Source organism: Pelodiscus sinensis, chromosome 5, assembly GCF_049634645.1.
Source record: "Pelodiscus sinensis isolate JC-2024 chromosome 5, ASM4963464v1, whole genome shotgun sequence".
In the NCBI taxonomy this organism is placed as follows: domain Eukaryota; kingdom Metazoa; phylum Chordata; order Testudines; family Trionychidae; genus Pelodiscus; species Pelodiscus sinensis.
The window spans coordinates 32,764,673-33,341,388 of NC_134715.1; the positions used below are offsets into that span (position 1 = coordinate 32,764,673).

Below are 576,716 nucleotides of genomic sequence, written 5' to 3' on the forward strand. Positions count from 1 at the left end.
CCGCGGGTTTTTGCGTAAAACCCCTGCAATGTAGACATAACCAAAGACATTCTAAGCTCCTGTGAACAATTGAAAGTATCTAAAAAGTTGCTGAGTAGAAGCTTCTATGCCCAGCTTTTTCTTCTAAAACCCAGCTTTGGCATCCTGGATGAAAACAATTTTTGCACTGCTTGGCAGTAGTTCTTCAATAGTTGGCAGAGGACAGCATGGCCACAGGGCTCTACTTATGTCCTGAGAAACACAAGAAAGCTGAAGCTCTGAATCTATCCTAACTGCCATCATACTGCTACTCCCAAAACATCTTGTTCCGAAGATTCTTTATATTTATCTTGAGCTCTATTTTGAGAGGTCTGGTATATTATGTGACTTACTGTGACACTCCCTTAGGATACCAAAAGTTGTGAGGTGCCTCTCGATCATCTGCCCTTAGTGATACCCTGTTGATTTTTACTGTAAAGAAACTGAAGTTGAAGAAATATTCATTCCTTTAGTGTAAAATATTTTTATATCATTCTAAGTTTCTTGTCCTATTGTCTTTCCTTTCTGAGTCTTATTGTCTTTTGCTTTTCATAGAACATACAGGCAGTCCCCGACTTACGCGGATCCGACTTACGTCAGATCCGCACTTACGAACGGGGCTTTTCTCGCCCCGGAGCTCACGGGCGGCGGATCGCCACCCGTGTCCTCCGGGGCGAGAAAAGCTTCTCCCGGTCTCCCTGGTCTGCTGGGGGGGGGGGGGGGTCCAGCAAAGCTGCTGGACCCCCCCAGCAGACCAGGGACACCCGAGCAAAGCCACCCAGGCGGGGGGAGTCCCGCTGCCTGGGCGGCTTTGCTCGTTTGCCCCGGAGCAAAGCTGCCCAGTCAGCGGGACTCCCCCCACCTGGGTGGCTTTGCTCCTGTCCCCCTGGTCTTCTGGGGGGGGGTCCAGCAAAGCCCCTGGACACCCCCAGCAGACCAGGGACACCCAAGCAAAGCCGCCCAGGCAGCGGGAGTCCCGCTGCCTGGGCGGCCTTGCTCGTTTGCCCCGGAGCAAAGCCGCCCAGGCAGTGGGACTCCCCAGGCGGCGGCTTTGCTCTGGTGTCCCTGGTCTGCTGGGGGGGGGGGGGGTCCAGCGGCTTTGCTGGACCCCCCCAGCAGACCAGGGGCACAGGAGCAAAGCTGCTGAGCATGCCCGCAGGGGGACAGCCCAAGCGCGCCTGGGCTGTCCCACTGCGGGCGTGCTCAGCGGATTTGCTCTCCATCTCCCTGGTCTGCAGGGAGACGGGGAGCAAAGCCTTGGAGCACGCCCGCAACGGGACAGCCCGGGCGCGCTTGGGCTGTCCCGCTGCGGGCGTGCTCCAAGGCTTTGCTCCTGTCCCCCTGGTCTGCTGGGGGGGGGTGCAGCTAGTGCCCCCCCCTCCCCAGCAGACCAGGCTTTTCTTGCCTACCCCTGGGGTAGAGCAGCTGGGGGCTGCCGGGTTGGTCCCGCAGCGCCGCTCCGGACCAACCCGGCAGCACCCCAGCTGCTCTGCCCCAGGCATCCTGATTCAGCCACTGCTGGTCAGTTTCAGCAGCAGCTGAATCAGGACGCCTGGGGCAGAGCAGCTGGGGTGCTGCTGGGTTGCTCCAGTAGAGCCGAGGAGCCACGCTACTGGAGCAACCCAGCAGCACCCCAGCTGCTCTTCCCCAGGCGTCCCCAAGTCAGCCGCTGCTGAAACTGACCAGTGGCTGACTACAGGAAGCCCCAGGCAGAGTTGCTCTGCCCCAGGCTTCCTGGAATCAGTCGCTGATCAGTTTTAGCAGCAGCTGACTTGGGTACGCCTGGGTTTCTGAAGTTGAATCTGTATGTAGTCAGAACTGGCATCCAGATTCAGCCGGGGTTGAAACTGATCAGTTTCAGCAGTGGCTGACGCCAGTTCCGACTTTCCTACAGATTCAACTTAAGAACAAACCTACAGTCCCTATCTTGTACGTAACCCGGGGACTGCCTGTAATATGAAGAAAACAATTAACAGAATGGGACGCAAATAACAATATTTATGACTTCTATATCACACACACCTGCTGCTGCTCTGGCAGGGTTTTGGACAACATCTGCAACATAGGAGATGGAGCCTAGTAGAGAGTACATAAACTATGTAGAGAGTTACTACTGCCCAGCTTTTATACACTACAGGTACCTTGTCCGGGATCTTTGTCACATTGTGATATCCAAGTGTGAACAACAAAGTATTAAAGAAATGAAATACTGTTTAAATCACTCATAGGTTTCATTCACTTACAGTTCTTAACACCTGAACTCAAGGAGGGGAATGCATTCTTGCTGTGATAAGTTGTATGTGCAAAGCAACTCTAATTTGTGTTTTCCACAGTGAACATAAAGTAGAAGAAGGAAATGTATTACTGAAAGAATAGACATTTAAAAATAGCCCTTGGGACACTAAGCATCTTAACTTCAGTGACTTGCTCCCCAGAATATCACAACAGTAAAAGTCTGCAACCATTTTTTTTTTAAATTAGCTATGAAGTACAATAAAAACACTCAGGTCTCTGGCAGTTTGAAGGGTAATAGCCAAAAAAAAAAAAAATGCATGCCAGTATGCACAATACACCTTGTTAACTAAGTACTACCTTTAATGATAGTGTTCTGTTAATAGACTAATTTGCTAAGTAATAATCCACAAAGGGCCTGATTCTTTTATTCTTACTCATGTGCTGCACAGGATTGAGTTTCAAGACCTATGCAACACTTGATTTCTATGCAGACCCTAGTTTACATGACACTTAACTGGTGCTTTGTGATACTAGCTCAGTAAGGAGAGGTGAATTTCAGCTATTGAGAAATATTTTATTCTGCAAATAGCCCCATGGCTTGCACACTGTCCTAGATGAATAGCTACACAGCTCCTCACACAGCTACTTGAAGCCTACTTGAAGCCTAAGTTTTTTTAGTTTGACCTGAACAGCAACACAGTATAGTTTTCTAACATTCTTTTAGAATATAACTACAGTATATGACTCTTTCAAGTCATTATTTGACACCCTCTATTTTTAAAAATGTTTCACAGTCATATTGTTAAATTTGCCCACTAGAAAAAAATTAGTTAATTCCCTCCACCAGACACACACACACGCACACCCTTCTTACACTCTAAAGTGTAATTCTGACACCTGTATTCACTTTCAAAAGCAACTTACTCAGCAAGTACTTCCAAAATGGGATGTTTTCCAGAAAGCATCTAACCTTCTTTATCTTACTGGGAGCCTGCCAAAAATTAAAGAAAAAAAAAAAAAGATTGATTACTCAATACTTTGCACCTTGTATACTAGTAACACACATGATTAGAGGGAAAGCATCTTACAGCAGATTTCACTCAAATGTAAATGAGTACATAAATGGCATGGCCATGGAGAATGAGGCCATTCTCTAATATGGAAATAGAAACATTTTATATACAGTAGGCACACTCAGGAAATAGTAATGCCAACAAAAGCAGAAATGGACACATAGTCACTAGCCAAGCGATTAAGATGTTGGTGCAGGTCCTAGCAGAGCATGTTGCTTGAGACCAAAAGACGGTCTTCTGCTGAAAGGCAGAATATCCAGGTTGCACAACTACTACTGTGCCCCGAAATAGGCAACCCAGTGATTGACCTAGAAGAAATCACTTGACAGCAGCCTAGTGACAAACTCTTTAAAGACAACTGGAATGAATAGGAACACTTCAAGTTTGTGAGCAAGTTTGTGAGTGAGCAGTGAGGGGCAAAGTTGGGTTAAGGGGAAAGGAATACAGAATAGTATTTTAAGTACAGAAAGTATTTAATAATTCAATTCAAGAGTCAATTCTGAGTCATTTACAACAGACTGACACACAGAGTCACTTAAATATATTTAGACTATTTCACTATGTTATGTAGAATAGAAACAAACAAATATAACTAATTCTCCTAGTCAGAGATAAAAATAGTAATAATGGTACAGAAGCCAAAATTCTCTACTGGTAACTCAATTGAAGTCAATGGAGTGATCAGCAGAGTACTTTAAACTTCCTCCAGTGCACTGAGATGCAGGTCATAGTGATTAAGCCACCTTTGAGCACTGGATACCCAAACATTTTGATTACTCCACATATACTTCTGAGGCCATATTGAAAATATCACCAAATAGTCACAGTTCAAGATTTTGAGTAATTCTCCACATATTACAAAAAACACACTCTGAAGAGCATGGAGACATGACCAGGTTTAAAATTGCATGTCCTGTGCTTAAAGAAAAAAAAAGCCAGTTAAAATGTCTCTCTCAATGATCCTTTCCCAACATCTAAAAGATAAGTAGTTCTCAGCTATCTATTTCTTTGGGGGACTCAAAGGGTCAGTAGGTTTTTACTTCCTATCTAAATAAGGAGAAAGAGAGTTTGAGCTTTCTTTCCAATCTAGCATATGCAGAAATACTGTGGAGGATAATTAGAAGGCAGGACCTACAAGGTTACCTTTTGTCAATGGTAGGAGATTTAGAAATGTCGCAAAGTACATGCATTTTTAAATAAAGGGTGGATTAGCAATGCATATTCCTCTCCTCCCTATAATTTACTTTTATTTATAGTGATGACTCTTTGAAAAGAGCCATAATTATTGGATTTTAATGTTTGGATCTGAATGCCATCTCAGGTTTCCTTCCGGATGAACAAGTGCTTTTGAGAAAGAAAGGTGGGGCAGAATGAGATGTGCTTAATGAAGCATCCTAGTTGTATTCTCATTTAAAATCATAGAAGATTAGGTTGGAAGAGATCTCCAGAGGTCATCCATGCCAACCACATGCTCAAAGCAGGACCAACCCCAACTAAGTCATCCCAGCCAGGACTTTGTTAAACCTGGCCTTAAAAACTTCTAAGGATGGATAACACCTCACTACAGACGACTTCCAATAATCCAGAACCTTTGGGACCTAGGTGGTGCTGGATTATCAAATATGCCGGACTATCAGGAGGAACTATAAAATGGTTTTATATATATATATATATATATATATACACACACACACACACCCCTACATACACTCACAGTATATACCGTATATAAAGTGTTTTAACCCTTTTTATTGTACATACTGTAATGCATAAATTTAGTCATAGAATTAAAGAATAAATGTACAATACAGTACTCACCATTATTGTTGCAAAGCCTTTGAATACAAAAATCAGAGGATACTATGTACAGTAGTGTGCAGCACTGGCTAATCACTTAAACTATTAATCACCTGAACTATTAATACAGCACTTTATTCATTTAAACACAAAAATTATACACTTCAACACTAATACAGTCTGTAAATTATTCACTTAAACACTAAAAAAAAACCCCACTAGGCTCTTTCCATTTTTATGCCGGACTATCGGGATTGCCGTATAATTGGATGCCAGACTATTGGAGTTTTACTGTAGATAACTCATTCTAGTGCTTCACCACCCTTCTAGTGAAATACTTTTTTTCTAATATCCAATCTAGACCTCCCCCACTGCAACTTGAGACCATAGTTCCTTATTTTGTCATCTGCCTCTACTGAGAATAGCTTGTCTCCATCCTTTTTGGATCCCCTCTTAAGATAATTAAATGCTGCTATTAAATCCATCCTCTTCTGTAGACTAAAAAAGTCTAGTTCCCTTGGCCTCTCTTCATAAATCATGTGCTCCAGATCCTTAATAATTTTTGTTACCCTGTATTGGACTCTCCAATTTGTCCACATACTTCCTGCGGAGAGGAGGCCCCAAATCGGATGCAATATTCCAGATGTGGCTTCACCAGTGCCAAATAGTGGGGAATAATCACTTCCCTCCATCTGTTCGCAATCTTCATACTAATGCAGCCATTAGCCTTCTTGACAATGAGGGCACACTGTTGTCTCATGTCCAGCTCCTCATCTACTATAATCCCCAGGTTCTTTTCTGGGGAACTGCTTCTTAGCTAGTCAATCCCCAGCCTTAGAAGTACTTGGGATTCTTCTGGCCCAAGTACAGCACTTTACATGTGTCCTTGTTGAACCTCAGTTTTCTTTTGGCCCAATCCCTCAATTTGTTTAGATGACTCTGGACCCTATCATTGCCCTCTAGCATCTCTACCTCTCCTCTCAGATTAGTGTCATCTGCAAACAGGATGGATTGCACCTGCAGCAATCTTTTCAGAATGGAGAAGGGTAACCAGTAGTGTCCTCCAAGGGTCAGTCCTGGGACCAATCCTGTTTAACTTATTCATAAATGATCTGGAGAAAGGGGTAAGCAGTGAGGTGGTAAAGTTTGCAGATGATACCAAACTGTTTAGGATAGTCAAGACAGAAGCAGACTGTAAGGGACTCCAAGAGGATCTCACCAAACTGAGTGATTGGGCAACAAAATGGCAAATGAAATTTAATGTGGATAAGTGTAAAGTAATGCACATCGAGAAAAATAACCCCAACTATACATACAGTATGATGGGGGCTAATTTGGCTACGACAAATCAGGAAAGAGATCTTGGTGTTATCGTGGACAGTTCTCTGAAAACTTCCACACAGTGTGCAGCGGTGGTCAAAAAGGCAAATAGGATGGTAGAAATTATTAAGAAAGGGATAGAAAATAAGACCCAGAATATCTTACTGCCCCTGTATAAAATGATGGTACGCCCACATCTTGAATACTGTGTACAGATGTGGTCTCCTCACCTCAAAAAATATATTTTGGCCTTGGAAAGGGTTCAGAAAAGGGCAACTAAAATGATTAGGGGTTTGGATTGGGTCCCATATGAGGAAAGGTTACAGCGACTGGGACTTTTCAGTTTAGAAAAGAGGAGACTAAGGGGGGATATGATAGAGGTATATAAAATCATGAGTGGTATGGAGAGGGCAGATAAAGAAAAGTTATTTATTAGTTCCCTAAATAGAAGAACTAGAGGACACCAAATGAAATTAATGGGTAGCAGGTTTAAAACTAATAAAAGAAAGTTCTTCTTCACACAGCGTGTAGTCAACCTGTGGAACTCCTTGCCAGAGGAGGCTGTGAAGGCTAGGACTATAATAGATTTTAAAGAGAAGCTAGATAGTTTCATGGAGGTTAGGTCCATAAAAGGCTATTAGCCAGGGGATAAAATGGTGTCCTTGGCCTCTGTTTGTCAGAGGCTGGAGAGGGATGGCAGGAGACAAATCGCTTGATCATTGTCTTCGGTCCACCCTCTCTGGGACACCTGGTGCTGGCCACTGTTGGCAGACAGGATACTGGGCTAGATGGACCTTTGGTCTGACCCCAGTACTGCCGTTCTTATGTTCTTAGCATATCATCAAATGAAGATGTTGAACAAAACCATCCCCAGGCCTGACTGATACTGGCTACCAATCGGCTACTGACCCATTTATCACTACCCATTGAGTCCAACAATGTAGCCAGCTTTTTGTTCATCTTATAGTCCATTCATCCAAGCCATACTTCCTTAGTTTGTCAGCCAGAATATCAAAAGCTTTGCTAAAGTCACACTACATCATATCCACCAATTTCCCCATATCCACAGAGCCAGTTATATCATAGAAGACAATCATGTTGGTCAGATATGATTTCCCCTTAGTGAATCCATATTGACTGTTCCAGCTGAACTTCTCCAAATGCTTCAAAATGGATTCTATGAGAATCCACTCCAAGATTTTTCTGAGGACTGAGGTGGCCGGCTTCGCTGCCCTCGGGTTCCCCAACTGCAGGGGAGCCCTGGATGCAACCCACATCCCCGTCTGTGCCCCGGAGCATCGAGCGACCCATTTTATAAACAGGAAGGGGTACTTCTCAATTGTACACTAGGCCCTCGTGGACCACCATGGTCGCTTCCTGGACATTTACATGGGCTGGTCCGGCAGGGCACGACGACCGCATCCTACGCAACTCCGGCCTGTTTGGCAGGCTGGAGGTGGACACTTACTTCCCCCAGTGGGAATTTACTGTCGGGGACGTGCCCATGCCCACATGTGTTGTGGGGGATGTGGCCTACCCCCTGCTGCCCTGGTTATGTGGCCCTACATGAGGTGGCCGGACCACAACCAGGCCCGGTTCAACAACCACCTCAACCGGGCCCGCAACCAAGTGGAGTGCCCTTCGGGCGTCTGAAAACCCGGTTCCGTTGTTTGCTCACCCATCTGGAGATGGGTGAGCAGAATGTTCCGGTGGTAGTGGCCGCGTGCTGCGTGCTTCACAACCTCGTGGAGTGGAGGGGGGAGGCCTTCCTCCCGGCATGGATGGCAGGCGAGGGCCAAGCCTATGAACAGTCCTGCACAGCTGCCATCCGCCAGGCGCACCACGATGGGGTGCGCATCCGGGAGGCCCTGATGGAGATGTTCTCCCAGGCCCCATAGTAGGGTTGCCTCTGTCTCCCTTTACATATCCCTTCCATGCCCTACACTTCCCTCCCCCCCTCTCCTTACCTCCCAATAAACAACAACACAGTTTTTTTTTTTAAACACAAAGCTGGAACTTTTTATTTACAATGGGGAGGGGGGAGATGTAGGATGGGAGGGAGAGGAGGCCCTTAACTGGGAGTGGGGGGAGCTACTGCTGGGAGGGGTGGCCCCTGCGACTGCTTCTGCGGGTGTGGACCTGCACATGGGGGTGAGGCCGTGTTGGGGCAGGCAGCACAGGGAGGTGAGCAGGAGGGGCAAGAGCAGGAGAGGCAGGGTCAGGGTCAGGGAGGGATGGAGCAGGAGGGGCCATTGCGGGGGCAGGAGGCATAATGCCATAATGAATGGCATGGCCAATGTGTGCGGTGAGGGTGGATATGGCATCCGCCATGCGCACGCACTGGGCCTGGAAGGGGCCCCAGGCCTCTCCGCGCCACTGCAGGTCCGCCTCCACCCGACGTGTGATGGCTGCCTCCACCCATTCGAGAGCCTGCACGTGGCACCGAAGGAGCTGGTCCCGCTGCTGGACCCGTCGCTTTGATGGTTGGGTGGCTGGGGGTGCTGCCACTGCCTCAGGGCTGGAGGTTCCCCCGCTCCTGCTTGGTCCCGCTGCAGAGAACAGAAGAAAGGATGGGTCAGTCAGGCAGCCCAGCCACTGTCCCCACACCCCATGCCCTCCACCCGAGCCCAGGTGATACCACAGTAGTGTGGCTTGGGCCCACTCGGTTACCCCTCCGTGTTGTATGTTTGCATACACAACCTCCCCTGGAGTAGGGTCCTCCTCCATGTATTGTAACCACCGGTCTGTGTCCTGGCTCCTTGGGGGGTGGGAGGGCGCTTGTGTTGTGTTGTGTGAACTCCCTGCTGGAGGAGGCTGTGAGGCTTTGGGCTAATCAATGGTGTTTGACAGGGAGCGAGATGAATCTCCACACAGTGTCTGGGAGCACATATGGCAGACCTGGTCTGGGCTCTCAGATTCCCAGCATGTGGGATGTCTCCTGGACGGAACCAGGAGACTGACTGGGGAGTGTACTATTCTTGCAGCAAAACTCAGGTGGCCCTAGGGCTGGCCTGAGTGCTTCCCTCCTCCGCCTCCCTCTAGCCCTTACACACGTTAGCCAAGGGACATGTGTGGCCGCAGTGGGGACCTCCCTCAGGGGGCCAGCCAAGGCACCGGGAGCAGGCGAGGGGCTCAGTGGGGGCCATGCTCACAGGGCTGTGATGCTGCGGTTTTCCCAGGAGCAGCTGGCTGTGCCCCTCAGCCAGGCATGGGACAGTGTTGCTGTTCTGCGTGCTGCACCCTTGCGGAGGTGCGGGCTCTGGTCTGAGGCCCTGGGGCCCTGGCTGGCTCAGCCGGCATCCACCCTTCCCCCTTTGTCCCAGCAGATGTGTGAGAGCAGCATGGTCCCAGGTGTGCCCTGGAGCTGCCTGCCACGGCCACGTGCCACTCGGTCACCAGGCTGCACGTGGTTGCATGTGTTGCATACTGCTAATGCTACACAGCGTGCAGCTCACGCGGCCTGAGTGACACGCTCTCCCCCTTCCCCCTCCGGGCACCTGACTCCCCCCCACCCTTGTGAGTGCAAAGTGCAACACTCAAGGATGGATCCTTCCCTGGCCTCCAAGGACTCACGGGAGACATCAGGGCTGCTGAAGGGGGCCTCTGTGTGAAGGGTTGCAGTGCTGGCCTCGTCCTCCGACCTGCTGGCGGTCTCTTCCTCCTCCCCCGCCTCGCTGCCTGGTGATGGGGGGCACCTGCAAGGTGTCCACAGGGACGGACGGTCCCTGGGGTGGTGCCTGGCCCAGGATGCGGTGGAGCCTCTGGTAGTGGGGGCAGGTGTCAGCTCCTGCCCCCTGGTCCTCACTGGCTCAGACATAGCCCAGGCACAGCTCTTTCACCTTAGCCTGGACTTGCTCAAGGGTCTGGGCTGGATGTCCCTGGTGGGAGAGTGCCTGGGCCATGCGGTTGAAGATATCCGCATTGCGGCAATGGGAGCGGGTGTCATGGAGGGCCTCCTCTTCCTCCCAGAGATCCAGTAGGGCCTCCAGCTCCCCTGTGGACCAGGATGGGGCCCTCCGTTTTCTGCCCCTTGGGGCCTCCTGCGCTGGGGATGCGGGTGGCTGTTCTCTCCCTGGAGCAGTCATCCTGCTCTGGTGGCTTTTGGGGACTGCTGGAGCTGCGTTGCACAGCTCTCAGCAGAAGCAGCGGAAAGGCTTCTGCCTCATGGCCTCTGCAGGCTGCATCTGCCTTTAAGGGATCTCGGGTTACCAGGAAGTCCAGGAGCTGCCTGCAGTTACGAAGCGTCCAAGCACCCATTAGGGCTTTTTTCTGTTTAGATTGCTTTTGCGCAAAATGTCGTGGCTGCCTGTCTACACTGGCCTCTTGCGCAAGAACACTTGCGCAGGAGCGCTTATTCCTGAGCAGGAGTGGCAGAGTACTTGCGCAAGAAGCACTGATTTCGTACATTACAACATCAGTGTTCTTGCGCAAATACTCGCGGCCAGTGTAGACAGGCGGCATGATTTTGCGCAAAAGCAAGTGCTTTTGCGCAAAATCTTGCCAATGTAGACACAGCCCTAGTTTCCTATTTTAACATGGGCACTACATTTGCCTTTTTCCAATCATCTGGGACCATACCCAATTGCCATGAATTTTCAAAAATAGCAGCCAATGTCTCTACAATTACATCAGGCAACTCCCTCAGCACCTTCAGATACACTAGCCCACAGGACCAGCTGCAATGTATATCCAGCTCTTCTAATAGTCCTTCATCTGTTCTTTCAGAACTGTGGGCTGCTCACTTATTCCCCATACTGTGCTGCCCACTACAGCACTCTAAGAGATGACTTTTCTGAAGAACCGGGGGGGAAGAGGGAGGGAGACTCATTGAGTACGTCCACTTTTTCTATATCATCTATCACTGGGTTGCTCATTTAGAAAGGGTATGTCTACATTGCAGGGCAACAGTCGAATTAAGATACACAACTTCAGCCACGTCAACTGCATAGCTGAAGTTGAAATAGATTAATTCAGCTTTTGGCACAGTCTACACAGCAGGAAGTTGAAGGAAGAAAACTCTTCCTTGACTTCCCTTAGTCCTTGTGAAATGAGGTTAGATTAATTCAGCTTTTGGCACAGTCTACACAGCAGGAAGTTGAAGGAAGAAAACTCTTACTTGACTTCCCTTAGTCCTTGTGAAATGAGGTTAGATTAATTCAGCTTTTGGCACAGTCTACACAGCAGGAAGTTGAAGGAAGAAAACTCTTCCTTGACTTCCCTTAGTCCTTGTGAAATGAGGTTACAGGAGTCAGACTAAGAAGTCCTCTATCTTGAAATTATTTTAAAGTAATGACTTGCTGTATAGATGTACCGTAAAGGTCTTTACACTTTCCTCGAACACCTTCTTGTTGCCAAGATCTTTGCAGTAACCTTTCTTGTTACGCTTCATATCCCTTGCTAGCTGCAACACTAGTTGTTCAACACTAGTTGTTCTTTTGGCCTTCCTGACTGCACACCTGCATGCTTGAGGTATATTTTTTATATTCCTTACTAGTCATCAATCCAAGTTTTCACTTCTTGCAAGCTTCTTTTTTAGGTTTATACTAAAGATTGATTTAGCAAATATAGCAGGTGACCAGCTTGGCTTGGTTTGTTCCTCTGCCCTTAATAAGGCTTCTTTAAAATATAGCCAGCTCTCCTGGATTCCTTTCCCACTCAAATTAGCCCACCAGAGGAGCCTGCCTATCAGTTCCCTGCCATAGTCAAATTCTTCTTTGCTGAAGTCCAAGGTGCACAATATGCTGTTCTCCTTTCTTCCTTTTGTCAGAAACCTGAACTCAGTCATCTGATGCCAAGGTTGCCAACCATTTCTACTTTCACCACCAATTCTTCAGTGTGTGAAGCAATGGGTCAAGAGGAGCTCGATCCTGGTTGATTTCCTCAATGTTGACACCAAGAAATTGTCAAATACTCTCCAAAATCTTCCTGGATTCTCTGTGCACTGGTGTATTGGTCTCCCAGCAGATGTCAGGATGATTCAAGTCCCCTCATGAATACCAGGGCCTGACATCTGGAAACTTCTATTATCCAAAGAAAGGCTGGTATAGTGGTTGGTAACAGATGCTCATCACAATATCACCCTTGTTGCTCTCACCTCTAAACTTAACCCCAAGACTCAACAGGCTTTTCTCCAATTTCATATTGGAGCTCTGAGCAAGCATACTGCTCTCATACATGCAATGCAACTCCTCCTGTCTGTCTTTCCTGAACAGTTTATACCCATCCATGACAGTGCTGCAGTCACGTGAGTTATCCCATCATCTCTATTATTCCAATTATGTTCTAGTTCCTTGACTATGCCAGGACTTTCAATTAGTTCTGATTGTGCTACAGAATAGCTGTGAACTAGCTGTTTTGCAAATGGTTCCCCCAAGCAGAAACATTTGCTAAACACGAAGAACGTAAGATGCCAGGGAAACAATCTCAACAAATGAAATCAAGGAAATATAGAAATAAAAAGGCACCAAAGGGAGCCAAGGCCATCTTTGCTGCCTTGTTGCCACTAGAGATGTTAGATACAGTTTAATTTATTAATCGTTTAATCACCCCACTCCTGGGGAGTCCCTTGCCATCCCCCACTTCTGCCTGTGTATCAGAGGCAGCAGCATGGGGTGGAAGGCAGGAGCCAGTCTGCAAGGGAAGCTGAGCTCCCCACAGACAGAGGCTGCTCTGACATCCGGCCTCCCCACTCCCCCATGCTGCTGCCTCTGAAATAGAGGCAGCAGCAGGAGTGTGTGTGTGTGTGGGGATGGAGGGGGAGGCAGCTCTGCAGGATACAATGCTCCTGCCTCCCCCCTTGCTGCCTCTAATACAGAGGCAGCAAGGCAGGGAGAGTGTGTGTAGTGGTTAGGATTAACCAATAAACCTCAGTTATTAGTTAAACATCCCTAGCTACTACAATGGTGCATATATTTTCTTACAAGGAGATGGAAGTAACAGAACTCAAAAGCCTGTGTAAGAAAGCACATATTTTCACAGAGGAATGCATAGAACAATCCCCTTTAAAAAGTACCCTGAATTCTAGCATGGAACACTGAAGGCAGTTACATGCAACATGAACAAGAAGTCAGGCACTGGAGGCAGCAATGTCACAATACTCCTTTACAAAGATTTGTATAACGCACAATAGCTTTCTTTTATCTATAAACAGCTTTGCTGGACAGTCATTCTGGGTGCTTTTGTAGTTCATACAATAACCTTTCTTCCTAAGGGCATGCAGTAAACTCCATCTTATTCTTTTGTTCACCTAAAAAATGAAGCTGAAAAATCTATCAGGTCTTCAGTAACTTATTCATAGATTTCTAACATTTTTACAGATAAGTGTCAGTTTAACAATGTTAACAAACAATTGCACAGATCAATTTTATAATGAATAGCAAATAACTGAAAACCTTGTTCACTTCAATTTTCTGGATTAGAGATAGTTTAACCACAAAAAAGTAGAATGCAAGTAAGCCATCTGAAATCCTTTCTTGCACATTGTCATCATAGGTGGTTAGACAATTTCTTCAAATATTAATTCATCTTTGGGGTGAAATATCACTTGAGAAATTTTAGCCTAAAGGTTGCTTCTTAGCTTTCAGACTATAAAGTCTAAGGAAACAATTGCTGCAACTTTACTGTAATTTAAATGTTATCTGCTGTTTGACTGTAACCAATGTATTGCATTTTTTAAAAAAGATACCATGTGAAACCTCATTCTCCCCTTGATCTGCATATATAACTTCTATTAACAGTTATGAGTACAGCTCAGCATTAGAGGTAAATAGTTATTGACCATGGCAAGAAAATATATACAGGTTAGACCTCTCCTGTCTGGAACCCTTGAGACCTGACTGGTCCCGGATGAGGGATTTTGCCAGATCAGGGGTAGTCATTTCTGGCTCCCTGGCCACCAGCCCCCTCCAGCCCTAGCCTGACCACTGTCCTCCCAGCTGGCTCCCCCTTCTTGCTGGCCCCTTTGCACTACCAGGCAGCCCCTCCACCTCTGCTCACCAGACTCCCACTGCTGCATCAGGCAGCCCTGCCACCTGTGTACCAGGTTCCTGTTGCAGAGCCTGCCTCTTGCTGCTGCTTTGGGCAACCCTGCAGCCCCTGCTCCAGGCTCTCACTGTCAAGTCCCACAAGCCTGCAGGGCTCCCAGGTACTAGCCCTCCAGTGGGACACTCTGGTTCTGGAACATCCATGGTCCGGTTGGACTATGGCTGTTGCCAGACCAGAGAGTTTCAACCTGTAGTTGCAAAATGCAGAAATATTTAAAGTACCATATATAAATGTCTTTAACAACTGAATGAGAAAAAGAGGGGAGTATGTCTGGCAGGTAAATTTCATCCATATTTGTTAACTAAACAAATTACACCAAGTGGGCAGAGGGATCTGTATTAAGTGAATGCCTCAGATGTTTAAGGGATATTCCAGAAAAAGTAAAACAAAACCCCCAAACTTGGTCTGAATCTCATTTGCATTTACAATAGCATAATAATTGAGAAATTAGTACAATAGCCCATGGCTGCAAGATGAGGGTCTTAATTGGATCCAAATTTCACCAAAGATTAACACTTTTTCCCCCATTGGCTTCAGTAGATTTTGGATTGGGCCCTCAAACCCTGATCCAGCAAGTCACTTAAAGATACCCTTAACTGATAACATAAGGAAACTGCACTATATATGTCCTTAGAGTATGTAATACCATTGTTACTTATTCTTCTATATGGGTAAAGTCTTTCAGTTCTTGCCCAGGTAAAGATGCTAATATTAGGAACTATGAGGAGAGATGTAAATATAAAATAAGGTGCTATTTAATAAACATAGAACAGATATGTGAACAATACACAATCTAGTCTAAATGGACAGAGCCAAAGTGGGTTCAAAGTTCTCACAGATTAATATGTGAATGTTGGGTGGAAATGTAAAAGGGTTTTGAATGTTCCTTAATAACTAACCATGTTACTGATCAGATGTCTAGTTAATGAGTGACATTATGACAAATCTGTTTATAAAACATTGGAAAGTGAAGCTCCCTGTCACTAAACATGGAGCTATTGTATTAAATACTGTAGTAGAGTCTGTGAGGATGAAGAAGGGCAATGAAGGTGAAAATATACCTTTAGCTGAATACAAACAGTGAAAATAGGAAGGGAGACTTCTCAAACTTTATTTTCCGAAAGATCAGCGTCTAGATTGGTGCTTTTCTCCGGCAAAGCTCCGTGCTGAAAAAAAGCGGCAGCCATTTTTATACTAATGAAGCACAGGAGATTTAAATCCCTGCTTCATTAGCAATTGCGATACATCTAATTTACATCCCTTTTCTGAAAAAGGGATGTAGTCTAGAAGTAGCCCATGAATTTATCTAGCAGTTTTTTAATCCTACTAAATTCCCAGGCTTCACAACATCTTTTGGCAAGGAGTCTCACAAGTTGACTATGTATTGTGTGGAGAAATACTTCAGTCTGTTTTAAACCTGATACCTATTAATTTCATTTGGTGACCCCCTAGTTCTTTTATTAGGGTAAGTAGCTTTTCCTTATTTACTTTCTCTAAATCTGTCATGATTTTATATACTTTTATCATATCCCCCTCAGCTCTTCTCATTTCTCTTCATATGGCAGCTGTTCCATACCCACACAATGTGTGTAATCATTTTTGTTGCCCTTTCAAGAACTTTTTCCAATGCCGATAAAACTTTGAAATGAGACAATCACATCTGCACGCACTATTCATGATGGCAGAGTATGATGGATTTATAGAGAGGCAGTATGATAATCTGATTCCTAACATTATTTGCTTCTTTTGACTTCTGCTGCACATTGAGTAGATGTTTTCAAACTAGTGACTCCAATGTCTCTCTCAAATTGTAACAGCTAATTTAGTCCCCATCATTTTGTACATATAGTTGGGGTTGTTTTCCAATATGCATTGTTTTGCATTTATCAACATTAAAACTTATCTGCTATTGTTACCCAGTCCCTAGTTTTGTGAGATTTACAATCTGCTTTGGACTTAAGCAGTTCAGTATCTGCAAATTTTGCCACCTTCCTGTTTATTCCTCTCCCTAAATCACTTAACTTTTTTTTGTTAATGTAATTTTGTGTGTCCTAGTTTACTTTTTAAAAAAGAAGATTATCAAGAATGGAAAGAGGTAATTAGTGGTGTCCCACCGGGGTCTGCATTGGGACCAATCCTATTCAACATATTTATAAGTGTCACTGGTAGAAAGGTTAGAGAAATCTAACTCAATAGAATGTTTGGTTCACACTCTCATCCACAGCCTGCACTATCAGTGGCATGATTTCAATTAGTATTAAAGGGAACAAAATTGTGTCCGTGCTAGATTTCCAGGAGCTCCCGTGTAGGTACCTAACTAATGGACGAGAGCTTCACTCCCAGAAGTTCCCACTGGAACTGAGCCAGACTTGCAAGTTGCTGAGAATTTTCAAAATCTGACCTTTAATAAGTTAAGGGTCACATCCTGTACTCTATTATATCCATGTATCCCCTGATTGCCATAGAATTGTTAAGGTGTTCACAGAGGAAGGAATATATCCCAAAGTTCCTAATAGTAGTCTGAATTTCTCTGTGTGCATAATGATTTACTAAGCCATGTCTGCTTAACTATATTGCACTGATACCTTAATGTATGCCAGAACATCAGCTGTGAGAGACCCTAGGCTAGCAGAAGTACCTATAAAAGGTATTAAAGCATAACTAAACTAGCTCCTGTAGGTTACAGTTCTTGAATCATTAACCTGTTAGAGAAAGCCATTATAAGGTCAGATATGTCTTGCTTTGCTTTAAGCAGTACAAAAGAACAAAGCTGCCTTAAGTATTTGGGTGAAGACAGGTCCTCTACCAGCCAAGAAATACAACAGGTGTTATGATGTAGGTCTATATTTAGATCAAACCTATTACTGCCCTGATTTTAAATATCCCCCAGAAATTGATAAAAGCCAGATATAAAACTTCATTAAATTTGTCTAATATATAATAAAAACATCTCCATTTTTCTGCAACATTGTACAACTAATATTGAATTGGATGTGGTTTGTTTTGCCAAAACAAACATTCAGCAATAGGCTCTACATTTTGAAAAATGCCTTTATGGAAAAAAATAAGCTGATCTTCTGATAGCATTTAGTTTGCCAGGGGGGGTTATTTAGGGTCTAGCTAGCATTTTGTTTTGTTTTTTAAAGTTAGAAAACATAAAAATACACATTGTTAAAACAGATCATATTCATCCTATTGGAAGCCTTTACTGAAATAAAAGTAGATTTAAACACCTGCCCCACCTCCACAAAAAAAACCCAACCAAACAAAAAAAAAACCCTGACTTATTTAGTTAGAGTCTATTTCTCACTAGCCAGCCCATCATGGTCAGGCAGACATGGGGCTTGCATTGTCTGCTAATGGTCATTCCAGCCAGGTCACCATCTTAAGTTCATCCCCTCTGGGATCACAATTGTCCAAACTGAGAAGCCAAGAACCACTTAGAGAAAAAATTCTACCCTCATGGTGCTTTTTCTCAGCCTGTTTTTGGCACAGTCTGAAATCCCATTGCTGGCCTTAAATAGCCCTTTTTGTGAGCTTGTATGTCCTTTCCTTGACAGGAAAGAGGAACCTACTCCTACCCTCAGTTTTGACTTCCAGCCCAAGGCCCTGTGCTGAACAGATACATCTAGTCCTTTATCTGTGATGGGGTTCCCTGCAGGTTACTTCCTACTCACATTCACTAGCTTGCCTAGTCACTTTGCTGTTTAATCAGGGTCCCCGAGACCTCAGCAGCAATATTTGCTTTACTCTTACACAGCTTGAGGAATTTACTTCTTAGCTAGCTTTCCGCCCAACTCTTTCATCAGCTGGCCTTTATCACCACCTAAGACTGAAGTAATGAGAACAAGGGCCAATCTGCTCCTTGTGCAACATTTGTGTGATTGCTCTCAAGTGGGACTCATTCTATAATCAGGATGGCTAATCACCAGGGATCAGCCACAGCCCCCAGACCAAGTCACCCTATTTCACTCAATGACCAGGAATTCATACCAGATGTTAGTCTGTCTGATTCCCTGACAGTTACCATGGCTCAGCTGACCCTTTGTTTTCTGATTTAACCCTTTGATCCATTCCTACAGCTCCCTATAATTACCAAGCAGAGTAGGCTGCTCTCTTTACCAATGATCTTGATACATTTAAATATGTCTAGTTATTCTTTGGAGCCTTGATCCTACAAAGCAATGTGCATGTCTTCACCTTTATACAAGAAAACAATTCTGTTGACATCAAGGTTCAGTGCATGAAGGACTGCATAAATATTTGCAGGATTGGGGCTTTAGTATATCTATGTTTTCATGAAATAGCATAAAGTATAGGAAAAATGTATATTTGTTAAATAAGCAGTATACTCATAAATATTAAATATGTAAAGAATTAAATCTGCCTAGTTTATCAAAAAGATAATCTTGATTACAAGGTATAAATATGATCATGGGGAGAAAATACAGCATGCTAAATGGTTCTTTACTGTAGCAGAATAATACAGTATAAGAACCAATAGCCAGAAGTTAAACCAGACAATTCAAAATGGAAATAAGGCAAACTTTTAATAGTGATGGTGACTACATGTAGGAACAACCTAGCAATGGAAGCAAAGAATTCTCCATCTCTTAACGTTTGTAGATCAAAACTGGCTGCTTTTCAAACAAATTAGTGGAGTTATTGGGTGAAATTCAATGACTTGTGTTATCCAGACCAGATTATTTAAAAGTCATTATGAATCTGTTATGCTTAGGGTGTTTTTAAAATTTGTCTTTAGTGAATCTTATTAAAAGCTTCACAAGCTAGACAGAGTTTTCAGTGGTATTGTACAATATAAACCTGCTTGAGGCTATTTCTAAATTCAGGCCATACGTGTGATCTGAAGTTTCTGTAGACGCATTTCTACTAGCTCACAGAAAATGGCAAGAACGCGGCAATACAAGTCTAAAGTCTCTAATGACCTTTTCATAGCCAAAACTCAAAACAAGTTACCTAATCCCCTGCTCTTTGACCTGTCATCTGCCTTTGACACCACTAATCATGCTCCTCCTCTTGAAAATGATGCCCTCCCTCAGCTTGTGTGACCCTATTCCCTCCTGGTTGTCCTCTTACATTTCTAATTGTTCCTTCAGCATGTCTTTCAGGGGATCCTTCTCATCCCTGATCCAGCTTTTTATGGGACAGTCACAGGAATGTGTCCATAGTCTCTTTCCTCTTCTCTTTCTACCCTTGAGATATTTGAAATTGTGCTTTTAAGTACTGAGCTTCTCAGACATAATCTGGATAGGGTGTTGTGAAGCTCTTGTTATGCACAACCAGCTAGAACTCAGATGCTGAATGGAGCACTCTGTCTGTCTTCTTGGGTCAAAGGGGTTACTGACCACTGCATGGTATAGAGAGTAAAATAAACTAAGCAAGTATCCTGAGTGGAACAGAGTAATTAAAACAAAACCCTGAAACACACATACCTGAGACACAGCTCTCTGGAAATATGGTAGGCAACAACTGAAGAAGGTTTAAACAGTACTTCACGCTAACTGCAAGCAACAGGTGGCAAAAAACAACAACAACAACAACCCACAAAGCAAAACCAAAACATAAAACAAGTGCACAGGAGCACAGTCAGAAGGTCACTTTAGTGTTGCTGATTACACAATTGAAACAAGGATGATTGAGGTGATAACAGAGCATTCAAGTCTATAGTGGAGAAGGTAAGTGAATTCTTTGCATTGGTCTGAACTGCAGGTGTGGTGAAAATCCCAACACCCAAGCCATTCTTTTTAGGAACTGTCCCAGATTCAGAGGTGTCAAAGAGGGGTTCTGGAATAAGCTGATAAATTCAACTGTGATAAATTACCAGGATCAGAGGGAATTCATGTAGGAATTGTGAAGAAACCTAAATATTAAATTGAAGAACTACAATCACTGAAATCAGCCTCACTATCAGAAAACTGGAAAAAAACTAATGAAATGCTGATTTTTAAAAGAGGCTGCAGAAGTAATCCTGGAAATTATAAACCTCCAGGTAAATTGGTTGAAACAATAGTAAAGAACAGAATTATCAGTCACAGATGAAGATATGTTGGGGAAAGAGTCTACACAGCTTCTTCAAAGGGCAATTATGCCTCAGTGATTTAGATTTTTTGGGGGGTGAGGGAAAGGTCAACAATATGTGGATCTCTAGGACCAGTGCTGTTCAACATATTCCAAATGATCTGGGAAGACATGTGAACAGTCAGGTGTCAAAATTTGCAGATGATACAAAATTACACAAGATCTTTAAGTCCAAAGCAGAATGTGAAAAAAGTTACAAAGGGATTTAAAATTTTGACTTGGTTGACTTGACAAGAAAATGTCAGATAAAATTTGATGACAAGTATATAACAAAGCATATTGTTGAGCTTTAATGTCTATTTCCATGTTGATGATAACTTTAGAGTTCAAAGTACCATAGTCACATTGGCTGATTGTGTATATTTTTAAATAAGAAATCATGGTCTGTAAATTATCACAAACACAGCATAGTTCTTTTGCTATATGTGCACAAGCAAGACTTAAGAGGTAGCTTTGGTGAAGGATTTGAATCGCTTCCAGCACCTGCATCAGAAGAAAACTTCAGTGGCCCTAGTGAAATGTATGAATTTGGGGTCAATTTTCTCAGGGAGAAATTATGTTTAGCAGCAATCTTTACCCACTCGGGCTATATCTACACAGCAGTGTTATTTCGGAATAACTGACATTATTCCGAAATAACATAGACCGCATCTACACATAAGCAGTTATTTTGACATAATGTGAGAGCTGGAGGACTTCTTACTCAGACTCTTGTAACCCTCATTGTACAAGGAGTAAGGGAAGTTGGGGGAAGAGTACTCTATCTCGAAATAACTGTGTAGATAGTGCCAAAAGTCGCAATAAGCTATTTCGACAAGTTGTGTAGCTTATTTTGAGTTTAGCCCTGCTGTATAGACATGCCTTCAGTGTCCAACAAAATGTAAGTACTGAACCTATATTTTCAGTGGCCAATAGCAGGCTCTACTATTTATAGCAAGTAAAACTGCTTCAGGAGGAGATTGAGAATGCCCAATAATGCAGTTGTCAGGCACTCTCCTGTTGTGCAAAACACTCAAATCCTTCTCCCCAGCAAGCAGAGGTGAATGCAGGGCTCCATATCCCTACCTACTGAATTAAGGCGGGCATCACCCCTCCATTTTGTGAATTCATTGCTTCCTTATGTCAAAATGCCTAAAAATCCAAATGATTTTTTTCATAATGAAACAAACAAAAACACTGAGGACCGGAGAGTTCTTTGAGGTTAGGCAGATCCTATAGGATGTCCAGGATCCTTTCCCTATACTTTATGGCTTCACTTCAAAATTATAGAGCCTCTCAGCCTCTCTAGGTCAGCTAACATGATCTGATCTTGGATGATCTTGTGTCTCAAAAGGAAAATAGTGCCCCAAACTTCCTGTGTTTTGCTTTGCCCCCCCCCCCTTAACTATTCCTTGAATTCTTTGCCTACTATTAGCAATTTTCCATTTCTCTTTCCTTCAGAGAAATTGGATGGACTCACTTCTTCCAGCTTTGGCCATTGTAGGGGAGCCTGGATGGCCCTGCCTTAGCAAAAATAGTAATGTCTGCTTTGACCACAGTGCAGATCTCTAACAAAGCAAAACCCAGGGCTGTCTCAAGTGTGGTGCACATAAGCTTGCAGGCAAGGCTGGTGGGGGGTGGGGAAGCTTTGAGAGAACATTGGGAGGAACCTTGTATTGGTACATTCTATTTCTGACAAGCAAAAATTCAAGATACAGCCATAAAATTATTAAGCACATACATAGTTTTGCAATGTCCTGAATAGCAGGATGTACCCCAAATAAGGGCACTGGGCATTTTACACAATACGGAATCAATTGGTAGATGTTATTAGAATGACAAAGTTTTGTTTTGCTATAAAATAGGCTTAGTAAGAAGAATCAATGGGAGGTAGATAGCAGGACTGACCCACGTGTCCTGCTCATTGTAACTAGACATAAATAGACCCTTCACACTGGCTATGGCAGTGCATGGCATCCTGACGCATAGGAGTCAAAGGGACCATGAACCTCCTGCCTGGTACTGTAGGAGGCATATGGGTGAAGTGTAAGTGAACTAGGCTTAAATACTGTATTATAATAAATCTTCTATTAATTGCTTTTGTATTGTTTTGTGTTGCACTAATTGTTTTCAAAATTTATAGTATTTAAGGTTTAAATTGTATAGTAATTGTTTTTAAGGCTTGTAAAACTTAAACAACTTTACTAACTGCTTAAAGCTTGCAATAATTAATAAAGTGGTTGAGTTTCTCTGGAGTGTCTTGGTTTCCCTTGGATCTAAAATTGAACCACATGACAGGCCATACCATTGTCAAATAAGGTGTTTATACTTTAATAAACATCCACTAATGTTTGATGTTACATTGTTACAATTTTCTCCACATTAGAGGACCTTGATTTTGCTAATGACCTCGTGCTGCTCTCCCATACGCCTTGTCATAAGTAAGAGAAGACAAATCGACTCTGCACCTTCAGAAAACAGGTCAGACTGAGAGTTAGTCAGAAGAAGACAGAAGTCATGACCCTAAATATTGAGGCAGCAGCATCAGTTAAGATCGATTGCCATGACCTACCTATCACAGAAAGCTTTACATACTTGGGTAATATTATCAGGCAAGATGGAGGCATCAGAAGTGATATCTAGAGCAGACTCAGTAAAGCCAGAAATGTCTTCATGAGTCTGAATGCTGTATGGAAGTCGTCACAGTACAGCATCCATACCAAACTGAAGTTTTATCAGAGCTGTGTTTTATCAACACTATTATATGGATCAGAATGCTGGCAGATGACAAAGTACGACTTCAATAAATTGTCGACTTTTCACACCAGAAGTCTTCAGAGGATCCTCCGTATTTTTTGGCCAAGAATAATTTCTAGTTAGGACCTGCTTGTGTGGTGTAAACAAGATGACATGGCTACCATCATTATGAAAAGATGCTGGAGATGGATTGTGCACGTGCTCAGGTAAGATGGAAGCTCCATCACAAAGATCGCTGTGCACTAGACCCCTGAAGAGAAGCGGAAACAAGGACGACCCAAAACAAAATGACTCCAGACTGTTGAAGTAGAAATGAAGAGCATGAATTACACTTGGGGCACTATTGAGAGGCTGGCCAGAGACAGACAGAAGTGGAGGACCTTTGTTGCTGCCCTATACACCAGTGGGCATATAGGATGACGATTATGAATGTTTGATGGCTGATCATTTTCCCTGGTCTGACAGAAATACACTGGAGTCTGTTACAAATAGTGTGTTCATCTATACAGAGGCAAGTTTATTAGACCATCCAAGAATTCATCAGTTTTATTTAGATTCCCCAAATAATCACAGCCCAGTACACTTCTTTCATGTGTATCTTGTCAGTGGTATGCTCAAAAAACCAATGTAAATCTTTTCCCTATTGTCTGCACTATTCCCAGTTCCTACATAAAAATGGACTGATACCTGCAAACTATGGTAACATAATGTAGATGAAATATAGTAGTTGATTCATCATTAATGATTTAAGGTATACTTATTTCATTATATTTGATTTGCACTTCTTGGAGCATCTCAGAAGCCTTTTTGCACCATCCACATTGGCAATTCTATGATATAACCACTATATGGGGATAAATCACATACCATTTCACAACTACTTATTGATGGTTATATTATAAAGTCATACATACATATAGTTTGCAGCATGATTTAAGGGTCTCTTTATAATTAACATTTCTTAGCCCAGCATAGGATGTAATACAGTAAATGTGCACTGTTTATAATTTCTAACTCAAACATTTTCCCCTAACTAGTCATATGATTGTAAAGATACTGTCTCTGTATCTTTCTCTGCTCTGCTAACTTCATTGCTCTAGAAGCACCTCTACTTTCGAGCTATCTGGTTTGCTGTAGACTTGCTGACTAACCAAAAACAGAGCCTTTGTGGAGGATGTAATGCAAGTAAACATCTAGTGATGACCTATAGTTCTATGCTACTAAGATACATTATTTTCAAAGGAAAGATCAAGATTTGTGTAATTCTATCCTGAAGATGGTAGCAACCTTCTCTCAGATGACATATCTCTTCATCTATATCTATATGTACCAATGAGGAATTTCAGCATGAGTATCATATCTTACTGAAACAATGACAATGTACTTCTGGCTATATTCATTTTCAATACACATCTGCAACCACCTGTGTCATATGTATGACCAATGTAGTCTCATAGCACTGATGGGAGAACTTAGTGCACTAACAATGAATAGCAGTGCAAAAATGAAGTTTCCACATCCCATGTCTATATGGACAGAAGATGGTTTATTTATTGTTGTTATGTGATGTCTTTCTTGAAACAAAATGTTTTGACACTTGCATCCATGTACAATGAATATTTATGCCTTCTTCTCTTTTACATCCTTTATTCATGGCATGATAATAAGACTGGCACATAGGATTACCATTTAGACTGTGGTTACCATTTGAATAGATCAAAAGAGCCATCACCAACCTTGTTATGGGCACGCTGTTTAAGGGGATGATTATGCAAGTCTTTTATAGGGTCCTCTAATAACTTTTTGTCTCCTTGTTTCTTAATACAATACACCACATCTTCCTCAATTGTGCCTTACTTTCCTATGTTTATCATTCATCTTCTCTCTTGTCTGTCACTTCCTGCACATCCCCACTTCCAGCTTCACTCATAGGAATCTTCCTGCTTCTGTCCTTCCTCTGCTTCTACAGTGTTTGTCACTTGTCACCACTAGTCTGAAAGAGCTGCCTTCCCTCTGCCTGCCTGCCTTATCCTCATTTCACCTTCTGCTTCTCAATGGTGCATGCAGCAGAATGTGTTTGTGTCAGCGGGGGAGGTCTGTGTTGTGCAGAGAGCAGCCTGCCATTGACAATGTGTCTCTTGTCTTTGCCAACATGGTCTCCCTGTCCAGAATGACCAAATGAAATGCATGTCAGGGATAGGGATGTGAAAGTGTAACCATTTACATGGTTAACTGGTATCAGAGGCAGCACTATGGGGAGGAAAGCCACCCGTCTTCCCCCCTCCCCCCCGTCAGCCGATGGTCAGAGCAGTGAGTGGTGAGTGTGTGTGTGTTATACACCCAAGACTTCAACTGCTGAGCCCGGGGTCGCTTCACAGAGGGCAACCTGCAGAAGGTTGATGGGTGCCCCAAGAAGTTTACAGGGAGAGCTTATTACACCTCAGATTTCAGCTGCTAGGATACAGGATCCCTTCGCAGCGGGCAGTCTAGGGAAGACTGAGAGATGCCCCAATGGGTCTGTCACCTGGGAGTGACACGATCCAAAACGCACAAGCTCTTCCTATAGCTGTCCCTTGTGGCCGGCTGAAGTTCTTTTAAATTGTGCTTGGTTCTGTTACAGCAACTGAAGGAGTCAGGTTAAAGCTTAAACAGTTACTATTTTATTGTTACAGGGTAAACTTAGCTGTTAAATGCTACTGCTGTGTTACAGATAACACAGCCACTACAAAGGACAGGACAGAAATTACACTAATAAGTCACTTACAGGTACCATGAAACCCTTTTGGTTCTCTGAGCTCTTATTAAATGCATGCAAAATAGACACATAGCAGGTATATATTCTCACCCCTGCGTTCCAGACTTGGCGTGGCCAGTGTCTTTCTCTCAATCCCTCGGGAAGAAGTAGGGTGAGGTTGGGCATCCCACAGACCTCTGGAGACAATCAATACCTGCCAGCAGATGTAGATGATTGGAGCTCAAATGGGGTGGGCTACTAAACTCCTCTTTATACCCCTTGGGTCACGTAGGCTTCTTCCTGGTCTCAAGTGGCCAATTAGGAAAAATGGCTTTGAATGCCAAGTTTCCCATGAAGGGAGCAAAGCATAATTCACACCTGGGAAAATGCAGACAATGAGCACCTCTGGTATGTGATAGGCGAAGATTCCTCTCCTGGGACAGTGCAGGGGTGTCAATTACTGGTACAAGCCATCAGGGTGGCGGGAAGCCCTGGTCGTCAGCTAGCCCATTTACTGTCTGGTTTCTGTTTATGGTAGAGTCAGGGACAGGCAGCATACCTGCGTTCCCAGGGCATCAAAGGCTGACTGCCTTTCTCTTGCTCTCTGGGGGGGGGGGGAAACAAGATGGGGTTCATGTCTGGCTACACTCCCCCCACACACACCTTCCCCACATAACCATGTAATGGCTGAAATTTTCAATGGTTACACGATTACATAACTGAATGCATTTTAACATCCCTGGTCAGGGATTTGTTTTCACCCAAAGATATTTTCATGGGGCATCTTGTGGTTCTGTATTTCCAGGTGGGAAGGAGAGCTCACCCACCTACCTCCAATGGTAGTGACTGCGGTAACGCCTTGTTACCGAAGTGTGATTCATTTTTTAAATTAGTCTCACTCTTCTTCTGAGCCATTGCTCTTTTTAGGATTATGCAGGAGGCAGCAATGATAAGGAACACAGAGGATAGATGAGAGACAAGTGTTTCTATGCCAACATGCATTAGATACGGAAATGTACCCTGTGAAGCCATCTTGAACCCAATGAGGGGAAAGCAAGTCCAAATAGGGATATATAACTGCACAGGAATAGCTCCAAATGTGTTCTCCAACTTTTTTCCTCCACAAAAAGCAAAATTCATATGAGGTATGTCTTCTAGATCATAGGCTTTTATACATACATTTATTTTACAAATAAATCCTTCCAATGGTGAAAAATAAACATAACATCACTTTGCAGTTTTTGTTCACTTAGCCCATGACCTTAAATCATCCACAAAAAATTAAGTAAATAAAACAAACCACCTCACAATGTTTCTTTTAGTAAATGAGAATTTGAGGTACAGAATGAGCAAAATAATTTAGGCATTGCAGCACTGACTGTTGCAAAACTCAGTGTTTAGGAGCTTAGAAAGTCAACAAGAATTGGGTCCACGAAACCTAAGTTAGGCACATAGGCTCCCTACACAATGTATGAGAAAAGATGGGTGCTTTAAAATATGACTACAAAAGCCAGCACATGAGGTAGGAGCTGCCTAAGCCAGCCAGTGGGAGATGGCCAATGAGAAGGGCATGTCTTAAGCCCCTCTTATGGAATTAGGTGCCTAAGTCTGGGCTGCAAGGACGCACCTACCTCTGACAATTACTTCTCTTCTAGAATAAGGCACCTGGCCTCAGCCGTCTAAGTCATATCTTCCAAGAATGAGTTAGATACCTATCTCCACACAAACAATCAGAGGAGAAAGGCTTGTAGCAGCAGCTCCCTTATACTTTTAGTCTAGTGGTTAGACCACTTGCCTGGGATGTGAGAGACACAGGCTCAATGTGCTCAATGTGTGGCAGGAAAGGATTTGAATAGGGGACTCCTACCTCTCAGGAGAGTTTCCTAATCATTAAACTATGGAATATTCTGAAATAGAGCTCCCTCAATCCTTTCTATTGATGCCATTCCATTTTGGATAATTAGTGATTTAGGCCATGTTTACACAAAATGGTTGCCGCTATCGATTTTCCACAGTTCGATTTAGTGAGTCTGATTAAGACCTGCTAAATTGAACTCAGAGGGCACTCCCACCAGCTGCCTACTTCTGATTGTGTGAGAAGTAAGAGAAGCTGATGGGAGCATTTGCTTCCATCAGCCTCCTGCTGTGGAGATGGTGGAAAAATGCAAAAAAAGATGCGTCAACTCCAGCTACTTAATTAACATAGCTGGAGTTGCATATCTTCATTTGACGTTCCCTATGAGTGTAGACCTGATTGGAGTGTGAATGATTGGAACAGGAGGACTGGACTCTGAGTCCCCTATCTCCCTAACCACCAGGCTGTAGCATCATTCTCGCTATTTCTTTCTGCACAATGACTGTTTAATTATATGAAGTGGAATAGTTTCAACAGGAGAAACTGAGGGAGATCTACTAGTGTGCTATCAACTGGATTAAAGCTTCTGACGGTGGTAGCACCACCTTCTCTTTCCCCTTCAAATTTTCAATTGGAGCCTGAACTGGAAGGCAGCCTGAGAGCATACCTACTGGATCAGACTCCATAGGCAAAGGAGGCAGGTGAGCATGTATCTTTTTCAGGTTTGTAGTTTATACTGGGTTTTAGATCTGAGACTGGTGTCTGGATACTGGTAGTGAGGAAGCAATGACATTTTTCGAGACAGAACAACAGGCACCCAGGAAAGATTTACAACAAAAATTTAGGCACCAAATGAATTTAGGCTTTTAGAAAGTTTGGCAGCATCCAAAGTGGGGGTTGTCTGGATTGCAGTGGTGCTTAAAACTGGGAATTATGTGCCCAAATCTGGGATTTAAGTGCCTCTATCTAGAAAGTAGAACTAGAACCACAAACAAAAAACAGGACTGTGTAGCACTTTAAAGACTAACAAGATGGTTTAATAGGTGATGAGCTTTCGTGGGCCAGACCCACTTCCTCAGATCAAATAGTGGAAGAAAATTGTCACAACCATATATACCAAAGGATACAAATAAAAAAATGGATCCCCCTTCTGTTCTGAAATGTGATTTGTCCTTTTCATATGCGTTCATTTTTTTATTTGTATCCTTTGGTATATATGGTTGTGACAATTTTCTTCCACTATTTGATCTGAGGAAGAGGATCAGGCCCACGAAAGCTCATTACCTATTAAACCATCTTGTTAGTCTTTAAAGTGCTACACAGTCCTGTTTTTTGTTTCAGCTGCACCAGACTAACATGGCTACATTTCTACCACTAGAACCACAAAGGTATTCAGGCATGTAAGTGACTTGTTCAAGTTCATGCAGAAAGCAGCAAAGTTGGGAAGAGAACACTACTCTGCTATTTCCCTGCACATTCCCCTACTTGCTGAATATGATTTTTTAAATAAACAAATTAGAAGATAACAGCCCTTTCTGAACACAAACCAAAATCAGCTTGCAACAGCAATAGTTGAGAAATAACAAACACTAATTCACTTGTGCACTGTTCCTATGATGTCCAAATTAAGCTGCTGCACAAAGGAAAAGTAAAAAGAAAAACAAACATAAAATCCTGTCTTATGTCCCATTAAACAGATAAAGCCTAATTATCAATTACACCAAGGAGTCTTTACAATTCTGTAGCAGTCAATATGATCTTAAAGTGGCCAGAAATAGCATCCTGTGAATATCCTTTGTCAGAAGATGTCCAAAGCTGATGTATATCATAGAGGACAAATTGGCAGCACACTGAGGCTACGTCTAGGCGGCAAGCCTCTTTCGAAAGAGGCTTTTTCGAAAGATACTTTTAGAACGTCTAGACTACAAACAGTACTTTCGAAAAAGCAAGCTGGTTTTTTGAAAGAGAGCACCCAGGCAGTCTGGATGCTCTCTTTCAAAAAAGCCCTGTTTGCATTCAAGAATGCCTTTTTTTGAAAGAGCACTTTTGAAAAAAGGCGTTCTTCCTCATAAAATGAGGTTTACTGTGGTCGAAAAAACCACTGCGTTCTTTCAATTTAATTTCAAAAGAACGTGGCAGCAATCTAGATGCAGGGGAAGTTTTTTCAAAAAAAGGCCACTTTAAAAACCAACAACCCTGTAGTTTAGACACAGGGTGAGGGCATGACCAAAGTGCTACAGACATTCTCTGTATTTCCACCTATTTTTGCTTCTGAGAGTCCATATGGGGCGATAGGAGGCAGAGTGTAAATTAACACAGAGTATAAATTAGGGTAGGCATATGAGTGGTTCCAAAACACGGAGACTGTAAAAGTGATTTGAAACTACCTTTACTCTCATGTGTGCCCCAAGCATAGGTACTGAGTAAATAATAGTTGAGAGTATAGGATGAAAGGATAAGAGTAGGGACTGATTACATTTACCTGTGTAAATAGGCATTAGAAACAAGGAAACTATTTTTATTTTTCAGTTCCCAGGCTATAACAACAAGGATTTTAAAAAGATGTGGGAGGGGGAGAGAGAAGGTGGTAAAGATTGGCAGTTTTGAATGGTGTTTATTAAAATGCATTGCACTTTATTATAAAATCTCTTAATGTTATTGTAAAGACATATTGATACCAGTCTGGAGAGAAGTTTAAGCAGTACTCTTTTGGCTTTAGTCAGGTAATGAATAGAACATGGCGCAGAAAAAAATATATGCATTTTAATATTTGCTTTTGTATAGTTCCATTGTTTATTTCAGCCTTCCCTACTAAGACTCCTTGCACTACACGCCTCTGGTTGCATTCCACTCAAGACAAAGGCATATTTTAGGGATGTACCTCTCACAAAGAGATATTGATGGATCAGGAGTCAGAGTTTGGACAAATGTCCATTTTATTACAACAAAGCCTAATTGTTTAGGCTTTTCATTATTCATTACTGTGGCTCAGCAGTGAATGACTCCTCCTTCTTTCATCAATAAAATGCAACTTCAGAGAAATGTAGATTAAGCATTTCTACTTTCCTCTCTTCTTAGAACATAAGAACATAACATACAAGGAAAGATTAAAAACTGGTTAGGTTTAACTTAGGGAAGAGAAGAGTTGTCAGAGACATACTAATAGCCTTCAAATATGTGAAAGGTTGTTACAAAGAGGACAGTGATTAATTGTTTTCCATGTTCACTGAGTGTAGAATGCAAAATAATCAGCTTCAACTGCAGCAAGAGAGAATTGATTAGATATTAGGAAAAACTTCCTAGCTACAACAATAGTTAAACACTAGTATAAGTTACAGAGGAAAACCACATGTCCAAACCACGTGGTAATTAGGCTAGACCTAAAGAACAGATGGACTGTGGAGCAGTGAGTGGTTGTTTGGAAATAAGACTCATACTTCTATAGATTTTAGGGCCAGACAGGATCATTGTGAACATCTAGTCTGACCTCCTTTAGACTATAGTAATTTTCTAAGAGTTGCTTCAAGTCCATTAGCTTTTTTGAATTATTGCATGTCTTTGAGGAAAAACATCTTGTCTGAATTTAAACATTTCGGCTGTGTCTACACTGGGCCACTTATTCCGGAAAATCAGCCGTGACCTGTCTACACTGGCCAGTTGAATTTCTGGAAAAGCAACAATGCTCTACTGTACAAAATCAGCTGCTATTCTGGAAAAGCTACGCTGCTCCCACTCGGGCATAAGTCCATATTCCAGAAAAGCTTTTCCGGAAAAGGGCCAGTGTAGACAGCTTTTCCGGAAAACCAGAAGAAACGGAAAAAAGCGGTTTGGACGCCGGGAGACCCTGTAGGAGCCCCGGACTTCCTGGTAACCCGAGCTCTTTAAGAGCTCGGAGGCTGCTGGGTGCAGGAGCCTGCCGGAGAGCGTGCTGCTTCAGATCTGCCACGTGGCACTGTGCTGCCCAACAGCCACCTCTCAGCCCAGCATGGCAGCTCCGGGTGGTGAGCCACCTGCACCCGCAGGGGAGGAAGCCCCCAGGGGCCATAAATGCCGGGCCCCATCCTGGACCCCCAGGGAGCTGGAGACCCTCCTGGACGTGTGGTAGGAGGAGGAGGGTCTCCACGACCTGCAGTCCCGCCGCCGGAATGCGGACCTTTACAGGCGGCTGGCACAGAACCTGGCGCAGCAGGGACACCCCAGCCGCAACTGCGAGTAGGTGCGCTCGAAGGTCAAAGAACTGCGGCTGGGGTACGTGCGGGCCACTGAGGGTAGGGGGGCAGGACCCGATGCCTGCCCCTATTATGACCGGCTGCATTCGTTTCTGGGCCAGCCAGCCCCGCAAGGCACAGCTGTCCCTGTGGACACCTGCCAGCGCCCCCCCATCAACCATCCCACTGAGCCAGGGGAGGGAGAGGAGAGCACCAGTGCGTCCGGCGGTGAGGAGGCCAGCATAGCCACCGCCCAGCAGGCCCCCTCCAGCTGCTCCTCCGAGGCCAAGGCCGGGGAGGAACCCACTGGTGAGTTTGTGCAGTTTGTGTACTCTATCACTGGCGGGGGGGGGGGGTCCTTCTTAAGTGGTCAGTGGTTTGTTGTGCATAAATAAATACTGAGACTTTTCAGTAAAATGTAAACCACAAACTATATTTACATAGCTAACAAACTAGCAAGAACGGTTACAAAATGCACACTACAGATAATTAAACATAGTCTAGGGGCAGGGAGGACAATTGGGTAGTGTTGCTGGCCACCTCAATCCTTTGCTCCTTCCGGGCCTCAGAAGAGGAACAGCCAGGAGATCCCTCGACGGAAGACGACTGAAATCAGGTACGCTGACTTCAGCCTTCCGCATGAACCCCGAATCCTCGTGGCTGTTCTTCGGGACGGGTGATGGTGGCCTAAACCCTAGCCTAAGCTAAAAAGAAAAACCCTAAGTAAGCCCGACGCACCCGACGAACAGTCACGATGACGGCCAATGTGCTTTGACCCGACGCTTTACAATTAGGGGGGAGGTAAAGGGAGGAGGTGGGGAAGGCTAGGGGACGGGCGGGAGTAGTCTGGGGAGACCCAGGCGACCCTACTACGAGGCTTGGGCAAACATGTCCACCAGGGCCTCTCTGATGTGCACCGCATCCTGGCACGCCTGGCGGACGGCAGCTGTGTCGGGCTGTTCCAAGGTCTGTGCCTCGGCTGACATCCATGCAGGGAGGAAGGCCTCCCCACTGCACTCCACAATGTTGTGGAGCATGCAGCACGCGGCCAGTACCTCCGTTGCATTCTGCTCACCCATCTCGAGACGGGTGAGCAAGCAACGGAAGCGGGCTTTTAAATGTCCAAAGGCCAGCTCCACTGGGTTTCGGGCCTGGTTGAGGCGGTCGTTGAACCGGGCCCGGTTCTGGTCTGGCTGCCCCGTGTAGGGCCGCATTAGCCAGGGCATCAGGGGGTAGGCCGCGTCCCCAATGACGCAGATGGGCATAGGCACATCCCTGACAGTCAAGTCCCGCCGGGGGAAGTAGGTGCCCGCCTCCAACATGCGAAACAGTCCAGAGTTCCGGAGGATGCAGGCGTTGTGTGCCCGGCCAGATCAGCCCCCGTAAATGTCCACGAAGCGGCCCCTTGTGAGGGAGTCCAAGGCGATCTCTGCCTCCTGGTCCATGTACACCATGGCACCGGCCTGCAGCACGAGCCGCAGGCACCTGTACAGCCCCAACAGGGGCCCGACCAGGCACATGGCCACCCACGGTTCCATAGCAGACAGAGCAGGACAGACAAAACAAAACTCAGGGAAAAGCAGTTGGGGGCCAAAGGGTGGTGTCCCCAAAACTCAGAGGGCAACCACCGACCCTGCGAAGGGTGCCAGTCCCTGGCAGAGGCCCCAAGGCATGGGAGCAGGAGACCAATGGCTGTCCGGTGAGACCCCTTTAAGCACGTGTCTGAACGGCGCTCTGGCCCCGCCCCTGGAAAGGTCTGGTGGCCTTTGCCCTCTTCAAAATGGCTCCGGGCTTCTGCTTTTCCGGAAAAGCGCACCGCCAATGTAGACGCGCTTTTCCGGAAAAGCGCATCGTTATGACGATAACTCCGGGGCCAATGTAGACGCTCCTTTTCCGGAATAACTTAAAACGGAAAACTGTTCCGTTTTAAGCATTTCCGGAAAAAGGTGCCAGTGTAGATACAGCCTTCCAGTGACAGAGAATTGATCACAGCTTTTGGGAAGCTGTTCCAATGGTTATTGTTATCAGTGTTAAAAATATGTCAGATTCCTAGTCTGAATTTGCTAGTTTCATCTTCTAGTCATTGATCTGGTTCTGCCTTTGTCTGCTTGATTGAAGAGCTATCTATCATCTAATTCCTGTTATCCATCTAGATACTTATAATCACCCCTAAACTCTTTTTGATCTGATAAAAAAATAGGACTCCTAGTTATTCAGTTTAAGGCATGAGGTAGAAGACGAGAAGAAAACAATTATAGGTCAAAAGAACTCTAAATTGGAATGGCAATGAAGGAGAAACAACAACCAAAATTGTTTTTCTAAAGTAATTAATATAATCATGCATGGATTTGGGACACAAGCAAACAAAGACTAAATACTAATTTCCTGCTTTGGAGAATACATCTGGATAAATACATTTATGATTACATGGAGTAGGGGAATGCAGACAAAGTAACCTTAAAGGAAAGCTTCAGGGGGTACCCGAGTTAGTGTGTTACAGAAAAAAAATAACAAATGGTCTGGAAGCACTTTATAGACTAACAAAACATGTAGATGATATCATGAGCTTTCCATCGACATGTTTTGTTAGTCTATAAAATGCTACCAGACCATTTGTTGTTTTTTAATCTGAAAGGGTTAGTCCCGGATCCAAGGAGGAAGAGAGTAAAGAAGGAAGGATTACATGAGACACTTGAGAACAGAGGCTATACTTCTTGATATGATGCCTGTCCAGAGAGAAGATCAAAGAGAAGGGACATATGGGTAATGTTCTGTAATGATAAAAAAGGGGAGCTATCTAGGTTATCTGATATGCAGATTATCAGAACCTTTGAGACACATGCCATTGATTTTGTTTTACTAGGACTGAATCTGCCAGATTTGGAATGGGACCCAAATCAATAAACTCTAAGAATGCCAATTGGATTGGGGCCCATAAGTGAAATTGGCAGAAGAACTTCTGTCTCCCTCCTGATTAATGAATGAGCCTGGGGGCTTAAGCATCTGAACTTTGGGAACCTCTAGAGTAAGTCCAATTGGCACATCCTGCCACACCACAGCTGTTGCTGGACCGGAGAGTCCCAGTTTAGAGAGATTCGACCAGTACAGTACATGTATTTTCACACTCTCCATCCCTGGGACATCTTTGGGCTTTCTGTCTAGTCTTACCATCTATATTTACTACCTGAAAATACATGCCCTCTGGAATAGCACAGGTTTCTTCTAACTCTTCAGTTCTCAGAACTAGTTCTGCAATTTTCACTTCTTGCCCAAACATTCCTGGCCCACTATTGTTCAATTTCTCCAATTTTTAATCTCATAACCAGCTCTTTGTAATTGCTGCCTGCAGTAAATTAGTTCTTTTAGGAGATCGTCTTTCCAATAAATAAGCAGGAATTCACTTCTGCTCTGTCTATGTCTCAGTAATCCCTTCCTTCTGTGATGAGGCTTGCTGTGATTGATCCAGCTGGTTTATTTTGCTCCTTCTTAATTTTCTCCCTGAAATGTTACATGCAATATATTCACAACTCGTTGACATTCTCTTCACTTCCTGAAGTTTTCTCTTTAATGTTTCTTTCTTTAAAATGAAACAACTTAGTAGTCATGGGTCTGGGTGATCTGTGAGGGTTTGATTATTCAGCATTTTTGCAGCCCTCCATGATAAGTTTCAATGTAGTCCTACTCAGAGGTCTTAAAGGGTATCTGTGAGGTCAGGGCAACTGCCTGAATTGTCAACTAACCTTGTTCAATGACTCTCTTAGGAGTTCTCCTTTAGGAAGGTGTCCCTTTCTCACTTGCTCCCTCTTTTCACTAAGTCACTAAATATTTTCTGGGTATTATTCTGGTGGAGAAGTGCTTGTGGGATTTTTCCTTCAACTGTTAGCCTCATTACAGAACATACGGAGAGGGAGTATGCTAATGAAGATAACCCCACAAAGTTTTCTTTGATTCTGCATTAGTGGCACAGTCCAGAGGGCCCAAGAGTTTGGGGAGATTATCAGTGAGAGCTGACTGTCTAACTCACTCTGCTGTGCCTGATAGGGCCTCACACTCATATGCAAGTGCTGAGTCTCTCACACACACAACAGCTATTTATCTGTGTGGCACCAGAATAGGACAATCTTCCCATTAAGCATTACTAGTCAGTCAGTCATCTTAAACAATAACTGCAGTATCAATGAGAGCATAATTCCTCTTTACATTTTCCATCAGGTTTTACAATAAAAAACCATCAGGTTTTACAATACCACACGGTCAGGTACACGAAACCACATAATTATGCAATAGTAAAACTGGAACAAGCAAAACAGGAAGTTACCTCTGCTAGTTTCTGTGAGCAAGATTCTCCTTCCCACATGAAATGATTTTTATCAATTCATTTCCACAAGAAGGGGTAGAGTTCCTCAGGGATCAGTTATGTAATCTTTTTATTACTGACCTCTGCACTAAAAGTGGGAGTGTGCTAATAAAGTTTGAGGATGACACAAAGTTGGGAGGTATTGCCAATTCAGAAAAGGATCAGGATAGCATACAGGAAGATCTGGAAACTTAATAGTGAGAAATGTAAGGTTATGCATTTAGGGATTAATAACAAGAATTTTAGTTATAAGCTGGGGACACATCAGTTGGAAGTAATGGAAGGAGGACCTCAGAATCCTGGATGATCACAAGATAACTATGAGCCACCAATGTGACATGGCCGTGAAAAAAGGCTAATACGGTTTTGGGATGCATTCGGTGAGGTATTTACAGTAGACATAAGGAGGTGTTAGTGCTGTTATATAAGGCATTGGTGAGACCTCATTTGGAATACTGTATGCAGTTCTGGTCTCCCATGTTTAAGACGGATGAATTCAAACTGGAACAGGTACAAAGAAGGGCCACTAGGATGATTCGAGAAATGGAAAACCTGTCTTATGAAAGGAGACTCAAGGAACTTGGCTTGTTTACCTTAACCAAAAGAAGGCTGAGGGGAGATATGATTGCTCTCTTTAAATATATTAGAGGGATAAATGCCAGGGAGGGAGAGGAATTATTTAAGTTCAATACCAATGTGGACACAAGAACAAATGAATATAAGCTGACTATTAGGAAGTTTAGACTCAAAATTAGGTGAAGGTTTCGAACCATCAGAAGAATGAAGTTCTGGAACAGCCTTCCAAGGGAAGTAGTGGGGGCAAAAGACCTATCTGGCTTCAAGATTAAGCTAGATGGGTTTATGAAGGGGATGGTTTGATGAGATAACATGATCTTGGCAATTAATTGACCTTTCACTATCAGTGGTAAATAGGCCAATGGTGGGAAGATAAGAGTTACTATAGAGAACTTTTTTCTGGGTGTCTGGTTGGTGAGTCTTGCCCACGTGCTCAGGGTTCAGCTGATCGCCATATTTGGGGTCGGGAAGGAATTTTCCTCCAGGGTAGATTGGCAGAGGCCCTGGAGGTTTTTCGCCTTCCTCTGTAGCATGGGGCACAGGTCACTTGCGGGAGGATTCTCTGTATCTTGGGGTCTTTAAACCATAGTTTGAGGACTTCATTATCTAAGATATAGGTGAGTAGCGGGTGGGTGAGATTCTGTGGCCTGCATTGTGCAGGGGGTCAGACTGGATTATCATAATGGTCCCTTCTGACCTTAAAGTCTTACTCTATATAAAAATGTGACACAGAGAAAGCTCATAAAGTTTGCTCCCTGTATCAATAAAAGAGAGATATGCACAGTTGTTCCCTCCCAGGAAACAATTACTTACACAGGGTTTGTTAATAAATAAAATACACTTTATTAAATATAAAAAGTAGAATTTATGTAGTTGCAAGGGATGACAGACAGATCAAAATAAGTTACTAAGCTAAAATAACATATAACTTAGCTTAATACTGTCCGGAACTTGTTACATGCAAATCCTTACCCTAATAGAAGTTTTAATTACTTTTTCGCAGAAGCTAAGCAGCTTCCTACCTTGTGGTTTCTCCTTCCCCCTGTTCAGTCTCAGATGTTTCCAGTTTTCATCTCAGTGGTTAGCAGGGCATGTCTTCCAACTTCCAATTCTCCCTTTGTTTGGTTCCCTGCCTATAAATAGATTTTGCTCAAGGCGGGATATTTTTGTCTTTAGCATTAACCCTTTCACACTCGTGAAAAAGTACTACATTCAAAATGGATTCCAGCATCAGGTGACCTGGCCATATGTCTTTATAGGACCAACCATAGTACAGGGTTACAGGAAAAACTAAACTATTTTCAGATTATTGTCTTAAGCACCAGGACATTAAATTCTTTAAGTACCACTAATGGTTTCAATAAGAAGTCAGATTAATAAACAGGTTTATACTTCATATGTCTGTATCACATATAAGAATGATACATTCACAGAAATAGAATATACACATTCAGAGGATTACAAGTTCTTGAATGATTGGTCGCATGCCCAATTTGCATAAAGCATAGGTGAGTTATGCATATTCATATTCAAAAGCACATTTTCATAAAATATGGGGGTACAGTCTCACAATTGTATCTGGTGCTCTTCTCAGATTTCGAGGCTCTCCAAAGCACATGAAGTCTAAGGATACTAACCAGAGAGACAGTAATGAGTGCAAAGTCTAATCTGCACAACAAATATTATTAAAGCCATAAAATACAGTTACAACTACCCACACATATAGAAATCCTACAAAACCCTATGCAATAATTATAACTGTTGTCATATTCACATCCTCAAAGTTATTCTAGGGTCTGAAGGACCTCTTACGAAGTCATCAGCAGCAGGGTGATAGTTCCTGCTGGTGTGTGTGTGTGTGTGTGTGTGTGTGTGTGTGTGTGTGTGTGTGTGTGTGTGTGTGTGTGTGAATAAGGCTAATTAAATGGGCTGGATGTATCCCCTACATGGTTTTGATGTGGAAATCTTTCAGTGGGGGTAGCCATGTTAGTCTGTATATGTAAAAACAATGAGGAGTCCTGTGGCACATTAATGACAAACAGATTTACTTGGGCATAAGCTATTATGGGTCAAAATCATCAGATGCATGGAAGGGAACAACAAAGTGGTTTTGACCCCAAATCTTATGCTCAAATAAATCTGTTAGTTTTTAAGGTGCCACTGGACTCCTCCTTGTTTTTCCTTTATCTCTTGTAATTCTAACTATGCCTAATACAACACGCATATGCATGATGGTGTCAGTCTTCTGTCTCTTATCCATACTTTCATATGCCATGAATATTGAGGTGCGCCATTTTTACAGATTTTTGTAGGACCTATTATTCTCATAGCATCTATGCATTACAGATACTCTGCATTGAAGACAGACATTCAAAGATGTCTCATGGTCTTGGACAATACATTGTAGTCTACTGCAGTCATCTATGGCACATCTTTATAGTAATCTTGTGAACCCAGGGGCACAGACTTATTCCTAGGTCATCCACTCATGACAAGCATTCTTAATCTTCTACATCCTAGAAGGGCTAAACTAAAATCTTACAGGTCTAGAGTCTTGCATTACAAGATAATTTTTGGAAATGTTTGTTTTCTTCTGGATCATTATAGCACTTTTCTTTAAAAATATAAAGAAGAGATTTTGTGAATGTTAAAAGTTCATTTTTAAATCTTGTAATTTTAGAACATCTTGAGTTATTTGTATGAAGTTTGCCACAAAAATGGTTTTGAAATAACATTCACATTTGCAAATGCTGTTGCTGCCTCTGAACCTGCAGATCCAAAACAAACAAGCAAGCAAGCAACACCCCAAAATAAAAAGTAATCAGTGCAGATGACTCAGAAGATAAGAGGAACTCTTTACAAAAGGAATTAAGTATTTATTGAGACTTTACTGCTCTATAATTGTTGAGCTCCACCCAAAGCTCCACCCTGACAATCATTAGAATACAACAAAATAAAACACACACTGGTACCCATTATCAAATAACCACACATGCCAACTCTGCACACACATCTACAAAAGTGATTTCATCACTGAACCCAACAACATCAGCCACCAAATCAGAGGCTCATTTAATTGCACATCCACTAATGTGATCTATGCCATCAAATGCCAACAATGCCTCACTGCCATGTACATTGGCCAAACTGGATAGTCTCGTTGGGAAATATTTAATGGACACAAATCAGATATCCAAAAAGGCAATACACAAAAGCTTGTTGGAGAACACTTTAATCTACCTGGACACTCACTAATGGATCTCCAAGTCACCAATTTGTTTCAGGCTAATTCCACTAGCCAAATACACAGAGAAGGAGGATTGGAACTTAACTTCATTTACAAGTGTAATCCTTACGTAAATGGTATGAACAAGGACATTAGCTGGCTCACACACTACCTTCCACATCCTATGACTTAAACTACCAACCAAACAATGGAGGTGCTAATTGTTTCTTATCAGCCTGTTGTAACTATTTGAACCATCTACACATTGTCTCTCTCTTTTTATGTTTTTCCCTTTCCCCCTCCTTTTTCTTCTCTTTTTCTCTCTCTCCCTCCCCTTCTCTTATTTATTTTTGGATCTGGACTTCTAATATTCCTGTCATCTGAAGAAGTGGGCTGTGCCCATGAAAGCTCATGATACTATTTACATATCTTGTTAGTCTTTAAAGTGCTACTAGTTTATTTGTTGTTTTTTAAGTTTTATCAAATAACCCATTAGCAAGTTTATCAAGCTTCAGTTTACCACTCACTGGGTTCTTCATCAAAGTTCCAATGCTTTCTCTATCCAGCTCTTCACATAACTCATCTCCTCATTGGATCATTCTGAGGTTAGGTGGTCTTCTACAGGAGACTATGGGTCTGTCTCCCAGAGCCACTTGGAGTGTATCCTGTTCCAGTATAGGTTGTATTTTATTGATAATGTGTTGGATGGGTATAAGTTGGGGGCTATAGGTGATGACAAGTGGTGTTCTATTGTTGGTTTTCTTGGGTCTGTCTTGAAGTAGATGGTTTCTGGGTATTTGTCTGGATCTTTCAATTTGTTTTTTCTGTCAGTGGGATTAGAGTAGATGCCAAGCCCTTCGATACAACCACATCTGCTCTAATCCCACTGACAGAGACCAGAAACTTCAGGATCTCTACCATGCATTTATAAACCTCAATTACCTACCCGGAGAAATAAAAAAACAAATTGAAAGAGCCAGACGAATATCCAGAAACCATCTACTTCAAGACAAACCGATAGTCTCCTATAGACAACCACCTAGCCACAGGATGATTCTTACCAACAAACACAGGACATACCACACTAATACCAACCCTGGAACTTTCCCTTGCAACAAACCCCATTGCCAGCTTTGTCCACATATGTATTCTGTTGACACCGTCATTGGACCTAACCATTTCAGTTATAAGATCAAGAACACATTCCTGCTCATTCAGAAATATAATTTATGCTATCACGTGCCAGCAGCGTCCGTCTGCTATGTATATTGAACAAGCTTCTCAGACACTTCCCCCAAAGAATCAATGCATACAAAACAGACATCAGACAGTTTCACAAAAAAAAAAAAAACAGTTCAACCAGACCGGGCATTGTCTCAACAACCTGACTAGTGCATCCTGCTTCAAAGAGACTTTAACACAAGACTTCAAAGAGAAGCCTCTGAACTGTCATTAATGCTTAAATTTGACACTTTATGAATGGGCCTTAACAAAGATGCTAATTATCTTACCCACTACAAAGATAGCTTCCCCAATTATCATCTCTAATATCATCTCATAGACACTAACCTCCCCCCGCCCTAACCCCGCTCTGTTCTAAAATCTGATTTGTCTATTTTATATGTGTTCACTTTTTTGATTGTATCCCTTTGGTATATAGGTCATGCCAATTTTCTTCCACAATTTGATCTGAGGAAGTGGGTCTGGCCCACAAAAGCTCATCACCTAATAAACCATCTTGTTAGTCTTTTAAGTGCTGCATACTCCTGTGTTTTGTTTCAGCAAGACCAGACTAACACGGCTACATCTCTATTACTGTTCATAATTTTCTGAGTCCTTCTCCCCTTTTTAAAGATAGGTATTATGTTGGCTCTTCTCCAGGTCCTTGGGACCTCATCCATACTCCATGAGTTCTCAGAGATTATTACTAATGGTTTCAATATTGCTTCAGGTAGAACCTTGAGTAATCTAAGGTGAATTTCATCAGGCTTTTCTGGCTTGAATGCATTCAACTTACCTAAATATTCTTTAACCCATTCTTTCCTTTGGCTTGTTTTTCCCTCTTGTTTTGAGTAGTTGAAAGCTATTTGAGTAACTAAAAATCTTTGGAATATAATTCTCATACTTTTCTTCAAGTTTCTGGACCTTCAGTGGAAAATCTTTCCACAATACAACTTTTCATTTATTATTTAATATTAAATGTAATCTCATTCTATACAGACCTGATATATGACTTTGTGCCTTATGTATTATTACAGTCATACTATTATTTTGTTTTCCACATAGAGTAACAATATTTTAACCCAAGTCTTATTTATAAATTGTCCTTGTGCTGGTTGATAATCCCATTGAAACAAAATTTCAATTGAAAAGAGTAGATCTTTCTGATCTTGATCTGATTTTATTCATTTTTGTACCATATCACTGTTACTTTTGCATTTGGAGCCTCAATAGGCAAGTTTTAAGTGCAGTGTTAAGGCAATAATGCAGTATCAATGTTGTTAACACATGTGCTCCCCCCCCCCTTTTTTTACTGCTACTTGGCTGGCTCTCTTTGATTCTTTACTTCCTCTTTTCTGGTCAATATCTTTGTGTTACTTTGCCTGAGGAAAAACATTTCCTTTCTGGTACAGATTTAATTCTATTAACAATTTATTTACCCCCCCCCCGGATTCTGTCTACAAAATAATTGCATTTATTCATAATATAATGTGGCCCCATTCACTGATTACATGGTGGTCTATAAAACTATATACTCCATATAAAAGGAGCGCAACTTAATCATTAATTTTTCTAAGCATTCTTTCTCTGGATTTAATCAAAATAAGCATTAGTCTTTTTTTGTTTGCTTGATTTTTCCAATTTGACAGCTACCTGCAAGAGAATCTGGTTCAAACGTTTTTGAAATGCTTACAGTTTTAATTCCTCTAGCTGTGTGCCACTGATATGCCACAAAAAGATGCTCTGGCATTTGCATAGTTCACTCAGTCATCATCTCAAAGGGTATGTCTACACTACCCCGCTAGTTCAAACTAGCAGGGGTAATGTAGTCATCCGCAGTTGCAAATGAAGCCCAGGATTTGAATTTCCCAGGCTTCATTTGCATTTTAAATGCCGGCTAGTTCGGACCCCATGCCGCGCGGCTACACGCGGCACGGACTAGCTAGTTCGGATTAGGTTTCTAATCCGAACTAGCTGTATGCCTCGTGGATGTCATATACCTAGACTTTAGTAAGGCATTTGATAGGGTCTCGCATGATATTCTTATTGATAAACTAGGCAAATATAACTTAGATAGGGCCACGATAAGATGGGTGCATAATTGGCTGGATAACCGTAGTCAGAGAGTTGTTGTTAACGGTGCTAAATCCTGCTGGAAAGGGATAACAAGTGGAGTTCCGCAAGGGTCTGTTTTGGGACCCGTACTGTTCAATATCTTCATCAATGATGTAGATATTGGGATAGAGAGTACGCTTATTAAGTTTGCAGATGATACCAAACTGGGTGGGGTTGCAACTTCTTTGGAGGATAGGGACATAATTCAAAATGACCTTAGCAAGTTAAAGAAATGGTCAGAGGTAAACAGGATGAAGTTTAATAAAGAGAAATGCAAAGTGCTCCACTTAGGAAGGAACAATCCGTTCCATACATACAAGATGGGAAGCGACTGTCTAGGAAGGAGCATGGTGGAAAGGGATCTAGGGGTCATAGTGGACCACAAGTTGAATATGAGTCAACAGTGTGATGCTGTTGCAAAAAAAAGCAAATATGATTCTAGGCTGTATGAACAGGTGTGCTGTAAGCAAAACTCGTTAAGTCATTCTGCCGCTCTACTCTGCACTAGTTAGGCCTCAGCTGGAATACTGTGTCCAGTTCTGGGTGCGACATTTCAAGAAAGATGTGGAGAAATTGGAAAGGGTACAGAGAAGAGCAACAAGAATGATTAAAGGTCTAGAGAACATGACCTATGAAGCCAGGCTTCATGAACTTGGCTTGTTTAGTTTGGAAAAAAGAAGATTAAGGGGGGACATGATAGCGGTTTTCAAATATCTAAAAGGGTGTCACAAGGAGGAAGGATAAAATTTGTTCCTCTTGGTTTCTGAGGAGAGGACAAGGAGTAATGGGCTTAAAGTGCAGCAAGGGAGGTTTAGATTGGACATTAGGAAAAAATTCCTAACTGTCAGGGTGGTCAAATATTGGAATAAATTGCCAAGGGAGGTGGTGGAATCTCCCTCTCTGGAGATATTTAAGAACAGGTTAGATAGACATCTGTCAGGGATGGTGTAGAGGGAGCTTGGTCCTGCCTTGAGGGCGGGGGGCTGGACTCGATGACCTCTCGAGGTCCCTTCCAGTCCTATGATTCTATGATTCTATAATAAATGAGCAGAATTGGAGGTAAGACAGAAATGGGTTCCTGCTCAAGTTGTACTGTTTATACAGACATATAGTCTGGTCATTCAGTCATTGCAGAAAACCTGCAATCTGATGCATGTTGGCCCAACTGCACAGCCAAGTTTTGGATTTGGCACCTGCTTTAAGTAATTTTTGTACCCACACCTTACATTTCAATAGCTTGATAGAGAACACGTATAAACATTTATATTGCACTCAAGTAGTATGGAGCACAATGCAACCAGCTTAACAATCAAAGGAAACCCATGACCTGGCAGCAAATTGGTTCTGTAAAGTGGGCTTCAGATAATTTTGGTAGAGTAGGATTTGGAATTTTGGAGTGCTGAGGCTGGAGAATGGCGGATTCAAAAATTGGCCAGCTCCATCAGGATCACGTGAAGGAGCCCTGTTTTTTCGGCACTGGTACAAAGAGGCGCCTGCTAGGGATCTAAGTTTTTTGATAAACTAATTGTTTAGACTTGGTCATATAAAAAGTGGCATTTTGGGCACTAGGCCCCAAAGTTGTCAGAATTTAGCTTTAGCCCACAGTAGCGACTGAAAGCCCAGCAGCAACTCTGGACTCTCAGCTTCAACTCTTGTTTTCCTAACGCAGGAGTTTCCTCCATGTGCTCCAGAGGGCTGCTGGGGGGAACCGGCTGGCTGATTGATTGGAGAAAAGGCGAGTTGGTCCCGCCTACTGAAGGCGGGGATAAGGGGCTGCCTTGTGGAGAGATCCCCTCTGGGTGGGGAGGCTGGGCAGTGGATGGATCTGGACGGCGCTTGGGGATCTGGAGAGCAGATCTCAGAGTGGTGCGGGGAGAGGGTAAAACACCCTTCTCTTTGGCTGACACAACGTCCTGGAAGCTGCATCGGCTCCTTCCCCCCTCCGGCAGCTGCAGTGTGTCCGCCAGGGGCGTGCGGACCCGGGCGCTAGAGGACGCAAGTCAATTATCAGTCCATGTGCGGCGCGTGTGCGAGGGCGCCCGGGGCACCGCGCTGAAGAGAGGCGTGGAGGCAGCCGCAGGACGTGATGCGCACTTGAGGGCGCTGAGGGCGGGTCCCCTTCCCGGCCCCCAGACTTCAGAGCCCACGGGAGGGCGACAGCCGGGCTCTGCCTCTCCTCGGGACCATTGCCCCATTGGGCTGGGAAGAGTCACGCAGCCCCGCCCTCCCTCCCTCCGAGCCCGTTGTGACACGCGCGGCCAGTGAAAGCTGGGCAGCCCGGATCAAATCCCCGCTGTCTGCCTCCCGCCCAGCACCCGGAGGAGCAGTCCTGACGCAAGGTGAGCGCTGCCGACAGACCTGGCGTGTGCTGGGTGCCCGTGGGGGGGGGGGCATGGAGCGGGCTAGCAGGGGCACGGGCTGAGGGGGGTGGGGGGCTGGCACTGGACGGCTCGGACGCACCGGGTGTGGTGGGGCTGTGGGAAAGGTAGGAGGAGGGGGACGGGGGTGCGCTGAGGAGAGAGGCGGGGGCTGGGGAGGGCTCACGGGACTAGCTGTGTGTGTGTGTGTGGGGGGGGGGGCCTCTCCGGATAGGTCTCTGCAGCCCGCCCAACTTCGCTCCTGAGCCCAGCCATGGAAGGGGGGGGCGTGTCCCGTTTGCCTTCGTCCGCGCAGCAGAGGCTCCGGGCCCCGCAGCAGAGGCTGCTCAGCAAGGTGCGGCGCTGGGGGGCGGGAGTACTAATGGGGGGGGGAGCAGCTCCTACCCCTCCTGGCTCAAGTGCAGCTTCTCTCCCCCCCCCCCCGTCTGCTTCTTTGTGGGACGTGGTGGGGGCCCACAAAGCTCCTCACATCGACCCACCCATAGAGCTATGGACAGGTGAGGAGGGTGATTGAGTGGGGCAAGGGCCCAAGTAGCCCATTGGTGCGGTTGGCAGAGGATCGAGGCACAGTGGCTCCGAAACAGGGATTTTCCTGGTGCTGGGTAACTTGTCTCACCAGAATAGGCAGGCTGGAGGCAGGAAGGAAATTGTGCCAATGAAAGTTAGTTTCAAGTGGATCCCCACTGGAGGACAGTTTAGCCTCTTCTGGGTAAATGCTGGGGGATGAATCTGTGTGGGTCTGCAGGAACCCACAGCAGTGTTAATGGAAAAGCAGCTGCCACTTTGCTTCATTTTTCAGCCAAAGGTGGCTAGGTTTCGAAAGCTTTGGGAATAAACCCCGGGTTAGCAGTAGCTGAGGGGAAAGAAGTTTCTGGGTCTGTTACCGACTATCACTGTTCTCTGGCTTCAGTAGGGGCCTTGTCTTCATCCTAATCTTATCCACAAAGGAACAATGTGTATTAAATGATTAGGGATCCTACTACTAATATTTAGCTGCCTAAATAGATCTACCCTGGAACATTTGGCCCTGAAATAGAATCAAGTTCTGATTAAGCTGCATTTTTCATTCAGTGAAAGTGCAGCATACATACTCTCCGCGGGGGGCTGAACAAAGACCCCAGCTATCTTACCCATTACAAAGATAGCTTCCCCAATTATCAGCTCTAATACTATTAACTCACAGACATCTACCCTTCCCCACCTCTAATATCATTAACTCACAGGCATTTACCTTCCTTCCCCCCCCCTGCATCTCCCTTCAGTTCTGAAATGTGATTTGTCCTTTTCATATGTGTTCATTTTTTTAAAATTGTATCCTTTGGTATATATGGCTGTGACTATTTTCTTCCACTATTTTAGCTGAGGAAGTGGGTCTGGCCCACGAAAGCTCATCATCTAATAAACCATCTTGTTAGTCTTTAAAGTGCTACATAGTCCTGTATTTTGTTTCAGCATACATAAGAGACACTCTCTAATAAGGTTCCAAACAATTATTGGTTTCATACATCTTCTGCAGCTTAGAAGGTAGTTAAAGAAATGTTTTAATGAGTTTTGGTGTCTTCATTTGTAGTAGCTAGTTTCGTACTTCTGATAGCCTAAATGTATTTTATGTAAAGTCACATCAAAATTTAAATGTTGAAATTTAATTAAATATAATTTAATCCACATGCATTTGTCCATGTATTTGAGATGTGCAAATCTAGATCAGTGGATAGATGTTACCTTACCTGCAACTCTTCACAGTGCCTTGCTACCGGAGCTCCAAATCTGGTATGCCCCCAGTCAGCGAGAAGCATGCAGGGTCACACTCTTGAGTGTTTGTGTGCTTAAATAACCATGGTTCAGCAGCTCTATTCCCAGAAGCCTGTCTACTGCCCCTCTTTGGCTTCTTCCAACCTTGGTTACAATCAGCAAGATTATTCCAGTACATTCCAAATTCTGAATTTCCCCAAAGCCATATGCCCTAAGTGTCCAGAGAAATATAAGCTCTATAGCTCCTATAAAGAGAAAAACCATCACCACAAGTTATCAACTTACCTGGAAGTGAATATACACGCCCCTTTATACAAATCACAGTGTTGGTTTATAGTAAAATGAAAAGATTATTTACAGAATATATGTAGGATTAAAGTGATTTCAAGAATAAGGAATGAAGATAGAAATAATCACAAGTAAAAAATCAAATAGTCTTTATAAGATTGTAAGTTACATCTAGCAAGACATGGGCTTTGTTCAAGATAGTTTCTCATCACCCATAGTTGATTTTTCTAGCCATAGCTGACTTTGTCAGTCTGGACCTTTCACAAAAATACAAATATAAATGCTCTTTTTATTTTCTAATAGGGATGTAACATCCCAGTTAACCAGTTAAAATATATGGTTAACTGCTTACCTGCCCCCCGTCCATGACCTGCATCAGACGGGGGGCTGCTTCAGCCCAGGCTGACCACCAGTTACCTGGTTACTGGTAAGCATCACCCAATAAGAGTGATGCTTACTGATTAAATGATTAACTGGTTACATCCCTATTTTCTAAGCCTTCATGTAAACAGGCTTCACACACATTTTCTGTTCTAGAGACTTCAAGCTCTCTTCTTCCCTTGGTTGAAGAACTCATATTTCTCATCTTGTAAGAGATCTGATTTCTATGTCTGTCTAATGATGGATGCCAAAGTAGGATTCTGTCTGTCCTTATATCTACCAAAGTTCAGTTAACTTTATCGAAGAGGAAAGATGACTTCATATTGTTCTTCCCTTTCTAGGGGCTTTCCAAAGTAAAACACTATGACATTTTTACATCTACAAAAGTTCAAAAAGCAAATCCTCTTAAACGTGATCAGATTGCATTGTAAAGTGAATGTTTTTCAAACAACGTGGATGCAATTCTCAAAGATAGGAATTAAAAGCCAAAACTGAGGCACTTCATCTTTAAGCTGTGCACTTATAGCAAGTTTTCCTAAAATAAATACCACACAAGCTCTTTTATGAGCCTAAAATAGCTCAAATATACAATTCCAATCGCAGATAGCAGCGGCTGGATTCCAAGCCCTTTACATCCTGTTTGGCCCTGAAAGGCTGGCTGGCCTCCCCAGCATGAGTTTTGACTCTGCCTCACCACTTCCGCCTAAGGCCATGCCCCTTTCAGGGCACAGAGCCATCCCCCCAACCTTGCCCAGAGACCCAGCAATTCTGTTGGCAGTCCTGACTGTAACAACTCTTTGTCAAACACTATGCTTAATTTAAATAGTGAACCTAGTTTCAGATCATATTGAGTACTTTTTAAACCTTCCTTAAACTTGAGGTTACTAAAATTATCCATGTATTTGTATCATTCTAAAAATCAGATTTTCAATGAGAAGCCTTCCTGGACAATGAGGGGTTAAGCAGAACTGCCATGGTTCCACTATGAACTGATGGTCATGAAGCCTTCTTCTGTGGAAGCTCACTCTGCAGAAGTGCAAGAGGGAACGGGGGATAATGGGACATATATTTGGTCATTTGTTCCATACTTATGCATGGATCGACTGACCACAGATTCTGTGCAGTGAGGGGTTATTAGCCACTATTACAACTTATAGGCTGTAAAAGCAACAGGAAACTGTCTGTTGGTGATCTGCACCAGGTGTGAGATAGAAGCAGGATTCTTTCACAACTCCAGATTAACTTCTCAAGCAAACTCTGTATCTTCTGTCTCCTTCCCTCCTTCTTTGGAGAGTGTGGGATAGTGAAGACATTAAAATTGACAGATACAAAGCTACAGATACAAAGAGATGAGGCATAAAGAATACCTTAGAGGTGGGCTATCAACCCACTCGAATAAGTATTGTATGATGGGTGATTTATCTAGGAGAATCCCAGTGGATTAAGAAGTGAACTGCCACGCATAATTCACTAGATTAGTTAGTGAAGTACCTCTAAAATGAAAACTACTATACTAGCCACACTATAATTTCACCTGAATTCTTGAATACTTCTGTACTAGCCACACTATAATCTCATCTCATTTAATTCTAGCAATATACACAACCATCAAGTCACTGTGAAAAATCATAGTGGTTTTGTCATTTCTTCCTATCATTGCTGGTCTTACTAAAGATGCAGTTGTTTAAGTAAAGTTTAATCATCTATATCAGTGGTTCCCAATCTTTTTGATACTGGAGACCAGTAAACCCATTCACAAGCTTTTGGAGGACCGGTAACATTTATTTGCACCTTTGCATATTCATTAAGCAAATGATGAATATGCAAATAAATTGTGTCACTGGCCCTACCTGTCCAGCCGGTTGTTCTGGCTCCCCCGGCTCCAATCCCAGCCACTTTATCTGCCCGCTTGGTTCCCCCGGCTACGTCTGGTGCTGGGTGTTCAGCCTCGCTGCGTACGGCGCCCAGCCTTCTCCCTGGGTCCTAACGTCTGCCGAATCTAGCCCCGCCACCTGGGAGCATGCCTAGCAGACGCCGTGGCAGTGAGCTCTCTCCCAAGAAGGCTGCGCTGACGCGCTCGGCAGTGCGGGGTGCTGCTACTCTGTCACACAAATTAATAGGATTGTGCGCAATAATTTTTCTAAGGATCAGTATTTTTTTTTTCTAAGGACCAGCACTTGGGCCGCGGACCACACTTTGGGAAACGCTGATCTATGTGTTTATAATAGATAATGTAGAAAATGCTCCTGTGCAAGGATCAGCAGGAAATGCTGGATGTCCTTCCCCCTCCTTCACCTGTTGAATCTTCTCCAGAAAATGCTTCTCACTTAAACAATCCTTATTACTTTAATCATTAAACATGATAATCATTCTTCTGTTTTCAGAGAAACATATTTTTTGTTCCCTAATTTAGTTTACTTTACCGGTCCTCCTGGTATTTCCCAGGCCACTGATTGTTACACATACGATCCTTTCTCTTCTCCATTTTGTACACTTTCTTTCCAACATATTCCAGAAAATACACAATTGTGAAAGCAAACTAAGCAATTACTTGAATAGATTAGTCTGCCAGCAAAGTCAAGTTACTTGTAGTGTCCCTATGCTTTTTCTCTACTCCTCAAAGACTCTGAGCTTATTAGGTTTTTGTCCAGGATACCTCACAGAGAATTTTACCAAGAGAAAACTCAGCCCATCTAGTTGAGTTGATCATTCTGAATTAAGCTGTGTTTCACCAATTCACTAGGACATCAAATTTACGTACTAAAAGGCGTTAAGACATTTTTGTTGCAACAACAAATGAGTATGTTTCATAATTGTTTTCTAAATTAAGAATCTTTTCCCTTAAACCCAACATTTTCATTGCTGGTTAATATTATGAACTAGTCGTCAGGGACAAAAATAAATGTTGTGTTCAGAGCCAGTATTCTTGACTAGAAGCATAAAACATTCCTGGTAAATAAAGGTTAGCAAACCCTTTGCTATCTAGCTAATATTAGACAGCTAAAGAAAAATGATTAGCCACTTGATTCGACCTGATTTTGTAAACAGCTGATAGTTATTTCATTAGTATCCTTGTATTGGATGTCAAATAGTTACAAGGCTCATGTTTTGTTAGTGAAGGAAGAAAATTGATAGTAAATCTCAAAAATGTTGTATTTCAGTGCTTTCAATAGAAAGAAGTTGGTCCAATAAAAGTTATTACCTTATCCACCTTCCCTCTCAGTATAACAGGAAATGCAGAGATTTTTTTGAAAGTTTTAAACTCAATACAGTATAGTTGTGTAATATATTTTAAGTGTAACTGGAAAAAATAGTGTAAGATTACTTATGCTGATTTGCCAGAAGTGCCATTTTAGCATTTACTGTGATACATAGATACTGTTATACAGTCAAACTAAGAAGTAGAATATGCTATCCTCTCCTTCCCTGAATAATAAAAAAGAGAAACACCAGAGGAATGTCAACTCCATGCTTTTCTATTTGCATGCCACATGGAATCCCTTCAGTGGGGATTTGGCTTCAGGATGGAAGATAGGCGAAGAGAAAGCAGATTCCTTTAGCTTCCTAAACTTGCTTGATGCCAACTTTCAGAAAAGTTGGAGAATGTTTAAAAATAAAAGCTATGTTTACAAATAGTTCTTTGCTCTTAATCATCCTTTCAAACATCAGTGCCCTTCATGATTTGAGTAAGATATTTTCAAATTTAGGGAAAAAATCATTCTTGGCTGGCTTGATGACAGGGAGTCGAAATACAGCTTGATATATTGCCCAGTACAGGGATCTGAAAGCCACTAATAGGACTAGGAACTTTGGGATGGTACACTTTGCTTATGTTCACAGCAGGACTAGAGTATGACCCATATCCTAAAAAAGGTATTCAATCCATCCTTTAATTGTAATGGAAGTTAGGAGCCTAACTATCTTTGTGAATCTGTACCTGCATAACTATTTAAAACTTGCTACTCATATCAATATGTATTCTGGCTTGTTGAGCAGAGACAGAGGGAGTGATGAATTAGTAGTTCTCAGATGCTGGCGTGACTGGCACTTCCCATTCTACCTATGACATGGTGCAGATGTTGGGAGTGCTATCGGGGCATACTGCCTATCACTCGTTTGAGCACTGCAGAGGGAGCGAGCGTGTCCTACTGAATACAGATAGAGTCTTTCCATGCTTCTGCTCCCATTCCTCACTGAACACTTTTTTCTTTTTTTACACTGAACAGGCTACAAATATGAGACTTTTTAAAAAAAATCCATTTTGTTGTATTGACATAAAAATAAGTTGTAATTAAATGAGTTTGGCTATGAAGAAGCATGGAAGTATGGATAGGAGACAAGAATGTAAATGTAATTTTTTTAAGCTTCATAATACATAAAGATATAATAGTCTAAGACTAATAAAATCTCAGTTCTATAGATAAAGACATTTTATTCAGCTTTCAGTTACAATGAAGAAATTTATTACTGCAATTCAGTGTACATTGTAGTGTAATAATATTCATTGTTTTACTCTGGGATACCTGTTGAAAATAAGTTTAATGCTGAAATGTTCTACAAACAGAAATCTTAAAATGATTAGAAGTTGATGAATTTTCATAGGAAGCTGATTCAGCAAAATCTTATTGAATAAATGAAGTAGAATGCCTGTTAAATACATCTGTAACATTATTGGGAAGCATTAGATAGCACTAACAGACTGTATTATTAACTCTGTTTCTGTAAGCAGTTAGGTGTTGGAAAAATGCTTGTCATCTATCATACACTTCTTTGAAACACTGATAATGCTAGTAGTAAAGTATTTTCTCTTAGACTCATTCTCAGATATAAGCTACGGTCCATAAAGGGACTTGGACATTGCAACATTTAACTTTTAGGTGATATAAGGGAAAAAATCCACTGGAACACAAAAAACCTGGATTAAGGGACAAGGATCCCCATACAGTGAATGGGTAAAGAGAGAGGTGCCTGAGAATTGGACCCCCAGAATGATAGAAAGGGATCTGTTTAAGCCAGTTGGTGTGCCCCAAGTCCCCATGCCTCTCAGCAACATAGGTAGCTCTCTCTGCTTTCAGTCTTCATTCCCCAAATACGGCTCTGTTAGAGAATGACACATGATTGGGCAAGGTGTAGCAGATATTTCTTTTTCTTCATCTACTAGGCTATGCTGACAACTCTTCCAGCAGTCTCTCTTCTCGTGACTCAGCCAGATCACTTGAAAGTTTCTCCCTTACTAAGCTTTCAGTGTCCCAAACAGGCAGTAACATGCATGAGTCTAGTCACTAGTCTGATGCTTCTGACCCTGCAGGACTCATTTTATGGCAGAGTAGTACCCCAAGGGTTTCCTTTGGAAGTTTTTTTTAAACCATCTAAAATGTGAAATTGGAATTACTACAAAAAACAACTTCTGTCTCCTTCCTTGGGCTTAAACCTTTAAGTTTACCCAGGATCCCCCATTTCTCTATTCTTCTAGGGTTAACTTGCTGGAGTCTTGCCTTGACTCTGGATGCCCTCATCCAGTCTATCCCAAGGCTGTTGGCTGGCTTTTTTTCCCTCGGGTCTGCTCCAGGAGTCTCCTTCACTCCTGCTAATCTCTCCTATCAGGGCCCATCCCAAGATCTAAACTCCCTTCCAAAACTCCGCTTCAGTTGAAAGCATGCCAGGGCTTCTTCCTACAAGACCCAGGTCTTGCCCTTTTGTCAGGGCTCATCCCTGGAGCATGTTACACCCCAGCAACTTCTTTGTATCTCTCTGGCTTCCCATTGCTACAGCTCTGAGTACAATGACAGCCTCTCTCCGAGTTACGAATGAGTTACAGACCAAACACTTGGCTGTAACTCGAGCTGTTTGTAACTCGGACCCCATTGAGTTACACACGACCGTGCTGTTCATAAGCGCGGGTCACGTTCGTAACTTGGGGACCGCCTTTACGACCGCTCCATGGGAGCTTTCGTCGTAAGTGTGAATGGTCGTAACTCAACCGTTCGCAACTCGGGGAGCGGCTGTAGTTAGTTCTTCCTTGATTTGGCAGTCTGCAGCCCCCTTCTATGTTGACCTTCCTTTTTCTATAGGAACCATTCAGCTCTTTCCACCAGGAACTTCTCTTTAATTTGACCTTTCCCATCTTTTAGGTGCATTCAGGTATATTAATTGGCCTCAGGGGCCTTTTCACCACCATAGTAGGGTTAACACCACATCTGTCTTCTGGGCTCTTCATCTCATTCCCAACTTGTTTTCCTGGAATTCACTTGCCATCCACACAAGCAATCCACACATAGTCCTCTTTGTGGACTTGGAACCCTGGGAGAATAGAGGACTTTGACGAGGCCATTTGGTTACAATGTGAGCCCCCTTTTCCCTTCTAACCTCTCATGAATTCACACACACACTTATTCCCTTGTCGTTGTTAAAAGGAAAACGGAAAGCCAGCTCAAGGGTGAAATGATCAGGAAAGTTTCTGATGAGATAGCTCTTCGCTCAGCCTATGCTTGATCTCTGCTTTTCTGGGAAGGCATGGCACCCCACACACCAAGCACAGCTACTTCCACTTCAGGTCCTCCTGTCCGTTCAGACCTCATTTAAATCAGCATTTAATGCGGGGGGAGAGAGAAGCAGCTCTGGAGCAGCACAGGATCCCCCCACCCCAAAAGAAAGGTGGGGGTGGAGGGGAGACTCTTCTTGCATAGGATAGTTTCACTCACTTGAGTTTGACCCCCAACAGCTTCCTTTTATTTCCTGTTTGTGATTGGTTATAGTGGGATGCTCCTTCTGTCAGGTATAGCAGCTTGAGCAGTAGTAATGCAGTTGGATTCTTCCAGATCAATTTGTTAGCCTTCATGTAGAAGCATGGTGTAGGTTATGTATGTAATATTCTGTACTTTACGGAAGTGTTGTATAATTCCTATATTCTTCATTTCTGTATGATTGTGATCATGCCTTGTCAGGAATCGGGAAAGGTCATTGTCTGCTGAAAGTAATTTATCTACCTAAATATGCATATCATTAATGCATATGAAGATATGAGAATATGTTGTATAGTTGTCACCAAAGTATGCTGTGAATTTGGAAGATGCCCAGATACTAGTTCAACAGAACCCACCACACTCACCTTGGTCTCATAGGAACCTCCCTTGGTTACCTCCCTTTGTTGCTGTCTCCGTAGAAGAGACATCGTAAGCCCAGCAAGTGAGTTACACTACAGTCTGAGGTCACACTAGGATAATTGCTCAGTTTTTCCTGGAGCCTTAGCAAAACCCCCAGACATGCCTTAACTTGTATTCTCCACACACATGGGCTAAGGGTATAAAAACCAAACATGGGGTACATGATTTGTCTTTCTAAAAAGGGCAATGTGTATTTTGTTTGTTTATTTTAATAGTTATGATGTAAATGGTTTAGTATGCTAGAAGACAGAGAGAATATGTGCTAGATAATCCTTCTGTGTTTTATGTGTGGGCCAGGCTTCCAAGCAGTTTGGCAGAATCATGAATCATGGTTTTGAGAACGTGAAGTTTCAGACACTTAATTATCTAAGGCATCTAGATGCTTACAAGGTTAGGGAGAAGCTGAGCAGGTTTTTAAGAGTAAATATCTTCACTTTAAACTATTGTTGGTCATGTGTATTTGTAACCAGGTCCCAAGAGAATCAACTGAGGTTACTTAATTAGGGCGAATTGCAAATAATGTGGGAGTCATTCCCCAAAAATGGTGGTTATTCCAATACTTAGATTTACTAAAACAACTTCTATCATACCTTACTGGTTACCCAGAATCCAATGATACAGTGCCCTTAAAGCAACTCAGCTTTAGGTCTCCAGCCAGACACCTGAGTCAAATATGATGAGGATCACTATCTTATTCATCAAATAAGAAAGTTCTAGCAGTCCCAAAGGATTGGACACATTACCTCTCAGCTTAATGAATATTTCGAGTTTTACCTCATACACATTTATAGTCAATTCTTAAGTAAAATAAAATGTATTTAAAAAGAAAAGAGAAAAGTATTGGTTAAAAGATCAGTATACTGTACATAGAACTTGATAATAGTTCTGAGATCAGATTCATAGTACAGGGCATGAATGTTGTAGTTGCAAAGACTTATTTTAGAATTTAGTCCAGAGGACATAGTCAGAATTCCAACATCACATTCAGGGTGTTCCAGTTTAGCCCTGGGAACTCAATCCTAATAATTTATGCTTCCCCTGCATGAAACTTTAAGTAGATCCGAGATACAGGAGCAGGCCCCCAGGCTTCTCTTCACAGTTCAGAGTCTTTAAGTCAACAATAGGCAATCATGGAAACTTTTAAATAAACCTATTTCCCAGGCATCACCAGTAATTAGCTATACTGATTAACACAACAATTGCTTGTCATTCACAAATGATTTGGTATACATTTCAAAGAGATTTATAGACAGGAACCATTGGATTACATGGTTGTTAACCTCTAACAATATATATGCAAACACACAAAAACATAAACATCTACCAGGTTAAATTTGGGTCATTTATCCTGCTGGATGCTTAACCCTTTCTTGGCCAGGTGGCACAGTACTATTTACAATGGAGCAAGTAGTCTGGGTGTTTTCCAAAACACAAGGATACACAGACCTCATTCCAGAGAGTACAGTTGAAAAAGACAAGCATAAGGTTGAGTGCATCACAGATGCAAAGAGATGGTGACAATTTGTTTAGGTTTTATACCCAAATAATCCCTCCTACCCTAGAAGCTGCAGATTCATTCTCCTTTTTATATTGGCCCTTTATCCTTGATTCAAAAACTTTGCTTTTGAATTAAGCTCACTACATTTGCCTCCCCTATATCTTCCGTTAAAAATTAGCCCCCTCCTGTCCTCCTAGTAATCTAGCCTCAGCTACAGCATCCTTACATCCACCTCCTGACCCCAGTATTCCACTTGGAACTTCATTCACTGCTGACAAAGATTAGCAAGAAACTTGCTGGGGATGTGAAAACATGTTGCTACATCTCTATTAACTATTGGAGTCTTTCCCTTTTGATGTACAAGCTATATTTCAGAGGGGTACAGTTGGGGCTCCTACTTTCTATGTTATTCTGAGGTGGAAGTGGAATCCCCAAATCAAATGCCCTATGGGGTTAACAGTTGCTTAATATAGAGTGGTTGACCAATATTTAGTAATATTACTGTGGCACCACTAATCATCTATGAATAAGAGCTCCATACTGAAGTTTGCAAGAAAAAGACCCAAGTACAAAATGAGATTTAACAACGATCTTCCACATTGTTTAAAAAATGTCTCTACTCTCAGATTTTTTTTCAGAACCCAATCATGTTTTCAAAAAAGAAATATTCCAAAAATCACAGCGCCCAAGTAAGCACTGCATGAGTATAAAGTTCTCTAAAGCCTATTCTCTAATCATGAAGACCTACTCAAGCTTTATATTTCTATATTACCCAGTTTACAACATGTTAAGGTTGATTATAATTACCATGAATTTGCAGAGTTCATTTAACAAGTAAAGTTTGGTCTTTTGTGGGATGAAGCAGAACAACAACAACAAAAAAATCTTTACTGCCCCTTTAATGCTTCTAGTTGCTTGGTTGTCATACAGTGGCATGAAATGGGGATAGCTTGTACCGTGCTGGAGCTAGCTTTGCTAGAAAATACTAGAGCATCAACCCCCCTCCTAACCCAATGGTTTATTTTAAAATTAAACCCTATTCTGAGTAAAACGAGATTATTATTGGTTTTTACCCAAACACTGATGTTTCAAACTATGACATTGATTCTTTGGATCAAATTTTGCATTATGACCTGTAGAGTTCTACTGAAGTATCCTGAAGCACATAACCTGCATTCTTCTCAGCTCTCTGTGACATAAACAAACCTTTTAAAATACTTCTGCTGTTCAACATATTGTACTTTCATGTCTCTCCTCTGCCACTCCCCACAGAGTAATGCTGGCATGTAAAGACCTACCATTGATGGAAATGTTTTAAATAATCTGCACCTTTTGATACTTAAGAAAAAGTGACTCGTTTTATACTGTCTTCTTGTATTAATCTACAGGTTTGAGACATGTTTCCTCCCTCCCACCAGAGGGAGACAAAACACTCAGGCTCTGACATGGTATCAGCTTTGTTACATGTGACACTTTGCTTGTCAGCCTCCGCCAGGTGAAGGTCTCTTTAATGCCTATAATTCTTGGGAATTTAGGTAGGCCTCGTACCTGCTAAGGCTCTCGGTTTTGCCATCTACCCTTGGGGTGTCTCTAGGCTCCACTTGTGTCTTACTGGTTCTGTATTTTCCTCTGTATCTGCCTGTGTGGGCTGGTATTGCTGTACTCTCCTCATTCAGGAGTGACTCAGATCTTTGGTTAGAAGTCTCTTCCACCTCTCACTGTTTCCTGTTATGGTACTGCACTATTGCAGCATAACAGTCTCTCTCTCTCTGCAGGTAAAGGGCTTTTCTTTCTTCCCCTTCACTTTGCTTTGGTGTCAGATAAACACATGGTGGTTAACAGTGACTGATTTATGTGTTCTGTTTGGTTATTCAATCATATTGATTATATTTTCGGTAGAAGTACAGAATAGCAATGGGAGCAGGGCCACTCTTCTCAAGTGTTTGTTATTAAACACTGATATTGCTGTAGACTGTATTTTTTTCTCCCAGTGTTTGATAGGGCAAGACTATAGCTCATGTTACTTTTGTGCAAGATGGCCGAGCAATGTGAGAAATGTTGCCTAACACTTTATGTACATGTCAATAAGCTTCCCCAGAAGGAGAATGGGCATTGTTCCTCCATTCCCTACATGGTTTTTTTTTAAGTGAACACACAGAACATTGAAGTATGAATTGTTTAATTTGGCTGCAAACAGTCTCACATTTTATACAGTAAAGATCCAAGAAATATGTATGTTACAACACCTTACATCAAGATTTCCCATCTCTGTTACCCAATGATATAGCAGAACTTAACAGAAGTCTCTCTCTTCTCTGTGACACCACACCTGCATGCTGTTGGAGTGATTACAGTTAAGTTCTTCAGTTATTTTGAATGATTCTCAACTTTTGCTGGCTGACTCTGAGAATGCCACTTTCATATTTCATTTAGATTGTGCACCTTTGCTTGAATCCCTCTTAGTATCTTATTAATTAATGGCTGTGCAATATTTAAATTTAGTGGTAAAAAGTGAAAGTTAAACTGGAAATAAGTTGTATTTGTTTGGTAGCAGCGAAGTTTGTTGCATGAAAGTGAATATGTTTTGACACTATTAAATAGTGGACACCTGATGTTATAATAAACTTATTATCCCTAAGTCTGTAATTCTCAGTTTGGTAAATTTTCCACAGAGCTGATGGTTAGTTTTACCCTGAGAGAATAGAGCCATTTCAGATTTACTAGAACGTACCTTTTAATCTTTTTTTGTAGAGGCCCAGTTAGGCTGTTCCAACATTGTCTTCAGTCCCTGTGACTCTAGAACCATGAAATCTCATTTTAAGCATCTTTTTCAAAGAGCCATTAGTATAAAGCTAGCAGAAATTATGTATCTCAATTATTACATATTTGTATAATAGTTCTATTTCACACTTTAGAAAATGTTTATTCTATTGTAAGACATTTTCTTAAAATGATATTTTAGATTACTATGGGGGTTGTGCCCTGTGCTCGCTATGTTTGCCAACCCTCCTTTCTCTGGTCGATGTCTCCACAAGGCTTTTACTACATTTAAAATGCAGAGGTGCAGCGGTCCTGGACTAGTGGGAGCCAGGACTGCTTGGTTCTGGATTGTGCCGGGTCCAGCAGCCCCTGTTTGTGGTGGGCCACAAACAGCTGTTGCTGGAGCAGCCTTTGTTTGCTGCCAACCTGGCCCACTTGGTGGCAGGAGCCCCTGTCTGCGGTGGAGGGGGAGGGAGGGAGAAGCTCCCCGCTGGGACATCCATGGACAGTGGTTGCTGCCCGAGCAATCTTCCACCCCTCCCCCCCCAATGCCTCTGATGGAGGCAGGCAGCACTGAAGAGATGGTGCTGGGGGGAATCAGCTTTTAAGCCAGCTCCTCCCAGTACTGGCTCCTGTCTCCCCCATTCCTTTTGCTCCTTCTCCTACAGAGGCAGCCATGGAGAAGGGGGGGGGGGGGGGGAGGGAAGGCGAATAGTGGAGGATTCCACTCGACTACCTGATAAGCTTATTTTTATTGGGTAATCAAGTAGTTGACTATTTGCTTGCATCCCTAATATGACCTGGGACCACCTGTAGTGGCGGGACAGTAGTTCAGTCACTCTATTCATTGAGTCATTTTTCTTCTAAGACTGCTGATATATAGTCTAATTATTGCTGATTTGGTGGCTTTGTGGCATTGCCTTGTAACTCTTTCAACATAAATGCTGCATGACTGACATTAAAACTAACCGTCCTCCCCAACATACTTTATAATACATTGATTTTTTCAAAAGGTATTTTGGAATAAAAATTGATAGTAAGTCCTTTTCTTCTTTTCTATTCATACCTCTCATTTTGATGTCCTCTTCATAACGTGTATGATTTGTAATCTTTTGAAATATCACTTGCTTTATGTTTCCTGCTATGCCTAACCTTTGGCTTGGAATGATTTCCTAAGTGCATTTATAAAAAAGCCACTAAATCAATAACATAGAATTCAGGGAGTGTCAGAATCATTGTCCAATAAAATATACACCACAAAACTCTTCAGACCAACTTCAAAATGGACACAAATGGTTGCAACTCTGTTGAAGCCAATGGAATTGGGCCAAGTCTAAATTTGTCCCCTCACCTACAATTCTAAGGTATTTGAGGTACGATAAAATGACTGGCATCTTGCTCTTACCAGTTCAGCAGTTTTAATTATAGTAATGACCTTCGGTTTTGACTTTCAAGTTTCTTATTTTTTTATTAAAAGAAAACACATTTTAAAAACAGAGGCCCATTTTGGTCTGACCTATGTTTCCTTAATAAAGTGGTGCTTAATAAGAGTTTAGCCTAATTTGATTTATTCAAGTTTGACAAGAACAGAGTGCAGAATTGGGTCTTTGACAATACTTGTGACATTGAAATCCACTCAGCTTTTAAAAAAAATTCTTGTTCTACTGCTCTGTTTGAAACTGATTTGTGTTCATTTCTGTCTCTCATTTTGGAGTTTGACGACAGGTTTTAGTTCTGTTTTGATTTCATTTCTTTTTCCAGAGTCTTTTTAAATGTAAACTTTTGCAGTATTTTTAAATATTAGTAGTTGCCATAACAATAAGAGTAAGACATAGCTTTTGTATAGGACTTTTCCTCTGTAGATCTCAGTGCGTTACAAAAAGGTCAGTAGCTTATCAACATTATTAGCAATTTTCAGTGGCTAGTTGAACATAATCTGTTTTATAGTACAATGTAATTGCTCTAGTATGTAGTACTCCCCTAAGCAGCATTTTGCTGTCATTGTTCATAGAAAGTGGGCCTGACAGTAGTGATGACCTTGCACTGCTTACAGTTTTGGTTTTTTTGTAGGATGCAGGGTTCCCTCTAAAGGCAGCACTAGCATATACAGTCACTGATACAGATTCTGATTGTGTGCCTTTTGGGCAATGCAAAACAGTTTGACCTGCAATATTCCAGCCATCGGCCAATCTTATACCAAAATTATAACACACATCAAATAATATGAAGATCCACTACCCGTGTTTGAAAATTACAGATTGACAAACTTGTAAAGCCACATATATATGCGGGTGACTAAAATAGAAGGCTAATAGATATATTAATGATTTCCTCAGTTGCCCAATGAATGCTATTTTTCCTTTCCAATCTGTTTCAAATAAAGGAATATAATTTGATTACATTCTAGTTTAAAATTTTGAGTATAAAGCCCCAAAATATTTCAACAGCTTATATTCTGAGAGCTGAAGTTTGATTTATTTAGAAGATTATAGGGAAATGAGAGAGAACAGTGTTGTAGGTTCGTAGCAAGATTCAGAGTTTTCCCAGAGCAATTACTATAATATGCAGCCTACCTAAATCTCAGGTTTTTTTCTGTTTTGTAATCAAATAATATCTTGTAATACATGGGCACCAGCTATAAGAAAAGCCTAAGAAAATAATTGTTAATGAGGATTTGAATTCAGATTTCTAGAGGTGAAAATCTAGTTTTTTAATCTGCTATTTTGCTGAGCTCCTTTATGTGGTCTGGTATCTCAAGTTGTAGCAAGTAACTGAAAATCTCTTTGTAAGGAGATGAGAGATCTGTGACTAGAAAGATTGCTCCTTTGCTGGCATTGTATTCCTTCTGCATAATATGAAGGGCACCTTTTTATTCATGGTTTCACTTCTTGAATGCTAGATTTTAAAAATAAAATAAAAAACTGTTTACTGTGTTTGAAGCGTATGAGTGGATAGAAGGTAGTGGCATTAGTATCCGTAATGCTTTTCCTAGTTTGCTTGCTCACAATATTTACAACCAGGCCACTTTTAGTTCATGAAAGACAATTCTTTCCCCCCCCAAAACTCCTACTACCTTCTCTTTGGGTTTCACCTTGTTTTAGAAGTACAAGAACAGGGTCTAAGGCCAGATTACATAAATTGCTCTGTGGAGCTGGACCTCTGTGATAAGCCTCAGTGACGATCTACACAGGTGAAAGGGGCCTGTGTGGATCAAGGTGTAATCTGTAGGCTAAGGCCATGCATACTCATATTGGGGACTGACACTGCTGCGATTGATGCATTAAGGGTCAATTTAGTGGGTCTCTGGTGAACTCTAGTACTCCACTGTAATGAGATGATTAAGATAAACGGGAGAGCGTCTCTTGTTGATGCAGCATGGTTTAGATGCTGCCGTAAACATTGATTTCAGATTGGCTTACCCTGGTAGGGTAGACCAGGTCTGAGTTTGATTTCAAGTGGATTGAAGAGCAGTGAAATTGTTACTGTAATTCTAGCTCCTGCTTTATCAGTTTGGAGGTGGTGGTGTGGAGTAGCATTTATTTTGTTATTGTTTTTTATCATTTCAAAAAGTCAGCAGTAGCATTTTGTTATAAAGAAAATGCATTCAGAAATCAGTGAATACTTCTGGTCTACAGAAAAAATGTGTTCAGCTACTGTTTGCTTATGCTTTGCTTTAACAGACCATTAAAACCTTTACATTCTCTTCCATTTGAAAGGCCACAGGTAATCAAACTTACTTTGTGTAGCTGTTAGAACTGGTTTAATGTTTAACCTTTTTGTTTTTGTATTATTTAACTTTCTCTTCTCATACCTCCTTATGCAGACTGCTAAGTTACAAATACTACAAGTTTTTAAAAAAACTTATTAGTTTCTTGCTTTCTTTTGGCTGAGGGCAGTAAGGATTTAAATTCAGTGCTAGGTTTTTGAATAGCTTTAATTAAAAAAAGAAAACAAACTATCAGTCATTTGGTTTACAGCAATATTGTCAATCTGTTTAGGCCCACACATTTTCCTTATTTATAAGAAGACACGTTCAAGGAAAAATCTTGGAAAGAGGATCTTTTGTTTTAAATAAGGATAAAAAATAGTTTGAAGAAAAATGTGTGTGCTTTCATTGAGCTTTTGTTGTGTATTTTCCACGGTATTCAGCCTGTCAAAATTCAGCTCTAATCTGCTTTGTTGGTCAGATAAGTTTTGAGCAAGCGGCATAGGCTAATGACCTGAGGATGAAAGATGTATATGGTTGTCAGGCATCTGCTTTCGATCTGAACACCTGGTGACTTTGGTCAGCTCAACTGACTGGACCACCAACAGTCTGATTGGCCAATGCTGCATAGTCTCGGAGGTGACTGTGTTGTCCTCTGGCTCCTAGATGCAGAGGTAGTCAGCTTACAGTACAGATGCTACCCTGAGCTAGGGATGTTAAATATTGGTTAATTGAATAGTCGATTAACCTCATTAATTCTTATTGGTTAGTTGACTATTCTATAGTCTCGGGGCAGCACCTGTATGGGGGAGGGAGGGATCTGAGCTCCCGGACCCGGCATGAGCCGGAACTGAGCCAGGCTGCCTGCCCACTTGGCTCCTAATACGCTTTAAGTGCAGAGCCGCAGCGGGGGTAGGTCCAGGACTCAGTGCAAGCTGGGACTGAGGTGGGCTGCTTCAACCTGTAATGTGAGCTCTTGGACTTCCCTAAATGACAAGAAACACACCTGCCTATAAATTTTTTCCCTTTTCTAGGGATACAGGCTTCTGACAGCTTCTGCAACTTTAACTTAAAATAATTCCAGGCCTCTTCCACTTTAAGGTCCATAATTTCTTTAGTCCAATCAACTTCCCTAACTAATTTCCTTAATTTACTAAAGTTAGCCCTTTTGAAATCAAAAACCCTAGTCTCAGATTTACTTTTGTTTATCCTTCCATTTAATTTAAACTGAATTAGCTCATGATCACTCGAGCCAAGGTTGTCTTCTACAACCATTTCATCTATGAGGTCCTCGCTACTCACCAAAACCAAATCTAAAATAGCATCCCCCCTTGTTGGTGAGAGGATTATTCTAGGAGGGGTGGGTGAGATTGTGGCCTGCACTGTGCAGGGGATCAGACTAAGGTCAGAAGGGACCATTATCATCTGAAGTCTATGAGTAAATAACTTGAAGAGAAGCAGCATATTCTAATGGATTCAGCATGGGACTAAGACCTGGGTTTAGCTCAATCTTATCAATGGCATGTTCTGTTGACTTAAATTTAACCCCTCTGTCTCAATTTCTCCTATCTGTAACATGGGAATAAGATTATTTAACACTGATGATGTGAGGAATTATTAGTTTGCAATATGCTAATATTATTTCATGTCTTCGGTAGCTCCTTAGCCCCCTAAATCTGAGCTAGGTATGAGCTGAAATGGCCTTTGTTGTCATTTAGGGAAGTCCAAGAGCTCACATTACAGGTTGAACCTCCAAATCTGAGATTCTTTGGTCCAACAACCTCTTTGGTCCTCCATAAGGAAGGACCCTGGACCTTGCTGGACAAGAGAGCCCTGGAGGCAAGAAGAATGAGCCAGGTCCCATGGGTGCTGGGGAGTCCCAGTGGGGCTGTCGGGCTGGTCCTGTGGTAAGTGAGAGTCCAGCCCTGGGGAGCCCCAGGCTGGGGAGCCTTTGCTGTGGCTAAGAGGAATCTCCAGCCCTACCTGGGAATCCCAGTTGTCACCTGAGCCAGCAGCGGATGCAGAGAATCCCCAGCTGGGAACCTTGGTGGAAGCGGGGCCAGCGGCAGCAAGATGGGATTCCTGGCAGGAGCAGGGCTGGCATGAGCAAGGTCACTAGACGGTGTTTCTCCTCTCTGAATGCAGAAACATCCCTCCATCTAATCATTATAGACTCCAGCGTTACCCAGGGATCTTTAACAGCAGCACTTCGGATGATTTTCTTCAGTCCAAAATGAAGAGTATTTTCTCTGGAAGACTTACAGCACTGGAATTGTTTGACATCCTGGAACATTATTCTAAGAACTGTGACATGATTGTGGGCAACCAGAATTTAATGCATGTCTTGAAACAGGAAAAATTTGACCTATTGCTAGTGGATCCTAATGAGATGTGTGGGTTTGTTATCGCTCACCTTTTAGGTGTTAAATATGCTGTTTTTTCCACCGGCCTTTGGTATCCAGCAGAAGTAGGTGCTCCAGCTCCTTTATCTTATGTTCCAGAATTTAACTCGCTTCTCACAGATCATATGAACCTTCTAGAGAGGATTAAAAACACAGTTGTTTATGTGGCTTCAAGATTTGGAGTCAATTTTTTGGTACTGCCGAAATATGAAAGGATAATGCAGAAACACAAGGTGCTACCAGAGCGATCGATGAATGATTTGGTACGTGACTCCAGCCTGTGGATGCTGTGTACTGATATAGCCCTAGAGTTTCCAAGACCCACTCTACCAAATGTTGTTTATGTGGGAGGAATCCTCACCAAACCGGCCAGTCCTCTACCAGAAGTAAGGTTTGCTGAGCTTTTTGGTAATTTTTGTAGTATCTGAGTGGATCTCTAAGATGACTGTTACTACTTAATAAATTTGAGATCTATTTAAGTTAAATTGTAACCTAAAATCTTAAAAATTTAAAACTGCTTTTGTTGTTGTGTTTCATACACAATCAAATTAACTGGAAACACACAGAACTTTGGAACATAAAGGTGGGGGTTTTTTTGGATGTAGATGGTCTACTCTATCGTTCGGGACCACTGAGGTCCCGAGGGTGCTGGACCAGGGAGGTCCAACCTGTAATAGTGTTTGTTGTAATGGGCTTCTAGGAACATCTGTGGTATCAGAAAATCAGGCAGAGAGGCCTTTATGCTCTGACATTGTTCTGACATGTGCTTTGTGATACCTGAGGAGGATTCCTCCCTGTTGGGGGAAATCATCACCAACCTCAATAGGGCATCTCTCCAGGACCAGCAGTATAGCTCTTTATGTTTAATATTAATGTTTTTGTTCGGGATTATTTATTTGTTGATACCATATAAAGCTTATCAGTTGCAATGGGAGTTTTTGTAATTCATTTTGAAACTTAGTATTGATACTGAAAAGGCATTACACTAATAGTGAGAGTATCCTGTTTCTTCTGCATTTATATTGAATGGATAATGGTTTCAAAGGAGGAATATTGGGTCATTGCTGCAATATTAATGTGCATTGCTCAGAAATATGAATGAACTGCTTGTGAACATTTATTACATTTTTTATTTATTTTTTCCCTGATTCTTTTTAAGTTGCAAAAGAAATGTAACACTATTTGTTGTAAACAAAGCATTGTAAGGAGTAAGGTACTCTAAATTGCACATATTAATACTGCACTTTCATTGAGGTGTTCTGGCGACATTGTGTTACCATAACCCTCAGATGGAATTACAGACTTAATTTATGTAGCTTTTGAGGGTATGTCTGTAACATAATACATGGAAAAATACTCCCTTGGGCCATGTAGTGTGCTTTCCTCTTCACTGAGATTAGAGGGGATCTCTAGAGCATTCCCAGCTGATACCAGCCCTTCAGTTTCATACATTTTTTAATACTAATTTTAAAAATGTAAACAGCTATTTCTCAGTGCTGTTTATTTCTCAGAAATATAATGCTGTCATTCATTATGTTTAATATCATATTTGTTATCTGAAATAGTAATTTAATACTATAAGAATGTTTCTAGACTGAGAAGTAGTAGTTGCTAAATGTTCATAATAATTTTATTACCTGCAGTTCAGTTGATCATTGATATTATTGGTTATTTTATAGAAGAACTGGTTAATAGAATTGTAGATTCCAAGATCAGAAGGGACTGTTGTGATCAATAGTATGATCTCTTGATACAGACCACAGAACTTCTCCCCTCTCCCCCCCAAAAAACAGTTACTTTAGCAAATCATTTTAGAAAAAAATATTCAATCTTTATTTTAAAATCACCAGTGGTGGAAGATAGACCATTAGCCTTGTTTGTTGTTCCTAAGGTTAATTATCTTCACTGTTAAACATTTTAAGCCTATTTCCAATCTGTATTGGTCTGGGTACAACTTCTAGCCCTGGCATCATGTTAAACCTTTCTCTGCTAGACTGAAGATGTTATTATTAAATATTTGTACTACATATTGGTACTTACAGACTGTAATCAGGTCACCCCATAATCTTCTGTTTATTAAACTAAATAGATTGAGTTCCGTGAATCTATCTCTGTAAGGCAGGAGTTCTAATCCATTATTCATTCTTGTGGCCTATGTCTGCATCCTCTCCAGTTTATCAACATCCTTCTTGAATTGTGGGCAGCAGATTTGGACACAGTATTCTGGCAATTCCCCTCCCCCAGTTTGTGTCATCTGCTTACTTTATCAGCGATGATCTTATGTTTTCTTTCAGTTCATTGATAAAAATATTTAAGAACAGTTCCATGCAGGAACACACTAGAAACACAAACAACCAATGGTCATTCTGAATTTACAATTACATTTTAAGATCTGTCAGTTAAGCCAGCTTTTAATCCATTTAATGTGTGTCGTCTTGATATACTGCATCATTCTCGATTTTTAATAAAAACATTGTGTGGTACCCAGTCAAAGGTCTTATAGAAGTCAAAGTATATTACATTAGCAATAATGTCTTTGTCAACCAAACTTGCAAACTCATAAAAAGAATGTCTGTTTTTTCTCTATTCCATGTACCAGTGTTGACTGACATTAATTACATTCCCTCTTTTAATTCTTCTTTAATCAAGTCCATATCAGCTACTCCATTATTTTGCCAAGGATCCAAGTCAGACTGACAGATCTATAAGTACCCGAATTACCCCATTTATCCTCTTAAAATATAGGCCTAATACAGGTTGAAACACTGTAATCCGGAGTTCCCTGGTCTGGCATAACCCCTGGTTCAGCATTGTCAGGTGACCCTCATGAGAGCACTCATAGGGATAATACCACTCCTCTTCCCCTTTTGCCCAGTTGATCTTTTTTAAATAGTTCATAACCATTCATTCTAAAATTTCAGTCTTGGGAATCATCCCACCAGGTTTAATTAATACCAGTTTTGATGAAATTTGCTCATTTATGAGTGCAGTTTCAGTTCTTCTACCTTCTGATTTGGGGGGCTGGAGAGTAGTGACTGCTGGCCAGGAGCCCAGCTCTGAAGGCATAGCTGCCACCAGCAGAAGTACAGAGGTAAGAATAGCATGGTATGGTATTGCCACCTGTGGCGGGCCCCTCCCGCCTGACCCTCCCACAGGACCTCTTAAGTCCAAGGCCCTCCATCCTGAGTCCGAAGCACAGTTCAAGTCTGGCCCTTTAAGGCAAGGCCACAGCCCTCCATCCTGAGTCCAAAATGCAGTTTAGGGTTGTAACAGGGACACACCCCAGGTAGGGGAATCCAGGCCCACCCTACTCCACCAGGTCCTGGCCCAGGGCCCTGTGAGTGACCAGATAGCAGGTCACTCCCTTGGTGGGGCAATCCAGCCAAAACACACCGAGGTTCTTGGGGCTCCTGCCCTTGGCCACTTCCTACCTTGTTCACTGGGGTTCCTTCCCTTGTACTCGTCCAGCTTGCTGCAGCCTCTGGGCCGGTGTCTCCTTGGTGGGCAGTCTCTGGGGTGCACCAGCTCGCCTCTGCGTCCCCACCGACCTCTTCTGGAGTCTCTGGTGACCCCTGTGCAGGAGCCACCCTTCACGGGTCCTTCTCCTTCAGCTGCCATCCCAGACTGAGTCCTTCCCCAGGCTTTTATGGTGGAGCTACAGCCCGGGCATGCTCGGTAGGGCTGTGGGGGAGGGGCCTTAGCAGCCAGGTAACCCTGGCAGGGCCCTGCAGGCTCAGTGCGAGGTTGCCTCGCCCCGTCACACCACTCTTATTTCTGCACTGCTGCTGACAGGGCACTGCCGTCACAGCCAGGAGCCTGGCTGCCCAGCTCTGAAGGTAATGGCTGGCAACAATACAGTAATCCCCACTCCTAAAATAACCTTGTGGTCCTCCTGCAACTCCCTTTTGGGTCAGGACCCCCAATTTGATTTCTTCCCATTAAAATCTGTATTGTATAGAATAAAAGCACAGAAAAGATCAGACACGCATTTTTCATATCCGTGAATTTGTAGGGCCCTAATAATTTGGTTCCTTGATTAATTTTGTCTCTAACATTTTGATTTTATTCTAAGTAAGCACTCATATCTTTACTCTTTTACCATCTTATTTTGCTACTAGTTTAGCACCCTCTTGCCTACTGTAACCAAAAGACACTATCTGCCTTTTGTGTAGAAGGCCAGCTCTTCAGTTGGTATAAATTTGCATAATTCTCTTGAAGTTAATGGAATTTTGCCAGTTTGCATCAGCTGGCAATCTTGGCCTGAATCCATTATCTTTCATTAGATTTCAGGATAGCTGCATAATTTGCTAGAAAAAAAAAGTTAAGCAAACCAGAAACTCATAGGTGGTTGGTCAGATCATATTTCCACCCATCTTCCCTTCATTAGCTCCTGGAAAATTGCTTTTGATCAGATTTTCCAGCTTCCCGTGGAAACCTACAAGAAGAAAACACCTGGAATGCTCAGATACTTCAGATCCTTCTGTTGTCAAAGACAATATAATTGCAGTTTAAGGAAAAAAATATAAAGAAACCAAGCAAATGACCACGGGACTGGACTCCCCTATCGTCTCATGATACAAACCATTGTTCTGCATCTGTTCAAACCAAATAGCTTTTGTAGTTAGAAATATTTAGGTCAGATAGGACCAATATATTGGGCCAGTAATGGCTATTCCCTCAATTGGTAAGAACTAGTGATGTAAAATCCCATTTAACCTATTTAATTGGGGTGTGAGGGGTCCTCCAGCAGGGTAGTAGTAGACCCCCCATCTGCTGGGGTCAGGCTAGAGTGGCCCCCATTGCAGGCATGTGGGCTGCTCCTTGGGTGCTGGTTACCCATTACCTGGTAACCATTACCTGTTAAGGGTGGTGCTTACCGTGTAACCTCATGAGGTTTAACTGGTAATTCAAAGTAAGGGGTTTATTTTGGAATCGCCCTTCTCTGCCGCATGTAGACGCAGGCAGTTTTTCCGGGCTAGTCAGTTTCCAAAATCGCGACCTGCCTGGAACATGCTAATGAAGCGCGGGATATTTAAATCCCGCCCTTCATTTGCAATTTTGGTCGCCCTCATTAGCCTCCCTAGTTCGAACTAGGGGGCTAGTGTAGACGTACCCTAAGAAAGAATGTAGTACTACAAGAAGTCAAGTTATCTAGAATAGGGATGTTAAAAGGCAGGTATTTAACTAATCGAGTAGTCAACATAAATAGGCAGCCTGGGATGCAGACCCAAACCCTGCTGCGGCTCTGCAATTTAAAAGGCAGTAGGAGCCGGACTCGAGGGCAGGCTGCCCTTCTCCTGCTGCCTTTTAAATTGCAGAGCCGCAGCAGGGTTTGGCTTCACACCTGGTATGCGCTGGGACTGAGCCGGGCTGTCTGTCCAGCCAGCAGCAGCGCTTGTGCAAGGGGGTCACAGTGGGGATTTGGGACCTCCTGCGCACAAGAGCTGCGACTGTGAAGGAACCCCTTTCTCCCCCCCTCCCCGGTCCCTTTCCCAGCTGTCTCTGATTGAGGCAGCAGTGGGAAGGTGGGGATAGGCAGCACAATGGAGATGGTGCTATGGGAAACTGTTTTTTTTTAAGCTGGCTCCCTCCAACACCGGCTCCTGCTCCCTATGCCTTCCCCCCACTGTCTCTGATAAAGAAGCAGCAAAGCTGGGGGAGAGGGAGCGAGGAATGTGAGTAGTTGATTACTCAACTATTCCCTTACATCCCTAATCTAGAAGTAGCTAGCTATCTGAATAAGAGCAGACACTGGAGTGCAATGCCTTCAGATACTAAATATGTCATTTTATAACTTCAGGAAGAAAAATACTAGTCCTATCCAAATATCCAGAATTAATGCGTCAATAGTGTCAGAAGCAATTACAACCTTTTATATCTGCAAAAAGATACTTTGGCTCAAAATATCATGTTCACAGAATTGCTGAAACCTGATGAAGAAGAACAGTGAGCTTCAGTGTCGGGATGTTACATTTAGATTAATTAACTAATCAAATAGTTGATGGAATTTGCATTAGGATTGTAAATGATTAGTCAATTAGTCCCTCAACTAGTCGCTTCCCCTCCCCCCCACCTTGCTGCCTCTATCAGAGACAGGTTGGGAACAGGACCCGGTGCTGGGGGGAGCCAGCTTAAAAGCCGGTTCTGCCTCTCCCCCTCCCCCCCAGCACCATACCTGCAGGGGGCTGGGGAGGCACAGAGGTAGCAGGGACCAGGTGTGCCTAGTCCCAGATGCACCTCTGCTTTTTAAATGTATCAGGAGCCTATAGGCTCCTGATATATTTAAAAGACTAAAGCGTAGTTGGAGGGACCCAGCGGGAGCTGGGACAGCTGATTACTGATTTGTGCAGAGTCCCGGCCCCCCCGCGCACACCAGACATTTAAATCGTAGACTCATAGAGCTGGAAGAGACCTCAGGAGGTCATCAAGTCCAGCCCCCCGTCCAAGGCAGGACCAATCCCAACTAAATCAAACCAGCCAGGGCTTTGTCAAGCTGAGACTTAAAAACCTCTAGGGATGGAGATTCCATCACCTCCCTTGGTAACCCATTCCAGTACTTCACCACCCTCCTAGTGAAATAGCTTTTCCTAATAGCCAAACTAGACCTCCCCCACTGTAACTTGAGACCATTGCTCCTTGTTCTGCCATCCATCACTACTGAGAACAGCCTTTCTCCATCCTCTTTGGAACCTCCCTATCAAATCCCCCCCTCACTCTTCTCTTCTGCAGACTAAACAAACCAAATCCCTCAGTCTCTCCTCATAGGTCATGTGCTCCAGTCCGCTAATCATTTTGGTCACCCTCCGCTGGACCCTCTCCAATGCGTCCACATCCTTTCTATAGTGGGGGGCCCAGAACTGGACACAATAAATGTATTTAAAAGGCTGGTGCACAGCAGGGGGGGTCCTGTGCGAGCTGCGAATCAGCTGTCCCGGCTTGTGCTGGGTCCCTCCTGCTGCGCTTTAGCCTTTCAAATGTATTAAGAGTCCACAGGCTCTTAATACATTTAAAAGGCACAGCCGCAATGGGGTTAGCTCCCGGGTTGGGAGCTAACCCTGCTATGGCTCCCTGCTTATCGATTAATCAACTAGTCAATGGAAAATCTATCGAATAGTCAATTAGTTGATTAAACTAAATTTAACAACTCTAATTTGCATCGACTATTCGATTAATTGATAAGGGTGCCTCCGCCTTCAAAATGTTGCAAGAGCCCCGCTGGCACTTGCTACATTTCAAAGGTGGAAGTGCTGCGGGGGAGCACGGGGCCAGTGGGGGACTGCTTGAGTGTGTATCAGTTTTTATTCTGCTTTGTTCAGTGAAGAACCGCAAGAAACACCTGAAGTTTAAGTCTGCCATTTAGTCTCTTCCTATAAGTAGGCCACTCAGATGATTCCTCCTCAAAACGAGAGAAGTTTTATAATAGTATTAATTATACCTTATTTTTGGTCCACAAAAAAAGAAATTGGAAATTCTTCACTGAAGATATTGGAATAAATAGAATAGAAAAACTAGAATCAACTGTCCCAAGCTTCGAATATCGACATCTAATGATATTACAGTGTTTATACTAGGAGCTACTTGTTGACCCATGTGTCATGGCTCCTTCCCCACTCTGGCATGATAAATGCAGAAGTGGGGGCCAGCAAGTGTACCCCAAAGCCTTATCTACCAGGCTTTGGTATAAAACTTCCCCCAAAATCTTAAAAACCTAGATCTTGGGAATAAAACTTCTGCTGCCACCACTCAAATGTTGATAAAGAAATCAGGGGAAAGATCATTTGGGAAATCTCACTCCTAAAATAAAAATCAGGGCACACAATCAACTACTTCCAGGTTGATAAAAAGAAAAGAAAGAACTTTTATTATTACAACATTATTCCTGTTGCAAGCATAATGACTAGATGGGAAGGTAACAAAATATACTCGTGGAGAAACTCCATGGGCCTAGAACTTAGTTACAGAGAAAAGCCAAAACATCTTTTAAACAGTGCCAGATCTCGGATCCCATACCCAACCCTTAAAACAATAAAGCCTAAGGAAACTACCTAAACTTTACCCTACTTACAGAAAATGAAGAATTGTGTCTTGGAGAGAGAGAGAGAGACATGCTTGTCCCTCTCTGTAGCTGCAGAGAACACACCCAGAGAGACAAAAGGGAGAAAGGAAAAAACCCCAAATTCCTTTGTCCCAGTTTGAAAGTCCTACCTACATTCCTGGCTAGGTGTAGTTAACCTCTTAATCCCCAGGCTGCTGGCTAACCCTCATAATCAGGACACCATGTCATAGAAAATTTCTGAACTTATCTAGAATTCAGAACTCTACTGCTATAAGCACTTTCTTTGAGTTGACCTAGGTCCCACTGTATAACTGCAAGACCCGAGGTCAGGCAATCTACATCTTTGTCTAGGATTGCACTGGAGTAGCCATGAAAGTTTTAAAATATGAGTGTTCGTGTTGCAGTCATATAGGTTTATTGTCCACAATGACGAATACATCTTCTCTTATACAGTTAAATGTTGATCTTGCTGTTAACAGAGGGCAAAGTAACTTTCTCATGGGAGTGATTCTTTGAGATTCCCTTGGGATATCCAGTAGCTTCTGCAGACCTTAGTAATATTTTTGGTTATGGTTTGGATACCAGACAAAATGAAATAATTCCAACAGCCCAATATATTGCTGATTTATGCATAAGCAGAATTTGCGTGTGGTTGTTTATAGAAGAAGATTTGCCAATGACATGTTTAACAACTAAGTTTGTTAAAGCACACTCATGTTTGCCAACCTGCGTAAAGGTGCTGTAGGTCAGCTTTTAATACAAACAAATTGTTTCTTTTAGTTATGCATTTTATATGGTTGGAAAAGTTTATATGTTAATCTGCTGGAATAAATAGGCAATGTGAGCTCCATATCTGAATTGGGTTGACTTTGACTCACCTTTTTGTATATTCAGTTAGTTCTATTGTATTTGCTTACAATTGGAAGAAAAAACTGAAATATAAGACAAAATAAGACAATCAAAATCCAAAAAGATTTTGAAATATCTGAATGATTCCTCTTTTAGCACCAACTGTCATAATATTTGTATATAAGTAGCTGCTGGTATACCTGATTTAAAGTGATACTATGAAGTACTTTAATTTTTTTTAAATATTTACATAATTTAGAAGTTTGCAAATAGGAGTGTAGTTTTTTTTTTGGTTTTCACATGTGGCATTTAAAGGTACACTCTGAGACCAAAGGAAGTTAATGGAGCTTTTTCAGAACCTTCATTAAAAATGGATCCATCTTAAATGGTTTAATAAAAGATTGCTTGGACATTATGAACTTGGCAAATCTAGTTTCAAATCATGTTTTAAACCAGTGTTTCTCAACCAGTGGTACAAGTACCCTTAGAGGTTCTCGAGAGAAGTCTGGGGGCTACGTCAACACAACTGAAATTTGGAGAAAACTGAATTTTTGCTTTAAGTTTTAGAGTGCTTTATTATTTTTGTACTTTTTATACCAAAAAAATGTATTGCCTGCCCAACTATGATTAAGTTGTTTAAACAGATGTGTTGCAATGGTAGAAAAAAATGTGTCTAAAAACTGTAGGAACTGGGGGTACTTATAATTTTTTTTAAAAAGGGGTACTTTATAAAAACAAAGTTGAGAAACACTGTTCTAGACTATACAAATGGGTCTAGCTAACCAGCTGATGTAACTTCTTGTAAAGTTTTATAAAGTCAGTGAAGATACACCAGTGCACACCAGCTGATCAGAAAGGCAAAGTGGGCACAAACTGTTGACAAATCTTTTTTGTAAAGTAGTTCCACTGCGTTTAAAAGGCACCACAGATGCCACATTCAGTTTTTTCCATGAAGCATAAAACTGCATCTAATTTTTTTTGCATAAGTCAGTCATTTATTCACTTTTTTGCTTCTATCCCGGAATCAATTATATTTAAACAGTGTTGGAAATAATTTTTTTCTAGTAAATTTATTTTTTGTTGTTCTAACTGGAAGGTAATATAGCAGCAATGTGCAAAATGTTCTAGATCTTAATAAATAAACATTTCTAGATGACAGACTGGTTGACAGTTGAAATCAAGTGGGAACATTTTAAATAGAGCTCAAACTTAAGGAATAAAATGACTATCACCTATGTAATCAGTCTCTTCCTGTTAAGCAGAGAGCAGATCTCAATATTTATTTAATCTGTGGAGTCAAAGACCCATAAAAAGGAAAATGCTACCAAGCTGCTTGTTATGGATTGTATTTCTAGACAGTCTGGTGAGTGTATTTGTTTTTTAAGCTAAAAGAAAACAAGAAGAAAAGATAACTGCCTTAAATTTCCATTATAAAAGCAGTTACTGCAATGTATTCACTGGTTTTATATTTGTTTCAATAATTGAATAGTAGAAAAAACCCCTTATGTATCTCGTTCTTTGTTTGTGATAAATATTGTGTTAGGCTCTTTTCCTCTCAAGGAAAACCTGAATCTATAACAGATGCATGCATGAGGTAATACTGGATTCAAAGTACAACCCTTATATTCCATCCACATCTTCAAAACAGTGTTCAAATCAGATTTAAATAGTGCATAGGCTTTGTGCTAGTCCTCTGACTTTTTTGGAAGATTCTTGGTGCTTACCACCTTTGAAAATCAGGGCACTTATTTGGATCTGAGAAGGGAGAATTGGGAAACCTTTCTTGATGTACAGCATCTTATTTTAATGACTCAAAAGCATTGTTGTCTCATTCATGGACATGTATCTAATTAAAAAACAAATCAGCCTAAGTTAAAGGAATTATAATATTACTTACTCACTATTAAACATTCAGCAGCCAGGAGCCAAAGATTCCATTTGCAGCTTTAAAAGGGAATGGGGAAGTGCCACATGGAACCCAGGGTCAGGTGGGGATTCCCCAGCTAACCCTGGGCTCCTAGCGGCATGCAGCATAGCATAGAGCCCAGGATCAACGGGGGACTCTGAGTCCCCCACTGACTCTGGGCTCCATGGCTTTGAAATGCACAAAAGTCCGTACTGGGGACTCTTGTACATTTCAAAGCAGACACGTCAGGTGCAGCCTGGAGTCACCGGGACTTCTCGCTGGCCCCGGGCTATATGTAGAATTCTACATTCCTCCTTTGCAATGTACATAAGGGGCTCTTTTACAATTCAAAGGAGGAATGCAGAAGTGCCTGTCGACTAGTCAATTAACCACATTTTAACATCCTTACTTTGCACTTGTGTGTCATTTTCAATAACATGCAGAGTTGAAATGTGCTGAATCAACAAGTATAACAATTGTGCAATGTATAACTTTCAAAGGCTGAGAATTCAGTCATATCAAACCCAGTTTTGCTGCAACACTTACAGAATACTTCTGCTTCAGGGAGAGCTATTATCTGTATTATAACAGCATTAAAAGATAACAGTGTGTGTATGGAGTGTGATTTTTTTCATATTCTCCAGCTAGTGAGAAAAAACTTTATTATTTTTGTCTCCAAGTTAAATAATAGAAAGTCACTAGGGCTAGAAAATGTAGGTGAAAGTTTCTGAAAGCCATGGGCAACTGTGACACTGTGAGCATACAATATAAACAAACAAAAGGCACTGTTGCTCTCATGGTAATGAGTGCACATCCCAAAATTCACCATCACAATTGTTGGAATCCTCAACTGAGAGAGTCAGGACTCTCTGGCAGAGATGGTGGTTCTGGACAAAGGTTTGAGGCATGTTGGTGGGAAAGGTTGTAGTGCTGCTACACAAGTTGTGCTGTTGTGTAGATAAGCAGAGGAGGTTGACATATAGAACTCTGAGTCCTTTATGACTATTAAATTCACAAAAAAGAAAAAATGAAATGAAATGGCTGCAAGCGTGTTAAAGTTCCAAAGCCTGGAACGACCCGTGTTTCAGAGGACACTAAGTTCTGGTTTCCCTTTGCTGTTGAAGAGCATGTATAATTCAGTAGTCATGCATCAGTATCTTGCAGGAGGGTACCAGGTGTATTGTCCTTACCTGACATAAGCAGGTGACCCCTGACGTGTGACGTGATTGGTTCCCGGGGAAGTGTCACAAGTCGGGGGCATTGTAACTCAAACCCTCATTGACAATAGGCGCTGTCATAAATGTGGGCTGAGGACGTAAGTCGGGTTTTCGGCCCCTTCCACACTTTAAAAAATAGTTGTATGCGTGGGAAGTTGCAACTCGGGGGTTTCCTGTAACATAAGGGCTATAAACGTATCAGAAGAAATTACTCGCCTACCTGTATAACCAGATGGAAGGAGAGAAGGGAAAAGAGAGAGAGAAAAAATTAAAGCCTAACAAGAAACTAAACACAACACCTTCTTCTTTCTAACTAAATGGCTGTCTTCTTCTCAGTAAATGCCACTAAAAAGACTTTGCCATGGTAATCTTTGGCATCGTTTTATCCCAAACACTTGACAGTGTTATTAAGTAACATTTATTTTTCAAGCTGTAAACCTATGGTTCTCAGATTGTGGGTTGGGAGCCCAAAGAGGGTTGCAACCCCATTTTAATGGGATCACCAGGGCCAACATTAGACTTGCTGGGACCCTGGGCTTAACCTGAAGCCTGAGTTCCATCCTCACCCAGGGCAGAAGGCTTTGAATTGTGGGCCCCTCTCCCCCATCCAAGTAATGGGGCTTGGGCCAGTCTCCTTAGGGGTCATATATTAACTCTATTGTCAGAAGGGTGGTTGTGGTGCAATTAAGTTTGGGAACCCCTGTTCTGAACTACTTGGGATTGAAATCTGTTGAAGTAATTGTTTTCTTTTGTCATTTCAGCTATGAAGACTTACACTCCAGTTTTCATTCTCCTGTGGGGTGCTGTCGGGATAGCAAGGGCTGCCAAAATTGTTGTTGTGCCGCCAATTATGTTTGAAAGCCATCTGTATATTTTTAAGGCCGTGGCCTCAGCCTTGCATGAGCAAGGTCACCAGACGGTGTTTCTCCTCTCTGAAGGCAGAAACATCCCTCCATCTAATCATTATAGACTCCAGCGTTACCCAGGGATCTTTAATAGCAGCTCTTCGGATGATTTTCTTCAGTCCAAAATGAGGAGTATTTTCTCTGGAAGACTTACAGCACTGGAATTGTTTGACATCCTGGAACATTATTCTAAGAACTGTGACATGATTGTGGGCAACCAGAATTTAATGCATGTCTTGAAACAGGAAAAATTTGACCTGTTGCTAGTGGATCCTAATGAGATGTGTGGGTTTGTTATAGCTCACCTTTTAGGTGTTAAATATGCTGTTTTTTCCACCGGCCTTTGGTATCCAGCAGAAGTAGGTGCTCCAGCTCCTTTATCTTATGTTCCAGAATTCAACTCGCTTCTCACAGATCATATGAACCTTCTAGAGAGGATTAAAAACACAGTTGTTTATGTGGCTTCAAGATTTGGAGTCAATTTTTTGGTACTGCCGAAATATGAAAGGATAATGCAGAAACACAAGGTGCTACCAGAGCGATCGATGAATGATTTGGTACATGACTCCAGCCTGTGGATGCTGTGTACTGATATAGCCCTAGAGTTTCCAAGACCCACTCTACCAAATGTTGTTTATGTGGGAGGAATCCTCACCAAACCGGCCAGTCCTCTACCAGAAGTAAGGTTTGCTGAGCTTTTTGGTAATTTTTGTAGTATCTGAGTGGATCTCTAAGATGACTGTTACTTCTTAATAAATTTGAGATCTATTTAAGTTAAATTGTAACCTAAAATCTTAAAAATTTAAAACTGCTTTTGTTGTTGTTTCATACACAATCAAATTAATTGGAAACACACAGAACTTTGGAACATAAAGGTGGGTTTTTTTTGGATGTAGATGGTCTTCTCTATGCTTTTTCCTGCTTTGAATTAGATGTTTCATGATACAGCAGAGGACCACAGTGTAAGATAGCTAGACTGTTATGGAAGTCCTGACATATGGCTGTTAAATGGAAGTCCTAACTAAGAGCAAATGAAAGTAGCAGAGAGATAAATGTGATCAATGGATCATTTTATATACAGAGATTTCACTGATCTCTGATTTCCAATTTTATTATGTTGGTGTGTAGTCTATTATAAATTATTGTCTTCTGATAGCCAGGGCCGGCTCTAGGTTTTTTCTGCCCCAAGCAAAACATTTTTTGGCTGCCCCGCCCCCTCCTTTTTGTTGGCTTTTACATGTTTGCACTTCGCAATTTTTTTTCTTTGTTTTGGTGACAGAGACAAGATTTCCAGCTTACACAAAGCTCTTTTTCAAGAGTGGGAAATGTACCTTAAATCTCTACTTTATTGTTCTTATAGAAATAGGCTACTTTTTAATTGTGGTTTGAATGCATGAAAAACTAACAACACAAGTAGTTTATATTTCCTTAACTGACTACCAAATATAGAAGGGAGAACTTGTGCCACATCTAAAACTCAAGTAATTTATGGCTATACTTAACCAATCTTCAAACCAATTACAATCAGCTAACAATACCACTATGTTTAAACATACTTGTCAACCAATTATGATAACTATAGCACATAAGACATCTAAACTACATGAATAAATAGTTGTATTGTTAAACTAGATTTGTTTTAGAATGCAGTGGCTACTTATGTGGCTTTAACACATCTATGTTATCAGATAAACTGACTACAGTGGGCGTGAATGTGCACATTATTTTTGTGTGTCCATCTTTTTAGTTGCCATTATATATTCAAGTTTATGAGGTGTTAGAGGGAGTGGAGAGTTGCATGTGCCCAATTCAACTATATATGGAATGAAGCTTGCCTTAGAGACATCAAACACAAAAGTTTACCCAGATCAACAAAGTTTAATTCTTTAAATAAATATCTATGAAACATGTAGAACAGTTAATTGTGTGTGTGTGTGTGTGTGTGTGTGTGTGTGTGTGTGTGTGTGTGTTGGATCCTTGTTTGGTTCTACTTCTACTACAAACATGAACAACAGAAATATACTAGGAACAGACTTCAAAGGGTCCGTGGGGTTGAGGCTGTCAGGGGCTGGGGCCTGCGGGGAAAGGCCAGGGGCTGGGCCAGCGGGCTGAGTGTTTGTAGGTTTGCCAAGTGTCCAGTATTTTTTATTTTTTTACCAGACAGGAAGCGAAAATACTGGACACATGGCAACCTTAGGCAGAAAGGGGGCATCTTACCTGGGATTTCCATATGATATAGGCGGAGGGGTGGCTGATGGCTTCGAGTGGAGAGGCTCTCAGAGGAGGTAGTGGCCGCCGGGGAGGAGCAAGACTAGGAGACGGGTGGCCAGCAGGCTCCGGGCCCAGGTGCACATGGTGCCAGTGCTGTCTGCGCAGCCGCGGCATCTCCCGTGGCCCTATAAATCGGTGGGGTGGGGCTAGGCATTGCCGGGGATGGGGAGGAGCAGGACGGAGAGGAGACCGGGGCGGCCAGCAGGCTCCAGGTGCATTGGGCAGCAGCCATTTAAATCGGCGGGGCAGGGCGGGGCTAGGCTTTGATGGGGGAGGGGAGGAGCAGGAGAGGAGACGGGCGGCCAGCACGCTCCGGGGCGCATTGGTGCTGCCAGCTGGCTGCCCACGGTGTTTCCCAGCTGCAGCCCTTTAAATCGGCAGGGTGGGGCAAGGCATTGCGGGGCAGCACTGGCTGCTTACCTGAAATGCCGCCCCTGGCAAAGTGCCGCCTCAAGCACCTGCCTGATTTGCAGGTGCCTAGAGCCAGCCCTGCTGATAGCTAGGGTAATAGAGGATGTCTGTTTTTTTTGTTTTTGTTTTGTTTTTTGTTTTTTTGAATGAATCAGAAAAGTTTGTAGCAAGACAAACAGCTCACCAAATAAGTGCTATTCGGTGTCAGTGTAAAAGTTTAATGTCTGCATAAAATAAATTACCACCACAAATCATAATAAAGCTGAATATCATACAGAAATAATGCCAGTGCTAGAGCCAGGATTGTTTTTAGCAAAAGGATCACAGAAACCTGAGAGTTCACACTTAAGTTTAATTATTAGAGTGCTTCATGTGCTCTTCACACATGATATCTAGGTATGTCTCAGTAACACCATGATGACTGGAAGATATTCAAGGAGCTGTCCTGTATATAATGATTTACATATGCTTTGTCACCTGTGGTTCAGGACTAATCTCTTCAATGAATGGATTCTGCTGTGTGGCCAGGAGAGAATACTGGTAATTGGAAGAATACTGAATTTCTGAGGCGGAATTTAGTATTCCTGTTGTCATTCCTACTTGCTACTGCCGTGGAACTAGTATATATAAAGTTGGAACTGCAGCATAGGAAACATGGTCAGGGATATCTGGATTGAAAACAGAGCCTTATATAATGGGTTATGTTGATAAGATGTTGTATAATAGCCCTGCATCAAACAAACTATGATTTCTGGATATTGTAAAAAGCTAATGAAACACAGCTTAACATTTTTTAATATTGCTTCAGAGCTCATATATGTAAACTATTTTAACATATCAGAAGACTGATTTAAAGAGCCATTTTGAATGTCTTAATATCTTTTAATGTAGTCAGAGCAGGACAATTCCATAGTCAGTGAGCTCAGCTTGATTGCAGACAGAGCAGCAAGCAGTTTAGCTCAGGATCTCTGGGAGGGGGAGACTGCCAGCCATGAGTGTTGATTGATGGCCCCAGTTTGGTCACTGTCTCCCAGCACAGGAGGCCAGGGGAGCATCTGCTTATGCTAGTGGTTGGGCTTCAACTGAGCCCACAGCTCTACCCTTTATATTTCCAGCCATGCCCCTCTGCTTCTGGGGGGTAGGCCAGGAGTGGTACAAAGTAAAGTGATGTGGTCTTCCACTTTCCAGATCAGATAGGAGTCAGCCCATCTCACTACACTGAGTCAGTCAGGAGCCACGGGACTACTGTCTGCCAAATTGTTTTGGAGACCTGCCCATGGGTTGTGTCCACAGTGAGTCATGGGAACTGGCATACAAGCTAGTAATAGCTGTTGCACAGTGGTAGCCTGGAGGTGCCAGCTGCTTGGTGGCACCACAGGTGTGTGTTCTAGATCTTTGAGCCTTTGTGTTAGGATCCAGTGTCCAAATGTGTGTTCTTAAATATGCTCTTATATATTCCATCTTTTAATGCTCAAATGTAGATCCCAATTTAGACATGTACATTTTGAACATTAGTTGCTTGAAAATTCAGATAAGGCTTGTTTCTTTAGCTGGCAGAAAGATTTGATAGTGAAAGCAACTCATCTGTGATCTGTTACAGGGGGATCACTAAATTGTGAACTCTGAACTTCATGCAGAAAATTATAATACATGTGCATTACATTCTTCATTGTGTCATTTCACAGTCCCCATGCTGTTCAGAGGTACAGAAGGCCAAAATGAACAGACCATTCATATGAATGCAACAGAATCTATCTATCTAAGGGTAGCCCCCCAGTTCAAATGCCTACATTAGCCCCCCAGTTCGAACTAGGGGGCTAGTGTAGACATACCCTAATTTAGAACTAGATGACAGCTAGAATGGGCATGTTTGCATATAATATTACAAGGGAGGAAAAGGGTGCATTGTGAAGCTTACTTCAGCCAGAATTTTGAGATTTGGGTAACTTAAGTCAGGTTATTGGGCTAAACGTTGCCACATAATTAATGTGGGCTTTATTGATATATTTATTAGATCTAGGATAATCCTTTTGCCTCTACAGACATTGCATCTGAATCAGTACAACCGAATTGGTCCCATTAGTTGATTCCCACTATATGTAGTAATGGTTTAAAAATAAATGAATGACCAGATTGGCGTTGCAATATGCGAAAAATTGAATCCGTCCTCAAAACTGGGTATATAAAACAACTCCATAAACAGTGTCTGAGTGAGGGTGACTGCTAATGATAATCACTTATAGAATCACATATGCATATAAGTGTATGTCTGGATCCATTTGGTTCTCAAATGAAAAAAAATACTAATTCTACATACTGTATAATACTTCAGTTGCTTGTAAATGTGGCAAATATGGGCTCAGTAGTAAAGCTCTAGTTGGCATACCTGTGGGTTGGGGCAGGACATGACATTTTGTTGATATAGACAGCCTGTTACTAGGTGCAGCCAGGGACTCATATTAATTTACTTTCTTTCCATGCTATGTAAAGCTGTACATTCTATCTAGTTTTGTTCATACCAAGTAAGTAGAAGTACTGAGAGGATTTGGAAAAGGATATTTACTTTTATCTAGTTAATTTGAACAAACATAGCTAATAGTAAATTATGCCATCCTTGAAGGTCTTGACGTAAAATACATAAAAGAGGTGGCAGACTTGACCTGATTATGTTAATTGGACGACTTTTGTACTCTCCAGTGTTTGCATTCCTCAAGGAACCTTTATTACAGAATAGTAATTAAAGAAAGTTTTGCTGGATGGCTGCCTAATGGCATGCCTCTTACTTGATAATATTTACATGCAAACCAGCTACAGTGAGTTAGGCGTCTTAAGACTTCTTTAAGAGTTCAATGGAGAGTTATATTTCAGTAAGATAAAGCACGATGCCATCTGTGAAAAGAAAAATTGTATGTTCTATATTGTGGATTGTATTTGGTGAGCAAACAGAAGAGATGACAAAGAATAATATTTCCTCGTGCTGTTCTTTTAAAGAGACGATTTCTGATTGGAAAGATTCAAATCAATACATTCATATTTGTATGATTTGTCTATTTGTCTGTATAGTTTCAAATAACTCAATTGAATGCTTCTTCTGTATCTAAGGCTAGATGGAGATTGCCTTTATTTATTCGATTACTGTAATGAATGATTATTGATCACTGAAATTCTGTTTTCTGGTTTTCTTTAGAATACATCCAGGTTGGTCCATGTGAATTTATAGCAATAGGATAGAGACAGATATATTGGTAAAGACTCTTGCCAGTATTTTGTCTTAATGAAGTGATAATATTGGCTGGTATGTTTTACAGCCTTCTGATTTTTTTCTTTTTAAAGTAATAAGTTTATATTGCTTCCCAAACATGAGTTTTTGTAAGTTTTATGTTCAGGTCAAGACAGAACATTTAACATAGGAGAGGCACTAGAAACTTCTGAGAAGTAGAAAACTGGCTCCTAAAGCATAGTGTCATGGAGACTGGGGGTTTGAAAAGTCCCTTATAGTTATATAGCACCTTGTCTGCTGACATATTTGCTTTACTTTGTACTTTTGCCCTGAGTAATATGTGGGATTTTTAGGTTCTTCTAAAACTATGCATTTGTGTTGTAGTAAGAGTTCCTGAGGATCCATAATGTTTTTTGTAAAAATTAAGAAATATACCTGCTATCCCTTTATAAAAATCAGTTTCAATTGCAGGTATGACTGGTGAGGGATTTCACATGTTTTTTGAAAAAGTATACTGCTTGCTTTAATTTCAAAATAAAAATCCTTCATTGGGTCTATCAGGAAATTATTTATGCAGGTGGTATGATCGATGTTATCAGAGTTCTGGAGGAGCATCCCCTCTTGGCTATTCACCAAACTGCTGAGGGGCGGGGAACCTAGCAACTGAATCCCTGAGTGTTTTTAGCCTCCAGAATCTAAACAGATTCCAGGCACTGCCAAAACTTGGGATATCAGGGTACTGCAAACCCCCGTTAAGCACTCCTCCTGAAATCTGCGACCACATGGCTCCCTGCCTAGCTAATGGAACTAGTGCTGAGTTCTCAGACATTCCTCCCCAGGTAAAACATTCCGTCTTTCACAACTCCAGATTTGTGGGGTATTCTAGGCTTGCAGGTAACCTCTTTCAGGAGCATCAGGTCAGTGTAACATTTAAAGTTCACAGGTGCTTTGCATAGTATTCTTTAACTTAATTGTATGAGAAATATAGAAAGCTATAGAAAAATACATTCTACACTGCCTCAGTTTCCTCACCACTCCAAAACATTTCTGGGCTGGCATCAAAGTAATATAGGAATGTAGAATGTAGGTCCTTCTTGCGGTGCACAGGATGCCTGTGAAACAGAATCTCTCTCCCACCCACCCCAATTTGCTTTCTCTGTCCTTTGCTTAGTTAGTCCCCTTTTCCTTTGGCACATAAAATTTCCTGTGTAGATCTCCTAGTCTTCTTAATGCAAATGCTTTTTGAACCCCCGCTTTATCACCTCTATCTGTTTGTGGTTATTTGGAAATGTTCCATTCTCAATTTCCAGTCCCTTGCTGAGATAAGTGGTTTCTGTTAAGATGAAGTTACTGTTTTATTTTCCCCAGGTAAGACCTATTCATGTTCTGATAGTCCTTAACATTTGGCTATTGCCCCTGGTATGGCAGAGAGGAGGTCATTTTAATGGTAAATTTGAGGCTCTTTTTGCTTGACACCTGGTTTTTATGTCTTAAGGGTACAACTGGGTCACATTTTCAAGCTGTATTCTGCAACCAGGAGGACTTAAAAATTCCTGGGTTTTGTTTTAAGGTGTAGTGCAAGAACAAGAGCATTAAGATAAACATCAAATGTGACAAGACTCATGATAAAATAGTCAGAGTTGGCAACACTACATGAATAGTTCAAGAAGTATTTGCTATATCTTATACTAAGGCAACCATATTCTCTTTCTCGAGTTTTGCTGAACAATTAATATTTTGTGTACAGTATTTTTAAAAATGTAAAAAACAAGGTTGAAGGTTGCATTTTCCTTAATGTGTTTAAGATTCTTCCATTTAAATAGATTCTTGTCCATGTAATGTCACTTTGTAGAATATGGACTACAAGTAAATTATTGAATGCTCAATCTGCTGTCATTGAACAGTTAGAAAAAAACCCCAACTGTAAATGTGACAGTGATCTTACATTCACAAAAACAATTTACAATATCCTGTAGCAGGGAAAGGGAATAGACTGGTTTTTAAGTAGACATGGCTAAAGTGAGAACAAAAGGTCTAATCATTAAAGTAATCACAGAACCATTATTGTTAACTTCCCTTGATATAGCAATACATTTTGCATTTGGCTAGGAATTAATATAAACCTTCATTACTTTGGACTTTGTAATTACAGCATTGGCATTAAATTATCATATATCAAAAGAATGGCTTTCAAGATAACAAACAACACAAGAGTGGAGGCAAATTAAAAATACCAAATGTTTTATGAGATAGCAGGAGTAAAGGAAAACCATGTATTACATTGTTACTTTGCTACAAGCTCCATGTATGGAGTATCATGGTACTGCACTATTCCATAAGAAACCCTGTAAATAGAGTGTAACTCTGAATCACAATCTATTGCCTCATTTTTCCCTTCTTTATAGAATTATAGAAGTTTAGGACTGGCAAAGACCTTAATAAGACCATTTAGTACAGTCCCCTGTACTCAAGTTGGTGCTAAGTAATAACTAGACCATTCCTGAAAAGTGTTTGTCTAATCTGTTCTTAAAAAACTTCCAATGACAGAAATTCCAGAACTACCCTTGGCAATTTGTTCCAGTGTGTAACTATACCCAGAGGCTGTGTCTAGACTGGCAAGTTTTTCCGGAAAATCAGCAGCTTTTCCGGAAAAACTTGCCAGCTGTCTACACTGGCCACTTGAATTTCCGGAAAAGCACTGACGATCTCATGTAAAATCATCAGTGCTTTTCTGGAAAAACTATGCTGCTCCCATTCGGGCAAAAGTCTTTTTCCGAAATACTTTTGCCCAAAAGGGCCAGTGTAGACAGCATAGTACTGTTTTCCGCCAAAAAGCTCTGATCGCGAAAATGGCGATCGGGGCTTTTTTTCGGAAAAGCGCGTCTAGATTGGCCACGGACGCTTTTCCGCAAAAAGTGCTTTTGCAGAAAAGCATCCTGCCAATCTAGACGCGCTTTTCCAAAAATGCTTTTAACGGAAAACTTTTCCATTAAAAGCATTTTTGGAAATTCATGCCAGTCTAGACGTAGCTGGACAGTTAGGAAGTTTTCCCCAATGTCCAACATAAACCTCCCTTGCGGCAGTTTAATCCCATTGCTGCTTGTCCTATACTCAGAGGTTAACTAGACATATTTTCCTCCCTCCTCTTTATAACAACCTTTTATGTATTTGAAAACTGTTATGTCCCCATTCAGTACTTTCTTTCCCAGATTAAACAAACCCAGTTTCTTTAATTCTTTCCTCAATATCTTGAGTTACACTGTACTAGATACGGGCTATGTCCCCCAATGCTGAAAAGCCCAGCATGTTGGGGTGGTGGAGTCCAGCTTTGGTACACTTTCTATGGAAAAAAGAAATAGAAGGAGGCTTTGTGGAGGCTGCTTTCCCTCACTCTGCACTACTGTTATGCCTTATACCCCATTATGTCCCTGACCAGGAAAAGTTGGTTTGGCTCTTGCTGTGCTTTTATTTTACAAATTATCAATAAAATAATATAACAATTCTGTTAATAGTAAACATTTTTAGCTAGCCTTCATTATAAATCTAAATACTAAAGACTACTCATAGTTTGGATGACAAATTGATTGACTTGTGTATAGCTTGGGCAATTCTAGAATCTGATACGGTAGTCAGTTAATTGATCATTTAGTACGCACTACCATATATACAGGACCATTCCTACCAGTATGCAAACTACACAGGTGTGTTGGGCCCAAGGGCTTTTGGTCACCACACAGATTCCCAAGTCGAGGGACAGTGTTCCAAGTATTCTTCTGCATCCAGCTAGCCCTTGCAACCCTTCCGTCCAAGTGAGTGAGTGCATGCCAGTCTGGGGCTGCTGCAGAGCGCAACATGGGTAGCGAGTCCATCTCTGCCCCACCCAACTAGATCCATGCTCACTGTTATACTGCCTCTTTTCAGTGCTTCCTCCCTGCTCCCCACCATTGTCACCCTGTTCTCCTGCCCCTCCCCCCTGCTCCATTGCCCCTTCTGTGCCCCCCATCCATCCTCCATTCACTGCCTTTCCTGCTTCCATAATTATCCGTGTTCCCCTGGCTCCCTCACTGCCTCCTCACTGTTCCAAGGCCCCTCTCACTATTCCTCTCCCATCACTGTTCTTCTCCTGTTCCCTTCCCTCCCCACTGTCCTCCTTTTCCCCTGACCCCTCCCCATCACTGTCCTCTTGTTCCCTTGGCCCATATCAGTCTCCTCACTGTCCCCTGGTTCCCCATTCACTAATTGGGGCAGGAGGAGCAGACACAGCCCTGTATGTCCCCCCCCCACTCCTAAGATACCAGGTGGTGATGTGTAGTGTTGTGACCTGACCTGAGGTTTTGTTATTGCTTTTGGCACTAGGTAGCTTTTTGGAGTTCTATAGCTTTCCACCTATTTCCTCTACTGCAGCTATTGGACTAGCTGGACAGGGTTGAGCCACATGAAAGCTGTTTACAGTGCTCCCATTAGGTCAGCTTTGCAATCAAACATTATTATCAGATCAGAGTAGGGTTGCCAGATGTCCAGTTTTGAACCAGACAGTCCGATTTTTGAGCTTTCTGTCTGGGAAACAAAGTGAGAAAATACCCGACATATAAATGTCCGGTATTTTCTAATTAAGTTTTATTATTATCATGAGTATGAGTATGTAGTTGCGTACTGCCTGGCTGGTAGACACGCTCACACTGCATGAGCATGTCTACCAGCCATGCAGTACGCAAGTACGCAGTAGAGAAGAGGGGAGTGGGAGCGGGGTGATATGGAATCCCTGGGGCCGGACTTCCCCGTGCACCCCATCAGGATCGTGCGTGGGACAGGCAGCACTCCAGGTCTGCGTGAGCCTGGGCCAGCCCTGCTTCCCACTGGCTGGTTCCCCCCTCCCCTGCCAGTCGCGCTCCCCCCGACCCCCTCCCGGCCAGCCCCACTCCCTGCTGGCCAGTTCCTCCCATTTCTCCCCCCCCCCCCCGGCCAGCCCTGCTCCCCCTGACCTCCTCCTGGCCAGCCCCGCTCCCCTCCCCCAATCTCCTCTGGCCAGCTCTGCTCCCCCTGACCTCCTCCCGGCCAGCCCCGCTCCCCTCCAGGCTGGTCCCCATCTGAAATCAAGTGTGACCGGTATTTTTTTTAAATCATCTGGTAACCCTAGATCAGAGCTATTTTTCTTGTAGATTATTTTCTCTTCTTTAAATTTTTTTTTCAACCATATGTTTTGCGCAGGGTTCAAAATCAATCAATTCTCCTCTTTTTGTTGGGGTCTTGGTGACATTTTAAATGTTGTTATCAAAACCATGTGAGATTGTCATTTAACAGTTTTGTTTGCCAAAAAAAAATGTTTTCTAACAATCCCAAATTCAATTTCAACATTTTTGTTTAAAAAAAAATCTGTACTTTAACCAAAAATAAAGTTGACAGGTATTTGTGACAAGGGAGGAGGGAGTGGGCCAGTTTTCATTAGAGATACAAAAAATGTTGACAGGCGCTCTTATAACCCTATTGCTGCTAAAGAGAGTGCTTAGTCCGTCACCATTATATTGTACTTAATGGCTACTTTTGAAAAAGCCTCTTTCGAAAAAGAGCGTCTAGACTGCAACCAGTTCTTTCGAAAAAGCAAGCCGCTTTTTCGAAAGAAAGCACCCAGGCAGTCTGGATGCATTCTTTCGAAAAAGCCCTGTTTGCATTTAAGAACGCCTTTTTTCAAAAGAGCACTTTCGAAAAAAGGCATTCTTCCTCGTGAAATGAGGTTTTCCGTCGTTGAAAGAAAAGCCGCGTTCTTTCGATTTAATTTCGAAAGAATGCGGCTGTAGTCTAGACGCAGGTGAAGTTTTTAAAAAAAAAGGCTACTTTTTTCTAAAAAACCCTTGAGTCTGGACACAGCCAATTTGGTTTTACTAAAATGCATGTGGACTGTAAAATTATGTTTGTTTTACTAAGAGCAAGTCAGGCATGGGGGCACCAGTTTATAGTACTTGTTGGGCACCGCTAATCCTATGGACAGCCCTAAATATATGTACCCCATAATTAGTAGAAATTTTCTTCAGTGTGTTGTTTTCAGTAGATTAAGGAATATAGATTTAGAAGATGCTTTTTGCTCACAGTAAACACTGTCAAGTATCTGAGGGGTAGCCGTATTAGTCTGAATCTGCAAAAGCGGCGAAGAGTCCTGTGGCACCTTATAGACTAACTGAAGTGTTGGAGCATAAGCTTTCGTGGGCAAAGACCCACTTCGTCAGATGCATGAACACAGTAAATACTGTGTTCTGCACTTTTGAGTGAGTGCCAAAGAACTGGTACCAATGATCAGTTTTCAGAGGGACAGTTCTTTGGTTTCTAGCAATCAGTTGTCTGCAATGAAGCTGTGCTGATTTTCACCAGTTAAGGATGTGGCCCAGCATGTATAATAAAGAATTAAACACAGAAGAGGGCTAGATCATGCAATCCTTACTCATGTTGGTGAGCACTCACTGATGTAGCAATCCTTTTGAATTCAATGAGGCAGCTTCTGTGAGTGTTCACCTCGATCAGTGGTTTTCACACTGCAGTGCTTAGACACCTGGGGGTTCACAGACTGTCTACAATTTCCAAAGGAGTCTATATCTGCATTCAATTTTTTTTATGAATCTGCAGACGAACAAAGGTTGAAAACCACTGACCTTTGTGAGTGAAAGTTATATGATCTACCTGTGTGAATTACCAATTGAGAACATATGATAAGGTGCCCTTAGCAAAACAAACGTAATTTTACAGTGACCAAGGAACGTACTGACAGCCCCATAAATAATGCTGAGTGAGTTTAAATAATAGCTACATTTAGAACATTGCAAATATGGATCTGGGTTTGTTTGTTTGAAAATGGAATGAAAACAGAAAAATCTACGTCACAGAAATTATTGCTCTGTGTGTATTACAAAGAGACAGTTAAAAGGATACCCAAATGCTTTTTGTCAGTGATACAAGGAATTTTAACATCAGAAACTCAGAATATAGACTAAAGAAGATGTGTAATAGAGACAGGGCATTATTTGGGTTTTACATTCTAACTGGTTCTTTTCTACTTACTATGAGTCTCGCTTTAAATACAGGTTGAACCTCTCTAGTCTGGCACCTTTGGAACATGACCAGTGCTGAAGCAGAGAATTTGCCAAACCACGGGAGGTCAATAGAGTCAAACAGCATTGCCAACTCTTCCACTACATATTGGGCTCTTCGTCTTTGTCTACACTGCAGGGTTTTTGCGCAAGAAGCCTTTTGAGGAAGAGATCTTCCACAAAAATGTCTTGCGCAAAAGCGGGTCCAGACCTCAAAGCATATCACAAAAGCGATGTGCTTTTACACAAGAGAGCATCCACACTGCATAGACACTCTTGCACAAGAAAGCTAAAGCTCTCTGTTCTGTCAATTTTCTTGCGCAAAAACGTGCTTGAGGTGTGGACGCTCCACCGGCTTTTGCGCAAAAACCTTGTAGTGTAGGCATAGCCTTAGAAGACATTTAGGGGTAAATTAGAGATAAATAGCAGCACAACACTGAAAGCCAGTACTGGTGGCTGTAAACAACCTTAATGAGGCCACAGGAAACTTGACCACATCCATTATTAGTGGTTATGTGGCTAAATAGGATATCTGCCGGACCATGGATGTTACTAGACTAGAGAGTGCTGGAGTACAGAGGTTCAATCTGTACGTCTGTTTGTTCATATATTCATACCATCACATGTACAATACAGCATCCTATTGAGGGCAATGCAAGTAGATTCATTCTTAAATCATCACAGATAAAGAGGAAAAATAGTTCAGTCATTAAAGACGACATTGTAGGAAATATCTATTTTGTAGCTACATATAGAATTCCTGGGAAGGTAGACTAAATTTACCAAGAGTCGTTCAAAGAAAGTAGTAGTCTTTTGCCCCGGAAAAATTTCCAGTAACCCACAGTCCTTTGGCATCCAATCTTATATACCTTCTATGGAGGAAAGCCGGGAAGCCCATATAGCCCTGAAGACAATGATAATTCATGTATTGTGGCAAAGAACTTTAAAATCCTCTTAATATGCAGAAATGGTCCTTATGATGGGATTTTGTGAGATCACCTGCTCGGATAAAATGTCTTTGTTAGGTGCTAAGTTAGAAAGGTTAATAGGAAAGTAATATATTTCTTTGCTGCTTTGCAATGTGGAGTGTTGATTTGTGTTTCTGTAAAATATAATAAGTTCTAAACATTTTGAATTACAGCTGCCCATTTGTAGAATTTCCAGTGAGGAGGTTAAATACGCCTTTTTGTTTTCTATCTTTGGAGTCTCAATAGGCTAATTCTCAACTCTCATTCTGTACCATATAAAGTTGCTTCATATGCTATCTAGTTTATAATACACAGGTATTTTAGTAGGATGACTTGTTCACAAAGCCATACTATCACTTGTACAATACAGTATCCTATTGAGGACAATATGTGTAGATTCATTTTTAGACCATCTCAGCTAAAGAAAGAAAATAGTCCAGTCATTATGAATCAACAGGAAGTGTATAGTAATACTCATATAGGTGTTCTCCTCTGACAATGATAATGCATTGTGGCAAACTAACAGATAATTCTCTCTCCCTTCCCTTTTTCCTTATCCTCATTATACTTCTTTCAGGGGAAACTTCTTAAGTTCAATAATACTGGTTAATTTTCAATAAAATAAACAGTGGAAAACTTTGAATTATGACATTTTTAAACAAGATCAAGTTAGTCATTAATCAATAGGGTAACATGTGTCCTTGAATGAGTGTAGGAGCTTGCGCTTATCCCTCGCTAGTATGCTTAGTCAGGTATGCTTAGTCAGTCTAAGGACCAATTATTAGAAATATTAGATCCATATTGAAAATATGGGGCTATCGGGGATGATCAGGGAGCCTATCTATAGGAAAAGGATCATAATGGACTTCATAAATTCTCACTCATATGTACAAGAGACTGTAAATTATGTGGAAAATGTCAGCTGCTCTTAAGCAGTACCCATATTTAGGTTTTCATAGTATAAATATTTTGAGGTGCTCTCCATTTATAATAATTGGAACTAGTAATATCAATATACATACATCAGAAAAATTAATTATTTAATTATCTTTAATTTAACAAATACATTTGCCATTCAATGATATTTGGAAATACTGTATTCATTTAATACAAATAATGTTTTATGACTTTTGAAATAGACTTCTTTTATCTGAGTTTACTAATTTTAGAGCTTTCATAGAGTTTTTAAACATAAAACTTTGTGGTTCTTCAACGATCCTCAAGATTCCTGAATCTGAAGAATATATCTAAAACTAGGTGATCTTGAAGTAGCTTCTTTGTTGGAGTGAATGAAGTTATGTGCTTCTGTGAAAGAGAGCAAAAATGCTAGCAAAATGACAGGTTTATCTGTTTGATAATTGATTTCTATTGCAACTCATAAAACTGACTACCCGATCTTTACATTTCTGAAGCACAACATATTAAGGATGAAGGCTGTCTTGTGCCTAATATGCTCTGTTATTTTAACATTCTTTTTACCTGTAGATCCAGTCGGTTTGGAATCCATTCAGAAAAACATTTTGTTGAATCAGGGTTTTCACTACTTCAGGAAAACTCAAAGGTATATATTTAACATTAGTGTCTTTTAAGTGGCTGATTTTGTTTTTGAAGACCTGAAGAGGGGTAGCTATTGTTGTTTGAGCTGATGCCTATTGTTGCTATTTTTGTTCTACTACTCTTAGCTGATTTTGAAATTATAGAATGATAAAAATGTGGAGATGGAATGGACCTTGAGAGGTCATCTAGTCTGTTTCCATGCCACAGCAGGACCAGTTTTTAAAAACCTTGGATTCCATAGTCTTCTTTTGAAGCCTGTTCCAGTATTTAACTATAGAGTTAGAAAGCTTTTCCTAAGATCTACTCATCCAGCTGGATGTTCTAAGGACAGCAGAGATGTTTTCATTTCTTGAGTCATTATTATTGTTAGATTTAAGTTTACTTCCTGTATAATCTTGAAAGGCAGATCACTAGATTTTACATACTAGGTAGCTCTGCCATCTTGACTCTTTTCCAGACGTGTTCTGCTCTCTTAGAGTTGCTAGTTTTGATATTAAATTAATAGGATTTTGTTCCAGAATGCTCTAAAAGAATTCCATAGAGGTTTGGCACACTGTGTGGGATTTGTATTCATTAAGGAGAAGGGGGAATATGAACAGACATGCTGAGTCAGACCAAAGGCCCCATCCCTGACTTCTGACAATGGCTGATGCCAGATGCCCCAGAGGAATGAATGTAACGGGCAATCATCAAGTGATCCATTCCCTGTCGCTCTTTGCTATCTGAGGGTAGGGACACCAACCCTGTTCATCCTGGCTAATAGCCATTGATGAACCTATCCGCCATGGATTTTATAAGAATGCTGATGGGATCTAAGAGAGATAGGGTATGTCTACACTAGCTCGGTAGTTCTAGCTAGGCAGGTAAATGAGGGCAACCGGAGTTTCAAATGAAGCCCGGGATTTAAATATCCCGGGCTTCATTTGCATCTTCCCAGGCGTCGCCATTTTTAAATCTCCCTTAGTCCGAACTCTGTGCCTGCGGCTACACGTGGCACGGAGTAGGTAGCTCGAATTAGGATCTCTAATTCGAACTACCGTTACTCCTCATGGAACAAGGTGTACCGGTAGTTCGAATTAGGATCTCTACATACTAGGTAGCTCTAATTCGAACTACCTACTCCGTGCCGCGTGAAGCCACGGGCACGGAGTTCAGACTAAGGGGGATTTAAAAATGATGGCGCCCGGGAAGATGCACATGAAGCCCAGGATATTTAAATCCCGGGCTTCATTTGCAACTCCGGTTGCCCTCATTTGCCTACCTAGCTCAAACTACCGAGCTAGTGTAGATATACCCATACTGTCGGTGCTTCGCTGTATCTAGTGACCCCTCATTATTTCCCCTTAAAGTAAATGTCCATATAAAATATCTACCCACCAATTGCCCCATTCTTACCTACTTCATTCACTGGTTCTGTTGGTTTAATCGTCTTAGAACCCAGATTTTTAATATGATCATTCCTTCCTGTCATAATTTCTGTATCCCCAGATGCTCCTTTCCTACTTGTCACTTCATCATAGATTTCTCAAGTTTATTGGATTTTGTGGGGAATCTGCTGAGTCAGGCAATGTTCAATGATCAGTCCAGCATCTGTCCAAATAATCTCTGGTCTAATGAAAATGCACCCAAACTAGAACTTGCTTATATTTAAGTGCATTACAATTATCTTACTATTTACAAGCTCTCAAGCTGTTCCTGAAAAAAAGGTCAAATATCATTCCTCTCTTTTACAAATAATTTGACAGATGTTGCACATGGTTATTGAAAGGAAAGCTAGCAATAGCTTCTAAATCTCTTAATATATCAGAGTGATGTCTTGTCCACTAAACCCAGGGGCGGCCTGTCCATATAGACGAACTAGGCAGTCGCCTAGGGCACCAAGTTAAATGGGGCGCCAAATTGTGGCCCAATATTATTGAGGGGTTTGGAGGTGGGGGCGCCAATTTCATGGTTCACCTAGGGTGCCAGTTGCTGGCAGCTAGTCTAGGGCCACTCCTGACTAAGCCACATTACATCTTCAAGCGAATGAGTGAGATACGGGTTTAGCTATGATGGCTGCAGCTAATGTTCTAGACCACATTCCTCTCTGAAAGTCTGGAATGTTGTACATTTTAATGCTCTATTCTTGTCCAGCAAATAGTCATGTGAGCCACTAGCAAATTTGTACATGAAGTACCACCCCTCTGGCAGCTGGTCCATATGTAGTAGCAAAAAAGAGATGGAGAGATCTGTGTTGGAACCTGAAAATTCATTGTTCAAACCTGCTGATGTTCAATATGGATCAAATTCCTTATGCTTACACATGAGAGAATTTGCTTTTCCATTTTAAATTTGTTTAAAATTGTTTATTTAATTGTGCAGATTTTATAAAGAGATTTTCTAATTAAAAGCATTATAAGTCTATCAAATACATTGCAATAATCAACAAAACAAAGGTGTACTCATTTTGATTGGTTTGTCAGACACAAAGCTTTTGTGTTTTAAACTACTGTAGTTGTTAGAGATGAAGAACTTTGTTTTATATGTGTAAACATAGATGTTTTTCTCAGTATAGATCTACAAATTATCTGTTCAATGAGGTTTCCTGCCCACAGTACCCATATCTTTGCAGACAATTCTACTTTCCATTAACCGTTTCTTTCCAAAAAGCTCCTGTGATTGTGTGAAGATGCTGATATAGATGTCTTTGGCCTCTTACTGGGCACAATGTATACCAATTTTAATAAGCTCCTTTGAAGGACAGAGCTTTGATTTTCAGTTGCTATCCATTCGCTTGAAAGGCAAGTTTCCTCTTTTGGTGTGTTTGTCAGAAATCCATAACTCATTGAACATTTTGCAATGTACATTCACAGCATTTCTAAAGTTCTCTGGATTAAAGTAGGATTCTTGGATGATTTAGAGTATATATGTCAAATGCTGGATTGAGATGCAGAGCATATGAAGATACCTCATAGTACCTCTCTCTATCTGTAATCTACCTCCTGGTAGAAAATGTGGATGGCATTTGGCATATTGGCATGGCCATCCCCACTGCAGCCTAGATGTTCTTATAAAAAAATCCACTTTGTTGTATCAAACATTTTGAATACAGAAGATGATAAAGGCCAGATTCATTACATTGATACATTCTAAAGGAGTGGTTCTGAACCTATTTACAATAGTAAGCAACATATGCAGATCTCTGTCTATGGCCCCGAGGATGTCCACATGGGGTGAAGCTATAGCTGACTGGGTTGCAAGCCTCCTGCGGGCCACACGTTGAGAACCATTGCTCTAGAGTTTTTAAAAAAATAGATTTTTTTAAAATATTTTTTTCATAATTTAATAAAACAAATATACAAATGAAAATGCATATTAAATAATGATACATCTAAGATGAATATAGTGCAGTGCTTTCTCAAATGTAATTGATCAGGCCCTTCTTCTTTGTGGCTGTTTATATCCCCTCTCTCCCCAAGTACACATATTGCCCCTGTTCCAAGAAATCTCCAATCTGGTGCTCTATGAATATTTATCTAATGAATGGCTTTCAGAATAGTGACTTTTTATACCACACACACACTTCCTGGTATAACAGGGCATGAGTTAAGGGCACCATAGAAGTTTTAGCTGAGTTCTTTTTCTGTATCAATTTGGAAGTTTAATATTATTTTAACATTTTTCTTTGCCTTTAATTATAATTTGCACTGATAGGAGAGGAAGGAATGATATCTTAACAGTATCTACTTTTTAGTTCAAAGAAGTAGCTCATGTGAAATTCTTGTTGTGAGAAACAAATTCAGTGATACTGTGAAAACATCAATTCTTTTTGGTTCTCGGTTTTATTTTATCAGCTGCACATTCCAGAATTAAATAGCAGGCTAGGTGAAGGCTGTGATCAAGGAAGAGTAGCATCCAAGGCAGGGTCTGGTTGGCTTTTGCACATGAATTCGGAGAAAATAGACTCAGAAAAATGGTTTCAGTTTTTGTTTAAAACTGATTAAAAATCTGTGGAAAGGTTCCAGAGTTTCACATTTTTTATTACATTAATTGGCACAAGAATATATCCTTCTGGGGAATAGGTTGCATGCGAAGAATCTGAATGACAAAAATCTTAAAAAAAAAAAAAAGGCAGACTTTATTAATTTCATTTACAGCCACTCCCTGACTAACGAACACACGTGTCTTATGACTATCCATACTTACGACCAATCTCCTGTTAACCCTATTATAATATTTTCAAGTTGAGAACCATGTACACCAAGTTTTTCGAACAGCGCAGTCAGTGCCTTTAAGGGTATTTCTGATTTATGACCAAATCAAATTACGACCAGGTGTTCGGAACATAACCCGTTCCTAAGTTGGGGACTGTCTATATACTTAAAAACTAAGAAGCACATGGGGACAAGTTCTAGAACAGCAGAAATACACTCCATCTTTGTTTTACTCCTCTACTGCTGTACAATGTGTGCATCTGTAGTGGAATGAAGTGCCAAAAATTCTAGTCTGTGAAGACTGGAGATATCATCAAAATAGATAGAAAGATGATATGGAGTTGGAGAGAAATTCATTCCTTGACCATATTTACCACATACACACATCAGCCTTTCATGACCTCTTCTCCTTTCCATATCCTACCTCACAATAGTAAAAATAATGGAATAAACCTCCCTCTGGAGGAAAAATAATGGAATAAACCTATAGTCAAATGACGTGCCCAAGCCACCTCTGAACACATATACCCCTTAGCCACTATTCTATTTGTACTGTTGCTTATTTTGCATCAGGAATGTTTTCTTTATTGAGTTTATACTATAGGGCCCAGTTTTGTTCCACTACATCCATATAGCCAATTAAAAGTTTGCATTTCACAGTGTAGCATTTAAACAGAAACAACCTTCTGTAATTTAGAATCCACCAAGAGAGGTGGGATACTAAGAAAAATCTCTCTCAGTACAGTCTTGTTGTTCTTTGCTTAGGAATTGGTCAAAATAAAATAAAGTTATCAATTAATCTATCTACTGAACATTATTTTAATTCTACTTTCTAAATTAAATCTGTTTTCCTCTGCTTTAAATAATATTTTAGCATTTAGAAATGATGTAAAATATCGTTGTGTGTGTTTCCATTCAAGAATGGATGTCCACAACCATATTTGGAGAGCAGACATTAATACTATTACACATTTGAATTTATGAGCTGAACAGAGAAAGCATCTGATGATTAAATTCAGTTGCGTTTGTATATGTGAACTTTGTTTATTTGAAACAAAGCTCAGTATAAGGCACCACTGGTTACTGCCAGCTGGGACCTCACCCCATAGTCACAGCTGTGCATTTAACATTTAAACCAGCTAAGAATAGCTAATTAGAAAATCAAAGTGAACAAAGCTTACACAGTAGTGTCAACACAATACCATTTTTGTCTATGAATGATAAAAAGATGTTTTTCTATATAATAATAATGGTTGGAGCCATAACTGCTTATTCCAAGTATACAAACACAGGCAGAAGTTTAGTAAAAGATTATTACAAGTTAAACTTCACTCTTCTATAATATAGTCTTGTTAAATATAAATATTCTTCATTGTTAAATATAAAACAAGTAAAGCAAGTTAATAACATCTGCTCTTTTATGAGGTGCTTGCTAAAATACATACTCTTACTATAAGGGAAGGAGAAGACTGCCTTGATAGTCTCTTGAACAGAAAATACATGATACTTGAGGAATTTAATTTAAAAAAAGACATATCTGGTTTCTGATTTTTTCCAGATTAAAAATACTGAACTATGCCTCATCAATAACCTTAAATGATCAAATACCTCATTTAGGGCACATCTACACACACCATGCTGGAGATCAATGTTCTGGCATTCGATTTAGCGGGGTTTGTTTAGACCTGTACATGGAATGCTCAGGGCAGCTCCATCTGGTGCCTTGCAGTCATGAGGAGGAAGGGAAGCCAACGGGAGCATTTGCTCCTATCAGTCTCCCACTGTGTAGATGCACCAAGTTTGGCTTAAGGTAAGATGGCTCCAGCTATGTATCCAACATAGCTGGAGTTGCATACCTTAAGCCAACCTTCCAGGCCTACTGTAGATGTCTATCTTTAGGTAAAAAATAATCATGTGATTTGCAGTGTGATCTAAGACTCTGTGTGGGAATAAGCCAGTGGTATAAAAAGTTGTAGTATGTATGTGATTAATAGGGAATGCTAGGAATGTAGTCCCAATAACTGATGCTGGTTTGTAGTGTACTTCTCTTTTCCTCTTCTTCAGCTTCCTGACATCATTGGTCATGTCAGGAGAAATATGTGAAAAGGAAGAGAGTGAGAGAATAACTAGAATTAGGATCCCAGCATATCAGTTCTCTATATAGCTCTATCTGTGTCTATTCTACAAGATATCTGTTACTTTGGTATCTGTGTGGTTTTATGTGCTTGTAAAAATTGTTATATGCCATATCAAATATCATAAACATGGAATAAACAAATCATGATTCTCCCATAAAGATGGTGAGAAAGTATTGACCTCACAAATAGCTTTGCATTCTGTTTTCCTAAGAATGAGAAATAATTTGCAACAGATAACAATAAAACAACTTTTAGAATACTTCAGTGGGATTTTTTCCTTGTTTTCTTCTTTAAAAAGCATTGAGTCTACACAAAGGGCATGATCCACTGAGCTTATTTGTAAAAGTATCTTTAAAAGTCTCAGATGGATAGCCATGTTAATCTTTTTTAAGATGTTGACATTTTTAATGTTAGGAAATCTCAAGTTAAAATAAAATACACGGACAGCTCTTAGTACACTGCCGATATCAAAAAGAGGTCACCACTGTTATTTACGTTCTGTCAAACAAGGAGAGGAGGGCAGGGGAAGGACAATAAAATGATATCTGTCTTCTGTATCAAATCACAAAAGTAATGAACATTTCAGTTACTACTTTATGATAAATTGCACCCATAATTTGTAGGGATTGACAAATCAGTGAACATAAATAGTAAAATGAAAAAAAGTTGATGCTTTGTTTATTAGAGTTGGTTGAATTATTCAATGGGATTTGGTTTGTGTTCATGTTTTGGCTTTTTTATTGAACGTTAAGAAACTTTATTTCATTATTTGACCATCTGGAATATATATAAGCTTAAAATTCTGTAGAAAGATACTGAGCTGGATTGTATTGCAGAGGCTAGTACATTACTAACTAAATGGAATAAGGATTTCCAGAAGCAGGTTTGTATGTAAATAATTTGTGCTGACTGGATATCATCATGACCTCATGCCCATATAACTATCACTGCAGTAAAGAGTGTTCCTATAGACTGGACCTTTCAAGAACATTATTTTACTGCATTAAAGCAGACGGAGGAATGCAGTGTTTTTGCAGGATGTCTGAACTGTTATGGACGGGGACCTCTTAAGAGTGCATAGAAGAAGCAAAATCACATTTTCCTGCACTAAAATAGTTTTTGCACTGTCCAGATTGAGCATTCAGATCACTGAATTTACAGTAGCTCAGAACAACATGACTACCATTTAAATTGGATAAGAGGAGAGGAGGAAGAATGCTGAATGGATTTTGAAATCCAGGAACTAAAGACATGTCTACATTACAAAATTAAGTCAACCTAACTTACATCGGCATGCAGCTGTGTCGGCCGATGGTCGGGGCTGTGTGTGTGTGTGTGTGTGTGTGTTACACCCGAGTCTTTAACTTCTGGGACACAAAGTTCCGTCACAGCGGGCAGCCTAGGGAAGGCTGACGTGCGCCCCGAGAAGTTTAACGCCTGTGTCTTTGACCGCTAGGACCAGGTCCCTTCGCGGTGGGCAGCCAACAGGCTGACAGACACCCCAGAGTTTACAGAGAGAGCTTATTACATCTCAGACTTTGACTGCTAGGATACAGGATCCCTTCGCAGCGGGCAGCCTAAGGAAGGCTGAGAGATGCCCCACAGATCTGTCCTCTGAAAGCGACATGATCCAAACACCCAGCTCTGCCTGTATCTGTTCCTTATGACCGGCTGGAGTTCTTTTAAATTGTGCTTGGTTTTGTTACAGCAACTGAAGGAGTTAGGTTAAAGCTTAAACAGCTACATTCTTTAAAAAGCTTATAAATCATATGGTTACAATGGCTATTGCTCTATTTTTTAACTGCTAGCAAATATAGATCTTAAAAATGGTTACAAAGAAAATAAAGATAGAAAATAGAAATAATGGTACCAAGTGACAGCTTAATTTTTGAAGAGCTCTAAATCTATGTGTACACTTAAAACAAAGGACACATTCAGGTACAATTTTTACCTCCTTTTGTGCCTCTTGACTTCAGTGTATCAGGCCAGGGCCGGTCCCTCAATTCCTAGGAAAGACGAATATGAGGTGGGCGTCCCTGTGGAACCTCGGGAGGCCAATCACCTATCCCGACCAGCAGATAGATGGTAGATTGACTCTCAGAGTAAGTGTGCTGCTGGACCCATCTTTATACCCAAAGGGGCCCGTATCCTCTTTTTTATCTAAGATGCCAAATTGTGTTGGTCCATCTTTGTGATGCCAGTTTTTACAAGGGAGTTTCAACTTAATTTACACTTGCAAGAGAGAGAACTAAATTGTTAGCATTCTTTACTGGGCAGGAGATTCCCCCCCCCCCCCCTCCCCGGACGAGTGTGTATTCGTATCAATATGGGTTTTAGTCAAAGGCACTCCTATGCAGCCTTTTGGTCAGCGATTAGTTCGACCACCCTCTTATTTCTGATTACAGTTGTCCAGGGACACTGGGTGAGCTGGCATATCTGGGCCTCCTCTCCAGGCTTTCAAAGACTATTCTGATTTTACTGCTCTGTGTGCCCTGTATGCTTCCAGGCAAGCAAAGATGGATGTTACGGGGAGGGGGAGAGGGGAGGTTCCTGTCTGGCTACAAGCTGTTGTAATACAGTAATTACATCACTTGTGTCTACTCTTTGCTCCTTATGTTGGCAGAGTGCATCCTTATCAAGAATGCTTGCACTGATTATGCTGTTATTGTGTGGAATTGTGGGCTGGCTTCTCAAGGCCAGCAACAGTTGATGTAAGCAACACAGTATCTACACTGATACTGAACCAACCTAAATACATATAACCATGCTGCCTTGATGCCTCTTGTGGAGATGGAGCTATTAAATCAGTGTAGTGGGCAAGTTACATTGGCAAGAGTGAAATTTTAGTGTAGAAAGACCTAGGGTAGTGTGACCTTACAGAGCTGGGTCAACATAAGCCTCCTTCCACTGACCTAACTCAGGAGTGTACTCCAAGTCTAATAGTTTGCAGAACTTTTTCTCCCAGTGGAAAAGTTTTGCCAAAAGCCCGTGGCTTAGGGTTTATTAGGTAAAAAGGCATATATGGCCATTTATGGCTCTTGAGATAGTTATCTAAATTGGCTCTAAAAGCAATCTGACAGAATTCTATCATGGCCACCAGACAATGTGGAGATACTGCCTTTGGAGAGAGAGAAAAGACTGAGGGCTAGAGCAGGGAAATTGGTTTACTAGTGGTTTCTATACAATTGTGTAAGACCCACTTAACATATTTATCTCTTTTTTGCAAAGCACTTGAACAGGGCAGCCAACAGTCTTGCTGGGCAAAATGGGGGGGGGGGGCGCTTCTCTGTGCCCCTGGAAGGGGTGGAGCTTGTGACAGAAGAACTGGGAGTACGCTGCCTTTTCAATCACTGGGTCTGGGGGAGCGGTTCCCTTTGTTATCCCCCCTGTTCCTTCCTTGCTGCCACCACCTGTTGATAGACCTGCACTCGAATAAAGAAACATTAAAGAGCTCAGCATGAAAATAAGGAAAAAAATGGCTGGACATTAATGGCATAGGCCAGGTCAGGTTAGAGATCAGGCAGAGTTCACTGAACTTGGGAAACCATGGCTGCACTGAAGACAATGAGAGGTTTGCCCTTGAACTTTAAAGGGGTTAGGTTTTCAACCAAAGCATTTTTTTTGGTTGCAGGGTGAAAAGCAAGAGAAGTCTTTGAAAAATAATGTTTAAATCTTAGGAGAAGAAATACTGGTTTTGTGACGGTGAGTTTTCCTGTTTGGTAACAGACCATTGCTGTTTAATGTTCACAAATATCTGTTTTTATTAAACAAACATATCAGATCATGGAAGAAAAGACACAGAATAGAGGTCTGTGTCCAAGTCTACAACCATCCCAGCAAAAGATATTTGTGAGTGCACAGATGGCTAGGGATGGGACTACACATTTACAGTAATGACAGAAGTGGCAAGATTGACCTCATTATTTTTATTTTACTCTAGTGTTCTGATCTGAAACTTGTATTGGGGTGCAAGACCAAGAACTCAAAACACAAAATTTCTAAAGATAAGGCTGTGACTGTATTGTCACAGAAATTATGTTTGTAAACCACTGTTTTTCATGTACTAGGGGAGGGCTACTCAGCATGCGGTCCGCAGCTTATTTGTTTGTTGCCCATGGTGTGGTTCAGGTTTACGCAGGTGTGACGGGGCGCTGGATGCTGTGGCCGCAGCGCCTCTTGAGCCCCACGCTTGCTGGCAGCCGGAGGATGCGTTTGTTGGTGAAAGCATGCCCTTCCGGCGGCTGTGTGCCGCGTGCTCTGGCGCTGCCCCCTGAGTCAGAGGGAAGACGCAGGCTGATGCTGGAAGGTGGAAGGTGGTGGGGGCAGAGCCTGGGGATGCCCAAAGCGGTGTGGCCTGGCACGGGGAATACAAATGGGGCCGCGCCGCACTGATAGAAGGCAAGACGGGTGCTCCGAGCCAAGTAGGGGCAGAGTCAGCCAAGGGAGAAGCCCAGCAAGAATGCCAAGGCGATGAAGGAGCTGTGACGGAGGGAAGGAACAAACCCAGGACAGGATAGAGGAGCCAGCAGCTAACCCATGGGTTGGTGAATTATGGGCACACCCCACCAATCAGGCAGGGAGGCCTCCTCTCTGCCCTTAGGGACCTGAAGTGAGGAAGGGCCCAAGTCTCCCTGCCCTCCACCGGTGTGGTTGGTCGTTTTGGAGGATCTATAGGACTGTGATTGTGCACAGCAAAATCAAAGCCTAAACTGCAAGGCACCAAGACTGGGTTAGACATTTGGGGGGGGGACGGGGGGACAGAGAGCACCGGGGTCGGTGAGCGTACACAGGAGGACAGAAATCCCTGATGATGATGCGGGCGTAAATCTGAGGGGGAGCTTACGGTGTAAAAAGGAGCTTACGGCGTAACAGTGGGGCTCAACATGCAGCCAGCGGGTGGGATTCTTTGGACATGGCCTCCACTGGGACACGTTCCACAACAGCGAGGTGTCTCCGGGCGGTGTTAGTGTTGAAAGATGCAAATGGATGAACTAGCTGGACAGACAGGGTATGTCTACACTACCACCCTAGTGGTACGAGGTGTACCGGTAGTTTGAATTAGAAAGTCTAATTCGAACTACCTACTCCGTGCCACGTGTAGCCGCAGGCACGGAGTCCGCACTAACAGGGATTTAAAAATGGCGGCGTCCGGCAAGATGCAAATGAAGCCCGGGATATTTAAATCCCGGGCTTCATTTGCAACTTCGAATGACTACAATAACCACCCTAGTTCAAACTAGGGTGGCAGTGTAGACATACCCACAGATACAGGGTGTCGGTGTTTCTAGCCCCCAGGGAGGAGGTGTTGGGAGCACTGGGGCATTGTGGGAAGTGCTTTGTATTCATGCCTGTCAGTGTGAAAGAAGCTATTTGTATATATTTGTATATATCCTTGCGTATATTTGCAACCACACTTAAGTTGTGGCCCTTGGCATGTGCTTTGAGTATCATTGTGGCCCCCGGGGCTTCCAAAATTGAGTAGCCCTGTTCTAAGGGCTGAGTTCATAATCTGATTTTCATATTCTAAATGTTAAGTTTCAGCTCTTACATATTTTATGGTATTCATTAATGAGAGAGTAATAGAAAATATTGCATTTGGGCAGTCTGGCTCTGTTAATATCTCCAAAACAGCCATAACTGATTTGCATGCTTCATTTTGCAACCTAAAGGTAAGTTACCACTAGTTGTTTGGATTTAATTTCCTACTTGTTAATAAAAAAATAGAGAAAATGTAGAGGATAGCTCTTGCAATTTATAAATTTTGCAAGCAGAGAGTGTAAATTACTGTTCTGCAGTTCTTTATCCAATATATTTTCTGATGATTATTTTTACATAATATTTACTCTAGTGTCCAGAGGCCCATGTGAAGGGTAAGGCCCTGTTGTACTATGCACTGTACAAATAGATTCAAGGACATAGTCCCTGGACTCTACAGTTTACTATCTAAGAACAAGCGACAGTGAGTACTGTAGTACTTTACAGACTAATAAATGTATTGGAGCATAAGCTTTCATGGGCATCTGATGAAGTACGTCTTTGCCCACGAAAGCTTATGCTCCAATACATCTGTTAGTCTATCAGGTGCTACAGGACTCCTCGTTGCTTTTGTAGATCCAGACTAACACGGCTACCCCTCTGATACTATCTAAGAACAGAATTTATTGATTCTTTATTATCTGAAACCTATGTGCAGTACTTCTAATTTTTAGCATCAGCTTGGGAATATGGGCTGAAAGAGAGTCTGCAGTCCAAGGAAGTAGGATAGCAATATCCCTGACTTTGTTCCTTAGCTAGAGGCATACATATGCCTCTAACAAATGGTATTAAGATACATCTGTATTCCGAGACGAGGATTCAGGCTCACCAGTTTGAGTCACCTGGGTTTGTCCTAGTCTAGCACAGCTATGTAAAAAAGAACAGTTCTTTATAATTTGCCCTTTTTGGGGCTCAGTCAAGTTTCCGCTGAAAATCAGTGAGAGCTTTTTCATTGTATAGAGTAGTAATTGGATCAGGCCTTAAAGGGTAAGTGTACACTACAGGACAAAGTCAAATTAAGATAAGCAACTTCAGCTATGTAAATTGCATAGCTGAAGTCAAAGTAGCTTAACTCGGCTTTTGGCACTATCTAACTGCAGGAAGTCAAAGAAAAAACACTCCTCTTCAACTTTCCTACTCCTTGTGAAAGCAAGGTTACCGGCATAGACCAGAGTTCCCCTCTCACTTCAAATTAGCTGTCTTAACTAGACTGCTAATTCAAACTGTGTAAGATCAAGAGTGGCAGCTTCAATCTTCTTCTGTAGTGTAGACGTACCCAAGCCAAAGCAGCCATACAATGAGGTAGGTTCTGCATGAAATTTTGAAGAAACATTCCTTGTGCTGAATTGCTTATAGACCAAGTAGACAAGACAAATGATAAGTTTTGTTGTTAGCTAACACAACTTGTATTATTTGTTTTGTCTAATTGGAGTTGCTTTTGGTTTACCTTGTAATAAACACCATAGCTATTCATATATTGAAAGTCATGCAACAAGGTACGGCTGTTAAGATTGCTTTTGTTTACCTTGAAGCTGCTTAATTACAGAGTATATACTCTGAATTTCTCTCAAGGATATGGCTTCTTGTTTCTAGAAGAAAAAAAAACCCATGTGAACAGTACTGTTTGTTGTTTGTTATAAGGAAAGCTTGCCATGATTGAAATTTTGTTGCTTTTAATCAGTGAAATACACACTCTGTGCCAGTATCAGTGTCCATGTCACACTGCTTGTGTGATACTTTTCTGCTTGTGTAATGGTATTGGACTAAAGCGGGGAAGCATGGGAGTGCCTAGTTGTAAACCTAAATCAAGGACTATGGAAATATGGTTGACACTGTGTACTGCTATATAAGGAAAGCAAAGTTTCTGTGTACTCTCTCATTCTCTCTAGTTCTGAGCATGGTACTTTGCATTTCTCTACTACCTTTCATAAGATCTCAAGCTGCTTTTCAGATGTTCGTTAATTCAAAGCCTCAAAACATCTTTGGTTGGTATTCTTATGTCTTTGTTCTCTATTGTGAAATAGGCAAACAGTTTAAATTAGCAACAAAGGTGAAAATATAATAGATCCTCTGATTTGCTGTCTTGTGCTTTGGATATTTAGAAAAATCCCATTGGTAAGACTAGAAATATATGAATAGTTATATTACTGGCCTCCTGATTGAAAAAAGACTGTCTGAGTGCAAAATTTCAGGGGAAGTCAAAGAGGCATCAAGGGGTACATCTACTCTGCAAGCTTATTTTGGAAAAAGTTATTCTGGAAGATATCTTCTGGAATAGCTTATTTCAAAATAGAGCATCCACACTACAGGGAAGCCTCAAAATTAGTATGAGGCAGGCTCCCCTTATGTGGATGTGCTATCTCAATTTAGAGCCCGAGGAGGCACTGGGGAGAAATAACTTTAAAATGGCCCAGGTATAGAGCTATTTTGACATAGCAGCAGTGGAGTGTCCACACACACCCTTTTCTGAAAGATCTTTTTTGGAAGAGGTGTTGTTCCTCATGGAATGAGGTTTACTAACGTTGGAAAAATCCCTCCGTTCTTTCAATTTTCTTTCGAAATAACACAATTGCTGTGTGGACGCTAGTATTGTTTTTCAGGAATAACGGCCATTACTCCGGAAAAATGGTGCAGTGTAGACACACGCTAGTTCTAATAAAACAATAGCAATGGGATGGTTTCAGCTAGCAGTATATGACCTGATCCTGTGTCACAATCGGAAAGATTTAAAGATGCATCTTATGTAACGCATCACATTAGTGTTTCGGGAACAATTTGTTCTAGAGCACACAAGGAGAAGCTAGTCTCAATGTAGCCATAAATAAAACACAGCTGGAAAAGGTTAAGCTTGAGCCATCAACATTTAATTAACTTTAATATTTTCAAGAGAAGAATTGTACCAAAATTTAGCTTGGCAATGAAAGGGTGGATTTCAAAAAAAATGAGGAAAGTACTAAAAAAGATGAAAGTATAGAAATTGAAAGTTTTAGACTCACAAGGACGCTAAAGGGTACAGTAACCGTCACAGATGGAATGCCAACTCCAAAACAAGAAAGAATTAGGAAGATAAGGGGAAAAAAGATGTGACTCAGAGGCGTTCTTCACAAAATGGAAATTGGCTTTGCATTGTGAAGGATGAGGGAATGCGCTGGTCACCCTGCATATGTTGCATTGTATTGGATGCTAGTTGTATGTCCTTTTGTCCTAAAATGTATCTCTACTGTTTGGGTTGCTGTTGTCAGAACAGGGTGCATGGTGTAAACAGCTCCCACTTGATTTTCTGTTGTCTCAGTTCTCATGCCCATTTCTTACTGCTGTGTGGATGTTGTATCTGTGTCTATGAAAATAGAAATGAATCATGGTTCTTAAAAATGAAATAGCATTCTGAAGACTACAATATCAGTAAGGCAGTCACGTCTGTTTATAACATTGACTGACGCTAGTAGAGTTTTAGTACGATTTGAGTTGTGTTTCAAAAAGCAAAAGGCAAGTCTTTTTAGCACACTGGTTCTCCTGGTCTTACCTCCCTTTTCCTACCATCCCTGGTGACATTGTTGTCGTGTTTGTTTTGGATTTCTGTTTAGCAGGCAAATCTTTTTCTGACATACGGAGATGACTCTGCAGGACTTTGCTATCACAGTATTCCTGGGAAGATTTATCTGCTGAGGGGTTCGAATTTTGCTGTATCTTTTTTTTGTAATTTATTTGTTATAGTAAAGAGGAAAATGACTTATAATGGAAGAAAAAGACTCTTACTGTGGAATTCCAGTGAAAACTAATACTGCACAGTTCAATTACTTATTGCATGCCCTGGATCAAAATCATGATCAATAAGGAATCTTTCTGTGCTTCCTTCCTTTTGTTTATATAAACACCAACTTGATCTTGTTATCGGTTTCCTGCTGACTATAACAAGACTAGGACAATTGACTTAATGTCAATTTTGTGTTCCTCTCAGGGGGACTGTGTCCTGTACTGAACTCTGGAAGACTTTTTGCACAAAATTTCATCAAAAAATCTGACAGTTTCTGTGGCTTCACGCACCGGCTGTATTTTAAAATTACTTTTTCTGTGTTAATTAACTGAAGCTGGTAACAAGCGTTGCTTATTGTATTAAAAATGAAGAGTGTAATCCTGACCCTATTGAAGCCCATTGCAAACCTCACACTGAATTCAGTAGAGCCATGATTTCTCAGTACATTAATTCAGTTGCTGTTTTCCTTATTTCTAAATCATTTCCAACAAGTGACTGATGTGTTATGGAGTAATTCTGATACCCATTGTAAGTTGTTTGGAAAACATTCTATTGAGAGCTCTTCTTTAATATCAGTAGTATTTTCTGTCCCATGCTTATACATTATATTTGAAAAATAGCAGTTAACATGTCATGTAACATCCGATACAATTACTAGCCATTGAAATATTGTGTTTCATAAAAGATTTGATGCTGCTTTGCTTTGCAAATAAACCGTTGAAAGTTCCCATCAGTACCATAAAATTCTGCTGATTGTGCGGGATTGTCACTTTTGCCTCCTCACATAGTAGATTACAAATGGGATTCTACTTGCAGTGCTTCTGGAAAGTGAAAATTAACTTGTCATAAGAAAATACAAATTAGCATGTCTTGTATTGACCATTCACTTTCACTCACTTTTTAATTCTCTCTATTTATCAGCAAATTGAATTTTTGATACAACTAGTGGAGGCTGGATTCTCCAATTACTGAGAATATTGCGCTGTGTTTTCAAAATAAAAATGTCTTTTCCTGTAGGCAAGTGACTGTCCCCCAGTAAAATGTCCAATGCCTAGTGGACATAGATTACCTCACTGGATTATTTATGAGCTATTGCTGTGTTTAGGGGAGGGCAGATGTAACATGGGTTTGTGATTCCTGTGGGGCTGAGGTTCATTAATGGAGGTATAGAATCATTCCCTCAGGCAACTGGATCATGCCCTCTTCCCTATCAGGCTCACCTGCTTTTGGTGGTGGGAAGATTATTTGTGTGGCCTGGTGGAAAGGTGAAACATGGACAGACTTTCCATTATTGGAAATCTTGTGCCCTGAAATTCTGAGGGGCAGAATCTGGCTTAACCTCTGATAACATATACCCTCATATAATGCATGCTGAGTCACAATTTTTATTTTACACTGCATTTAAGATGAATTAAAACCCAATTGAATTCCTAAGTGCTAAAAGTTATGTGCACTCTCACCTCTTCCACTGTTACATTGCGTGTTAGAGTATATAGTTTTGTAGAAGGAGTTCTGCAGAAATGCCATTGCAAGCAATTTGCTGTTGAGAATATTTAAAGGCATTACAGAGACAGTAGTAAAACATTAGTGTAAGAAAATTGACTGTTTGAATATCATATATTTTGTATCCTATTTGTACTTTAGTGACAGAACTGAAGAAACTTGCCTTTGATATATTTGTATATTGTAATATAGCCCTCATAGTGAAACTCTCATTTAAATGAAATGAGTGTGGGTTTTGCCTTTGCTTTTTATGGTGTCAAGATTTCAGCCTTAGTTTTTAACTTGTGTAGAAGGTTTTGTTAGTTTGCTTTGGGCAGTTTTATTTCATAATATTGTTATTTTATGTCTTTGGAATACTGTGCATAGCTATCTAAATAAACTAAAGAGGAGTTAGTAGAGTTCAAAGCTAAAGAAGTCTCTAAGTATAAGATCTGGATATTCCTAGTAATTACCAAAAAAATAATTTGTGAAGAGAATATTTTTTGTTTGGTACTGTTATTGCCAATTCATAAAAGGACATTGTGTTTCTTCAAATCCCTAAAGTGCTACACTTTGGTACTTTTAGCATCCTAGTAAAGTGTCATTGCACAAATCTTCTATTTTAAAGTTCCTTCCCTTCTTTTTTTGATTAAAATCAAACTTTGAATTCTGGAGTTTTGTGGGCTTTATTTGTACTTTGTCTTGTTCTTGTGCATTTGCAGGCACATGAACTGATTTTTCAAAATATGCAGCTATGTGTACCTATCTGAGATCAGATGCAAGTATGCTTCCATATGTAAACAGTATTTGTTACTGTAATAAATTAAGAAAGAATCTCTTGACCTGTGATATTGGCTGTTGATATGAAGGCTTAGTTAAACCCAAACTAGGATAACTGTAATATGAATAACTTTCAAATATAAGTTATATAGTTTGAATCCCTAGGTTATTATACCACTTGATTTCTAAAATTCAGATGCCTCATGAAGCACTGCTAAGCTGTGTAGTGACTGACTGACAAATTTCCAGTATGCAGTGATAATTTTATTTTAATGCTTATTTTACAATGCACAATGCTATTTTTTGTTTCAACAGGACCTTCAAACATGGGTGGATGGTGCTAATGAAAATGGCTTTGTCCTTGTCTCATTTGGAGCTGGAGTGAAATATTTGTCAGAAGATATAGCAAATAAATTATCACATGCCCTGGCAAGGCTTCCTCAGAGGGTTATCTGGAGGTAAGAACTACAGTATAACATATGTTTGACATAAATTTGAAAGTTTCCCACTTCATGTTTGGGCTGTCCTGGTTGGAGGCACACTCAATTTGGGACACACAATGTACATAACCTGGATAGCAGGAGGGACTTAATTATTTCATGAAAGGTAATATTTGTTGCCCTTTTTTAGACTCCTTCCCTGCACTTTTTCACAGATGCTGGATTTACAACATTGTCCATATAGTCTTCTAGCCGAGTGCAATTCAGGTTATATTCAAGCACTGAAATGTAAGCCAGAAAGAAATATGAGGTACTTTGTGATGATATTAATTACATGTGGGTCTTTTAAACATTGTTGCTATTTAAAGACATATTAGAAAATGGGAATGACATCATAATAACAAACTGTTGCTTTTGGTTTAGTTGCTCTTTCCTGGGAATTTTATTTTAGATACATTAATGCTGGATACAGTTTTTATATATTAAAACATTTAAAACCAAATACAAGCTTTTGCTGGATATTTTCAAGAGTCAGATGAGTCTGTAATAAAAACGACTAACATTTATATAGTACCATTCAGAGAAAAATAAGATAGATTAAATGCTTTACCAATTGGAATCCTATCCTGGCAAAGAAATGTACCGGGTCCTGGAGTAAACTATGACAGCTTAACACTGCAATAATCTATGACAGGAAATGAACGAGGGGGAATTTTTGGTGGTCTGGATATAATTACTCAATTATGGTTTTACAGCTGTATAGATTAGCGTGAATATGGTTGATTAAAGTGTTTGCAAATAGGAATGTTGTCTTTTCATTAAGGACAAGGTTTCCTCTGCTGGAGAAAGGACTGGGACCTCAAACTGGAAAATTTTAAAATCTATTTACTGGGTATTACCATTATCCTTCCACAAGCTTTGCAAGTAGAGATGATAGAAAACTTTGTCAGAACTGTTTTTCAACAGAAAACTGGCTTTACAACAAAACTCGTGTGTGTGTGTGTGTGTGTGTGTGTGTGTGAAAACTGGCTTTACAACAAAACTCGTGTGTGTGTGTGTGTGTGTGTGTGTGTGTGTGTGTGTGTGTGTGTGTGTGTGTAAGGAGCCTGCCTTCCATGGCAAATATTTAGTTTTCACTAGAAGATGAAATTCTTTTAGTTTTAATTTTTTTTTAAAAAATGAAATCTTCAGTTGAAAAGATCTACACAATGATTTTGCTACTATTTTTCATCCACATTTTTGCAGGGAAAAATATTTTTCTGACCAACTCTATTTACAAGCTGTTCTCTGCTAAATGACTTTTGGTGCAATATTACAAGGGCATGTGTCCAGTAATTTTTTTTTCTTTTGTGGGATGGTGACAAAGAAATGATTATTTACTGTTTTCTTGTTTGTCATGGTCTTCACTTCCCATCTTGACTACTAGATTATATTAGCGTTGTCACCATGATGATTATATTAGGGATGTAATAGTATAGTTGATTAATCAATTAACTGATAAGCAAAAGCTTCTAGGTTGATGCTATAGACTACATGCATTTCCGGCCCACCCCTTGTCAGTAAATTTTTTAGCAGGCTGGCCAGCAGCCCAGTTCAGTCCTAGCTTGCACTGGGTCCTGGACCTACCCCTGCTGTGGCTCTGCACTTAAAGGCTTCGTCTAGATTTGCATGATTTTCCGGAAATGCTTTTAACGGAAAAGTTTTCCGTTAAAAGCATTTTCGGAACAGAGTGTCTAGATTGGCACGGACGCTTTTCCGCAATAGCACTTTTTTGCGGAAAAGCATCCGTGGCAATCTAGACGCGCTTTTCCGCAAAAAAACCCCGATCACCATTTTCGCGATCGGGGCTTTTTTGCAGAAAACAAATCTGAGCTGTGTACACTGGCCCTTTTGCACAAAAGCTTTGCACAAAAGGGTCTTTTGCCTGAACGGGAGCGGAATGGTATTTCCACAAGAAGCACTGATTTCTTACAGTAGGAAGTCAGTGCTTTTGCAGAAATTCAAGCGGCCAGTGTAGACAGCTGGCAAATGCTTTTGCGGAAAAACTTGCCAGTCTAGACACAGCAATAATGTCTATGTAGCTGGCAAGTTTTTCCAGAAAAGCGGCTGATTTTCCGGAAAAACTGGACAGTCTAGACACAGCCAAAGTGTATTAGGAGCCTGGTGGGCAGGCAGCCTGGCTCAGTTCTGGCTCGTGCCGGATCCTGGAGCTCAGACCCCTCCCCCCGGATAGGGGCTGCCCAGGGACTATAGAATAGTCGACTAACCGATAAGAATTCATGAGGTTAAGTGACTATTCAATTAACTGATATTTAACATCCTAAGATTGTATTCTTCCCTGTTGAGGTGGAATAACTAGTATTTTTGAAAACAGGAGTTTTAGGCACTCGAGGAAGGGAACTGATTTTCAGGAGAGTTGAGCGAGCTTCTTCTGTGCCCCTTGTGAGAGTCAATTGCCTTTGAATGCCAGTCCATAGAAAGCTTTCTGGTTTCAATGTAGATTTTTCTTGGTGGGTGTTCTCCCATGAACAAACACATTTTGGATATAGAGCTATAGCTAATATTCATAACTTCAGACACAGAGATGATACATGGATTTAAACAGGATAATCATATTTAACAAATTATAACTTTCCCATTCACACCATACATGGCACACTTTGTGCAAGATTTGTTGTAGTTGTTTAACTGAGCCAATATTGATATAAATGGTAATGTTTCAGTCTCATATTATCTCACACATAGGGATTATTTGGCTAGTAAATAAAAACCTATAGTGCCATTGTACAAATCAGACAATATGCTCATCTGGCAGCCACAGTGCAGGAAAACTAAATAACTGAAATTACTTTGTAGTTTATCAATTATTTTGTAGCATCTGAACTGTCTGACCTGCTAATACAACTCCAGTTTCATGTACTGGAACATAAATAGACCCTTTCCCCATGTGACTGTTTTTAACATCGAGAGATAATTTGGTTTGATTGTGTGTTTTACATCTCAATTTCAGAGCTTTTGAGAATTTATTTTGAAAGATGACTGTATTCTGTGCATTTTAGGTTTTCAGGAAGCCAGCCAAAGAATTTAGGTAACAACACAAAACTCAGAGAATGGTTACCACAAAATGACCTTCTTGGTGAGTGTACAATGTTGTGAAAGCCTGTTTTTTTATCAAGGTTTGTGGAGTTGACAGTGACGTAACATTTGTGAATTTAAAGCAAAACTTCTCTATCAGAAATAGTGCTGCAAGAATGTAGCATTCAGAATGAATTTAAGGTAATTAAACCAACCATTTTTTATGTTCTGAATGCAAAGTAAATTAATAATCCTGCCTCCCTGTAAAAGTGCAGTATGTCATGTATTGAGAATATAACTGAAGGGGAATAACAAACAGATTTCCATTTTCGGTTTTTTATAAAAATGTCCATTCTAGCTGTAAATTGTCCATGGTGATTCACAATGTTAAGGGATTTTTGTCATTGTTTTACATGCTTGTTTTTTGGCTGGAAGAATTTAAACAAAATCCCTAATTGTTAAAATTTGAAAATTTAAGTACAGTAATTCCTCATTTAACACTATAGATATGTTTCAGAAAATGATCATGTTAAGTGAAAACGTGTTATGCAGGGTCAATTTTCCCATTGAAAATAGTGGAAAAGGTGGGGGTTGCGTTTCAAGCGGTGGTGTCTGTTGGGACTGGGACATAAGGTTGGGGGAGAAAGGGGACTGGGTTACAGCAGGGAGGAGAGGTGTTTGGCTCTGGGGAAGAGGAGGAGAGGGGAGGGGGATTGGTTTGGGAGTATGGCTTGAGAGTATGGCTCTGTCACGGGTCTGCCGGGACCCGCACTGCGTCCGGTGAGGGAGGGCCTGCAAGTGGAGGCAGAGGAGAGGGGGCAAGGCGTCCGGCGAGACGGAGTCAGCGGGGAATGGCGTGGTGAGCGGCGAACCCTCCGCTGTTTTACAGGGAGGCCGGGGAAGCCCCACACAGCCACCAGCAACGGGCCGGCTGGGGAAATCATGTTATTCTGGGGACGATCGTTTAATTAAAAAAATGTTCCCTAAAAAAAACAACATGCTGTCGTGAAAACATGTTAAGCGGGCACGTGTTAAATGAGGAATTACTGTATGCTGTTTCTCTGGATGACATCTTATGCTAATAATTTACTACAAACTAATACCTAATTGATTTCAGTGGTTAAAATCTGAAGGAAAACTTTTTCAGAATATTACAACAGGCGTGTTCTGCTATTTTTCCTTAGTTTCCCCATCAGTACAGAGGTAATTGATTAGTTAATGTGTGTACAATTCTTTGAGTATATAAAGGGCTAAGTACAGTGATTATTATCATCATTTGGTTTTCATAATAGTTGAACACATTGGTTTTTGATTGAACAAGCACAAGGGATATACTAAGGGTATGTGTACACTGACAGATGTATACAACAGCAATTACAGCGTTGCTCACAGAGTGCTGCAGGAAAATCACTGCTGTGTGTCCACACTGTGCTCCTTGTCATGGTGGAGTGCATCCACATTAGCATGTCTTCTTATACCACAGACAACAGTGCATTGTGGTAACTATCCCACTGTGCACCTGGCTGCAGGGTGCTTTGGGAAGGATTTGGCAGTTTGCAATGCCACATAGTGCAGGCAGCAAGCATCATTGCTCCATGGTCATCCTATTACACTGATGGCAGCTGTTCAGCTGAAATGTGGGAGGAGAGGGAATGTTGTGTGTGTATGTCCGTGTGTGTGTGGGGGGGACATACTGTGTTTTGGGGGACGTCAGCATGCGGTCTTGTAAGTTTGGTCAGCGGCAGGAAACAACCCTCCTGAAGCAGGGAGAGAGGAGAACCCTGACATTGCCTGCCGTCCCACACCTCCTTGGCTCTTTGTACAACAAACCCGTGTCACTTTTTCTCACTCAAACACAAACACCTACCTCTCTGATGAACGGCATGAGCATTCCACATGAATGGTTTGCTGCATCCCAGAGCAGATCAGCACAGCATGCAAGCTGTCCAAAATGAAGCTTTGAAAAGGGATATGCGCATTCCTGCAGTGAGGCAGTAAACTTCAAATAATGAGCAGAATGGTCACTGGAGGGATTATGGGACATTTCTGGAGGCCAGTTACAATGCAGCAAATGATGTGTCCACACTGGCACTTCAGTACTGTAGCCGTTGCACAGAAAGCTCTACACTTCTCATTGAGGTGGTTTAGCTAGAATGCAGCAGCAATGGAGTTAGTGTGCACTAAGTGCCTTACCTCAGGAGTTACAGTGCTGGGAGCTGATTTACCATGCTGTAACTCACCGGTGTAGGCAAAGCCTAAGTCAGGTGTATCTGCAGTGGTTGTTTACTTTCTTCCCTCTGTCAGATATAATGTAAAACAATACATTATTATTTTATTTATTTATGCATTTATTATTTGTAGTATGGTAGTGACTAGAGATCTGGCTCCCCTGTGTTGGGCTCTATAGGCACAAAACCAAAAACATGTTCTTGGCTCCAAAGAGCTTATAACATGTTACATGTTTTATTTCTTTCAGTTCAGTAGAAATCCCTTTATCAGTCCAACAGAACATAAGCCTGGACAAAAGCACTTGAAGTGCATAGGAGGGTTTTTTTTACGGACTTTAATGGATTGTAGATCAGGCCACATCTGTGTGAGGAGAAATTTGTGATCTGTCTGCTCCATATACATGTAAAATAATGAAGACACAAATTCCTGGGATGAAAGAAGAGCCCCAGGGGAGTCTACTTCAGTCTTGGTCAGAGTTGCTGAGTCTATGAGATCGCTATCCTTTCCTCTCCTTTCTCATCTCTATTTTCTTCCCTAGTGGTTGGTTCTGGTAAGAAAGAAACTTTAAAAAATATTATCTCATGCTTGCATTGCTTTTACAATGTACAAGGAGAAAGTCGCTTATGTAGAAATTTGCTAGAATCATGCTACCTTGGAACACTGTTGACCTGCAGGGCGGACACAGACTTTTCCAGGCCCTCGGCAATTTATGGAAAGAGGCTCAGGTGTAAGGGGCGAGGTAAGGGGCAGCCAGACCTATGTGTCATCCAGACCATATTATGCCTCCCCCTGCCAGCCGTCAGTGTTGCCCGGATCGTGCCATGTGGGACTTGGGCATCTATTTAAAGAATCCAGGGCTCCAGCCGTTGCTGCTACAATGGTAGTGGCGGCGACACTTTTAAAATCTCTGGTCCCTCCTCCCATCAGCAGCCCTACTTTCCTGTAACTATTAGTAAGTTGAATACTATACGATATTTGCTTTATTAGCAAACACTTCAAATATGTAGCTTTTGTTCATGTTTACAGTGAAATTCCAGAAACTCACAGATGCACACAATTCACTCAAACCCGAGAAATGTGCATAAGTAGCAAAATATTTGTATTTGTGTTGCTTGTTCCTACAGAAAAATTATCAGGTTTAGAATGTGAATTACAAATTGCTAACAATTTTTATCCACTTATTTATCAGCATATTAAGCCAGAGCTGAGTTAGCACCTGAGAAATAGGAAGTCAAATAACTATATTTCAGACATAATAAGGTTTTTTAAAGAATATTTAATACTTATATATTCCCAGGAGCTTTTCCCCTTTTGGGTCAAAGTGTATGAAAACACTGTTGAGCTTAGAACCCAATCAAAGCTCATGGTTGTTTCTAGGTTACTTACAAGTTGTTTGCAAATCAATGGCAGTCTGAGTCATTGTACAAAGTAATTTATTAAAAAGTAAATAAGTGTGTGTGTGTGTGTGTGTGTGTGTGCACGCGCGCTCTCGCACATGCTATGATGTATTGTTACTTTTACAATCAGACCATTTTACCCCAAAGAAAGATAATTATACTGTAACTAAAGGCTCCTATTATTTTAATGAATTCTTGGGGATGAGTGTTTTTTGCTTGGTTCATTTATAATGCTAAGTTTACTTTTAACTGACTGTTGTTGATTACTACCATTAAAATATGCCGTCAGCTTCTGCCCCTTATTAAATTGATGTTGTATTTAGTCAAAAATAAACACCAGGCTAAATAGGATGCTCCAGTTCAATCTTAACATTGTCTGGATATAAAAAAGGACAGGAGACACTTGATATGGATTTTAATCAGACCTCAGTGTTATTATATAGATGTCTCGGACTACATGGCAGATTAAGTGTACAGTACATGTAAATCCATGTTTATTCAAATAGTTATCTGGGGCTTCCATCAGCCTCACTTCATTTCAATCTAAGTTCCCCAGCCAACTCATGGCTTGAACCTTACTATCCACCACCTTTATAGGAGGGCTTAGGTGGGCTATGAGAGTGGGGAGTTGGCTCCCTTCTATACCAAACATGGGAGTTCCTAATACCCCTCACTCATTTTGTTCCTTTATCCAGCACCTTTACCAGGCCATTTATCTGATCCCTGGATGCCTTCCTATGGAGTACTTGCACTGGATGCTGCCACAAGGAGGCACCAGCAATTTTGTTGGCTTCTTCCCAAACATCTCCCAATGGCCTCTTGCTTAGTGACCCAGTTTGCTGAAGGGTTCTTTCGGGGAAAAGAACTCATTGTCTCTTTCAAGATCATTAAGGGACGTCAGCCACTTCATTGTCTTTGACCAGGGATCACAACCATCTACCTTCACAGTGAGCTGTATTGGTGACTTGCACTCTGTATTCTTGAGCAGACAGAACTCATTAAGAGAAAACAAAATAACTAATTTGTGTTCCTGGAGCCAAACCTCTCCATTCCACTAACCACATCCTATTCCAAGGTTCCAGGGAGTCAGCGGCAGCTCCTCGGATTTCCTGCTAGGCCCTAGTGCGAGCTCATGAAATCTGTCAAAATGGAAATGAGACCAGGTGACTGCTATTCCATTATGCATTCCATACTTAGAAGAAAAACAGATGTTGAAGGTTAAATATTGTAAAACAAATGCCCCCAACCAACTTCATAACCCTGTGTGATCTGGAAGTTTAGGCGATTGCTAACCTGTACCACTGCCATATTGTCACACTTGTTGCATAGGACAAAGAGGCTTCCCCTCAACCAGGGCTTGCACTTTTTGGACCTCACATTCCTGGGCGGGTGATTCAGTGCCACAAAGCTGACTACTGTCCACCTCTTTGCAGACGTCTTTGACCTCTTTCCAACCTTCTTCCGGCCATAAAGCAGAGTCATAGTCCTTCACCAAACCCAGACAAACCCTACCCCCACTTTGATTGTGGTGCGGTCATTCCTTCATCTTTTCCAGTAACCTGGAACCCCTCTGTACTACTCTCCATTCTAAACAGAAATCTGAGGAAATGAGGAGTAACGGTAGTTCGAACTAGGAAGCCTAGTTCGAACTACTTAGTTCGTGCCCCGTGTAGCCGCACTGCATGGGGTTCGAACCAGCGGGGATTTAAAAATGTTGGCGCCCCGCTTATGCAAATGAAGCCCGGGAAATTCAAATTCCGGGCTTCATTTGCAAGTGCGGTATGCCTACAGTACCCTCCTAGTTCGAACTAGGAGGGTAGTGTAGACATACCCTCTTTCTCCAGAGGGATGTAAATTAGACATACCAAAATTGCTAATGAAGTGGGGATTTAAATATCCTGCTCTTCACTAGAATAAAAATGGCTGCTGCTTTTTGCTGACGTGGCACTTTGCCGGCAAAAAGCGGCAGTCTAGACAGGAATTGGTCGATAAGGAAAGCCTTTTCCCACTGATCCCTTATGCCTCGTGCAACGAGGTATACAGGATCGGTCGGAAAAGCCTTTCCTTGTCGACCAATCCCCGTCTAGACAGCTGCTTTTTGCTGGTAAGCGGTGGCCATTTTTATTATAATGAAGCGCGGGATATTTAAATCCCTGCTTCATTAGAAAATTTGGTATGTCTAATTTACATCCCTCTGGCAACAGAGGGATGCAGTCTAGACACACCCCTAGAATAGAACTAGTCGGAATCTCTCAGTATCAACTTACAATTTATATTAATTTTTTAAACCGTGTGTGTAAAATAAGGTTTTCATTTTGCTGAATATACTCCATTTTGCATATTGAACTGTAAGGAATGAGAAAATATGGATTGCAAAATTTCTGTGGCCTAAATTGAAGAAGGTATTTACATAACTTCAGGCAATTGTGTGTACTTTCCTGAAGACTTAGAAACTTGATACTCAGATTTAGTGAACTATTTTATACTGTGCATCACAAAATCTTTGAAAAAGGAATCTTTAAAATTGGTTTGGACAAAAACAGAGGCTTGAAAACAAAGGATATTGATAATAGTAATATATTAACTTGACAGAGAGAGGCATCCAACGGAGACCTGGGTTTTGTTTAACATATTCACCCATGAACTAAGAAAGAGCTTAAAACAGTAAAATATTCAAATAATACTTGTTTAGCAGAAGTTGCTGAATGGGGCAGTTGAGCTTTTTATCCCTAATTTTAGTAATTTTATCGTACATATAATCCATGTTTGTAAAGCATTTTCTTTTACTTCACTCATCTCTGTAGGTCATGCTAACATTAAAGCCTTCCTTAGCCATGGTGGTTTGAACAGTATTTTTGAAACCATGTACCATGGAGTACCTGTGGTGGGAATTCCTCTCTTTGGAGACCATTATGATACTATGACCCGAGTGCAGGCCAAAGGCATGGGAATATTATTAAACTGGAAAACAATTACTGCAGATGAACTTTATGGAGCACTGGTGAAAGTCATTAATGATCCCAGGTAAGGAGATGTTGTTTCCCCCCCCAAATTGTCATTATGGGTTAAATCTTCATGTAAATTAAGATTTGTCTACACAAATATTTATACAAATGGAGATTCCTGTACACAACTGCTGCCTGATTGTCCAATACCATCATAGTGGTATACTGTAAACAATCAGAGTGGCATGAAGAGCATTGTTGGGGCAGCCAAAGACTACTCTGTGTCTTGTGCACAGAAGGAATTAACCTTGATTGACCTTTTATATTGTTTGAGCTAAGACACCAGATTCAGAATCTCTGCCAGGCAGGGGAATGGGATTATCATCAGTTCACACCTACAATGATTTATCATTATTGTAGAATCTGTCAGAGGGTTCTGATGGCTTCCCAAACAAAGAGGAAAGTAGAGTTATTCTTTTCCAGATTTTAGAGACATTTATATCTGGGGTTCAACCAAACCTACAGCAGGATAGAAAAAGTTACACCGTCTCTGGGCTTTCAGAAAGGAAATTGGAGAAATCAAATAATATATTATTAGGGATGTAAAATGATTTAAAAAAATGAATCATGATTAATCACATGATTAAAAATTATTTGTGATTAATTATGCAATTAATTGTGGTGTTAAATTATAATAGAATACCATTTATTTCAATATTTGCGGATATTTTCTAGATTTTCAAATATATTGATTTGTGGTACAACACTATGCAAATGTACCTTGCTCATTTTATATTCATTTTTATTACAAATATTTGCTCTATAAAAAAGATCCAAAAAGAAAAAATAGTTTTCAATTCCCCATTGCAAGTACTGCAGTGCAGTCTCTTTATCATGCAAGATGAATGTACAAATACAGTATTATGTTAAAAAAAAAAAAACTCCAACACCTTCATTTAAAAATAAAACAAACTTTAGAGCTTAGTAGAAGACTCATCTGGCATTTCTCAAGTCCTTAGCTTAATTAATTTGGTTTTTTTTAAATAAAATCAAAATTTACATGTTATATTTAAATTGTTGCTCTGGAGTGGGGCTGTACACGAGGGGTTCTGTGTGCAGGCTGCCCTGGTAAGAGAGGACGATCCCAGCCCTCTGCCACTGCAGCATCTTAGTGCCATGTGAGAAGCTCGTCTCCATTGCCACTATAACTCCAGTGGGCACAGTCAAGGGAGGGATGTATGTCCCCTTGCTGGGGCAAGTCCAAGTTCATTTGCCCCCTGTGCTCCCCAGCCAGAGTGAGGATGCAGCAAACTGTGCCCTTTCCCCTCACTTCCTGACAAAGGGGAACTACCACCAATTGAAGAGGGAGCTTCATTCCTAAAGGGCTCGGAGTGGGGGTTGGGGGAGGGGGGGAAGGCTAGGGACTAGGACAATCCTGGAGCGGCAGCCAGCCCCTTTCACCTGTTTGGTGATTCTGTCTCTTTTCTCTAAGGTTTTCTGAGAAGCAATCCCATTCCAGGCACATCCCATTTTCCTGACACAACCAAACCCTTACCTTGCTTTAAGTTATATTCAGAAGAAGCTGTGTACCGAACATGGTGGTTGTAGTTCTTACTATTTAGGAGGAGTTCTTGAACAAATAGACAAACACATAGGCATATTGCAGATGATTTCATGAGAGATTACACTTAGTCTTGTTATAGTGACAGATTCATGCTGTCATCAAGACTATTGCCACTGGTGATAGCTCACATTCTCAGGGAGTGTACCCAAGTTCACACTGTAGCTAATGTGAGAAAACCAACTGCTATACCCAGTGATTAGCGTACTGCTAAATACCCCATGTTCCACAAGAGGAAGAATGTTCATGTGTCAGAACCTTATTCCAAATCTAGATTATCATTTTTATCACACAGACTTTATCTAAAAGAGGTCAATGTTCAAACTATTTCTCTAATGCATTATACTGTAGGAGCTTTGGAGTACAATGGGGACACAGCCTATCAAGTTGATAGGGTTAGAAGTTGTAGGTCATATTTTTATTGTCTTTGGGCAGGATAATGCTGAGTAAATGCAATAGAAGGCCTAGGATTTTAATGAAGGAAAAAATATCCAAGTAGAAAGTTGCAAAGAAAATCTCGAGAACACTTGTTACGCCAGCCTTCCACTGTACAATTATCTGATGTGAGGAGAGGAATTTCTCTTTAGTAATCTGTTTGCCCTTGAGAAAGAGTCCCCATGAGCAGGGTATTCTGGTCATAAAAATCAATTAATAAATGCATCCTCCACCTGAAAAATCTAGGTTAAAACAGTGTAAAAACTAGGCAGACTATATTAGTGACATGGCATATCACTTTATTCTGACGTTCTCTAATAACTGCTAACATTATTTTCCATATTTCATTGGACAGGAGTATAAATGAACATGTTGGACAGTCTGTGTCCGGAAAAACAACTGAAGACAGTTGGCTATTTTTGAAAGGGACATTATTAAGGGACCAAAAGCAAATTATTCCACCCTGTAGGAAAGATAGAGAGTATGGCAAGAGACCACCTTGGCTTAACCAGGAGATCTTACATGATCTAAAAATCAAAAAGGAATCTATAAAAGGTGGAAACTAGGTTAAATTACAAAGGAGGAATATAAGCAAGTAACACAAGTATGCAGGGGCAAGTTTAGAAAGACAAAGGCCCAAACTGGGCTCAATCTAGCTAGAAGAGGTAAGAAGAAAACATTCTACAAATATATTAGAAGCAAGAGGGGAGACCAAGGACAGAGTAGGCCCATTGCTCAGTGAAGAGGGACAAACAATAATAAGAAACTTGGAAATGGCAGAGGTGCTTAATGATTTCTTTGTTTTGGTTTTCACCAAAAAGATTGATGGTGACAATATGCCTAACATAGCGAATGCTAGTGGAAATGGTGTAGGTTTAGAAGTTAACATTTAAAAAGAACAAGTTATAAATTACTTAGAAAAGTTGGATGTCTTCAAGTCACCAGAGCCTGGAGAGTATTTTAGGAGCGGATACAGGAGCTTTCTGAGCTATCATCTTTAGCTATCATCTTTGAGAAGTCATGGAAGTTGGGAGAGATTCCAGAAGGCTGGAAAATGGCAAATATAGTGCCCATCTGTAAAAAAAGGAAATGAGAACAACCCAGGAAATTACAGACCAGTCAGTTTAACTTCTGTGCCAGGGAAGATAATGGAGCAAATAATTAAGGAATTCATCTTCAAACATCTGAAAGATAATAAGATGTTAGGAAACAGCCAGCATGGATTTGTAAAGAACAAACCATGCCAAAACAATCTGAAAGCTTTCTTGGATAGGATAACAAGTCTTGTGGATAAGGGAGAAGCAGTAGAATTGGTATACCTAGACTTTAATAAAGCATTTCATATGGTCTCACATGACCTTCTTATCAATAAAGTAGGCAAATACAACCAACATGGGGCTACTATAAGGTGGGTGCATTACTGTCTGGATAGCCATTTTCAGAGAGTAGTTATTAATGGATCACAGTCATGCTGGAAGGGCATAACAAGTGGGGTTCTGCGGGGATCTGTTTTCAGACCAGTTCTGTTCAATACCTCCATCAATGATTTAGATGATAGTATAGAGAGTACGATTATTAAGTTTAGAGATGTTACTAAACTGGGAGGGATTGCAAGTGTTTTGGAGGATAGGGTCATAATACAAAATGACCTGGACAAACTAGAGAAATGGTCTGAGGTAAATACGATGAAGTTTAATAAGGACAAATGCAGAGTACTTCACTTAGGAAGGAACAGTCAGTTTCACAGTGGCAGAATGGGAAGCGGCAGTCTAGGAAGAAGTACTGCAGAAAGGGTTGAGGGTTCATAAGGACCACAAGCTAAATATGAGTCAACAGTGTGACACTGTTGCAAAAAAAGCAAACATGATTCTGGAATGCATTAACAGGAGTATTGTGAGCAAGACACGAGAAGTAATTCTTCCGCTGTACTCTGCATTAATTAGGCCTCAGTTGGAGTATTGGGTCTAGTTCTGAGCACCATATTTCAAAAAAAAATGTGGAGAAATTGGTGAAGATTCAGAGAATAGCAACAAAAATTATTAAAGGTCTAAAAAACCTGAGCTATGAGGGAAGACTGAAAGAACTGAGACTGTTTAGTTTAGAAAAGAGAAGATGGTGAAGGGACATGATAATGGTTTTCAAGTATCTAAAAGGATGTTACAAGAAGGAGGGGAAAAATTGTTTCCCTTGGCTTCTGATGGCAGGACAAGAAGCAAGGGGCTTAAATTGCAGTCAGGGAAGTTTCGGTTGGACATTAGGAAAAACTTCCTAACGGTCAGGGTGGTTAAACACTGGAATAAATTGCCTAGGGAGGTTGTGGAATCTTCATCACTGGAGATATTTAAGAGCAGGTTAGATAGACATCTATCAGGGATGGTTTAGATGGTACTGGGTCCTGCCGTGAGTTCAGGGGCCTGTTCTTAATGATCTTCAGAGATCCCTTCCAGTTCTAGTAATCTATTATTTTGTTATAAGACTGCCTCCTGAGGACCTCGAGAGGTCTCTAATAAGTTAGGTTTAATTTTCAATGTTAATGAAATTCACTGCATGTAGAAGGCCAACAGAAGAGTAATGCATCAGTGAAATCCCATTTAAACCCTTCTGCTGGCCCTCTGCATGAAGTTAATTTTACTCCATTTTAACCTATGTATAGAGATCGATGTAGGTACCACTACTCTCCGTATTTATTTTTACTGTTGCATTGAAGAGGACTCACTTGTCTTATGGTGCATCTCAAACACCTGCCAACCACTGTTCTTTGTCATTCTCTTTTTACTCTACTCCACTTAGTATTAAGAATTTCAAGTACATTTCTCTCTTCACATGGAAAATTGTCATTTGAGAGTAAGATAATCTTAATTTTTTGCATTATTTGTTTCATTCCCACAGCTACAGGCAACGGGCCCAAAAGCTGTCTGAAATTCACAAAGACCAACCCGGCCATCCTGTTAATCGGACAGTGTATTGGATTAATTACATCCTCCGACACAACGGAGCACAGCATCTACGTGCTGCTGTTTACTCTATCTCTTTTCATCAGTATTTCTTACTGGATATTGCCTTTGTTGTACTACTTGGTCCTGCCTTATTCTACTATATTTTTGCCAGGATAACAAAGTTTATCCGTAAACAAAGCAAACATCTTTGGTCAAGTGACGAACATAGCACCATTAATGGACATTACCACAACGGGATACCAAATGGCAAATACAGAAGAAATGGTCACATTAAACATGAAAAAAAGGTGAAATGAGCCAATTACCCCATGTGCAGTAGTAATAAATCACATCAATAATTGAATTTTATCGCTGTAACTTAGTCTAACAACTACTTAAAGTAAAACGTCAGTAAACAGTTCTAACACTCCCCTACAATATGTAATCTTATATGATGAGATTCTATAGAACTAAGAAACATCTTTAAAAACAAAACAAAAAACACAACCTAAAATGTAAAGTGTATTTTATTCTTAATACTGATGCAGAGAGGTTATTTTGGCACTGAAATTTTTAGAAGCCTTAATTCGCTCAAGTAATTCAATGTCCTTATTTATGATTTCCCAGTTTTTAAACATGAATATGTGTGTCCCAAATAAGGAAAGGCTTCCTTTTACTTTTTATTTTCTTATTTTTATTTAAATAACTTTAGAGCTAGCTCTGTGTTATATTTGTTAAAGGTTTGACATGTTGTCTAAGAATGATGTTTCAATAAAGTCACCTTTCCCAGTGTTTGACACACAGCAATTAAGTTGCAGATTGAGAACGCAGCCATAAGAGAACTTTCTCAAAACTGAACATTGAAGAAAAATGGAAAAAGTATTTACAGTTTTCCCCCAATAGACTACGTAACTTTTCTGTTCTTTGCCATTACTTTAAAGAAAAGGATTTTGATTAATCTAAGCTAAGTTGTAAATTTTATATTTATGTATGTTTTAATTTTATTTTGTTTTCTGGGGGTTTATTTGCCTTTCCCTACATAAATAAGTTATTCCACTAGAAGAAATGTGGGGGAGTTTTAATTAAACGAATAAAATGGCAGTGTGGGTAGGATTCATAATTAAGAAAAATAAATGAAACTCAGAAAAAAAATGGCACTGAGCTTAGTGCAGAAGGTTTGGCCCTTGAGCAATGTAGAATAAAACCACTCTTTGGGGTTTGTTTAACCAAAAAGTTGAATGTCTTTCCTACTAATTATTATTATTATTATATTAAGTTTTTTTTAAAATCACAGTGTTGTAGATGTTCTCTTTTAACAGTTGTATCTGGAAAAAAATATTACCTTATATTGATCTGTACTACACAGTCCCTGTTTAAACGTAGTTGCCAACACTAAAGTCTCTGAGCATGGGATGGGAACTATTCTCTGGGTTGGTAACCAATGTATGTTTAGAGGTTTGATGCCAAGCATGACATTTAACCTACTAAACCAAACAGTTCATAGAGATTGTCTCTGCTGCTCCCACTATGGTCCTATTCCTCAACAGTTTGCCAATCATTGTAGCTGACATACATCTTTTCTGCCTTTGAATGGAGAATGGGGATTCAGGACACTGGGCATAAAATCAGAGCTGTCTTGCAAACCAAAGTTGGCAACTATGCGTTTATTTCCCTGTCATTCTGTTTACTTGGAATTTGCACTACACATGTTGTGAGTGTATGTTTTATTTATTTATAGTTTGAAATCCCATTAATGACAGAGGAAGGAAAGAAGCCCATTTATCTGGTTCACTAACACTAGAGGAGTTATGAAAATTACCGAATGCTGAGATTGTCTTCATACACAGTGACATCATATTTCATTATTATACCATCAGGAGCCTCTCTTCTATAGCAATAAATAACATTACAAACCTATTTCTAATATATGGTACAGATATTTGTACTGCTCTCTGAATACTTGAAGAAAATGGGTTATAAATAAGCCGATTAGATATCTCTTTTTACAATCTTATCAGTACATTGCAAGAAAAGGAACACATTGAGGCGATGATTGGTGGGACAGTAACAGGATTTTGAGTGTATGAATGAGTTGCTTTTACTGTTTTTGGTATAGTGAAGGTACAAAAGCACTGACCAGATGATTAAGCATAATTTAATCTCCACTGTGATAAAACTTATGCAATAAACATGGATTTAATAGAGAAATACTGTTGTTGGAAGTATATTTTTATTTAAGTGATTCTTATTTATCAAGTTTTGAGTATATGCACTATCTCACACAATATGTATTTATATATAAATGTATATATGTATGTTAAAATACATATGTACTGGTCACTATGTACACTCAAGGGGATGGTATTTATGTGAAACACCAAACATAAATGCATTTTGTGATCATTCTTCTGTTTCCTCACAGTGAAAAGCCCATCACTGACAAAGATTTTAACTTTGTGTTTTTTATTAAACTACTGCATTTTTTTATTTCCCTGGAAATTCAGTGGGGCTCAGCTTTCATTGTGTAGCAAATTTTATTTGTAAATACAGTAAAACTCCAAATGTCCGGCATCCAGTGGTCTGGCACTGCTGATAGTCTGGCACCAACTGGAACCCGAAAGTGCTCCAGCCAGCCAAACAATTGGAGCTCCTGTGAGCCCCACGCACGCTATTGGGCCGGGAAAGGGAAGGGGTTTATACCCCTGGGATGGGTCTGCTGGACTGCACTGCATCTGGCTGGGGGGCGGGGTGGGTGGGGAACGGCGCGGCGAGGGGCGAACCCTCCACCATTTTGCAGGGAGGCGGGGGAAGCCCCGCGCAGCCGCCTGCTACAGGCCAGCTGGGGCTGCAAGGGGCTGCAAGCGGCAGCGGTGGACTTGGGGAAGCGGCGGGGCAGAGTAGCTGGGGTGCGGCCGGGTTGGTCCCGCAGCGCCACCCCTCACCTGAGTGGCGCTGCGGGACCAACCCGACAGCATCCCAGCTGCTCTGATCAGTCACTTCCGCAAGTCTGCTGCTGCCGATTGCAGCCCCAGCTGGCCTGTCACCAGCGGCTGCCCGGGGCTTCCCCCGCCTCCATGCAAAACAGCGGAGGGTTCGCCCCTCACCGTGCCGTTGCCTGATGACCCCCCGCCCCTCCTCGCCGGTCACAGTGTGGGTCCCAGCAGACCCGTCACAGCCCCCCTGCCGGAGTACCTCCTGATACTCAGGCATATCTGATAATCCGGCACCACCTGGGTCCCAAAGGTGCCAGATTATCGGAAGTCTACTGTTCTTGGTTCTATTTGACCATCAATAGGGCAGGACAAACAAAGAGTAATATTTGTTCATACAACAACACATTTAATTTCTGTATTAAAGTGTAGACATTCATTTAATACTAACTTTTATATCAAAACACTGCTATTGTGCTCCTGTGAAATAGGGTGGTTGTTTTTTGCATTAAGTAGGACTAACTATACTAAATTATAATATGTAAAAGCATGTAGGGGAAAATAACACATTGGTTTTATGGAGGTGTTTATTGAGATGTAGAGAGCTCTCTGACTAGCTAAAAAGTGTTTCATTGTGGAGTTTAAATTTGGTATGAGGTTGAAGGTATCCTCATGCACCCCTATGCTCCCAGTAGAAATTCATAATGGTTGACAGTGCCAGTTTCATTGTTGTTCCCTAAAGTACCTCTTGCACCAGTAAAATGTGAAAATGGTGCAAGTCCAATCAGTTCTCTTCTCAGCTATTGCTGGCAAAGGGTAGTATACAAAGGGTCAGGCCCTCCATGGACTTGCATGTTGTATAGTCGTTTACAGCTGTGCAGACTGAGTACAAAGTGTGTTTAAACTGCTACAATCCACGTAATGGAGGAGATTCCTTATTTGGGGCCCTTTACATTCATTTTGAGCAGGTGTAATGTTGTGGATGTCCAAGACCAAACTTATTAGGCAGTAACAGCATGGCATGGTGTAAAAGCAAGGTGAGAAAAGACACCCACACCCACACCCACACCCACACACACACATACACATATAGCTATAAAAATGAAGGATATATAGTGGACACAGAAGCAGGAAACTTACAGAGGAAAGGGATTGTTCAGAAAGGAAGTACAGTGATTGAAAGGCAAATAAATAAATGACTAATTATTCCCCAAGTATTTGAGTTTCTTTTGGCTGCAGTTCTAACTAGTGGTGATATTTGCACAGGCTGACAAATGAAACTGAGAAATAAAATCTCTTTCTAAAGTGTTTGATTTCCTCCTGCCATAATTTGACAGTGTATGTAGGAAAGAGATCTCAAAGGCAAAAAATAAAGAAATACCAACTGAGCTAACAAAGGACAAGGACTGACAGGCTGCCATCTGTAAAGTTTGCTCCTTACATCCTCTTCAGCCTCCTTGAGTAAATATGAATCTATAACTTCTTTAAAACTCTGAGGATGTCATAAAAAAAGTACAGATCCTCCAAGAGTGAGTTCAGCCACAAAATTGTGCTGATCTACTCCCTATTTATTTATGGCATGTATTTTACTTCTGTAGTGATCACACCTGTGTTTTAAAGGGTGGACTTTGTCCATTAGTTTCTAAGTGGCCTCAACTGCTATATATGTCATAGCTGAGTGCACTTGAAAGTTCCCTTTGCTTAAGAGGTATGCTGTCTTTATCAGTATTCTCTGGGTATATGTATGCAGAGCTTTTTATATTTCTATGTTCATTTGTATATCATGTGTCTTAAGATCTGCATGTTATTCTTGTTCATATTGCTTTTCATGGGGTGTGGGCCCTAGCTTCTCTCACATTTGAGCACCTTCTAAATACAGGGACTAAGGTACTTTGCACTCTGTGAGTAAGGTGGATCACCAATACAGATTATCTGTGGGTAGAGTTAGCAATAGTCATGGCAGGCAACACATGGTAATCACCTGGGCAGGCATTTTCAAGGAAGCCAAGGAGAATTATTAAAATCCCATTGAAATAGTATTTGAACATGAGGGCTGTCTCTACACTGGCCACTTATTCTGGAAAATCAGCCGCTTTTCTGGAATAACTTGCCAGCTGTCTACACTGGCCCCTTGAATTTCCGGAAAAGCACTGATGATCTACTGTAAAATCATCAGTGTTTTTCCGGAACAACTATGCTGCTCCCGTTTGGGCAAAAGTCCTTTTCCGGAAAACTGTTCCAGAAAAGGGCCAGTGTAGACAGCACAGATTTCTTTTCTGCAAAAAAGCCCCGATCGCGAAAATGACGATCGGGGCTTTTTTGAGGAAAAGTGCGTCTACATTGGCACGGACGCTTTTCCAGAAAAAGTGCTTTTCCGGAAAAGCATCCTGCCAATGTAGACGCGCTTTTTCCAGAAATACTTATAACAGAAAACTGTTCTGTTTTAAGCATTTCCGGAAAATCATGCCAGTGTAGATGTAGCCATGGTTTGTTTAGTTACCTTAAAAATAAATATTTGGTTTTATATAAACAAACCAGGTATAGGCTAAATGGCTTGCCTAAAATGTGGCTTTTTGATCAATTAAAAATAAACCTGTAAGTGATTTGGTTTACTGATAGATCTCCCATAGAAGCAGCTTTTGAAAGGCAGATATTAAAATATATTAACTTTGTGGAAGTAGAAAATAATTGTGCTGTCAATTTTCCCCCCATAAATTTATTTTAGAAAATTAAAAATGTACCATATTTTTCCTTTCTTATAGTCTTCCCATTTATGACATTGTATATGATTTGGAATTCCATGAACTATTATCCATTAATTTTTCTCATTAGAGTTTATAGCTTTAAACAAATGGAAGGTATGTATTATTTATTAGTCAAATCAGCACATCGAAAATGAAGACACAACATTAGTATGGGTAGGTAAGTATGTGTACTCAGATTTAGTAGAGAGGCTGAGTATCACCATTCAATAAAAAAGTGGCCTCACTTTTTTGCTAGTTTTCAAAATACTATAGCTTGTGGCACCTTTCTCATTGATTAACAAGGAGAATACTTATAATATCTCTAGAATAGGCACAAACTTTTCAAATGTACCCACTGAATATGACAGGTACTGCACACACAGAGAACCTTCTAGGAAGTGTTCAGTACCTCAAAGGATTGGCCATTCCTGCCCCAATACTGCAATTCTATCTGTTTAAAGGCCTACTGACTACATTAGGTTTCTGCCCTCACATTTTCCATTGATTTCCTGGGGGTTGAAAGGCACATTAATTAGGATGAATGATGGTTTTATGCATTCAGTAATAGTACAGATAAAAAGTCACTCCCAAAGCCACTATATAAACTAGGGTGGGGAATAATTTTTTCCCTGGGCTGCCCCTTAAGGGGCAGGGCCTAATCTGGAATAGGTGGGGCCAGGATGCTTCTGGGCTACCCCACCCACAGACCACGATTGGCCTGGGGGTGGGGGAGCCCCTTTGCCACCCCTTCCCATTAGTCACCCATGCCCCTGGCAGGGCAGGAAGAGGCTTCACACGTTCCCCACCCCCAGGCCGATCAGGGCCTGGGTGTGGGGGAGCAAGTGAAGCCTCCTCTCGCTCTGCGAGGAGCACATGGCACTTTGAAGTGCCGCGTTCTCCTTGTAGGGTGGGGGCAGGGCAAAGGAAGCTCATGCAGCTCCCCCACCCCAAGCCGTAATTGGCCTGGGAGCGGGGGAGGGCAGGAGTGCATGAAGCCTCCTCCTGCCCTACCCCTGCCCTTCAAAGTGCTACATGCTCCTCGCAGGGCAGGAGAAGGCTTCTTGTGCTCACCCTACCCGCAGGTCAGTCGGGCCAATCAGCCTGGAGTTGGGGGAGCTGTGCGAAGCTTCCTTCACTCTGTCTCTGCCCTGTGCGAGCATACGACACTTTGAAGTACTGCATGCTCCTTGCAGGGTGGGGGAAGGGTGGACAAAAATTTGCACTCGCCTCCTGCCCTCAGGCCAATCAGGCTTGGGGGCAGGGGAGTGCATGACATCTTCTCCCGCCCTGCGAGGAGCGCATGGCGCTTCAAAGCGCTGCGTGGCCCTGCCAAGGTAGGAGGAAGTTTAGTGCTCCTAATTGGGGCGGGGGAGCGCAGGGCCTCCACGGGCTGGGTCAACCTACTTGGCGGGCCGAATCCAGCCCATGAAAGCCCTTTTGCCCACCCCAAATATAAACTATACAAACTGCCACTATATAAAATGATGATCAACAATCCTGAGCACTGATTTCAGTGGGAATAAATGAGCCTAAGTTAAAACAGACTATGGGAAATTATAGACCTCTGAATTTGTAAGCAATTTCATTTTGTTATGAAATTCAGTCATTTAAAAAAGGAAGTCTTTGGGTTTGATTTGCTCAGGTTTTCCATGAGATATGTGAATATCTTTTATAACTTATAAACTAGGTTGCTTGGTGTCTTGGGTGTGAGGGATAGAAGGAGTGCTAGCCAGCATTCAGTGATTAAAAGTTTAAACTCAGGTAACTAAGGGGTATTGGCAGTGAGCTAGAAGACCCAATGGGAAAAGATGTCCAAATTTAAATTGGAAGATATATCTGCCTGCTGTTTTCCTTTGTGTGGGTTTTAAGCCAGGAGTTGGGGGAACAAGATGTATTGAACCCAGCAGAACACCATGCCTAAAAGGAATACTGAGCATGGAAATGGACTGGACCATGAAGCATGGATTGTAAGTAGTCTATTTAGTCATGATCAAGTTATTTTTGTTTTATGTTGTTGTTTGGTTAAATTTCTCTGTGCTAAGCCCACGTGCCTTTCCTTTCCCCCGTACACTGTATTTTTAAGCTGGATCTCAGAGATACAACTTCTCTGTGTTTTAATTTGCTCTTTTCTCAGTGGCTCTATAACACCTAGCAACCAAGTATGCTTTACCAAGAATATCTTTTTGTTTTGTAAATAAAATCTCCTTTTTTAAGGCTATGATTTAATTTGTGTGTCCTGGAAGGTAACAGAAGGTCTGTGTATGCAAGCCTAAGACTTAGGTCAGCTACCAGAGATTGCAGGTGGGTTGTTTTTTTTCAAGCTCTCTTGTGGTAAAGAGCTTGGGGGTACCCCTCCTGGAAAAAGTCCAAGAGTTTTCTTCCTGGGTTCAAGAAGAAAAGAGGTTTTTGTTTTACTTGGTCATGTCAGCTGCCTCCCAAGACCAAGGAATCTGTGACCTTGGGGTGCTTATAAGCAGAAGCCTACAGAGGCAAAGTAATTTTAAGGTCTTTTGCAGGCCCGCACCTTCTGCTCTTGGAGTGCCAGAGTGGGAAATAGCCTTGATATGGGAAAACATGGCCTCCAAAACCAATGTGATGATATGAACAGTTTGGTTTACGGCCTTTACTCTGTTAGATCTACATGTAGAGTTATACTCTACCGATATGCCACAACCGTCTGCTTTATATCAGAATGTTAGAGATGGGTGCTGTTCAACAGATACTCCACCAAAGGGATATATTACCTTCTTTATAAGAAGATACCTTTTTTGCTAGTACAGGTATAATTTTTACTACAGTGGGGCCAAATTTCATTCCCTTTTAGAGATCTATCAGGGGCAACATGGATTTTGTGTATACTATGATGTGCTTTCAATATTTTAATAAGAAGCTCCCCAGAATTTCTTGCTTATATTGGGTTTATGGATGCCTTGGAATACAGATTGGCAAATACTTGTTCATTTCCCATTGAAATTCAAATGCTTGCTCATAACTAAGGAAGAAGGCAGCATCACTCAAGAAAGAGCCCAACTATGAAAACATATCTGAAGTCCTACTGCAATTAATGCAACTTTTCCTGAGAGTCAAGTCAGGAACGGACACTTTTTTCAGGCATGCTATCAACCCAAATCTACCATACAGCCCTTTGCTGAAATATTTATACTTTGTTTCTGAAAAATATTCCATGGAAGTTGATAGTAATGCATAGGGTTCAATCTGTAGTTGTTGAATTAAAGAACTCATAGGAGTAATGGGAACTATAGATACCCTTCCCAGGAAAAAAAATTAAAATGCCAGTTAAATTTTGTGCAATCTGGTCTATTCCAAAGGAAAGAAAACATACTCTCTGAAATAATGTCACAAGTATACAGATAAGCAGTCTTTAGCAGGAACAATTTAGCTGTATGCAGAAAAGAGGGTGACTCCATCAGAAGCAAATAAATCATTCCACAACTCTTCTTACAATTTCATAATGTCAGAATTTGAACCTACATACCCAAGGAATCTCTTGCATGTCACTGTGTGTTGGTAATCACCATTTGGAGCATGCAAACATCCAAATAACCACACTTGATACATTGTAATCAAAATAGTAACTATTTCTGCTCCATATCCATGATCTCATGTGGATGATGGAAGGACTTCACTTTTTCATTTACCAAGTAAATAGTAGTACAGTGTTAACAGGGCTGTACATGCATGAATAATCATCAACTATCTGTTAGGGTATGTCTACACTACCCCGCTAGTTCATGCCCCGTGTAGCCGCGCTGCACGGGGTTCGAACGAGCGGGGATTTAAAAATGGCGGCGCCCCGCTTATGCAAATGAAGCCCGGTAAATTCAAATCCCGGGCTTCGTTTGCAATTGCGGTATGCCTACATTACCCCGCTAGTTCGAACTAGCGGGGTAGTGTAGACATACCCTTAGAGTTTAAGGAAGACTAGAATTGGACATATTTATTATACAGAAATAAATACAACTTAAGACATGCTCAAGTTATATAACTTTTTAATACTAAATCCATGGTTTAAAACATTTTTTATTAGTAATATTTCTTTTGTCTTCCTTTTTTGTCTGTGTGCCTACAAAGTTAAACATTTTAAGAAATCTTCTTCTCTAGCTATTCTGCAATATATGGTTACTATGGTAAATATGGTGTGCATACTGGAAGAATGGGCATTTTATCCTTATGAATTTGATATTTTGGTGTTCCCAAAGAATGATTAATCATCAATAAACCTGTAAGTGGTTTTTTTCCAGTAAAATAAAATAAAAATCCAGAACATTGCATGCATATCTCAGTCTTCTCAGTTATTCTGTAATACAAAAAGATTCAGTATTAGATAAGGTCATATCTTGAGTACATTAAAAACAGGAATTTGAACAATACGTTTTTCTTATGGTGAATTCAGCTAAATGTAGATACTCTGAGTCCTAGAAATGTAGGACTGGAAGGGACTTGATGGTACATCTATTCTAATCTCCTTCATTGAGGCAGGGCTAAGACCATACCTGTGTAATTTGTTCTTAAAAACTTCCACTGGGGGAGATTCTACAACATCCCTGAGTGCTTTGTTCCAGTGCTTAACTACCCTTGCAATTAGGAAGATTTTCCTAATGTCTAACCTAGATCTCCCTTGTTGCAATTTAAGGCCATTGCTTCTTGTCTTGGCCTTAGTGCTTAAGGAGAACAGTTTATCCTCCTCATCCTTATAAAATCTTTTCTGTTCTTGAAGACTGTACTCATGTTTCCTCACACCCCCTCAGTCTTCTCACACCAGTTTTTCCCCCCAATATTTCTTTTTAGGTCATGTTTTCTAGATCTTTGATCATTTTCATTGTTGGCCTCTCAAGTTTTTCCTTTCCAAATCTTTCCTGGAGTGTGGTGCCAAGAACTGCATATAGTACTCCATCTGAGACATTATGAGAGCAGAGTGGAAGAATGGCTTCTCACGTTTTGCTTACAACACTCTTGCTAATACATCCCAAATGGTATTTGCGCTTTTTTTGGAACAGTATTATATTGTTGACTCAGATTTAGTTTGTGATGTACTATAACCCTCAGATCCTTTTCTGCAGAACTCCCAGCTAGGCAGTCATTTCCCATTTTCTATTTGTGCAGTCGTTTAGTTCTTCCTAAGTGCTGTTGTCCTAATTGTTTTTGCATCAGTGTATCCGGGTATGTCTACTCTACAACATTATTTTGAAATATCTTATTTTGAAATAGTTATTTTGAAATAATGTGCCTAGGCACAAAATGCATTTCGAAATAGCATTTTGCTATTTCGAAATAGCGCGTCCACATTGATAGGACACTGAATTGCATTTAAGGCCATCCGGAACCGATTCAGGCAGGGCATCAGGTCAGGAGTTAGCCTCAGGCAGCAGCCACGCAAGGTATCTGAGACCTGTGCTTAAAGGGACCCGCCCCCCGGACAGCCAGTTCTAAGGTTTCCCTGCTTGCTTGCTTGCCTACCTTGCTGAGGGATAGCGAAGCATTTTTTTCTCTGTGTGCTCTGTTTGCCCTCACTCAAGACACCACAGCACTCTGCAGCATGGAGCCAAAGCCGCCCCTGGGCACTCTGGTGCTTCTCTTGGACATATTGCTGCGAGCCTTGCAGCACGTTCTGCAGGCAGTAACAGTCTCTCTGGTGTACCGCACTGGGGGCTTGTGCCTCATTCATCCCTCACGTCCTTCCACTTACCCCTCCCTTACCCCCCTTCCTTCTGTACAATAAAAGACACATGTTCATTACAACAAACTTCTCTTTATTGAACAAAACTGGGGTGGGATGGGAATGAAAGTAAGGTGAGACGGGAAAGAAGGTGGGAGAGGGAAGGAGTAAGGGTGGGAGAGGGGAGGAGGAAGGGGGAGGGAAGGGGAGGAGAAACTCAGGGTTGGGGGTCTCGCCAGCCCAACTGTCTCCCAGCACCATGGGTGCGGGGGCCTCGGCATCCCTGGGGGTGTGGGGAGGGTGGAAAGGAAGAAGCAGGAGGGGGAGAAGAAGTGGGAGGAGAAGCGGTAGCTGGGGAAGCAGCAGGGGCTGGAGCAGCAGGAGGCAACAAGCTCTGCCCCAGGGTCAATGACCACTTGGGGGGCACGGACCATCCTGCCCCCCAGAATGCGGTCAACAGCATCAAAATAGGGGCAGAGGTCTGGGTCTGCCCCTGGTTGGGCGCTCCCTCCTGTGGCCCTGGCATATGCCTGCTAAAGCTCCTTTATTTTCATGCGAACCTGCTCCTGGGTTCTTATGTGGCCTTTGGTGGCCAGGCTGGCGGCCATCTGCCTGTAGGTGGTTGCATTCCTCCGTTTAGTGCGGAGATCATGGAAGTTGGAGACATCCCCCCAAACCTGAATGAGGTCCCTGATCTCCGCACTGGACCAGGCAGGCGCCCACCTTTTCCGGCCACCTTTTCCTGAGAGCTGGCAGACTGGTCCTGGTGAGCAGTGGAGGACTGGCATTGGCTGCCTGGCTCATGCTGGGGGCCACTGGGTCAGATGCAGCAACTGCTGGCTCTGGGCTGGCAGTCTTGGAGCTGGCACAGGCACTTTGGCCAGAGTCTACCCCTTTAAGGGCTCTGGGGGGGAGGGGGAGGGAGAGGAGTTTTCTTGGTTGTGCCCAGAGTGGCCATTAGGGCACCCTGGGAAGGGCTGGAGGCCCCCATTTTGAAATAAGCATCTACACAACTCTTATTTCAAAATCGCAATTTCGAAATTGGTGCTATTCCTCGTGGAATGAGGTTTACCAATTTCGAAATAAGCCCTCCGCTATTTTGATTTAATTTTGAAATAGCAGTTTGGCTGTGTAGAAGCTGGTAAAGTTATTTTGAAATAACTTTGCTGTGTAGACATACCCTCCAAATCAATTTAGTTATAGCAGTGCAGTCTCCTGATGTAGAAGAACTTACACCAACTTGCATCCATCTTAAACTAATTTAAACTGCTTTTACACCAAATAAACTTAATTTGACAAATTAAGGGTATGTCTACACTACCCTCCTAGTTCGAACTAGGAGGGTAATGTATGCATACCGCACTTGCTAATGAAGCCCGGGATTTGAATTTCCCGGGCTTCATTAGCATAAGCGGGGAGCCGCCATTTTTAAATCCCCGCTGCTTCGAACCCCGTGTAGCGCGGCTACACGGGGCTCGAACTAGGTAGTTCGGACTAGGGTCCTATTCCGAACTACCGTTACTCCTCGTTTCACGTGAAACGAGGAGTAACGGTAGTTCGGAATAGGACCCTAGTCCGAACTACCTAGTTCGAGCCCCGTGTAGCCGCGCTACACGGGGTTCGAAGCAGCGGGGATTTAAAAATGGCGGCTCCCCGCTTATGCTAATGAAGCCCGGGAAATTCAAATCCCGGGCTTCATTAGCAAGTGCGGTATGCATACATTACCCTCCTAGTTCGAACTAGCGGGGTAGTGTAGACATACCCTGACAGAGTAAATCAAACCAGTTTAAGTGCATTTTACATTGCCAATGCTTACTGGTATTAATTAAATTTTAAATCAAGTGCAAATTTTCTAATACAGGTAAGCCCTCAGAGGAAAATTTGCCTCCTGGTTACATGATGAATGTTAGCTACAGTATTCTGCTCTCCTGCATGAATATATTTATATTGCATTTGGAGAAAATCAGTCAAAATGCACAACAAAGATAAGAAAGGAAAATTTTGCTCTTAAAATATATGCCTTTTCTTCAGCTATATACTTGTAAGGAATGAAAATAGGAACCCCATTTTCACTATACAGAAATAAATTTCTCCAAAACCTCATGCCCGCATCTTCAGTCATAATTATGAAAATTTACTTATAGTAAAATTTAGCCCCTCTATAATAGGGTCAGAATATTGGAAGTCAGAACGTAGTAATTGTAGATGCCGACCTCAAGTCCCCCAAATGGCTGTGGCTGTCAAGTAACCCATAGGACTGGGATTGGGATTTCATTCAAGCTACAGTGACCCAAGTTTGGAATCAGTTCATATCCACAGCTGACATCTGACACAGGCTCATAGTTCTGTGTTGGAACCTTGAATCTCAACAAACTGAATGTTCAGATGTGATTCCAGATCCAGAGTCAGATTCATGAGTCAGGTCTATTTCTAAGGGTTTGTCTACAAGTGGAAATTTATGAAATGGGTATTCTGTAATACTTATTGCAGAATAAAAGTGTCCTTGTGTGGACTTGCCTAAAGCTATTTTAGAATAATTATTGCAGAATAAATATTTTGGCAAATTCTCAAGTATAGACAAGCCCTAATTCCATCTGTCAGAAAGAGGAAGATGTGTTTGATGGATAGGAGAAAAGTCTAGTTATGAAATAAAAACTCATTTGTTTTTAAAATATCCTTACCTGTCAGCTCAAGAGCTTTTCTCAATTCAAGGTAGGAGTACATCTTATTGTTATCATGATCAAATTCTTCCAATTCCTCTTTCCGAGGTGCATCTTCTCCCAGGACCTTTTCTATCTCACTGAATGTCAGGAATCCATTTGCATTTTTGTCGGCACCATAAAAAAAGACTTGGAGATCTATTTGAATGAAAACAGTACATCAAAATGTATGGTGGTTTTGGTTTTTTTTTTTTTTTTTTTTTTTTTACATTTTCACCCAGAATTTACACCAAAATAATCCATTCCAAATCAAGGACAGGGATTGTCTAGCCCATCACTCTTTTCAATTATGATTCAGAAAATGGGTCTTCGATGCAGGACCACCAATAGTGGGAGTATAGGGAGCATATTCCCCGAAGCCCAGCAATTATAAAGGGCACAGGGCTCTAGACTGTGTCTGCTGCTACTGTGGCAGCTGTGGCAGTTCAAGTCCTAGACATGTTTAAATCTCCACCAGAGCCCTGTGCACTGCTGCAGAGGTAGCACCGATGGCTGGCTGGGGGAGGTTTGACGTGGTATGGAAGGCACTGAGAGCTGGCTGCTCCACGTCCTGCCTCTTCCATCTGAAGTCCCATCCCTTCTGGGGGTTCAGAATCAAGTTCCACTTCCACCTGGTACACACACTTTATCTAGGGCCTGACAAAGACTATGACCAGCCTTGCTCCGATGTAACAGGTAACCATACTGTTAAGGTTAAGGTTTTTACAGCCATGGCCCAGGCTGCACGGAGTCGGGACTGTTGATGAATCATACTTACTTGCTTCTAATTTCTTGTGGGGCTGCCAGGGAGCCCATGCTACTGCAGCAGCTCTGCTATCCTTTCAGGAGGTGGTGTGTGCATTCCGTCCTACATCCAGTGGAGTGCACTGGCTGGTGGGAACTCTAGGCATGATAAGTTAAAGAACCCCACTAAACATACTAACTAGCCTTTCTCACTGTCCATATTGTTTCACCAATTCCTCATCATTTCTTTCTTTTATTTCATTCGCTTGATAAATATCTTCTGTGTTTTACAAACCAATCACCAGGTAGTTTATTCAATCCATTAAAAGAATACTCAACAAAAAGTGAAGCATAATTTGTTAGTTTTTCTCCTGCAAATGATCGACTGTCACTGGTTGATGAAGACCCCCAAAGAAACATAAAGGAATCTGTTCTACTTTCCTGAGTCCTCATGAGCGAGAATAAATTACCACTGAAGCCACTGAAGCATCATGTACATTATTTTAATTATAGAATGCTGAGTTATTTCAACATATATCTGGTATCTCAATCCTGGGATGTTTACAAGATCCTATTTATTCAGAATAAGTATGAGATGGCAGTAACAGGGCCAAATTCGAACTCCTGGCCAGCAATCCAGTTATTAGTTATGTCTCCGACATTTGAAACAGAAAAAGAATCTTCTTGCCAGTGTGTACAAAACAGGAAGTTGTTTATAAAGATTGCAGGATAATGGTGCGTCTGAAACGCAGCTGTAGATAATGGCTTTTCCCTCTGCTGAAGAAGGCTTTTCTACTGCAGAATTTTCAAACCTGCTAGACTTGCATGACAAAACCTCCTGCTTCAGGGTATTAGATAATTATTTCTGTGGCGGTCAAGAACTCCCGTGCATCCACCCTTTCATGACCATTTGTGCCAGTGCATTACTGATTATTTTCATAAGAAAAATGTGTCAAACGGTAAGGTGATAAAATCTACAGTAAGGTGGTAAACTCTACAGATAGCAAGTGCAAAGCAATGTACATCAGAATGGAAAATTTGAATCACTGATGATTTCCACATTAATTATAACTTCTCAGGGGAAAAAAAAAACCTGGCATCACTGTGGACAGCTCATCGGAAATATCTGCTCAGGGCATAGCAGTAATCAAGAACCAAATAAAATCAGTGAAAAACTTAATGTTAACAAATCTCCGGGACCACCTGGCATTCATCCAATGGTTTTAAAAGAACTCAAATGGGAAATTGCTGAGCTATCATCTGTGGTTTGTAACCTATCCTTTAAATTGGCTTCCGTACCTAATGACTGGAAGGTAGCCAACATGACACCAATATTTAAAAAGGGCTCTAGACGCGATCCTGGCAATTACCAACCGGTAAGTCTAACTTCAGTACCGGGCAAATTAGTCAAAACAACAGTAAAGAATAAAATTGTGAAGCATGTAGAAGAACATAATTTGTTGGACAAAAGTCAACATGGTTTCTATAAAGGGAAATCCTGTCTTACCAGTCAATTAGAGTTCTTTGAAGGAGTGAACAAACATGCGGACAAGGGGAATCCAGTAGATATAGTATACTTGGATTTTCAGAAAGCCTTTGACAAGGTCCCTCACCAAAGGCTCTTGTGTAAATTACACGGCCATGGGATAAGAGGGAAGGTCTTTTCTTGGATTGAGAACTGGTTAAAAGACAGGAAACAAAGGGTAGGAATAAATGGTAAATTTTCAGATTGGAGAGGGGTAACTAGTGGTGTCCCCCAAGGGTCAGTCCTGGGACCAATCCTTTTCAACTTATTCATAAATGATCTGGAGAAAGGGGCATGGAAAGAATTCTATTAGAGAAAAGATTTCAAAATATGTGTCTGTCTTAGTATTGCAGAAATCATGTCACACCAGTGCAAAACTGATGTGAGATCAGAATTAGGATTATATAATAAATATAGAAAAGAGATAGCAGGTGACACAGTAAAAGACTTCTGAAATAATGAATGATGTATGGAAGAAAAGGTGAACTTGCTCATACGGCTTTTTTTATAATACAAATACTAATAAACAACCAAGAAAATTAAAAAACCATACATTTAAAATTGGTAAAACGCTTTGTATTTAGCTGTGACACTCCAAAGTGTAAAACACACTTTGTGTAAAACACTTTGTATTTAGCTGTGACACTCTAAGTACCTATCCCAGGTATGAATAATTGCTCTCTGTAGAGGGAAAGCTTGTTATTTCCACCAATGAATGTTTGTTCAATAAAATATATTACCTCGCTCATCTGTTCATTGTTATTCTAGGTCAGGGGTGAGCAAAAGGGCCTCCGCGGGCTGGATCTGGCCGGCCAAATAGATTGATCTAGTCCACAGCTGCCCTGCCACTCCCCCGCCCTCAGGCCAATCAAGATCTGCGGAAGGGGGAGCGTACTAAGTCTCCTACCCCTGCCAGGGGCACGTGGCACCAGAGGGAACCGCATGCACCTGGCAGGGAAGAGGAGACTTTGTTCGCTCCCTCTGTCCCTGGCCAATCAGCAGAGCATGCGAAGTCTTGCTACCCATCCCACTACCCATCCCACCCTGCCAGGAGAGAACCGCACACCCGTGGTGGGGCGAAGTGTGTGTGTGGGGGGGCAGAAACTATATCCAATTTCCTTCCTCCAGGCCCTTCTAAGTGACTGGGAGGCATGGCGCAGCTGGGGAGGGGAGGCAAGGTGCCTCCCAAACTAAGGGGAAAGCCTCACTTCAACCCCCCTGCTGCTGCTTCTGCTGCTGCACTCTTCCTTCCTTGGTGGGTGTGGCCAGACAGACTAACCCCATATCATCCATCTTATTTGCCTCTCTGAAGCACAGGGCAGAGAAGGAGCAATAATATCAGCATAGTCTATGCTGGCTCATCTGATCCTGAGAAGCTGAAACACAGATATGTGGATAGAGAGCAGCTAAGTCAATAAGCTGGCCTCGAGGCTGCGGCTGGCACCTATGTTGATTCGAACACACACAGTCCCCGGAAAAGGAATTTCCCACTGAGAAAACAATGTCCAGTACTTCAAAATTTAATCATCTCAATTCTCTCTTACAAGTGTAAATTAAGTTCACAACTCCCTTGTAAGAACTGGTCTCACAACAGACAGACCAGCATCAATTGGCATTACAGATAAGAAAGAGAAATACGTGACCCCATGATTATATAAGATGGGCCCAGCATACACTCACTTTGAGTGTCATTCTACCCTCTACCTGCTGGTCGGGTTAGGTGTTTGACCTCCCGAGGTTCTATGGGGACGCCCACCTCGTATTTTCGTCTTTCCTAGGAATTGAGGGACCGGCCCTGGCCTGACATGCTGGAGTCGAGAGGCACAGAAGGGGGTAAAAATGGTACCTGGATGTGGTCCTCTGTCTTAAGTGTACACATAGCAAGAGTAAGCTGTTACTTGGTACCATTATTTCTATTTTTCTATCTTTATCTTCTTTGTAACCATTTTAAGACCTATATTTTGCTAATAGTTAAGAAATAGAACAATAGCCATTGCAACCATATGATTTATAAGCTTCCTCAACAAACCTGTAACTGTTTAAGCTTTAACCTGCCTCCTTCAGTTGCTGTAACAGAACCAAGCACAATTTAAAAGAACTTCAGCCGGTCTAAAGGGACAGTTATAGGAAGAGCTTGGGCGTTTGGATCTGTGTCACTCCCAGGTGACAGGATCCACTGGGGCATCTTTCAGTCTTTCCTCAAGGCTGCCCGCTGCGAAGGAATTATGAAATTCTAGCAGCTGAAATCTAAGATGTAATAAGCTCTTCCTATATAACGGGGCGTCTGTTGGCCTGCTGGCCACCCTCTGCGATGGGACCCCGGTCCTAGCAGTAAAGGCACGGACGTTAAACCTTTTCTCGGAAACATACACACACACACTGCCCTGACCGTCAGCTGACAGTGGGTGGGGGAGGGCAGTGCACCCCCTGATTGTCTTGGGGGAGGAGGGAACATGGGAAGTGTCACACCACCAGGGGTGTGCAGTACCTAGGGGGAACTGCCAGCTGTTCAAAACAGCTGGCAGTTCTCTCTAGGTGCTGGGTGCCTCTAGGAGGGCGGATGACAATTACTTCATGTACTTTCTGGCCCCCAGGACAATCAAGGTCTGTGGGTGTGCGAGTACTCTAAGTCTTCTGGCTCTGCTCCTTCCCCCTAATGCCTTGACCTTTCCATCTGAGGTCTTGCCCCTACCAGAGCCATCCCACGACCACTTCAGAAATCCACAAAGTGGCCCCCTTGCAAAAATTATTACCCACCCCTTCTATTTCCCAGTCATTTACACCATCTACGGGAATGATTTTAAGTGCTGTCTTGTGCTGAAACTCATAAAAACATTTTGGGATTTTTAGATCTTCAAAATATATTGCATTGTGGAGAGCTGCTGGTATGTATTTCACCCCTGTGGAGAAGATCTACCCAAGATCCATGCACTACTTAAGTTATATTTTGAGATGTTTTGTTGGCCTTTTGTCCAGGGGTGAAATTCAGGGTAGTGAATACCATCCAGGTGGGTTCTGTATAGACTCCTGACATTTAATCCTTGTTTGGTTGCAAATAAGTTCCAACAAGGATCTCACCTTTAAGTTTCTTTATGAAAGGGATGTTTATTTTGTGCTTCTCTTCTACTGTCTCTGGCTCCATGGCTTGTGTTGGATGATCCACAAGAATCTGGTGTGTTGGGTCTTTCACGAAGGCTACAGGGAGCAAAATAGCCAATCCTATTGTTACATAAAAATGCAGGTGAAATTATTACTTATTACTACTGAAGGCAGAAATTATTTTAAATGACATTTCTGATATTGAAAAACAACAATATACCAGTGGTGTTCTCATTGCCTTCTTTTACTTTTCTGAAATGATTCAGTCATTGTTTAAGCGCATTGAACTATGTTCTTCTTCATCCAATGTGTTGTGCTGCTATTGCTAGTAGCTCTTAGTAAGCAATAAAACAGTAGGACCAGATCCTCAGCAGGTATGAATTATCTGTGATCCAGTGAAATCCACGGAGCTCTGCCCTCTCCCAGTGGATGTGACTTGCGATTCATAAGAATGGCATGCAGCTTGAAATAGATGGCAATTCAGATCATTGACATGCTGGTCAAAATATGAAACTTACTTTCCATTTAGTGGTATGTAACTTTTTCTAATCAGTATGTTGAAGCATGTTTTGTAGTAACTGTGGATCCAACTGGCATGTTGGAACAGACCAAGGTGGGGTTACTCTTTTTTTGTATTGTGTATGTTGACTATTCATTTATGCTGAAATAAAAGCATAGGGCTCATGAACATAAGTTTTGAGTATGTATATGTCAATTTCAAGCAAATTGAGTTGATTATTATCATGTCAATACAGTATTTTGCATGTTTCTTACTTGGGAACTATGTATTAACCACTATATAGTTTCTGCAAGATATGTTACCACCTGAATTAGAGATTTAGGTGAGTAATAGAAGAGTCAAGCAATAATCACAGCCCTCTATCTAAACTGCTGCTCTAGCTCTTATATTGTTTATGTTAGCAAAGAAGTGTCCATCAGAAACTGCAGACATCCTAATAAAGCATATATATTTATAAAAAAGAAAGAATGTGATCTCTATGGTGGTATAAAAGTTAGAGATACTGAAATGCCAAGATAATAACAATGCACATAATTAGTATGGATTATGCATGAAATCTTGGAAAAGGAAGTTTAAAGTTAGCTTATGAAGGGTGCAGTGAAAATTGATCAGCTCCTCTTTTTCCTTGCAGCATAAAACAAGAGGACATTTTGTGAATATAAAGGGAAGTAATGGTAGAACCAGTAAAATGATATAGTGTATAGTTAAACACTTTGATTCACTAACAGAAATACTGTGGCATACTTTTAAAGGACTAAACAGCAAACAATGTTTTGTAGCTATGAATGTTAAAATAATATTAAAGGTACTTTATCATCAAGTTTCCAGTCAGAAACCAATTAACATCACTAATCAAAGAGGAGTTCCCCTTTCCCATATATAGTAGTGCAAAATTATTCAGGTACATTTTGTAGGACTGTTGTCTTCCTTCATAACACCAAGTGCATTGCTCTCTTAAAGACTGTACCAGCATGTGTAGCAACTCAATATAAACTTGTCTGAAACTCATCCAATTCCTGTCAATCTGCTTTAGTTTTACCTTTCCAAATGTATCCCTATACTGAGTGTAAATGAAGGGTTTAAATGTTAGTTTTCACTGAGGTAACTGACCTACCATCATTTGGGGAAGATGGAGACAGAGTTGAAGGTATATCTCCTGTTTCCTTTGAGAGTTCAGCTGTGGACACAAAAGACTTTGAGCTTCCCATATCTGTGTGGTTCAATAAGTTCTCAATAAAATAGAAATCATCTTTAAGCTGAGAGATCTGAAGGAACACTGAATCCAATCCCTGTCAAATAAAGGACCATGAATAGATCATGTGTTGTGTCCATGAAATACTTCACTAGCTTTAAAATAACATATCATGCAATGCCTCCTACCCTTCTTTTCTGCAAATGCAAAATTCAATGTCTTTTTGCTTTTCTTTGGTTGAATTTGTATTTCAATGGCTAAGGGGCTACAAGTTCTGAGTTCTGAAAAATCTTTAGGGCTACAGTGACATCTAGTGGTGAAGGCAATTCTTTGTGTTTTCATTAGTTTTGTGCTGGATTTGATTAAACTGACACAGACAACATGTTCAAAACCCTTAGCTTTACTGGAAATGAGGTCCAGATAGGCACAGGTTCCAGGTCAGCTGGTTGCCAGCCCATCCAGGTCTATTTAATAGATAGTTTTTGTGGCAAGAAACTCCCCCTCTCCATTTGTTTTATGTAACAATGTAAGGCAGGGTGGGGAACCACCAGTTCATTGGCCTCATGTAGTTCATAAGGATTAGCCACTAGCAGGCTGTGAGAGGGTGTGTTTACCTGAGCACCTAGGGTGTGTCTAGACTACAGGGTTTTGTCGACAAAAGTGGACTTTTGTCGACAAAACTATACCTGCGTCCACACTGCCTTTGAGTTATGTCGACATAACGTCGACAAAACTCAGCAGTTTTGTTGACGTATGTAAACCTCATTCTATGAGGAATAACGCCTTTTGTCGACAGAGTTCTGTCGATAGAAGGCATTATTGCATCTACACTGTCCTTTGCGTCCACACTGTTATGTTGACAAAGCGGCTTGCTTTGTCGACAGAACTGGATGTAGTCTAGACGCTCTTTGTCAACAGAAGCTTTGTCGACAGTATCTGTCGACAAAACTTCTGTCGACAAAACCCTGTAGTCTAGACATACCCCTACATGCATGGAGCCCCACAGCTCCCAGTGGCTACGCTTTGCTATTCCCGGCCAATGAGAGCTGAGGGAAGTGGTGGCCTGGCCCACGCCAGTTCCCACAGCTCCCTTTGGCCAGGAATGGTGATCTGTGACTAGTGGAAGCTGTGATAAACTGTGCCTGCAGATGCTTAGGTAAACATATCATCTCTCAGCCTGCCAGGGGCTAACTCTGATGAATTGCATGCTGCCAGCACTCAGGAGGTTCCCCACCCCTGACTTAAGAGAATGGAATTCAAGCCTATAAATGTACTCACATATCACATCCTTGAAACAAGCTATTTCTGCAAAGTTTGGTCTGCTTGTGATACACACACACAGGGTATGTCTACAGTGCATTCCTCTTTCGAGAGAGGAATGCAAATGCAGGTGAACGAAATTGCAAATGAAGCGCAAATTTGAATTTCCCACACTTCATTTGCATAATTGCATCTGGGCGCTATTTCGAAATACCCTATTTCGAAAAAAGAAACGCTGTCTAGATGCGGTTATTTCAAAAGAAAACCCTTCTTGCAAAATTACCTTTAAACCTCATTTTATAAGGCGTAAGGGTAATTTCGAAAGAAGGGTTTTCTTTCGAAATAACCGTGTCTAGACTGCATTTCTTTTTTCGAAATAGGGTATTTCAAAATAGCACCCAGACGCAATTATGCAAATGAAGCCTGAGAAATTCAAATCTGTGCTTCATTTACAATTTCGATCACCTGCATTTGCATTCCTCTCTCGAAAGAGGAATGTAGTGTAATCATACCCACAGGGAACAAGCTGTGATTGTTTCTTTTCCTCTTCTGTCCTTTTCCCCACTTCCTTCCCAACTCCAGCAAAAAAATAAACTACAATGCATGGAACTAACAGAGCAGTGTCAATTTTTCACTGTACTAATTGGCTTTGTCTTGTATCTGCATCCCTTAAACTTAATCTCTGTGGGCATATCTACACTGCACCATTATTTTGAGATAACTAGCGTTATTTTGAAATAACAATGTGAGCATCTACACAGCCATTCTGTTATTTCAAAATAATATTGAAATAGCAGACGGCTTATTCTGAAATCTGTAAACCTTATTCTACAAAGAATAATACCTATTCCGAAATAGCTATTTCGAAATCAGGCGTGTGTAGATGCTCCACTTCTGCTATTTCAAAATAGCCTCTCAGCTGGGCCATACTAAGTTATTCCTCCCCAGTGTCTCCTGGGGTTCTAAATCGAGATAGTATGTCCACATTATGGAAGCCTGCCTTGGACTTATTTTGAGGCTTCTCTGCAGTGTAGATGTGGTATTTCAAAATAAGTTATTTTGGAATAACTATTCCAGGATAGCTTGTTTTGAAATAAGCGTGCAGTGTAGATGTACCTGTTTATCTCTATCAGGGGTGGGAAACCTTTTTGGATCAGGGGCCACTGACCTGTAGAAAAATCAGTTGGGGCCAAGGGCAGTGGGGAGCTGGGGCAGGGGGTAGAGTGCCAGTGTGGGCTCCCCAATGCTGGGGGAGGTCCTAAGCCTTGGAGGCCAGATCCAGGCAACTCAGGGTCTGCATTTGGCCCCAGGCCTTAGGTTCCCCACCCTTGGTCTATATATTCTAATCCTGGCAGGACGAGGACTGTGTATTTTCTGGGTACATATAACAGCTGTGTGTTCTACATACTAAAACTATCTAATTTGGATCTGGCCTACACAACAGACCTTTACTGGTATGACTACATCACTCAGGGTGGGAAAACGTACACCTCTGAGTGACATAGTGATACTGACCTAACTTCCCCCTCACAGAGAGTGCTCGTTGGCAGGAGAACATTTTGTACACTTTGCTCCTTGTGTCAGTGTTGCATATCCTCATTAGAAACTTGTGTCACTCTCTCAGGGTGTGTCTAGCCTACAGGGTTTTGTTGACAAAAGTGGCCTTTTGTCGACAAAACTATACCTGCGTCTACACTACCACCGCGTTCTGTCGGCAGAACATCGACAGAACTCGGCAGTTTTGTCGATGGCGGTAAACCTCATTCTATGAGGAATAACGCCTTTTATCGACAGAGTTCTGTCGACAGAAGGCGTTATTGCATCTACACTGTCCTTTGCATCTACACTTTCATGTCAACAAAGCAGCTTGCTTTGTTGACAGAACTGGATGTAGTCTAGACGCTCTTTGTCGACAAAGCCTCTGTCGACAAAAGCCTGTAGTCTAGCTGCTCAGTACCCTCAGAGTGGAGCACTGTGGGATGGCTCCTCAGAGTCCGTAATAGATAACGTAAGTAACAGTGTTTGCACTCACACTCTGCCAATAGAAACAAAATAGAGGACTATGTAGCACTTTAAAGACTAACAAGATGGTTTATTAGATGATGAGCTTCCATGGGCCAGACCCACCTTTTCGTGGGCCTGGCCCACGAAAGCTCATCATCTAATAAACCATCTTGTTAGTCTTTAAAGTGCTACATAGTCCTCTATTTTGTTTCAGCTACACCAGACTAACACGGCTACATTTCTATCACTACTCTGTCAATAGAGTGAGTGCAAACACTCTATTTTTGCACTCAGAACAGCAAAATAATTCTGAGTGCAAAAATAGAGTGCTTTTGCACTCAGCAGAACAATTATGTCAGTAGGAGCAAAATTTAAGTGTAGATATTTCCATAGTAAAAGTTAATGTAAGGTGCCTTGCGCTCACCTAACCCCACTAACCTGAAATCAGTCCTTTCTGTAACCATCATCAGCCATCCCAGGCTAGCCAAACCATTGCCATGCATCTCACTGCTGCCTTTCTGACCCTTCTGACAGTAGGTCACAGAGTATTCAGCAAATTCTTTAAGCATCTTAAACTTTACTATCATTTTCTGCTGAGCACACACTATTTTTCTGAGAGAACATGTTCTAACGAAACAGCTCCTTTTTCATGTATATCAACACCACATGGACATTTTACTGAAAGGAAAATGGCTGGAACGTGGGGCATGTGTGTAGGCTACAGCGTAGTTAGCCACTGTCCCTCATGATAAAGTTTCCCTTTAGGTCTATCTTCCTTTCATAATGTGTGAAACTGGGAATAGAGAACTATCTACATGTTTGATTTCCTGATCCAAAATAAATCACCACCTGAATATTCTGTATTTATTTCTATATCATATGCCTCTGTCATAAGTATCCATTCACAACATCCTCATTTCCTTCTCTTGGCACCCAAAATTCAAAACACTGTGGTGCTACAGTATATTGGAAAACCAAGCCCCCGTCCTAGGCAGAACACAAGGGCTGCAATTTCAGCCCTAAGAGTCAGCTGCTCTACTTGAATTGTGCTTTTGTGCTTTATGACATCAACAGAAGCATTTCACTGAATTGCTGCCTTGTATTCACTCACAGACAGAGCTCAGTATTACCCTGCATTTTGCATAAGAGCATCTTTGAACATATCCCCAGTGCATTCAGAGAAAAGACTGGCTGGGGCTTGATAGAGAGCAATGGTATTTTCTTTCCCCTGGTTTAATCCACGCCATTTCATGTGAAAGTTTTCATTCAAGCAGTCACATTTCCTTGCTAGGTCAAAAATACAGCATTTTCAGATGCTCAAAACTATACTGCTAATAGCCCCAGAGCCCTGAAACTTAAGGGCACATCTACAGAGAAAGTCCAAAAGAAAACAACTGGTGGCTTTGAAACTTAGAGCCTGGGTCAAATAGTTGTGTTCTGCAGAGCTCTGAATATGGGGCTAAAAATTGCTGCTTGGTCTGGAGTCCAGGTTCTCTCCATCACATGGTTTAAGAGCTGGAATGTATACTATGGAATGAAGCTCTCTAATCCAGAATTATCTTCCCCAGAAACATCCATTGTCTGGAATGACTTTAGTTAGCTGGATGTCCGCTTTTAGTGGGTGTGGCCAAGTTTCCCACGGTCCCATAAAGTTTGTTTACAGCTGCTAGCCCTAGCTCTCAGGGTTCTGTGTATTATTTAATTCTAATTTACCCCAAATGTCCTCTAACAGCAAGGTAAGCAGTGGACTTACTGGTAATGCTGCTAGACAATATTGAGATCCCGTGATCCAGAAAATTCTCTTGTTCAGAACTGGTCAGGTCCCCAGAGTTCTGGACAAGAGAAATTCAACCTGCACTGTTTTTAGCTCTGTAGCACAAGCCCTGCAAGCCCAAGTCATTTGACCCAGGCTTTGACTCAATGCCACAGGATTTCTTTTGTTCTCTCTCTCTCTCTCTCTCACTCTCTTTTTTTTTTAGTGTAAATATACCCTTAAGCTTCAGTGTCCTAGGCTACTAGCAGTATAGTTTCGGATTGTTTCTTATGGAAATATTGACCTAAAATACATATAGATTTCATTCTAGTGATAAGATATTCATAGACACAATTATAGAAATATTAACCTATATCTAAGCATTATTATTAATAAATATTTATGTTCTTGTAACACCCCAGAGTCCAAAGCTTCCTATCCTTTGTATGACTGGAGTGGTACTAATGGGTCTCTTCAGCTTGAAGGGTCCCTTAAAATATAAATTAACTACTTATGCTAAACAATCTCTTCCGCCTTGTGTTTAGCTGTGACATTCTGATTCAATTTCCCAGACCTGAAGAAGAGCTTTGTGTAAGCTCAAAATTTTGTCTGTCTCACCAACAGAATCTGGTACAATAAAAGATGTTACCCCAACCACATTCTTTCTCTAACATCCTAAAACCAATGTGGGTACAACAACATTGCATACATCAATATATGATGACAGTTGATGAGTTGAGACTTTAGTGTGTATTCATGCCCCACGCTCCACTCCTTAATAGCAATGCTACGAATAAATCATCGGGTAGAGGAAGTCATTGTGTGTTGCAAATCTTATTTAATATGAAAAATTAACAAGCTAACCTCCTCAAGGCGGTTTTGAAGGTTGTTCAAAGCCTCACTGGCATTGTTAAATTGTTTTTCCATGGCATTTATCTTAGACTCAAAAAGTTTCTGCAAGAGTTAAAGAAAAAAGGTTGAGCTATATTTAAAAAGTTACAAGAAAGGAATAATCCATTGGATCAACCATTCCCAATTGTGCTGAAAGTACATGTAAAGGTTATATAGCTCTGAGGTACTCTTGTAAGGTTCAGCTTCTTTATATTGCAAGAAAAGTAACTGTGATAGCTTTGGAACAATACTGACATCTAATGGGCAGCCAAATTAAACTTCTAGAGGTACGTTCCAACTTTGCTTCTTCATTAGAGATGACATGCTGAATAAAATTATATGAGTGAAACAATGCTCCATTGAAATCAATGGAATTTTTGTCATAGACTTCAGTGGACCAAGATTTCATCCAATATGCAGTATGTACATCCAATTTAGGCTGGTGGTCTGAAGGTCAGTTCTGGACTTGCATTACCAAAATACTGTGAGATTTTCTTTTGAGGTTTTCACAAAAAATGTAGGCATTCACATGAGAAGTCATTCTTTTGCAATTTCAAACACATTCAAGCCAACATCAAAAAAATAGCTGATTCAGATGTTAGGTTTGAATCAAGGGAGTTGGATTCTGAATTCAAAGGGATTTTTTTAATTCAGAATTCTTATTTTACCTCATCCATAACAATAGCCACCTGTGCAAGTGACAAGTGATAAATATGATCTCCCAGTACCATTTTCTCTGCATTTTTGGTGGTAAAGGCAGTTCTACTATAATTGTTACTTATTTCGGATGTTGGTTAGTACTTGGTTAGGCTTGTGATGGGGTGTGCATATCCCACACTAGGTTGGAAGGGGTTAACTTCATGCTACAGGCAGAGGAAATTCTGCCCTCAGAATGCATTGAGCATGCTCCAAGTGCTAAGCTAGCTTAAAAGGGAACAGCCTGTCTCAGTCTAGGCTGACAGCTGGAGAAGGAGGACCAGCTCAGGAGCCATCACAGCCTGTGTCTGTGGGAGGCAGAGCTCTGGACTAGATCCCCAGGGAATTACCTGCTGAGGAGCCTGGAGACTCCAATACCCCCTGGACAACAGCTTCAGGAAGTGCAGCAGTAAGTGAAGGTGAGTGAGCAGTATCTCTCATCCATGTGAGGTCACCATGTTTCAAAGGTATTCCCCACTCATCCAGTGTATTCTGCCACATTTAGGTTCCTGGCTCAAGAACCAGTGTAGTCAGGTGGTCCTGGAACTCCTACCCAGGCCACCACAGTCCCTAGTGGCAGTTCCTTGGGTATTGGTCACTAGAATCATAGAACTGGAAGGGACCTCGAGAGGTCATCAAGTCCAGTCCCCTGCCCTCACAGCAGGACCAAGCACCGTCTAGATCATCCCTGACAGGTGTCTGTCTAACCTGCTTTTAAATATCTGCAGTGATGGAGATTCCACAACCCCCCTAGGCAATTTATTCCAGTGTTTAACCACCCTGACAGTTAGGAAGATTTTCCTAATGTCCAACCTAAACCTCCCTTGTTGTAATTTAAGTGCATAGGCTAGACTGCCTTCTATCTGAGTGTTGCTATATTGACTCTGGTCAGTAGGCCACCCTGCTCTGTATCTGAGGACTGCCACATGGAGTCCACATTGCCCTGCACCTAAGAGTTGCTATATTGCCTCTGGTCACTAGGACACACTGTCCTGAACTTAGGTGCCACTGTATTGATTCTGGCCATTGGGCAACACAGCTCAGAATCCAAGGGCCACTCCTCTGACTCTGACCCTTGGACCTCATCATGGTAGCCACAGTATCAGCACACCCACTGTCCATCTCGGCACAAGATCAGGTGTGCAAATATCACCACGGGATATTTATAAAAACTAGAGAAATTTAACATTTAAATTTTTTTTACAGGACTAGAGAGCCCCAGCAGCAGAGGTGGTTGGTGGCTAAGAGTGAAGTAAGACAGCTGGGCCAGCGGAGCCCATAGGGCACCAGAGCACTCAGCTGGTGGGGTAGCGAAGCCGGAGGGAAGGTGGAGCTTGTGGGGCAGTGGAGCCACAGCCAGCAGAGCTACCGGGAGTTCTAATAGGGTGGCAGGGCTGCTGTAAGGCTGATGGGACAGTCAGGAGCTCCAGTGAGGCTGCCGCAGCTTCGGGGGCTGAGAGCTCCAGCAGGGCTGCTTCAGCTTGCAGGTCAAGAGGCTGGGGAAAGGAGCCCAGTAGGGAGGCTGGTCCCTTCTCCCTCCCTTCCCCCAAAGACCTCTCCTGATCCAGAAAACTCCCTTGTCTGGGACCAGTCAGGTCTTGTGGGTACCAGACCAGGGAGGGCCAACCTGTGTTAAGAACCTGCTTCTCCTCTTACTCATGTATTTCTCTTTACTCCAAGGCTGTGTCTACATTGGCAAGATTTTGCGCAAAAGCGGACGCTTTTGTGCAAAAACTTGTTGCCTGTCTACACTGGCTACGAGTTCTTGTGCAAGAACACTGACGTTCTAATGTAAGAAATCAGTGCTTCTTGCGCAAGAACTATGTGGCTCCCGCTCAGGAATAAGCCCTCTTGCGAAAGTGTTCCAATGGTTAAAATGGCCATCGGAGCTTTATTGCGCAAGAGAGTGTCTACACTGGCACAGATGCTTTTGCGCAAAAGCACATGCCAGTGTAGACGCTCTCTTGCGCAAATACTCTAACACAAAAACTCTTGCATTAAAGAGTATTTGTGCAAAATCTTGCCAATGTAGACATAGCCCAATGGTGTTATTTCTGATTACACTGGTGTAAGTGAGATTAGACTCAAGGGTAAAATCCTGGCCCCAATGAAATCAATGGGAATTCCCTGTGACATCTTTTTGTTTCAGAATCTTAAATTATCTTTGTAACTCTGGGTTATCACATGTCCGTTCCCTGTAGTGGCATGGTACAGGATAAGGCAAGGACCATAGTGCTCCTTTAATCCTTTAAGTGTGTGTGTGCGGGGGGGAGGAAGGGAAGCGGGGGTACGGGTGAATTTGACTGGCTGGCTGAATGAAGAAAACAGGGTTTTATGGATAAATGGCTTTGTAAAGGATTTTAAAAGGAAGGGTTGGTTAAAGGAACAGAATTGGGGGTGAGAGTGAGAAGTTTCAGGCTCCTGTGATTGATATGACAGGAAGTGAACTCTTCTTTCTTATACAGTAGACTTCCGATAATCCTATGGGACCTAGGTGGTGCTGGATTATCAGATATGCCGGACTATCAGGAGGTACTATAAACTGGTTATATAAAGTGTTTTTAACCCTTTTTATTGTACATACTGTATACAGTATACTGTAATGTTTTATTTTTTAAGCCTTTTTTACCCCTTTTTGCTCAGTTCAGCTGCTGCCGCTGTTACCTTGTGACTCATTTTTTTGCCGAAGCTCACTCACTAGGCTCTTGCCATTTTGATGCCAGACTATCAGGAGTGCCGGACTATTGGATGCTGGACTATTGGAGTTTTACTGTAGCTTACTTTAGGCTCCTCTAAGAAAGAGGGTGGGTGGTAAGGTCCCGGCAATGGATTGGCTGGGGGGCCTGGATGGAAAAATCAAGGGTAAGCTGCTGGATGTTCCTGGGAAGTAATTGAATGAACATGAGTTATTGCAGTGGCCACTTTTATCTTCAGGGTAGTCCTAGACATCTAATACTAAAGTTGTGGCCTGATTAAAACCATATCAGATGTTTCCGGTCCTTCTTTCAGTATAACCGGATAATGACGGGGTACAAGGTAAACCGTGATTTACATTTACAAAACCCATAATAAAAATTGCACCTTCAGTGTGGAATTTAAATGTCTTCCAAGCTGGAAAAGTGGTTAACATTATTTTAAAAAAATGAGTGTCAAATTTTTCAAGCATGCATTGCTGAATACAGACCTGTGAGTTTAGAGAATGCATCAACGAATCGTCTCTTTCCTCCATATTGAGAAACTGGCCAGTAAAATTAAGCATGTGGTTTTGGAGCTGCATTATTCTGCCTTTTATTTCGTGGAACTCCATTGCTGTGGACAAATTCAATTTATGAACACACTCAAGTAGATAAGATGTTCCCTGTGACAAAAAAAAGGGGAGGGAGAAGAAGGAGGTTAAATTAAAGAATGTGGAATCGTATTTATTTAGGAAATCCTTTGAGAAATACAGACATTACCCAATTGCCCTATGAATCACAGGATCCACTTAATCTCCTTGGTTGTTAAATATCTGTTCTCAAACACAAGATGGAAATTGTTCTTTAACATTTGGAATTCAACAGCCAAGTGTCTTGCTTCATATAATCCTGCTCTTGCTGTATAAGAAGTTGCTTATGCCACTTTCAGACATTCTCATGGCAGTTTTGTACTTTAAGGGTCAGTTTTGGGTTCATTGTGTTTCACGGTATCTCTTTTTTGAATCTTGTATTTTTATATGATCTGAAAATTAACATTTTCTAACACAGGAAATTAAATAGGAATATCACTTCATTTCATGCCGACAGAATGATTGGAAATGAGGCATTTAAACAGCATTGCCTTAGGACAACACCAGTCTGCAGCAAAATACCATGGTCTGAACTCCAGTCACTCTTTAGGATGAAAAGTTTCATTCCTTCTTGTACCTGCCATTCAACAGCCAGATACAATAACAATTTCTGAATATCCTCTAGCATATTATGGATGCAAATCACCCCAGTCTCTGCACCATCCCAGGCAAGCTAGACAGGCATGCTAGTATGACAATGCTCTGCCTTTCAGTGGGCAAAGGAGCTTCATTCCCCCCCTTTATAAATATGTTTCATTTATTTTTGCTTATTATTTTACTACCTCTACTATATCCCAAGCTTCTATTAGAAGCCCATTTTACTGCCTGCTATTCACCCAAATAACACAAAAATAATTCCTGCTCCAGAGAGCTCACCATCTATGATAACATACAGATAAATAAAAAGAAAATGGCATGTGTGATAGAGGGCAGTGTCACCAACAGGAAGGGGAGAAAAGGTGAATTAGTGTAAGTTGGACATTCACTGTGCTTAGCAGTTAGTCAAGTCTAGTAAACTAATGCAACTTTGCTGTTTCCTGTGGCTTTGGTGTTTGCAGAAGTTCAAACCCACCAACCAGCTGGAACTGGACAGGGGCAAAACCAGGGGGGAGCAATAAAATTGTGGTGATTCCGTAGGGTTAGCTCCTCTTGGGCCACAACTGCTATATTTACCTGCACCTCTGCAGGTACTGGCAATTGGAGCTCCCGTTGGCTATGGATCACTGTTTCCAGCCAATGAGAGTAGCAGAAAGTGGCACGCCACTTCCTGCAGCTTCCTTTGGATGAAAATGGCAATCCATGGCCAATGGAAGCTGCAATTGCTGGTACCTATGGAGGCACAGGTACATATAGCAGTGAGGGCCCATCCAGCCCATTGGCCTGTATTTGCCCACTCCGGTCTAAAATGCTGAGGGTGCACCACAAAAGGTGCAAGATGAGAGCTTCCTGTGCATTCCCCAAAGTTCATCAGGACACAATCTGTTCCAATGAGAAATATTTCATACCCAATGTATTTTCAGCTTTTGAGCTAAACCAGGTATATTTAGAGATCTACCTAAGCGACACTATTTTACATATACCCTCTCACTGATTTAGTCAAATTAATTCTAGCGGTCAACATTTTTTCAGAAACATTTTGTTCTAGTCCTGATTAAAACAAATCTGGCTGTATTCCCTGAAATGTTCACTTTTCAATTCTACTAGTAATTTTCATCATGCTCCTTTCTAAAGAAGTCATCAAGAAGACTGCTGATAATAATAGGCTATAAATGGAAAACAGATATCTTAATTCTCCCAAAATTGGACAGACTGGCATTCACATAAGACACAAGCAAGAAGGGAATGCAAAAGTTCTAACATAATAAGATGTTTTCAGTAATATCACCATTTATAATGTATACTTTCATGTCTTTGAGATTAACCAAATAGATTACAAAGAAACAATCTATTTACGCTGGATGGATAGTACTTTCTAGAATAAAATGTCATTGGACAGATTTCATTTTACACCTTGTAGAGAAACTCCAACAGGGATGAAGCTACACATCTCTACCTGAAGGTGTTGAAAAGTCTCGTGTGTTGTACTTAGTTTATCTGTAGCTTTAACAGATCCCCTAATGTATGAGGATTCATATGCATGGATTTATCCCTCTTGCAGTTTCTGTACCTTTAACATATCACCTCATACAAATGTTTAAAAAATATCTCCCTGGCATTCAATGTCTCAATGTTCATTTGATTTAGACTCATTATTAGTGGAATTAGGCTGGAATGGAATGGTGGAAACAAACACTTCCAAACCCTGAGAAAGTTAGACTTGGATCCAGATCTGGATGCATACTCTGCAGCTGAGGCCCATAGCCCATTCTTATCATGAAAGGTATAGTGGTGATTGCCTTTAACCTTTCTCTGAAGCTTCTTGTGATGGGCACTGTCAGAAACTGGGTTCCAGTCTCGAGTTTTTCAGTAAAACTCTTTTTTTGTGTGAAAAATGTGACACCAGAATGGATTGTGCATTCATGTTGATTTTGCACTGGCAAATCAGAAAAAGATATGCAATTTATGATACACAAATTGAGTATCTTTTCCCGATTTACTTTTGAAAGAGACTTTTCCGAAATTTGGCAAGTCTACACAACACATCCCTTATTCCTGGTATAATGAGGTTTACAGGGATGGCGAAAGAGTGCGTCTGCTTTTTCAAACATTTTTCTGAAAAATCGGATGTGTTCCTTGGACATGGTGTTGCTTTTCTGGGATATCTCCAGTATCCCAAAAAACAGTGCTGTCTAGATGTAGCCTTATTGTTTCAGTCAACCATCCCAAAATAAAAAAAATTAAAAATTGTTGGTATGTCCATATTTTTGCGATTAAATATTTCAAATTTTTGGTTCAGAACTTCATTTTGCTTTGAAATTTCCTTTACTTTATAAATTAAAAATATTTAAAATGCCCAGAAATGAAACTTCAAGGTTTTGTTTCAAATTGAATTAATTATTTTGTTTGATCCAAAACAACAAATAAACAAGTGAGGGTCAGCCCCTCTCTTCTGTTGTGGTCTTATAAAAGTCACTTATCTCTCTCCATTCATCATCTGTAAAACTGAGAGAATACTACCTCTGATAAGGAGAACAAAATCCATATGGCAGTTCTGGGGAAGCTATACTGGGTAGTGGCAGATGTGCCTTCTACCAGACATTTGTTTCCTCATATCTGAAATGACAGATGCAAGAATGGTGACAGAAAGATGACACTGTCTGTTATTATACAGGGCCTGCCACTATTCAATATGCCAGGAAAATGAAAAATGCTAAGTGAGATAATAGTAGAACAAGGGCTACAATCTACAGGCTGTTTCCTACTGTTTATACTTTGTAGTGTATTTACTTGTCAAAAGCCCACAGGTGGTATAAGAGAACTATGCTGAATTAGTCTTCCATAATAAACTGGGGATATGTAAGTAACACTATTCTAATTGCAAAAATCACTGCACATGGCAAATGCTTAATGTCTGCAGAGGTGCTCTGAACTACTCTATGAATACCAAACACTTGCAATATTATCAGGGTTCCTGCATTGAATCCCTAATGACAGCTTACAGAAAATACCGACAAACATTTTGTGCTCATTAGCCAAAGATTTCCATCTGTGCTAGTTAAGGACACTGGCAAACATCTTCTGATCTAATTCCTTGATGCCTTTCCTCCTGGAGAAAAAAAGCAAAAAAAAAAAAAAAAAAAAGCAAAATGGATCATATGTTTCCCAATGTTAGGTGTTTACTTCTTGTGTGATTTTGAGCTAATGGGGAATGATGTGGCTATTTATGAAATTAAAAGAATGCTTTTTCTTTCTTTACATTTGCTCCCTTTCAGTTTAATTGAATCTATCTATGTTCTACTATTATGAGTACCAAATTCACAGCCATGGAAAACACATCATGGACCATGAAATTCAGTCTCCCTTCATGAAATCTGGTCATATGTGCACTTTTACTCAATACTATACAGATTTCATGGAGAAGATCAGCATTTGTCAAACTGGGGAAACAGAGACTCATGGGGAGGGAAGGTTGCAAAGTAGGATCTCAGTATCATCACCCTCATTTATGTGCTGTCTCCAGAAGGTGGTGGCTGTTGGCCAGGTGCCCAGCTCCAAAGGCAATGTGTTGCCAACAGCAGCACAGAAATAAGGGTGTTGAAATCATACCATGCCACCCTTACTTCACCGCTGCTGCTTTCAGAGCTGAGTGGCTGGAGGGTGGAGGTTGCTGAATGAGGGCGCAGCTCTGTAGGCAGTGGTACAGAAGTAAGAGTGATAATATCGTACCCTGCCATTCTTACTTCTGTGCTGCTGTCTCTTGCCTTCAGAACAGGGCTCCTGACCAAGATCTGCAATTCTTCAGCGTCCCACCTCCGAGGGCAGTGCCACCAGAAGCAGCAGTGCTCGTGTCTCCCTCCCCAGATTTTTTGGATCAGGACCCCTATCATTACAATAGCATGAAATTTTAGATTTAAATAGCTGAAATTATGAAATTTAGAAGGTTTAAAATCCTATGACCGTGAAATTGACCAAAACTGTAGTTAGAGACTTTTGTGACTATTCCTTCAAATATGTAGTCACATGACCTTTTGTTTTGAAAACTTGGGCACTGCCATCTAGAAAATGTGAAGTCATCTTAAGTTAGGAAGTAGAAATAATAGCATGTGACTAAAGTGACCCCCATCACACAGCACAAGCAGTGAATATGCAAACTAACAGGGCAAGAAGTATGTAGCAATCCATAGGCTGTCAGAACAATAAATTAGTGGCTTCAGTAAGGTACTTTCACTCTGAAGCAAGGGGGAACAAGAGAAAGAACTGTAGCTCCCTGAGTCACGATTTCTTTCCGGGGCTGCTCCTAACCATTTCATAAGTCTAGAAATTACGTCTCAAAGATCCCTGACGGTGTTGATCTCTTTTCAAGAAAGAGCACTCCCATTGCTTAGGGTCTCTGGATCCTGATGCCCACTTTGAGGAATAATTCATAAACCAGGCACTGAATAATTCAGAGTCATGAAGAAATTCATTAAAAATCTAGGTCTATTTTCAGATAACCCACAAACTGAAAAAAGGATAAATAACTGAAATTAATTATTCACTGCAAATAATTCATCCACTCCAATGATGAAGAGCAGTGAGCTGGGGAAAAGACTTGATCTTTGTTACATAAGGAACTAAATGGGTTGGCAACTCAAAGCCATCTTTCATTTTATATAAACAAAGCTGTAATCCAATAGCCAAGGACGGTCACCAGCCTGCTGCCAGAGCCTACTTTTGCCTTGGCAGCAGTAACAAAGCACATCCAAACAAATGGAACATCATCAGAACATAATGTTCCAGGGAAGTTGCTGTATTAGCATTCTACACTTCCTAGCCCCAATTCTGAAACCTGGTCAAGGTGCATTTGACTTAGGATTGTGGGGGGATGGCTACTAAAAATTTTATACTATATCTGTATTTCCCTGATATGATCTTGGAGTCATTTTGGGGGCCAATTTGGTCCCCTGCACACCTTAAAGCAGGAGTTCTCAAACTTTGTGATACCGCAACCCCCCTCTAAGTTGCTCATGACCCCCCCAGGGATCAGGACCCACAGTTTGAGAAACGCAGCCTTACAGCTTGAAGTTTCACTGGTTAGGAATGGCCCCCAAGGAGCAGCAATGTGTCCTAAACTGCCAGTAAGGTAGGGGGTTAATAAGACAGTCAATTTACTCGTCTCAGGCAAGACCATAGGCTTTTAGACCAGTTGTGTGTCCCATTATCCTGTTGGAATGGCAGAGCAGGCCTGGTGTGAGGTCCAGAACCTGGCTCACACAGCATAGGAACAAATGACTCTCTAGGATGCAAAGCAGAGAAGAATCAGTTCTCAGGTGTGGTTTATTTTCCTACTCTGAACTTTGTATGATGCATTTGTTCATTTTTCTTTCTAAGTGTAACCAGGCATAGCCAGCCAGCTCATTAGTACCATTAATGTGAAGCTACTGGTCAGCACTTTTTGTCAAGGCTCTTGCTCTGAGAATAAATGATGGGCAAATAATAGGCCATGTAAAGCTTGAGATGCCAGAGAGCCTACAGGAGCTATGTGCCTGTTTAGGATTAACCGACGTCATTCAGACTTGTTGAAATCCCAATTCCCCTAATGAACCATTAATGCCAAGAAATACCAGAATTTTTTCCTCAGAGCTATTTTCACTGTGGTGCTGAACCTGCATTAATTTCGTTTCTTCAGTTTTTTGGGAATTAATCATCTCAATGGATTTCATGCCCTAAAAACAAGAAAAAGGAAAAAAAATCATCAACATTGCTTATAAACTATACAAATCACCTGATGTAATTTCCAATCAGTTCAGATACTCCATCAGCTACAATCAACAAACACTGATGGAAAAAATGTCATTCACCCTAAGATTGCTATGTTAGAAAATAAAGACATATGCCTGGTATTGGTGCTCTTGAAAAAGAAGAGAGAGAAAGCTTCATAGGGTTTCTGATCTTCCCTGGTCTTGCATGTATTCTCCTCCCCTAAAATACTGCTCAGAAGAGCAGCAAGTGAATGGCTGCAGCAAGCAACTTTACCTTTGGAGCAAGAGGGAACAAGAGAAGAAACTGTAACTCCCTGAGTCACAATTCCTTTGTATAGTGGCTCCTATTTCTTTTATAAGGCTCAAAATTAGGCCTCAAACAGGCCCTTAAGTTGTAAATTTATTTTTAAAAATTACAGATGATCATCAGTTAACCTCAGGAGGAACTTACCATTTCTAATTCATCAACTCTTTGTCTCAGGGAGACCATCTCCTCAATGGAAACATCACTTCTGGGGTCTTTGGCTTTGGGAGTAGAGGGTGATGGTTTCAATTCATCAACCTAATTGACAACAACATTTATTGGCCATTATTTCCCTGTTATGAAGCATCTAACCTGGCAAACAGCTTTGATGTGCTTCTCAATGAGGCAGTTATGTTTTTTGCAACTACAGAGATGGATTCATTAATGCTGAAGTTGCAGGGTTCCATTCATAGACTCTGAGATTGCATGGAGGCAGTCTCAGAGGAAGCAGAGATTATCATGGCGGTGTTTTCACACTTATATAGAGTACAAGAGCTCCTATTCTGATGTTCAGAGAGTTCTGTGTTCAACTCTCTTTGGAAAAGGGTATATGTATATGCAATGGTCCATTTTCCCATAAACTCACGGAATTTACACGGTCAAGTAACTTCCATTAATGAGGATGGCAACTGCATGCACATTTCTACATGTACCAATGAGAAAAACAGAACCATTTTTGTTTACCCTCTCTGAAAGAGTAAATTTATTTCAGAGGAATCCAGGGGATGACCCTTATTCTCCTACAAGTACACAAAGCCCGAGAGGTGGCAGAGAGGAGACAGGGCAATGGATCTCCAACATCTCTGCACTGGCCTGAGGAGACAAACACCCACTCAAGGCTGCACCCAGTGAAGGATATTGGAGAAGGGCATTGCCTCTGCATACCTTTGGCTCTCAGTGCCCACTAGTGCTTCCCTTCAGGTGTCATGACTCTAAACTACCTCAAGGTTGGCCTCTGCCTATAGATACAATTAAGCCCTTAACCTGCAAACTTTTAAGTAACAATGGAAAGAAGAACCAACAGTAAGAATAAAATAAGCAAAGTACTATATAATAGGTCTTTAAAAGATTTTCAAAATAAGTTTTAATCGCCAATGCATCACCAATCAGCAGGGCCTGATTCTCTTCTCATCAGAGGCAACTGTGTTGACTTTATCCATTTGGCATTGATTTACTGTAATCTAAGGCCTTGTCTACACCATGTAGCACCATCGATCTACATCAGCTACATAAATAGCATAGCTGAAATAGATATACTCACTATTGCATCTTGCATGCATTAAGGTATGTATGGGAGGGGGTGAAGGGGCTGCTTTCCAGGCAATGCCAGCTACTCTTCTCATCTTGATGAAGTACCAGTGTTTATGGGAGCGCTCTTGGAGATTGATGTATCACGTCTACAGTAGACGTGATAAATCGACTGCAGCATCGATCCACCATATAGGTTAGACAAGGCTTAAGTGAGACCCTAGATCTTTTCAAAGATTATTTTATCATTGTAGTGATTCAAGCCCTTTACATTAATTAATAAGTACATTCACGCTTCCCACCCATCTATTATGTGTTCTGTGCAATCAAAAATTTCCCAGTACAAATCTAAGTATGGCAAACAATGAATCCATATTTACCTTCTGACTCAAGTCCTTTTGTTTGGATTCTCCTTTGCTGTTTGTTTCCATATCTTTCTTCTCAGCTGTTGTTTAGAGAAGATATTTTATTTAAGAAAGGAAAAAATATGTTTCAAATAATTTTCATAAAATTGGATTCTGCATGAGCTAGAATTGTTTTCTCTCACTATACAAGATGGATATAAACATGTGGAATTATTTTAGGCTTTTAATCTTTAGATATAGCTAGAACAATCTGAGATAAACCAGAGAAAACAATTTAATATGTTCCAAGTATTCACATCCAAAGAAAGATATTTTTACAGTTTCATGTGGCTATGTGTAACAGACTACATCCATTTTTCTTTCATTCATATGGAAATTTCTCCTTGAATAAACTGCAAATCCAACACATCAGAAACCAAAGTAATTTAATTCCCGCAACAATTTAAAACAGCTTTTGAATGATGATTATCAGTGATTCCAACTGGAAATAATTTAGACACAGCACAAGCCAAAATCAGATAAACTGGAACCGAGGGTGTGTGAGAATCCTATAACTTGTGGCTGATTTAAAACAAATAAAAAAAATCACAACTATGCAAAAATGTATAGGATAGAAATAACTTATCAGACAAAGAAGCCTCATACTACATTATAACTAATTCAGAATAGTGCAATTCAACCCTTACTTTCACGAGTACTAACTTCACCAATGAACACCACCACAAATGCTATGTGAGATAACTTTTCCTCCAATTAGATTTCATCTTTCCAAAATGCTAGCATAGGTCAAGCCCACTCCTTTGGAATAACAAAGAAAGAGCGGAATAAAAAAGACAAATAGGTGGACAGACCCTATAAGCAGCACAGAAGGATAATGAGAGAAAATGCTGCATATTCCCCTACCACATAAATGATGCTTCATGGGCTTAGGGAATGTTTATCAGCATCTGGGTAGTTTGCCAGGAAACAGCTACTATGCATCCTTCTGCCTAACTATTACTAACATGCCAATTGCTGTAGTATCTAAGGGTATGTCTACACTACCCTCCTAGTTCGAACTAGGAGGGTAATGTAGGCATACTGCACTTGCAAATGAAACCCAGGATTTGAATTTCCCGGGCTTCATTTGCATAAACTGGGCGCCGCCATTTTTAAATCCCTGCTCGTTCGAACCCCGTGCCGCGCGGCTACACGCGGCACGGGGTTCGAACGAGCAGGGATTTAAAAATGGCGGCGCCCAGTTTATGCATATGAAGCCCAGGAAATTCAAATCCCGGGCTTCATTTGCAAGTGCGGTATGCCTACATTACCCCGCTAGTTCGAACTAGGAGGGTAGTGTAGACATACCCTAAGTCCCTGATTCAGAGAGGTACTTAGGCATATGTTTAAAGTTAATATATTTCTAACTTTAATCCCACTGACTTTTAAATCCCATTGAAATTTTAGCAGATACTTGAAGTAAAGCACATGCTTAAGAACTTTCTCAAATTTGAGTGTAATTGAATTTGGTTTTGTATATTAATAAATGACTAATGGGGAAAATTGTAAACATGCTTATCACTGCAATGTTTGAAATATCAGGCAGAATCAGCAAAACATAGTTAATTTCAGTATTGGCAGACATTTCCCCTGAAAAACAATCTCTCTTTAATGGGAGTAATTAGATTTAAAATGGTCAGGTGTGGTAAGTATGGACTGAGTCTTAAACCACTCAGTACTTACAACATGGATCCACATCTAAATACTGTTTGTGTGTGTGTGCGTGTGCATGTGCACACTCTATAAGCCTTCTCATCATTGTCCTGATGACACCACCTACTGTATAAATCATATGGATTGCTAAAGATCTAATACATTCTTTTCTGTTAAGAGGAAGCATGCACAGCTATTTGTCTTTTGTTTTTAACACTTGTGTGCCAGAGAATATATAGTATTCCGATGATATCATAAGGAAAGGATAGACCACACTTTATTTCATGTGGATTTAACCTGCCACATATTGCAGTTTTATGCTGCAATGATGCAAATTTTGGGATGAGAGGAATTTATAATAAAGAAACATATGGAGAGAACAGTTCTTATTTGCAAAATATTCTTCATATTAGGCCCAAATTCACAAAGGAAGTTAAATATATGCAGGTGTGTTGCTATTGACATAAAGCACCTACTTCCTTTCAGTTAAGCAGTTACATAACTACCTCTCTGAACCAGAACCCTAGTTTGGAAAATGGAGAAAAATATAAAAAAGTGCATAGAAAAAAAGTGATTCTGTAAAGAAGACCAGACTCTGCAGTGTTTATTTTGTCCTTCTTCAAGACAAAATGCCCCTGAGTTCAAGGGAAATTTTAATTATGTAAGTGGTAAAGGCACCAAGATTTGGTCTGATAGAATCACCTGGAAGAAGTATAAATGGGAACGGGTACAATAATATAAGAAACTGGAACAAAACAAATTATCTAAAAAAAAAGCTCATTATTCATTTCAAATAAAAGGAAAAATATTCTCTCCTCTTTTCAATTAAGTAATTTCATTTCAGTGAAGTTTTACTTTTTCTTTTAAATGAGTATTAAATACATACTCAGCCTCTGCGGTATGCTCCCATGAAGCGCACAGAAAGATTTTATGAAGTCTGAAAGATAAATGTATGAACTCATGGCCCCTGTGAGCCACAGTAGGGACAGAGGGAATGGTAGATTTTCCTCATACCCTTTTATCTGCTCTGTGGGTGGTGATTCCATTGATGGGAATTAATACAAAGAATTGCCAGGGATGTGAAACTAGTAATTCAGAAAGACAAGAAAAAGAAGAAATAATAGTGTTGTCCCTTGCTCATGGCAGTTTTTCAGACTGCTTCCTAAATTACATCCATTATGTGATTTAATTGGACCTCTCCTTTTATCTAGAGAGTCATCAAGATCAAAACAGTAATAAAGCTCTGTTGACAAGAGCCACAAAGAGACTTTGTTCTAAGAGTCCATCTTGAATTTCTGCTTGGTCATAGTCAGTGAACAATTAAGCACAATGTGGATCCCAGGACACAGTAGAGAAAGACTGCTGGACCTGTCACCGTGGCTACGTCTGGAGACTGGTATTATTTTGAGTCTTGTGGTGATGCAGAAGGATTATGCAACCTCCTCCCCACATTAAAGTATTTCTAAACGGCTAACTTCACTGGCAAACTAAAAATATGCTGTATCTGAAGAAAATAGAATGAACAGGTTTATAGTGGGTGAACCTATGAATGACACATATTGCAGAGGACAGGTGGGGTGAGGCAGGTGACACACAATGTTTATTGGTTTTCTGAAAACTCAGCACAACTTCATGTAGATTGTCCAGAATTTGCATTTGGCCAGTCTAAGCATTTCCATTTCTGCTGCCTGTGAGGTCCTTGGCCCTGTAAGGTGACCAGATGGAATTCAAGATGGAAAAGAGAGTAGGAGTTTTGTTCTCAGTTTTTCTTTTAACTAATCAATGTGGAATAAAAGAAACAGAGTTGATTATGCTCTTGAATTCATGTAAATTAGACGTAATTCCATTCGAGTCATTGGGCATGATGTCAATAGCACGTACTTGTATTTTGAGGTGGGAGAATCAGGTTCACTGGATTTACGCTGCTGTCAGTAAGAACAGGATTAGGTTTAACAAGTTCTGAGCCATATGGCTACATAGAGTAAATGGCATTGGTTGGAAGGTTCATCAGATCTCTCCCTGAGCCATTTTACCATGAGGCTAGCAGGCAGTCTCCAAAAAAAGAAAACCCTCTAACTAATAGGGCATATTAGTCTATAAAAACATGGGTGAAGCTATTTTAAAAAACAACAATCTTAATTCTGGGTATTCAGAGAAAACAATGAATTCCAGGGTTCAGTTTGTTGCTCTGCACCTTGAGCAGTGATTACATCTGTGCAAAGTAGATATCAACCATCTCCACTGTGATTTAATAGGTTTCACACACATTATTCACGTTAGGGTACAAGACAACAGAAGATCTGGAATGGTTCGTATTAATACTAGGCAGTTTTTCTTGTTTTAAAGCCATTTCATAGGACTAGAGTTCATTGTTCATTTTTTTATATGCAAGTGGTTAGAATTTTACACCAAAATCATACTATGAGCCTGATTCTGATTTCAATTGTCAGTGTAAATCAAAAGTAGCTCTGAAGGCGTTCATGCCAAGTATATCACAGTGAGACCTGAGTAAATGTAAGATATTATATGATATTACCCAATAACATGGCATAGTCTGGCATTACCATGAGTAAATCAATGAATATTCTGTCCTGGACAGTGTTTTGACTACAGATAGATTTCTTAGCACAGTAAATTCCTGAAATGCTTTTGGATAATTCCCAATTGAAGCCCCAGACTGACCTTGCACAAATCTGTTTGTCAATTAAAATGATCTCCTGGCAATCATTGGCAATTACAGTCCACTGGGTACAGGCAGGGAAGTTAGGGTCATGTCTATTTTCTTAGTCAGCAAATTAGAACAGGTTAAGCCTAATTTTTTAGCTATGCCTTAACACTGCACCACAATTTTTTCCCCTTTATATTCACTGAACAGCTACTCAGTCTATGGGTACGTCTAGACTGCAGGCTTTTGTCGACAGAAGTTTTGTTGATAGCTACGATCAACAAAGCGCGTCTAGACTATATCCAGTTCTGTCGACAAAGCAAGCTGCTTTGTCAACATGACAGTGTAGATGCAAAGGACTGTGTAGATGCAATAACGCCATTTGTCGATAGAACTCTGTCGACAAAAGGCGTTATTCCTCGTAGAATGAGGTTTACAGCCGTCGACAAAACTGCTGAGTTCTCAGAGGCAGTGTAGATGCAGGTAAAATTTTGTCGACAAAAGTGGACTTTTGTTGACAAAACCCTGTAGTCTAGATACACCCTATAGGAGTTGATGGAGGTGGGAAAACCACCAGCTTTTTCCTGAACCATCATCAACAAGAATCCCGATAGTGATATTGCTCTTCACCTGGAGCAACTGTTGGGCAGTACATGGTATAATTAGCACAGCACAGAATCATGCTTCATCCTTGAAAACTGTATTTTTTGATATTGTATGCTGATGACTTAGGGAATGTGCAGGCACAGATGTTCCATAAATAGCAGAGAGAGAAAGACTGCATGATAAAACTCTTTGTTACAATTCCCAATCACACACTGCAGCTTCACACTACGTGTTTAATGTTCCCAGCATGCCCCAGAGGCCAACATGTTTAAGAGTAGGTAACTAAAAGGTAAGTATTTAACTAAAAGTGTCCCTTTTTCGAATATGTGTAGAGCTTATAATTATCAGAGTCTTCATTGGAAGCTGTGTGTGCTCAATACCTTAGAAAACCAAGCCACTTTTAAATGTGAGTGTCTAAAGCCATATACTTAATTTCAGTTTTAAGCACCTAAATAAAAGTAAAAAACAACAAAGAATCTGGTAACACTTTAAAGACTAACAAAATATGTAGATGCTATCATGAGCTTTCGTGGGCACAGCCCACTTCTTCAGATGACCACGAAAGCTCATGATACCATCTACATGTTTTGTTAGTCTTTAAAGTGCTACCAGACTATTTGTTGTTTTTTAAAACTAACTCGCTTCTGAACATTTAAAAGTGTTGGTTTTAATGATCACTGCACTTATTCTGAAACACAAGATACATTTATTCAGCCACAAGATGGCACTGCACAGAATGAAAAGTACAACTAAACTTAGCACTCAAACAGCAAAGGTATTAAAATTCTTATAGCCTTAATGTGTATAATGGGCCAAGATATGACACAGCAAACAAAATCCCATATAATGTCTTTTTTCAGAATCTATTATTGAGGATGTTTTTCATATTAATCAGCCACAAATAAACTATGCCCATGTACTTAAGAATCTCCTTTTTCTTGTCTTTCTTTTGAAATAGAGCTATTGAATTTCTCACCTCGTTACATAAAATAAACAACTTGGTTAGAATTTGAGAAAAGATTAATGTCCAAGAAGAGTGGATATTTTCTTTTTCATATCTTTTAAATGTATTACTGTGTGTATATATGGCACTTCCACATAAGTTTCTATATAAACAACAATAACAATATTTCTATGCATATTTACCTCTTATACAGAGTTTTCTTCCTGGAGATTTCAAAACACTTTACAAAGGAGGACAATTTTCATCACATTCATAGAGAAACTGAGTTACAGAGAGGCACCCAAGATCACATGGAGAGTCAGTGGTATGTCTCTTGACTGCTAGTCTCATATATTATACACTGTACTCTGCTACCTATTACCTATATGCTGGTGTCAGTGGCAGAGACTACAGAATTATAGGAGTCCTATAAGATTATAATTATACATATGACTTATAGCCCTCTTATTATTGTTTGCCATCCCCATTACTCAAGTAAACCCAGAGGTGTTTTCACCCCACATGGACAAGCTTGTAGAAATCCAGTATCGAATTCAAGGATCACTTTTGAATTGGCTATTAAGAACATTAGGAATGTTTAAGAATATCATCACTGTACAAATAATCAACATTTATTTTTTCATTATTGTAATGTGGAACTCCATTTGCAAATAAATCAAGAAAAAAATATTGTTGATACATTTTCAGAGTTACGTTTCTTTTTCAAAAGAAACCACAGTAATAACTGAAATGCACTTGCAACAATTACACAAGATTTTCTTTACTTTATTTGTGAGTACTTAGCTAGATCTGTGGTCCCCAGGTTATGTGTTAGGATTCCTTAATTCCTCAACTTGGTCAGAGGAATAGCTCAGTGGTTTGAGCATTGGTTTACTAAATCCCAGGATTGTGAATTCAATCTTCGAGGAGGTCATTTAGGATCTGGGGCAAATCTGTCAGGGATGGTACTTCTTTGTCCTGCCATGAGGGCAGGAGATTGAACTTGATGATCTCTCAAGGTCCCTTACAGGTCTATGAGATAAATCACTGTTCTGTCATCCAGACCTTCTATATCATTAAATAGGTTCCAGAGTTTATGACTTTGAAATTTTAAAGGACTGGAGAGTTTTGTTCCTGCTAAAAGTTACCTGGTGCATTTGCCCTGGAGAATTCACCTTAATTTTAAGGACTCGGTCCCTTAATAAGAAGCATGTGAGTGCATCCTTACAGAGTCTCAAACCTAAGGAGTCAGATGGATTTGAGAGCCTGAGCTGCAACTGGAGTCACAATGTCCACACCGTTATTTTGAGCAGCAGGCTCAAGCACTGTAGACAAAGTCAAAGACAAAGTTACTCAATGTGGAAGGCTTGCTCCTCTCCTGAGGCTACCTCTAGACTACCAGCCTCTTTCGAAAGAGAGCATCTAGACTACAAGCAGATTTTTCGAAAAAGCGAGTTGCTTTTTCAAAAGAGAGTCTAGACGCTCTCTTTCTAAAAAGCACAGTTTGCATTCAATAGCGCCTTTTTCGAAAGTGTACTTTTGAAAAAGGGTGTTATTCCTCGTAAAATTAGGTTTACCATGATCGAAAAAACTGCCATATTCTTTCAATTTACTTTCGAAAGAACATGGCTGCAGTCTAGATGCAGGTGAAGGTTTTTTGAAAAAAGTCTACTTAAAAAAAACAACAACCTGTAGTCTGTAGTCTAGACACACCCTGAGTATAGACATACCCACTGTCTTACAGGGGTATATACAACAGAGGACTATAGCATAGCTCTTAAGCTTTTGGTCATACTTTATATTAAGGATATTACAAGTAGAACAAGTCAGAGGCTCCAGCCAGCAAAAGCAGAGCTGAGACATTGTAGATATTCAGAGTGAAAAGTCTTCAAGGTAGGAATTGTCTCTTACTTTGGGCATATTTGCACTATAGAGCTAACCCAGGCTTTTTCCTGTGTGTTAGCCCAAACTCACCCCACAAAGCCCCTTGAACATGGATTTCTAGGTGCTTCTCAACTGGGCTTGCTGGCCTGGCTGAGGGGATAGATTAGAGCCCAGGTTTTACTGGAAGAAGGATGCTGCTAAAACCCACGATATGGAGCTCAGAGACTGTATTTTCCAGCCATTCTACCTACTCACTTTCCATTCTTCTCCTCTGCGGCAGAAGTCATCTGCTAGTTATATACAGTTGGCTGGCATTTAAAACCCCTCATTCAGGACTGGCTCTCCAAGAGATTTACAAGGTAGTATGCTGCTAGCTAACTGGAGGATCACATTATGGTTCTGGTTGCTGTCTGCTGTGAGTATAGCCAAGAGTATGATTTTAGGACAGTGTTACCCAAACTATGGGCTGCGGACTGGTGCCGATCCACGGGGAAAAAATACCGGGCCTCAGCATGGCTGCCTAGGTGTTCCGGGCTCCTGGAATGCATGTTTGTCACCAGGTCCCCCAAGCTCTGGGCTGGGCTGGGTAGAGGATGCTGCCAGATGTTCCAGGCTCCTGGTAGAGACGTAGCAAGGGGGAAGCAGGGAGGGCAGTTGCCCCCAGGCACCATGTTAGGAAGGTGCCAGGCTGGGCTGTGAGTGTGCGTGTGTGTGTGTGTGCTGGGCGCTGGGTTCACCTGGGCTGCAGGAGGAGGGAGGTGCCAGGAATCCGGTGCTGGACTCAAGGCAAGGGAGGGAGGGAGGAAGGGAGGGGCAAGGAATCAGCGCTGGGCTCAGCCATTCTGCGGGGCTCGGGGGGAGGTGCAGGGAAATGGGGTTCAGCTGTGCTGTGGGAGAGCCATGCAGGGAACCAGTGTGGGGCTCAACTGGGCCGAGGTGAATGGGGGAAGGCAAAGGGAACAGAAGGGCAGCTCAGCTGGGCTGTGAGGGGCTGCAGGGAACTGGTGCTGTGCTCCCTTGGATTGTGGGGGATGGTTATGGGGGAGGTGCAGGGAACCAGTGGGGATGGGCAACTCAGTTGGGTTGCAGGGGAGGGAGGTGCAAGGAAGCCTAGTGGGGAGGGGCGGGGAACCAGGAGCCCTGAAATGACCTCCCCTGGTCCAAAAAATCCCTTATCTGGGACCAGTCAGGTCCAGAGGGTGCCAGACCAGGGAGATCCAACTTCTATCCAAGTCCCTTCCTTGCATCCTTCCTCCTAGCCAGATACCCTACCCCCAATATGCTCCTGCTACCACCTCCCGTGTGCCGCCAGGTCCCCCAAGCCCTGGCCCGGGCTGGGCGGAGGATGCAGCTGGGTGAAACAATGAACATTTATTCATTTTTCATTCTTTTTTAAATATGCATTTATATTTTGGGGCTGCAAAAAACAGTACTGACAAAAAAAACCCTAGGTTCCAACTAAAGTAAAAAGTTTGGGAAACCCTTGTCTAGCCAGCTTTCTATCCATCTTACAGTCCATTTATCCAATCCATATTCCCTTAACTTGCTGGCAAGAATATTGTGGGTGACGGTATCAAAAGCCTTGCTAAAGCTGCCGCTAGGGGTTTTGGGAGGACCTGAAACAACTTATTTGCATATTCATCATTTGCTTAATGAATATGCAAACATGCAAATGAATGTTACCGGTCCTCCAAAAGCTCGTGAATGGATTTACTGGTCCCCGTGTCAAAAAGTTTGGGAACCCTTATTTTAGGAGATGCACCCATCACCAGTATTTGTACAAGAACATTGCCAAGAGATTGGTGATTGTACAAATGGTAATCCAATGTCAGGGTAGGATTCAAAACCTCAAGAGCACCTACCAAAAGGTAAAGAATGCCAACAGCAAATCTGGTAACTCCCCCATCTACCCGTCCCTACTATGAGGAATTTGACCAGGTGCTCAGAATTCCCCTGAATACAGAGTCCACCATTGTGCTTATTGGCTTTTGAAGTGGAATGATCTTAGTTTCAGACCCTTGGCTTTGGCACCGGTAGTCAAACAATATTCACCATCTAAGGTAATTCTTATTATTCAGCATACATTGCCTCAAATGTTCCTTCCTGGTCTAGAAGAACTTGATTTATTAAGGCCTTTGAGACTTCACTCAGTAGGTTCTAGTTAGTTATTTTGCATACTTACAAATTATCAGTCTCTTCTAAATGAATTTGAAGGTGCCAAAGAATCAGTAACTATTTAGCACTTTCTGGTGTAATAGGAAGTGTCAGACATCTAATAATAATATACACTTCACATTTACCAACATTATTTACAAGGGAAAACTAAAAGTCTGGGGGCTGTTTGTGCTAAATGAAACCACAAATTTGAAATAATAACAGAGTCACAGAGGGAACAAAAGATACACAAAATGGAGGATCAGAAGTTTCCCAAAAAAGCTCTGATAATTCACCTTAATCCTGTCCTGCAGTGTCTATTCTATCTATTCCCTAGACTTTCCCCAATGGAGAGATCTGTTCATTATGCTGAATTACAACAACAGGTGTTGTGGTTTGGAAATATAGATTGAGGACTGGGATGAGTCCACAAAATTAGAGGCCACTTATAAGAAGAGAAGGCGGCGAAAATACAGCTAGACTCAAACCTTGTAAAACAGAGATGTATTTCTGTAAAGCATGAAACATAGTTTTGGAGTTAAATAAGCTTATAATTAATTTGCTAGTGACTAGTGTAGTGATATATAAATTATGCATAAACAATTATGTAAAAGATTGTTTAGATTGCACAGTCTAAGTTAAGAAATGCCTGATTTAAGGCATATGTTCATTCTAGTCCAGTCTTTAATTACCTGATCTCATGGTATTTTTTCCACAGGACCCATGTTTCCAGGCTCGTGTGTGTGTGAGTGTGTGAGAGTGTGGAGGGAGTGAATGCATCCCTACCATGATCCTGCAAGTAAATGTGCTCCAGCCGGCTAGGGGAACGCAGGAACGGTGTGCTGCCCGAGCCTCCTTCCCCCACGCTCTGGCCATATAGGGGAGGGCTGGGGCTGATTTCTCCCTCCCCCTCCCCCCAGGAGTGAGGCTGGGGGCAAGGCTGGGCCTTACTCCTGGAGGAGGGAGAGGAAATCTGTCCCAGTGTTTGCACACACACCTCACACAGAAATTCCTGTTTCAGTCTATGTTCAGGCTAGACAATGTTTATTGAATGATAAGCTACTCAATATTTTGTTTTTTCTTCATTGTTCCATGTGGGATACCAGTACAACATCTGCTCATCCTCAGAAGACACAATTATTAATTTCCTCTGAGGCTTTTCTATGGTACTCATTGCTATATAATTTCTGAGCTTCACAAACATTAATTATTTTATTTTCACAACATGAAAGGTTGAGTTGAGGTGGTGGTATTGTTAAAGGTGGGGATCTCTGAGACACAGAGACATCATGGTAAAAAGTGTCCATTCATTTGAGGGGGCCTGATTTCTGATAAGTTAGGTCTGACTTTCCAGCCCTTTGAATATATAGCATGCCATATAATGCAAAGTGCGGTTCCCATTGACTTTCAGCTGTAAGTGCTCAGCTTTTCTTTAAACCAGAGCTCAAGATTGCAGGTGAGGTACCCAGAAAAATGAGGAACACACAGTTAATGAACACCTGTGAGAAGTTTGATATAGGTGACTTGCCCAACTTCACACAGGAATTCTGAGCAGAGGCAGAATCTGACTATACAGGGCAGTATTCGATTGCCTTACCCATGAAACCGTCCCTTTCAGTTTTAAGATTTTTTTTTATCATAGGCAGAACATGCATGTATCTAATTTCATTCTTGGCTCATCTGTTTTTGCTGAAACTTTCAAAAAATTCAGTCTGATACAGATGACCAGTATGGGGAATTTTAGTCTGAATTATTCTAGTTAGGCAAAATTATTAGCAACTGCGAACAGGAGTTTGAAATGGGAAGTGTTGGTTAACATTACCTACAGGAAACCCTACCAGATATCTATCTGCTATTTATTTGAGAGAGTTTGTCTATTTGTTCAAAACCTCCTCCTAAATGGAGAGAACTAGGACCACCAAATTCAGTATGCAGCTTCTTCTTCTTATAACTTACAGAAAGGTAAAAGGGCTTAGCTGTACCAGTAATAGGCATCAGGTTTAAAGCAAACAAAAGGAAGCGTTTCTTCACTCAGCGCACAGTCAACCTCTGGAACTCCTTGCCAGAGGATGTGGTGAAGGCTAGGACTTTAACAGGATTCAAAAAAGAGCTAGATAGATGCATAGATAGTTCTATCAATGGCTATTAGCCAGGATGGGTAGGAGTGGTGTCCCTAGCCTCTGTTTCTCTGGAGGTGGATGACAGAGGAGGGATCACATGAGGATTACCAGTTGTGTTCCCTCCCTCTGGGGCATCTGGTATTGGCCACTGTCAGCAGACAGGATACTGGGTTGGATGGATTGTTGGTCTGACCCAGTATGGCCGTTCTTATGATGTGCCTGAAATGGGATTGCTTCTCAGAAAACCATACAGAAAAGAGAAAGAATCATCAGGCAGGTGAAAGGGCTCCAAGACTGCCTGTCCCAGCATTCCTGCCTGAAAAACGTGGGTAACATATCTCTTACTTATGACACAGGCAGGCTGTGAGGCTTTATAGTTGAAGTATGTATTGTACTTTGATTATGGCATGTGCGTACAGCAATAGCATTTATCAGAAATTACCCTCTGCATTTAATTTATTTACTTAAGGATTGATAAATAATTTATAGAAGAGTATTATTTTCCCTCCAGTGTAAAGCAAGATTTACTCAAATAGGGGACTGTGACAGCCTGTCACTGGTCGGGGGGCGGGGCGGCCGGAGCCCCGGTCGGCAGGCAGCCGACACTTGGGAGCGGACCCCCCGGCGGTTCCCCAACGCTAGCGTGAGACGGCGGCGGGCGGAGGAACTCCCCCTGCGCCTGCGCCGGCTGCGCCGCTACGGCTCCTTCCCCGCGTCCCCGGACGGTGGGGGCGGGGAGGAGCAAACCAGCTGGGCAGCGGGGCACGGCGCAGCGACGTGCCCGGAAGGGGCGGGGCCCCAGGGAGCGGCTAGCACGGCGGGCCAGCTCAAAAGGGCTGGCCGCCGAAGGGGGAGGAGGCAGGCTCCTGGCAGGAGTAGGGGAGCTGACCCGGAGGCAGGACGGAGCCCGGGCGGCATACCCCACGGCTGCCGGCCCGGCGCTGGTCCCGAGGTCTTCGGGACAGCCACTGCCCTTGGCGGTCCCTCAGCCCCCCGGCCGACGGGGGGCGGACCCCACCTCGTCGCACCCAACGGGAGTGGGACGTCCGGAGGCGGAACGGTACCCCAGAGTGCTCCCCAGAGGCCGCATCCGGGAGCGACACACCCCAGGACACAGAACCAGGGTAGGTTCAAAGGCGACGGGCACGATTGGCGAGAGCCGCCCGGAGGGAGGAAGGAGCCGGGGCAGGGCGCTTTTGGCGACCTTGGGTGGACGAGTTGCGGAGGGATTAACTCCCTCGTCCACCGCGTCGGGGCGTTAGCAAGCCCCGCCGCTTAGGGCCCTGGGCTGGGACCCAGAGAGAGGGTGGGACCGGGTCCCCCTCCCTCCACGAGGGGAACACCCCACTCCCTGCGGCCTGAACAGAGAGACGCTACAAGCCACAACCTCACAGGGGGAAACTCTGAACCAGGGGTCTGCTACCCCGCCCCGCAGAGATGGGTAACTATTGACGGGTTCGCTGACCCCCCCTCTCCTCCTGGGAGGGGGTGATCGCACCCAGCATCGGGGGTTCTCCGACGGGGGGCCCCCCGGACGCCCGAAAGGCACTAAGAGGGGGCACTAGGGTTCACTGACCCCCCCTCTCGGACCGAGAGGGGGTGATCGCACCCCGAAACCCCCACAGGGACAATAAACTCACTGATATAAATGTAAAGGAGTAATATAACACCTGTAATCTTGAAGACAAAATTCTTAGATAAATAACACATTAAAAAGAGTTGCTAACCTGTTGTAGAATAGTCATAGCAACCCAGAATTAGAGGGTAATAAGTTGAGCTCTTTTGTATTAAGAATTGAACACCTGATTTAGCATACAACCTTCTCTCTCAGCATTTGGCTTCTTCAAATGTTATAAAAAGACTTTGAGATACTCTTGTAATTGTCTGCACTATCTGCACAGAGCCATGTGTATATAATATAATATTCATAAGCTCCAGGGGTTAGGTACTTCAAACACCAAACAAAAGGAATACAAATGTGCACACCTTCTATCTTGTGTCTTAAAATAATAATCAGAATGATAAATGTTGCAGAATGCTGTTTTCTAATTCTATTTTGGTGTACTCAGTTCACTTGCTAAAAGCTTAAGCACAGGCCAGGTTTGCGTCTACCACCTAGTGACCAGAGGATTTTACCAGCTAAGTCAGCAGAATCTCCTATCCAGAGGGTTCCTTCCTGAATGTGCTAAACACATATTTCACATTTTTAGCTGTATCTTATACTAGAATGCTTGTGGCAGAATCTGGAAGTACATCTAGACTGTGGGGGGGTTTTGGGATACCTTTGGTATCCCGAAAAAACTCTGCCGTGTCCAGGGAACGTATTTGTTCAGCTTTTTTTTTGCGGAAAAGCAGATGCGCTCTTTCGGAAGCCCTGCCTTCCTTGTTCCACAAGAAAGAAGGGATCTCCTGAAAGAGGGTTTTTTCCCCAAAATTTGGCTCAGTGTAGATGGGCCAAATTTCAGAAAAGCCTTTTAAAAAAAAAAAAAGGGCGGAAAAAGGTATGCAAAATGCAGAGCAAATTTTGCATCTTTTTCCACAAAAACATTGTAGTCTAGACTTAGCCTGGGACTTTAGAACAACTTCTCGTGCATTGGACCTAGTACTTAACTTATCATCTGGAAGCTGTATATCGAATATCTTAAAGTTTAGCTGGCAGTACATGTCTGTGCCTGGTATGAATCAAGCTGTAAATCCAGTCAGTGTGTGGTACCTTGAGGGGTCGACATGATATCTTATCCTGCATTGTTCTATGGCACAACTACTATGGGTCTGGCACAGATCAGCACTGCAACCTTGGAGAAGGTTCTCTACTCATTTGGCTCTAGATCACCCATGGAGAGAGGAGAGCAGTGGATGTTTTAATCTTGAGAAAGAACAGCCCAGATTCAAGGATGGGTGAAAATCGGCTCAGATAGGCACAGAATGTAAAAGTGAAAGAGCTCCCTACCATATAACACAGCAGTAAGGATTGAAGTTCACATAGGGCTTGATAATGTGCCCATCGACATCAGTAGGAGCCTGTGTATCCAATGAACACTGCTTTGAATCCCCCTTCAATCAGCAAATGATACAACATTCATTTGAAGTGAATCCAAGTGATATAGCATGATTTTCCTTTCTTACCATCCTTCTGTGTTGTAACTTGCTTCTGCTTTACTGTCTCCAACTCCTGATGCAATTTCAGAACAAAGAGACTCAGAAATACCTGGGAAGTGAGCAGCAGCAGGATAAAGAAAACATGACAGAGTCTCTGTGGGTGAAAATGGGCTGGAAACTCCTTACTGCTTTTTGAGCTTGTTTTCCTACAAAAAAACACACATTGATGTGTTATTTATAAAACCAGCTGAAACATCTGCACTTACACCTAGACCGCAAGCAGCAGTGGAACTTTCTTCCTGTAGGGTCTCGGCAGCTTCTGAATTAATTACACAAGGCAGCAGAGTAATAAAAACCAAAGAGACTGAGCTGAATATTGATGTCATTACTTGTTTATACCTTTCAAGATGGAATAATTAAATCAACTCGTGCTCACCATTCTTAAGCAAAATTCTGGTGCCTCCAACCTGGATTACCAGCGTGCTGTATAAAATATTGTAATGATGGAGACAAGCAGTAACTCCACCAACAGGTGTTCCTGGGTTTTTCTTAGTGTTAAGTGGTTGTTGTGTTTTGATATGATGTTGCTGTATTAGTTGCGAGAGTGTTAGGAAGAAGCTAAGTTTACTTGAAGTTGGTATTTGCTGTAGAGTCTCAATAAATCCCCATGATTTCTATAAGCAACTATTACAGCTGGTGGATGGGGATCCAAGATGACAAAAACATTTTTGCCTGAGTAGAAGTTTACTGAGTAGAAGTTTACTGGAAGCTGTAACTTTGAGCTTTTGCTCTCTATAAATAAGTGGTCTGATGAGGAAAGGAACATGGTGCTTAAAACTGTAGTTGCTGGGTGATGGTGTGAGTCAACCCGCCAGCACCTTGCTATAGCAAATCTGGAATTGGCCTTGCAAATTGGGCCCCATACCCAGAGCAAATCAGGACAGAATTCAATGTGAAAAGTCAGTTTGTATAAATGGTTTAACAGGACAACTCTAGAAACTGCTCATGAAGGATGATAACACATTAGAAAAACCTATGAACCGGATTACATGCAGAGTTATAAATGTGGAAGCAGAAATTGGGTTTCCTTAAAGGACTCATCTATTAATTCCCAGCCCCAAATGATTCATTTATACCAGATGCAGCAATTCAAAAATGATTGCTAGGGAAGTGGCTAAAAATTTGGAGAAGGCCCAGGTGCAAGCTATTCACAGATGTCCCATGCGTCATATGAGAGAGACTGTTTCTTGAGTGGCTTCCAGACCAGATGATATTTGCAGGCAGCATGGAATTGCTGAAGCAGGGGGAAGCCTCATCAGAGAAACTAGAAATTGCTGATACAGTAGGGCCACCATCAGCAATTTATGCAATAGCTCATGTTAAGAGCTGCCCAGATACCAGTTACTATATGACAGGAGATGTTTATGGCTGGAAAACCACAATGCTGTTGGACTCCAGGATAAAAAATAAATCTGATCCATGGAGAACATTCCGTGCTGAAGAGAAAGAACTTTTATACAACAGGAGTTAAATTAGTATCGATTCATCACCAGCCACTGCAGACAATAGGAAAAATTTAACTCATGCTGAATTTGGGGGTCTCTGCATATCAAATTGACTCTTGTTGTGGGGATCGGTATTTCTAGTGCTGTTGTACTACTTGCAGTGGATTTCATCCAAAGGCATCTCAAGAGTTTCTGGAGGGATAATAGAACAAACTTTTTTCTCCAAATAATAGGTGGGCCATGGGGAGCATGGAGGTGCCTGAAGCATGTCTACAAGCATGAGAGAAATGAATTGCTCTAGTGGTGTCTACGATTAAAGTTATGGTAAAACCAGGTCAACAGTATTCCCCCCCCACCCTGCCAGAATAGAAGTTTTCTGCACTGAACCTGTAGGAGTGTTTGAATATCCAGTCTTGATGGCTTTTCATCAATATTCTATTTCAAATTGAACTAGTGTGGGAGTTTTGGGTAATGTGACTGACCAGGAGGTACAGTAGCCATTGAAAAAAATCAGACAGTTGGACAAGGCCAGTGTAGCTGGTGTCTCAAAGCCTCTCATGGGGCAAAAATCAAGAGCTATGAAGCTGCACAGTCAATAAAAGAGCTAAGAATTGATTTAACAGACGCATCTGGAAAAGGCAAAGAAAAAAAGTGATTAGAACAGCTGCTCTTACAATATGCTAATGCGTCCCCCAGGAATAAGGAAGATCTTGGGAGGTATGATTCAGCAATATTCAGTTATGCTTAAGCCTGGGAGTGTTTCTGTGAAACAACTCCCATGTTGGATTCCCCTGGTGTTTTAGGTAGCAGAGAAAGATAAGCTAAATAGCACTCAGGAGGATGGTCTGGCTGGGCAATCTCCATCACCTTGGACATCCCCAGGTGTAGCCATGAAAAATTCCAATTGGGACATGAGGATATCTGTTGACTAGAGTAAACGTAATTTACAGACAAATCGACATAGCTACCACCCACTTCCCCATATAGCAGATACCCTGGATACAGTGTCATTAGCAAAACATTAAACTTGTTTTGATCTGCCATCAGATTACTGTGGCAACTATTGAGTAAGAAAAACCTGTCTTTATGACATCTTATGGACTGGTCAATTCTGCATAATGCCTTTTGGATTCATGACAGCACCAGGACTGTGTTAGAAGTTAGTAAATAATCTAATCAAAGTTTTGAGAATGGATACTGCCTCATACTTAGATGACTTCATTTGTTTCCATAAAACACAGGAAGAGCATTTGGTAGGAGTGTAAAGGATTATAAAACTTTTTGAGGAGTCAAGGTTTAAACTTCCAAGAAACAAAAGTCAGTCTGCAAAGAATAGCATCACCTTCCTGTGATATATCATCAGTAACAATGGGTTGGAACATCAACCCCAGACACTGAATGCTATAAAGCAGTGTTTCTCAACCTTTTTTTAAAAAAATACCCCTTTATATATATAAAAGGGGGTACTATATATATATAACTACCCCCAGTACCTACAGTTTTCAGACACACCATTTTTTTTCTACCATTGCAACACATTTGTTTAAACAACTTAATCGTAGCCAGGTGGGTGATGAAATTTTTGGATGTAAAAAGTACAAAAATAATAAAGCGCTGTCAAACTTTAAACAAAAATTCAGTTTTCTCCAAATTTCAGTTGTATTGACATATCCCCCAGACTTTTCTCGAGTACCCCAAGGGTAGTCATACTACTGGTTGAGAAACACTGCTATAAAGAATGGAAGGCTCCAACAAACTTAGAGGAAGTACATATGCCTCTGCAGATTCCACAGGAGATTTTTTATAAAAGTTCACAGCATGGATGGCTAAGAGCAACATTGTCTGTATAGGAGAATACCCAGCCCTCCTCTACAAAAAAAGCTTCTTGAGTCTCCTAAACCTTGCTGTTTAATTCCTCTATTCCTTAATTTTTCTCAACCATAAACTGTGATGCCTTAAAGGCTGCAGGTAGATTTGCACTTGAATAAATTGCATGAGCTTGGTAGTCAGCAATTAAATGAGAGAGAGGCCAAGATCTAGGACCCTCAAATCCTTTCATCCACCTTTATGAATTCACACTGTACAAAAATCAACCACAGCATCCTGCATTGACTCCTTATGAGGTACTGCCCAGAAAGTGGCCTGTGGAGATGGATTCATAAATTGTGTTAATACACATTCACACTTCACTATAAACCTGGAAAGCAAAATGTGGTTGTAGATGCTGTAAGCCAACTGTGGGCAGCAAGAATAGGCTCAGTGTGATCTTATGATGACATTTAGCAAGAACAGTCAGAGCCCCTCATTTATGTATGGTGCACCAATACAGCTGCTGGAGGAAAACAAGACTGGAGATGTTCAATGCAGTTCAGAAACAGTTATCCATTGATCCAGCTACCAACCTGCCGGTGTATGAATATAGCAGAGTTGTCTTGTTGGTAAGCTTACTGTACTAGAAAGCTGTCATGATAATGAAGTAGTAGGTTATGCAGAATATAAAAGGAATTTGAAATGGGTATCCAACAGGGTATTAATTTTGTCTGGGAATAGCTGAAGATGTTAAGGAATGAATACTTTCCTGTCTTATCTGTCAAGAAAGGAAAGCACCACAAAAGGAGATGCAGAACTACTTTAGGGGAAAGGCCCCAAACTAGTCTGTCCTGGGAGTTCATACAGATTGACTTGAAAGGCCCACTACTAGAATAACCAGATGAAAATGAGAATTTGCTGGTAGCTCACAATATCTTTTTAAAGACTATGGTGCTCCAAACATGCCTGAGACAGTATTCCAGGAAAAGGAGAGTTACCTGCCCATACAGGAAGGAGAGAAAGTTTGGCTCTACAACTAGAAAAATCTGTCAGGGACCTCACAAAGTGCCTGAAAAATGGCACAATGATTCCTTGCTGATTTGTACTTGACAAGAACACATGTACAGATTTACTGAAAGAAAGGGGAGAGAGTACATGCGGAGTCTTCATAAATTTCCAGGCTAGAAAGGGAACTCCGGAAGAACTTCCCTGAAATAATTCCTGTTTGAATTAGACCATCTCTTTATAAATATATCCAATCTTGAATTAACAAATGCTGGTGATAGAGGATCTATCACAAGCCATGTTAAAGTGTTTCAATGATTAATTTGTTTCATAGTTAAAGTGTATGCTTTATTTCCTATCTGAATTTGTCTAGCTTCAATTTCCAGCTACAAGATCCTGTTATGCCTTTGTCTGTTAGATTAAAGAGCCCACTATTAAATATTTGTTTCCAGTGTAGATACTCATAGGCTACGTCTAGACTGGCATGATTTTCCGCAAATGCTTTTAATGGAAAAGTTTTCCGTTAAAAGCATTTGCGGAAAAGAGCGTCTAGATTGGCACGGACGCTTTTCTGCAAAAGCACTTTTTGCGGAAAAGCGTCTATGCCAATCTAGATGCGCTTTTCCACAAAAAAGCCCCAATTGCCATTTTCGCGATCGAGGCTTTTTTGCACAAAACAAATCTGAGCTGTCTACACTGACCCTTTTGCGCAAAAGCTTTGCGCAAAAGGACTTTTGCCCGAATGGGAGCAGCATGGTATTTCCGCAAGAAGCACTGATTTCAGACAGTAGGAAGTCAGTGTTCTTGTGGAAATTCAAGCGGCCAGTGTAGACAGCTGGCAAGTTTTTCCGCAAAAAAAAAAAAAAAAAAAAGTTTTTCCGGAAAAACTTGCCAGTCTAGACACAGCCATAGAGTGTGATCAAGTCACTTGTTAATCTTTTCTTTGTTGATCAAACTAGATTGATTTCCTGAATCCATCAATGCAGGCATGTTTAAACAACGTTTTAATCATTCCCATGGGCTCTCCTCTGAACCTTCACCAGTTTACCAACATCCTTCATAAACTGTGGATATTAGAATGACACGGCATTCCAGCAGAAGTTGCACACAGTGTCAAATATAGTGGTAAAACAATCTCTTTAGTCCTACTCAAGATTCCCCAGTTCATTCATCCAAGAATCATATTGGCATATTTGATTACAGTTGCACTGAAATCTCATCTTCATCTGATTAAAAAAAAAATTGGGTTAATGGTAGATAGAATCATTGCTTTAGAATCACTATGTTGCCAGTAGGGTCTCTCATCTTGTAAATATGGCTGACTTTCTTTGTTTCTAATGTATACATTTATACTTGGCTATATGAAAGGAATATTATTTGCTTGTGCCCCATTTACCAAATGATCCAGAAGGACCTGTATCAGTGACATTTCCTCTTCATTATTTACCACTTCCCAAATCTTTGTATTATTTTATCAGTGAAAATTTAGTGTTTTATTTTAGGTAATTGATAAAAAATGTTTAATAACTAAGGCTAAGAACTGAGCTCTGTAGGATTCTACTAGCAATACACACACTCAGTGATGATTCCACATTTATAATTGTATGTCAAGACCTGTCTGTTAGCCAGTTTTTAAATTTTTAATATGTGCCATGTTAATTTTTCAATCAAATTGTGGTACCAAGTCAAATGCCTTGTGGAAGTCTGAGAATATTACAGCAACACTATTATCATTATCAACCACATTTATCATGTTATAAAAATCAAGTAAGTTATGCAGGATTTATTTTACATAACCTCATGTTTATTGATATTAAATATATTATAATATTCTTCATTAATCAATTCCTATATCACAAGCTCTATTACGTTGCTGCTATCAATATGAGACTGATTGGCATCAGGTTATCCCATTTTTATCTTTTGAAATATTAGCACAATATTGAATTTCTTTTAGTTTTTAGGTCTTCTTTAATGTTTCAACATTAATTGTCCAGTTGGCGCCTTATCCAGCTCTTTTAAAATACTTGTATGCTAGCTCTCTGAGGGTACGTCTACACTACAGCGCTAGTTCGAACTAACTTAGTTCGAATTAGTTAATTCGAACTAAGCTAGTTCGAACTAACGCATCTAGAACTAAAAACTAGTTCGAACTAGCGTTTTGCTAGTTCGAACTAGTAAGTCCACATTGAGTGGACTCTGAACAGGGCTTAAGGATGGCCGGAAGCAGTGCCGGCAGGGCATAAAAGGAGGACTTAGAGCATGGAGATACTGTCTCAGGCTAGCCGAGGGCTGCGCTTAAAGGGTCCCGACCCCCACCCCGGACACACAGTTCTAAGGGGTGCCCCGCTTGCAAAGAAGTTCTGGCTTGGAGTGCCCTGAGTGCCCACACTGGGCACATCACACCACTCGGCCATCAGCCCGGCTGCACTTGCCGCAGGCTGCCATCTGGGGAGAGGGAGTAATTGGGGGGCTGCAGGAGAGCTTCCACCCCCAGAAGCCCGCAGAGCCAGCCCAGTCCTCCCCATCGGGGGCTCGTACCCCATTCCTCCCTCACCTCCTTCCACTCGCCCTTCCCTAGCCCCCCTTCTTCTTGATGTACAAAATAAAGATAACGTTTCTTCCAACATTGACTCTGTCTTTATTGAAAAAAACTGGGGGAGACTGGGAAAAGGAGGTGGGAGAGGGGAAGAGAAAGGCTGGGAGAGGGGAGGGCAACTAACATGATCAGGGGTTGGGAACAGGTCCCAGATGAAGAGAGGCTACAGAGACTGGGACTGTTCAGCTTAGAAAAGAGGAGACGGAGGGGGGACAGGATAGAGGTCTGTAAAAGCAGGGGTTGGGTGGAGAGGGTGCATTCAGAAAAGTTCTTCCTGAGATCCCATAAAGAAGGACTAGAGGACACCAAAGGAAAGGAATGGGTAGCAGGCTTGAAACTAGTAAGAGAAAGTTGTTCTTCTTGACAAAGCAAATAGTTAACCTGTGGAACTCCTTGCTGCAGGAGGCTGTGAAGGCTACAACTAGAACAGAGTTTAAAGGGAAGTGAGATCAAGTCATGGAGGTTGGGTCCATGGAGTCCTATTAGCCAGAGGGTAGGAGTGGTGTCCCTGCCCAAAGTTTGTGGAAGGCTGGAGAGGGATGGCACGAGACAAATGGCTTGGTCACTGTCTTCGGTCCATCCCCTCCAGGGTCCCTAGGGTTGGCCGCTGTGGGCAGACAGGCTACTGGGCTAGATGGACCTTTGGTCTGACCCAGGACGGCCATTGTAAGCTCAGGGCTCAGTGTCGGGGGTCTCAGTGGACCCCCTTGATTTTCATGCACACCTGGTCCTGGGTGGCCAGGCTGGCAGCTCTCCTGCCCTAGACGGCCACTTTCCTGTGCCTAGTGCGGAGATCGTGGACAAGGTCCACGATGTCCGCACTAGCCCAGGAAGGTGCCCGCCTCTTGCGGTCCAGGGCAAGCTCCCGGGAGCCGCCAGCCTGGTCCCGGCAAGAGGGGGTGGGCTGGGGGGCATCGGGTGGGTGGCTCTGTGCCGTGCCAGGTGCAGGGTCTGCTAGCTGGGTGCTGGCAGGCTTGCACCTGGCACGGGCACCGTAGCCAGCCCGTGCCCCTTTAAGGGGTCCGGGGCCGGGAGGGGGGCATAGAGTTTCCCTGGTGTTGGCCAGAGTGGCCACCAGGGAAACCTGGGGAGGGCTAGCCTCCCACTAGTTCGAACTAAAGGGCTACACAGCCCTTAGTTCGAACTAGCTAGTTCGAACTAGGCGTTAGTCCTCGTAAAATGAGGTTTACCTAGTTCGAACTAAGCGCTCCGCTAGTTCGATTCAAATTCGAACTAGCGGAGCGCTAGTGTAGCGCATAGGAAAGTTAGTTCGAACTAACGTCCGTTAGTTCGAACTAACTTTCTAGTGTAGACATACCCTGAATGTTTTAATTTAAAAAGTGTCTAACTTTAAGTAATGCTGTTTAGGATCCTCCTCACTTACAATTTGAATGGAAAATGTTTCATGATCATACAATATAACTAACTCACCATGCATTTTCCCAAATTAGTACAGAAATAATTATTGAGCATACCTGGCTTGTATGTATTTTTATTGACAGTGATACCATTTCCCTTGTGTTAGGATTCTTTTTGTTTATATTTTAACATTTCCCTCCTATTGTCCTTAACCATCCATAAATGTTTCCCTTCCTTCCCTTATCATTTTCTACAATTAATAGCTTATGATTTGTGTTTACAGCTATCAACTTCCCTTTTCTTACATTTTTATATATAATTTTTTTTGGCTGCTTTCACATCCCCTGAATAAGGTTGGTTTTTTTTACCAAGTATGGCCCTCTTTCTCAATAACAGCATAGGTCTTACACAGCAATTAATTAGTAATCTGGTGTTAACAGGATATTAAATTAAATGTATTTAACTCTTTACTTTTTCTTTACCTATGCCACCAATTTTTGTATTGACAGCATATAACTGCACTACAGAATTTTTCAAGGAGGAACAAGTAGATTTTGGCAGATGGCGAGAAAGCAGATTCTGTAGCAAAATTCTGCATCTAAGGGGTTGTTTCTTCTATATCAGATGCCACAGCTGCAGAGTACATAGGGCCCTGCCTATAATAAGATTTCAGCACACAAAATGCTGCCTTGTGAAGCTCCTCTGGAATGAGGATGGATATAAATGCTATACTCAGTGGCTCTCTGAGAGCTCCCCTGTGTACTTTTTCCCTTTCAAATGTCAATGTGGCTGAAATGAAATGTGTCTGTCTGAGAAGGAAAAACTCACTGATGACTCATTTTTGTTAGGGCTGCAGCAGCAGCAGCACCTGAGAAGCTTTATAACCTTGCTGGAACAGCCCAGCAGGTTAATTTCTTGTGTGTGTGGGAGCGGGGAGGGAGAAGAGGTTTTCTGTTCTGTGAATTTGCGGTTTTAAATGGTGGAAAGGGGTCCTCTTTTCATGTAGGTAAGTTTATAGGGGAGCTATTGATTTAAAATATATGTAAAGAATGGAGTGTGGCATATTTGTGCTAAATGCTTCCATGGCAATTTAGGGGGGACCAAGTCAAAGTAACTCCCCTCCCCCATTCCTGTGTGCTGCAATGTCTGATTAAAAAGTGGTAGGTTTGGTTGTTGATCCCTGGAAGGGAATGAACTGTGTTGCACTTAGTGGGACTAAAGCAGATCACCTGACAGATTTCAATGGTGTTTTTTAAAACACCCAAGAAAACCAAGCTCCAGTCCTCCTTGTGTTAGTGTGGAGTAACTTGCATTTATGCTAAGGTAAATCTAGCTTAGACGGCAATTACATGTATAAATGGTTTTCTGCACTGCATCTGTCGTGGCTCTGCTGCAGTGTGAAGGGAAGTTGGCTTTAAGGAACCTGTGCAGAACAATGTTGGCTCTTTCTGGAGTGATATGAAAGCCTCTGGGGGCTTCCTGGATTAGGCTGGTAAAGTGGCTACTGGGGATCCCCTAGTCATTTCCCCTCACTGAGGTAAATAGCTACTCGTTCTTGAACCTGATTCCCTTTTCCTTCAGAAGCTGAGTAGACAGCCTGGCTGCTCAAATTTTGCGGAGAGGGAGGATTTACAGATTAATTCGAAAGCACTTCTCAGTGGGTCCCTTAATGAAGGCAATTTGGTAGAAAGTAGCCCAGCCGTTCACTGTTAACAGAGAGAATGGAACTAGGGATTCGCTCAGTCCAATTCCCTACCCTGTGCACCATCTTCCCTCTTATAAAGTTCCTTTTGGGCCCTCGTTCATCTTGTTCATTCATTAGAATTAAATACGTTTAGAGCGTAGTTCAGCAAAACATTTGTTTTCTTGTTCATTAAGAGTGTATGCGTGACGCACACACACTATTATCTCAGTTTTATAAGCAGGCAGAATAACACATGTATAGTGTATTTCTCCCTGAAGGATAAAAATCTCGAACAACATATTCACTTTAACTGTTCATTACTCTGGTCAAAATATATTTATTTCTACTTTCTAAGGAATTGTCTCGAACAAGAATTTAAAATGAATGTTTTTACTTAGGCATTAAGGGTCTTATTGTTTTATAGCCCTTATGAAGCCACTTCTGCTGGTGCAAAGTGAATAATAAATGCTCACTAAAGTACTTTACCCCAACTTTGAGCCAGAATGCATGACTACAGAAGACAGTAGAGCATAAGGCCAAAGGGCTTCACTTTTCCTCTTTACTGAACATGAGATCTGTTGTGAAATAACTTTATTAAACGGATTCACAAAGGAAGAGACTTTAAAACCAAACAAATTCAAATGAGAAGTTAGGCTCAATTGCTTTAATAGCCAGAGTGATTAAACACTGAAACAAGCTAACAGCTCCCGGTGGCCACGGATCACCGTTCCTAGCCAATGTTACTTGTGAATATTGGTGCATATGCATTGATGCATATAATGGATACTCACAAGTATCACAGGAATGAGGCTATCAAAGGTCACATTTGGGTCCCTTGATAAGAAAAGAAGCCCTCATATCCTCCACAAGACTGTGGAAGTTACAGCTGTACCTTAAAATCTTCTTCCTTTGACTGTCCTGAAGGGATTGACACTAACTGTGACATCTCAGACTGTAATTCATACTATTGCTCTCTATGTCCACAATTTGCCCAGTTATTAAGCTATTTTCAAATGATTCCTTCACAGTATTAGACAGAGCCCCTTCCTATTAGGTATGGTAAACCCAGCAGTAACATACATCTGTCTATTGCAGGTAAGAAGTGCTATATAAGACATTTTGAATTTTCCATAAATAGAGTGGGAAAACAAAGCATTTGCACAGTGACATAAAAAAATTAGTGAATCTTTCTGAACTTTTAAGGATTTAATAAAGTAGTTACTTTGTGCTATGTACTAAGCCATGTCATGATTAGATTTATATTAGTAAATATAAAGGTAAGCAGCATTTGCACCATACACACACAGACAAAAATATTCCTATCAATAATAATCAAAACGTTGCTTGAGATCTTTAGGGCTTGATTTGTATATTTTGACATGTAATATTTTCAATTTGTGTTTCAATGATTAAAAAGGTTTAAGTTTTTGAATGTCAATATCTACCTTAAATACACAATTATCACCTAGCCCTTCATAACTTCCAGAACATTTTAATAGATAAAAATTGAAAGCAAATACTTAAAATCCATAATTTTGGGCAACTGTAAAAATTTAAATTTATAAATATAAACATTCATAAAATAAGCATTTATATCTATCAAAAATATAAAAAATTGAATTCTGCCAAGACTACATATCATATTTTTATTTTTGTTGGTCTATTATAATTGTTTACATGTTACTTTGTTATTGCAAATATGTTTTCTCCAGCATGGATTACCTGTATATTGAGCATTGTTTTTTATTTTTGTTTTTTTTTAAATGACCTCATGGTCCATTCAAATATCTCTGTTTACAGAATTCAGTGCCATGCTTCAATGAAGAACTGTTATGATTGTTTTATGCAGATAGGAGGGATTTTCCAAAATCAGAGATGGTATATCTCTCATATCACAAAAAAGCTTGCCAAAAATCCATTCAATAATCACTGAATTAAAATTTACTGTTCTCTTTATTACCAAAATGTATCCTCGTAAATATCAAATCTATGTAAGTATCAGTAGTTCCATCCAAACTCTTCATCTGACTTACAGAAAGGGCAAACACCAGTAGATAAATCTTTCAAAATGACCTTCGCGCTAGGAATCAATGTATCACGACAAACATGTGGCCCTTCTATTTTCTATCTTGTACATTGCCTTGACTCCATATATAAATATTGTTGCCAATGTAAAGGTATAAAAAGTTGTAGAGCAATAAGAAATGCTTCTTCAGGTATATTGATTACCATTTGTTAGAGACAGATGAGGCTGTTGATTTTTTTTTTAAATTACACTTCTGTCTCTAAGTCCATTTAACTTTTCACATAACTGTGTGTGGTAAGAGTATATCAGATCCTCTAAATATGAAGTAACATATATAATTCAGATTCAGTACTAAAACAAAAATTTTAAAAACTCACCCATCTTGGGGATGGCGCATCAGTGCCACTTTACTTTTATCAAATTCTTCCATGTCAGAGTCCTCATTTAAGAGCACATATTTCTCATGCTTGCCTACTTCCATCATTTTAATTAATCTGTAAAACCTTAATTTAATACCTGTGAAAATCTCTGATGCTTTGTTCCTAACCTGCTTATAAACATGCCCCTATACACTCTCCTGGCTTTTACCTCCCACTGTAAAGTTCAGTAACAATTTCAAGGCAGAGCCCTTCTTTGTGTGAGTTTTTTGTACGTGAAAGATAATCTAGTTTTGTAACTCCAGGAATTCTTGGATTGCCTCCATTTGTCTTCTGCTAGCTCCTCCTCTCACTTTCACAACAAATTATGCACTCAAGTTCCAGTCTCAGAATACAGAGATGAAATCAGGTTCATTTTCAAGAAGTAGGCAAAAGTATAAAAGAGGAGAAAGAGAGAGAAAGAGAGAGAGAGGAAAAGTACTTTTTGTCTTTGTATTTTTTTAAATTTGCCCCTTTTTTCAATTACAAAAGTGAAAAAAAGGTTTTATTTAAAACAAAAATAAAAATGAGAGAGACTAACATTATTCTTTCACTTTTTTTGGTCCCCTTTTCAGGGGAAAAAAGGGAAAAGATAGTTAAGTGGGTGAAAGGAAGGGAACTAATAGACCCCTTCCCCCAATAAACTCCCAGTGTTGTCCTGTGCTCACCTGCCTCTGTACTGCCTCTGATTACCATAAAATATGGGTGAAATCTTGGACCTGTGGAAATCATGAGAGTTTTGCTATTGACTTCAATGGAAGGAAGATTTCAACCTTTATTCTTAAAGCACTATCTATAGACTTTATTTTCTCTTCTTTTTCAGAAACTAACTTATGCTCTGATTTTTTTAATTCTCATTTGTGTTGAGTGACAACTACTCTCAGGAAGAGGTGTTACCCAGCAGGGGTTACGATGACAGAATTAGGCCCTTTGTGCTTGCTTTCTTTAAGGGTGTGTCTAGACTACATGCCTCCGTCGACGGAGGCATGTAGATTAGCCAGATCGGCAGAGGGAAATGAAGCCGCGATTAAAATAATCGCGGCTTCATTTAAATTTAAATGGCTGCCCCGCTCTGCCGATCAGCTGTTTGTCGGCAGATCGGGGCAGTCTGGACGCGCCGCGCCGACAAAGAAGCCTTTTTTGATCGGCACAGGTATGCCTCGTGAAACCAGGTTTACCTGTGCCGATCAAGAAAGGCTTCTTTGTCGGCGCGTCGCGTCCAGACTGCCCCGATCTGCCGACAAACAGCTGATCGGCAGAGCGGGGCAGCCATTTAAATTTAAATGAAGCCGCGATTATTTTAATCACGGCTTCATTTCCCTCTGCCGATCTGGTTAATCTACATGCCTCCGTCGACGGAGGCATGTAGTTTAGACGTACCCTAAGAGATAAAGAACATGAGCAAATTCATAGGAAAACATCTAGGCTGTGTCTACACTGGCCTCCCTTTCGGAAAAGGGATGCTAATGTAGACTTTGGAATAGGCAAATCCGCGGGGGATTTAAATATCCCCTGCAGCATTTGCATTAACATGGCTGCCGCTTTTTTCCGGCTTGGAGATAAGCCGGAGAAAAGCGCCAGTCTAGACGCGATTCTCTGGAAAATAAAGCCTATTCCTACTTGAAAGGAATAAGAGATCCTCCGGAAAAGGCTTTATTTTCCGGAGAATCACGTCTAGACTGGCGCTTTTCTCCGGCTTATCTCCAAGCCGGAAAAAAGCGGCAGCCATGTTAATGCAAATGCCGCGGGGGATATTTAAATCCCCCACGGATTTGACTATTCCAAAGTCTACATTAGCATCCCTTTTCCGGAAAGGGGTGCCAATGTAGACATAGCCCTACAGAATAACCCTCATCCTCTAAATACATGCCAATTACGCAGTGTATTTGCGGGTGAAGGGTATCCATCAGCACTTGAAGAATACCCTAGTATATTTGCAGAAAAGCCAATTGAACATAATACTCCCAAAAATCTGTTTTTCTGTCCCAATTGATCTGTTAGAGGCTGCCTTACTGAATAAATAGGTTATTCAGTCCAAATATTCCTTTGTGTATGGATGTGATGTTTTGATTTTTGGTTTATTTTACAGGATGGCCTACTTAGCGAAAAGTTCTTAGGAACAAAAGAAATCAAATGTCTTTGAAAAAAAACCAATAGCTTAATTGTTCCTCACATGGTTATTAGCAGTCCCAACCAAGATTGAGTCCCCATTGTGCTCACTCCTACACAAAAACCCAGTGTGAAATAGTCCTCAACTTTCAAAGCTTGCACTCTGAATTGACAGGGCAGACTACTTAAATTGTAAGATCTTGGGGGCAGAGACTGTCTCTTTGTTCTGTGTTTGTTTAGTGACTAGCACAATGAGCTCCTGGCTTGTGACTGGGACGCCCAAGAGCTATCCCCCTACAAAAGAATAATAAGCATCAGAGGAGAAACAACAGCAAAGATTATTGAGACATTCAGCGAGTCAGTGGCAAAGGCAGGAATTCAATCTTTGTGTCCCCAATCCTACGCTAATGTCTTAAACTGCCCTAAACAGCACTGCTTCTCAGCAAAATGCTCTAGATGGAAACGTGTAGCACTAGCTGTAGCTACACTGATTTACATCAGTTTCAGATTTCTGTAAGTCTGAGTAGAAGACATAATTAGATAGAAAAACATATCTCTGGAAAGTTGGAAAGATGCACAGTATCATCCTGAGGGGAAGAGATTTTTCAGTCAACCCATGGTCTCAGGATTTGTAGGTAGGATAAGATACATTAATAAAATGGAATGTATAGTTCACACAATGCTTTTCAAAGGTGTTGAGGTAATAGCCTTACATTCCAGTTTATAGCACTGCATTCCCAAATGAATTACTTATGGGAACTCAGCCTTGTGCCTATTTTACTTGCAGCTTTCCATATGTGAACACCACCACCACCACCAAAGCCTGCATGCACCCTTAAAAACATAGAAGCAAAGTTTCAAAGTTTAAGTCCATGGGTCTAATTGTTGTCAACCAAGATACAATTCACTCTATTTCTACAAAATGGTGGGTTAGATTATGGTCGACCTGATGCCCTCCCAGCAAGGGATATCGGTTACTCTCTTCCTCCTTGAAAGACAGATGGGAGCCAGGAATGGACGTGCCTTGGCCCTACCCATCCTTACCATCAAAGTTCTGGTTAACACTCTGTTCCCTCATTACCTTCCTTCTCCCCCTATATACTTGACACAGACTACTTCCCCCGTGCTTCTAAGTCAGATGCACAGTCTGGGTCCTGCTCTAATCATTAGGCAGCATAACGACACTCCACCCCCTATGTGGCACACAGCTACAATAGTCTGGGGGTAATGACTTCCTTGAGCTAGTCATGTTTGATGCAAAGCCTACCATTTGGAGAAGTTACAGTTGTGACAGGATAGGCATACCCTACACTGGGTCTGAAGAGGTTAATACCCTTTGGGTGGAAGAAGTCCTGGGCATGCTCCAAGTGCTGGGATAGTATAAAAGGGAGCAGCTCAACCCAGTCCGGGCTCAATGCTAGAAAGGAAGGACCTGCTGCTCTGTGACAAGGACCTCTGCTCTGTGACACATCAGGTCATGTGTCCCTGCAACCCAGAGACTGCTTTATACATTCTGGCTACTGGGCCATGCTGCCCTGCAAGGAAGAGCTGCATTACAGACTCTGGCCATTAGCCCATGTTGCCTCGGGGTGACAGGCTGGCTCAGGTCACTGATAGACCGGCCGTGATGAAAGTGGTATCCACATGTACCCTTGTGAACCTCCTTTTTGGCATGGGGTGTGCATACATTGTGACACAGTTCATCTGAGGTCACCAGTTAAATTTAGTGAGTTCCAACCCAGAATATTTCCATAGATGGGTTCAATGAGGATGTGACTACAAACACTTCAGTTGAATTTAATATTATATGCTGCTAGGAGACCACTGACTGTAAATGTCATTACGCAGTATTTTCTACTCACCTAAATGTGAAGTGTTTTCCTCTAAATTACAAAAGTTACTATCACTTTGGTTAAAGTTAGTCGTTCACATTAGGCATGGGCCAGATCATGCTCCTGTCCAGTTATCTGTGGACAGAAGGAACCCTCTTTACGATGAGCTCCTTTCCCTTGTAGAGGGATCAACTGGCTCTGAAGCATCATATCCTCTTTGCTGACTCCTTTGTAATGGGCAGCTAGTGTGTTTGATATTTATGCAGGGGGAGAGTGCAGGGCATGCGCAGGCCTGGGTTGGGTGGTGCTTGAGAATAAACATAATCCTCTCTGGAAATTTCCTAGATAAGGTAATGCAGCCACAGGCTGTAATCATCATCCTTTGGAACCACACGTTCAGTCTAAATACTGCTACTTATTTGTTGTTAACCTTTGGTTTATTTTTGGTCTAATGAAAAACCTGATAAAAATTTTTGGTTGTTTTTTCCCTCCAAGAAACAGAACCTATTCCATCCAAGGGAAGAGGCAGGGTGAATCAGCATAAGTAATGAGACTATTAGACTGTGACAGTGAGCAATGCACTGGGTTGCAGGCACTTGACAATCAGCTCAATCAACATACACAGATTCCAGTTAATCACAGTTGACCAGGACAAGGAGCTCAATGTTTAAATAACAGAGAGGCAATACTTTGTTGATGGTGTAAATTATGTAGTCCAATCTCAGGAAGGCTCCTTAACTGCAGGAAAGACAGTCTATCAAAATGTCATTATGCTGTTTGTATAACTGCACCATTGCTGCCGATGTCTGTGCAGGTCATTGCAGATTCAGTTTTGTGATTAATTTAATGATAAAAATCTAGAAGAATTACTGGTGGTTGCTCTTCATATATTCACCTCAGCAATTCCCCTCACAGACATACATATAGACAGACGCACACCAATTATGCTAAGGAGTTGATAATCCTTGTGATCAAGATACAGCATTTTAGGTAGCAGCACAGAAGGGAGAAAGGGCAGCCACCCACTTCAGGCAGTAACTCCCATCCTATGCAGGTAGGTGGTCAGGGAATAGGGGTGGATAGAACCTTGATTATGCCCCTCACGTTCATTAGCTAGGGGTGCTAACTGTTGCAGAAGGGCTGACACATCATACTTCCACCTCCGAGGAAGGAGAAAAAAATGAAATATGAGATTGGAACTGGGAGAGAACTGATTCTAAAGCTGAAGCAATGCAAAGAAGTGCTGCCCCTGACTTGAAGTCCATTCTGCCCAGTGTTATTATATTATAAAGTGTATTTACAATCTCATAAGGCCAAATTTTCTTCTCAGTTAAACCAATGCAACCTGATTTAACTCTATATGGGCGAAATTCTGCCTTGATTTATTCCCTGTGCAAACACATTGTATCCCATTGACCAGTACAAATCTAAGGACTCCAGAGGTGTGGCATAGGATGTGAGACTGATTAATTTGGTTCACTCTATTTAAAAGCTAAGAAAAGCCTGCTATCCAGTCATAAAGCACTTTTCAAACCTGTGCTTCTAATAGGATATTGCATTATTTTATATGCTCAATTTTCTGCTACCCAAGTAAGCCTTGGGATGCATGCATATTTGCAGAAGCAGAACTATTGGCTACCTCTTCATGTCACAGTACCTGATCCAAATCCCATTAAAGACAATTGGGCTGTGTCTAGACTGGCCAGTTTTCCCGCAAAAGCAGCCACTTTTCCGGAAAAACTTGCCAGCTGTCTACACTGGCCGCTGGAATTTCCACAAAAGCACTGACTTCCTACTGTAAGAAATCAGTGCTTCTTGCGGAAATACTATTCTGCTCCCATTCAGGCAAAAGTCCCTTTTGTGCAAAGCTTCTGCACAAAAGGGCCAGTGTAGACAGCTCAGATTTGTTTTCTGCAAAAAAGCCCCGATCGCAAAAATGGCGATCGGGGCTTTTTTGTGGAAAAGCACGTCTAGATTGGCACAGACGCTTTTCTGCAAAAAGCATTTCCGGAAAATCATGTCAATCTAGACGCAGCCTTGGTGTGTCACTACTGTAAAAGAGGAGAATTTAGCCCATTATATTTTAAAATGCAGAATAGCTGTTTTCTGTTTGAGCTTTGCTTAGCCCAGTAGAATGATGTTTTCCCTTCGGGGACTTCTTACACATCTGAATGAAAAATGTCACTTCCTTTGTGAACATAAAAAAGCTTTTCTAGTGAGAAACATGGAGCAATTCAATCTGAGTTACAATTTTTTTTTAAAAATGGCAGTGTTCTAACAAGATGGTTTTATCACAAGAATGGCAGGTATGGTGCAGGCTATTGTTTATGGGTACTCTCAAGAGTTTTATCTTTTACAGCACGCAGATGCCGTTACAGGTCGAACCTCTATTGTCCAGGTCTCTCTGGTCCGCAATATCCATGGTCCAGCAGGATTTGCTGGACTGAAGAGCCCCAGTTGGGGAGGATACCAGCAGCTGAGAACAGTTGGTCTGTAAGGCCAGCAGATCACAGGGAGCCTTTCCAGCAGCCCAGCAACTGCAAGGCCAGCATCCCAGAATGGAGCCCCGCTGAGGGTTGAGAAGCTGGCTGGAGCATGGAACTCCAAGTGGCACCCAGCTGGGGGGAAAGGGGCATGGTCAGCCAGAGCAGAGCCCTGCGGGCATCCCACAGGGGTGGTGGGAGGGGTCAGAGCCCTACAGGTGTTCTGTGGGAGGCAGAGCCTGTCAGGATGGCTGGGAGCAGAGGCGCTGTCTGGAGCTGGTAGGCCAGGAGGGGAGCCCTAGAGGCCTGATCTCCCCTGGTCTGGCAAACTCCCTTCTTTGGGACTGCTCAGGTCATAGAATCATAGGCTGGAAGAGACCTCAGGAGGTCATTGAGTCCCCTGCTCAAAGTAGGACCAATCCCAAATAAATCATCCCAGCCAGGGCTTGGTCAAGCCAAGACTTCAAAACCTCTAGGGATGGAGATCCCACCACCTCCCTAGGTAACCCATTCCAGTGCTTCAACACCCTCCTAGCAAAATAGGTTTTCCTAATATCCAACCTACATCTCCCCCACTGTAACTTGAAACCATTGCTCCTTGTTCTGCCATCTGTCACTACTGAGAACAGCTTCTCTCCATCCTCTTCAGGAAGTTGAAGGCTACTATCAAATCCCCCCTCACTCTTCTCTTCTGCAAAGTAAATAGGCCCAAATCCGTCACCTTCTCCTCATAGGTCATGTGCTCCTGACACCTATCATTTTGGTTGCCCTCCGATGGACCGTCTCCATTGTGTCCACATCCTTTCTGTTGTGGGGGTGGGGGGCGGGCAGAACTGGACACAATACTCCAGATGTGGCCTCACCAGAGCCAAATAAAGCGGAATAATCACTTCTCTAGATCTGCTGGAAATGCTCTAATGCAACCTAATACGCCATTAGCCTTCTTGTCTAGAAGGGCACACTGTTGACTCATATCCAGCTTCTCATTCACTATAATCCCCAGGTCCTTTTCTGTTGAACTGCTATGTAGCCAATCATTCCTCAGCCTGTTACAGTGCTTGGGTTTCTTCCATCATTAGATTTCTTTTGGCCCAATCCTCTTATCTGTCTAGGTCACTCTGGACCCTATCCCTGCCCTCCAATGTATCTACATCTCCCCCTCGCTTAATGTCATCCACAAATTTGATGAGGGTTCAATCCATCTCTTCATCCAGATCAGTAATAAAGATGTGAACAAAACTGGCCTTAGAACCGATCCTTGGGTCACTCCTCTTGAAACCGACCACCAACCTGACATTGAGCCATTGATCTCTACCCGTTGGTCCAGACAGTTTAGCTAGCTTTCTATCCATCTTAGAGTCCATTTATCCAATCCACACTCCCCTAACTTGCTGGCAAGAATATTGTGGGAAACCATATCAAAAGTTTTGCTAAAGTCAAGGTATATCACATCCACTGACTTTCCCATATCCACTGAGCTAGTTACGTCATCATAGAAGCTAATCAGATTGGTCAGGCATGACTTGCCCTTCGTGAATCCATGCTGACTATTTCTGATCACTTTCTCCTCTTTGAAGTGCTTCAAAATGGATTCCTTGAGGATCCCCTCCATGATTTTTCCAAGGACTGAGGTAAGGCTGCCTGGTCTGTAGTTCCCTGGATTGTCCTTCTTCCCCTTTTTTAAAGATGGGCACTACATTTGCCTTTTTCCAATCATCCAGGATCTTTCCCAATCTCCACGAGTTTTCAAAGATAATGGCCAAAGGCTCTGCAATGACATTTGCCAACTCCCTCAGTACCCTGGGATGCATTGATTCTGGACTCGTGGATTTGTGTACGTCTAGCTTTTCTAAATAGTTCTTAACCTGTTCTTTCTCCACTGAGGGCTGCCCTGAGGTCCTGACGTTGCCAGACCAGGGAGGGCCAACCTGTACTTCATGGCCTTTTTGCATTTCCCAATTGACTACTATAAAGAGTAAAAACATGTTCTCCAAGTTAGCAAGAAACAAATGCAGACCCCACATCTGAAGCATTCTGGCATCTGTTTCCTTTTAAAAAAGCAGAGAATACTTCTCTCCCACTATGAATTCTATAGTTGGAGAGAGATTTTCATAGTGTTCCAATACATTTTAGAATAGCTTTTAATTCATACCTCATATTTCAGACACTGTAGTGCCAGTGTTTTGAAACTATATTATAGATATGTCTGCTTGAAATGTTGAGAGCCAATCAGAAGGCAAACATGCACATACCACTATACTTAATACTCGAGCCTGCAAATTGCCCGATAGGGCATGATGTACTGAAATCTTGGAGAGCCTTTCCCTTGACAAAAACTGGTTTTGGATCAGGCACATTGTGATCCTTACTATGATAATAACAATATGGTGAAAATCCTACAAAATCCCAAAAAATGGTCATAAAGCCAATACTTCTGTTATAAGACAAATCCATACATTTACCCTGTTATGTAAACCAGAATTCTACCACATGGCTGTGACAAGAAACAGCACTGCAGTAACTTTCCTGATTTCGGTATTCAATTTAGAATATATGTTTTAATAATGAGGTATAAATTGTATTTACATGACACAAAAGTATTTAATTGAAAGTCGCATGGAAATTCTAACCTAAAGGTCTAGCGGTTTCGTAAAACATTTGATCTGATTTTATTTCAGTTATGTGTTTTTGAACAAAACTCCACATCTGGATGTAAGAGAGCAGAACGTTGCATAAATGACATCACCATGTAGCTCACCAGTCAACTGATCTCACTAAGATTCTATTTACTTGAATGGGTTTTGGACAACACATGTACAGACAGCTCCAAAGCCCAGTGAAGTCTAACACAGCCTTGCTATTTACATTTGATAACCAGTGAATGGCAACTGGAAAATTACTGAATATCTGACCATAGTTGTGCCTTGTTTCTGTGATATGTTAATAAATTGAGATTATCAGTATTGAAGCACAACTGGTAATCTAAATTTTAAGATGATGCCTTCTAACTGATTTACTAATCAATTTATAGTCATTGTTATGCGCTTAAAAGAAAAAAAAACTTAGTTTTTTTTTAAGAAGCTGAAACATGTCAGACTGAAGTATCCACTTGAGGTCTAACAAATTCTGTGACACTAAGAGTCTTTGATTTCTGCATTTAATTATGTCTCGATTGGATTAGAATAATCCTATTCCTCCCTGTTGCTTGTACTCCGTTTTTTGTACTTGTCTTGCACTTAATTAAAATGCTGCTGCTGCTAGGCTGGTGGTAAAATTAAGGATGATACCCAAGAGAGTTTTGCATCTGGAAGAATCTTATTTTTAATCTTTAAAAATTCCCTGCACCTCAGGGAATCTTTGTGGGTGGACGTTCAGTCTAATATTATGAAATCTGATGAAAAAAAATCCATCCATAGTGCTCAAAGGTGAGATAAGGCTCCCAAGAGAGATGTCCTAGAAAATGCCCACCTTCTAAAGGGATTTTAAATTTATAGTGCCATGCATCATTTTTACTGGATTTTACTCTTTAGAATGGTAATTACAGATGTGACTGAAGACTCAGAAAATATTTGGAAAGTGACACAAAGAGATAAGATCCACGGGCTGGCAGATTGCTGGAGCATAGCACACCCTCTATGATTCAATTACACCTGCTGGGGAAATGGTAGTATTAGTACAGTGTTTATTGTGATCACACTAAGTGAGGCCTGTCACTTCATATGACCCTTGTAACGAGAACAGTGATTTATTTCTTTCCAGAGATTTTCAGCAGGAAATTAAGAGCACTGGGGTGTTAGATGGCTCAGTAAATTGGTAATGGGATCCTGAACCTTTTGCCTCAAGGTCAGCAGTTTGAATATAGCTCAGGTAACTGACGCATTAACATCTTGCAACCCTTCTGCCAGGTGCTTGCAGAAAAAGAAAGTGCATTCAATTGTCAAGGGTTTTTCTTAGGGAAAAAAAAAAGTCCTATCACCAGCTTGAGCCCTCATCCAGAAATCAGGGACACTATATATACTACCCTCAACAATTAAATTCTACCATGCAAGAATCCACCCCCCAAACCTAGGGTTTTAACCGTAATTCTAATCTCATCTTTTGCCATTGTGAGTGGCTGATGTGTACTTGCCACTTCATTCCTTCCCACGCATAATTAGCTGTCCTGGTTTGGAGAGGTCCAAGCATTCTATCAGGTTAGTGCTGACTGGGCTGCTCTACTACCTAACCTAGTTGGAGTGTTCTCAGATTTATGTGCAGTGGACTGCCCCAGAATCCCTGGGGTAGGCTGCTGCCTCCTTGATGCTTTCAGCCCAACCTGTGTTGCTCTGCTACTGGCTGGGCTGTCTGTCCTCTCCAAGGCTTGGCTTGGAGAATCTGCTGCCCTGCACCATAGACTGTCTGCTCTTCACAATCTATTATCACAAACTTGCCACTGCCCACAGGTCAGCTGTCTCAGCTCAGCTATTGGGGAGGAATCAGTGGTATCTCTGATCTGTAAAAGAGTCCTAACCATGAGGAAGCCTTTCTAGCAGCAGGCTTCTCCTTGCTCTCTCTCTCCCTTAGCTCTGTTAAAAATCCTGGACCGAGCTGTACCTGAGCAGTCTCATCAGGTAGCCTAAGGCACAATCAGGGACAGTGTCTTGTCATTGTATTTCCCAATGAGGTCTACTTCATTTTATGACCTCTGAACTAAAAACTTAACTGAATTTTAAGCAAAATCCCTCAGAACATTACAAAACTGAAGGGAAAATATGACCTGGCCTATTCAGTCAGCTGCTCTCCAACTAATGCCAATGGAGCCCTGGCTGATTTGCTATTCTCAGGCCACTCTGGGCTATGTGTCTCCCATTTGACCAATAGATGACACTGGTGAGCTCCCTGGTATTTTAAGGGTAAGTCTGAACTGCAATTAGAAACCTATGGCTGGTCCATGCTAGCTGACTTGGGCTTGTGAGGTCAGGCTAAGGGTCTGTTTAAATGCAGTGTAGATATACACCAATGCTTCAGGCTACAGACTTACAATCTGATGGCTTTTTCTGTGGCTGTTGTCAAGCACGCTGGCGATCAAGCTGTTGTCAAGCAGTTTTCAGGCTATGAGTGTCCCCTCTTTCATAAACTCCACAGCTACAATAGGCATTAATTGGCATTATTATTGACAGTCACAGCACAGGGGCCAGGCACTGAGTAACTATGGAAACTAAACTGCCTTCTTATAATTACCGAAGGTCCCTCTGTGTCAGATTTGAGATACTTTGACAGTATGACACTACAAGCAAGGCAGCTGTCCCAAGATAAATAGAGGACTTTCATTCACTGGTCTCACAGGCTACGGCTAAACTGCCTTTTTTTGCGGAAGAAGATATGCAAATCACACTCGCATTTGCATATCTTCTTCTGATTCTTTTTGTGGAAGAGGTTTTACTGCTATTTGGCCCCGTGTAGACGGCGTCAAATGTCAGAAAAAACCCTCTTTTGCAAGACCCCTTATTCCTCGTAAATCGAGGTTTACAGGGTCTTGCCAAAGAGGGTTTTTTCCAACATTTGGCTCCATCTACACAGGGCCAAATAGCAGCAAAACCTCTTCTGCAAAAAGAATTGGAAGAAGATATGCAAATGCGAGCACGATTTGCATATCTTCTTCTGCAAAAAAAAAAAGGGCTGTGTAGCCGTAGCCTCAGTTTGACATCTTTCACAAGCAAAACTTTAACTTACACATTTAAAAGAAAAGAGCAACAAAGATTTAAGAAGCAGACAGTCAATCAGCGAGACCAACTGAATGGTCAGGCAGGAAGTGGTGCAGTGAAGGGATTTGCCATGCTCTTCACCTGGGTCGTCCTAAGTTGTGAGAAGTGAACAAAGTCAAGCACACACATGATGTTTTCTAGATAGCTCTGTGACTTTTATTTATTTTAATCAAAGTGGCATCACAGAATCTCTTCTTCAATGATCTGATGACCAACTCAATATATTTCTTCTCTTTCTTCTCATGAATAGAAATCAATTTCATAGGAATTAGTATAATAGAATAATTTACAATTGTTGACAACTTTGTAAGTATAATGAAAATTGTCAACACTTTTGTATTTAACACACAGGCCTGGGGGTGAGGAAACAAGAGTTCTAGAATGAACTCTGCCACCGACTTGTCTTGCTCAAATGACAGATCAACATTTTCAATTTATCCAGCTAAATGTAAACACCTAGGTCCACTTTTAAGCACCCAAAGAAAGTCCTAGAGTTTTGAACACACACAGATGCCAGAACCAGATTTGGAAACAAAAATGAGGCTATTCATTTTTAGCTGCCCTATTTTGGGTGTCTGTGACTGAAAATATTGTTCTTATTGTTTCTTCACCTCAGTTTTCCCATGAATAAAATATGCGCCATAACGCTATCTATGTACTAGATATCTGCAGGTAAACAACGAGAAGCCTTTTAAGGTATGTTTGCACAGCATTTTGAAGCAAACCGAGTAAGCCTCCCAGTCTGGGTCAACAGACTAGAGTAGCAGGGCTTGGGTTAACACCCTAAAATAGTTGTATAGAATGTGTGATGAGGAGCAGTCATAGAAGACTTCTTGGGAAGTCCTCAGTGTGCTAATTATGCCACTGACACCTGCCTTCTGGCTCTCTGGGGCTCCCAGCCACACAGAGTTGGGGTTAGTACCTCCTCCCCCAGATGCAGACACGGAACCACTTCAGCTCTGGGAGAATGCAGTTCAAGGGCACAGCATCTGGGAAACAAATCCTCAAAAGAGATCAAAAGTCCAAATAAATCCATCTTTCTCTGTATAAAAGTTGTACACACACAAAAAAAAAGCTCCTGAGGATGATCATCCTCTTTATCAGTGGAAGATAGAGATGCACATTGGTCAATTCCCCACATGTAACAGTTATTTACATTGGGCTTGATAGTAAACAAAAGAATTTTTATTAAGTACAAACAGTAGGATTTAAGTGGTTGCAAGTTAAAACAGACAGATCAAAGTAAGATGCTGAGTTAAAATAAAAATGCATAGCAAGTTCTAATTCACTACAAAAAAAAAAAAAAAAGCCTTATTGCAAGCAGATTCTTATCCTAAAGAGCTGTTCTTGTTCTAGGCATAATCTTCAGGTCAAAGATGATCTTTGATGGGGTGTGTAAGGGCCAAATAAGGGTCTTGGTAAATGCACAGTAGGCCCTACTTCTGTTCATTTACAAACTTGTTTTTATTCCCCCTTCCCTGCTTGCTTGAGATAGATAGAATGCAGCTGTACTCAAGATGTAACTTTTTAATGAATGGCCTGTGTGTTAGCAATGATATTTTCCTTTTCCCGTATGCGCTGTGAATTATACAAGGGGTACAGGATATATGACCCTGAATATAAGTGGTTAATGCCAGGAGTTTTGTGATGTCAAACCTGCCAACATCAGCTAAAGAGCTGTAAACAGTAAACGAGTGGGTATAACTATATTTACCACATTATGATTATGCATTGGATGGGTTTTCACATTACTAAATTAGGGCCTAAAGAGTGTTTTAATTGATACGTGTATTTACCTACTAACTAAGATAAAAAGGTGTACTTGGGTAAATTCATTGCTCACTCGCATCCCAGGCAGGAACCCGAGATGGAACGAGTATCAGCAATAAAGGTGCTCTGTTACCCCATCCGCCTCTGGGTCAGCCTGTTCTTTTATAACAATCTTTTACTCTGATGGGTCCCCAGCCCTCTTTTGAAGTGTATCGTGCCAGCTGAAGACGAAGTGCTGATAATTTCCCTTTGCTTAAATTGTCTTTTCCCCAGGGTCAGAATATTTTGTTCTACATTCCCCATAGAAAACTACCTGGGTCAAAAAATCAATCCCAGTATCAGGTGGTATGGTCACACGTCTTACTAATCCAATCAGGATTTACAGGACAAACAAGGCTATTTATAAGTCATTACAGCTTTGGAAGCACCAGCAATGGCTTTCATTAGCACATTTGAAACTATAAAAACAGTCTCATGCTTCAGATTTCTAACTTTATGTACAAGAATGATACATGCACCAAAACAGGTTATACAGATCCAGCAGACTGTAATACTGAAATTGATAGTGACATAAGATACTTTGTCCAAAGCATCTCCAAGTTATGCATATTTATATTCAGTAGCAAATTTGCATAAAGCTTGGGGGAAGGGAAACCATCACAGAATGCTTTTTGATGTTGTTGATCAGGGTCTGACACTGAGGGAGGGGGGAAATGGAGCGAGTCATATCTGACAGATCTTTCTCTCCATCCCATGTGCCTTGTGGGGTAGAAGGAAGAAATATTCTCTGAATTCCTCTGGTTGCTGGTCCTTGCATGGAGCATAGTCTGAGGTGCTATGGTGGAAAAAAGCTTGCACAAGTGCAAGAACCAGGGACAATCTAGCATGATATTAAAGGCATATTATTACTACAAGGAGCTCTTTTAAATGGAAGAAGATTATACAAGCATTTTACATTTCTAATGACACAGACTACCTCTGTGAATAATTAAATCATCTTCTCTAGAAACCATATGCCAAAGACACATCTTATATAAATCTATTGTGGTCCAAAGAGTTGCATCATAGAAAAACATTTGGCTTCTGCTGCATACGAGTGAATTCTATTCTTTCTAACATATTTGAAATTGGATTGAATTTGAATTTAGATTACAACACAACTGACTAGACTAAACCAGACCCTAGTTATTTAGCCCCCATATTTCACTATGAAATGGTATTAAGTGTCGATAACCTTCATAAAAAGTTTCATTTGTATCCACTCTAAATTCATTGTTTGCTGTGCTTTTTTCCCTTGCTGTGATTCTTGAAAACTGTCTAAAATTGGAAAGTTTAAGACAAAATAATGGTTGTAATAAATGAACAAGGAAGGTTTTTGTTACCTGACTCCAAAATTCACAAAAATTTTGACTTTGGAATTAGCATCTATTTCAGTTAGTCTAGGAAAACAATGGTTAAAATTAATATAAAATCACTGACAAAATTACACAATTCAAGTGTGATTCAAAATGTATTTTCCTATAATTTTGTTTTGTTAAAGTTGCTTTATTCGTAGCTTTATTTAGCTTTTTAATTAAAAAACTTAGTGTCAATCATTCAATTAACATATATTTTCCTATTTGTCTGATGGCAGAAAACACTAAACATTCACGTAAGTGGGATAAGTGAATTACTTTTTGCATGCTGTATATTCTTAAATTATTATCTGTACCTATTACTTTCAAAACCATGTATTATTATGGGCCGTATTATTAGTTGCTAAATCATTAGCTACTAATTATTAGCTATGGTAATTGATCTTAACTCTTAACATCAAACTCCTTTTTAATTCTTTTTAACTGAGTAGATGTTTCTTTGCTGAGGCCTATAGCCAACAGTGCTAACAAAGATGATGAAAGAGTTTGTCTTTGTGTCATCTCTATGGGTATGTCTAGACTACATGGCTCCGTTAACTAGTTTACCCAACATATTCAATGAAGCGGGGATTTAAATAAAAATGGTCATTAAAATAAAAATGGCCGCCGTCTTGTGCTGACAATCAGCTGATCCGGCACAGAGCGGTGGCCATTTTTATTTTAATGAAGCGGGGATTATTTAAATCCCTGCTTCATTGACTATGTCGGGTAAACTAGTTTACATGGCTCTGTCGACGGATTTGCATTTTCCCTAATCCATAGTTCAAGTTCCTATGAATATACTCCTCCACACCAGCTGTATTAGCAAGTCTATACTGTCAACATCTGCCAAGAGATTGTTTACAGTTGTTTCATGGTTCATGTCCATACCTGCCTCTGTGCATATAACAAAATTTATTCTGCCTTGAAAAAAATGAGAGACTCTTCCTTAAAATATAAAAATCAGCTTAGAAATATTGGTTAAGTAAATGTAAACCAGAGAAGAGCTGGATCGTATATTCCATAATATTAAATTTGTGCTCAGTTGGACAGCTGACTTTCCCTTCCCTTTGCAAATAAATCTCTGACAGGCTTCGAGGTACATCGACAAACCTGTGACTGACTTTTTTTATTCCCAAATCTGGAGTTTTTAATTAGGTACGTTCTACATGTCCAGTCTTCACACACTGGCATGCAGCGTAAAACATGCTCCATTTTCTTTACAAATTTTGGAACAGTGTTTTGTTCAAATGTCATTTGCTACATCTGGATTCAGGAACTGGAAGAGGTGAGCAGGGAGGGGAATGGAAGAGACGAGGGAGATAGTGGGAAAGGGCAAGGGCCTGGACAGAACAGTGGTGGGATTTGGGCAGAGCCACTGGCTGGGGAGTTTGCCTCCCCAAGCAGGAGCTTCACCTATAGACTTCATAGTAATGGTGAAACTCATCTAGACAATTCTAAAGATTAGGATTTCATAAAGGAAAGAGCAAAGCACCCTACAGGAAACATTTGATTCTGCTTGAATGATAAGCTGTCAGAATGCTGAAAAATTCTAAGGCCATTATTTCTATTGACCTGTATTTACCTCTTACTTTTGAGCCATTATTCATTGTGGTCAATCATCTCCCCAAAGTAATAAAATCCCCTAGTGAAGTTTTGCCTACCCCGTTTCATTGTCAGCAGGTAGCCTCACACTTTTGAGAACCCCCTGATCACGAGGATGCTCTGTACTGAAACACCATTAAGACATTTAGTAATATAAATTATTAAAAGCAGCAATCACATTTCTGTCTCATTGTTATTACAACGAGCTCTTTCATAAAGGCAGATTATCTAGCTTGACTGCCATTAAGCTGCATTTACTGAGGGAGCTGTCATCAATTTTATCCTGGTATTGCTTGCAATAATACTAGTTTGCACCCGTCATCAGATATTTCACAGCACTTTACCAACAATTATTCATTAAGCCTCATCGACTCTCAGTTCGCTGCCCTTTCTACTCTGAGATGACTGGCCCAGATTTTTTTTATATGTCCCCCCACCACCTACTTAAAGCACAGCTTTGTCATGGTCTATCAACTTGCATTAGAACCAGTAATGGGGATGGGGGGAGAACTGTTGCTGCAGAATCTCCTGAGAATTACCACTGAACTTGGACCTTCCATTTGTGTTGATACCATGTGAAAACCATTCCATTTCACTATGTGTTTTAGTTAGAAAAATTCAATAGGGTTTGGAATGATTTAGAAGAGATTCTTGCAAATAAATAAGGCATATTATTACCAGAGTCAGAAATATAATACTTATTAAGAACACTATGTCAAAGAAAAATGTTGGAAGCTCCTCAGTGGGATGAGAGGGTAGTGGCCTATAGAATGTGGTGTTGGAATGCTGCCTAGAACTCTCTAGTTCATAAACTGACCTATTCATGATGACTAGAGTATCTCCTGTCCGCCTCTTTGATTATAATGTCAGAGTTGTTTCTGAGGCTGTGGATGGCATTGCAGTCTGCACAGCTGAGGTTATGAGGCAAGTCATGCTGCTTGTCTATAATTTCAGCCTCTGCATGTCTGCAGAAGTATTCTAGGAAGATGTCAAGTCCATTGTTTTGACCTTCAGGCAGAGTCCACGCAGATTCCTTCTTCTTGTAGCATTGGTAGGATGGTTTCTGTGGGTTGGTGCACTGTTCAGTGGTGTGGTTTTTGCTGAAACAGACTAACATGGTTACATTCTGAAACTTGGCATCTGTTTCAAGGTGATCCATATTGTTTATTCCATCTGGTCTGAGTAGATGCACATAAGAAAATCTGAGCATCTGTAGGTAAGTGTCCAGAGGGGAAATTAGGCTCTTGAAAAGACTGGATGAACTTCCATTGTCTAGAAGCTCCTATTTGCACTACCTTCCCTACTTCCTTTTATTAAATAGAAAAGACTGTGCCATCTACTATGGGTACCTTTTATTGGTGAGCCAATGAAGCAATAAAAGATTATTAAACTGTAAAGATGACTACACAAAAAAAAGCACATGGGAGAAGCTGTTAAAATCAAATGGATGTAATCATGTGCAAATGAACAATTTTAAATCAGCTCTATACTTTCTAATTGATGCTATAATAAAAAAATCTATTGTGTAGGAATCCAGAAGATTGAAGAACAGAGGCTGACACATATCTGAATGCAGTTTCACTACAAATAATAAAATTTTAGATGAGAAATGTTTTAGTTATGTCACAATTAAATAAAGTCCAGAATTCATCTTCCTAAAAGAAAACAGGGCCTATTTATTTGTACCTCTGGAGCCCTTCTGAGCAGCTCAGTGGCCAAGGTTCTCACTGGATTCAGGTAGAAGGATGCACCCAGCATGTACAGTGACTCACACGCAGCATGTACAGTGTTCACATGTACATAGTCAGCCAAATGTCAAAATTATTGTCCTCTGCACAAAAGTTGGGGACAAAAAGTGCAGCAGATGATTAAGTCTATAAAACTTAAAACAATTCTCTTGCAACAGGAAGCTGTAAATCCCAAAGCATCAGAGACAGCAGTGTGGAGGGTTGGGGAAGGCAAAATATGGTTGTAGAGAGCAAGAGTAGCTGAGTCAGTGCACAACTTGAAACCTAAGGCCAATGTCAAATAAAGCGGCGATGTCAGATAAGTAGCAGTATTTTGGTTTAGGCAGGACAGGTATAGAGAGTATAAGGAAAAAAGAAGTGCTCGTGTCTAACATACCAACAGAGGTGTTTATTCTGTAGAAGTGAGAAAAACTAAAAAGGTGTATACACAATTACTTAAAACAAGTTCAGCAAATAGAGATTTTCTCTCCTCCCACCCCCCAAAAAATACTTTGTGATCAACATTTATTTTGCTTTTTGCTAAACCTCAAGTATATGTCAGAATTCAATTGGATGTGAGAAAGAAAGAAAGAAAGAAAGAAAGAAAGAAAGAAAGAAAGAAAACCTGTTGGCAAGACCATTAGCCTTTCCCCCATGTCTCAGATCTTTGAATAGGACTTTTTTTTTTTTAAGATTTCCAAGTGATGCAGAACAGTTTTATAAAAGTATCCAGTCACTGGAATAATGAACACTTAAGAATCGCTGTTGTTTGCAAATCCATATTTTCTGCTAACTTTTCCAGATATGATAGTGAAGAGGGTCCAATCTGTAGATAGGTTCACACCTTATCAGTTGCATTAAAAGGATATTCTGGAAGAAAAGAGAATATAAAAAAGTAAGAATTATTTCATCTACAATCCTTGTCATCTATGTCTTTAAGACAGGCTTTTACACTGCACTACCTGTGATAAATATTTATTTTGAAGGTAGGTTTTATTGTATGATACTTGTGAGTATGGATGTATTCTGAAAGTTATATGGAATTTCAACTCTTTGGGAAGTACTCAGTGAAGATGACAAAGAGACTAACCTTCCATCTTTATGTTGGAAGGGGTTCATCCAGAAAAGGGCTAAAGTCACACTAGCAGGGTGGTTGGTGTAGAGGAGTTTGACACTATCTGTGCTAGTTCTGTGACTAAACAATGGTCTTCAATTGAATTGGCTGTCACTCCAGCATTTTACATAAGAATTATTCACTCAAAATTTAGTATGAATCAGAACAAAAATTGGATGCAGGGATATAATTTGATACAACAAAGCATTCTTTATTTCGGTCTTCAAATCATATCCCTAACTCCCTTGTAACATCATAAAATCAGTGCTCTCACTGTATTTACCATACAAACTTTTTCTTTATCATTCCCCTTTAATATGTTCTATGGAAAGATAGAAAACTAATTCAATATCTTGGAAGGAATTTATGTGATTGTGGGTGGGAAGGCTAAAGCAGTACAGCTGGCATTTTAATTTTAAATATTGAGAGGTCAATACAATTTGAAAGTTTACAGATGCTAGTCTGATTACTTCTAGGTAAAAGACAATCATCATGATTATATACATTGTTGGTTTTTTTTAGTTAGTTTGTTTTGAATAAACTCTGAAATACTCTTCTCTAATCTGCTATGCTATCTGATATGTTGATCCATGCTGGAGTCTATGGGTGTGTCTAGACTACAGAGTTTTGTCGACAAAAGTGGACTTTTGTTGACAAAACTATACCTGCATCTACACTACCGCTGAGTTCTGTCGACATAACGTCGACAGAACTCAGCAGTTTTGTCGACGCTGGTAAACCTCATTTTACGAGGCATAACACCTTCTGTCGACAGAGTTCTGTCGACAGAAGGTGTTATTGCATGTAGGATTGTGTCTAGACTACAGGGTTTTGTCGACAAAGCAGCTTGCTTTGTCGACAGAACTGAATGTGTCTAGATGCTCTTTGTCGACAGAAGTTTTGTCATCAGATTCTGTCGACAAAACCCTGTAGTCTAGACGTACTCTACCTTTTAAAGACAGAGATCCTAGAGCAGGCATGGAAGGATGCAGATGCAGTGGCAGGGGAAGGAATGTGTAAAGAACGTATTATCCTGCACAGAGTTCTACTGAGCAAACTCTATATACAATTGACTTCAGCAGGACACTGCAGAGAAGCAGGAATCAGTCGGGTGGGTATGAAATTCGTAAATCAGAAAGTCAGTCAATACATTTTCCCCCACTCCTGAAAAATCCAGCTTTACTTGTTAGTAGCAAAATATTTTATTTGCTCTTTCTTCTTATTGCATTTATTTAATTTGTTTTTTTTTTCAGATGCCCAACAGTTATATAGTCAATGATGTCAAAAGCATAATTTAATGAATTGCTAACGGGAAACAAAAAGTTAAGATTATTTACAGCCAGTATACAAAGACCCTTCTATAGTAAAGTTGTTCAGGAGAAAGTCCATGTTACAGGGCAGAAGAAATTAGACCCTAAACATGCTGTTATTTTATATTCAAATTGCATACTACTTCTAACAAAGCCACACCTAGGCTATGTCTAGACTGCAGAGTTTTATCAGAAAAAATATGCACATTGGGAACTGCAATTTGTGTATCTTTTTCCACTTTTTTTTTTCAGAAGAGGCTTTTCCGCAATTTGGCCCACCTACACGGGGCCAAATTTCAGAAAAACCTCCTCTTTCGGAACATCCCTTATCCTTTCACAGAAATACAGGAATGCCGAAAGAACGTGTCTGCTTTTTTGGAAACTGTTCCGAAAAAGCAGACGCGTTCCCTGGACGCAGCAGAGCTTTTCCAGGATACCAAAAGACTCTGCAGTCCAGACATACCCCAAGTTTTAGTTTATCAATGAAAACATGGAATACCTCGGTAGCATGACACTTACCCAAACATAAGTACTAAGGAGGCACAAATAAAGAAGTGATTTGAAAAACTGCTCTGGAGTGTACATTAAGGACATAATAGGATGGCAGAAAAAGAATCATAGAATCATAGAACACTAAAACTGGAAGGCACCTTGAGAGGTCATCGAGTCCAGTCCCCTGCCCTCACCACAGGACCATTCCTGGTAGATGTCTATCTAATCTGCTCTTAAATATCTATTATTTGATCAGAATAACAGAGACTTGGTGGGATGACTCGCATGACTGGAGCACTGTCATGAAAAGGTATAAACTATTCAGGAAGAACAGACCAGGCAGGAAAGGAGGAGGAGTTGCATTGTATGTAAGAGAGAAGTATGATTGCTCAATGCTCCAGTATATAGAGGGAGAAAAGTTGAGACTGTTGAGAGCCTATGGGCTAAATTTAGAGGTAGAAACAACAGGAGTGACGTTGTGGTTCGTGTCTGCTATAGACCACCGGATCAGGTGGCTGAGGTAGACAAAGCTTTCTTCAGACAACTGAGAGAAGCTTCCAGATCACAGGCCCTGGTTCTCATGGGGGACTTAAATCACCCTGATATCTGTTGGGAGACCAATACATCCTTCTAAAGAGGATGGAGAAAGGCTGTTCTCAGTAGTGATGGATGGCAGAACAAGCAGCAATGGTCTCAAGTTACAGTGGGGGAAGTCTAGGTTGGAAATTAGGAAAAGCTGTTTCACTAGGGCTATGTCTAGACTGCAGGCTTCTTTCAAAAGAGGCTCTTTTGAAAGCATCTTTCGAAAGAGCCTCTTTCGAAAGATCGTGTCTAGACTGCAATGCGCAGTGTCTAGACTGTCCAAACTGCTGGACGCTCTTTCAAAATTGAAAGCCACCCGGAACTGCTTCTGCCAGGGCATGGGGGCAGCATTTCCTTCTGGGTGCTGCCTGCCTGCCCTTTGCAGAGACGCGTGGTGAGAGGGACACTCCTGAACACCGGTTGCTCTGCTCCTGCAGCTGCCTTTGCTGTTCCTCGAGGAAGTAAGCAAGGCATTGCAGTGCTGGTTTGGAGTGCTCAGCTTCCTGGGACACCCCAGCAGCTTTTTTCTTTTGAGGTTTTTCGCTTTGAGACCCTTTTTTTTGGCATGGAGCCAGAGCTGCCCCTGGGCAGGCGATGGCCCCACACCACCATACTGCAGCTGTTGCTGCATCTGCATGACACTGTCATGAGGCTACTTCCCGAGCTGGACCCAGGCCAGAGGTACGAGGGGCTCCTCCGTCAAGCAGCCGCACTGCCCTTGCCTCCAAACTTTTTCGTGGACAGGCGTGTTTGGAGGTTTGACACCAGCTCTGACTGGTGGGACCGGCTCGTGATGGAGATCAGGGATGACCAAGACTGGCTACGGAACTTCCGGATGAGAAAGACCACTTTCCAGGAGCTGTGTACCTGGCTCGCCCCTGCTCTGCAACGGCAAGACATCCACCTGCGGCCCGCCATCCCCCTGGAAAAGAGGATCGCCATTGCCCTCTGGAAGCTGGCAACCCCCGACAGCTACCGCTCCGTGGGACACCAATTTGGCGTGGGGAGATCTACTGTCGGGGCCGTCTTGATGGAGGTAAGTCATTGTCTGGGGACAGTCACAGTTTGGGGTGGGGGAAAGGGAGACTGTCAGGAAGGGCCAAGTGGAGTGGGAGTGGGAGGGAGCTCCTCCACTCACCCTGAATTGTGGGGGGGGGGTTCTGAGGAGGGGATTCCCGGGGTGTTTGAGAGGGAAGGTGGGCGGTGGGTTCTCCTCCTAAGAGATAAGGCACCCCTTCTAACACTTTGTTGTCTATCTCGTTCTGCAGGTGGTGAGGGCCATCAATTCGGAGCTGCTCAACAGGCTCATCTGTCTACCAGATCTGGACAGCGTCATGGCCGGCTTTGCTGCCCTCGGCTTCCCCAATTGCGGAGGAGCGCTCGATGGGACACACATTGCAATACGTGCACCGCCCCATCGAGCAGCCCAATTCATCAATCGAAAGGGCTACTTTTCTATGGTCCTCCAGGCCCTGGTCGACCATCGTGGCCAGTTTTTGGACATTTGTGTTGGGTGGTCAGGGCGGGCACACGATGCCCGCATCTTCAGAAACTCGTACCTCTACCGGAGGCTTCAGGCAGGAACATTTTTCCCCCATCGCGAGTTTGTGGTTGGGGATGTGCACATGCCGGTGTGCATAGTGGCTGATGCCGCCTATCCCCTGATGCCGTGGCTGATGAAGCCCTACACCGGCCACCTGGATGCGAGCAAGGACCAGTTTAATGCTCACCTTAACCGGGCTCGCAACCAGGTGGAATGTGCGTTTGGATGTTTAAAAGGCAGATTCCGGTGCTTGCTCACACGCCTCGACTTGGGGGAGAGCAACATCCCTGAGGTGGTGGCCGCGTGTTGCGTCCTCCATAACCTCGTGGAGAGGAAAGGGGATGCCTTCCTACCAGGGTGGGGTAGAGGTGCTGATGGCCAGGAGAGGCTCTTTGCCCAGCCCCGGACAGCTGCCATCCGCCAGGCTCACCGGTCTGCTGTTGGCATCCGGGAGGCCCTCCGGGAGCAATTCTCCAGTGGAGGCCACTGACTCTACTGAGGGGCTTCTGCCTGGGGACTGGGCCCTGGCCCAATAGAAGCTTCTCTCCACAACCCATCTCCTGACCCTGTTTGAACACATCAGTAACACCAGGGTGTGTTGCAAAATAAAACGTTCTGTTTAATTTTTGTACATATTCTCAAACAATAGTATAAATGTAGCAAACATAACAATTTTTTTTTTCATTTTTGTTGTTGAAAACACTATTTAAAATAAAGAAACATTTTGTTGAACCCTTTGTTTGTGCTTTAACTGGGGTGATGGGGGGACTTGAAACCTGGAGGGGGGAAGGGGACTGGAAACTTGGAGGGGGGAAGGGGATCAGGTTGCACGGGGCTTGCCAGATTTCCCTCTCCTGCCTGGGCCTCGTGTTTGGGGTGCTCCACGGCTACGGGATCGGGTGGTGCACCTGTCGGTTGGCTGGCTGGGGTGCTCTTGGGACGTGGAAGCCTGGGGGAGAGGAGGGCCAGGGGGAAAGAGGGGCTGGGGAACTGGAGTGGCGGGGGGAGAGGGAGGTCCAAGGGGGAAAGGGATGCTGTTGTGGAAGGGGGGTTTGGTGGGGTGGGGTCATGGGGTGCTGGAGGAGCAGGACCAGGCACAGGAGCAGGCAAGCCGCAGACCTCCCTGAGAGTGGCGCACAGGGACGTGCGCTGCAGGACCAGCTCGTCCATGAGCCGGTCATGCCAGCGATCCTCTGCCTCCGCCCTCTCTCGCGGGATGGAGTTGAGGTCCTGCACGGCCTCCACGTGCTGCCTGAGGATGTCCGCATAGACACGCCTGTGTCTGCGGCTCCCATGTCCCCGAGATGGAGATGGAGGTGGGGCTGGGGTGCTGCGGCCCTCTTCCACGGCTGGTCCGGCTGTGGAGGAAAAGAAGAAGACACAATCAGTCCTAAAAACTGGACTCTGTAGCACTTAAAATACTAACAGGATGGTTTATTAGGGGATGAGCTTTCGTGGGCCAGACCCACTTCCTCAGATCAGAGTAACACGGCTACATTTCTATCACAATCAGTCATGTGTGCAACAGCTGTCCAAAAGGGCATGCCCTCTCCCTGAGACAGGGGAAGCAGACATTCTGAAGGTCACACTGTGTGTGTGTGACCTGGGCATCAGCCTGAGCATGACAGGTTTCCCTTGTGCAGCACCCACTGTGCACCCACCTACCTCCCCCCCCCCGGGTGTGACACAACCTCACTGTACTCACCTGCTGCTTCCTCTCCTGCGCCAGATGATGCATGGGAGGCCTCTGGGGTCTGGGTGACTGGCTCCAGGGTGAGGGTCGCCGTCTCCTCACTGTCCTCCTCCTCTGGGACCATGTCCCCATCTCCAGACTGCTCTGGGTCCTGCTCGGGAGCGTCCACCATGGGGTCTGCCAATCCAGACTGGATGAACCGCCGTGGTGTGCGTGCTTCTCCACTGCCACCCAGGATCTGGTCCAGTTCGGGGTAGTAGGGGCAGTAGTGGGGGGCTGCCCCAGAACGGGAGCTCTCCTCCCTGGCCTTGACATACCCCTGGCGCAGCTCTTTTACTTTGGAGCGCACCTGGTCCTGGGTGCGGGGGTAGTGGCCCTTCTGGGCCAGGGCTTCAGCCATGCGGCCATAAATATCAGCGTTTCGCCGCCGGCTTTTGAGGGCCTGTAAGGCCTCCGCCTCTCCCCACAACTCCAGCAGGCTCTTGATCTCTGCGCCAGACCAGGATGGTGCCCGGCGTTTGGAGCCCTTGGCTGGGTCCCCAGAAGGCTCGGTGGAAGGGCCAGGACGCTCTTGGGGCTGGGACATGCTGCAGCAAAGTAGCCGTGTGCTCTGGCTCCTTCTCTGCAACAAGTGGCTGTGAGGGTGCCTGTCCCTTTAAGGAATGGCTGCAGCCAGGAACCACAGACGTGCAACCCATGGCCCAGATTGTCCTCCAGGGCTTCTTCCGGGAGGCCAATACTTTCGAAAGAAAGGGCTCCCCCCGTCCACACTCACTTACTTTCGACGGATCTCCCTCGAAAAAGGCGTTCTTCCTCGTAAAATGAGGTGTACAGCCATCGAAATAAAAGCCGCGTTCTTTCGATTTACTTTCAAAAGAACGCGGCTTGAGTCTGGACGCCGGGGAAGTTCTTTCGAAAAAAGGCTACTTTTTTCGAAAGAACCCCTGAGTCTGGACACAGCCTAGGGGGGTGGTGAAGTACTAGAATGGGTTACCTAGGGAAGTGGTGGAATCTCCATCCTTAGAGGTTTTTAAGTCTTGGCTTGACAAAGCCCTGGCTGGATTGATTTAGTTGGAATTGGTCCTGCCTTGGGCAGGTGGCTGGACTTGATGACCTCCTGAGGTCTCTTCCAGCTCTATGATTCTATCTCCAGAGATGGAGGTTCCACAACCTCCCTAGGCAATTTATTTCAGTGTTTAACCGCCCTGACAATTAGGAAGTTTTTCCTAATGTCCAGCCAAAACCTCCCTTACTGCAGTTTAAGCCCATTGCTTAAAGAGATTAAAAAAGGAGATTAAAAAAGATATCCCAGTATTTTTCTTATATGAAAAGATATTTCCACTCCTCCCAAAAGGCAGTACAGCAGATTAAGATATTTGCTGTCTTCATTTAAAAAGTTCCAAAAACATTTGGTGTTTCTTGATCTTTTCACTTCAAAAGAATATAAAGTTATCTTTTAATTACTGATGCGTTGCTGCAGGTGCAATCTGGCACTTAAATATGTTCCATCCAATTATGTGTTGGCTGGATAGTCATTGGAATTACTCCCATTCCCCACTGCAACCTTTCACCAGTGTATGTAAAAACATTCTCTATGCCAGTTTTCTTTAGCATTGTTATCCCTAAATATGAAAAAATCATGATCCTCCAGAATCAAGCATTAACTCATTTTTTTCCCCCAAAATAATGATACTTTTTATTTACTTTCTGGTTTCTGGGCATGAAGGTGCACTTGAGTCATGGTTTTTTAAAAATTTTCTTCCTGCAAAAATTAAAGCTAGAAACTTACTTTGTTAATAAGTAAAAACTGAAATTATCATGTAATTTCCAATTGCCAGCAGCTGGGGTTTTCAGGAAAACACCAAATATTGTGAGATTCACATTAATAGACACTATCTGGCAACACTGTTTCTTCCTTTCTCTTCCCCATTTCCCTTTTTTTTGAAGAGTAGGGTTGGGGAAAAGCACTTTAGGTTTCTGATGTGACCAGTGTGGTTTTATCACTTAAGCACGAATTAGATCCCATTAACAACACACAGTTATAGGGACATGGTGTTGCCAATTCTTGTAATAATTCCACAACTCTCATGACTTCCCCTATCCTAGAAGTGCATGATTTTTTGCTGAGTTAGACCTGATACTGTATTTCTGGTTTCAGCCAGTCAGTAATTCAAAGTCATTGCTGTGAGTCTGAGTAGCTGGCATTGGATTGCAATTCCAAATGCTGCCAGAAGAGGACAGTATGTTGTGGAGAAAGATTAATTATTGAAGAGGGGGGAGGTTACTAATGGAGTTCCTCCAGGATTGCTCTTGGAACCAATCATATTCAATATTTTAATGAGCGGTCTTGCCACAAAAAGTAGGAGTACTCTAATGAAATTGGCTGAGAATACAAAGTTGGGAAGAATTGTGACTATAGAAGAAGAATGGAATAGTCTACAGGAAGATCTGGATGACCTTGAAGACTAGAGTGCCAGATATAGTATAAAATTGAATACTACAAAATGGAAAGTCACTTAGGCTATGTCTAGACTGCAGGCTTCTTTCGAAAGAGGCTCTTTCGAAAGCATCTTTCGAAAGAGCCTCTTTCGAAAGAGCGCGTCTAGACTACAATGCGCGGATCGAAAGATCGATCCGCTTTTTCGAAAAAGAGCGTCCAGACTCCTGGACGCTCTTTCGAAATTGAAAGCCACCCGGAACTGCTTCTGGGGGCAGCATTTCCTTCCGGGTGCTGCCTGCCTGCCCTTTTGAGAGACGCGTGGTTAAAGGGACGCCCCTGAACACCCGTTGCTCTGCTCCTGCAGCTGCCTTTGCTGTCCCTCGAGGAAGTAAGCAAGGCATTGCAGTGCTGGTTTGGAGTGCTCAGCTTCCTGGGACTCCCCAGCTGCTTTTTTCTTTTGAGGTTTTTCTGCTTTCAGACCCTTTTTTTTTGGCATGGAGGCAGAGCTGCCCCTGGGCAGTCGATGGCCCCACACCACCATACTGCAGCTGTTGCTGCATCTTCATGACACTGTCATGAGGCTACTTCCCGAGCTGGACCCAGACCAGAGGTACGAGGGGCTCCTCCGTCAAGCAGCCGCACTGCCCTTGCATCCAAACTTTTTTGTGGACAGGTGTGTTTGGAGGTTTGACACCAGCTCTGACTGTTGGGACCGGCTCGTGATGGAGATCTGGGATGACCAAGACTGGCTACGGAACTTCCGGATGAGAAAGACCACTTTCCAGGAGCTGTGTACCTGGCTCGCCCCTGCTCTGGAACGGCAAGACACCCACCTGCGGCCCGCCATCCCCCTGGAAAAGAGGGTCACCATTGCCCTCTGGAAGCTGGCAACCCCCGACAGCTACCGCTCCATGGGACACCAATTTGGCGTGGGGAGATCTATTGTCGGGGCCGTCTTGATGGAGGTAAGTCATTGTCTGGGGACAGTCACAGTTTGGGGTGGGGGAAAGGGAGACTGTCAGGAAGGGCCAAGTGGAGTGGGAGTGGGAGGGAGCTCCTCCACTCACCCTGAATTGTGGGGGGGGGGGGTTCTGAGGAGGGGATTCCCGGGGTGTTTGAGAGGGAAGGTGGGCGGTGGGTTCTCCTCCTAAGAGATAAGGCACCCCTTCTAACATTTTGTTGTCTGTCTCGTTCTGCAGGTGGTGAGGGCCATCAATTCGGAGCTGCTCAACAGGCTCCCTTGAGACAGGGGAAGCAGACATTCTGAAGGTCACACTGTGTGTGTGTGACCTGGGCATCAGCCTGAGCATGACAGGTTTCCCTTGTTCATCACCCACTGTGCACCCACCTACCTCCCCCCCTCCCCCCGGGTGTGACACAACCTCACTGTACTCACCTGCTGCTTCCTCTCCTGCGCCAGATGACGCCTGGGAGGCCTCTGAGGTCTGGGTGACTGGCTCCATGGTGAGGGTCGCTGTCTCCTCGCTGTCCTCCTCCTCTGGGACCATGTCCCCGTCTCCAGAGTGCTCTGGGTCCTGCTCTGGAGCGTCCACCATGGGGTCTGCCAAGCCTGACTGGACAAACGGCCGTGGTGTGCGTGCTTCTCCACTGCCACCCAGGATCTGGTCCAGCTTGGGGTAGTAGGGGCAGTAGTAGGGGACTGCCCCAGAACAGGAGCTCTCCTCCCTGGCCTTAACGTACCCCTGGCGCAGCTCTTTTACTTTGGACCGCACCTGGTTCTGGGTGCGGGGGTAGTAGCCCTTCTGGGCCAGGGCTTCAGCCATGCGGCCATAAATATCGGCGTTTCGCCGCCGGCTTTTGAGGGCCTGTAAGGCCTCCTCCTCTCCCCACAGCTCCAGCAGGCTCTTTATCTCTGCGCCAGACCAGGATGGTGCCCGGCGCTTGGAGCCCTTGGCTGGGTCCCCAGAAGGCTCGGTGGAAGGGCCAGGACGGTCTTGGAGCTGGGACATGCTGCAGCAAAGTAGCCGTGTGCTCTGGCTCCTTCTCTGCAACAAGTGGCTGTGAGGGTGCCTGTCCCTTTAAGGAATGGCTGCAGCTAGGAACCACAGACGTGCAACCCATGGCCCAGATTGTCCACCAGGGCTTCTTCCTGGAGGCCAATTCTTTCGAAAGAAAGGGCTCCCCCCGTCCACACTCACGTTCTTTCGACGGATCTCCCTCGAAAAAGGCGTTCTTCCTCGTAAAATTAGGTGTACAGCTGTCGAAAGAAAACCCGCGTTCTTTCGATTTACTTTCGAAAGAACGCGGCTTGAGTCTGGACGCAGGGGAAGTTCTTTCGAAAAAAGGCTACTTTTTTCGAAAGAACCCCTGAGTCTGGACACGGCCTTAGTGTCTAATAAGAATTTCTGCTATAATATGGGGCTTAATCAGTGAGATACAAAACAAGAAAAAAGACCTTGATCACAGCATAGCTATGAGCCACTAATAAGACCTGGCTATGAAAAAAAGGCAAATGTGATCTTAGGATGCATCAAAGGAGGCAATGCCAGTAAAGAGAGTATCCATTTCATTCCAGAAGGAACTGGTAAGATCTCATTTGGAATAATAAACATGTCTGGTCCTCTATGTTAAGAAAGATACATTTAAATAAGAACAGATGCATAGAGCGACTAGAATGCTCTGGGGAATGTAGGCCCTATCTTATGAGAGCAGACTGGAAAAGCTTACTAGCCTAAGCAAACCAAACCCAAGGCTGAGAGCAGACAGGCTCATCCTCTATTAATGCTTTAGGCAGGGCAGTAACCAGGGCAGGGTGAGTGAGGCAGCTGCCCAGGTACAACATCGCAGTATTAGAAAAATGAGGGAGAGAAATGCCAAAAAACCTTCAACATCAACAAGAGGTGCTAATATACTTGCTCACTCCAGGCACAATTAAATGTCCAGCTACAGCTCTGAGATTACAAGGGTAAATACCAGGGAGGGTGAAATCGTAATTAAGCTAAAGGACAACACTGGCTTGAGAACAGATGGATATAAATTGGCCAAGAACGAATTCTGAGTGCAACTCAAAAAAAATTTCTAACTATCAGAGGGGCCAGGTTCTGGAAACACTTGAAACAATGGAAGCTATAGGGGCAAACAGCTTAGTTAGTTTTGAGAAAGACCTGGAAAAATGAATGAATATAACTCTATGACTGGCTAGCTTTACGTGGCAGGGGGCAGGGCTCAACAAACCTGAGACTGATTTCCAATTGATCTCTTTTGTTCCTAAAAACACCTGCTTCTCTATCTGGTCAAGTGCAGGGATCAGGAGGGGATTTCTCCACCCCCCGCGTATTCTGAAAGCTTTTGTATCTGCTTCCTTTGAAGCATCAGGAACGGCCGTGGCTGAAAATGAGCCTTTGGACAGGGAAGGCCAGGCCTTTGAGGTGGCATTGAGCATTTCTCTCTCGCACTCTGGCTCATTTTTGCTCCTATGCTTGGAATATAACTGAGTGCCACCTGTGGCATTTGGATGGAATTTCCCCCCAAATCAGATTGGCAATGACCCTGGACATGTTCATCTTAATTATTTCCTTGCCATTGCAGGGCTGTCATGTACCATTGCCCTCAAGCTCACTCCTTCCCACTCTCTGCCAGTGGCAAATAACTGTCTAGTCTCCTGTGGGCTATAATACTTTCATTTTAGTAGGCTGTGTCTACACACTGGGCCACTTATTCTGGAAAATCAGCCGCTTTTCCGGAATAAGCTGCGAGCTGTCTACACTGGCCCTTGAATTTCCGGAAAAGCAACGATGCTCTACTGTACAAAATTAGCCGCTATTCTGGAAAAACTATTCTGCTCCCGCTCGGGCATAAGTCCTTATTCCGGAACACTGTTCCGGAAAAGGGCCAGTGTAGACAGCCCAGTAGTCTTTTCCGGAAAAAAGCCCCGATCGCGAAAATGGCGATCGGGGCTCTTTTCCGGAAAAGCGCGTCTACATTGGCCACAGACGCTTTTCCGGAAAAAGGGCTTTTCCGGAAAAGCAGCCTGCCAATGTAGATGCTCCTTTTCCGGAAAAACTGAAAACGGAATAGTATTCCGTTTTAAGCAGTTCCGGAAATTCATGCCAGTGTAGACACAGCCCAAGTGTGTAGGGAGGTGCTGGGGGGTGGTTGGTGGCCTATGCGCTAGAGGAGCATATAATCTGTTCTCATATACCAAAAGGTATGTACATTAAAGCAGGCTTACAAAACTGATTGTATAGGTATAGAGAGAAAGAGAGAGAGAGAGAGAGACTGGGGCTGTGTCTACACAACAGAGTTTTTCCAGGGCACCAGAGGTATCTCAGAAAAACTCAAGTATGTAGATGTGCTGAAATAAGAATATATCACCATATGTGTATACGATATTGTGAATATAATTCCCTATTAAGTTCTATTGGCTGGTTTAAAACAAATCTGCAAAAAAGATAATTTTTTATGATAAACCTATAGGTTTATAAATAATGTTTATATAACTCACATTCATAAAGGCTGTGTTTACACTGGGCCACTTATTCTGGAAAATCAGCCGCTTTTCCGGAATAAGCTATGAGCTGTCTACACTGGCCCCTTGAATTTCCGGAAAAGCACTGACGATCTACTGTAAGAAATCAGCTGCTTTTCTGGACAAACTATGCTGCTCCAGCTCGGGCAAAAGTCCTTTTTCCGGAAAACTGTTCCGGAAAAGGGCCAGTGTAGACAGCACAGTACTGTTTTCCGCAAAAAAGCTCCGATCGCGAAAATGACGATTGGGGCTTTTTTCCGGAAAAGCGCGTCTACATTGGCCACAGATGCTTTTCCGGAAAAAGGGCTTTTCTGGAAAAGCATCCTGCCAATGTAGACGCTCTTTTTCCGGAAATACTTATAACGGAAAACTGTTCCGTTTTAAGCATTTCCGGAAATTCATGCCAGTGTAGACGTAGCCTTATTGTTTCATCTCTATTAAGTTCTATAGGAATTTTCAAAATGGGTTTAAGGTTAGGATCCTAAAACTGTAGAAACCCAGCCTCTCTGGGTTTTTTTTTAAAGGATTCAGAGTAAAAACTCTTTGCTCCCAAACCAAACCAAACCAAACCAAACCAAACCAAACCAAACCATTAAATTGTCAAAATTAAGCCATTGTCAGTGTGCAGATAACAGAGCTAATAGCCTGTTTAGATTTTGACCTTTCTGAGGATTGTTTCATAAGCTTCAATGACATTATGGAGAATTAATAAGATTTCACATCCCAAATACAATCACCATAGGAATAACATGAGCATGATGAAAAACTTATCATGGGAGTTCAGTGAAATGCAGAGTTTGCAATTGGCTGGATTCATGGATTGGTTCCTGGCTTGAGGAGTTACCAGGAGAGCTGCTTTTCTGCATTTCCCATACAGTTTCAGTAGACCAGGGTACGTCTTGTTTGAGAGAAAGAGGTCAGAAAAGAAATCCATCAACCTATCATCCTCTCGGTCCAGTAACTCCATGGAGTTATGCCAGAAAGGAATTTAGACCATCATGGACTGAACAAGCTATGTTTTATGAGGAAAGCAACTGAGCAACATTGTTAACTATAAATAAATAAACCCAAACGGAGGGCTGAATTCCCCTGCAGTGCCTTAATTTCCACCTTGAAGGACAAAAGAAAAAAAATACTCCAGAAAACTATTAATTTCAACCAACCTCATGATCCACCGAGTGATGTTTCTGTCCTTTGCTTGTATCCTGACAGGCTGTAATTTGTCGTATATGATGAAGACTGACAATCAGACATACAGTTTCTGGAACATTCTGGTAACAGAGGGACTTGACTATGCATGAGTCCCAGGCTGGATAAAATATAATGCCACATAGCTCCATATTGTGTCCCAGAAGCTGACAAAGGAGTTGATGCTAATAGCTGTCAGCGCGTGCATATAAAATCAGTTTTATATTCTTATTTATTTTTGAGACAGTTATTCATGAGGTCCTCTACTGACAATCACAAGTGACTTGGGGGAATCGAGGGGTTGTACAGTGCCGGGAACTGTCATTAGAGAGTTTGGTCCTCTGAACTTCAATGTTATCTCACTTTCTGAAGCTCCTGTCTCAACCAATATGGCAGGGGTTGTCCCAATCTGTGCAGCAGTTTGGACAGTTCCACATTGTGATCTCTGTAGTAGTTTGAAAGAAAAGCTCTAGCCTGAGGACAGAGGGGAACAAGGAACAAAGACAATTTACATTAGAAATTGGCAACCTTGCAGGGAGCAATCTTACTAAAAAACCCAAACCAAGTACAATTATTAATGGGACTGCCCACATTTTTATGGCCCTCAATTTTAGTTGTCTTGCTATTATTGTGACAGGAAAATGTCCTGGACAAACTTGCCTGATTTAAGATAAAACTTATTAAACTGAATTCAATATCAGTGTGGGGTCCATTGTGTTAAAAAGTGACTGTTTGCATCGTTGTAGGATTGTATGTAACATTTCTAGGAGATTAATATAAAATTTGGGGAAATATTAGGAATGTTGAAAAAACTGGTTGGGACAATATGTGTGAACTGGGTATCTTAGGAGTTACTTTGGAGGCCTTTTGAAACAATAACATATGGACAAAACCCCCTTGTCTCTTGCTTACTTGCTCCTTGAAACTCCAGACTGACAACCTGTGAACTCTATTGAAGACGGACTAAATTCTTCACAAGTGTGCTAGTTATGTGACGAGTTTTGTCTGGAAATGGATGACAGGAGAGGGATCACATGATGATTACCTGTTGTGTCCCCTCCCTCTGGGGCATCTGTATTGGTCACTGTCGGCAGACAGGATAGCGGGCTAGATGGACCTTTGTTCTGACCCAGTATGGCCATTCTTATGACCATAGAACAACTGGGGCTGTTATATGACCACAGAAGAGACCGCTTTATGGGATCTGAGAGGCTAACCAGGGCCCATATAGGAGTTGGAATAATCAACAGTAAGCTTGTGCGTGTGTAGGTTTATTGTTTTTTAAAGATGTTTTCACCTTTACAATAAATAAGCCTGCTCAGTTTGGTAACTTTATGGTAAGTTACAGTGTCTTTAGTCTCTGAAGAGAAAGCAAGTAGGTTGGCTTATGCAGTTCAACTTTGCTGAGGGAATTCCAAGTCCAATTAGGGAGCTCTTCAGCCCGGAAATACCCCAGTCCGCATGGAGAGGAGCAAGCATCACCACACAAAGGTGTGATGCTGGGGGAGCTACAAGCCTGAACATGGATGCATTTGCTGGACAAAAACAGGTGTGGTTTTCCTGACCTGTAAAGCTAAAAACTATCCTTTATTCCTGAGTCCCAAGTATAATGCTGTGTAAGATTTTCACAAATGGCAACTGAAGAAAAGTGGTACCTCTTGATCCATGGGTGGGTATTTTCGGCCTTTGCTTTTCCCCAGGCATTTTGTCTTTCCTCCTTCCAGCAGCTGACACCAAAAGCCCTTCTGAGGGTCAAACCTAAAAGGGACCATATCTTATGAATGGTCTAATTATGAAGGAGCCACTAAATAGACAATTGCCACTCTGTGATATCTGAGATATTTTACTTCTTTCAAGTACGGAGTATTTTGCTTCTTCCAAGTTACTGGTATTACAGTGCCCTAGATGGCCATTTGCATGGTCAAGAACAATTTATACAGTACAAGACATGGTTGAGAACAATTATCAATTGTTTGAAGATACTCATTTCTCCAAACAGTTAACAGGAGCCTATGATGTTTTTGTGTATGTACAATGTGTGAATTCTATTTACTAGGAAATTGCTGTCACGGATAGCCCCTGTCTCAGTGCATATTCATCACTGCAGTCAGAACCTACAGCAAATATACACCATTCTGAGGGCAAGGGGGAATACTTAACTTCAGCTACTGGACAACAGATATGCTAAATGAGTTTCCATGAGCTGTTTGAAAAAACAAAACAAAAACCTTCCTTCTTTTGTCTGAAGGGATAAGATGCAGGGAGTGGAAATTCCCTAAGCAGGACAAAGACAGAAATGACAAAGCAGGCCTTTACAGAGAACTGAGAGGGAAACACTAATGGATACACAAGATGGGGAGAGGACTGGCCAGTAGCTACGCTGGGAGAAAAGGTTTTATGTTTTTTTTAAAAAAAAAAGCAAGTCATGCACCTCAATGAGGTTGCTGGATAGCTCCAGATGACCTTGATTCCAGCCCAAAGAATATACTGGAGAATTGAGGAAACAGAAGCACAGAAATACATGTACAGTTGAATATTTTTATACCAATGTTATTTCTTGTTCTATTAAAGAAAGATCTATGCTGTGTCTGAATCCTGTGGGAAGTCTCTGTGGACTTACACGTACCTTATTGTACCTTGTCATATGCCATCTGAGAATTAGCAGCAGCTCATACTTTCAGGAGGTTCTGAGAGAAGGCATGTTTAAGTTACAGTGGAGCAGGAAGAGTGGAGCAGGAAGAGTCTGCACTGATGCCAGAATGCCAGGCAGTGAGTCACATTGTCTAAACTCATAGGAAGGCGTTAGACAGATGATCTGCACCCCAAGAGTATGCTAGGGATCTCAAGGTAATGGCAGTGAGTAACTGGATTATTAGAATCAAGACGCTTAAATGCATGGGCTCCAGAACTTGTTCCCTTAACAGCAGTCTTGTGAATGCCCAAGTGGGAGCATTTGACTGGACCTGTGATACCAAGCACGTATCCAGGTCAGAATTTGTAAGTGTCAGAGATTTGAAAAAACAAGAAAACCAAAACAAAACAAACAAAAAATCTCCCCAACTATAGGCCCTATTGACTTCAGTAGGAGTTAGATCAGATCTCCTCTGTGTGCATGCACATATCTTCTTAACAATATATTTATTAGTTGTGTAGGTATTTTTGAAGCAACTGAAGCTGTGTTTAGATCTTATGGAAGAGGTGGTTGTCTTACTACTAATGAATCACTACACCTGGAGGGTGTTTGACCACATATCATTTAGTTCTAGATATTACTTTCATTCCAAGGCAGGCAGCCGCATAAATGCTGTCTCTAAACAATCTTGGCAGAAATTTGAAGTCTGATCATCATGTTTAAAAATCAAAGATATAGGAATATCAGATTACAGCATTAAAACACTAAGGAAACAAGAAAAATAAAGTGTAAAGTTTTGAATTTATTGCTTTGGGACTTGGCAGAATACATAAAACATTGAAAAGGTTTGCATTTTTGCTGTTCAGCAGATGTTTGAGAGGGATGAAGCATAATTGGCTGAAATGTAAAGCTAATTAGTTTCAGAATGTTTTGTTGCCTTGGGCCTAGTTCTTAAACACCAGCACACCTGCAATTTGCTGCTGCATATATGTGAACTCATTTCAGAAGAAGGGGAGGGGAGGTCTTCTCTTTTTTTCCTCCATTGTCTGGCCTATTATTCCATGACTAATCCTTCCAGCCTAAAATGTCCCAGTAATTGTATCAATTAAAATTAAACAAGTCATTGATTAAATGGATATATTGATGGTAGAGTCACTTCAGTTTTTGACTTTTCAATCTGCTCATTGCATAGTGATGTACTTTAGCTGGCTTGCACTAATTTCCCCAGAGAAAAATTAATATAGTAGGCTGTGCTAAAAAAAACTTGTAGAAGTATGCCCTAAACATTTTTGCCTCAGTAGGAGTTTTTTCAAAATTATGGGAAAGTCCAAAATTGTAGAATAAAAAAAGCCAGATAACTCAGTTAAGATGGACCCCTCATGCTCATGTTCCTAGTACTGTATAAAGTTGTACATTTTATGCACAGTACGTTATATGATACTATGTCTGGGAACAATGGAAATACTTAACGATAGCATGTTGGTCTTAGCTGTAACCCAAATTTTCAAAGGAAAGCAAACAAGGCCTCATATTTCATAATTTCTCCTGACCTTCCCTACTTTATCTAAGGAACTTATATAGCCTCTGTTACTAAGAGACTCACAATGTTTAACATATTTATCTTCCTAGCACTCCTGTGAGATAAAGCACTGATATTATCCCCATTTTTTTCAGATAGGAATGATAGCAAAGAGAAGCAATGTGACTTTCCCAAGGTCACACAGGAAATCTGTGGCAGAGCAAGGAATTGGATTGAGTATCTTGAGTTCAGGACTTCTCCTTCACAAAAGAAAAAACCTGCAGAATTGTGCATCTTATTTTGATTTTATTTTGAAATAGCTTATTTTGAAATTTGGCGCATCTACACGGCACCAAATTTCAAAATAAAGTGTTATTTTGAGCCATCCCTTATCCATCATCTCTCTGCTAATCATGTGAACATGGAATCCCCACTTCTCTCTGGCTCCAGTGTGAGGAGAGTGAAGAAGAAAAAAAGTGGAAAAATGGCTCTTGCGCAAGACGGGATTTTTGCGCAAAAGCCTCTTGTGTAAAAAGCAGCCGCTCATTTATTATGCAAATGAGGCTCGGCAATATTCCATGCTTAGCCTCATTTGCATATTTCTTGCGCAAAACCAGTGCAGCGTAGACATAACCATAGATAGGAATTAATCTTTACACCATTACTTTAAATTCTGATTTTACAAATGCAATAGAATTGGAAAACCCAAGTCTGCTTTAGTACAGTATGTTAAGGATAATAGGTTAGTTGTGCACTTACTTAGTGCTGGGTGGAGTGCTTATTCATGATTGAACAATATTTATCTTTGTGCAGGGGCATAAGCAGCACTTAATGTCTCACTTGCACCCTATTTTGAGGGCTACCGCTTCAGTAGCATGTGTGCAATGCCCTTACTCTTTGCACCAGGGTGAATTTTGTGCTCCTGTGAGAAGCCAAGTTGATTTTTGTGGTTTACTCGTGGCAATACGCTTGTTTTTCAGTAGTGTTTGAACAACTGAGTCCTTGGACTGCATTCTGACAGTTTTAAAAATGTGTGTTGTACACTTAATACCCAGCACTGACTTTGAAGGAGCCTATTCAGTCAATTTTATATTGACGTTCCTAATGTGAAGCTACCGCATTGTTCAATGTTGTTTCCTCTTCTATGCAAACCTATGTTTCTTCCACACACTTGCTTTCTCAGTGTTTTTGAACTGTGATTGTATAATATTCTGAACCATCTACAACACACTTTCCTTTATAAATAAAGGCAATGGACCAACTTTATACCTGATGTGTGACTTCAGTTTAGTAACTTGGGGAATAAATTTGTCCCCAAATATATTAAAACATCACAAAAGGCACAGAAGATATGCAGTGTGGCAGGTGTGCAAACATCAGGAGGTTAGCTACGTATTCAGAACTGCTGCCAGCACTTTGTACATATTATGAACGACAGATTTGCAAAATTAAATTTCCGAAAATGAAATTGTTTAACTAGGAAAAACTATTGTGAAAAGCAGTGTTTTTAAGAGACTTCAGTTTTAAAGAACCTGGCACAATTCTGGGATTATATGGAGAATAAGAATCCTTATAACCCACACATTTGTTGTTTGTTTCGGAAAAGACTGAAGAGGAATCATTGCTGTCTTTACCCCACATAAAAGTGGAAGTAATGTGTGGGAGATGAGCTCCCCTGTATCATTACTATGGAGATGATAGAGTGTATGATTTGTTTCTCTTCCTCCCTTTCTGTGGAGGTGACAATGAGTTCTACCCTAAGCTCTTCAGATACAGGAATCTGTAGGAGAGAATGACACCTAAGCAGATGCTGAATGTTTGGAGATTAGCTTCAGGGAGCTCCTGCTGCCCTTCACCTTCCCAACAAGCTGGTGGTTTCTTGGCTCCATGGAGTACCCGCACTACAGTGTTTGTCACTAGGATTCAACTGCACATGAGGTTCTCCAGCATGGAAAGGCCCAGTGTGAAAGTCTTGTGCTGATTTACCACTGGTCTGGAAGAATTAAAATCTACCCAGTCCAAATTACTGCAGAGATCCAAGAACTAATGGGGAACTCACTGCAGGGAGTGGGAAGGGGGAAGGAAGATAGTTAACAGATAGTCAGGTGACACAGAGGAAATCCATATCCTTCAGGTCTCCAACATGGGTAAATCTCAGCTCTGAGCTGAGTTCATTAGAGGCATGTTTGTAAGCACTTCACTGATCCAGGGCCATTGAAGTCAATGGAAAGTGTATTAAAGGCAGACCGCGAGGATATTCCTCTGATTGCCTTTGGGCCTCACTCCATGGGATGAGCTTACACTAAAATATTATCAGCACAGCAACTAGTGTTGTCCATATTTAAGGCTGCCCCACACTTCCTATTATAAGATCCTCTTTTAAATTGCTTGTAGCTTTCACCAAAGTTTGAAATTTTCCATACTGGGCTGTTTTCCTCAGCCTGAATTTTTTCACAAGTTTTGGCAATTTGTTTCTGAAAACAAGATTATGGAAAATACATCGTTTTGCCAATGTTAAGAAAAAAACCCAACCAAAGGTGAATCTGATGATTAAGGCTGTTAAATACTGTACTAGTTAATTGGATTCTGCCACAGAATTTCGAAGTGATGCTAAAGTCCTTTTAATCATATTTTTCACAGGTGATTACTAATTGCATGTTCTTCATTTTCTGGGTGCCTGACTTGAGACCCTGACATCTGATTTTCAGAGGTATAGTTGCAATTGTAAGTGGTCAAAAGTCAGTGGGAGCTGTGCTTTGAACAAGTAACATACTATATAATGCGAAGAACTCTTAAAAATCAGGCCATATGCAACTCAAATTGGGCATGCAGAATAAATGTGTACTTATGACTTTGTGTCTTAATTTTCTATCTGTAAAATTGGGACAATAACCCCCTCACTTTACAGAGCTTTGGTGAACCATAATCTGAATAATGTTTGTGAAGTACTCCAGGACTATCGCGAGGAGCACCATAGAAAGAAGCATGAAGAAATTAATAATTCTGTCTTCAGAACAGAGATTGGATAGTGTGAAATAAGTATATTCTGGGGCCTCACATTGAATTATGGGAAGTGTGGGGGGAAGGAGAAATTGACTAATAGTTCATTCAGTGAGCACCAGCTGTCCTGTGCATTGAATGAGGCAGGGGTTCTGGAGGGAAAATAGTATGTGATCATATCATGAAAGACTGCATCAGAATCGATATACACAAAAAGGCTGATTTTTGAGTGCTTGGTCTTGCAACCTTAATATTCTTTTAATGTCATTTTTTGTTTGTAACTGATGATAAATTGTCCCTGGGAATTATGGATGTATCTAATCACATACAAACAGAAGAGACTTAAGGTACAGACTCACGTTAGAGCTTCAGAGTAATTATAATGAGGTGAGACTCCCAGAAACTTCTGCACTTCATCCATCACAGTAGCTGGGTCACTTCTTAGCTGTTGTCCATCAATAATTAGCAACTGTAAGGATAGATATATTGGCCTTTTAATAAAAAAGACTTAGTTCAATAAACTAAGATACCTCATTTCTTCTGTGGTATAACTGAAAGCAAGGTGGATTTGAGGTAATACTGCTTCAATAGCAGACTGCAATTCAACTGTTTCTAGGCTTATTTTCTTTCAGCTCTGAATGATGCTAGAGAAGTATAGCCTTGCATCTGAGGGAACTCTTTGGATGACTCTGTTGTTTTCTCAAGATAATATTTTTACAATCATAAGCAAAGAATAAAATCAGAATAGCAAAGATATTCAGAATACTGAGAAAAACAGATTAAAAAAAAACTTGGTCAGACACATTCAAAAGCATTAAAATACACACTGAGCACTCAGAATAAATAAATATCCTGGAATTAAATAGTACCACTATGTAGATGCAGTAGATTGACAGTATCTGATAATCTATATATCATTATTACAGATCTTTCATAAGTATACTAGCAAAATCAGGTCTGATGCAAAGTTACCTCAGTGCTGCACAGGACTTTGTGTTATACACAGAAGCTTTTGCAGGACAGAACTCTACAGATAATAATTAAGTTGGATGAGGCTGTTTCATATTTATTGTGAATCTTATAAATTATTAACTTTTTGAGTGCACATTAGTAAGCACAATAAGTGCACTTTCTGCACACACATCATAAAGAATGAGTGCACATTGCTGTGTATCTTGTAAAATTAATCACTGAAACTAGAAAAACATGACGGTACCCAATTTTACAAGGAATATGTCCATGTGCACCGGCATACCTAATTGCAAAGTCTTCATTTGCTGCAGAAACTAACTACTTCATGGGGGAGAGAGAACCCTTAACATACATGTTAAGAACACAGAAAGCAAACAGGTAATTGGAGTCCTGGTTCTCTTGCAGACCCAGAATACCATGCATGTTCTGAAATCTGAGAGACTGCATTTTGTCCCTCTCTCTTATCAGGACTAGAGATGGAGTAAACAACTTACTGCAGGAAGTCCTACTTGCCATCGATCATCCAACATGTGGGCATATTTTGTGAAGAACTTTGCAACTTGTGGGCCAGAACGTGTTGCCTATCAAAAGAGAAGTAGGACTAAAGGGAGAAGATACAAGTCACTGTCAAATCCAGCCCTCATCTTTCTTGCTAGCAATGAGACTGGTCTATTTCCCTCTAAGTAGTGCAGCTTGAGGCTATTCATACAGAAAAGGCCAACCACAAACAGAGCTGGATTCCAGAAATCTTTTTGGCCGTCTAGCGCATAGAGTAAGTAGAGGGCACAGCTTATGCTGCCGAGTTTCAACACAGAGATTCTTTACGTCTTGGTCAGATTAGGCAGTCCCAGGAGAGATTGTTTATTGCCCTATATATCTCTTTTCTTTCTGTACCCGCATATGCTCATATGATCATAATCTGAAGGTGTGTTGTATTAATCTGTTTTTTGGAATGAAACAGTTATTCTGTGAAGATTTTTTTTTTAAATAAATGTATCTAGGGGTGGATGGGTGTGTATAGATTTTCCAGGAAAATTTTCCAAAAATGAATTAAAAAGCATCTCAAGATTATATGTGATAATGGTATAAATTCAGATAATTGTTACCAAAATTAGTAAATTGTGTGAAATGGATAGTAGGAAATTACCTGAGAAGTGGGAAAGTGAGTTAACCATCTTTCTATATGGGTAGCATACCACCCAGGGATCAGACATCTCTTCTGGAGAGTCTTTAACTCTGAAGGAGCCCAATGGTCTGATGCAATCACTTCATAGAAATTAAACTTCAGAGCAGCAGGGTCCTCATGAGATCGCTGGTGCTAGCATACAAAATATAAGAGATAATTAGGTATAGTTAGATAGAAAATTAAGCCATAAGAGAGTAAGAAAGTGACTATTGTACTATTTCAAACTTCCAAACATGGTAGAGAATTTAGCCAATTGTAGCTTCATTGCTGTTATGTTAATATGATGAAATATGCTAGATGGATAATGGTCTCATTTAAATGTTAGTAGTGCCTATCATACCCTTAATATTAACATGATCACCACCGCCACCACCAGCCAATCACGTAGCACAAACCAAAAACCTATGACTGTTTCAATGGCAGAAGATTGTCTGTGGTGCCCACCATTCTCATGTGTTGTGGGCTTGAGGCAGAAAAGCATTTGGTGAAATTATATAGCTTGTATTATGCAGTAGATCAGATTAAATGATCTATTCCAGCCTAAACATATATATGAATCATCTATGTTACTAAAAAGGTATGTTACCCAGGCACTCAGTTAACTATTTGTAGAGACCAACAAGCCCATGTTAAAATGATACAGAGTATAATTTATTCAAACATTCAGAACTGGTAGCTTTTCACATGTACTTTTGTGGTCACTTGGTGAAGGTAAGCAATTACAGGTTCAAATTCTGTCAGAGTCGATGGCTAGACGACAGGCTTCTTTCGGAAGAAGCTAGACTACAGGTTTCTTTCAGAAGAAGCTTTTCTGGAAGAGATCTTGAAAAAGAGCGTCCACACAGCAAAAATACATCGAAAAAGCAATCTGCTTTTTTGAAAGATAGCATCCACATTGATTGGATGCGATCTCACATTTAAATTGTGATTACTATGGACGGAGTGGCCACCAGAGCACCTGTGCTTTTTCTTGCAGGTCTCTTCTTTTGAAAAAAACCCTTCCTCCCCCATCCACACACGCTTTTTTCCGAAAGAGCTCTTTTGGAAAAGGGCTTCTTCCTTGTAGAAAGAGGTTTTCCAATGTTGTAAAAACCCCAGCGTTCTTTCAATTTTCTGTTGAAAGAATGCAATTGCAGTGTGGATGTTAAGTGTTGTTTTTCCAGAAAAACTCTGCAGAAAAACTCTGCTCTCCTCTTGAGCATCCCCCAGGAAGGGGTAGGAACAAGTTACCACCCTCTGCTTTTGATTGTGTTGCCCATTTTTCAGTTGCAAGGTCCCTACCTGATACCAGGAGTATGCCCGATCTGATGGGTCAATAAGAATGGTGATAATCTTGGCCTTGGGGACCAAAGAAGCTGCTCGTTTTGGAGCTTCCTCAGAATGGAAGTAGTTGGCACTTTTCTCAAACAGAAAGTCAGTGGTGACATTGGAAGGGGTAGGAAAGAAATCCATGTACCTGGGGAGAAGGAGACTATGACTGGAATTAAGAAAATAATCCATTTTTTGTGCATATATTCCTGCATTTCATAGCATGAGGAAATGATTATCTGCAAACATGATTCACCAATGGACAGAAATCAAAACTCGACTGGTCAAAAGAGTCATTCTACACTTGTAAGCGTAAACACTGTAAACACTGGCCAGGGAGCAATGATGTGAGTAGCTAAACATTGTGAATCTATTGGCAATTGTTTCCACTAGTGATAAGAAAAGTACTAATTGTTCTTACAATTATTAGTCAGTGAATAACTGGAAATACTGTTTTCCTAAAAGCATTTTTAACAATAACAGTGTTCATGGAGATTCACATCTAAGTGTTCCTAATCTGAAATCAAGAGGCACGTCTACACAGCAGGGCTAAAGCCAAAATAAGCTATGTATCTTGAGCTATGTCAGTTGCGTAGCTAAAGTCAAAATAGCTTATTTTGGCTTTTGGCACTGTCTACAGAGCAGGAAGTCTGAGAAAGACCACTCTTCCTCTGACTTCCTTTACTCCTTGTAAAATTAGGGTTACATAAGTCAAAGTAAGAAGTACTCCAGCTCAACATTATTTTGACATTATGTCTAAATAACTGCTTATTGTATAGATGCGGACTACCGTATTTTCCGGCGTATAAGGCGACTGGACGTATAAGACGACCCCCTAATTTTTTAGTTAAAAGATAGGGTTTCGTCTTATACCCCAGCGCCCCTCCGCCTCCCCAGCTTTGCTCCCGGTGTCCCTGGTCTGCTGGAGACGGTCCCCAGCAGACCAGAAGCACCGGGAGCAAAGCCGCAGCAGCCGCCGCTTCGGCTTTGCTCCCAGTGCCTCTGGTCTGCTGGGGACCATCTCCAGCAGACCAGGGACACCGGGAGCAAAGCCTCTGAGGACGCCCCAGCAGCGGGACAGCCCCGGCGCCCCTGGGCTGCCCCGGCACCAGAGCCCCTCCGCGGCTTTGCAAAGCCTCGGGGGAAGCCAGCGGTGGGGCATCCCAGGGGTGCAAAGCCGTGGAGGGGCTCCGGCGACGGCTTCCCCCGAGGCTTTGCAAAGCCACAAAGCTGTATACCCAGCGTATAAGACGACCCCCAATTTTTGGGGGATGTTTTTTAACATCAAAAGTCGTCTTATACGCCGGAAAATACGGTATGTTATTTTGGAATACCATCAGTTACTCCATAATAACACTGTTGTTTAGACATACCCAAAGTGTGCTGGGATTACAGATGTGAATTGAGATTCTAGACCGTGCCTCTAGTAGCTGCACCATAGAACCTGCTGTCCAGTGTCAGGAGAGGGGTAATGTGGTGTTAAGCCACCTGTGTGTCCTCCTAGGCCTTCATTAGTCTGAGTGGTCCCTGGTGGTCCAGGGTGTGGTTGGGGGAAGCTGCTTGCAGTGCTACCTGTATTCCAAGCAGTACGACAAGTATCAGTCCCAGAATGCTCCCTATGCCAGCCTGTGAATCTTCCTCAGTTGCTATGCTGCAGAAATTGTATCCTGTCTGGATCTGTGCCTTTTAAAGTCTCCAGCCCTGCTGAAGCTCCTTTACGTAGGGTAAACAGGCCAAAGCAGGGATTATAATCTCACCACAGATTTTAGGTCTAAAAATATTGTAGATGAAAGAACATAGAATAAATTATGATTTTTGTGTGTGTGTCTAACCTAAATTTACTGACTGGGCCAGCCAGTGGAGCTTCACTGACTAACTAAAAATCTGGGGTCTGTGATATTGTGCAGAGAAAACTGGATGTTTTAAAAACTAAATCAGTATAGAATTGCCTTCTGCTTGCTGTTCCTGCAGTGTAACTTTAGGTTCATTAACCCAATATATTGTTTGAATGCTTCCCCGGATATAGGCCATTCATCTAGATGTATGTTGGGGTTAACAAAATAAATCTGCAATCTCCCTCACCTTTTGTTATGACACAATCCATACATGTCTCACAAATAAACAAACTCCACAAAAGTAGATATGCATCTTACAATAAAATTCAGGCTAATAAAAGGCATCTGGAGTCGCGGTTATATCAATAGCAACATGAGACCTGCTCCAATATGTAGTATGAAAAAATGTGCAATGAAGCATTCCATCTCCTTGGTTTTCACAACCTAATGAACCTAATAATTCAATGTGTCTCTTACAATAAGAGTAGCCATTGTGATAATGTTGTTTTCAGTGATTTTTAAATATTTTCATTGTGTCTATTCATCATTCCAGCGTACGTACAGCTTTGTATTATTTAAACAATTCAAGAATAGCCTTTTAAAATACATATATGGGGCAATGTTGCTCCTGTATATTAGCTTTAATATAAGTTTGAGTACTGCTACTATCTTTTGGTAAATGAATCATTGCAAAATAATTACTTTAAAGATTTAAAAACCCATGTTAAAGAATCTGAGAGGATTGACAACCTAAAGTTTCTTATTAATGGCTCAGTTCTGCCGCCCTTTGCTATGCTGAATAGTGATTTACTCCACAAGCAGGGTGAATGGCTAGATTATGCCACACTCACTCATGTTGAGCAAGACCCAACTTTAAGAGTAGTTTATAATGAGAAGGATGGCAAATTCTAGCCTGTTAAAATCAATACGATCATGATGAAACTGCAGAGGAAGGTACATAGAGAGAAAAATATCTCATCTGAACTGGGCTCTCTATTGTTTTAGTTTACCGGAAACTATGACAGTTATTTTAACATTTAAATAAAATTAAGGACAACACTTGATTAAGTGTCCCGTCATTATGAATTAGTTTCTAATTCACTCTGATAGTGCCAAGCATAGCAAATTCATCTAGTAATTATGTGGTTGTCATATATACTTCTATAATAGCTCCATTTTGATTTAGCATGCTTTAATAATTGATATTTATTTTGTTAGTCTTCTTACCAGTCAATTCCCTTGTGATAGTTGTTTCCATTGAAGAATTGAACTTCTTCAAAAGTTTTTGGACTAGGAAGATTACTGATTATGGAAGGATGCATAAGGAGAAATAAATAAAGTGCTGTTGTTCCTAAAGGGAGGGGAAAAAAACAAAACCAAGACATGGAATTATTTGGCACAGTAAGGAAAGGTAGGATATATCTAAAGCTTTTAAATTCAGGAATGTATTTCTGAACAGATACAGGAGTTTTAAATATGCAGGTAAATTTATTTGTCCTGTGGTCATTAACTCTTTCATTCTCAAGAGTCCATATTTTGCTCCGATGCATGTGTAACGTTTCTATTTACATCAGAGGAATAGAAAAAATCTGGCTATATCATTAGTAACATATTGCATGTTAAAACAATATGCATTTTGTATCTCTTTTCATAAATAATTATTGTAGAACTGTGTCCGTTTCTGTCAGCCTTCATCAATATCTGCTTATCTTCTCTAGGTTGCTAGATGTTAAAGAATACACACCTTTGCACAAGTGGTAACATTAATTCTCACCAAGCTAGACAAAGGACAAGTCCACCCTATAAAACTGGATTTCATTATATAAATGATGGTTTAGAAAGAGAGGTCCTATTTTATTCAAGCCACTTTCTCCCCATAAGCAATGAAATGGTTAACAACAGCTATCCATTCCTATTCAGAATGTATTACACGTATAATTTTGAATTTACTTTGTCATGCATAGTTTCAAATAAATTTATACATCAAAAAGTTAGGGAATTGTACGCTTAGAACACTATTAATGTAGAAATCCAACATCACCTGAGCTTGCCAGTGGAACCTTTGCTCGTTTATGGCACAGGGATTTTGAAGATCATGACATTTGAATAGACACCAAGCTTCTTGTCTATTAAGCCATCATTCTCCCTAGATTATTGTATTGGTCTGAAACCTGGACAGCCTACAGACATCACCTGAAAGTCCTTGAGAGGTATCACCAATGCTGCTTCCACAAGATCTTAAAGATCAAATGGGAAGACAGGCATGCTAACATCAGTGTTCTGGAAGAGGTAAAGACCACCAGTATTGAGACAATGATAATCTGTCGGCAACTTTTCTGGACTAGTCATGTTGTTCAGATGCCAGACCAAAGCCTCCCAAAACAAGTCCTGTTTTCTCAGCTGAAAGAAGGGTACTGTAACGAGGGAGGACAACTGAAGCATTATAAGGACTTGCTAAAGGATAACTTAAAGAAAGTGCAACATTGACGTTGACAGTTGGGAGAAACTTGCACAGGATAGCTCAAAATGGAGAGAAGCTAGGAGGAGAAAATCCGCAGGAGGAAGAGGAGACTGGCTTCTAGTCATGGTCAACAGCCTCCTGCTGTACCTGGAAACATTTGTCCTCATTACAACAGAACTTGTGGTTCAAGGATCGGCTTTAGCAGCCACTTGTGGGTACACAACTCCCATGAGAAATAATCTTGGGCAAAGAGTGATCATCCATCATCATCAATATGCTTAGAATCACATCCACCATTCAAGTCAGTGTACTTCACCACTTCTCACCTGTTTTTTGAGGTCCAATCACAAGAAATTTCGGTAGATGGTCACAAGTTTTATCTCTGGACCAGATATCCCTATGTCGTTTATCATCACATGGATTCTGAGGGGATAAAAGGAAAACAATTATTTCTGACACGCTGGCAGAAATTTCAAATGTTATACAGTGGGGTGAAATCTTAGCATTGTTGAAGTCAGCAGCAAAACTTTCCAAATGTCACTCTAGCAATTCAGACCTGCAAGGAACAAAGCTCTCTGTCCCCAAACAATGAATCAGTTAAAAATGTTAAGCAAGGACTTGAGTGCATGGCCTGCAGGTATAAGAGGCAAAGGGAGGCAGTGACTTCCTTAAGTCTTAGTGCTCAACCTCCCCACTCCTATTCTTAAAGCCCTGCACAGATACAAAATTTGCAACAAAACTTGTATCTGCATCGCATCCATGTCCACAAAAATGAGCCGTGGATATCTGCATCCACACCAGCGGATGCGGACATCCGCACATGGATATCCATGGATTTGCAGGGCTCTAACAATTCTGATTGTTCCTGAAGGCTCCCACAGCAGGCTGTTACAGACAGGCGAGTCTTCCCCCAAAGTTAATTTATTAACTTAAAAGTGAAGTCTTCCAGCTTGCCAGACCTACTAGCATAACATAGCTGTGGTTAGGAAGATGATATAAAATAGAGTTCCCTTTTTCTAAATGTGATGAACATTGCAATGAACTCACTAAACCCCTCTGACTGATTAATTGACAGTAATGTCAGGTTTTCAGTGTGTTAAATATGTAATAATCTGGAATGATTACTATGTGAGGGTGTAAGAGTATATTTAAAATATAAAATCAACCAAGAAATACCGATTAAGAAAATGTAAAACAGAAAAGAGCTTCATCATGTAATCCATAATATTTAATGTTGTATTTACCAGGACAGCTCACTTGCCCTTTCTACAAAGATTTTGCAAATAAATATTTGACAAACTTCAGGATACAGTATATCAACAAACCTGTGACATTTTTTTCCTCCAAAATTTAATACTTTTAATTAGGTACTGTCAGCATATTCAGGCTTCACATTCTCCTCCAGTTTCTTTAGAAAGAAATTGTAGAAGAGTGTTGGGGTTTCTTCAAATGTCATTTGCTACATTTGGGTCAGGGATTTGGCTGGAAGACTTGAGTAGGGAGGGGAATGGAAGAGAAGAGGGAGATAGTGGGAAAGGGGAAGGGCCTGGTTGGAACTGTGGTGGGATGTGGGCAGAGTCACTGGCTGGGGAGTTTGCCTCCCCAAGCAGGAGCTTCACCTATGGACCATGCAGTGCATCAGAGTGATGGTGAAACTCATCTAGGCAATTCTAAAGATTTGGGATTCATAAAGGTAAAAGCAATGCACTCTACAGGAAACATTTGATTCCATTTGAATGATAAGCTGTCAGAATGCTGAAAAATTCTAAGGCCATTATTTCTATTGTCCTGTTCTTACCTCTTACTTTAAAGCCGTTATTCATTGTGGTCAATCATTTCCCCAAAGTAACCCCTTAATGAAATCCTCTAGTGAAATTTTGCCTACACAGTTTCATTGTCAGCAGGCAGCCTCACTCATTTGCCTTTGCATAAACTAGCAACGGAAGACGTGATTTTTTTAATGAATTAAGTTAACCAAATACAAGGGGAATTTTTTTTATCTGGTTCAAGTCAGTGTAGCTCTATCAGTGGAAGATAGGCCAATATATATATTAGCTGAAGATCTTGTCAAAACTAGTTAAAAACAAATTCTACTCTCTTACCACCATGGATTTCCTTTGGCTTACTCTGGATTTACAGTTGTGTAACTGAGGCCTTATCTACACTGGCAAGTTTTGTTGCCAAAACCCCTTTTTGTCAACAAACCCAGGGAGCATCCACATTGCACCATAACAAGAGTTGTAACAAACCCCCAGTTTTGGCAACAAAAGAAGGCCAGCCTCACGTGGGACTTGTCTCTCCCTCTTTCTCTTTATTATCGACAACCAGGCAGCATGTAATATGGTAGGTTTTTTTGTGGAGTTTATTGAAGACCAGCATGTTTCCCACAATGCCTGATTAGCCACTCTGGCCAGCGCTTTTAACTTCACTGCTCTGCATCCACATAAACAGATACACAGATGTGCCTCTCCCACCTGCAAATGCCAGGAACTTTAAAATCCATTTCTTGGGGTCTGGTTCATTGTGTAGTAGTCTTCATAGCATATTCGCAGGGAAAAAGGGGTGGTTGTCACTAAAGATGCTCTTCTTGGAGCATCCCATAGCTTTTGTACCCTATCAATGTCTGGGATGCAGAATTGGTGCAATTACAGGTGTGAGTGACCTGGAGGAACTGGGACATGTGCGGTCATGTTTCTTGAGCCCTGTGTGAGAAGGGGCATGGGTGAGACACGCTACAATGCAAAGCCAAGGTAAAGGAACTCAAGAGGCATACCAGAATCTGAAGGAGGCAAACAGCTAGTCTGGTGCAGCACCCAAAACATGCTGTTTTTATAAAGAATTGGATGCAATCCTGAGTGGGGACCCTCTGCCCACATCCAAGGCTTCATAAGCCAAGTCGGTAAGGGGTAAGCTGCATCACCTAGGACCACTATAGGAATTTCCACATCTCCCACTGTAATTTTCTGGTCTGGAAAGAAAGTCCCAGCCTGCAGCTTTCTGAACAAACCACTGTTACTCTAGATGTGTGCATCATAATCCTTTCCAGACCACCCTGCATTTATGTCTGTGAAACACCCATGGCGATCCACAAGTGCTTGAAGCACCATGGAGAAGTATCCCTTACTCTGAGGCAAGAAGGGGTGGCACCATATGGGAATACGTGTGCTATTGATTGTCCCAACAGTTTGGAAAGTCCTTTTAAGCGGAGCCAGCCACTGTGTCACCCACATTTCTCAGTTACAGTCCTATGCAGCAAAATGCCTTGCACACTTGCATAAGCGCTGCCCACAGGCAGACTTCTCTACTCCAAAGTGATTTGCGACTGAGTGGTCGCAACCAGGAGTCAACAGCTTCCAGAAAGCAATGGCCACATACTTCACTACCAGGAGAGCACCTTCATCTGGGAGTCCTTCGCCACAGTTCAGGGACCAGCTCACCACACAGCTCCAGGAAGGTTGCTTTATGCCTCCCAAAGTTCTTTCGCCACTGGTCTTCACCTGAACGAAAATGTGATCCCACCACTCAGTGCTGGTTTCTCTAACCCAGAAGTGATGCTCTACTGTGCACAGCTGCTCTGTGACAGCCCAATGCAATGCCACTTCACTGCTGTCCCTGTCACTCACATTGTTGTCTGCATCAGGGTCTTCGATCTCTCCTATTAATTGCATATGTAGCTCTGCTGCAATGCGTGATATCCTAAGTACATTGAACACAACATGGGAGCAAAGTCTGGGATTCATGATTTTTCACAACAGATGGACTGTCATTCAAGTGGGCTGAAATTAATCTGGAAGCCCTGGTAAGGCTGAGAGGCAAAGAGGTGGCTGGCAGGATGTTTTTTCACATTCCCAAAATATCTAGCAGTACGTTGTGCATTCCCACTGTACTTAACGACTGAAGATGATACCAAGCACTGTGGGATGCTTACCCAATTTGCTTTGCTCTTTCTGCCAACAGAGGAAATAAACAATGTGGCCATGGTATGTTGACAATGGGTGGCAGAAAAACAAGTTTGGTGAGTTTTCAGTTTTGGTGACTTTTGCATATCAAAAGCACTTTAATTGCCAAACCTTTACAGTGTAGATGTAGACAGAAAGTATGCTTCAGTATATGATGTGTTGAATCAAAGGGGAGCCAAGAATGGTAATTATTTGATAATTGCTATCCTGGCACTAGGGGCAGCATTGATGTTCATTTCAAATGTTGGTGGGGACTAGTTATTATTGAGTTGGGGTGAGAGTCTCCTTTACTTTCAAGGTAACTGTTTATGCAAATGGCTCTCTCCCATGTAGGAATTTTTCCTAGTAGTTTTAAAGAAGGGGACTTTAAAGGGCATCATATTCTAAGAAGCCTTACTACAGCTGCATTGACTTAATGCTAGTGATTTCCCATTAATAGGCACAGGGAATCAACATTGAGGTAGATCCCATTCATCTGTTTTCATTCTAATGATTATGCATCAAGATAAGTTACTACAATGTGATGCATCAAGAAAACAAGAGAGAAGAAATGCTCAGATAAATTGCAATCAGCTGCTCTTAAAGAGGCTGGTATTTGATCGAGTGTAACCAAATACATTACTTTATTCATGTATCTATAATGGCAGCTAACAAATATGCAAATATATATTTTATTCAAAGCTGTTGTCTTAAAAGAAAATAAAGTGAATAAAAAAGGCTTTTTAAACAAACCAACCTATTTTCATTTTAATGTGTCTTTTTGCAAAAGATTTTAGAAGTGCACTGTAACTGAAGCATTATAAATGGGACTATTGACAGGCATGTTACATTACCTGCCAAAGAGGGTCCTTTTGCTCAGGGAAGAGTTCAAAGTACTTGTGAGCAAGCTGAACTGGAGGCAGGGTCTGTAGTTTTAGGTTAGTCCAGCTCTTAACAAAGTTGGCCAGATTCAAAAAGGTGTACAACCCCAGACGGTCATTCCCGTAGTTGGACAAATGGGTCATGAAGATGCTGATCTGAAAGGTAAACAAAAGTGTTTAATAAACTTTGCAACAGCAGGACATCAATAGATGGCAGTAGTTGCTTTTGGAAGATTGAGTCTTGCATTTTTCTGTTATTAAAAAAATTTGAACTAGCTCTGCCTCTACTTTTGCACATTCACATTCTAACTGGGAGTCATGCCTGTTTGCAAGTTTTACAGCCCTAATTTTGTCTGCCTTTGCAGTATCCCTTTCCAGTTTCCCTGTCTCACTCGAGGATTTGTTCCCTCATCAATTTCAACTGACATTAAAATGCTACATTCAGACTCTTCTTCCTTCTCTTGCAAAACAGTTTTCCGCCCCATTTTCTTTGTTGGTTTTAATCCTTGACCTCTCTTAAACAGCATGCCTTGAAGTTTGATTTTTTCCAATTTTCCTAAATAGTCTTGCTTGCTATAATATTCATAGGTTTCTAGTACTTCCACAATTCATTGCACTTATATTTTTCATCCTAAGAAACGGTGAAGTGCATTTAGCCCTCAGGAAGGTGCCTATAGCTTAAACTAGAGCTGATACTTTCAAACACAATGTGGGTTTTCTTACATAACACTTAAATTATCCCAGTTTTCTTTAAGACTTTTCTGGAACTTCTCCACAAGCACAATATTCAGGCAAGGAGGAAAGGTTTACCTCACAGAGACTGTGGCTACACTGTGGACTACAGGAGTAACCAAGTACTTCCTGTAGCAAAGGGATGTGACCTTCTGTGAAGAGGGACATCCTGGACGGGCCTGAAAGCCTCTGCTGGCAGGAACTGGAAAATCCTCTGCTAGACATGGAAGGGAGGAGCCACAGGAACAGGAAGTATAAGAGGCTCAGACATGGGAGGCAGCAGATATCTCCCATTTGTGCTCTGGGCAGGAGACTGACCAGAGGCACCTTGACTATGCAGAGACTGATACTTGGAATCTTAGACTTCCCCAAGCTGAGGAGTTGCCAGGATTGTACCTCACCGACTACTCCAAAGAGGTCAAGGTTGACCAGTGGGTGCAGATGTAAGCAAAGGGGAGTTTAGGGGAATCCGACTATTGTCTGGCTCAGTGGCAGATTTATTGTTAGTGAGGCCCTGTGCTTAGCTTCATTTCTTCGACCCAGCCAAGAAAAAAAAGTTCATTCTTCGCGTCCCTTCTATTTTTCATTATTTTTCTTCATCCTCCTCCTATATTATAAGTATTAAGAAGTAAATGAAAATAAAGTGATTGTTTTGTAGTCTAACTTTTTTTTCACAGACCAATTGAAAATTGCTGAGGGTCTCGGAGGACCACTTAATGATCTTTCCAAAGATTGTTTGCACCATTAGCTAACTATTGTAAAGTGCTTTGGATAAAAGCACTTTATAAACAAAAGCCCATAATCTTTCCTCAGTCCACTTGAATGGAGTTCTCAGAACACAGTGTGAGAACTTCTGATCTAGAAGAAAGCTTGTATTTGCATTAAGCCATCATGAAGAATGTGTAAAACTAAAATGTATAGATGATGCATGAATGGAAAAATAAAAGTTAACTCCCTCTGAAGAAACTTATTAAATCTGAAAAAAAAAATATTCAGCCAGCTTTCTTTCTACACTTTATAAATTCTTTTTCTTTATAAATCATCAATCAAGTCATCGTAAGTAATATTTGGTAAAGAAACAATTTCAGTTGTCAATATTGCTGAACTAGTCAAATGTTCCTCCCTGATCTTTTGCTCCTCCCACAGCCCTTTCTCCAGAGGGCTTGCCCCCTCACACAGAGTGGCCTCCCCCTGCAAGGGGAGGAGGGATTGCCTGGCCTTGGGGACCCTGTGTTTTTTTGGGGGGGAAGGCATGTTTCATTGTAAATGTTTCATTGTAAATCCCCCCTGGCCTGGCTGTGGGTCTCCACAATTTGTGGTTGGTGTGTTGCCATGGGATGTCTTTACCACTGATAAGGCCCTGGACTGGCATCTGGTGGAATTGGATGGGCCTACACCCCACTGCCACCCACCATTAGCTGTTGTAGGTGTCTGAAACCCTGTCCTACTGCTCATAAGAACATAAGAACGGCCGTACTGGGTCAGATCAAAGGTCCATCTAGCCCAGTATCCTGTCTACCAACAGTGGCCAGCACCAGGTGCCCCAGAGAGGGTGGACCGAAGACAATGATCAAGCGATTTGTCTCCTGCCATCCCTCTCCGGTCTCTGACAAACAGAGGCCAAGGACACCATTTTATCCCCTGGCTAATAGCCTTTTATGGACCTAAAATCCATGAATTTATCCAGTTTCTCTTTAAACTCTATTATAGTCCTAGCCTTCACAGCCTCCTCTGGCAAGGAGTTCCACAGGTTGACTACACGCTGTGTGAAGAAGAACTTTCTTTTATTCGTTTTAAACCTGCTACCCATTAATTTCATTTGGTGTCCTCTAGTTCTTCTATTATCGGAACTAATAAATAACTTTTCTTTATCAGCCCTCTCCACACCACTCATGATTTTATAGACCTCAATCATATGCCCCCTCAGTCTCCTCTTTTCTAAACTGAAAAGTCCCAGTCGCTTTAACCTCTCCTCATATGGGACCCGTTCAAAACCCCTAATCATTTTAGTTGCCCTTTTCTGAACCCTTTCCAAGGCCAAAATATCTTTTTTGAGGTGAGGAGACCACATCTGTACACAGTATTCAAGATGTGGGCGTACCATAGTTTTATACAGGGGCAGTAAGATATTCTGGGTCTTATTTTCTATCCCTTTCCTAATAATTCCTACCATCCTATTTGCCTTTTTGACCGCCGCTGCACTCTGTGTGGAAGTTTTCAGAGAACTGTCCACGATAACTCCAAGATCTCTTTCCTGATTAGTCGTAGCCAAATTAGCCCCCATCATACTGTACGTATAGTTGGGGTTATTTTTCCCGATGTGCATTACTTTACACTTATCCACATTAAATTTCATTTGCCATTTTGTTGCCCAATCACTCAGTTTGGTGAGATCTTCTTGGAGTCCCTCACAGTCTGCTTCTGTCTTGACTATCCTAAACAGTTTGGTATCATCTGCAAACTTTATTACCTCACTGCTTACCTCACTTTCTCCAGATCATTTATGAATAAGTTGAAAAGGATTGGTCCCAGGACTGACCCTTGGGGGATACCACTAGTTACCCCTCTCCAATCTGAAAATTTACCATTTATTCCTATCCTTTGTTTCCTGCCTTTTAACCAGTTCTCAATCCAAGAAAGGACCTTCCCTCTTATCCCATGGCCATGTAATTTACACAAGAGCCTTTGGTAAGGAACCTTGTCAAAGGCTTTCTGAAAATCCAAGTATACTATATCTACTGGATCCCCCTTATCCGCATGTTTGTTAACCCCTTCAAAGAACTCTAACAGATTAGTAAGACAGGATTTCCCTTTACAGAAACCATGTTGACTTTTGTCCAACAAATTATGTTCTTCTACATGCTTCACAATTTTATTCTTTACTATTGTTTTGACTAATTTGCCCGGTACTGAAGTTAGACTTACCGGTCTGTAATTGCCAGGATCGCCTCTAGAGCCCTTTTTTAATATTGGTGTCACATTGGCTACCTTCCAGTCGTTAGGTAAGGAAGCTGATTTAAAGGATAGGTTACAAACCACAGATAATAGCTCAGCAATTTCCCATTTAAGTTATTTTAGAACCCTTGGATGAATGCCATCCGGTCCCGGAGATTTGTTAACATTAAGTTTTTCTATTTATTCCAAAACCTCCTCTAATGACACTTCAATCCGGGACAGTTCCTCAGATTCATCACCCACAAAGGACGGTGCAGATTCAGGAATCTCCCCTACGTCCTCAGCCGTGAAGACTGAAGCAAAGAAATCATTTAGTTTCTCCGCAATGGCTTTATCGTCCTTGATTGCTCCTTTTATAGCTCGATCATCTAGGGGACCCACAGGTTTTTTAGCAGGCTTCCTGCTTCTAATATACTTAAAAAATCATTTTGTTATTTCTTTTTGAGTTTTTGTCTAGCTGTTCCTCAAAATCTTTTTTTGCTTTTCTTATTGCATGTTTACACTTGATTTGACAGTGTTTATGTCCTTTCTATTTATCTCACTAGGATTGGACTTCCACTTCTTAAAAGATACCTTTTTGTCCCTCACTGCTTCTTTTACATGGTAGTTAAGCCATGGTGACTCTTTTTTAGGTCTCTTGCTATGTTTTTTAATTTGGGGTATACATTTAAGTTGGGCCTCTATTATGGTGTCTTTAAAAAGTTTCCATGCAGCTTTCAGGGATTTGGCTCTAGTCACTGTGCCTTTTAATTTCTGTTTAACTAACCTCCTCATTTTTGAGTAATTCCCCTTTTTGAAATTAAATGCCAGGGTGCTGGACTGCTGAGGTGTTCTTCCCACCACAGGAATGTTGAATGTTATTATATTATGTTCACTATTCCCAAGCGGTCCTGTAACGGTTATATCCTGAACCTGATCCTGCACTCTACTCAGGACTAAATCGAGAATTGCCTCTCCCCTTGTGGGTTCCTGCACTAGCTGCTCCAAGAAGCAGTCATTTAAGCCATTGAGAAATTTTATCTCCGCTTCTCTTCCTGAGGTGACATGTATCCAGTCAATATGGGGGTAATTAAAATCCCCCATTATTATAGAGGTCTTTATTTTGCTAGCCTCTCTAATCTCCCTCAGCATTTCTATGTCAGTATCGCTGTCCTGGTCAGGTGGTCGGTAATATATCCCTACTGCTAATTTCTTATTATTGGAGCATGGAATTTCTATCCATAGCGATTCTATGGAACATGTTGATTCACTTAATATTTTTATTTCATTTGATTCTACATTATCTTTCACATACAGTGCCACTCCGCCACCCATCCGGCCTGCTCTATCCTTTCTATATATTTTATATCCCGGTATGATTGTGTCCCACAGATTTTCCTCATTCCACCAGGTTTCAGTGATGCCTATTATGTCTATCTCCTCATTTAATACGAGGTACTCTAGTTCACCCATCTTATTAGTCAGACTCCAGCATTTGTGTACAAGCACTTTAAAAATTTGCCACTGGTTATTTGTCTGCCCTTCCCTGATGCATTGGATTCCTTTGTATGCGGTTGTTTGTCAGCTCTGGCCCATGGTTTGCCCTTTCCCCTCCTCTCTTTCCGACTACAGCTTAGAGAATCTCTATCAATGGATTCTCCTCCAAGAGAAGTCTCTATCCGATTTATGTGCATCTCCGCAGCAATCGGCTTTCCCCCATCTCTTAGTTTAAAAACTGCTCTACGGCCTTATTAATGTTTAGTTCCAGCAGTCTGGTTCCACCTGGTTTAGGTGGAGCCCATCCTTCCTGTATAGGCTCCCCCTCTCCCAAAAGTGTCCCCAGTTCCTAATAAATCTAAACCCCTCTTCCTTACACCATCGTTTCATCCACGCATTGAGACTCTGAAGCTCTGCCTGCCTACCTGGCCCTGTGCGTGGAACTGGAAGCATTTCCGAGAACGCCACCATAGAGGTCCGGGATTTCAGTCTCTTTCCTAGCAGCCTAAATTTGGTCTCTACGTCATTGGTACCTACATGTACCACGACCACCGGCTCCTCCCCAGCACTACACATAAGTCTATCTAGATGCCTCGAGAGATCCACAACCTTCGCACCAGGCAGGCAAGTGACCATACGGTTCTCCCGGTCATCACAAGCCCAACTATCTATGTTTCTAAGGATCGAATCACCCACTACTAACACCTGCCTCTTCCTAACTGGCATTCCCTCTCCATCAGAGGTATCCTCAGTGCGAGAGGATACCGCAGCATCCTCTAGGAGGAGGGTCCCAACTACGGGATGGTTTCCCTCTGCTCCCATTAAATGCTCTGTTCCCTTGAAACTTTCATCCTCCTTAAGAACACTGGGGCTCTCAGACTGGAGGTGGGACAGTACTACAGTGTCTCGGAAAATCTCATCAACATAGCTCTCTACCTCCCTTAGCTCCTCCAGTTCAGCCACCCTGTCCTCCAAAGCCCGAACTCGGTCTCTGAGGGTCAGGAGCTCCTTGCAATGGGTGCACACATATGCCACCCGCCCACAGGGCAGGTAATCATACATGTTACACTCAACGCAATAAACAGGATAGCCCCCACTCTGCTGCTGGGCTTCTGTCTCCATGTTTGTAATGAATAAGTTTAAGTATAAACTGGGATTCTTTTTAAACTTCTGGAGTATAGATTATTCTAAGAGTTAGGTTTTAAAGAAGGACAGAAGTCACTAGTGCCCTCTAAACTCCCTCTCCAAACTCTCCTGTTAGCTGTTCCTGGTCGCGCTCTCCCTGGTCGCTGAGTCACAGGCTTATATAGCTCTGGTAGCCCCTCCCCCTGACTGAGGCTCAGCCAATTAACAGAGGCTTCTAGATTTCAAACCTTTTAGAAGCTCCTTCAAACAAACAAACAAACCAACCAACCAAACAAACAAACCAAACAGACAAACACAAGCTCCCTAAACTTTTGTGGGTGCCAGGGCCCTGGGGCCCCTTGTAACTACATTCTGGCCTTTTGAACCATGTGTTGCTATTTCCCCACCTCTGAGACATTTATAGATACCTGGGAAAGCAAAGTTGTGTGACCTTCTGTGGACAGGGACAGTGCAGAATGTCCAGTGAACCTCTGATGATGAGGCCTAAGGTGCTCCCCACTAGCTACACTGCAGGGGGGCTGCTTCACAAATTTTGGTAGTGGTTGCGGGCTGGCTCCAGCCCCCATCCTAGAAAGATTGGGGCCTCAGACAGAGAGAACAGTTTCATCTAGCAGATGGAGGAGACTTTGTGCACTTTCCCACCCGCAGGCTAATTGGGATCTGGAGGAGGTGCACTCTCCCACCCATCATGGTTGGAGGAGACTTTGCGCACTCCACTGTCCCCAGGCTAATCAGGACCTGGAGACGGGGGAGTGTGTGAAGTCATTCACTGTTCAAAATGGCTAATGGTTCCCTCTAGGCACTGCACACCTCTGGCAAGGGGAAAGAGCTGCCAGCTGCTTTAAACAGCGAATAATTTTACATACTGCCCTGCCCCTGGGTCTCAATTAGCCTGTGGGTAGGTAAGTGACAGGGTGGACTGCAGGCTGGATCAAATGGGTTGGCAGGCCGAATCCAGCTTCAGGCCATATCTTGCCCCCCCTGATCTACATGCTCCTTCCATCTGTGCAACTTAAAACTTTTCTGTTAAAAGCATTTGCGGAAAATCATGCTAGTCTAGACGTAGGCATAATGTTATATCTGAATGGAGATGGTAGATAAAGAACGTGCTCAGTGTTCATTTACTGGTCATTACTGATAGGGTTATGACCACCCTAGCCAGTGAGACAGTCCTGTGCATCAGAACAGGTATGAATTCATCATCACAATGTGTCTCTTCACAGATCTATTCAAAGACAATGACTTCAGCACCCCCCAGACGTATGCATTGTAATATGATGCTCCAAAACAATAGCAGTGATGTTTCTGGGGGCATATGTGCTTTTCACTGAAGTGCTTGTTAAACACTGCAATAAAGTAAATGCTGCTAAAGAGGAATATAGCATTACAACAAAGACTGAGGCTATGTCTAGACTGTAGGCTTCCTTCGGAAGAAGCTTTTCCGGAAGAGATCTTCCAGAAAAACTTCTTCCGAAAGAGAGCATTCACACGGCAAAAGTGCATCGAAAAAGCAATCTGCTTTTTCGAAAGATAGCATCCATTCAGTGTGGATGCTCTCTCACATTTCAACTGGGATTACTATGGATGGAGGGGCCAGCAAAGCATCTGTGCTTTTTCTTCTTTCCTCTTCTTTCGAAAGAACTCCCTCTTCCCCGAAAATAGCTCTTCCGGAAAAAGGCTTCTTCTTTGTAGAAAGAGGATTATCAATGTCGGAAAAAACCCTCTGTTCTTTTGAGTTTCTTTTGGAAGAACGCAATTATAGTGTGAACATAATTGAAGTTTTTTTCTGGCCATTTTTCCAAAAAAACCCAACTCTATGTTGTGTAGACATACCCCAAGTGAGAACCCGCATAAAGGATGAATTGGTGAATAATGAACTGATGGTTCAGCACATTAAATATCAGATTCCCTAGAATGTTGACCTAATTGTGAGTGGATATATATAAAAATACAGAAACAAAACACTCTTTCATTACATAAGATCAGGGCCACAGATTTGTTCTGATGTCATTCAGCACTGTCTTTACTACTAACCTATATAGGCTCATTCCTGCAAGTTGCAAGAACCTATCATCCAGAAACAAAGTGAGATGAATTATTTGCATGCTCCAAATTAAGCACGTGCTTAAAGTGCATTGCTACAGCAAGGTCAAAGTGCTCAGGCTTGAGCCATAAAAGAAGTACTGAGAGAGGCTTCACCACATTTCACTATACCTTTCTCCCCATCACAGTAACCACAGATTACAAGTCGTGCATTTTCCATTTCCACCCTTGCAGACCTGCTCATGACCTGCTTCTTTAAGAGTGGGGCCACATTGTTTAAAAACCACATCCATTAGGTTTTTTAAATTATTTATAAGGCTTGAGTACTTCTAGGAGGTGAAGATGGATGGAATTTAAGAAAATGTCTCTCAGGGCTTATCTCCAGTACATTTGCACTGTACCCACTTTATTCCACAAAAAATCATCCATTCTTCATTTTTATTCTGTTCTGAGCCTCCTCTGAGCAAAGACTGGGAACTGTACAAGAGTTTTAAAATCAATTGAACTTTGCTTAAACTGTCCTTTTAAATGTTTATGCACCTTATAATTTAGCATCATTCAACATATCTAAACTGTGTGTTAATATATCCTGTGTTCAACACTGCACACATGGAACAGCTCTGATATTTTTGGCCATTTATGTAGTTTTTACACTTTGTTTATTTGTATAGTCACTTTCCTTTTTTTGTAAAAAAAGAAGAAAAGACTCTTGCTGAATTCGTCCCATAAAAGATATGACACGTGTTCCGATGCAATATTTAAACATGTTACAATGAAAACATGTAAAGTTAATAGTAGTGAAGATAATTTCCTCCATAAAGTAAAACCACTCTTGTGTCTGATGAGTGCTGGAGAATGTCTGACATTTAATCTTCTTACCGTATATTTTAGGAACGTGCATCTGTCTGTCCATACATCTGTGAGTTCATTTGTTCAAGAACTCCTCCTAATGGTAGGAACTAGGACCACCAAATTTGGCATGCAGTTCCTCTTATTAAAGCAAGGACAGGATTTAGTTGTGCCAGGACAATTGAATGTGCCTGGAATTTGTTGGTTTCTCATAAAATGGAAAAGAAGGGGTCTGGTAGGAGGGACAGTTATACTACAGAATGACAACAGGGGTACAGCTAGAGGACCAGGACAGCTACAAGTTCATTGGCCAGCAGAGGGCAGGGATGAAGAAATGTACAGCTATTCTATTTGTATATTTCAATGTTTGTCTATTTGTGTGTCTGTTTGTCTTTCTGTTTCCCAGCCAAGGACATGCCTCCCCTCCCCTTGCAGCTGCAGTAGCCTTGAACAGGTACTTCTCATGTTGCCCCAAGCTGCTGCAGTGAGAGAGAGCTGGGGTTGTCGAAACCCTCATTCTCATCCCCATCCCAGAACAATGATTTAAATGAAGAAAAACAAAGTTTATTTGAGTTAAGGACCTGAACAAAACCAGGTAAATCTAGTTTCATAGAAAATACATGTTCTTCCTTTCCCCTCCGCCTAGTGAAAATTATTCTTGTGGAAATATAGGCTGAGGAGACCTGCTTGAAGCTTCGTGCATGTTAACAAATTTACTTAGAGTTATACGCATATCAAAACCTGAGATATGAATATCCCCAAACTTTGGAAACTTGGGAATGTTCAAATCTATGTCAGCTCAGGCCCATGTTTCTATTCAACCACCTCTCTTCTTGTCCTCTTTGAAAGTGAAGAAGAATATTTGAAAAATCATTAGTTACTGCCTCTTTCCAAAATAAAGGATAATAAACCAGGACAACGTACGAACAGAACTCCCATTCCTCCCCCATAATTACAAGACATTCCACATTCTCTTAAGTTCAGGCTGAGTATAGAATTAATTTCAAGATTAAACTGCAGTGAGCAATGTGTACTAAATGCATGTACATAAACAGAAATCTGCTAAATAAAATCCATTGCCAATGATACATGTTGAATAAAAACAATTGTGCTTTTGCTTATTATGAAGCTCATGTTGAACACTATTTGCTGTGATGGTAATGCTTGTAATACATATGATTTGCAAAAGAGCAGTGTCCATTCATACTGAGGGATAGCTTATTAACCTTGTTATTCAGCAGCCTACCAGCTCAGGTTAATTATGTAAGAAGAGTAGGGCAGATCATTAAATGCTGGGTGTACATACTTGTAAGAATTCTCTTTTTACTTTCTTCCCTTTCCAAATCTTTCCTTCTCCTACTCCATTAGAACATAAGAACTTTCATGGCCATTTCATACTTCAAGAACTTTTAAAGGCTGCTGCTGGATAGCTTACACTGCTGTTGACTTTTGTGATGATAAACAGTCCCCAAGATTGCCAATTTATCTACTTTTATGAACACAGAATCGCTTAAAATAAATTTTAACTGGAGAAAAAAATGCCAAGAGTCAGTTCAAGGTCTCAGGCTGGTCTGATCTTATTACTGGAATTAGTTTACTTATCTTTCTTGATGTCATATATTCCGTGTTGATACTATGAACAGGTACAGGACAATGAAGCAATTTGACTATCACCTCTTTTGTATAAAACAAAAAATCCTGAAAGAGAATGCCTTTTAGAGTTCAGGCCACCTGTGCATTTAATATATCATTTGGGTTTGTAAATTACATTATTTTCCATTTGGGTAGAGGGAGGAGGTTGTATAGTAGTGGTTTTACGTTTTCTCTAATGGACAAGACTCGAGAGAAGTTACAGCTCGCATCTGGTTATGTACCAGATTTCCAGTAATAATATTTGGTTAGTGACTTATGAACAAATTAAAACTGTTTTGACTTAAGATAGCAGCACATGTAAACATTGATCTTCCGGAAAAAAGAAACTGGGCAGTGACTTAAGGCAGAACCAAAAGGGCAGCTGTTCTAACAGAGAATGGAAAGCTCCTGCTGTATTTCAAAGAACTATTGCTTAACAACCCATTTTTCTTCCCTTTGACTGTGGACTCACTTTATTAAAATGGCCAAAGATGCTAAAACACAGTAATACATTTTTGTTGCAAACTTTTTGTGGGCAGCAATTTGGCTGTCGCTTAGAGCTATCAAAATCAGCACTATTTTAACAGTAAATTTCACAGTGCAGGAGTGAACTATGAACGTAATCCAATATTTACTAGTAGATTCAAATATTTCTGTGTACAGAACAAAGAGCTTCTGCCTGTGGCTTCTGAGGAGATCATTTTAACTCAGATTTATATTAACAGTTCTACTTATGGACTCCCATTAAATGTATTCTGTAGTCAGAATTAGTTATGTATGTATGAATAGCTGTCTCCAAATTTACATAAGAACGGCCATCATGTTTAAAACAAATAGTTCTCCTAGCTCTTTATCATGTCTTCTGACAGTAGCCAGTGGCAGATGCTTCAAAGAGACTGGACAGATCAGGACGATTCTTGAGTGATCCAGTCCCAGCTTCTAGCAGTCTGAAGTTTAGAGATGCCCATGGCATAGGGTTGTGTCTCTGGGCATCTTGGCAGTAGTCATTGATGACTGATACTCCATGGTCATCTAAGTATTTTTTTGAACCCAGTTATACTTTTGGCCTTCCCAGCCTCTAACAATGAGTTCTATAAATTGACCATACATTGTCAACCTACGGCACTCATACATACTTCCTTTTGTTTGTTTCCAACTTGCTGCCTATTAATTTCATTGGATGACCCCTATTTGTGGTGTTATGTGAAGGGCTAACTACCACATGCTTATTCACTTGCTCCATACCATTTGTGATTTTACAGCCCTTTATTTATAGCACTCCTTGGTTGTCTCTTCTCTAAGATGAAGAGTCCCAATTTTTTGAATGTTGCCTTGTATGGAAACTGTTCTATACTTTTAATCATTTTGTTACCCTTCTTTGTACCTTTTCAAATTCTAATATATCTTTTTTATGCATGGGTAACTGGAACTGCATGCACTATTCAAAATGTGGTCATCGTATGTTTTTATATAATGTCATTATAATATATTCGGTCTTATCCGTGCCTGCCCTAATGGTTTCTAACATTCTGATAGTTTTGATTGCTGCTGCATGTTGAGTAGATGTTTTCAGAGAACTATCCACAATGACCCCAAGATCTCTTTCCTGAGTGGCAACCCCTAATTAACATATTTTGTATGTCTAGTTGGGATTATAATTTCCAATATGTGTTGTTTTTCATCTGCCACTTTGCTGCCCAGCGATACAGGTTAGTGAGGTAACTCCTGGCAGTCAGCTTTGGATTTATCTTGAATTATTTTGTATCATCTACAAACTTTGCCACATTTATATTTATCCTCTTTACTTGATCATTTATGACTATGATGAATAGCACAGGACCCGGTAGAATTTCTTGGGGGACTCTGCTATTTGCCTCTTTCCATTGTGAAACAGACCATGTATTCTCATGACTAACAAAGGGGTTAAATCCCTGCTTTAAATGCAAATGTCAGTGCAGTCTTAACTCTGTAGCTATGACTATAATTTTTGATAATTAGAGTCTATAGATTTATAGTCCATTCATTTATTTTCTCAGTTGTGTAGTTTGTAGTCCTCTTAAATTCAGGAATAAGGGATCTTCCAGAAAAGGCTTTATTTTCCGAAAGATCCTGTCTAGACTGGCGCTTTTCTCCGGCAAAGCCCTGAGCCAGAAAAAAGCGGCAGCCATGTTCATGCAAATACCGCGGGGGATATTTAAATTTCCCACGGCATTTACAATTCCGACTGGTCTCATTAGCATCCCTTTTCCGGAAAAGGGTGCCAATGTAGACACAGCCTGTAAGGGCTGGAAAGAGGCTGTCAATTTTTAGTGCTGATTAAGTGTAGTGTGTAACGATGAGTGTACAAGGAAGTTTGACTGTGTTTATTCTGCTGTAATAATGCACTTTCTCTAACTTTCAAGTAGTTTAAAATATATTAAAATATAAAATAAGTATTTTTACAGTGTTTTACTAGAAGTGATAATCTCAATTATAGACATAGATATTCCTGTACTCAATGGTTTTATTAAAATTGTTTCTTATGTAGAACTTTTCATCAGCATGTTTCAGAGTGCTCCACAATCTTTAACATATTTCTCCTTACAGCATCTCTGTGAGGTAGGGAAATATTATTCTTCCATTTTACAATCAGGGAACTAAGGCAAAGAATGGGATCCATGAAAGTACTTAGGAGCTTAAACTCTTTAAGAGCCTAAACTTTGGTAGCTAAAGATGCACATAAGCACCTTACCTGCGTGGCAACCTTTGAAATGACAACTAGCTGATTAACGCCAAGGAATATTTTATTTCTCACTTCAAAGCATTTATCTCAAGAGTTTCTCCTGAATCAACTATTTGGAACAGTTTCTGAAGGGTTCTCCATCAATGACAAGCTTTAAAGCCTGGATGTTATTCTGAAAGGTATGTGCTAGGAACTATTTTGGGAAATTTGTATATCCTGACCTAGGTCTCAACCCATCCCCTTCTGAAAAACCCCAAGAGTCAAAAGGTAGGCCTTGCCACATGCTCTAAAGGGGGAACATTATTGCTGTCAGAGAAATTGAGACATTACTCTTTTTTCCCTCTGCATCACAAATACAATATAACAATTTCCTTTTTTGGGTGCATTTACACTGCAGGGATTAACTCGAAATAAGCTACGCAAGTTGAGCTATGTCAATTGCGTAGCTTATTTTGAAATAGGGAGCATCTACCCAGCACTTATTTCGAAATAGAACACTCTTCCTCCAACTTTCCTTATTCCTCATAAAATAAGGGTTATAGGAGTCGAGTAAGAAGTTCTCCAGCTTGACAGTATTGTGACACTATTTAGAAATAACTGCCCGCTGTGTACATGTGGACTAAGTTATTTTGGAATAGAGCTAGTTATTTCGAAACAGTGTTGCAGTGTAGACATTTCCAAAATTTGTGTTGCAAGTAAGGGATTTCAGTATATATTTTGCATAGATGATGTGATACAAAATAAAATATTGTAAAAAATGTCTAATAAGAGTATTTATATCATGTAGTTGCAATAAAATCCTTTACACATGATATGTGATAGTGTATTGTGGCCACCCTCTATTCTCCCTCCCACAGAAATGTCCCCAGAAAATGAGCTTTGCTAATTGTGATTTTTCATTGTGCAAGGAAAGTGTTTTATACTTGTCAGCTACAACCTGTCATACCTGGATGTAACATGCTTGTGTGCGAGTGTGTGTAAGTAGAGTAGCATCATTAAGAAATGCAATATATTGTCAGGTGTCTATTTACCAATAGCCCTAATAGGTTGGCCATAAAAATCCCTCTTTCAGTTTCAAGTGTTTAATGTGTTCTGAAACCTGACAGTCTATTCAAGATTACAATACTCCTATTGTTTCAGCCCTAATTCCAGTCACTGGTGCTGAATCCCCAAAGCATTTAGACTCCTTAACTCAACAAACAATTTCACAAACACAAAAAGGAAGCTGAACCTGATATTTTGTGTTGACAGAGCACTAATTTTAATAACAACAAATTGTTTCTCCAGAATTCAGCACTATCCATATGTATGACCCTTCAGCTACTGAAGCAAAGAAATTTGTGGCTGAAAATTGTACCTTTACTTCTATTCCCCTTCTGAACTCTTTTTTTAATCAAACCTGACTCCATCATCCAATATTTTCTAAACAACTTTTCTCTGAAGAAAGAGTTACAAAGGCAATATTTAGAAGGAACCATTCTTGTCCCTTGACTAAAGCAGCAAAAATGAGGCTGATTCATAATGTATTTCCCATGGCCATGTTTATTATCGTGGCAAGGTTACACCTGCAGTGTTCCCATTGTTATCACTGGAAGCTATGTACTTGAATCAAAAGTAATATTTGGCCTTAAGTTCACCTTTGTCTCTATTTGGTTGATGTGATTAAATGAATTATTCTTATAAACTTCTGCACAGTGCTTCTCTCCCAGAGAGATTGTTGAAGATATTTAATATTTTGGTGACAATCATTTAAATCATACTAAATCTTAAATTGTATCTAGTCCTTCAGGGCTTGAAAACCTTTCCCAGGGGCTTACTGATGGGAAGCATCCTATTATGGGTGGTAGCACCAGATGCATGAGAAAGGCATGGCTTACATTTTGTGTATATCTGCTTTGGAGTTCAAACTGTGAAAGATATTGTAAGTGCAATAGAGCATGTAATATTGTATTTCCCCATGATATTATTAGGAAATATGCTTCAAGGAATCTTTAAATCTGTTCCTTTTGAAAAGTCTGACCACTGATTTTAGTACTGTACTCTGGTTGGCATTGGATAAGAATTTTGTCACTCATGAACTCTTGTACTTCCTGGTTTTCTTCCTACTGGAGTTTCATAAAATTATTGTGAAAGGAAATTTCTGTTATTAAACATATATGACGTACGAGTATTCCAAGAACGAAAGAAAACACTAAAATAAAAAGAATTCCCCACATACTTCAGTCTTTTTGCAAAGTTGAAGTGTGGCTTACCATGATGTACATGTCTCATGATGCTTTTATCAATAGTTTAAAATTATGCAAATTGCACCAAAAGAAACAGAGTTTTGGGGGCTATTTTCTTGTGTCAGTTTTGTGCCTACCCATTTCAGGCAATATATACAGACAAACAAACAAACATCCTTGATGTGTCTGTGGAACAATGGTTCTCAACCTATTTAATTGTAAGACTCATATGCAGCTCTCTATGTTAGGCATGTGGGCCTCATCCATACAATATATTATATATAACCTGTACATCTACAAAAGCAGTTTAGTATTTATTATATGACAGAAATGTGATTCAAATCAATACAGTGCCTTTCATTGCCCCATGCATCCAGCTGCCCATGATCTGCTTGAGGAGAAGTGGTTGATGCCATGGAGCCTGATTTTGCATCAACCACAGTTTTGCACTCCCCTGATGGCTCTGAGCTCCCTTACCCTTTAGTTACCACCTTGCAGATGTCATATGGGCTGCAGCTGTGTGCCAATTGAGCTGCATGGTGAGAACTTCAGACCTATCTAGACTTTGTGGTTTCAAAGATTACCAAAGGAGTTCCAACACAAGAATACCTAATTAATCAGTAATTCACATCATAGGTAGAGTATATTTTTACATTGCACACTCCCTGATAACATCTGGAAAACTATGATATACTACACTGGATTGCTAACCTCCTGGGCCAAAATGCACAGCTGGTATGTGTCAGCCTAACTTTAGGATCTGCCCCCCTTTTGTGTTGCGTTAACTTCTAGCACCAGATTATATCCCAGAACAATCAGTTCTAAAGTAAGGTCTGTGACTTCAGTGTGGTTGTGGTTAGGTGGGATAAAACATTTAGGCTATGTCTAGACTGGCATGATTTTCCACAAATGCTTTTAACTGAAAAGTTTTTCCATTAAAAGCATTTGCGGAAAAGAGCATCTAGATTGGCACGGACGCTTTTCCACAAAAGCACTTTTTGCAGCAAAACAGCCGTGCCAATCTAGAAGCAGTTTTGCGCAAGAAAGCTCCAATCGCCATTTTCGCGATCGGGGCTTTTTTGCGCAAAACAATACCACGTTGTCTACACTGCCCAAACGGGAGCAGCATAGCATTTCTGCAAGAACACTGACAATCTTACAGGAGGTCGTCAATGTTCTTGCAGAAATTCAAGCGGCCAGTGTGGACAGCTGGCTAGTTTTTCCACAAAAGCATGCGCTTTTGCGGAAAGACTTGCCAGTCTAGACGCAGCCTTATTCTTCATTTATTCTTAATTTATTCACCAGGAATATTTCCCAGATCTTGTTCTTGTGAGAGAAGTATCTTTGTAATGTTCTCCTGTGAAATTTGCATGAATGTACTTAGCACAGTTCCATCCAATGGATCATAATTCTAAATTATTATAATGCACAGACATTTGTGTTTATTTTAGTGGAGTAATACTTGGGTTTTGGTGCTGTCATTGAAGTGAAAGAATGACATCACTGACCATAGAATAATTTGGTCCAACCTGTACTATTTAAGTTTCTCAGGATAGCTTTGTTAATGCACCACATCCTTGACTTTCAAGTCTGATTGTTCTTATCCAGAGTCCTTCTTTAGTAAAGACTATCAATCATAGCAAATATATAATGGTTTTATGTGGACTCTTACCTAATGCAGGCTATAGATGGAAATTTGAGACATTTGAGTTCTCTCATATTTGAGCCCATGAATCCCTAGGTAAATATTGTTGAAAAAATGACAGATCAAGAATGTACTCAATTAAAAATCAAGTATCTGACCAGTGCTGAAAATGGAAAGGGAAAACAGCTGGGGCACTCTCCCCTCTTATTGTAAAAGATTGCAGCCCCTTAATTTAATTTGGATTAATAAATATATTAGTGACATTTGACGCCAAGAAAAGAAGAGCTAGGTGAAAGAGTGGTGGCAAAGGGAAAACCAAACCTAGTTAGCAAACCGAACTAAAATAGCACTTCATTAATACTATTATTCTCCTCTGAACAGGTTGGAAACTGACAAATTGGCTGACTTTAGTAAAATGGGCATATTTACCCATTATTTCAAGTCATCATATGTTGATTTCCCTGAACACCTATTTTCTGTTCATGCTTAGGCTAGATGGGTTAAAATAGGTGTATAACTTAAATTTTTAGCTTTCTCCTACCTCCCACACACACACACACACACACACACACACACACACACAAAACACAGATTTCCTTGGTGGATACACTACAAAGAGCTGAACTACTCAGCTATCCCATCTAAATTGGTAATAAATATTAGCAGTTGAACAACTATGTTAAACTACTAATTTGTTCCACACACTCTGAAATCTTTAACACCTACAAAGTATCATGGGAAAAACAACAACAACGCATTATGCTTCATGCTAAATTTGAGATTATATTAGTCATTATTTTCTAATTATATGGCCTGCAGCAATGTGATATCTGAGCATCTCATGGCCAAGAGTGAATTTTATCCTCACAATATTCCTGTAAAATGCAGACATATTACCTCCATTCTACAGAGCCACAGGATCATTTAACAGATCTGCCAAAGTTTATATAGGAAGTCACTGGAGTTCAGAAATCTACTGAGTCCTATATGAGAGCCCTATCCAATAGGCTTTCCTTATTACTTCATTATATACAATCAGGACATTCCTTTTTCTCTGTTTCCTCTCTAACCTAAAGTCCCAGTTTCTTAAGATGAATGTTTCAGTAATTCCCCCCAAGCCCTCTCCCAAAATATTTGATCTTGTACTGAAGCTTAATTAAGACATATTGCTTCATGTCATCCTGAAGAACATAGCTATACTACTAAAGTTTCTACTTGTGATAAGCATAAGCTCATCTAATAACATTGTAGCTGCCTTTTCCACTTTAGAGTAGGTTTGTCTATTCAAAACAATCACCATGAAAGAACTACAGAAAAATCAGGGATTAGGATACAAACATTACAAAATTTGGGGTTTATGTAAAAATGCAAACTAAATGCCCCCTTTATCACTACACAATGGATGACATTTCTATTAATATTAATCAAATGATCTGTTGATAGCACTGAGAGTTACTAGAGAAATAGTATACTTATACCAAACAGAAGACTTTCCAAAATTTGAGTTTTCATAATGGAAAGAGGACTAAGTTAAAAGAGAATTTGAGCAAATAGTTGTCCATTTTTCCTTCAAAGTAACACTTCTAAATCTCTTTCCTTATTGGATGAGATACCAATATTTCTTACCCATCCGAACTATAAAGTCCATAATATTTCAGACAAAATTAACCCTTCTTAGTGGGAATCTCATTTATTTAGTCTTGGACAGAGCTTTTAACTTAACCCCTTTCTCTTAACCAAGGTAACTTCACAGCCTTCCTTCTTGGACAGGGGCTGCTCTTTTCCCTAATCCTTCACCAGGTCTGCTCAGGCTAGCAGCAAAGTCCTTCACAAGGAAAAGTCAATGGTATATCTCGCCTTCTAGCCTCACACACAGTCCTTACACCAGCCCCACCAAACTAGAGCTTAGCCTTGTGGCTCTGATTACCGTACTAAATTCCCATTATCAAGATCTTCCCTGAAGAAACCCTTCCCTTGCTCTGCAATTTCCTTAAATTTCTTCTCTGTCTGCCTCACCCTGCTGTCCTTTGTAAGAGACTCACCTGATGCAACTCAGGTGTGCCTCTTTTAGGCCCTCCTGCTTTTAATAGGTGAGTCACTCTGTTATGTGGACGTAGGTGAAAATGGTTTATTTTAGTCACATGAGAATCTCAAAACAGTTTATAAATCAACTAAAATCACTAAAAGTCAGAGTGTACATTGAAACAGATTCTCACAGATCTCCAAATTAATTTTCCTCCCCCACCCTGTCATTTTTGGTCTTCAATTACAATCTCAAGCTTTGTTGAATAATTAAGTAACGAGCAGTAGCCATTTATTCACTTAAATAACTGAGTAGTCACAATTCTCTTTAACATTGTGGACCAAGGAAAAGAGTTACAGTGAGAAATTTAAAATGCCCTAGGTAATGAAAGTTAAACAGCTTCTTCCTTTATATTGTCTCCACAGTCCTTTGAGCTCCTGCTTCCTGTGAGTGATGTTCACCCAGATGCAGAGGGACCTTGCAAAACCACATGCCCCAGTTAAGCTCCACAGTAGAGTGTGCAGTGGTTGCGTAGGGGACCATCACGCCTATGTACCAGAGAGGGGGCTTTGCACTGGCTCTGAACAGAGTCATAAATATGTAGTGTTGGAGTGGGTGTGAAACTATCCAGGAAGTCCACATTTATGTGACTATTGGGCTATGGGTAGATAGTGGATACTATTTCAGTCAGCAGACTAGAACAATGGCTGGCAAAAGGTTTCTATGCAGACCTGTCACCAGTCTGCATGCTGGGGTTCATGTGATTGCACCATCCTGCCCCATTTAGTAGCCTATAAACTAAATTATTCAAGCTTTTTCTTTTCAAGGAAGGGTAAATCTCAGCCTCAGCTTGTATATGCTCATTTGTACAATCCTGACACATAATTAATAATGAGGCAGCTTAGTCAATAAAATTATTTAAGATCATCCAACAGGCATCAGCATTTAACCGTAGATTAAATATCTCTGCAGCAAAAGTAATTAGTTTTCTAGAATTTCCAAAACCTTTTAAGGCAACTATTGAATGGGTCCCATCCCCTCCTTTTATAGTCTCTGAGCTATTTCATCCAGTTTGACTTTTATGTTGGAGGAAACAAATTGCTATTACACTCCTTTGGAGAAATCCAAACAGGATGCCGACGTGTCAAGCAATATTAAACCTCAAGGTGGTGTAACCCCAAAGGATATGGAGTTGTATAACTAAATGTATATTTGATTAATCCCTGTAATGCCTCCCTGGTTATGATTTTTGTTTAAAATGTGTCAGTCAAGACTTTATGTAAACAACTAGATGGCTGAAATTTAGCTGTGGATTTCAGCAGCAGATACTAAAAACAGCAGTTCTAAATAGTCAGAAACATTTAATTTGATCAGAGTGGTCTATACACAGCGATTTATGAATCTGACATGGTCTATACACAACAATTTATGAATCTGACACTGTAATTTTTCTATGTGCATGCAGCAGATCACCTAATAAAGTAAAAGAAGATATCTTACATCTGAGTTTTCCTTGCCCCAGACAGCATCTTCAGTGACCCTCAGTGACCATTAAATTTGATGTCACTTGTTAGCCAAGACAGTATCTATACAAAGTATTAAATCAAATACTGAAATGAATGGGTATGTCTGCACTACAGTTAGCAGACTCCTGCCAGCCACAAGTTTCTGCTTCAGGCTTGTGGGACTCAGGCTAAGGGGCTGCTTAATTGATGTGCAAAAGTTTGGGACCTTTTTATCTTGCTCTAACCCCATTACCAATACTATAGCCTCAGGCAGAAGGGGTGGGGTCAGGAGCTGCCAGCTCTCAGCACCATCCAGACCATAGTGCTGGGCCCCATCCAGATGTCAGAGCCACACATAGCATGCAGAAAGGTGCTCTGGCAGCTATTTAAAGAGTCCAGAGCTCCAGGTGCCACTGCTGTGCAGTAACAGTGGCAGATGCTGGGAGCCTGAGAAACCTTAGAAATGCAATTACTTTTGCCCCCATCCTGGTCAGCAGGCCTGACTGCAATTAAACAGCCTCTTAGCCCATGAACTGGAGTCAGCTGGTACAAGACTGCCATTTATGGAGGGTAGGGAGGACAGTAGCCCCTTCCCAAGTTTGAACCCCCTGGATTTCATACTTCAGGTCTGCTTAAAGCTGCGTGCCCTGACTCCAGAGTTGGAACTGCTTGCAGCTCTACCTTTGGGGCAGGGAGTATGTTATAAAAAGAGGGAGGCAGGGTGATTAAGAATAACAAAAGGCTGGGATTCTACTAATTGAGGGATGGTTAGATCATCATGAAAACATTACTGGGTACTCCACTTAAAAGAGAGGTGAAAAAAAAAGAGTAGAAATGAGTGTTGTGCTGCAGGGATCGTCATTTGGATTACTGTGTTTAATTTACCAATGTTCTTTAAAAAGGGGCGAATGGAGACTAATACAAATCTGAATGCAAAGAGCTACAAAGGGATTTTAACAAAATTGGGCAATTGGGCAACACAAAGGCAGATGGAATTCAGTGTTGATAAGTGCTAAGTAATGCACATGGAAAAATATAATCCTAACTATAGATATAAAATAGCTGGTACCACTGACGAAAGAGATCTTGGAATCATTGTGGATAATTCCCTGAAAACATCTGTTCAATGTGTAGTAGCAGTCTAAAAACTAAAAAGCTAACAGACTACTGGGAATCGTTAGGAAAGGAGTAGATAATAAGACAAAATACCATATTGCTTCTACATAAAGTCATTGTATGTTCATATCTTGAATACAGATCTGGTCAACGCATCTACAAAAGGATATATTGTATTTGGAAAAGGTACAGAAAGGGCAATAGAAATTAGGAGGCTGTAAGGAACAACTTCCATATGAGGAGAGTTTAACAAGACTGTGACTTTTCAGCTTGGAAAAGAAATGTGTAATGGGTGAGGGGATAGAATAAGGAGATGGTATTTATTCATGGGTGTCCAGTATGTAAGGCAGAGGAAGGCTCTACCTTCCCAAACTGCCAGGCATAGCCTCACCCTCACTCTGCAGTAGGTCTTCTGGGGTGGAATGTTGCTGCCCCCAGTGCCTGCCCTCCTAAAGTTCTGGAGCTGTAGAGGCAGGGCTGGGCCAGGCCACATGGCGTGCCCCCCTCTGGGTCTGGGAAGGCTGGGGCCATGACACATAGCATGAGCCCTCTGACCTTCTCTGGGACTGGGGAGGCTAGGCCTTGCTGCACACCCTCTGCCCTCCTCCCTCCCTGGTGCTGGAGAGGCTGTGTTGCATAGAATGCCCTCCTCCCTCCCCTGGTACTCTGGGGCTGGAGAGGCTGGGTTGCACTTGGTCGCATGATCTGCCATCCTCTGGGGCTGGCACCATGCTGCATGCCCTCTGCCATCCCTAGGGCTCTCTGCTCCTCTCCTCTTTCCATGCTTGGGAAGGGGGAGTGCGCACACAGTTTGCTGCCCTACCTCCCTGTGGGGATGGGGAAGGGGTGGAGCCTCAGAAGAAGAAGCGGGCCTGGAGGTGGACCTGGGGGCTTGCCTCCCCCAGCCATGCCTTCATCAACCACCCATGCATTTATTTCTTCACTAGCATAACACAAGAAGGTGACCCAGTTAAATTTATAGGCAGCAGATTTAAAACAAACAAAATAAATAATTTTTTTCACAATCAACTTGTGAAACTCTTTATCAGGAGGTGGTGCAAAAGCCTAAACTATAACAGGGTTCCAAAAAGCAAAATAAGTTCAAGGGAAATAGGACCATCAATGACTACTAGCCAGAATGGGCAGGGGTGATGTCCCTAGCTTCTGTTTGGCAGAAGCTGAGACTGAATGACAGGGGATAGATCATGATGATTGCCTCTTCTGTGTATTCCTTCTGAAGCACCTGGTATTGGCTACTGTTGGAAGACTAGGCTAAGAGGACCTTTTGTATGGTCATTCTGATGTTCTTTTACAGAGCTGAAATTTATCTGCCACCTTGCTGTGACCCACTAGACCCCACTCCCCTTCCAGAGCTGAGATAGAGCCGAGGAGTTCTGACAGGCTCTGTCTTTGTCCACAGAGTTAGTAACAAAGTAAGAATATACATTAAAATCTTAATGAGGGTCCCTTAAGTGACTTGCCACAAGATGTCAGAATATGTTAGTGTTAGAGCTGAGTGGGATTAATATTTATTTAATTTTCTTTTATATAGGAATTAGATACAGTGCTCCTGTCAGCTAATTGCTAAACTGTCTGTCAAAAAAAATAGAGTTTTCCAGTACTTTCATAGCCCCTGGATAGAGAAGATGCATGTGTGTGGGGTAAGCAGATTGTGTTTCTCCCCTCCCATTTGGTACATGGCTAGTACTGAGCGTGTTCAATAACACTGCTGAAGCCTCTATCCTCAGTCCAGCCCCCCCTTGCTTTTACTCTCGCCCCATGCTTATGCTGTCTCCATCCCCCTCGCCCCCCCCCCATCACAGCATGCACAGGTCACCCCTCTCCACTCCAAAATCTGAAATGGTGCCCCTGAGCTGGCATGAGCCAGTGGCCAGTTTTTAATTGCAACATAGACAAACCTTTAAGGGTTTAATTTAGTTACATATACATTCCAGCCCTAGTCAAACCGTGCATTTAACCCCTATCTTCTTTGTTGAAACTTTCAAGGATAGAAAATTATGCATTGGTGGCAGTGGACATGTGTCTACTAAAACTAAATACTGGTTGGACAGGGAATTCAGTTTGTAACAGAATCTGGTTACTTTTCTGAAGCTTCTTATGACCCTATAAAGTAGGGGTGGGGAACCTTTTTTGGGTTGGGGGGCCACTGACCCACAGAAAAATCAAGTGCGGGCTGCACACACGTGAGAATCAAAAAAACTCCAAACAAACCCTTCCTCGACATGTCTCCCAACTAAGAAGGAGAAAGACAGACCCCACATTCTCCTCATACAGCAGAGCTTTGGAGGGAGTGGGGGAGGAACAGGCCAGTAGATTTTGTGTGCTCCAAACCATCACAGGTTCCCCAATATTAGAGAGGAGCCCCGAGCTTCGGGGGCTGGATCCAGGCAAACTTGGGGCTGCATCTGGCCCTTGGGCCTGAGATTCCCTACCTCTGCTCTAAAGCTTTGAAAAGTGCTAAAAATTAGCTTAGAAGTTTAGAGAAACAAGCTTTAGCTAGTACTTCATGCTTCCCTAAGACTCTGAAAATCAAATGCTTGATATTGCAGCATTGGATCTTTTCTGATCCCAACCTGGAACCTATGGCTACATCTACACTGGCATGATTTTCCGAAAATGCTTTTAACAGAAAAGTTTTCCGTTAAAAGCATTTTAGGAAAAGCGCGTCTAGATTGGCAGGATGCTTTGCCACAAAAGCACTTTTTGCGGAAAAGCGTCCGTGGCCAATCTAGACGCGGTTTTCCGGAAAAAAGCCCCGATCGCCATTTTCGCGATTGGGGCTTTTTTGCGGAAAACACTACTGTGCTGTTTACACTGTCCCTTTTGCGCAAAAGTCTTTCGGAAAAAGACTTTTGCCTAAACGGGAGCAGCATAGTATTTCCGGAGAAGCACTGACGATCTTACATGAGATTGCTAGTGCTTTTCCGGAAATTCAAGCAGCCAGTCTAGACACAGCCTATAAGTATAAAGGGACAGTTAATCAAGAGAATTTAGGAATAAAGTTAACTGAACTTTGGAAATCTAAAAAATAATTTGGCTTTGAGTTTTGACTAAAGGGTTGGGAGTGTTTCTTATAGTATCCTCACAAATATGTTCATTCCCACCAAAAGCTTGATTGAGGTGACAAGTCATTATAAATTGACCAGTGAACTGCCAGGCAGTGATTGCAAGTTCTCGACAGTGTTCCAGAATGAAACAGTTTTAGCCTTGAGAACACCATATAAGGAACTGGTCTGTTTATTATACCAACAATGTGCTTGTTCTTGATTAAAAAACAGAAAGAGATGAGGCATGCTTTTGCCTTCACTTACTTATATTTTTCATGATTGTAATACCGTTGACTTGAACCATTACTCCTGTTCTACCCCATTGTAAGGCTGTGTCCAGACTCAAGGGTTTTTTCGAAAAAGTAGCCTTTCTTTGAAAAAACTTCACTTGCGTCTAGACTACAGCCGCGTTCTTTCGAAATTAAATCGAAAGAACGTGGCTTTTCTTTCAACGGCGGTAAACCTAATTTCACGAGGAAGAACGCCTTTTTTCGAAAGTGCTCTTTCGAAAAAAGGCGTTCTTGAATGCAAACAGGGCATTTTCGAAAGAGAGCATCCAGACTGCCTGGGTGCTTTCTTTCGAAAAAGCGGCTTGCTTTTTCGAAAGTACTAGTTGCAGTCTAGACGCTCTTTTTCGAAAGAGGCTTTTTCGAAAGATACTTTCGAAAAAGCCTCTTTCGAAAGAGGCTTGCAGTCTAGACGTAGCCTAAATGATGGGAAGAGAGAGGCCCAGTTTCTAGTTCAAGAGGCTTACAATTCACAAAGCGGGACATAGTCATTGATTAGGTTTTGGCAGAAGCTTCCAGCAAAAGAGGAATTTTGTAGAGGTGATCCTTAAAAGACTTTGTAGAAGAAGCAGATTATGAGGAGAGGGGTAGGGAAAGAGAAGGGAAAGGGAAACTACTTAGTATCAGAACCATTGATTTTAGAATAACATCCGAAGATGAGAGTGGGAGGGAAAAGGCATACTGTCTAAAAGATGGGTTTAGGAAGGGAGATAAGAGCAAAAGAAAGAGTAGAAATGAATAAAAGCAGAGATGTAAACAAAAGCAGTACTGTGCAGTTTCTTAAGGTTTGGATGAAAAGCTTCAACTTGGTGATGGAAATGAAGAGGAGCCAATGAAGAGATTTGAAGAGGGGAGCAATATGAGCAGGGCAGCCAAAGACTAAAATGATTTTAGCAGCAGGAGTTTGCATGAGTTTCGGTAGTAGAACCGACAAGAAATGGACACACTGTAGACATGTTGTGCGAGAGGAAAGATAAGTTCAGATTGTGTCATACTGAATTTGACTTAGCAGCAGTAAATTCCTGCTTAGGTGTCTGAGATGTGGTACTTAATTTGTAATGAAGATGTGCCAAAGCTCAAGCACGTAGATGCCAGGTTTCAAGCAATTTTATTTTACTTACACAATGAGGCTACGTCTACACTGGCCCCTCTTCCGGAAGGGGCATGTAAATTTCACTAGTCGTCGTAGGGAAATCCGCGGGGGATTTAAATATCCCCCGCGGCATTTAAATAAAAATGTCCGCCGCTTTTTTCCGGCTTTTAAAAAAGCCGGAAAAGAGCATCTAGACTGGCCCCGATCCTCTGGAAAAAGTGCCCTTTTCCGGAGGCTCTTATTCTTACTTCAAAGAATTCTTACTTCAAAGAATTCTTACTTCAAAGTAAGAATAAGAGCCTCCGGAAAAGGGCACTTTTTCCGGAGGATCGGGGCCAGTCTAGACGCTCTTTTCCGGCTTTTTTAAAAGCCGGAAAAAAGCGGCGGACATTTTTATTTAAATGCCGCGGGGGATATTTAAATCCCCCGCGGATTTCCCTACGACGACTAGTGAAATTTACATGCCCCTTCCGGAAGAGGGGCCAGTGTAGACGTAGCCTGAATGTGGCAAGCCCAAAGGTACCAGGGCTATGAACCACCATGCTTAGAGGTGCAAGGGCTCAAAGATGGAAGTGATATATAAGACTTGATTCTAAGTGTGTTTTTGGATGATGTAATGAATTACATCTGTTGCTGCTAATGAAGCATTCTGTAGTCTTCATGTAGAAGTCTCTCTAAAGTATACTTATATTTCCAATGGAAATATTGTGAAAGTCTCTATGTACAATATAGATAGCTAGATAACAATACATACGCCCTTAATCGGTGTTTATAAGAGGTATCAGATTAAAGTTTTTTTCACCAAGGATGTTTTCTTTTAAATCATAGAGAAAGAAATCTCAGGCAAGTTGATGTAAACTGGAGATAGGGAAGGTATGTCATCTATTTTCATAACTCTCCCATTGTCAGGTTGCTCTTCTTGCAGTTTTATGAAAAGCTGCCTGCTTTATGTTATACAGTATCTATAAATGATGATTAATTAATCCATTTTGGTGCCCTACTATGAGCAAACAAACCTCAGAGTTAATTTAATTCTCCACTCTTGGTTTCAGGGGAAAAAAATCAGTTCACTAGAGGATATAATATTCCTAAATCAGCCATTTTCCAATTAATTTTGAATGGTGAATACAGCAGTTGCAGTTTTATTCTTGTCCATTTACTTCTATTAAGGATTCATTTTAGGTAATCAGAGAATTTAGAATCAGCTCCTTTTTACCATAAAGATTTGCTTCTGACACTTTAATGAATTAGTTTATGGCATGTGCTTGAAGGTAACCATTTTTTTATCCAACATTCTTCTAGTTGACATAGTCATTTATTAGTATTTTTGCTAGCACAGAACTTACTTGTAACTAATTCCGATGAAGTACTTTCAAGTATGTGGTGGAGTATAGGCTTCCATTAAAAAGGGGAAATGTTATGTAATGGTATTTGAAACAAAATAAAGAAATAAAGAACACACTTTATCATTGAGAGATTTTTTTCCTATGCTCTGAGTTGGAAGTTAATTAGTTTCAAAATATGACACTGCTGAAGGCATGAGACTCTGCAGACTAATACTTTGCTCTACAACTTCTCTCCATTCTTCTGAAGAAGTGGGATGTACCCACGAAAGCTCATGATACCATTTACATGTTTTGTTAGTCTTTAAGGTGCTGCCAGATTATTTGTTGTTTTTAAGTTTCTCCATTTAGAGTTGGGCTGGTGGAATGGAGGAGGAGGAGGAAGTGAACTGAGATAGCTTTATAAAGAAAAATTGTTCAAAAAGCCTGCGCAAGGAGGAAATAGATTAAATCATACACCTGGAGTTGGACGATAAAGTGGCATGAACGTTTATGTTTGCACTGTAATTTTTCCATCATGTTATCAGCACTTGCAGGACTTCTTGTTATAAAAGGGGGTATCATGGGAAGGAGGTATAACTGTGCAGTAGATAAGTGTTCTTTTGTAGTATGCTATCTTTCAGAACAAATGAAAGTTGGTTGCATTGAACTGAAATATATATCATGGCAGAAAAAATGAAAGTGTTTGTACTGCCACATGTACATAAGGTATAGGTGTTTTGTGTGTATAAGAGCAATACAACACTCTAAACGGTTTTCAGTTGCATCTATCTCTGTTTCATACAGAGTGAAAGGATTGTCTTCTTTGGGTACATCTTAACAGCAATGAAACAAGCCCCACAGCACCAAAACTCAGAACCCAGGTCAACTGACTTAGTCAAGCATCTAAAGCCCCACAAGCCTGAAAGTTGCATTGTAGATGTCAGACTATGAGATCCAGCTCCACCTTCCATGGGGTTTCCGGATCTGGGCTCCAGCCCAAGCCTGAATGTCTACATTCAATTTTTAGATCTGCAATCCAAGACCCACAAGCCAAATGAGGTGATCCATACCAGCCACAGCTAGGCTATGGATCTTTTATTATGTTGTAGATGTATCCTTTAATTTTGTCATTTGAACTGGTGTCACGGGAAAGATGCTCTGCACCAACTGACACCAGAGATAACATTTGGAGTCCACCAATGTGGAAAGGACTATAGAGTCTGGGCCTCAGTTTCCATTAGTTACAATATGGGTCTAATTCACTTATTATAAGGCAACTTTACACTACTCAGGTATAATTTATATCCATATTAAGGACTCTTTACATGGCCAAAGTAGATTAATAGGGCTTCAATGTAAGTAGGATTCAGGCCCATTTTTTAAAAAACTGGTTGGTTTGTTTTTATGATAGTAAATATATCAGATCTCTCAATTGCAATTGGTGAAACTCAGACCCCATTAAAGTCAATGCAATGCTCCCATTAACTAACATAAGGCCAGGAATTCACCCACTATGTTGTGGTTCCCTGAACACCTCAACACACACATTATTGGGCTAAGCAACTCTTAATACTCAAGAGTATTTTCCCTGCTGCCCTTTATATTCTTTTGTTTAAGATACGCAGAGCCATTTTATTTGCAGGACCCTAGTTAGAACTGCATTATGAATCACTTTTGGTTTACAGTCTATTTCCTAAAATGCCCAAGGTTATTTTTTTATTATTCTTTCTGCAGCTATACTCAGAGAAACAAAGCAAATAAAAAAAGAAATATTACTAACACTCAAGAAGTTTCATAATAATACCCCCAAATCTCTTGTGAAAAGCATAAATTAACCCCTCTCTGCATTTACTTTTAATATTCTGAAACAATACTGTACAATTCTCATCTGTTTTACTGATGAGAGAGAACTAGGTAATAAGATGAACAAAGTGTTCTGAGTATGGCACATGTGGGATATGCATAATCTACATCTAAGAGTGGGAATGATAACCCTTTAGTTACAATGAAATATTTAAAATGTAAATATATTTAAGTGGCCTTGAAAATTAAAGGTTGTCCCATGATGCTAACAGAGAGTTTGCCTTTCTTTGCAGTGCATGATCATTTTTTGTTCAAAGTTAAAATAATAATGTATCCTGCTATGAATTGGTGATATCTCCTGCATAGCAGAGTTTGAAGTTAGCTTCCAGTCATAAATCTGACATCCCCCATCCCCACCTAACTTTTCAAAGAAACCAATCTTCCTGAAATGTTATATGCCATGTCTCATCTCAGGGAAGAACATCTCAAGGATATCTGGTTTAAAAAAAAAAAGAAAAATAAGATTTAAAGTTACATTACTATAAATTCTTTTTATAATTGTCTAACTTTTTCTTGTCTTCTCTTTTCGACTTTTAATATCTGTAAAATGGCTTGGTCTTCAAATTCCCAATGTGTTTTGTTTTGTTAGCCTGATGATGAGATCTTTTTAAGCCTGGGCTACATTAGGAAAATAGAATTTCACCATCTACCCAGCTACTGGCCTTGGGGAGGTGGATTACCTATGTGAGGGGTAGGGCACTTCGGCGTCCGGGCTGGATCTGGCCCACTAAACAATTTCATCTGGCTCTCCAGTGGCTGTGAAACACATCAGGGTGGTTTTGGCGGCTTTAAAAGCTTCCCCCAGACTTCACCGCAGCCGGATACTTCCGGTTTCTCTGCTACATGTGGGAGAGGTGCATGCAGAAGATCTGGCGAGAGGGAGAAGCTCCACATGGTGGAGCACTGTGGTAGTTTGGAAGATGGTAGCAAAAAAGAGGCTGTACCTGCTTTCCAGCCTCTGGTAGCTGCAGAGGCTGCCTACAAAATTTTTGCTGGTAAGGAGATGTGCAGGACCAGAGGAGAAGGAGAGGGAGGGGCGGAAGCCCCTGAACCCCTTCCCTGCATGAGGCACCATTCAGGAAGAAGGGGAGGCCAAAGTGGGCCAGCTTCTCTCTCCTAAATAGGCTGACTGTAGCAGAGAACAGCATCTGGCGGACTAGACCTGATGGAGGGGGAATTCCTTGCAGGAGTGGGAGGACAGGGAAGCCCGACCCCCAAGCTCTTCCCAGCAAAAAGCAAATTCAGCCATCACATTAAAATTCTAAAATAAATAAAGAAATAAAAAAGAATATCATACCACAACAATTTTTGTGTGTGCATGAATGTGTGTGACCCCCAACTGATATGTCTGCAGGTTAACGGCCCCTGGCTCTAAAAAAGTTCCTCACCCTAAACCTATTTCAATGGCAGAAGCCTTCCCATCAGCATGGGTAATGTCTTTGCTGAAGCATTACAGTGATGCACCTGCAGTGGTGCAACATATTAAATGCAGCCATACCCACACTGTCTAGAGCTGAGAGTGGCATTTACAAACACAAACACTAAAAATCATAACAAAGTCATAGCCTTTGTTACCCCACACTGAGGGGAAGGGCTCATTAAAGCAAGGTTATTTTAAAAAGGAGCCAATAGAATGACCAAGGGAAGGGGGAAAGAAAGAGGAATTGGTTTTCCAGCTCAATTCATGCGTGCCATTAGGTCAGGAAGCAAAGAGGAACTGTAATTCTCCTCACCAAAATCGCAGCATGTGCATGAAGCAAGTTTAAAATACCTCTGTTGCTTTCTGGAATTATTGAACCAGATTTTGATGAATATCTGTTCAAGATGTTAACGTTGTGATAGACACAGAGGTGCATGTGTGCCTTCACGTGTCAGTATGCTGTACTTGGTTTCATTCCTCCTTGTTTTTTCCATTTTCTCCTTTAGCTGTGGCCCTAGCTTGTAAAGAGCTGTGTTGACATATACACCCAAGGTTTAAAATTATTTTTCATATTTGTAGGTTAACAAGATATCTATTCCAGGAATGAACAGGAGCAAAAGGGTAAGGTATAAATGATGGGGAAGTATGGAGGGAGAAGCAGGGGTGCCAACGGCCCCTGAGCAAGGTTGCAGCAGTGGTGGAAGCAACTGCTCCCTTTGCCCCTCCTGCTGGTGGCTGTGGGGACAAGAGACTATGGGGGGAAATATCTCGAGGCATCAGTAGACTGATAAGAATACGCAGAGTGGGGTTGCATGGTTTTGTAGTTAGCAGGTTTGGGAATGTGGGTCATGAAGTGGAGCCAGGGCTGGTGACAGACTTTATTCGGCACTGGGTAATGCTGGGTAGCTTGAGTCTGGGCTCCCTATAAGGGGCCAGGCCTCAGTGGAAGGGATGGGGATAGAGCCAGCCAACCCTCAGCACCAACCAGACTGCACTGCGCCTCCCCCAGCATTGCTTGGACTCTGCCACATGGGGTAACAGCAGCAATTTAAAAGGCCTGGAACTCTGGCTGCCACTGCTGCCACAGTAGTGGTGGTAGCAGCCTGGAGCCCAGGGCCCTTTTATATTGCCAGGCCCTGAGAAAACTGTTCCATTTTCTCCCCTCCCCATCAGTGTCCCTGAATGGAGCTGGAAACTGGAAACCACCGCTGGACTGTGGCAGTGAAGTCCAAATGAGTGATAATAAAAATATCAGACCAGTTTTGCCTATTTTTTCTGGACAGGGATGCAGATATGTTTACAATGGCTATTGTAGAGTGATGCTGGTTCTCTTGTAGCTTAGTGGCTTAATAAAGAGATGCTTTGCTGCTTTAAAAAAGATTTTAGGACAAACAACTCTCTTGCTCTTATTTGTGAGATAAGCTAATAAATACAGCTCTAAATATTCTCTTGTCTGTTAAACATTTATGAGTCTGATTTTTATAGCCCATGAAGCAAGGAAGTAAGGGAGATGAGCTTGAAAACAGATACTGAGAGACCTTGTGGACTTTGAAAAATGTGATATATAGTACAGACTGTGGGTATGTCTGCACTACACCGCTAGTTCGAACTAGCGGGGTAATGTAGGCATACCGCAATTGCAAATGAAGCCCGGGATTTGAATTTCCCGGGCTTCATTTGCATAAGCGGGGCGCCGCCATTTTTAAATCCCCGCTCGTTCGAATCCCGTGCCGCGTGGCTATACGCGGCACGAACTAGGTAGTTCGAACTAGGCTTCCTAGTTCGAACTACCGTTACTCCTCATTCCACGAGCGGGGATTTAAAAATGGCGGCGCCCCATTTATGCAAATGAAGCCCGGGAAATTCAAATTCTGGGCTTCATTTGCAATTGCGGTATGCCTACATTACCCCGCTAGTTCGAACTAGCGGGGTAGTGTAGACATACCCTGCGCGAGTGTACTTTAAATATGTCTGAACACTTCTCTTTTGACTGAACAAAGAGCTCTAGTCTAGGAATATTGGGTAATCACGCATGCTTTTCAACTTATGGACAGAGAAATACTCTTTAATTTTATACTTTCAGAACAAGACTCTTCAAATGTGCTGCTGAATTAAAAAATTATCCTCTACTATTTAAAGTATTTCAGTTTTGGGGGATGGTTGCATTAAGTTTCATTATATTGGAGATGTGAACATTCTTATTATAATAAAATCCATTTCTGGAGAAAGCTCCCAGTTATGAAAAAAACCAGCCTTGCATATTAAAGTTCACATATTTTTAAAGAAAAAGAAGGGGTTTATTTCATTAATCCCATTAGTTCCACCAGACTAGTACTCTTCTGGATAATGAGTATAGTAGATGACAGACCTGACCATGAATGCTTTTTTGAAAATGTATTAGTCTGTGATTATCACAGCACAGTTCTTAGACCAGCCAAGTAAAGCTCTGTTTTAATAGAAGCAGGTAGCTTAAAGGTTGAATTTCATGCTAATTAGCTTGTCTTCTATCTGTACTAAGCATGGCCAAGAGGGAGGCACACACTGTTAGTTAGAGAGAGAGAGAGAGAAGGAATTTTGCAAATATATCATGGGATTGGGTAAATGGAAAGCAGTTAGCAACTCAGAGACTCTTTCCCCTGCACGGGGCTCACCCATGACTAGTTGGATTGTGGTAGAGTCATAAATAGGCCCTGGCTTGCTGTGCAGGTGGATTCCCCAGTCTTCTAACCCCCCATCACCTCCTCCTCCTTGCTGTTCACTGCGAAGGCCTGAAACTCTGGCTGCTTGGAAGTATTTATGGTCCTGGTGCAGTGGGAGTAGTGTCTTTGCTGTATACGGCAACTCTTCCAGCCTGGCACCAGACCAGTTATGGCCTCCCTAGCCTTCTGGTGAGCTTGCCACTGCCCTTTTGCTTTCATGTTGCACTGCTGCTGGATCCTGTTGTAGCTCTTCTCACGAATTCATGAGTAATCTGCTTGTCAGTGTTGTTCACATTTCTATGGCTATTTCATAGCTGTGTCTACATAGCCTCATCTACCTACAGGCCAGGGTAGTGCAGGCAGGCATGTCTCAGAAGTGTGTAGCCAGCATGGTCAGCTGTGCAGAAGTGCTCAACAACTGAGAATTGCTAGGTGCGCTCATCAAGTTGGGCAATCAGAAAAAGGAATTGCAAGTATATCCAGTCTACATAATCCCTGGGCAGCAGAGTTCAAATGGTGACCAGAGCAGTCAGTGTAGGGCATTATAGGACAACTGTTTGTAGCCATGTAGCCAGTAATGGTTGACATACGTAACTCAATGTCTACACACACACACACACACACACACACACACACACACACACTTTGTTGACCTAACTACATCAACTCTGAATCTGTCCCTTGAGAAGTGATGTTAAAAAGACAGAGTAGCATGGCACTTACATCCACGGGAGCCAAATTTAAGTGAAAATATGCATATCTAGATTGGTGAAAGCTGCTTTTTGTGCCTCTAATTTGATAGTATAGGCCAGGCCATATACAGGTCTGAATTTGAAAACTAAAATGTTAACTAACAAAAGTTTATTTATATTGATACACGTACAGCAAGTGTTAGTTAACATTTTAGGTTTCTGATTTGATTTTTATTACATAAAGTATTTAGACTTAACAGAGAAATGGCCCTTCATGGAGCAGAAATGGTAGGTGCACTTTTCACTGAACCACTATTGAAAAATGTGATTTTGATTACTAAAAAAAAAGTCATTGTTTCTGCCAGTCACAAAACTAGCTGTTCTCAAAAGTCACATTTTTTTTAAAAAGTTGCAAATATATTTGCTTTTTGGGTGGATGAAGTTTTATATTAGTTAATTTCTACCAATAAATAGATTTAGTAATTGTGGTTTGATTCAATTTTTGTTTGGACCAACAACACACAAGCAACTATGAGGTATGTTTTAGGAGTCTTCATTCATCTTCTTATTCTAACATATGCATAAAAGAGCAGAGGTAAAGCTGCTTCAGAAATAGTTATTCCTCTCAGATGGCTACAGTTTGGGAAAAGAAATAGCTTTCAAGAAACCTCATAATGTAGACCTATTTGAATCATGAACACATTTTCTTAAAGTTTGTTGGAAACTCCTGCATACAGCATCAGCACAAACAGTATCTTTGCAACTGTCTTGAGTAAATTGATATAATGTAGTACTTGAATTTCAAGTCTCTGATTTCAATGATTAAAAGGCAACAGCAACTACACAATCCCTGTTAGGCTGTGTCTACATTAGCATGATTTTGCACAAAAGCGGCCGCTTTTGCAAAAAAACATGCTACCTGTTTACACTGGCGGGGAGTTCTTGCGCAAGAACACTGACGCTCTAATGTGTGAAATCAGTGCTTCTTGCTCAAGAACTATGATGCTCCCACTCAGGAAAAAGCCCTCTTGCGCAACTGTTCTTGCACAAGAGGCCAGTGTAGACAGGCAACATAAATTTCTTGCGCAAGAAAGCCCGATTGCTAAAATGGCCATCGGAGCTTTCTTGCCCAAGAGAGCGTCTACACTGGCACGGATGCTTTTGTGAAAAAGCACATGCCAGTGTAGACGCTCTCTTGCGCAAATACTTTAATGCAAAAAATCTTGCGTTAAAAGTATTTGCGCAAAATCTTGCCAATGTAGACGTAGCCTTAGTGTTTCATTTTCACTTTAGGTGCTATTATGAAATCAACAGGTAGCTTAGGCCTCAGGATCTCCAGAGGCACAGGCAATACCATAAAGAAAGGGGTACAAGACAGAAGGCAGAAGCCAAAAGCATGGGTGGGGGAAAAGTCTGAGAAGCACTGTGGTTGTTAATGAACTTTAAGTCAAATACATGTATTTCATGCAGCATAAATGTTCAATTATATTTCCCCAAAGCATCCCCCAAAAGTCTTGAAGGAGGCCTGGAATGATGTTCAGATACGTGTCTACCTGTACTACTTTCCCTTGCTTCTTTCAATGAAAGTGATCAAAGAAGGCTCTGTTTTACTTGGCTAGTCTTGTAGTTAGTTGGGCATATAAGTATTTCATATATACTGGGAAATGAGTGTAGGGGTTATTAGTTAAAATGTAAGCAGGAGATGGGATGACTGTAAAAATAGTAGAGCAACAGAATGTTCACAAACAATTTGAGTCCCTCACCAAGCACATCCCTTTTCCACAGAACTGTGATTGAAGGGGCTTGTGTATGTTTGGGACAATGCGAGAGAGATACCAAGGACACATTATTACCTTCTTCCATCCCCACTTAGTCAGACATTTTGATGGAGGGAAGTTGCACGGCTCATGAAAATTAGGGATGAGTTATGGTCACTATTAACTATGTTTTATACGCATTGTAAAGCAGCTTTTTTTTAAGGATTAATTTTCTTTGTCAGCATTCACTTTTTTACCTTTCTTCATCTCCTGGTTTAAGATAGGATAAGAAATGGATGTTATGAAATAAGCGAAATAAATTGCTCTTATCTTTCTGGGCTAAATAAAACTGTAATCTCATGAGTAAGTATGTCCTCATAACACTTTTCACCATAGTTTTGCAGACTCAAGATGTTGAAATACTTTGGATAATGTTCAGACTATCACAAGGCCTTCAGTAATCTAAATATTCTGGGAAATGCATTATTTTTGAATCATAAGGACAGATTCTCAGTTGGGAAGAAAGTCAACATTGATCCGTTGTTTTAGCTTTATTAAAATCCACCTATGCCAGCTTTTATGGTGGGGAGGGAACAAAGTTCTTTTTAATAATTTTCAGCTTGCAGTGAATTTTTAAATCTGACATAGAACTGAATACATCCAAAGACAGAGGGGTTAATATTAAGAATTAAAATTCTGACCCAATCTTATCTACAGCAGAAAAACCATACCACTATAATCTTGCTACCTTCTTGTTTACTACATAGACTGCTGGCAAATTGTATTTGCATAAACATCTCTAAGACCATTTCATACTTCGTTACACACACCTACACACAAAATGCTGCTCTTGTAAAGTATTTCCCTGTACTGCCTAGAAATGATTAAAAGTATTGCTAGACTGGTAAAGCCATAAGACTCCTACAACTCTTTTTCCTTGTTAATTTTTTTTGTAGATGGATATATTGGTCATAAAAGTAAGAGACTACTAATACTGGCTAAAACAGTGCAAGAAGGGATCTCTCCACCCTTCCTCCCCCATACTACCTCTACATCCCAGACAACTTAAAACCAAATCAAGTCTAAATTTCATTCTCAGACACTGAAGGACAGCATGTTCTTCATTTCCTCAGCCATCGGTCCAATAGAATTCTGCACTACAATCCATGTTACACAACAGATCTCTGGTCAGTCATCTCCAACCAGACACCCAGGGCTGATGCTGGAATAGTAGCTGAGGCACTGAAAATGAATACAAAGGCTATGATTCTATTCACTGTTAGGGAACAACACCTGCATTCCATCTCTACCACATGTAAGAAAATGATTAGTCTGGATAGTTTTAAGGTGGGGGAGGGATAATCAAATTTTTTTTTATCAAGATCCAAATGTCTTGATCAAGGTACAGTCAAGGTCCAGATTCCAGAGAAAACAATACAAATAAATAAAATAAATAAATAGCTACTATATATATGAGAGTTTGTCTGTGCATCTGTGCCTGAGTCTGTCTGTCTGTTCAATAACTCCTCCTAAATGGTAAGAGCTAGGATCACCAAATTTGATATGCAGCTTCCTGCTTCTCCAAAAACCATACAGAAAAGAAACAGAATCACCAGGCAGGTGAAAGGGGCTGGCTGGGGATGCCCCACCCCCATCTCCATCTGGGACTATCCCAGCTCCAAGCCTTGCAGCCCCAAGTCTCCCATGACTGAAAGCCCTCTAGGGAGGTTGGGGGGACTAATGCTGTCCCCCTCCCATATTTCATGGGAATATTACTGGCTGTACCCATTAATCAATAGACTCATAGACTTTAAGGTCAGAAGGGATCATTTTGATCATCTAGTCTGACCCCCTGCACAATGCCGGCCACAGAATCTCACCCACCCACTGCTAGAATAATTCTCTCACCTATATCTCAGATATTGAAGTCCTTGAAATGATGGTTCAAAGACCCCTAGATGCAGAGAATCCTCCCGCTAATGACCCGTGCCCCATGCTACAGAGGAATGCAAAAAACCTCCAGGACCTCTGCCAATCTACCCTGGAGGAAAATTCCTTCCCGACCCCAAATATGGCGATCAGCTGAACCCTGAGCATGTGGGCAAGACTCACGAGCCAGACACTAAGAAAAATGTTCTCTATAGCAACTCCTATCTTCCCACCTATTTCATTCCCTATTTACCACTGATAGTGAAAGGTCAATTAATTGCCAACATCATGTTACGTCATCAAACCATCCCCTTCATAAACCCATCTAGCTTAATTTTGAAGCCAGATAGGTCTTTTTCCCCCACTACTTCCCTTGGAAGGCTGTTCCAGAACTTCACTCCTGTAATGGTTAGAAACCTTCACCTAATTTTGAGTCTAAACTTCCTAATAGGCAGTTTATATCCATTTGTTCTTGTGTTCACATTGGTATTGAGCTTAAATAATTCCTCTCCCTTCTTGGCATTTATCCCTCTAAGGGTATGTCTATACTACCACCCTAGTTCGAACTAGGGTGGTAATGTAGGCAACCGGAGTTGCAAATGAAGCCCGGGATTTGAATTTCCCGGGCTTCATTTGCAACTCCGGTTGCGTACATTACCACCCTAGTTCGAACTAGGGTGGTAGTGTAGACATACCCTCATATATTTAAAGAGAGCAATCATATCTCCCCTCAACCTTCTTTTGGTTAAGGTAAACAACCCAATGAGCAAGGAGAAAACACAGATGTCCCTGGACCTGCCCCAACCCCAGCTTTGCTCGCTAGAACTACAGTGTCTGTGGAGAAACACTTCTCACCTGGCCTCAAGCCAAGCTGCTATGGTGAGAGAGGGATGGGATAGTCCTCTCTCTCTGGGACAGCCTGCGTACTGAACCCCTCATCCTCAGCCCCACTCCAAGTAATGATTTAAATGAAGATAAAACAATGCTGAGTAAATCTTCCAATAAGTAACTAAAAAGATTTTGCAGTCCATTGAAAAGCATCTGGCGGTCCAGATTTGGCCCTGGTCCATCTATTGACTACCCTCAGTTTAGAAGACAGGCTTTCAAAGCACAGTGTGGTGACTTGATTTACAACTCTCTGTTTTTTTAAGAGAATTTCAGAGATTCAGCAATGCCATGTAGGATACAAAGGGTAAATCAGTGAACCTTATGATCTTCTAAAGCTATTATTGTGCCCAGTTAAACTCTATTACACTGTAGTATGGTCTACAGTGGGCTGGATGTTGTACTAGTTAACATGCATCCAGTGATGGGGGGCATTAGTAGGTAAGCATGGGCCTTCCTACTCTACCAGGCTCTGATCCAGAGTCCTGGGAAAGTTGTCAGGATTTGGCCTCCGAGGGGGGCCCTCTGAGTTACCCTCCAGGGATGCCAACTTTCTAATTGCACAAAATCAAACACTTCTGTGCTGCCCCTTCTCCGATCCTTCACTTGCTCTATCACCCCTCCCTTCCTCACTCGCTCTTCCCCACCATCCCTTGCTTTCACTGGGCTGGGACAGGGGATTGGAGTGCAGAAGGAGCTATGGGATCTGGACTGGGGGGTGCAGACTCTGGGTGAGGCCTGAAATAAGGGGATCAGGTTTTAGGAGGGGGCTTCAAGCTAGGGTAGGGGGCTGAGTTGCAGTGGAGGATGCAGGCTGTTGCTGGCAGTATGAGCAGGCTCTCCAGGCTGAAGATGGAGGTTGGGGAGTGGAAGAGGATTCAGGGTCCCAGTAGTGCTCATTGCATCTCCCAGGAAGTGGCTGCCAAGTCCCTGCAGCCTCCTAGGAACATGGTTGGGGCCAGGGAAACTCTGCCCTCGTGCCTGCAGGCATAATCTCCCATAGATCCCATTGTTCATAGGACCTAGCCAATTGGAGCTATGGAGTCAGCACTCAGGATGGGGCTAATGCATGGAGCCTTCCAGTTCTTGGCTACCCCAGAACCCGACGGGCCACTTCTGGGAGCAGTGCAGAGCCAGACAGATAAGGAGCCTGTCTTAGCCCTGGGCTCCCACTGTCTAGCCAACCAGGTTTTTTGACCAGAGCCACCAGGGTCACTTTTCAACCTGATGTTCTAGTTGAAAACCAGGTGCCTGGCAACACTGTTGCCTTCTCTAGGTTACTTCTTACTGCTCCTTTCTGTCCTCAGCTTCTGGTTCTAGATAAAGGGGAAAAAATCCAAACCATCAGCTCCAACTGGGCTCAGCATTCAGGGAGGTTTCTTTGGCCCATATGTCAGGACTCCTTAGAGTAAGTCTGTCCTCCATGGCTTCCTACTTCTGAGATGTGTTGAAGTCTTTTCAGCCCTGTCTTTAGCTGGAACACGGCAGAGGTGGTGTTACTCAGATACAGTACTTTTCTTTAACTGTTCCTGCCCAGTGGAGGATATGTATATCCCATCATGCCCCACAAATTAAATATGAATAAAAATGTTACCTATGTGAAAATTGGTGCCTCCTAAAATGAGTTTTCAGTAATCTAACAAATGATTTACTGTTGAATTTTCTAAATTACTTTTCAGTTCCTTAGTACAGCGATCTTTCTGATCAATCAAATCTTGTAAAGTTGCCAAATAGTAACAAGGTATCAGAATAATTAGAATGTATTTAACTGATTTGGAGATTATGACCTGTTTAATGATAAAGGTGAGTAACCACTCTTAGGAATAGTAATATTTATGTCAATGGGATTTCACATGAGTAATATTTCACATTATGGCCCTTACAGAGGAGTAAGCAAATACATAAAGACTCTACGTCTCTCCCAAACTTGAGAAGACCCTGAACTAAAAAGCTGCTGTTATTTTTTCCCCAAAACTAAATGGAAACAGAAACCTGTAACCAATTTTTGCTTTCAACCTGTGTTAAATCCCTTTTATTAGAGATGTATGCGGGGATGAAGGACTGAGAAATCTGTTCACATCACAAAACCATAACACAGAAAGGAATTTGAAAGGGAAAAAAGTCAAACTTGTATCAAGTGCATATGCCAAATTTATTTGCATATTAGTCCAAAAAATGTATTGAGTATTTGCATTAGCAAAGTTGTTCATCTATTGTAATTTGAAGTGAGGTGAAGAGCTCGTAGTAATGTTCTGCAGGCATCTTCCCAAGGGGTTTTTAAAAATTATCTTTCATTTGGTGCAGTGGGATCCAAATCAATATATTATATTTATGAGCTCCAAAGATGAGTCATGTCTGGCAGGGATGATTTATCAGTATGCCAAGAAAGAACAAATTCCATTAAAATAGAGAAATCAGATCAACCTTCCCATCAATTGGATGACAGAATTTTAACCAGACGTAAGTCCCAGACAGTTCCTTTCAGAACATCACTAGTGTGGAAGATTGCATTGATTATATCCATGGTAAGTACCTGTTCTATATACAGTACCTGTTCTGTAGTTAAAGAGCCTGATGAAAAGCCCGTTAAAGTCAATATAAAGATTCCCTTTAAAGTCCGTGAACTTTGGATCAAGCCCAGTTAAAGGAGCTTTGCTTCAAGAACTGCTTATCTATCACCTTTACATTCATTTAAAGGTCAAAACAATAAAGAGGAATCTGAGGGTAGCTGTGGGTGTTCATTAACCAACAGGAAATAACATGGCAGTAAAAGGAAGGAGCAGTGATGGTAGCCACAACAGGAAGGCACATCCTGGGATACTGATAAGGCCTTTAGTGACTCTTACTCCAACTTAATTTTATAGGTGGAAAATTAAGAATAAAGGAAAACTTGCAGTGTTTCGCTAAAAGGAGTGAACAATAATATCATACAGAGTAAGACAACTGATTAGCTCTATCAAGAGCACTTAGCCAAGGCTATTCCCTAACTCTATACTGAGTCTGTGTCTCTATGGGAAAGAAACATGTAATGTAAATGGTCAGTTGCCATGGTAGGCTGGTAGTGCTCTCAGTACACATACATACATGCACACACAAAATATAATTTTATACAATTTGCAAATATTATCGCTTCACCAAATATTCCTGATGTCTGGCATTTTCAGTGAGTCCAAAAGACAGTGGATTGTATAGTGTCAGTTTGTACACTGCCATTTCAAACTCTATTTAGAACTACTGAATCTATACATTTCTTACTCTGAATGAGAAAAAAAACCCAGCTTTCCACTAGTTTACTTAATAATGTGCAGTTTTTATGTTCTGCTTTACAAACTCTCTCTCTATATATATATTAAAAAAAGATTCTAAGTTAATAGAAATAGTTATTCTGTGCTCTTACCAAGTTATTCTGTGATAATACTGACTGCTGCTTTTACTGTTGTCAGTTGCTGCATATTTTTAGAGTATTACAATGGCCTGACTTGAACGATGACCGGGGTTGCAGTAAATCTTACCTTAGCTTGCACACAATTAAAATATATTTCCTCCAGTCTGAATAAGGATTATGGAAGATATACATACTTAACTCAGAATTAGGGAAGTGCATATCAGTATTTCACTTGCATAACACAGTTCAGTAAAATATCAGCTTTTGATAAAAATCAAACCTTAATTGGACAGATACAAACCTGCTGTTTTTAAATGCCACCTAATATTGTACTTTCAAGTTAAAGGAACGTATTGTGGTCAGACAAGCTTATATAGTAAAGGAAATCAAAATCCCTCCCCCCCCCACTGCATTTTTTCTTATAGAAGGCTGTAGCTTTTAACTCTATACTGATTTAAAATAATCTTATCCCCAAAGACATGTAACTTAGTTAAAATATATTGGGAATAGCCTGTATGGAAAAATTCGGTGTCTGCTGGATCATTTCTGCCACCTTTAATTGTCAATGAGAAAAATGAATACAGAAAATTCCTTATATAGCAGAAATACAATAAATCATGATATATTAATCTGACACTTACTGTATAATATAATGTAATTTCCCCTGTTACATGCTCCTATGCGTGTCCCTCACTACAGCATCATTTGTCTAGACTACGCTGAAGTTTCGAAAGAGGATATGTAAATTCTGTGGGATTTTGAAAGTGAAAATAGTCAGGATGTGGTATTTTTGGCAACCTCCCCTTTTTCGAAAAGCTGCTTTCGAAAGTGAGATTGGAAGAAGATATGCAAATTCCCATGGAATTTGCATATCCTCTTGTGAAACTTTAGGGTAGTCTAGATGAACAGTGCCTTTAAAAATGTATTAAGGCAAAATTACAAGAACATCCACACACAAAGAATGGTTTAGAACAGCCCACACATGTAAAAAGGAGATATGTATCAATAGACAGGACAAGTGAAACTGATTGCCCATTATGAATAATTGTAAGGAGGAGGAAAGAGGCTGAACATGCAGGGGAAAATGGACAGGCAAGAGAGCAGGTCAGAAAAACAGGATGAAATTAGTTTAACAGGGAAATATGAAAACATGAAGGAAGACTTTAAATTAGCTTTGATAATAAATTGGATTAGAATTAAGATGACTCAAGATTTGGGTCATAATAAAGCTTTCACTTCTTGGAATGAGAGACTAGTCTGGCTACAGAATGCTGAATTCTCTGACATTTAGCAAGTAGCAATTTAGGAAAATCATAGAAGATTTTCCTAAGGAAGGAATTGAGCGATGCATGGTCTCTTGGAGTGTGTCTAAACTATACCCCTCTGCCAACAGAGGGATGTAGATTAGGCACATCACATTGCAAATGAAGCGGGGATTTAAATATCTCGCACTTCATTTGAATAGAAATGGCCGCCTCTTTTTACTGATGTGGCACTTTGCTGGCAAAAAGCAGCAGTCTAGACGGGGATCGATTGACAAGGAAAGCCTTTTCTGACCGATCCTGTAAACCTCTGTCGGCATTTACTGCTACATTTAGACACACCATTGAATGACAAATTCTAGCAATGTTCCAGAAACAGTGCTAAGTCAAAGTTATATAAGAAGGAGATATGGGAAGAAAAGATTTGCTGAGTTAGAAAGTCGTGGTAGATTCAGAGAGATAGAAGAAAGAGCAGGACTTTTTATTCTGAAGTTTAGGTCTCATGCATACACACATTGTATACCAAAAGTCGTAATGAAGGTGCCTCACTTCTCAAAATCTCTCTTTGACTCAGACCCCAAGATTATTACATAGGGCCATCAGGTAAAATTTTAACATATGGACATCTATTTTTAGACATCTAAATAAAAGTGGTCTGATACTGAAAGCTAGCTCCAAATGAAGTTTCTTTAACTGTAACATACTAATTATAGATGCTCCATGGCTTTGAAAATTAGGCCACTGTCCAGGAAATAAGATATACAACTCACAAAGTGGTATCTCTTTCTTCTCTGGAAGGAAGGATAGTAGATGGGAGGAGAGAGGATAATGACAAAAAGAATTACTGGTATATAATTTTCACTTGTCCTACATCTTATTTTTCACTATACATATAGTATTAAGAGCTTTTGTGGGCAAACAGAGGGAGATCCAATGCCATTTAAAGGCAATGGGAAAAATCCCATGAAATTCCATGGATTTTGGATTTGGCCTTGAGTGATCTGTGAGCTAGCAGAGGGTTTATCATGGACTGAAAAAACCTTCTGGACAAAAGAAGTTTGTTGATAAATGCATAGTGATGCACATTGGAAAACAAAATTCCAATTATACATATAAAGTCATAGGGTCTAAATTATCTCAAGAAGGAGATCTTTGAGTCATTGTAGATAGTTATTTAAGTAATAGAGATTCCACTACTGAGAGGAACCTCATTCTGGCCACTACCAAGGGAGAATAATGGGGTAGTGTATATGGAACTATGTATTTATGCTTTGAAATGAATTCTGGTGGGACCCATCACATATTCTGGATCAGGGAAGAAAATTAAGGAAGTTATAATAGGTTCAAAGTTTTACTTTTTCAACTTGAGAGAAACTGACAGGATTGAATAGGGTGTAATTCAGAGCAGAAGATGACTCTCAGTGTTTCTCAAAGTGGTCCGGGTACTCACTCTGAGAAAGCTGCTAACTGGCCACTTTGGTTTGTTTGCTTACCCATTGGCATTGCAGCTCCCATTGGCTCCGGTTCACTGTTTTTAGCCAACGGGAGCTGCAGGAAGTGGCATGGGCTGGGCCACTGCTTCTCTATGACAGAGTTTCCAAAACCAAAGGACAATGGTTGAATTAACACATTTTTGCATCCTTAATTCTTAGTAAGTGGAGCAATATGAACTGATAATGATGTTGTGTATTAATGAAGGTTTATTGGAATAGTTTGGTACAGCTTTATTAGTCAACAGAAGTAAAGTCAGAAATGAGTAACAGTGACACTTTCAACTAGGCCAACCAGTATTCTTTATAAACTACATTAAAAAAAAAAGGGTCAGAAAAATGACCTGTTACTGCCTGACCAAAATGAAAACAGGAATATTCTGTACTGTAATTATAATATCATTTTCACTCAACATTATCCAGCAGCCTCATTGTGATGGATTGATGACAAAACTTCTGTTCTGTGTCCCCTCCCACAATGCTAGGGCACACTTGCTTCCATTTTTATATTTTCTTCATGTACCTGTGTTCATGTTTAACTCCCCACACAGAGCAGACAATATGCTGCGTGGAGTGGGGGTTTCATTGGCTGGTATCAGAAGGTTAGCTTATCCAATCTTTAGCAGCTTTTTCTCCATCTCTGTTGTTTTCCCTTTGCCTCCTTTACTCTATTCAGTGATCCCTTGTCTCTATAGGCCATGCACTCAGGTTGGAAAATTTGAAAAAAAACCCACACACTTGTTTCCGAAAATACAATTGTTTGGGAAAAAAACCACTTGTATCACCTGGGCTCTCCCTTATTTTTACAAATTTTTTATAGGCTCACCGCTTCTGAGGAAAAATATTTGATTTATGGGAACTGATTAAGAACAAAACATTAGTTATTCCCTCCCATTCATCTCCAATAATGACAGCCAAGATACATCGCAGAGGATAGCAGACAAGGTACATACGGGATTCAGGAGGATGGTGAGGAAGAGTTCACCTCCTCGGATGCTTTTGTCCAATTCTTGAGGACCCCCAGGATACTCCTTGTAGAAAATTGTGTGGGTGAAAAGACCACAGGTTTGTCGAGGAAGTACCTGAGAACAAAGAGGAAAAATGCTATATAATCATGACCTTATATCTGCAAACCCCACCCCAAAAACCTCTTCTGAGTCTCTGTTCTGAAAAGTTCACATAGGCTATGTCTAGACTGTAAGCCTCTTTTGAAAGAGGCTTTTTCGAAAGATACTTTCAAAAAAGCTTCTTTTGAAAAAGAGCATCTAGACTGCAACTTCTTCTCTCAAAAAAGTGAGCCACCTTTTCGAAAGAAAGCACCCAGGCAGTCTGGATGCTCTCTTTCGAAAAAGCCCTGTTTGCATTCAAGAACGCCTTTTTTCAAAAGAGCAGTTTCGAAAAAAGGCGTTCTTCCTCGTGAAATGAGGAGTACTGCCATCAAAAGAAAAGCCACATTATTTTGATTTAATTTCAAAAGAACGCGGCTGTAATCTAGACGCAGGTGAAGTTTTTTTGAAAAAAGGCTACTTTTTTTCAAAAAAACCCTGCAGTTTAGACACGGCCATATAGATTACTTTATTTTTGCGGCTGACATCTTATTGTAAATAAGCATAATTATGCAGAAGTTGAGACTTCCAGCTGCCAGTTGAGAGGCTGCAGCCCACAGGTGTTCCAAAGCCTTTATTCCAGATCAGAATTTGGGGTTTGTTTTTAGGGATTTGTGAAAGAAAGAAAGAAAGAAAGAAAGAAAGAAAGAAAGAAAGAAAGAAAGAAAGAAAGAAAGAAAGAAAGAAAGAAAGAAAGAAAAAGAAACTTTCTCTTCTTTTTGCAAGGTTAGTTAGTTCAAAGACAAATAGCACTTCTCAGTTGTCTTCACTATCTTAGACTATTAATCTTGCTGGTGAGATATAGCATACAATTGGTATTCTAGGTTACAGACCCAAAAAGAACTTGTTCATTCTTTCCTTTGCCCTGAAAATCAAATTAGACCCCACTAGTGAAATATGTACAGGGCTGATAGGACTGTTGAATGAGTATATCCCGAGGTCAGCTCTACATACAATCATAAATCAAGAGATTGTGTGTCAGGATTCTGAAAACTAACACATGGAAAAAAAACACACCTCACTTAGAGCTATTTCATTAACTCTTTAATCACAAGTACATCAGAGCTCTAAAGAAAAACACTAGGGCTGTGTCTACACTGCACCCCTTTTCCGGAAAAGGGATGCAGATTAGACACTTTGGAATAGCAAAATCCACGGGGTATTTAAATATCCCCTGCGGTATTTGCATTAACATGGCTGCCACTTTTTTCCGGCTTCAGGATAAGCTGGAGAAAAGCGCCAGACTAGACATGATTCTCCGGAAAATAAACCCTTTTCCGGAGGATCTTTTATTCCTACTTTCAAGTATTTTTTCCGGCTTAGGGATAAGCCGGAGAAAAGCGCCAGTCTAGACGTGATTCTCCGGAAAATAAACCCTTTTCCGGAGGATCTTTTATTCCTACTTTCAAGTAGGAATAAAAGATCCTCCGGAAAAGGGTTTATTTTCTGGAGAATCACGTCTAGACTGGCGCTTTTCTCCGGCTTATCCCCAAGCCGGAAAAAAGCGGCAGCCATGTTAATGCAAATACCGCAGGGGATATGCGGGGGATATGCTAAAACTAGTTAGACTCTACCCCGATACTTGGTTCAATGTTCTTAATTTTGCTAAATATATTAAGATATAATTCTGCCCTAAAATACACATTCATGGCTTTTGTTGACGTTAATTGGAACTTGCATAATTTGTGCAATTACCTTCAACATCCCTAAATTCTCTTTACCATCTTCATTGAACATGATTCTGTATTTTTCCTGTGAACTGCAGGACAGTGTTTTATCTGGTGGTTCATCAGCTGTTTTGCACTACTCTAAAAGCAGCTGTCTATTGTAGTGATGGGCCAAGTGATTCCTACATGTTATCCTGATTTTTATGCATTTCCTTTGGATGGGAAGATGTAGAAAATAGTTCCTCCTCCCCAATACGTAGCCTGTCATAAGTGTAACTCCAGACACTGTGGCCTGAGAGTTCAATAGGTAACCCTGCCCAGCCAAAGTATCCTGCAGTCTGGAGGACTTTTGTTCGTCTTCCATTTTGGAGGGTCCCAGCCCTTTTATACATTGTGGCAAGTTAGACCCTTAGACATTGGGCTAGGGCATTTTACTAAACTGCAAAGGTACCTAATTGCAATCCAGGATTAGTGATCTACCAATACATTTTATTTCTGATCTTTACATTGTAAAGTGCCAGAACCAAAACATAACAAAAAATAACCACCCTCTTTGCTATTATTTTTTATGGAAACTGGCTGTACACTGGAAAAAACTGTTTTGGCATCCTTACAAATCTGCCATCTTGAAGGATTTCAACACCCATTATAAAACTTGATGCCTTTGTAAATCAAAAGATGTTTTAGTCCTGTTTTGAAGTAATGGAAATGCAGTGTACCATGATGCCATTGTGGATGAAGCCCCGTCTGTACCGTGCAGGTTTTAGATGTGGATACTCTTCTGTGCTTGTGACTTGGATACCCCAGACTTTCTTCCAGGCCTCATAAAGCTGGACATGCACAGGGTAGACCCCAGAGTGGTGCGGAGCCACTGCATAGCCCATGTCGGTTGGAATACCATGTTCCTGAAACAAAACAAAAGAAGCCATACATTTGCATATACATGCATAATACCTAATGATGCCAAGTTTATTCATATTCTACCAACCAGGAGCTTTAAAGAAAATGTTGCTCTTGGACACTCATGTATGTGTGTGCATTTTGTATGTGCAACACTTACACTAAAATAAGAGAGAGAAGGTGGAAAATACAGTAAAAGCTCTGTTATCTGGTACTTAATCAGAAAGCTCAATTGACTGTCATTTCTTATATCTCCCAATGCAAATCTTTAATCTAGTAACCAGGAGTAAGATACTGCTTTAGCAAGGGTACATCTACACGGCAGTGTTATTTTGGAATAACTGCCTTTGTTTCAAAATAACAAATTGCACGTCTACACAGCAACCCATTATTTTGAAATAGTGTCAAGATGGAGGACTTCTTACTCTGACTCCTGTAACCCTCATTTCACGAGGAGTAAGAGAAGTTAAAGGAAAAATGTTCTTCCTTCGACCACCTGCTGTGTAGATAGTGCCCAAAGCCAAATTAAGCTATTTCAACTTCAGCTATGCAATTGATGTAGCTGAAGTTGGGTATCTTAACTTGACTTTTGCTCTACAGTGCAGACATACCCCACTTGCACTCTACTTTGAGGCAACAGAGACAAAAAAGAGAAGTAAGAAGCTGAAATCGGGGATTTTTTTTTAAAAAAGCAGCTTCCAGGGTGTGTCATTGGATTATTACAGATTCAGCCCAAGCTCCTACACCTTCTACATCTACAATGATAACTGATTTTGATAATGATGACCTAAGACACTGCAAGATTCTGAAGAGCCTTCTGAATTATGGGACGATTAAATTATGCTCCATATAGTTTTAGTGTTGAGTGTATTTCTAGTGATCGGGGAGTACTCTTGATATGTAGTGTCATAAGATAACCTATTATATAGAACATTTTATCTCTATAGATCTAAATGCTTCAAGAAACTACCCCCTCTGTAGAGAAGTTCCACTACTGGATTGGTGAACTCCCATGTACTATTGTATACCCTATTCATTTTATTGTATTCATTAATAATTTTTTAAAAATTGGTATCCTAGTGGTAAAGTATACCTCTCAGTTAACCAAAATATTTAATTAACCTGCACTCTCCATTCCCACAACATGCCAGGTAACAGAGCTTTTACTGTAATTGGCCTTACCATTAGATAAATATGGGAGGGAGGAAATAATCCCATTGGATAATATTGAGCTGGCATTGCTTGGAAGATATTTGACTGCCTGTGTATTATGAATACATCGGGTTGGATTTTTAATTCTCAAAGGCCTGGGAAATGATGCCGTTTTAATTAGTCACATTTCAAGCTGTCTTGGATCAATAAACAAAGAGAAACATGTTGACATGACAATGACCTTTTGTTTATATTTCATATTACAAAAAACAGAGGGATATTTCCATTGCTAGTAGAATGTTTGTTGTCGCTATTTACAAAATGTAGCTCCAGCACATACCCCTCATATACTGTATTGACTCCAGAACCAAAACTGAACTTTGATAGTGAACTTTTCAATTAAGCAATTTTGGCCCAGATCTGTTGAAATCCATGGCATCACAAAGAAGTCATATTTTTAGAAAGTTAGCCCTAAAACAATCCCCTTCTTTGGATCCCAGGCTATATGGATCATCCATCAATTTTACCTCTTTCCCATACAGGCCTCACTTTTCCCCCCAAGTTTATTACTTATTCAGTACATTTATTATTTATATAGTAAAATATGTGTACATGGCACTTTACTACAAATTGAAGTTATGAAATCCTTTACCTGAAGAATTCATAATCTAAAAGGCACACAGTACAGCATAGAAAAACAATTACTGTGTGCTGCTGAATACAGTCTAAAAACTTCAAAGGTTAAGCATTATTTATATTGGTACCCTATGATAACACATTCTTTTGCCAGAAGAAGAGCTTGCCAGAAAGCAAGGCCAATAGCTTATGATAAGTGGAAGCTGTATACTGAATTTGGTGGTCCTAGCTCTTACTATATAAGAGGCATTCTTGAATGGACAGACAGGCAGGCAGACAAACTCTCAGGGTACGTCTAGACTACACACTTCTTTCGAAACAGATTGTCTAGACAGTCACAACTTTTTTTGAAAAAACGATCCACTTTTTTGAAAGAGAGCATCCAGGCAATCTGGATGCTCTCTTTCAAAAAAGGCCTGCTTGCGGTCAAGAAAGCCTTTTTTTGAAAGAGTTCTTTCGAAAAAAGGAGTTCTTCCTTGTAAAAGCAGGTTTACTGCTGTGAAAAAACTGCTGTGTTCTTTCTATTTAATTTCGAAAGAACATGGTGGCAGTCTAGACGCAGGTGAATTTTTTTCAAAAAAAGCCACTCAAAAAAAACCCTGTAGTGTAGACATAGTCTCAGATATTTAGTAAATAATCTAGATCAAGGATCCACTGTGTTAGAAGATATGAAGCTATATAGAGAGTTCAGTGGTGGCTAACCAGTGGCTCAAGAGGTGCATGTAGTTTTTCAGAAGTTAATATGCAATTCCTTGAATCTTTGCACAAATACAGAGTGACTAGCTTCCATAGCTGTTACGTCATATCATGCCTGTAACATTATGTGACTGCTCGCAGTGAGCATATTACTCAGTTTGGACTCAGAAACGGGAGTGAAAACACTGTTCATGTTGCTGTGGAAATTTTTGTCATTTTTTCGTACACCATCTAACGATGGAAGGCAAGTACAAACAAAAAAGAAAAAACACAAATAAAAATTGAGGCTTCCAACGGGAGTGGAAGAATCAGTACTGTTTTGATGAGTGTAATGGTAAGGCCATGTGCCTTTTTTGCCAGACATGTATCTCTCAGTTCAAATCTTCAAATTTAGAATCATCATTTCATTTTAAGCCAGGTACATATGCATCAAGAATTCCCACAACACTCTGAACTCTAGGCCTTTAAATGGAAAACTTTGAAAAAACAGATGTAGAATCCCAGTTCTTCACCAGATTTGCCAGTTGTTTACAGACTGTACTATTAGCCTCCCATTATGTGGCCTGGTACACAGCCTGTGCAAAAAAGCCCATTTGAAGGCGAATTTAAAGAAACGTGCCTCCCTGGGGTGATTTCAATCCTGTTACCAGAGAATGAAAATCTACAAAAGAAAATGACCACCCTGCAGCTATCACAACCACACCACAAAGCACAGAATCTCCAACCTGAACAGTGATATCGAATTGTAACTGCACTTGCAATTTCAGCAGTGGACTTGTGCACTGCTTTGGATGACTCATGCAATGTACAGGATAAACCATCAGTTATTGGTATTTGTGCGCAGAGTGTCCGACAACTGTATTTATAAAGTGAGACCTCCTCAATATCATATCAGTAAAGCACAGAACTTGTGCATGAGATCTAAAAGAGGCATTGATGTTGATTGTTGTGAAAAACAACATGCTTTTCCAGAAGCTCACTGCCGTTGGAATGGATGAGGTTCTACCTATGTGAGAATTTGCAAACAGAGTAGTAAATCTGAGGAGAGGTTTTTTGAATATTGGACATTTCACTATATTATACTTGCATAAGAACACAAGAATATAAGAGCCATATTTGGTCAGATCAAGGGTCCATTGAACCCAATATCCTGTCTTCCAACAGTGGCCAATGCCAGATGTCTCAGAGGGAGAAAACAGAACAGGTAATCAAGTGATCACTCTCCTGTCATCCATTTCCAGCCTCTGAAAGAGGCTAGGGACACCACCCTGACCCATCCTGGTTAATAGTCATTGATGGAGCTCACCTCCATGAATTTATCTAGTTCTTTTTGGGACCCCGTTAAAGTCCTGGTCTTCACAACATCCTCTGGCAAGGAGTTTTATGGGTTCACTGTGTGCTGTGTGTAGAAAAACTTCCTTTTGTTTGTTTTAAGTCTTCTGCCTTTAACTTCATTGGGTGACTCCTAGTTCTTATATTATGGGAACAAGTAAATAACTTTTCCTTATTCACTCTCTCCATACCTGTCATGACTTTTCAGACCTCTATCATATCCCCCAATAGTCTCCTCTTTTCTAAGCTGAACATTCCCAACCTTTTAATCTCTCTTCATATGGCACCTTTTCCAAACCCCTAATCATTTTTGTTGCCCATTTCTGAACCTTTCCCAATATCAATACAGTATATCTTTTTTTTAAGATGAGGCAACCACTTCTGTATTCAGTATTCCAGAAATGGGAGTACCATGGATTTATATAGAGGCAATAAAATATTCTCTGTCATCATTACCCCCTTTTAAATTATTCCTAATGTTCTGTTTGCTTTTTTGACTACTGCTGCACATTGAGTGGATGTTTTCAGAGAACTAATCACAATGACGACAAGATCTCTCTCGAGTGATAACAACTAATTTAGTCCCCATCATTTGTATGTGTAGTTGGGATTATTTTTTCTAATGTGCATTATTTTGCATTTATAAACATTACATTTAATTTGCCATTTTGTTGCCCAGGGTCCTAATTTTGTGAGATCCTTTTGAAGCTCTTCACAGTCTGCTTTGTTCTTAACTATCTTGCGCAGTTTAGAATCATCTGTAAATTTTCTACCTCACTGTTTATCCCTTCCTCCAGATCATTTATAAATATGTTTAACAGGATTGGTCCCAGTACAGACCCTTAGGGGACACCACTAGATACCTGTCTCCATTTTGAAAACTGGCCATTTATTCCTACCCTTTGTTTCCTGCCAGTTATCAAGCCATGAGAAGACCTTCCCTCTTATCCCATGACAACTTACTTTACTTCAGAGCCTTTGGTGAGGGACCTTGTCAAAGGCTTTCTGGAAATCTAAGTATACTATATCTACTGGATCACCTTGTCCACATGCATGTTGACCTCCTCAAAGAACTTTAGTAGATGACTAAGACATGATTTCCCTTTACATTGGGAGCAACTGGTATCTGAATGTTTCAAATCTGATCACATCACAATGCGCACAACAGATTTTGTGAATTTCATTCACTGAAATGTGCTCAATCACATACAAGTTCAAAATTTAATTGAAGAACTGAATTAAGACAACTTCCCTGCCAATTAACCATTTCACTGTGCAGTTTGATAGCTCCCAAGGTTTAAAGTTATTTCCTTTTTTAATGGTTTTTTGAGCTGATGGAACCAATAAAACTGTTTATGGAGGAGAAACTCAAAATATACCCTGAGCTTACTGATCCTGGGTTCTTCCTGCATTTTGATAAACTAAAGGTAGACTCACATTCGGCTTGCTGTCTGATCTAGTGCAAAGCATATTTGCTTTCATGAACAAATTGTCACTGGTTCATAGACAAATGCTTGAGAGAGAGCTGACGCGCTTTCCCTCACTGTCACAATTTCAAGCCAAGTTTTTTTTAAAAAGGAGCAGAATCCCTAAAGGGGAGCACAACTAGATATGAGTGTGATTAAAGAGCTTACGGACAGTTCTGAGGAAAGATTCCAAAATTTGCAGCAGAAAAACCTCAAATCAGATTTCTGATTCACCCTTTTAATGCTGAAGCCACTTGTCTGAAGTCCCCATTAAGTCACTGACAAGCCAATACCTCAATTGCACATGATCGAACTTTTGAAAGATGACAGATTGAAATCTGTTCAGAAGACAGAAGGGACTCTTACTTTATGGAAATCTGAATCAAAGGATAAATACCCAACAACAGATGTCCAGCCCTTATGATAATCTCTGTTTACCTCTATTTCTCTTGTCAGTCTCGCTCGACACTCAAACATATGAAATCCAAGCATCAGCCATTTAAGACAACTTTGCATGTGAGTACAAATTAATGCAAATCTAACTTTGAGGAAATTGTTGAAAGCAAGGATTGGCAGAAGTACCACTAAATAAAAGGGTACGTCGCTAATTATCAAATCTTTCATGAATTATTACAAAAATTAATAAGAAACCAAGTATGCGGGTGTATCATTAGTGATTCACATTTGTGGTCATTTTGCTGATGGCCTCCCAGTTCACAGGCCCCCTCAAAAAGGTTATAATGGTTATAATGGTATAGGTTATAATCACAACAGCGCATAGGCCTTTTATTATCAAGGCTATTGTCATAGTGGCTGTGTCTAGACTGGCAAGTTTTTCTGCAAAATCATCTGCTTTTGAGGAAAAACTTGCCAGCTGTCTAGACTGGCCGCTTGAATTTCCGCAAAAGCACTGACTATCTCATGTAAGATTGTCAGTGCTTTTGCGGAAATACTATGCTACTCCCGTTAGGGCAAAAGTCTTTTTCTGAAAAACTTTTGCGCAAAAGGGCCAGTGGAGACAGCAGAGAGTTGTTTTCCGCAAAAAAGCCCCGATCGCGAAAATGGCAATCAGGGCTTTTTTGCGGAAAAGCGCGTCTAGATTGGCCACGGACGCTTTTCCGCAAAAAGTGCTTTTGCAGAAAAGCGTCCTGCCAATCTAGACGTGCTTTTCCAAAAATGCTTTTAACAGAAAACTTTTCCGTTAAAAGCATTTCCGGAAAATCATGCCAGTGTAGACATAGCCAGTAAGAAGGAAGACAAGAGGATTCTAATGCTTTAATGGTGGTCAAGGAAAGGTGAGATGGTATTCTGAGTAAATATTTTAAAACACCGTGAAGTATTTCTTAAGTTGTACACATGAAGTATAACCTTTCTGGGGAGTTGGCTAAGTGTGTTGGTGTTCACCAAAACCAGAACCTCCCAAATCTGATAATGCCAAAGGCTTGTGTGACTATGTGCATATTGAAGCATTCCTCAAAGAGAAGATGGTGTTGGCAACCTTAAAAAAAAAGTCCATTAGCAGTGTTAGTTGGCAACCTGTGGGTGAGGAAGACAGTTGTAAAAGGAGACAAAAAAGCCCACATATTTCAACAAACATGGGACTAGTAAAGTAAAGGTTGACAGGGTATACTGGAGCATTGCTGAAAGAGGGCAGAGTTCAGTTTGTATGGGCAGCCTGAACTTTACATTCTTGGTTCTGACAGTGAGAGTTCTGCTCAATTTGGTGTCCTGAATAGAATATTGAATAGATTGTGTTTCAGAGATTTTTGTCCCCATGGAACATGAAACAAAATTGGTTAATTATTGGCTTCTATATCACCCTACCAAACTACCTTGCTATAAGGTCCAGTCTTTGTGTACTCAAGATTCCCAATGCCAATGTTTGAGACATTTAAAACACTTTATGAGATACAAAGAACTGTGTCACATTCTCTTATAATGGAGGCAGGATTCCAGAGCTAGTTATCTGCTTTCGTAAGTTTCTTATGACTCAGTGGAATAGTCTCATCTTAGTTTAAATCACAATAAGCTGAAGCCACAGAAGAATCCTCAGGTGCTGCACAGTAGAAAAGGATCATTACTAGAACCTAGGAGAGAAAGAATGAATGGGGATAGGGGATAAAGACTGCTATCAATATTTTGTAGGACTGACAAATGCTGGGGAAATTCACAGAAATAGTTTTGTCAATGGCTATAGTTAAAATTTAAAGAAAAAATAGCTTTACCAAGTGAATAAAAAGTTGAAGCTCTGTGGTCCTGCACCCTTGGCACCTGATCAGTTCTCCACCAGAAAATTTGCCAGACCAGAGGAGATCAACACTAGTCCCTGTGCTTCTGGCCAGTGGCTGGCTCTACTCCCAGCTGCTGACCCCTTGGGGCACTATAGCTCCCTTGTTCTAGTTGTTGAGGTACCACTGCTCCCACCACTGGTACCAGGGCACTGTTTTCCCTAGTCCAGCAATGATCTTGGCCCCAGCCCATGGGTTTTTCTACCATGAGTGCTCCACCCCAGAGTACCCAGATGATTACCCAAATGGCCAAACTAGAGAAGTCTGGGTTACAGAGGTTCAACCTGTAATAAATCAATGTATAGATACATAAGGTAAACAAATAAAGTAGGTGGAAAGCAAGAAATATATTGATGAAGGAAAGTGCTATACGTATTCTTCCCTATTCTTTTGCAGATACTGAATTCAATAGACTTTCTATTCAGTATCAGAAAAACTGGACCAAAGGAAATGCCTGATACTTGTTTCTTTAAAAGAAATCTGGAGTTATACATTGAACTTTGAAAGTCATCTAAGGATCAATGATTTTTCACAGACTTTTATTGCACATTACAGTGTCTTTTATGGACTGGCATTACTAGTTCTTTTCACAAGTGATAAAAGCATTGGTATGTGTGACCTTGTAAACTAATTAGGTAAACTAGATACTTTTGGACTCTGGCTTGGTAAATGGTGACTGTTCTCTAGAATGCTTCTGCTACAAGTGGTGTTTCCTACTAAAGAGAATGGTACGCCTTATAATACAGTACCAGTGTCGTGATGCACTTTAGCATCCTAAATATTGCTATACTCGAGCCAAAAGAGGCAAACCTTTCCTTCATCTTGACTTTGCCCTGTGCACTGTTGTTAATGTTTATACTTGTATGCAAAGTTCTAGTCAACAAGGTAACTTCCTAATTTCAAAATAACAAATTCCTCAAGAATTTGCCCATGTACCAATTTAGCACATGTATTTTAAGATAAATAATTTATTTTCAAGTATCTGATGCACAATATATTTTTGGAACCCCAGGGTTTTCATGGCACAGTAGCATTTTAAATCTGTTCACTAAAGATTTTTCATCTATTTGGTCCACTGTTGATTATGCACTGCTAGACGATGAAGTGGTCAACAATCTGGCTGCAGGCACCATGCTGAACTTTTCCTATCTTGTCACAAAAAAAAAAAAAAAAAGAGAGAGAGACAGCGAGCGAGCGAGATGTGATATCCTGGATACATTCTAAACTGTCACCTTGCAGTATTAGGAGATTTACATAAGCTATTACCAACTTTTAGCAGTGAGACATTTTCTAATATTGTTGAGCCTGGGTGAGAGTTCCCTCGGGAGATTATTCTAACTAAGCCAGTTTAATGTACTTAGGTAAAATTTCTTTTATTTTTTAACTATAGTGGTGAATATAGTTTGCTATGACCATGAACGATACAACCTTTATTGATCAATGGCAATTGCTAGGCAGTGGTTAATTAATCCAGAAACCTCAGGAAGTGCCAATAGCTTCAGGCTGACAAGCTCCTGAGGAAGGTAGTTGAACCCTGGATGGAGGAATTGCTATCAAGAGTCAGATGGTGAAATTCACTCAGTAGTTTTACCAATGACATACACACCAGCTATGGCTGGTAACTAATCTAGGAATGGAGCTCAAAAGGTAAGCAGATGGAAGATCTCTGCCATACTGGCTACTCCTCCTCTCTCCAAATGACATATGAGCAAAGCATCGCCTCCATATCATCAGTCCAGGTTATTGCAGCCACACACTCTCCATCCTTGCCAGCAAAATAGACACAACACAGTGGCAGTTATAGGATATACGTTCTCAGTTGATTGGCATAGGGGAAGGCAACAAGGGTCACCACTGCATTCCACTGGTAAGCTACCACCTCTGCAAAGTTGGGTCCTGACTAACCACGATCTTTTCACCTCCTGGGGTGCATTGAAAAGAAGATGGAAAATTTGCACCTGACAAAAATAAGAACTCAAGAACTTTCAACTTGGAAGCAGGAATGTCAGGACAATGTGTCTGGGATTGATAGGTGACTACATATAATCCACATGCAGCATATGGAAATCAGCTATGATAGACTGTGACCAATCCAAATTCATTCTTGATATTACAGTGCTTCAGGAAATAAGACTTGCAGATGCTGTTTCTGCCCAAGAGGCCACTTATATCTTCTTTTGACAAGGTAAAAGCAGCAAAGCAAATCATCTGCATGCTATTGGTTTCGCTGTGAGAAATCCATGGCTAACGCTCCCAGAAATACCCACTGGTAAGTCATAGCATATAATCTCACTTAAACTTCAGATGACCATCGGCTCTGTGAACATCATTGGTATCTATGTAGCAACACTCAAATCTAATCCTGGAGAAGTATACACTTTATGAGTGTTTTCATCAACTCATCAAAAAAACCTATCAACTTAGCAACTTTTCCTCTTTGATGATTTTAATGCAAGAATCAGTGCAGACAACACTTGTTGGCATTTGCAGGTTGAATGAGAACAACCAAAGAATTCTTGATTTCTGTCCCCAAAACCATATGGGCATTATCAATTCATATTTTATAGGGAAAAATGCCACAAAGTTGGCAGATTGTATAGACACAGGGATACATCCAGTATCCTGAAATAGCTTTGCAGTATAGACATACCCTTAGAGACTAACAAAAAATGAAAAATGCCACAAAGTCTCATGGCAACATCCATGATCAGGCCACTGGAACCAATTAAACTTGCATGTTCTGCAGTGCTGATTGTGACACTGAGTACTCCTCGATTAACAGTAAAGTGAAGATTACAGCCAAGAAACTACATAGAGCAAACCTAAGAGCAAGCCCCAAATCAATACTATTAACATAGAAAACCAGAGGAAATGACAGGAGTTTGTGACAGCTTTGGAACTTAATAAGCATGGGAAGTCATTACCATAGAAGGCAGAGGCATTTTGGGAAGTTTTAAGAACAATGCATGAAACAGCTGTAGCTACATTTGGGAGAAAGAGATCATAAAAAAAGGGCTGGTTTGAAGAAAACAAAGCGGACCTATTATTTCTCATCGACATTAAGAACACAGCCTACCTGTAATACAACAAGAAAGCGGAGAGCACCAAAGGGAAACTTTGACATGCAAGAAAATCAAGATACCAAGAGCTAGCAGATACTGTGCACATTATTACTGGATCAAGCTCTGCAAGGAGACAGGCAACCTTAAAGTCATGTATGATGGCTGGAAGAAAGCTCTAGGTCCCACTGTCAACAAACTTGCTCCTGTCAAACTATATAGCAGTAAAATCATTATGGATAATAAGAAGCAGTTGTCTTCTTATGTTGAACATTATTCAGAACTATACACACAAAGAAAGAAACATCACTAGCAAATCACTGAAACAAATACCATGAATAGGCATGGTTCTGTCCTTTTACAACAAAAACAAAATACTGACTGTGCCTATATTAGTTGTCAAGCAAGATGATCATGTGGTTACAATTCTGGATGTAATCTTAGAAGACCTCCGTTGAGTTCTTAGTCCTATTACAGATTTCCTGTGGGAAAGTCACTTAGCCTCTTCATGCCAGTTTCTTGTCTGAAAATTGGGGATAATATTCTTTTCACACGCACTTGGTTTATTTAGCCAGTAAGCAGTATCTATCACTTGGTATGTACATGTGTAATGCCTAGCACAATGGGACTCTGCATACTATCATAACATAATATGAACAAAAGATTCAGAGGAGAAGCCGTGTTAGTCTGTAACTGGAAAAACTTAATAAATAATGAATAGTCTTGCAGCATCTTAGGGTATGTCTACACAACACCCTAAACTCAAAATAAGATATGCAATTAGCGCTACACAAATTGTGTATCTTATTTCGAATCTATTTCGAAATAGCTTATTTTGAAATTTGGCACGTCTACAAAATTTTGAAATTTTGAAACATTCCTTAATCCTTATGGAATGAGGGTTACCGGAATGCTGAAATAGTGCATCTGTTATTTTGAAAAATATTTCAAAATAATTGGCAGATTGTATAGACACAGGGATACATCCGGTATCCTGAAATAGCTTTGCAGTATAGACATACCCTTAGATACTAACAAAAAATGAAGATGGTATCATGGCACAACCCACTTCTTCAGATGAATGGAGTTTAAGGGGTCCAGTTTTCAAATAAATAGCACAGAGAGGGGACGGCGGGGGAAGAGAAGGAAAAAGAAGGAAAAAAAATGGAAAGACGTCAATTGGAGTGTCCATGCTAAATGAAGCTGATAAAAATACTTAGTACTTACTCTAAGTACCCTTTGTTTTTTATGTCATTAGGATGTGTAATGTATTCTGCCATCTAGCCAATGCCTTTGTTTAGACCAGTGTTCTCCAACCTTTTTAACCACAAGATCACTTTTTCAATTTAAGTGCAATGTAAGATCTACCTCAAACCCAAATACTCTTGCCCCACTTCCTTCATGCCCCTTCTCTGAGACCCCAGCTCTGCTCCACCCCTTCCCCGAGGCTTCACCCTGTTCACTTCATACCCCTTCCTTTCCCATCCTAACTTACTTTCAACAGGCTGGGATAGTAGTTTGGGGTGCAGACTCTGGTCTTGGGCCAAGGATTTTGGATTGTGGGAGGGGCTCTGGGCTTAGCCCAGCGTGAGGGATTGGGGTCCAGGAGGGGTTTCAGGATGCAAACTCTGGAAAGGAGTTTGGGTACAGAGGGACTCACGTCTGGAGCAGGAGATTGAGGGTAGGAGGAGGTTCAGGGCTTTAATAGGGGTTCAGGAAGCAGGCTTATTTTCAAGCTGTCTGGAAGGAAAGGGATGTTGTCCCTTTAAGGGTTCCCTCCAACAGAGGGGTAAAAGGAGAGCAAGGATGGACAGAAGGGACAGGAAGACTTTGGAAGCAAATATTTGTACTGTAGTAATTAATATTAAAATGTGTATTTTAGAGAAGGGTGGTCTTTTGGAGGATTTATTTAAAAAATTATGTCTGAAGGTCCAACCGTTTAAGGCTAAAGCTGAATACGCAGACTGTGCCTTTAAAAATTTATGCAAGGATTTTAAACTAAGGCCCTGTAGCTATATTAAAAGATTGCACAACTGTTAGTAATTTCAGAAACTGACAGTGTATACATTCAGGTTAGCTCATGCCTGTTAAAAGGTTTCATTCCCACTTAATGGCACTTTCACAAGTTCAGTGTTATACAGTCTGGCAAGTGGGAAGGCTTTCATTTTAAGCTAATAGTTCCACTCCCAGGAAAGACTCTGACCATGCTGCAACAGGTTGCTGTGGACACCTGCAAACTCTGAATGGGAATAGAAAGAGGGGAGAGCTGGATCACTAAGGGTATGTCTACACTACAAAGTTAATTCGAACTAACAGACGTTAGTTCGAATTAACATTGATAGGCGCTACACTAGCGCTCCGCTAGTTCGAACTTAATTCGAACTAGCGGAACGCTCAGTTCGAACTAGGTAAACCTCATTCTACGAGGACTAAGCCTAGTTCGAACTTACTAGTTCGAATTAAGGGGTGTGTAGCCCCTTAATTCGAACTAGTGGGAGGCTAGCCCTCCGCAGCTTTCCCTGGCGGCCACTCTGGCCAACACCAGGGAAACTGGTGCCCAAAGGGGCACGGGCTGGCTACGATGCCCGTGCCAGGTGCAAGCCTGCCAGCACCCAGCTAGCAGACCCTGCACCTGGCACGGCTCGAGCCAGCCACCCGATGCCCCCCATTCCTCCCCTTCTTCCCGGGACCAGGCTGGCGGCTCCTGAGAGCTTGCCCGGGACCGCAAGAGGTGGGCACCCTCCTGGTCTAGTGCGGACATTGTGGATCTCGTCCACGACCTCAGCACTAGGCACAGGAAAGTGGCCATCTAGGGCAGGAGAGCTGCCAGCCTGGCCACCCAGGAGCAGGTGTGCATGAAAATCAAGGTGGTCCACTGAGACCCCCGACCTCCGACCCTGAGCTTACAATGGCCGTACTGGGTCAGACCAAAGGTCCATCTAGCCCAGTAGCCTGTCTGCCGACAGTGGCCAACCCTAGGGACCCTGGAGGGGATGGACCGACGACAGTGACCAAGCCATTTGTCTCGTGCCATCCCTCTCCAGCCTTCAACAAACTTTGGGCAGGGACACCACTCCTACCCCCTAGCTAATACCACTCCATGGACCCAACCTCCATGACTTTATCTCACTTCTCTTTAAACTCTGTTCTAGGTCTAGCCTTTACACTATGGATATCCCAGAAAAGCTTTGCCGTGTTCAAGGAACGCTTCCTCTTTTTTGGAACTGTTTCCGAAAAAGCAGCCACATTCTTTTGGCATCCCTTCATTCCTCATTGTAAGAGGAATAAGGGATGTTCCAAAAGAGGAGGTTTTTTTTTGAAATTTGGCCCCATGTAAATGGGCCAGATTTTAGAAATGTCTCTCCCCCGCACCCCTCATCCAAAAAAAGCAGAAAAAAGAGAACGTCTAGACTGCAACCACTTCTTTCGAAAAAGCGAGCTGCTTTTTTGAAAGAGAATACCCAGGCAGTCTGGATTGTCTCTTTCAAAAAAGCCCTGTTTGCATTCAAGAACATCTTTTTTCGAAAGAGCACTTTTGAAAAAAGGCATTCTTCCTCGTAAAATGAGGTTTTACCATGGTCGAAAAAACTGCCATGTTCTTTTGATTTAATTTTGAAAGAATGCGGCCGCAGTCTAGATGCAGGAGAAGTTTTTTTGAAAAAAGTCTGGGCTATATCTGCACTCTCGGCTTCTTGCGCAAGAACATCTTGCGCAAGGGTTCTTGTGCAAGAACCCTTGCGCAAGATAACGTCCACACTGCCATGTGCGCGCTGTGCTTTTGCGCAAGAGCTCCCATGGCAGTGTGGATGCTCTCTTGCACAGGAAAGCTCCGACAGCCATTTTAGCCATAGGGCTTTCTTGCGCAAGAAACCCTGCCGAGTGTCCACACTGCCCTCTTGCGCAAGAGCTTCTGCGCAAGAGGGCTTACACCTGTTAAAAAAGAGAGTAGCTCTTGCACAAGAAGCCCTCTCTTATCATGCCGTACTGTTAATTTCCTTCCGCAAGAGTGGGCGGGCAGTGTAGATGCTCTGCTGATTCTTGTGCAAGAATGGCCATACTTGTGCAAGAAGCCGCTAGTGTAGACATAGCCCTGTAGTCTAGACACACCCTAACTGAGACAAAAGAAAAAGAGGAAGCCCTGGGATTATATAGATTCAATTCCTGTTGTCAGATAATGATGTACAATACGGCAAGAATACTGCCTACAATGTGGGAAAGAGACAGAACATGAATATAAACTTTCTGGATTATTTACCAAGGAAAGAAATAAGGCTTGAAGCTTCCCCTTTTCCCCCATGCAAAGTAATATCGCCTAGATCAGACAACGGCAAACCCTGGTAGATTTGTGTTAATACATTTTGACTGATATGGACAGCCCATTTCCATCTTTTATTACTTTCTAACTCTCTCAGAACATTCTATCAGTGGTGTAAATTCCTTAGAGGATGAAAGTGTTGCCATGAAAATAGCCATTTGACAGGAAAGAGATGTAGCATCTGAGGCTAAAACAAATTCTATTGCTGATACCAGCTTCCATGCAAATCATTCATGTAATATAGCTTTTCTACTACAGAGTACTCCCTTCACTTTTCACCATGCTCTGGAGAGAAAGAGCAGGATTCAAAATTATGCAACATCTCAAAAATGTCATTCATCCATCAACCAGTTGTGAAATAGTATGAATATTAACTGTTCTTTGAGAAAAAAAATTGAGTGCACTTATCACAAGTTAATTTTACAGTTGCATTTAAGTTGCAGACACTTCAAATTCATGGTGATTTTTAAAGACTATTAATTGACTTGTAAATATAATTTTGCAAGGAATTTATGAGGGGGAAGGATTATTATCTCTATTTTGTAGATAGGTGTCATTGGTTTGACTCATCACCACAGCGCCTTCTGCTGGTAGTACTGGGTATTAGCTCTTGTCATCAGGGCACTTTCTTTTGGCCAGGATCTCACCCGTCACTCTACTCTGTCCATGCTTGCATTCTGGACCCGCACTACTCCCTGCACTACTGTGCCCTCTTTCAGGACACTGCCCTCCATCAGTGCCCACCACTCTGGTTTCTTGCCCCCTTCTGGGGATGTATCAGAAGTCCTGGCTTTCTATTGCCACTGTGGCCTCCAAGCTTAGCCCCTTTGACTCAAGCCATTATCTGTATCAGTCACTGTTCTTAGTGACTCTACCCTTCCCCACCTCTAATATCATTAACTCACTGGCATTCACCTTCCTTCCCCCCCCCCCTCCGCATCCACCTTCTGTTCTGAAATGTGATTTGTCCTTTTCATATGTGTTCATTTTTTTAAATTGTATCCTTTGGTATATATGGCTGTGACTATTTTCTTCCACTATTTGATCTGAGGAAGTGGGTCTGGCCCACGAAAGCTCATCATCTAATAAACCATCTTGTTAGTCTTTAAAGTGCTACATAGTCCTGTATTTTGTTTCAGCTACACCAGACTAACACGGCTACATCTCTATCACTGTTCTTAGTGGTGAGGTGAAAAGAAAGGGGGAAAGGAGGGATCTAGGCATGCTCACTTCTCTGGATCTCAGTCTAGGGACCCTCTGGTAGCAACCTTGTCCTGCCTTCCTTCACGCTCCCTCCACTGCCTCTTTTTCCCTGGGTCAGTTCCCCTGTGACCCCTTTTACCCTCTTGGTCCTTGTAGCAAGGCCAGCAATCTGGGAGGTATCCAGCTGGAGTCTCCCTCTCTAGCCTCTCTGAGCATGCCCAGCACTGCTCTCCTGAAGGTGCTTCTTTGTGGGAACCAGGTTCTGAACCTTCCCTGGTCTGGGCCTAACTGCCTACTCTCTGCTGAGCAGCTCCTTTTATACAGGACTACCCCAGCAAGCTACATCCTGACTGGATCCTTTAAGCCCTTCCCTGATTGGTCAGGATTCTGTACAGGCTCCCTCCTTCTTGACCCGTGTGGAGCAGTCGTACCACCACAACGCACAAATGAAGTACAGGTCAGGAAGCAAACCAGTTGCAGAGCTGAGACTAGAATCCAGTTATTATGCTTTGACTCAGTCACCTTCTCTGAATCATAGACCCTGCACCCCATTTTCAGTAAATAGAAGATGCAATGACTATATATAAAACTTTATGTAATAATTAAAAATATTTCTGTGTGATTCATATGCAGAAACAGAATTGGCTAGTGTTCATTAAGGCTGACTTTAATTCAGGGCAGGAATTCTGTTACAATAAAGAGCATTTATTATTTAATTATTGTTTCTCCCAGAACAGTTGTCCTGTTTTGGGAATCCTTCTATTGACTTCAGTGTAGATTTACTGTAAATGGAATCTGCATATGTAAAGGCACTGTAGTGATTCAACTTATGTTCTAATTTATTAAAAATAGAGTTTCACAATATGTGAGATCATAAAAAGAAGGTGTCACTGTATTTCATTTAAAAACACCACACTGTTCTCAAAAACTGCAATGTGGAGCAATTTTCTATTTAAGATATGCAAATCTGCATTAACAGTGTCCTCTCAAAAGGAATGCTTTCCTCTCAAATCCTTTTAAAAGAATACAAAAGATCCCACCCAAATGCTGTCCCATCCCCAATCAGCTTCCACAGGAAATGGTTACATCTTTATGCAAAAGCTTCTCATGGATAATCTTTATTGACATTTTGTAGTAATGGGGGTTTCAGTGAATAGATAAATAATGCAAAAGAAAACAGCACAAAAATACAAGAAGGACTGCATGTAAAATAAAAATCAATAATGAAAAATAAGTGTGGAGGCTTCTGCTTATTTATTCATGTTAATTAAACTGCTAATGTGGATTTAGAATGAGAAAAAATACTGATCACTGTAAAAGGATTTGCTTTTGGCAATTCTAAGAGATAAGAAAAAAATGTAGTAAGAGATAGGGAATGTCATTTCCAAACAAGGTAAGATGTTAACAATGAGAGAGGAGAGGAGGATGTAAGATTACTCCAAGTTCATGGTTGCCAGCACTGTGTTAGGCATTGGGGAGGTTGTTGTATCAGGAAGATAAATTTCTCCCACAGATAGGATTTCACATGAAGTCTTTTGAAAAGAAGTGTCCGTATAAGTAAATCGTACAGCTGTTATAGAATTCAGTGCTAAGAGGTCAGTACAACCCATAGCCAGCCATGGGAAGGAAATAAAACTACGACACCAGCCTTTCACTTTCCTCAATTTCTTATTTCTGGGTACACTTAAGAGCTATTGCCACTCAATGAAAATGACTTTAGAGAGAAGATATTGCCTTTGCAGTTAAGGCTGCATCCAAAATCTGTGAGAAGACCTACTTTTAGCCCATCTTATAACTTTTGATATTAAATATATTTTGACCTGAACTTTGGCAGGTTTAATCCAATTACTGAGGAAAATTTTCTTGAGAGGTTGAAGGAAAATGGGCTGAAAATGTTTGAGTTATATATCATGAATTTTACTTGGATTTTTTGATGTGAGCTGTGTCTAATATTTGTCTATGTCCCTCTCACTCACAAATACTAATATACACTCCCTTGAAATATTCTATAAAGTAAAATACCAGAAGAATTGTGCACAACTAAATTTGAAGAAACAATTTGTAATTGCACTCAGTCATAAATAATTGTTCTATTGAATTTTAATTATTGTGTTAATAGTGTACCAAAGTCACTTATCCACTATTGGTTACTTCTGGTTTAAAGGGACTCTAAGGATCCTTGTATAGAGTGGGTGCACTTTAAAATAAATTGTTATATTCTTTTATAGGAGATTCAGCAAACATAGAAGGAACATGGGAGGCAAGGGTGTAATTATAGGTTTGGGAGTATTTTATGGACTGATCCCCAAATTTTGGAAGAATAATCTGGATAAACACTGACAAGTTTGGTTGGTTACTAAAACATATCAATTGTCTTAAATCTATGGGTCTGCAAAGGGAGTTGGAAGTTTCCAAGAATATAATTTCCTGATTTTTGGTTTTGCTTTGGGTTCCTCCTGGAACCAGCAATTTATAATCATAGAGAAATAGAACATTATGAAAGGAAAAGCCATGTAAACTTCAAAATTTCAGTTTGATTTCAACTTTTGACTAATGTTTCAATATGGTTCTCGTACCTGAATTGATTTGCTCATCGCTAATCATGATGTGAAGAAAGATGGATTCTATAATCCATGAATGAATCGGGTCATAAAAGAAAGCTGATGAAAGAAACATTCACACTCTGTTTTGTACACTATTCTGTATAAATATCCAGGCAAACAAGAAAGTTCAGAAAAAACAGCTACAGGAAGCATAGAAGGCAATTACATGAAGCTATAGAGGTCATTAGGAGAAAAAAATTCTACAAACAAAGGGAAGCATTAAAAACCAACAAATAGTCTAGCAGCACCTTAAAGACTAACAAAACATGTAGATGGTATCATGAGAGTTAGTGGGTAGAACCCACTTCCTCAGATGACTGGAGTGTTAAAAGTCCAGATCTAAGAATAAATAAAGGAAGGAAGGTGGGGGGAGGGGAGAGAAAAAGTAGTGAATTAGATTGTTCAAGTTACAAGAGGCTGATAAGAACAATTTGCATCTCTATAAGTACCCATTGTTTGGTTGGTTGGTTAAGTCATTAGGATGTGGAAGGTACTGTGGGAGCCAGCCAATATCTTCATTCATTCTTCTCTGAAAGGAATCAAACTTGTAAATGAAGTTAAGTTCCAACTCTTCCCCATGTATTTGGCTTGTGAAATTGGCCTGAAATAATACGGTGACTTTCAGATCCATTAATGAATGCCCGGGCAGATTAAAACATTCTTCAACATGTTTCTGTGTGTTGCCTTTTCGGATATCTGATTTGTGTCCATAATTCTTTCCCGTAGAGATTGTCCAGTTTGGCCAATATACATGGCAGTGGGGCATTGCTGGCATTTGATGGCATAGGTCACGTTAGTGGATGTGCATGTTCTTTCCATCCTGTGTTAAACTATAAGTTTCCTAGACTCCTTGTATTTGCACTACAATTTCATAGAAGAGGAGAATACTGGCAGCTGGAAATGGAAGAGTCTCTGAAAGTTTGGGTAAGTAGCAGATTGAGTAACAATGTCATTCTACTCTTTTGAATGACTTTGGTTGCTTAGGATTGTGATGTTTTTTCCCCCCAAAGACAGGACTTTCTAGATTTTGTTTTTCCTCTTTGTTATGATAACTAATGTAGGAGAACTGTTCTGGATGGACCCTAAAGAACTTTCCACATTATTTTACAATACAATTCTATTGAGCTCCATCCAGTGTTTCAGGGACAGCTCTTAAAAGTTAACAGTACCAATAAATAGGATAAATTTAATAGGATAAATTAAACATCATTATGCATCATGACCCCCAAGAGGCAGAATAGCTATTTAAAAGGCAAATTTTCAAATACTTGCATAGATTAAAAAAAACCGTGAAATTCTGCAATTTCACTTCTCATCCCCTTTGTCAGGTTGAGGTGTCTTTCAGTTCAAATTCTATGAAATCTTTTAAGTGAACCCCTCATTTGACCTATTATCCTTTCTCTGGTTCCTGATTCTACCTATGTCTGCACTATATATCAGGAAGCAGTTTACCTATTTATAATTGCCTTCTTTAAGCTACAAGGTGCAGGAATGGGCTAAATAACTGTCCCTAAAGGCATTACATAATCAATCAGCTGCTTGTAGACCACTCAGGCCAACCTGTGGAGGAAGAGGAGGAGGATAAAAGGGGCAACTACTTCAGAGCCTGGTGATATAAAAAGGCCTGGGAAGGCTGTCGGCCCTGCTGAGGCCACTGCATCCTCACAAAACCATTAGAAAAAGGAAGTTCTCCTTAATGAGCAGTAACATTTAAGTCCAAGTTCTTTTTTTAGATCAGACATTCCAAAGACAGGCTTCATCCACATTATAGGTAAAGCCGCCAAAATATTTCCAGCACTTCCCAACGATCTACTCTAGTGAAGAGTCTATACCCTCCCCGGTGACTACATATATTCCCTATGTGTCTCCTTATGGGATGGAAAAGGGTAGAAAAGAATCCACTTCTTTTTCCCTCTTGGTCTTGCACTGACTTAACCATCCTTCAACATCTTCAGATGTGAGGGGACATAGCTCTTTCCCTTCCAAGGTAACCCATATTAACTCTTTCCTGACTTGCAGTCTATCACACCTTCTTATAACTATTACTTACTAGTGCAAAGTCCTTGTTGAGAATCATCTGCTCCACCAGTGATGACTTATTATGGAAGAGATGAGGCTGCATGTGACTCCACATATGGGGAAACCACCAGAATTCATCCACAGAGCCCAACAACAGGTCATCACCTTCATCCTCCTCTTCAGTTCCTGCAACATAAGGAACGAAAGCACTTGTACAGTGAAAAGTACAAGTAACTGCATTTTAAACTAGACTGATGCCTCACCAAATGTAATGACATAGATATGGTGCAATTACACGGCTCTGTTAAGGAAAAGATTATATGAAGTGTTCTGTTTGCTATTTCTCTCTTCACTTACATTAATTTATAACAATGACACCTGACTTTTAAGGGCAGGCTTAGAGGGAGAACCAAGGCCCAACTGTAACCAAAAATCGATATTACCTGCTGTTGGAAAGTAGGCAGTCACAATCTCTCTTATTTGGTATTTGAAAGGCTTTGAACTGCTACCCAGAGGAGAGAGGAGTGGAGATGAACTACTTTTTCTCATGCTCTTTAGCTGACTCCTGGAGTAGAACTAATGTGATCTTAAGTGAAAGAGCATCTCACTAGCCCAGATAAAGATGCTCTTTCACCTAGGGTCATATTAGTACGTGTAGAACCAGCAGTATTAACCAGTGATTTGCATTTTATGAAAGCTCCAAAAGCCAAAAGAAATTCCCACTAAGAGGCTTATCATTACTTGTCTCATGAAACACAAATGTGATATATTTTTATCAAATCAGAAATTAGAAACATGCAACATTTCCATGAAGTTTCTAGGCAGTAAAATAAAGCTGTAATAGACAGGACTTGCAAGTGAAGGGTGGATTTTTCCTTGGTATGCCATTTTTTTTTTTTTTTTTTTTTTACAGAATTTAAACTTTACTTTTAAATAAATGTTAATAGTCAACATTAGTGACTGCTGTTCAGGCAGAAGAAAGCACAGAGATGGGTGTCAATATTTGTCTGAAACATTTTTTCCTTTGAAAACTGCAAATTCAGGTCAACTGTAACTCTCTGTAAATTTGTGTCAGTTTCTGTCAATTGCTTCAGGAGTAAAAAAGTAAAAAAAGGGAATGTCAAAATAATACATATTGATATTTTTAAATGAAATATTCCAATTTGGGCCAGAATCACAAAGACACTTGGTGTAATTCAGAAAATAAAAGATAGGAAAAGATAGTTTCCACCCATATGAGCTAGTCCATTGGTTAAAATGTTTAGGTGGGATGCAAGAGACCTCAGTTTGAATCTCTGGCCCAGAAGAGAATTGTAGCCATGTTTTCCCTCCTGAGTGGCTGTTCTAGCTACCAGAATGCAAAGTAATTCTCTTTCTCTCTGAGGCCTAATGACTAATTTAATTACAAAACAGCTTCAACACTTCAATAGAAGTGATTGAGATAGTCTTACCCAAAAATAGCCACTAGACTGCAGAGTGTAAGGCATGTAACTCGAATAAGTCCCTTACCAGCAGCATTATCACTAACACAAGAACCATTCACAAAACAGTTTGAACTAGGGAGGCTAATGTAGGCATTTGCAGTTGCAAATGAAGCCCGGGATTTAAATATCCCGGGTTTTATTTGCATCTTCCCATCCGGTCTCCATTTTGAAATTTCACTAGTCTGGACTAACTGCCCGCGGCTACACGCGGCAGGGAGCCAGTAGTTCAAATTAAAGTCCTAATTCGAATTACCCGCTATTCCTCCTGCAAGGAGGTTTAATGGTAGTTCGATTTAGGGGCTTTAATTCAAACTACCGGCTCCCTGCCCCGTGTAGCCACGGGCAGTTAGTCCGGACTAGTGAAATTTCAAAATGGCGACTGGACGGGAAGATGCAAATAAAGCCCGGGATATTTAAATCCCGGGCTTCATTTTCAACTTCAAATGCCTACATTAGCCTCCCTAGTTTGAACTAGGGGGCTAGTATAGACATACCCCTAGTGAATATAGCCCTTCCAGTTTCCAAATGTCATTGACTTTTATTAAACAAAATTTAAAAAAAAGTTTAATTTTTCTTGACCTGAAAAAATGTTTTTCTGATGTTTTCTTTTCGCTGATGATGCAAAAAGTCAGGTATTTGCACAACACTATGAGAAATAACAGAGCTACTTTCTAGAGACTGCAGACAGCTAGCCTAGTGCTTTTAAAAAGGTGAATGGTTACATTATATCTTACTAACTTCATTCTCAAATCAACTATTAAAACTTCAGACAGTTTACTGGCAGCATCCCTTCTAGTTCCTTCACCATGTAAACAGCTTTTATTTAGTTTAAGACATATCTTTATTTGTATCACAAAGATAGCTCTCTTTTAGAAGACTTTCAATACTTAACAAAACTAACTACAAGAAAGTTATTTGTGGTCATCCTTATTCACTTTCACAGCAGGTATTTGAAAGTTCAATGTATTATTTACATTTTTATTTAATTTCTGCAATCATTTGAAGAATATTACTTTTTATATTATTTGTGACACAGAACAGGTGGAAGAATACATACTCTATCTGCGATATGACACTTATATAAGTTGGTGAGAGTTTTCAGAGTTTTCCTTGACATATAATCCATTCTATTTTTTTAAGGAAATAAACTGTTCAGAAGAAAGCTGGCTACTGTTATTTCTGAATGCACTGGATAGTCCAAGCAGTGATGACTCAAGGAGCATGTCTACACTTGGAAATTATTTTGAAATAGCTTATTTTGAAATAACTCCTGAAATAACCATTTTGAAATAAGCTTATTCCCCAAGGAAAGGAGGAGTTATTATTTCAAAATAGCAGGCAGCATAGTGTGGATGCTCTGCTTGTTATTTCGAAAAAAGGGGAGCTATTTCAAAATAATTCCCTAGGGTAAACCAGGGCATGTTTGGTTCAGGGTTTCCGAAGTAGGAATGAAAAGGAAAAAACATGGAGAGAAATGTTACATATGGACGGGGGTAAGTTTAAATCATGCATTTAATGTAATATATCTGATAATAAAGTAAAGTTAGAACACAGGATGCAGTGAGAAGTGAATATTTTAAATAATTATAATAAGATTACAAAACAATTTCCTTTACAAAAGTAATATTTTGGTCTCAGATCTTCCTAGGATAGTCTAGTCCTGATGTGGAGGGTTTTGTTGTTGTTGTTGTAAAGTTTGAGTATAATATGTTCACCATTTTTTAATTGAGGTAAAGGTTTAGAAACCTCATCCAGAATATTTCCTATTTTTTTAAAACCTGAATACCCTTACGGAGGAGTTTGCAAGAAAACAATACAAATGGCTGAGGTTTGAAACTTGACATGAAAACCTATTACGTTTGTATGCCATTAAAATAAAATTTTAAATATAGTAAAATATATTAGTTATTGAAAGTTATTGAAATTTTCCCACCCCAACCCTTTTTTTAATGTAAAATTGTTCTGGTGTTTATTTTTTTATAACAATTTTTTCCCCAGAAAGTACATCAAAAAAGGCTTTAGTTGTCATTTTTTCCAATAAAACTCAATTTTCTGTAAAAAGTTCCCCATTTCCAACTGTTGTAGTAATGAGCATATGAAAACACATGCTTAGTCAGTATTACTAGTAAACACTAGTCAACTCTTGCCACTACCTTTTTGTCTACAAGTGCAGTTTACTTATAGCCTAAAAAGACTCCAGCAAAGTACATCCATTTTCTTATATCACACCATTGCTTGTTAATGGTAATAGGTGTCAATGAGAATATTATAATTAATTAGTGTAAAAAGTTAGTATATAGCTATCCTAATTATATGTGGCCACTCAAATAAAGTGGTATAGATGCAGTACAGGTCAGTGATCTCTTAATTAAAAGATATAATTATTTGACAACAGATTCACATGTTTATTTCCTCCTTGTAATTTTCAACTGATCTGAGTTTTGGAAGGGAGTACAAAGTTGTGCATTAAAGAAAAGTCAATAAAGCACAGCAGTTAATGCCCTAATAAAACATGTTGAGCATCTTAAATTAAATGCCTCTTTTGAGTAAACAAGCCATGTTTACAGTAATTAATGAATACCTTTCCATATTTTATTTATAATGAGTCAATACGGTGTGTGTTTGCATGGAGAATACTTTGAAATGTTTCCACTAAGCTGATATGACAAAACAATAATATCACGCCATGAATGAAGTGCACACTTTAGAACTCACATGCATCACTGAGTACAGAATGCTAGAGATCTCTTAATGGAGCCAATGAGATGCCTCAGCTTATTAAGTAACTTTGTGCTATTTCAGTAACCCTCATAGTGTCTCTGGAGAACACACATACATACACATGAACACTTTCTCTCTATGCCAGTTACAAATGAAAAATTGATAATATTAAATTCAACTGACAAGAGAAAACCTGAACATTATACATGAAGTAATTTTTAGTCAATTGTGGCAGATCGAGAGGAAACTCAAATTGACAAAAAGAAATGAATGAAGATTGCAAGTCAGTATTTTTAACTGAAAAACATCCCTAATATTAGCAATAATATAAAATTTCCATTAGTACTTAAAATAAATGATCTTTTCCCCATTGATTTTTCCCCTTTTTTTCTTGTAGTTGCTGGGATGAACAAATGGCGTATACCTGAAGAACTGATGCCTGTTAAGAAGCATCTTATCACCACAATATAATGATTTTTTTGTGTGGCTTAAGTTACCCTATTATAGAGAACACCAATAAGAAATGTTTATAGGCAAGTTAAGATGTAGTGAGCAAACTAGTGACATCCTTCTTTTGTCCTCTGTACTTGGGCAAAGCTTCTACTGATTTCTTTGGGTATGTCTACACCCCAAAGTTATTTCAAAATAACAGCCGTTATTTTGAAATAACTTTACCAGCATCTACACAGCCAAACTGCTATTTCAAAATGAAATCGAAATAGCGGAGGGCTTATTTCAAAATTGGTAAACCCTATTCCATGAGGAATAGCACCAATTTCAAAATTGCTATTTCGAAATAAGCATTGTGTAGATGCTTATTTTGAAATAGGGGGTCTCCATCCCTTCCCAGGATGCCCGGGTGGCCACTCTGGGCACAACCAAGAAAAATCCTCTCCCCTTCCCCCTCCCCCTCCCCGTAGCCCTTAAAGGGGTACTCTCTGGCCACAGTGCCTGTGCCAGCTCCAAGACTGCCAGCCCAGAGCCAGCAGTCACTGCACTTGACCCAGCATAAGCCAGGCAGCCAGTGCCAGCCAGCCCTCCACAATTCCCCAGGACCAGTCTGCCAACTCCCAGGAGCCTGCCAGGGGCTGGAAAAGGTGGGCACCTGCCTGGTCCAGTGCGGAGATCAGGGACCTAATTCAGGTTTGGGGGGATGTCTCCAACTTCCATGATCTCCGCACTAAATGGAGGAATGTGACTATCTACAGGCAGATGGCTGCCAGCCTGGCCACCAAAGGCCAAATGCGAACCCAGGAGCAGGTTCACATGAAAATAAAGGAGCTGTGGCAGGCATATGCCCAACCAGGGGCAGACCCAGACCCCTGTCCTATTTTGATGCCATGGACCGCATCCTGGGGGGCAGGATTGTCCGTGCCCCCCAGGTGGTCATCGACCCTGTGGAAGAGCTTGCTGCCTCCTGCTGCTCCAACCTGGCTGCCTCCCCAGCTACCGTTCCTCCTCCCACTTCTTATCCCTCTCCTGCTTCTTCCTTCCCACCCTCCCCACACCCGCGGGGAGACCCCCACATCCAGAGTGGTGGGAGACAGTTGGGCCAGCAAGACCCCCAACCCTGAGCCCTGAGCTTCTCCTCCCCCTTCCTCCCCTTGCCTCCCCCTGCCAGCTCCCTCCTCCCAGGTTTCCCTCTTCTCTCTCCCACCCTCCCTCCTCCCCTCTTGTACCTTCATTCTCCCTCACCCCAGAGTTGTTCAATAAAGAGGCTTTGTTGTAATTAACACATGTCTTTTATTGTACAGCAGGAAGGGGGGTTAGGGAGGGATAAGTGGAAGGACGTGAGGGAGGAATGAGGCACAATCCCCCAGTGGGACACACCAGGGAGATTGTTACTGCCTGCAGAACGTGCTGCCAGGCTCACAGGAACACGTCCTAGAGAAGCACTAGAGTGCCCAGAGGCAGCTTCAGCTCCTTGCTGCAGAGTGCTGTGGTATTCTGAGCGAGGGCAACCAGAGCACGCAGAGAAAAAAATGCTTTGCTATCCCTCAGTGATATAGGCAAGCAAGCAGGGAAACCTTAGAACCGGCTGTCTGGGGAGGGGAGCCCCTTTAAGCACAGGTCTCAGATAGCCTCAGGCAGCAGCCACACAAGGTAGCTCCTGACCTGATGCCCTGCCAGAACCGGTTCTGGCTGGCCTTAAATGCGATTCAGTGTCCTATCAGTGTGGACGTGCTATTTCAAAATAGCAAAACGCTTCTTCTAAATGCATTTTGTGTCTAGACGTGTTATTTTGAAATAAGCTATATTGAAATAACTATTTCGAAATAACGCTGTAGTGTAGACATACCCTTTAAGAGTTTCCTGATTAAAGATGAAGTAAAGTCTGACCATGGGCCTCAGGAATTGGCCCATGATCATAAAAAAACTTCATTAGCAAAACTAACACCATTCAATTTTCTTAATATCACTTTATTCCCCAGCCCCTGACAACTTTCTCTGAAAACAAGCTCTTCAATAGGTCTCAAGAGATCTAAATTTTATTTCCAGCTCTGACACCCACTTGCTGTATGATCTTCAGGAAAACATTTCATCTCTTTTCCCTCATACCATTTGTCTTGTCTATTTAGTCTGTAACAAGATTATCTCTCACTAGATGTTCGTGCAGTGTCTAGTACAATGGGGATGGTAGTAACTATATTACAAATACATATTAATTAGGACTCTACATTCCTCTCTGAAACCTCTTTCCATCTCTCTCCTCCCTGCCCTTTTATCCCTCCAACATACACATATTCCATGACCTAGGTTTTTTAAAATTCTCCTTTCATTCTTTTGCTTCTCTAATTCATTTTTACTCCTCCACTCAAGCCTCCCAGTGTCTTTAATATAATACAACCAACAGTCCCCTTTGCAGTATGGTTGACCTAGATGTGAACCTGTGCATTCCAGATGTGACACTTCAAACAGGAAAAACTGCTAGGCTTACAATGTAGTCCCCTGAAAATTATCTCTGTTCAAGTAAGTGCTTGAGTGTGCCTCTCATTGATCCTCCCATTATTTGGTGTCACATAAGTGATGGTGAAGGAGGAGCTGGGAAGCCTGACTGAAGGAACAGGATAAGGAAAGGGGTATTGAGAGATTTAAAAAGTGAGAAAGTGGATGGGGCATTGTGCAGGGGAGCAAAGTTGAGACAGAGAGAAGAACATGTGAAGGAGACAGTTAAGTGCATTGAATCAGGCAATGCTAATCTCACTGAGAAATGTGGTGTGGGTAAGAGGAATCCATTGGGTGCTCAGAGGTAGTAAGGAAAAATAAAATTATTTTAATTAAATATGTTTTAATGAAAGTTTTGGTATAACAAGACTGTTAAAGAAAAGTATAATTGTTTAATTTTTCTCCTAATATTATTGCTAATGGGCGGCTTTCTAATCATATTGAGACACTTCACAATGTGCATCACATTCCAATATTGCTTCTTCTTAAAAGGCTGTGGCACTCAGTTTTCAGTCTGGTGCTTTTCTTTGCACTTGTGATATTGCAAAAAGCCTGGATTGACGCCCATGCAGTTCTGTCTTTACAGCAGCCTTATTAGTTAATTTGCCTTCCTTTTTACCCTGTGTCTGGCAGGATGCCCTTCAGAAAATGCAAAGACACTTCATATCCTTCAGGGCCTCATCAAAAGACTTTTGAAATCGATGGGTTTCCTTCCATTGCTTCAGTGGGCCTTGGACAGGACACTAAGTGCCTGAGATGATGGAACACAGCACTTTCCCATTGCTCCACTGAGTTAGCAATGATAAATAGACAGTGCTAAAGACTAGGTTTAAAACCCTGGTACCTATTTAATTGTAGCTACCTGAGAGCACAAAGTTCCTTCTTACCTGTGTGGTAAAACTTTCCTGAAAATCCAAGGTTGAAGGTAAAATTTGCAACCTGAGTGCGCAGTAAATTTTGAGTCTCTAGTAACGCCTGAAATAAATAAGAAATTAACATGCATTTAGAAAAATAAAATATAAAATTTAGGAATGCCTTATATTAAAATGTATGTCCACCAATGAGACATAAATTTAAGGTCTTTAAATACATTCTGTGGTTTGGTGCTAGGGTCATTTGGTTTTTCTTTAGTGTAATAGTAAATAAAATTTGGACATTTAAGAAGGTGCAGGACCAACATCATTGGTATGGTATCAAATTATGTGTTGGCTTTGTAATTTGGATTAACTAACAGGGCAAAATCCTACATCTAATTTTACATGTTTTGATGTTCTGCATTATTTGAGCTGGACTTCCCCACAAACTTAGATGTAACAATATCATAGAATCCTGGAACTGGAAGGGACCTTGAGAGGTCATAAAGTTCAGTCTCCTACACTCAGAGCAGGACTGAGTATAATTGCCTGCAGGCAGAACCAAACCTAGGATCTCAGTGCATTCAGCCCATAGGGCTTGAGCTATAAAGTCAGCTGACATATACTACTGATATACTAACCACAAACACAGTGAGTTTGTATGTGTAACCCACACACCTTCCGGGTGTAGTGTATTATCCCATCTAGTGGCAGAGAGACAATTTACAGAGAGAATGAGTGGCTCATGCACTAAGCTCCAGAGTTCCTAGGTTAGATGCTGCCTATTGGCATTACATATGTAAAACCTGAATAATGAAATTTACTAAAACTTAAAATACAATAAAAGTATTTCTTGCCAGCATGGGCATTAAAGGAATTTGGTTTCACTTACCTGTAAAAACTTCTTTAAAATAGCTTGTGGGCCAAATTCAGCTAGTGTAAATGGACAACTTCCAATTCACTTCAGTGGAAATTTTGTCCATTTACCTCATGGCTATTTTTTTATTATATCCTTGAGGAGTTTTTTCTAATAAAAATGTATGTTCCTAAAAAGTGCAAGAGTCTAACTTTTACTGGAGAATAGTTTCTGCCATTAGCCTGACTGCCTCATAAGTGTGTCTCAGTCAATTCTGTGTACATCATCACTAGAAGTAAAAGACAGAAATAGTTCTGACTCTGTGCACTTTCAGTCTTTGACGTCATTGATGAGACTGCCATACAGTGATGCTTCCAATGACTGTTTTACTACACAAGTGTCTTTCCACTTGGATCTAGTCTGAGAACAACACACATTTAACATCCGTCATGCTACCAGCTGGATAAAGCTTTCATCTCTCTACTGGCCCAGCCTGTTTTTAGGTTTTAGGTGGTAGAGAGCTCTATTTATCAGCAATCTTTTGAACTCCTATCATGTTGCTCTTAAGAAATAGTCTAAAGATATATTAACAACATTTCTAGTAGTCAGAAATGTGTATTTTTCCACTGTTCAAAGAAAGCGGCAAGAAATGGCCTTGAAAGTAGGAATAAGAAATCCTCCGGAAAAGGGCTTATTTTCCGGAGAATCGCATCTAGACTGGCGCTTTTCTCCGGCTTATCGCCAAGCTGGAAAAAAGCGGCAGCCATGTAAATGCAAATGCCGCAGGGGATATTTAAATCCCCCGCGGATTTGCAATTCCAACTCGTCTCATTAGCATCCCTTTTTTGGAAAGGGATGCCAATGTAGACGTAGCTCATATAATACCTCCTTTCATGGCATGGACAGAGAGTCACTAATCATTACATTTGGCAGTTAAAGGGAAATGCTTAGCCCAGTTGTCTTAGTGTTTGAAAGTTAAAAAGCATTTCTGACCACCAATTAACTACGAGAATACATGTTATTTTCAAATATCTTATCAGCTGAAGTGTGTGTTTGTGATAACAGACAATTTGATAAAGATGTATGTCATTTGAAAGATACACTCGACTTCCACACAAACTAAGAGACAGTCAGCAAGTTTTTATTTTCCTGAATTTTTAAAGTTAACTATATTGTTTTAAGATTGAGATAACAAGAAGTAGCATCAGAACCATTATTTAAGGAAATACATTAGAAAGGTACAACAAAGTAAAATCTAACTGTAATAACTGTGCCTTAGCAATGAATATTAAGAGATCAATATTGTCTACAGCTTATCGTGTTGTACATTTTTAAAATAAATGATTTATCTTTTGTGATCCCTTCCCCACGCAATGTACATCAGTGCTTGATCTGCACATTGCAATATTACACATTACGTTTTATGAGATCAAATGCAAAGGGGACCAGTAGACAAATGTAGCAATTATGTTCTAGCATATGAGAATTATAAAATGAAAATAGTCAGCACCAGAAATAGTCACAGGGGCAGATCTGCAGCTTATGAAAATGATCATAGTGCCATTTAAGTCAATAGAGCTATGCGGAATTCTTCCAGTTTAGAATCTGGGCCAATATATTTAGAAACATAGTTTTCCAATATGTGAAGCACTTTATATAATTTGGAAAGTGCTTCTTACATTTCAGACTGGTGTGCTGAGCAAAATCAATGTGTGTCTTTGTGGATGAAACACCTTACAATATTAATTAAAATATGATATTCCCAGATATGTGAAATAAACTTCTTGTTTTATCATCTTTTTTTCCAAATCTCCTAGCAATGTTATGCTATCATCTTATTTCATAAGATCACCCCTTTCCCCCCCCCCCCCCAAAAAAGGAAGGGGGAAGCAAGAGAGAAAGGAACATTCCATCCCAGTGAGGTCTCATTAAAAAAGCAGAAGAAGGATTAAGTTATAAATCGTGTAAACTATGGTATGTCACATGATTTTTCAGTTTAATGGGTAAATTGATCACTCAGTGGCTTTTGCTGAGCACTGAAGACTCTTGTTTTGTCATTTCAGAATAAAGCATATCATATATTCATTTATATGGAAATTAATTTACATGGTCTCATTGTATATTAACATTATATAGATACTCTCAGAGAGATGACTCCTAACATTTCACCAAACATTGCATTATTTGTAGGTGTGGGGAATGTCTTACACAGATCTCAGTATCCATCTGCCTTGGGAATAACTGAACCCTTTCCTTATTTTTAATCACTTCTTATTCCATCACGATTCTCATTGACTCCAACTGGCTTCAGCAATGATTTTTCTAGGTGAATAATGAACTCTGTTGTGCTTTGTAAGCACAGTCCATAGTAATAGGGAACACAGACCTACACCACACCAGGAGAGCGGCAGGTGGCATTCAGAATGTCTCCTGGACACACCCGGACTGGTTGCATGCCTGCTTTTTTAACAAATGAAATTTTTTACCATCTGCATTAGTGGCCAGTTCTGGTGCCTGCATAGAGCAATGGCCCACTCTTCCCTGCTCCCTTTATGGTATGGTGTGATTCAGCAGATCAGGAAGGGTGCAGTCCCTTCATCCCCTGAGGTCAGGGATTGATCCTTATGCAGGCTTCAGAAAAGGGGCAGGCTTCACTCACTGCGCAGCCACATACAGACCATGAAGAATTTGGCCAAGGGAAAGGACTGCACAATTTTAACCAATGGAAATTTTACCTGATTTAGTCCTAAATAGGACTCTTAGGGTACATCTACACTGCAACACTATTTCAAAATAACTTAGTCTGCGTCTACACAGCCGGCAGTTATTTCAAAATAGTTTCAAAATACTGCCAACCTGGAAGATTTCTTACTCTGACTCCTGTAACCCTCGTTGTATGAGGAATAAGGGATTCAGAGGAAGAGTGCTCTATTTCAAAATAAGTGCTATATGGATGCTCCCTATTTCGAAATAAGCTATTTAAAAATAAGATACACAATTGACATAGTTCAATTTGCATAGCTTATTTCGAATTAAGCCCTGCAGCGTAGATGCACCCTAATTACTGCAGTTCTTCCTCCAAGCAAGATTATTCTCCCCAAACCTGGCTGCTTTGACCTCTGCCAGTCTCTACAATATGATCTCCCCACATGAAATCAGGCTTCCTTCCTCCCAACTCTCAGCAGTCTCCCACTGGTTTGGGCTTTCTTCTCAAGGGAGACATTCAGTTTTTTCCACCATCAGAGGCCAGAGAAACCTTCCCCTGCTCTTTGGACAAGCTCATCAGGTTCCTGATCTCCCCCATTCTACTTCAAAACCAGCACCTCACTTGTTGTTTCTGACATCAGCCTTGAGTTCACTCTGCATGTGTTATGTGGATTCTGTTGCAAACACCTATTCCCTACTTCCCAGCTGAACACATTTTTTCCTTTCAAACCTAGTCCAAGCCTTCTCTCCCTAACAACAGTATGTTTACATCTGCCTCAATATGCATCCCCTTTATCACACTCTCTTCTTTACTTCACCCATGCTCAGCATCTTCTGTTGTCTTTCATCTAGTCACAGCTCCAGCAGATTAAGTGCTCGTGACTTGTACACAAGGAGAAGTCCACACTCAGAGGAATACAGAAAAAACTGGTCAACTCCTATGGTACTTGACTACTTTTAGGGGCTTAATTCAAAAGGGATGTATATACCTAACTGCTACTTGAGGTACCTAAATCCAAAATATAGATCCAGTCTTGCTGCCCAGCTGCTACTTATACCTGCAGGTGCCTGCATTTCTTCCAGAAAGCCATGATTCTAGGTCATACCTAGGCCGTGGGAGATTCTCAACATTGGTAGTCCTCTACCTAGCTTGTGTGAGTGTCCCAGTCCCATAGTTGTTCTCAGAACATGTCTAACTCAGAAAGAAAACATAAGAACATAAGAATGGCTGTACTGGGTCAGACAAAAGGTCCATCTAGCCCAGTAGCCTGTCTGCTGACAGTGGCCAGCACCATGTGCCCCAGAGAGGGTGGACTGAAGACAATGATCAAGTGATTTGTCTCCTGCCATCCCTCTCCAGCCTCTGACAAACAGAGGCCAGGGACACCATTCCTACCCCCTGGCTAATAGCCTTTTATGGACCTAACCTCCATGAATTTATCTAGCTTCTATTTAAACTCTGTTATAGTTCTAGCCTTCACAGCCTCCTCTGGCAAGGATCCTCCCTTTCTCCCCCAATCACCTAGGTTGTTAGAGCACATATCTGCACTGTAGGAAACATGGAGTCTAATCCCCATACTAGCTGATTTGGAACAGGGGCTTTAAACCTAGTGTCTGACCTCAGTAACATAACCACTGAATCATATAGATTGCACATAATCTTTCCTGTTTAAGATTTTCTAGTTTGCATATAATTCTTAAGTGGTCATCAGCACAGTGACTAGAATTTGGTAAATGCTTTACTTCTAGATTATAGAAGTCTCTTGCATGCTCTCTTCAGGCTAAGGAATTTTTAAGCAATTTATTCAAAGTGGAACATCTGCAATAGAAGAGGACCCACCCCATAATGCTCTATGGCATCATGGCAAGAACACTCTCTTTTGAAAATCATAAAGAGCTATGGGTTGGAACCTGAGACTATGATATCCTGGGGAAGAGCTTTAACCACTAAGATATTTGGGAAGGCTATACATGTCATTGTGCTTGTGAGGAAGGGAAAATCTGGTTTACATTAACTAAGCAAGTATTTACAGCTAAGAATACCAAATGGAGATTAACATCACCTTACAATCCAGAACTAGGTACCTATGGCCCAGATCCTCAAAAATATTTAGGTTTCTAATTTCCATGGGAGTTAGCTGACACAATACCTTTGAGATGGTAGGACTATGTCCCTTTGGTTTCACCCATCTCCTTGGCATTTCTTATGGGCTAGTTTAATCCACTTCCTGCTCAGCTTTCTGCGTTCCATGATCTCATTCTTAGGGTACATCTAGACTGCAAGGCTATTTCAGGATATTGGAGGTGGAAATGGCTATGCCACATCGAAAGAACACGTCCACTATTTCAAAATAATTTTTGAAATAACGGATGCACTATTTCTGCATCCCTGTAAGCCTCATTCCATGAGGATTAAGGGATGTCTCAAAATAATGCTTTATTTTGAAATGTGGCGCTTTGTAGACATGCCAATTTTGAAATAGCCTATTTCAAAATAAAATCAAAATAAAATATACAATTTGCATAGCACAAATTGTGTATCTTATTTTGATTTTAAAGTGGAGTCTAGATGTATCTTTAGATGCTTAATTCTCCCTATGCCTCCTCTTTCATAGAGAGTTTGGGCACTTAACTGAGGCTACTGATTGCATGAGGCAGCAAGGCACCTAAAGTTAGGCATTGCAATGCTGAGCCTAACTCCTATTTGTGGGTCAAGCCATAGGTCTGTAGTGATATCTTTGGCCAGAGTATTTAGGTGCCTTTTAATTTTTGCTTACTATATAGTCATTAAAAAAAATCAATGGAAGTTCTTCTGAGTAAAGATTGATGAACAGGGCCATTAGCATAGAATAACTATTTAGAAATGGTGATCCACTTAAAAAACTGCAGATTTGATGGGTGATTCAAAGCCAATAATTGAACTAATGCCATTTTATTCTGAATAAGGAAGTTAAGTAAATGTAATAAAATAATCATTTTATAAGGAAAGAACCACAAAGCATATCTGCATTTGCTGAAACTTTGCTGGACTAAGCACTTCTGTTAAAGGTAATCAAAGTGTTTCTTTCAAACAGGGCACTTAATTAAGTGGAATTTTTGAAGAATTTTGAGTTTCATTTTATTAACTGATTCTTCACTTTGTCAGTAAGTCTACCTTTCTCTACGACACCCATAAAATAAATCTTTCCCATATATTGCATTTACACCCAGCAATATTTTACATTAATCCATATAATTACCTTTTGTAGATCTGAGTGGTTTTGTCTTTATTCTTCATAATTGGTGCACCTACTAAGTAGGAAAGATATTTTCCCATAGTGTCCTTCTTAATTACAACTGTATCCTTCATTTGCATAATAAACTTTTGGGGGAAATTTCTCCAGTAACATTTCATGGCTAATAGGAAGAAATTTGCTTTCCTTTATTAAGTACATTAAAACTTCATGCCCCAGACATCACTGACGGTAAACATTTGATTCTCCTCAAATTTAATGCACCAAGGCATTTTGCTCTGCCATATTAGGTTTATTTATGTGCTGTGTTCTGGATTGTTAGCTGCTAATGAGACTTCAGCTCTTTTTGCTCTAAGGCCTGAACACTAACCTCATTTTAATGAGTTCATTATTTGCTGTCTTCTGAATGGAAGACGACAAATTTTCCTTTTAATTAAAGGTCAAAACACCTCTGGCTAAGGAAAGTGAAGAGGTTATCAAACCCTTAGAGAAGCCGAAGGAATGGCTTTTTCTGATATCTACACCAAGCAGAGGCAGGCCAGATTGGGGTGGAAGGGGTTTCTCTAGGGACTAACATTTTAATGCAAGCTAAGTGATAACAACACCAAAACACATTAGCTAGAGTTCCTAAGCCATTGCAAACAATAACAACACCCCAAAACAAACCCCCCAAAGTCAGCCAAAATAATTAAAGAGGCTTTATTCCTAACCCAGAGGTTAGCATGGATCAATACCACTGCTAAAGCATGATTTGTTGTTTGAGTGAGGACAGATGCCAGATTGGTTTTTGCAGCTCAGTTTATCTCAGATTGCATATCAGTGTAAGTGAGTTGCCATCAATATTTTTGGTGCTGCTTCTAGTGAGAATTATATGAGAGGCTTAGTGAACATTTCATTTTAATGAATATTATAATCATCTTCATGTGAAATTACAATGGCTACTTTAGGCAGATTGAATAGAGGTATACAAGTAATACTAGAGGTATTCACTTGTATAGCACTTTGTCTTTGAAATGGTGTACAATGATTAGTTAGTGATTGGCAAGATTTGCTACCCTATCTCATGTTGAGTCATATCTTACTTCAGAAACCATTCCCCTTTAAACATGACTACTTATGAGTAAGGTACTCCTCCTAAGTAAGGGGATCTCATTCTGGTCCTTAATTGCTTAATGTAGAAAGTGAAGTAAAAAGGATTGGCTCAGGAAAGGATAGGCTTCTTAACACATTGTGGAAGGCTCACTCCTTAGTGACACGATCCCACTCAGACACGGGTAGGTCCCTGTCTGGGGTACAAGATAAACATATTCCTTAAGATGTCTCTACCTTCACATTGGGCAGCACCTACAGTAAGCTAACCCTGCAAGAAGTAAGTCACTGGCCACAAATAAAAATAATAGCTCCTCATCAGGCCTACCTTTGCTTAGGGAGCCCTGGCTAGTGGTAATCAAGCAGTTCCTGAGCCCAGCAAGGCTTCTCTCTGGGACTGAGAGTTAGAGCTGAGCTTTCCGGCCTAGCAAGCCCCCAACTGAGCAGGACTGTACTGTGTTATCCCCTCCCTCCTGAGAGGGGAGGGGATAAGACACTTATCTACTGAGTGGCAGGCAGAGGTGGGGCCCAATTCTGACACCAAGGGTAGGTCTAGACTACATGCCTCTGGTGACAGAGGCAGGTAGATTAGACTACCCGACATAGGAAAATGAAGTGGCGATTTAAATAATCGCCGCTTCATTTAAATTTACATGGCTGTCGCACTGAGCCGATCAGCTGTTTGTCAGCTCAGCAAGGTACTCTGGACGCTCCGCGGTCGACATCAAAGGCATTTGTCGACCTCCCAGGTATGAGGCATGATACGCCTCATGATACGCCTCATACCTGGGAGGTCGACAAATGCCTTTGATATCGACCGCGGAACATCCGGACTACCTTGCTGGGCCAACAAACAGCTGATCGGCTCAGCGCGGTAGCCATGTAAATTTAAATGAAGCGGTGATTATTTAAATCGCCGCTTCATTTTCCTATGCCGGGTAGTCCAATCTACATGCCTCTGTCGCCAGAGGCATGTAGTCTAGACTTACCCCTACTGTATCACCTGACTGAGCTCACAGCTGGGATGCTGAGGGTTGCCAATTTAGGTTGGAGGTACTCCTGAGGATTTCATCACATGACATAATCTTTAATCAATGCTTAATTTTTAATTCCTGGAGACTCCAGGGCAACCCTAATGGGCTGGCAACCCTCATTGATCCTGGCAGTACCTTCCCCAGATCTGAAGAGGAGTTCTGTGTAGCTTGAAAAGATGTCTCTCTCGCCAACAGAAGATGGTCCAGAAAAAGATATTACCTCTCTCACCATGTCTTTCTGAGTTCACAAAAGCTTTTTAACACTGTCCTGGCCAAAGTGGGATTTGTATACCCCATTGCAATAATACTGAAAGATAGGGAGGATGGGGCATGGAGAAGGTATTTCTGCTATCTAACCTTTCTCTGATTTGCTACTACCATCCTGAATTATGCTGTTTCCACATTATCGTCCTCAGGGCCAGCCTGAGGCACCCCCCCCCCCCATCCCCCAGGACACGGGCCTCTCCTTTTCCCCACCCCTGCTCTACTCCTCCTCCAAGTCCCACCACTGTTCCATCTCTACAATGCAACCCAGAAGATTATGAGGGCCTGGCACGGTGGCAGCAGGGTTTGCCTCATCCTCAGTCACCACACAGGTGATGGAAGCTGCCGGGGCCTGGCAGCCTGCCATACTCCACTATGCCGCTCTCTCCTGGTCCACTGCACAACTCTTTTTTATGAGCAGCAGGAACCAAAGCAGTCTGGTTCCTGCTGTTGCTGAGAAGCCATGTGCAGTGGGCCAGGAGAGGGTGGCAGGGCAGAGTGGAAGAGTGGGGAGGAAGTGACCCCTACTGCTGCCATAATAACCCCCAGTCCCTTCCATCCATAGGAAGATTGGAGCAGCTATCACAAGGCCCCCAAAAGCATGGGGCCTAGGGCAAGTGCCCTAAGTTGTTTTATGGATAGGATGGATCTGATTGTCCTAGAAAATTACCGTTACTTGGAAAGGTGTTCTGATATCTGACCAGCAAGAACAAGGCAACTAATGCTTTGGTATTTTTCATGCCTATATCATGATTTAAAGGTGTTATGACAGAGTATTGTAAACATACAGTGGCTTTCCAAGTGCTCTGGGTCACACTTCATTATAGAGGAGAACTTTGTGCATAGTAGCAATCTCATTCTTGCCAATTTCTTTTCCTTTTCCTAGTTTCTAAAAATTTGGCCCAAATCTTTTCTAATGTGTGTGAGGTCTATCTTTCTGAAGCATTATCCTCTCTTTACTTGTTAAGAGTGGTTCTTTAACATCTGCCACTAATGCTTTGCATTAATATAGTGCAGAGGAATGCTTGCTAGAGGGAATGGTCACATAGCCCCGGCTTTCCTCCTCATCAGCTGCTAATTTGCAGAAGAAAGCTAAAATACAATAAATCATTCCTCAAATGTTTCTTTTCCATGTAAACAACTTTGATAGTTGTTGTAGGGATGTGTGAGGGTGGCCTGTGAGGACAAGAGGTGAATCCCAGTTCCATCTCTTTCAGATCTATGCAGTAGAAAAGCCTGACAGCTCTGATACGGTTATTTTAATCTTCAAAGCAGCATTAGTCCTCACATTTCTGAAGTACTTAACCAATATCAGTATAACAGACAGGAATATTAAACAGAGAAATTAAACAATGTAATATCACAGAAAGAGTCAGGGTTCATAGTCCTGTTTTTGGACCAAACTAAAATGAAGAGCAATCCATTCTATTGTAGCTCTATTGGTCCTCGCAAAAAAAAAAAAAAAAAAAAAAAAAAAATCAGATAAGGGGTTAGATTCTGATGCCAGTGAAGTCAGTGGGAGTTTTACCATTTATTTCCATGGGCCTACTTGAGAGACACAGCATGATAGTCATATAATGGTCCATTCCCTCCTTCTGGCAGGAATAGTCAGTTCAACCTATTACCATTTTGATCATAAAACATCCCCAATGTATTGACTATCAGACAAGCATGGCCCAGTCTGGCAGAAAATTTAAATACATCCCTCTCACATATCAATGCTCTACTTTAGGACAATCTATGGTTGAAAATTGACAAGAAATGGTGGAGACAGTTCCTCCATGGATAGAGATCTGGCTCACCAATCTCATTGACCTGACAAATAAAGGAAGATAGACCTCAGACTCATTAGAAAAGATTTGTGCAAATTTTTAGAAACCTTTGATTAATTCCTAGCAGAGAAAACAAGATGTTGCTCTTTTTCCTCTTTCTTCCCTTCACCTCATTTGTTATTTTTCTTTTTCCCTTTATTCACATTTCTTTAGTTTTTGCTCTTTTGTTATTTTGTAATCTCTCCTTATTTTGGTAAAAAACTTCAATACAATATAAATAAAAAGAAACTCGTTGATGGTATAACATGATTCTAAATGTGTGGAGCCAATTATTAAGTTATACGCCAGAGTTTTAAAGGTATTTTGGCACCTGTAGATCATACCTAGTGGGATTTTAAAAAGCATGTAAGTAGTTTGGTGCCTATTTGGCACCGAGATCAATCAGCATCTTTAGTCTCCTCTATACTTTCAAAAATTTGGTCTTGTGCAACAATTGCACGAAAGATGAGAATGGAAAATTCATCACTATGGCAGAATCAACAACATTTTGCCCCCAAAACTGAGTTTGAACACATAACATCTGTTTTTATTAGCATATTTATGCATCCCTCTTCTGTTCTGAAATTTGATTTTTCCTTTTCATATGTGTTCATTTTTTTTAATTGTATCCTTTGGTATATATGGTTGTGACTATTTTCTTCCACTATTTGATCTGAAGAAGTGGGTCTAGCCCACGAAAGCTCATCATCTAATAAACCATCTTGTTAGTCTTTAAAGTGCTACATAGTCCTGTATTTTGTTTCAGCTACACCAGACTAACATAGCTACATTTCTATCACTATGACAAAGCAGACATTGATGATTTAATGTCTTTATTATTCAATGACGTAAGTAATATTCCAACAATACTATGCAGACAAGTCAAACTCTTTCATAAAGACAGCTGTTGTGAAAAAAGAATAATAAGTCACAAGAAAAAAATGAGTCACAAGAAAAAAAAATTGGTAATCACCACGTATCATTGGCAGGAAAGGAGGGTGACAAATTGTTCAGGGGGAGCAGAAAGGGGAGAAAATTGAGCAACTCGAAGGCTGTGTCTAGACTACATGCCTCTGTCGTCAGAGGCATGTAGATTAGACACATAGGCAAAGGCAAATGAAGCCACGATTTAAATGATCGTGGCTTCATTTACATTTACATGGCTGCCGCGCTGAGCCGACAAACAGCTGATCAGCTGTTTGTCCGCTCAGCACGCTAGTCTGGACGCTCCCCTACCGACATCAAAGCCCTTTGTCGGCAGCCCCATTATTCCTCGTGGGATGAGATTTACCGGGGCTGCCGACAAAGGGCTTTGATGTTGGCAGGGGAGCGTCCAGACTAGCGCGCTGAGCGGACAAACAGTTGATCAGCTGTTTGTCGGCTCAGCGCGGCAGCCATGTAAATGTAAATGAAGCCGCGATCATTTAAATCGCGGCTTCATTTGCCTTTGTCAAAAAAACAAATCTACATGCCTCTGCCGACAGAGGCATGTAGTTTAGACGTACCCTAATTGTTCTCTAGGCAAATAACCCATTATAGGAAGACCGGCCAAATGTTAAACTAATTTACACCTATGCAACAAATCATCATGGGTCTGTCTACACTTGCACCCTAGTTCGAACTAGGGATGCAAACGTAGGCATTCGAAATAGACAATGAAGCGGGGATTTAAATATCCCACGCTTCATTAGCATGATCTCATCTTATGAGGAGTAATGTTAGTTCGAACCAAGGGGTTTGGTTCGAACTAACGCATCTCAGAGCGCACTTTCACTTTTGAAACAGCTGTTGAGTGGAGTAATGCACCATCGAGATCATGCTAATGAAGCACGGGATATTTAAATCCCCGCTTCATTGCTTATTTTGAATGCCTACATTTGCACTCCTAGTTTGAACTAGGGTGCAAGTGTAGACATACCTTATGTTATTAATATCATGAACATCCAGGAATCCTGCAAATATCAAGGAAATTACATCTAAGGCAATGGGAAAGAACTTTAGGTGCCACCACTGTAAATAAACCAGTAAACATATTGAAATATGGAATTTATGAGGCTGCGTAGGGGCAATGGGGTCAGAATATATATATGTATGTATACCCAGGGAACACTGAACAGGAATACATCTGAGGTAACAGTTGCTGGTTATTGAGGGCAAAAATGGACAATCTTAAGGATGAGACAACATGAGTATTATGTGAACTGTGTACAGTATAAGCAAAACCTAATATAAACAAATATTTGAGTGTAATATAATGAAAGCCTCTAAGAATTTTGAAAAGTGCCAGTATTTTATATTCTAAAGATAAGCAACTTCTTTTATATTTATGCTGATGATTAGTTTACATGACACCAAATAAGTTCCTGCCTTCATTGTGGTCTTCAAAATAATGTCCACTTTTCTCAATTTGTCATTCTGTTTGTCTCCTTCCTGTACTTATGCCTTTTTTTCAATTATTTGTGCTACTCCTAATTCTTGTTCACCCTGTTTTGAAAGCACCACATTCCTCATTCTTTCCCTTCAAGCCTCCTCTGAGGAGGGAGAATAGCTCAACATAGACATCGTGCTACCCAGTAATACCGACACTGGAGAAGCTAATGATCCAACCAGCAGACCAGATTCAGCAATGAAATTCTCTTTCTTGTGCTACTTCAGGTACATTTCACATCTGCTAAGAAGTTATCCCCCTCTCTAAACCCAGTTGTTTTAATCAGCTTTCTAATGCTGAATTCTATTGGAGCATCATCTCCTTCTCTTCTTCTCTCCAATTTAAATTACCAACCCCTCACAAGAACTCCAAATCTACCAAGTCATAACTGAAAAATGTTAGATTTGGCTCTGCTCTTATTTATAGGGTGTCCTTCTTATGAAGTTGCATCTGTGTAATTGAGGACAGGATTAACCCCTCATATTCAGTTAAGTAAAATCAGTAATTATCTTTATTTCCTGTATTCTTTCCCTCGCTCTTTACTCCTTCCTTCATCTTTTGTCATCATAACAAGTTTTTGTCTAGTTTTAGGACATCACTTTGTGAGCTGATTCCATTCCCCCTTAAAGTTCTGGCTCTATAGTTCCACTTAAACCTATGGGAACTGGAAATAATTTTCATCTTAAATGTTCTGCACACCTTGCAGTTTCTGGGCCCTTCAGACCTATTCTAAGTGCATTAAAGGCAATGGAAGTTTGCCCACTGAAGTCAAAAGACCAAGTTCCCAGATAGAAAAGATATAATCCCAGTTTACAATTTTTATTATTTTTTTAAGATGTTATGATAATATACAGTGCTGTATAAATAATTAATAGGGTCTCTGATGATATCAAACACAGACAGCCTGTCTGCAGGTCTATGTTTTCTTATATAGCTGTGACGCCAAGCTTGACTTTCTACTTCTAGCTCCTCAGCATTTCTCTTACTCTGAGATCCAACAGGGTATGTCTGTTTATTACATGTATAAAGGAATAGTATTTTTACCTTATATGTAATAAATGTATTACAAATAGAAGATTGTATTTTTCTTGAGTAGAATCCCTAATTTAGAACTGCTTGTGGTATTATTTGGTAAACCCTAGACTGAGAAAATTGTCAGGAGTCTAATTGCTCCTAATTCAGTTCGCAAAAGTGCAGCCGATCCAGGAAAGATTTGACAATCAGCAGGGATGAATGGGATAATATTGCACTCATGAGTTACTATTGCTAGACAGTTCTGAACTCTGTATTTCATTAAGCTGTTGATACTATAATAATAATACTTCATCTTAAACAATTGCATGGCCTGATGCGAAACTTAACCACCTCGTTACTAAGGATGATAAACAGCATCTCTTTTTCTCAGCAAAGAAGCAGTCTTTCCCAATTAGCATGAACACGAGCTGGGATTTAACCACCTGGTCGGATTAAGCTTGTTGTAAGTTTTAGTAACTAGATGCTCATATCCCAGCAGAGCTACAATAGGATTAACAGGAAGACATACACTGACAATAAACAGTTCCTAGATTTAAAATACAGATAGGAAAATATTTTGTTTTTATTTCAGCAGTGAGACAATCCAAAGTTTCAAGGCAGTTCAATTTGATCTCATAAGTTACCCAAGAAAATATTAAAGGGTTAATACAGAATTCACAGGCTGGTCCCAAAGTGAGTAATCACTGGGCCGAACCCTTACATGATCACACCATATATAAAGCTGACCTTCAGAGAACTACAATTAAGCAACAGCAGTCTGTAATACTGCTGCAATATGTACAAGAGATCTATAGCCCGGTTTTTAAACTAGCGCTGGCCTGCAATATCAATGAGATTGCTAATTTAAAGTGTTTTGAAAAATATCAATACAAATCCAAATTCTGTTGAACATATATTTACACCAGTTCAACTAAGCTGAATTCAATAAATTTGACAGGTAAAACAGCCGAATATTGCCCATTATAATTATTTTCTAGCTGAGTATGGGTATCACCCTATTAACACGAATGGGAGTTACACACAAACATCTGGGATGGATACTCCCTTAAGGCATTAATCTTGCAACAGAGCAGGGTTATTTGACTGCAGTGACTTCAAACAGCTGTGATGTAGTAGTTCATTGCACTTTCAACAGTGCAGTCAAGAGTCTTATGGACTGTCCATTATCAATCCATATTTTCAGAGGTTTATGTAGCTCCAGGGGAAAAAAGAATGCCAAAACAAACTCATTTCAGACTTAAGTTTGGTATAAATAAGGCTGAAGGAAAGGAAAAAACACCAAATGTGTTTTGCTTTTCAGAAAAGAAAACTTGACAGATATGCTATCATCATGATCCTGCCCTTTTCCCCAAGTTTTTACCGTGACAGGAAAAGCAATTACAGTATGATAGCTACATTTTCATCTTTTGAATAAAGCGTTAGTGACTGGATGAAGAGTTTAACATTCTTCATGGAGACTACCAGCATTTTCTTCTTTTACCATATTGGATAAAAAATGACAAATATCCGGTTTTCCATTTATTATATGTTTGGTTGCAACAATATCCTTGGCTCCAAAGGAGAGAGATGACGAGGAAAGATCATTGACAATGGCAACATTCCCACTGGACTTCCAACTTCCATCCTCCCTCAAAGTTGGGGTTTGCACTTTGCAGACTTCAATAGGAATGTGATTGGAATCCAAGTTCCACCTCTAAGTTTTGGTGGTGGCCCATTATTAATCTGATTTTCTTCTATACTGTATTTACTTTTGGCTAAATTGTGATATTCAATAAAAGTCCATAGTAAGGGATGATAAAAACTTGTACCACTCAGAGCAAGCACTGTGCAGGCAAGCTTCTTTGTTTTTCTTTGTGGCTGGCTGATTTTGTTGGGCTTTTCATGAAGGGGCAGAACCACAGCTTTAACTCTTGCCTATCCCTTTTAATCCTTTTGGGAGACTGAGAGCCTTGGGGGGAATAGAGATCAGTCCCTGTGCCCTCTGAGCCCCAGGATTGCAGAACTGCCTGACCCTTATTAAGGCATGCAAAAGAGAATGAAGTTCCTACACAATTTCTAATATCCACACTGTGATTCCATGTGAGGACTAGACAAAATCTGGCCATCTGTAATCATATTTGATCCCCAGCACTAGAGCTGTCTAAAATTCAGAGGTAGAACAATCAGTTATTAGCTCAATTATGTCAGATAAAAAAAACTAAACTGAAAACACTCCCTGAAAGGGGCATTGACAAGATTAAAAGTGTGTATCAATAAAAACAGCCACATCTCTGTCTAGTTCAGCGATTTGTTTTAGTGACACAGCATGGTGATTGTGCACCAATATTAATATGATAATTTAGTGTTTGAGTAAAAGGCCCTAACCAAGACTAAGTTACCATTGTGTCATGTGCTGTAGCAAGAGAAGTAAAAACCAATCAAGCATTCTTTAAAAGAAAACTGTGTCATGCTTTTTTTATAATGTACCCAAGGACAATGAGCTCCTCCTGCAAGTTCTTTTACAAAAAATGAGGGACTTTGGGGTTGGATTTAGATATACTAAGATGTAATCAGAGCAGTTTCTCTGATGTTTTTACTGCCCCAATAAATCCTTTATTGGGTTAACCTTGTTCAAACAATGAAGAAGAAAGAAGAAACAGCCCTCAAAATTTCTCAACCAGAATACTTATCTTAAAATTCTGAACTGCTATCCACAAGTTTATACTTACAATTTACTGCTTATAAACTGATGTATATATGCCCCATTGTAGCATCAAGTATTTTAAACAGCGTTCTTTCAGTAATAAAAACTGAGCGTGGAGCATAGGAAATGTACTCAAAATTTGGGCCTGAACTTCAGTTTTCAGAATGGGCGTGTGTATGCTCTGAAAGACACAAGTAATGGCTCACTAGAGGATGTCTACATACATTTAAATCAGGGGACCTTAAGTTTTTTGACCAGAAGAGATAATGGAATCTGCAACAGATATTAAATGATATTTAAACAGATAATAAATTAAAGGGAAGGAGAAGCCAGCCATGTGAAAGGCAAAAGGACAGAGCAAAGCATGATCTTTCTATTTTGTTGAGCTTTCCCCCTTCAAACAGTTATTTTTAAAAGCAAGTTCTCCATAGGCCACCATTTGTAATTTTATTGTCTCTCATTGCATATGTATTTTTTTCTTAAAGGCCCCATATCGGGACCTCAAACAATTACCTGAGAATCTTTCTTTGATTTAACTCAAACCAATTGTGATGGGAGTTAGATCCTCCACACAAATTTTCAGCCCCTGATCCTAAGACTGGAATCCTAGGTGATCTGTTGGCATTTGTCCCCTTGCCATGACTGCAAAGTCTGACCCTCTCTGCATAACTCAGAAGCCATGGAGACAAAGTAAATGGTCCACAGAGAAGCATTAACTTCAGCTGTATTTTGATTAAGAGGTTTTCCAGGAAAGTATGCATTTCCTAATATCTTCTTCCTTTAGACAGCAGCAAAATTGTATGAGCTATGCAGACATATTTTGTTTCTTCAGAGGACCTTCCAGAAGCTCTGGGAAGAGAGGCAAGAGGTAAAAAACACCTGATAGAAGAACCAGTGATTGCTATTTTCCTCATTTGCTTCACCATGGTGTACAGTAGAGGAGATAATCACTCTCAACAGGTGAACTGATCGCAAATTTTCATTTTTGCACTGTAGCTCAGAGTACATCTGACATGACCATCTAGTAATTTTTCTATGTTTTTATGAATACATGACAATATGCTTTAAAATCAATATAAGATTTGCATTTCCTTGGCTTTGCACAGCATGGACCATTGTTTTTTCTTCAGAATTACAATTAATATAACCATACCACATAGAATCTCTTTTGCACTACCTTCTTATATCCAGTAATGTTTCTGTTTTACAGAAACCAAAGTTTTATGTAATCAGTGTGTTAAGGTAATGGTCTTCTTTGTCTTCAACTGATTTCAATTAGACATCTGGCTGCCTGTGAAGTGTAAGGCAGTGTGGAAACTACAGTCTCTAAAATTCAGTAGACTCCCATCAGTTTATTCCAAGACAAAATTTTTCTTTGCTTTCTGTGGAAGGATATCAAATCACTAGAGTATACTCTTGTCTGTTGCTGCAGATCATGCAGCAGCTTCATGTGGAATCCCATACTGTAGTATGCTATTCTGAGAACTGTAGTTGGGTAAGTCTTGATGACAAGAAGTCCTAACTTTATGTATATTTGATGCCTCTCTCTAGACTAGCCTTACATATCCTTAGTTTCTTCATTCCTCCTTTTCTTTCCCTCCCTCCATCAGGATGACTTGCAGTACTTAAGGAAGCTTTCCTGAATGTCCTGATCCAGGAGTGCACCACTCTTCCTGGAGTTCACAATACAAGGGGAACGCTCTCCGTTTGTACCATACCCTTTGGTCTCTCATCAGCTTCCAGGCTCTTCTTCAAAGTCACGGTGATCTTGAGGGCCAATCTATAGAAAGAAGGAAATTAAATCTATTGCTGTCTCGATGACTTGCTGATGCAAGCTCCATAATTCTGGGAGACCATTCATACTTCATAGGCAGACCAAGTGCTTGGATTCACTGTTCTCATTATGAAAAGAAAGAAATCTCTCATTTACCAAAGTTTGAAGAGATCCACATCAAGATCTTTTTCGGTCTCCCTTAATCAGAGATACAACTACTAGGTATGACAAAGTTTAACAGGCTGTGTTTCATGTGCAATTGTTCTCTTTCTCAGAGGATAACCTATTCTGAACTCTAGTGCTATCCTTATTCTATCCATCACTCTCACAGACATGACTAAACTTAAAAGGCTAACCTGTCTAAAAAAGAAACTTAAAAAACAACAAATAGTCTAGTAGCACCTTAAAGACTAACAAAACATGTAGATGGTATCGTTAACTTTTGTGGGCACAACCCACTTCTTCAGATGACTGGAATATTAAAAGTCCAGATCAAAGAATAAATAAGGGAAGGGGGGAGGAGAAGGAAAAAAAGAGAAAAAAAGAGAGCCAGTGAGTAGATTGTTCAAGTAGTTACAAGAGGCTGATAAGACGTCTTTTGCCGTGCTTCTAACCATGGCTAGTGGTAATTCCATTTTCATCAGTGTGAATTACATTTTAAATTAAATTAAAATGATTAAATTTTAATCAGTGTGCCCAGTTACTTCCTCAGTGAAGTATGGCAGAGTGTTTGTTACCCAGATATAGTCTAGTGAGCCTTTGAAGTGTATGTTAGGATAAGGTTTTCTTCCTCCATGGTGTTTCTATAGCTGAGAGTTCCTTTCTGTTGACTTCATATCTCTCTGATGACTTTGTATGTAAATATGCATCCAATGTGTTAGCATACAATGTTTCTTCACAGCTCAACAGAGAGACAGGTAAAAAAATACTTTGTATCTGATGGGAAACCTGTTTCTCCATTTCTGCTGTGATACAGACGCTAAGAATGTATTTTGGTATGCATACATAACTCCTTACATGATATTTCTATATATGTGTCACCATAATGACCATGGGATGCTTATTTATAAGACCTCAAAGGACTTTCTTTGTGGACCAGAATGTACATATCAGAATCAATATATGCTTGTAGTGCCTTGACCAGTTCGCATTAAGGGTTTTTTTGGGTCACACGTTGTAGTACCAAATTGTTTAGAATTTTGTTAATACTCCTTGGTTCTTTTGTGATTTAATGGCATTTTCTCTGACCTTTGTACATATCTGTTCTTGGGCTTACTTAAACCATTTGGTTTCAGGGCAGAATATTTCCATTGGAACAATTCTGATGGTTAGTTTTGCATTCATGACCATCTGATTTTCCTGGAGTTCTGGATACCAGTTTATTGGAGAGGGTGACAGAGCACTGGGCTACAGTCAGTGAACCAGCACTCTAGTTTGGCAACTATAATTGGTAAAACTAACAGTGAAGTTTGTATCAAATTGACAGATTGGGAATGTGAGGGAGATGCAATAAGGCTAATTGTCTCGTTATTCAGATAGTAGGAAAAGTCACAGAAAAGAAGCAAGAGAAGAGGAAGCCTGCCTGCTTGCATTTGAGACCCAGTGCCCAGAGAGATCTGGGAGGAAGAGATCATAGTGTTAACAAGCAAAGAACATACAACCAGTTATTGTGTGCTGAGGAAGGCGGGCGGGGGGCAGGGGGTTGCACTCTCTTAGGGTATGTCTACACTACAAAGTTAATTTGAACTAACGGGCGTTAGTTCGAATTAACTTTGATAGGCGCTACACTAGCGTTCCACTAGTTCGAAATTAATTCGAACTAGCGGAGCGCTTAGTTCGAACTAGGTAAACCTCATTGTACGAGGACTAAGCCTAGTTCGAACTTACTAGTTCGAATTAAGGGGTGTGTAGCCCCTTAATTCGAACTAGTGTGAGGCTAGCCCTCCCCAGCTTTCCCTGGCGGCCACTCTGGCCAACACCAGGGAAACTCTATTACCCCACTCCCGGCCCCGGGCCCCTTAAAGGGGCATGGGCTGGCTACGGTGCCCGTGCCAGGTGCAAGCCTGCCAGCACCCAGCTAGCAGACCCTGCACCTGGCTCAGCTTGAGCCAGCCACCCGATGCCCCCCAGCCCTCCCCCTCTTCCCGGGACCAGGCTGGTGGCTCCCGGCAGCTTGCCTGGGACCGCAAGAGGCGGGCACCCGCCTGATCTAGTGCGAACATCGTGGACCTTGTCCGCGACCTCCACACTAGGCACAGGAAAGCGGCTGTCTAGGGCAGGAGAGCTTCCAGCCTGGCCACCCAGGAGCAGGTGTGCATGAAAATCAAGGTGGTCCACTGAGACCCCCAACCCTGAGCCCTGAGCTTACAATGGCCGTACTGGGTCAGACCAAAGGTCCATCTAGCCCAGTAGCCTGTCTGCCGACAGCGGCCAACCCTACGGACCCTGGAGGGAATGGACCGAAGACAGTGACCAAGCCATTTGTCTTGTGCCATCCCTCTCCAGCCTTCCACAAACTTTGGGCAGGGACACCACTCCTACCCCCTGGCTAATACCACTCTATGGACCCAACCTCCATCACTTTATCTCACTTCTCTTTAAACTCTGTTCTAGTTCTAGCCGTCACAGCCTCCTGCAGCAAGGAGTTCCACAGGTTTACTCTTTGCTTTGTGAAGAACAACTTTCTGTTACTAGTTTGAAGCCTGCTACCCATTCCTTTTCTTTGGTGTCCTCTAGTCCTTCTATTATGGGAACTAATGAAGAACTTTTCTTTATGCACCCTCTCCACCCCACTCATGCTTTTATAGACCTATATCATATCCCGCCTCAGTCTCCTCTTTTCTAAACTGAAAAGTCCCAGTCTCTTTAGCCTCTCTTCATATGGGACCTGTTCCAAACCCCTAATCATTTTAGTTGCCCTCCCCTCTCCCACCCTCTCTCTTCCCCTCTCCCACCTCCTTTTCCCAGTCTCCCTGAGTTTTGTTCAATAAAGAGAGATTCTATTTTTGACCACACGTTTTCTTTATTTTGTACATCAGGAAGGGGGGCTAGGGAGGGGTAAGTGGAAGGAGGTGAGAGAGGAATGGGGTACGAGCCCCCGATGGGGATGACTGGGTTGGCTCTGCGGGCTTCTGGGCTCTCCTGCAGCCCCCCAATTGCCCCCTCTCCCCAGATGGCAGCCTGCAGCAAGTGCAGCCGGTCTGATGGCCGAGTGCTGTGATGTGCCCAGTGTGGGAACTCAGGGCACTCCAAGCCAGGACTCCTTTCCAAGCAGGGCACCCCTGAGAACTGTCTGTCCGGGGTGGGGGTCGGGTCACTTTAAGCACAGCCCTCGGCTAGCCTGAGGCAGCAGCTCCACGCTCTAAGTCCTCATCTGATGCCCTGCCGGCACTGCTTCCAGCCATCCTTAACCCCGGTTCAGGGTCCACTTAATGTGGACATGCTAGTTCGAATTAGCAAAATGCTAATTCGAACTAGTTTTTTAGTCTGGATGCGTTGGTTCGAATTAGCTTAGTTCGAATTAGCGCTGTAGTGTAGACATACCCTTACAGAACATGCTTTCCCATGAAGTCCACTTGTGGTATATATAGAACCTTTTGTTTCCATTATCCTTACTTGAGTCTTTGTTAACAAACATTGTTATTTTGACTATAAATATACCTATATATTATGGTATTAAGCCTGATGCTGTTCTTCAACTGAATCATACAAGCTGGTACATACAGTTTCCTGGGGAACAGTAGGCTTGATATTTCTGAGAGTGTTCAGTAGATAAGGGGATGGACACTATAGGGGAATGTTTCAAATGGACTTAAGATTGAGGTTACCTATTTATCTGTAAATAAAGGAGGATGGTTGAGTGGTCAACAGGCTGCTGGGTCTGAGTAGGCTCATACTCAGGCCTGCAAGCCCACACAGTCATTCACTATTGCCTGTCTAACTGTGGCTACACTACTGTTTTTAGCATGCTAACTCAATGAAACCTAGCATGAATACACCTATGGGAATTGTACTCCTTGCTCTGTGTGTAGGGATAACTTGAGTTTCATCCTCCAAATAAGCATTCCATTAAAAATGTTATGTAAATGTCACCCTAGAAGCAATGGCTAAACACCACCCATATTTCTGAGCTGTTGCTTTGCTTTTATGACTCAAGACTTCCTTTCTTCAATAATTCATATGGGATAGAAGGGTAAATTAATTTAATGCTTCATCTACTAAGATATCTTCTTTTAAATACCAGACATGTGGCTATCAGATGTTGCCTGGATTTTTCTAACTGAGAGTAAAATATAATTCTAATTGAGCCAATTCATTTTCTTACCCTCTGTCACAAAATCTAGACATTCTCTTGAATGCTAGTTCTCCTGCTTATGAGTTTTACAAGCCTTGGGAAACCCTATCGGGTATACTCAAACATGGTGAAAGACTCATGCCCTCTTAATAATCTTCAGACAAATAAAACAACCCTGAAATTATCTAATACTTCCATCTCCAGCTGCAGCAAGTACATTATATTTCTGCCATCAGAACTCTGCCTCATAGTATTACAGCTAATTTTATCAAATCTGTTGTGATAATTCTGGCTAAAAAGAAATAGAGTTTGATCTGAAAAGAGAGGCTAACCAGCTGCTTATTTTCAGACCATGTATTTCACCCATCACTGAAAAACTGATGCCTTGTCACTTGCAGGTGAAGGTTTAGGTTACAAGCTTCTCTATATTGCCCTTAGCTTGAATTTCAACAAATGAAAAAATACAAGTTTCTCAGGAGAGGGATTTTATCTTCAGCAAATTAATTACTGGTTTAATAATCTTTTTTTTCCCCCCACATAAAAGTGACCAAGATAGTTAGGACCCAATCCAAAGCTTTTTAACATCAATGGAAGTTAGGCCCTTTGTGATGGTCATCTGAAGTCAGTAGGGAATTCTTGAAAGTCCCCTAAAATTTTCCACCAGAGAGAAGGAAAGGGTCTGGATGAGTTTCCCTGCTTCTGATGGAGCTCACTCTCTCTAGACATTGCTAAGTCATCTCAGACAGTATTGACTTACTTTCTTACCTCCCGGACTCTAAAGAGAAACTTTTTGCCATTGGAAAGCATCAATTGCACCAACTGTCAAAGATATTTTCAAAATATTTGCCGGTGGAAATGTGTACTTATTTCCATACAAGATCTTCCTTTCTGTCTGCTTAAGTTACTGAAGTTGAACTCTGTGCTATGCTATCAATACACAAAGTATGTTATTCAGGAACAAAGTATAAATATTTCTAGTAAGTGCAGGTGTTTGTGAAGTAGTTCTTCCTCACTTGGCTATTGGAAAAGATTGATGCTTAAATGGGAAAATAAAGTTAAAAATTCCCCATTCTTTCCCCTATACCATAGTTTCTCCTAGCACGCACATCTGGCATTAAGGTTTTTCACAACCTAATATGGAAGATTTTTGTTTATGCTCTCTGTTAAAAGCTTGAGATTAATAGTATGTCACTACAAAGAGTGATGTACTATTAAGATGTACCTCTTAAGTTTTCTTGGGAGTGTCCTCATACATGGTGTTTTTCTTAAGGCCCTAGCTGCTGAAATTACCAGGGTGCATGAGAACATCAGCTTCTATATTTTTTTAAAAAAATTCTGCCCCTCATGATTGCAGAGAAAAGCTTGAGAAAAATGAAACAAGTGCACCCTCAAGATTTAGAAACCAGAAGGCTAATAAAAAAGAGCCTCACATTTATTATTTTACATATTTTAAGTCACTGTCTTGATTTTGGGGAAATTGACTTTTGATTTTTGAATACTTGGCAGACTCAATTTAGAAATTAGTCTCATTTTTATTTCCCGATTCTGCTATCCCTACTCAAAGACTGATTAGGAGGTTGTGGGTCCCTGGGCCTCAGCAAATGGGGGACTCTCCTCACACCTTCTGCCTATAGTCCCCCCCCCCACTCTTCCTAGGGAGTGGGGTTGGGGCTCAGGATCCCCCCTCCCCAGTAGGCTGGGCTTGTGGGCACAGGCCATGTTGACATGGTGGCTAATCTGACAGTTCCTCTATTCATAATGAGTACAGGTTGGACCTCCCAAAAGCAGGTCTCTCTAGACCAGCAACATCTGTGGTCTTGAAGGACCACGGATGTTCCTGGACTGGGGAGTCCTGGCTGGGAGCCCCAGCAGCAAGAGGGTTGGTGGCTGGTAGCCTGGCGGGAATGGGGCTAGGATCAGGGATGCAGCAGCTGTGACAGCTCTGGTAGTGGGGCAGGAGCCAGGAGTGGGGATGAGGCAGCTGTGGTAGTGGGGTTGGGGGGCCGCAGCAACATGGCAGTCTGGCAGCAGGGGGGGGGAGGGAAGGGGCGAGAAAAGCTGGACAGGCAGTGGGGAGAGGCAGTGGGCTGGGGAGCAGGTACCAGGGGATCTCCCCTAGTCTGGCAAATTCCCTTGTTCAGGAGTGGTTAGGTCCTGAGTGTGCTAGAACAGAGAGGTCCAAACTTTATGAGCACTCCTACTATAATGTATGGAGCTACACGTTGAGTAAGATATTCTAAGTGCAAGCAAGGGTATACTTGCCTTTAATCAAAGGAGTTGGTGGTCAGTTGACAATGCATTACTTTTTCTATGAGAGTTCTTACAAATATTTGAAGTTGGACAGCAGAATACTGTTTACCATCTTTAGGTATCTGATATCATAGTTTCAGGAGTCCCACAGATGAATTTTGCATCATTAACAATTTGCTACAGGAATAGGAATTAAAAACCTTAAATTTTTAAAGAGCTACAGCCTCCCAGTATTCTGGTAATTGCACCTGACAGAGTGAGTTTTTGTATGGACAAAAAGGTTTCCCCATGTTCTCTCAGTTCTTCAAAGCAGCATTTCAAAATACGCACTACTTATGGCCAGTGTCATACATTGGACACTGGTGCTTCCAGTGTATTAATTTCTAAGGTCCTAGATCTTTAACCCTCAGTGCTTTTTTTAATAAACTATAGTTGCAGTACTATTATCAGCCATTAGAAACCCTAGAAACTACATTAACTGCTGCTGAATCATCTAATTTTCTTTTAGACAGTATTAAGTTGGTTGTGTTGTAAACCAATGTTTCAGAGTCAGGATATTTAGAGGCAAGAAGTCAAGACAGTTCAGATTAATGGCAGAAATTTCAAGACAAGAAATTTCAAGAAATGGCAGAAATTTCAAGAAAAGACAAGTATTCAGATTAATGGCAGAAATTTCAGCCTCTATCTCCAAGGAGTTGCTAAATCACTGTGTATTCTTTTTAGTATAACTATGTTAAGCGCTGTTCAGGCTTTTTATATCCTCCAGTGAACCATGGCTTTTCACGTTTCCCAGGCTTGTTCTTTTACTGTAGCATAATGCAGGATATTGTCTAATGGAACAGGTTAGGGAAGCAAGAACAAATAGTTTCTGAAAAATATGTGATTCAGTGAAATAATTCTCCATAAATGCTGTTCATCAATTTAACTTTTTAAAGGTATTTTACTCAGCATGTCTTTAACACAGACTGTAGTATAAGCAAAAGCACTAGTGGGTGGTAGTCCCACTGAAATACCTTATTCTACTTTCACAGTGACTGTGGGTATTGTTTACTATATTTGTAGGACAACCAGGATAAGGAAGTCCAAATTAGTTAACTCTTCCAAGTGTAGTTCCCAACAGAAATGATAAACAACTGTCTCATATTGTAAAATTAAACCCATATTAACACTTTGACAGTATGTGACTATTGTTCGTTCTTTTTATAAATGGGAAAGAAACAGGGGGAAAAGAAACTCAGTTGTGGGTAATTTTATTTACCTGCTCTCCTCTGTGTTCACATATTTGGTGATATCTAAACTTACCCTAGGTATCTGTTCAGATCTGCAAAACCAGCTCATATATCATAAATGCATAGTTTCCACTCAACTCAGAAGACAAAGCATAGTGTGTTTCATTAGTGACAGGATTTTTAGGCTTAAACTTTAGGGCTATGTCTACACTGGCCCCTTCTCCGGAATAGGCATGCTAATTTCGAACTTTGGAATAGGGAAATCCGTGGGGGATTTAAATATCCCCCGCGGGATTTAAATAAACATGGCTGCCGCCTTTTTTCCGGCTTGGGGAAAAGCCGGAAAAGAGCATCCAGACTGGCGCGATCCTCCGGAATAAAGCCCTATTCTGGAGGATCTCTTATTCCTACTTTCAAGAATAAGAGATCCTCCGGAATAGGGCTTTATTCCGGAGGATTGCGCCAGTCTGGACGCTCTTTTCCGGCTTTTCCCCAAGCTGGAAAAAAGGCGGCGGCCATGTTTATTTAAATCCCATGGGGTATATTTAAATCCCCTGCGGATTTCCCTATTCCAAAGTTCAAAATTAGCATGCCTATTCCGGAGAAGGGGCCAATGTAGACGTAGCCAAGGAGTTCTCTGTGCCCAGCTTTGAAAATGTGCCCTTTACCTCACTGTTCAAAAAACAACCCTCCTAGATTTTATTAGAGAGCCAACTTAGCACACCTAGTGATAATTTACATTGCCTGTGGGTAGCTTTTCTTTCAGGATAATGTACTTGCTGCATGCTGACAGTTACAACAGAAAAAATGATGAAAACATACAGGAAACCCTATTCCCTTCCCTAATAATAAATACAGTGTAATTACACTTTATAATACCTCAGACGTATTTGTTTACGATGCACATTAATCTGGATATCTACTACTGAGAAGACTCATGGAAAGCTTCTGATATCAGAGAATTCATATGCTACAGCTGATATTTTCATTTTTAAAGAAAATATGAATGTATTAACTATCTATAGTACAACTTTGCTAATTCACATTTACAACTGGAGAGTTGTCGAGTATTACTCACATGAAGAGAATTTTAAGCACAAAATACGGTGCTTTATTTCAACAGCTTTAGTTTAATTTTAACCATTTATTATATTTCCTAATATGCTTAAAATGTTTTATAGGCTGTAAAACAGAATGAATTCACTCACTTCAGCCCTTAGATCTTCTATACATTTGAGAGAGTTTGGCTGTCTGTTTGTTCAAGAACTTCTCCTAAACAGTAAGCTAGGATCACCATATTCAATATACAGCTTCCTCCTACCATAACTTAAAGCAAAGGATTTGGTTGTGCCAGGAAAATGGGTTTTGCCTGGAATCGGACTGCTTCTCATAAAACCCTACAGAAGAGAGACAGAATCACCAGCCAGGAGAAAGGGGCTGGCTGGGGGTATGCTCCTTGGTCCCAGACACCTTTTAGGTTGGGGCTGTGGAGACTGAAACTTCCCCCAATTCGTGTAGAAACATTGATGGTTGTTCCCTTTCATCAGGAAGTGAAGAAAAAGAGCACAATTTGCTCCATTCATCACTGTGCTTGGGATGTGCAGAGGGCAGAGAAACTCAGACATGCACGCCTCCCCCCAGCTGCACCAATATCTGGACGGACAGACTTTTATCCGGTCCCTAGGCAAGATATGGAGAGGCCAACTTAGTGTTATCAGAAAGGTCTGGCCCTTGGGCAGAAAGGGCATCGCTGGGGGAAACCAGCCTTCAGCACTACCCTGACTGTGTCATACCTCCCGCCCCCCGCCCACCAGCCCTCAGAGCTGCCTGGAACACAGTGTGCTATGTTCCATCAATAATTTAAAGGGCCCAGGGCTCTGACCACTGCTCTCCTCCTGTTAGCAGGCCTGTGGCCGCATACCCAAGGACTATATGGAGAGCTATCAGAGGATACATGAACAACAGGATATCCCATGTTTCACTACAAAGATACATGCAAGTGAGATATGAAGGACTTTGGAATTGATCTTGACCAATGGAATATCTTGTGAAATGATATTAACAAGTGGCACCATTATTCCATCTCTGCTACAAGCCTGAACCAAGAACTTTGCAATTGCTGTATGTATATGATTCCTTTAACCAATTCTAACTCCCATCTTTCTTTCTTTTTTATAAATAAACCTTTAGGTTTTTTATACTAAAGGATTGGCAACTGTATGATTTTTAAATAAGAGCTAAGTAATAAATGGACCCGACCATGTAGTTGGTTCTTTGGGATCAAAAGAATCTTATACTGGATGAGATTCAATTTCATAACCATTCATCCATATAACAGTGCTACTGGTGGTGATACAGGGGAACTGGAGTGTCTGAGGGAATTGCTTGTGTGACTTCTTGTTAGCCAGTGTGGTAAGACAGAAGTTCTCTTTTTGACGGGTTTAGTGGAGGACCCCCAGTCTTGGGCTGTGTTAGCTTTGTCTCTAAGTGGTTCATGCTGAATTAGATACTCACTAGAACAACTCTTGTCACAGGCTCCACTCATCGTCCAAGAGGAATGACTTTTCTGAATTATTATGATGCACACCAATGTGAGCATTACACTACATAGGCCACAAAATATTAAGGCTAACAAACTTTTGCATTGCCCTACAGTTAGTTGTCTTTGTATGCTCATCCAGACTCTAACTGCTGGAAGATCATTTTCATTTTACTCCAGACTACTAAATGCATTAAACCAGAGAATTTTCGTATGTTTCGTAAATTTTTACTTTAATGAAAATCTTTAGTACAGTTGTAGTTCCAAAATAGTTCATTTCATGTTATGGATATTTGTTTTGTTTTTGAACAAGCCATATACAACTTAGCATTTGATTTTCTTCAAAATTTTGAAAGTGAAACCCCCACAAGTAAAAAGTGAGTAGAAATTCTTTTGTTTTCTTTCCTTCAAGCATATGTTGAAAGACATTCCTAGCCTTTATAGGACATTGTTTGATTGAAACTAGCCATTAAAATACATGTTTAAAATTTAAGCTATGAGAAATTTTGAAATCTTTCTCCATGAAAAACTGCACAGTCTCATGAAGAAACTACAGCCTTACTTTATCATCCTCTTGTCTTCCCCATATTTCCCTTGAACAGGGAGTCAGAGCAGCAGTAACAATAACAGGAAGTCTTTTTTATTTAAGTTTTTTGGAACTGCGGAGCTGTCTTACAAAGTTGGTATTCAACCACAAAACAAAAATACCAAAAGGTGAGCATTGAAGCTCAGGGTAGAGTAATCCACTATAGGATTTCAAACTCTAACATCTGAGTAAAAATGCTTGTAGAACCAATACATTTTTAGGGACACTGCTTGTGGACCAATGATCAAGAAAATAAATACTGATAATTAAGGATACTGTCTCAAGAGTAAAATGCTGTTAGTGAACAATACAACGATAGTCTATTGCCTCACGTTCTGCGTACGAGTTCATGGTGTTGTACTATCATCTCTGGTGTCCAGATTGCCTCTTATACATATTTTTTTTACTAAGATTGTCTTAGCTAGTACTATATGCAGTTAGAATATAGAGAATAAGTTCTGTTCTTCTCTGTCTCAGGGTAAGTACAGTATATCCCATCATGGGATGTCAGTTCACATACCCTGTAGTGGTAACCCACACTAAAAAAGGTGCCTAGTGACAGGACTCCATAAAGCAAGCATCCCACTCAGAGCAGCACAATCTACTGGCCAGAGATGGTAAAGCAGCCCTCCCACCCAGGGCTGTGTTGCCTAATAGTTAGAGCCAAAGAGTAGCCCATTTCTGTGAGATTGTTTGGGGTCCATTGGGGAAGTGGGGCCCTACGAGGGGAGGAGTGGCACCAGGCCCTTGTTACTCCACCCTGTTAATAATGGAGGTGCTCACTACCATGCCAGTGGGGCTTCTCCCAAACTACCCTGTCTTCCCCCATTCACTCACTGGAGAAGAGTGTAAGTTCCCTGGGCTGCTCCAAACCTTTCTCCCTTGACAAAGCTCCCCCAGGTGTCTAAGGCCCTCAAATAGCCTAGCTCCTGATGCCACAATAGACTAGTAGACTAGTCAACTACTGTAATTTAGCGAATATAACCCGTGGGTTATATTCGTTTTTACAAACCCCCTCCCCGGTGGGGTATACTCAGGTGCGGGGTATACATAATTTTTTTTACTCACCAGGTGGTGAGCTCTCCGTCGCCTCTTCCTGTGGCTGCGCAGCTGCCAGCCTCAAGCTTGCGGGCGGGAGAGTGCTCATCCACTGGTTCCTAGCCGCCAGCCTCCAGCCTCCAGGCGGGGGAGTGCTCACCCCCCGGTTCCTACACAGCCTCAGGAAGGGGAGGGGGAGCGCTCATTCTCCTGCCCCTTCCTGTGGCTGCACAGGAACTGGATGGTGAGTGCTCCCCCAGCCGGAGGCTGGTGGGTCTTGCTCCCCCATCCCTTCCTGCGGCTGCGGAGGAACCTGTGGGATGAGTACTTCCCTGCATTAAGGCTGGAGGCTGGCAGATGCACTGGAACCTGGGGCAGTAAGTGGCTAATCCCCCCCCCACACCGTAAATATACCCCCAGCATAGAAAAGTCTTGTGTACCCCATGGGTTATATTCGTGCATGGGGTATACAAGATTTTTTTTTTACTCAAATAGAAAAAACCGCGGGGTATATTCAGGTGTGGGGTATATTTGCTAAATTATGGTACCTGATAAGCATAAGCCTATTGGGTAGTTGACTGGAATATCAACTACTCGCTTCCCCCCACCCTTTTCTGCCTCTCTGAAGGGAGCAGGGCACAGGAGCCAGTGCTGGGGGGAGCCGGCTTAAAAGCCAGTTTCCCCCAGTGCTGGCTCTGTGAGGTGGCCTACTTCCCGCCCCCTCCTGCAGGGAGGACTAGAGGGTCTGTTGCAAAGCAGCCTTGGCCCATGACAGGCCGAGGCTTGCTGTGGGTAGAGGATGCTCCAGCAGCATCCCCTGTCTATGGGAGGCCCAGCGGGGAGCCTATAGAGGTCCCCTGCCTATGGGGGTCCTCTGGCCACAGCTGGCCCTGTCTGCCATGAACAGAGGTAGCTCTGGCAGCAGCCCCTCTTCATGGCAGACAGGGCTGGCCATTGCGAACAGGGGCTGCTAGACTCAACATGAGGAGCCACCCATGCTGCAGCTCTGCATTTTAAATGCTCAGTCCTGGCTCGAGCCAGCTCCTGGAGTTACCCTGTTGCGGCTCTCAGAGCGGTGCTTATCGACTAATCGTTTAATCAATACAAATTGTATCGACTACACGATTGGTCAGATAACTACAATTTAATATCCCTAGTCTGGAGTCATCTGGAACTCTGTGAGCTGGTTTCTGTAGTCTGGGTTGGTAGTAGCTCCCTGGAGAGAGCCTACAGCTCACAGCCAATCCCTGCAGCAGCCTGCCCATACTTAGCTGGGCTGCTACCTTTTATAGTCTGTTTCCAGGCTGAGAATGCCCAGCAGCGCTGGAGGGGGTGGGGCTTCCTCAGTCTGCAAAGCAGAGTTAATCCTTTTGGGGCTGATGCAGGGTAGGTATACCCCAACAGACTCCCTCTCTGGAGTTTTATAGTCACTGTGCTTCTCTCAGAACAGAGATTTCAGTTCAGTCCAAGCCTCGGCCTTACTATTCCAAAATCACTGGTACACATCATTTCCCAAGACTACTACAAGCTAATTTAAAAGGGCACTACCGTGGACGTGCAGCTAGTACTCTACTTGCCTCAGTAGACGGCACATGTAGAGGACACTGCTATTAAATATATGCTAATACATAATGAACACAAAATAAAAGTGACAGTTAAGCTAAAACTGATAGTGGCATCATGCTACTGAACCAAGAGCTGAGCGGCAATAAAGAAGCAGGAGGATTTAATCTCCAGAGGAACACAGTGGAAGCCCTTGCTGCTGCCAGCATGGGTAAGGACCGTGAATAAATGGAAGCTATCAGTACTAGGCTAATGCATAATGTATATACTGAAAGTAAACAACAAACAACTCTTTTGAGTGTAGGGTTATGACTACAGCTGTGCAAATTCTGCAGATTCAGCAGTGAAGGAGCTTGCAAACGGAACCCCTGACACTTATTTCAGGGGGGTTGAAGGAAAAGAAACCCCACCCCTGACAAATCATCTGGAGGTTTGTGTTTGACAAGTATGACCCTCCAAGAGGCCCCACAGTAGACTTCTCTATATTCTTTTATATCATTCAGCAGGCCCGGACACTCTCCAGCAAAACTGGTCCCTTAAAACAGTGTTTTGCAAAGTGGACTGTGGGCCTGCTTTGGAAAAACCACTAGCAGACCCATACCGCTTTGTTTACTTAAAGGGTCCATAGCCACAGAGCCTCACAGCTCCCAAAGGCTCCTGTTTGCCATTTCCAGCCAAGTGGGCCTTGGGAAGAATCTGAGAAACTTGATAGGCAAGAAGTGGGGAGTCCCAAGCTTCATGCTCTTTGAAGACAGGACCTTGGGTGGAAGAGGCAGGGCTGGGATGGAAGCAGCCAGCAGTCCTGGATCCTTTTGAATTCCCAGGTCCTGGGACAATTGCTCCCTTTGTCTCTCTCCTACCGGTGGGCCACAAGGCAGCAGCTAGAAGGGGTGTTCTTCCTTTTCTTTGGCTCAGACTTTTACACTGCTTGCTTTCTTGGCCAAACTGTCCAGCCGGTGAGCTATTAGCTCATCATGCACCCAACACATGTCCAAAGAGACCAGGGTGCTGGCTCCCAAAAGGAGCTTTCTTTATATTTGCTAACTGTCCTCTGTCAGAGTCCCCAAGACTTTTCAATTAGATCATGTAATGGATTGAATCCAGTTGTGTGTGTAGAGAACCAAGGGATGTATTTTTATCACCTGATGTTAGTAGATGAGCTTCCAGAGCATCAGCTATCTGCAGTCTTTCAGATAGAATGAATTTTAGGTTCAGGGATAAACAATGCATTTACCAAACAAAGGTTAGAATGCTTAAGAATCATAGATACCTAAGGCCACTCACCTTGAAACTACTCTATCACTTTCCTAAGGGTAGGTCTACACTGCACACTTATTTCAAAACATGCTATTCCAGAAGAAATATTCTGAAATAGCTTATTTTGAAATAATGCATCTACACTACAAGGAAGTCTTGAAATTACTCTGAGGCAGGCTCCCCTAATATGGATGTACTACTTCAATTTAGAGGCCCAGGAAGCACTAGGGAGTAATTGCTTTGAATGGCCATGGGGAGGAGCTATTGTGAAATAGCAATGGAGCTATTTTGAAAACAGCAATGGAGCATCCACACTACAGCTATTTCAAAATAGCAGTTTCAGAATAGGCTTGGAATGAGGTTTACAGAACTTGGAATAATAAATTCTGTTATTTCAAATTTATTTTGAAATAATGGAATTGCTGTGTAGATGCTTGTATTGTTATTTCAGAATAACGGCCGTTATTCCAAAATAACTATGTGAGCATCTACACAGCAATTCCATTATTTCAAAATAAATTTGAAATAGTGGATGGCTTATTCCGACTTCTGTAAACCTCATTCTATTTTTTATTAGTTATTTCGGAATAGGGGCTATGTAGATGCTCCACTTTTGCTCTTTCAAAATAGCCCCTCCTCAGAGCCATTCCTCCTGGGGCTCTAAATCGAGATAGCACGTCTACATTAGGGAAGCCTGCCTTGGACTAATTTAAGGCTTCCTTGCAGTGCAGACTTGCTATTTCGAAATAAGCTATTAAGGAATAACTCTTCTGGAATAGCTTATTCCGAAATAATTGTGTAGTGTAGACATAGCCTAAGTGAGCTATTAAGCACTAATAGGTAATAAAGGGTTAACCCAGCACTGATACAGAATATTATTTGGTTGGGTGTTCTTTCAGTTTTTATTCAAGATTTTCAGCAAGAGAGCATCGAAGATGATTTGTGATTTCATGAAACATTCCGAGAGTTGTCATGGCATTGGTCATAGCTCATAAACTTGACAATCAAGTGCTAACTATTCTGTGTATGATGGAAAACTGCTTTCATGATCTTCCATATAAAGCTTCATTATAAGTCACAGTTTCAATTGAAAACCTAGATATTTTACGATATTTGTGTTCAGTTTTGTGTTCACACATGCATGAAGAAATGATTTTCTTATTGATTTTTGCAAGAGAAAATTTGTCTTAAACTTAATAAATATATGACACAAAAATCGCTTTTTGTGAGGAATACTGTGATCTGAATTTCATGTTTGATAAAATTATTGATTATTTGTAGAGCTAGATATTTTCTAAACAAATCAGCTTGTTTCAAATGAATTTCTCTGGAGGAGCAAATGTATTTATATGCTAAAGATTGTTAACAAATACCTGGAAAGTAAAATTCCAGTTGTTTGAATTTTAGAGTGAGTAGACCATTTATTTTGAGTTTATATAAAGGTATACAAACCATGTATATGATGCAGAAAAAACCCCACCTTATTAAAAATATCCGGTTCATTTTTAGACATATACCAATACGTTTCTTTTTTGGAAACATATTCATGATCACATACGGGCCTGGGGGAGTGAGTAAAGATATTGAAGATAAGAATACTTTTGAAAGATCAAATACTTTCCTTGAATCAAGATGTGCAAATCTCATTACACTGAATGAGAGCTCTTAGTTCCTCTCCAATGGCAGATTTTGATCCTAGGGTGTTTGTTTTCACAGTGCAGCAAGAATTTTATCCTTAGGGTTGTCATGACATATTACCTGTTGTCATGATCTACTGACAACCTGTTATTTCAAATGATCACATACATGTAGTGCATACCTTCCATTTACTAATGTAGAAATTTGACTTCATCAAGAACTGGAGTCCAATATAAGTGGTGCAATTCTCATTACATTCAAGAACAGTTATGCTTGCTGTACAGACTTAAACTTGGTATATTCTTCCTAGTCTTCCATGATAGCTTACTGGTTTGTGAGTGAAAACACAAAGAACATACCATTACATAACACAGGAAGTTTAATATTGATTAAATGGCTTTACAGTATATTTGCAAACAGTAGATGTGAAAGAATAAGTGGGTCCTAAAATTTGATTTATAGGGAGAATGGCTATTGAGATATGAAAAACTTCAAAAACAAGAAATAGTCTGGTAGCACTTTAAAGACTAACAAAACATGTAGATGGTATCATGAGCTTTCATGGGCACAGCCCACTTCTTCAGATGACTAGATGCGTTAAGAACTCAGATGAGATGTGGTAAGAAGTAGATGCCAGAAATGTATGAAAAAAAATGTCCATCCAGTCTAATGTATATAGGTGAGAACAAATTGTCCAGGTAATTACTGTCAAGATTTCTATTGTACAAGGATCTCTGTCTCACTCTACATTGTCCTGCATTTTGTCTCACTCATGTATTTTTCTCTACCCACCCACATGAATTAAATAACACTGTTATCTGAGGAAGGCTATGTTGAAATTGCTTGAATAATGTTAATGACACTAAATTGTGTTGTTGCCCTAACTGTTATTTCTTCTACTTGCATTTAGATGATAAAGACATATTTAAAGTAACTTAAATAATACTGTTGCTAATGGAAATGCATTATATTTGACATTTTGTGAAGTTTTATTGCTGCATCAAGTGTTTTTAAAGCAATAATTATGACTGCTCTTTAAGTTTGGGTTACCTGGCCGTTTTAGCAAAGTTTTAAATCCTTTCATAATGTGCTATTTTTTCAGTGCAGGAAACTACTGTTATTGTTTCTTGTTAAATAACATATTTTGTTTTAAAAACACAGGTTAATGTAGGTTACTAGAGGGTGTGATTATAAACACTTTATACAGAGTTCCTATAGATGCCCCAAATGCATATAATTAAGTATCAACTGCCAACTAGCTACACAAAACTTATACCAATGTGTCGGGCATATAATCCTGGAGTTATACTAGAGAAGTCTGTTAGAAAATTTAGGCAATGTAGGTTAATTAAATTAGCAAAAGTTCAGGCAAAAGACATAAACTTTATAGACTTGGCACAGGATTTTGGCTGCTGGTTGAAAAAAATGTCTGAAAAAAAACATAACAATTTTTGGAAAGTCACTCTGTTAGCCTTTGAAATATTGGGATGGGCAGTATCACTATCCTGTAATTCTCCTCTCTCCAAAAAGAGGTGAAAGAACTGGAGAACAAGAACCACCAAAACAGTATCAAGTTAATTTATTTTCCCAGAGGGACTGAAAATGTGAACAAGATGCAATATATGAAGAAAAGTGTATCTCTTTTTTAGATTTCCCTGATATCTTATTTGACACTGTAAAAATATTATGATGTATCCTTTCAGGGTTAAGTGAAAGACCTGGGAGCTGGAGAAGCCCAGATTTATTATAATTCAGGCAAGCCGCTCAGACAGACAATTAATCCTCCAAGCTGCCTGGAAGAAAAGACAAGGTTTAGCTGATGACAAAGGAGTTTTATTTTTAACTACTTCTCTGCTAGGTTTCTGAATACAAGAACAGCCTTTAATTTGGTGGGTCAGTCTATATATTTGACCAGTAGAAAACCCATTGTCTTGCAAAAAAGAATGCAATGATTCCAGATATCGACGAGAGGAGAATACTGAGGGTACATCTACATTAGCCCCCTAGATCGTAATCTAGGGAGGCTAATGAGGGCGACTGAAATTGCAAATCAAGCCTGGGATTTAAATATCCCGTGCTTGATTTGAATGTTCCCGGCTGGTCGCCATTTTAGAAATTGACTAGCCCGAAGTAACTGCCCGTGTCTACTCACTGCAGTGTAACAGGATTCCGATTTAAAGCCCTAACTAAAATTAGCTGGTATTCCTCCTGCAATGAGGTTACCAGCTAATTCAATTTAGGGGCTTTAAATCGGAATCCTGTTTCACTGCCGCGTGTAGACGCGGGCAATTACTTCGGGCTAGTCAATTTCTAAAATGGCAACCGGCCGGGAACATACAAATCCCAGGCTTGATTTGCAATTTCGGTCGCCCTCATTAGCCTCCCTAGATCGATCTAGGGGGTTAGTGTAGACGTACCCTGAGTGATCTCTGCTGAAATAACAATGGGCTAGACCCAGGGGTAAGCTGTTTTTTGTCAAGGTCCAAATTTTTGGGTCAAGGTAGTCAAGGTCCAGACTCCAGAAAAGAATAAAAATAACTATAATAATAAATAATAATAATAAGAAGAAGAAGAAGAAGTAGTAAATAAAAAGATGTTGAAGTCTATCTGGTTGTCTGGATTTGGTTTGTGGTCTACCTATTTATTGTCCCTGGGCTAGCTGCTCTTATTTCAGATCACGTTGATTGAACCTTATTATTTTCTTATTCGGGTCCACATGAAGCACTTAGAACATAAGAACATAAGAACGGCCATACTGGGTCAGACCAAAGGTCCTTCTAGCCCAGTATCCTGTCTGCTGACAGTGGCCAGCACCAGGTGCCCCAGAGAGGGTGGACCGAAGACAACGATCGAGCGATTTGTCTCCTGCCATCTCTTTCCAGCCTCTGAAAAACAGAGGCCAAGGACACCATTTTATCCCCTGGCTAATAGCCTTTTAACCTCCATGAAATTATCTAGCTTCTCTTTAAACTCTATTATAGTCCTAGCCTTCACAGCCTCCTCTGGCAAGGAGTTCCACAGGTTGACTACACGCTGTGTGAAGAAGAACTTTCTTTTATTCGTTTTAAACCTGCTACCCATTAATGAGGAGATGTTTCTTATGTTTATTTTAAATGTATTTGAGATGAAGCCCAAGTGGGAGTCTTCTGAGACTATGTATTGCATTTTTCACTATCATTTTCAAATGCCTAAGAGCAGGAAGGTTAGCGTATGTCATACGTAAGTAAGGTTACTAAATCGTCTACTGGTATGTGCATAGGAAATGGGAGAAGAGAGCCAAGCATACTGATGTAGTTACTTTGCTTGGAAGTAGTTTTTATAGGAAGGCTATAGGGAGAGAAGGATTTTGCATTTTGCCATAAGAGAAGGATGGTGAGTGATGGTTTCTAATCTTTCATGGAACAGAATTCCATATACAGAGAGAAATGTGTCACCAAAAAGCTCTTTCTTCTGCTTTTATGGCTGATGGCAGCATGTTCTTAGTGATCACAGGTGTCATGGTTGGACTGGATCACGGAGAGAAAAACATGGTCTATGAAGACATCACTCAGAATCAGGTTCTTGGTCTGACCCACTATTTGATAAGAAGCCAGTGTGATTTTGAGGCACTTGCATTGCTTTGTCTTAAGCTGCTCAGTGGGAAGACCAATGGATGGTGAAGAAAATCATTAGTCTTTCAATTCATTATCAAATATAATGCAACCTGGAGGTCATGAAGTCTGGCATGGTTATCAAGGCCAGAATGTGGCAACCCCTTCTAGCTAGGTCTTCCCAGAAGGATTTTTAGTGGCTTTTGGTAGAGTTCTTGGGATTCCACATAGGTACTTGGTTTTGGGAAGGGAAGAGTCCAGGAGTACCTCAAAACTGTGTTCAGCCTTGACAATACTGGCACTCTTGATTGCAGGTGAGGTCACCTGTGTCTTCCATGTGTGTAGCATCCACCACAATGTCTTCATTCAGATGCACCTATTGTGGAATACACTGTTTAAGAGTATTGTAAAGAAGTTGCACAGTCAGATGTTGTCTAAGTGCTGCTGCTGACTATAAGACATTTCGTAAGCTCCCCTTGTACAGGTATATGAAAGGGATATTTGAGATAGAGCCCAAAGGAACTCCACTGGAGAGTTTTTGAGATGCTGGATCATAATCCTAGAGTATAATCCCCTGGGATCAGTGTAACAGATTTTTTACTATTTCTGGCAAATTTCTAAAGAGAGAATATCATGTGATCTATCGTGTGAAGCTCTGCTGAGGGTTCCAGTAATGTGTCATTTTCTCTTTATCCACTGTTTACTGACATTTGCTCACCAGGGTGACCATCTCCATTTCTCTGACATGGTTTAAAACACAACCCTGAAAGGTATAGAATATTGACAGAGATGAAACGTGTTTGGAGAGTGCTATTCAAGAGCTTGTCAGTGGCCTTGCTCAGAAATGGGTATTAGACAGAGTAGAAAGGGAGTAACGGCTGTCCAGAGCAGCAGGAGGATTGGAGCAAAGTAAAGCAGTGGTCTTCGCTCCCCAGAAGATTTGCTTTTTGAGCAGATTTGCTATAGCTGAGGATCTGGGCCAGATATTTTTACCTACTACATTTAAAATCAATTCTTCTTACAGAAGGATCACAGCAAGTGTGAGATGGAAAAACCTATTCTTAGATTATCAAGCACAGGTGGTAGCCCCTGATGCAGCAGCATTATTAAATTCTGTACTATCAGAAACGCTGTGGCTCCAACATGGATTTCTGTCATTATACTACTAGAATGAGAGCAAAATTGCATCAAAGCATTTTTAAAGAACAGAAATCCAGGACGGGTCAAAGATAAAGATCAGACCTCTAGAAAATGGAGACTTGAAAACTTTTAAAATAAAATAAAAACAAAACCTTAAAGTGAGATGAGTGTTGGTAATTAGAAAACGAGTGGTTGAGAATGAAGAAGGCTCATGAAGTTATCCAAGAAAATGTGCTGGATAGAATCAGAAGTAACACAAAGGACCCTCCTAAACCCTGCTCCATTGATTTGTACAACCTCAGATTGGACAAGGACTACTTTGTCCTTGTGTCAGCAATTAGACAATGCACAACAGAACACTTCAGCTTTTCAGAAAAAAGGTACCATAGTAAGATACTGAATATCTTCATCAAAAACCAAGAGTTTACTAATGCTGACTGACAGCAAATCTGTTTGTGTTTGGTTAGAGAAAGCTGTAAAGATGAAAACTCAAGCTCCGAATTCACTGCATAGAGCATAAATGTAGACAACCAGATATTACCAATTGTTTTCTCTAGAGTGCAGACATTCGTGGGGTTTGAGCTATTTGTATGGTTATGGATCAGTGTAATTTAAAGCTAAACGAACTTTGTAATTCTGCAAGTAACTGATGCATTTGCGGATCTTTAGCCTTTCAAAACCAAGCAGACAGATAATATATTAGGAGGAGGGAAAGGGAGAAATTAATTTGCAGATACTCTCCTGGCTCAAAATAGATACCCATGAAGCTTGGGAAAATTGCATTCCATGGCTCAGCTGAGTTTCTGTTTAATTGCTTAGCCAGATATGACCTTCCACAGCTTCCACAGTAGAGGAGACTGCAGGTTTTTGTAGTAGCCACAAAGCATAACAAACCCATTCTCTAATCTCTCGTTGACTGATGCCCCCTTAAATAAACAACCACAACAAAAACAAACAAAACAAAACCAGCTATCTAATTGAGACAAGACTGTATAGTGAATACAAATATTTGGGTCTCAGGAAATAATTACATAAGAAAATGGTTACATACCTTCTGATTGATATACCAAACTGATTTTCATGAGAAGACCAATTTTTAGTGACATAAACCATTAATTTGTGGTTACAATTTAAATGGAAAGTGAAAAAAGTTTCAAGGAAGTAGATTGTTTGACCAAGAATTACCTTCTTCCCAAATGTCAAGTTTTTGCCATCTACCACAAAATATTTAACATATTTAACATACTATAGCTGTTAAAATACTATAAAGTGATGTGAACATACTTTAATGCTGTTCAAAATGTCTGTTCTTCAAAATGTCTGATCCATTTTGGTTCAATTTTCCACTAAAATCTGTTGCCAGAGAAAAAACAAATCTGCTATGTTTCTGCCACTAAGATTAAAACATCTGAAAAAGCTTAAACAACTGAAAAGAACAAGAACGTAGATGACTGTGCAACCTTAATTATTGGTGTTTATTCTACACTGTGCATATGACAGGGCATGTTCTGCTGGTGTGCTCTCCACCTTCACCACCATGTTTGAGCAAGAGTTATAGCAAGATTACCTCTCTCTCCTTTGTTCAGCCAATCACGCTATATGGGTATGTCTACACTACCCCGCTAGTTCGAACTAGCGGGGTAATGTATGCATACTGCACTTGCTAATGAAGCCCGGGATTTGAATTTCCCGGGCTTCATTAGCATAAGCGGGGAGCCGCCATTTTTAAATCCCCGCTGCTTCGAACCCCGTGCAGCGCGGCTACACGGGGCTCGAACTAGGTAGTTCGGACTAGGGTGCCTAATCCTACGAGGAGTAACGGTAGTTCGGAATAGGAACCTAGTCTGAACTACCTAGTTTGAGCCCCGTGTAGCTGCGCTGCACGGGGTTCGAAGCAGCGGGGATTTAAAAATGGCGGCTCCCTGCTTATGCTAATGAAGCCTGGGAAATTCAAATCCCGGGCTTCATTAGCAAGTGCGGTATGCATACATTACCCCGCTAGTTCGAACTAGCGGGGTAGTGTAGACATACCCTATGATAGTTCATCACTAGTACTCTAATGATCCTATGGGGTCATTAATAGTCTCTTCCCTCTCAGAATCAAGTAAATCAGGAGTCTCATAACCCTAGTGAATGGTCATTAATAACCAATCTGCTAGGGTTGATAGAGATACCCATTGCTCTGTGCTCCAGTCTAGGCATCCTGTATGACGGAGCTGGAACCAGTATCCCCCAATGTCTTACTGCTTCATTTAATGTCTCTCTCGTGGCCACTTCTACACAGACTCTTGTTCTATGGAAAATACCTGGATGTCTGCCAACCACTCTGCTGCTGAAGGACCCTGCTCTCAGAAGTTCCTCAGCCTTTCTTCCTGTCTGACCTATTTCTGGGACACCAATCAATCCCAGCAGAGGCGGCAGCTAGTCTCCCTATGGGTATGTCTACACTACCCCGCTAGTTCGAACTAGCAGGGTAATGTAGGCATACCGCACTTGCAAATGAAGCCCAGGATTTGAATTTCCCGGGCTTCATTTACATAAGCCGGGCGCCGCCATTTTTAAATCCCGGCTAGTTCGAACCCCGTGCCACGCGGCTACACGCGGCACAGAGTAGCTAGTTCGGATTAGGCTTCCTAATCTGAACTAGCTGTACTCCTCATTCCACGAGGAGTACAGCTAGTTCGGATTAGAAGCCTAATCCGAACTAGCTACTCCGTGCCGCGCGGCTACACTAGCCGGGATTTAAAAATGGCGGCTCCCGGTTTATGCAAATGAAGCCCGGGAAATTCAAATTTGAAAGTAAGACATTACTTCATTTGAAAGTAAGACATTGGGGGATACTGGTTCCAGCTCCGTCATACAGGATGCCTAGACTGGAGCACAGAGCAATGTATGCCTACATTACCCCGCTAGTTCGAACTAGCGGGGTAGTGTGGACATACCCTATTAATCTGGGATATCACAGGCTCTGTATGCTCCACGATAGTAAGGACCTTGATAAATGACTTTATGGTGCAGGAAAAAATGATAGTGTTATATGACTGATAATAATTCATATGAAAATTGCATTTCGTTTTCTGTTCTTTCTTTATCAAAATCAACAAAAAGAAAATATTAATTGAACAAGGACCACATTTTAGAAGGTATCACATTTTAAACACTGACTGTCGGGGATAAGCTGAATTGGACTTTGGTGTTGTGTAATGTAAATATGGACTGTGATGGTAACACTACATTATGGCATATATTGCATGACAGAATATGACCCACATACTACCCCATTCCTGTATAGGAACCTGGCGCCAGATGCAAAGAACCAGTATGTGGTAGAATCATTTCAAATAAAGCAGCTGTGCCCATTGACAGTCTTAATAGCCACTCAAAGGACAAGCACAATCAAGCTGTAAGTATCACAATGCCTACATGTGTTAGAAAAGAAAATCAAAGGGCCTATTTTATCCCCCACTGAAAGGCAGCCACCTTTGGATGGCTGCTCTCAGCAGCTGTTTAACAGTGTACAGAAACACTAAAAAAGTCTTCAGGAAAATCACAGCCTCTTGAACATTGCCTCCTTCTCCTGTTTTTCTTTCCTACTGAGCAAGATGTTCCAACTTGAGGAGTAAAGTTAGGTCCATGGGGCCATAACTGCATCACTCCTTGAGCATATTGAACAGTTGTCCAAATCTCAGTAATTATTCTTTACTGTAAACTACCCAAAGCATACTCTGATTTTGGTGTTATATTCATTAGCAAGTAACCTGTTTAGAATGCTAATGTATTCTGGGAATGTCCATTCTATAAATAAAGACTGATTTACACAGCAAGTCCTTTTGAAATATCTTGAGAAACAAATCCTTACCTTGCAGCTGATTTAAATTTTACTTAAAAACCTCTGAGGTTTAAAAACAGCACACTGATGTGGGTTGGCATGCAGAACAATGCTACATATACATGCAAATATAACTTATAAGTAAAACAAAACTCCTTTCCATGAGAAGGATAAGTCGCTTGATAGGAACCTGAGTCCGGAGCCCATTTTCACTTAAGACTGAAACTGAGTTCAGTTTTTGGTGAATCTAGCACGTTTTATGCACAATGTTTTCTGGTCAGAATAATTAACAGAAGATAACACTAATGCCTTTTGCAATGTCATGTGCACCTCAGTCTTTGGCATTATGTGAAGCGGAAAGGGCTGCTTACTTTACACCTTGCTTGTTGATTTATGACCAGCCCACTTTGGTATTTGAGAACTCATTGTGGAATACATTCAGGTTCTGCAGAGACTGAATCTTGGACCTGTGAACTGCAACTTCCTAGTTAACTTCCTTTGAATGTGTAGGTGCCCAGTAGCTCTGAAAATCAGGCCATGTGTATCTCACCGTGGGCACTAAAAATGAGATATCCAAATTCAGTGAGCCACTGTTGAGAATTATGGCAGAACTGCTGGATTCTCAGCACACTGCTCTAGCCACTGGATTACTTTCCTTTCCTTGGTAAATGACCCCATTAAAAGATTAAGTGCCCCCTTTCTGTCTTTAATTTGTTATGAAAACTTTCTATGAATTTTCAACCCAGGTTATAGGGTGCATATTGTACCTAGTATTTGCCCTGTCTTGATACCCAAGCACCAAATGGAGTTTTGAATTCCATCTATTTTAAATATAATTCCCTACCTTATGATGCAAAAACAAAACAACAAAAAAACCCACACACTAAACCTCCCCTCCATCTCATTACCTTGTACTATTTGTTCAAAATGCAATGCCAGATGTGGATTGTTATGTTGTTCCTTGCATAGCACTTCAGAACACAGTATTTCATGAAAACTTATATTCAAATGCAATCTATAATGAGAAGAGCCTTAAATGTTTTCCTTTAAAAAAAAAATCGAATATCTACAAGAAAATATAAAAAGCCTAATTGCTTTGATCAAGGTAGACTATCTCTGTTCCTCTTCATGGATGCACACAAAAGAGGTAATGTACACATTGATATCAGTATAGCCTTTTGGGGGAAGGGGAGAGGCAAGAGGAGTAAAGTGATTAATTTTACACAGAAAATATTGGAATACCAAAGCTACTTTTTTTCACCCCCTGCTTCCATAAGGCTGGGGTTCTGTTCATATGCGGTGAGCACACCACTCTGGTGAATATATTATTTATAACAAATATAAATCAGAAAGAGGCACTTAGTCATCTTGCAAACACTTCAGCAATGGGCTATGTGAATTATGTTGTCTTTGATTCTGCAAATGTTTTCACATAATGTTCCTTGTTAATCATTACCTTGTTCTGTGAGCATAACACATATACCCTTCTGTTGTATGATATGAATGTAGTCTAGAGTACCTGGATTCCCTAAACAGTAAAATGCCAATTTGTCTTAATTTTATTTGTACCAGTATTACTTTCTTTTGCATGTGATAGCATCTGAAGAGGTACCAGATTATTCAGTTTGTCAATCAAAAGTATAGCAGGTCAAAAGTGGGAAATAAATGAAGGAGGTCTATTATTCTAAACAATATGATATTTGGCAGGACCTGGAGATGACTCAGCACTACAAGTTTAAATAATACATATATTTCTTCTGTTTTAAATTGAGATATGAAAAACTACAGGTGGAAATCAAGTACTATTTTACCAAGAACAATCAGGAGAGCTACTATAGAACTGTTGATTCTCTGAGTAATAGAGGAAGTTGTTTGGGACTTGACAACATGGGGAAGTTATTCTGGAATAAGGCAGAATTTGGAAGTATATTAAGACAAATCAGAAAAAAACCTGATGTTGCTCTTTTTCTGGGAGAAGTATAGCCACACGGGGAGATATTGCAGAATAGTTTACTCCACAGCAGCTATTTCAATCTACTTCCCTGTGTAGACAAGTCCTTTGTCACTGGCTTTTAATGTGCATTTGTTCTCAGTAAGCCCCAAAAACCATCTGATCTCACTACTGAACTAGTACACGCTGTACTTTGAAAAAATTCACAGCACTGTTATCTTTACTATCAAAAAGTAAATTCAATGGAAAATAAAGATTCAAGGCATCCGATTTTTTTGAGAATTTGAGTCAATAGTCTTGGAAAAGAAAAGAATCTAAATGTTTGTTTAGATATTTTGGTTTTCCCTTCAAAATGAAATTTCATTTTGAAATGTGGATAAAATCACTCAAATAAAAAGATAAAAAAACCCACCATTCAATTCATCTGGTTTTGCTATTGGCCCTGACCAGGATACGGATATAGAAAATGCATAATTTTGTTTTTAAAAAAAATCTCCACAATGAAATAAACTTAGGACTTCATAAAAAAGATTGTACACAAAGGCCTGATGTGTGTATGTGAATGTTCATTGATAATGGAAGCATTTCAGTGTTTACAATAAAATTTCCCCATTGTGTCGGGAATAGGGAACATAATTTTACAATGGCTCAAAAGTCTTTACTAGCCTCTATTAATGTGATAATATCCTTAATATGTGGACATTTAGACAATTCCAAAGGAACATTTAATTAAGATTAATACTACTGATATGAGTTCATTTTTAATTCTCAAAGGTATTTCTAAGAATCTTCCAGCTCCCTCTGTGAGAATTCCATAGGACAAACATCCAGAGTGATATGTCATTGTATTGGAAACTTTTATAATTAGGTTAAAACAAAACAAAATCAAACACAAAACACCAAAAATTCAGCCAATGAACGTGCTAAATCAAAGGGAACATGACATTAGCTATGAAAGTACAAAAGTAAGGTGTAAAGGTAAGTTTTCATCTTGTTTGGGGACTCTCTAATTATGAAACGAGAATAATCAGAATTATTTCCATAAGCCTCAAATATTAGAATGAGCCTATATCTTTTAGCATTTCAGAACCACTTAAAATTCTGCTTTGTTTTTCTAATACAAAGTGAAGTGACAAATAAACATCCTTTGAGTAGTCAGCTAACTATCCATGAACACCAATTATTTTTTAAGCCCAATAAAACTCTGGATCAAAATAAATATCTGTACATTTTGTGCACCTGTTAATATGCTTCAGTGTATGTGATTATATAAATACATTTAAATGGTATGTGTGTGTATTGCAGATGCCAGTTACAACTAATCTGCTGTCATCTGGGACTTCACTGTTCTTAGCAATGTAAGCAGTTAAAAAACACTGACGCAACATTCAGGCTAAAAGCCAATCCCTATGAACTGAAACCCTAATAGGGTTAGTCATGGCTTAGCCACTAGGTGCAACATAAACAATATTAGTAAGTGTAACCCATATACAAAGTGGTAGGTACATGAGATGCATATGTGAGAGACTATTTGGGCATACATAGCTATGCAGGTATGGCAATATTTGTGCTGGGGAGGGGACGCAGATACTTCCAACCTGTGCCAACAATACAAAATGTAGATCGTACTTTCAAAACCTGTTGGATTTACTTGTGACTTTCCTATATTACTGTGTGTCGGATTCCTCCTAGACCTCTCTTACTCTCCATCTCTTTTAGATGTATTTGTGATTTGAGCCATTTATTAGAGACACCATCCCCAGTTCTTGGCTTACCTTCACATCCTGGACATTCATCCTTGTTCCCTCCTTTCCAACAAAGATGTCATCTATGTCAACAAGAATGTACCTATTCAAGGACAATGTGAGCTTCTTCCCCGACAGAAAAGAGATGGCATCTATAAAGATCAACTTGTGTAGCCAAAAGGTCAAGTTGTTTCCAAAAAGGACTCTCTGAATCCCATCATGCAGCCCCAAGTCCTGGATCACTGTAGCATACAGTGCAGCTTTAGGCAATGATGCTGGGATGGATTTGGAAGTCTGTAATTCAGTTAAAAGCACAGGCTGGTAAGTGGAGTGATTAAAGAGGAAAACTGTCCAGTCTTCACCAGGTAGTGGGCCTTTCTCAACCCTTGGTGCTTTGGTAATGTGCAGTAGAGGAGATTGAGAGTTTACAAAGCAATCTTTGAGGGCTACATTATTGTAAAGTTCTAGTGGAAATCCTTTTAATTTTGTACGTGGTAAACTGTTCTCATTGGCTTTATGAAAACCAATTATGCTAACACTGTATTCCACACAGTATTTTTCCAGAAGCTCTCTATTCCATGAGTCCATGGACACATACTTTAAAATATTCTCATATATAACAAGCATGTATTTCCCTTTGCCACTATCTGTAAGAGGAGGAATGTCACCTTTTCCAGGGGCAATCACCATATGGTATTGGAATTGACTAGACTCGAGGATCGCTATGATATCTTGTCCAAGCTGGGAGTACTGGCTCTCCACAAATAGCAAGACAGTAGGATCAGTATTAGATGGATCCATCGGCTTAGCGGTCTTCAGCTCCATGGACCTGTATGGTAAATGTTTAAGGCCCTCACATTCTGCTTCTCCAGTGGCTTCAACTACGGTCATCTCCTGCTTGTAGCCTGTATATAAGTAATAGGCGGAAATGACTATGCTTACTAAACAGAAGGTGGTTAAGAGAATTACCAGTGTTCTGAAACTTCTACGAAGTTTCACAATAAGATTCATTTTTTGGAATACTTTCAACTTAAAAAAATCTTTTTTGGCTTTATCCTCTTAAAGTGCCATAGTAGAGAGGACAAAAATGGTGCTGGTACCACGTCCCAAATGCTCATGTGACCATTGCAATGCACTTATGAGGGGCTTTAGGGCGGTTATAAAGCTGTTAGAGCTCAAAGTCAAAGTATCTGGAAATCTAAAGTGGAAGAGATCTTCTCTGAATGCAGCACTTGCAAAAAATCAATGAAGATGATGCTTAACATTATCTGCAACAAAGGGTGAAATTAGAGTAAGTAAAAACAAAATCCATAAAGCAATTAAAAATAAATGTGTTAATTAAATAAGCTAGTAACTGATATTTGAAATCTAAGGAAGAGAAGATTCATTGACTGGATAGAACTAGCTGACTGCTGCTTTTTACTGTAGTTAAATTTTACAAAATATCTATTTAAAACAACTTTCCAAAATGCTTATGACATGAAATTAAATCTAAATACAGCACTTTGAATAAAATGACAATATTCATTCAGTCACTTCTCCTTTGTTAGAAAGATTTATTGCAATTGCAAGCAGGGCTAATTTAGAATAATGGGATGAAATTAAGAAAGAGAAAATTTTTGACAGATTTATCAAATTGCAGCATAGTAATCTGAAAGGAGATAGTGGTACTCCAGTGTTCTGAGACATTTTAAACTAGTCAAAACAAAGTATTAGCCAAAGTATGGAGCTATCCTGTCATTAAATTAGAGAGGGACTAGAAGAATTAAAAAGCTTTTTCTGTTTTAAATTTCAATGTGTTTCTACACAATTCTGCAACTTAAGCAATTGGTTAGATCTACTTATGTATTTGCAGAGTATGAGCCCAAGACTGTGGGCTTACATAAAGTTATTCTTGAGTTATCAAAGTGTCCAAAACATTATAATTTTTATTAATCAAACATTCATAATACCTAGATACTCTAAAAAAGCTAAACTAAATTAAATAGAAGATGGAGGTAACTGATGCATATGGAACAGATTCACTCGTCAGCTTTGTATAAGTCTTAATAATTCTAGTAAAATTTCTGTAGTATTACCATTATTGGATAATAAAGCTACACCTAACTATCACAGTTAAAAACTGATCTTACTATGCCAGTGATTTTCAACCAGGGTCTACAGACCTGAGGAGATCTGCAGGCTATGTCTAAGTTTTCCAAAGTATTCTGCACCTTCACAAGAAACTTTTAGGGATCTTCAAATAAAAAAAGAAGTTGAAAACCACTGCACTATGCCATTTTCCCATGGGAATTCTTCATATAGTTAAGCTACATTTTAGAAACCTCATATACAAGTTAAAGAAATATTCTTTATAGAGGGACATCTGCAGCTATTTCATCACATATGAGTTTGTCAGTGGAGGAGTACATAATGAAGTTGGGAGAGTTTGGGGTGTTGTTCACAGATGTGGAAAGGTGGAACAAAAAGAAAAAATAGATGATTCTGTTTTATGGGCTTAAATAAGGACAAGTGAGCATCTTTTCTTTTTGAATTATTTATACTCTTTGCCCACTGGAACAATGTAGGGTTGTAAACAATGAATTATTTTGAAGCACTAAGAATTAACATCCTTCCTAAAGAAGACCTCTTAGTTGTCAGATCTTCATTTGTAAAACTACACTGCAGAAAAAAGATGGGAACCCATCTGATATTCTGGAAGACTTTTAAATCTTAAATCTCAGGAAATATTACAAATATTTGGGGTATAATATATGGGAAATCTCTAGCAGTATATTTATTTAATAATGGAATGCTATCATAAGAGGCCCTTTCAGATTGCTTGTAGCAAACATAAGTAAGATAAAGGAAGGGTATCAGTCTTCTTTTGCACAATGTTTTTCTGCTACCATACTGGTATCCTCTTCTGCCATACAGTAGTTATGCTACTTTTCTGCTGCCAAAATTCTGGGAAAAGGTTCAGAAAAAGAGCGAAACAAAGTCATTGTGATAAGCTTTGAGTTAAAAGGTCTACTTGATCAATAAAACACTCCTCAGCCTGAGTATGGGCCTCAGAATTTCACCCATAGAATTTATAGATAGAAAACACCTTTAAGGGTGGTCATTATGTTCATTCTTCTACCAATGTCAGATTTTCTCTGAAGTTTATTCTTGAGTCAGAGTGTTACTGCTGCACACTTCATAATCTTTCATGCTTTGTCACAGTGCTCCAGCAGCAAGACAATCATTGGTTTAACTGTGTCTTATAGAGCTACTAGCAAACAGTAGCATGAAAATTATTGTGCTTTATTCTTTTGCAGGAGTTTTTAAATGGAAATAAATACAAGAAGAAAGAAATACTACTAATACTAACAAACAATATAATCAATATAATTATCAGAGTAATCAATGCTTTTCATTGCTTGTTTTATTGGCTTTGAGGTTCGAGGTGCTTTATATCTCAAAAGATCCAATTATTTTTGTTACTGAAGAAAAAAATCAGATCAAAGGAAATTGTCTTTATGAGGTTGTATAACCGTTTTGGGACTTTAGTGACATGGAAGAATCACTGATGTCTGACTCTTGGGGTTTTCAAATCATGCAATCTTTCTGGAGAATTATAGTCTCATGGTGGGTGCACACGGTCATAGATTAACTAACACATACAACTTTTGGTTCTGGAGAGATTTGGAAATGAAAATATACTTGGCCTTCCCATTGTGTAATTTCTTTCAACACTAGAGGGCAATATTTTCTTGCTTTTGCCAAACAGAGAATGGCAGCACCTGTTATCCACCCGGACAGCTTACAAAACAAATGGAACTGCAATCAAGCTGAGTCCAAAAAGGTCACAGCAATCTGTACCAGCAGGTAAAACACCTTATTTTAGACTTTAGTGCAAAAGCAATATAATTTAAGTGCTAATAAATCTGATCCTGCAACAGGTTTTTATACTTACTAGATTTCTTAGTCCACTTCTGTACCACAGGTGAATAGCATGCTAGTGGTAGAGCTACATTTTCGCCTTTTTCCCCCTCAGCTTTGTTTTTTTCCTCTTAGGTCCATCAGGTACTGGAAATATAAAGTGTTAAGATAATATGTTTGGTGATATTGATCATTATCATTTGCATTGCAGTAACAACAAATAGCAGCTCCAGTCATAGACCATGATCCTCTAGAGCTAAGCATGTACGGAAACAGAACACAAAAACAGTCCTTAACCCAAAGAATTTACAATCTAAATACAAAATATACAAAAGATGACATATACAATACAAAAGATAAAAACCCATCCAAATGAAATATTTGTACCTCAATCTAATCTAATCCTGTCCATCCATAGATATTGTTATAAACATTGGATACATATTTTAAAATTATTCGTACATATATTTTTAACAACTAAAGGTATTCATTTTAATCTAGATGGCAGTTGGAGCAAGATTCAATTCTAGATTTGGGTACATTGCTAAATTTGTTCTTTGAGGCTGTTAAAATTGTTCAGTAAGAAGCAGTGCAATGTAATTAAAGCTTATGAAAGTATGTCAGTTATACTAAGGAATTAAGATTTTTTTCAAGGCATAATTGGGAGATGGGAAATGCCATTTGTAACTCTGCCCCTTATGGTTCGACAGCATTATATATATTTAGCACATCAGGGAGTATCAGTTTTTCTGGGAGTATCTTTATACTGTATGAATGTATTATAGCTTTGTATATAGTAAGTATCCAAATCAGGCTTTATTTAGTAAAATGTAGTATTATTTTATACACATATATAAGTTAGTATTATTGATACAATTTCATTTTAGAGTACAATATTTGAGTGATCCCACAGTTCTCTGATTCTCCACCTTGAATACAGGGTCCACATTCTGATACACTGATCAAGGAAACAAAATGATATTCACTCAGAATGCATCTTCAATGATGCAAAGACTTTGTGCTGGTTCTTTGTAGTAGGTGAATTTTATCTACAGAGCTGATTTAACGTTTTAATACTGTAATTTTTCATTTGCCCCAGAAACATTAAATATACCGACTTCACACTGCATGCAGTACCTTTGAAGACTCTGGCCTGGTGTACACTAACACACTAAAACTTGCTGTTATAGCTATATTGGCAAACCCTCATCCTGTGCATGCATCTTACAATAACAAAAGTGTGCTTTGACTGGTAAAGTTTGTTCAAGTTCCTCAAATGAAATAAGCTGGTGTAACTGCATCTATGCTTGGGCTTTTGCCATTATAGAAATTTGAGAGATATTACAAAAGTTTCTAATGCAGACATATAAACCACAATGGTTAATATCCCTTACCCTATTAATCACAGCAAAGACTCACTTAAACCAGGGCTAAATTTATCTACAACAGGCAACATTAGCAAGGTACACAGTAAATAAAACATACATCAGTAAGGGTACGTCTACATGGCACGTTTATTTCGAAATAAGCTATTCTGGAAGAAATACTCTGAAATAGCTTATTTTGAAATAGCACATCTACATTACAGGGAAGCCTCAAAGGCAGGTTTTCCTAATGTGGATGTGCTACCTCAATTTAGAGCCCCAGGAGGCACTGGGGAGGAGCTATTTTGAATTAGTAGCAGTGGAGCGTCCACATTACTGTTATTCCGAAATAGCTTTTTCAGAACAGGTGTTATTCCTCATGGAATGAGGTTTACAGATCTCAGAATAAGCCATCCATTGTTTCAAATGTATTTCAAAATAATGCAGTTGCTGTGTAGACACTCGCAAAAGAGATCTTGGAGTCATCGTGGATAGTTCTCTGAAGATGTGCACGCAATGTGCAGCGGCAGTCAAAAAAGCAAACAGGATGTTAGGAATTATTAAAAAAGGGATAGAGAATAAGACGGAGGATATCTTATTGCCCTTATATAAATCCATGGTACGCCCATATCTTAAATACTGGGTACAGATGTGGTCTCCATCTCACAAAAGATATATTGGCATTAGAAAAGGTTCAGAGAAGGACAACTAAAATGATTAGGGGTTTGGAACGGGTCCCATATGAGGAAAGATTAAAGAGACTGGGATTTTTCAACTTGGAAAATAGGAGACTAGGGCGGATATGATAGAGGTATATAAAATCATGAGTGGTGTGAATAAAGTGAATAAGGAAAAATTATTTACTTGTTCCCATAATGTAAGAACTAGGGGCCACCAAATTAAACTAATGGGCAGCAGGTTTAAAACAAATAAAAGGAAGTTTTTCTTCACACAGCTCATAGTCAATCTGTAGAACTCCTTGCCTGAGGAGGTTGTGAAGGCTAAGACTATAAGGGTATGCCTACACCAGCCACCCTAGTTCGAACTAGGGTGGCTAATTAAGTCATTCAAACTTATAAATGAAGCCCAAGATTTTAATATCCCGGGTTTCATTTGCATGTTCCAGGGCACCATCATTTTTAAATGCCTGGTAGCTCGAACTACCTGCCCACGGCTACACACGGCACGGGCTAGGTAGTTTGAATTAACACTCTTAATTCGAACTACCATTACTGAGGTGTTCGAACTAGGGTGGCTAGTGTAGCCATACCCTAACAGGGTTTAAAAGAGAACTAGATAAATTCATGGAGGTTAAGTCCATAAATGGCTATTAGCCAGTATGGGTAAGGAATGGTGTTCCCAGCCTCTGCTTATCAGAGGGTAGAGATGGATTGCAGGAGAGAGAGCGCTTGATTATTACCTGTTCAATTCAGTCCCTCTGGGACACCTGGCATTGGCCACTGTCAGGAGACAGGGTACTGGGCTGGATGGACCTTTGGTCTGACCCAGTATGGACATTCTTATATTATTTCAAAATAACGTTGCTGTGTAGACACACTCTAAATGTTCTCAATAAGAAAATGATGTTTAGCAGTAGAATGTGTCATTAGAGCTTTAGTTCATTTGTTGCCCAAACTACAAAATTTTGGAATCAGATTTCAAATCTCTCAAAGTTCAGGAGTACTGGGGTGTGAGATGTTTGTTCATTCTCTTGCATAGGGTTGGACATGAAATCCTGGAACTCTATGCTCCCCTCATCTCAAGTGGTCAGCACAGAGACAGCTTCTTCCAGTGAGTTATGTTCCCATCAGGCTGAGATGGGTGAAACAAAGGGAAAAGCCAAGTATTAGAGGGGGTATGGGTCACAGTCAATAATATGCCTACTTTTTGTTGACACAGAAAACTTTACATGACAGAATATAACAGCTCCATACATTCTATTATGGTATTATGTTTACTCTGGAAATTCTTCAGAAATACTTCTTCTCATAGTATTTTGAAGCATTCATTTCTAGTTGGAACCTAGATGTGTATGAAAAACAATGAAAAATGACAAGTGGATTTTTTTTAATCACAAAAAAGTTTGATTCAAGAGTTTATTTTTCCTTCTGAGGGCAAGTATTAAATATATATAAACCCAATTCAATGTCCCTAATTATCTGTTCAACAAGTTCCGATTTAAAAGTATGTACATTTCAATATTTTGAGAAATCAACCACAATGGCTTACTGTCTTCATTAAACAAAAAAAGTGACCTGATTTGAGTGAAAGAGGTGCACACTCAATCTTTCCTTTCTGAACATAAACCCAAAATTCAAAGCAAAGTTCCAAGTCTAGATTCTGGAGATCTGGATAAGCTTCCATTCAGCTGAACTTTTGGGTGCTTATCCAAAACAATGTTTATTTCACATGATTCATCACTACCGGTCTAGAAAGTCTCAACAGGGTAGCTGTGTTAGTCTATAACTTTAAAAACAATAATTTGTCCTGTGGCACCTTAGAAACTATCTATCTATCTATCTATCTATCTATCTATCTATCTATCTATCTATCTATCTATCTATCTATCTATCTATCTATCTAGTATATGAGCTTTTGTGGGCAAAACTCACTGATTTTGCAGGTAAGCTTTTTAGCAGCCCTCAGGACTGCTTATGAGCTTATCATCTTCAACATAAAAATGTACTGCTTATAAAGGCAGATCCTTTGCAGGTAGAAATTGTCACAGCTCAACTGACTTCACTAGCCTTACCTCCCTATGACAATTTACACCACATGAGAATCCATCTAGTATCTCTATTCCTTCTCTTGTTTTAAGTAAAGTCAGACTGCACTTGTCATTTGAAACATCTAATTTTAGCAATTGTTTTTAGTGATTAGAGGTTTCTATAGTCAGTGTATAATTTTCTGCAGTTTTAGAAAACATACAATTTGCCAGGGTCATGGCTCATTATCACTGGATACAAAACAAACAATGTATAATTTTCAGAGGATGAAAACTGACAGGCATTTGTGCCTGGAAGAGCTATTGGAAACAATGAACACCAAAATCATTTGCTTTTGCTCACTAGTTTTAATAGCTCTAGTTTTTACAGATGTTTTACTTTTTGTGGAAAATAAATCTTTGCAGTAGAGAGATTACCAAAAATTGTGTTTCAAAAATGAGTGGGGTTTTTTTTTGCATATTAATTACTGAATGAAAGACAGAGTGGACTGGATCACTTAGGAGATATGGAGTCTTCTCTCTCCACCTTGCTAGTTTGAATTTAGCCAAGGCTGATTTGCATTCAAAATCTAGGACCATTTGATGGATGTTAAGTGACACATGCAAAGTTAAAATCTTGACTCACTCCATGTTCCAATGAAAACCATTATCAGCAATGGGCCTATTTGTAGACTCACCGGTTGAGAGACGCTGCACCCTTTTGGGTTTGTTCTGAAGCATATTAATGGAGTAGTTGGGGATATTTGAGCAAGCTTGCAAGCCTGTGCTCCATACAAGAGTTCAGCACAATGGCACCTCTGTTTCCCCCAAGTGGTTCAATTGGAGTACCCACTCTCAAGTTTCCAGAAGTGCAGCCATTTTCTTTCCAAACAGAGATCCATATCGCTCTCTCTTCTGACCATGGTATTACCAAGACTACACAGTTCCATGACTTCACAATGTTATTCCTAGCACAGACAGATTGCCCAATAAAACTGCTTGCTTTCTCCTCAGTGAAAGGTATCACATGCCACTTCCTTTGGAAGCCTACATTATTTTCAAATCAAAAAGCATTACAGAGAAAATATATTAAAAATAATAAAAACATTTTTACACACTTCTAATACTTACTCACTTACTAATAAGCTCATTTTATTAGTCCTAACATGGATTACGGATGGAATAGTCCTTCAACCTCCCACCCACTAGGAGTTCTTATAGTTATAGCTTCATTATAGTTTCAGTTCAAAACAAGCCCCCATTCTTATGGGATCTCAGTAGATCCAATCCTTTCAACCCTACCCTAAGGATCAGGGTCCTTTGTGGATCATGGCTGCTGTCTATATGGTGGATCAGGAAGAAGAAATTAAGCTAGTTTAAAACTAGACTTTATCCAAAACCCTTTTTTTTTTCTGGTCTCTGGAGAATCAAATTTGAACTAGTATATTGTGCACCTTTCCAAAAATCTCTGGAGATGCTACTACCTTAGTGAATTTACCTTATCACCCCCTGCTGTTCTACTGTTTACCTTTCACATGGAAATATATACAAATCCACAATAACACATACACAACTGAAATTTTAATAATATAAATGTACCTCAAAAGGTATTGATCCTATTTCAATTTTATGATCCTTCTATAAGATTTGTTGCCAGCATTAGGGGATATTGTCACTTTGTCACACCCTACCTATCCGGTGACTAAAGAGAGAGCTCCTGCTCAGAAGGAACAATTTTCATAAGAATTAGCCCTATTCTTCTTCCTTCAAAAATTTCCAAAGATATGCAGATATCCACAGCTGACTTATCACAAAGCCCAGCATCTTGAACATATGTTCTAGCTGTGCTGTTATAACCACAGGTCAGCTAATATAATTCCTTCTCATTAATTCAGATGTGATCTACAATTGCTGACTTGGGCCTTTTCTTTCCTCTGATTGATACATTTAGATAAGTAACTGTCATGAGCACTAACATATGCACAGAAATTCCTCGCCTATTACTGGGAGACTTCTACAATATCTACGTATTAGGTAAGAAATATTCTTCTGTCTTTTGCTGATTCCTCCAAAATCCCTTTCTTTGACATTGAAGTTGTGTTGATTCCTTGTAATAAAATCGTAAAGATATGAAAACTAGATCTAGATGTCCTCCAGTCAATCTCCTTGTGTAGCATTGTTCTCTACTGCATTCCTCCAGTCTACTTTAAAATAAATCAAGTGTGGTGCTTTCATCACTTATTCTGACTGACTATTTTACCCTTGGAACAGACCTCAGTGCTAGGATGTGTGTGTTGATCTTCAGTCAAATTATTTGCTTTACATACTTTGACCCCGCTTACTTACAGGCACAGTCCTTGGGATCACCCATAAATACATGTCCAATAATTGCTCATGATCATCATCATCCCATTTTCCTGTTAGGAGCTTTTTGGTCAAGTTGAGATATTCATTTATAATAAGGGCCCCCACTTACTTATGAAATTGCAGAAATTGTGGATCGCACAACATTAGGCTTCCTGCACAATGTTTATTTTAATTGACTTACTTTACACACTCCGCAATTTTGCATACTTTTTGAGGTTTGTAACTCACATTTTTCCCCATTAGTACAGTAGAACCTCATTTATCTGAACTGATAGTGGCTGAGGCTCAGGCTGTCAGCCCTAGGGCTACGTCTAGACTACATCCCTCTGTCAGCATAGGGATGTAAATGAAGCACTTCGAAAGTGCAAATGAAGCGGGGATTTAAATATCCCTCGCTTCCTTTGCATAATCACATAATGGCGCTCTTTCGAACAAGAGCCATTTCGAAAGTAAAATCACGGTCTAGATGCGATTCTTTTGAAATCGGGGCACTTTTTTGGAAGATCCTGTGAATCTCGAAAGAGCGCCATTACGTGATTATGCAAATGAAGCATGGGATATTTAAATCCCCGCTTCATTTGTGCTTTCAATGTGTCTAATTTACATCCCTCTGCTAACAGAGGGGTGTAGTTTAGACATTAGGGCTGTGTCTACATTGGCATGATTTTGCGCAAAAGCACACGCTTTTGCACAAAAACTTGCTGCCTGTCTACACTGGCGGGGAGTTCTTGCGCAAGAACACTGACGTTCTAATGTGTGAAATTAGTGCTTCTTGTGCAAGAACTATGATGCTTCCATTCAGGAATAAGCCCTCTTGTGCGGCTGTTCTTGCGCAACAGGCCAGTGTAGACAGGCAACATGAATTTCTTGTTAAAATGGCCATCGGAGCTTTCTTGCGCAAGAGATGCTTGCGCACAGATGCTTTTGTGCAAAGCACAGCTCTTGTGCAAAAGCACATGCCAGTGTAGACGCTCTCTTGTGCAAATACTTTAATGCAAAAACTCTTGAGTTAAAAATATTTGCGCAAAATCTTGCCAATGTAGACGTAATCTCGGTGTGTAAAGCTCAGGCAGTCAGCCTGGTCCAAGGTGGGGTTCCCACTGAGCCTTAATGACTATATTATAGTTGCAGCAAAGTATCTGGTTATTTAAAAAAAACAGGTATGACATAATATTTCAGTGTTTACATTGTTCCAGCATTCTTTTTTAAACAAATAGGACTTCTCTGTCTTTTTCCAAATTTCTGCAATTAATAAAGGTCTGTTACTTTTCCTTGGATTTTCCATGTCTTGTTCATAACGTAGTCATAATGATTTTTTGACAATTATCCTGCATTTCAAGAAGGGCCTTAGTTATAAGATTTTCCCATAAATCTATCTCTAAGGTCATGTTTTGTTTATTTTCTTTAAATTTCTCCCAATTTTTAAATATCTTTCAGGAATTCAGATCCTAGAAGTGAGAGTAGGAATTATCTGTTGTGTTCACTCTAGGGATGTAAGGGTACGTCTACACTACAGCGCTAGTTCGAACTAACTTAGTTCGAATTAGTTAATTCGAACTAAGCTAGTTCGAACTAACGCATCTAGAACTAAAAACTAGTTCGAACTAGCGTTTTGCTAGTTCGAACTAGCAAGTCCACATTGAGTGGACTCTGAACAGGGCTTAAGGATGGCCGGAAGCAGTGCCGGCAGGGCATAAAAGGAGGACTTAGAGCATGGAGATGCTGTCTCAGGCTAGCCGAGGGCTGCGCTTAAAGGGTCCCGACCCCCACCCCGGACACACAGTTCTAAGGGGTGCCCCGCTTGCAAAGAAGTTCTGGCTTGGAGTGCCCTGAGTGCCCACACTGGGCACATCACACCACTCGGCCATCAGCCCGGCTGCACTTGCCGCAGGCTGCCATCTGGGGAGAGGGAGTAATTGGGGGGCTGCAGGAGAGCTTCCACCCCTAGAAGCCCGCAGAGCCAGCCCAGTCCTCCCCATCGGGGGCTCGTACCCCATTCCTCCCTCACCTCCTTCCACTTATCCTTCCCTAGCCCCCCTTCTTATTGATGTACGAAATAAAGATAACGTTTCTTCCAACATTGACTCTGTCTTTATTGAAAAAAACTGGGGGAGACTAGGAAAAGGAGGTGGGAGAGGGGAAGAGAAAGGCTGGGAGAGGGGAGGGCAACTAACATGATCAGGGGTTGGGAACAGGTCCCAGATGAAGAAAGGCTGCAGAGACTGGGACTGTTCAGCTTAGAAAAGAGGAGACGGAGGGGGGACAGGATAGAGGTCTCTAAAAGCAGGGGTTGGGTGGAGAGGGTGCATTCAGAAAAGTTCTTCATTAGTTCCCATAAAGAAGAACTAGAGGACACCAAAGGAAAGGAATGGGTAGCAGGCTTGAAACTAGTAAGAGAAAGTTGTTGTTCACAAAGCAAATAGTTAACCTGTGGAACTCCTTGCTGCAGGAGGCTGTGAAGGCTACAACTACAACAGAGTTGAAAGGGAAGTGAGATCAAGTCATGGAGGTTGGGTCCATGGAGTCCTATTAGCCAGAGGGTAGGAGTGGTGTCCCTGCCCAAGGTTTGTGGAAGGCTGGAGAGGGATGGCACGAGACAAATGGCTTGGTCACTGTCTTCGGTCCATCCCCTCCAGGGTCCCTAGGGTTGGCTGCTGTCGGCAGACAGGCTACTGGGCTAGACGGACCTTTGGTCTGACCCAGTACGGCCATTCTAAGCTCAGGGCTCAGGGTCGGGGGTCTCAGTGGACCCCCTTGATTTTCATGCACACCTGCTCCTGGGTGGCCAGGCTGGCAGCTCTCCTGCCCTAGACGGCCACTTTCCTGTGCCTAGTGCGGAGATCGTGGACAAGGTCCACGATGTCCGCACTAGCCCAGGAAGGTGCCCGCCTCTTGCGGTCCAGGGCAAGCTCCCGGGAGCCGCCAGCCTGGTCCCGGCAAGAGGGGGTGGGCTGGGGGGCATCGGGTGGGTGGCTCTGTGCCATGCCAGGTGCAGGGTCTGCTAGCTGGGTGCTGGCAGGCTTGCACCTGGCACGGGCACCGTAGCCAGCCCGTGCCCCTTTAAGGGCTCCGGGGCCGGGAGGGGGGCATAGAGTTTCCCTGGTGTTGGCCAGAGTGGCCACCAGGGAAACCTGGGGAGGGCTAGCCTCCCACTAGTTCGAACTAAAGGGCTACACAGCCCTTAGTTCGAACTAGCTAGTTCGAACTAGGCGTTAGTCCTCGTAAAATGAGGTTTACCTAGTTCGAACTAAGCGCTCCGCTAGTTCGATTCAAATTCGAACTAGCGGAGCGCTAGTGTAGCACCTATTAAAGTTAGTTCGAACTAACGTCCGTTAGTTCGAACTAACTTTGTAGTGTAGACATACCCTAAGCGACTAGTCAACTATCAGATAAGCATATGCTTATCTGATAGTTGACTAGTGACTCGACTAGTTGCTTTCTCCCCCCCTTGCTGCCTCTATCAGAGAGGCAGCAAGGGGGGGGAGCAGGAGGCGATGTTGGCTTAAAAGCCGGTTACCCCCAGCACTGTCTCTGTGGCAGGGGAACAAGGGTGCAACAGGGAACTGGCAGTGCTTCCGCCTTTGAAATGTAGTTTTAGTACTATTAATAATAACTGATAATACTTCACACTTATGTAACACCTTCCTTCTGATGGTCTCAACGTGTTTTGCAAACATTTATCAATTTATTCCAACAATACTGGATGAGGTGGACATATTTTACATTCCCATTGGTTTTGTCAATATCCTTGGCAATTAAAGTTGGATTTAGGCACCTAAAGAGGAAGTTAGATGCTTTCCTCCCTTTGTGAATATAATCCTAAGTGAATTATTTAGGGTATAGAGATACCCTAAATAACTACTGATCACTTAATATTTGTTCAGGTATTTTATTAAGTTTTTCCAGACTTACTTGATAGTTACCGCAAGTCCTTTGTTAAGTATCTCTGACATGGTAATAGATAAATACTTTCTCCATGGTGATAGCAAAATAAATAAAACTGGTTGTTTGGCTCAGACTCAGACTTTAAGCCTGGAAAGGATTTTCATGATCATTTAGACTTAACTCCTGCATATTGCAGGCCACAAAACCTCACCCATCCACTCCTGTAGTAGGCTCATAATCTCTGACTGAATTGCTGAAGTCCTCAAATCTTGTGCTCCAAGGCACGCAGTTATGTGGCCTCTTTGGACACTGTCAAGATGGTTCAGTTTTAGCTCCTTTTTAGCAGAAATAAAACTGCCTGCTCAATCTCCACTTTCTTCTTATATCTAGTCCTTAGTGACTCCTCTCTTTTTTGTTTTCCTATCGCTTAGTGAGTTATACGGAAACATATTTTCTAGAAGACATCTGAGCCATCCTCTGCTGCAAATCTATGGCCATATATTTCCATGTGTAACCTGGTCTGCATTATATACATCCTGCCATAGCTACCTGTTGTGAAGAAGGGTTGATGTGACTACATCCCTAGCATAAACTGGACTGAGACTTAGACTACTGAACTTCTGTCTTGTAACAATGACCTTTCACCACTACTGCCCAGAATGATTTAAACCCAGCTAGGAAAGGCTCTGAATACTACTACATATCCTTAATGTAACATATTCCCTCGGAAATGTTGTGTTTGAAACAGAGGGAAGAATATTTGTTTTGAGTTTCTAGGATTAGAGCCCAGAGTATTGTGAAGCTAGTTCACCTGGAGGATCATAGGTGGCTCCCCACCACTTTTCTGCCTCCTCAGTCCTGGAGTCTGCAAGGGGTTGATCAAAAGTCCCCAGCACAAGTTAAAGAAGTCTCAGGGATGTTCTAATTTGTACTATAGGATAACTGTTTCCAAATGGCCACCCTATAGTCTGTTTCATTGGAGCACATGGAGTCCTCTCCATCTTCTCCTCTACCTGAAACTCCCTATATGCTAGTTTTTGATGGAAAAGTGGTACTCAGAGGGCTAGCTAAAGGAAATCTTAGGGATCTGCCCTAAATCAGCAGTTCTGAGGCCATATTATGTATGTCATGCAAAGTAAGTTGAGTTGGAATGAGTTAATGACAGGGAACCTGATGCTCCTCTCAGACCAATTTTTCATCTATGTAACTCTTCTGATTTCTGATATACATTATAAGAGAAAGTCAGAACCAAGGTTTTATTCTTGCTCAAAATATAATGGTTTTTATCAGACCCTTAATGTTACTTGCATGTTTGTTTTGGGGCATGAATTTAAGGTCATATTATACTTTTTCTGTATAACTTTCCCATGGATTCTTGAATAATTTGTTTTGGGTTGATGATAGTATGCTACAGATTTAACCATTCTAGTCCGGCACTGTTGGGACCTGATCAGTGACAAACCAGAGGATTTGCTGAACCAAGGAAGGTCAATATTGCCTAGAAGCATTAGCACCACTTCCACTGCTTACTGGGCATTTACAGGACATTTAGGGGTAAATTAGAGCTAAATAACACCACAGAACACTGAAGCTACATCTAGACTACACGCCTCTTTCGAAAGAGAACGTCTAGACTACAAGCAGATTTTTTTGAAAAAGCAAGCCACTTTTTCAAAAGAGAGTCTAGATGCTCTCTTTTGAAAAAACACAGTTTGCATTCAATAGCACCTTTTTTCAAGAGTACTTTTGAAAAAAGGCGTTTCTTCTCGTAAATTGAGGTTTACCGCAATCGAAAAAACTGCTGTGTTCTTTTGATTTACTTTCGAAAGAACGCGACTGCAGTCTAGATGCAGGGAAAGTTTTTTTTTTTAAAAGGCCACTTTTTTCGAAAAAAACCCTGTAGTCTAGAGACACCCTGAGAGCCAGGGTTGGTGACTGTAAACAAACTTCATGGGACCATGGGAAACTTGGCCACACCCATGATTAGTGGTTGTTGCTGGATTAGAGAGGTTCAATCTGTACTGCCTTTTATACGGTCAACAAATTCTGCTGATTATATCCTATCATACATTCTCTGGGATGAGAAAGCTTAGGTGTCCACTGGAACCAATTCTGTCTATTAGTTTTACAAACAATTGTAACACTTATCTGGGCAGTGAGAATGTAAAGCTTCATAGTCTACTAAAAATATTATAATACCCAAGTGACTACATCTCACTTTACTATATTAATTATTGCAAACATTACCAAGTAAGCAAGAGATTGACATGATTGTCTGAAGAAGTTTTATGCAAGATGCTAATTTAACTTAGATTTGTCATGTTGTAACTTGTGGTTGAGTATGCTTTGCATAATTGGAGACAAGATATCTAGCAGTTAGAACACAAGAATGGAAGTTAGTTAAAATGCTTTGGTTGAAATGTACTTGAGAACTGCAAATTAATGTGACAAAATAGTCTATTTCAACTAAACAATTCTCAGAACGAATATTTTTATATGAGCAGTCAAATGGCACATATGCTACTTGTTTTCTTTTCTTACTATTATTATTTGTTCTGTTTCTATGTATATATTTATACTGAACTTAAATTGGGTTTCTGTGGGAGTGGGATTCTGCTCAATACATCATGTGGAAGATCTCTTTTGAGATTTCTGATAGAAATATGACAAGTTTCAGGGATGTTCCAGTTCAATTTGACTCTGGAAAAAAACAACAAAAAACAGTGAGTGCAGTGCAGAGTACAGAAGTTAACAAAGAAAATATCCTTTTCCTCTGGATCATGATCAGTTCCCATTGGGCCATTACATGTACACTACATTTAGACTGGCCCACTATGCTATCAAGAAATTCAAGAATCTTCTACTAAGCCACAGAAAATTCAAACTATGGAACCAGAGCTTGTTTGCGATTTTGTTTAATCGAGACTGTTTATAAAGCTGGTTTCCTATTAAAGATATTTGTTGTTGCAAAAAATGTTTCCTTTCTTTGGAAGAAACAATCTGAGCACTAAAAGATTTTGGTTAAAGGTATAAATGTTTTGATCCATGCCCAAAATATTTAAATTCAGATGTAATACTTTAGTTCCTCATGGGAATTACAGTTCATTTACTGCATGGCTCCATTCTCCTTTAAGGACTGTTATACATCTGTACTTAATCTCCCATAATGCACTACCTCCCCTCACTCAGAGGACATACCACAATGAATATGGAAGATGAAGTCTGACCAGTGAGTCCAGCCTACACTAATATTAATACCTAGATCTTATCTGGCACTTTCTTATTGACAGTCTTCACACATGAGACAGTATTATCTTGATATTGTAGAGAGGAGAAGGGGAGCATGAGGCACTCAAACTACCTCTCATAGACACTGTCATGGTATTTCAGAATAAAAATATTTCAGTTCTCAAGTTTTTTTGCCAAAAATCACAACTTTCTGAAGAAATTTTTTTAATAGCTTGTATGGACGAAGAGGTCTCAAACCCATTCCAGGAGGGCTTATTAAGCTTGTGCTCCACTATCCATGACCAACTGTGGGCAGAGACTATGGGAAGCCCTGCCTCAGAGGTCTAATATGCAGTAAGCTCATGGTTCCTGATTGGCTCCCCATCCTATAACAACTCAAAGGATGTTCCCAGAAGTGGTTAGGCAACAGGAACTATAGGAGATCTGAACCTTGTCCATTTACTTTCTCCTCTTGAACTCCTGCCTTGATTTGGACCACATCTCCTGATCTAGTCCTGAAACTTGACTCAGATTCTCATAATTGGTATTGACCCTGGCCTGGAACTCGACTACGAACTGTTCTGCTACTCTCAGCCTTATATTTGAGCCTGCTCTGACTCTTGGCTTCAAATCCCTTGTCAGGATCCTGACACAGATCCAATTAGAACCTAACTAACTATGCAGAATAAGAACTATGTACTCATACTTCCATGTGAATTCCTTTAGTTTTAACCTTGCTAGAACAGTTTTAGGGATCTCTCCAGGGCAGGTATAACTAAGGTGTAGACAGAAAGTTATTTGAGCAAAGACTCTCTTCTTTGTTGCTTTTGCATAGAAGAGCCCAATACAATCGGATCTTGACCCATGATGAAACAAGCCAAACACTGGTAAACTATAACTCCAAAGTCATAAATAGCTGTTTCAGATAGGTACATATATTTTAACACATTCCTGAATGAAACAACAAGATTCTAGCTATTACTCATATCACCTATGTTGTTTCCTATGCCTTAGGCTAGCTCATCCAATGTAGTCCTAAATTAAGTTCTAAACAAATGTCCTTAAGTGCACTATCCATGCTAGTGATCATATTGCTTGAGCAAAAGCACATGTAATTGTGTATTAGTAATATTATTATTTTGTGGATCAGAACAAAACAGCAGCCAATTTATATGTTCCAGTTTCAGATTGCTGATTGCCTTGACCTGCCTATTTGGCATTCATAAATAACCTAAAAGAGCAAAAAGAAGAAAAAATGAGGTGGCAGCTACATATGTTGGGGTAAAATAGAGCAAGTATGACCCAGAAAGAGTGAGAATAAATGCCATTTTTTTAATGCCTGGAACATTTTTAGATATTCAGAACTACTAAATTATAGAGAAACCCATTTTCTAAAAACCCCATAATAGGGATTCCCTTAGACAAGTTAAGTCTGAAATTCTAAATTTGTTTCTCACTTTAGGCAAGTTCCAAAAAGGAAAAGGAAAAGGAAGGTTTCTAGATTTCCCCTCATTTCTAAGCCTATTCCTGAACATAAACCCATCCTCCCTGACTCCTGCTGTCAAACTTGACTCTTGGCTCCCTACAGCACTTCACTCTGATGGGGTATGTCTACACTGCACACTTATTTTGGAATAAGATACCCTGGACGAAATACTCTAGAATTGATTATTTCAGAATAGAGCATCTACACTACAGGGAAGCCTTACAATTAGTCCGAGACAGGCTCCTCTTTTGTGGATGCACTACCTCAATTTAGAGTCCCAATAAGCACTAGGAAGTAATTACTTTGACTGGCCCTGGGGAGGAGCTATTTCAAAATAGCAGCAGTGGAGTGTCTATACTATAGCTATTTCAAAATAGCAGTTTTGGAAGAGGCATTATTCCTCATAGAATGAGGTTTACAGAAGTCAGAATCAGAAATCCATTATTTCAAATTTATTTCAAAATAACGGAATTGCTGTGTAGAAGCTTGCATTGTTATTTTGGAATAACGGCCCTTGTTCCAAAATAACGCTGCTGTGGAGATGCCTCCATAATGTTCTGGGTGAATTAATTCTTTCACCTCAGCTAGCCCTGAGAATCCCTGACCTTGAGAAAAGCACCTGTGGTCTTCCAGATTTAACCCATTCCTTCTCACTAGCCAAACAAACCACCCCATCACAATACTTTACTTTTGGTCCCAGCATGCTTGTTTGTTTGGTCAAATAGTAACATGTATTCTGCAGTACTGCACTCTGAGGATGTAATTTTGGTAGCACAAGTATTAAAACACACTCTTAGTAGTCATTTCCTTTAGCAATTGTTAATTTGAGAGGAACTATCTACCATCTACTATGTATTTGAGAGAGTTTGTCTGTGTCCATTCAAGAACTCTTCCTAAACTGTAAGAACTGTGTAGCTGCGCGGCAGTGAGTTCAGGCTACTGAAATTTCAAAATGGCAACCGGACGGGACCATGCAAATAAAGCCCGGGATATTTAAATCCCGGGCTTCATTTGCAACTCCGGTCATCTCATTTGCCTACCTAGCTCGAATTAATGAGCTAGTGTAGACATACCCATGGAGAGGCACTTCTCACCTGGCCCCAAGCTGCTGCAGTGGGACAGGGCTGGAATAGTCCTTTCCCCCCCAGAGCAGCCTGTATACTGAACCCCTCATCTCCAGTTCAACCCCAGAGCACTGATTTAAATCAAGTGTGTACTTTTTCATTTTACTTTCCAAAAAACAAGAATTAAGTGAGTTAAGTACCCAAGCAATATCAGGTAAATCTTCTAGTTTATTATAATTGTTATTATCTATTGTAGTGGTAGAAAATGGTTTTGTTTGATGTATATGATTTTCAGTTTCTTCTACCAGCCTATTTTTATAGGCCAACTATGACTCTAACTTAAATGCTGATATTAAAAAAAATAAAACTTTTACTCTTCCTTTTTATGAGTAGCATTTTTCTGTCTGACTTTCCCTGTATAAAATGAGACACTTTTATGAAAGACTATTAAAGTAGTATTAAAACTTTAACACCCGATTAGTAGAAAACAAGGTTTGCACTATGACATAAGAATTCTTCAGATATTATCAGATAGGCTAGGAATCTTTTACTTAATATTCTAAATTAATCCCAGCACACACAAAAATCATTGTTTTCTGTAGCACAGACTTAGTTCTGGCTCCTATCCAAACACTAATATGCTGGCTTTATTGTCTGAGGTTCTGCAACTTCTTCCCAGATTTGGGAGTTAAATTAGACACCTGTAACTTCTCTTAAATAATTACAGAGTGAGTTAAAAAGAAAGTAGCTGATCTTATAGGGTGGTGAACACCCTCAACTCTCATTTAGTTCAATGTCCTGTCCTTTATATGGGCCCAGGGACTACAAAAAGTTATCTTTTCAGGTTTGAGCAGAATTCTGAATTACCTCTTTCTTTAACCCATCCACAATGAGGCTTGAAATCTTTTGCAGATTTTGCTGTTCAAAAGATTAATTTTACATGTTCAGAAAACATAGAACAGGTCAAAGAAACTGAACTCTCTTTCCAAAGGTAAGTGAGAAGAAGGAAGAATGCAGCACATGAACTGCAAGGGGGACACCTTATAGTCACATATATAAAGAAGTAGATGCATTGAAAATCATTCTTGTGTCAAACTGAAGATATTCTTGGTTGTCTTTTCTCTCATATTCATGGCCAAGAAATTTCTTCTACACTTAATTTTTGCAGAGATGCAAAATCAAAGAAAATAAAATAAACAAGAAATCATTGTTGGTTTACAGTCTTCAAATCAGAGGTTTTGCTTTTATATAACTTAAATGGATGGACAGTGTTTACTAGTACCTTTCATCAGTCCTTTTTTGGAAATTTATTATTATGGGTTTGCTATTGTGAGCATGTTTTCTTTATAATGGATCATTGAGATGATGATTCTTATAATACACATTTGCAATAAATGGTCTTCAGTATTAGCATATTTTGTCTTTTACTCATTCAGAATGAAAGCTGAACTCTAGCACAGCCCAATACAGTATTACATGATTCCCGAAATACCACCAATCTCGCAAGGTATGTTCTGTGCTGTTACACAGAACAATATAGCAGGTATCACAATCTCTAGAGATCCATTAAGTCTTAAGGGGAGTTGGCAGTTTGTAGCATGTGCTAATGTTTAATTTGGATACAAATTGAAGTTAATTATATGCAAGTGGTTTGTGACTCAACCATTCCTATCTATATTTAAATCTACTTATCTGGCTTTGTTTTATTCCAGTCACATAAGCCATATAAAGAAAAGCTAGTCTATAGCCTTGCAGAATATGACCAGGTAATTCTAATTTGGCATTGAGATGTGACTGATTTGCTTTCTGAAGTGCAGCACACATTAGGAATTGGTTGCCAAATTAAGAAAAATGTCTTAAATGTGGCACAGAATATCAATACACAATCTTCAAAGCTTTTACATAGACTATAGAACAAATCAAATCAAGAAAATTAGACTGGTTCACTGGTAAGGTTCAGAAGCCATTTGTAAGCCAAAAACCTTCTCATGGAGTTAAGTGAAAGTTGGCTAGGTCTTGTTTTCTCTTCTCTAGAATCAGCTTTTGTTTAGAGCAAGATTTGAGGAAGCAAGTTAGAAAGTGCAGATGTGCAAGGGCAAGATAAGAGAAGCACATGGAAACATTACTAACCATTTAAACTTTGCAAAGGGACTGATTCTGATATCCTTCCTTACACTGAGCTACATCTTACACCATAAATAGTTTCACTGCAAAAAAAGGATTTTAAAATCTGACCTGAAATTAATCACTGCTGGTTTTTTTTTAATAAAGGAAAAATAGTCTATTGTTCATTAAAGGGCATATTCTTCCATGCTTATTCACGAATAATAATTTACTCTGCAAATAGATTTTGATTAGAAACTCACTTTGTGAGTTGTCCCATTAATGTGATTAAGTGTTGCAAAATTGGACCCTAAATTTGTAATCTAGTAAATTTAATAAATAAGGACAAATATATATTACAATGATTGCAACTCTTATTTGGTTACATTGACTCACAGTGGGAAAGAAGAGACTTGTTCACTTTTGTGAACAATTCTCCTTTGAGTGCTTATTCACAGCAGCAATGACTTGGAGCCATTGTGTTGATTGAAAGATAAAGATGCTGTACTGTCCTCTATATGGTTTAACACTGTAGCACTAGGCATTTATTCCTGAAATATTTTTGGTGGTTTCTCTTGCCTGTTATAACTTGCAAACAATGAATGACCATGCTGTTTTAAATATAGTAGACAGATATTATTTCAATACCTGACTACTGGAATAGAACAGATCTGCAGATCTTTTTTTTTTAAATTATATTACTTACTCTAATAAATACTTTAAACACTACACTTTGGGTGTATTGACCTGGGGAAGTGTCATATTGCCATTTTTGTTAATTTTGCTGAACTTTGCATATTGTGTACTACCAGATGCAAGCAAAGAATGCAGATCAACTTCAAGAAGACTGTCTTTGTTTCATCCTAACATCCTGATAACTAATCTAGCATTCCAAGTTCTGTATCCTCACACACTGAAGTGGGTATCTATTCTCAATTCAGCAGACACACATCCATATACAACGCTGGTGCTTACATGCATGCAGAGAAAACCTCAGAAATGAACATATTAATTCTTTCAATTCTAGATAAAAGCTGTTTAAACATGTTTGCTGAATATTTTTTCTGTACATACTTCATACGAATATAGTATACCTGTAGACATATTGTACATAGGTACATAATTATAGGTAATTTATGTATATATTAATTTGACAGATATAGAGATCCATGAACTAACATGTGCACAAACTGAATGATAACTTACCTATGGAAGAATTTCTTCTTTTTTCTTTTCACTTAAGTTTGTCCAGTGTGTGGGAAAGAGACATCCACTATTCAAATTTCTTCACTCGGCTCAGATAAGATAGTGAGAGTTTTCAGTTCATACTAACAGTGCTAACTACATTCCAGGAAGGCTCCTCTTGCTCCAGCCCCAAGTCAGTGAACTCTTCCAGCACAGTCACATTTTATTTATACACATACTGTCCTTTTCAAAACAAGCAGCCAGCTGGAATGATTCAAACCTCTGTTCAGCACACCGTTAAAATGCAGCTTCCTTCTTGGACATGGAAATTACACCAGGGAGTAGTCAGAGAACAGCAAAAAGGCTATGAGAACTATTTAATCACCCGAATACCAGCTGCTCCTGCTACTACTGCTGCTTCTGGTGCTGCTAAGACTGCTACTGCTGTGTCTCTTGTTTAGCTGTAGTCAGTCTCTCTTTCCCTTTCTCTCATATCTACAGAACTATAAAGGCAGCTTTGCACGATTTTGATTGGCAGAAACGGCCAATTCCTTCAGCTAATCAACCTCAAGACTTTCAAGGGCTAGAAGCTATTGTGATGTCACTCTCTGAATGACACGTTACAGATGAATACATTCCAATGGAAGCTAATTCAGAGATCAGCTGCATTCGTCTCACACCACTGTGATTGATTTGCTGCTTCTGGAGGATTTGCATAATCTGTCGCTGCACAGTTGGACCCACTCCGTTGCATAAAACGTGTGTGAGAGAGAAATACTCACTTTCTGCTTCTGACCCCCTACTCCTGAAGGAGTAACTAAAATCATGGGAAAGTGAAAAGTTTAGTGATTTTCCTAAGGGAAAACTGATTGTGAAAAGTATAGCAGGAGACTAACACTTTTGTGAAGCTAATGGTAACCTCCTTCTCTAAAGCTAGGACCCACAGAAGAAGAAAAGTGCATCCTTAGCAAAACAGAGGGGGAGAGCCAAAATCAGCTTAATTACAAATAATTGTATTGATAGGTGTGATGGTGTGGATGGGTTCAACCAGCTGTAATTTATTGCACTTCATCTAAGAGGCACACAGTGTCTTTCCATCTATATGGGACATAAACATCCCTTCCCCACCAAATGCATACTTATTGTTCAGAATCTTCGGTGCCATACACTTAAAGATTACCCTTGATCACACTGCCATAGTCAAGGATCATGATTTTTAGGCAACTTTCTTACCTTATATTACAGGAAAATGTAGGCTCTCTGCTGTAACGCCTAGTTTCTAGTTTTAACTGGTTTGATTGAGGCACATAGTTATCCTTTCATTCCAAAATGCTTCATTCATGATAGACTTAAATACTAAAATGTAACCACTTCTATGCAACCCAGGCACAACATAACCCACAGTAAGGGAAGGGTATTTTTTAATAATGTACCTATGCTGTTACCTATGTGTGTCTGACAAATGAAACAGGATCACTGCGTTCATGCAGTGTAGGCACACATCCCCTGTACACAAGGTCCCATCTGAAAAATCCACACAGTTTATTGCAAGGAGAACTCAGTTTATCTACAATGCCTTGGAATGATGAAGGGCTAAATTGAGTCTGCCAGGATTCAAACCTGAGATTCCAGAGATAGCAGGTGTTTTTAATCTGTTGCTTGGAATCTTAATTTGTCACTTCCAGCTCAAATTTAGAGATTAAGTTGAAATTAAAACCCAAAATATTTCTGGTTTATTTGCTATAAAGCCCAGATTATGCAGAATCTGTGGAGATTGCAAATACTCATAACATATTATGCCCTTCTCTGTAATTTTGCAGGGACTATGGCTGTGATTGAGGACCCCAAAAGAATTAGATGCTCAACTAACACTGAAATTCAGTAGAAGTTGCTCCTTAATTCCCTTAGATGACTTTGAAAATCACAGTCTAGATCAAAACATCCAAAGCATTTTACAAATTCAAGTTAAATTGTCCCAATAGGAGAGAACCCCATTTAAACTAGATAACCGTAGGCAAATCTAGAACAATTGCCTTCTATCGTAAGCACTCCAGGAGCTTCATGAAAAGTTCAAACTCAGGCATCAACCTCCATCTGCTCCTATTCACACACTTCACTCCCATCTATATGCATAGTGATATAATATTGGAGAAAGACACATAACTTTGGATTGGGCTACTTAACTTCACCACTGTGGAAAAGGGTGTACATCTGGCAGAATGCTCTTCTGCCGCAGTCAGATGTACCAGGCACTATTCCTTTCCTATTCCTTTGAATTTAATGGCATATCAAAAAAAAAAAAAAAATGCAATAGCACGGATGCTCCTTTGGAGGGCTAGCAGCCAAGTGACTAAGCATGTCCTCAAAAAAAATAGTTTAATTTAGATGATAATGTCAATATACTCAGCCACTCACAGAGCTTTATTCCATATCCTTACGGTATGTCATCGTGGAAGACTCCAACACAAGGCTGTGTGGCTATTAATTTATACCACTTCAAAACTCTCCTTCCCTATCCAATGTCTTAAAGACCATCTCGAGTTGAATACATGACATCTTACTGTACCTTCTAGATAGTGTCCTCCCACTGACACAAATATCCACAAATCAATACCTATTTCAGCTCTCTCCTGCTGTTCAGGATAATATTCCAACCCTGGTCTGTTCATGCTACTGTCTGGAGTTTCAGAGATTGCTTGAAGATTAATGTTGGTGGGCTAGACCCATTTGCACAGATCAAGAGCCTGGCCTTTCCAAATTGGAATTATATCAAAACAATTACCAACTGGTCTGTCAAATCTACTTTTAATAATTGAAACACAAGCAAGCTGCTCTGTCTCTGAGACAAAAAGAGCATACCCACCTTTGGATAAGGGATAAACAAACTCCCACATATCAAATTCCTGCTTCTATGTATTCTGGTAATGGGGTTAAGAAGACACTTTTTGTCTACATTCTCTCCCACTAACCATGAATTTTTCTCTATCCCCCATGTGTCAGTTTGAAAGATTCATTCAGCTTGGAACAATGTTGGTTTCCAGTACAATTTCAGAGAGAATTTGTAACAAAATAATTAATGGAAGAGAGGCCAGTGAGAAAAATAATTCAGCAAAAAAACCAGGGTGAATAACCCCCCGAGATAGAAAGGAAGAAACAGAGGAAGTTTGTAATTCTAATTATAAAAGATCCACTTATTTATAGCATGAGAGATAGTCTTCTATCCTTTACATATAGTATGGACTTCTCATTATAAAATGAAATATTTGTAAATTGAATTACCTTTGGAAATAAAATATTAGTTAATACCATCATTATAAATGTCTATGCATTTATACTTAATCACTTGTGAATCCTTTCTGCCATCTATGTCGGCTGGGAAATTATAGATGAAATCAGAAGGCCATCTTGATCCCTCTGCCACACTTTGCAGAGAGCATCTCATTTCCTACCCACAATTCTTCAGAGTATGTAAATCTTTAGCTCTTTAAAATTTGTTCTTGAAAACCCCATAGTTTATAAATTCTGGAAACAAGTTAAAAATATTTGACTCTACTAAAGCTCATTGTCATCTCCCAGTCCCACCATTAATGAGCTTAAGCATGCTGGAATCAACAAGATACCAAGTCCATCAGAAATGGGTGCCTAAAGTAAAATTGATAAGAGCTGCTGAAGATTGTTTTTAAAATCATGTCCCCTACTTTGATACCTTTGTAAAACCAGAATCCGAGGTCCCTATTTATCTATCCTTTCTCAGGCACCTATGTGGCTCCCATCTCTTTAGTGTCTGTATGACTCACATTCCTTAATGTATTTATCCTCACAACACTCTTGTGAGGTAAGAAAGTTCTATCTCATTTTTTCAGCTGGGATCTGAGGCACAGAAAATAAGTGTCTTGCCCCAGATCACATAGTTCATCTGTGGTGGTGGAGGGCATTTTGAGACAAAGGTCCAAGCAGACACCCTAATGACAGAATCATCTTTCTCTCTCTTTAAAAAAAATTCTATCACAAACCTTTCAAGAATATAAAAAGGAGTGTTTTTGCCATTGCTATGTATATTTTGTGCTTTCCACTGTTTTCCTCATACACTTGTTGCAATCCAAGGATATTTTTTAAAAAAATTATTCCATTCAAAGAAAACTGTACAGATAACAAAAATCTCCTACATTTATAAAGGGCACTGCTCCAAAAATAACTCATAGTAAATATAAATGGTTGTTTCAACTATAAGCATCCTCCCACTCTTTGGCTACAGAAGAATGACTGTTAACATTCAATTCCTGAGTTTTACCACAGGAAATGGCTATTTTTCAAAGGACCGGCTTATCCTTGAGTTGTGGAGGCATCATGTGAGCTTTCCAACAACAAGAAAACTGAGCATGGGTTTGATGAAGCTTATTTCAATGAATGTGCACAACAGATTTAGGGACAGTTCTTTAGCTGGTGTAAATTGTCATAGCCACTTAGACATCAATGTAACAATGGTAACATACACCAGCAGAAGATCTGCCGCTTAGGCTATCTCTATACCGTAGAGCTTTTCCGGGATACCAGAGGTATCCTGGAAAACCTCTACAGCGTCCAAGGAATTGCAGCGTCCTCTGCTTTTCTGAAAAAAAAATTAGAAAAAGCAGACCGCTTTTCGGCATCCCTGTAAGCCTTGTTTTATGGGGAAGAAGGGATGTTCCAAAAGAGGGTTTTTTTCTGACATTTGTCCCCATATAGGTGGGCCAAATGTTGGAAAAACCTCTTACGGAAGAAAAGCGGAAAAAGATACGCAATTGCGGTTTGCATTTGCAGATCTTTTTTCGACTTTTCTTTGTAGTATAGACATAGCTTTAGTTTCCAACAGAATCTTCCAGATCAATAAGGATTTGTATTATATTAAGGTAACATGAAATAAATATAAAGCAAATTAATAACCACAGCAGGAAACAAGCTTGCTTTATAGCCTTCAAATAGATACTTTACTAAACACAAGGAATTTCTTTCTAGTGTCTTGATACATTTGTTGTAAAAGAAACCAACACTATGTCTCTAAACCAGAGAATCAGCAGTTATGTAAACTCAGAAATGTACACCTGAATATGATATATAAACATAAATATTATATATGTATATGTTTATTTATATTTACATATTTATTACATTATATATATATATATATATATATATAATATTCAACTGTACACTTCTGAGCTTATATTAAATATGTACAGGCAGTCCCCGGGTTACATGGATCCGACTTACATCGGATCCCTACTTACAAACGGGGTGAGGCAACCCTGCACTAGCTGCTTCCCCCCAGCAGACCAGGGAGATGCAAAGCTAGAGCCCCGCCCAGCAGACCAGGGAGACACGAAGCAGCTTTTCTCAGCAGACACCTCAGCTTGAGAATAAAGGACTGAGGGAAGTGAGGTGTGGGAGAATAAAACTGAGCTCTGGAGAAATGTTTGGCTAGAGTTTCCCCTACAATATGTACCAGTTCCGATTTATATACAAATTCAACTTAAGAACAAACCTACAGTCCCTATCTTGTACGTAACCCGGGGACTGCCTGTATATATATTTTATAGGAATGACACAGACACACACCAAGGCATTCATAGTTTTTACTAAAAGTTTCTGCATTGTCATGGGTTATTCTTTATTTCCCAGATGGTATATGGAGAAAAAGCTGCTAGTATTCCATTTAATGACGAAGCAATGATTTGAAACAAAAAAACAAAACTGTAACAGTGTCCTACAAGGGAGGGAATAAACACAAAACGTATTTCCTAGAATTCTACCCTGCAAACCTTCTTCAATCATATTGCTTCTCTTATTCCACTGTCTATGTTGTATGCAACTTTAACTTTTCTATTGCAGGTGGCAAAGGCTAATTGGATATCTTTGTTCTATAATAGCCTTTATCTTTTCCTCCCTTGTAATGTAATTTTGATGTCTAGGTGTGACTGTTACTCTAAGATCTATATTACTTTCAGAGACTGTTATTATAAACCAATATTTAATTATATGTTATACCAATGTGCTATGACATTTAATATTAGAACTGTCCCACATTGCTCTAATCCTATTAATATCTTACACCTTAAATGCTTACGTAACTAAAAATGTATAAGCTCTTGTCTTCTACATCCAGTTATCAAAACACTTACCATCCAAGAGAAAAATAAATGGACTTGTGCTTCTTAATCCAAAACCTAATCTATATCACTGCTTACTGTACAACCAGGTCATTTTGACTTTGAATGCTGTAGGAAAGACAACAGCATTCTTATCTAAGATAAATGTCATTGTACAGGTTAAATAAACAAACAAAAAAACAGAGCCCCTTGGAATAATTTCTTTTCCCAATTTTTCCCTGAGAGATTTGCCTCCTTCCCTTACCCTTTGTGCTCTTATGACAAACTAAATTTTGTTATTTAAAAAAAAAATCATTTCCATGCTGCTAAATAATGATGTAACAAACATAGGTTGAATATGACCTTAGCAAAACATACAGCAACATAGAAGCTGAAAATGAAGGCAATCTACACAGCAGCATTTTTTTGGAATTCCAAAATATCATAGTACGTGTCTACATTACAAGCCTTTATTCTGAAAAAATGTCGAGCTGGAGGACTTCTTACTTTGACTCGTGGTAACCTTCATTTCATGAGGAAGTTGAGGGGAGAGTATTCTTCCTTTCACTTCTTGCTGTGTAGACAGCACCAAAAGCCAAATTAAGCTATTTTGACTTAAGCTATGCAATTGATGTAGCTGAAGTTGCGTAGCTTAATTCAACTCCAGCCCTGCTGTGTAGACATACCCTGAAATAATATGTTTTTTGCATAAGCAATATTTGAAGCAAAGACAAGGGGAAGGAAACAAATCAGTGACATGCTTGAAAAAGCTTGGTATTTATTTAGTTTTTTAATTTGCTTCAGTATGAACCTCTGTAAATGAGACTTGCTGATCTGCAAGCAAACACCATTTTATTCTCCCTATGCTAGTTGAAGTGTTGAATTCCACGTCTTCCTGATGTGAAAATCAAAGAAATTATTTCAGCTAGTATAATAAAGTAGAGGAGCAGATTATTCAGGTCTTCTCTAATACTGAAGTTGAATAAGCCATCGGCACCATCCCACTGGAAGCAGGTACATTGGAACATTTTTGTAAAGAGCACTTTTCCTCAAGAGATCTGTTCTGTATGTATTCAGAATGATATAATTATTGACTAATATAGGTTGAAAAAAAAAATAAAAAACAATAGTCCTGCAGCACCTTAAGACTAATAAAAAATGTCAGTGGTACCATGAGGTTTCATGAGCACAGCCTACTTCTTCAGATGAGTGGAGTTAAGGGGTCTGGAGTACAAATAAATAATATATGTTGAGTTTTGAAAGGTTTTTCTTCTCTTAGCTACAGATCCAATACATGAAGATTGGATGAGCTGGATTCTATTCCATCTGAGACACCATCATCCAAATTTTATACTAACTTCCACAGTTTATACTAACTTTGTACAGTGAGTTACAGCTGCACAAAGCCTGTGAAGGAAATTTGGTTGTAAAGGCATCAGCTAATGGTTAAACCAGCACTCAAAATTTGGTGATGCATCCTGGCCACATTTCACTTGAGGTACGTCTAGACTACACCTCTCGGTCGACAGAGGGATGTAGATTAGGCACGTTGAAATTGCTAATGAAGCAGGGATTTAAATATCCCACGCTTCATTAGCATAAACATGGCTGCCTTTTTTTTAAAAGGAGCTTTTTCAAAAAAACGGCAGTCTAGACGCAGATCTGTCAATAATAAACCCTTTTTCAACAGATCCTGTATTCCTCAAAAAATGAGGTTTACAGCATCTGTCAAAACAGGGTTTATTTTCGACAGATCCAGTCTAGACTGCCATTTTTTTTCCAAAAAGCTCCATTTTGAAAAAAAGCGGCCGCCATGTTTATGCTAATGAAACACGGGATATTTAAATCCCCACTTCATTAGCAGTTTCGATGTCCCTAATCTACATCTCTCTGTTGACAGAGAGGTGTAGTCTAGACGCAGCCTGAGAGTCCAATATGATCTGCAGAACCTTTTTTACATAAATCAGTGCAAAGATGACAAGTTATTTCTACACTACAGAGTTTTTACAGAAAAAGGCAGTTTTTCTGCAAAAACTCGTGGAGCATCCACACCTCAAGTATGTTTTTGCGGGCAAAAATCAAAAGAGCAGAGGGATTTTTGTGCAATAGGTATTCCTGTTTCTATGAGGAGTAACTCCTTTTTGCGCAAGTGCTCTTGCACAAAAAGGTGTGCGTGGACAGGGAACAGGGTTTTTTGCGCAGAAAGAAGCAATCGAAAAAAGCACTTTTCCATTTGCTAACGGATCATGAATGGTACAGAAAGCACTCAGAAAGAATAGAAACCCCCATAAGACTGTTTTTACAGAGTAAATTTTACAGAGTCAAGTCTGTACTGGAAACAGACTTTCATATCCCCCTTTTTTACCACTTTCCTTGCACTGTTCCATACCCTTTCCTCCTATGGCCTACAAGCCAAATATCACAAGGTTCAGAACTCGAGCTCTAGCTTGGAAAAGAGGAGACCAAGGGGGGATATAACAGAGGTCTATAAAATCATGAGTGGTGTGGAAAAAGTGAATAAGGAAAATTTATTTACTTGTTCCCATAATATAAGAACTAGGGGCCACCAAATGAAACTAATGGGCAGCAGGTTTAAAACAAATAAGAGGAAGTTCTTCTTCACACAGCTCATAGTCAATCTGTGGAACTCTTTGCCTGAGGAGGTTGTGAAGGCTAAGACTATAACAGGGGTTAAAAGAGAACTAAATAAATTCATGGATGTTAAGTCCATTAATGGCTATTAGCTAGCATGGGTAAGGAATGGTGTCCCTAGCCTCTGTTTGTCAGAGAGTGGAGATGGATGGCAGGAGAGAGATTGCTTGATCATTACCTGTTCAGTTCACACCCTCTGGGACACCTGCCATTGGCCACGGGTGGCAGACAGGGTACTGATCTGGATGGACCTTTGGCCATTCTTATGTTCTTATTTATCTGGACTATTTTTTTAAGAGCAAAAAGTGGGACATTCCCATGAAGCATCTCAGGAAAAAGGAGTATAAGTGGGTTGTCATGGACTAATGTAAAATATTTATTAAAAGGAGAAATTAAAGAATAAGATATTTTGTTAGGAAGAGAATTGTGTTAAGTCATTATTTCTCTGCAAGAAGCATAACACTTAGGGATGTGAGAAATATTAGTACAGTGCAACATAATTCAATTGACATGTCCATCAGTTCAATCTGTCAGCCAGGATAGGCTTCCAGTGAAGAAAGAGAGATTGCCTACATCACTGTTGCACATTGTTTTACTAATGGATAAATCAGCATGTCAATGTTTCAAATAAATCCTTTGAAGATCCAATAGTTAAAAGCTCATGCAAGAGAACAAACAGTGAAATTGTACTTGGGCTCACAAGTTGCCTACAGGCACATGGATTCTAATAAATAGGAATCAAAAGCAGCTGCTGGCAAACCCATCATCACATCAGAGAACATAATCTGGTAAACCATGCAATGGTATACAAACAACAAATGGGATTTTTCCCTTGATTGTTAAAAATGAAAGTTCTAAGGTTTGTACTCTTGGTTTAAGAGCTTAAGTGATTTTTTTCTCTCTTTCTTTTCTGAGTTATTTGAATGTGTGGAAGGATTCACAAATGCCTTAATTAGACTCCAGTGGGAGTCTCCTATAACAGGTCCACAGAGGAGAATCTTTAAATACTGTAAGACATTTCCGAAATAAAAGATGAAACTACAAAAAGCATTTTCAAAGGTGAAACTACAAAAAGCATTTATCCTTCCTTTTTACTTTCTTTGTTCTTTCTTTGCAATCCAGATATCAAACTTACACTACTCTTTAATGATGATTTTCTTTTAGGTCAGCTCTCCCAAGCCTAGCTTTTATATATGCTCTAATTTAAAGCAATGAAAATCTACTGTTAAGTCACTTGCAAACCGATATTCTAGCATCACTGTAATACAGTTGTATAAACTGATCCTGTCATGGAGGGTATTCAGTTCCATCTGTTAGAAAAGGACTTTTATCTTTGGAGCCCCAATATCATTTGTTTTCTGTCTGCTCTATTCCTATAGGGAAAAGGCTTCTCATTTATGAGGTACTCCTGTAATGCTCCAAGCAACATGGGAAATTGTAATGTTGCTAAGCTTTCTTAAATCAGTTTCTGTTCTCTTAGGTACCCTTGTCTTCTGTAAATTACCACCACTCTAAGGTAATGTGCTGGATACTCAGAGGGACCCACTTTTTCTTCTGTTTGACAAATTGATTTCAAGGTGGAGAGTAGGGGGTGCATGAACATTGTGCATTTGAACAGAATCTAAATGGAGACTGAAAGTCTCCTTTTATTTTGAGGTGGGTAAAGGCACATGAAGACATTCTAGAATCTAGATATATTCACCTCATATTCCAAATCATGCTTGTCTTCCTCACACATAGTCATGTAAACACCAGTGGAACTACTTGAGTAAGTACAATGAACAACACTCCGGGCTCTAAATGCATTTGCATTACTTCAGCAATCACTCATTATATCTGGCAGTTCCTTTGAATATCATAGCATACCATGCTGTATGGGCAAAAAAAGGGCAGAGAATTTCTGCACTAAATAATCATGAAAGGCACTCAATGATATCTCATGGATGGATGGATGGAAGAAAGAAAGAAAGAAAGAAAGAAAGAAAGAAAGAAAGAAAGAAAGAAAGAAAGAAAGAAAGAAAGAAAGAAAGAAAGAAGTTGCAAACCTATGATGGACTGATTTTTATCCTGGCGCAGCTGTACTGTGAGTCAGTATTAGAAACAGTCTGATGAGATTGGAGTCAATACTGTTGAAGTCAAAAAAACTTTAAGAGAATTGTCATCTGATCCACTAGACTTTTAAAAAATCATAATCTTCATTTTCTTAAAGATGAAAAATATAATAGCGATACCTAATGGGCTTTCAAGGAATATAGATTTGATGATATATTAGACTTTTTTATTTCCAGCAATTATTGTCGTTACAGTTTCTCTTAGATAGGAGTTATTTATAGAATTTCAATTTCATAAAAACATGAAAGTAATACAGGGTGCTGTCAGTTAAGAAGATGTGGCATAATTATAAACAATGCACAATTATCCCCATCTTCCAGACCATTATCATTCAATTCATAATCCTCCTTAAAACGCCACTTCCGTGATGCCTGATCAGAGGGGACCTAATTGAAATAATTAGTAAAAAAGAAATTAAAAATGCGCAGAACCATCAATCACGTGAGCAATCCAAAGCTGAATAACCAAATGGTCCTTGGATAACCAGTACGTGCTTTGTGCTGCCTCATTCCATGTCCATTATCAGCTTTAATATATTTAATCTTAGATTATTAGATTTTGGAACTTTTTATTAGGCTTCTCAAACTTGTAAAAACTAATAATCAAAAGCCTATTTATATCATTAATGAAAAATATATTTCTTTATGTACAGTTGTAGTTGCAATGATTATTAAATAAACATGGAATAACGCTTGGACAGTGAATCTAGGAACTGAATTTAGTGTATAAACGCTAAAGGGCTATATAGATTGCAATGTAGATTGTTATTACAATATGAAAGGTAGATTTGAAAGAAATAGATTAAATAATGGAGAGTTAATAGGGTTGTTTTCTAAATAGAGATCTTTCCTCTTTTATTATATGAAAATCATTAAAGAAATAAGATGCTGTAACCAAAAAAACCCAAACCAAACCAAAACAAACAAACAAAAAAACCCCAATACATAAAATAAGCTCATGCTTATTTTGCATGTTACATCTTGTGCTCCCATAGAGGGCAATATTGCATAAAAGATTGACTTCAGCAAATGAACTAGGTATTTGCCAATTCATGTGTGTTAATATACTTTAAAGAAAAATTGCTATTACAATAAATTTGATGCTGCATTTCCCCTCAGTCAAGCTATGACTAATACACGCAATAAAGTACACAAAAGCGTGTTACATAGCCTCATTAAAGGTGACGGAAATTAATTTTGTAGACTACTTACTAGTAGATTACAGAGGATAAACAGTCACATTTTAACTGATAGGATTTTGTTCAGTAACTAAATCACAGTAAATACTAATTTTTTTGTAATTAAAGTTGGTTGGACAAACTAATAAGAAAATGCATACAAATATGTTGTCAATCATTTCAAACAGAATTTATAAATAAATATGTGCCTTAGAGAAAAGAAAAAGCCTGTGACTTTATAAAAACATGTCATAGTTTACTGATAGAATCAGGGAAAATAAATATATAGCAGAATGAGTTGTGGCATCTTTATCTACTGCATACCAGTCCAGAAGGAAGAGAGAAATACAGGCATATTGTGATTCACTGCTGAGAACTGCAAAGGTGAGATTATCATAATGTGTTCATGTACTCATGTGATCCTCTGTGTGTTGTGAGACATGGAGAACCTTTGTGTTGCCCACTCCCAGGCCTCAAGGCCTATATCTTCCTCTGCCTTGCAGGAAAATTGAATACACTATAAAACATTCACACTTATTTGGAATAACCTGACATAGTAACTGCTTCTTTGGATCCTACGTCTATGTCCCAACAGTACAACAGAAAAGTCAAGGCACAATGCTTTATTAAATTAACAATAATAATAAGAATGAGAACAAAGGGAATCATAAACTAAAGAAAAACATTTGAATAAGCATTTTGATATTTTACAATGGATATCCATATCTAGCTTCAGCCAGATTTATAGAAAGGGCTATTATTAAATCCTGGGTTCTGTTGAAAACAGGTGGGCTTCAAGTTGAGCGAAGGCCCATAGTTTAAACATGATTTTTTTCTGGATATTAAAACTACTGTACACAAGCCTCAAAATGGATAGATCAACAGTATTTATTGAATAACCACATTTTCATAGGAAAGATTTGTCAGAGACTTAAAGCCTGATCGTGCCAATTTGTTGCACGAAATGTTGCATGAAATGACTTCTCTGAAGTGTGTATACCTCATTGAAGGCCACTTTCCAGCTATGTCTAGACTGAAGGCTTCTTTCAGATGAAACTTTTCCGGAAGAGATCTTCCAAAAAAACTTCTTCCGAAAGAGAGCATCCACACTGCTAAAGTGCATCAAAAAAGTGACCTGCTTTTTCGAAAGACAGCGTCCACACTGAATGGACACTATCTCGCATTTATGCTGTGATTACTATGGATGGAGTGGCCAACAGGGCACCTGTGCTTTTTCCTCTTTCTTCTTCCAAAAATGGAAGTCAAGGCTGATCTGGGGGAATCAATGTGAGGTTACTAATTGATCAGCGAAACAGCAAAGCAGCCTGTAAGTAATACTGTATGTCATCAAGTGACAAGTAAGAGGAGGAATCCTATATGCTACTATGATGAAGGGGCAACAGCAGACAAGTGGCAATAAAGGAATAGATCTGAAGAAGAGCTTGGTGTAGCTTAAAAGCTTGTCTTTTTCACCAGAAAAAGTAGATCCAGCAAAATATACTACCTTGCTCAGCTTTTCTCTAAAATAAAGTGATAGGCCATAAGGAGAATCAAGCATGCATGCATAAAGTCTATAGCCAGTGAATAGGCCAGTCCTCAGATTTACCGTGTCATACCACTCTACAATTCAACAATAATATTAATAGATGTCACTGTGAGAAGAAAAGGTGCTGTCTAGATAGAGAAGGGAAGACAAAAGTTATAATAATAATATTGTATATTGACAAATGCTCTACAAATACATTACAGCAATAGAAACACATTTTATACTTTGGATTTTAGTGGACAAGGCAGGGGCTTGTAAGTCAGGAGTCCTGTGTTTTCTGCAGAACTCTGCTTCTAAATCACTGTATGACCTTGGGCAACTCACTTAACTTTTTTCTGGACTAACATACCTTTCATTTCCAGAAAACAGGGCTATAAATTTAGTTTACAGTAGCCTTCTACTAACTGCCTATGTAGACCCTGTTGCAACACACAAATAGTTGCCTAGTATAATTTAATATAGTCCCATTTCAAAGCAAGATTGGATCAATATATACTACCCTAATTGTAGTTGAGGAGAATATTTTATTTAAAATATAGAACAAAAAAAAAGGGATGTTTAGGTAGCAATGAAGAGCTATATATTAAAGTCCTTATTAGATTCCTACTTATGCAAAAGTCCCGTTGAAGTATAGAGAGATTTCTGGAGTCAATGTAGGGTTTAACTATATAAAATCTGGCAAAGTGCTTCAGGATTTGTCTTACTGTCATAAAAAACTGTTAGGAAATGAAAGGGGAAACATAGCACTTGCATTTACAGGCTAAAAATCTGGGCTTATCTTAGTTAGTTTCTGATTAAGGCTGGATCTTAGCATAGAGGCTAAATATACCCAATGGTGGCTTGGAGTAAGTTAATAGCTCTTATTATTATTTAGCTCCTCTGTCGCTGACCATGGTCCTGCAGTGTACTGGTAACATCTGGGACTATTAGGATCTTACACTCTGAAATATTGCATGCCTCCTGAAAGGCTGAGGGTACCAGCTGGAGTACTTCTCTCAACAGGAAAATCACATGTGTACAGTTACTGCAACCTATCTGCTGCTTATAAATAGACCTAAAAACTGCCTCTTGGAAACTTTCCAGAACATGGCTAGTCAAGTAAAGCCATCACACAAGTAATCAGTCATTGACTCCATTCAGTCTTTCCTCCTCCATACCGCTCTCTTTTTCTCATAGGGGCAGCAAAATGTTGGCCAGAAATCTAGTTTCCATGAAAAAGTCCCTTCATTTTGGTGAGTTCACCGATTAGGCTAACAATGAAAAGCAAATCAAAATCATGTAAGTTAAACAAAACCACACAAAAATATTTTAAATATCTCTGAATGTATTGTCCAATAAAATAATTTTTACTTTTTTTATTTTTGGCATGTGTTGGTAAGCTGAGGCATGTACATGTGAAAGAAAAAGGGAAGCGGATATAGTGGAACAACATTTAACATAGTTATTACCATTACCTGTTGAGGACTCAGGGTAAAATTCAAATTTGGTACATATGAATGGGTGAAAGATAAAAAGATTATACTCAGTATGCCAGGTCTGAATGAGTCCATTAGACTTTGCAACTCTCATGGCAAATGCCAATGGGTCATTTGTGTGGTATCTGTGCTGTAAATAGTAGGCTTTTGTCTCCACTGCATTTAGTAAGTCAGCTTTCACAAGCAGGAAAATTTACTTGGAAAACGTTTTAAAAATAGGTTGAAGGATTCAAGTATGAAAACAAACTTCACCAGTGAATAAAGTGTTTGTTAATGAAAAATCACAAATAGCCTTATTCTCTATTGTCTACTACCATCTGTGGATATCTCAAGTGGGTGAAAATTCTCTGAAATAAGAACTGGGGACATTCTATACCCACTTTGTAGATACACTGAGGCCATGTCTACACTAGGAAACTATTTTGAAATTACTAAATTCAACTTAAGAACTCCCAATTTAACAAATTTGAGCTAGCACGTCCTCACTATGGGGAAGCATCAAAATTAGTCTGAAGCAGGCTCCATTAATGTGAATGTGCTACCTCGGACTTAGCACCTCAGGGAGCTGCGGGAGGTCTTCTGGAAGCCAACAAGTTCAAATCAGTGGCACGAAGGAATTCACACTAACATTATTTCGAAATTACTATTTCAGAGTTAGCAGTACTCCTTGGCTACGGCTAGACTGCAAGCCTCTTTCGAAAGAGGCTTTTGAAAAAGCCTCTTTCAAAAAAGAGCGTCTAGACTGCAAGCAGTACTTTCGAAAAAGCAAACCGCTTTTTCAAAAGAGAGCACCCAGGCTGTCTGGATGCTCTCTTTCGAAAAAGCCCTGTTTGCATTCAAGAACGCCTTTTTTCGAAAGAGTACTTTTGAAAAAAGGCGTTCTTCCTCGTGAAATGAGGAGTACCACCATCGAAAGATTTAATTTCAAAAGAACACAGCTGTAGTCTAGACGCAGGTGAAGTTTTTTCGAAAAAAGGCTACTTTTTTCGAAAAAACCCTGCAGTCTAGACACAGCCCTTGTGAAAAGCAGGAGTACGGAGTTTGAATTCAGCAGCCTGTTATTTTGAAATAATGGGCTTAGTAGTGGGGACACACTGCTTATGAATTCTAACTTGGGGTGGGAAAGTTATTTTGTAATAAGATCCTAGTGCAGACCAGGGCTGAGAAATATAAGGGTACCTCTACACTGCAGCACTATTTCCAGATACTTTCGGTATCCCAAAATAGCATCTTTACAGCACACCTTTTACTTCAAAATATCTTTCAAAATAATGGGAGCACTATTTCTATGTACCTGTAAACCTTGTTCCATGAGGATTAAGGGGCATTTTGGAATAGCAGTTTATTTTGAAATTTCTAGGGTCTACCCTAGAAACTTGCATCAGTATTACTACGTCACTCAGGGGTGTGAAAAATCCACACTTTCGAGTGATGCAGTTATACTGACCTAATCCTTGATGTAAACAGCATTATATAGATCAAAGGGCTTCTACAATTGACACGTTGGACAGTGGTGGATTAACTATGCCGGTGAAAGAATCTCCCCAAGATGTAGATGTAGACCTTTGATGAGTTCAGGTTAACTGATAAAATGAGTGACAGTGAATCTGTCTCTCCATTGTCTGTGCAGAGTTCACATTGTGTGAAGACTGTATATAGAATCTCAAAAGGGATGTTATTTTAAGTCACAGCAGTCACTGCTTGAATTTATTGGAATTTATTAGTCTGAATATAATTTTTTGTGAGTCAATCAACTGAAAGGGAGTTTTTTTTCTTATAACTTGAAACTTGAAACTCTGTTTCAAATAAAGGGTGCTGTCATTTAAAAAGACTTCTACTTTAATTAAAAAAACCCTAAACAAATGAAGTGACTGATATTCATAATTTGGACACAATCTTTCCACATGACCCCACTGCCTATTTGAAGAGAACAGTCATAATTTTTTTGCAATTTAAAACTTTTGCATACTTTTTTATACTGGAGGAAAGTAGCAAACAAAAAACAGAGAATAGTTTAACAGAGAAACAGGTGTTTTGAATCCAGCTTAGCAGATATGAACATAAAAGCTCAGGCATTAGAGAGGAAAAGGCTTTTATTCTCAGTATTGAAACATACTTTTTAATGGTTGCTATGCTACCAATCTCTGTACCAACCGTAGAGTGCTTTGAACTATGGCATGAATCAAAGGCTACCTTCTGAAAACAGCAGTTGCCTTAAACTGAAAGAGTTGGGACCCAATCCTACAATTTTTACTCGTGTGGCTAAAGTTTACACAAATGAGGCATCTGATTTAAATCAATGGGACTACTCACATGGACAAACCCTACAAAGTATGAATGACAGATGCAGCACTGGTTCTTTCCACTTTAAAAAACTCACAATAAATGAAAGTTAAGGACACAAGTGTTAAGCTGAGAGATATCCCAATTATTTTTTGTCTAAAATATTTAAGACCTTTAACATATAGCACCATTCAACCATTTACTTTTCCCATCACAGACAGCTGAAAGTTTCTCGTTGGCCCCCAATGTATTTTCAAATGAAATGTCTATTTATTTGCTATAACCAATATTACTCATACTCAGATCAGAATGCAAACATGTTTTTGTTACTACCATTAACATTACAGGTTGGAATCCATACTTTAACGTATATAAAACCAGAAAAGAACCACTCAAGTATTTTGGCACTAGGAAAACAGGAATGTTTTATGATAGCCAAAGTTATCAAAAAGACTTTTCAGAATATAACTGTATTGTAAGAAATACCGAAGGGAAAGAAGGTCCTTCAATAATAGGGGTGTGGTTGCCTGCTGGGCAGCAGTAGTAGATCTAGCACTCTGATCACTACAACTTCAATTAGCTGCCCTGCATGCACATGAATGTTGAAGCTGTGCCAAACTGATGGATTGAGGGTTGACTGGAAACATTTAAAAACTAATTGCCACATTCACTCAAGAGATACAATAGCATAGGAAGGAAATATAAGGGGAGGGAGGGCTGTCAGGCCAAGGATACACGTCTCTCTGCGGAGCTTTGGAACCCCTAAGAGACTTTAAAAGTTGTTGCACAATCTATATAGAGAGTGGGAACACACTTTGCAAATTTATGTATTATGAAAAAGTTTTCCAAATAACTTGTTTGACCGGAAAAAGATAGAATATTAGTCAACCATGATTCTACATTTTTTGTGAATAATTCCTAGAAAATGTTCACAACTAAAATAATGAAAAGAAGAAGAGAAAAAAATTAAACCAAAGAAGAGAATATTAAAAAGTAATGTTGGAGATTTGTATTTAAGAAACTTAAACACTAGGGGTTGGCGATAATTATTAGGTGTGTGGAAAAATTCATATCTAAAACTATTTAGGCTTTATGGCCTTTCTTCAGCAAGGTACTTAACTATGTCTGTAACTTTAGCTGTGTCTGCATTCCAGCAGACTTTCATGGGTCTACTACTGTATTAAAATGCTTTGATGATACCAGGACTCACATAAGAGGAAAACTTCCCAATAATGAGCTTAAACAGATTCTGTGATGGGAAAAGAATGTAAGCCCTGTTGCTTTGGAAGCATATTGCACAAAATACTAGAAAATATTGCAGAGAGGCAAACCACATGATCAAATGACTTTTCAACCCCAGTTTATTATTACTGTGAGTGAAATTAAATAACGAATGCTTATCTATTTAAACTGTATGAGTGTATGGCTTACACTTTCCAAAGTGATGAGTGATTCTGGGTACCTCAAGTTTTGGCTACCTATCTTGAGACATCTCAGAGAGGCCCGACCCTCAGAGGATGGTCATTAGCCACTTTTGAACAGCCCTTCCCCTGCCTCTTCCCACTTAGAATGTTAACTCCCCTTTATGTCTTTGAAAATGTCACCCCTACAGAATTCCTGAATTTATCACATATATTTGCAATTTACTATATGGTTCTGACTTCCCTGGAGAAGCTGTAAAAATGTACCAGTCTATAAATATGTAAGAGAAGTTAAAATGAAGATGGAATTACTGAGTACTTTAAAGTGCAATTGCCTGAAGTTGGAAAAGAAAAAAAAAGTCATGTTACACACCGGCAAAAAAAAAAAAAAGTTATGGTAAGATCAATCATGAAAAGGAATATTTTAACCAGAAAAAAACAATTTAGGATACCATCACTAGTGAGAAGATGAGAAAATTGGACAGAATAAGTAGGGAAATATTGTTAAAGTACAAAAATGTAGTAAATATTCTATAGGGAAATATCATGCCCTGATAAAGAGCTGGCTTGAGGGACATAATGGTTCTTTTATATCTTCAGTATTTAGGAGTCTACTCTTGTAACTCCAGATGTTATTAAGAAATGATCCAACAGACTCCTTTTCAGCTATGACATCTATAAGATGAAATTCATCTCCATGTTGGTTTTTGGCACAAGAGCAAATTTCACCCTATAGTGATTTATATTTTCAAAGCTATTTTAATACCTCTGTTTCATGGAAGTGGAAACAGATTATGCCTCGAATAGGACTTTTTAAAGTTACCTGCCATTCATTGAAAAGAACTCTCACTATTGTCATCAGGTATTGCATATTCTCTATCTATTGTCCACAAGTACATTAAGTACCCTGTAATGATAGAACCGGTAATAAATAATTATTGTAAGCTGCAAAATATGCTGCTCAGAGACTTTTAGCAATCATAAAGATTACTTTCTGTTCTGTCAGATTTCTGTTCTATGGAATTACAAGGATTTATTGAACTGAAAAGAAAAAGCTGTCTGCTGATAAGATCACATATCAAAAATATGCAAAAAAGTTCCCTTTACATTTGGCTAAAGCAGAGACAATGTTCATCTTCTGCATCCTAATTTGGACTAAAAAAAAAAGGGAAGGCATGATAATGTAAAGAGTGTCTCACCAATCTGCTTTTACTTTATTCAATCACAGAGGCCCACTAAATATTTATTCCACTTACAAAGAGCTGGTTGAATAGAAGTAATTGTTATATAGGGACAGTTTTCTATCCGGGCTTTGGGTTTATGTGCAGTGTGGGGAAATCTGCCCTTCTTTGCATTCCTGGATAAAGCCCTGGCAAAATTAAAACTGCTGCTCCCTCCCTACTACTTCTAAGATGCACAGTACCCCAAGAGGGGGAGGGGGAAGAGATCAGTTAATGTCCCCATTTCTCCTATTTATTCGTCTGTACTCCATAAAGCAGAACAACAGTATGCACACTCCATCTCTCAGGTGAGCAGAAAGCTGTAGCCAGACACAAAACCCCATCTTGTTTTTCCACGAGCCCCATCTTGTTTCCCCCCCCCCCCCCCCAGAGAGCAAGAGAAAGGCAGTCAGCCTTTGATGCCCTGGGAACGCAGGTGTGGTGCCTGTCCCTTATTCTACCATAAACAGAAACCAGACAGTAAATGGGCTAGCTGATGACTGGGAGGCCTCCCGTCGCCGTGATGGCTAGTATCAGTAATTGACACGCCTGCACTGTCTCGGGAGAGGAATCTTCGCCCATCACATACCAGAGGTGCCCATTGTCTTCATCTTCCCAGGTGTGAATTATGCTTTGCACCCTTCGTGGGAAACTTGGCATTCAAAGCCATTTTTCCTGATTGGCCACTTGAGACCAGGAAGAAGCCCATGTGACCCAAGGGGTATAAAGAGGGTTGAGTTGCCCACCCAATTTGAGCTCCAATCATCTATACCTGCTGGCAGGTATTGATTGTCTCCCGAGGTCTGTGGGACGCCCAACCTCGCCCTACTTCTTCCCGAGGGATTGAGAGAAAGACGCTGGCCACGCCAAGCCTGGAACGCAGGGGTGAGAATATATACCTGCTATGTGTCTATTTTGCATGCATTTAATAAGAGCTCAGAGAACCAAAGGGTTTCATGGTACCTGTAAGTGACTTATTAGTGTAATTTCTGTCCTGTCCTTTGTAGTGTCTGTGTTATCTGTAACACAGTAGTAGGATTTAACAACTAAGTTTACCCTGTAACAATAAATAGTAACTGTTTAAGCTTTAACCTGACTCCTTCAGTTGCTGTAACAGAACCAAGCACAATTTAAAAGAACTTCAGCCGGTCATAAGGGACTCACTGCCCTGACCGTCGGCTGACAAAAGCTCAATGATCCCTAGAGAGGGGTACTTGCTTAATGCATGCCCTATCCACCAGTAACTAATTATTCATTGGCTGCTACCATATTGCATTTCTATTGTGCCTTTTGTTTAAAGATCTCAAGGAGTTTTACAAATATAGGGCTAGATTATACCAGGTCCTTCTTCAGGTTTGCCTTGATAGCCACAAGGTAAAACCCCATATCAATTCTTGCTTCAAGGAATACGCACAACTGCAATCTTTGTGCTACCCTGGGTTGTTAACTCAAAAGGCTACTCTTCATGCTTCATATTTTAAATTGCATTTTCACCAGAATGTAAGAACAGCCATTGTGGGTAGACCAAAGGTCAATATAGCCTCATATCCTGTCTTCTGACACTGGCCAATGCCAGAAGTTCCAGAGGGAATGAACAGAGCAGGTAATCAAGTAATTTGTTCCCTGACGCTCATTCCTAGCTTCTGGCACACAGAGACTAGGGATACCATCTCTGCTCATCCTGGCTAATAGCTATTCATGGACATGTCCTCTATGATCTCCATTCTGAAAACTGACCATTTATTCCTCTGCTTTGTTTCCTATCTTTTATCCATTTCCCAGTTCACAAGAGGACCTTTCCTCTTATCTCATGATGACTTAAATTTATATCAAATAGTGGTATCTCATCACAAAAGAAGAAGCTTCTCTACTGCTCTGATCAAATGGGCAATGAATTTCTTTGCTTTATGCACTCTTTTGATGCACTCATAGGACATCATTTACTTGTTGGGATATTTGGTTCATAAAGGAAAAATGGTCATTGGAACACAGCAATGATGTAGAGCTTCAGAAGTATGATTTCAGAGAATAATCCAAGTTTGAAGTTACTCTGCCTTCCAAAGACACGGAAAGAAACTATGTTTCTTGGAGTCAAGTAAATATAGACAAGTCTGTGACTTGGATACCAATAGCTTAAATAGGTTTAACCACAGAGATTCTTGTTCACACGAACAGGGTTGAATTGGTTACTGTATTTGGGAACAGGAAAGAATTTATTGTAGAGGGACAGATCCTTAGCAGGAGTAGGCCATCATAACTCCACTGACTTCAATTTACTCTAACTGAGGATCTGCCCCATGGACTTTGTTAAATTTTTAATTCCCCTCATTTCAAACTTTTCAGTGAAGCACTGAACAGGGGTGGGCATTTCTTGCATGTTCAATTTCTTGCAAATGCAAAGCAATAGATATTTAAATCTTAGTATTTCCTGTCTACTTATAAGTTTCTGTCTTTTCTTTCCCTGAGCAGCTTTCCTTCTGCTTTGTTTTCCACAGTTACCAGAATGAAGTTTGCAAGAGATTCCTGTATCAAATATCAAAAGATCACTTTTATTTTGAAAAACCCAGTACACTTCTCTCTTCTTTAAAAATCAGATAGGCAAGAATGTACACAGAATAAAACCTAAGTAAGAAAATAAACTGATCTCATTCTACACAGAGTGACCTTTCCATTCCACCTTTTTTACCCAAGTCGTACCATTCCTTCAATCTCTCTACTGGCTTATTATTTTCTTATGCATTTCTTATGCATTAATTTCAGCTTCTCCTGGACCTCTCCAAAGCATTCCATAAAATACTTAGGCTACATCTCTGTCTTTATTTCTTCTAAAGCCATCTTCTGCAATCTACATTCACCTTGAGGTTTCTTCTTCCTAACCTCTTGTACAGCCCAATACACAAAGGAAAAATGGCGTTTTTAATTCTACCCTTATGATTAGGACAGGCTTTTAACTTATGTGGCACCAAGTTCTTTCCCATTCCTTGCAAGATCTTTAACCTTTCATGGTCTGTGATGAGACGAGGGTGTGATGATCATGTGAGACACTAAGTTTATTCTGAGATGTACCTGATTATGCAATTAAATTTCAAGTTGTTCAAAGCAGGGACTTGTCATGTATTTGTCAGAATTCATCTATTGTGCCCGGTGCCACATACACTGATAGCAGTGCAAGAATAATGAATAACAAAAATTACAGACTACTACAGATTCCTCTTTCTTTCCCTGCGCTCTCATCTGAGGAAGTGGGTTTGCCCAGGAAAGCTCATGATACTACATATATATTTTTGTTAGTCTCTAAGGTGCTACGGGACTACTTTTTTTTTAAAGTAGTACACTAGTATAACAAAAAAGTATGCTTGTAAAAATATGGTATAAGCCACATGTAAAAGAGCCCAGGATCCCTATAAACCTAGTTCCCACTGACTGGAAAGGCTGATGCCCAGAATCTTAGAAAGCTACTCAAGAAAATGTCTGTGAAAAAAAAGAGTAGTAATGAACGATGCATAAACCAGACATTATGTGAGTCTTAGCAATAGGATACCAATGTAAAGGCATATCTGATTCAGTGATTGACTGTTTTTCTAATCTGTAATTTTAAAAAGTTAAAATCCTAATTTTTATGTACTAGTAACATTTAAAATGAGAGATATCAAACTCATCTTGTGCCTCTTTCCCTAGGAATTTTTAATACCTAAAGATGTCTCCCTTTGTTGACTGTTAGGGTATGTCTACACTACCCCGCTAGTTCGAACTAGGAGGGTAATGTAGGCATACCGCACTTGCAAATGAAGCCCGGGATTTGAATTTCCCGGGCTTCATTTGCATAAACTGGGCGCCGCCATTTTTAAATCCCTGCTCATTCGAACCCCGTGCCGCGCGGCTACACGCGGCACGAACTAGGTAGTTCGGACTAGGCTTCCTAGTCCGAACTACCATTACTCCTCGTGGAATGAGGAGTAATGGTAGTTCGGACTAGGAAGCCTAGTCCGAACTACCTAGTTCGTGCCGCGTGTAGCCGCGCGGCACGGGGTTCGAATGAGCAGGGATTTTAAAATGGCGGCGCCCAGTTTATGCAAATGAAGCCCGGGAAATTCAAATCCCGGGCTTCATTTGCAAGTGCGGTATGCCTACATTACCCCGCTAGTTCGAACTAGCGGGGTAGTGTAGACATACCCTTAGAGGTTTCTGTAGCTATTAACATAACATCTCATTTCTGTGATAAAGCAGCCATGCCACTAGCTAACATACATCACAGTCAGTCTACAAATGCACAATACTCCCATACAGCATTAAGTGGCAGCTGCCACTCTGAAGCCATTGCTGAGCAGAGGATTAAGACTGAAATGCTCCATCTTCTGCTATAAAATGTATGGTATAATGGCTTTGGGATAGCTGTATGAAACTGCAGGGAAATTCTCTGTCTGAATTCTGTTTGTGTTCAACAACCAAAAGATAATGATGCGGCAAAACCCCAGGTACACCCCTGAACTTTAAAGTGAAAGGGGCTAGACTCTGAATTCAGATCCTGAATCCAGATTTTGCTGCTATTTTCTATCTCAGTATGTCTGCACTGTTATTCTGGAATAACAGCCGTTATTCCAGTAAAACAATACTAGCATCCACACTGCAATTGTGTTATTTTTAAAGAAAATTGAAATAATAGAGGGCATTTTCTGACATTGGTAAACCTCATTCCATGAGGAATAACACCTCTTCCAATAAAGCTCAACTGCTGTTATGTCGAAATAGCTCCTCCCCAGGACCATTCTAAGTTATTCCTCCTCAGTGCCTCCTGGGGCTATAAACTGAGATTGCGCATTTACATTAGGGGAGCCTGCCTTGGACTAATTGTGAAGCTTCCCTGTAGTGTGGATACTCTATATAGAAAGATATCTTCTACAATAGCTTTTTCCAAAATAAGCTTGCAGTATAGATGTACCCTGTAACTCCAGATCTGTCCATGTCCTACCTTGGAGATGTTGGAAATCGGGCCTGGACTCATATCTCATATCATGACTTGTTAAAAGTTTTGCACCAAGCCGAAAATGTATTAACTTCACTAACAGACTAAGATTCATACTAGGGATAGAATAGTATAGTCGATTAACCAATTAACTGATAAGCAAAAGCTTATAGGTTAATTCTATAGACTACTTGCATTTCCCTCCACCCCGTACCAGTAAACTTTTTAGTAGTCTGGCCAACAGCCCAGCTCAGTCCTGGCTTGCAACGAGTCTGGGACCTACCCCTGCTGCGGCTCTGCATTTAGAGTGTATTAGGAGCCAAGCGAGCAGGCAGCCCAGCTCAGTTCTAGATCACACTGGGTCCTGGAGCTCAGACACCGCCCCCTGGATGGGGGCTCCTGCCACCCCACGCTGCTGCCTCTGTATCAGAGGCAGCAGCATGGGGCGACAGGCAGCCATACCATGAGGAGAGCTGGTTTTTAAACTGGCTCCCCTTGTAGGCCGAACTGGCACCCCACACTACAGAGGCAGCAGTGAAGAGTGGCAGGGGACTCCTTTTGAGTGGGGCTGGAGCACACTGGCTACCAACCCCACCCCTAGGGACTATAGAATAGTTGAGTAACTGATAAGAATTCATGAGGTTACTCGACTATTCAATTAGCTGATATTTAACATCCCTAATTCATACTCATGTCAAATGGGGACAACACAAAAAGGTAACACGAAGCTGTGGCCACACACAAATTTGGGTCCTGGCCCCCTATTTTAGTGCTGTCATTTATCTGCTTGCCTCAGGTGCCTAAAAGTTTTGCTTCAGTTTTATGTTTGGGTTGGTGAATATATGGTGTGGTGCACATCAGTTGAAGATCATTGGCTAGAATATTTGCTCCACATCAAGAACAAGACTTCAGACCATGGTTTTTCCCATTAGGGTGAGAAGAATATGACAACTGAACCTCTTTCTGAAGATTATGACTAGCAGATGGAGTAGTGAGACCCTCAGTCTACCTCTGTCTAATGAACACAAGAACCAAAATGGGTGTTGTATTTAGAAAGGATTTCAAAGGCTCTGAAGATTCTTTGGAAGCAGTAAGTAGGATAGCAGCCCAGTCAGAAATATCAGATAAAGGAGGAGTGGGAGGAATATTTGAGGAAAGATTAATTCAGTTTTGTCCATGTTACGTTTCAATTGGCCTGATGTTCAGGAGATGTCAGAAAACTCTATATCTTGGATGTGCAGATCAGAGTTACAGGGCCACTGAAGATCTTAGAACCCACTTCTCTAAATTACCTCCCCCATTAAACTCTGGTCCTTTCTTCTTAATCATGAATACTTTTAAGGGTCTTTCTTAACACTTGGGGTTTTTGAGGGCAGCTATTGAATAGTCACAATATTACATGTACTGAAAGCATATGCATTTACATCAACACTTAGCAAAACAACCAGGTGCCCTTCTGTTGATAAACACAGTTCAGACCTTCAATAATGAACACAAGTTTCATGAACAACAGCAGTTACATCCAGGACCCTGAATCCATGGGCTAATGGATTTCTCTGTAATGGTTTCTTGAGTAAAAGCAAAAAACAGAATCATTTTCTATTCATAGGGATTGGTCACTATCAGCATAATGCACTTTCTAATGAGTTTACTTGTGGTTTACTGAAAGATATAAAAATATATCATGGAAATCACTTAACTTACAAGGCAATCTCATCTGTGCAATTTAACTTTATCACATACAAGTGGTCTTTCTAATTGTTAAGTGACAGGATTTCGATGGTTTAAATCAAGACTTAATGGTAAATTCTCCATCCTGTTGCAAAGTTGTGACTATGTTAGGGCTATTTGTAAAATCAATTTGGTGTTCAAATTCAGCCTCACTGTACAACAGGACAAAAAAGAGCCCCAAAGTTACCACCAGAGTTAATACTAATTATGACCCTTGTCGTGTTCTCTGGATACACATTAAGAACTGACTGTGCAGGGCATGTTTGACAATTGAATTGCCTTAATATCTCCACAGAACTTCACATGAAGACTTTGCTTCTGCTCCCAAAGCCAATCCCTGGGCTCTCTCTTACCATATGCCTGGGAGATTGGCAGTTGAACACCATGTGCAGCACTTGCTTTAGCTCCCTGAAAGCATTCTAGTGCTTCTCTACCCTTCTTCTGCCTGAGGGATCAGGTTACCTGGATAGGACTAGCTCCTTCAGATACCTATATATTGGTGTATACAACTCACTCTGCCAACACGAAAGTCAACATACTTGTGGCAATGTCCACATTTAAATCATAATTGGGTTCAAGGGATTGCTTATACACAAATCAGTTTATACATTAGCTTTATTGAACTATTGCGCACAGCTTTTTTGGTCTTATTTCCTAAATCCAAACAATACTTTCTTGCTTTCTATAGACGGGGCTAGGAAATTTCAAGCAGCTTTCTTAAAACTTCTTGATCATTTTACAAAATCACTTCAGTCAGAACTCAAATAATCACAGAAACTCTTAAGTCAACTGCAGCCTAATGAGCTGCATAAAGCTTTCCCTGTGCTTTGAATATATTTGTCTTGTATCATTCTTTACCACAATGAATGTCCTCAGAAGCAATAATCAGACATATTAAGCACCATTCGTAGTATAACTAGTGCCTGCTTTAATCACGTTATATACTGTCATCTCCTTTAATTTATATTGTATTTTTCTTTACTGCACCTTAGCATCCTGTTGATTGGCTCTAATGCAGATCTGAAATGAGGTAAGAGCTCTGGAGGGTTTGTTTTTTCCCCCGATCATGTCCCAAACCTCTTTTCTGGTCAGTATGCCTTCAACAACCAGTATAATATTTTACTAGATTTTTATTCTTTCCCTCTAGGCCTGTTTTATACTGCTTCCTCCCTGTTTAATATTTTATTTTACTAGGACAGGCCTATAAGAACTACCTAAATAGTTCTGATTCTGATTGCACTGTTCTTACTTTTTCTGGTAACTTTCCAGTTTGAATCTAGTTTCAAATAAAGTCACATATCCTGTCTTCAGTGCTATAGACTCATAGACTCATAGACTTTAAGGTCAGAAGGGACCATTATGATCATCTAGTCTGACCCCCTACACAGTGCAGGCCACAAAATCTCACCCACCCCTCCTAGAATAATCCTCTCACCTATATCTCAGATATTGAAGCCTTCAAATACTTTGAAGACCCCAAGATGCAGAGAATCCTCTAGCTGTGATCTGTACCCCTATGCTCCCAGGCAGCTACACAAAGTTGATTTAAAGTCAAGAATGACAGAAGAAATCTCCAGAACAGTGGGCTGTCTCAGCCAATCTGAGGTCCAGTCATCCAACCTTTTACAAAACGAGAGAAAATGTGAAATGCTAATGATACATTGGACAGAGAAAACAGAGACACCAGCAGGGATTTTTTTTAACCTGCATTATTCCAACAAAGTCTTTTAAAATAATTATGCCTTTTTGTACTATTTTCTATAGACCTACATGCCTACTATGTTATAATTGTGCAGTCCTACGTTTCAAATCACTAATTAAAATACATTCAGAGTAAGGTTGTTCATTGAAATGAAATAGTTGGGGTGGACATGGAGCAGATTTATGAGATTAAATCAGCCCATTACTTGTCAACAAAACACAGTGGGGAAGGAGGGAGGGGGAGCCTGAATCAAAATTATTCTACTTTATTTAGATGTTGAGAGAATTATGGATAAGGGAGTCATGATTTGCTGTTTCTACAAAACTACCAAACGAGGGTTGACATTTGTTCATTTTTCAGAAGATATGCAGGGCCAAATTCAAACTCAGAGCCCAATGTGCGAGATTTTCGTGTTTGAAAACTACCAACTGGATGGTCCTAAAGGAATCATTGATATTGCTGATATGGTGGCAGTTTTCACAGGATTGCTTACAGAGAAGCTGGAAGTGTGCAGATAGATAGATGCTTTAGTACTTCACACTAAAAACAGCAATGTGACCTCATGGATGTTGAATGAGGCTAGCCACCAGAACACAAATGCAGCCACACTCTGGGTAAGTACTTGGGTGATAGCCCAAGCTACTTTGGCCACACTGCTGCTTTTAGCATGCTCTCTTGAGCAGACCTAGTGCATGACTATCTGTGTGTGCCTAGCCTTTGTGTAGACATTCTTGTAGTATGAGTTGCCTAGTGGCACACTGACTGAACACATTCCCTCAGCCCCTTGCATTAGCAGCAAGCTGAATCTTGTGACCTTTAGTGGAGAACCCTGGATGACAATGAATCTATCCTTGCTTTAGCAAGGTGTATTGTACTATGCTAGCAGTGGTCAATCTAACTCAATTCAAACAGTGAATTTAAGACAATCACTAGGAAATTCTCACTTCACTCAGTGTTCCCCAGGACCTCCAGCAAAGAGGCTGGAAATATAATTTACTGGTATCATGGAGGTATATGGCTGTCTACTCGTAGATTGTTAGTAATTAAGAATTGGATTATCGTTAAGTGATATTTATTGAGAACGAAGTAGGTGCCCAGTACTGTGCATATATTCATTATATTTTCCTGTATTTTCACTGCTTCATATGTTTTTCATAGTCAGAAGTCAATGAAAAACAAGATTTTTATATATATTTAACCTTACAAATGTTTTGTTTCTATTGATTATTTTGACATTTTCTTTTGAGGGCAACTGGAATCTGGATGTAGTTAACTGCCTGTATGGTGGAAGAGAGTCATTCAGAGCATTTGGTGTGGAGATGTGGATATCTAGAGAGGGAAAAGAGGCCTCTTCTGTCCATTCTGGCAGTCCTGAGTTTATAATTCCAGTCTATTTATCAGGACTAGGAAATATAAAATTTAGAGTTGCAGTCAAACCTATTTAGATGATTGGGCTTAGTAGGAATCCACTTGCCAATGTTCTATAAGAACTTGTTGCTGAATTAAAAGAACTCCCGTGTAAGAGGCAATGCTTGCAGCTATGTCCAATATGTTCCTCCGCTCTCAGGTTTAATGAAGGTACCTCTAGAAGATTGATCCTTTAACATTTTCACTGTGCTACAATTTTAAGAAATCTTAGCCTGGGATAATTTGGTAGGACATTCTTAGCACAAGATTCTAGCATACAACAGTGACATGAGTACATTTTTAATTCGGGGTTCTGAGCCCTCTTGTCCCTGTCCACCTCAACCTTTAACTGAAACCAGAAGCAAATCCCTGGCACACAGGGCTGGCAGCCAGAACCCTGGGCCTGGGCCAATGGCAGAGACCCCTGGCATGTAGGGCTTAAACTGTGACTCCAGCACATGGGACCAGCTTTAGAATCCCCCTCTCTGCCCCAGTATATGGGGCTGGTAGCTGGGACCCTGGGAACTAGGCAAGGAGCCTGTGGGTGTTGTTTCCCCTCCCCACACTCCTAATTCTCCTGTGTATGGTGTGCAATGAAACTCTTCATCTGCTTCTTCATTGTGTACTTTTTTCAGGACAGGAGAGTACATCTAAAAAAAAATACTTCATAATATCCTTTTTTTGTGGCATTGGCAATTCAAAATTACCTCAGTATTACACATAATTTCCTTTGATGTGATACATAGGCAGCTTTATATTGATTTTACATTGGACATGGATAATAATTTTGTGTCAGTCCACTATAAACTTGTTTCTGAGAGCATCAGCTCTCATTTAACATGTTGATAATGGTTTTCCAGGCCTTCTCACTTGAACATGTTGGCTATGGACAAGTTACAGTGGTTCGGGATACCGGGAATTTTTTGTTTCATTGTTATTGTATCTGATGGGCTTCCCTTGTTATTGTGTCTCTGGCACACACAATTCTCTGGCACAAACTCTGGGTTGCGTCTTGTAAGGGTAAGTGATTAGATGGCAGTGAGATGCTTTGTTTACGTGCACCTCTGCAGCTCCCATTGCCACTTATCGCCATTCCCAGCCAATGGGAGGAGTGTTGTCCTGGCCCACACCGATTTCTATAGTTCCTGTTGTCTACGGCCACCTAGCGGCTTGCCCTTACAAAATGCAACCCAAAGCTTGAAACCCTCTGCAATACGTATCTATAAAGGCAGTGTGTAATATTGTTGAACAGGCTGGAAAACTACCTAAAAACAAATACAAGTTGAACCTGTGGTTGGGTAGGGCCAGAGAGTCCCAGGAGGCTGGTGGGAGGGAGCAGAGCTGAGCGCCTAGTGGCCAGACCTGCCCACAGAGCTGGATGGCTCAGGGACACGGAATGAAGTGGCTGGGCCAGCAGCAGAGCCTGAGGGCCAGGGGAAGTGTCTGGCCAGCTCTGCTGATGGATCCTGGCAGAGCCTGTCATCCATCAGCAGACGGGTCGGAATTGACCTGCCCTGGTCCAACAAACTCCCTCCTTAGGGACAGGTCAGGTCCGGAGGATGCCAGACCAGAGAGGTCCCACTGGAACCATTAAATAAGTCTCGTTCTGTGAGGAAGAAGGTGCATCTCTCCTCCCTTTATCTTTCTATGGTTCCATTTTGAAAACATGAGCAACAATTTGGGCCGCGATCTGAAATCTGATGCACGTGAACAAGCCAGGCATGACTAAAAGTGCAGGGACCCTGTATTGAAGGGTACGTCTACACTACAGCGCTAATTCGAACTAACTTAGTTCGAATTAGTTAACTAAGCTAATTCGAACTAACGCGTCTAGAACTAAAAACTAGTTCGAATTAGCGTTTTGCTAATTCGAACTAGCAAGTCCACATTGAGTGGACCCTCAACAGGGCTTAAGGATGGCCAGAAACAGTGCTGGCAGGGCATCAGGGGAGGACTTAGAGCGTGGAGCTGCTGTCTCAGCCTAGCCGAGGGCTGTGCTTAAAGGGTCCCGACCCCCACCCCGGACAGACAGTTCTAAGGGGTGCCCCGCTTGCAAAGCAGTCCTGGCTTGGATTGCCCGGAGTACGCACACTGGGCACATCACACCACTCGGCCATCAGCCCGGCTGCACTTGCCGCAGGCTGCGATCTGGGGAGAGGGGGCAATCGGGGGGCTGCAGGAGAGCTTCCACCCCCAGAAGCCCGCAGAGCCAGCCCAGTCCTCCCCATTGGGGGCTCGTACCCCATTCCTCCCTCGCCTCCTTCCACTTACCTTCCCTAGCCCCCCTTCTTATTGATGTACAAAATAAAGATAACGTTTCTTCCAACATTGACTCTGTCTTTATTGAACAAAACTGGGGGAGACTGGGAAAAGGAGGTGGGAGAGGGGAAGAGAGAGGCTGGGAGAGGGGAGGGCAACTAACATGATCAGGGGTTGGGAACAGGTCCCATATGAAGAGAGGCTATAGAGACTGGGACTGTTCAGCTTAGAAAAGAGGAGATGGAGCGGGGACAGGATAGAGGTCTCTAAAAGCAGGGGTTGGGTGAGGGTGCATTCATAAAAGTTCTTCATGAGTTCCCATAAAGAAGGACTAGAGGACACCAAAGGAAAGGAATGGGTAGCAGGCTTCAAACTAGTAAGAGAAAGTTGTTCTTCACAAAGCAAATAGTTAACCTGCGGAACTCCTTGCTGCAGGAGGCTGTGAAGGCTACAACTAGAACAGAGTTTAAAGGGAAGTGAGATCAAGTCATGGAGGTTGGGTCCATGGAGTAGTCTTAGCCAGGGGGTAGGAGTGGTGTCCCTGCCCAAAGTTTGTGGAAGGATGGAGAGGGATGGCACGAGACAAATGGCTTGGTCACTGTCTTCAGTCCATCCCCTCCAGGGTCCCTAGGGTTGGCCACTGTCAGCAGACAGGCTACTGGGCTAGATGGACCTTTGGTCTGACCCAGGACGGCCATTGTAAGCTCAGGGCTCAGGGTCGGGGGTCTCAGTGGACCCCCTTGATTTTCATGCACACCTGCTCCTGGGTGGCCAGGCTGGCAGCTCTCCTGCCCTAGCCGGCCACTTTCCTGTGCCTAGTGCGGAGATCGTGGACGAGGTCCACGATGTCCGCACTAGCCCAGGAAGGTGCCCGCCTCTTGCGGTCCAGGGCAAGCTCCCGGGAGCCGCCAGCCTGGTCCCGGGAAGAGGGGGAGGGCTGGGGGACATCGGGTGGGTGGCTCTGTGCCGTGCCAGGTGCAGGGTCTGCTGGCTGGGTGCTGGCAGGCTTGCACCTGGCACGGGAACCGTAGCCAGCCCGTGCCCCTTTAACGGGTCCGGGGCCGGGAGGGGGGCATAGAGTTTCCCTGGTGTTGGCCAGAGTGGCCACCAGGGAAACCTGGGGAGGGCTAGCCTCCCACTAGTTCGAATTAAGGGGCTACACACCCCTTAATTCGAACTAATAAGTTCGAACTAGGCTTAATTCTCGTAAAATGAGGTTTTCCTAGTTCGAACTAAGCGCTCCGCTAGTTCGATTCAAATTCGAACTAGCGGAGCGCTAGTGTAGCGGCTATGAATGTTAGTTCGAACTAACGTCCGTTAGTTCGAACTAACATTGTAGTGTAGACATACCCATAGAGTGTTAGGAAAGTTAAGTGCAGGTTGGACCTCTGTTGGTGGTGACATCTGTGGTCTAGCATCCTCAAGGGTGTTCCCAGGCTGGATCCTGGGGGAAAAAAATGGGCCTCCACTTGCAACACCTTCCCTGCCCTTGTGGAGCTTCTAGAGTGCCATAAATAGCTCATTTGTAGAGCTCAAGCTCTGGGAAGGAGGAGAAAGATCAGGGATGGGGGAGATACTGAGCCTACGTCTACACTGAAGGCTTTTGCTGGCAGAGTATGCTAATGAAGCACCCATTAGCATTTGTCGTGCTGTCATTTACCTATCTCCCTTTTTTAAGCATAAGGGATCTTGCACAAACGGGTCTTTTTTTGTGCAAAATGGACCGGCCTAAACTGCTTGTTTTTGTGCAAAAACCTCTTGCGCACAAAAGCATCTGCAGATATATGCAAATGACAGCATGATAAATGCTAATGAGTGCTTCATTAGCATACTCTCTCCCTGCAAAAGCTTGCAGTGTAGATGTAGCCTGAGGTGAAGAATAAGGGAGACTGTGGAGCCCCATGATCAGGAGTGCAGCTGTGGAGCTGTGCTCCTGGCCTCCAGCCACAGGACTCTGCAGCTGCCCTGCCTCTTCCCCCAAGCATTCCCCTTTAGTTTGCACTCAATCAATGCTGACCTCTCTGCTGCTGCAGAGCTTTGCAGTCAGTGACAGCTCAGGACCCAGTATGGACCCTCCCTGGTCTGGTAAATATAGAACCAATCAGGTGCTGAGGGTGCTGGACCAGAGAGATACAACCTGTAGCATTTCAGTTAGTCTATAAGGTGCCACAGGACTCCTCGTCGCTTTTGCAGATTCAGACTAACACGACTACCCCTCTGATACTTGACAACCTGTAGCATTATACAATAAGAATTTAGTTTGCAAAATATATTAGCTACCTAAGGCCATATTTTTAGAACTGGGCCTTTATCTTGTAGTAGACTCTGTGCAGCCAGGCAGTGTCACTGGCTCCTACGAGATCAGGACTTGAAAACATGCCCAATTTACATGTTCAGCTGTGATGTACAGTAACACCTTCTAGCATAGAAATATCTATTCGCACACCATTTTAACACACAGCTTGTGTTGTTCATGAGTTGTGCTCTAATTTTATCATGGCTGCAAAATTATCCCCCAAACTGAATGAGATAGATGGAGACAGCTGAGTCAAACCTCAGTGGGACTGTGACTCTGTGGCTGTGTCTAGACTGGCAAGTTTTTCCGCAAAATCATGTGATTTTGCGGAAAAACTTGCCAGCTGTCTACACTGGCCGTTTGAATTTCCGCAAGAACACTGACAATCTCATGTAAGATCATCAGTGTTTTTGCGGAAATACTGTGCTGCTCCCGTTCGGGCAAAAGCCCTCTTGTGCAAATCATTTGCGCAAAAGGGCCAGTGTAAACAGCACAGTACTGTTTTCCGCAAAAAAGCCCCGATCGCGAAAATGGCGGAAAACCGCGTCTAGATTGGCAACGGACGCTTTTCCGCAAAAAGTGCTTTTGCAGAAAAGCATCCTGCCAATCTAGACGTGCTTTTCCGAAAATGCTTTTAACAGAAAACTTTTCCGTTAAAAGCATTTTCGGAAAATCATGCCAGCGTAGACGTAGCCTGTGTGGCAGGTTGCAATACCCAGAACAAGGAGTCTGGCCCAATGCTGTGGGATAGAAGGCTAATCTTTGTGGGTGAGCTCAGAATTGGCTAACTATTCAGTCCCTCTGCTCCTGCCTCCTGGACCTGACCTTTCTGCAAGCCTATGGACAAGCTGATGTACAGGTTGAACTCTCTCATCTGGGACTTTCTGGTCCAGTAACATCCATTGTCCGGCAGAACCTCCTATGTTACTAGACCAGAGAATCTCAGCCACAGAGCTTGAGAGCGGCTGGGAGCAGAACTAGTCTCTACCTGCTGGGCCAGTGACTTGGGGGAAGAGGGCCCTGGGAGAGCTGCCGACACTTGGGGGATGGAGGCAGGGATCCCCAGGAGCAGATGCCGCCCCACATGGAGCCAGGGACAGGGTGACCCAGGAGCAGTCGCTGCTCCATACACAGCCCAGAGCAGGGAACCCCAGGAGCAGCTGCTGCCTGCATGGGGTCAGGCAGCCAGGAGCAGCTGCTGCCTTGTGTAGGGCTGGGGGTAGGAAGTAGAGCCGGGTAGGTGGACCAGAGATTAGGCCTCTAGGTGTCACCAGGAGGGGAGCCCTGGGAGAGCCCGGAAACCTGACCTCCCCTGGTCTGGCAAACTCCCTTGGTATAGCAAGCATGCTGGACCAGGGAGGTCTAACCTGCAGTGAAAACTCCATTATCTGGTGATTGTTGCATACTCTCTCTATGATGACATTTCCTAAACATTTGCATGCCAAAATTGTAATATTTATGAGCAACATTTGGTGCATGGACTCATTTGTTTTTTAAAACAATTCCCCAGATCACTGCATATAGAATGCTTTAAAAAAAGTTCTTTTAACGATCACATGACAGTTAAGTGGGTGCATTGACAAGAGAACATACCCCTACCCTGATATTTGAGAGTGTCATTTTTAGTTTAACTTCTATTCAGTGGTACATGGAAATCTCTCTCCTGTTTTCTGTTTCTTTCTTACAGGTATTAATTTGTTTTCCTGCTGCTTTAACACCTTCTCTATGTCCACCCAGCCTATTCTTGCTGTGAATATATTCTTAATTAGTATTCTAAAATGTGGGTTTATAATTATAATATAGTAGGCGTAAAGTACTAAAGAAAAATAGTACTAAAGAGCCATAATTATTTTCTGAATATAAATAAGAAATATGAAACTTTAAATCTTGTACACTTTCTATTAAGTTGTACGAGTGATTTCTGCAGTAGCTCATTCACAGAAGTTCAAACTTTAAAGTTAAGTTCTTTCCTCTGTCACACTTATGGAATGTCAGTCCTCAATTCACTGAAGTAAAACTACTTTCATGCTTAAAATTAAGCATATGCTGAATATATTTGCTCAATCAGAGGTGGGGGGTGGGGAGAGGTGGAGTATAAAGAGAGAGGATTTTATCCTTTAATATTAATTTTCTCATAGCTTTGCCTGGATTGAGTCACAATGTTTTCCTTTCTACACATCTTTTATTTATAAAAGAAAGCATTTGCAGCTGTATCTTTTTGGTAATTCTGTTAATTAACATGGCAAATAAATGAAACTTATAAGATAAAAGCTTTTTCCAGGTTGATGGAATCATAAGCTAGTATTGTCTCTTTCAATAGTTTTACATGTCACACTAAAATGCAAGTGCAACCATTTTCTAATTAAGCTTCTAGTAAAATCACATGCACTAACTTTAACTAACTACAGTAAAACTCCAATTGTCCGGCATCCAGTGGTCTGGCACTCCTGATAGTCCAGCACCAGTTGGAACCTGGAAGTGCCAGCCGGACAATTGGAGCTGCCCCGAGGCAGTGGCGGAGAGGGGACGAGAGGCAGGCAGCTGTTTAAGGCGGGGGGGTGGGCGGTGCGGTGAGGGTCGAACCCTCCGCCGTGTTGCAGGGAGGCGGTGGAAGCCCCACGCAGCCGGCTTGCAAGTGGGGAAACTCAGGCACTGGCTTGTAAGCAGCAGCGGAGAGAGGGCGAGAGGCAGGCAGCGTTCCCCGCTGACCCCCGCCTGCCTTACACAGCTGCCTGCCTCTAGCCTCCTCTCCGCTGCCACTGCCGCCGCTTGCAAGCGGGCTGTGCGTGGCTTCCACTCCCTCCCCGCACCACGGCGGAGGGTTTGCCCCTCCCCGCGCCGTTCCCTGCCAACCTCCCCCCACGCAGTGCGGGTCCCAGGAGACCTGTCACAGCACCCTGCCGAAGTACCTCTTAATTCTCCAGCATAGCCGATAATCCGGCACCCCCTGGATCCCAAGGATGCCGGATTATCGGAAGTCTACTGTATTGAGGACTTTGCACACCATACCAGGGAGTTAAAAGGCTTTCAGGACCATATGCAATTGTGTGGGTACAATGCTGAATAAAGAAAATGGTCATAAGCTACAGGACAATATGCTATTCAAAATCCACTTGAACAAATTTATACCAACATAGTATGAAGTAGGTGTGGCATCATCTTGATGAAGTCATCTGTGAAGAATATTAACAATTCTTACATATAATGGAAAAACAAACGAAAAAGAAAAACAAAACAGGCTGTACCAAGAAGAGTTTTTCAGTGATGTGCTTAACTTGTAAAGATATTCCAAAATAAACTTTACTGAAGAATATTTCTGAATATAGTGCTCAAGGAATAGTCTATTGAAGCTTTAATGTAGGTCTGTTCAAATAGGTGAATTACATCAGTGCTATGATATTTTGAATAGTAGGACTGACATAACCAAGCCCTGCTGACACCTTGGCTGTGTCTACATTGGCACCCCTTTCCGGAAAAGGGATGCTAATGAGACCAGTCGGAATTGCAAATTCTGCGGGGGATTTAAATATCCCCCGCGGCATTTGCATGAACATGGCTGCTGCTTTTTTCCGGCTCGGGGTTTTGCCAGAGAAAAGCGCCAGTCTAGACGGGATCTTGCAGAAAATAAGCCCTTTCAAGTAGGATTAAGGGATCTTCCGGAAAAGGGCTTATTTTCTGCAAGATCCCGTCTAGACTGGCTCTTTTCTCCGGCAAAACCCCGAGTCGGAAAAAAGCGGCAGCCATGTTCATGCAAATGCCGCGGGGGATATTTAAATCCCCTGCGGAATTTGAAATTCCGAAGTGTCTCATTAGCATCCCTTTTCTGGAAAGAGGTGCCAATGTAGACACAGCCCTTATGTTTGAAAACCTTTGGGGGTGGATAAGTAGTTACCCAGCATTACCATTCTATGACCTCTCAGCAATGATGCAATGGCATCACAGAAACTCAGCCCTGTTTACCCCATCAGAGTTCACAGCTATGTCAAGCATAGCTCAATGGCATCAAAGGTTCCTAATGGCTCTACAATTAAAAAAAAAGGCTATGGACAGTTGACCTTTGCTTTAGTCAGTAATATCTTTCTGATTATTGACAAACAGTGAAGTCCTTGTACTATGGACAGGTATAATAGTAGATTGATTCACTTGCCTCACAATTAACTTTTACATCGCCATGTCCAAGATATGACACTAGGCAGTAATTTTCATGACTACCAGTGTTGATAGGATGTTTCTCAAGCCATTCAATTGAAGAAAACTGGCACTCTGTCTTCCTGGATCGAAGCTCTGATGGATTCCATCAGTAATGAAACTCCTTTCCCCAACTCGCACCATTGTTTTCTACAACCATCAGGGGCACTGGCTCATCCAGTAGGCTGAAGGCTGCAACTTTCAGAGATCTCATAGCTGAAACTTGAATGGAGAAGATGGTGCATTTTCCCTGCTGAGGTGATTTTGCTGTTACGTGCCCAGACAGTTGAATCAGAACACAACTGTTCATGGAGATGATGTTCAATACAACATTGTTCTTTAAACTAATAGATGAAGATGTAGTAAAATCCAAATAGCTGGAAGTTGAAACTAGCACAATTCAAACTGGAAATATTGCTCACATTTTAAACAGCTAAATGAACCAAATGAAATTAATAGGCAGCAGGTTTAACAGTAACAAAAGGAACTATTTTTTTCACAACATTATATAATTAATCTGTGCAATTCCTTGCCAGAGTATGTTGTGAAGGCCAAGACTATAACAGTGTTCAACAAAGAATGAGATGAGTTCAGAGAGCATAGGTCCCTTCAATGGATATTAGCCATGATGTATAGGGATGATGTCCAGGGCTCTTGTTGCCAGAAGCTGAGAATGGGTGACAAGGGATGGATCATTTGATGTTTGCCTGTTCTGCTCATTCCCTCTGGGGCACCTGGCATTGGCCACTGTCAGAAAACAGACTACTGGGTTAGATGGACCTTTGGTCTCACCCTGTATGGCCATTCTTATTTTCTAACTGTGAGAGTAAGTAACCTTTGAAACGGCTTAGAAAGGAGTGTTGTCGTTTCTTTATCACTTGAGATCTTGGAATCAGGGTTGGATTTTTTTTGGAAACACAGTCTAGTTGAACCTAAAATTATAAGATTAATGTAGGAATTACTTTGCTATGGAGGAGTTTACACTATTTGTTATATTGCTTCATTTTGACCTTACAATCTATGAACCTATGATTATATCCACAAATCAGAAAGACTGTTATTCACGGTAGTCAATACATGACTCTGGTTCAACTGGAGATAACCAGGACTGGCTAGCTATAAGAAGCAGCTTCTTTTTGCTTGGATTGGTTTTGATATTCTACACTTGAAAGTTGCCATAATGAAAGATAAGGAAGACAGAAACAGCCTGAACCTTAGAGTATGTTTACAACGAAAATGAGATTTTTTTTAAAATCTGAAAAACTGTAAACAGTTGGAAGTAGAAAAGTAACCATACTGGTCTGTGGTTATTGATTTCAGTCATAACTATGTAGAAACAGCAAAACATCTGAGAACCATGCAGTACTGGAAATTCACATGAGAGATACTTCCTGTGTGGTTTCCATCTGGATTTCCAGAGGAAGGAGGTCTAGATATTTCCAGGTAAACAGTTAAACTTTAGAATACTTTGAAGTTCATCCATTACTCAAAAATTCACAAGATGTGTTAGAATCCTACAGTACAACTAAGGAAATATAATAGAATGTAAATCAGATAAAAAACAAGAGCAAATAAAAATAAATTATTTTTAAAAGTATATGATGTTCCTGATGCTAATTTGGATTGCAAGAATCTGATATGAATTCTGTCAAAGACTAGAAAAGCAGCCAGAATAGGAAAGTGTCTGTGAAATTCTGACAGTTCTGCCTAAATTTATTAAAAATCCGAGCACATCTCTGTTACAAATGCCAAATTAAAAATTAGCTAAGTGAACCCTACAGGAATCCAGGTGGTAGCTGGATTTCAATCTGGATAGGATGCAGGATGTATATTTAGATATTCAGGGTAGGATGGAATGTGACTTCTTTTATCAAAAACATATTTGGTGTAGGTGCTGACAGGAACATTAATACAACTGATCCTGCCAACTTGCTGTCCAGCACACAGAAAATACATCAGAAAAAAAAATCTGTTATGTTGGCTTGTTTCAGAAAGTGGATCTTATTGCTGCCCAGAAACTGAGGTTGAGGCAAAAATGAAAAGTGCGTTTCATATTAAACATGTCTGCAGGTGTCAAGAGCTATTGTTTAAATACCTTGCACATACACAAGAAATAAATGTTGATGATTTAGTCTCTGGCAGAGAATAGAAACTTTCCAGCTCAAATGTCTATCTTCAAGTTCTGGAATTATATATGTTAGTGGCACAAATGAGCACTGTCAGAAGATTCAGAAATAATGCATAATGCTGAAGAACAATGGTGAGTGAAAGGGGGAGGTCTTCTAGCAATTTCCCCAAAGATCAGTCTTAGGCCTGCTATTATTTAACATCTCCAGATTCAGAGAGTTTCAGGCCCAAAGAGACCATTGGATCATCTACTGTAACCTCCTGTATCTCACAGCCCATTAAATTTCAGCCAGTTCCCCCTATACTAAGCCTATTAACTTGTATATGACAGAAGTATCACTTGCATTTGAGTAAACCACTAAACCACAACTTCCAGAAAGGCATCAGCTCTTGATCTGAATACATCAAGAAACAGAGAATCTAACATTTGCATTTGTTCCACTCCTAATCGCTCTCACTGTAAGAATTGTGTGCCTTGTTTGTAATTTGAATTTGGTATGCAATTTAAATGATACCATGGGGAGAAGTAGGTCAACAAGATGTTATTTAAATGTACAAATATACCAGATTGCAAAGCCTTTGGTCAAGATGGAGAAATAATAATGATGCAAATTAGAAGAGCCTCAAAGCTGATCTAATTAGTGTGTGGAAACAGACTGGTACACAGAGGATCCAGAGCAGGAAAGACCACAAGTGGCTTGAAGATCTCCTAAACTGCACTGAGGATATGTCTACACTAGTCCCCTAGTTCGATCTAGGGAGGCTAATGAGGGCGACCGAAATTGCAAATGAAGCACAGGATTTAAATATCCCACACTTCATTAGCATGTTCCTGGCCAGTCACCATTTTAGAAGTTGACTAGCCCGAAGTAACTGCCCGCGTCAACACGTGGCAGTGAAATGGGATTTCGAATTAAAGAGCTTAAATCAAATTAGCTGGTAAACCTCATTGCAGGAGGAATAATATTTAAATAGCTATTTAAATTCTGCACTTCAATTTGCAATTTCGGTCACCCTCATTAGCCTTCCTAGATCGAACTAGGGGGCTAGTGTAGACATACTCTGGGTGTATATACTTGCATCATAGCAAGGGTCAGTACAATAATACTGCTTTTACTATTGTAGTGCTTCTTCTGTGTCAGAGTAACTTATTTTATGCCTAAGGGCATGTCTTCATAGTACATTAGTGTGCACCAGATAGCAAATAGTTCCCTGTGTGCACCATCATGTTGTGCGCAGATACCCTGTTGGCATGCACTAAACGTTCCTAAATTCATATTGACATAGTCTAATTTCAAACAGTACCATGCCAATGTATACTCCATATGTGAAATAGTGGCGCACACTAAAATTTACACCCTGGCAGCTGTGCACTAATGCATCATGTAGACAAGCCCTGACACAGCACAGCTTCCTTGCAGGTAAGAAAGCTTTATTTAAAGGTATTTTTAAAAAGTTTAATCACATAGTGGAAAAAACATTTCATAGGTTTAAATTAAAAGGAATTCAAACTAGTCTTGTTGATCTCCCATCACTTCCCAAAGTGGCAGAATTTACACGATCTCACATAACATGAGATTCACCCATATTTCATTTGGATAAGCTTCAGTAAACATCTACATCCCAAAATGATTATCAGTGTATTGATCTGATCTTCCAAATCATTTGAGGTTTTCTCCATCAAACATATCCATCCAGCTTTCTGTTTTTACAAAATAGTAATGCTGATTTTGGGGGTAACCAAAGTGATTACTAAATACATTAGTAAGAGCTCTTACTAATATATTTAGTCTGATTTCTTGACAAATAAGAAAGCATATATTTAATTTATTAAAAAAATATTTTTAATTTTTTGAACCTCACATCACCAATAATATGTATATTTCCCCCTAGATTTTGTTTTTAATTAGTACAAATGTTTTGGCAGTATAATTATTTGCAACAGACCAAAATCTCAAAAGTCTGTTAGGTCTTTTATGTTGTTGCCTTGTTTTAAAAAGAGCAGAAATTAAAAGCAGCATTTAGACTGAACTTAGGAAATACATGAGAATAGACAGAATCAATCTGATGACTAGGAAAATAAGCTTACAAAAATGGAAAGCTATGCAATGGTTCAGACTGAGAAAGAGGTAGCATATGGGAGAGAGGATTCAACATGCTTTTATCAGCTTAGGATGGCAGATGTGTGACAGGTTCTGTCTGATCTCAAGGCCTTACTTTAAATATGAAGACATATTTCAATTCTTCAGAGAGATTTGGTATGGCAGCTGGAGAGTAGAATATGAACAATGCAGGTGAGAAGTAGGCAGAGGATAAAGCAAGTCCTGACAATTAATCACAGATGTCAAGAACAAGTCAAAAGGCTCCACTGGGTTGGACAAAACAGGTCCCACCATGTGTCTCCAAAATACATGGTTTTCAAGCATTTTAGTGACTCTTTTAGTTGGTTAGCCAGTGTGGATTGTAAAACTCAGAAGTGTTCCCTCTTTGATTTTTGAATATTTTAGGAGGAAAAGAAGTCACAAAAAGAAGTCACATTATTAAAAGAAGTCACAAAAATGGATGTAAAGGTGAACTACCTGTTGTGGCCCAATAGGTCATCATTGGCAGAGTAGCCACTTGCATTAAGTAATTAAATAACACTGCTTCAATATTTAAAATATTCTTGAGGTATTTCCTTTAATACATTTTGGGAAACAGGAAATATAGCAAGGACTGCGGTAACTTTACTTATCTCAGGCAAATACGATGAGTTTTTACCTGCTTAGGGGGATTTTCCACTGCTAACCTTCACCTTAATACATTTGTAATCCTACAGATTTTGCATGTTGTGACTGTTGGTAGAAATGACACCAGAGACTGAAAAAATTATATTAATTAAGGAAGAATTAGAATTGTAGTTTTATTTTTTATTACAGATTTCAATTTCAAGACAACATGGCCACAGTACAATCTTGTCAATTTAATATAAAGCAAAAAAATCTTAAAATTAGATCTCAGGAGGGATGTATAATAGAATAGAGATGGCCTAAATTATTCCCAGATTTCTGAAAGTATTATGGGATTTAGGATCCTAAATAAACTACGGCTATGTCTAGACTGCAAGCCTCTTTCGAAAGAGGCTCTTTCGAAAGATACTTTCGAAAGAGCCTCTTTCAAAAGAGAGCGTCTAGACTGCACGTTGAACTTTCGAAAAAGCGGCTTGCTTTTTCGAAAGAAAGCATCCAGTGAGTCTGGATGCTCTCTTTTGAAGAAGCCCTATTTACATTGAAGAACGCCTTCTTTCGAAAGAGGAACTTTCGAAAGAAGGCGTTCTTCCTCGTGAAATGAGGTTTACCGCCATCGAAAGAAAAGCCGCATTCTTTCAATTTAATTTCGAAAGAACGCGGCTTGAGTCTGGACACAGGGGAAGTTTTTTTCGGAAAAAGGCTACTTTTCCCGAAAAAACCCCTGAGTCTGGACACAGCCTACATGTTTCAGTATTGAAGGCAGCAACATATAGTACCTTTAAAAATCTGAGCCTCAGTAGCTAAACTGTTACCATAAAGGACAGAAACAAATCCAAAAATTCCATACTTGGTTTTTTAAAATAAAGGAGGATCTCATACAAACTCTCCTTCTCAACTTTGAATCATGATCTAAAGTTTGGATCTCAGGAATGAACAGAACTAAACACCACACCTGAAAACTTCAGATCCTCTCATCCTGGGGAGTCTAGGTTCCAGGGGAAGGATAGGGGAATAATTTAAGCTCCCCAACTCCCTGTGTAGAAATTAGCCTTTGTCCAGAATTTGAATTAATAGCCATTATGAATCAGAATACCCTCCGAGTTTGGATGTACTTGGATCTGGAGTTAGAGTATGTCCCCATCGCTGATAAATATGGGGTAATTTCTTTTTTCCCCACCTGGCTGTGTTTGATAATGTATAACTCCATTCCCTGGAACCTGCAAGGGATTTTTGTTATTTTCGTTAATTGTAAGTGTAATATGAAAACACAAATGAAGGCAGCCTGCAGAGAACTAACATAGGTAGAGGGGGAAAAAACTTAGCTGTAACAGCAGCATAAATGGAAGTAAAATAAACAAATTTAGAAAAAAATATGAACTGGGATTAGAATCTAAGCCTTCCTAATGTCAAAGAAGGGAAAGATGTGACAGAATTTCCAGAAGACTGAGTAAGCAGGTTATTTTCTCTCTCTCTAACAAAGGGCACACCATGTCCCAGAACACAAAAAGCTACTATGCTAACAGGTCAGGATAATACTCATCCACAGATTCCGTCCCCAAGACAAGATGTGAATGTGGTGACGGTGGATAGTGGATTGAAAAGAACATTTCATGTATATTAACCTCTAGTTTGATGTTTTGTTTACCTAATGTAGGTCCATTGAAGAAAAGCTGGGCTCCACCAGCAGCTGTGGAGCTACTACTCCAGTCCTGGCTGGGGCTGTGGAGCCCCAGCTGTGGAACCAAGTATCTACAGAGCTCTGGACCTGGCTGCTCTGGCTTTGGCAGCAGTGGGACCGACGGCACCTAGAAAGCCCCAGGGAATCTGGGGCAGCAGTAGAGCCAGGCAGGGCAGAATGGGCCATGAGGAGAGGGACTTCCCCTGGTCCAGCAAATCGCCTCATTCTGGACCAGTTAGGTCCCAGAGTGCTGGACAAGGGAAGTCCAACCTGTACTTTACTTGAAGTGTATGAATAGACCCATCAACTTCAGTGGTGCTTAGAGTAACACAGATGGCTGAATTGTTTGCTAGAATGAGCTCTCATTTGCTGTTCCTTTTGACATTCTGGCTCAGATTCTCCTTTCATTTATGTTGGTGCAATCTCACTGAAATTAGGTCAATGGGTAACTTGAGTAATTTAGAAAGATTTTGCCCTCCCTGTTTAGTTTTATGGAGGAATTTGGACACATTAAAATGTGAGAGAGTCTATGGGTTATATAGTTTTGCATGAACGGTGGAAAATATAGTACTATAAAAAAACTAAGCTGTAAAGAACATTTCTAGAGGTTCTTACATATATTGCTAACTGTTCCACAATAAATGAAGTTTAGACTTTTGAAAGTGGGAGCTGACAGCATTTAGAACTTCAGAAGAAGAAAGCAAAGGACTAAATTGTACCATTTAGACAAAGTCCTGAATACAGTGATAGGTTACATTGGAGACAGCTTCAGGAGCTTGTCTCAGGGAACTTCTAGATATGCAGAGAATGTGTATAGGACACAGCAGCTTCAGGAATGCCTCAAACACATTAGGCTGGTGCAGCCAATTTTTCTGGAGCCCAGGATCCATTCTAAGAGCAGAGCAAGGAAGTTCTAAGTCTTCTTGGTCCCAAGGGGAGCAATTTGCATCCCTTCGGGATCTATGCAGAAAGTAGTGGCTGCTGTTATTGACCTAAACCCTTAAGCAGGTAAAGAAGGGAAGGAAGGCAACCATGAGTCACATCACAGACAATCCATTCTTGGTGCACAAGGATGTGTATCTGCCTCGGCATTTTTAGCATGCTCCCCACTCTCCACTGGCAAGTGTAGATGAATGGAAAGCCATGACAGGGAGTGCTCTTCCTCTCAACTTTGAGGTGGATGTGTCATCCAAGGACTGAGTAGGAATAGTTACTGAATCCCCCAAACTCTTCTGCTTGAGCCCTTTTACCACTATAACAATATAGCTCTAATGTGAAGCAAAATACACAGAGCTGCTGGCATTTCCTCTTGTTCCCTGCATACCTTGTGATGTATTATTATTTGGACGCCACATGATTATATAGTAATCAATAAGACAAACTCCAAATTTTGAAGAATAGAATTGTCCACCTCAGCATAGGTCATTAATTCATGTAGTCCAGCAGTGATCAATTCTGGACATTCCAAAGTTAGTCAGCCTTAGTTATGGCCTTGCTACTACCAGAAAGGCTAATGATGGAAGTTGAGAAGCAGAGTGGGAATTCTTCCTGTTGCTTGTGAATTTTGAATTATGAGAGTCTTTGTTTACTGAAGATATGCTATTTAGCATTTCAGCAGGAAAACACAAGAGGGATTTTTTAGCATTGTTCACAATAAAATAGTTTTACTTTTTTATTTTAAAGTAAACAATCTAGGAACGGATTGATGCACAATAAATACCTTTTGTATGCCAAACCATTTCCAATCTCTGAATTTTATCAGAGTTTAAACAAACAAATCTAGTATTCCCCAGGTACATTTGTCAAAACCCTAGATACCTTCAGTGAAATTTCAGCTAGCGTTAATGGCTCTGAGGGTATGTCTACATTGCAGAGGAAGATTGAAGGTTCCACTATTGAGCATCCAGGGTTTAAATTAGCAGTCTAGTGAATACAGCTAATTCAAAGTGAAAGGGGCACTCCAGTCAATGTCCGTAATCTGGCTTCCACGAGGAGTAAGGCAAATCGAAGGAAGAGTGTTCTTCTTTCGACTTCCTGCAGTGTAGATAGTGCCAGAAGTCCAATTAAGCCACTTTGACTTCAGCTATGCAATTAACATACCTGAAGTTGTGTATCTCAATTCGACTTTGTCTTGTAATGTAGACATGTGATTAAGCCTAAGTGATTAGCTGTGAGAAGTGCATGAACACAAAATAAGTTTGCACAAAGTACACTGTACAGTATCTTTGGTAATTGCTGTTTTATTTGCTGGGATGTTGTTGTAAGGTCACCCCAGGCTGAAAATAAACTCTTCTTACAGGATTAAATATAACTTTTAATTGTAGTATAGCTGATACAATACCCTAATCAGCATCCTATCTCAGGGTTATAGAAATGTGCTATAAACATGCAGCGTTAACCTTCATTGATTTCAAGGACTCTGTCATTATCCCATTTTCCAGGGTGAGGTGATTTCTAATTACTCCACATTCCGGTGTTTAATTTCATCTGATAAGCTTGAAGCTAATAGATAAATGGCTTTACTTGATTCTGAGCACAAAATCATTTGCAGAAAATAGAAAAAGGGGGAAAAAAGCATTTGGAAGTAATGTTATAGATAGTCCTGAATAGTACAATTTTCACATGGCAAAGTATCTATTAAACAAAGTTCACATATAATTTACTTTCAGGCCATAAAACATGTGTTCAGATTGCCCTCTGTCACACAGTCAAAAAACAAAACAAAATTAAACTCTCAATTGAAATGAAATGGGTGAGAATTTTTTCTTCTGAACAAAATAAACTGCACTACTATGGGGACCACCATTCTCCCTACACTCTTGAATTAAAGAGTCTTATGAGTCAAAATCTCAGGAGATTATTTCATATTCTATGATAGAATGTATAGACCAGTGCTTTCTTCTTTGACTTGTCATATGACTCTACAGTGAATCACTGCTTTCATTATACCCCTTTGAGGAAACAGAAGATTTCAAACTTCATTGTTATCCCCCTCAGATGGAAAAAGTAACCCCTTTAATGATAATTTTTTTAGTGTAATCCAAGCAAGTGCTAAATTGTTTATGTGCAGCATGCTGATTAGGCAGAGTGCTCCATAGGGTTAATAGGTAACTGATTATGCTTGTGGAGAGAGGAGAGATCTCTGAATATTAGCATTCGACATTATTTAAAAACACATGCAAACTATTATTCATTGCACAATTGAACACTACTTATTGTTCATTCTTTTGCAGACAAAAATTGTGGGGTTTTTTTGCAAGTTCCATTTTGCTGCACATGCATATAAAGGTAAAATCAATAGCAGCAGGCTGATGTATACCAAATCCATTTGATTCCTATCCATCACTGGCATTACGCAGACAGTCAAGCGTGATGTGTTTAGTTCATGCAGTACTTATTAATCCCAGGCACAGCTTGTCATCAGGGAAAAATTAAACCAGATGAGAAGCAATCAAGCCATTCTGGAGGAGCTAGAAAAATCTTCCTTCCAACTGCTGGATTCTACACCTGAATCTTTACTCTCCCAGTGTCCCCATGAGCAGCTGCCACCTCCACACAAAGATTCTTGAGGACTATTGATGTCATTGCTTTCCTCATTATCCATTTGGCAATGAAAGCAAATTGCAAGTAGGAGGGGGAGCTAAATTAAAGGTCATTTTCCCTCCCGATCTAGTGTATTTGTGCTTCAGAGATCAGCCCATATAAAATGCACATTTACATGATCCATACCTCCACTGACTTGACACTTCCCCCTACTAAACAAGAAGTTGTCATTGACTTCTTTCCCCCTTCCCTCCTTTCTTATTGATTTCAAGATGTATTGTAAGATATTGCAGCATCTATAATATCATGATTTGACATGAGGTGACACTAGGAGAGAGAACACCACAAGAAAAGATGAAACAAAGATTTTGACTTATGAATTGCATATTCTGTATTTCAGGAAGTTTACATAAAAATAATGAGCCAGTCTTGCAGCAAAAACTTCTGAGGACGCTGAAGGCTGAATTATCCATTTGTCTAGTAGAAATACCTCTTTCCCAGCAACATATCCCTGCAAATGACAACACTAGAATTGTTTTATAAATCATGCTTTGTTTGTCTGTGTGTTCATGTGTGATGAGGGCTTTGCTAGCTGTATATAACCGTATTTTTATGAAAACACATAAATGCCATGTTGTAACTGAATTCTCTGAGTACCTGAGGGAAATAGGTCATCGTCACTGAACCAACATTCGAATGATTTTACCCTACTAAAATAAAACTTGCCAATTCCAACACTATATATCTGATTAGTCTCCTTTGAAAGAAATGCATGCTCCCTGGGCAACTGGGCAGAGCCTCAGGGTCCAAAGAGCCTTGAGCTCTGGATATAATTGCAAAACTCCTCCAGTCCCATCTTCAAGGCCAATAACTTTCCTTCCTGAGGAAAGAAAAGCCCATGATATAGCTCCCTATTGTGGATTTAGTATGGGAGGGAATATGAAAATCCTTAAGTGTTATTTGACAAAGTTCTTGAATAACCCAAAGAAAAGGACTTTTGCCCAAAACTCATGTAGATTTTCTGTTGTTAGTGTGATATGTTAAATTTGTAAATATGATTATGTCTCCCTAGAATGGCTGGCTTCAGAGTCAATAAAAACCTGATACTTTTTAACAGCTAACAGAATTAATACTTAAGCTCATATGGAATTGGCATGTGTCTTCAGTGCTTAAACAGAAAATGAGAAGCTCCGAAGAAAGCAGCTTTCTGAATATATGTCTGTTGTTAAAAAAAGAAAGCCACCCACCTGGGACTTAACCTTCTGATTTTATATGCCCAGAAGTAGCTTGTGTAACAGAGCATATCAGGGATTGGCTCAGTGTATTGGGGGTTGTAGTTACCCTCCAATGTCTATCTCTTACCACCAAGAGTAAGAGTTTGATATAAATGGATAGATAATGTAATGGTTCCTTTAGCTTAGAGGGTTACTGAGAGTTCCAAAGTTGACCCTTTACAAGTTCCTAATTAGGACATGTACCTTCACAGTGGTGCAATCAGGTTTGAATCCTCACACTACTGACTATTTAAATATTTATACAAAATGCAACAGCTCCAGCAGGAGAGTTTGAAAAAGGAGCATTCCACCTCACCCCACTCCAACAGTCTACCCTACACACCATGCTGGTGGCTATTCTGGTGTCTTTTTTGTGTGTGTACTTGCTTTGCCTCCTCCTCCCCCCCAGCCCAATAGATATCAGTTTTATCCTGATGCAGAATAGGACAATTTTAAATTATCCCAAAAGTTTTACATTTTCCGCTCAGCTTATATATAAGGCCAACCAACCTGCTTAAATGGTTCCAGATCAAAGTTCTAAATTTAAGCACTCAGAACTCCGAGGAAGTTGAATGAAAAGTAAATCTGATGTTCATCTCAAGCTTGACATAGGAACTTCTTCTCCATGAAAGGTGCTAACTAGGTCAATGGAAGAATTCGTCCTTTAATCTAGCAACACTGTTTACAAGGGTATTTAGGTTGATTTAACAACACTGCGCAGGGGTAATGATTTTTCACATCCTTGATCAATGTAGTTAAGGCACCTGGCATTGGACACTGTCAGAAGACAGGATACAGAGGTAGATGGAGCTTTGGTATGACCCAGCATGGCCATTTTTATGTTCTTTAAAACCTAACAGTCTAGATTAGGTCAAGTCTAGGTATAGCAGAAGATACGAAAGTGCGATGTGGAAGGACACCCAGCAGAAAGGCTGATGCGAGGGAGTGCCTTTGGGAAGAATGGAATTTCAAGGATTATCTAACAAGAGAGTGTGAGAAATAAACTAGGTTTGGGGGTTTTGTTGGGGATTCATTGGACTGTGTTTTGACCCTCAGGAGGGGTGTTCTTTAAGCAAGAGAGCCTAACATATATTTTGAAAGGGGAAATTAAGGCATGTGTGCATGCTGTGCTATGGGGCAGTTGGAGCTTTGCTGTGATGCTTGTATGCATATTGATAAAACAGATGGATATTTTACTACAATGTACCTTAGTGTGAATGTTCACCACTACTTATTATCATAACATGCATATGCACTGTTAGCCTTATATACTAAACTTAATTCTTGTAATGTGAAACCCTATATTGATCAGGGCTAGAATTCTTAAATAAAAGCTCTCATTTTGGTAAGTAGCTCTTAAACATCAGGCTAAAGTCATTTCAATATTATATAATCCACATTTTAAGTCCATTTGGCAAAAAGGCAGAGGTTCTTTTTCCTTGTGTAACAAAACAAAACAAAAAACTCTCAATCAGATTAGAATTGATGGCATTTGTGGACTTAATGAAGTAAGGTAGTGCATTTCTGACTAATGCTTTGGAGAGTATTTATATAATAGAGAGTGCTGCCATCATAAATCACGTTGTAGTAAATGCAACAATTTTTTATTGGAGGTCACCGGAGTCAGCAGCAAAATCAATTCAAATCAAATCACACTGCAGCTATACACGTCAGAAGATTGTAATGGAGTTAATACATTACAACCTTGATCATCATCATATATACCTAAATTAAACATTAACAGTTTGCATATAAATGAAGTCACTTTATATTATGTCCATTTAATATGCCTTTATGCCAGGCAACACATGTACGTATTAATCTAAGAATGATTTAGGAAAGAAAATTTAGTCCATGAGCTGACTAAAGAATTATTTACATTGCTACACAGATAAGGATTTGGAAATCAGGTGAATTGTTCTCAATTTTAAATAACACTTTAGTAACAAGATCAATTCTGAACTTTTAAATGCTATTTTGTCATATTTCATATACTTGTACCCACAGAGCTGAATTGCAGCAGTGAGTGCTGTGGAAACAATTGCTGACTCTTGCCTTGCTGAGATTCAGAGATTGATAGTCTATAATTGTGTCTAATGAACATAATCTACAGCCGAGTCTTTTCCTTTCTTTTGAGGAAGTAGACTTGCAGTATAATGTGATGCCCAATGCTGCAGGATGAGGGCTTTGAAGGTGGATGTCACTTTTAAATTCAAAGGAGCAATAGTTTTCCAGAAGTAAAAACTGGTGAATTCTGAAGGGTATTCAGTCTCCCAGGCCCAGATTAATCAATGTGGATTCTCAGCGCACCTACATAAGGAATCCTATCTTAGGAAGACCCTCAACCATGAAAGGGAAAAGAAAAAAAATACACAGGGCCAGGAAGGGAAAATAATATTGCATGTTATAGTAAGAGCCAATGGACCAGAAGGAAGGGAATGGAGATAGAGGAGAAGGAGCCAGGCCAGCCCTATTAAGACAGGTGCTGCAGCAGGGTGAGTGAGTGGCTGACAATGTACAACTCCATCCCCTGGCGACATAACCTGTTCCATAAACATGGCCTCCCCTCATTACCATAATGCACAAAACCCACAAAAATTTTAATCTGGCTCTGCAGTAACTTCATTTCTCTAAAGATACAACATTTCTTCTTCTGCCATCCTCAGGACCAACAAACCTTCATTCTCTCTATAGTTCTGCACCATTTCTGTCAATTTGATTCTCTTCCTTCTATGAGTCGCTTCCTCTGGGAGGGTGGAGGTGATGAAACATGGGTCTTTTAAAGTAAAACTTTAAAAGAGGTGGATGGAAGGTCTTTTAATCCATATAGATACTTTTGTTTTTTAGCATTAGCGTGTCTTATGCACACAGGGGGCTATGTCTAGACTGCAAGCCTCTTTCGAAAGAGAGCGTCTAGACTGCATGCGGAACTTTCGAAAAAGCAAGCCGCTTTTTCGAAAGAAAGCACCCAGTGAGTCTGGATGCTCTCTTTCGAAGAAGCCCTATTTACATTCAAGAACACCTTCTTTCGAAAGAGCACTTTCGAAAGAAGGCGTTCTTCCTTGTGCAATGAGGTTTACCGCCGTCGAAAGAAAAGCCGCATTCTTTCGATTTAATTTCGAAAGAACGCGGCTGCAGTCTAGACGCAGGTGAAGTTTTTTCGGAAAAAGGCTACTTTTCCCGAAAAAACCCCTGAGTCTGGACACAGCCAGGCTGAGGATTTCATGGGAAAAGAAAAAATCCTGTGACAGCAAAAGCAGTAGAGCTAGAAAGTCTCACTTGGCCTATTTTTAATCTATCAGGATGCCTTCATAAAGTACTGGTGTATACCCACTCCTCCTTCCTTTGTGGTTTACCAGTGCTTGGAGTTAGGATTTGGGTGGAGGAGGAAGGAGAAATAAAGCACCTGTTGTGCGGAATGTAACCAGCTAATGTGGCTGCAGATAACCATATGAAGAAACTCACACAGATACAGACAGACATCATCTTTCTATCCAAGTGCAAGAAAATGGACATCGTACCCAAAGGACTGAAAGTGAACAATCCACTAAGATCAACATACTTCACTGACTACAGTGAAAGACTCTGCCTCACACTATCCAAGAAATTAAGAAACCACCTGATAAGTATTTTATACAAGAAACAGAAAACCATCAAGAATGACATTTCTAACTTAGATCGTCTCATCTCAAGACAAACATCCACACCGACTGACACCTTGCAAGACTTTTGTTCCACCAGACAAGAAATCTACTATACACACTTCTATTCCCTACAACAAAGAAAAGACAATAAATTTTCTAACCTGCTCCATACCACTGGCTACAACAGCAACTGCCTCAACCCACCGGATAATATTGTTAACCTCTCCAGCTACAAACTCAATCCAGCAGAAGAGTCTGTCTTGTCCCGGGGTCTCTCTTTCTGCCCCACGTCCCCCACAAACTGGATACAATTTTGTGGTGACCTTGAGGCTTTTTTTCGCCGCCTCCGTCTCCGAGAATATTTCCAAACCACCACTGAACATCAATCTGACCTACCAGATCCCCCCTACCAACACCAAAGGAAAAATAATTCTATATGGACTCCCCCTGATGGTCGGAATTACAATCTGGATTTCTATATACACAGCTTCCGCAACAACGCACAGACTGACATTATTCGCAAACGACAACAAGCGACACACAATCTTAGCCGCGCTGAACACCATGCCATCCAGAGTCTCAAAAACAACCTGGACATTGTAATCAAACCAGCTGACAAAGGGGGTGCTGTGGTCATTATGAATAAGGCCGACTATAACCAGGAGGCAACCAGACAACTCTCGAACACCACATTTTACAAACCTCTCCCCTCTGACCCCACCTTGGACTACCAAAAGAAACTACACTGTCTCCTTAAAAGCCTCCCCACAGCTACTCGGGAACAAATCCTCACAGAATCACCTTCTGACCCCCGACCAGGATTGTTCTATCTACTTCCCAAGATCCATAAACCTGGGCACCCCGGACGTCCCATCATCTCTGGTATTGGCACGCTCACTACTGGTCTATCCAGCTATGTAGACACTCTTCTCAAACCCTTCGTAACCAATACCCCCAGCTATCTCCGAGACACTACTGACTTCCTAAGGAAACTACAAAACATCGATAACCTCCCCAATAATACCATCCTTGCCACCATGGATGTAGAAGCTCTATATACCAACATCCCACATGAAGACGGATTACAAGCAATTAGAAACACTATCCCAGAGGACACTACTGCCAACCTGATAGCAGACCTATGTAACTTTGTTCTCACCCACAATTATTTCCAGTTTGAGAACAACTTATACCTCCAGATCAGCGGCACAGCCATGGGTACACGCATGGCCCCACAGTATGCTAACATCTTTATGGCTGACCTAGAACAACGTTTCCTCAACTCCCGTCCCCTTTCACCCCTCCTCTACCTACGGTACATCGATGACATCTTTATGATCTGGACACATGGCCAAGAAACACTGGAGATATTCCACAGAGATTTCAACAACCTACACCCCACCATCAACCTCAGCCTGGACCATTCTACACGAGAGATCCACTTCCTGGACACCACCGTACAAATCAACAATGGAAAATTAGACACCACTCTCTACAGAAAACCCACCGACTCATACAGTTACCTACATGCATCCAGCTCCCATCCAGAACACACCACACGATCCATCGTCTATAGCCAAGCCCTTCGATACAACCGCATCTGCTCTAACCCCACTGACAGAGACCAGAAGCTTCAGGATCTCTACCAAGCATTTATAAACCTCAACTATCCACCCAGAGAAATAAAAAAGCAAATTGAAAGAGCCAGACGAATACCTAGAAACCATCTACTTCAAGACAGACCCAAGAAAACCAACAATAGAACACCACTTGTCATCACCTACAACCCCCAACTTAAACCTGTCCAACACATTATCAATAAACTACAGCCTATATTGGAACAGGATACCATACTCAAAGAGGCTCTGGGAGACAGACCCATAGTCTCCTATAGACAACCACCTAACCTCAAGATGATTCTTACCAACCACCACAGGACATACCACACTAATACCAACCCTGGTACCTTCCCTTGCAACAAACCCCGTTGCCAGCTTTGTCCACATATTCATTCTGCTGATACCATTATTGGACCTAACCAAGGGTATGTCTACACTAGAAAGTTAGTTCGAACTAACGGACGTTAGTTCGAACTAACTTTCCTATGCGCTACACTAGCGCTCCGCTAGTTCGAATTTGAATCGAACTAGCGGAGCGCTTAGTTCGAACTAGGTAAACCTCATTTTACGAGGACTAACGCCTAGTTCGAACTAGCTAGTTCGAACTAAGGGCTGTGTAGCCCTTTAGTTCGAACTAGTGGGAGGCTAGCCCTCCCCAGGTTTCCCTGGTGGCCACTCTGGCCAACACCAGGGAAACTCTATGCCCCCCTCCCGGCCCCGGACCCCTTAAAGGGGCACGGGCTGGCTACGGTGCCCGTGCCAGGTGCAAGCCTGCCAGCACCCAGCCAGCAGACCCTGCACCTGGCACGGCACAGAGCCACCCACCCGATGCCCCCCAGCCCACCCCCTCTTGCCGGGACCAGGCTGGCGGCTCCCAGGAGCTTGCCCTGGACCGCAAGAGGCGGGCACCTTCCTGGGCTAGTGCGGACATCGTGGACCTCGTCCACGATCTCCGCACTAGGCACAGGAAAGTGGCCGTCTAGGGCAGGAGAGCTGCCAGCCTGGCCACCCAGGACCAGGTGTGCATGAAAATCAAGGGGGTCCACTGAGACCCCCGACACTGAGCCCTGAGCTTACAATGGCCGTACTGGGTCAGACCAAAGGTCCATCTAGCCCAGTAGCCTGTCTGCCAACAGCGGCCAACCCTAGGGACCCTGGAGGGGATGGACCGAAGACAATGACCAAGCCATTTGTCTCGTGCCATCCCTCTCCAGCCTTCCACAAACTTTGGGCAGGGATACCACTCCTACCCTCTGGCTAATAGGACTCCATGGACCCAACCTCCATCACTTTATCTCACTTCCCTTTCAACTCTGTTCTAGTTCTAGCCTTCACAGCCTCCTGCAGCAAGGAGTTCCACAGGTTAACTATTTGCTTTGTCAAGAACAACAACTTTCTCTTACTAGTTTGAAGCCTGCTACCCATTCCTTTCCTTTGGTGTCCTCTAGTCCTTCTTTATGGGAACTCAGGAAGAACTTTTCTGAATGCACCCTCTCCACCCAACCCCTGCTTTTAGAGACCTCTATCCTGTCCCCCCTCCGTCTCCTCTTTTCTAAGCTGAACAGTCCCAGTCTCTGTAGCCTCTCTTCATCTGGGACCTGTTCCCAACCCCTGATCATGTTAGTTGCCCTCCCCTCTCCCAGCCTTTCTCTTCCCCTCTCCCACCTCCTTTTCCCAGTCTCCCCCAGTTTTGTTCAATAAAGACAGAGTCAATGTTGGAAGAAACGTTATCTTTATTTTGTACATCAAGAAGAAGGGGGGCTAGGGAAGGGCAAGTGGAAGGAGGTGAGGGAGGAATGGGGTACGAGCCCCCGATGGGGAGGACTGGGCTGGCTCTGCGGGCTTCTGGGGGTGGAAGCTCTCCTGCAGCCCCCCAATTACTCCCTCTCCCCAGATGGCAGCCTGCGGCAAGTGCAGCCGGGCTGATGGCCGAGTGGTGTGATGTGCCCAGTGTGGGCACTCAGGGCACTCCAAGCCAGAACTTCTTTGCAAGCGGGGCACCCCTTAGAACTGTGTGTCCGGGGTGGGGGTCGGGACCCTTTAAGCGCAGCCCTCGGCTAGCCTGAGACAGTATCTCCATGCTCTAAGTCCTCCTTTTATGCCCTGCCGGCACTGCTTCCGGCCATCCTTAAGCCCTGTTCAGAGTCCACTCAATGTGGACTTACTAGTTCGAACTAGCAAAACGCTAGTTCGAACTAGTTTTTAGTTCTAGATGCGTTAGTTCGAACTAGCTTAGTTCGAATTAACTAATTCGAACTAAGTTAGTTCGAACTAGCGCTGTAGTGTAGACGTACCCCAAGTGAGTTATAAGATCAAGAACACATATTCCTGCACATCCAGAAATATAATCTATGCTATCATGTGCCGAAAGTGTCCGTCTGCTATGTACATTGGACAAACATCTCAGACACTTCACCAAAGGATTAATGCCCACAAAACAGATATCAGACAAGATCACAAAGAGAAAACAGTTTCTTGCCACTTTAACCAGAAAGGACACTCTCTAAATGACTTAGCCACCTGCATTCTGTTACAAAGACCTTTTACATCTGCACTTGAAAGGGAATCCTCTGAACTGTCATTCATGTTAAAATTCGACACTTGCCAACAAGGACTTAACAAGACTTTGAACTTTCTCACCCATTACCAAGACAGTTTCCCCAATTATCACCTGTAATACCATTAACTCACAAACATCCCACTCTCCCTACCTTTAATATCAGCAATTCACAGACACTTACCTTCCTTCCTCCCCCTTCCCACCCCCCCCCCCGCATCCCCCTTCTGTTCTGCAATGTGATTTGTCCTTTTCATATTTGTTCATTTTTTTTAATTGTATCCTTTGGTATATATGGTTGTGACTACTTTCTTCCACTATTTGATCTGAGGAAGTGGGTCTGGCCCACGAAAGCTCATCATCTAATAAACCATCTTGTTAGTCTTTAAAGTGCTACATTGTCCTGCATTTTGCAGATCTAATAGTACCTGATGGAAAAAAAAGTGAGTATCCTGTTCATGATTCTCTTGCTTTGAGGTATTTTCCCACAATAAAGTTGAGGACCATGGTTACACAGGCTACAAAATAGCCAGTCATTTGCATGTTCCTCAGATTTTGGATGTTTGAAGCCAGAGGAAAGACAATGTCACTCTCATACGAAGGTCTCCAGCATCCATAAAATGTTACTGTTGGTTTATGGCTACTCAGAGTCACACAGGTATAATTTTCCATGCAGTTGACATGATTACTGTAACTCAGACAGTGCCCACTCTATGTGCATGAGATCAGTGTTATAGGCATTGGTCCATATGGCAGTACTAAGTTAGACCTTCCAAGACCTCTGGCTAACAGAAATGGCATCTGCTCAGGTGTCTTCCTTAGTTAATGCGTTTGAAGAATAAAAGGGTAAATTAAGTGACTCAAGTGATTATAATGTCAAATGAATTAACATTAGTCACTTTTGGCCATATAACCCAGGCAATTATTAAACAAGTCAACAGTCTAAATGTAAAGAGTGCAGGCATTAGTCAAACACTCAGAATTCAAGTCATTTCCCCGGCTCTGTAGTTATTAGACTGGAAATATACCAGGTAGTAGACTGCACTACTTTTTCTTATTCTTATTTATGAGTAAGTTCCCAGTCATGTAACATGTAAAGACAAAATTGTGTCCTATTTGCACCTGTTTTTGCACCTCCAGTAATAATGACATAGGCAAAAAAATCAAAACAAAAACAAAACAGGCTTTCACTAAGCAGTTATGTTTTTGAATAAGTTCATATACTATAATGAGATGAAGTGATGCAAAACAAAGTAATATTATATGGGAAGGTGGAATCAAACCATTTGATATATACAAAGTAGATGAATTAAATATACAAAAATAATCTTTGATCTGTATCTGATCCTGGGAACTCTCTGTGTCCCGGAAAATTGCAAAAAATGTCAGCACTTAAATAAGTGGCCTTATTTTCAAAACTACGGCAGTTGCTCAACAACTGGGAAAATAAAGCCCCCATTCATTAGCACTTAAAATACATTGATACTGTCTTTTTTTTCCCCAAAGGTTCTTGGAATCCTTAGTTCCTCAAGAAATTTTGAAAATCATACAATTTATTTATGTGCATAAATTCAGCTTTAGGGGCCTAATTTTCACCACCCAATTTGGAAAAAAGGGCCTTAATGTCTCTAAGACCATTAAATTGGTTACACCATTTATATACTTCAGCTACGTTCCCAGTCATTATTTATGATTAAACTCTACTATTTCTTTTCAAATAAAATCATGTTGAAAGTTCTGAGCTAACTGAAGCTAAGATTTTATTTTAAAAATAATGCAATGGAGTAAAGCGGAGACCAGTTGGGACTTGACTAATGGAGTGGTTCCTCACATTAGTGTATGAGTGCAAAATGCAACACAGACTAAATGCTAACCATTGTACATCATCCTGACAAAAACAGTCATGAATTCTGGAGTTCACTTAACCTATGTGAAACATTCATGACTTGCAGTATTTCTACTTTTTCACGTGCTGCCACAAAAGCCTTGTCTGATCTTTTTGACTCTAATGTAACATTAAATTTAAATGTAACTGAATTCACTTTTCTAAATGGGTATGCACTATTTCCAGGGTTAAATTATGCTTGACATAGAATACATAGATTATACATAAATATCATACATAATTATGCTTGACAGAGTAAACTTGTATAACTCATTACAAGATATATTAGTCACAATAAAAACTGTGTTCTGGGTTCCGTTAGTATCTCATTTTTTATAGGCTTTAACTGTAAGTATGGCTAATTTTACAGTTTCAAAAAGCTATGCTGGAAATCGACCTGGAGCTTAGCAAAAGTCTCATTTGAAAATTTGATAAGTGAGTTTTAAAGAGCAGAATTTAGTTTTTTCACCTTCATATTACAGATGTATGACAGCTGCATGTTTTAAAACTGGAATTTATCCAACAAAGGTTTCACTGTTCTTATTTTGGGCCATTTTACAGCTCCAGCATTTCTCAAGCTGCAGACTTTCAAAATGGCATATATGAAAATGGGGTACAAAATTGCTTAGTTGCATTAGTGTTCTGGAAAACTGTATTATGATTGAAATAATTAAGTCTTTCCATTCATAACCATTGAAGCCACTGGGATTTTTTTGCTACATAAGGACTTCTGAATTTGTCAATGAATAACTAATAAGATTTCAATCTTCATTTGTTATACTAATTTGAGGAGACAGTTGTGAGTTCAAGATAGGATACATAACATGGGGATGGTTAGAAGTAGTAAGATTCAGAATATTTCATCATGAAGGCATAAGGATTTAAAACAGGATTTTAAAGATATAACTCCCCGGTAACATTAAGGAGATTGAAAAAAAGACAACTTTTTATATTGACATGAAATGAAGTTGAGGCAATATGATGTAGATTTCCAAATGGAGACTTCCTTACCTATGGGATTAAGTGGCAAGAGACGGCCACCAGAAGCAAAGAGAATGACACAATGAGGATCTTACATACTCTTAAACAAGGAAAGCAGAGAAAGATGGGAATGTCTGGGAATACATTCAGACACATGCATGAGAAAGTTCTAAGAGAGTCTTAAAGATTTGGAAATTTGTGCCAAAATTCTGCAATCACCAAGGAACTGAATACATGAGAGTAGATCCAATGAAGTTAATGGCATACCCTAGTTACTCATTTGCTTATGTAACAGCAGCAGCTAGCCCTTTTCAGGAAGCTGTGACAAAGGTGCAACAATGACAGAATACCTGCATAAATTAGTAAAGAAAAGATAAGTCAAAAGAGAAAGTGAGGTTTATGGCACACAAATTTACAGAGTTAATGATTGCTGGATCAGTTAGAGAAGTGACTGAAGAGATTTGTCCAACTGAGGAGGGAATTTATGTTTGTTTGTTTTTTAAAAATATACCATCTTTGTACAACATATGCATCAAAACACTTCACAAAAGAATTCAATAAAAATGAGCAAATTAGGCTAATTTATTTTGAACCAGTTCTTAATATGTTGCATGCCCTGGTAGATCACTTTCCTATAGTAAATTGACCAAATTATAGCAAGTATTCATAGTCATCACTTTTCACCTACAATGTCAAAAGGCTGACTAAATCTGGTTTAGTGATCGGAGTCACTCCCATCAAAATTAGGTATATTTTACTGCCACAAAGGCTATGTCTGCACTGCATTTGTTTTCAGAAAAAAATATGCAAATTGCAAATTGCAATTTGTGTACCTTTTTCCTATTCTTTTTTCAGAAGAGGCTTTTCTGACATTTGGCCCATTTATACTGGGCCAAATATGGAAAAAAACCACCTCTTTTGGAAGAGATCTTATTCCTCATAAAATTAGGAATACAGGATTTCCGAAAGCATGCCCGCTTTTTTGGAAACTGTTCCAAAAAAGCAGACGCATTCCCTGGATGCCACAGTTTTTCCGGGATACCTGTGGTATCTCAGAAAAACTCTGTACTGTAAACATAGCCAAAAATAGCTGGTTATCTAAGGCACTAATTTATGTGACTTTAAAATATACCCAGAAAATTATGGTAAAAGGATTGGAGTAGATAGCAGGATTAATTCAGTGATATTTGTTATTTCTGAACAGCCAAACATTGTTACACTTGGGTTCAAGTTTTGATACTGTGAGTTAGTTCTGCTTAGGCTGACAGATAATACCATATTAGCTCATTAATTCAATATATGGTATGTTACTCTTTAGTCTAAGAGTTATGTACATGCATTGAGAAAACAATATACTTCACACAAACATTTGGATGCATGGTCTCAGAAAAAGAATCAGCGATTAAGTTGATTATGTTTTTCCATATTAATCTTTGATTTCAAGCTATTTTATTATTGAAACTACTCTTTGTGCAATATGAAATTATGTACTCTGATGTACACTGTACATACAAAAGATGGAGCTTTGTCCTAGATTGCTGCACAAAAATATCACCTAAGTCAAAGGGGACTGTGCACCAACCATTCCAGGTCTCCATTTTGTCCCTAAGACTGTTCTTCCATTGGAAGTTTCAGATAAAGTACTCCATAAAGAAACAGCTAGAATGGTTAGACCAAGATAAAAATAGCTTCAGTGTAGAATTATAGCTTCGTGTACGCTTTAAATAACTTATTTTTTTGTATTCAGTTGAAGTCCCTTTGAAGGGAGTTGGCTCTCAAGGAATCATTCTGAATATGAAGAATCTACTTACTCAATCTTTGTCCTATATTTCTTCTGTAATCTCTTCTCTTTATGCATATTATTCCCTTTTATCTGTGGTTCTCCACTCTCTCTGCTCCATAGTGAACCCCTGGTATGTTTCCTTCCTACACTTTGTAAAGCAAGAGTGGCTATGTTTAAGTAAAATCAAGTGATTAAATGCAAATGTAAGCTATTTAATGTAAATTCTTCTTGTGAATATTTGTACAGTGTATAGGACTGGTGTTGTGTGAATTAATATACTCCTTACTATGTATAAAAACTTAAATATGATGGAGTACTGCAATATCTCAAAATGGAGTCTGAAACTCCATTTTGAAACCTTAAAACTTTCTTTAGACTTCCATTTGAAATATGCATTCTGTCACGTCCACAGGTAACTGTTAGATTTGAAAACAGCAATGTAGTTACCTGGCGAGATTTGAATAAACTATGAATATTCATTAGCTCTTGTGCCAGCCAATCAGCTTATAACACGCATCTTCCAGGAGCCGATCAATTTGAACCAGGCAACAAGAGCATTTTACCAACCAATCATTTTAAAACCTCAAACCCTCATGCATATTCATGAGTTTTGAGCATAAAAGGGCTGTGCTGCGTAGCAGTTGCTGCTGGCCCCATGGCTTATCCTTGGGTCAGACAGCGTTGGTTCTAGGTCTAGGTTTAGAGAAAGAGAGAGAGTGAGATTCTTCATTAATCTTGTCCTAGGTCGAATGAGTGAGGTCTTAGAGAAACCCTGTATAAGACCGGTTTCTCTCTTAAAAGGGACTGATGGGAAGTCATGCTCCCTCAATTTAGTCTAATTTAGTCTTTTACAGGGATAGGCTGACGGAAGGTCAGACCTACTCTGATTAGGTTAGGTATTTAGTGAGGTAGTGTTTAGTTAGGATAGCTCCCGTCATCGAGTTTGTACGTCAGGTTGCGTTGGTCAATGCATGTTGGCCGTCATCGTGTCTGTACGTTGGGCTCGTCGGGTTTAGATAGGGTTTTTATTTTTAGATTTAGTTAGGATAGATAGGAAGGAGTCTAGCTTCCATCGTCTGATCCTGCCGTAATGAAGCGTGGAGAAGAGGCAGCGAAGACCAGAGGGTTTCATGGAAGGTGAACCTACCGTCTTCATCCTCCATCTGTGCTTCGAGGGATCTCCTGGGCTGTTCCTCTCCCACGGCTTTAATTAGCCAACGGATTGTAGGTCACCTAGCGTCGAGATCAGCTGACGAGGGACGCCTAGCTGTCCTCCCTGAAGGCTTTCAACTAGCTCAAAGGTCGCAGGTCGCTAGCACCACATCAACCGTCTATCGTTGTAGACTCTGTGTAGGTATAGGGGCCTGGAGGGACTTCCCCTCCTGGTCCATTAGTGTAAAAAAGGGGCCTGCCCCCTCATGGTTCATTTGAGGTACTGCTTGTTAAATTTGTTTTGTTTTTGATAATATAGTCTTGTGGTTTCAGTTAAATCCAAGTCTCCAGTTTTCATTTGCGCGCCATATAAATCTAAGATTGGCACTCCCGATGATCAGATACGGATTTGAGAGTCACTACCTTATATACCATACCTTGCGGATGAGCCGAGTTATTAGATAACTCTCGGGGGAAGTTGTCCTTAAGACATCCTCTCTAATTCTGTCAAAGAGATACCGTAACAACTTGGTCTCTACCCTTGTTTCCTATTAGCCCCCATTGTTAGCACTTTACTGGTGGGAAGAAATGACTATCAAACTAATAGAGGGAAATGTAGTGAGTTTCTTTTCTCCTACAAGTTAGGTTCCCTCCAGATACCAATACTGGTTATCTACTCAAGTCCCAATAACTAGAAGAGTTGTCATAGTTTATATATATATAAAAGTTCCCAATACTACAAAATTATACAATGTGCATGTAAAATTTTCCCTAAAAACATCTGTTAGTAAGAAGACTTACTTGATGCCTCAACATGTAACCTCATGCCAGATTAGTCCAATTTAATAGCAACAGCTGCAAACATACTTCAGGGGAGCAAATATATAGAAATGCTCATCAGATGTGATGGTAGAACATAAAATTAAGGGAAGGAGAGGTTGTGCAGTGTTCTCTGCATGAGTATTTGGGGTCTGTGAATCTTTTGATAACTGGGCAGTTGGAGCAGATTGGCTAAGGACTTTCAGCTCTTGAAGTAGTACTTTACTGGGAAATTTACAAAGTTTCAATGGAAAATTTCCTAATAGTTTTAATCAGCTCAAAGCAGTATAAATATCTGGGCTGCATCTTCTCCCACTTTTTAAAAGAGTGGGTGGTGTGTAGCCCTAAGGGAACAAACAAAACATGTTCACCAACCTGGCTTCCAGAGAGCATTCAGGAGTTAGACATTCCATAATGGTATCTTAAAATGCACAAGGCTGAAGCCAATATTCCTACTTGACACTTCATTCACTATTGTCCGCCCTATCCCTGCAACTGCTAATAACTTCCCAAGAGCAAAATAATCTGTTTGACTGCTCATGGGATAGCATCTATCTTCAGTTACCTTCTTCTTTTGCACTTTTTCTTTATGTGATTCTCTCACCCTCCAAAAACAAAGTAATTTGGTTAAAAATGGCATGATTATGTATCCAAATAAGAAAATCCTTCTCTAATTCTACCCTTTTCACTAATGCCTCAGACTACCAGAACACTTAAGTATATTCTACCTTCACTCCCATTAAATAGTACCTTGAATGATCCTATTGAATTCAAGAGCAACATTCAGACAGTATAATAAAATTCAATGGACAGGTGGCAAAAGCTGACCCTCCATGTCATCCTACAGATTTATATTGGCTAACTTTAGTGACAAAGGTTTATATTTCTTGTTACCCTGCAGAGCCAGCACAGCTAAAAGAGAATGAGTTAGATTGTATTTGCGGCTATGCATCATCAACAAAATTGATTGCTAAATTCCCATCCGTGACACCAGTGCACCTTGGAGACAATAGGGGTGCACAGGTGTCACTGAAGGCATAATTTGGCTTGCAGAAGCTTCATCACAGCTGATCATGCACAAGAAAGAATGATCCCAGCTTGAATAAAAAACAGCCAGCAGTTAGAAATTTTTTTTTTAACTTTAAAAGAAGAGTGGTCTGAGGTACCTTAGAGACTAACCAATATAGAATCATGAGTTTTTGTGGGCAAAACCCACTTCATCAGATTTTACCTAGGAAAGCTCATGATTGTATATGTTTTGGTTAGCCTCTACGGTGCCACAGGAACACTCATTGTTTTTAAAGTTACAGACTAACACAGCTACACCCTTAGGCTATGTCTATATTGGCAAGATTTTGCGCAAATAATTTTTAACGCAAGAGCTTTTGCGTTAAAGTATTTGAGTAAGAGAGTGTCTACACTGGCATGTGTCTTTGCACAAAAGATGTGCTTTTGCGCTAGAGCATCCGTGCTAGTGTAGATACTCTCTTGTACAAGAAAGCCCGATGGCCATTTTAAACATCGGGCTTTCTTGCGCAAGAAATTGATGTTGCCTGTCTACACTGGCCTCTTGCGCAAGAACAGTTGCACACAAGGGCTTATCCCTGGGCAGGAGTGTCAGAGTTTTTGCGCTAGAAGCACTGATTTTATACATTAAAACATCAGTGTTCTTGCGCAAGTACTCGCGGCCAGTGTAGACAGGTGACAAGATTTTGCACAAAAGCAATTGCTTTTGCGCAAAATCTTGCCAATGTAGACGTAGCCTTAGATTTTTTTATCCTGTATGTAGAGCATGTTTGATACAGAAATCTTTGAGATTCAGTCCTAGAACCCTGTAATGCCACTTAAAAGTCACTTTTCAGGCCATAGCTGAACTTCACCTATTTGTATAATGCAAAGAACACATCAAGCACTAGAAAAAAGTTAAGTACTATTAACATCCTCCTTCCCATCCCCTGTTTATCTTGGATAGTTTCTAAAATTTCTTCAAACTAACTGTATGGGGAGATTTTGCTAGACTAGCAAAATGCTACAACTAATAGTATAATATTATCATACTTGTTGCTAATTGCAGCCAAACAAGTAGGCCTTTCTTCAAGCCTGTGAAGCAGCCTTGGCATTAATATGACTGAGCCAGGAAGAGAAGGAGTTTGAATAGCCAGAGGAAGTAATCCTCTCACTTGACTTTGACCTGCTACTGGGCCCTTCCCATTGAAAGTGCTGGGGTCTGTTTTAGGTGAAAAACATTACAAAAATATTTACACTCTAAACATGCACCAAAAGCCCAGGAGGTATGTATGACTAAATGGAGTAATTAATTCTAAAGTAGTATTGTTCTTCACTCCTCTCCTTCCTGCTGTATGTTATAGTATATAATTCATATGTATGTTAAGGCTGCGCAGATTGGAAAGTCGTACATGCTACCAGAGAAATTTTTCAAGGAGGAGAAGAGAGGGAAATGAAAACTGGATCTATTGTAAGAATAGACAAGATTAAGATTTAGCATCTGTTTAGAGATCAAGGCTTAAAATCTTTGAAATGTCCATAATAAATTAATCTCTCTCTCCATGTAAGAAGTCTTGCATGTTGACTATTGTAACATTAACAGTATAAGCACATTAGACCAGATAACACTGTGTGTGAAGCAAAGGAATTAATGTGAAGTCTTAAGAGGTGGATTTTGTAACTGCTTAGTACAAGAAACTTCAATTGATGTCAACTGACCTATGGTCCAGGACTCTAATGAAGGGGTTTGGGGAACTGTTGTGTAAAGCAGAATCTCATCCCATAATATTGCATATGCTATCCTCTTTATAAATACTTGCATGGGGAAGTTTCAACTCTTTTCTCTGCAAGTATGAGAGCTGAGTCAGACATTTAAATGAAATTCCAGAAGAGTTCCATTCCCTTGGATCACAAGAGCCAGATTTTGCCAATACGGGAAAAAGGTAAAAAAATCTGACTTCAGAATGAAAACTACCTAATAAATCAGGCTCAAGCACAAAATGACCCGTAATTAGTAACATAATAAAAGTCCAGATAACCCTTGAGAGCAAAAAGGTAATATGGTTTCTGTGTACAGTTTGCAGAACTAGGAACCTCTGCTGGTTTGAGGATAGCATTTAAATTACATTTAAGAGTCGAAAGTTTTCTGTTTTTCAAATCAAATATTCCAAACATTTGTCTTTTGTTCTTACTGCTGTCTAAGACACAGCTATCAAGTGAGGGCATCCCTGAAGTGTATACAGGTTAGCTTTAAAAGCTTTAGCTACAAAATATGTTTTTCATACTGTTACACAGCAGATACATGTAAGTACATAATGATAGTCCTGAAGAATCACTTTTGTACAGGGGAGACCAATCCCAGAAAAGGCAAGACTAGGGCAACTAGCCTTCAGCAGCACCTGGAGTGCACTGCGCTGCCTAAGGCGTGCCACACAGCACTTGAGTGGCAGAAGCCCTTTTGAATCACTGAACCTGGGACATTTGCTCCCATAGTCTCCTCTGTTGGTGAATCTGCTAGTGTAGTTTTTAATTTAAAAGTAAATAAATAATTCCCAATGAACAATTCATTCAAAGAAAGTAGCTCTTATATCTGTTCATAATTATTCCACATAAAGATGATTTTTTTAAATTTGTTTGCTGTTGTAAATTGTTCTGTGAATATTTTGTATGAGACAAGCTCAGTTCATAAATTCCTCTAACCAGTCTTTGATAGTTAATAACAAATTACTATCCAACAAACTCTGTTACATGTAGCTGTCCCCTCATTGGATGATATAACCTTTAGAAATATATTTGATCCATAATTAAATGAGTCTCCATCATGGGTAAAAAATTTGCTTTTTGATTTAACTTAATTATAGAAAAATGCCTATAGCTCAAACATTAATAAAAACAAATGAAAAGAGAAATTATCATAATTAAGCAACATTATTTTAGTCACGAGTATGTTTGCAAAGAAATTGTAATTCCTGCTCACCAGCCTAACTCACCTGATGATAACTAGATCTTGTGTGATAGGTAGCTTGGGTATTGTGTCTTAAATCCTAAAATACAGGAAAGCACATCACAAATTATGGACTGTACAGTACAGCTTCACTTGTCCAAAGGACTTGGGCAGATATCCAAATATTTTAGGTATCAAAGGCCAGTTGATAAAGGGGTCTAATTCTGCAAATATCAACCCTGTTAGTCAAGGGGTAAGAATCTATGCCATGTCTCATAGAGGTGCAAAATTCACAGGGCAGGAGAGGCAGGTGCTTGGAAATCATCCATGTGCTTCCCCCTTCTGAAGCAGAGGAAAGAACATTATTAAAAGATTCTTCAGTCAGACCCAAGGAGGCCAGCATCCTGATTAAATATTGCCTTTTATTTTTCTCAAAATCAGGTTTGACTATCATCTTAATGTACCTGCAATGCTGGCTGGCCTTGGGGAAGCTAACTACTAGTCTTCCTTTCTAAACCTTTATTTTCTGAACAAAGACATGACCCTATTTTAATTTAAAGGGGATTTTGACTAACTAATCTTCAGATAAATGAGGCTGTGCTGTATATAACAGTGACTGAAACGCAGCCTTGGGAGATGGAGTATAATAATTGAGTGGAGGAAAAAGCACAGTACACAACAGTATGGGGAGAGGGAGTTTTGAGGAAGGCCATCACCTGAAACACTTAATTCTTATACAACGTACAATGGGATTTTTAAAAATCCATTTATCTCAGACAGAATTTTAACATGAATACCATGGAGCTAATGGGGTGTGTTTCTTTTGGCTAAGACCTTAGTAACTGCAGATCTAAGTAACTAATCTGCAGGGCATGAATCAAAATTCTGGAACACAAATTTAGTAAGTGAATTGAGAGCACTTTGATAGTCTAGCCATTTTTATTTTGTTGTTGTTCAGGATTCTGTGCCTGCTATTGAATTCATCAGATAACATATTAATGGAGGCTTGTAATATTAGCATCCCAATTGGTTTAGAAAGCCTCAAAACCCATTTATGAGATGCTTGATACTGCAGATACTGCAGTTTTTTAAACAAAGCTAACACAACTCTTGCAAGGAGAAACAAAATGGAAGCCCTCCAAGGAAAAACAAAAATAATATATTTTACACCCCAAACCTCTAAAAGCTTGAAAGTTAGGAAGCTCCGGAACTAAAATTGCTTATGCAACCTTAATTCAATCAACTTGTATATATGTATTATGATACAGTCTTTAATTATATAATCACCTATAATTTTTTACCAGGCAACTTCTACCCCTGCTACAGGAGGATCAGTTGCATAGAAAATCCTCAGACTCTGATAGCTCCAGGATGAATGCATGTAGTGCACACAGAATCTTCAAAGAATTGAGCTTAACTTCTTATGTCTCACATGAGCATGTGAAAATGATTTTTTTTCAGAGGGTGATAGCATGGTTAATCCCTGCAACACAATTTCTGCCCCGTCCCTCCAAAATGTCAAAATTCCACTCCAAAGCACAGAGGTTGTCAACAAAGAAGATTGTATATTTTTTAATATGGGCAAACCAGTGCATTTCCTCCTAATTTTTTTAAATAGCTGAATCATTTTAGCTGAAACTAAAATCAGCCTTAGACAGACATATGTGATGGAATATTCCAGCCTGATTAGTTAAAGTCTGGCAAATGTATAAACAGGCTTAGATTAATCACTAAATGTCTAATGTTGGTAAACATCAATTTCAACATACATACAAACCAACAAAAATATTTCTTTAGATAATAATTTAAAATTATATATGCACCAAGCTACAAAAAGATGCTTGAGAACTTCTTATATTTTGACTCAAGAATATTTACTTTCTATACTATTATATGTGATATACATCTTAAAGAGAACTAAGTTTTAAACTTTTTGCATTGTCTTTTGTTATTAAATAATTATTGTCTGACCTCCCCATAATTTCCCACACCTGTGAAAATTTGAAAATTAACAAAAAAATTGAAAAAATGCGTAAAGCAAAAAAGATATTACCTATCTGTCAAAATTTTACATATTCACACATACACATCAACTTCTGCTGTGCCACTTATAAGCAACTGAAAATAGGAGTTTATAAAAAGGAATCATTGGGCAGCCTTTACTATACATGGCATTAACAGCTCCAACTAAAATACATAAAAAATACATGTGCTAGTCAAATATAGCAAGAAATGCTAAGACATAAATATGTACCAACTATTGGAGATAAGCCAGGAAACAGAACAAAGCATATGCAAATTATTAACAGATCTAGAAATCTAATTAGAAAAAACCATGAAGAAATAAAATCCTAACTTCAGTGCCCTCCTCTTCCATTATCTTGCTACATTACATTCATTTATGTACAGTAAAATATTATGCCAAAGTAGTAAGTAATATGAAACTAAATGAGGCACATAGAGACAATTTCAACCCCATTGCCAATGGGATAGAACTACCATTGACTACAAATTTGTGATTCCTTGACTTATTCAGGGCTGAATTTGGCCCATGTATATAACTTATTTAGAGCATGAAGAAGAAATAGACGTTAAAATGAGTTAGATGGTTTTGCCAAACACACTTCAAAACATTTCATTTGGTGTTTGCAGAAAACAATGACAGTATAGGATTTTAAGTTAGGAACAGTAGTTATTTTAGGATTACTTCCTTTGATGTGAAATATTTTTGCATTACTCTGAGATAATAAAGAAATCATACCACAATAGTTCTCCAGCTTTTTTCCAATTTCTTAGGTGACATTGACATGGGAAGGGTTTAATTTAGAGGCCAAATATAAGCATTATAAAAAGACAGTTCACAGTGAGGATATGTTATTGCATTCAGATGCCGTGTGAATGTCTGATGCTTTCTTGGGAACAGATTTATGGTAACATGATAATAGGTTTCTCTCAGTGCAGCATGGTATAGAAATGTGTGTGAAAGTAGCTCATGTTCTGTTTGGTGCAAGAACAGGACAGGATAACATCTTCACACTCAAGGCCAGCAAAGAAAAGACACACTTGAGGCACAAATGACTTTTACAGTGTCATTGACAATAACATTTATGTGCACTTCTGAGTTTTTTGAGTGATTTTTTTTCCTTGTGGAAAAAAAAGTAACAAAATAGCATTTTACTTCTGGGCCTTTTTATAGAAATGATTTTTTTCTGTTGAAATAAAATATTTCTACATTTGAGTGGAACTTTGCATCTCTGTTTGCAGTCATCTCATTTCATTTAGAGCACTTGGAACATGACATGAAAAGCTCATGAAAAAAATGTATATAGGGCTAGATTCCAATCTCAGTTAATCAAAGTAGTGATCATCAATTTGGAAATGAACCTAAATTTGGTGATGAACCAGAGGCATATATGTGCATTCACTAAAATGAAGGAATACAGAATTTGGCTTTATATATTAAGTGAAGTTGGTAGCAATACCAATTGTTAAAGTTAACTGATATTTCAAATTATAATACCCTGTTTTCACTTACTCTTAACTTTGCCAAACAGTAACCAATTAGGCTGACTTTTTTTTCTTAGTGGCTCTTGGTTATATATTTGAGGCAGAGAAAGAAAAATTCAGCAGAAATGGTTCAACTGTTTCTGTGAATGAAGATATGTTTTGTCAATGTTAGAAGAAAATTTCATTGAGAAGCACTTATGAATCCATGTTTTGTCTCTGTGCCTTAAATTTGGCAGAGTTTTGTCCTGTGGCCTTAAAAGGTCCCTTCTACTGTCCCAGTGAAAAAGCCACCCATATTTTCCATGAGTGGAAACCTTCTGTGTTCACATGTTCAGCAGAGGCTCATAGAGTTTGGTGCATCACCTTCTTAATTGTCCAAAATTGCACCCAGATCTTTTATTATTTTGGAGCGGTAATTTAGCTAATTTAGAATCCATCATTGTGTATGTATAGTTGGGATTATTCTCCCCCCTAAAGTGAATTACTTTGCAATTATCAACATGGAAATTAATCTGCCATTCTGTTGCCCAATTAGATAGTTTTGTAACTCTTCATAGTCAGCTTTGTAATTAAACATTTTGAGTAATTTTGTATACACTGCAAACTTTGCCATTTCTCGGTTCACCCCTGTGATGGGGCGTGGGACTCTGCAGTGGTGGAGCCCTTTGAGCCCCGCACTCCCCAGCTCCCAGTGGAGGCATTTGCCAGTGAAGGCACAGCCCTGCGGCAGTCATGTGCGATGTGCTCTCTGGCTGCCCCAGTGCTAGCAGGGGTGGAAACCCAAGGCGCCACCACGGGACGGCAAGGGTCAGGGCTGAGGCACATCGGTCGTAGCACAGCTGATGCATCAATTCAAAAGGGAGTCGGGCCATGCCACAGGGGAGGAGGCCAACTCCAGGAGGATGGAGGGTACCAGGGAGAAGCTGCCCCCGGCGTCCCAAGGAGGGACGGAGGAGCCAAGGCTGCCAGGATGCGATGACAGAGGGACCTAAACAGGGTCCCCGTGAGTATGGCTATGGTCAGCTGAGGGAGTCAAGTGGAGGGAAGGAAATGACCCAGGACCAGGTAAGGGAGCTGCCAGCTTACCCGTGGGTTGGTGAATTACAGGGATTGACCCCACTAACCGGGCAGTGAAGCTGATTCTCTGCTCTTTGGGTCCTGGGTTGGGACCTGGAGCTGGGGTGGGCCCAGGTCCCCCTTTTCCTCCCGCTAGCATCTTCTGCTAAGGACCTGACCTGTCTAGGTCAGTTAACATGGACCTCGGACTGAAAGACGTGGATTTTCGGAGTGAGGGACTCGGTGGCACTCAGGGAGAGTTAGAGGGTTGGGAGGGTGGTAAACCCATCAGTGCCCCCAGTGATGATGTGGCAGTGTGCCTGACGGGAGCCCGAGGCATACGCCTGACGGGATGATGATGCGGCTGTATGCCTGAAGGGAGCCGGAGGCATAACAACCCCCTTTTCTGGACCGTTTATGACTATGTTGAACAGCACAGGTCCCAGTACAGATGTTTGGAGGAGGGACCCTGATACTTATCCATTTAAAGGATGGAAAATAAAGGGTCAGTTTTCACTATGTAAACAGATACTGATACATGTGAGGACATTTTATCCCATGCTTATTTTGCTTAAGAGCCTTTGCTTGGACACTGTCAAAGGTGTTCTGAAAGTCCAAGTGCATTATGTCAGCTGGATTATCCTGGTCCCTATCCTTATTTGGGGTCCTTTCAACAAATTCTAATAGGTCAGTAAGGCATGATTTCCCTTTATAAAAACCTTCTTTGACTCTTCTCTATCATATTATATTAATCCACATGTCTAATAATTCTATTCATTGTAATTTCAACCAGTTTGTGAAGTACTTAAGTTAGGCTTAGCAAGATCACCTTTACAGCCTTTTTAAAAATAGGGTTTACATTAGCTATCTTCCAGTGATCGGATTTAAGCCGTAGGTTAGATACCAAAGTCAGTGCTGGCCTTATCATGAGGTGAACTGCGGCGGCCACCTCAGGTGCCAGACTGTGTGGGGGGTGCCACTAGGACCCTGAGTGTAGAAAATTGTGCCTGCTGCTGGTTCACATGTAGATAGCAGAGCAATACCATGAGAGGAGTAGAACAGGAAGAAGGCAGAATTGAGACCTTTCAAAGTTTTGGCCAAGCGAGGGGACATGGGGGCGTCATTTGAGCTCTCTGCCTCAGATGCCAAAATGTTGTGGGCTGGCCCTGACCAAAGTTTGTAGTTCTACAATTTCATATCTGAGTTCCTTCTTAATACTTGAGGGAATGTCTACACTAGCTCGGTAGTTCGAGCTAGGTAGGCAAATGAGGGCAACCGGAGTTGCAAATGAAGCCCGGGATTTAAATATTCCGGGCTTTATTTGCATCTTCCCGGGCGCCGCTATTTTTAAATCCCCCTTAGTCCGAATTCCGTGCCTGCGGCTACACACGGCATGGAGTAGGTAGTTCGAATTAGGATCTCTAATTCAACTACCATTACTCCTCGTGGAATGAGGTGTACCAGTAGTTCGAATTAGAGATCCTAATTCGAACTACCTACTCCGTGCCACATGTAGCTGCGGGCACGGAGTTCGGACTAAGGGGGATTTAAAAATGGCGGTGCCCGGGAAGATGCAAAGGAAGCCTGGGATATTTAAATTTCGAAATAACACTATATTTCAAGTTATCCCTTAACCCACGTGCTATGAGGTTTTCCAGGATGGTGAAATAGTACACCTATTATTTAAAAAAATATTTCAAAATAATGGGTGGCTTGTGTCAACGAAATAGCCATGCAGTGTAGACATATCCATCACGAATTGCAAAGGGGTAGGACTCTCCTTCATATCTTCTGCAGTGAAGTCTGGTACAGAGTTCATTTAGCATCACTGCATCTGCCTTGTCTTTCTTGAGTACTCCTTTAGCATTTTGATAGTTCAGTGACCCCACTGATTATTATACTCTGCTTCTTATACTTTTTTCTGTTAATTTGTAAAAGCAGCTAGCAACAGACACAAACTTTTTGCTTACTAAATTAAACTTTTACACGTGATTTCCCAGAGTTCATATTCTTTCCCATTTTGCTCACTTGTATTTGACTTCCAGTTTTTAAAGGATGCCATTTGGCCTTTAACTACCTCTTTCTCTCTGCTGTTTAGCCAAGGCAATCATTTTATTTTGATTTTCTTTTTGTCTTTTTTTTTTTAATTTGGGGGTATACATTTATTTTGAGCCTGCCAAAGAATCATACAGTGTTGTATGACCTGAATGAAAAAACAAAAGAAAACTCACAGATTTCAATTGCTCCCACCTCTATTTAATCATCAAAAAGGACAAGTCACTGACCAAAATTCCTCACCATGTGAAAAGCATTCAAAAGAGCATCTTTGAAAAAAGGCATCAAGATTGTTGCACATAAATAACTTGGATGTAGAAGTGTGGATAATGAACTATTTCCTATGATCTCCACAGAGTCATTAAACTAGCAAACAAATACAGGTATTTCCAGGGGGCTATTTTGACTCAATGGTATCATTGTTTATCCCTCTTTCTATGGTAATAGTGTTACTTGGCAGCTCCACATCTACCTCATCCTGAAGTAGACATAACAAGCTTTTAAGTGATGTATGATGCACATTTGTGTAGAGAGGGTACACTAAGTTGACAAAGTTGGTGGTGTCTGACACTTGCCTGCTTATTGAACTCAGTGCAATGCCTTAGTATGAATAAATTTTCCTTCAATGCTAAAGTCTGATTCAGCAAGCCGCAGCACATTCTCAAGTCTTACTGGAGTCAAAGGGTGCTCAGTACTGCACAAGATTGGACCCATAGAATTTATTTATGAACTCTGATTTCTCATTCTTTAGTGACATTTGAGACAAGAGAAGCTGAGCAAGATGGGAGTCACGTTAGCAGAGATGTTCAAATCTGAAATTGTTGGACTTAATGACGGGGACGAGAGGTGCTATTACAAGTATGTCTTTGCTGATTAAGTGTCACTGTGTAACAGCAGTAGCTCACTGCAAAGGGGAAAAAAATCAGTGGTCACAAGGGAAAATGCTCAAGAAATAACTAACTTTCTGGGCTATTTGGATAAATTCTCTGTTGTAATACTTTTAGGATATTTTATTTTATGTGGACTGCAACTGGCACGTCATAAATAAGCAGAAAACTGAAAGCAACAAAAGAAATGTAGCTATTGTAACACACTCCTTCTTCCTCTCCCTTCACATAAGCACGTGCATGCACACACCCACACCCTTCTACTTCTTTCAGACTCTTCTCCTTTCCTCTTATTCTCGTCACATTTGCCCTCCCAATTCAGTCTTAAACACATACTCCCTCTTTGTTCCTCTTTCACACTCTCCTTCACTCCTTTTACCCTTCCTCTGCTATCAAACCAATTCACTGTCTCTTCTTCCTCACACTCTTCACGCTCCTTACCTTTCTCTCTTCTCTTCCCTCCTCTGTCACACTTTGTCCCTCTCTTTCTCCTTCCTTCCATCTCTCCCAAGACAAGTAGGGAGGTTAGTAGCCGCCAGTAGAACCTGAAGTCCTGCCTCAATAGATAGGACTCCAGGTTCTATCTGGTATCACATTCTCCATGTCTTAACAGGTGAGGGGAGACAGACCACTGGATAGTAGAGGGTGGGGCACTGTGGAGTGTGGATCCCAGGGTGGAAGGATGGAAAGAAAATAAACATCAGTTACTGCTGCTGCAGTTCTTTCAACCACTCCTACTGTGAACTGCATCTACCGTATTACAGGAAGTAGCTTGATCTGCACATTGTCATCCCATTTACTGAGCCAGGGTCCAAGGTCACGTTCCAAACTGTGTATGAAAGTCATCAAGACATTCTTTGCATCAAAACATTCAGTGAGTTTATGTCACCCAATCAGGACGAGAGTTCAACAATCAGTATTTAAAAGATCACTGCCAGTATGAAGTTCAGTCAGTGCAAACAAGGAGTTAAAAGTAGCTTTAGATACTGCACCCGCTTCTGTGACACCCCTCCCCCCATGTTCTGGTTTCACAAACACGTTTTCTTAGTTTTCTCTCTCCCTTCTGTTGTGTGACTTACAGACACAAAGGAAGGAAGCTAACTCACTGATAAGGGAAATAGTAGAACTACTAGATGCAAAGTGCTCTCAAGTGCTAAAAAGCGATTAACCTATTTTTTTGTTTGTTTTTGCTCGTAACCTTTGGAGCAAAAAGAATCAAAAGATTTTCAGGAAAAAGTCAAGGTTTAAAGTTTTGGAGGAAAAAAAGAAACAAATGCTTCCTATAAATTAAAATTACAGGAAATGTTACAAAACTTAAAATGATACCTCTTTGATAATTTTTTCTAATTAAGCTACCATTTATTTTATAGATATTTCACATAAGTGTCACTATGGTGTCCTTAATATTTAAGTAATGCCAGTATCTGAATGAGTTGGTATTATCTTTGAAGCAAATTTGTTTCTTTAATTTATCCCAGGAAGCAAATAACCTCGCTGTTTGTCCCTGAATGTAAATCACCATTAATTCTCTTTTAGCAGCAACTGTAAATGCTAACTAAAGCCAATGTGCCTATATAACATTTATCGTCAATAAATGTCCCTGGAGTAATAGTTTAAACTACTCCCAAGCTCTGAAGCAATTGAAAGATGCTCTTCCAAACTCTTAAATGATTTTTTTTGGGGGGAGGGGGGAGCAATGAGAGGGCTCCATGAGCCTAGTATACTAACTAAAACTGGATTTTTTTAAAATCCAATTTCCAACATGCTTGTTTGTTTGTTTGAGTCCATACTGGTATGTATTTACATGATCACAGTTAAGATGTAAAATTGTCCCATTGTGTAAAACTTCCTAGCCATAGACTTCTCAAGACCTGAAGACTTCAGGATAAACTTCCCCAGTTTTATAGTGAAGTGAAATCTGGTTTATGTGACCACTCATGGGACCATCAAAAAGCAGTTGATTACTAAAGATTATGTTCTTATATAGGTGGAGAAAAAATGTACTCAGTACATTTGTGGATTTTGGGGGGTCTCTGAAGACACAAAGTTGAAAAATAAGTGTGGTTTGTACTGATTTTGCAACATTTCTCTTTGTAGTGATTTATGTGCAATGACTATGCATGGAACTTTTCATGAATCACAAAAAACAAAACACCATCATCATCATCAATCATCAATCATCATCAAAAAACCTCCACCTGTATAAACTGATGGGAGACAGTGAATTAATACATTAATGATGACAAAAATTCAAAGGAAACCAATAAAGAGCTATACATTTTCTATTGTACATCAGTAGTTTGGAATTACTCTAGACATAGTTTTTAATATCCCCTCTGGAGACTATTAATGTCACCTCTGTCCTGAAGTCCAAAATAGTCTATTTCTTATACACATTTTGTTTTCCTGTGTTCTTCCAATTTTCAGACCCACTGCAATCGCTTCTCTAGCCATATTTCATTACATTTTGTAAAGCTCTTGCCTTCAATAACTTCAAATGAAACTCTGGCACAATGTCTCCCTCTAGGCCATAGACATTTTCCAACCTCCCATAATTCATTGTTATAGTCGAATAAAAGACAGGCTTGTTTCTCTTCCATCTGTGCAGGAAAAATAATAGAACAGCTAACATACAATATACTTACTGTATAAGATAGCATGGATATTTTCATATACCAGCAGCTAGTTAATTGCCCAGGGTTTGGAGATCTGTGTCATTTTGCAGTACTTGTTGTGTTATATAAAACACCACTTCCTGTTTGGCTCTAAACCACGAGTTTCCTGTGTTCAGGGTGCACAGCCTAGAAACACACTTGAGGTTCCAGTGGCTTTATGTTAGCACAAGAAAAGTGAAACAGGATAAACTTAGCTATGTAGAAACTAGAATGCCTTTTCAATTGAATGTGTTTATGTATAGTTGCTTTATGAAGCTCAGTGAATCACAGCAACCACAAGTACCCTACTAAGACTTTCCCTTTCTTATGAGAAAAAACAAAACAACAAAATGGACTATACTCCTATCAAAATAGAACAGACAATGCATTTGATTTCTCAAAGTAAAATAGCAAACTGTCATCTTATGGTACTCTGCCTAATTGGCAGTTGGCAATTCAAAAGCAAATAAACCATAGGTATCTCTGCATTTTATTCCCTATGCTAAGTATAGCTATAGTACCTCTAGCAACACAATGCTTCAAACATTTGACTTACAAATTAGTAATTTAATATGATATTCAAACAAGCCCAAAGAAACTGCTCGTGACTAGTGATTTTCTTGTTTGTTCATGGGAGTTCTGAGTCAAATGAGGAGTCTTGGATTTTTTTCTTGTACTAAGTAGAAAACTTTTATCAAGATGCTCTTTTGATAGATCATAATGGCATACAAAATTATAGAAAAAGCATGCTCATATTTCTCTGTCAGTGGCAGTCATTCATGTCTCAGTAAACACAGAGATAAAATTTTGCCATAGTCCCTCACAGATTTTCACTTGCTCTTATTCTAATAAATCACAGCTTACTCCTGCATATAAGGACTTGTAGTGAGGGAAACACTGTTCCACAATAGTGGAACCATAGCCTCTGATATTATTCTGTTCTGGAAAGTGATAATTCATCACAAAGTATATTTATTAATATTCTTTCATAGATGACAGACATTTTTTTCTTTATATTCTTGTGCTACTAGAGCTCTTTTTGTCCTCTGACAAAGATTTTTAGTACCTTTAAGACAGGGTAAAACCCATCTTTTCTTCTTCCTCTTTTGGCAAGTATCTTCATGCAGAAAGATAAGTGAGTGTTCTCTGGGTTTGATGTCTGGGTGAGATTGTGATTAAAGTGAATCATCTACAAAGCCCTTTTAAAATATTCCTTTAAAATATCAAGATAAGTTGTATTGCTATACCACACTGCTTTCTGTGAAAGATTTTGTTTCTTATGAAGTCTGTAGAAAGTATAAACTACTGTGTGGCAGAATTTTTGTAGTGTAGGTTTATTTTATTTTAATTCGAAAATATGCATTTAATTTCTAACATGAGAGATACATAGACAGGATTTCTGATTTGTAGGAATATTTTGTTAAAAGATACGTAATGACAATTAACATGCAGAATGGCCACTCAAGTAGTTGATGCTATTGCCACTTAAATAAACCGAAATAGGTCAGTTTCACATTCACCATCATGTTGTACTTAAAGTACTGTATGGGATCTTTTTGAGGGGCATTAAGCAAAATGCCTCATTTATTGATAATACATATATCAATCAATGTTTTCTCATATGCATATGATATATTACACTCATGCACTCACACACATACATACACAAAAGTACACTTCATCTTATTGTTGGTGCCAGCAGTTGCTTCCCCTAATGAATGAATTAATGAATGAATTATTAATGACTTGCCAATGCACCCTCAGCAAGTTTGTAAATGACACTAAGCTAGGGGGAGATGTAGATAACATTGGGGGGTAGGGATAGTGTCCAGAGTGACCTAAACAAATTGGAGGATTGGGTGAAAAGAAATTTGATGAGGTTCAATAAGAACAAGTACAGAGTCCTGCACTTGGGATGGAAGAATCCCAAGCATTGTTATAGGCTGAGGATCTACAAGGAGAAGCACATGACCTACAAGTAGAGGCTGAGGGATTTGGGCTTATTTAGTCTGCAGAAGAGAAGAGTGAGGGGGGCTTTGATAGGAGCCTTCAACTGCCTGAAGGGAAGTTCCAAAGAGGTTGGAGAAAGGCTGTTCACAGTAGTGACAGAGAGCAGAACAAGGAGAAATGGTCTCAAGTTGCAGTGGAGGAGGTCTAAGTTGGATAATAGGAAAAACTATTTCGCTGGGAGGTTGGTGAAGTACTGGAATGTGTTACCTAGGGAGGTGATGGAATCTTCATCCTGTGAAAGAAAACATTGTCCTCACTCTGCGTTTGTAAACAACAAGTAGCCAGAGGCAGTTTTATTACGAGCTGCAGCAAGGGAAAAACTGGTTCGGACAGGGAGGGAGCCCCCTCCCTTCCGAGGCAGATCTCTGAATACAAGCAATTATGAAGCAGTTTATATAGTGTCTATAAATATAATAACAATAACAATTAGTCTCCTTCCCATTACAAACACCAATGGCTAACAGTTATTTAGTTTCACCCAGATGCTCCTTATCTCAAGGTCCCTGCCAGAGTCAGCATTCTATCCTTATCTCCGTATAGAGGCGAGAGGCAAAGGCAGTGTCTAATTACAGATCTCGCGTTGTCAGGCCACAGACTTAGCCTGACTCTTGCTCTCTTGTTAACAAGACCAAGATGGCAGCACACAAATTCCCTTATTCCCTTTTCCTGCCTCCACAATCCTTAGAGGTTTCTAAGTCCCAGCTTGACAAAGTTCTGGCTGGGATGATTTAGTTGGGGTTGGTCCTGCTTTGGGCAGGGGGCTGAACTCGATGACCTCCTGAGGTCTCTTTCAGCCCTAGGATTCTATGATTCTAACTGCACTAGCCATGTCAGGTAGATGGGGAAGAGGGAGAGCCAGGCTTCTGCTGATCCAGATCCTTGCTCCCATGTTGGCAGGGATGGCAAGATGCCTTAGATTTATAGTGGCTTCCCTCTCATGCAACTCTATACCAGTGAATCATCACATGCATATGCAAAATCTGTGTGAGTCATCATATGCATATGCAGTTAGTCATCTGTGGCACCTTCTTCTGGTTGTTGTCTTAATGCTGCCACATTCATCTTCAAAGGGGATGCTTCCTAAAGCAGGTTGTCAAGGGGTACTCCCTTGACGGGGGTTGCGGCCCCCTTCTAATGGCCCGTGTCTTGGTTCCGGCCCTTCTCTCAGGGCATATACAGTACCCAAGGTCCCAAAAGTCTCGGCCCCTCTCTCAGGGCAAATATGATATTCCCAGAACTAGCAACAAGTCCAGGCCCCTCTAGCAGGGCATATATGGTCTCTGCAGCCTAGCTCTGGAAAAAGCCTCTCCTGGCCGGCGTGTTTGCCCCGGCTGCGGAAAGGAGTGGTAGGGGGACCTGGGCCCTCCCTCTCCACCGGGTCCCAGCCCAGGGCCCTGTAGGCAGGGGTTCTTGCTCCTGCCTGCTCAGTGGTGAATCCAGCCAATACACACCGAGCTGAGTTTGCAAGTCCTTGCCCTGGGCTGCTTCCTACCACTCTGGCTTCAGCTGCTGCAGGAACACCGGGGCTGCAGCCCGGGCCCTCCTACTCTCAAGCTGCCTTCCCTCTTGCCGTGCTCCCTCAGTCTTTATATACTGGCTCTGCTGGGAGCATGCCCAGCAGGGCGAGAAGGGCGGGGCACTCTCAGCCAGCTGGGCCTGGGCTACTCCAAGCCTGGTTGTGCGGGGCCTGCTCGCCCCGTCACACAGGTACTTGGTCCTGACTCCCAAGACTGTCCATATGTCCACTCTTCTTTCAAGGAGCCCACTTAACAGGTTTTATTGTCCTTCAGTCTGTCTTGCATCCCCTCTCCAACCTAGCAACTGTTTGGAAGTTCTTGCCTTTCATGCCTTACCCATTTACACCTCATTCATTTAACCAGACAATCAATTAATTAAAAGGGGAGAGGTCTATTCTGGTACAGACATTCTCTTTACCTTACTTATTTTTAGGGACTATTTTACCAAGACTTAATACAAAGTTTCTATGTTTTATATGAAAAGGTACAACGTTTCTACATAAAAGGACTTAAGTTTTTAACTGTGCATCAAGTCCTTTTATACAGCTTTGTATTAATACAGAGATTATATGAAGATGATCTACACACATCTGAAAATTATTAATATAGAGATTTATGATTAATACCGAGATGTATTTACAATCACGTCCATCAGTTCATGCATCTTTAGCATTATCTTTCTGCCAGTACATGTCTGTGATATGCTTCAATTACTATCAGCATCAAGGGGTTAAATGTTAAGGGCTGTCTCATTAATAAGGAAGTGATGTCCTAAAAGGAATCCATAGCTATATGACAAAAAAGAGACAAGACAAAATGGAGATCAGACCAATGATGTGACTGGGAACACAGTCTATCCCCTTCACTACCCTAAATACCTAGACCTAACTAATGGGACATGAGACTAATCCCTTAGGGTATGTCTATACTAGCTACCCTAGTTTGAACTAGGGTGGCTAATGTAGTCATTCGAAATTGCAAATGAAGCCCGGGATTAAAATATCCCGGGCTTTATTTGCATGTTCCCAGGCGCTGCCATTTTTAAATGTTCGGTAGTTCGAACTCTGTGCCCGCAGCTATATGCGGCACAGGATAGGTAGTTCGAACTAAAGCCCCTAATTCAGACTACCATTACTCCTCCTGTAATGAGGAGTAACGGTAGTCCAAATTAGGGGCTTTAGTTCGAACTACCTAGCCCGTGCCACGTGTAGCCACGGGCAGGGAGTCCGAACTACCGGGCATTTAAAAATGGAGGTGCCCGGGAACATGCAAATAAAGCCCAGAATATTTTAATCCCGGGCTTCATTTGCAAGTTCGAATGACTACATTAGCTACCCTAGTTCAAACTAGGGTGGCTATGTAGACATACCCCTGGAAAGATTCTGAACTGGTGTAAAATTGTTAATGAAGACAAGTTGTGTCAGTCCTAGAACTCTAGGGGTATATCTAGACTACATGGCTCCGTCGACGGAGCCATGTAGATGAGTTTACTAGACATAGGACAATGAAGTGGTGATTTAAATAATCGCCGCTTCATTTACATCAAAATGGCCGCTGCGCAGTGCTGATCAGCTGTTTGGTAGCTCAGCGGGGCAGTCTGGACGTGCCACAGTCAACAAGGAAAGCCTTTGTCGACCGTTCTTGTAAACCTCATTTCACGAGGCACGAGCTAAGAAAAGCTGTCCACAAAATTGTATGTGCCACTTCCACTGTGTATTGAATATGTGGTTATTACTTAGGAAGTCAGTTATGTATTTGACTATTAGATATGTGCATAAAGTCACCTAACCTCCTTGTAAACTTCATCCTGGCTATCTGATAATTTTGGAATCTATTCTGACACAATGAACTTAGTTAGATCATCTGTGGCTAGAAAAAACTAGGAACAAAACTGCTCACACTGCTGCTGCAACATGAATGTGATAAATTATACTAAATTACTTCTTACTAGTAAAATGTGCTTTGCAAGAGATCCCTTCATTTAATTGTCTCCATATGAAAAAAATGCCTCTGGACCCATCTCCTCAGTCCATGGTGTAAGATAAGTATAGTTATTTACTACATGGAAGCCATGGCTATAGAAATGGAAACAGTGATCTAAAATACTATTTACTGTTTAAAAGTTGTTTGTTAAAAAGTAGGTGTATGTTAAAGAAATGGAGAAAATGATCCAAACAAAGTAAGACTCCACTAAACTTGAACCAGACTTGAATATTCCCTTTATTCTCTCTTCTCAAGTTGGATTATTAGGAAAAAGGGAGTTGGTATCTGTCCAACATAAGCATTATTCCCTTCTCCCTTGCAGTCATAACCTGCCAACTATAAAGGCCACCTACTCCATTCCATATAACATTTCCCTAAGGTTCTCCACCTATGACCTTCCTATGGCCCTTTCAGTTTTAAAGGCCTCATGGAAAATATCTCCACTGGACCTTTTATGGCACTGAAAAAAAAATACTTATTATGGGGCATGGACTCCACTCTGTGTAATTAAGAATTTGGGAGGGAAAAAAGTCATATGTGGCTTCAATTTGCTCCATATAAGAAAGGATTTAAAAGCTCTTGAAAATTAACTTCAGTTTCTGTTCATTGTTTTTTATGTTTCTTGTGCATTCGGAGTATAAGAGAGGAAACTGAGAGTGCCCAAAGAATAAAAAGCCTGAAAGAGAATACCGAGGTATTGTTGTAGCTGAAAATGAGAAAAGCCAAATTCTGAGTGCTTGTCAAATACCTTGCTGCTGTTAGTTCTGTTGAGGAATGATAATACAACATAAGATGGATACAAGGCTCTTTGTCATGGAGAAGAGAGGGAGAAAGTAAGTTATAGAAAATTCAGAAGAAAGTGGGGGAAGTGATATGTAGACTCCTAAAGAATTCCTAGCAATATGTCCTAACTTTTTCTAGAAAGGGATCCCCGCAAATTCATTCATAACTTGTGTTATAAGCAATCTCTTTTTGTTGTTGATCATACATAGAAAGCCTCACACTTGACAGAAGCAACAAAGAAACATGGAAGGCAATATGCCTGCTAATGGGAAATTTCTTATTTAACTCTAGGCTTCTCAGTACACACCTCAAAGCAATCATAGAGGCCTTGGGGCAGATTCTCTGAATTTTCACTTGGTGCAGCCAAGATGGGGGGCTATCAGAGAGCAGATTATGGCTCCCTTATTCTGCTGTCCAAAGAGAACCAAAAAAATGTAAAAGTATCCTAGTGGCCATTTTAACAAACAACAGCTGGCAGTATCCAAGCAGATACTTGACTGACTCCGGATAGACAGACCTTGTTTGTTGCCTCCAGTGCAGCACGGAGGCAAGGCAATGCCTCCCCCGTGCTGCACTGGAGGCAACAAACAGGGTAGTATAGCAGCCAGCTATGATGCTTGCCATGCATCAGATGGTGATTAAAGGAGTCACAGTTCAGTTCCTGCCGGTCCTACACTTTCTGCCTATTGTTTCTCCGTCAACACCAGTTCAACCCTATCAGCCAGTGCACTGAGAGGCAGAGCCACAGACTCACCCACTACTTTCCTCTGCCCACCTTTTCATCACCTACCAATGTGACTGCGCTCCTACTTGCACAGACTGACAGTGCAAGTTCCCATGCAGGAAAGCAACAGCATGACTATTCTCTCCACAATTAAGAAAGAAGATGTAAAGTGTTTGTGAATTTTACAGGCACCCTATGCTAGGCAAATCAATGTGATTTTCTTGAGAAGTGACCAGATTGTTTTTCTCTCACTATTGAATTGATAACATTTGTTCTCCCAGGCAAATTCTGTGCTAACTTACATCACTCCTTTTGACTTCATAATAACCTGTGAAATAATATTAAAGTGTCCATCCCAAAGTGTTTCTAAACTGTTTTAGTGCAAGCTATAGAGTCTTTAAAAAAGGTCTGTAACTATGAGTTGATTTCCCCATTGTGAAGCTCGGAGCCCTGCCCTTCCTGTGGGGAGAAACATACAGAGTAGCTGGTGGTTTGATTCACAGAGGACATAAGTTCAGCCTAAATTGAAGCAGTTCCACTTTGTATAAACAACTACATAGTCATTAGGCCAGAAGGAGAAAGGCTTGATATTCCATCAGTTAGGCGCACATCTGGAATATGGGGGCCTGATCTAGTTTGAGCATCGCTTTGGAGCTTAGGTGTGAGATAGGCATCGAGCATCAGGACAAAGGTACCTTGTCTACTTCATCTGCTGAAATGTAGGCACCCAGTGACTCTAAAGCATCTCCAGGGTAAAGCAGCTCCTACATTTGAGGACTGAAATTTTAGATTTAGGAGCCAAAAGTGGGTATAGCTCTGGATTCACTGATGATACAATCATCTCCCCTCAGAAGAGGAAATCTTTCTGATTCCCCAGAATAATTGAAAAGTCCAGCCATTCCTCAACCAAACAACTGTCCCATTTCCAACTTCCTTTTCTTAGAGAAGGTCATTTGAAGGCAGAATGGAGGGCAAGTTGAAATTCCTCATAGGACTCTGTAGGAATCTGGCTCATAGGTGCCTCCTGAGTCACAGAACATTGCTCATAATAATAAATACAATTAAAAATAATAATTTAATAATAATAATAATTTCTGTCTCTTCTCCCATGGACCACCTGGAATCCAACAGGAGTTACAGGAACCCATGAGCATAATGTGCTGTTCATTGCAGTGTACAAACTAACTGTCTGAGGATCTGACTACATCCTATAGCCAACAAATAACTCTCCCTGAAGTCAGGGCTATGACAGTAGATGCAAAAATTGATTTATTCTGTCTTTGTGGGTTAACAGTACTCCATAGACTCCCTTCTTCCACAAGGGCACCCGTGCAACACAATGAAGGATTTGACTAATGGGAGGATAAATCTATTTTAACAAATAACTAAGCTCTTATATGGGCCAGACTTATAACACAAGGAAACCCTCACAGCAGATTTGACAGGGAGCACATTCCATTCATATCTGAGGGCCTATTATATGAATAAACTTTCAGTAACATGTCAACCATCACCTTACCAGTATATGACAGCTCATTAATCATGTATTCTACAGTAAAAAGAGCCACAAAATGCATTCATTTTAATCTTGGCATAATTGAAATTTTTATTTCTGTTTTGCAGCAAATATTAAGACGACAGCTAATTTTCTTTATATAAACTATATAGCTAATATCGTGTTTATTAAATTTTTCTAATAATTAGAAAAGTTTAAACAGATTAAAGGGTGTCTCAGTTTACAGTGCACACAATGTAGACCAACAAACTTGAAGTTCTGTTAACTGTTGATCTGGTGGTTTATTAACTCATTAAAAATGAGCTAATTGGAAAATGTTATTTTATGTATGTATTTATTTATTTATTTATTTATTTATTTATTTTGCAGGTCTCATCAATTTTGCAGCTGCAGAAAAGCAGGACATAAGCAAAAATGAAAGATAGTGTTTCCCAATATGCATATATACACCATATCACTAGCTATTTTGTTCACAGTATTAATACAAATCTTGAGAAGTTTTGTTAACTAAATGTATTATGCTCTCCCCACATGTCAAATATCCCACCGCACTGTGCAAGGCTGACATCAGCTTTGGCATTAGAAAATAGGAAACTTGTCAAAGCAAAGAGGCATGAATACTTTGTACCAAATACAGAGATGGAGGACTTTCATGGCTCATCAGTGCTTGGAACGTAGTATTCAAAACAAGGTATGAATAAGCTGAAGAAGTACCTTCATGGACCAGTACCTGGATTTTAGTATCTGAAAGTAAGATGAAGTAAGGTAAAGGACAAGTTAAGGAACTAGGATAAACTGCTGAGGTGAGTTTCAGTAAAATATAGAAAGTTTTGTAACTTGTAGAATTAGACTATAAATCAGTGATGGACAACCTGCTATGTGTGGCCCATGAGACACTCTTTTTACCATTGCCCAACATGCAGGGTTGCCAAATTCCACTGGGTTTCACTCCACATAGTATTTTTCCTACTTATATTACTAAAGTGACACACATGTAAAGCAAGGGCATATGAAGCGAGGGATGTGCTGATTACACACAACATTGACTATGAGATCCATGTGTTCCCTCAGCATCCAATCAAAGCACTGCTATGGTTCAATCAGCCCATATCCAGTGGTCACCAACCAGTAGATTGGGATCAACCGGTAGATCTTGGAGCCTCTGACAGGTGATCCTGATTGGTTTAGCCAGGAATCTATCAAGCACTGGCACTTCAGTTGCCCCTCCCCCCACTGTCATGCTGCTCCTGCCCTCTGCCTTAGAACTGCAACCCTGGGAGCCCTCTGTGCAGGGTGTGGGAGGGAGAAGAGTGGGGGTGCTGATGTTGGGGTGTCCCCCCTCCTCCCACTTCTGTACCCTATCTTCACACAGAGTGAAGGGTATGGAGGGAGCCTGGCAATGGAAATCTCTGTCACACTCACACGCTGTGTGTGTGTCTGTCGTTCTCACAAACACACACTGTCCTTCACTCTCCACATACTGTCCTTTCTCACAGACACCCCTCCTGAAGCTCCCATTAATCAGTAATGGGGCACTGAAGCCAATAAGAATCTGTGGGATCAATGCCTGTAGATGAGGGTCAGGACATGGAGCCATTGCTGTACATGCCAGCTGCTTTCAGGAGTGGTGCAGGGCCAGGGCAGGAGTAAGCCTGCCTTAACCCCACTGCTCCCCCACCTAGAAGCCATCTCAGTTAAATGGTGCCCAGCCAGAGCCTGCTTCCTGAACCCCTTTCCCTGCCCTGAACCTCCTTCTACACCCAACCTCCTGCCCCAGACATGAGTCCCCCTGCACCCAAACTCCTTCCCTGAGCTTGCCCCCTGGAACCTCTCCTGGAGCCCAATACCCCACCCTAGCTAAGTCTAGAGCTCCTCCCACACACCCAACTCCTTGGCCCAGACCAGAACGTGCACCCCAAACCCCTACCCCAGCCTGGTGAAAGTGAGTGAAAATGGGGAAAGAAGGGGAATAGAGTGAGCAGGGTGAGGCCTCAGTGAAGGGGTGGAGCAGGGGCAGGGTGGAAGTGGGAGCAAGGGTATTTGGGTTTGAGGTAGATCTTACATTACACTTACAATGAAAAAGTGATCTTGTGGTTAAAAAGGCTGGAGAGCACTGCCAGATACATATGTTTGAGGGAGGCTGTGAGGTATGAATTAGTAAAGGCATGCACAACTCAGTCAGAGTCTGAATAAATATAAGGAGAATTAGTATCAGAATAAGCACATTGATGGGTCAGGAGATTTTTAGATTCATGGGGTCATATGAGGAGGTAAAATAAACTTAACTAGAGTTACCTTATTAAAAAAGTAGTTTGGAAATATTCATCTCATTGAGGCTGCTGGAACAGCTGTTCATTAACAATAATACTGTCTTCAGCCCTTTAAATATTTCTTTGAAGGTTGCAGATTGTACATCCTAACATCTGTGTTTAACTACCAGAACTGCTAAATCTCTTGTCAGTTATTAAGGATTCTCTTGGGGCACATTAAAATAATGAATTGTTGCTGAGAACAGACCTTGTCCATTTTTTCCTGACACTAATGTTATTACAAGGAAAAAGCAATCCAAATGTAATATAGGGAGAAATTTTAGTAAAAAAATGTTAATAACATTGTTAAGGTATTTGTTGTAATACTTGGTTTTATATTTTGTTCTACTTGCAATGTTTTTATTATAATTCTTAAAAGTTTGAAACACAAAACAGTTTCTTAAATTGTATTTTTATTATGCAAGTTGAGATAATTTGTCAAAGGAAATTTGACTCTGAACAGAATATTGAGCAAATATTTTAATATGAGTTCAAAAACAAATATATCAAAATATCTAAAAAACAAACAGCACAAATTATGCAATAGTTACTTTCATAAAAGCATAGGCTCTGAGTCTTCAGAGGACAAAAAAAGTATCTGTAGTAAGCCCTGGTTGGCATCCCTACTTCATTCTTCATTAGGTCAAAGGAATGTTTTCCATCAACATCAGGAAAGTGCAGAATTAGTTCCTTTAGCAGTTTCCCATCCTGCTGGAAGGCTACTGAATTGATAGCATTCTTTCATCTAGCATTATGCACAAAATAGTCATTTAGACTGTAAGATCATGATAAGGGACCATCATGATAATCTAGACTGACCTCGTATACATTGCAGACCCTAGAACTTAACCTACCTATTCCTGAAATTGGGCATTTTTTTCTCCTAGCAGTCACCGTTGGCTTACATACTACCGAAGAAGCTTCAGGAGGTAGCCAAATTAGTCTGTACAGGATAAACTTAAAAAACAACAAAGTAGCACTTTATAGACTAACAAAACATGTAGATGGTATCCTGAGCTTTTGTGGGAAAAGCCCACTTCTTCAGATGACTGGAGTTTTGAATTTAGGACGTGCAGACCCAAAACAAATAGGAGAGAAGGTGGGGGAGGAAAAAAAGGAGAGGGGCGGGAACAAGAAGCAGAGGGTATGGAAATATCAAAGGGAAAAACAAGAAGGCAGAACGGGAAATCAGTAAGCACCTAAAGATTGGGTAGTTAAAACAAAGCATATAAGAATCAAAGGCAATAACAGGAATCTACACAAAGAGCTGTTTGCATGTTCATTGAATGTTAGGTTGATAGTGTCCCAACCATCCCTCATCATGTGTGAGGCCATTAGCATGAGAATTGAACTTGTGGATTAATTGTAATTCCAACACCTCTCTGTGTGTTTGGCTAGTAAAATTGGTTTGTGACAAGACAGCCACTAAGGAAGATAGTCTCATCATACCATCCTCCCCATAAACCTATCAAGCTCAGTTAGATTTTATGACCCCACTGCTTCTTTTGGAAGGCTGTTCCAGAACTTCAGTCTTCTGATGGTTAGAAATCTTCACCTAATTTTGAGCCTAAATGCATTGACGGACAGTTTATAACCATTGGTCCTTGTGTTCACATTTGAGCTTAACTTAAATAACTCCTCTCTCTTCCTGGCCTTTATCCCTCCGATGTACTTATAGAGAGTAATCCTATCTCCTCTCTGCCTTCTTTTGGTTAGGCTAACCAAGCAAGCTCTATGGGTCTCCTGTATGAGTTTCCATTCCCCAGATTCATAGAATCATAGAATACTAAGACTGGAAGGGACCTCGAGAGGTCATCGAGTCCAGTCCCCTACCCTCATGGCAGGACCAAATACTGTCTAGACCATCCCTGATAGACATTTATCTAACCTACTCTTAAATATCTCCACAGATGGAGATTCTACAACCTCCCTGGCAATTTATTCCAGTGTTTGACTACCCTGATAGTTAGGAACTTTTTCCTAATGTCCAACCCAAACCTCCCTTGCTGCAGTTTAAGCCCATTGCTTCTTGTTCTATCCTCATAGGCTAAGATGAACAAGTTATCTCCCTCCTCCTTATGACACCCTTTTAGATATCTGAAAACGGCTATCATGTCCCCCCCTCAATCTTCTCTTTTCTAAACTAAACAAACCCAATTCTTTCAAACTTCCTTCATAGGTCATGTTCTCTAGACCTTTAATTATTCTTGTTGCTCTTCTTTGGGTCCTTTCCAGTTTCTCCACATCCTTCTTGAAATGCAGTGCCCAGAACTGGACACAATACTCCAACTGAGGCCTAACTAGCGCAGAGTAGAGTGGAAGAATGACTTCTCATGTCTTGCTCACAACACACCTGTTAATGCATCCCAGAATCATGTTTGCTTTTTTTGCAACAGCATCGCACTGCTGACTCATATTCAGCTTGTGGTCCACTATAACCCCTAGATCCCTTCCTTCCTAGATAGTTGCTTCCCAGTCTGTCTGTGTGAAACTGTTCTTTCCTAAGTGGAGCACTTTGCATTTTTCTTTATTAAACTTCATCCTGTTTACCTCAGACCATTTCTCCAATTTGTCCAGATCATTTTGAATTATGACCTTATCCTCCAGATTAGTCGCAACCCCTCCCAGCTTGGTATCATTTGCAAACTTAATAAACATACTTTCTATGCCAATATTTAAATCATTGATGAAGATATTAAACAGAGCTGGTCCCAAAACAGACTCCTGCAGAACCCCACTTGTTATACCTTTCCAGCAGGATTGTGAACCATTAATAACTACTCTCTGAGTACGGTTATCCAGCCAGTTATGCACCCACCTTATAGTAGCCCCATCTACGTTGTATTTGCCTAGTTTATTGATAAGAATATCATGTGAGACCGTATCAAACGCCTTACTAAAGTCTAGATATACCACATCCACCGCTTCTCCCTTATCCACAAGACTTATTTTCCTATCAAAGAAAGCTATCAGATTGGTTTGACATGATTTGTTCTTTACAAATCCATGCTGGCTGTTCCCTATCACCTTGCCACCTTCCAAGTGTTTACAGATGATTTCCTTAATTACCTGCTCCATTATCTTCCCTGGCACAGAAGTTAAACTAACTGGTCTGTAGTTTCGTGGGTTGTTCTTATTTCCCTTTTTATAAATGGGTACTATATTTGCCCTTTTCCAGTCCTCTGGAATCTCTCCTGTCTCCCATGATTTTCCAAAGATGATAGCTAGAGGCTCAGATACCTCATCTTTCAGCTCCTTGAGTATTCTAGGATGCATTTGATCAGGCCCTGGTGACTTGCAAGCATCTAACTTTTCTAGGTGATTTTTAACTTGTTCTTTTTTATTTTATCTACTAAACCTCCCCCCTTCCCTCTAACATTCACTATGTTAGGAATTCCTTCAGACTTCTCGGTGAAGACTGAGTAGCCCATCTCTGTACCTGTTCCAGTTTGAATTTATCTTTCTTAAATATGGGAGACAAGAATTGCACAAAGGATTTCAGATGAGGTCTCACCAGTGCCTTGTCACTACTGGAAATACTGTGCCAGAGGCATCCTAGGACTGCATTGGCCTGTTTTCATGGTGGCATCACATTGACAGCTCACAGTCATCCTGCAATCAACCAATACACACAGATCTTTCTCTCTGATCGCTCCAACTTATAAGTCCCCAGCTTACAGCAAAATCTTGTTTTAACCCCTAAATGCACGCTCTTGCATACTGCACTGTTAAATTCCACCCCATTGCTACTACTCCAGTTCACAAACAAATCCAGAACTTCTTGAATGATATTCTAGTCCTCTTCTGCATTGGTTATACCTTCCAAGTTTGTTTTATTCGCAGATTTTATTTGCACAGTCTCACCTTTTGTCAATACTATTAAATGTTAAATAAGATTGGTCGCAAGATGGAGCTGAGTATTGAAAATATTTAAAAGTGAAATCCTGATGCTGTTAAAAACAAAGGCAAAACTCCCAATGACTTAAATAGGGGCAGGATTTCACCATTAGGGTTTTCTGAACCAAACAGAATGACTGAATATTTTAATGCTCACTGCACTCTACAGACTTGATGCTGGCATTACATTAAGTAAGTGTGTTGTCCCACTGATGGCACGAATGTGAAATTAAGCAAGTGCTTGAGAGCTTGGTTGAATCAGAGCCTTAAACAACCAGCTGTATCATCTCTACTGTCAGTGTGAATGAAGGTGGCAGATTCAGACCAAGCACTTATTATTTTTGAAAAAGTTAAAAACATTATCTCCATGATGGAACAGGGGCTAACAAACAATGACAAATCACTGAAACACATTTATTTCAATCAGTTTTAGAGTCGGGATAAATTAAAATTATCTTCCAAAAAAGTAGAAGCATGTGCTTTTTTTTGCTTTCTTTGTGATATATATGTCTGCTCTGAAAAACTATTTACCAAATTCTACAGTAGCTGATCCTGGTTTCCGTATGATAAGAATAGCTGTTTAAAAGCTAGTCTGCTCTGCAGTACAAATGCTTTTAATTTTAGATGATGAACAAAAATAAAATCAAAACACAAACATTGTAATGTTTCCCCTTCCGCTTTCTTCTCCCCATTTTTTTTTTTGAAGGGCATGTCTATTCTCCCAAAATAATAATTTTGAAATAGTGTGTCCACACAACAGTGAAGCCTCAAAAATAGTCTGAGGCAGGCTCCATAAATGTGGACACACTACCTCAACTTAGAGTCCCAGGAAGCAATAGGGAGTAATTAGTTTGACTTACTCTGGAGAGTAGTTATTTTGAAATAGTGGCACCGGAGCTTCCACACTACCTGTATTTCGAAATAACTATTTCAAAATTAACATTATTCCTTGTGGAAAGCAGGAGGTATTATTTTGAAATATCCAGCTGATTTTTTTCGAAATAATTCCCTTGTGTAGACCAGGGCAAAGTGTTCAATTGCAATGCTAGGATGTGAGATCCTAAGCAATAGTAAGGAAGACCATAGATGGACAAACTGAAGGAGCAGATGCAAAGTCTAAAGTAAACATTATAAAGAGTTATCCTAACTGTAAATTGTTTTAAAATAGTCCATGGTGCTAACAAACACCATAAGGTAGAAGGAAAAAGCAAGAGGCAGTTGGCAAGCACCAGGAAGGTTGGAATAAGTAATTCACACTTAGGCTGTGTCTACACTTGCCACTTATTCCAGAAAATCAGCCTCTTTTCCGGAATAACTTACCAGCTGTCTACTCTGGCCCCTTGAATTTCCAGAAAAGCACTGACGATCTACTGTAAAATCATCAGTGCTTTTCCGGAAAAACTATGCTGATCCCGTTCAGGCAAAAGGGCCAGTGTAGACAGCACAGATTTCTTTTCCGCGAAAATGACGATCGGGGCTTTTTTGCGGAAAAGTGCGTCTACATTGGCATAGACGCTTTTCCGGAAAAAGTGCTTTTCCGGAAAAGCATCCTGCCAATGTAGATGCGCTTTTTCCGGAAATACTTATAATGGAAAACTGTTCCGTTTTAAACATTTCTGGAAAATTATGCCAGTGTAGACGTAGCCCCAGAGCGCATTTTACCAATGACCTCTTGGGGAGCCCTAAGTGTCCACTGTGATGTTATCTGATAAAATATGACCATGTAGATCATTATTATATAACTGGAAGAAATATTGTATAAAGGATGCCAAGTCAGGTGTCTATGGAAAGGTTGTGATTTGCTGAATATGATTATGCTATTGATCATGTGTCATTTTTGTATTTGAAGTGATGATTATTGGCTCTGTATGTGTATTTCAAATGTTTGCTCCTGAGGTAGTGCTGAAAAGGTATTTAGCTTGCACATTATGAAAAGGCTATTCATATATGACTACGTGAATTTCCCATGTGACTCCAAACTAGGGATGTTTAAATGTATGTAATGAAGTAACCATGTCACCACTGAAAATGTAACCAGTTACACAGTTACATGCAGGGCAGCAGTTTGCTCCCTGGGAGCTAGTGCATGCTAGGAGTCAGCTTTTAAGCTGGATCCCCATGCATACCAGCTTCCACCTGCTTCCCCACATTGCTGCCACTGTATCAGAGGCAGCAGCCTGGGGCAGCAGGTACATTCCTAGGATCCAGTGCATGCTAGGAGCCAGCTTTTAAACTGGCTCCCTAGATGTACCAAGAGCCTGTGGCTATGTCTAGACTGCAGGCTTCTTTTGGAAGAACCTTGTTTCAGAAGAGATCTTCCGAAAAAACTTCTTCCAAAAGAGAGAGTCCACACACAAAAGTGCACTGATAGATTCCACACTGAATGGACACTATCTGGAATGTAAGCTGTGATAACTATGGTCACGAGGACACCTATGCTTTTTTCTCTTTCCTTTTTGTTTGAAAGAACTCCCTCTTCCCTGTCCATACACACCTTTTTCTGAATGAGCTCTTTCGGAAAAAGGCTTCTCCTCATAGAAAGAGGATTACCAATGCCAGAAAAACCCTCTTTCTTTTGATTTACTTTCGGAAGAACGCAATTGCAATATGGGCCACTAGTTTTGGTGTGTTGGCTGTATTTGTCTTGAATTTGGTAATCTCACCTGCGACACATAGGAGTCTGCTTACATCCCGTTGGGACTTGGAGATTCTGTGATAGACAGAACCTTTACTTCAACTTTGAAGGTCATAAAAGGGAAAAAGGTCAAAATCTCCATACCTGGTGGCCTAAAAGTCTCATAAATCTATATCTAAGTGTTCTGATTTTCAGGGGTCCAATAGCAGATATTTGAGATGCTTGGGGCAATGTCTAGACTTCAGGCTTCTTGCACAAGAAGCTTGTATCAGAAGAGATCTTTCAAAAAACTTCTTGTGCAAGAGCATGTCTACACTGCAAAAGTTCATTGAAAAAGCAAAGCACTTTTGTGAAAGAGAGCATCCAGACTGCATGGACACTCTCTCGAAGGTACGCTTGGATTGCTACAGACAGAATGACCACCAGAGCACCTCTGCTTTTTTCCTCTTTGCTCTTTTTGTGCAAAACCTCCCCTTCTTCCCTGTCCACACACACCTTTTTGCGAAAGAGCTCTTTCACAAAAAGGCATTCTTCCTTGTAGAATCAGGAATACCTACCACAGAAAACCTCCTTTATTCTTTTGATTTTTTCCCACATAAAACATGCTTGAGGTGTGGACACTCCATCATTTTTTTTTAGAAAAACAGCTGTTTTTCTTTAAATACTCTGTAGTGTAGACATAGCCTTGGTCAGCCCCTGGAATTAGGTAAAAGGTAGAAAATAAGTGGCATAAAACCATCTTTGCCATACTCAGCTCAGTTTGACCCAAGGATTGGGCCTCTCATGAATTTGTGAAACCTGTGTCTTTTAGTGCTTTGACCACACATGGAGGATTGTAAGTGTGCTACCAACTCTGTACTACCAGCCCTGGTCTTTTAGCTCAAGTAGTAGAAACTTCTGCTTTTTAAATCTTAACATTCTGAGCTAAATCCCTGCAGACACCTCACAGGGTAACAAGGACTATTACATTTGTATCCTGTATTCAAAAATGGTTGGAAAAGAGGTTCAATTTGCTGGTCTTTTCTTTTGTCGCTATTTGCCTTTTGACTCAAACCTATCATTTTACATAAGGCTCAAATTCCAATGTATTACTTTTTATAGTCTCTGTAGTACCTCACTGTAGATTGACTGTTTAAGCAGTTCTCTTATTCCAGAGGCATACAGGAAGGGCTCATTCTAAATGAGCTAATTCAGCAAAGCAGAGGAACTATGGTATAGTGCATGTAGCAGCAAGTGTAGAAAAAATATATTGTAAGGGATATCTATTAACATCCTCTACCAAGAGACAGTTGTTCGACTGTGTGAGAGAATTTTGCCTTACTATATTGTAGCTGAAAATGTGGTAGCCATGACCCCATTTCTGTACAGAATTTTCAATGTTTCACTGAAAGAATCTCTTTAGCTTTGCAGGATCCTGCTTTAGAAGTTTTTAAAGTCCCAGGAAGATATCCACACATATTTAGCATACTGTAACAGATAGCAAAATGTGGATCCAAGGAAAGTGAGGATTAGCAGGAAGAAATGTGTACATTGTGTGGGGTAAAACTGTATCCCCCATTTTTTTCTTACTGGAAGTCTAATGCTATATTGTAGTGCTGGCAGTTTGCCTGCCACAAACTCAAGAGAAACTTTCAATACTATTGTCTTGATTAATACTTAATTTTCATAGCATCAGAATTCAGGATAATTTTTTTTTTGAGCTAGGCACCATGCCAGTTGAAGGAGACTGATTTATTTCTTTTCTCTCTCTCTCTTTTTTTTTTCTTGAACAGAATGCAAAGAATTCTGAACAGCAGAGATAATCATTGTACATTTGTATGTTAATGCTACCAGGTAATCATCTTGAAAGACTGAATATGATTAACACCTTGAATCATAAACTAGAGAAAACGTACAACACTTGACAGAGAGTGAAATATCTAATACAACGTGAAAACATCTGGCCAGGAAATTGTTTTCCAAACACTGAAAATTATAAGCAATTATCCAGTATTTTACCTGACTATACTCATAACTCTGTTTTAGTGACACTTCAACTGATATTATCCTTCATTTTTCAGCACTCTGATTTCTGGATAATCACCATGGGTCTGTGATTTACATTCTTTCATCTTCTTCTTTTATGTGCATAGCAAATATTTCAGCCGTGTGCTTTAAGGGGGCAATCAAGGCTGAAGATAAAATAAGGCCCTCTTGTCACAAGCAAAAGGAAGAGCTTAATTTGGCAATTCTAATCAGCTAAGTTGCTGAGAGGAAATTCAGGTCCCCTAAAATCAACTTCAACTAAACTCACTCTCAGAAGGGGGACCACATATGCTAATCTTTCAGTGCTCATTAAGCATTAATGAGATTTTTATCATATGAGCCTGCATGTGTGTGTGTGTCATTTAATAGCATACAGCAATTTGCCGAAACATGTAGTGAATGAGTGCATCAGATTCCAGATTAGGTCATTTATATATATATAAAATGGTATAGGACCTGAATCCTTCAAAATCTCACTCGCAAAAGTAAAGGAGTACTCACATTAGCAAGGGGTTTTCAGGGAGTGGCCTAAATCCTTCCACATCCTTCTGCCTCCACACATGGCACACATTGTCACATTTTATGCAGATTTGTGCATTTTCATTGAAGGTTCTCCTTTCCTCTGGCAAAAGGGGAAGCGGGGGGACCACAAAACAACAAAACAGAAACAGCCAGAGACCATCAGTTTAATTTTAGGTAATTTAAAGGCAATCTTCATGAGGAGTGAGTTTTGTAACTGGTGACACAATTCACTCCATAAATCCAGAGCTAATTTGTGATTTGCTAAGAAATGTGACTGTGACTATAGTGGGTTTTTCTCAACTTTTTCTCCGGTACCTAGCAGCACCCACTAAGAAGAAACTGTCTTTTTTGTCTTAGTCATTTATTTTCAGTCACCCCAGTACATACCATCAGACCAACATGTTGAATGACTGTTTCCTTTCCTTTTGAAAGATAGATCTCCTCTGAGATGTGACTAAGAAAAAATGGCACATTATCCATCCACAGATAAGACCAGTAGAGGCTTGATCCTGATGTTCTTACTCAGCTTGAGCATGGAAAGAATGAAACTGAAGTCATCTTCACTGCAGAAGAGAACAATGGGGAGGAAAACTCTATAAGAAATGCCCCCCAATGTTGCCCTTTTAGAAGATGTTAGTTAAAGTCATGTTTTGTCTCAATTGTCCCCACAACTCCCAGCCAATGTAGCACGCTGTGGATTTTCATAAGTTCAGTAAGTCCCCCAAGGTTTCATAGGAATCTTGGGCCATCCCTGTGGAGGCCCTCAGACCTTTGTGCTGTATCTAGAGCTGCAGTCTGCTCCCCTTATACCTCATCTTTGCTGTATTGGAACAGTGATGCCAGCAACATTCCTTGTTGGGCTATTTCTGGGATGCTCATTCCTGGAGCATTATGTATTAGAAAAGGTACCAGTCCCAATTTGCATTGTCTTTTCCATTTAATGTTTATTGGGCCTTTATCATTCACCCCTTCCTCTTGTAGAAGGGTTACAGTTGGCTATAAGAAAGAGAAAAACCCAACTCTACTTAGGTCAATATGATGGCAAGGGCAAAATTTCATCCCCCCACAAACAAGGAGCATCTATCATAGTGCTCAGAACATGTCCTGAACAAACTTGGTATCTCACCACCTAAAGGAGGGGGGCATTAGCTTGCTCCATGTGAAAAGGAGCTTCATACACAGGGATACACTTTCAAACCCTTCCTCCTATTCAGTTCCCAGCGTATGAGTCAGTATCAACATGCTGGCTTCTTATTCCCTTTTGCAACCATTCCCCACACCCAAGGCACTGTTCCAGGAGAGGTGAACCTCAGGGTATGTCTACACTGCAGAGTTTTTTCAGAAAAACAGCCATTTTTCTGAAAAAACTTCACTTACGTCCACACTGCAATCACATTCTTTAAAAAAAAAATCAAAAGGACAGAGGGGTCTTTCTGGCATTGGTTAACCTCTTTCAGAAAAAGGTGTGTGTGGATGGGGAAGAAAGAGTTCTTTCAAAAGAAGAGGGAAGAGGAAAAAGCATATGTGCCCTGGTGGCCATTTCATCCATAGTAATCACATCTGTAATGCAAGATAGTGGCCACACTAAATGGATGCTATCTTCCGAAAAAGTAGATCACTTTTTCAATGCACTTTTGCTGTGTGGATGCTTTCTTTTGGAAGAACTTTTTTTGGAAGATCTCTTCAGGAAAAGCTTCTTCTGAAAGAAGCTTGCCAGCTAGACATAGCTTCAGCCACTGGGAGTTGCAGGGGGCCATGTCTGCAGATGCTCAACATAAACAAACTGTCTTGCGGCTTGTCAGTGGATTATCCTGATGGACCACAGATAACCTACCGCTGGAACAGAATTTTCCAGTCAGAACACCTGTTTCTAATTTTTTGCTCACGGATGTTCTATACAGTTCTCCAAAATAAATGAGGAATGCATCTTGACACAGAAAAAATGATCATATATTTAAAACATTACTTTAAAGTAGAGTTCCTTTTTACTTGACTCGTTATATGTTTCATTTATCCAGGGCTGTTTAATTGAGTTCACAAATTGATAGTTACATTCACACAGGAGGAGGCTGTTGAACTGAGCTAACAAATTAACAGTTGTATCTCAAGAGAAAGAAGTGTTAATTGACCTCATTAATATTTACAAGGAAGGAGAGTATTTTAAACTCAAAATGTGAATGAAGATGGAAGATTTTAAAGGACTGGCCTGCTTCTACCTTAAGCATGGTTGCCAATAATAACCAAAGGTGAACTTCATAACAGGGAACAAACTCCGCTTATGCCTAGTCTTGTTAAAGAATAGAAACAAAGTAACTGCAAAAGAAATGATTAGTGATAGTTGAAAAAGTGAAATACTTTTATTAAAAACTTTAATCTATATATAATTGTGCTCACAAACAAGTTTTGTTAAGTGTCTAAATAACTTCAGTTGTAAGAATTGCATCTACAATTTCTGCCTGGATTCTACTTTCATCTCTGTCCATGACTTTAAGCAAATCATTTTGCCTCCCAGTTTCTCCATCTGGTAAATGAAAACAATGATATGGACCTCCTTTGCAAAGTGCTTTCAAATTTGTAGCTGAAAAGGCCATGTATATGAATTTTAATCAGGCTCTTAGGCTCAGATCCTCAAAAGTATTTGGGATTCTAACTTTTATTGAAATCAATGGTTGTAAGGAGATAAAATACCTTTTGAGGAGTTGGGTCTAAACGTTTCTAAGCAAGGGAACGGGATGGGGAGATAGTGATGGTATAGCTGAAAATGTAACTGGGTAGGTGTGATGGGGCAGGCCAGCCCCACACTGATCTTGGGGGCAGAGAGCCCACCTATTGGGTAGAATATGCCCCTCTCCCGCAATCCTGCTGGGCATGCTTGCAGTACAGTCCCAGTATAAAAGGCTGCAGGGCTGCTCAGTTGGGGCTGGCCACGGGAGGGGAAAGAGCTCCTCTCCAGATTCCAGAGCCAAAGCCATTGCAGATGGACCAAGAGACGCTGGACCAGTTACCCCCGCCGCTGTTGTCTCTGGAATGAGCCAGACCGCAATGCTGGCTGCGCTGTGCACCCCCCCTAGAAGCCGTCACTGCCCAGGCCACTGCTGTCTCCGAAGGCATGCCTGCTGACATTGCTGCTGTAGCTGGACCCACATCCACAGGTGGGACTGCTGGCGGACAGGGCGAGGGGGTAGGAAGCAACCCAGGACGTGGCCCTGTCAGCCGACGGTCAGGGCAGTGTGTGTGTGTGTTACACCCAAGTCTTCAACTGCTGAGACACAAGGTCCCATCGCAGCAGGCAGCCTAGGAGGCTGAAGGGCGCCCCGAGAAGTTTAACGTCTGTGTCTTTACTGCTAGGACCGGGGTCCTGTCGCGGAGGGCAGCCAACAGGCTGACAGACACCCCAGAGTTTATAGGAAGAGCTTATTACATCTCAGATTTCAACTGCTAGGATACAGCATCCCTTCGCAGTGGGCAGCCAGGGAGGCTGAGAGATGCCCCAACGGATCTGTCCTTTGGAAGTGACACGATCCAATGCTCAAGCTCCCCCTATACCTTTCCCTTATGACTAGCTGAAGTTCTTTTAAATTGTGCTTGGTTCTGTTACAGCAACTGAAGGAGTTAGGTTAAATCTTAAACAGTTACAGGTTTATTAAAGAAGCTTATAAATCATATGGTTACAATGGCTATTGCTCTATTTCTTAACTGCTAGCAAATATAGATCTTAAAAATGGTTACAAAGAAAATAAAGATAGAAAATAGAAATAATGGTACCAAGTGACAGCTTAATCTTTAAAGAGCTCTACACCTATGTGTACACTTAAGACAAAAGACCACATCCAGGTACAGTTTTTACCCCCTTCTGTGCCTCTTGACTTCAGCGGGTCAAGCCAGGGCCGGTCCCTCAATTCCTAGGAAAGACGAATACGAGGTGGGCATCCCCATGGAACCTCGGGAGGTCAATCACCCAACCCGACCAGCAGATAGATAGTAGATTGACACTCAAAGTAAGCATGCTGCTGGACCCATCTTTTACCCATAGGGGCCCATATCCTCTTTCTTATCTAAGATGCCAAATTGTACTGGTCCGTTTTTGTGGCGCCAGTTCTTACAAGCAAGTTTCAACTTAATTTACACTTGCAAGAGTGGTAACTAAATTGTGAGTACTGGACATTTTTTTACTGGGCGGGAGATTCCTCCCCCCGCGGATGGCTGTGTGTTCATATCAATATGGGTTTCAGTCAAGGGCACTCCTTGGCAGCCTCTTGGTCAGCAATTGGCGTATCTCTGTTTACAGCCATTCAGGGTCACTGAGCCTGCATATCTGGGCCTTCTGTTCAAGACTTACTGCTCTGTCTGCCCTGCATGCTCCAGGCAAGCAAAGATGGATGTTACAGGGGGGTTCCTGTCTGGCTACAGGCCCAGAAAAGGACCCAGTGGGCTTGGCAAGTTTTGGGGAGAACTCCCCGCTGATCCAGTGGTGGGAACCACCCACCACTGATAGGGCCCTGGATTGGGGCCCGGTAGAGAGGGAGGGCCCGGGACTCCCTACCCCTTCCTCCCAGATCCTCGATGACAAGGGAATCCCATAAAAGACTAAGCCACTGGGCCTGTGTCCAAAGGACTAGGCCGCTGGGCCTGTATTTAAAGGACTAGGCCTTGGAGTTGAGGGGGGCGGGGCTGGTGACCCCACCACAGTAGGGGACATGAAAATGCTTATGAATCAATTCATATGTATTTCAGATCTGTTCTGGTTCAACATTCCTCTGCTTCTAAACAAAAGTAGCTGTATATTCTGTTATTTTGCTGCTACTTACTTCTATGGTTATTATAGCTTATCAATGTGTTGAAAAGTATCTAACAAAAGTGGACATGGTGACTTCCCTCCCACCCTGGTTCTAGCTGGGATCCCTGTAAAGTTGATAGCAGGACATTAGCTGTGGGATGCTCTCTCAGTTCCCCACTTCATAGTACTAGAATGCTGCACTTTAAGAATTTGAAGAAAACATGATCCAAAGCATGGAGTGCCTCCACAAAAGTGTGGATTCAAAGTTCTTTTCTAATTTTGGGAAGAAAACAAACTGGTAGGTAAAACACATCACAGCCTACTGACGCTGGGATAACTCAAGTGGAAACTTAGTAAATCCATAGGGCATTGGTAGGAGCACTAAAAAACTCTGATCATAAACATGTGGGCTGCGTCTAGATTGACATGATTTTCCAGAAATTCTTTTAACGGAAAAGTTTTCCGTTAAAAGCATTTTCGGAACAGAGCGTCTAGATTAGCACGGATGCTTTTCTGCAAAAGCACTTTTTGCGGAAAAGCGTCCGTGCCATTCTAGACGTGCTTTTCCGCAGAAAAGCCCCGATCGCCATTTTCGTGATCGAGGCTTTTTTGCAGAAAACAATCTGAGCTGTCTACACTGGCCCTTTTCACAAAAGCTTTGCGCAAAAGGGACTTTTGCCTGAACGGGAGCAGAATAGTATTTCCGCAAGAAGCACTGATTTCTTACAGTAGGAAGTCAGTGCTTTTGTAGAAATTCAAGCGGCCAGTGTAGACAGCTGTCAAGTTTTTCCAGAAAAGCAGCTGATTTTCCAGAAAGACTGACCAGTCTAGACACAGCCGCGGAGAAAGTTATAGGCCTCAACTTGTCTACATTAACTTCTAGGCATTATTTTATCAAAATCTTTGTATCTTTTAGTTTGTTGAGTTTCTCTGTTGATAATCAGAAGGATCATTTTATACTCTGCCATAAACAAAACAATAGTATAACTGTTCATTTTTGCCTGAATAGCTATATTGGGATAATTGTAAATGGCCACAGTTCTACCTTTGGCTTACAAAAGGAGTTAAATATGTGACATGAAAATGAGACCTCGTAGAGATATGAATGAGTTATTCCCCTCTTCTTATCCCTCTCCATATATTATGAGGGAAGTTTTTTCACTCTGTTAAATGTAATATTACTAGGGTGTGTCTAAATTACATGGCTCCATCGATGGAGCCATGTAGATTAGGCTGATCGGCAAAGGGAAATGAAGCCGCGATTTAAATAATCACGGCTTCATTTAAATTTAAATGGCTGCCGCGCTGAGCTGACAAACAGCTGATCAGCACGCTAGTCTGGACGCTCCCACGCCGACCTGAAAGCCCTTTATCGACCTCCCCATTATGCCTCGTAGGATGAGGTTTACTGGGGAGGTCGATAAAGGGCTTTCATGTCGGCAGGGGAGCGTCCAGACTGCCCCGATATGCCAACAAACAGCTGATCGGCAGAGCGGGGCAGCCATTTAAATTCAAATGAAGCCGCGATTATTTAAATTGCGGCTTCATTTCCCTTTGCCGAACAAACAAATCTACATGGCTCCATTGACGGAGCCATGTAGTCTAGACGTACCCCTAGTTACCACACTGTAAGGGCATGTCTGCACAACAAGGTGAATGGCAAAATAAGTTACTCAACTTGAGCTACATTAATTGCGTAGCTTAAGTTGAAATAGCTTATTTCAGCTTTTGGCAGTCTCTCCACAGCAGGAAGTCTGAGGTAGAGCTCTCTGACTTCTCTTACTCCTTGTAAAATGAGGGTTACAGGAGTCAGTGTAAGAAGTCCTCCAGCTCGTCATTATTTTGACATTATGTTGAAATAACTGCTTATAGTGTAGATGTGGACTATGTTACTTTGGAATTATGTCAGCCGTTCCAAAATAACACTGTTGTGTAGACATATCCTTACCGCTCATGTTGAACTTAACATGAAGGAGAAAAAATACTCTAACCTTTATAATTCTACACAGTGGACCTTTCTTCTCAATATCTTTTTTCTAATCACCAAGACCAATCAGGAATTTTTTTTGGAGGCAGGGGGGAGTCCAGCTTCTTGGACTATGTATGTGTAGAAGGTAGGAAGATTTACTTTTTATTCAGGAGGCATCATCTGATTTACATATTTTCTATGCACATACATCTTGGTATGAATTGGAATAATTTTTTTCAACTATGTAGTCTTTAGATTTTGTGTGATTGTTTCCTTTATAATTCTCTATGTTTCTATTTAGAAATAATACATATCTGGTTTCTTGTTCTTCAGATTTTTAATTCATAAATTCTGAGATCAGAAGAGGCCCTTATGATCATCTAGTTTGACCTCCATTTATTACAACACTAATAAGTGAGATCTTTAAAAGGATTTTAATTTGCTATCTTTGGAACACAAGGAAAATAATTTACCTATGGGGCTGCTCAATGTTTTTCACAAAAAAGCTACGGAAATACACAGGCATTATAAGAATTACAGGAGCGAATTCCCTTTGTTTTCTGAATGTTAGTAAAAATTGATTTAGATCATGAGAGAAGAACTCAACACAACAACCAGCTAACCACAACATAGAACTTAACGGATACAATGATAAAATCGAGTTTCACATTCATACAAAATTTCCTAAAAATTAAGTTTAATGCTAGAACTATTCCAATTGAACATAGCCCACAGCTTTTCTTCTCTCAGTTACATTGGTGTAGACTCAAATCCACTGAAGTGCACTGTAAGGAGGCAGCATGGCTTCCTGATGACCCAGAGGAGGAAGTTCCCCTAAAAATCCCTTGGTGGGCAGTGCCAGAGTGCCCCAGCCTAGCCCCCAGGAAGCAGAAGGGCGGGGCTGGAAGTATAAGAGAGGGAGGTCCCAGCTCAGTTGGAGCCCAGCATCCGAGTAGGGAGGAGGCTTGGACGAAGGCCCAGAGGCAACAGAGAACCTTACCCCACTAACCCCAGCAGGGTAACTGGGTCGGGCTGCTGGGGCCACTTCCATGCTCTGGGGACTGTTCCAGGCAGCTGTGACCTCTGCAGGAGCACTGTAACTACGAAAGGCTGCAGAGACCCCTGCTAAGGCCTGAAGCCTACCCTGGGCCTCCAGGACCCAGACTGGGCTGGGCCCCCTGGACCTCTGCTTGAGCCAACCCAGGAAGAACCTATGGACAACCTGCCAGTTCCTTCAACCTCCGCAGAGCCTGCCGACCAGAGCTGGACCCCAGGAGGGACTGGAAAGTAGCCCAGGGGGAGCTGACCTAGTGCCTGCTGAGGACATAGAGGTCAGTTGTGCTGTGGGTTGTGGCCTGGACCCCCACTAGCCCACTGACCCGACCGGTGTGTTGCGGCCAAGAGCCCCACCAACCTGGAGGCAGCTAGCACTGCTGATGATAGGGCCCTGGGCTGGGACACAATGGAATGAGTGGGCCTGTGTCCCTCCCTGCCACTCTTTTCCCTTGGGTGGCAGGTCCCTCCTGCTACCACTGAAGGGAGAAACCACCTGCACCCGTCAGCTCTCCACCAGCAAGGAGACCTGACCCTTGCCTCAGCCTGCAGACAGGCCTGCGCCCTTGGACCCTTTGGCATTACTTGCTGTTTGTTTACTCGCCCTGCACTGACCCCTGGGCCTGGCTCATAAACTGCTTTCCTGCAGCCCCAGCCTGAACCAGAGCCTGGCTCATAAACTGCAACTGTTTCTTGTTTGCCCCTCCCTGATCCCACAACAGGGCTCTGAGGCTGGCTGTGAGGAGGCAGCGAGGCTGCCCGCAGAGGGAGGCCACTTCATGAACAAATACTATGATATGGGCAATACAAGTACCTAGAGAGGTACTTCAATAGGGTTACTCTAGTATAGTAAGATAAGAATATGGTTTTCTTTTTTACATTTCCTCTAACAATCTTTATTTGTATTATTGTGGTGAGAAGCCAGAAAATAGTCATACATGCCCAAATTTATTCCTGATATAGGCTTGCACAACTTTTGAATTTGGCCCCTTGAATAAAATGGTGCAGGTGTTGTGTTTGACAATAGCTATTCGAGAACAGGTAAAGCTGAGTAGAGATACTCTAAACAGATTACTGTTTTGTAATCTAATACTAAAAATCAAATTGTTCATTAGTGGGGCTTGGAGTGGCATTCTTGCAGAAAACCGTTCCTATACAACAATTAAAGGTTCTAAGTGATGTAACGTTGTCAATTTTAAAAATTCCTTTTCAAAAAAGCATACAGTTATATTACTATGTGATATTCAGTCATCTCCTTTGCCAGATCTCTTTAAATTTTTTATCCTAAGACACTTTGGTGGTATGAAGAAATAACCATTAAAAAATGGATTTGTCTTGTTAAAAAAATCACTTCCAGATTAGTCAACTGGGATTACACTTGGTCATATTGTACACTGCATAGAACTTACCTGATTGGCATTGGTGCTGAGCATTCACAGTTCACAGTGACTTTTCCAAAATATTGGCTATATTGTATTATATAAATGGTGCAAAATGAAAAAGGAAGACACTATTTTGACTTCAATTGACTATGTCGTTATTGAAAAACAACCTTTAGGCACTAGTAATGAGCAAGAAAACAAGCCTTAACATTATTTTCTTTTTCAGTACTATACAATCAAAGTTAACACTATTTCTATGGTTTACAATGACAGTTTCTGCCAGTGAGGTATACTCTACCTTGTTTTGACCTACATTATTGGCTGCATAGCTTTGCAATGATTGAGAGGAACAAGTATACATGTGAAAGATCATGTGCATAATACGTACAGAAGAGCAAACACGCAATATATTTCAGCACACAAAAGGCTTCATTTCCATTGTTTCTGCACATCCGCAAAAGATAAAACAAACACATTCAGGTTTGTAGTCCGCTTAAGGCAATAGTTTCAGACCACAGAAAGTGAGCAAAAAAAAAAAAAATATATCATCAAAATCAGCACTTACTGTGGTTATCGCAAAGCTTTCTGTGCTTTTCAAAACACATCCTTGAGCATCTTTATCTAATTACTTGCTAGATGAAGGATCAGAAGAATCAAACAGGGTGAGTAAGGTCAACAAATATAACCTCAGAAAAACCCTGTATAAAGAGTGAGCTATCTTTCCATGCAAAATTCTCTGGAAATAGTCATTGAAATCCACAATGCTCTTCAGGACCCACAAAAGGCCCGGGATTTACTTATCTGAAAGACCACATTTGTTCCTCTTTCATACCTTTACAATTCTAATCAGAGAAAATAACTTATCCTTCATGTGTGATAAGGAGAATTTAAAAGGAGGAGAGCCAGGTACCATCAGGGAGAGCCAGGGAACATCACCTGTCTGTCCTTTCTTTTGCCATAACCACAGAGAGAAGAGAGGGACAGAGGAATGAACAAGGAGAATATAGAACTCACCCTCTTTATCAACAGTAGGTGACCCTTTTTCTGGCCCAAATAAAGCAGCAGAGTTGGCAAAACAAAGGAGTCATAGGGTACGTCTAAACTACATGGCTCCGCCGACGGAGCCATATAGATTTCTTTGTTCGGCAAAGGGAAATGAAGCCGCATTTTAAATAATCGTGGCTTCATTTAAATTTAAATGGCTGCTCCGCTCTGCTGATCGTCGGCAGATCAGGGCAGTCTGGACGCTCCCCTGTCGACATGAAAGCACTTTATCAACCTCCCCGGTAAACCTCATCCTACAAGGCATAATGGGGAGGTCGATAAAGGGCTTTCAGGTCGGTGCAGGAGCGTCCAGACTAGCGCGCTGAGCCGACAAACAGCTGATTAGCTGTTTGTCGGCTCAGCGTGGCAGCCATTTAAATTTAAATGAAGCTGCAATTATTTAAATCGCGGCTTCATTTCCCTCTGCCGATCAGCCTAATCTACATGGCTCCATCGATGTAGCCATGTAGTTTAGACACACCCATAATGTGGAGCATTTCAAAACTGTGTGTATGTGTCTCAGTGTTAGTATGATCAATTTGGTCTCAATACATACCTTATGCAAAAGGCCTGTATATTCAGCATATGCAAAATATGTGGTTGCGTACAACACCTGAAAATTTAAGGCATCACATTTTCAGGTGTCCCCAAGTACAAATGTGTTCTTGAATGATGATATGTATCTACTGGTTCCTCTCTAGAACCTCCCCAGGGGTGCTCTCTCATCTGCTAGAGAGCTTTCTCTTCTCTTTTCTCCCTCACCCATGTGGGACAATCAAGGACAAAGTGATCAAGTGCTTTGGGTTCCTTCCGGATGGAATACGTTAAATAAATATAAAATAATGTTCAAGGCTTATAGGAGGCTCCAGCATATTAACTCTGAGTATTAATGATACAAAAGTACTCCCAGCTGGTGCAAAAAGGGCAGCGAACAGGAGAGGTGGAAAAAAATCTGTTTACCCCTATGTGTTGGTTGTCTGAAATCTAGATGTCATGTAAGCTACTCAACTGCTAATATTGGGTCTCCTGCGGAAGACTAATACCCGCAGGGAAATGGAAACATTGCATGTGAATTGACACCTTCAAGATGCAAGATTCCTATGATATATTTTGTATATAATGATACCAATTTGAATCAAATACAAATTATTTTTTACACACTGCTATTAATGTATTATTTATATATGGTACCAACACTTGATATTAAGGATGTAATAGTGTAGTTGATTAATCAATAAGCAAAAGCTTATAGGTTAATGCTATAGACTACACATGTTTCCCTCTTCCTGCTAGTACATTTCTCAGTCCTGACTTGCAAGGGGTCTGGGATCTACCCCTGCTGTGGCTTTGCATTTAAAAGGGTATTAGGAGCTGGGCAGGCAGCCCAGCTCAGTTTTGGCTCATGCTGGGTCCGGGACCAACCCTCATTTCAGCTCTGCATTGCAAGTGTATTGAGAGGTGGGTAGGCAGGCAGCTCAGATCAGTTCTGGTTCATGTCCAGGCATTCAGACACCCCCTAGACAGGGACTATTGCCATCCTGCACTGCTGCCTCTCTCAAAAGAAGCAGCACAGGGCGACAGGTAGCCAGTCCGTGAGGGGAATTGTTTTTTAAACTGGTTCCCCTCGTAGAGCAGCTCCCACCTGGTACCTGCCTCTGATATGGCAGGTGCCATCCCTGCCCCTGGGGACTATAGAATAATCGACTAACCAATAACATTTCATGAGGTTACTCGACTATTCAATTAACCAATATTTAACATCCCTACTTGACATAGGACCCAATAAATTGGACTAATTCTCAATTTTCCTAATCCTGGAATTTTTTGTCAAAATGCAAAATTGCCAAAATGCAATTTTTAGGGAATCCATTTCTAATTGGAACCTTGTAAATGTCTACTAAAGATCTAAGGAGGCAATAAAATGTGTAGCCATATAGATATATGCAGCATAAATGTAAATATATGCAATAGAAATGTTTCCAGTGTACCATCATCTTGTAAGGCGAAAGGATATTAATTTAGATATGTAACTTATTTCTATGTAATAAGAAAGTTGAGGAGAAACTCAAAATGTGTCCCCAAAAGGTGTTTTAATCATTTTTATATTATGCTGTCGGGGTCTAAGAAATGCTACTTTTTAATTTAAAATAAATCCATCTATTGCCTGATGTGTGTGGTGGGTAATTTGCAATTATGATCTTCATTACGAGATTCCTCCATGAAATGAGAGGTGTATTATAATTTAAATAGAATTGTAGATCTGGTTGATGTTAATTTGTGACCTAGGGGTCGATAGTTATTGGGTGTAATAACCCTGCAGTAATGCGACTCTTCAAGGCACATTTGTATAATGAGAAATCATAACTAGTTGTAGGAAGTATAATTTTTTTGCCTTTGCCATTCAGAAATACACTTAGATCAGTCTTCCTTTTATAGACTTAAAACTCCAGCAGTTAAAACATATTTTTGTTAAGAAAGAAAGTTATAAAGCTACCAATAGAACGTGATTTACTGCAGCAGTTTATAAATACTCCCATTGCTTTCAGTATATGCAGCAGTATTCCAATTCTTATATTTTTAAATTGCACATTGTTCTGCCAATAGTTGTGACCTTGGTGCATGTTCAATATGTCTGGTTTACACAATTTGTTATTTTAGTTTTCTTTCTTAATTCCAATTCCCATCCCCCCAAAGGTTGACTAGTTAAATATGACACAATCTAAGTACACTTGCTAACTAGAGGGAAATAACAAAAATACATACGTGTTGAAACTGGCATAAATAAAAGATAAAACCTGAAGGAAGCATAGCTTATTTATCTTTTCCACTGAAACATTAATTACACACCTTGGCTACGTCTACACTGCAGGCGTCTTGCACAAGAAGCTTTTTGCAGAAAAGATCTTCCAGAAAAACTTCTTGCACAAGAGAGCATCCACACTCATTGGATGCTCTTTCGCATATAAAACCACCCAGTCCAGAACCAGTTCTAGGCAGGCTTTAGGTCGCCAGTTGCTCTCGAGTGCTGGTGCCAGAGCCCTGCAGAGACACGCACTTAAAGGGACCTCCCTGGACAGCTGTTTCTGTTTCTGCTGCCTGTTTGCAGACCTCCGTTGAGGGACAGCAAAGCATCAGCAGTGCCTACTGTGGTTTCCCTGTTCTTTTTGGGGACTCTACAGCTTTTTCCTGTTGTGGGCCATGGGGCCGGAGCTGTTCCTGGGCAGGTGACGGCCCCACATGGCCATGCTTCAGTTCCTGCAGCATTTTCTTCCAGCCTACATGTTCATGCTGGATGTGGACTTGGAACTCCTCCTCATCTGGCTGCTCCACTCTGGCTACCGCACCCCACCCTTCGCAGACGGTTCTGGAGGCTGGAGACCAGTTCGGACTGGCGGGACCGGCTGGTCATGGAGTGGTTGGACGACCAGCAGTTGCTGCAGAACTTTTGCATGCACAAGGACACCTTCCTCGAGCTCTGCCTGGTTCGCATCCACCCTCCAGAGATGCGACACCCACGTGCGGACTACCATCCCTCTGCAGAAACAGGTTGCAGTCACCGTCTGGAAGCTGGCCACTCCAGACCACTACTGGTTGGTGGCCAACCAATTTGGGGTGGGGAAGTCCACTGTCGGGGCTCTGCTTATGCAGGTAAGTAGCTCACGGGCTGCAGTCCCTGCAAGGCGTGGGGGTGGGGGAGGGGAGAAGATGTTGGATAAGGGGGACCCTCAGAAGAGGGGGACTGGGGACTGCAGAAGGGGGACTGGGGATGGGGGGAAAGCCCCCGGGCTTGTACCATCCTGCCCTCACACAGCCCTACTGCTGGGGTGGGGCACGGACACATAGGGAGTGGCTGCTGGAGGGCTGGTGGGAGGGGGCAAAGGAGGGGCAGGAGAGAGGCACCTCTCAAGTGCTTCTGCCACCCCTCTTTCATTTTCTGTTTTGTGTGTTTCTTTGTCTTCTTCTGCAGGTCATCAGGGCCATCAACTCCCTGCCGCTACACAGAGTTGTCTGTCTCGAGGACCTGAATGCAACCATAACTGGATTTGCTGCCCTGGGGATCCTGGGATTTGCTGCCCAGGGGAGCTATTGATGGCACACACATCCCGATCTGGGTCCCAGAACATCAAGCAGCCCACTTCATCAACCACAAGGGCTACTTTTCTGTAGTCCTGCAGGCCCTGGTGGACCACAGGGGCCATTTTACAAACATTTATGTGGGGTGGTCGGGCAGGGCACACGATGCCCAAGTTTTTAGAAATTCCAGCCTGTTTGTCAAGCTGGAGGCAGGCACCTTTTTCCCCCACCAGGACTGTGCAGTTGGTGACCAGAACATGCCAGTATGCATAGTGAGGGATGCAGCATAACCACTCATGCCCTGGCTGATGAAGCCATAGACTGGACACCTGGATCCCAGCAAGGACCTTTTCAATGCCTTCCTCAACTGAGCCAGGATGCAGGTGGAGTGTGCCTTTGGGCACCTCATGGATGCTTCTGCTGCCTCCTCACCCGCCTGGATGTCAGGGAGCACAATATCCCCAAGATAGGGGCGGCGTGCTGTGTGCTCCACAACCTTGTGAAGTGCAAGGGGGAGGTCTTCCTCCCAGAGTGGGGGAGAGATGCCGGCCACAAGGGCTATGCATTTGAGCACCCGTGGACTGCTGATACGCACCAACCCCATCAGGCAGGTCCTGGGAGAGAGGTTCTCTCAGGCCCCCCAGTAACTGTCCCCAGTGTCTCCCCAACAGGGGCTTCTGCCTTTCCACTCTCTCCCACCCACCTCTAACCTCTTCTACTTGTCCCCTCCCTGACCTCCTAATAAACACACCTGTTTTTCCAATATTGGTAAACCTCTTTCTAGGAGGAAGAAGCCTTTTTCCAAAGGAGGAGGGAGTTCCTTCGAAAGAAGAGGAAAAAGCACAGGTACCTTGGTCACCACTCCATCCATAGTAATCACAGCTTTAATGCAAGCTAGCGTCCATTCAGTGTGGACGCTATCTTTCAAAAAAGCAGAGTGCTTTTTCAATGCACTTTGGCAGTGTGGACGCTTTCTTTCAGAAGATGTTTTTTCAGAAGATCTCTTCCAGAAAAGCTTCTTCTGAAAGACGCCTGCAGTCTAGACATAGCCCCAGCAAAGCAAAGAAACCCCACTCCTTCTGTGGAGCTTATTATCAAAAAATGCAGACCTGTCTGTGGCTGGATGCCTGGATGGGTCGTATTGAAAATGCCACACTCAGAGCAGATTTCAAGAATTACAGCAGACAAACCTCAAAACTGGCCATTTATTCCATAATCAGATGAATCAAGCCACTAACCCAATGGCTTCTGCAGTAAAACACTGATTAACTTTAATTCAAACACAACCCCTCTCCCCCTTATGGCAATAAGCATAACAATTGATATTCCAGCTGTGGACATAGGTTTAAGCATGTTACTGGGGTAATAAAATTGCTTCCATACAACTTAAGTGTTTTGAAAGTGAAATAAATGGGAGCGGAAGTCAATGGGTGTTCAGCCTCTCTGAAAATCAAGCCTTAGCTGACAAAAAAACGGGCCCTTAAACATTCTGACAGCCAAATAGACACTAGCAAACAAGGACCTTAATCTTACCACATTTTAAAGTTTTCCTGAACCATGTAATTTATTTAGCTTTTTTTTTTAAATAAAACTCTGTGATAGTATATGTAGAAATAACAATTTATTATATCTCACTCCAGAAGGATGTTCACCTTCTGAAGATGTCTGCAGGCAAAGCTTGTGAAACCAGATGAGCTATATATTGCACTCAGAAGCAACCTGGAAATTTGTATGTATTTACTAACGCTAGGGCTTCATGCTACTTGTTTTACTTGGCTGAGTAGACAAATGCCAATTTAAATCAAAATGACTGAGAGATTGATTTTCTAATAGTAATACTGTTTTATTCCCAGTGAGGAGTTTGTTGGGCTGCCCCCAAAGTATAGGGATTGCTTTTAAAGTACAAATTCTCTCATGGCTGAAATTTGTAGTGTTGTTGTAGCTGTGTTGGTCCAAGGATATTAGAGAGACAAAGTGGATGAGGTAACATCTTATCGTGGACCAACACAACCTGTTCCATCTTGTATTTAGCTTTGACACTTAAAGTATGTCTCTAAGGGTGTGTCTAAACTACACCCCTCTGCCGACAGAGGGATATAGATTAGGCACATCACTATTGCAAATGAAGTGGGATTTAAATATCCTGTGCTTCATTTAAATAAATGGCTGCCGCTTTTTGTCACCGCAGCACTTTGCCAGCAAAAAGCAGCAGTCTAGATGGGGATCGGTCGAAAGGAAAGCCTTTTCTGACTGATCCCTTATGCCTCGTGCAACGAGGTTTACAGGATCAGTTGGAAAAGTCTTACCTTGTCAACCGATCCCGTCTAGACTGCCGCTTTTTGCCGGCAAAGTGCTGTGGCAACAAAAAGTGGCAGCCATTTTTATTCAAATGAGGCATGGGATATTTAAATCCCCGCTTCATTTGCAATAGCGATGTGCCTAATCTACATCCCTCTGTCGGCAGAGGGGTGTAGTTTAGACACACCTTAAGACCTGAAGAAAAGCTCTGTCTAAATATGAAAGCTTCTCTCACCAACAGAAGTTCATCCAATAAAAGATATTATCTTCTCTATCATGTGTCTCATGGCTGATATCAGTCTGATATTGATATTCTTTGGTTAATGTCAGTTCAATAAAATGTAATCACACTGGTACAGTGGTTAATGAACCTCTTTTATATGACAGTAGAGTTAATAGAGAAGATGCAGATAATTATCAAATCAAACTTTCAGATTACAATATACCTTGACAGGTAACATAGAACCAATTTGTGGTTTACATTGCTAGGCTCAAAATATGACAAAGATGCATTTAGCAAAAGTATTTACATTGTTTTTATAATGAAAGATTCACAGTCAGATTTTATTCTTAGTGTTAGCCCTGATTTTGTTTCAATTTATGTAAGTAAATATTACTAACAAGCTCTCAGGATTTTAAAGAAACTTGAACATTAAAATAAACACGTAGGTTCAAATTCTATTTTCTGTGGCACTCAACTAAAAGAATTTGTCACCTACTGTGTATGGAATTTTTTCCCCTCTGTCTGCTGTAGCAATGAATCAATGTTACTGGCAGTTGATTATGAGGAAGAAATGGCCTTGTGAGACCCAGAAGTCAAATTCACCATTCTAGTCAGGTTTATTTATATTTTTTTGGGGGAAAAAAACATAATCTTAATACTGTACAACACCTTCAAAGATGAGTCTTAAGGTACATCTATACAGCATAGCTACCCCACGTCTACACAAGTTAACTAGTTACAGAAAACAATTTGTTTCACCTTGTAATTAGCCATGAATACATATCCCCAGAACTGAGGAAGAGCTCAGTGTAAGATCAAAAGCTTGTCTCTCTCGCAGACAGAAATTGGTCCAATAAAAGATATTATCTCACCTGCATTGTGTGCAAAATATCCTGGGACCAACACAGCCACAACAACACTGTGAACAGGATCTTGGCATACAGACGAAGATGCATTTCAAGTGCTAATTTTGATGTAGCCAATGCCCTATTCTCACTGTCTAGAAAATTCAGGGGATAAAATGTGTATGCAAACAAGTGTCAATTATGTGAGGATTAAGTACTAAGATTATACTTTTCCCCCCAATAAATAAACAAATAGAAATAAATCTGACTGGAAGAGCAAATTTTATATTTATATCTCCAACTATATTTCCCTTCAATCTACTGCCAGTAACATGGATTCATGTCCTTAAGTATACAGAGGAGATAATTTCTCATACACAATAGGGAAAAATGTTTAGTTGGTATAACAGAAAACGCAGTTTGAACATACATGTTCACTTTGATGTTTAAGTGCTTACCTATACAATTTAACACAAAATAAAGATTAAAAATAAAAGCTGACTGAGAATCTTTCATTATAAAAAAAGTAATATAAATGCTTTCTTGCTTTATGCATCTTTGTTGCATTTTGAACCTCCTAATTCACAACACAAATTGGTTTTATGTACTCTACCGAAGTATTTTGTAATTTGAAGGTTTGATCTGATAATTATCTGAATCTTCTCTATTAACTCTATTGTCATATAAAGGAGGTTCATTATCTGCTATGCCATTGCTATTACATTTTATCGGGCTGACGTTAGCCAAAGAATAGCAATATCACACTGACCTCAGCCATCAGAGACAAGATGGGGAAGGTAATAGCTTTTATTGGTTGAACTTCCGTTAATCATTACAGCTTACACAGAACTCTTCCCTGAGTCTGGGAAAAAGCTGGGTTTGAGTAGCAGAAAGGTGGGTTTTGCACCTGAAAACTATCCTAAGTTATATTGAAAAATTTGATAGGAGACCACTCCTTTTCTTTTCCTGACATTGGAGAAAACTTGATTTGGATAATTTAATCATATACTAGAAGAACTACCATGAAACATTCTGAAGAAGCCTTGGAGAAAGATGTCCCCCTTCCCAAAGGTTTGAAGGGTTGGGGACTGTAGCAATAGCAGGGAGGAAAAGAAAGTTTGGCTTCTTCAAGATTTATTTCCCCTTCCCCCCTTTGTGGACACTCACCCTCTTAGTTGGCTTGAGGAGAGAGACTGTTGAAGGGCTGTCAGCTGATGGTCAGGGCAGTGTGTGTGTGTGTTACACCCGAGTCTTCAACTGCTGGGACGCAAAGTCCCGTCGCAGTGGGCAGCCTAGGGAGGCTGACAGGCACCCCGAGAAGTTTAACGTCCATGTCTTTGACCGCTAGGACTGGGGTCCCTCCGCAGCGGGCAGCCAACAGGCTGACAGACGCCCAAGAGTTTACAGGGAGAGCTTATTACACCTCAGATTTTGACTGTTAGGCTACAGTAGGTAGCCTAGGGAAGGCTGAGAGATGCCCCACGGATCTATCCTCTGGGAGCGACACGATCCAAACGCCCCGACTCTCCCTATACCTGTCCCTTATGACCGACTGGAGTTCTTTTAAATTGTGCTTGGTTCTGTTACAGCAACTGAAGGAGTCAGGTTAAAGCTTAAACAGTTACAGGTTTATTAAAAAAGGCTTATAAAGCATGTGGTTACAATGGCTATTGCTCTACTTCTTAACTGCTAGCAAATATAGATCTTAAAATGGTTACAAAGGAAAAGGAAGATAGAAAATAATGGTACCAAGTGACAGCTTAATCTTTAAAGAGCTCTAACACTATGTATATACTTAAACAAAGGACACATAAAGGTACAATTTTTATTCCTTCTGTGCCTCTAGACTCTAGCGAATCAGGCCGGGGTTAGTCCCTCAATTCCTCAGAAAGATGAATACGAGGTGGGTGTCCCCATGGAACCTCGGGAGGTTAAACACCTAACCCGGCCAGTAGGTAGATTGCAGATTGATGCTCCGAGTGAGTGTGCTGCTGGACCCATCTTTATACCCATAGTGGCCCGTATCCTCTTTCTTTCTAAGATGCCAAATTGTACTGGTCCTTTTTTGTGGTGCCAGTTCTTACAAGGGAGTTTCAAATAATTTACACTTGTCAGAGAGAGATAACTAAATTAGGAGTATTGGACATTCTTTGCTGGGCGGGAGATTCCCCCGAACGAGTGTGTGATCATATCAACATGGGTTTCAGTCAAGGGCACTCCTCGGCAGCTTCTTGGTCAGCGATTAGTTTGACCACCCTCTTATCTCTGCTTATAGTTGTCCAGGGTCACTGGGTGAGCTGGCATATCTGGGCCTCTTGTCAAGGCTTTCAAAGACTATGCTGATTTTACTGCTCTGTGTGTCCTGTATGCTTCCAGGCAAGCAAAGATGGATGTTACAGGGGGCGGTTCCTGTCTGGCTACAAGGCCAGGGCTCCTGTCCAGGACATCTTTCCCCACATTTGGACTGGAGTTTTGAAGCCTGCTGTGTTCATCCTGCTAATCAAATTTCTGAAGTTGGGAAGGAAATTTTCTATCACTACCATACTGGCCTGGGTGCTGTAGTGTTTTTTTCACCTTCCTCTGTGCCATTCAAGGAGTTACTGGGTAGGCAAAATTGTAAAGCTGATGTTGCTGTAGTTCAGAAGGTGTCCAGGACAGGTGTTCTTTTATTTCAGGATCTGGTTCATTGCTAATTCAGGACTGGAAATGGATGTAGAGAAACATCTCCTAAAGAAGAGAGTGGGGGTACTAACATCTGGGCTAGCAAGAGGGCAAATCTTCTTCCCCACCCCTTTAGCCTACATGTGAGCAGTGGGCTGTGGCATGCAAAGACCAGATGGAAAGTTCAAAGGGGAGAGAAGAACTGAAGGCTGTCCTCCCAGGTACAGGTGAAAGGGAGGCTGACAGTTTCCCTCCCCCAGGTAGTATGTCTTACAGAGGAGGGAAGACCTAATCTGGGCAAGTTTTTACCAGAGAGTTCCCAGATGTGTTAATACTTAGCACAACCTCAATCCTACAATCTTGTATCTTCCTGTAGTATACAGGGATAATGGCAATTTAATATACATTAGGTAAGAGAGGTGTGAGATGTTGCTCTAGGTAGTGGTGCTGCTGGGTCAGGGAAATGGTCCCTTGTCCTTGAGTTCCTCAGTATGGTGCTATGGGTAGTGTCCTGATCTTGATTCCTTCTTTCAAAGGGTTTAGAGAAATATTTCCTGGTCATTAAAGATTCCAGACACTTCCTTACAAGTATGTTACATCTCGTGCCAGTAGGTGTAAAGTTATGAAGCCTTTTAAAACATTTTAATTTGGCATTTTAGGGAAGCGTTATTGGGACTGGAAGTGTAATTTCTATGTGCACTATCCTTCATTGAGCTACTTTGTTACAAATAGCAGCATAGATACTCTGATCCCATGTGAGGCCTACGTACATTATCAGGGCTGCTAGCTTGTCTACTTGCCCACACTACTGTAGATACAGAACTATTTTTGGCATGCTGTTTTAATCAAAGGCAGCTGGCATACATTTGCCTCAGATGGAAATCAGACCTCCAGATCCAGTATAATTTGAACCTCTCGAGGTACTTGCCTGTCATGCTAATAATATTAATTTAGATTAATTAGGTAATAATTAAGAGCTATAATTCAAGAAATCTGCTAAAGGATGGTCTGCAACACATTGTGCCCTGCTGCCCAGTGCCTCAGACTGGAGCAACTGGGGGAAGGGAGGTTGGCATATCTACCGACCAGAGGGCTATACTGAAGGAAGTGGGAGGCAGGTGTTGCGAAGCTGCTCTCAGCATTCCCGCAAGCCCTTTGTGTTACCTTGACTGATGTCTGGGTTCAGGTGTGATACACTAGGCCTTATGTCTGCCCATTGCAGTTTGTGAAGGCCCACTGATTAACACTTTACTCCTTGGAGGGGAAGGGGTCTTTGTCACTGACCCGCCTGGGTCCAGGTCCATGCCCTTTCTTCGCTGGGGCCAGGCATGTTTGTAAATAAGGGTATGTCTACACTAGAGTGTTATTTCGAAATAGCTTATTTCAAAATAATGCGTCTACACACAAAATGCATTTTGAAATAGTATTTTGCTATTTTGAAATAGTGTGTCCACACTGAGTGGACTCTGGTTGGAACCAGTACCAGCAGGGCACCAGGTCAGGACTTACTGTGTGGGGCTGCTGCCTGAGGCTGAGGTCTGTGCCTAAAGGGACCGCCTCCCCCCCCCCCCCCGCCGGGACAGCCAGTTCTCAGGTTTCCCTGCTTGCTTGTCTACCTCAATGAGGGTCAGTAAAGCATTTTGTCTCTGTGTGCTCTGATTGCCCTCACACAGGACACCACAGCACTCAGCAACATGGAGCCAGAGCTGCCCCTGGGCACTCTGGTGTTTCTCTTGGACATATTGCTGCGAGCCTGGCTGCACTTTCTGCAGGCTGCCATTGGGAGGTCCATCGGGGGGCTGTCAGTATCCAGGAGGCCCTGCGGGAGAGCTTCCACCCTGAGGAGCACTAAGAGCCTCTCTGGTGGGCCCCCTGGGGGTTTGTGCCTCATTCCTCCCTCACATCATTCCACTTACCCCGCCCTAACCCCCGCCCCTTCCTGATGTAAAATAAAATGCATGTATTTTCATGAACACAAACTCTCTTTATTTAACAAAACTGGTGGTGGGGATGAAACTCTGGTGAGACTGGGGAAAGGAGGCGGGAGAGGGGAGAAGAGAGGGTGGGAAAGGGGAGGGGGAAAGCTGGAGGGAGGGAGCTGGAAGGGGGATGGCACCACATTTTAAGACAGATGTGGATAAATTGGAGAAAGTCCAGAGAAGAGCAACAAAAATGTTTAAAGGTCTAGAAAACATGATCTATGAGGCAACGCTGAATTGAGTTTGTTTCGTTTGGAAGTGAGAAGTCTATGGGTATGTCTACACTAGCCCTCTAGTTCAAACTAGGGAGGCTAATGTAGGCTTTTGAAGTTACAAACGAAGCTTGGGATTTAAATATCCCAGGCTTTATTTGCACCTTCCTATCTGGGCGCCATTTTTAAATCCCTTTAGTCCAAACTAATTGCCTGCGGCTACACGTGACAGTCAAACGTTAACTCGAACTAAGTCCTTAGTTCGAGTTAACTTTTACACCTCATTCCACAAGGTGTAACACTTAACTCAAACTAAGGACTTAGTTCAAATTAATGTTTGTCTGTCGCGTGTAGACTCGGGCAGTTAGTTCGGACTAAGGGGATTTAAAAATGGCGCCCGGATGGGAAGATGCAAATAAAGCCTGGAATATTTAAATCTCGGGCTTCTTTTGCAACTTCGAATGCCTACATTAGCCTCCCTAGTTCGAACTAGAGGGCTAGTGTAGACATACCGAAGAGAGGATATGGTAGAGGTTTTCAGGTATCTAAAATGGTGTCACAGGGAAGAGGGGGAAAATTGTTCTCCTTGGCCTCCAATGGGCTTACATTGCAGCAAGAGAGGTTTAGCTTGAACATTAGGAAAAACTTCCTAACTGTCAGGGTGTTTAAACACTCGAATAAATTGCCTAGGGAAGTCATGGAATCTCCATCACTGGAGATATTTAAGAGCAGGTTAGACAGACATCTATCAGGGATGATATAGTCCGTGCTTGGTCCTGCCATGAGTGCCGGGGACTGGACTTGATGATTTCTCGAGATCCCTTCCAGTTCTTATATTCTATGATTCTATGAAACGTAGTATTGTTCAAAGTCCAATTAAATATTTTATTGCTGTCTTCAATGTGATAAAAATCATTGTTGCTTCTCAGCAAACAAATGCAACTTTAAGCAATTTTGATATTCGAGTACATGGACTAAGTTTCACTGCCCCAACACATCAGAGATAACGCAAATTCAGTAATAATACTTCAATTTAAATCACTTTGAATACAAAAAAGAAACAGAAGCAGAATAAGTCCCCAATTCTATTCAATTCAATAAATTGTTTCATTTAGTCACAAAAGAAACATAATTCTTCCTCATTTTCTATTTGGTATTTAGATTGATGTAAAGTTAGAAATAAACTCAGGATAACAATTCAATCTCCACTTAGCTCTGACACCACATTCTTTCGTATTTCTCTCTACATGTGTAATCAGTCTTGTCCTCACCTTTGTTAGTTCTTACTAAAAATAGTAACTTCAACTGTTTTAATTTTTCCTAAAAAGTACTTTCTTTTCTCATTATTATATGCATGGATTAATGACTTTTTGTCCTTTATCAGTATTTCTAGTCATTAAACAATATATATGTAAGTATGTGGCCTCGTAAATAAATCTTTGGACAATGTGGATGTAAGAGGTAAAGCCACAGAACAATAGCTGAAAAGCTAGAACAATATCATTGGAGAAACATTGGCACTAAACATTAAAAAGGCCGTAGAGCAGTTTTTAAACTAAGAGATGGGGGAAAGCCGATTGTTGCGGAGATGCACATAAATCAGATGGAGACTTCTCTTAGAGGAGAATCCATTGATAGAGATTCTCTAAGTTGTAGTCAGAAAGAGAGAAGGGGAGAGGACAAACATGAGCCAGAGCAGACAAACAACCGCATATAAAGCAATCCAATGCATCCAATGCATCAGGGAAGGGCAGACAAATAGGCAGTGGCAAATTTTTAAAGTGCTTGTACACAAATGCTAGGAGTCTGACTAATAAGATGGGTGAACTAGAGTACCTCATATTAAAGGAGGAGTTGGCATAATAGGCATCACTGAAACCTGGTGGAATGAGGAAAATCATACCGGGATATAAAATATATCAAAAGGATAGAGCAGGCCGGATGGGTGGCGGAGTGGCACTGTCTGTGAAAGATAATGTAGAATCAAATGAAATAAAAATATGAAATGAATCAACATGTTCAATAGAATCGCTATAGATAGTAATTCCATGCTCCAATAATAAGAAATTAGCAGTAGGGATATATTACCGACCACCTGACCAGGACAGCGATACTGACATTGAAATGCTGAGGGAGATTAGAGAGGCTATCAAAATAAAAAACTCTATAATAATAGGGGATTTTAATTATCCCCATATTGACTGGGTACATGTCATCTCAGGAAGAGAAGCAGAGATAAAATTTCTCAGTGGCTTAAATGACTGCTTCTTGGAGCAGCTCGTACAAGAACCCACAAGGGGAGAGGCAGTTCTCAATTTAGTCCTGAGTGGAGCGCAGGATCAGGTCCAGGATATAACCATTACAGGACCGCTTGGGAATAGTGACCATAATATAATAACATTTAACATTCCAGTGGAGGGAAGAACACCTCAGCAATACAGCACCCTGGCATTTAATTTAAAAAAGGGGAATTACACAAAAATGAGGAGGTTAGTTAAATGGAAATTAAAAGGCACAGTGACTAGAGCCAAATCCCTGCAAGCTGCATGGAAACTTTTTAAAGACACCATAATAGAGGCCCAACTTAAATGTATACCCCAAATTAAAAAAAAACATAGCAAAAGACCTAAAAAGGAGTCACCGTGGCTTAACCACCATGTAAAAGAAGCAGAGAGGGACAAAAAGGCATCTTTTAAGAAGTAGAAGTCCAATCCTAGTGAGATAAATAGAAAGGAACATAAACACTGTCAAATCAAGGGTAAAAATGTAATAAGAAAAGCAAAAAAAGATTTTGAGGAACAGCTAGCCAAAAACTCAAAAAGAAATAACAAAATGTTTTTTAAGTACATTAGAATCAGGAAGCCTGCTAAAAAACCTGTGGGTCCCCTAGACGATCGAGATATAAAAGGAGCAATCAAGGACAATGAAGCCATTGCGGATAAAGTAAATTATTTCTTTGCTTCAGTCTTCACGGCTGAGGACGTTAGGGAGATTCCCAAATCTGCACCGTCTTTTGTGGGTGATGAATCTGAGGAACTGTCCCAGATTGAAGTGTCATTAGAAGAGGTTTTGGAACAAACAGAAAAACTTAATGTTAACAAATCTCCGGGACCAGATGGCATTCATCCAAGGGTTCTAATAAAACTCAAATGGGAAATTGCTGAACTATTATCTGTGGTGTGTAACCTATCCTTTAAATCGGCTTCCGTACCTAATGACTAGAAGGTAGCCAACCTGACACCAATATTTAAAAAGGGCTCTAGAGGCGATCCTGGCAATTATAGACCGGTAAGTCTAACTTCAGTACTGGGCAAATTAGTCAAAACAACAGTAAAGAATAAAATTGTGAGGCAAGTAGAAGAACATAATTTGTTGGACAAAAGTCAATATGGTTTCTGTAAAGGGAAATCATGTCTTACTAATCTATTAGAGTTCTTTGAAGGGGTCAACAAACATGTGGCCAAGGGGGATCCAGTAGATATAGTATACTTAGATTTCCAGAAAGCCTTTGACAAGGTCCCTCACCAAAGGCTCTTGTGTAAATTACATTGCCATGGGATAAGAGGAAAGGTCCTTTCTTGGATTGAGAACTGGTTAAAAGATAGGAAACAAAGGGTAGGAATAAATAGTAAATTTTCAGAATGGAGAGGGGTAACTAGTGGTGTCCCCCAAGGGTCAGTCCTGGGACCAGTCCTTTTCATAAATGCTCTGGAGAAAGGGGTAAGCACTGAGGTGGTAAAGTTTGCAGATGATACCAAACTGTTTAGGGTAGTCAAGACAGAAGCAGGCCGTAAGAGACTCCAAAAAGATCTCTCCAAACTGAGTGATTGGGCAACAAAATGGTAAATGAAATGCACATTGGGAAAAATAACTCCAACTATACATGCAGTATGATGGGGGCTAATTTGGCTATGACAAATCAGGAAAGAGATCTTGGAGTTATTGTGGATAGTTCTCTGAAAACTTCCACACAGTGTGCCGCGGCGATCAAAAAGGCAAATAAGATGCTAGCAATTATTAAGAAAGGGAAGAAAATAAGACACAGAATATCTTACTGCCCCTGTATAAAACTATGGTACGCCCACATCTTGAATACTGTGTACAGATGTGGTCTCCTCACCTCAAAAAAAGATATTTTGGCCTTGGAAAGGGTTCAGAAAAGGACAACTAAAATGATTAGTTTGGAATGGGTCCCATATTAAGAGAGGTTAAAGCGACTGGGGTTTTTCAGTTTAGAAAAGAGGAGACTGAAGGGGGGGGATATGATAGAGGTATATAAAATCATGAAAGGAGAGGGCAGATAAAGAAAAGTTATTTATTAGTTCCCTAAATAAAGAACTAGAGGACACCAAATGAAGTTAATGGGTAGCAGGTTTAAAAGTAATAAAAGTACTTCTTCATACAGTGTGTAGTCAACCTGTGGAACTCCTTGCCAGAGGAGGCTGTGAGATCTAGGACTATAATAGAGTTTAAAGAGAAGCTAGATAATTTCATGGAGGTTAGGTCCATAAAAGGCTATTAGCTAGGGGATAGAAATGGTGTCCCTGGCCTCTGTTTGTCAGAGGCTGGAGAAGGATGGCAGGAGACAAATTGCTTGATCATTGTCTTTGGTCCACCCTCTCTGGGGCACCTGGTGCTGGCCACTGTCGGCAGACAGGCTAATGGTCTAGATGGACCTTTGGTCTGACCCAGTACGGCCGTTCTTATGAAAGAGAATTTATCTTCACAGTATTGAACTAATGAGAATATTATGATAAATGAAGCATACAGAATACTATCATAAATACAGGCAGTCTCCGGGTTACGTCAGTCTGACTTAAGTCGGACCCCTAGTTTCGAACGAGGGGAGGGGGCGCAGCTAGTGCGGGGTGCCTCCCCCACTGTTGCCGCCTCCGGCGGCGCAGGGGGCGCTTCCCCTCAGCAGACCAGGGAGACGCGGAGCTAGCACCCCCCCCCCAGCAGACCAGGGAGACGCGGAGTGGCTTTTCTCACCGCCGAGTACACGGGTGGCGGGACCGCCGAGACGCGCCGCCCGCTTCCTCCGTGGTGAGAAAAGCCGCTTCGCGTCTCCCTGGTCTGCTAGGGGGGGCGGGGCGCTAGCTCCGCGTCTCCCTGGTCTGCTGGGGGGGGAGGGGCGCGCAACTAGTGCGCCCCCCCCCCCCAGCAGACCAGGCTTTTCTCGCCAACGCCTGGGGTAGAGCAGCTGGGGGGCTGCCGGGTTGGTCCCACAGCGCCGAGGTGCGACGCTACTGGACCAAACCAGCAGCACTCCAGCTGCTCTGCCCCAGGCATGTCCGATTCAGCCGCTGCTGGTCATTTTCAACAGCAGCTGAATCTGGTCGCCAATTCCGACTTACATACAAATTCAACTTAAGAACAAACCTACGGTCCCTATCTTGTACGTAACCCGGGGACTGCCTGTACTATAGTTGATGAAAGGACAGACAAGAAGTGATGGGTTATACATTAGGAAAATCTGTCTTTAACCACTTGTACTCTTGTCTTAGTCCAGGAAAAGAAAACCAGCTTAATTAATTGGCAAGAAGTTGCCAGTACCTGCATTTTTCCCCATAATGATTTCCCAAGATGGATTAAATTTAATAAAAAAGACAATTTACATGCTGTGATAAAATAACTGATTGTGAAGCCAATTGAGAATTGTCACATTTCATATGCTAATTTTTCTGTGAAACATTTTTGCAGAAAATAGATTATGGAACACACACATGTTTGTTACCTCAGCATGCAAGTCTTCATTATCTCAATTCTAGCTAATATATAACAAATGTAATGCACACAGGCTACATGTTACAACAGATCAACAAGAGATGCTATTAGGATAGCTTTTAGTCTCTTACATTTATGTGTTTCCTCAACTTTTGTCTCGAAGTTCAAATTTATCTTCAACGTAAATGAGAATCCACTATCATATCAGGACACGGTAGAAAGTTTTGTAATCATGCCATGTGTTGTTCATCATGTTTAATGGTGGGGGGTTTTTTAGTTCTTTTATTGAAAGTGAAAATAATACACTGTTTCACAATGCTGTGGGATATTCACATTTTTTTTGATCAAGTGAAGATGAATGGTGAGGACAGTCCATGTATAAAGGTAATGTCTTGAACATGAAGATTGTCCTTGTGGTTCCCACACATTACACATGAGTTGTTTGACAAAAATGCTGTATATTAGATCAATATAATGTTCAGAGTTTCAAAGAGTTGACTAATGCAGCAACACTAGTAGTATCTCCATGATTTATGGAGGACAAATTAAGAAAGTCAATTTTAATTAGCCCACGAGTGTTTAAATAACAATTTTGAATAGGAAAATACATGTGTTCACTTTCACTGTTCCCATCTATCAGAAAAAACTAGTTTTCCTCCTGTTTGTTTCATGTTTTTGTCTCACAGCTTGTACTAAGTCAGTCATATATGGATTGTGGACTCTCTACCTCCAGTCTTCATGTCAAGTCTTTCTAAAATGTATTGTTATAGCTCAACAGAAGTTGTAGAAGTGATGCAGAAAATAGCAGGTAGTATTCTGTGATCTGTGTTTTTCAGGTCAGGATAGTTGGTCCCTTCTGGTTTTAAAAATCTTTATAACATTTCCATATTTCTTGTTGGGCATTGTGAGATAGAATCAGATTCTTTGACACCTTCCAGTCCAGTTGCAGAGTCCTGGAATGACAGAGTCATCATATTTGATTATGATTAGTTGTGTTCTTTGATGGGGTGGAGATGGAAAGATGCCTACTGACTGATTTAGGTGCCATAGATCTCAAGGTGCAGCTAGTCCACGGGTGGGCAATAAGCAGCCCATGGGCCAGACGTGGTTTAGCAGGATTAGCTCCTAGTGAGCTGCTGAAGATGTATTTACTTGTGCAGGTATGGCTGATTACAGCTCCCCACTGTGGACTGCTGTTCCTAGCCATGGGGGCTGTGGAAGCCAATGTCCTGGTCTGCACTGCTTCCCACAGCTTCCATTGGCTGGGAACAGTGATCCTCAGACCACGGGAGCTGGGAGCGGACATTCCTGTGGATGCACAAGTAAATAAAGAATCTGGTGGCCCGCCAAAGGCTAACCCTGGCATCCAACTTTTGACATGCTTATTGCCCATCCCTGAACTAACTAAACACACATGGGCCCCAAAGGAGGGGAAGAAGGAGTAGATTCTCTGTAACCCAGTGATTGAAAAGGGCCCTGGGTTGCCAGCTGCTGCCACCGCTACTACAACAGCAGCCAGAGCCCCAGGCCCTTTAAATTGCTGTCAGAGTCCCTAGGCATCAGGGGCCAGATGGTGAGGAAGGGTTGCTCGTGGAGGATAGCCCCAGCCCCTTCTGCCCGAGGCCCCGTCCCTTTCAATTCTGTCAGCAGCCTTGACCACACATACCAGTTGGAAAGAGGTTCTTTACAATGGGTCAGTTACTTGCAGGTACATTTTATTTGGTGGTGATAGAAAGATACTAGATTATCTCAAGGAGCCACCTATAAGGAGTCTATGAGAGCATTTTAGAAAGCCCTTGGTCCTCCAAATCAATAGTACTTTAAAGGGGTATTAGCAGATGATGTAGAGTGACATTTCAGAGTTTGCCTGTCACAGAATGAACACACTTCCTGCCCCCTGGGTGTATCCTCACAGTGCATTTAGGGGAACAGGTCTCCTTGTTCATCCAAAAGAAAAAAAAAAGCAAAGCAGGAATGGAAGCTTTGTGAGACTCTGTAAATATCACTCAGATTAAGACATAGGGGACATGCACTTAGTGGGATGCTGAGTCAGCCTTCCCTTCCATCCCAAAAAAGACAATATAAAGTGGAAAAGTCTGTTATGAAAATTCTAATCAGAAAAGTTTTGTACTGGACTCTACAAATAAATCATTCCTTTGCTTAAATAACTGTTACTCCTAGAATATCTACAAAGTAACTAGACACCCATTCCAACCTACTTGGCCTCATAGGACTTGGGATCCAAGGCTGTTTCACTGCTGTGTAAACTTCCAGGCTTGGGCTCAAGCCTGGAAGGAGGGAGAGTCACAGACCACAAACTGCAGCCTGAACCAGGAGGCCTACATGACAAAAAAACAGCCCCACAGCCCCAATCTAAGCTGGCTGGCATGGGTCAACCACAGGTGTCTAGTCAAGTAGATATACCTGCACTAAGGATCTGGATTCAAAGTGAAAAGTAGAAAAATACCTGTAGTAGCAAGAAACCCATGATTAATGCAGACACACCTCGGTCATTCTAAAATTCACAAGATGCAGTTAGGCAGATGTTCTGCCTCAGTGCTTACCTGAAAGCATTTGAGTTAAAGTGTTTACCAACCAAAAATCTAATTCTGCTTCATTAAAGTCAACATGAGCCTTATCAACGGGTTTAGTAGGAGCAAGTCTGGGAGCAAAATTATACAGGATCGTCCAGCTGGGGGCCAGCATTTTAGTGTATCTGTGGATACAAACTAGTAAAAACTATAAAAAGACATATTTAAAGTAATTCAGGGATTGCCCATCCCAAAGCATAACATTCACTCACCTCTGGGTCATGTCTCAGAGATTGCATCCTTGGGTAACCTGTTGAAGCCTGGGGATATATAAATGGGTGCTTATTTATGTTTGATTCCAGAACCATCCATGTGTATAAAATTCAAGGAAGGTTACATTTCTGCGAAGTTTTGATACACCAAACATGTCATTATAGATACAGCTATTTTGTTGTCATGTAAAGTCAGTGGACTTGTTGAAAAACACTGCAGTCGCTGAACAGCTTCTACTTTGTCCCCATGTATTTTGGACTAAATAATTAAATATTGCATATTTTGAGTTAATTTCAGCTCTGGCTTTGATCATATTACTGCCAAATTCACACGAGTTCATAAATTAATGTTCTGGTTCAGGCCCATAAATCTATGAAACCTTTCAAGCAGGGATTAAACACTTTTCTTTGTTTCTACAGAGCCTCACAGAGTGAGGCCCCAATCCTAATTGGGGCTTTGGGGTATTACCATAAATATTTAATATTTTTAATAATAAAAAGAGAAATAAGGCAGCATGCTGTGATTATGATAATACATTTTAATTGTGGTTCTACTATCAAAAGAATTTGCAAAAGTCTCTTTAATGGAATTGTCTGGTTCCAAGCTTTATAGTATCTCAGAGGGTATGTCTACACTACAAAGTTAGTTCTAACTAACAGACGTTAGTTCGAACTAACTTTCATAGGCGCTACACTAGCGCTCCGTTAGTTCGAATTTAATTCGAACTAAAGGAGCGCTTAGTTCGAACTAGGTAATCCTCATTTCACGAGGATTAAGCCTAGTTCGAACTTACTAGTTCGAATTAAGGGGTGTGTAGAACCTTAATTCGAACTAGTGGGAGGCTAGCCCTCCCCAGGTTTCCCTGGTGGCCACACTGGCCAACACCAGGGAAACTCTACTGCCCCCCTCCCGGCCACAGACCCCTTAAAGGGGCACGGGCTGGCTACGGTGCCCGTGCCAGGTGCAAGCCTGCCAGCACCCAGCCAGCAGACCCTGCACCTGGCACGGATCGAGCCAGCCACCCGATGCCCCCCATTCCTCCCCCTCTTCCCGGGACCAGGCTGGCGGCTCCTGGGAGCTTGCCCGGGACCGCAAGAGCCGGGCACCCGCCTGGGCTAGTGCGGACATCGTGGACCTCATCCACGATCTCCTCACTAGGCACAGGAAAGTGGCCGGCTAGGGCAGGAGAGCTGCCAGCCTGGCCACCCAGGAGCAGGTGTGCATGAAAATCAAGGTGGTCCACTGAGACCCCCGACCCTGAGCCCTGAGCTTACAATGGCCGTCCTGGGTCAGACCAAAGGTCCATCTAGCCCAGTAGCCTGTCTGCCGACAGCAGCCAGCCCTAGGGACCCTGGAGGGGATGGACCGAAGACAGTGACCAAGCCATTTGTCTCGTGCCATCCCTCTCTAGCCTTCCAGAAACCTTGGGCAGGGACACCACTCCTACCCCCTGGCTAATAGCATTCCATGGACCCAACCTCCATGACTTGATCTAACTTCTCTTTAAACTCTGTTCTAGTTCTAGCCTTCACAGCCTCCTGCAGCAAGGAGTTCCACAGGTTGACTCTTTGCTTTGTGAAGAACAACTTTCTGTTACTAGTTTGAAGCCTGCTACCCATTCCTTTCCTTTCGTGTCCTCTAGTCCTTCTTTATGGGAACTAATGAAGAACTTTTCTGTATGCACCCTCTCCACCCAACTCCTGCTTTTAGAGACCTCTATCCTGTCCTCCCTCCGTCTCCTCTTTTCTAAGCTGAAAAGTCCCAGTCTCTTTAGCCTCTCTTCATATGGAACCTGTTCCCAACCCCTGATCATTTTAGTTGACCTCCCCTCTCCCAGCCTCTCTCTTCCCCTCTCCCACCTCCTTTTCCCAGTCTCCCCCAGTTTTGTTCAATAAAGACAGATTCCATTTTAGAAGACACGTTATCTTTATTTTGTACATCAAGAAGAGGGGCTAGGGAAGGGTAAGTGGAAGGAGGTGAGGGAGAAATGGGGCACCGATGGGGAGAACTGGGCTGGCTCTGCGGGCTTCTGGGGGTGGAAGCTCTCCTGCAGCCCCCCAATTGCCCCTTCTCCCCAGATGGCAGCCTGCGGCAAGTGCAGCCAGGCTGATGGCCGAGTGGTTTGATGTGCCCAGTGTGGGCAGTCCGGGCAATCCAAGCCAGGACTGCTTTGCAAGCGGGGCACCCCTGAGAACTGTCTGTCCGGGGTGGGGGTCGGGACCCTTTAAGCATAGCCCTCGGCTAGCCTGAGACAGCATATCCACGCTCTAAGTCCTCCTCTGATGCCCTGCCGGCACTGCTACCAGCCATCCTTAATGTGGACATGCTAGTTCGAATTAGCAAAACGCTAATTCGAACTAGTTTTTTAGTCTGGATCCTAACTAATTCGAACAAAGTTAGTTCGAATTAACGTTGTAGTGTAGACGTACCCTCAGTGATTGCGTGTCTTATCCATAAATTAAGTACATTCATAGGTTCCTAAACCAAAAGGGACCACTGGGATCATCTATTTGACCTCCCTGTATGATGCAAGCCAAAAAGCTTCACCAAAATAATTCCTAAAACATACATTTCAGGAAAAAAATCCAATGTTGCCATAATTACCAATGGTATAGAATCTATCTCAATGCCTGTTAAAATTTCCCAACAGTCAATTAACCTCACTGTTGAAAATTTACAACTTGATTCCACTCTGCATTTGTCAAGCTTCAACTTCTAGCCATTGGCTCCTTTTTTACTTTCATCTGCTAGACTGAATAACTCAGTATTAAATACTTGTTCCCCTTGTAGATACTTGCAGACTGTAATCAAGTCCCCACTTAACCTTCTCTTTGTACAACTAAGAATGAGCTCCTGGAGTCTATTACTGTAAGGTATGGTTTCTAATAAAACCTTGTGACTTTCTCTGAACTCACTTCAATTTATTAATATCCTCCTTGGATTGTGGACATGAGAACTGTACAGTATTCCAGAGCAATCATACCAGCGACTTGTCATTTTTGTTATTTATCTCTCCCCCAATTTGAGTCTTCTGCAGACTGTAGCCAGTGGTATGCTATCTGCCATATAAAAAATGTTAAATAACGTAAGTTAAAGGATCAGTCCCTGTAGGATACCACTGGAAACTTACCCACTGAGTAAGGATTCCCCATTTATAATTATATTTTGAGACTTATTAGTTAGCCAAATTTTCATCCACTTAATGTGCCATGTTAATTTTACATTGATCTAGTGTTTTAATCAAAATGTGTACTAGCAAGTCAAGCACATTACAGAAGTCTAAATGTGTTACATCTACACTTATTATCCAAGTTTGTAATCATACCAGAAAAAGATACCAATTTACTTTGACAGGATCTATTTTCCAGAACCCTATATTTAATAGCATTAATTATATTACCTTCCTTTAGTTCTTTATTAACCAAATCCTGTAACAGCCACTCTAGTATCATGCCAAGGCTTAGGCCAACAGGCATAAAGTAACCTGAGTCATTCCGTTTACCCTTTGTAAATATTGGCACAACTTTAATGTTCTTTCAACTTTCTGAAACATTCACAGTGTTCCAAGACATTCAAAATGAACATCCTAGTGAGCTCCTCAGCCAGTTCATTTAAACTATTGGATGCAATAGACCTGCTGATTTAAAATGCCTAGCTTCAGTAACTGCTTTTTCACATCTTCCTGAGATATTGCTGGAATGGAAAGAGTGTTATCACGTGAAAAGACTACATCTGTTCCCTCTGCAATACAAAGGAGAAATTTCTGCATTATTATTGATAATTCTACCATTTTTGTCTAATAATGGACCAATACCCTTGTCAGGATTCTTGTTGTTCCTTAATATACTTTTAAAAAAACACTTCCTTTTCATTGCTCTTAACTCTGCAGTGCTGGCCACACTTTTCTCCTTGTGTCCCTTTGCTTCCCCTACAATTCCTAGGTTCTGATTTATATGCATTGCTATCAACTTCTTTTTTCTTCCATTTTAAACTAATAGAGCTTTTGTCCTTAATGTGACTTTTGGGCATCTAGTAAAGCATTCTTAAACAATTCCCAATTATCATTCTCATTTTTTAAATTAAATTCTTCCTCTCAATTGATTCGGTTCTTAATTATTTTCAGCTTCTTGAAATTGGCCCTTTCAGAGCACTAAGGGCATGTCTACACTATGAGATAAGGTCAAATCTAACATGGTCAATTTCTGGACCCACACATTTGAAAAGTTGAAGGTCTGTGTCCTCACTGCAGGGAAGAATCAAATGTAGTCTGAAGTAGTTCATCCCTATTAGGGAGCCTACCATTGACTCAGAGTGTGAGGCACTATGCACAGCTTTGCACTCTTGGTTATGCTTCTGGTGCCCGCTGGGTGCAGTTCTGCAGTGGGTAGTTAGATGGGCTCATGTCATCTGCATCCCATAAGGCACTGGTCTGAACCTCCCCTCCCTCATGTGAGATAAAAGTGTGCTCACTTCTTTTGGTGCCTTGTTGCCTATGTGGACGCCAAAGCACCATGAGCATGGAGCCCAGTTGGCACAAAAGCATTGTCATGCTCATGTCCTTTGTGGTGCGCCTCATGGCACTCTGCCAGGAAAAGGATGAGTACAAAGCTTGGCATGACATGGGACCCCTGGTAAGGCAAGGCCTGGCATTCATGCTAGCGCATCCACCAGTCAGTCCTCTGGACACAGTGCAACACTGGCTCTGGCGACATGAGACAAGATCAGACTGGTGGGACCGCATTGTGATGCAGAGATGGGATGATCAGCAGAGGCTGCGAAACTTCCAAATGTGCAATGCCACATTCTTGGAACTCTGAATGGCTTTCAGATGCGCTCAAGCACCAGAATTTAATTCTATGATCAGTTCCTCTTTGTCAGGATGAGGGCTAACAATGTTCTTGTGTGTTGTATGTTTGAGTTAAGGAATTGTCATTTATAATATTTAGAAAGTCTCAGGGTATGTCTACACTACCCCGCTAGTTCGAACTAGCGGGGTAATGTAGGCATACCGCACTTGCAAATGAAGCCCGGGATTTGAATTTCCTGGGCTTCATTTGCATAAGCCAGGCGCCGCCATTTTTAAAACCCCGCTGGTTCGAACCCCGTGCAGCGCGGCTACACGGGGCACGAACTAGGTAGTTCGAACTAGGCTTCCTAGTTCGAACTACCGTTACTCCTACATTCCACGAGGAGTAACAGTAGTTCGAACTAGGAAGTCTAGTTCGAACTACCTAGTTCGTGCCCCGTGTAGCCGCGCTGCACGGGGTTCGAACCAGCGGGGTTTTAAAAATGGCGGCTCCCCGCTTATGCAAATGAAGCCCGGGAAATTCAAATCCCGGGCTTCATTTGCAAGTGCGGTATGCCTACATTACCCTCCTAGTTCGAACTAGGAGGGTAGTGTAGACATACCCTCAGAGTATTTTAGCATTGGCACCTTGAACCCTGCAATACAATTAATTCTGACTGAAGTCTTCCTTAATCATGCAGCTTTTCTTCCCCTACACATTATACATAGGCATGTAAGAAACCAGTTATTCTCTTTCCTACGGTGATTTGGCAGAGGGATGCAGATTAGGCAGATCAACATTGCAAATGAGGCAGGGATTTAAATATCCCATGCCTAATTTGCATAAAAATGGCCACCGCGTTTTGTCAACTCAGCACTTGCTGCGTTTTGCTAACTCAGCACTTTGTCGGCCAAAAGTGGCAGTCTAGAGGGGGATCTGTTGAGATAGAAAGCCTTTTTCGACAGATCCCTTATGATTCCTGCAAGGAGGTTTACAGGATCTGTTGAAAAAGTCTTTCTTTCTCGACAGATCCCCCTCTAGACTGCCACTTTTTGCCAACAAAGTGCTGAGTTGGCAAAACGCGGCAAGTGCTGAGATGGCAAAATGCAGCGGCCATTTTTATGCAAATTTGGCACGGGATATTGAAATCCCTTCCTCATTTGCATTGTCGACCTGCCTAATCTGCATCCCTCTGCTATCAGAGGGATGCAGTCAAGACATACCCTAGGAGACACCAACCAATACTCTATCTTTATCTTCACCTGTGAGGATATTGATTCATAAGCATTCAAGATAGTTTTCTTATAGATTTCCAGTGACTCAGAAGCAGGTAATACCATTTTTGCTAGTGTCTCCCTTTTTGCTCTCTTGATTTTTTTTTTAACTAGGTGAATGGGCAACAAAATGACAAATGCATTTTAATACTGATAAATGCAATTTTCTGATTGATAAACATAATCCCAATTATAAAATGATGGGGACTAAATTAGCTATTACCACTCAAGAGAAAGATCTTGGAGTCATTGTGGATAGTTTTCTGTAAACATCCATTCAATCTGCAGTAGTACTCAAAAAAGCAAACAAAATGTTAGGAATTATTTAAAAAGCAATAGAGAGAAAGACATATATTGCCTCTGTATAAATCCATAGAATGCCCATGTCTTGAATACTGCATACAGATGTGGTCACCTCATTTCAAAACATAAAATAAAAGGTATCTTAGCATTGGAAAACATTCAGAAAAGGGCAAAAAATTATTAGGTGTTTGGAATGGCTGCCATATGAAGAGATTAAAAAGACTGGGACTTTCCACCTTAGAAAAGAGGAGACTAAGGGGGGGGGGAGAATATGTTAGCGGTCTATAAAATCATGACTGGTGCGGAAAAAGTGAAGAAGGAAAAGTTATTTGTTGTTTCCATAACATGAGATCTAGGGGGTTACATGAAATTAATAAGCAGAAGATTTAAAACAAACAAAAAGGAAGTATTTCTTCATGCAATGCTCCATCATCCTGTGGAACTCCTTGCCAGAAGATGTTGTGAAGACCAGGACTTTAACAGAGTTCAAAAAACAACTAGATACAGACATGGAGGATAGGTCCATCAATGTTTATCAGAGGCTGGGAAGGGCTGACAGTGGTGGGATCATTTGATGATTCACTGTTCTGTTCATTCCCACTGGAGCACCTGTCTTTGGCTACTGTCAGAAGACAGGATGGTTGGCTAAATGGACCCAATATGGCCATTCTTATGTTCTTAATTAGGTTATAACCATTAATTTTAACATTCCAATTCTTCAAATCATCTCACCACGTTTCTGTAACATACAATAAATCAAATTTATGCTCATAAGTGAGCCATTCCTCTTGTTTGTTATGTAAGCTCTATCATAAGGAGAAATAATGTGTTCTAACCACTAACCCCAAAAACTCAGCGCCTGAGTCTACCTTAAAGTCATGGCCCCATTTTCAGAGTAACAAGGAAACAGGGAATGCAATGATTATGTCTCAATTTCAGAGGGAGATATGTGCACTCTCTTCCAAAGATGACCAACTCTATTAAGGAACAGGAGGGTTGACAATTCAACGTCGTGCTGCATGTGTTACTTGTAACCCTCAACTATTTTCTCTTATGCCTCCTAGCCCCATTGGAAAATCTGAACACAAGAGTCTGTGCAGTTATTGGGACCTAAAGTGACCAGATTTCCTAATATTAGTGACTTTGTCTGATACAGGCAACCATTCTCCTCCCCTTTGTTACCTACCATCTCTGTGTTCTTGGGGAACGAGGCCATAGAATTCATGGAAGACCCTTCCCTCGTCCATTCTGGCCTCAGCTTGAACCAAAATTGACACAAAAAGCAATGAAAACACAGGTGGAAGAAACACCTAAACCCCTCTGGACAAGCATGATAGGATTAAGGAAACACTCCTAGCCTTATTTGCTAGGATGGGACGGAAGGACATCTCCATTAGCATACAGAATGGAGAACAGAGATTCCAGTGTAGGAATTGAACTAACCTTTGGAACATAGAAAGCTGGAAAGCATTAAGTTATGGGAAATCTCTGCTTCTGATGCTAATGAACCCACGCCTGCCCATACCAGACCAGTAATTATAATTTTGTCAACAAAACAGTGAAAACGTTCACACCACAATGTGACTTTTGTCAGGAGAACAGCCAGTCTTGGCAACAAAAACTTGCACACCTAGGAGAGATTTTTTTTCTTTAGCCCTCCCTTTACTGTCCACAAAGCACCCATAATCCTGTAGGGGCTGCTCAATGGCTGTGGCATGAAAATGGAGATAGGAAGGTGCTGAATCTGTGGGGCATATGAGGATGTCAGCTTAAAGTTTAAATCCAGCGCACTGAGTCCAAGGGCACAGGAGGGAAACAGATTGGTACTGCTGTGCAACTCAGCCTACTAAATCCAGGGACATATACAGGGTCAGCTTGTGAGTACTGATTAACTGGTCCTCTCAGATGTGCTCTGCCAGTGTGTGTGTGTGTGGGTTGTCATCTGATTCTTGGGTGGGAAGAACCCAGTCCTGGGGAACGTAGATCCTGCAAGATAGCTCTATTGAGAGGGAATTGGCAGAAGGGAGATGTAGAGAGGACACAAATAACACAAGCAGCCCAATAATTTGTTAGCCCTCAACCATAAGAATAGCCCCAATAAATGAGCATATCCCAAAGTAAAGGGCAAATCCGGTAACACCCTCAAAACACAAAGTGTCCGGATTTTTCACACTGGCCATTTGGTCACCTTAGTGGGACTCTAAGATTATACCCAGACCATATGCAGGGAGAGCAGGCATAAGAGGCTCCTTGTTCCTGTACTATGTAGATCACTACAGTAAGACAAAATATATGGCATTCACATTTAAATTCTGTTCTTTCTTGCTTACAGATCATCGCTAGCAGTAATGATTCTGCAGACCAAGGTGTGCCATCACTCACATATGAACAACTCCATTGTCATAAGCTTGTGTTACTAAGGACTGAATTTGGTCTGTCCATTGTTATTCAGTTAACTCTTTTGCTATCTATTATTTCCTCCTCATATAACTCTTGCAATGAAAAAGAAGTGAAAAAATAAGGAAACACCAGGCACAACAATGGCATTTGGGAGAGTTATTAAAAGAGATTTTGCTGGACAGATTTCTGCACGGGTTAAATTGATGACATACAAAGCATAGTAGAACCAGCTCTTCAATTAAAAAGGCTGGGTATGTAACTACCAAATGTGTGACTATAGTTCCCTGAGAAAATGCACAGGCGAGCAGCTGCATAGGAATACATTAAGACCCGTCCACTTCATTAGTGGAGCCACACAGAATGCCTGTACTAGTTAGCTACCTCCTCCTGAGTCCTGACCCTGCAACACGAAGAAGGTGAAAAAAGGTAGCTGGTTGGGTCAGTGAAGGGAGTCAGTGGTGGGAGGGGAGTCAGGAGGCAGAAGGAAAGGTAACTTTGAGTTTAGCTCTCTTGGGCAGCTCTATCTGCCATCACTGACTATGTCCAGACTACACCTCTCTGTCGACAGAGAGATGTAGATTAGGCACGTCGAAATTGCTAATGAAGCAGGGATTTAAGTATCCTGCACTTCATTAGCATAAATATGGCCTCCCCTTTTTTTTCAAAACTGAGCTTTTTCGAAAATCCCCCAGCAGTCTAGACGCGGATCTGTCAAAAATAAACCCTTTTTTGACAGATCCTGTATTCCTCAAAAAATGAGATTTACAAGATCTTTTGAAAAAGGGTTTATTTTCAACAGATCCGCGCCTAGACTGCCGGGGGGTTTTTTTCCCCCAAAAAAGCTCAGTTTAAAAAAAAGCAGTGGCCATGTTTATGCTAATGAAGTGTGGGATATTTAAATCCCTGCTTCATTAGCAATTTCAGCGTGCCTAATCTGCATCTCCTTGTGGACAGAGAGGTGTAGTCTAGACATACCCACTGTGTCTGTAGAAGTAACATCTCCTCCTTCTCAGCCAGCCCCAGCAGATGGGCTACAGGCAGCAAGTGTGCCTGCAGACAGAAGCAGCACCTCACCTCCTCTGCCACCCCTCGCCCCCCCCCCCCCCCCACACCCAGCAGCTCCATGCAAGGGGCTGCCTTGAATAAAAGCACTGGCAACTTCCTGTCCCTTTCATTCCCTTCCACTCCCAGGCAACTCCATGTGTTGGGTTGCTTTGAACACAGGTGGGCACAGCTCCCTGTCTCCTCTGCTCCCTCTTCTGCCAGCTGCCCCATGTGCTGGGTTGCTTTTTTGCTCATTCTGCTCTCTCTCCCTCTCCCTCTCAGGCAAGTTCATGTGCTGAGCTGCTTTGAGTAAAAGTGGGGGAAGCTCCCTGTCCCCTCCATCACTGCCCCCCTCTCAGGTAGCTGGGCTGCTTTGAGTAAAAGTGGTACCTCCCTTTCCCCACTTCCCCTTCCTCTCCCCCCCAAAAGAGGTAACTCCAGCTGCTTGGTTGCTGTTCAGGTACAAGGCAGGAAGCACCCATAAAACAGAGAGAGTAATACAGAGCTGAGAATGAGACTGTGCCAGTTGGGTGCTAAAATGCTGGAGCTGGCTGTCCAACTGATATTATTCAGACATTGCTTAGTGCAGAAATAAAAATAAATGAATAAAATCTGCAGAAGGATTTAATTCCTCAATCTTTCCCCAGAGCTGACTCAGACGAGCTTTGATGAATGGCAAAGCAAATTGTCTGAAAGACGTGAGATATGTAAACAGAACTGAAATATTAAAAAATCCTGTTTCTTGAGCAATAGGCAGCCATATGTGCATAAAAAGCGTTCAGAAGTGAGCCCATTAAATAACATGTAGGCAGTAGTTGAAAACAATTTAAAACAACTATCCCAACAGCCCAACCCAATCCCTGCCAACTCAGGCCCCAGTGCCTTCAACTCTACTTTCCTGGCAAAGACAACAAGAGCAGACACCTTTTAAATAAGATTCCAAATGACTATTGAAAATTTTGAAGTATTAATTTTTATGATTCATACTAAATAAACATTTAAAGTTATGCACCATGTTAATTATCCCTTGTTTTAATATTCTTTCTTCTTTCATAATACACACACACACATATACATATACATATACATCCGCACAAGCGCGCACAACCTCAATATTGGTGCACATGACAAAACTCACTCTGCTCATGGATGGAAAAACTTAGAGGTAACACTACTTGGGAGTCAGGATTGCAAGAAAATGGACACGAGATATCTAGTGCTCAGTTTACAAGTTAAATTCAAATCTGGTATGAGGTTTTACCTTTGCTTTTGTTTATACCTGAGCCATTCTGAAATTCAGAAGTCTGTAAATGCCATGAGATTGGGGAACATGAGCTGGATATTATCATGAAAAAATAGCATGTAAAAGAAATGTATTCCAGCTAATCATCAAAAGTAAAAAAGCTAAGCTGAAGTGTCAAAATGAAAAGCAGTAGAGACCTCAAATGAAAATGAGGAAATGTTGCTGCAGAAAGAGATTCAGATAGAGAAAGGAAGTGAATTGGCTCTTCTAATGCAACAAAATATCTGGAAACTATGATTGACACTGAAATAGGGAACCAATCCATAGTATGGAAATGGACAGACAAACAGGTAAATTACTGTCATTGCTAGGTGAAAAACAATATATGGAATGATTTAAGGAACTACCACTTCAAGCGCAAGATGTCAAACTAAAACTCCCCATGGGTCAAACAATGCCTAGGATTTGAAAAGAAGAGATAGATGTGAATGGTGAAACCCGGATATGTTGCCCACAGCTCAGGAGTGTGGTTATTAAGGCAGAAGTTTCATCTTGTACCTGTCATGAAGTTGTCAGAAGATTAAATGTGTGCGTATTTTAAGTGAATGTTATCTATATACTTGACTATTTTGGGTATTTTAGTGAATACAAATTAACAATAAAGGAAGATAGTGTTTTTTCACCCACATTCTGTGCCCTAACTTCTAAAGGATTAAATAATTCAAACTGGAACAGGTACAAAGAAGGGCCACTAGGATGATCCAAGGAATGGAAAACCTGTTTTATGAAAGGAGACTCAAGGAGCTTGGCTTGTTTACTTTAACCAAAAGAAGGCTGAGGGGGGACATGTTTGCACTTTTTAAATATATTAGAGGGATAAATACCAGGGAGGGAGAGGAATTATTTAAGTTTAATACCAATGTGGACACAAGAACAAATGGATATAAGCTGGCTAGTAGGAAGTTTAGACTTGAGATTAGAGGAAGGTTTCTAACCATTAGAGGAGTGAAGTTCTGGAACGGCCTTCCAAGGGAAGTAGTGGGGGCAAAAGATCTATCTGGTTTCAAGATTAAACTAGATGGGTTTATGAAGGGGATGGTTTGATGAGATAACATGATCTTGGTAACTAATTGACCATTCATTATCAGTGGGAAATAGGTCAATGGAGGGATGATAGGAGTTACTATAGAAAACTTTCTGGGTGTCTGGCTGGTGAGTCTTGCCCACATGCTCAGGGTTTAGCTGATCGCCATATTTGGGGTCGGGAAGGAATTTTCCTCCAGGGTAGATTGGCAGAGGCCCTGGAGGTTTTTCGCCTTCCTCTGTAGCATGGGGTACAGATCACAGCTAGAGGATTCTCTGCATCTTGGGGTCTTCAAAGTATTTGAAGGCTTCAATATCTGAGATATAGGTGAGAGGATTATTCTGGGAGGGGTGGGTGAGATTCTGTGGCCTGCACTGTGCAGGGGGTCAGACTAGATGATCATAATGGTCCCTTCTGACCTTAAAGTCTATGAGTCTATGAGTCTATAACTCAGACATTTGGATATTATTGAAAAAGTAAATCATTTGGAATGGAATGCACCAAAAACTGGCCCATCTTATGTTATGACTGCAAAATGATAACCAACTAGGATCTGGTAATAGTTTCTTGGTGCATCTGATGAACTGTATTTATATCCAAGAGAGTTTCTTAAAGCCAGATCTCAAGCACACCAGAATATTAGTAATATAAAAACAGTCTACTAATTATGCACTATAAACACTCATTTAGGTTTATATTGCTATATGAAAATACCATATGATGGTACTTCAGCACCAGCTGTTTTCCAGTCATCAGTGAATAAGATTCCAGTGGGATGTTCTCTAGTTGATTTAATTGTAAGTGGAAAATTTAAAAGCATCATGGGAAGTTGGAGACCATTTTAAACAATTAGATGAACATGGAATAAGAGTTCAACTAGTTTTGTTTGTTTATTTTAAAATTAAACTCTGATAAGTATCTAGGCTTCATTGTAAATTCTTACGGAGTCAATCAAATTCTCCTATCAGCTTGCACAGTCACAGATTTTTAGGATAAAAGGAGACTATAAAGCTACAAGATTTTAAAATGAAGTGGCATATGCCATTAGGGACAGGATGGTAGAGTCATATGATTAAGTCTCAGAGACCACAAAGTTAACATAGTCTCTCTTGTATTGAAGGTTTTATTCAAATTGATAGGAACCAAGCATGCAAATGTATAATCACAGACTTACGTTTTGGCATGTAGGTCCTTAGTGAAATCAATGAGAATACTAAAAATAAGTAAATATAGTATTTTATGTATGAATTTATGGACATCTTTTTTAAAAAAAGATTTTACAAAAAGTTATTTGGCTATAGAGATTTCAATTGTCTAATTATCATTATATAATTATTTAAAGGCTAAAACTCTTTTTGATGGGCAGTTTCACCTGAGATATGAGGTATAATCTCCATTTTATAAGAAAAATCAGGCACACAACAGATTTTATGACTTGTGCATCATCATGTATGAAGCTTGTCTCAAAATCAGGAAATGAGTCTAGATTTCCTAAAGCCTAATCTAATTTCCCATCCACTACTAGAGCATCCTTCCCATTTTAATGCATTTGTATTTGTGTGTTCAGAAGCTATATGAAAGAGGCAGATTAAACTCCTGAAATATAATAATTAAGACAAAATTCATAGTCATAACTGAACCACCTGAGACTACTCTACTTGTGAGCTCAATTGCAAAAAGTGACTAAAATATCATAAAGTGTCACAATAACTGATAGCAATAATCTTGATGGGAAAAGATGTTGAAGGGAGACAGAAAGGCTGAATTAGTACTAAGAAAGAAGTCTATGGATAAAATTCAAGGACTGTGTTAAGATCTTGCCTGGTAAAAAGAAGAAAATTCAGACTGAAAATCAAAATTGATGTGTGAAAAATTAGGCCTAATTGGTGGACAAAACAATGTCACAAAGTGCTATTCCATCCATCTTCTGCATCCTCAGAAAGATGTTTGGGGAGGTTTTTGGGGGTCTGAAGTAGAGGAAGCTGGCTGCCACAATGCTAGCTCACTGATAGACAAGAGAAAGAGAAGGAAGGATAACATATAGTTGCCACCTCCACCATTTTTTGGACCCCAAAATTCAGCACGATTCCATTATGCTTTTTCAATCTGATCCCAAGAGATGTCCTGATCGACTGGGCCAAAGAGATGCAGATGACATCATCACCTTTGCTGGTTCTGGCTAAGGCATCATTTGCAATGCAAGACTTGGTCTTGCCTCTTCTGTCTTCTGCCATCCTATCTCTTCCCTGCCTTATTTTTTCTCTTTCCTATCTTTTTCCTTTTAACCTAATATACAATTGGCTTAGCCACCTGAGACTGCATAGTTTGTGATATTGCATTAAGCCTCTGGCCAGAAAGGCTGCTAAATCCAATGTCCTAAATAGCCCCATGATGGTACAAGTTTGTCAGTTCTTTGCCTGGATGATAAGACTGGGCGTTCTGCTTTTATTTTTCAAGTAATGAGGTTCCAAATGAAAGTCAGCAGAGGCAGAAACTGCTTTTTCTATCTTTGCTGTTCTTTCCTTTCCCCCTTTTGTGTGTGTCATCCTGTTTTGCCTCTTAAAAAGTGAGATCAGACCTTAACAACCGCCACAACAGCTCCAGCTCATTTCAGCTGTTTTTACCCGTAAAACAACAGTTATCACCATCTTTAATTCCATGTAACAGATTATGTCAGACAAGGATTTGTGTTTCTCATTGAAAGACTTTCTTGCTAAAGGGATATTATTAAAATGGAAGCCTTTCTTAATGCCTTACATTTCAAGAGCTTTGTTTTCCTTCCCTTCTTTCTTGTATCATTAATAAAAGGATTTTTAATGCTGTGTTTGCCATGGTATTAAAAAGGCCAACCTCTCTATATTCATGTTAACATATTTAACTCTTTGAGCCCCTTTACTCTACATAAATTAAAACAACAACCATCACCTTCATTTTCCGGTGGAGATGAAACATTAGAAATTTCAACTCCAAAACCAAATGTTTTGAAAAATAAATAGTGTGTGAAAACAAGTGATAGAAATAAAAACATGAGTTTTAGCAGTATGTAAAAAAAAAAAAAAAATTACAGAAGCTTTGAAATTCCATGATCTTTCACTCATATAGGAGAACTAGAAAACTTGCCCAGCATTGCTTGGGTCCTTTGGGGCAGGGCCTGGCAGTGTGGGAGTCAGGGCAGGGTTTGAGGGACTCATCGTAGGTACTGGGGGTGCAGAAGTCAGGGCAGAAATGCGGGAGTCAAGGCACGGGGACTGAGAGGCTTGGGAGGGTATAGTAAAGGGTTGTAAGATTCAGGGCAGGGATGGGGGGAGCTCATGGAAGGAGGATGGGAGGGTTCAACGGGGCTGCCCATGGCAGTGAGAATGGTACAGCAGCAGCCGCCCCCTCCTGGCTCCTCCACGTGAGGAGCTGTAGTGCCTGTCCCTGGCAAGCCCTCGGGGTGGGGGAGAAGGGCCGCATGGGCTGGACCAATCCCAGATGAAAGCTCCTCACTCAGGATGGTGGGAGTGAAGATAGCACAAGCCAACTCCAGCCCAGTCCTTGGAGGAGAAGGTAGGGCTGTACTAGTCAGCCTGGCAGTGCTTCCGAGATGCAGCAGGGAGGGGATGAGGTCAGATCCACTGAGTGGTGGCCCCCCATCCAGAGCTGGGTCTGAAGGTGAGGTGGGGGAGAAGAGGCTTGAGTGTAGCTGTCCACTTACCCATGTCTGATCACTGGCCCCACCTGGCCACTCTGTTTTCCATAACACAGAAAGGGAGGGGATTGAGAGCAGGGACAGTTAGACTTCAGAATGACCACAGGCTGCACCAGGAACAATCAGATTCCAGGCAGATTCCATTTTCCTGGCACAACCAAACCCTGTTCTTGCTTTAAGTCAGAATAAGGGGAAACTGCATACAAAATTTTGTGGTCCTAGCTCTTACTGTTTAGGAGTAATTCTTGAATAAACAGACTCACAGATGGATGGATACACAGACAGACACACAATCACGCTCTATAGCTGTATCTTACTCTATATAGTATAAGAGTACAGAAAAAATTAGGAAGATATTCTGAAAGATATTTTCCTGTCCTTTATTTATCTACTATATATTTGAGAGAGTGTCTGTCTGTCTGTCCAGGAACTCTTTCAAAATGGTAAGAGGTAGGACCACCAAATGTGACATACAGCTTCCTCTTATCATAACTTAAAGCAAGGTAAGGGTTTGGACGTGCTAGAAAAAATGGGATTGCTTCTCAGAAAGCCATACAAAAGAGAGACTGAATCACCAGACAGGAGAAAAAGGGTTGTCTAGGAGTGCAACCCCCTGTCTGGGGCTGCCCTAACCCAAAACCTTTAGATGCCTTTTAGGAAGGGTGTGGGGGAGCTCATAGAAAAACATTTCTGGCTGTTGCCCTTCATCAGAGAGAGAGGGGAAAGTTCATAGTTTGCTGCATTCTTCACTCTCGCTGGGCTGTTCGAGGGGCAGACGAATCTGCACCTGTCCCATCCGGAGGACATAAACACTTCCCTCCCTCTCCCTCTCCCCCTCCCCCTGCAACTGGATCTGCACAAACCATGGAGAAGCACTTCTTACCCAAACTGCTATAGTGAGAGAGGGCTGGGGTAGTCCTTTCTTCCTGAGGCAGCCTGCATATTGTACTCCTCAGCCTCAGCCTCACCCCAGAGCAACGATTTAAAATGAAATATGTACATTTTCATTTTATTAAAAAATATTGAGTTAAGGACCCAAACAATGGCAGGTAAATCTTCTAGTGCTGGATATTATGGCTTCAAGGGACTTGTGGTGGTTGCTGTTTAAAAGTATGTGTGTCTCAGATTTTAGCTGTTAATGCTATTAAAATTGTATTACAGATTTTACCCAGACAAATCAATAGTAAGAATTGGCAAACAGAGTGATAGAGTGAGCACTCAAACTATTAATAGATAAAATGCCGTAAGTAGAGGTAAGTTTGTATTATTGGAAATTAAAACCATGGGAATCTGTGAGCTCATCTGTGTCAGCCATTAAGGATCTACAGTCTCACAATGTGTTAGAAGGGCCATGGAAAAACAAGTCCATATTTCTGGTATTGGTGTTTGTTTATTTATAATGATGTAAAAGGAGTACTGTCACCTCTAGAGTACCCACTTGCAGACAGGCCTGCTAGTGAAGAGACAAAGAGGGCAATTTCCCAAGGGGCTGGGCAATTTAAAAGGCTCCGGCCAGAGATGTGGTAGCTCTGTCTGCTCAAGGAAAACTGAAAACATCTCATGATTCAAGGATACTTTTGTTATGTCCCTTGAGGTTCCAGGGAAAGGCTATAAGGTTCTGTAACCTGCATGGAGCATATCAAAAGTGTCTTTCAATCAAGAGACAGTGCTGTGTTTTTCCCTAGCAGGCAGCTGGGTCTAGGGAAGGGAGGGAACTGTGATGTGGCTGCCTTGGGGCTCCTCTGAGTAGGTGGGACATGGGGCTGGGCCAGTCCAGGAGTCTGGAATGAGGAGCGGTGCTTGGTGTTTCTCTAGCCAGAGTGGTATTGTAGTCACGGCCACGAGATAGGAGGCAGAGGCTCATTTATTTCTGTCCTGGGACCTGGAATTGCTGTTGGTGGATCTGCTTACAGCGGATCATACCTGCTGTCGGGGTTAATCAACTGTAGGTCTCCTGAATTTAGAAACTTCTTTTGCTCAAAACCCCAGGCTGGGAGAACCCAGACCCATATACCCACTCCATGGATTCCAGTTCAGGGCCCTTGTTTAAGACAGCCAGACCAGGCCTTCTCAGTCCTATGCTGTTCCTTAGGCTATTTCTCTGTAGTCTTCCCCACCCTTCTTCCCTGTTTCTCCCACTTTGGAATGTTGTTTTTTCTGACAGCTTCTTGCCAGTCTCCTGGAGAGATCCTCTGTCTGCAGCCCATGTGCGTCTCTGACAGTTTTCTTTCTTCTCAGGAGTACTCCTTCCAATTGAGTTCCTCTGCTCTTCTTCATGCCTGAGTATTTTCCTGCCTAATTACCTGACGGTTACTCGGGAGCTAACTAATTCCACCTGAACCTGAGCAGCATCATTCCTCATTGTGGAGCCTGCAAGAAGCAGAATGGATCTGATCCCATCAGAAGCCTAACTACCCTCTGACAAATGACATTTGTGTCATCCACTGACACCCATGATTTCATTGGTAGTCTGGTGCTGTTTGACTTTTTCATAAAGCCACTACTGCTGAGAGCCAGAGTGACAATCTAAGTTTTTATTAAAACTAACTTTCTAGCCCTCATAGTTTTAGAGGAAAGCTCGAAAGAGTCATCCAGGTGCACCCTAATAGTTCAGAAATCAGAAGACAAGTAAAATATATTCAAAATATTTTTAATAATCACATGGTTTTAGGCTTGCCTCCTGACTTTGAATGCCTAGGGGTGATTGTATTGTGCTTGAAACACTGTTGAATTGAATAGTTTGTTAAGAGACAGTTGACATAGGAGAGAATGGTACAAGTTGGACCACCAAAAGCAGCTCTTGACTGTGACTTCCACTGGTATCACCCTCTGAAGGCTGAGGTTGATTGGGATAGGGGAAAGAAGATTGGGAGTAAGGATGTGTGGGGAGCCCTAGATCCTTCAACTTGACTGAACCTGTCTTTGATCAGTTGAACCTAGACGAAACAGAGTTCATGGCAAATGAAGTTTGGGAACAGCTTTATACACAGGGCTACCTTGTGCAGGGTAGCTAAGGAGGCAGCGGAAGAGGTGATGCTAAAAGGCTGTTTCCGTCTTTATTGCAATAAATGTCAGCTTTCTTCTGTTCTAAGTGCAACGTATACAGTAACGTATACAGAGAAAAAACTGGGGAACCCTTGTATTGTACACTATGTAATTGAATCCTGGGGCTATGTAATCACATCCTAAGGTCAAACACATTCTTCACATCTTTCTTTTTCCTCTGTCATTTATGTCTGTTACATGCTTTATAGGAGGTCTCCAACAGTGATGTATTAAATGTTTGATTTTAGAATAACATTTGCAAGTACATTATTATATTTGGTTTTCTTGGGGATGATCACATTAGGCTGTTTGTTTTGTGGATTTTTTTTAATCTGTTGAAAGTAGTATTTCCTTTCTCTACATATTTTATATCATATTACATAAAATATCCAATTCCAAAATTAAAAATATCTTCCCCAATATTTTAAATGTCGGTTAATTTTCTGTATATAGACTTTAAAATGAACATATGAAATTATTAAATAATTTCAGAATTGGCCACTTACCCTAGAGTAACATAAGGTTATTTTGGTAAATATTGAAACACTTAGCTAACTCAAGGAAAAAAATAAATTTTTAGTGTCAGGGAAACTGGTAAAATTTAAATAGACAGTTTCCTCTATACTATATACACATTTCTGTGATGTTCTAAATAGACAGTTTCCTGTATATACTATACACACTTTTTAAATTATCAGTGCAATTTTTCTTTCAGAGAGAAAGCCCACATGGAAAATGTTTGGAGTTAAAATTTGATTCACAATTCACACCAGAAAGCAGTTGGTTGGCATACAGCACACTTCACAACTAAAAATATTCCATGAGAAGAACAGATGTGTTCCTCTGGGTGATGAGTCAACCAGCTGTCAGCGGCTCCTGAAGTTGAGTTCCTAATGCTGCCAATGCAAATGTGACAATATTTTAAACCAAGTTTACAAATCTCTGTATGCCAAAATATTTGGACAATTCTCTTGAAAAATGGATTGTGGGGAAGGACAAGAAATGGAGCTTATCAGAATGACCCTGTGTAACTGAGCCAAGATGAAAAATTTCCAGGCTGTTGTACAACACTCTAAAGTAGTGCCAGCTGCTACCAGTAGATGACACTACAGGCAACAATTTGGAAGCAAAGTTAAATGGTAGAGATTTGAAGATGAAACTCTAGGGAAACATTAGTAACAAAAAAAAAAAAAAACCAAACAAACAAATAAACAAACAAACAAACTAGGTTCCCAAATGCCTGTCATTTCCCTGTAAGCATTTTTAACAAGCTTTTCATTTTGAAGCTATGGTTTTAATATTCCCCAATTAATATTAAATCTGTTTTGTTAATTATTTCCATAAAATATTTAATAGTTTTCTATCTTTACTACTGATGTACAAGCAATAGCTATTTAGAAATTACTTTTTGCCAAGAAGATTAGTTTACTAAATACCCTAACATACCAGTCATCATGTGTACTACAAGCAATTTATTGGAAAGTTGTATGGCTTTGCCAAATATATGAAGAAAAAAACCCCAAGAGTTCATTTATTGATGAGGGAAGAGAGTGATCTTATATTAGGATACCCACAGTATTTTGTTAGAAAAATAAATTACCCATGAAGAGTGATAAATCTATTTATCTTCCATTTCCTTTCAGTTTAAAAAACTTACGCCGGAGTCACACTTATTAACATAGAGTACATCTACACTAGCCCCCTAGTTCGAACTAGGGAGGCTAATGAGGGTGACTGAAGTTGCTAATGAAGCGCAGGATTTAAATATCCCATGCTTGATTAGCATAATCCCGTCCGGTCGCCATTTTGGAAACTGACTAGCCCGAAGTAACTGCTCGCGTCTATACGCAGCAGAGAAGCGGGATTCTGAGATAAACCCCTTGGTTCATGGAATAAGATTTAACAGTTAATTCGAACTAAGGGGTTTATCTGGGAATCCCGCTTCTCTGCCGCATATAGACGTGGGCAGTTACTTCAGGCTAGTCAGTTTCCAAAATGGCAACCGAACGGGATTATGAGAGTTGGCAAATGTCATTGTGGAGCCTTTGGCTATTATCTTTGAAAAGTCATAGAGATCGGGAGAAATCCCGGATGACTGGAAAAAGGTAAATGTAGTGCCCATCTTCAAAAAAGGGAAGAAAGATGATCCAGGGAACTATAGGACGGTCAGTCTTACCTCGGTTCCTGGAAAAATCATGGAAGGGATCCTTAAGGAATCCATATTGAGGCACTTGGATGAAAGGAAAGGGAAGTCAGCATGGATTCACAAAGGGCAAGTCGTGCCTGACCAATCTGATTAGCTTCTATGATGAGGTAACTTGCTCGGTGGACATGGGGAAGTCAGTGGATGTTATATACCTTGACTTTAGCAAGGCCTTTGATACGGTCTCCCACAATATTCTTGCCAGCAAGTTAAGGGATTGTGGATTGGATAAATGGACGGTAAAATGGATAGAAAGATGGCTAGAAGGCCGGGCCCAGCGGGTAGTGATCAATGGCTCGATGTCAGGATGGCGGTCGGTTTCTAGCGGAGTGCCCCAAGTTTCGGTTCTAGGACCGGTTTTGTTCAATATCTTTATTAATAATCTGGATGAGGGGATGGATTGCACCCTCAGCAAGTTTGTGGATGACACTAAGCTAGGGGGAGAGGTAGATACGCATAAGGGCAGAGATAGGGTACAGAATGACTTAGAAAAATTGGAGGATTGGGCCACAAGAAATCTGATGAGGTTCAACAAGGACAAGTGTAGAGTCCTGCACTTGGGACGGAAGAATCCCAAGCATAGTTACAAGCTGGGGACCAACCGGTTAAGTAATAGTTCTGCAGAAAAGGACCTGGGGGTTACAGTGAATGAGAAGCTAGATATGAGTCAACAGTGTGCCCTTGTAGTCAAGAAGGCTAATGGCATATTAGGTTGCATTAAGAGGAGCATTACCAGCAGATCCAGAGATGTCATCATTCCCTTTTATTCAGCTTTGGTGAGGCCGCATCTGGAGTATTGTGTCCAGTTCTGGGCCCCCACTACACAAAGGATGTGGACGCATTGGAGAGGGTCCAGTGGAGGGCAACCAAAATGATTAGGGGGCTGGAGCATATGACTTATGAGGAGAGGCTGAGGGACTTGGGTCTGTTTAGTCTGCAGAAGCGAAGAGTGAGGGGAGATTTGATAGCAGCCTTCAACTTCCTGAAGGGAGGTTCCAAAGAGGATGGAGAGAGGCTGTTCTCAGTAGTGACAGATGGCAGAACAAGGAGCTATGGTCTCAAGTTGTGGTGGGAGAGGTCCAGGTTGGATATTAGGAAAAACTATTTCACTAGGAGGGTGGTAAAGCACTGGAATGGGTTACCTAGGGAAGTAATGGAGTCTCCATCCCTAGAGGTGTTTAAGTCTCGGCTTGACAAAGCCCTGGCCGGGTTGATTTAGTTGGAATTGGTCCTGCCTAGAGCAGGGGGCTGGACTTGATGACTTTCTGAGGTCTTTTCCAGTTCTATGATTCTATGACATTAACCACAGAAACATCCCTACATAGGTGTCCAGATACATTTGGGTACCTTACCATGATGATTTACTGGTGAACACTAATTTGTACATACAATACACAAAATTTGTATGTAATGCACAATTCTTATATAATGTAAAATGGGCTAATGGGACACTCCACCTTCTGTATGGTATGGTTCACTTGATGGCTTCTGCTGGAAGAATGTAAAGATCCTTTCCACTGTCTCTACTTGTCTTCCACTGTCTACTCGACTACTTCTTGACAATCCTCATGGGGAATAAGGAGCCTCACCAATCTCCATTCTTACTTATGCTGCTTGGTTCTGTCTTCCTCCTGGTCACCAAAGGAAATAAGATACCCAACTCCAGAGCAGGCAGTTCTAGAGTACAAGACATTCTAGGGAAGCACGTAGCTCAAGCTGTATCCTGCATAAATCATAAAGTTTCCTAGGGCACTGGGTGGACAAAAATGTGCCGGGCTCCTTTCAGAGCTGTGAGACTGAGGACAGTCCTTCTTGCAGCACTTAATAAAACAAAGAATACAGTCATATAATCACAGTTGCTACTAGGAAATGTCTGGGTTCTTCACAACCACCCACCCAGAAACACCTAAGAAAAGAAATAAAATCCTAATCATTTTGGGAGAAGGAAGGGCAGTTGTTTCAAAAGCAAGGGAAAGCTATGCAGAATGAGGATTTACCAACTCACAAGATGTGTCAACTCCCTCAGAGGACAGATATTTGTAAGCAAAGGCTGAAATTTGTATTTCCACTGAACCTTCAGTCCAAGGCTGAGTAAAAGTATTTTGTGTTCTAGCACCACAGTGCACAAATACATTTTTAAAATAGCACATATTTTATATACTATACACACACATATGCATATCCCAATTTAGCACTAACAATCTTGTGTAGCACAGTATTCAATTTAAAAGACAACAGCCTTTTGCAAGCAGAGTACAAGACATTCTAAGGATGGCAATTTCTCATTTTTCAATAATGTCAGTAGCATTTTTAAAGAACAAGTTGATATACTTGTAAAATACATGTCAATACTTAATATGAATAATGTAACAGTATGGCAAAGGGAGTGAAAGCATCCAATTCAGTTAAATCCCTCTGACTAGGAAAGCAAGCAGAAAGAATGTTTTACAGTCATGGTCTGAAGACCATTTTTATAGTTTCCAATCATTCACAAACTGCCTTCCTAGACAAAAGACAGTGAATCAAGATACCTAATCATGACAAAATTATCTCCATGACCTCTCATCAGACTGTTGCACTGAGAGGGAAGCCCTAACTTACGTCCTAGGTTTTCCTCATGGGGAAGAAAGTACAAAGGACAAAATGGAGAATTAAGGTTAGGGTAAGAAATGCTATGGTAAAAATATTGTATGGGATTTCCAGATTAGTTTTAAGAGTGTATTTGTATTGTTTATTTTTAAGGATGGATTGAAACCAACCTAAAACATGTACAGAGTTGCCCCCTACAAAAGAACCATTGGGATTTAAAACTCATGCCCTAAAGGACTTTGGGGTAAAGTTAATGTAAATCAATAATTATGACCTAGCTACGCTCTGTCTCAATAGAACATGTGTCATGAAGAATGATAATGATGGTGATGATTATGATGCCCCCACCCTCCCAGCAGAAATATGCTGGAAAAACAATTTCATCAGAATAGCAATCACTTATCGTTGTCTGCTTATTCATCCCCGCAACAATAGTGGTCCTTCATGGACAAAATTAAATGCAGAATGTAGGAATGATCAGAACAGGCTCTACACTGTAATCCTGTTTGCTGTTGCATTGAAATCAATGAATATGTTAGCAAAATCAGCAGAGAAGGGGAGAAAGGGTGAACACATTTTGAAGAGATGTGCCTATAAGCCCACTTTTAGTAGGCTAGGTTTTTAAGAGCACTACTGAATCACAGCCAAGCCAAATTAGGAAAAGAGCCCTCTCTTACTGCTCAGCATTCAGAACTGAATTTGACTAGGATTCTGAATAAATCTCCAATTAGTACCAATCACTGAAAATTTGTGCGTTTTGTATTTGGACAGACCTATCACCTTTCACAGCACATCTCAAAATATCACTGAGTGATACATATCTTCACAGGAGAGCACATGACTAAAACATAAGTAATTTTGTCATTCTCCACCTGCGCTTTCTTCCCACTTTTGTAGTAAAAGAAACAGGGCCAAATCCCATTTACACCATTGTATAAAGGGTACTTCAGAGGAATGTGTGTTTTTTCAGCTCTGGGGACCATGGTGGTAGAGAACCAGCAAAAGGAATACTACCGTGCAATGCATATTTTGGATGAGATCCTTGTGAATTCAATGCAGAGAAGGGAGAATTGTTTCAGTCATGGAAGGCCTTTGACTTGGACATAGGCTATTCTTTTGGGCCAATCACAGACCGTGTGTGTCAGCCTTCAGGGAATTATGCAAGGCCCATGATTTCACACTTTCTTGAAATAAAATGCCAAACAACTATCCTTTTGAAACCATATCTCATTAAGTATATTAAGTGGAATACAGAGAAACTGAGGCACCTACAATCACTGATCACTTTTTGAAATGTAAACCACTAGAAGATTTAGCTGGCATTACTTGATTGATTTTAGGAAAGTGAAAATGTACATATTTCCTTTAATTCATTGCTCGGGGGAGATAAGGGGTTCAGTATGCAGGCTGCCCCGGGGAGAGAGAACCCCAGCTCTCTCTCACAGCAGCAGCAGCATTCAAGTGAGAAGCACCTCTCCATGGCTGCAGCATATCCAGTGGACACAGCTGGAGGAGGGGAGCATACTCCCCAGCTAGGGCAAGTCTAGGTTCATCTGTCCCCTGCGCTCCCCAGCTGGACTGAGGAATGTGCACTTTCCCCTTGCTCCTTGCTGAAGAGGAATAGCCATCAATGTTCCCATAGAAGTTGGGGGGAGAGGAGGAGTTTAAGGTTTCTCTCCCTCCCTAAAGATCACTTAGGGGTAGAAGGCTTGGGAGGTCTCTGGTTGGTGCATGTTCACAGTCAGCCCCTGTCACCTGCTTCGTGAGTCTGTCTCTTTTTGGTATGGTTTTGTGAGAAGCAATCCCATTCCAGCACATCCCATTTTCCTGGCATAACCAAATCCCTTCTGTGCTTTAAGTCAGTGGTTTTCAGATTAAGGGTCCCACTCAGTACTGGGTTATGGAATGTCAGATACTGGGTCTTGTTGCTGTATGTTGATCAGGTGACCTGTGGGGGTGCTAAGGGAACCTATCTGCCTGTGCTGTCACCGCAGACTGTGCTGCACCCCAGAAGCGGCTGGTAGCAAGCCCACCAAGGGGGGGGGGCAGAAGAGTATATATGGGTCTACACACTGCCCCTGACCCAGGCACTAGCTCCACACTCCCATTGACTGGAAACCTGCTGCTGTTGGCAAAGAGAGGCAGAAAGCCTGCTTTAGCACCCCTGCTGCACTTCTGACTGGGACCTGCTCAAGGTAAGCTCCTTCTGCTTAACCAGCCCTGAATCCCCCCCCAAAAAAAGCCAGAGCCCCCTCCTACACTCCAAAGCTCTCATCCTCAGCCCTACTCTACAGCCCACACTCTAGTCAAATTATGTTGGCTCACAGGTATCAACAATTTTCTTCAAGTGGGTTAGGAGAAAAGTCTGAAAACTACTGATTTAAGTTATGATAAGAGGAAGCTGTATACCAAATTTGGTAATCCTAACTCTTACCCTTTAACAAGAGTTTTTGCACAGACTGACAGAACAACTTGCTCAAATATATAGCAGATTATATAAATGTATATCTGGATTGTGTTGACTTTTTTGTCCATCACTGAAAAAAAACTACCAGTTAGTTTCTAGTAGCCAATATATGAATTTGGAACTTACAGTTTTTACTATAAGCCCTGCTCTACACTAGGGGATAAATTCAAAGTAAGATACACAACTTCAGCTACATTAATTGTGTAGCTTAAGTCAAAGTATCTAAACTCAAATTTTCATGCCATCTATACTGCAGGGAGTCAAAGGAAGCATACTCTCCCTTTGACTTCCCTTACTACTCAAAGAAGCAGGACTACCTTACAGTTAAAATTAGTATGTGTTCACTAGACCTGCTAATTTGAACCAACTGCAGAAGATTGGCTGTGGCTGCTTTGATCTTATCTGTGGGGAAGATGTGGCCTAAGTGTTTTTCTTAAGTAGTTACAGTCTCTTCTACTTTAAATATATAATTATTTTCTTTCTAGCAAATTGAATGGCAAAAAACAAAAAAATCAAGGCCCTTTACAAGGATCACCTGCAGCATTAACACATCAACTTCATACGTAGCCTGGATCTTTGTACTATGTCCAGAATGGGTCAAGGTGTGATGGGAGTTGACCCAGTGAATTAGCATGTCTTTTTTTTTTTTTTTTTTTTTTTGCTGAATACAACTATTGAATAATAATTTTGAAACCAGACAGTGTCAAAGTTATTGCTTTCTTTTAAAAACTAAGAATTTATACCTCTTGCCCCTGCCCTCTGCTTTTATGGTGCCTTTGTGACTTCTATACTTAATGTCCCCTCTTAACAAATGTAAAAAGGATTTTTTCTCCCAAGTGCCAGCATTGGAAATTCACCCTTCACTCAGTCAACCTTCATTTGTTCTTACAAGCTTCATCACCAATAATCAAGATTTGGCAGGCCAAAATATGTTCTGTGACATCACTAATTGCCTTTCTGTCAGACCCTCACAGACCAAACTATAGCCTGGGAACTCTAACCACTTGACTGTGGGCTGCTAAGATTTCAGATTTTTTTGTCCAGAAGAAAAGATGATTTTCCTTTTTTTTAGATGGCTTACTTGGTATACACAAGAATGTTTTGTTTCAGTCCCCCTTCATGCTGACAAAGAACAGTTTGAGGAGACTAGAGAACACTAAACTTGGGCCATGCACTCTAATCTGCAGTAGGTTCTGGGGTGTGCTTTGCTAAATGCATATGCAGTGGTTTGACTTCCTTGTATAAAACCCATTACTACTGTGCTACTGGACATTATTTTGACCAAGAACAATACATTCTGAAAGTCATATGGCACAGTGGCTAAATGTTTTGTTAAATGTTCATGTACACTACCACTGATTGTATATTTTGAGAGTACTTATTTATAATTTTTATAGGCAACCTCTGAAGTATCCTTTTTGCTTTCACTTAGCATATATGCATAATGCTCCAGAATACTGTCAATGTACATACTACCTTAATAGACCAATTCCTTTTTCCTATTAAACCACTGAAACCATGTGAACGGTGATTGCAGAAGTTTTGCAAATTAAATTTAATTTTCATACGTTCAGTAAGTGCGTCAAGCAGATCGCACTATTTTTTCTTAAGCTTTCACAAAAGATCTCTATCACTTCTCATTTGTCACTGTAAAGGATACCTTTTGGAGAAAAGGAGGGAATCTTTCACTGCTACAAGTTTCAGTGCAGGATTTCTAGATTTTGCAAATTAGCAAGCTTTTATATGAGCCTCTCCTTGAAAAATGAGAGATTTTAGTCACAGTAGTGATGAGGCTGTGAAGAAAACCTCTACTGAGGGCTACTGTAGCTTCAGACTCAGTTTCTCTGATATGTTCCAATTGGGTGATAGGCTCTGTTTTAGGTAGGCTGGTTATATTATCATAGGCTTTCTCCTTACTGCCATCTATCATCAACAGAGATAGTAATTCTAGATCCCCTAAATGTAATTGATAGGAGGCGCTGGTAGAGCATTCTTAGAACAGTCCCTAGGACTCTGAAATTCACCGCCTCTCAATCTGCATTATCCTAGGTGAGCTACTATCAGAGCTCAATCACTGTAGGACTAATTGAGGGTTAAGCTAATGCATAGGGTCTGTTAGTAGTTAGCTTCAGCTTGTTAAAAGGGTCAGGTCTCTAACATATCTATTTTCAGGGTTTTTTATTTTAAATAATTTACCTACTTACCAACCCAAAATACATAGATGATATTTCATAAAGAGCTCTGGTTTATAACAACATCAATAGGAGTTTGACATTGTCTTTTTAGACAAACAGTAATATTTGATGAAACAAAATACAGGACTATGTAGCACTTTAAAGACTAACAAGATGGTTTATTAGAGGATGAGCTTTCGTGGGCCAGACCCACTTCCTCAGATCAAATAGTGGAAGAAAATAGTCACAACCATATATACCAAAGGATACAATTAAAAAAAATGAACATATATGAAAAGGACAAATCAAATTTCAGAACAGAAAGGGGATGGGGGGAGAGGGGGAAGATAAATGTCGGTGAGCTAATGGTATTAGAGGTGATAATTGGGGAAGCTATCTTTGTAATGGGTAAGATAACTGGGGTCTTTGTTGAGACCCACGTGTAGAGTGTCGAATTTTAGCATGAATGACAGTTCAGATGGTTCCCTTTCAAGTGCAGATTTAAAAGGCTTCTGAAGCAGGATGCAGGTAATTAAGTCATTGAGACAGTGTCCTTTCTGGTTGAAATGGCAAGAAACTGTTTTTTCTTTGTGATCCTGTCTAATATCTGTTTTGTGGGCATTGATCCTTTGGCGAAGTGTCTGAGACGTTTGTCCAATGTACAAAGCAGACGGACACTTTCGGCACATGATAGCATAAATTATATTTCTGGATGCGCAGGAATATGTACAGTAAAACTCCGATGGTCCGGCACTCCTAATGGTCCGGCACCATCAGGAACCCAGAAGAGCTCCGGGCAGCTGGACCACTGGAGCTGCTCTGCCCCTGGCTTCCCCGATTCAGCCGCTGCTAAAACTGACCAGCGGCTGAATCGGGGAAGCCGGGGCAGAGCAGCTGGAGTGTTGCTGGGTAGGTCCCATAGCCCTGCCCCTCTGGGCTGTGGGACCAACCCGGCAGCACCCCAGCTGTCCCCGATTCAGCCGCTGCTGAAACTGACCAGCGGCTGACTCCAGGAAGCCCGAGGTAGAGCTGCTGTGCCCCGGATTCCTGGAATCAGCCGCTTGTCAGTTTCAGCAGCATCGGACTTGGGTACACCTGGGACAGAGCAGCTGGGGTGCTGCCCGGTTGGTCCCCGCAGCGCCGAGGTTTGGCACTGTGGGGACCAACCCCGCAGTGCCCCAGCTGCTCTGACCCAGGCGTCCCGATTCAGCTACTGCTGAAACTGACCAGCGGCTGACTCCAGGAAGCCTGGGGCAGAGCAGCTCTGCCTCGGGCTTCCCGGAGTGAGCTGCTGATCAGTATCAGCAGCGGCTGACTTGAGGACACCTGGGGCAGAGCAGTTGGGGTGCTGCCGGGTTGGTCCAGTAGCGCCGGTGTCCCGGCATAGTCCGTCATATCTGATAATCCGGCACCCCCTGGATCCTAAAGGTGCCGGATTATCGGAAGTTTACTTTATTCTTGATCTTATAACTCACTTGGGGTACGTCTACACTACAACGTTAATTCGAACTAACTTAGTTCGAATTAGTTAATTTGAACTAAGCTAATTCGAACTAACGCGTCTAGAACTAAAAACTAGTTCGAATTAGCATTTTGCTAATTCGAACTAGCAAGTCCATATTGAGTGGACCCTGAACAGGGCTTAAGGATGGCCGGAAGCAGTGCTGGCAGGGCATCAGAGGAGGACTTAGAGTGTGGAGATGCTGTCTCAGGCTAGCCGAGGGCTGTGCTTAAAGGGTCCCGACCCCCACCCCGGACACACAATTCTAAGGGGTGCCCCGCTTGCAAAGCAGTCCTGGCTTGGATTGCCTGGACTGCCCACACTGGGCACATCACAACACTCGGCCATCAGCCTGGCTGCACTTGCCGCAGGCTGCGATCTGGGGAGAGGGGGCAATTGGGGGGCTGCAGGAGAGCTTCCACCCCCAGAAGCCCGCAGAGCCAGCCCAGTCCTCCCCATCGGTGGCTCGTACCCCATTCCTCCCTCACCTCCTTCCACTTACCCTTCCCTAGCCCCCCTTCTTATTGATGTACAAAATAAAGATAACGTTTCTTCCAACATTGACTCTGTCTTTATTGAACAAAACTAGGGGAGACTGGGAAAAGGAGGTGGGAGAGGGGAAGAGAAAGGCTGGGAGAGGGGAGTCAACTAACATGATCAGGGGTTGGGAACAGGTCCCATATGAAGAGAGGCTACAGAGACTGGGACTGTTCAGCTTAGAAAAGAGGAGATGGAGCGGGGACAGGATAGAGGTCTCTAAAAGCAGGGGTTGGGTGGAGAGGGTGCATTCAGAAAAGTTCTTCATGAGTTCCCATAAAGAAGGACTAGAGGACACCAAAGGAAAGGAATGGGTAGCAGGCTTCAAACTAGTAAGAGAAAGTTGTTCTTCACAAAGCAAAGAGTCAACCTGTGGAACTCCTTGCTGCAGGAGTCTGTGAAGGCTACAACTAGAACAGAGTTTAAAGGGAAGTGAGATCAAGTCATGGAGGTTGGGTCCATGGAGTAGTCTTAGCCAGGGGGTAGGAGTGGTGTCCCTGCCCAAAGTTTGTGGAAGGCTGGAGAGGGATGGCACGAGACAAATGGCTTGGTCACTGTCTTCGGTCCAACCCCTCCAGGGTCCCTAGGGTTGGCCACTGTCGGCAGACAGGCTACTGGGCTAGATGGACCTTTGGTCTGACCCAGGACGGCCATTGTAAGCTCAGGGCTCAGGGTCGGGGGTCTCAGTGGACCCCCTTGATTTTCATGCACACCTGCTCCTGGGTGGCCAGGCTAGCAGCTCTCCTGCCCTAGACGGCCACTTTCCTGTGCCTAGTGCGGACATCGTGGACAAGGTCCACGATGTCCGCACTAGCCCAGGAAGGTGCCCGCCTCTTGCGTTCCAGGGCAAGCTCCCGGGAGCTGCCAGCCTGGTCCCAGGAAGAGGGGGTGGACTGGGGGACATTGGGTGGGTGGCTCTGTGTCGTGCCAGGTTCAGGGTCTGCTGGCTGGGTGCTGGCAGGCTTGCACCTGGCACGGGCACCGTAGCCAGCCCGTGCCCCTTTAAGGGGTCCGGGGCCGGGAGGGGGGCATAGAGTTTCCCTGGTGTTGGCCAGAGTTGCCACCAGGGAAACCTGGGGAGGGCTAGCCTCCCACTAGTTCGAATTAAGGCTCTACACACCCCTTAATTCGAACTAGTAAGTTAGAACTAGGCTTAATCCTCGTAAAATGAGGTTTTCCTAGTTCGAACTAAGCGCTCCGCTAGTTCGATTCAAATTCGAACTAGCGGGGCGCTAGTGTAGCGGCTATGAATGTTAGTTCGAACTAACGTCCGTTAGTTCGAACTAACATTGTAGTGTAGACATATCCTTGGTTAGGTCCAATAATGATATCAGCAGAGTGAATATGTGGACAAAGTTGGCAACAGGGTTTGTTGCAGGGGAAGGTACGAGGGTTGGTATTAGTGTGGTACCTTCCCTTGCAACAAATCCCGTGCCATCCACATTGCCATGCAGGGCCAGCCTTAGGCCGACTCGACTGATTCCCCCAAATCAGGCTCTGTGCCTAACGGGGCCCCACGCCCCTGAACCTGGAAGTGTGCTGGGTGCCATGGGCGGTGAGTTACTATTCAGAGCTGGAGCCCTGCTCCAGCAATATTTGGAGCTGGGTCTCTCCCACCTGCCGGCTTCCCCACCCCCCGCGTCCTCCCACCCCACCCCCAGAGCATCCCTCTTGGCTCTGTCCCGTCCCGTCCCTGCCATGCGTGTGGCTCCCCTCGCCAGCTGCTGCTGCTCAGGTGGGTGGGGAGGATGCCCAGGCATTATGTGATGTCATGGCCCAGCTTTACTTGCGCAAGAAGCCGCGAGTGTAGACATTAGCCTTAGAGGGAACACTTCCCCCAGCCTCTCTGCCCCCGAGTTAATGTCACACACATTGGGTTAATGCAATTGCAGGATAGTTGCATGAAGGGGGCTTGGTGGGGGTCAAACTAATCCCTATTGGAAGAGGATGGTAGGAAAAGTTCTTCCAGAGGGGTGACATGACACTGTTTACTTCTGGTCATGTGTCCATCTTGCCCTGAGCATGTTACCTCCAGAGGCCTGGTTAACAGGGGTCAGGGGGTGTGGCTAATGGGAGTCGGGGCATGGTTAATGTGGGTCAGGGGGTGTCGCTAATTGGGGTTGGGGTGTGGTTAATGGAGGTCAGGGAGTGTGGCTAATGGGGTACCATCAAAAATTATACAAATCTGCCACCCCTGCTGACCTCTGAGGAGGAGGTGAGTTCAGTGCAGGATTTTCCTGTGCCACTGGGGGGATTTTTTGTGCTTTTTTTTTTTTTGCTCAACCAAAATTGATGCTGGGCCCCATTGAAATTGTTCGAATTGGGCCCTGCACTTCCTAAAGCCGGCCCTGCTACCATTGATGCTCTTGTGCAAAAGCACATCTCTTGCACAAAAGCAAATGGCAGTGTGGACGCACTCTTGTGGAAGACTTTTTGCACAAGAACTCTCCTGCAAAACAGTTCTTGTGCAAGAAGCCTACAGCGTAGAGGTAGCCAAAGTTTATCTTGGCTTATACTGACTGGAATCTCCCTTTTAATAGCCACATTCATTGCTGTAGCATTAATATTCAGGTCAGTTTTGCTTTGAGTTCTTCTGATTTAATCCCAATACATTCTAAAGTTATTTCCTGTCCAATATCATGACTTTAATTACATGTGAACTATGCCAGAAAAGGGAGCATAAGGCTAATCATGTTTAACAAATCTGACACTGATTCTTCATAAGTAGATCCATCAGTTAGCACTATCAAACATACTTTTCTGTATTAATTTATTAGACACTTCCTTAAAAGACTTAGCAGTTGTGAAAATTTAGGCCAACACTCCTTTAACCTTGCTCCAAAAAGCCAAGTCCTGTGCACTACCTACTTGTGGTCTGAAAAAGCCCATACCCAATCTCTTTCCTTCCTAGTCAAAGGCTACTGAACACTCAAAACACATTTAAAATGAGGGTTAGCAGTGTACTCCTCCCTGCTCCTACATTTTCAAAAGATTGCTATTTGTCAGTTGATTTATTAAACTCATTTCCCTGCATTCCACCTGGAAATGGAGTTTTATTGCTTTTTCTTCCTCCTTTCCCTATTCCAAAATAAGCTTGTTTGTTTCACTAGAATTTAGTCTTTAGGACCACTTCCCCTTTGATTGCTGTAGTGTTGCCAACATTTACAAATTATTTTTCTTTATATCCCTAGCTTCTGAAGTCATGCAGTTACCCTAAAAATCTCAGCTTTCAATACAAATAAACAAGTTTTTAGCTTTCCTGGTTAGGCAGAAAAGCACAACCCCTTAAAGAATCAAAACCTCAAAGTCCAGTCAAAAAATCACTCAGCAATTAAAACTCATTCCTGGCATGAGGATTAGGGTAGCCCTGATTCTGTAGCAGAATAACCTCTTTTGAAGAAATAAAAGGGAAAAATTAAGGCAGTAGTGGAGTCCAGTTTTATAAGGGAACTTGTTGGACCTAATTAGGCTGGACTAATAGGAGAACAGGTGTATGTTGTTTGGGGCTCTGCCTACACTTATAAAAAGGTTTGTTTGCGGGCAAGCTGGGGGAGAGGGTTGGGTTCATGTAAGTTTGTATCAGCTAAAGGAGTGGTCATAAGTGGTCCATTATAGCATTTTCTCTAGATACATTTTATTTATTGAAGATTTTTCTTAAACATTTCTCCTTACAGAGTTTTCCAATATAAATTGAACTTTGATGTTCTTTTAACTAATAGAGGAGTTACCTCTAATGTGACCCACTTAATTTTGATGAATTTTAAGCATAGCTTCTGTTTATACTTGCCATGCATTAAACATGGCATCATAAATTATCATAGCTGGGAGACTACACATTTATCTCCTCTTGTATTCTCTAAGGTCCTGATCCTGGCACAAACTCCTCATGAGTCCTCTGTGACTGCACAAGGCCTATTGACTATAATGAGGTGCTGTGTGACTGCAAAACACATTGGTATGGAGTTCTTTATAGATTAGAATTGATGATATTTTTCTATAGTTATGCTAGTACCTAAATGCTTGTGTCATTTAGAGTTACTCTATTTCAATAGAGAAGTACCACCTTATATAGCTAGTCACAGGCTTCTCTATGTCTCTTGCAGGTGACTCCTTGTTGCAATAAGTGTCTCTGACCAAGCCCCAATACTTAATTTGTAATGAAAGAGGTACTGGGGATCAAGCATTTAGGTGCTGGGGTGTATCCAATTTTTTAAAAAACTTTTATTAGCAAGCCCAAAAGTTCTGGTGCTATCAACTGCAAAGCTGATAGGTATCGTGACTTAGTCTGGCAAATGCAGTCACAAATTAAGCACTGCCAAGCATACAAGAAAGGCTTTTGATAAGAACTCATGTTCTTAGTGACCACCCATCATTTCAGAATTAAGAAAATAGAAACTAAACAACCTGGGTGTCATATGGCTGTTTTAGGGTTCTTATTATTTTTACCTGACTTTTGTCCTCATGAAAAATGTCTGCTTACTCTGTTCTAGTAATGTCAGTACTTTCCACCTTGAAATAATTTAGCTACCTCAACAGTGGAGAAATACTGTCCTGAAAAAAAGAGTTTCAAATATTTGTAAAAATCTGAGAGGGAAGAATTGATAACCAGAATTTGTAATGCTGGCAGCAACATGTTATTTTTGATTAGTTCTGTTAAAAAAATACAAACAGACAAACAAACAACAAACACACCAATCACATAATTCATCAGGACTTTTACTCAAGAATATTACTATTTATATTTTGTTACTGATGTGAGTGGCAGTATATTCCAATGCAAGTCAGTAATAGTGTTGTAGAAAATATATAAATATGTAAAAATCAAGCTATTGTATCTCTATTTGACAGCAACACAAGGAATATATTATTATATCAGTGAGGGGATATTGCTATTTATGAAAGAAATGTGCATTTGCAAGATATTCTACAGCATGGTTGTATATTAAAATATGCTTTATTGTTCTTAGCCTCAGAAAAAAATATATACTGTCATCAAAATAGTAACCCCCTTCCCAACATAGACCAATGCAAGAAATTATATCAAATACAAAACCTTATATGAAATAGTTTCAGATATGCACATTTTTACAAGCTTGTAAATTAATGTAAAGAATTTCCCTACTCCAGTGCTCAGTGCATATATTACTTCTCATTCTATTATAGACCGAACAAGTAGTGATAACTATAGGTTCTAAAAGTAGCTACAATGATAGATACGGTTGTCCAATACTTCCTATAGTGCATGTGTGTGTTTTATTTATATATATATATATTTTATTTATATATAATTTATATATATAAATCTGTGTGTATAAAATACACACACACACAGATAGTGCAAGTATATAATGCAGATTATGTATTTGAAGCCTTGACTCACAATTGGCAGAGGATTTAAAGAAGGCATCCTATAGTGGGGAGTACTTAAAATGAATTTTGTTTGATATTGTCTTGATATTGACAGCTGTCAAGCACGGTCAATTCAGCATTTAGGCCACCCTTTTAAGACATACAGCATACATTTATATACTTCATAGTGATATGCTATAATTATAGCATAATGATGAGGTATTTTCTGCAAGATTGATCATCTAAGGTGTTATTTTAAGAGTTATGTAACTGTACTTCAAATGTAGTTATACTTGGGTAATGCCCACTAGACAAGTTGCTTTTTGTCTAGAGAGTGGGAGGGGATGACTTATTCAGGGTAATAAACCATTAGAGGAAACAATAAGTCTACGGAGAAGCAAATCTCCCACCTGGTGATCCTCTTGTGAATGGCTTCTATGAGTCTTCAAGGACATGTGACCAGGTCACATGATTCTGGACTCCATCTTGAGATGTCAATATTTTTCTACAAACTGGCCTGGGAACCAAGTTTTGAACAAGAGGGTTTCTGCCATATGCTAAAATTATATGAAGTAGGGAGTGACATCATCTGTTGTTTTGTGTGGGGAGTGGAAGGGGACTTCTGGAAATACTGGTGGAACAAAAACTGAAATAGGGGAAGTGCTTGGATTCAGGCTAAGGTGATTTCTGCCCTGTGTATGAAGACCCGAGAAACCCAAGCTGGAAAGCTATACAGCTTCGCTAAATCTACACTGGCATGATTTTCCGAAAATGCTTTTAGCGGAAAACTTTTCTGTTAAAGCATTTTCGGAAAAGCACGTCTAGATTGGCAGGATTCTTTTCCGCAAAAGCACTTTTTGCGGAAAAGCATCCATGGCCAATCTAGATGCGGTTTTCCGCAAAAAAGCCCTGATCACCATTTTCGCGATCGGGGCTTTTTTGCGGAAAACAGTACTGTACTGTCTACACTGGCCCTTTTGCGCAAAAGTCTTTCAGAAAAAGACTTTTGCCCGAATGGGAGCAGCATAGTATTTCCGGAAAACCACTGACGATCTTACATGAGATCGTCAGTGCTTTTCTGGAAATTCAAGCAGCCAGTGTTGACAGCTGGCAAGTTTTTCCGCAAAAGCAGATGATTTTGCGGAAAAATTTGCCAGTCTAGACACAGCCCTTGTGCTTTAAGAATCTACAAGTCTGCCTGTACCATCAGTTAGGGTGAGAATCTGCTAATTCATATCCAATTCATCTAGCATATTAAACTTGGTTTGTTTATTTGCTAGGTACTCTTTTTTTAATCTGTCTGCTGTCATTTAAAATCACTTAAAATCTCTCTGTATTTAATACATTTATTTTATGTTTTACTCTAAACCACAATCAAAGTCATTTTAGAGTGAAGTTTGTGGGAATATTAGCATGGAGGAGCTGTTGCATATTCCTCTCCAAATTGAGGGAGGAGGTGACCTCTCTGAGCTTACGCTGTACAGCTCCCTTGTGCAGTGGAAAATGGTATAGTTTTTGCTATGTTACCTTGACTTTATTTATTTATTTATTTTTTATTTAAATATTTTTACCCCACCTTTCTATTTAAAATATTCAAGGCTTTAGCCTTTCCACTGTTGGTTCATGCAGTCACTAGTCGGAGGGTTTTCAAGTAACTGCAGCTGGATGTGTCCTTACCTGTATGTATGCTGGTGGAAGTGTTAGACCAGGAGCATGCCTGTGGTTTATCACAGTGTTTCTCAACTTTTTTTATAAAGTACCCCTTTTAAAAAAAAAAATTATAAGGACCCCCAGTACCTACAGTTTTCAGACACACACACTTTTTTTTTACCATTGCAACACATTTGTTTAAACAACTTAATTGTAGCTGGGCAGGCAATGACATTTTTGGATGTAAATAGTACAAAAATAATTAAGCACTGTAAAAATTAAAACAGTTTTTGTGTTTTCTCCAAATCTCAGTTGTGCTTATGTACCCCCCAGACTTTTCTCGAGTACCCCAAGGGTTACTCGAGAAATACTGGTTTATCAGACCAGCACCAGCCTGTGCTGGTGGATCAGAAGACTCAACGATGCTCCCTTTCCAAGTGTCACCCCAAGGAATAAACTGTCACATAGTCCATTGCCTGGCATGTATATGGTAGATGACAAGGGAGGAAGCTATGACCCCCACACCCACTCCTCACCTTCCTCATTCCAGTAGTTAGTGCCTGTAAATTTTTCAGAGGGGATTGTACCTGAATAGAGGTGATGGTGCTTCTGTTCTCCTTTTATACCAGTATAATGCCCAATCAGAATGTGCTGCCCTAGAGGAGTTTCAGACGTTAGCCTCCATAAAAAGCTATAAATGTAGTCTGTGTTTTTTGCATTAAATTTGGGTCATGTCAATAAGAACCTGATTTCTGAATGAAGTCATGTACCTAGATGCCTCAGAGATGTAAATTGTGCCCACAAGTAATAGTGAGTAAAAAGTGCCTGGTTATAAACTTGGATATAAATGTGGCCTTAAATAATATAGTTACAAATTGTCACCATTAAAAATTGTATATTTAGTATCACATCCCAGTTTTTCCCTTTGCTGTCTTATCTGCAGCATTTCCTTTTCTTAGAATCCAAAATAATGTGACAAGTGTAACCCTTGATGATGGTAAGTGTCCACTTTTTCGTAGTCTCTATCATGTCTCAAAAAGGGTAAGCAATGTGTAAGGGTTTGTACACTCCAAAAGATTTATGTTTAATGTATTTTCTTGGACAAATTAAGGATTAGGAAGGAGAAAGATAGGGGAAAGGAAAGCTATACATATTTAACGCCCACACTTTTACTTTAAAATAGGCTTGCTCTGACTTTGACTTATCAGTGAGAGACTTCTAGAGCAATGTGGTTGTAGATGGGAACACATTTTAAAGTATGCACTGTAGCTGTGTGTCACTGTGTGATATTAGTGTGGCAAGGTGAGTGGGGTAATATATTTTATTGGACCAAATGCTGTTAGACCTGAAGAAAATCTCTGTGTAGCTTGAAAGCTTGACTGTCTCATCCACAGAAGTTGGTTCAACAAAGGATATAACTTCACTCCCTTGTCTCACATTTTAAAGGGATACTCTGGAACTTTTAACTGACCTCTCCTTACTTTCTTAAGATAAGTAAATGTTTTTGGTTCACAAAGAAGAACAAGCTCTTGAAAAAGATTTTCATAATCATTCTCAACTTAAAAGATATAATCTTGTTAGACTTGGAGTATTTTGAGGTGTTGAGAAGAAACAACTGAAATAGAGAAATAAGAATGATTTACAGGGACATTTAACAGCTTGTGCAGTTAAAGAAGATGAAAATTCAGAACACTGTGGAAGCATTTTAATGTATCTTATGTATTATTATAGAAGATACACATCTTGTCTTTCAGGGTTCAACTTGAAGATTTAATTGTGTGTAACATGCCGCAATGTACTGTATCTGATAGACTTGATGATTCACAATTGTTGGATAGGAATTTATCAAAAGTAGTGGATGTGCAGTCATACGTCAAGCAGGTGTGACATACTGCTATTACTTGTAAAGAAACCACCTAGTGAAATGAACACTGATTCAATCAATTTTTAATCTAAATTCTTTTTGTGTGTGTGTGTTCCTTGTGTAACAAAATGTGTTATTTTCTGTTGCTGGTCATAACATTTCACCACAAGTCTTGACAGCCATGCAATTGTCTTCCTCTGGAGCTGACCACTGGTGTGTGTGTGTGTGTGTCATAGTCAACTTATCTGCACAATAATACAATCTGTGGCTTTTAGTCCTGCTGACCTCTTGTTACTAAGGTCAAACTGTGATTGAAGTCAAGTGGAACTTTTGCTTAGAATAAGGAGTGATTGATAAATATTTAATAGAACATACAACAGAACACATTGGGCTTGAAATACCATAATACTTATCTGGGGAGGGGGGCAACACAGTTGCTGGGCCCCTGGACAAATGGGGAGGGAATGGCTCTGCACTCCTGGTAGGGACAGGGTCTTGGGCAGAAAGGGAGGGCCTAGGCTCCAGCAATGATTTGAAGGGCCTGTGTCTCTGGCCATCACCCCTGCTGCAGTAGCAGTGGGCAGTTGCTCCCTTTGCCTTCTCCTTTACCCTCCCCTCTATTGGCAGGCATGCACTTATCTAAGTCCCACATCCATTGATTTCAACAGCATTATGCCAGCATTAAACTGGAGTAACACAATGACAAATTATTCTTTTTACTGTGATTTTTACTAGAAATGCTCATAAGCCTTTATGAATAAGCCTTACATTGTCAATAGCTGTGTAAAGGTTAGTTTGGAATGGCTGATATTCTGGTTTACACTAATCCATCCACTGTAAGGGCACTCCTTCACTCGCCATGCTGGAGATCGATGTTCCAGCATTCGATTTAGTGGGCTTAGTAGAGACCCAGAAATCAAATGCTGAGGTTGGCTCTGGTTGGCACCTGTGCTACTCACAGTCATGAGGTGTAAGGGAAGGTAATGGGAGCGTTTGTGGAGTATCAGTTAATTCGAGGGAAGGATTTTTGATCGGACTCCCGCGTCTTCACGCGGCGAGTTAATTCGGGCTACCGGCTTTTTAAAATGGTGACCAGCCGCGAATATGCTAATCAAGCACGCGATATTTAAATCCTGCGCTTCATTAGCAACTTCAGTATGCTTCATTTGCCTCGCTAGTCCGAACTAGGGGGTAAGTGTGACATACCCAGAGAGAATAAAGACTTTAGATGCTCTCCAAGGAATCTAGTCTGAGACAGCTATTCTAACAAGTGATTTGGAAAGTAGAGATTCTTCCCTTTTATTTAATTATTTATTTGCATTGTATGATAAACACTCATCTACTTCATAGTCAGTTCCGCAGTACAGTGTATTTTGCAATGAAGCATATTCCCCAACCTGAGAATCTCCATACTGGGCTATCAGTCCTCTCCCTCCTCTGTTATTTACTGATCTGACACAGGAATGGTAATATGAAGCTAGGCTTAAGAGTTTTATCAAGCTTAAGTTAATGCTTGAATTGCTGCAAAGCTTATTCACTTTACACATTCTTTAATATACTATTGCTTCGAAGGAGAATGTACCAACTGTACATGAGCCTTAGTTGAATTTCAATTTTTCTTTCCCTCCATCCAAAGCTACTCCTGCCAATTGTATAAGAAATACTAAGAAGTTAGAAGCTCTTCCCTTGCGCTTTGTACTGTGGCATGATGTAATGATTGATATGAAATACCATTATACTTACTGGTATTGCTAAATTAAAATTACTTTTTCCACCAACATAAGTTTGAGTTAGTGAAACGCTAAGATCTAAAGTAATTCCACTTTTCTCAACATTGATTTCATTGAAGATGCACAGGCTGCGTTAGTTTTTGAGTCCCAAGTGCTATTCAGTACTCCCTCCCAAAAAACACCCATGATTCAGTAAGTTTTCAGATATAGAGCACTATCCTATTTCTATTGAATTCACTAGGAAGATTCTCATTGACTTCAATGAGAGTTGGAATGTGTCCTTAATCATTAGTTATGGTTTATTTGTCTTCTGTGGTGTTCAAATATTGAAGATTTAAAATTCTCTTAAACGCAATGATGGGTAAATTCTATTTTCAAAAAAGTTCTTTTTATTTCATGATTTATTGTTCCTTGATTAAGTGAAGAAAGCCTTAACAATGAGTCCTAAATTAGATATTGGTTATCCTCCAGGCTAGGAGGTTTTCTAAGCAGAAGGAAGTATTGAACCTGTGTCTGGTTTATAATGGATTGCAGTCTCTGTTCACTGTAAGGGAAAGCAAAACCATTAGACTCCTCAAACATTCCATTAGGCCATTATTTTGTCAACCTTAATTGATGCTGCTAATAGTTTCATATATAATTGTTCTATAGAGGCAGAATATATGCTTGTTAATGAGTCTGAGCTAATTCAAAGAACGACATAAGCAATAACTTATGATGTGTGACACATCACCTTATTCTTACACTGTGGTAATCAAAAATGGTGGTTCATGTTTTGATATACATCAGTTTATTTAGAGAACAGTGACAAGAGCTTTTAGAGTGGCATCCAGTGATTTATCAAGGCAGTGCAATAACTTTTATTATGGGAATTGCTAAACAAATGTTTGCTAATTTTGTTCTCCAATATGCCACAACATCTCTTTCCAAATGTTTTATTAATAAACCATTCTATGTATATTTGCTTAATTTTAATAAGAGATCAGTGGAGTTTTCCACTGTCAAAAATTGTTAATTATAGCTTGGGCAAACAGAGAACTGGCATGAAAGAAATAATACATCATAAAAGGATATAATTTTGCAGAATTGTATTTTTTCTGTGCTGGACCATCTGTTTCTTTCAAATGTCTGACCCATCCAAAGAAAATCACCACAAAGCCATTTTGCTGTAGTGAGTCCTGGTTGTCTGAACGTTGAGTTTTTTGTCTTTATAAAACAATGCTTCCGATAGAGTTGTTTAATAGGTAAGAAATAAGTCAGAAAGCTTAAAAAAGATAATGGGGTAACGATAACCAGAAAGAATTTTGAACTTTATAATAAAAAACTTTGGATAGTTTCCACTGAATGGTAGAGAAGCATTCCTTCCCTCCTCCCCCACCAAAAGGTGCCTGTGGCAAGGGAGGGGTGTTGCCCTGGGTCAGAGATCTGATTTCTCATGGCAAACCTTGGTCCCAACAGTGTAACACTGGAGCTTTCGAAAGTTAAAGTAGTTTAGATGCAGCTTTCTTGGCAACCCTGCCCTCCTTGTCAAAAAGCTGCTTTTCCTCAAAAAATGAGGTTTACGCGGCTTTTTGACAAGGGGAGGGGGGCGCCAAAAAAGCCACAACTTAATTGCTTTCACTTTCGAAAGCTCTGCTTTCGAAAGTAAGATAGGAAGAAGATATGCAAATTCCTGCAGAATTTCCATATCCTCTTTTGAATCTTTCCCATAGACTAGACGTAGCCTTAGGAACAATATTGGTTTAAGAGACAGGATGTGTGAAGTTAGTATCTTTTACAGAACCAACTTCTGTTGGTGCAAGTGATAAACTTTTGAGCTTACTCTGACCTCACCCTTCTTGTGTCTCTAATATCCTGGAACCAATGCAACTACAGCAATGTTGCAAACAGTCCTGGTTTAAAACATTTAATGGACAATTTGTTTATCAGAGCTTCCATAGTCAATTTGTAAACTCGTCTTTGACAATTAGGCATGGACCAGCAGCCAGAACACAGTGTCAATAATGGGCTGGAGATAAATTTTGCACTATGATCTGAACAGTCTGGACTCACCTTTTTCTCTTAGAATAAGGAATTCCCACACAGTCACTGTATCCTCTAAAAATACTCTGAACGAGGTATATGAGAAGAATCACAATATCTACAAGTGAGCATGGATGTATCAATGGATCATGAATGGAACAATGACATGAGATAAAGATCTATTCTCTTACTAATGGTCTTAAATACTAGGACCACAAACTTGAAATGGATCCGGAATAGAGGCAGAGGAAGACAATGTATGACATTTCCCCTTTACTAAGTTGCTACAAGCTATATCAGTTTGAAAGCTCATATGACCATCATCTTCAGCCTCGGGAAAAGTGAGTTGCTTTCATCATCTCCAAGCTAAATTATAGCGTGGATCATGATGGCTATGTCCTCATCTACGTTAGTATTTGTACTTCTCTGGCTCCGTGGAGGTGGGAAAAGGCATTTCTTACCATTATAGAGATCAGGCTGGTGTAATTATGGATGGTCAAGAAAGGGGTGACAAGTAAAAAATTTTCAGGAAGATTTTTTTAGAAAATACTGCTGTTTTAAAGTTGCTTAGAACTATGAATTTTAAAAATAAGTCTAATTGAATGTAACTTAGTGATAGAGCTGTTTGGAGGATGACAATGCTGTTTCACAACAATGTTTAAGGTTTCCGATTTTTTTTTCTTTCTCACTAAAACAAAAATAAAGCCTATTTGATGGTTTTGAACAAAATTGTGTCAGAATATCCATCCTCCCATCTAAAAGGTTAGGATTTTGATATGGGGCTCTCACATTTTCTCTCTCTATCTCTGATTAGAGTAACCAGAGTGTCCACCCTAGACATCAGAAACTTTTTTGTCAAAAAAATTGTTGACAGCAATACATTTCTGTTACATATTTCAACATTCAGCTGCACAATTTGACAAATATTCTGATTAACTCTAAGTGGTGATCATAGGGCAGGTGAATCTGTCAAAATTACACAATAAATACAGTTGAATACATGGCTCTACACTTATCATATCCATTCTATCTCAACATATGTGGTAAAAAACACATTTTATATCGATGTACATGTTCTCTTTATTGTTATAGTTTTAGTTAACAATAAATTTTAAATACCAGTGAACTAATAAATGTATTTTATTTACATAAAAAATCCCAATGCACTTTTGTTATATATATTTGCTTTTGGCAGCTAGTAACAATTTTATATGACAAATACATAATTTCATATAAACGTATTTAATTTTAAAGGAACATTTACAGTAAAAGTCACCAAAGAGCCTCCCTTCTGAATTTCATAAATTTTAACAAATGTTCCTGTCAATTTGTACTGTTGGAAACTCATGAACAGTCAACTGCTTTTTACTGACTTTCAGTCTCAAAACAGGATTATGTCACCAGAGTGGAAAGTATGTAAAGAACAAATTGGAAAAGAAAAATCTCTCTATTTTCCAGCTCAGTAAGATCTCTAACTGTTACATAAATTCTAAACTATACAGCATGTAGTATTTGATAAGTGCCTTGGACTTGAACACTAGATAAGTATTTTTGTTCTCATACTGCAAGAGTTTTGAAAGTATAAAGGATATTTCAAATAATCAAATGGTGGCACTAAACCATGAGCATGTAATTATCTTTCTATAGCTATTCTTAGCTTCACTTTGAACAGTTTGATAATTGAATGAGCCCTCTAAAACTTGTCAGTTGGATTCAGAGTCTATCCCAATACTTAATGGTGATTGTTTCCTTTTCTTTACTATTTTGTTTGGTGTCTATTCTCATTCTTCTGACTGTATTCATTTGTACCCATTTTTACAATACATAATAACCTTTGGCAGTTGTCTTGCAATTTGGTATGTTAGTCTATAATTAATTTATTTTCCTAAATAGGTATAGTAGCTAACCCACCATGCAAACTAACCTAGCACTAATTATTGCAACACATAACAATTTTGTAATTGTATATTAAGTGATTGCAAAACAAAAATCTGATGGTTGGAACACTTGTTATGTAGGCATATCATTAATACAAAAACTCTTTTTGAAGGAAGAAGAAATGGGTACTATGGCCTGATTCCCAATAGTTCATGTTTCAAATTGGAATTATTTTTATAGTGTTGCTGGAATGAACACGCCCTTCAAAATAAACTGTCTGGACTCTGTTATATCACCATTATACATTGAACAATAGATGTTAATCACTTGTGGTTGTGTGCTGATAAGTGATTATATAAAAATAGCACATACATACACAGCTGAGTTGGTCTTTGGGTTTGTTCATGGTCCTCCAATTTAGCTTATGTTTTGACTACTTTGTACTCGCATTGGCACTGAAGAGACAGCATAACTAGAGGATAGTAAGCTTTCCTACTCACTCTCCTTTACCTGTGCTGACTCCTCAGTGCCAAACAGGAGTTGAAGTAGTAAAACATATTTATCCCAGGTGTATTTCTCTCTCTAGTGATAAATATGTTCTACTAACTTTTAGTTATGATACGTGCACGTGTGTTTGTGCATGTCTGTGTGTATATAGATTTTCTGCAAGTTTTCATTTTAATTTTTAAATGAAATTGTTTTGGCAAAATTCACTTTGTCACTGTTGTGTTCACTTGATGAATATTTATATTTTACAAACCAGGTTTACATTCTTAATTGTAGAGTGAACCAACCTTGCAATTAGTAAAGAGGCATCATCTTGTATGGCATCCTATGACTGTCTGGATCAAACACTTGATGTCTTCTGAGATGTCAATATACTCCTATATGTATCTGTCCTAATGTGCTATTTTGTAAAAGGAGACTGCTTTATTATCACAACTTGCAGAATGTGCATTTTATTCATTTGTCACTGAGCAGTTAAAGTCACAGTACTTGGGTGACACACATGCATCAAGACTTTGTCTGGACTGCAAAGTTTTGACACCAAAACCTGCCTTTTGGAGACAAAACAGTGAGGGTATGTCTACACTACCCTGCTAGTTCGAACTAGGGGGTTATGTAGGCATACCGCACTTGCAAATGAAGCCCAGGATTTGAATTTCCGGGGCTTCATTTGCATAAGCGGGGAGCCGCCATTTTTAAAACCCCTCTGGTTCGAACCCCGTGCAGCGCGGCTACACGGGGCTCGAACTAGGTAGTTCGGACTAGGCTTCCACGAGGTGTACCGGTAGTTCGGAATAGGAAGCCTAGTCTGAACTACCTAGTTCGAGCCCCGTGTAGCCGCGCTGCACGGGGTTCAAACCAGCGGGGTTTTCAAAATTCAAATCCCGGGCTTCATTTGCAAGTGTGGTATGCCTACATTACCCTCCTAGTTCAAACTAGGAGGGTAGTGTAGACATACCCTGAGTGTACACATTGCAAGGGGACTTTGGTATGGAAAAAATGTCAAGTTTTGGTGACAAAAAACTTCCATTCTTATGAGGTGATTTTTTTCCTTTCCCCTCCCTTTATTGTTGGCAGAGCCAGTGTTAATTCTCTTGTTTGTTTTGTCAACAGAACAGGCTTCTGTCAGTATCTCTGAAGGCTTGCACCCCTCCTCTTTCAAAGCTCTGGGGAGAGTCTGACAGCTGAATGAGCTGCTTTGTTTGGGGAACAAACAAAGGGCAAATAACTGCAATGCTTCTATTCTGCCCTGTGCTAGGAAAATGACGCCAACAAATTGCTGCTATAGGGGAAGGATGACAGGCTTCTGTGTTGCTTTGACATGCCTCAGCCCTGAGACCTCACAGAGCTACGCATGATGCTGCTCCTAGCAGCTGAAGAGGCTGTGAGAGAAATCCCAAGATGCACAGGGATCAGCTCTGTCTTCCCGCAATAAGGCACTGTGGATACATACCCATAGTACATTGCTCACATTCTCAATGATGTTGCCCCCAGTGTGGACATGATTTGTCCACAGAAGGAGCAAATGTGATCACCCTCTGGCAATTTTTGTTTTAATGATTTTTGGATGTTGACATAAGTTTTGTTGAGAAGTTGATAGTGTAGACATTCCCTAATTCCGAGCTCTAAGTGGACATCTCTCTGCCTAGTGCTAACACGCTGTTAACAAACCACAGACAGATCTATCATCAAAATAGCTATCAAATTGAATATATTCAAATAGTTCAGGTCAACTGTGGAACATTTACAGTGAAAAACTGGCTCTACTGAAGTCAATCGGAGAATTGTTTATGTTCCTAAGTCTCAATGACTTTCAGTAGGACTTTTCCAAATGAACAATTAATATGTGGCAAGCTGGAGTGTGAAACTACCTTGTTTTAAGCGTGCTGAAGATAAACTGCGAGGATCCTGCTGAGGCACATCAACAGTCCATAAATGTGTTTTGATCTAGCTGTAGTATGTGCTTTTAAAAACATGATACTGATGGGGTAGTCTTCCAAAGAGAGCAGTAATGCCTACTTGCCAGCCTCCCTCACCACTTGCCATTAGCATTTAATAGTTCAGAAGTATCCAGTACATATGGGCTAAGTCTAGACTGCATGCCTTTTTCAACAGAGGCTTTGTCGACAGTATCTTTTGAAAAAGCCTCTGTCAAAAATGAGCATCTAGATTACATTATGCGGATCAAAAAATCAATTTGCTTTTTCGAAAAAGAGCGTCCAGACTGCCAGATGCTCTGTCAAAAACAGAAAGCACCCGGAAGTGCTTCTGGCAGGGCATGGGGGCAGCCTTTATTTCCAGGTGCTGCTGCATGCTCTTTGCAGAGACGTGTACGTAAAGGGATCCCCCTGGACAGCCGTTGCTCTGCTCCTGCTTCTGGCTTGCCTACCGCTTAGAGGGAAAACAAAGCTGCTGCAGTTCTTGCTCTGGTTGCCCTGCTTCCTCGGACACCACATCAGTTTATTTGCAGGGTTTTTTTTTTCTGCTTTTCACCATGGTTTTGGCCATGGAGCCTGAGCTGCCCCTGGGGGGCGATGCCCCCACGCTGCCATACTGCAGTTTCTGCTGCATCTGCATGACTCTGTCATGAATCTCCTGCCCCATATGGACCCAGACTGCACCAAGGAGACCTTTCTCCAGGATGCAGGAGCTCTGTCCTTGCCCCCAAACTTTTTTGGGGACAGGCAGATTTGGAGGCACAAGATGAGTTCGGACTGGTGGGACCGGCTCATCATGCAGCTTTGGGATGATGACCGCTGGCTCCACAACTTGTGGATGTGCAAGGCCACATTCCTGGAGCTGTGTGCCTGGCTTGCCCCTGCTCTGTAACACCAGGACACCCACCTGCTGCCCGCCATCCCCCTGCAGAAGCAGATTGCAATCGCCCTGTGGAAGCTGGCCACCCCGACAGCTACCGTTCTGTAGGACTCCAGTTTGGTATGGGGAGGTCTACCATTGGGGCCGTTTTGATGGAGGTAAGTCACTTTCAGGGGACTGGAGGGCCTAGACTGTCCACCAGGGCTTCTTCCTGAAGGCCTTTTTTTTTTTTAAACAGAACTGGCTCCCTGCGTCCACACACATCTTTTTTCAACAGATCTCTGTTGAAAAAGGCATTTTTCCCCGTAAAAAGAGGTTTACCATTGTCGACAAAACTGCTGTGTTCTGTCAACTTACTGTCAACAGAACGCAGTGGTAGTGTAGACACAGGTATAGTTTTTTCGAAAAAAGGCCACTTTAAAAAAAAAAACTGTGGTCTAGATGCACCTATAGAGAGAGACCTAAGTGTGCTGGAAATGGATGATACTTGGGGAAATTCCTGACACTGTACTTTTGGGGCTCAAAGCCTTACAAAGAAGGCTGGACAAAGCTTCCCTCCCACCCAATCAACTAGGAAGGAGTTAGAAAAAGGTGAAGAGCATGAAAGTTGCCCCATTACAGACACTGACAGATAAAGAAGGGTCTTCTGAACACTCCAAATTGCTAGACTAATTAGAATGGGTGTTCAGCTGAAGGGAACTGGCAAAAGGTTTGCAGGTGATTATTCTAAGGCAGGAGCATGAGGCACAAAGCCCAGATCAGCAGAAAGCCCTGAGAGAGAATTCTCACTTTAGGAGATGGAGGACAGGCTACCTTATAGCAAGAAGCCTGAGATACAGAGAAAAAGCTGAGGGGAAGCTCCTGACTGGAGGAGGGAGACAGTGGTATCTCTAAGGGTATGTCTACATTGCAGGGTTTTTCTGGAAAAGCAGCTTTTTTTCCAGAAAAACTACACTTACATTGCAATTGCGTTCTTTTGACAGAAAGTCGAAAGAATGCAGGGGTTTTTCTGACAGCGGTAAGCCTCTTTCTATGAGGAAGAAGCCTTTTTCTGAAAGAGCTCTTTTGGAAAAGGCGTATGCGGACAGGGAAAAGGGTGGTTTTTTTGGAAAGAAGAGGACTCCAGGAAAAAGCATAGGTGCCCTAGTGGCCACTCCATCCACAGTAATCACAAGATGCGAGATAGCATCCACATTGATTGGACGCTATTGATCAAAAAAGCAGATCACTTTTTCAATGCACTTTTGCTGTGTGGATGCTCGCTTTCGAAAGAAATTTTTCTGGAAGATCTCTTCTGGAAAAGCTTCTTCTGAAAGAAGCATGCAGTTTAGACATAGCCTAAAGGTGAAAAACAGTGGACTACTCACAATATAGCCAAGCTGCTGCTGAAGAGAATGATTGTGAGTGGACTTATAAAAGGTATCTCATTAGCTGGCTTAGGAACCACAGAGTCAGATGTGGAAAGGAGTACTCAGTGGCATGTTAAAGATGTTGACATATGTAAAGGTAGGAACATCTTAGATATGTGGTGAAAGTGATCAAAGAAACCATCCTAATTTGCCTAAAACAGGATCACTGGGCAGGAACTCAAAAAAAAAAAAAAGGGTGGACCTTACCTCCATGACACTGAAAGGGCAGATACAAGTAAGTGGAAGAGGCCAAGAACTGAGAGCCCCAGAAGGGGGGTTGGAGGCTGGGTTTAAAAGGACATTGATCTTTTGGGATTGTGATAAGTCCAAAAGGGGAATGACCTGGAGGGCAGGCCATGTATGGCAACAGACCAAAAGAACAGAGGAGAGCATTAGACTTAGATCCCCTGCAAAAATCTGCCTGGACAGAGATAAGCTGTGAGTAGTTACCTTATATGTTTCTCAGGAAGAAGCTCTGTCAGCTCTGTGAATACCCAGAAAGCTTCAGAATTTTAGGCTGTTTGTCTGGAAACTTCCATGAGCAATCCATTTGCAGATTAGTTTTATCCACCAGGTCTTGAGTTTTCTGATGATTTAATCACTAGAAGAAATGTCTTCTAGCCATTTCTCCTGTTTTCAAAGGAATAACAAGATCAAACAAATTCTTCAAGATCAAACAAGACTTTTAATATCTGCTTTATAGATAAGGAGGATAAAATTACAAAGTACTGCTTTCTATAGATTAGTCTCTGATAGAAAGAAAAGCTAATGAATGTAGTGCTATTTCACCTGATTTACTCTCATGCAACAGAGTCTGGATATGTCTACACAGCAAAGTTATTTTGGAATAACGGCCATTATTCCGAAGTAACTATGAAAGCGTCTACACAGCCATTCTGTTATTTTAAAATAATTTCAAAATAACAGGCAGCTTATTCCAAAATCTGTAAATCTCATTCTATGAAGAATAACACCTATTCCAAAATAGCTATTTCGAAATAAGGTGTGTGTAGACGCTCCACTGCTGCTATTTCGAAATAGCCCTTCATCAGAGCCATTTTAGTTTATTCCTCCCCCATCCTCCCTGGGGCTCTAACTCAAGATAGCACATCTACATTGGGGAAGCCTGTCTCCAACTAATTTCGAGGCTTCCCTGCCATGGAGACGTGCTATTTCGAAATAAGCTATTTTGGAATAACTATTCCACAATAGCTTATTTCAAAATTGATATGCAGTGTAGATGTAGCCTCTGTGACCCTATCAAACAGAAAAACAACTACAAGTGTAGAAGTGTCCGTACTGATTAAACCAGGGACTCACAATTGACTCCATTGGTTAGACACTCTTTGGGGAGAAATATTTGATTTGCCTTCTGTGACTTCATAGTTAATTGGCTTCTTTGTATGTGGCCACAGTTATTCCTCACAAAAGTAGATTTCAAAATGTTTCCCATTACTCTATTTGGCTCAGTTTGAAAATTGTTGTGTTGTTTTTTCTGCCTAAGATTGGGTGGTCTCAGTAAGTGGGGGTTTCAAACTCCCAGCCTGCAAGCCAGTCCCAGCCAGAGTGATTGCACAGTTATTCCTTTCCTCCCTGTGGCATCCTGTTTCCCCAAGCATATGTTTTTGGGGATCACAAGAGGGACCTGATGTCATGCATTCCTCATGTTGGTAGGAGCCACAGAGGAAGAAGACTGAGTGCACCCACCCAGTGTACGCTACTTCCTCCTGCCAC

The 576,716-nt window shown here is 41.0% G+C and overlaps 3 protein-coding genes and 1 pseudogene across 11 annotated transcripts; 2 read left to right on the forward strand and 2 right to left on the reverse strand.

Moving 5' to 3' along the window:
• Positions 1-45,400: 45,400 nt before the first annotated feature.
• Positions 45,401-128,068, forward strand: LOC102457655 (2-hydroxyacylsphingosine 1-beta-galactosyltransferase-like). Of its 2 annotated transcripts, none has more exons than XM_075929804.1 (6): positions 45,401-45,952; positions 78,731-79,554; positions 112,575-112,717; positions 115,759-115,835; positions 122,205-122,424; positions 127,291-128,068. In XM_075929804.1, exons 2-6 carry the CDS (start codon positions 78,733-78,735, stop codon positions 127,652-127,654), a joined length of 1,626 nt encoding a protein of 541 aa, XP_075785919.1. In that variant the 5' UTR covers positions 45,401-45,952; positions 78,731-78,732; the 3' UTR covers positions 127,655-128,068. The 2 variants fall into 2 exon arrangements, with proteins under 2 accessions (XP_075785919.1, XP_075785920.1); XM_075929805.1 differs by lacking the exon at positions 45,401-45,952 and adding an exon at positions 46,302-46,325.
• On the forward strand, positions 65,402-66,669 carry LOC102457910 (2-hydroxyacylsphingosine 1-beta-galactosyltransferase pseudogene; annotated as a pseudogene).
• An 8,480-nt stretch (positions 128,069-136,548) lies between the features above and the next one.
• LOC102457239 (uncharacterized) lies at positions 136,549-194,513 on the reverse strand. Of its 2 annotated transcripts, none has more exons than XM_006112756.4 (11): positions 194,182-194,513; positions 181,845-182,023; positions 166,670-166,734; positions 165,189-165,299; positions 164,600-164,701; positions 158,256-158,429; positions 154,349-154,438; positions 148,390-148,564; positions 146,735-146,875; positions 141,370-141,546; positions 136,549-137,329 (listed from the first exon to the last, which is right to left on the reverse strand). In XM_006112756.4, exons 1-11 carry the CDS (start codon positions 194,286-194,288, stop codon positions 137,325-137,327), a joined length of 1,326 nt encoding a protein of 441 aa, XP_006112818.2. In that variant the 5' UTR covers positions 194,289-194,513; the 3' UTR covers positions 136,549-137,324. The 2 variants fall into 2 exon arrangements, with proteins under 2 accessions (XP_006112818.2, XP_006112819.2); XM_006112757.4 differs by having other exon boundaries at positions 146,735-146,851; positions 194,182-194,512.
• A 15,706-nt stretch (positions 194,514-210,219) lies between these two features.
• LOC102456831 (bifunctional heparan sulfate N-deacetylase/N-sulfotransferase 4) lies at positions 210,220-474,515 on the reverse strand. 7 transcript variants are annotated; one of them, XM_075929806.1, is made up of 16 exons: positions 474,437-474,515; positions 376,638-376,750; positions 372,731-373,968; positions 325,172-325,259; positions 317,165-317,319; positions 296,184-296,369; positions 293,645-293,773; positions 247,441-247,623; positions 242,975-243,071; positions 241,415-241,538; positions 238,326-238,500; positions 237,006-237,176; positions 235,246-235,355; positions 229,391-229,493; positions 227,711-228,209; positions 210,220-213,754 (listed from the first exon to the last, which is right to left on the reverse strand). In XM_075929806.1, the coding sequence occupies exons 3-15, from the start codon at positions 373,709-373,711 to the stop codon at positions 228,090-228,092; spliced, it is 2,622 nt and encodes an 873-aa protein (XP_075785921.1). In that variant the 5' UTR covers positions 373,712-373,968; positions 376,638-376,750; positions 474,437-474,515; the 3' UTR covers positions 210,220-213,754; positions 227,711-228,089. The 7 variants fall into 7 exon arrangements, with proteins under 7 accessions (XP_075785921.1, XP_075785922.1, XP_006112816.2 ...); XM_075929807.1 differs by having other exon boundaries at positions 472,233-474,497; XM_006112754.4 differs by lacking the exon at positions 474,437-474,515 and adding an exon at positions 396,011-399,230.
• Between the last annotated feature and the right edge of the window lie 102,201 nt (positions 474,516-576,716).

Excerpts from the sequence above, each read along its gene's own strand:
- LOC102457655 (XM_075929804.1), top strand. The coding sequence starts at position 78,733 with ATGAAGACTTACACTCCAGTTTTCATTCTCCTGTGGGGTGCTGTCGGG. Across the intron at positions 79,555-112,574 it reads CGGCCAGTCCTCTACCAGAA|GACCTTCAAACATGGGTGGA; the intron begins GTAAGGTTTGCT and ends TTGTTTCAACAG. Across the intron at positions 122,425-127,290 it reads AAAGTCATTAATGATCCCAG|CTACAGGCAACGGGCCCAAA; the intron begins GTAAGGAGATGT and ends TCATTCCCACAG.
- LOC102457239 (XM_006112756.4), bottom strand. The coding sequence starts at position 194,288 with ATGATGGAAGTAGGCAAGCATGAGAAATATGTGCTCTTAAATGAGGAC. Across the intron at positions 166,735-181,844 it reads AGTTACAACACAGAAGGATG|CTGAGAAGAAAGATATGGAA; the intron begins GTAAGAAAGGAA and ends TCTAAACAACAG. Across the intron at positions 158,430-164,599 it reads GCTCTGAGGAAAAAATTCTG|GGAACATCTTATCTACTTGA; the intron begins GTATTTCTTGGC and ends TTTTTGTCACAG.
- LOC102456831 (XM_075929806.1), bottom strand. The coding sequence starts at position 373,711 with ATGAATCTTATTGTGAAACTTCGTAGAAGTTTCAGAACACTGGTAATT. Across the intron at positions 229,494-235,245 it reads AATTACTCTGAAGCTCTAAC|GTTTGACCCTCAGAAGGGCT; the intron begins GTGAGTCTGTAC and ends GGTCCCTTTTAG. Across the intron at positions 228,210-229,390 it reads ACCCACCCATGGATCAAGAG|GCTAGAGCTTTTCTTTCAAA; the intron begins GTACCACTTTTC and ends CTCTGTCCTCAG.